The sequence below is a fragment of the Polypterus senegalus genome, chromosome 8, assembly GCF_016835505.1.
Source record: "Polypterus senegalus isolate Bchr_013 chromosome 8, ASM1683550v1, whole genome shotgun sequence".
NCBI lineage: Eukaryota > Metazoa > Chordata > Cladistia > Polypteriformes > Polypteridae > Polypterus > Polypterus senegalus.
In genome coordinates, this window is record NC_053161.1 from 96015659 (window position 1) to 96548416 (window position 532758).

At 37.3% G+C, this 532758-nt stretch overlaps 2 protein-coding genes across 6 annotated transcripts; both read right to left on the reverse strand.

Annotated features, from left to right (window-relative positions):
• Positions 1-1863: 1863 nt before the first annotated feature.
• On the reverse strand, positions 1864-217677 carry LOC120534140 (protein piccolo-like). 5 transcript variants are annotated; one of them, XM_039761465.1, is made up of 23 exons: positions 215872-217677; positions 213542-215505; positions 187787-189995; positions 183981-184007; positions 180100-180221; positions 175645-175720; positions 153834-153959; positions 128034-128142; positions 125194-125261; positions 123734-123945; positions 106209-106259; positions 99344-99474; positions 95325-95351; positions 91423-91516; positions 87872-87943; positions 85250-85430; positions 82946-83140; positions 81051-81230; positions 78368-78503; positions 55394-55479; positions 11868-12002; positions 9120-9265; positions 1864-4385 (listed from the first exon to the last, which is right to left on the reverse strand). In XM_039761465.1, exons 1-23 carry the CDS (start codon positions 217628-217630, stop codon positions 4242-4244), a joined length of 8250 nt encoding a protein of 2749 aa, XP_039617399.1. In that variant the 5' UTR covers positions 217631-217677; the 3' UTR covers positions 1864-4241. The 5 variants fall into 5 exon arrangements, with proteins under 5 accessions (XP_039617399.1, XP_039617398.1, XP_039617400.1 ...); XM_039761464.1 differs by having other exon boundaries at positions 81051-81233; XM_039761466.1 differs by lacking the exon at positions 183981-184007 and having other exon boundaries at positions 81051-81233.
• Positions 217678-217736: 59 nt separating this feature from the next.
• Positions 217737-417670, reverse strand: LOC120534575 (protein piccolo-like). Its single transcript, XM_039762169.1, has 7 exons — positions 417196-417670; positions 412728-413790; positions 403541-404845; positions 401721-401723; positions 223738-224346; positions 217892-221047; positions 217737-217760 (listed from the first exon to the last, which is right to left on the reverse strand). The coding sequence occupies exons 1-7, from the start codon at positions 417414-417416 to the stop codon at positions 217737-217739; spliced, it is 6381 nt and encodes a 2126-aa protein (XP_039618103.1). The 5' UTR covers positions 417417-417670.
• Positions 417671-532758: the final 115088 nt, after the last annotated feature.

Consider the following 532758-nt stretch of genomic DNA (forward strand, 5'->3'; position numbering starts at 1 on the left):
TTTTTTTCCATTTTATTTAAATAACCCATAAAACAGTTACATTTCTATAAAGAAATAAGTGAAATGCTCTTTAGAAGTGCAATAATTTTAAATATTTATTCTTTAGACTCAAGGAAACAGCCTTTTGTACAGCACACATTTCATAATAGTTCAAGATACATCTTGTGTACAACCACAAAACCAAGACATTAGGTTTTTTAATTATTTTTACACGGAGTGAAAACTCAGACAAGATTTACAGGCATATCTTTTTACAATTGTTATACGTCTTTTAATTAAATTTATACAATATTATCTTTCTTATAGATTTTCAGAAGCACAAATTATATTAACAAACCACTAACAAAACATGCAACAGCCAGTGAGAAACATTTAAATTCTCCTGAAACTACTCAAGCATTTATTTTTTTGTCTTTGTGGATTTTGTTTGTGTGTCTTCTGTAAGGACAAAAAATCATGTTAGCTGTACAGATTTAACAGCACACACTCTACTCAGTCAATGAATTCATCACCTGAGCACATCACTGGACAAAATATACAGATACAGTCATAGAGATTTTTTTCACATTCACATGCTCAATACCTGACCAAAAGTTTTTAATTTTTTAAATCATTTGTAGAAAAAAATGATATGTATTTACAAGGTTACAAATAAACAAAGCACATTCTCACAAGTCACATGGATGAAATTGTTAGACTCCCTTGGTTTCTGATTTACTGGCAAATGAGAGTTTAACAAAACAAAATAACACTAATATAAAAACAGAAAATTTAAAGAGACAGTATACTACCATCATTCTGTTTTTGGACTAATGTAATAATTACCTTTTTTATCTATGAAGGTTCATGCCGATAAGTTATATCCATTGATTGACAGCGTATTTATTTGAAACACTGCGTTATATGATGATTTCCTTTGCATGGCTTTAACAGTACAAACCTAACTCAACAACATAAAGTATAAACGAAAAGAAGCTGAAAATGAGACAAAGAAATTGTTAAAAAAAAAAGTGCTGTTAATAAAAATGATGGACACTGTCTCCCTAAATTTCACAATTTTAAAGCAGTGAAGATGCTAAACAAACAAAACAATAGAAGGAAAAACAACAAAAGAATTTGCCATAAAACAAAATCATACATGCTTATTAGAATGTGAAAAGAGTTTGTAAACAAATATTTTGTGCTTTCTGCCTAATCACATGCTTTTTTATTGTGTTGGTTAAAAGCCATCCTATTTGTCCTTCATTTGATACAAACTAAATTTCTATTACAATAGAAAAAAAGTTTTTTTTTGTTTTTTTTTTGTACAATTAAAAACAGAATGTATGAACTGAGAAAAAAAGATAAGGTAATTCAAATTTTAAAGTGCACAAACTGCATTGTTATACCATAAAACATCAGCCTTGCAGAAGTAAAAAAAACACACGGTATTTATTTTCTACGAATAATATACAAACTGAATATAAAGATCATTCTCGATATCGATACCCAGACGAAAAGTTTGCTTACATCTCATATGCTAATTAAAAGCATTCAAAACACAAAGTCTATGTTGCATAGAATTACTCCAACAGAACCTATGAATTTGGTAACTGAAATTAGGTTGGCACTTGATGTACACTTCTTTTTGAAAAGGAACCAACCCTATATTTTTAACACTGTACTACTGGTATTGATTTGTGTTGCATTATTTTTAGGCTTTAAAGTATTCCAAATAGTAAGTCCTGCAGAATTGTAGCCTGGCAGGCTGTTAATAAATTTTACATAAAAGGGTCTCTCAGTCATTAATATATACATATATACTATCTCTGCTTATTTATATACTGTGTGCATATATACAACACACATATAGATAAATATATTTTTCTCTAATTGTCCACCCACAACAAAAAACAAAAAAAGTTAAACATTAGGCACTCACTTGAAAAGAAATGAAATGTCTGTCTTTGAATACATCATGTAATAATTGATTGCATGGGTGTAACTGAATATTATCAAATACAGAAACTTGTAGTCATTTGTTTTCAGAATTGGAGAAATATAATTGACATACAGCATTAGATTATGAAATACTTTTGTACTATACAGGACTAGTGGCACTTGAAACAGGATAGCTCCACAGCAATTCAATTCACTTTTGGATTTTAATGTTATATTTTAGACTTGACTGAAGCAATCAGGAATGTTTCAGCACATACTCACACATACACACACGCACACACACACACAGACAGACAAGACATGCTGTACACCAAGAAAGGAGCATTTTTAATATTAACAGCATTACAGGAAGTCCTGCAAACTGCTGCTAAGGTGTCACGTACTATTTGAGGGTGACTAGTGCCCTGATTGTAAGCACTATTTCTGTCTCCTCTGATAATCATAACAAAGTTTGAACCTCCTTTGAAAAATGCCAGGCTCAGCTGTACTTTTACGTACATTGCATCAATTGAGATCTAATTAATTTGGAAGGATTTTGAAATGACTGTATACATTTATACTTCACTTAAAAACAAACTGTTCTGCTTAAATTAAGCATACAGGATTTTCCATTTATTTCTGTGACATTGAACATCATGCTTCTCTGAAGATGGAAAGGAACAGATATGAATATATATATTTATTTTTGCCTATAAAGGCAAAGCATGTTACACTAGCACATTCTGTTCTGTTCCTTCTTTATTACTTACTTATTTTATCATAACCCATTTTAATGGTGCAATTACCTTGCTTATAAAGTTCCTCATTGTGGATTGGTTTTGGTTATTGGTTTTAGAATGGTAAACTTTGTATAAACACTATGTGTTAACACAGTGACAATTCATAAGGCAGTGCTTACAAAAAACTTTATTATAAGCAACACTAAAAGCACCATGTGTACTTTACGAAGTTCAAAAAGAAATAAATGTCTTCATTCACCATATCTGTTATATGATGGCTCATTTTTACTGCATATTCTATAAAATACATATAGATTATAGCCCTGTTTTAAGCTCCAATTTCATTTTAAGGGATTATTCTTAGATTTATCCTCAGTTTATCAAAGGATCTCATAAATATAATTGGTTTATGTCAATTCATGTCAGTCACTTTCAGTCATTTTGTGTAAAGCTGAAACAATTAAAAATTGTACCTGTAAAAAGAATAATCCATTTGAATTTTAGGAACAGAATCTTTTTTTTTTTTTTTTTTGGAAATAGTGAATTCTGATATAAGAAAGCAATAAGGAACTTGGACCCAAATCATCAATAGATGAGTAAATGTTAGCTTTATACAATGAAGGCTGTTAACCAGTTAATTTTTAACAGTATTAGAAGGGATATAGTTGACATGTATTGTCCTTTTTGCAGAATGGCTGTGCCTGCAACCCTGAAGAATGTGAGGTGTACATTTTTTTTCTTCATGTAAATGAATGTTTTTCCTTTGAGTTTTTGGCATTTACGCTCAACTCACAATAAATTGGTCAAGCTTCAGTAGAAAGACTTCCTAAGAGAAATGCAGCTCACTTATGGTATGAACATAGTGTTTTCTAATTTTCTGCATAAAAAAATCAAATATTGGCTGCAAAAAGTAAGAATAAATGTGCTGCTTGAATTCATTTGCATACTGGCTTGCTGTATTCTTGTCATCTTGTGTCAAATAAATGAAAACAAGAGCGTAAACAAAAAAATATAGACATTTTTCCTCTACTTACCAATTTTTCAGTATACTGTGTTTAAAATATTAAAATGTCAGCAATGAAACAACACAAAATCCTACAGTATTTTTTTTTTTTTTTGCTTGTGTGCTGTCACAACTGTGGGTGTCAAGCTACATACAAAGTTCACACTTTTGATTAAGTGTTATTTATGAAGTTTCTCTATTTTTACCCTGCTCAGTTTGCACTGCACAAATGGCACCAGCTTTCCACAATGGGGTTTTAATCAATCCCTTTGGAGACAATACTGAAGGAAAAGCATTCTCAATTTTTAAACTGACTCCACCGCAGCCAAGGATAACAGTTCCACATACGGTCTGCTTAGAACACACCTATCCATCTGATAACCCTCAATCGTCAGCACAGCTCTTCCTGGAAGTGTATGCTTTGAAGTGTGGTAGCTTTAGGGATTCTGGGGCCTCCTCTCTCTCCACCCTTCAGTGGACTATGTCTATCTAAACAGTGCAAAAGCAAAGGCCCCATGTCTGTTGTACATCTCTATCAGTTATTTTTTTATAAGTGGTGTAAACACACTGGATGTCCATTATGAATGACTTTGGCTGGAGCTGACCAGTAGTTTGTGCCAGTTCACAACTCTCTTTCTTAGGTCGACTTTGTCCAACCAGATGTAGGCCTCACCAATCAGAGTTTTCTTCATGAATTTTCCACCATTTGAGACCAGGAAAATCTACAGAAATTTAAAATAGGGAATAAAAATAATTCAGTAACAGCATCGACTGCTAGACTACAAAAAATAAAACAGTAAATGCAATATTTCTTGCTCTCCTTTTCTGAGTTAATTAATGTTTTTTTCAGTGTTCAATTACACCTGTCAGTAAAGTAATATGCCACTAGAAAATCTAACAACACATCAGTGCTCCAACATTAAAATTGGATTTGAGCATATTCCTAAATTGATTTTTTAATTATATTTGAATTTCTTTGTAAACGTTGGTTTTCAAACAATGACATCTGTTAACAATTATTAAATCAAGTAACCTAATACTTCATATTTACAACAGTAAGAATGAACACAACAATATATCCTGTAAATATATATCAACATAAAACACCACATGACACAAACATTGCAATGAGCAATACCTTGGCAATCTTTGTCTCTCTCTTTCTTTCTGTGGTTCATTGACTTCTCTAGTTTCTCCATCTTCTCTCTTTCCTTTGCTTACATTATAACAGTTTAAGAACAAGCTAGTAGTAATGGTCCTATTGAGCTTTCTGGCTACTTTAACTGGTTAAGCTGATGTAACTTTAGGTGACTTCTAATTGTGTGATATGTCAGAGTTGCTGCCCGCATGTCACTAGATCATGTCAGTTTTCATGACTAAAAATCACTGGGCATGTTAAATGTAGCACCTGCATACTGATATTCCAGCACACTTTTTGCTTGTCCCTTTTTCTGACAGCCTATAGTGTGCTGCCTGACGGAGGGTTAACAGGTATGGTGAGTTCAGCCACATTCTTGGCATTTTTGTCTTTTTTCCATTCTATCGTGGTATCTAAAACAAAAGACTTCAGAAAATCTCTTCTGTTTGTGAGGTCCTAAAGCCTGTGTTCTTTATTGCTCATTTTTACATTATATGCATTGTACTTCCAGATGAACATTCATTGATTGTCAGCTCTCATGTACACAAGCACACGTACACCATGATTAAAAACATACAGGTGTGATTTTGTTGTGGCAAGTCACAGACTATAATTAGAGTATGTTACAGGTAATGTCATGCTGCGCAACTTGCTTCATGGGACTATGTGCCCATCTTGGTATTAGCAGGCACAACACTGGAAAGAGCCCTGCAAGGAACATCCATCCACAGCTCACATACACATTACAGGCAATATGGAGTAGCCAATACACCTAATCTTGGGGATGCAGGAGAATTATCTACAACAGACAATTTAGAAAATCTGCAAATTCCACACAACCAACATGAAGGCACAAGATTTCAACGTAGGATTCTGGGAAGCCAGAATTAATAAGCATTAGAATGAATGTGTAAAAATAACATTTAGTGGAAACTCCCCCGTGACCCTGTATTCGGATTCTGCGGGTTAGAAAATGGATGGATGGATGGATGGAAACTGAAATACAAAAGGAGACTGACATTTCTGATCAAGTGTGGTTGTGTAATTAAGAATGGACTGGAAAACTCTGTTTGTGTCACATATAGTGCTGACAGGAAAGCCTGGCTCTCCACATGTGTTGAACAATAGTTCCTTACTGCTTTCCACTGCACATTTTGTGTGTTTTTATATCCTTCTGTGACTTGCTGTTAACTGTGTGTTTGTTCTCTTTTTTTATTTATTTGGTCATGAATCATGTCAAGTCAAGTTGGGGAGCATGCACTGGTATAGTGCGTTGCTGCACCCACTACACGGCGAAACAACCGTGTAACCATTTGCATAACAGGCAGACACGCGGTCCAGTCCCACCCTCCGGAAATGACCTTCCATCTGCCGCAGCTAGGTGTTACTTGGGCGACCCCTTGGGTCCCCAAAAATGAGGATCTTATGAGCCGGATCTCCCTTGGAAAAATCTGCCACATGGCCGTAGTGCCGTAACTGACACTTCCTCACAATGCAGGTAATGTGCCTCATTCAGGACTCCATGAGCAAATGCTCATTCAACACAAAGTCAAACCAATGGTACCCAAGGATTTTCTGGAGATACACAGTACCAAAGGAGCCCAGTCTTCGTCTCAGGTCACTGGATAGCGTCCATGTCTTGCAACCATATAGCAAGACAGGAAGCACCAGGCTTAGACTTGGACCTCTGTCCTTTTGCATAGATATCGGGAGTGCCACACACCCTTTTCCAATGACCCCATGCTCTCCCAATCCGTCTACTGACTTCATTGATAGAGTCACCAGAGACATAAATGTCACTGCCAAGGTAAGAAAACCTCTCAACAAGCTCAACACTCTCTCTGCAAACAGACACACTGCTGATGCCCAAGAGATCATTCAAGGCCTGGATCTTGCTTTTTATCCAGGACACTCGCAAGCCCAGATACTCAGATTCCTCAATCAGTCTCTCGAGCACCCCGATCAGAGCCTCCATTGACTCAGCGAAGATCACAGCATCGTCAGCGAAGTCAAGATCTGTGAATGTTTCTTCACCAAAAGATGCCCCACAGCCGCTGGGCCCCACGACCTTGCCCAACACCCAGTCCATACATGCATTGAACAGAGTAGGAGCAAGAACACACCCCTGATGAACCCCAGAATCAACTGGGAAAAACGCAGAGGTCCTGCCTCCACTCCGCACAGCACTCACAGTACCAGTGTACATGTCAGCCATGATATCCAGCAACCTTGAGGGGATCCCGCGAACCCTCAGGATGTCCCACAGGGCAGAGCTGATCATCAATGATTTGGTAGAAATCAGTGCTTGTCAAGTTCTATTCTGGTGACCCACTGTGGCTTTGGATTTTCATCCCAATTATATTCTGCTTTTATTTGAACTCCTGCCTTAACTAAGCATGATGTTATTTCCCAGTTTCTATGTTTTGGTGTTAGTCCAGAAATCACAATATTAACTTTGTTAAATATCTGATTCTTAGTTCTGACTTTTAAGATCATCATCACCACTTTTATTTTGTATTTCCAGGTTGGTATTTAATTTGTATTTTGTAATGAGGACATTACTGACACTGAAGTAGCTGTACCCTTTGAGCATTCTCTGTCATTTCACCTCATGTCTAATCCACTGGTTAATTGTCACCATTAGGGTACAATTAAGGGTCCAATCCGCACAAGAAAATGTGAACTAATTGGAAAATAATAAAAAAATACTTCAATATTTAAAGGTATGGCAAAAATAAATATATTACTAAATATGTTTTAAATGTAAATCTCATACTACTATGCTTTACTGAATGCAGAATGCTGCAAGAACAAAAGACCATAAAATTAAACAATGATACCAGTGACAGATAAAATGATTCAATGATTGTGAAAACAGTTGGACCATAAATCTGTAGCCATAGGAATGAACATGATGACAGGAATATGTCTTTTTTGTGTGTCTCTACAGAATATAATTAGTTATATTTTATATACACGTTGATGCATACAATATACAGACACATTTCCTGTATATTACTGTCAGGACAGGCTCCAACACTCTGCAACTCAGAACTGGACTAAGCAGGATTTATTACCAAATTGCTGTAACTAGCACATACAGTAGTCACGTCACAGTGGAATATAGTTAGTTGCATATTAAATGTGCAGTGGATGTGTCTTTATAAATCCTATTCACTTTAGTCTTCATAGCAAGCTTCCCACCTTCTGAAGCTCCGAGGCAACAGGACTAAGTAGTGTTAGGTAATGGGAGTATAGAAGCAGGTGTAAGGAATGCTTCAGGTAAGATTATTTGTGTTTTCTAGTAAATAAAATTAAGTTATGTATTTTAATGAATTTTATTTATCGTGGTACAATAGAATGGCATAAAAATTTCACATACTCTGTACGCAGGACAGTGCTATTACTATTAATGCTACTATTGATTCTACTAAATTTACAGCATGCTGTTGACAATCTGCATATTCTTGGCATTGGAATTTTACTGAAGTTTTCTCAGGCAGACAATGTATAAGCTGCTTCTGTTTATGTGACTGTGCATTTAAATAAAGTACTATTTTGGAATTTGCTGAATCAATGCAATATTATTACATTGTTATGACACTTCACTACACAAAGCCATAATACAGAAATGAAGATTTGTTTAGGACTCTACCATGTCCTAAGTGATTTATTCTACATCTTACAATTGGTAGAATTTTTTTATATTCTATTTCTTCATGTTAGTAGTTATGTTTGCATTGCAGTGCCATAGTGATCACTGAGAAAGGCAATATGAAATATTGATTTATTGACCGATTGAACAGAACCACAAATTCAATGTCTGAATTGTATTCAGACAATTGTTTACACAATTTTATAATTACAGGACCTATGTGATGTGCTTTTCCAGAAGCATGCTATTTTGTTCGATACTGACAACTTTTTCTTTTATAACAGATACATACTACTGTATGCTTTCAACATGTACATCTCATATCAAAAAGTACAGTATTATATAAAAATGTATATTTACTCTATTTTACATGGGGATTCCTTTTGATTTAAGATTAGTGCAGTATAACATAATTTATGTGTTTTGAAATTATATTTTTAAATACTGAACTCCTGATAGATCTCCCTAGCTTCAAATATATTACAATTTAGTATTTATATTTTTAGATATATGTTTATTAGTGTTTGACATTTAACATATATTTACTAAGTTTGCTGTTTACCAAGACAAATATCAACAAGCACATCTTTTAATAATAGGATGTAAAAAGTAAGAAGATTACATCAGGAATACTAAATTTAAATGAAAAAAAACTTTTCTTACCTGGATAGAGTGTCCTACTGGGCACATATTGAATCGGAAAGTCTCATTGAATGAAGGCTCCCTGTCATGCCTGCACACTCTCGTTTTCTTTTTAATTACTCTTTTTTGTGTTGCTACGTTGATAATATAAAGTTTCACATACAAATCTGAAACACATAAAAGTTAGATGGTAAATTAAATCTCAATTAATCTCTTTAATTGTTCTTGCTGTTTTTTGAAAGTCTTACTAAGAGTCCTTATCCTTAAATATCTCTTGAATTACAAAAAGCAGCATTATAAAACAAGTTTTAGACATTATAAAAAGTTTTAGACATTAAAGATTTGCTGAAATACTTTCCTATTTCTTTAATCCTTTCTTATAATTGAACAACAATGAGACCAAAGAAGTGAAGTACATATATGTTACACCGATGATCCCAAACTTAAGGCATAACAAGCCATTACATCAAGTCCCATTACCCTAGTAACTGCCATTGTTGTGCACTACAGTGTGATTCAAGTTGCCACTGTTGTACATGGCCACCTGCCATCAACATTTGAGCAATAAGAAAGTAACTGTTGCTGTCATTGTGGAAAAGTTTATCTCGTATATCATATGATAAAAATAACCTGGCATAAATACGTGGGATAACTTAATCAGATTTACAATCGTGGCCAATACTTTTGAGAATGACACAAATATTAATTTTCACAAAGTTTGCCTCAGTTTTTATGATGGCAATTTGTATATACTCCAGAATGTTATGAATAGTGATCAGATGAATTGCAATTAATTGCAAAGTCCCTCTTTGCCATGAATATGAACTTAATCCCAAAAAAACCATTTCCACTGGATTTCAACCCTGCCACTAAAGGACAAGCTGACATCATTTCAGTGAACCTCTCTTTAACACAGGTGAGAGTGTTGATGAGGACAAGGCTGGAGATTACTTTGTCATGCTGATTGAGTTATAACAGAGAGGTTCAATTGTTGCGAAGAAGGCCTCAGGGCGCCTAAGACAGTCAAGCAAGCAATAGGATCATCTCCTATAGCTTATTCATGGCTCAGGATCAGGGCACCACCAGTGCAGAGCTTGCTCAGGAATGGCAGCAGGCAGGTGTGAGTGTATCTGTACACACAGTGAAGCACTGACATTTGGAGGACGGCCTGGTGTCAAGAAGGGCAGCAAAGATGCCACTTGTCTCCAAGAAAAACATCAGGGACAGAATGATATTCTGCAAAAGGTACAGGGATTGAACTGCTGAGGGCTGGGGCAAAGTCATTTTCTCTGACGAATCCCATTTCTGATTGTTTGGGTCATCCGGAAAAAAGATTGTCCGGAGAAAAAAAGGTGAATGCTACTTTCAGTCCTGTGTCATGCCAACAGTAAAGCATCCTGAGACCATTCATGTGTGGGGTTGCTTCACAGTCTATGAACACAGCCATCCTCCAAGAGCAATTTCTCCCAACCATCCAAGAACAGTTTGGTGATGAAGCATGCCTTTTCCAGCATGATGGAGCACCATGCCATAAGGCAAAAGTGATAACTAAGTGGCTCGGGGAACAAAGCATTGAAATTTTGGGTCCATGGACAGGAAACTGCCTACACCTTAATCCCATTGAGAACTTGTGGTCAATCCTCAAGAGGCAGGTGGACAAACACAAACACAAACAATTGATTATGCAAGAATGAGCTGCCATGAGTCAGGCAAAAGAAGGGCCAAGTTTATGCAAATATTGACTCTTTGCATAAACTTAATGCAATTGTCAATAAAAGCCTTTGAAACAAATGTTTGTAGTTATACTTCATTATACCATAGAAACATCTGAGAAAAATATTTAAAAACACTGAAGCAGCAAACTTTATGATAAGCAATACTTGTGTCATTCTCAAAACTTTTGGCAATGGCTGCACAATTCAATAGGTAGAAGAATAGGTATTAAAATGCAATACAAATTTTTACTTTCTTAAAAGAGCACTGTATTCCTGCCTTGAATTTTATAAGTAAAGAACAAAAATCTATTGAGTGTATGCATGAAAACATTTTAGACACCACCAGTATATTTCTCATGATTTCGTTACCTAATCAAAAGAACAAATGCATACCAGACCAAGATGTTCTAATCATTATCAAATTTTCAAATTACTAGCAGTGAAATATTTAAATGTGGCCAGGACATGGTGAGCATCTAACTTGCTTGCAGCAAATAATTTGAAATACATTAAAGTTGTCATTATCATCAAACTGTAGCATCACCATTTCCTCTGCCATTTATGTAAATTTTCACTACTTGGAAATCTGGCTATACAGACTAAACATTAAAACAATGAGGATTTAAAATAGCAAGAGAAGTGTACCTGCAGGTAACAAATATTCTCTACCTCTTAGTGTGCTATATACTGTAGGGTAAACAGCATCGTCATGTTACTACTACTGCATATTAATACATTATGTAAAGTTTCACAAAATCAAATAAAATCATTTTTATATTGCTGATTTTTATGTTCACAAACAAATTTACTAAAAGTGTTTTTAATAGCACATTCAATTGGCCCAAACACATTTAGTACTTTTATATTTGAATATTATGGGAAATTCCAATTATGTCTCTACAATATGACATTAAATCTGCAGTTCTGGTGACAATGATGACCTTGGTGGAAGAGCAGCTGAAAATAACTTCAAGGATTTGCTTTGATGACATGGATTGTTACATAAAAAATAAACGATTATCTATACATCTAGGGTAAACTCTGTGCTACAAACCTGGAAGATGATCCGGTGATTTAAATTTATAGGTGATGTTTCTGCATTGTAAAATTTCTACTATGAGTTGTTCCCCATCTGTCTTCATTTCTTTTTTCAGCCCAATTTTGATCTCACCCATCACTTGTGTTTTGCCTGTTGAAAAAAAAAATAATGCACAATGACTTTCCTTTGCAGATCATTATTAAACTTTATCCTTGATTATTACACACAATTGACCTTTGGTAATATTGAAGAAAATGAGGCTCGATTAATTGACATGACAAATTAAACAAAGGCAAATCAGCCATCTATTCATCCTTTTGTTTAGTTAATTTCTAGGAACTGAGGTTTATCCTGATATCATTGGGTGGAAAACAGAAACCAGCCCTGGACTGGTTAACAGTCTGTCACATGGCATATACTCTGATACTGGCCATTTTTTGAGCTGCAAGTCAACAAAACTTACATGTCTTTAAATGTGGAAGGAAAAAATGAGTACTTGGATAAATCCCTGTGCAGACATGGTTGGAATGCACATACTGCATACATACCGATTTAAACTCAGTCTTCTCTCAATCACAGTACATAAACTGCACTCGTTAAAGTAGTAAATGACTTGCGGATAAATGCAGACAAAGGCCATTTATCTGTTCTCATCCTCTTAGATCTGAGTGCCGCATTCAATACCATTGATCACAATATTCTTAGAAATTGCCTTAGTCAATGGGTGGGCCTCTCTGACAGTGTCTTAAATTGGTTTGAATCCTACCTGGCAGGTAGAAAATTCTTTGTAAGTTGTGGTAATTATACTTCAAAGACACATGATATTCTATATGGTGTTCCACAAGGCTCTGTCCTGGGTCCTCTGCTCTTTTCGATCTACATGCTTCCGTTAGGTCATATTATCTTGGGGCATAATGTTAGCTACCATAGCTATGCTGATGACACACAACTGTACTTATCAATAGCTCCTGACAACCCCAACTCTCTTGATTCACTGACACAATGTCTTACTTGTGTTTCTGAATGGATGAGTAGTATTTTCTCAAACTAAAGAGAAAACAGAAAGTTTAGTGATTGGCAATAATTGATATAATGAAGTTATTAGGAATAAACTTGATGCATTAGGATTAAAAGTCAAAACAGAGGTATGGAATTTAGGGGTAACTATTGACTCTGACATGAATTTTAAATCACATATTAATCAGATTACTAGGACAGCATTGTTCCACTTAAGAAATAAAGCAAAAGTTAGACCCCTTATAACATTGCAAGATGCTGAGAAATTAATCCACGCTTTTGTTTTCAGTCAACTAGATTACTGTAACGTTCTCCTTTCAGGGCTACCCAAAAAAAGACATAACTCGATTGCAACTAGTGCAGAATGCAGCTGCTAGAATCTTAACTAGGAAAAGAAAATAAAAGCACATCTCTCCAGTTTTGATGTCACTACATTGGTTACCTGTGTCATTTAGAATTGACTTTAAAATCCTGCTTATAGTTTACAAAGCCTTAAATAATCTCGCTCCATCTTATATTTCAGAATGTCTTACACCTTACACTCTACATCGTAACCTTAGATCTTCAAATGAGTGTCTTCTTAGAATTCCAAAAGCTAAACTTAAAGGAAGTGATGAGGCGGCCTTCTGCTGTTATGCACCTAAAATCTGGAATAGCCTGCCAATAGGAATTTGCCAGGCTAATACAGTGGAGCACTTTAAAACACTGCTGAAAACTCATTACTTTAACATGGCCTTCTCATAACTTAATCTTAATTTAATCCTGATGCTCTGTATATTCAATTAATTATCATGATTATTCATGGTGGCTCCAAAATCCGCACTAACCTCTACTTTCTCTGCTGTTCTTTTTCCGGTTTTCTGGGGTGGCGACCTGCACCACCACCACCTGATCAAAGCACTATGATGTCCCTACATTGATGGATTAAAGGCCAGAATCCACATGACCGTCATCATCAAGTTCTTCCATTAGAACCCTGAATACCATGAGGACTGATTGAGGTCATTTATGTTAGGTAGAATACCTAGAGGGGGCTGAGCGGTCTTGTGGCCTGGAACCCCTGCAGATTTTATTTTTTTCTCCAGCCGTCTGGAGTTTTTTTTTCTGTCCTCCCTGGCCATCGGACCTTACTCTTATTCTTTGTAATTAGTGTTCCCTTATCCATTCATCCATCCATTATCCAACCGGCTATATCCTAACTACAGGGTCACGGGGGTCTGCTGGAGCCAATCCAAGCCAACACAGGGCGCAAGGCAGGAAACAAACCCCGGGCAGGGTGCCATTTTTTATTTATTTTGTCTTTTTTCTCTTTCTTCATCATGTAAAGCACTTTGAGCTGCATAATTTGTATGAAAATGTGCTATATAAATAAATGTTGTTGTTGTTCTAAAGCTGTGAAGTAAATGGTTTACCACTGCACCACTTTGAAGTCCATTTTTAATCGGTCAGTCTTTATCCAACCTGCTATTTCTTAACTACAGGGTCACGGGGGTCTGCTGGAGCCAATACCAGCCAACAAAGGGCACAAGGCACACACACACACACACCAAGCACACACTAGGTACAATTTGGGATCGCCACTGCACCTAACCTGCATGTCTTTGGACTGTGGGAGGAAACCGGTGCACCCGGAGAAAACCCACGCAGACACAGGGAGAACATGCAAACTCCATGCTGGGAAGCAAACCCAGGTCTCCTTACTGCGAGGCAGCAGCACTACCACTGCACCACCGTGCCGCCACATATTGATAAAATAAGTTTATTTCAATTGTCACTTGTTCATTAGATGAAATGATTCTTAAATGTCTATGACTTACACAGTTTCCACACAGTAATACATTTTACAGTGAATTAAATGTAGAGCAATAAAATCTTATATGGTTCTGCTTGACTTAACACAGCAAAATACATTAAGTAACTGATTTCAAGAATCTAAAACACAGTACAACTAATATACACCACTACAAGAAATAATAAAGAGCAGGTCAATATGTTTTATCCAAATATGTTCCCAGGAGGCATTTTTTACAGAATGACTTACAACACCAGTCTGTTTTAAACAAAGTTGAAATAACAAATGTGCCTCATTTGTATGTCTACTTTGGAGTCACCTTAGGGGCCCCATAAAGTGAATTAGGTGTAAAGAAAACAGTAATCTCATGCATCTCCTCCTGAGCAATTCATCTTGTAAGAAAAAAGCTAAATCTTTAAAATCAATTCGTAATTATGTCGAAAAACTACTTTCTTTTGATTACATCTCTTTACTCTTCCTAAGATTTCTGTCTTGGCTATAAATATTCATAAAATTTATAAAATTCCACATTATATATTATAAAAAAAATGTGTTTCCTGAATATACAGTTAGATTGATGTGACAGATGCAAATAATAGAATGAAAAATACAGAGGAGATATGCTGTCATAGAATACACGCTAGCAGAAAAAGGAAAATTACAGCTGGAAACCTGATGCAGTACTGCTGGTTAAAGATTTTTTAATGATGTTAATGACTTTTGGAGAATGTTTCTTAACCATTGAACTATTAGCAATAAAAAGGTATTAAAATTATGTTTGGCCAAAGTGGTTCACTTTTCCTAGCAAAATATACAGATCAGGGGATGGCTATGCAAATTTCCCATAGTTTCCAATTGATGAGACTTCCATTCGTCTACAAGTGAATGCACAGAAGTTACTGCTGCAAAAGAAAATTAGATAAATGGAAGGTGATTACAATCTATAAAATAACATCACTACAGTTATTCTTGTTTTTAATCATGTACAAAGAAAAGCTGTTTAAAAGCTGTCCACCAGTACAGTAGAAATGATTATGAATTGACAGTATAATATTTAAATATTTTACTGGAGAATGTGCATACTTATGCAAATCATAAATTAATTATCAATGAAATTATATTATTATGGTAATAATACTACTTAGCCACTAAATAAAAGTAAAACCAGTAAATCATCTGGTTTGAGAGTCAGCAGTTAAGAATGATTGCAATATTAATGGTACAATCACAATATTACTGCTTGCTAAGTCACACTACTTGCGACTTTCTCATATATGAAAACCCTAGTGATGTCAGCAATCATTCATCAGGGTCTTTGCATGTACAAACACTGTTTGAACTACCGCCTGATAAAGGTGGACATATTGGCAAAAGTCTTGGATAACTTTGTATTTACTTAAACAGGCACATACATACACAGGGTCAGTGTTGATTCAAAAAGCAATCTAATGAACACATATTCTGAGGTGGGGGAAGAAATCACCCTGAACAGACTGCCATTCTTTCACTGACCCATTTATGCACACATCCAAACTCATCATTACATGATTTGCAATCAACAGTTAACCTAATGGGCATGTCTTTGGGAGACTGGAAGGAAAACCAGAGCCCCAGTGAGGAATTCTCTCACTGACACAGGAAGAATGCCAAAACTCCACACTTATAACCCATGGGACTGTGAATTGAATTGAACTATAAGCTAACAAAGTATGTGACATTTCTGAACAATTTTGAAATACGGTAAGTTTACTATACTCTTATTTTAAGATTCAAATTTACAGATTTGAGTAACTTTAAAAATCATAAATGCTCTTAATTAAATGAGATAAGTTGCTTTTTATTAATTTTTTTTATTATACTTAGTATACAAGTATTTCTATAAAGACATTTAATACAAAAAAAAAATTAAATAATGAAACTGGTAAATGATTTGTTTAGCCATGTAAGTTACCACTTAAACAAACATTTAATAGCAAATCTAGAGTATATCACACACTCTCTCTGTACACACATCTGCAAAAATAATGTTTGTTTCCAGGATTCATCTTTGTAGCCATTAAGTATTCCATAATGTGTTATAAAAAATCGTTTGAATATTGTAGCCATTATTATTATTTTTGTTTCCTCCATGTTACAGTGTTTCATATTAAAATCACCAGATTGTGGTACACAATGAAAGTAGAAAGGAACATAATGTATAAAATACACTTAATTAGGTGTGGTTCACTAATGAGCTGTCTTGTGCTATTTGTACATCTAATCAGCAACAAGCCTCCCCTCAGGTGCCTCACTGCTTCTTCTGGATTAAGTCCCTTAATCAGCTTCAGAATCACGGCCACATATTGAACTGGCTCCAGTCCCACTGGGAGCCATCTGCACTGACTGCTATCATTTATTCATAGGCTTGAGTACTTTTCTACTAATGCTCAGCTCTCACGCTCTCACTCTGTCAAAGCACTGACCTTACAAAACTGAAGACAAGGTAGATGATGTACAGATAGCAGGTGCGGCTTTAATGCTCACAAGACATTTATTATGATGGGTATTTTCTAGCAGGGTTTGGGACATTTCCTCTTAGTTTCTACCCAATTAACAACTAAACAACTGTCATTGGCTCACTGTTTTTTTTTTTGTTTTTGCACTGTGGCCCATGCTCAATTTATAGCTAACCTTGTAGAGTCAATAGTCCTGACAAACTGCATTGAAAACCACTTAAATATTAATTCCATTTGATTTATTTTTTAGAAATGGACATCTTCAGTATATTTTTGATAATCTAAGCAATGATCATCCTACTTATTGCCTAGACTGAAGATGAGCACATTCATGAGACAGGGGGTTTTCATTGTTTTTATGAGAGTGTGATTATAAGAGCTGCTTCATGAAATTTTGAATTGAAATGTTGTCTTGGAAGCATCTGTGTACTTCTGTCATTGCTTCTTCATCTCTGGGGTTTGCTATGTATTAGTCATTTCATAGTAAATAAGAGAGGGCTCAGTGAGAAACTGAGATGTAATATATGAGAATGAGCAAAATCTCAAATTTGCAAGTAGTTAAAAGACTGTTGTGGCAAATTTAATATTTAGAAGAACCACTTGAATGATGCAAATGCATCATAAATATGTCATTATTGATCTAGATTCCATGCATATGTGAAATAATAAATACGGACAATCACTATGCAGTACCAAGCATATTTTGGTAAAACTTTAGTTTCAGTTCTGTAAAAATGCATCTATTACTCATTTACCATTATGTAACAAGACCTTAACAAACACTTCTTTGGGTTTTCATGACACTTACAAAGCATAAGCAAAGTGTTTATTAATCTCTGCAATGTGACCTACTAACAAAATTTCATTTTGGAGTGGTCTGAGGTGGCTTAGCACAGACATATTTCTCTTGACATTACATTTTTAGTATAAGACCGGTAAATCCTTCATTTTAATGAGTAATTTTTCCATCATGTTAATATGACACACTGCACAGAGAGGAATAATCTATCTACTGATGTTTGACAAGTGTTAAGAAGATCAAAAGAAGCATTTAGGTGAGTAATAGATGCATTTTTGCAGTACATACATTTTGATTTTAAGCATGTAGTTGGCAATAATAAAAAACTGCTTATGAATTATTTCCATCCATCCATGCATTTTCAAACCCACATAACTCAGCTGAGGGTTGCATGGGACAAAGCCTACCTTACACAATTAGGAGCAAGGCAGAAACCAGTCTTGAACAAGGTAGTCACCCATCTCATGGCAACTCATGTACATGCAGATTCCTAAACATTGTGCCAGTATGCCAGGATTGGTGTAGGTACAGATATTCCATCTAATCAATTATTAAATTTTAATACAACACTTTTTATTGTGAATACCACCACAAAATATTGTTCATATGTCATTGTTAATTTACTGCATAGTAAAGATTTATTGCATTGAGAAGTGAAAAATAACTGTCGCTGATAAGCAATTGTGAAAATAATGTTAGAAATTCACCCCAAGCCAACAAATCATTTAACAGACAATACACAATCTATTGTGTTATCTATCAGCACTGGCTACTGTTTTACTATTTAAGCTAATCTTTAACTTCAAACTATAGTGTTTTGGGATTGTAGTGGTTCAATATGGTCCAAGGCACATTTCCTTACATGAAAATATGCATAGTGTGACTATTACTATAACTGTAGATGAAGCATATCTGTGCGAAAGGAGCTGCTAATTAGCCCAAACAATAATTTTCTCAAATAAAAAATCAATAATTGCAATTAAAGGAGACTCTGGAAAACAGAAAAATAAAACCAATAGTGTGGGTTGTTTACTAATAAGATTTGAGTTTACTACCTGGTGCGTTGTTCCCTTTTCCTTCACAATGGGAGACAGCCAGAAATTCATAGGTGTTTTTATTATTTGACCACAGTGCCCTTTTTCATCAATAACAAAAGAGAAGCTTTAACATTTCTAAAGAAAATGGGCCAGAAAATAACAAAAAAAAATGTTCTTTCCCCTGTTATCTAAACATACTATTTTTCATCAGGGTTATGGAGGACTGGGACCTATTCTTGCAGCAATGTGCAAAGTAATAGATGAGTCCTGTGCAGAGTTTGAATTCATAAAATAGCTCTGTTGCACAAACAAACTCACCTAAAAAATTGTACTGTGCATGGACGGTACTAAGAAAAAGTATTATATTTCAGTTCATAATCATTATATACCAGTAATATTGACAGATATATGAGTGTTATTTAAAACAGATTCATTGGATACAATAGTTTATAGTAAGTTTCTTGTAGGCATTATTTTCTCACAGATTAAATTGCACAATGTAGACAACTGTGGGATACAAAGTAATAGCAAGAAAACAAAACAGCATTATTAAATATGGGAGAAAAATGGTGTCCAGAACCCAACGAACTGAATGAACGGAAAAGCGCTGCTATATATAGAAACCCTTGAAAGGATGTGACTAATTGATAAAACAGTATTGATAGGCTGGTCTTAAGGGCAGTGTTAGCAGTAGGCAGCAAGTAAAAGAGCAGAACGTAGTGTCCAGAATGATACATTATTTAAGTGTAGTTAGTTATACCATAATTATACTTTGGCTTAAGTTTGGATAAGTTAAGTATTTTTCAAGTTGATGTTAATATTTCTCAATCATGGCACAGTATATATTAATTTGTCAAGTGAAATTATATGAAGCATATTGTAAAAACTTAAAAATATAGCTAGCCTCCACATTTTATAATGAAACTAATGGGTACCAGGGTACCAATGTTGAAAAAAAAACACATCTTACCAAATATGTCCACGTTGAAGTAGCAAAGGTTTTGATTTTGACAACAAAAGTACACTGGAAATAATCTAAATTTGATCATTATCAAAATCTTGGTACTATTATCTTGAGGTAAGGATATGTTTCTTGTCTCATTTGTCATTGGGTGTTGATAGCCACTCTCCCACTTTCACCAAGCTGTATTTTGCCTGTCCTACTTTTGCTTCTGTAATTCTGTTTCTTCACCGGTTTTGTTTTGCCATGGCTTGTAACGACAGACTATGCGCTCCAATCATATGATAATTTTTTGCTATATGTTGCCCTCCCCATGGGCTCACCACCTATGGGAGGGGCCAAGGAGGTTGGGTGCAGTGTGAGTTGGGTGGTGGCCGAAGGCGGGACCTTGGCGGTCTGATCCTCGGCTACAGAAACTGGCTCTTGGGACGTGGAATGTCACCTCTCTGAAGGGGAAGGAGCCTGAGCTAGTGCGCAAGGTCGAGAGGTTAGATATAGTGGGACTCACCTCGACGCACAGCTTGGACTCTGGAACCAATCTCCTTGAGAGGGGCTGGACTCTCTACCACTTTGGAGTTGCCCCCGGTGAGAGGCGCCAAGCAGGTGTGGGCATACTTATTACCCCGACTCGGAGCCTGTGCATTGGGGTTTACCCCGGTGAAAGAGAGGGTGGCCTCCCTCCGCCTTCGGGTGGGGGGAAGGGTCCTGACTGTTGTTTGTGCGTATGCACCGAACAGCAGTTTGGAGTATCCACCCTTTTTGGAGTCTCTGGAGGGGGTGCTAGAGGGCATACCTTCTGGGGATTCCCTCATTTTGCTGGGAGACTTCAATGCTCACGTGGGCAATGATAGTGAGACCTGGAAGGGCGTGATTGGGAGGAATGGCCCCCCCGATCTGAACCCGAGCGGTGTTTTGTTATTGGACTTCTGTGCTCGTCACGGATTGTCCATAACGAACACCATGTTCAAGCATAAGACGACTTTGTGGTCGTGTCATCGGACTTGCGGCCATATGTCTTGGACACTCGGGTGAAGAGAGGGGCGGAGCTGTCAACTGATCACCACCTGGTGGTAAATTGGCTTCGATGGTGGGGGAAGATGCCGGTCAGCCCTGGTAGGCCCAAACGTGTTGTGAGGGTCTGCTGGGAACGGCTGTCAGAAGTAGCTTCAACTCCCACCTCCGGCAGAATTTCAACCACGTCCCGAGGGAGGTGGGGGACATTGAGTCTGAATGGGCCATGTTCCGTGCCTCTATTGTTGAGGCGGCTGACCGGAGCTGTGGCCGCAAGGTGGTTGGTGCCTGTCGTGGCGGCAATCCCCAAACCCGTTGGTGGACACCGGCGGTGAGGGATGCTGTCAAGCTGAAGATGGAGTCCTATAGGACTTTTTTGTCCTGTGGGTCTCCGGAGGCAGCTGATAGGTACCGGCAGGCCAAGCGGAATGCGGCTTTGGTTGTTGCTGAGGCAAAAACTCGGGCGTGGGAGGAGTTTGGAGAGACCATGGAGAACGACTTTCGGACGGCTTCGAGGAGATTCTGGTCCACCGTCCAGCGTCTCAGGAGGGGGAAGCAGTGCAGTGTTAACACCGTATATGGTGGGGATGGTGCGCTGCTGACCTCGACTCGGGACGTTGTGGGTCGGTGGGAGGAGTCCTCCTCAATCCCACTAACATGCCTTCCAATGAGGAAGCAGAGCCTGGGGACTCTGAGGTGGGCTCTCCCATCTCTGGGACTGAAGTCACCGAGGTGGTCAAAAAACTCCTTGGTGGCAGGGCCCGGGGGTGGATGAGATCGCCGGAGTTCCTTAAGGCTCTGGATGTTGTAGGACTGTCTTGGTTGACACGTCTCTGCAACATCGCATGGTCATCGGGGACAGTGCCTCTGGATTGGCAGAACGGGGTGGTGGTCCCCCTCTTTAAAAAGGGGGACCAGAGGGTGTGTTCCAACTATAGAGGGATCACACTCCTCAGCCTCCCTGGAAAAGTCTATTCAGGAGTTTTGGAGAGGAGGGTCCGTCGGATAGTCGAACCTCGGATTCAGAGTCCTGGAGCAGAGCAGAGTCCTGGAGGGTGCATGGGAGTTTGCCCGACCAGTCTACATGTGTTTTGTGGATTTGGAAAAGGCGTTCGACCGTGTCCCTCTGGGAATCCTGTGGGGGGTGCTCCCGGAGTATGGGGTACCGGACCCCCTGATAAGAGCTGTTCGGTCTCTGTACAACCGGTGTCAGAGCCTGGTCCGCATTGCCGCAGTAAGTCGAGCCCGTTTCCAGTGAGAGTTGGACTCCGCCAGGGCTGCCCTTTGTCACCGATTCTGTTCATAACTTTTATGGATAAAATTTCTAGGCGCAGCCAGGGTGTTGAAGGGGTCCGGTTTGGTGGACTCAGGATTGGGTCACTGCTTTTTGCAGATGATGTTGTCCTGTTTGCTTCATCAGGCCGTGATCTTCAGCTCTCTCTGGATCGGTTCGCAGCTGAGTGTGAAGCGGCTGGGATGAGAATCAGCACCTCCAAATCCGAGAGTATGGTCCTCAGCCGGAAAAGGGTGGAGTGCCCTCTCAGGGTTGGGGGAGAGATCCTGCCCCAAGTGGAGGAGATCAAGTATCTCGGGGTCTTGTTCACGAGTGAGGGAAGAATGGAGCGTGAGATCGACAGGCGGATCGGTGCGGCATCCGCAGTGATGCGGGCTCTGCATCGGTCTGTCATGGTGAAAAAGGAGCTGAGCCATAAGGCAAAGCTCTCAATTTAACAGTCGATCTACGCTCCTATCCTCACCTATGGTCATGAGCTATGGGTAGTGACCGAAAGAACGAGATCGCGAATACAAGCGGCTGAAATGAGTTTCCTCCGCAGGGTGTCTGGGCTTTCCCTTAAAGATAGGGTGAGAAGCTCAGTCATCCGGGAGGGGCTCAGAGTAGAGCCGCTGCTCCTCCGCATCGAGAGGAGTCAGATGAGGTGGCTCGGGCATCTGATCAGGATGCCTCCTGGACGCCTCCCTGGTGAGGTGTTCCGGGCACGTCCAACCGGGAGGAGGCCCCGGGAAGACCCAGGACACGCTGGAGGGACTATGTCTCCCGGCTGGCCTGGGAACGCCTCGGGATTCCCCCGGAAGAGCTGGAAGAAGTGGCCGGGGAGAGGGAAGTCTTGGCATCTCTGCTTAAGATGCTGCCCCCGCGACCCGACCTTGGATAAGCGGAAGAGGATGGATGGATGGATGTTGCCCACTTTTTGTCTTTTACGTTCTGTGTTGTTATTTTACATTGCCTACAGTGCAAGAATCATGTTGTGTTGGCAGCATTGTGGTGAAGAGAGCATGCAATGGTTTCTTTGTACCTTATGCACATAACAATAAATCTGAACTGACTACCTCACAGTATATTTTAAATAAAAGCCTTACATTTTTGAAAGAGCCAAGCTGTGTACATGTTACACTTTCAGCACAGAGTTTTTGTATGATAAAACAAATTCTCAGATAATGAAAAAGGTAGAATGTGCAATGGAGCAAAACCTGAACGAAACAGGTTGAATTGCCTAAAAATAATTATAAAACGCAAGATGAGTCACTTTCGATGAGGATATGGTAAAAAATTAACTGAGGACAATGTTTTTGAGTGAGTATACTCACTGATATCAATTAATCTGTAAATACATGGGAAGAATATGCAAACATCATGTAGAAACTGGCCCTGTAAGGTAGGAATGATAGCTCTACTCTACCACTCTGTCTATGCTAAAACACCTGCACTAAAAACTTCAGCCTGTTTGGTTAAAACTAAATGAATGTCTATAATGTCTGCTCAGTTCTTCTAACGTGATTGCATGCTATGCACATGCTCAGTCTTTCACTTGCTAGATAGACCACCAAAGTACACACATGCATTATCATACCAGCAGTCATTAGGCAATATCTTTGTGAAATAACAAAGTATTAGTCTCTAGTTGTCTACATAATTTACATCTGGGCATTAATATTCAATAATTTCAGTAATTGCACTTCACTATGACTTTCCAAAGTAAATATTTACTCCTGACCCTGAAAGGCTGCCACGGAGGAATGTGAGCAGTGAAGTGACGTGGAGAGCCTGTGACCCTGGTTGTCTTTAGCTCCATTATAAAATGCAACAGAAGACTCATTTTTTAAAATTTGCTGTATAAAATATAGTTCCTGTGGTGGGCTGGTGCCCTGCCCAGGGTTTGTTTCCTGCCTTGCGCCCTGTGTTGGCTGGGATTGGCTCCAGCAGACCCCTGTGACCCTTTAGTTAGGATATAGTGGGTTGGATAATGGATGGTGGAATATGCTTCACTTTAGAATGCACTTTCATGAGGCAAATCAATATATACAATGATTGTGAAGAAATAAGTTCAATTTGAAACAGACCAAACCTTAAGACTTTCAGTTCATATTGAGAATTTAGATTAAGTATCAATATGCCTTATTATTAGATTTAGTGCTATTAGCTATTAAAAGTTTGTGAATGAAGCAGCTAAAGGTCACCATTTATTTTAGCATAAGGGCTTCTGGGCAGCTTACCTGTCCTTTTACTTACTTTGTTTTGAACTTCTGTGAGTCAAGGACATTGTGTTCTCTGAAGGAACTAAGCAAGCAAGCAAACAAGCAGATTTTTGTTTTGGGAACATGGCTGCTGAGGCTTTTGACTGACAGAAGACTAAATAGAAGATTAAACAAGCTTCTCTGAGCATTCACCTGCCTTCAGTTTTCAAGAAAACTAGGCAAGCTCTCATGTTAGCGCACAAACATATAAACATTTTAGATGGCATTTAAATGTATATATTAAGGCTTATCAATACCTTAGGTGATCAAGCTTGAGCTATATAAGAGTTTAAGAGTAGATTATTAAGGGCTAGGGTTTTTCTCTCTTATAAATGGATAGATGTGGGGAGTCACCAGTAGAAAGGCACCGGGATTTGTTTTAAAAAAGACTGCTTCCAGCAATTGTGTTAACCTCATTTTTTTAAGAATTTAATTATTCTTTTTAACCTCCACAATTCACTGCTTTTTACGGATTATTTATGTAAAGAACTGTGATGCACTGCACTTTATTTGGACACTTTGTTTTCATTTTTGTTGATTTTAAAATAAAAGCATTTTGCACCTTTTGCACCATCCCTTTGCTTCATTGTTGTGCCTCACTGTCCAGCTCATCGGTGTCGGGTTCAGAGCTCCCAGAAGCAAGACAGGAGACAGTCCCAAGTTTTTTGAGACGTGTTGCTACCATCAAATTCAAAATCAGCTAATATTTTTCATGAAATAGTAAAATGTCTCACTTTCACTGTTGGGTATATGTTCTGTTCTATTGTGAATAAATTATGGGTTGCATTCTGTTTTTATTTACATTTTAAAGAGCATCCCAGCTTTTTTGTAAATGGGGTTTGTATGTCAATGCTTCTTTTTGAATCATTATAATAATAAATCAACTCACAGCAAAATGTATTAAACTAGCTAGCTTTAAGAATTATAAGAGTAACTTTTAAAAGCTTGTATTTTTCCCTTCTTCAGGCTTGTCTGCTCAAGGCAGTCTGCAGCTTAGGCCCTTATCAGTGAAGCTGCATATTGGTGCTTACTGACACAATTGCCTATGATTTTATCATTAAGGGATGTTCGTGCAACAAGTGATTATTAAATGAGCAGTCCAGTTTTCACCTGTGGGTTATCCTGATTTCAACTTAATGATGAGAATTGATTAACAAAATGGCAATCAATCCTTAACAGCCCAGGATTAGTAACGGGAGAATGGTTGATGCTCACCTCAAGGTGGCAAATATGCCCTTCAAGCCAAAGTGGTTGTTATGAGAAAGTGTAGATTAGGAAGAAAATTGTTATGAGAAGATCTACTGGGATGGAGATTGCTATGGTGATGTCTACGAGGCAAGATTGTTGTTATGGTAGTTATGGGGAAGTCTACGAAGCAAGGTTACTGATATGATAAATTCTATAAGACCAGATGATTGTTATGAGAATAGGTATGGAGCAAGGTTATTTTTATAAGAAATCATGAGAAGTACATGATAAGAAACAGAGTTAAGTGGGGAAATTTTGAGATAAGAATTATAATAAATATGAGGCTTGCCCTGAGCACGGGGCTCACTTCATTGAACTGAGACAGGCTTTATATGGTTTTCTATACTGTGCAATAAAGTCTATTCTGATTGCCTATCTGGAGAGTATGCGTGTTTTTTCTGAAGACGTTTTCTCCACATTTACTGCTTCATTTTTGAGTATGTACAGTATGTGCTTCCTTTATTCAGGCAGCTAAAACTCTTGGAGTGATTCTTCTATATTATATAGAATAACACATCTTATATATAAACATCTACACGTGGAAGTGTTTGAGTCTGTCTGGCCTGGAAGTGAGAGGTGAAGTCAAGGTAAGGGCTCCACCTCCAAGGAAGCAGAAAACTCGCTTAGCTGCTAATAGCACAAGCAGGGCTAGCACTTCAGCAAAACGGAACCTCAGAAGAAAGACAAAGTCGCTTAGCCGTTAACACTGGCAAAACGGTGTGCCTTTTACTTTTCCTCCCACCGCTAATGCACAAGCGATGCGAGCACGTTGGCAAAATGAATCCTCCTAGGAGAGAGATGCCCAGAGTAGTTTCTATTCAATTACCTGACATCTCTACATTTCAGTTTTTTTTTCTGATGATTTCAATAGTTTCGAGGACCCCGGGCTTACACAGCTAGTTTCATAATATAAATAAAACAATCCCTAAGTTTAATTTTTCATTTTGTCAATTAAGCCAGTTTAGTTTGTTTTGTTTGCACTCACCATCTTACTGCTAGTGAACATGCATAACATCATTAAAAGAGGCAGCCACATAGCTGCACTGGAGAGATGGCACTTTAAAGGTGATGGAAGACTCAAAGCAACTGAGAAACCATATTCTTCATAGTCCTAGCCTGGTGTCCCTGGAGCAATGGTAGGTGAACCCTGGCCTGGCAGTGATTCCAGAGCTGGACTATAAGGTGGATTAAAGCCACCTCAATGCTGGAGATTAGCCGAGTATGGCTGCAGGAATAAGGATTTACCGAGAGCTCAACTGAGAGGAAGAAGAGATGTCAGATAAATGAGATATTTCCCTTTGCCTGTTGTTTCTATTGAAAATAATTCTTCAGGCTGATGTAGTCTATAAAATGTAATTTCTAGTTTATGTTCAAAGGGTAAAGTGCTAAATTGTATTGTGCTCAGATAATCATCATGATTTATAATAATGTCTATGATGGCTATTCCAATGAAGTGACAAATATAAGCTCACACAGCCTTTAAATTGTGACATGGAAAATTCAATCATGGTTGCTTAAAAGGGCTCTCTTCTTCAAGTCCCAAGGTGGAGCAGAAAAGGTCAAACTGCACATGTGAACATGAGCAAACGTATGCAGAAACTCTTTGTGGTCAACCCGTCAAAGGGACAAACGTGAAAACAGGCTAGCTGTGCCAGTCACATAGAAAAATTCTCAAAATCCAAAAAGAAATACTAGTCTAGACACGAAATTTCATTGAGTCTGTCAAGTATATTAGAAAAAAATATGCCAGCTAAGTTGAGTTTGCTAATTAACACTTCAACATGTTTACTACTTATTTAATTATTTGCAAAGCAGTACCATCTTTTAGGAGTGGGAGGGCAGTGCCCCACTTACCAATAATATAGAAACACCACTCAGATTTAAAAGTGCCCCCTATCATTCACTTCATATAAAATCATTGTCAGTTTTTATACATCCTACAGTAAAAATATATTATTATATACCTCTAATTTATTAATATGTTAAGTGCAGAAATCCATCAATGTTTTACCAAACCTAATAGACCAATTTGGGCTCAAAGGAGCTGAAACCTATGCCAGAAGCATTGGCAGTAAGACAATAAACAACCCTCACTGGGGTGCCCAAACATCTTTTTTATTGACCCAATACTGACATAAGCTTGTTTGTATAAGAACTGTGACCTTTCAATCATTATTTTAAATGTAAGTTGAATCGAGTACTGTAACATGGGAAAGCAAGATTTAAAATAGCCGTGTCACATTTGGTCATAGGAATATATGTCACTCCATGTCAAAAATCCTTGTAGGGTTAGACAGTTCAAAAAATGTACAAGTAAGCAATGGTGATGAAAGCACTGAATACTAAAATGACAGCCTTGTACTCAATGCAGTATTTTATTAGGTGCCATAGAATTGGGTGCTACAGGACTGAAGACATACAATATGTCTGTTCTGTTGTGAATGAACAGCATTTTTTCAGCCCACACTAGTTTGAACACTAAATATGTCAAAACAATATATGAGAGAGCATTGCAGTTGTCAGGGTGTGCAGTAATAAATGTTTATTTATTACATATTTTTGCATTTCAGAACCATTAAGGGTTGTACTGAGATTAGAAAAATTACATAGATAACAAAACAAAACAATTTTTATTTTTTCCTCTGGTTTACATAGGACTCAAAAAATCACTCAAAGGCTGCAAGAAAATTAGAAAGTTACTTTTTCAACTATAGTAGATGGCTTATTCCAGTACCAATTATATAGTGAAATGAACTCTGAATCCTCAATTCTGTTTATCAAATATGGTATTATACAACTGTTCAGATAATATTCAGACTGGAGCTGGACAGACATGGCATTTTATCTTTTGCTTCTTAAGTGATTTGTTTTCCATATACAATCTTGTTTTCATTATTTGTAAACCAGCCACAGGGGATGCACAAACCCAAACTGTATGTTTCTTCATGCCGGTCCCAAGCCTGGATAAATAGGGAGGGTTACTTCAGGAAAAATTTTTCCAGATCAATATGCAGACAACAACATAAATTTCCATACCGGATTGTTCGAGGCCCGGGTTAACAACGACAACCACTAGTATTGTTAGCCAACTGGGTGCTGGTGGAAATTGGGCTACTGTTGGCCGAAGAAGTAGAAGAAGAGGGGGGAAACGTGTCCAGAGGCAGAAGGAAGGGAGGAAGGTAAAGAGAGTGAAACTGAGGGTAGGAACTTTGAATGTTGGCAGTAGGACTGGTAAAGGAGAGAGAGTTAGCCGATATAATGGAGAGAAGGAATATTGTGTGTGTAAGAAGCTAAATGTAAGGAGAGTAAGACCAGGTGGATTGGGGGTGGATTCAAATTGTTCTATCATAGAGTGGATAGGAAGAAAAATGGGGTAGGGATTATTCTGAAGGAACAGTATGTCTAGAGTGTTTTGGAGGTGAAAAGAGTGTCAGAGTAATGATTATGAAGCTAGAAATTGGAGGCGTGATGATGAATGGTGTCAGTGCATATCCCCCACAAGTTGGGTGTGCAATGAATGAAAAACAAGATTTCTGGAGTGAGATGGATGAAGTGATGGACATTGCACCCAAGGGACAGAAAGTGGTGATTGGAGCGGATTTCAATGGACATTTTGGTGAAGGGAACAGAGGAGATGAGGATGTGATGGGTAGGTATAGTGTCAAGGAGAGGAATGAAAACGGTCAGATGATAGTGGATTTTGAGAAAAGGATGGGCATGGCTGTAGTGAATACGTATTTTAAGAAGAGGGAGGAACATAGGGTAACATTCAAAAGTAAAGGACGATGCAGACAGATTATATCCTATGCAGAAGAGTCAATCTGAAGGAGATTGAAGACTGCAATGTGGTGGCAGGGGAAAGTGTAGTTAGGCAACATAGGATGGTGGTCTTTAGGATGATGTTGGAGGAGAGTGAGGGCGGAGCCAAGGATCAAAAGATGGAAGATGAAAAAGGAAGACTGCAAGGTTAGGTTTAGAGAGAAGGTAAGACAGTCACTAGGTGGCAGTGAAGAGTTGCCAGACAGCTGGGCACCTACAGCAGAAGTAGTAAGGGTGACAGTAAGAAGGGTGCTTGGCGTGACATCTGGACACAGGAAAGAGGAACAGTCGGGTGGGACAGTCAGAGAGATGAGGAAAGTAGACAAAAGCACAAGGAGATAAGGTACAAGGTGAAGAGAGAGTTGGCGAAGGCTAAAGGAAAGACTATGGTGATAAAGGATAAAGATGGAGACGTACTCACAAGTGAGGAGGGTGTGTTGATTAGATGGAAAGAGTACTTTGAGAAGCTGATGAATGAAGAGAATGAGAGAAAGAGAAGGCTAGATGATGTGGAGATAGTGAATCAGGAAGTGCAAAAGATTAGCAAGATGGAAGTAAGGACAGCTATGAAGAGGATGACATACCTGTTGAAGCATGGAGGTGTTTAGGAGAGATGGCAGTGGAGTTTTTAACCAGATTGTTTAATGGAATCTTAGAAAGTGAGAGGATGCCTGAGGAGTGGAGAAGAAATGTACTGGTACCTATTTTTAAGATTAAGGGGGATGTGCAGAGCTGTAGTAACTACAGGGGGATAAAATTGGGCCACAGCATGAAACTATGGAAAAGAGTAGTGCAAGCTAGGAAAACAAGCAAGGTGATGATTAGTGAGCAGCAGAATGGCTTCATGCCAAGAAAGGGCACCACAGATACAATGTTTGCTCTGAGGGTGTTGATAGAAAAGTATAGAGAAGGCCAGAAGAGTTTCATTGCGTCTTTGTGGACCTGGAGAAAGCATATCACAGAGTGCCTCAAGAGGAGTTGTGGCATTGTATGAGGAAGTTGGGAGTGGCAGGGAAGTATGTAAGATGTTGTACAGGATTTGAACGTGGAGGTGGGATTACATGAGGGATTGGCTCTGAACCCTTTCTTATTTGAAATGTTGATGGACAGGTTGACAGACAAGATTAGACAGGAGTCCCCATGGACTGTGATGTTTCCTGATGACATTGTGATCTGTAGCGATAGTAGGGAGCAGGTTGAGGATACCCTGAGAGGTGGAGTTATGCTCTAGAGAGGAGAGGAATGAAGGTCATTAGGAACAAGAAAGAATACATGTGTATAAATGAGAGGGAGGTCAGTGGAATGTTGAGGATGCAGGGAGTAGAACTGGTGGAGGAGGATGAGTTTAAATACTTGGGATCAACAGTACAGAGTAACAGAGATTATGGAAGAGAGGTGAAAAAGAGAAGGCAGGGTAGATTTTTTTACAATTTTAATTTGTGACAGACGGGTATCAGCAAGAGTGAAAGGGAATGTCTACAGGACGTTAGTGAGGCCAGCTATGTTATATGGGTGCAGAGGAGAGATGCTGTGTATATTGGGAGCATAATGTTAAGGATAAAGCTGCCAAGCAAGAGGAAAAGTGAAGGCCTAAGAGGAGGTTAATGGATGTGTTGAGAGAAGACATGCAGATGATGGGTGTAACAGAGCTGGATGTAGAGGACAGGAAGATATGAAAAAAAGATGATCCGCTGTGGCAACCCTTAACGGGAGCAGCCGAAAGAAGAAGAAAAAGTTTTCATTATTTGTATGGTCCATATCAATGGTTATCAGTTAATACTCACTGAATTTTTTTTTTAGAATAATTTTAAAATATTTTTTATCTCTTGCCCTATGTGTGCTTTCAGTGTCTTTACTCTGTATTTTTACGTGTATAAATGTTTTTTCACTGGCATTCCCTCTCTTCGGCACATTCACATAAAGCCTGCTTCTTAAAGTCTCATTATTTTCGAGGCACCTTTAATGCCTCCTGTGCAGTTTTATAGTTTTTGTCTTTGAAAGTAACTTTACTCACTCTTTTTTTGAGTCACCAAAGCCGAACTGACCAATCACACAAAAGCCAAATTGACCAATCAGATTGCTCTGAGGGACTGGACACACAGACCTCCGTGTTTTATTATGTATTAGATTATATTAGATAAGATAATCTCCAAACTCTTTTAGACATCAGAATGAGTATTTTTGAGTTGCCTTTCAGCCTATCATTTATTATCTTCAGCTAGGGCAATCAGCTTGACTCGGCCTGGGACAACCAGATGAAGAAAACTTGGAAACAGGAAATGAAAGAGAGATGACCAGATGAGGAGAAAATGCAGCAACTGACCTCCTCTATCTAGTATCTTTCTGGCCACCGTTAGGCTGCCAAACAACAAACTTGTCAAACTTCAATTTCAGGTACAAATTTATTGTACAAATTTAGTTTACATTTAAAATCAACATCATTTTCTGTTCTGTGTTTTGTATAGTCACTACCATTTTGTGAGTGTTTTTACATCGTTGTACCAATATTGTTTACAGTTACTGTGCCTGTTGCCAGTTACGTGACTGAGAGGCCACATGGCATATTGTGTTACTGCAGTGCAGTAAGGCCAGTATTATTGTGCTTTAAACATATTTATGGCAAGGCTAAACTACTTTCTAGCATAGCTTTTTGACTTTTTGCAGTGCTTTTGGTATTTTTGTCAGTGTTTTTGGTATTGTTTTGGCTCCACCAAAGCATTCTGACATTTTCCTATTTTTCCTATTACGTTTTAGTCGACCTACTCCTTGTAGTTTTTTCAACTGGTTTTTTTAACTTCTTTATGACATTGTGGTAGCAAGAATAGCTTCAAAACGAGACATGAAAACCTTGCTTGTTTTGTGTTTTTTTAAAACATGACTACTCGCATTGACACCAAGTGCTCCAATACGGTTAGAAGGTTTTTGTGCCTTTATGGACTGGAGTGAATTGTCACATAAAAGCTGGTGGCATGAATTTTATGGTAAACAGATCATTCCTGTCCTTCAGTGTTTTTCATATGTTATCTGCATCCCTCAACCAGCCATCTCCAGCACTGCAAAAAGCTGGACTAAAATGGATTTCTTCCTATTTCCAATCGCGTAGTGCATCCCTGAGCAATTACAAATTAGAGGAGGCACAGAATTCTTCAAATTTAGCAAGTTCAGGTATCCAGCTTGGAACATGACTGGGGCTAGTATATTAGAATTAGCGACATGCACAGACCATTTGATGAGCAGCGGTTCAAAAGGGAAGAAGGGGCAATTTACAGGACAAGAAGTGTTATCTAAAGTTTAAACCTAAACACAGACATGTGCTCATGAAATACTAAATGCATTTTTTTCTTAAAAATCAAAATTTCACATCAAAGAAAATGTAAATTAGATTTATTTTCTCCTCCATCTGGTACTACAGACCTCCTAGATTTCAGCATAGTAAAGTAAAATGTTTATGAACCAGAAACCTAAATTACAATGTAAAATGCTTTTACAGACACTTTATTTATTAAGATCCTCTTAATAATAAAATTCATTGTAGTACAGTGGGAAATACTTACTGTCTACACATTTAAGATTTGACTCCATGTTTGTTGTCTGTTGGAGTCTTGACATTCTTGGTATATGTGGGATTTTTTTCATGTACCGTGGTTTCCGCTGAAGGAAGTGACATAAGCATCTCTTGGGATTGGTGAGTGCGGGTGGCTGCATGACTGTGTCTTTTGATGAAATGATCCAAGGCTGATTCTTGGCATTCCTGACACTTACAATGAGTCACCAGTCAGTCTAACAGCATGCCTTGGATCTGTTAGTGGGAGTTCATCAGAGGAAATTCATCAAACGTGGAAAACAGACTAGTTTAAAAAAAAAAACTGTACATAAAAATAAATGCCTTATACTTTTAGGCAAAGTTAGTGCTGTTTTAATAGTATTCTAATGTTTAACAGACATTTCACAGACTTTCTGTTAACCTTCATTCATTTTTCTAACTTTTCTCTCAAAGAAATTTTAAGCAGACAATTAAAAAATATATACAGTACATATATATATACACTCACCTAAAGGATTAGTAGGAACACCTGTTCAATTTCTCATTAATGCAATTATCTAATCAACCAATCACATGGCAGTTGCTTCAATGCATTTAGGGGTGTGGTCCTGGTCAAGACAATCTCCTGAACTCCAAACTGAATGTCAGAATGGGAAAGAAAGGTGATTTAATCAATTTTGAGTGTGGCATGGTTGTTGGTGCCAGACGGGCTGGTGGTGGTGGTGTAATGGTGTAGGGGATGTTTTCTTGGCACACTTTAGGCCCCTTAGTGCCAATTGGGCATCGTTTAAATGCCACGGGCTACCTGAGCATTGTTTCTGACCATGTCCATCCCTTAATGACCACCATGTACCCATACTCTGATGGCTACTTCCAGCAGGATAATGCACCATGTCACAAAGCTTGAATCATTTCAAATTGGTTTCTTGAACATGACAATGAGTTCACTGTACTAAAATGGCCCCCACAGTCACCAGATCTCAACCCAATAGAGCATCTTTGGGATGTGGTGGAACGGGAGCTTCGTGCCCTGGATGTGCATCCCACAAATCTCCATCAACTGCAAGATGCTATCCTATCAATATGGGCCAACATTTCTAAAGAATGCTTTCAGCACCTTGTTGAATCAATGCCACGTAGAATTAAGGCAGTTCTGAAGGCGAAAGGGGGTCAAACACCATATTAGTATGGTGTTCCTAATAATCCTTTAGGTGAGTGTATATACACTCATATATATATACTAGCCATCCCCCCAGGTCCTCCCACATAGTGAAACAGAACAGTGGCCCTGTCTGCCTCCCTACTCCTGATGTCACACTTCACCCACCCCTCGGCTCGCAGCCTCTGTCTCGGATTAACACAAATATATCGTTCCTGCAAGTGAACTTTGATTCTTAACACGATGAGAGAAGTCGCAAAATCAACCGGAATGTTCAAGCAAATGATAGAGAAAGACCCAATCTAAATCTCTTAAACAGTTCTCCTGTTTGCTACCTAAGCAGAGGTAAGGAACGCCCTGAGGCTGGCTTGTGAGTAAGGAGGGCCCCACCCCGACCCCTTGGCCCACTGTGTATCTTTCGGATTTGCGCAAATAAATCGGTCCCGCAAGCAAACTATGATACAAAAGAACCCGATCTAAATCAGTTAAGTAGTTCTCTCATGAAAAGTGAACAGACAGACGTTGGATTTTATATATACACACATATATATATATATATATATATATATACTAATACAAGGCAAAGCCCTCACTGACTGACTCACTCACTCACTCACTCACTCACTCACTCACTGACTCATCACTAATTCTCAAACTTCCCGTGTAGGTAGAAGGCTGAAATTTGGCAGGCTTATTCCTTACAGCTTACTTACAAAAGTTAAGCATGTTTCATTTCGAAATTCTACACGTAACGGTCATAACAGTCGACAACGTCCGCCATGTTGAACTTTCTTATTTATGGCCCCATCTTCACGAAATTTGGTAGGCAGCTTCCCTGCACTAACCGAAACCAATGTACATACTTATTTCGGTGGTATGACGTCACTGTCAGCTGCCATATTGAACTTTCCAACATCACTAATTCTCCAACTTCCCGTGTAGGTAGAAGGCTGAAATTTGGAAGGCTCATTCCTTACAGCTTACTTACAAAATATATAAGTTTATATATAGATATAATGTGTGTGTGTATAGATAGATAGATAGATAGACAGAGACATAGATATATAATGTGTGTGTGTGTATGTGTGTATATATATATATATATAGATATACAGATAGATATAGATATATATATATAATGTGTTTGTGTGTGTGTGTGTATGTATGTACAGTATGTATGTGTATATATATAGAGAGAGATATAGATATATATATATATATAGATATTAGATATACATGTATATATATATATAGATATATATACTGTATATATAATGTGTGTGTATGTATGTATGTGTATATATATATCATGTTACGTTATTTTTAAAATGTTTCCTTTAATTTTTCATTACTTCTTTAACACACTACTTCTCTGCTGCGAAGCACGGGTATTTTGCTAAATATATATATCTTGTAAGATTGGATGCTGTATAGCACTCGACCCAACACAGACTGGACATGGGAGGCACGTGTAAAACAAATAAAATTATTTATTTTTCCTTCCCCTGTGGGCGCACGTCTTCCCCATGACCCACAGGCAATACAAAGTCCTAAACCACAGCACACAAGTAATGCAAAAGCACTTTCTGTTCCTTGGCACCACCACTCCTTCCAAGCAACTTTGTCCTCCTCCACCTGACTCTGGCCACTTAGTGGTGGTTGTTGGCTCCTTTTACAGTTCACTCAGAAGTGCTCCAGGTGCTTGATTACTGAGTTCCATCTGTACTTCCGGGTGTGAGGAATATGCTGCCCACATGGGCTCAGGAGTCCCAAACACAGCACCACCCGGCGGTGCCTGCGGGACCCAACAGGGCTGCACCCAACTCCAATTCCCAGGTAACCTTGTGGAAAACCGAGGCACTGCTCCCCACCTCCCACTATATATATATATATATATATATATATATATACAGTATATATATATATATATATACAGTATATATATGTAAATACAGTATATATATATATATACTGTATATATATATATATATATATATACAGTAATGAACACTTTCCCCTGACATTTTAAACTATATTCAGTTTGCTCTTTTATCAGCTTCAAAACCATTTTCTGTCTTAATTCATAGTTTGGGCAGCATCTTACTGCCCAAACACACTGCCAATTCAGAAAATATTGCTTTTAAAGACTTTATTGACTAAGCTGACCTTGTGCATGCCCAGACAATTTTCACAAATAAGATTTCTTACTGGTTTATTGATGTTGTTATGGAAAAGAAGGATAACAGCAAAGCTAGGTTTTCAGGGGTCCTGCAGAGAGGAACCTTGGAGACAGACCCTCATCTACTTCTTTTTGCTATTTCTTTTATTTTTGTTTCACAGGGTGAGGTATTATGATCTGCAATAGCTTTCTCAGAAGAGTCTATCATATTCAATGTTGACTTTGAGAAACTGGAAATTGAAGGGACAGTAAAAATAATTCTATATTAAAAGAGGTTTAGCTGTATTATTTGTTCTGCTTCTCTAGGCCTGCCCCACAGTAAAGTTATTGCAATAAATAAATGGTTGAAACATTTGTGATTCTTCTTCACTTGCAAATAAATCCTGCTTACACTCATGTTTAATATACAAGTAATAAAATGATAGTGTTACAAATCAACATAAAACCTTCAGTCTATTGTATTCATAACAATTATTTAAGAATGCTTTGAAATCACTTTAGTTTTTTGTTCGCTGCCTCTTGACTCACCAGTACAAGAAAAACCATACATAAAATTTACATTTCAACTAGTATTGATGTCTAATTATGCAAACAATTTAGGGTTTCCTCCAAATTGTAGCCCTTTAGACCCAAAACCCCTTATTTTTAGGCAATTCTGGACCATATTTTGTGTAGAAAGTTACACTGTTATGGTAAAGAGTAAACCAATAGGTGTCTTCATCAAAAATGATAAGAAATCCTTGAAATTGTGCAGGCCACATCAGCCGATCCAAGGAGTTCATCCCCTAATGGGATACAAGGGGTCAAAGTTACTTCTTTTGACAAAACTCAGAAAAAATGGAAATGGGTAATACAGGCAGTCCCCGGGTTATGTATGAGATAGAGACTGTAGGTTTGTACTTAAGTTGAATTTGTATGTAAGTCGGAACAGGTACATTATTTTAATAAATGCTGTTGTTGACCGACTATAACCAAGTGCTCTGCCAATGAATGATGGAGTTTCACCTCTTTCTGACCTTTTTATCATTTCTACTTTATTTTCAATGGTGATGGTTTTTCTCTCCTTTACTGTATCACCAGCACTTGCATCAGATTTGTGTTTCAGAGAGATTCTTGAAGGGTGAAGACAAAAGGTTAAGATGAGCTCTTCTGCACAGCACTGTACACGCTATCACAGCAGGAAGGCACCTGTCAACATGTCTGATGTACTGACAAGAGACATCTTCCTGCTCTGTGCGTAACAGTACAAGCAGGCTTGCTATTGAGAATGACTTGAGGTGAGGGGGGGGTTCATCACTCGCCTACCACACAGTCACCTCCACTACAGTATGCTGCCTGCAGCGTCCACCCACCAAGAACAAACACGGTGCAGCCAAAGGCGGGTAGTGAATCGCCCAACCCCAATTCAACAGTAAGCCATCTGAGGCACACTACAATGCTACCCTCGCCACACTGTTTACCCTCAATGGCCTCCGTTCAGCCATAACCGGGTCAGCGCTTGCAGCATTACCAGTTGTGTGTGCTGGGCGGGCAGTGAAACGCCCCCCTCTGCTCCATCCAGCCTGCGTCTAGTCAGGAGCAGTAGCTGTGGTGGCGTAGTGGGCGGGCAGTGAACAATTGTCTTTGCACATGAGCAATAGCTGTGGCCCCAGTGACTATGGATCACGGGTCACCGCTTGCCTTCCGGGAGCCGCCCGAGGGACACTATACAGCGCGAGCAGTGAAATCGCTCCCCTTCAGCCGCCGCTTGCAGCATCCCAGGCTGAAGATGATGAAGCGGCAGTTACTGATGTGCATGCGTCGCAGCTGTGGCCTCGTTTGATGTCCGTAACCTGGGGACTGCCTGTATAGACATGTGGACTGTCATTTTTTTATTTTTGCTATTTTGTGGTTGCTGATCGCAAATATAACATTTTTGACATCTTCTTTACTGGTGGCCCTGGTCCTCTAAGAGCCACACCCATAAAATTAAAAGTGACAAATATCAAACATAAGCATTGTGGCGAGTGGCTGGGGCTGCTACCCAACCGGGACGCCCAGAAGGACCGGAGGAGGGCTTCCGCCTCCTCCAGACCACGAAGGGGCGACCGCCCTGGTGGCTTTTGGCGCCACAGGTACGCAGCTTTGAAGCTTAGCCCTGTAGGGGCCCCGATGCTTATGGAGCCCTGGACCTCAGCACTTCCACCACGCCCAGAAGTGCTGGGGGGAAGAGGATCAGGGACACCTGGACTGCTTCTGGATGCAGAGCCGGTAATTCCGCCACACTGGGGAGTGCCGGTGGAAGATTGCCGGGAGGCAACTGGAGCACATCCAAGTGTATAAAAGGGGCCACCTCCCTCCATTCAGGGCTGGAGTCGGGTGGAAGAGGACAGAGCTCGGGAGGAGAGAAAAGAGGTGGCCTGAAAAGTAAAGGCATTGTGAAGAGAGGCCTGGACTTTGGCGTGATTGGTGCTGCGGCACTGGGTTTGTGCATGTGGACACTTGTATATATATTGTAAATAAACATGTTGTGGGTGATTTAAACATGTCTACCTGTCTGTGTCCGGGCTTTTTCCCATAACATGTAGGGTACTGATTTAGACCATTTCATGGTCAGTGATTATAAATATGAAACATGATTTTAGTTTTGATCCTTCATTGGGAGCCCCGCTGTGGACCTCACTAAAAGGGTGAAAAATGACAAATGTTTATTACAATCGAGAAAATGTAGATCTTAAACAATTAAATTGAAGCACACATTTAAAATTACAAATGTTACAACTATTCTTGTTTTTTCTGTACTTCTACCTCATTAAGTAAATCATAACATCCTAAATAAGGCGGCTTTTCTTTTTTCTGAAACTTATTTTTACATCTTTGCATTTGCAGAATTACAGAAGACAATGGTTAGGATTTTGTTGCAGACAACAATTATAAGTTTAAAGCAATAATAATTTGTATCAAATCTATACTTGGGATAACATTGAACAGATGCAAGTGACTGCTTCAATAAAGGTAGGTAATAAAAAATTAACATTTTAGGGTAAATTATTTTGTTTTTTATAAAAAAATATTTTCACATAAATGCAACTTAAAATTTATGTTTTTAGTGGCAGATATTATTCATATGTATTTGGTGTAAAAGACAACATTTTTATAAAAGCAATAGGGAATAGACTATTAAAGATGATAATTTGCATTAGTGTGGTAAAAATTCAAGGCCAAATCCAGGGCTGGCTCCTGCCTTAACCTTTAATACTGCTGGGATCATCTCCATTCTGTGTAACCCTAAACTGGATTAGTCCATTTCAGGGAAGGATAGGATGTATGATATAAACTAAAGAAGCATAGAAAACAGAAAGTTGGATTTGCACAAGCATCACAGGCTGTAACAGTTTATCCTCTACAAATGATTATCCAATAATATTATAAAACATATCCAATTTTTTTTTGCAACTCATTACACCATTTTCATAATCGGATTAGTCTAGAATGAACCTATTAGTGCTTAGACTGTGATGACAGTAGTTTGATGTGCTTACATTAACTGTTTTGATTCAGGATATTAGATTACTCGTGATAATCCGTCAGGTGTAATTTGGTAGACAAACCTGAGTTAAAAGCATAAGGTACTGTATGCTGGACACTTTAACCTTTTCTACTGACAGGTGAACGAATAGCCGAAGCCTGATAGACTGGTCAGGTTGAACAGGAGGGAAGTATATTCTGGAAAGACTAAAAATGTAAACAGGACTTTTGAATGTTTTGTCTAGCCAGTTAGCAGAGTAGTACAACTTGATTCCCATGGAAATTGACCTTGAGCTTGTGTTTTGAGAAATTGTAAAATTATTAACTGTTTACCTAGCGTAGAGTAAGACATGGGTGTGTGCTTAATTTGGGCAAGAATGGGAGAGACATTGCTGACTTTTTTTTTAGATTTTTTAAAATAAAATTCTCACTTTATTTAAGAGTTCAGTTTTAAATTTAATTTAGTCATAGTTTAGTTGGGGCTTTGCCGCAAAATGGAGTGTTTGGTTGCTACCCTTCTGACACTTTGGCAAAATCCATTGGCATTTAAATAAAGTTTGCTCTCTGCTGTCTCTGATAAGGAACTTTTTATTTCAAATTTCAGTTAAGAAATATATAATGTATAATCTGAGGAGCTAGGCCATCTGGGACCTTTCATCTGGGAATGCATGAAGACTGATTCTTTCTATTGATTACATTTGCTGTTCTTGGTTAGTATGCAAATAAATATAATCTTTGATATATAAATATAATCTTTGATATGCAGGTGGTGGATGTAACAGAGCAAGATATGGAAAAAGATCTACTGTGGCAGCCCCTAACAGGAACAGCCAAAAGAAGAACAGGATTGAACTCAATGTCTCTATTCAATTATTGTTTAATAGCATAGCTGATTGCAGATCAATCATTTCTTTTCTAGCTGCGGCCCCTTAAGGGTACAAAAGACAGCCCCATTCTGGGAGCAGTCTGCCATTAGAGGTCCCTAGCTTTGAATATACGGTGTACAATAAGGACGGGTAAAAGGTTAAAGCTAAGAAATACATTGCTGGATTTAATATTTTTTTCTATCATTCACTAAGAAATTAAACTAAGAGGTTATGTTGGCTGTATTGGTTCCTTTCATGTTTGGTGCACAACCGAAGTTATCTGATAACACAATAAAAAAGGAACTATAATTGATAAGAAGAAATTCCTTTGAAAAGTTAAAAAAGAGAGTGAGTTTAAGCTTTAAATTGAAACTGATAGTAAAAATATTTGCAATAGCTGCACTTCCAGAGATGCTGCCTATGATGGAGCACAGTTTTCCTCTTACTTTTTATTCCTATATGGTAAAACATTAGGGTGAATTTAAAAGAACCAAATAATATTTTAGCTGCATAGACCTGTGAGGTTTCTTGTATCCTTGAGGGAAAACATCCTATTAATAGCACATACAATGCATACACTATAAATCTTTATGATACAGTATTGCACAGCAAAACATGTAGAAAAATAAGGGCACTTGTAAATAAATAAATTGAATTGAACAACATATTGCTATAATAATGTGTTTGTAAACTGCTCTCATTTCTCTAACCTGTATGGCAAGACGCACTTGGCTTGTAATAAAGATTAGTTTTGTCAGAACTTGTTTTGAAGATGCCTTTTGTGAATTCTCCAGCTAAGAAGCAGGCTACTGGCAGCTGATAAAACCAGCGATAACAGCTAACAAAATGTCTTTAGGTCTGCCAGTTGAAGATTTCTTATAATACTTGTAGCTCTGAATTTGTTATTGTAAAGATGCGGCCTGCTTGTTTTGATTAAATGTTGTTTATGTGAGGGAAAATCCTTTCAACTCTTAAATACTAGACACCATGGAACCAAATCAATGAAGAAGCCAAACTATACTTCTAAGGCTGCAGGACATGGTCCTGATTTTTTCGTTTCTATCTTTTTTTTCCATCATTGATAAAGAGTAAAGAGTAAAAAAATCTTTATAATTTCCTAACTCGTGAGCTAGTAGAATTAAGACAGTTTTTAGGTTAAGGCTTTTTAGGTAAAGAGCTGCAAAGATCTGGCAGGATTCATAGTTTAGTATTATATTTGTATTATTATTGCAGTAGTAAAAAGGTTAAAGTCCCAATTCAGTACAGGAAACCTTCTAGTAAAATCAACTCTTCTAAAGGTTGTCATTTTACATTAACAGTACTAAAACCTTTAGCCGTGATACTGGCAATAAGTCAAGAAAAATCCTTATTCTCTATTTCTGTTACTCTGTGTAAGCATTTCTTTTGAAGGCAGTATTTCAAACTGTGTTGAGTCTGAAAGGCCCATAATGTTCAATTTCAGTTATTTAGTGTTCAATCATTTGAGATGCAGCTCAAGACTTTGTATTTCATTGCCACTAGTGTCTTTCTTTGTTAAATAATGTTGGAAATAATGTTGGAGTTTTAAGGTATTCTACCAATGATTATTTTGCCAACAAAATTCAATATAGGAAAAACAAAATACATAATTCTATATCACATATTAAAATCTTACCGGATCAGCTTTCGGGTTTATAAATTTTATATTTTGCTTTTTAGCTCAGGTTTTTCACCCCCTAAATAAATTAATAATACACAGTATCCAGCATATACTGCACATATATTGTATATTGTACGAGAAATGGCCAGCCAGTCACTTACAGCAGCTACAGATATAAATTTAGGGTAGTAGGGAGGCTGAAACAGAAACTATGAAGATTTAACTTGTTTGCAAGATCACTTTTTGCTGTGTAGGTAGTATTTTAATGCTTATTCTGGGTGATTTTTACACTCCAGTTCTTGTGCCGGATGACTTGTTTTACTGAGTGATCAGGACTGTAACATTTTTATAGGTATGCACTCAGAAGCTACTGTATACTTTCATGCAATTTCATGCTTTTAACTCCTGAGTAGCTCACAAATGTTTCTTTTAATAACACTGTACTGTTTCATGCTGATGTGTTGTTCAGTTCTATAGTTTGAGTGCCAATAAAAATAACAGAACAAAATATAAAACTGGTTTAACTTTGTACCTAGTCTGACAGAATTCTCTGACACCCCTGTGCAATCTTGCTGCTTTACTTTGTATGTTGGGTTTCACAGTGGTAGTGCAGCTGCCTTGCAGTGAGGAGACCCAGGTTCATGTCCCAGGTCCTCCCTGCATGGAGCTTGCATATTCTCCCTGTGTTTAAATGGGTTTCTTCCCGCTATCCATGACATGCAGGTTAGGTGAAATAGTGACACAAAATGGCCCTAATGTGTGTTTGGTGTGTGTGTTTGTGTTCGCCTTGTGATGCACTAGCACACTTTCCGAGGTTGGTTCCTGCTTTGCACCCTATGTTAGCTGGGAAAGGCTCTAGCCAGAGCCCTGGTTTGGATTAAGTGGGTTAGTAAATGATGTAAATTAGTAAATTGACTATTATACAAAACTGAAATGAAATAATTTCAATCAATCTGAAGAGATATAGAACTATACTATGAATGAAATTATTTTTTTCTAAAATTTAGGAGAAAAAGGTAATGCTCCACTTTCAGAACACTCTTTAATATCAATAGTAATTAAAATAACATATTTTTGAATTATTTTGGCTTACCCCCTCCTCGAATTACCACCTTATCGTGGTGGAGGGGTTTGCATGTCCCAATGATCCTAGGAGCTCTGTTGTCCGGCGTTTTATGCCCCTGGTAGGGCCACCCAAGGCAAACTGGTCCTAGGTGAGGGATGAGACAAAGAGCGGTTCAACTAAACCTCCTATGAAGAATAAAAATTTTGGACGGCGTTTTCCCCCTCTGGAGCCAGGCCTGGAGCACAGCCCGAAGAGGCAACATGGGCCACCTATGGGAGGGACCAAGGAGGTCAGGTGCAGTGTGAGTTGGGTGGTGGCCGAAGGTGGGGACCTTGGCGGTCCGATCCTTGGCTACAGAAGCTGGCTCTTGGGACATGGAATGTCACCTCTCTGAAGGGGAAGGAGCTTGAGCTAGTGCGCGAGGTAGAGAGGTTCCGGCTAGATATAGTCAGGCTCAACTCGACGCACAGCTTGGACTCTGGAACCAATCTCCCCTAATCTCTCCAGATGCCCCCGGTGAGAGGTGCCAAGCGGGTGTGGGCATACTTATTACCCCCCGACTTGGAGCCTGTTCATTGGGGTTTACGCCAGTGAACAAGAGGGTAGCCTCCCTCCACCTTTGGGTGGGGGGATGGGTCCTAACTGTTGTTTGTGCGTATGCGCTGAACAGCAGTTTGTAGTACACACTCTTTTTGGAGTCCCTGGAGGGGGTGCTAGAGGGCATACCTTCTGGGGACTCCCTGTTACTGCTGGGAGACTTCAATGCTCATGTGGGCAATGACAGTGAGACATGGAAGGGTGTGATTGGGTGGAATGCCCCTGATCTGAACCCGAGCGGTGTTTTGTTATTGGACTTCAGTGCTCATCACGGATTGTCCATAACGAACACGATGTTCAAGCATAGGGGTGTTCATATGTGCACTTGGCACCATGACACTCTAGGCCTCAGTTCGATGATCGACTTTGTGGTTGTGTCGTCGGACTTGCGGCCACATGTCTTGGACACTCGGGTGAAAAAAGGGGCGGAGCTGTAAACTGATTACCACCTGGTGGTGAGTAGGCTTCGATGGTGGGGGAGGATGCCACTTAGGCCTGGTAGGCCCAAACGTGTTGTGTTGGTCATGAGCTATGGGTAGTAACCGAAAGAACGAGATTGCGAATACAAGCAGCTGAAATGAGTTTCAGGGGTGCGGAAATCCAATGCCCGACTCGTCCGACACGGGTAAATTGACCATCGGACACGTGTGTTTTCTGGTTTCAGTTGTCCGCAGACAAGTGCAATTTTTCTGGAGAAAAAAAGAATTAAATGTGCAGTGCAGGGCACATTTTTACCACTACTTTCAAATTTTAAACATTTGGGTACGTACTTTGTGCGGAAACAGTTTACTTAGGCATGTTCTTCATGTCTCAAATTGGTATTCAATATTTTTTGAATTAAATTAAAGTAGCACGTTAAATGCTTTGTTTTGTATTTGATCTTCTATGTGCTCTATGTGTGTGAATCACTACTTGCGTCTTAAATCGCCTCTCTTCCTCCGACTGGACACAGAATCCATTACATTCGTAATATTACAGCTGTCTGAATAACTAAAATACTGAGATGTATACGTTATATAATTTTCATGATGACAGGAGTTAAAGCACGTGATTGTGTGAGACCTTCGATGAAATTATTTATTGCAGTAGTACTCATGGGCGGCTCTAGGCTTGTGGCGGCCCTTGGCAGAGAAAGAGTCGGTGGCTCTTTCGCCCACTAATGTCAATATGGTATCTTATGCATGGTGGATGACCACGTCCGTTGCGGACACTGCATAGCCGCCTCGTGCTCATGACACGAGCGTTTAACTTTTATCATAATTTGCCGCTGCGTTTTTAGCTGTGTCGTTATTTTCTCTTTCTGTTTTATATTCAACTAGCAAAATACCCGCGATTTGCAGCGCCGAAGTATTGCCTTAAAATTTTAAACTGAGGGAAAATATACCAATAATTATTTGTTAAGGATCCATTTGTATACCACATTGTGAGTTTGGCCCTCCGGTTGTAATATGACCAAGCTGTGCGCTGAGCTTACTCTTGAGCATGCAACGTACAGTTGGCCATGTGAACAGTAATCTTGTTTCAAATCTCACAGCTTGGATTGCTGCTGTCATAATCAGTTTGAGTTTCATGGTTTGTTTCAATTATGACAGTATTTGTACGACTTGTGTTGAACAGACATTCGGCATCTGTCAAGCGTTGTAAGTATACAACCGGTTTCATCGATAACTTCACATCTAGCTTTTGAGAGTTTAAACATTCATAAACATCAAAGTGTCCACTACTGAAATCGTCACCTGTCAATCTAAAATGTTTAAGAGGCATTGGCAGTTGTCAAAAGGTGTAAAATATTTGGTCATTTCAGTATACTTGAAAGCGACAACTGAACAATTCACCAGCAGCCATCAACTCACATGTAGATGCATAGGTGAAGGGCTTAAGCATTTCACTCTTCTAGTGCTCCTGTGTAGAATAATTATCTCCTGTACCGTCATCAGTCCACACCTTGAACCTGTCCCAGTCATTCAATACATAAGACACAATGTTCCTCCGGATATCAAGAGTGAGCCTGATATGGCCGTGCAATATGTAACAAAGAGAATGGAACAGGTAGGTGCTATCTCCAGGCATAGAAACCACTTGGTAAGTGACAGTTCTTTGATCGATGGTGATCACCTCGATAGACATGTTAATGGGGGTACGGTTGGAATGATAAAGGAAATGGGTACCTGAACAGTGTAAAGTAAGTCTAAAATACCTACACAATAACTATAATCGTAATAAATGAACAATAAAACAGCGGAGAAGCCGTGGATTAAATGAAAAGGCTGTAGTTATCATCAGGGAGACGTGAATCCCGTGGTGAAGCAAGGAATGGAATGTAGAGACTGGAGCAACAGATGGCCTTATATAGGCAGGCAGCCAACAACGTGGGAGGCGTTGGGATGGGGGACACAACGCCGCCTCACACGGTGACCGAGCTGCAGGCTATGGATGTATATATGTACGTAAGTAGGATTCAGTTAGCGTTGGGAACCGGCATACCAAATTTCTTGAAGATGGGCCCAAAAGTAACAAAGACCGTGGCAGCCGACAGTGGCATCATACCACCGAAATAAGTACCAAATTTCAGCCTTCTACCTGCACGGGAAGTTGGAGAATTAGTGACGTTGGAAAGTTTAATATGGCGGCTGACAGTGGCATCATACCACCGAAATAAGTACGTACATTGGTTTCGGTTAGCGCAGGGAAGCCGCCTACCAAATTTCATGAAGATGGGGCCATGAATAAGAAAGTTCAACATGGCGGACGTTGTTGACCATTATGACCGCTACACGTAGAATTTCAAAATGAAACCTGTTTAACTTTTGTAAGTAAGCTGTAAGGAATGAGCCTGCCAAATTTCAGCCTTCTACCTACACGGGAAGTTGGAGAATTAGTGACATTGGAAACTTCAATATGCCGGCCGACAGTGGCATCATACCACTGAAATAAGTACGCACATCGGTTTTGGTTAGCGCAGGGAAGCCACCTACCAAATTTCGTGAAGATGGGGCCATAAATAAGAAAGTTCAACATGGCGGACGTTGTTGACCATTATGACCGCTACACGTAGAATTTCAAAATGAAACCTGCTTAACTTTTGTAAGTAAGCTGTAAGGAATGAGCCTGCCACATTTCAGCCTTCTACCTACACGGGAAGTTGGAGAATTAGTGACACTGGAAACTTCAATATGGCGGCCGACAGTGGCATCATACCACTGAAATAAGTATGTACATCGGTTTTGGTTAGCGCAGCGAAGCTACCTACCAAATTTCGTGAAGATGGGGCCATAAATAAGAAAGTTCAACATGGCGGACGTTGTCGACCATTACGCGTAGAATTTCGAAATGAAAACTGCTTAACTTTTGTAAGTAAGCTGTAAGGAATGAGCCTGCCAAATTTCAGCCTTCTACCTACACGGGAAGTTGGAGAATTAGTGACGTTGGAAAGTTCAATATGGTGAGCGACAGTGGCGTCACACCATCGAAATAAGTACGTACATCGGTTTCGGTTAGCGCAGGGAAGCCACCTACCAAATTTCGTGAAGATGGGGCTATAAATAAGAAAGTTCAACATGGCGGAAGTTGTCAACCGTTATCGGCCATTACGTGTAGAATTTTGAAATGAAACCTGCTTAACTTTTGTAAGTAAGCTGTAAGGAATAAGCCTGCCAAATTTCAGGCATCTACCTTCACGGGAAGTTGGAGAATTAGTGATTAGTGAGTCAGTCAGTCAGGGAGTCAGTGAGTGAGTGAGTGAGTGAGGGCTTTGCCTTTTACTAGTATAGATATATATTGGCATGGCCGCCCATGCAGTCCTTGCTTTTCTTTCTCCAAGTAACCGATCGCCACACAATCAGCTCTGTAATAGACGTTAAGCCATCTGTAAGCTTAGAGCGCCGATTCTTCAAAACGTTTATGGAACATTGAAATATCTTCGTAGTAAATGTTTAATTATTCTATCCTTCACGCCAGTCCCAGTGAAGAATATAGATTATTTAAATGAAGTTAAAGTTTTATCTGTATAATATAATAAACATATTTTGCTGCATTTCATCTTAAAAATATCGTCATCATATTTAAATACGCGCTTTATAAAGTGGCGCAGGTTGTGTAATATTATAACTGAAGTGCAAGATTACAGTGGGGTGATTGTACTTGTAAGTACAAACAGTTCTACAAGGAGCACTTGATTGACTGCGTTTAAAGTCCTTGGGATGAAACTGTTTCTGAACCGCGAGGTCCGTACAGGAAAGGCTTTGAAACGTTTTGCCGTGGCTGAGGTAGTGTGTGCTTGAAGCTGTATAACGATAATTCTCTTTCCGATCAACTGCTGCTGTGATTCACATTCAGAATCAAATACTTTGAGTGGTGCAGTGAGAGCAATATGGAAAAATATTATCCGCTGTGGCAACTCCTAACAGTAACAACGCTAAAGCAGTTATGGTATTTGGAATACTATGGCTATGTATTACACCAATAAACAATATGTGGTTAGTTTCAGTGTATTTATAAAGCCGCGTCAGGAAAATAAAGAGTAACCACACAGGAACAGTAGCATTGCTTTGACGCTGGGTGCCGCCAGTCTGCAAAACCGAGTGGAGAACTTGCATACGACAAGGTATGAGGTACCGTGGAAAAGTGTGTGGCTTTACACCAAGTGTAGGTTTTTTACATCGCGATTCGAACGTGGAAAAGTTCTTACGCAACGTTTCTGTGCGTACGCACCGTTTATACATGAGGCCCCTGGTGTTTATATCTTGAAACAAATCTGAACAACTGCCACAGAAAAGGCTGAGTTATGCTACTTGATACAGGAAGCAGTAGGATTGATGGACTGATGGATGTTCAGACAACAATGTTATTGGAACTTAATCAAGGCAATTTACTCATTTTCATTATTAGGTAACAACAATGAGAGACAAAACAGAGGAGCAGTTGTGAGACAATATTTGTTAATTCCAATGTTTTAAAGAAATTTAAAACACAAAAGTCACAAATAATTTTATCAGTCTGTCATATTATGCAAATGAATAAACATGATAAAAATATCATTTCATTCTAAATGAAAGAAAACACTAGCAGTAATAAAATCTAATCACGAAACAAAAGGTAAACATAACCCAAAGTATACTTTTCTCAAATCGAATTAAAGTTGAAAACTGTTTGATATTGTTAATCCATGTAATTAACAGCTGCATATACTGTATCTGGGTTTAGTAGCAATAATATTGCAATAATCGAAAACGTATGTAGAGGTGTTTTTTCACGTTTTATTTTCAACAATGCTGTGTACTCAACTGAACTTATTTGAGAATTTAAGATGTTTCCTGTTTGCCAAAGTTTGGCAACATTTGGCTTTTTATATTTGTTATAACATTTTCTTCATCCATAAGATGGAGCAGACAGCTATGAGAATAATAATGCATGACTTTATGTTATTCCTCTCTAACAAGGATTACCTTTAGGTGGCGGTTTCTATGTAACACAAGTCAGTTTTATCTTCTATATGATGTAGTTCTGATTAATTTTAAAATATATCTGGCATTCTAGTGGTACTCCTGAGCATTTTTGAAGAAACATCAAGCATTATCCTGGAGATCCCATTTTTGAAATTCACACATGATTGACTTGTGAAATTCTCAAATGAAACTAAAATCATAGGAATAGCAGCTACTGAGGAGGCAACAGAAACAATTCAAAATGACTTGGATAATTTCAGAACAAAGTAAATGCTTCAAAAATACACTTTACTGTAGAAAAGTGCAAAGTGCTATAGTGCATCTGGAAAGTATTCACAGTGCATCACTTATTCCACATTTTGTTATGTTACAGCCTTATTCCAAAATGGATTAAATTCATTTTTTTCCTCAGAATTCTACACACAACATCCCATAATGACAATGTGAAAAAAGTTTACTTGAGGTTTTTGCAAATTTATTAAAAATAAAAAAATTCAGAAAGCACGTGTACATAAGTATTCACAGCCTTTGCCATGAAGCTCAAAATTGAGCTCAGGTGCATCCTGTTTCCCCTGATCATCCTTGAGACGTTTCTGCAGCTTAATTGGAGTCCACCTGTGGTAAATTCAGTTGATTGGACATGATTTGGAAAGGCACACACCTGTCTATATAAGGTCCCATAGTTGACAGTTCATGTCAGAGCACAAACCAAGCATGCAGCCAAAGGAATTGTCTGTAGACCTCCGAGACAGGATTGTCTTGAGGCACAAATCTGGGGAAGGTTACAGAAAAACTTACTGTATGCTGCTTTGAAGGTCCCAATGAGCACAGTGGCCTCCATCATCCGTAAGGGGAAGAAGTTCAAAACCACCAGGACTCTTCCTAGAGCTGGCTGGCCATCTAAACTGAGCGATCGGGGAAGAAGGGTCTTAGTCAGGGACGTGACCAAGAACCCGATGGTCACTCTGTCAGAGCTCCAGAGGTCCTCTGTGGAGAGAGAACCCTACAGAAGGACAACCATCTCTGCAGCAATCCAGCAATCAGGCCTGTATGGTAGAGTGACCAGATGGAAGCTACTCCTTAGTAAAAGGCACATGACCTGCCTGGAGTTTGCCAAAAGGCACCTGAGGGACTCTCAGACCATGAGAAACAAACTTCTCTGGTCTGATGAGACAAAGATTGAACTATTTGGTGTGAATGCCAGGCACTGCTCATCACCAGGCCAATACCATCCCTACAGTGAAGCATGGTGGTGGCAGCATCATGCTGTAGGGATGTTTTTCAGTGGCAGGAACTGGGAGACTAGTCAGGATAAAGGAAAAGATGACTGCAGCAATGTACAGAGACATCCTGAATGAAAACCTGCTCTAGAGCACTCTTGACCTCAGACTGGGGCGACGGTTCATCTTTCAGCAGGACAACGACCCTAAGCACACAACCAAGATATCAAAGGAGTAGCTTCAGGACAACTCTGTGAATGTCCTTGAGTGGCCCAGCCAAAGCCCAGACTTGAATCTGATTGAACATCTCTGGAGAGATCTTAAAATGGCTGTGCACAGATGCTTCCCATCCAACCTGATGGAGCTTGAGAGGTGCTGCAAAGAGGAATGGACGAAAAGCCTCAAGTAAACATTTTCACGTTGTCATTATGGGGTGATGTGTGTAGAATTCTGAGGGAAAAAAATAATTTAATCCATTTTGGAATCAGGCTGTAACAAATGTGGAAAAAGTGATGCACTGTGAATACTTTCCGAATGCAATGTACATGTGGGCAAAAGGGACATCAATTATAAATACAAGATGTGAGACACTGTTCTAAAGGAAGCAACCGCTAAAAAGGATTTAAGGGTATATGTTGACACACAACAGTTCCGTTATCTAAGCAATACACAGAAGCTATTAAAAAGGCAAATTAAATCTTGAATATAAATAGGTGGATGTTATTCTTGGACTACATAATATACTAGTGAAACTACATCTGGAATATTGTGTGCAGTTCTGGTCACCATGCTACCAGAAAGACATAGCAGCACTAGAAGCTGAGCTGAGGAGAACAACCAAGTGTATCTCATCCCAGGATTTAAGGACATGTCATACTGTGAAACACACAGAGAATTAAAGTGCTTAATCTCAAGCAAAGGAGACTGTTTGGGGAGCCAATTCAGGCATTTAAAATTCTCAAATGCACTGATAACGTAAAATTAACAGAATTTTTTCAACTTAAATATGAATCACGAATTTTAGGACACTGGAAATTAAGGACAAGTGCATTTAGGAATGAAGCTACAAAGCATTTCTTCATGCTGTCGACACAAACTATTGAGACATGTACTGTAGTGAAAGTAGAAACTTTGAAAACCTTTAAGAAGTGGCTGGATGAGATCTTGTAATAGCTTAACTATTAGTTAAACAAACAGACTGTATGGTCTCATCTTGTTTGTCAAATTTACTGTATGTTCTTTATGCCACTTTAAAGAATTCCACAAATTATTGTCTATTCTAAACAAATTGATTATGGTCATACTGAACACTTAATTTTATGGTCATTTATTTGCACATTGAATTTTATGAATGTATTTATGCAGCACACTGACACAACCATATATGCAAGAATTTTTGTACAATTCCTTGATAAAGTGTATGGTGTAAAAGAGTAAAATCCACATTGTCATTACATTTCTTCATTAAATGTATTTGCCTAATCATAATCTAATGAAAATGTAGTAGACAGACTGCACCAGTAAATTCGATTTAATATTCATAATGAAGCAACAATCTATGTTTGGTTACTCAACCAGCAAGAAAACAAAAAACAAAACTCTGGCTACTAGTACAATAAAGCACATAAATAAAACCATTACCATATATGCTTTGCCCTGTGGTCCATATGTTACTCATCTTCATTAAAATTAGCATTCAGAGAAGCAAGTTGCCTCAGGAAAGTTGTTGGGGAAAAACATGAAGGCAATCAGAGAGTTCAGAGCTGTGTTAATAATATTCATACAGCTCTTGAAAACTTGTGCTGGAGGCTGAAAGAACTGTTTTATTAATGTGCATGAGATCATGCAGATATATACATGGCCCACCCATTCCCGTATCATTACTGTAAAGTTACATGATTATTTCAAAGCTGTGAATTACATTGTTTTTGTTCTGTATACAAGGACACTACAGGGGAATAAAATTGATGAGCCACAGCATGAAGTTATGAGTGTAAGCTAGGTTAAGAAGTGAGGTTAGTGAGCAGCAGTATGGTTTCATGCAAAGAAAGAGCACCGCAGATGCAATGTTTGCTCTGAGGATGTTGATGGTGTAGTTTAGTGAAGGCCAGAAGGAGTTACATTGCGTCCTTGTGGACCTGGAGAAAGCATATGACAGGGTGCCTAGAAAGGAGCTGTGGTATTGTATGAGGAAGTCGGGAGTGGCAGAGAAGTATGTAAGAGTTGTATGGGATATGTACGAGGGAAGTGTGACAGTGGTGAGGTCTGTGATAGGAGCGATGGATGCATTCAAGTTGGGGGTGGGATTACATCAGGGATCGGCTCTGAGCCCTTTTTTTTTTGCAATGCTGATGGACAGGTTTGACTTTTTCCAGTGCACTGTGAACAGTGAATGTCATAGGACTTTCCATAACTTTATAAATCAGATTAATATTGACATTATTTAGAATGCAAATGATGTAGGCTAGTTTCAATATTTCTGAAATTTCTCCTTGAAAGCAATACTGTTTAAAATGGCCAAATCTATACAACGCTCTAGTTTGTAACCTATGTGAAACTGAAATAGATAGATAGATGATAGATAGATAGATACTTTATTAATCCCGAAGGGAAATTCACATAATCCAGCAGCAGTATATTGATACAAAGAAACAATATTAAATTAAATAGTAATAAAAATGAAAAAAATTAAAATAAAATTAATGTTAGCATTTACTCCCCCGGGTGGAATTGAAGAGTCGCATAGTGTGGGGGAGGAATGATCTCTTTAGTCTGTCAGTGGAGCAGGACAGTAACAAAAGTCTGTCACTGAAGCTACTTCTCTGCCTGGAGATGACACTGTTACGTGGATGCAGTGGATTCTTCATGATTGACAGGAGTTTGCTTAGTGCCCGTCGCTCTGCCACAGATGTTAAACTGTCCAACTTTAATCCTACAATAGAGCCTGCCTTCTTAACAAGTTTGTCCAGGCGTGAGGAATGCTAAAGGTTTTAAAATTATACGTAGAATACCACAAATTGAGTTCAAAGTGGTACAAAATAGCTTACTATAATTAAAATGCCTGCCATAAATACGACATAATTTAGTAATCAACAAGTTTAACTTCATTCAATACTGTGTTGCCAACATATTATTTTGATCAGCTCATATGCATCTATCTATGATTTTATGTGTAATCTTCAGAGAATGATATACCCTATACTCACTGTTGTTTGTACATTCAGACACCTGGCTCATGCCTTAGTGTCTGAGAATATTTCTCATATTAAAATGACCTTTGCTTTTAACTATATATTGATCTAACCAGTGTTATATTATATAAATACTTTTTTATATAAAACTCTCCTTTTCAGAATTAGTTAAGATATAAAGTAAAATAGAACTAAAAGCAATTCCTGTAAAATTGTATTTGCAGTAAAACTTTAAAGTTTCACATCACAAAAGATTTTGCTAAACAAATTATGTTTTGAAATCAGTGAAATTTGTGTCATTACTATATATATTTCCATCTCATCTGCAACCTTTTTCTTCCTGTACAAAAGCATGGGTAGTGTATTCTGTTGTAGAACTAGGAAAGGCAGGCACAGATAAAGAGGCCTTACCTGAAAACACTACTCTGCTGCTCTGGAAGTACCCTGGCTTGGATCAGCTTACAGAGTTGGGGAAAGTGAGTGTAGTTAGAGCTATCTCTCACCTGCTACAAAGCAGAAGACAGGCAGTGTGCAAGGCAGATGAAAGTGAATAAAGGTGCATGGAGCTACATGGAAAGCAGCAGCAGCATTGGAGGGTGACCAAGGAAGTAAACTGTGATTTCGGCTACAGAATAACCCATAGGGAGTAATGTTCCTTGCAAACAGCACCAAATAACTTTAAAAATCCCAAAGATGAATTTGAGCCAGTTTTACATTTTGTAAAAAAGATTTTGGTGCAATCTCACAAAACTATAAAACTATAAAATGAAGTCCCACTGTTTCATTCATCTCTAAGTATAATACATTTGATAGTATCAAAGATTTGAATACCTTCAATTCTGATAGCACAATAAACATTACCACATTTTGTAATTACAACTAGTGGTTCCATACATGCAATTTTAACCATATAAACACTGAGCAATTCCTCCCATGACAGCAAATATTAGTTTAATTGTTGTTTTAAAACCCCCAAACACATACATCACATTGAATTTGAACCTTTTCAAATGGATAAGGATGCAGAAGCAAATTAAATTTGTGCCCCAAAGGATAGGCAGTTGCCTTTGTAATTGTAATGCCAAAAATTAAATGATATTATTAGGCATATTAATTCTTCCTTTTGCCACTCATTCACAACAAACTGAATGTTGAATTTTAATGTTGACAAAGGAGGTAAAATCAAATTGACTCCTGTTTAATGCTAATTAGTTGGTTTTAACATTTATGTTTGAAAGTATAGAGGTCTTAACAGAAACGTCTGATTGATCAAGTTTAGAATTGAGATTTCTCAGTAAGCATCTGTAGAATTCTGTGACTCGTATAGTTTCCTATTTAATTAATCAGTACTTAACTCATAATATTCAGAGCACACCCTTTTTAATTATTTGTGAACTTTTCTAGAACTTGTCCTACCTTCTCCTTCTGTTAGGCCCAGTCCTTGTTGTTTGAGCTGGTCTTGTCCTCTTGGTTTGTCAGTACCATTTTGAATAGCCTTTCCCCTTTAGGACAATAACAAATAAAACAAAATAATAGTATTACAGTATAGATTTAGTGGAAATGCCTTCTGAAAAAGTAAAAAACACTGTATAAAACAATGACCAATTGGTTGATATATCACCAAAACATAATTTATATATACATATAGAATGTTTAACAAAGGCAATTTATTTAATCCCATTTTTTTAAATAACACAAAGTCTATGATTTTTAAATTAGTGGACAGATATTGAAGATACTGTATAAGTATGTACGAAAAGTCAGAGAAATCAGTCCACCACTAAGGCCTCTATATTTTAGTTATCACAAGGAAACATATTCTTAATTATAAATAATGCACAGAAAACAAACTTTTTTAAACTTAACTTGCTATTCAACAAATCAAATCAGGGTCCATATAAAAAGACAGCAACTCAATCTGTAATGCCTTGTTACAATAAGGCATAACATTAGTATTATTGTTATTGGCAGAGATCTAGAACAACAGCAATAGTTATAAAAAAAATCACAAAGCAGGAAATAAACAGTACATTAGCAAGATAATTTTGAATTATTTTAAAGGTAGAACTAATGTTGGTTGAAACATTTTGATTAACTAAAATATCTATATATAATTCACTAAGGCAAGACAACCATGGAAAGCACGCCGGAAGGGGCGTGGATTCACTAAGCTGCCGACAAGTGAGACACCTATCGCGCACGCAGGAAGGAGCCACACCCACCAACTCCAAGACCATTGGATACAACGACAACTCACAGAGCCACGCCCACCAACTTGGACGCGACGACACAGAAAAACCGGCGTCATTTATATTCGTCTGTTGTAGAGGTCACATGCAGCTCCGACCCACGTTGACTGTTAATAGAGGCATGTTTCTCGCGGAGGTGAATCGCCATATGCAGCGTGTAAAACTGTTTGCGAGGGGTATCCCATGGGATCCTTAAAACATTCCTTTACAACTGAGGTTAAAACACAATGAAATGAGCAGTCTTTAAAAAACGAGTTTTCGGTTACGACGCACAACCGCGTGCACTATCTGTATATATAATTCACTAAGGCAAGACAACCATGGAAAGCATGCTGGAAGGGGCGTGGATTCACTAAGCCGCCGACAAGTGAGACACCTATGGCGCACGCAGGAAGGAGCCACGCCCACCAACTCCAAAACCATTGGATACGATGACAACTCACAGAGCCACGCCCACCAACTCGGACGCGACGACACAGAAAAACCGGCGTCATTTATATTCGTCTGTCGTAGAGGTCACATGCAGCTCTGACCCACGTTGACTGTTAATAGAGGCATGTTTCTCGCAGAGGTGAATCGCTATATGCGGTGTGTAAAACTGTTTGCAGGGTATCCCATGGGATCCTTAAAACGTTCCTTTACAACTGAGGTTAAAACACAATGAAATGAGCAGTCTTTAAAAAATGAGTTTTTGGTTACGACGCACAACCGTGTGCACTATAGCAAACTGTTTTACACGCTACATACAGCAATTCGCATCCATGAGTGGGTGGTGGTGCATGGCAGTTCTTAGTTGGTGGAGCAATTTGGCTGGTTATTTCCGAAAACGAACGAGACTCCCGCCTGCTAAATAGTTACACGACCCAACAGCGGTCGGCGTCCAAATTCTTAGAGGGACAAGTGGCTTTCAGCCACGTGAGATTGAGCATTAACAGGTCTGTGATGCACTTGTATGTCCGGTACTGCACGCGTGCTACACTGAATGGATCAACGTGTGTCTACCCGGCGAGGGGAGGCGTGGGTAAGCCGTTGAACCCCATTCGTGATGGAGACCGTGGCTTCCAATTGTTCCCCACGAACAAGAAATTCCCAGTACATGCGGGTCATACGCCGCACTGATTACGCCCCTGCCCTTTGTAAAGCCCCCCATGGTCGGGTGACTTGGTGGATTATATATAAAAAAAAAGCAGCGGGAACCGCAAAGAACAATGAAAAATCAACGTGGAAACCGACTGAAGCGGTGTTTGGAAAATTAACAGTCAACGTGACTCACAGGTGCGTGTGGACTGTACACAGACGAAGCGACTCAGGTAGGGAGTGGGGGGCAGTGCGTACTGAACGAGCTCCATTCAACTCCGTCCTTCGCTTTGGAAGGAATAAGCGCGACGGCGCTCCTCCAGATTTCAGTCACGGACAATTGTATATTGGTTCGTAGCGTGCATTGTTGCAATGTTACTTTTCTTGGTGGTTTATTAAATTACGGATTTTTCAAATGTTCATTTTTTCCTCTATGCTTAAAAATCATTTAAAAAGTGGCCTGATTATGCGGCATATGCTACGCCGCGGGTTGGCTAGTGTATGATAAAGAATAATAACAAACATCAAATTTCCATGTTTCTTTTTGCCTTTGCATGAATTTTCTCCATTAAAGTCATTGTTTACGAAGATCAATTACTGAATATAAAAGAATACAATGGTCCACTGACTAAACTGAAGAATACACATAATGAAAATTAAAAATATTTTATTGTTATTATTCTTAGTGTTCTGTTATCTATTATATCTCAGTTGGATTTAATAAGCAAGTTAATCAAGCTATTCCCGTCTGTGTAGAAATTGCATAACATAAAAGCAAGTAATAACCAAGCAAAAAGAAGATGATTCTATACCTTTAAATATTTTCTGATTAATAACTTTAAATATCAGCATCACGTTTTACATCTTGATCAGACTCCTAACTTTATACTATTAATCTTCTCCCGTTTTGGTTGTATCTAATTTCTATCTCTTTTCCTTTACTTACTTCCTTTTATTTAATTCACTTTATCTACGCATCTCTTTCTTGAAAAATCTTTACTTTTACTGTCTTTGAAAAGCATTACAGTTATTTTAAATAAATGAAGGATTCAACACAAACACACTTTTCAGTACATTCTTAGTCTTCATTAAATGTTCGTCTTGTGCATATCCCAAAAATGAACACAAATCAGAAAAAAGTGAGCAAAATATTTAATGAATTCTTCATGACAGTTTCTAAGTATGAAAAATGTTAATATGGCAAAAATGCTATTATATGTTAAACTGCTTTGTTGTCTTCCTTTCTTTCATCCTTATAATTTTAAATCTGACATATCCTAAGAAGTTAAAGGGTAAATACAAGGTACCTTTCAAGTAATTGTCTGAGAATATTATGGTCATATATCTTACGAAATCTGTGAAGGAGTTTCTAGCAGTTGCTTAAATTATATTGACTGTGTTTCTTTTTACTGGATGAAACAGTAAAAAAAATGTTTTTGAGTAATGGTGTATTTACAGTAGCATTACCTTATATTTATCCGTTGTTTAAATGATGTAAAGGCATTATCAATGTATACATCTCAAATGATTCTGTGAATGCTCCAAAGATAAAATATGGCAAGCGTCATTAAAGGGAAAAAATACTTAACATGAAATTAAAGGTGTGATTGATACATCCAGTGAAAGGGTTGCCTACCCTAAAAAAGTAGTCCTCTGAAATTACTGGTCATCCGTCTGCAGAGAGAAGTGCACATAATAGAATATATTGCGAGGATAAGATACTAGACTCCCTTTCTATAATAAGCCATGACATGACACATTGACAGATTCTAAAATTACCAGCCATGAGCATTAACTCTCCAGCAACTTAAATGAAAATTATGTCTTACCTTTTTGCAGAACTTTTATACACTTTTTGCCTATTCCAAATTAATGATGCAACCATAAAAATGATTTGGATAAATAAACAGGAATTCTTTGAAAATAATTCAAGCAATTATAAAAGTTTTTTTTGACTCCAGTATTTATCCTTACTGGCAGAAATGCAGGAAACGGATAAAATAATGGAAACACCTAAGTATCTTATAATACCAGGGCATTAGACTGGCAAGAACATATTCAGTGATTCTTGCTACAGTTCTGCAAGAAATTCAACTAGTCGTGTTTTTAGCACCTCCATCAAAACAACACACAGTTGAATTTCACCTATTCTCCTGTACATGGATGGAGTTGTTGCCATTCTACAAGATTCCACTACTATCAAGTGTGGAAAATGTGACAAATCCTAGACTATACTAAAAGGAACACAGCAAGGAGTGAACAAACAAAGGGGTAAAAACCAGGATCTGTTATTGTCACGGCCCAGAAGCTGCCAGTATGGAAGAAGAACTGTCAATCTGACCTGAATCCATACAGTGGTGCAACATTTATAAAGACAATGGCAACAATCTGCTAATTTGTCTCTAGACCCAAATGGAAACCAGTGCATGCAATGACCTCAGCTGGGGAAAACTTTCTGGGAGATTTTGTGAAGTATTCTGAGTGTGCCTTTCCTGTACTTTCTATACCATCGATTTCAAGCAAATTTACTGTGCAGATGATGAGATCATATAGCATTTAACCTTTCAACTGTAATATTATATATATAAGAAGTTCCTATTTAATGATAGGATTTTTGCTAAAGACTTAATCTACTGTAAGTAACTATTTGGACCTTTAACTCTACAAAGATATAGGTTGTGTTATGAAGTATACTGTTTATCTGTGTGTTCATTGGTGTAAACTAATTTATTTTTTAATCGGGTTATGAAAATTATGCTGGCTTTTCCAACCTTACTCTAGTATAGAGAACTGATATCTTTTTTTCTGGTACTCCCTCAATCTTGTTGTAATATGTGCCTATCTTCTAAATATTTGAACAGTGATCTCATATATTATTTACGGGAGAATTTCCGTGACTCTTCTCAAAAAGTGTTATAGTAACTACTTCATTGCAGAATGTGATAAATAAATTGGATTGTACCATCAGGGTCCTTTACCATTTCTTCATGTAATGTATTACACAAGATGAAAATGCTCACAATAGGATGAAGAGCAAAACTGTGAAGTGCCATCTAAGGGAATTGGTATACTTAAACATTGTCTGTGGAACTCATACCTGAAGACATTAGAGTTGACAACTAATTGAGAACAATGTGACAGAGAAGCAGAATAAAAATGATCATGTTATGTGTGCTTTGGAGAACTCAACCTGTGTGGACGCCACTGTCGCCCGCTAACTTCACTAAAAATGTAACCCTTTTTTATTTCTCTAGTGCTTTACTTACAGTAATTTCTCTTCCATTAGCCTAGGATCCTGATATTGTATGATATTGTAAATTGTTACTAACAGTCCTCCATACTACTTAAGTGGTGAAGCTGGGTTTCTTGTCTTTTGTTTGGAGAGTCCATATGGTGTGATTTCCACTTCTGTTGCCTTTAAATTCCATGTGCTGTATTGTTACATACCTAAATAGACTAGGCTATAATTCTACTGATTAACAATACAATGTCATATTCAGTGTAACACATACAATTAATACACTCACCCGCAGAAGTGAAATTATGAAGTTTTGGTTATTTCAGTTTAATTTGCCATAATACATTGTCCCAGATGACTGGGGACCCTGCCCAGCCAGGACGCCTGGACAGTCCCTGAGATGGACGATACCTCCCCTGGGCCACAAGAGGGCAGCCACCCGGGTCTGTTTGGGGGCCTCGGGAACGGAACTGGGATGCTCACCCCTATGGGAGGTTGGCCCCCGCCAGGGGGTGCCCGGACAGTTAGGGAATACTGGATGGCAGCACTTCCACCACACCAGGAAGTGCTGCCAGAAGCAATCCCAGGGGCACCTGAAGTGCTTCCAGGCGCTCTCCTAACACTTCCGCCATACCAGGAAGTGACATCAGGTGGAGCACCTGGGGCTCATCTGGGTCATGATAAAAGGGGCTGCCTCCCACCAGTAGACGAGCCAGAGTTGGGAGGAAGGAGACGAAGCTTGTGAGGAGGGGAGAGGAGGTCAAGAGAGAAAGAACAAGAGAAAGAAGAGGAGAAAGAGAAACAGAGAAAGGAAGACAGTTGGTGGATGAAGGCATTGTGATGCTGTAAAGTAATCTCTATTTTTTGTTTTAAAAGTAAATTAAAATTACAGGTGTGCGAAAATAGGAAGAAAGCTCCAAGCTGACAATGATGAAGTGGAGAAAACCATGATAGATGTCAAAATGGAGCTGGAGCTTTTTCCAGAACTGAATCATGTCAATATATACCCCTTATACTAATGTCCATCCATTTTTTAAATTTAAGGCCCGTGGAAGCTGCATTATATTCTAGCTGCATTGACATCCAGGCAAGAATCAACCCTGACCTTCACAGAACACAAACACATACAGTATTTGGCAGCTTAGATTTATTTGTAAACCTAACAAGCATTTTTTGGGGTGTGTGAGAATACCTGGAGTATCAGAAGAAAAGCAATCAAAAACCTTGTGAAAAAATGTGACTGTAAAAGGACAAGTCTATGATTTAAACACAGTCTCTTGAAACTTTACTGCTGAAACGCTGACCACTGCATCACAGTACATATTTATTTTTGTAGATTCTTCAAAGAGCATTTCAATGTATATTTTACCCTTTTGAATCCTTATCTGATTTGTAAAGCTCCCTGCAATAGATTGTGATGTAGCAAGTATTATATAAAATGAAAATCTACTGCTTGATAAATTGATTTATATGTGCATAGGTATGCATTGAAAGTCCTTTCACTCCATATAACCCTTTTATGGATCACCGAAAATACCACTGTCACTGAGCCACAGTTTATGGCATGATGTATTATATGTGCTATTTTGAAGTCCTGGATCTTGAAGAGTTATTCTTTGTAGGAAATAAAAAGGCTAGATTAGCACGTATTTAACACATACTGTATTCACAAAAGTGCATAAAAGCATAATTTTTTTAAAAAAGATCTCATTTGAAGACCTTGTTGAATAAAGCAATGATTGCAGTCAACATTCAACATAAGTGTACGTGATGCATTAGCAATGCAGAATCTCAAAGACTAAAAGAAGTATACAAAATACTTGTCTCACCAAATTTCATTCTATTCAGTTGCATCAAAGAAGATTCTGGCACCCTCATGTTTTTCTGAGGCCTTGATAATATTTTTTAGTGTATACACTGTATATCAAAGTCTTTCAACAAAGGCCCGGCTGCAGGCAAACTGCTCCCATTAATAATCATTTATCCAGTTAAACAAGGATTTATAGATATAGAAAAAATAACTATTAAATGCTTCATTTTGTGAGATTGCAGATGTAACATTTTTATTTCTTCCAAAATTATCATTCTCCTTGGAAAACAGAGAGTGACACAGCCAGTTGCACAAAATGTTAAAAGGAACTGCAGCTCATGTATTAATATAAACTGAAGATGCTGTATGTTCTTTTTCCAGATAAATTTGTTTAAAAGGTCCTTTGTACAATGTTCTCTAGGATCATTGAAGGGAAGATTCTTTGAAATGTTTTTATAAATTGTTGAGATGCTGTCTGTGTCTTCAAGATTAATCAGAATTGACTCTGGAACAGATATGTTTGGAAGGTGTGGAAAATTAGGATTCTTTTAACAAATTTTTCCAATTTTGAAATAGTGGACAAATTGTGTTTTTGGAAATTTGAAGTGTAATTGATTATAGGCTGCAAATACGTACTCTAGATACAATTCTCTAAGTGTCCTAATCCTGAGTGTTTTGCAAAGATTAAATACTAAGTAGGTTTGACACGGTTGAAAAATGTGATTATCGTGTAAAACAGCAACAGATAAAAGCTCCTCTGCCTTGAAGTGTGTCCTGCATTGGGTCTGTGTTCTGAGTGATTGGTGAACAAGCAGATTATTAAAGTATTGACAAAAGTTGGTATTTACTGGGATACAAATCAGGGCATATAAAGAAGTAATAGACCATGATTGGATTTACATTGGTTACCAGGGAGGTGTAAATTCATTAATTTGAATCAATTTCCAGTCTTTACAGTGTGTGTATTTGCCACCCAATAATAAAACTGAAAGTTAGATAGAGCCAAGCCACCACTTGTTTAGGTCTTTGTAGAGTCACCTTTTGAAATCATGGATGTCTCAAATTCCAGATAAAATTGAGTGTAGTTTCTGAAAAAATATTTTGTTGATGCATACAGAGATGCTCTGCACTATATTGCATAGTTTTACTGTCAAATAATGCAAAGAGTATGTGACATGTGTTTCACCCTAATTCTGGGCTCATCAGGCATACACAATCACTGCACCTCTTCTTGTGGATCAAACCTCAGAGGTCAGTGTCGAAGCCTCTTTATGTTGCGCCACGGCGTGTGGTTTATTTGACAGCAAGTAGATCGGGGTAATTACATTCATGGTATTTGTAGTCTGAATCACAATTTGATTGTATGGGTGGTTACCTACCAGGTAACGCTTGTGGTTGGTCCGCAAGTCGGCAAACATCTGCCACGGTGCCCTCTTCAGTTGCGAGAAGCAGATCATAGAATGTTGCATAGTTTTACTGTCAAATAATGCAAAGAGTATGTGACACGTGTTTCGCCCTAATTCTGGGCTCATCAGGCATACACACTCACTGCACCCCGTCTCGGGGATCAAACCTCGGATGTCAGCATCAGAAGCGAAGTCAAGGCATGTGGTTTGTTTATTTGACAGCATGTAGATTGGGGTAATTATATTCATGGCATTCGTAGTCTGAATCACAATCTGATTGTATGGGTGCATGTGGGATGGCCAGTGTGTGACCAGTGTTTTTTTAATTCAGTTTTATTCTCTCAGCCGTGTTCACGAGTGATAATAAAAAAAAACAAAACAAAGCTATCCTTTACAAGTATCATAATTTACACCGGTTGTTACAGACTGGAATCAAATGTATGTTTTTATTCTAAAATAGTAAGAATACGTGCAACTCACTTCTCAAAATGGACTCATCTGGGTTCAAACCCATGAAGTTTAGATTACCAGTCAACAGCTAACAAAATTGCACCACCAAAGTGTTCATAGCAAATGCGTGTCAATGTCACACCCTAAAGTGGGTTGTTTTTCTGCAGTTATATTTTTGAATAAAAGCACACTTGTTCTGTTATATTTGTACCTTTTGTGAAAATGTTTCTTTGATATTTGGAGTTCAGGCTGTCATAAATGTAAGAAGGACGGTCCTTGGGTGTGTGTGGGAACTGTTAACATTTTAATCTGATGATTGTATATAGCCTGGAACTGACCTGTCTGTACTATTCTGTCCTCTGCTTCTCCTGGAGTTGAAAAGAGATGCAGCAACATGTGGACACTGGCCAAGATAAGAAAAAAAAAAAAAAACAAATGCAGTCACGTCATGACTACAACTGCATGAAGGTATGCAAATGAATATAATGTTGCATTAGTGCAACAGCGTTTTCCGAAATGTACAATACAGGTCATAAAATGTATTATTCCACATGTCATATATATATAAGTATCTCTTTTTTTGTCAGAGCGGCTTTGACATTACGGATCAGAAGGCGCATACTAATTCAGCGTGAGCAGGAACACTCAAGAATAAAACTGAATAAAATCAATTCACATCCACAGTCATTCTCAATCATGCACAACACACACGTCCACAGTTTTCCCAGTCTCGTTTGTGCACAAGATCTGACATGGTTTTCAAATAAAGAGGGGGTGTAACAAAACAAGTTTGTACCTACCACGTCTTTATCTGAAAAAGGCATCACATTTGGGTGTGTGGAAGCTTGAACGTGAGAGAATAAAACTGAAAAAAAAATCAACAAGTACTATAAATTTACAGATGCAAATCAAATGTGTGTTTTTATTGTATGATATAAACAATAAGAGCAGCTCACTAATCAAAATGGTAAATTTGGGAAGCAGCTGATATCGAAACTGCGACCTTTTGATTGAAAGGCAGCAGTTCTTAGCATTGCACCACACAAGCTGTCATATCAACCGTCTACCGTAACCTGCTTTCTTTTCTCTTCGGTTAAATTCTTGAATAAAAGTGCACTTGTTTTGTTATATGTGTACCTTTTGTGAAAGTGTTTATTTCATATTTGTATTTCTGGTTTCACACATTATACGTTTCATGTTTACATTTTGTCAATTATTAGTAATACATGAAAAATGATTCTGTATTAACAATGTTTTTACAGAGATTGTTGATGACACTGAACACACATGAAATGTATGTATTCTAAATGACTATGTACTTTTTTACCCAATAAAGATCCAGCACTTCACTCGAACATAAACACTGAGCACCGAGAAACTTCTTTGCAAATTGAACTGCGGTGGTGGGTGGAGGGATGGAATAGCTAGCTGCTTGTCTTAATTGGCATATTTACAGGACAAAAGACGCTGACGGAGAGTTGCGAATGGATTTAAGGTGGGCCGGATTTTTGAGTTTTCTCGTAGGCTCTGGTAATTCTAGTGTTAAGGGAATCTTGGAAAGTGAGGGGATAACTGAGGAGTGGAGAAGAAGTGTACTGGTGCCAATATTTAAGAATAAGGGGATTTTTTACATTAGAACACTAGACGAGAACAGGCCATTCAGCCCAACAAAGCTCGCCAGTCCTATCCACTTATTTCCTCCAAGAAAACATCAAGTTGAGTTTTGAAAGTCACTAACGTCTTACTGTCTACCACACTACTTGGTAGCTTATTCCAAGTGTCTATTGTTCTTTGTGTAAAGAAAAACTTCCTAATGTTTGTATGAAATTTACCCTTAACAAGTTTCCAACTGTGTCCCCGTGTTCTTGATGAACTCATTTTAAAATACAAGTCTCGATCCACTGTACTAATTCCCTTCATAATTTTAAACACTTTAATCATGTCACCTCTTAATCTTCTTTTGCTTAAACTGTAAAGGCTCAGCTCTTTTAATCTTTCCTCATAATTCAACTCCTGTAGCCCTGGAATCATCCTAGTCGCTCTTCCCTGGACCTTTTCTAGCGCTGCTATGTCCTTTTTGTAGCCTGGAGGCCAAAACTGCACACAGTACTCAAGATGAGGCCTCACCAGTGCATTATAAAGGTTGAGCATAACCTCCTTGGACTTGTACTCCACATATCGTGCTATATAACCTAACATTCTGTTAGCCTTCTTAATGGCTTCTGAACACTGCCAGGAAGTTGATAGCTTAGAGTCCACTATGACTCCTAAATCCTTCTCATAAGGTGTACTCTTGATTTTCTGACCGGCCAATGTGTATTCAAACCTAACATTTTTACTTCCCATGTGTAATACTTTACATTTACTGATATTAAATTTCATCTGCCACAAATCTGCCCAAGCCTGTATGCTATCCAAGTCCTTCTGCAATGATATAATAGATTCCAAATTATCTACTAATCCACCTATCTTGGTATCATCTGCAAACTTAACCAGCTTGTTACTTATATTCCTATCTAAATCATTTATATATATTAAAAATAGCAGCGGCCCTAGCACTGACCCCTGTGGAACAACACTCTTAACATCGGCCAGTTCTGGTGAGATTCCTCACACCGTCATCCTCTGCTTCCTGTGTCTGAGCCAATTCTGCACCCATCTAAAAACATCACCCTGAACTCCCACTTCTTTTAACTTGATGCCTAACCTCTCATGTGGCACCTTATCAAATGCTTTCTAAAAGTCCAGATAAATAAGATCATAAACTCCACTTTGATCGTATACTTTTGTTGCTTCCTCATAGAATTCCAGCAAGTTAGTAAAACACGACCTCCCTATTCTGAACCCATCTTATTTAATCTGAGCAGCACTTCTCCCTCAATAATTTCCAAATCCCTCAGTACCTCCTTAGTAGTCGTGTTTACCTCTGGCAGGTTATCCACTTGCTCACTTGTAAACACCTCAGAAAAATGTAAGTTTAGGGCATCTGCTATTTCACTGTCTGTATCTTTTAATTCCCCTTTACTATTACCTGAAGAACTTGATCTCCTCCTTAACTGTTCTTTTACTACTAAAATACTGAAAGAATGTCTTGGGGTCTTCTTTCACCTTATCTGCTATATTCCTCTCCAACTGTCTTTTAGCCTCTCTGATATTGTTCTTAATGGTTGCCCTCATGTTCTCATATGCTCTACGATTCGCTTTGCAGTCATTAGTCTTATATGCCTTATACAGCAGTTTTTTTCTTTGCAACTTCTTTTTTATCTTTATTAATCCACCGTGGAGTTTTTTTTAGTTTCCTATTAATTCCAAATTTAGGTATGTATCTGTCCTGCATTACATGTAACACATTTTTAAACCTGTTCCACTGCTCCTCGACTGTCTCCACACTTAAAAGCTTATCCCAGTGTATCCTACTTAGACTTTGTCGCATCTGCTCAAAATTAGCCCTACCAAAGTTCAACTTAACAATTTTAGTCTTTGCATCTGTACTCTTACAAAATACTGAGAATTGTATTACATTATGGTCACTTGACCCTAGTGGTTCAATCACCTCTACACCCTCAATTCTATCCTGATTATTACAGAATAAAAAAATCCAGACAGGCTTCACCCCGTGTTGGTGCTTTAACATGCTGTGTTAAAAAACAGTCACTGATTACATCTGAAAACTCCTGCTCTTGTGCTCCTCCATCTGGAAGGTTATTCCAGTTAATATTTGGATAAAGTCCCCCATGACTATAATATCTCCCTGTAAACTTGCCTTTTTGATTTTACTAAAAAGATGTGTGTTGAAATTACTATCTGAATTGGGTGGTCTATAACACACTCCTAAAATAAGACCTCTTTCCCTAATATTTTCCAGGCCAAGCCACATGTCCTCACTAAGATGGGGCTCATCATCCAACTGAAGAGGTCTTACATTTAAACCCTGTTTGGCATAAACAGCAACCCCACCAGTTCTGCTCCTCAGCTTGGCACCTAACTCTTTGAATTTGGATTGCAGAACTGACAGACTACCCTTATGTATGTCATTTGTTCCAACATGGACAATGACAACTGGATCCACCCCCGCTCTGGCCAAGAGCCTATCCACCCTTCTAGGGAGGTCTCCCACCTGTGCTCCCGGAAGGCAACACACCGTGCGAGACTCTCTCTCTGGAGCACACCTGCGCTTCAATCCCCCTAATGATTGAGTCCCCAACTATCACTACCTCTCTCTTTTGGGAACTGGTTTTGAGGTGGAACGTTGGGGCTCCTCAACCCTGCATACCACCTCAGAATTATCAAAGTCACCGACCAGCTCCGCAAGGACTTGATAACGGTTTGACACTTCTAATTCTGGGGTTGATGCCCCCGACAGTGTGCACCCTTTACCTTACGCCTTGTGACCGTGACCCACCTATTCCTACCTGTCTGGTCTGGAATCTCCTCCCGCGCCACCTTAGGGGTGCACACTATCTCTAAAGGACACCTGGGCCAAGTCCGCCAATTCTCTATTACAACGCAGGTCAGCCAACTCCTCCTCCAGTTCAGCGACCCTGAGCTTGAGGTGCTGGATCAGCTGGCATCTCTTGCAGATGTAGCCCTCATAGACAACTGGCTCTTCCAAACCATCATCTAAAAAGTCCAACATCCAACAGGACTTGCATTGCACTGGCCTCATTATTAAAATTTGATTTGGGATTACTAAACTGCCTTAACTTTTTTTTTTCTTAAAATTAAATTTCTTCTTCTTTCAGCTGCTCCTTAACTTAAATGGTAACACTAAGATCTGCTACAGATATTTTACACCTTTTCCCCTTAAGCTCCTGTACTGTTGTCCCTCTCAGCTGCCTGCTATTTGTCTTTCTATGAGGTTAACTTTACTTTTCTCTGTCTCTTCTCCTAACTTTGCTCTCCTCTTACTTATAAGCACTTCACTCGCACTGTTTGTATTTCCCCGTATTAATGAACCAATACGCTGTCACCCACTTAACTGTTCTACCTCTGGACCGCTAAGGACAGTTTAATCTAAAATAAACAAATAAATAAAACTTTACTACCTTATTTGCTCCTACAGCTCCTTGTGCCTGATCGGCGTCTTAACGCTGGTTGCTTACCTGTGCACTGCTGAGCCTTCCACTTTAAGTGCTTTGAAGTCAGCTGCAGCCTTTTTTTCTTTTCCTTTAAACTAAGGAATTGGTGTTACGACAACGTGGTTATTTGCTTACAAATGCCGATATCAGTTACTGCTGCTTTCTACCCTGCTTCCTCAATGCTAATTCAAATACAGATAACAAGAACAAGAACAGGTACAAGTACAAATAACTTTTCCAAGCACACTTTCAAACACCCAGCTACATTTGCTCTTGTGCGGGCGAAAAAAAAAGCAAAAAAATAACTCTTCTAAAGGGAAAAAAAGCTTTAAAAATTCCCACACGGTTCCTTAGCGGCAACCAAAACCCAAGTTTTTAAGAGCAAAATGTATATATTTTTTAATTTAAATCTCACACCACAGAACAAACCAACAACTCTCAACAGACTCTAGTGTTTGAAAAGCACACATCAGCCACGTGATCCCAATGAATGAGATATCAGCAGAGTGAAAGGGAAGGTCTACAAGAGTGAAAGGGAAGGTGTACAGAACTGTAGTAACTACAGGGAGATAAAATTGATGAGCCACAACATGAGGGTATGGGGTAGAATAGTGGAAGCTAGATTAAGAAGGGAGATAATGATTTGTGAACAGCAGTATGGTTTTATGCCAAAAAAGAGCACCACAAATGCAATGTTTGCTCTGAGAATGTTGATGGAGAAGTATAGAGGAGGCCAGAAGGAGTTGCATTGCATCTTTGTGGACCTGGAGAAAGCATATTACAGGGTGCCTCGAGAGGAGCTGTGGTATTGTATATGGAAGTCGGGAGGGTTAGAGAAGTACATAAGAGTTGCACAGGACATGTACAAGGGAAGTGTAACAGTGGTGAGGTCTGCGGTAGTAGTGGATGGATGCATTCAAGGTGGAGGTGGGATTACATCAGGGATCAGCTCTGAGCCCTTTCTTATTTGCAGTGGTGATGGACAGGTTGACAGACGAGATGAGACAGGACTGTGATGTTTGCTGATGACATTGTGATCTGTAGCGATAGTAGGGAGCAGGTTGAGGAGACCCTGGAGAAGTGTAGATATACTCTAGAGAGGAGAGGAATAAAGGTCAGTAGGAACAAGACAGAATACATGTGTGTAAATGAGAGGGAGGTCAGTGGAATGTTGAGGATGCAAAGAGTAGAGTTGGCGAAGGTGGATGGGTTTAAATACTTGGGATCTACAGTACAGAGTAATGAGGATTGTGAAAGAGAGGTAAAAAGAGAGTGCAGGTAGGGTGGAATGGGTGGAGAAGAGTGTCAGGAATAATTTGTGACAGTCGGGTATCAGCAAGAGTGAAATTGAAGGTGTACAGGACGGCAGTGAGACCAGCTATGTTATGTGGGTTGGAGATGGTGGCACTGACCAGAAAGCAGGAGACAGAGTTAAAGATTCTAAGATTTGCACTGGGTGTGACGAGGATGGATTGGATCAGAAATGAGTACATTAGAGGGTCAGCTTAAGTTGGATAATTCGGAGACAAAGTCAGAGAGGTGAGATTGTGTTGGTTTGGACATGTGCAGAGGAGAGAATCTGAATATATTGGGAGAAGGATGTTAAGGATTAAGCTGCCAGAAAAAAGGAAAAGAGGAATGCCTAAGAGGAGGTTTATGGGTGTGGTGAGAGAGGACATGCAGGTGGTGGGTGTAACAGAACAAGATGCAAAAGACAAAAAAATATGGAAGAAGATGATCCACTGTGGCAACCCCTAACAGGAGCAGCCAAAAGAAGAAGAAGAAGAAGACAGAAATTTAGAATTGAATAAATTACCCATTACCATGACAGAACACTCTGCAGGGTTAGATACCATGTCTAAAGCTAAAAATTAGATTGCTTCATGTACTAACATTCCAACACTTCTGGTTTTCTTTTTATAGTGAGAATGAAAAATTTGACCGATCCCACCCCTTTGCAATCAAGACTGGTCCTTACTTATTAAGCAAGTCTCCTGTAAAATAGTTCTTTATTAGAGTACTGGAGTAGTGTGTTAAATCTAAATTTGGTGCCAGTTTGATTGCATTAAGGATATTTTCATTGCTGCCCATATCACGTTATGCACATGAATTTCTGTTTGTCCCTTATTTTCAAGGAAGACATCCTCGCCTGTTACTTGTGAATAATTTTTTCACAGATTACAAGGCAAGTCAAGAACATCAAGGCAGAGAACCGGCGGCTCCTACATAATCCAACCAATATCCTGAAGCATTGGAACGCATTCTTCTTGAGGATCACCAACAAAGAGTTTCTGCACCTACCGATAGTAGAGGTTGGGCTGGTTGAAGGCCTAGTCTCCTGGATAACAGTTAAATAAGTCGAATATACGGTCAAGAAGCTGAAGAGCATGAATGCCACAGGATCCGACGACTTGGTGACAGCGGTGCCAACCTACTGGCAATGCTCTTCAATCCAATTGTCGATGAAGGCAAGGCCCCCAAACACTGGTCTACCAACACCATGATCCCAATATAGAAAGCTAAAGGAGATGCAAGTGACTGTACAACCAAATGCCTGATTCGCCTTCTCTGCCACACCATGAAGATCTTTCAATGAGTGCTAAATAGACAAACACAAAACATCACAACCATCACAGCCAACTAGTATGGATTCGTCCAAAACTGTGGTACAATAGAAGCAATAAAGGCCTTACATCTCCCGATGGAGAAACATTGAGAAAAGAACAGACTGCTCCACATGGTCTTCTTGGATCTGGAGAAAGCATTCAATCATATCCCTCACAATCTTATATGGCAAGCCGTCTGATCTCATGGCGTGCTGAAAGCTTACATCAAATGGACCAGAATACTCTGTGACAAGTCCACCAGTGTCATATCATGTTCGCCCAGCATTTCACTGCCTTTCATCATCAATGTGGGCATCCACCAAGGATCGGTGCTCTCTTCCACACTCTTCAATTTATGTATGAACGCGGCTACAATTGATCTCCAGACACCACACCCATGGATGAAACCTGACAGGTCCTAGAAAACCTAGCATAGAGGTAGAAAATAAGAATACACAGAATGCTGCACACAGACCAACAGCACTATCCATATCGATGGCCAGAAACTCACGAAGGTCACCAGATTTAAATACCTTGAATCACTCATCTGCAATGACTGTGATGTGCTGCCAGTCATCCAAGACTGAACCAACAAGGCCTGGCTGAAGTGGCGACAGGTTACCAAGGTCACCTGCAATTGGAAGATTCCAAAATATCTCAAAGCACAAATCAACAAAGCAGTCGTCTTCCCAGTGCTCATGTATGGGGCCAAATGTTGGCCAGCTTCCACCAAGCATTAGCGAGTGCTACACGTAAAGGAGATGCGAGTGCTACAGTGGGTTCTCAGCCTAACCATACTTGAAGATATCACAAATGAAAACATTCATGCATCCAATAGTATGGCTATGTCATCCACAGTGATAACAACATAGTGTCCATTGTCAGGTTTACTATTGAGCCTGCCTGGCAAGCAGCCATGGCAAAGACCGAAAAAGCACAGGCTCAATCGAATCAAGGAACATATGTGACAAGTCGACGTTGCCCCCAAAGATACCCTTGATTGAAACAAGTTGCAAATGCCCTGCTCATAAGCTGACGCTACACAAGTATGGGATAAAAGCTAGGAAAAAGAAGATTATAAAGATATTTAACTTAATTCAAACTTAGATGACCTAATATGGTATGTATTGCATAATACTACATTTTGTTTAAAGGAAGGCATTCTTTTAAACACAGTAGATTTCATTTAACCAAAACCAAATTTTAAAAAGACTTTTAGAAAGTTGAAGCATTTAATTTTTTAATTTACTTCATCAGAGACTTTTTTGTTTATTAAATTGTTTGCCACAGTGATGTGTGTGAAGTGTGAATGAGGTTTGCTGTTTGTACAGTTGATAAATTCAGCCACACAGACAAGTGTGCAAGACTTTGGGATCTTTAAAATAGGAGCGACAGGAGAGGATATCTGACATGTAAAAGAGAAAATACCTGTGAACGGCACTGCCTGGAAACCTTACCTGGCTGGGATGTCCATAGCATGGAAGTACAGGTGGGAATAACTTTCACATGGCTTTGTCTCCACAGGTTACTAGAAGGTAAACCCCCTGGGTTGCGGCATCGCCACAGATTCCCACAGAGCATCATGGGACTTAGAGTTTGTCAGCTCAGCCCTGTTGAGTTCCAGTGTGCCCCCAGGGGGTGCTGCAGGGACTGTGGAGCCCTACTTTGTGGGGTTCCAGCCTTACCCAGAAATGCTTCCAGGTCAAGCCTTGAGAACACCAGAAGTACTGTACCTCCGGGAATAATGTAAAAGGAACTGCCTCCCATAGCTCCAGAAGCCAGAACTGGGAGGAAGGAGACAAAGCTTACATGAGGAGCAGAGGAGGCAGTGAGTGACTGAGGGAGACAAAAAGAGAAAGAGAAAGAACTGCTGTGTGCTGTTTGTGTCTTGTGTTATGGCTGCAGGGTGAGAAATGCTTTCTACAAGAGTTTCCCACAATAAAACTCTTTCATTCATTTTATACATGTGTCCGAGCCTTTGTGTCGGGTGTTTGGGGAGCTGGAGCACTCCCTAGTATCCACATTCTGTACACAAAATACACAAGTTAAAGTGGCCTGTTTTGGCTAAATTGGTAAACTAACAGTAAACTAATCCACAGTTTATATAGTACAGAATGTTTCTCTGCTTGTTCTAAGAGTTGGTAATATGCAAGAGAAAGTTGATTAGGTAGAATGGATCTAATGATCATATTCATTGATGTTATATTAATATTATATTAATTAGTTATACTAGCTGTAGCCTTTAAATACAAAAAAACTTTGGAGGAAAAAAAATTACTCTTTACTTAAGTAACATGGTGCATCCTCTAGGGAGAATAGGTTGCCCCTTACAGTTTGCCTATGTTTCTAATCCTCAAATGGCATTCTTCATCACAATATCGGATTGTGCTAAATAAATTACAGATAAACTCACGGTGATTGCCTTTACTACATAGTCACTAAACCAACTGATTTTGTATAACGTTTAAAAAAATCAAACAAACCCTTAATAACTACATGGGAAAGTGAAATGTTATTATATATAATGTGAAACTAGAAAAAAAAATCTAAATTTTCTTTGTGTTAAATAGGTGAAGGTTTTTTTTTAACAGAATTTGGCAAACACTTTACTAAATCTATTCTAAGTGGTGACATTTGGCATGTTGATTAACACAAGCAAATAATTTTACTATACTCTGTAAGTGACATGTGCTGGGCTACTGCCTTTATTTTTATTTGAAGAATTGCTTTAATATGGGCATTAATTGGATAAGGGTTGAGTTTTATGATTAAATTAATTTTAGCTTTTTCGTTGAAGTGCCACATTGATTGTATTTTTGATTGGACCATGTTTTACTTATATTGTAATGTGACTTTTATAGCATTATGCTTTGTATATAGCTTTTTTACTGTAATGCATAAACAGTATTTGAAAACCTAAAAAAAGGAACATTAAGAATCTTATTATTTTGAATAATCTTATTTTTGACATGTTTGTGGCATTTAACTTTTATTTGAATAACCTTGATATGCAACCATGTCAATTAATACAATTTTAAAATTCTCTTTAAAGGAAGAATTGAGTATGAGTTGAGGCTGATGAATGAAGAGAATGAGAGAGAGAAGAGGTTGGATGATGTGGAAATAGTGAATCAGAAAGTGCAACGGATTAACAAGGTGGAAGTAAGGACATCTATGAAGAGGTTGAAAAATGGAAAGGCCGTTGGTCCAGACGACATACCTGTGGAAGCATGGAGGTGTTTAAGAGAGATGGTAGTGGAGTTTTTAACCAGATTATTTAATGGAATCTTGGAAAGTAAGATGATGCCTCAGAAGTGGAGAAGAAGTGTACTGGTGCCAATATTTAAGAATAAGGAGGGTGTGCAGGACTGTAGTAACTACAGGGGGATAACACTGATGAGCCACAGCATGAAGTTATGGGAAAGAGTAATGGAAGCTTGATTAAGAAGTGAGGTGATGACATTGTAATCTGTAACGATAGTAGGGAGCAGGTTGAGGAGACCCTGGGGAGGTGGAGATATGCTCAAGAGAGGAGAGGAATGAAGGTCAGTAGGAACAAGACAGAATACATGTGTGTGAATGAGAGGAAGGTCAGTGGAATGGTGAGGATGCAAGGAGTAGAGTTGCCAAAGGTGGATGAGTTTAAGTACTTGGGATCAACAGTACAGAGTAATGGGGATTGTGGAAGAGAGGTGAAAAAGAGAGTGCAGGTAGGGTGGAATGGGTGGAGAAGAGTGTCAGGAATAATTTGTGACAGACGGGTATCAGCAAGAGTGAAAGGGAAGGTCTACAGGATGGTAGTGAGACCAGCTATGTTATATGGGTTGGAGACGGTGGCACTGACCAGAAAGCAGGAGACAGAGCTGTAGGTAGCATAGTTAAAGATGCTAAGATTTGCATTGGGCGTGATGAGGATGGATAGGATTAGAAATGAGTACATTAGATGGTCAGCTCAAGTTGGACAGTTGGGAGACAAAGTCAGAGAGGTGAGATTGCATTGGTTTGGACATGTGCAGAGGAGAAATGCTGAGTATATTGGAAGAAGGATCGTAAGGATAGAGCTGCCAGGAAAAAGAAAAGAGGAAGGCCTAAGAGGAGGTTTATGGGTGTGGTGAAAGAGGACATGCAGGTTGTGAGTGTAACAGAACAAGATGCAAAGGACAAAAAATATGGAAGATGATCCACTGTTGCAACCCCTAACGGGAGCAGCCAAAAGAAGAAGAAGAAGAAGAATACAGTACTTTGAATTTAATAAATTACCCATTACCATGACATAACACTGTGGAAACCGCTGTGGCAACCCCTAACAGGAACAGCCAAAAGAGAAGGAAGAAAAAGAAACAAAATGTCTCTCTAACCCCTTGTACATACCTACGATATGACATTTAAAATTTTATCTCTGCTACATGTTGCATGTTACCCTTCAAGCCCAAATTGTACAGTTCCAATGTTCAGTCCCATAATGTGACCAAATGGCCAAATCCATCTATTTCCTGATTCATGGTAATACAGCTCCTGTGGGATGCCATAGGCTTCTCCTGGCAGAATCAGTCATAATGTAGGAATTCTCCCTGGACATCTCAGGCATCAGTCAATTACAGGACACTTTGAGATATGCACACACCTATAAAGTACAATTACACATACTATATATATATAAACCAATTCAGAATTACTAATCTAACAGACAGGCATGTTTTTGGGAAATGGGGGGAAAACAACAGGACCCAAACAAAAACCCAGGAAGGTTTCAGAGGAATGTGCAAACTTAACGTAGACAACTACTAGTCCCCTAGCCCCAGAAGCACTTAAAACCGTGTTAAATGGCCACTTACTAGACTTTGTTTTATAGAAAACCCAAGCAGTTCCAAATAAACCATCAGGTTGTCAAGAGACACCTGGAAGTTCATAGACTGGGAGAATTTCGGTTAGTCAAAGGATGATAATTCTACAGCTTGTTAACAAGAACTAAGAAAATTACTCAATTTTTAGCAAATTTAGCAGGAGGAGGGAGAGTCAGCAGATGCAACAAAGCAGAAGAGAGACTTTGAGAATGTAAAAGGACACCAAAGGCTGATTTCCATCAAAATAGTGGAAAAGTGTTGTATATGTACATGAAATGCAAAACTTAAAAATAGTCAAATTCATTTCATCTTCTTTATGCAGAATGTATAATGCCTATAATATATATTTGAAATATTAAGACTTTGATTTTGCATCTAATTTAACTGCCCCACTAATGTTCAAACTTACTCAAAGACAATTTTGAAAGAATTTTATTGCACCACCTGATTTCAACACTGGTAAATATCTCCAGAGCCTTATTGCACTGCCAGCAAGTAACCTTGTCTAGTCCATGAGATCCTATCCTACTCATGTCCATCTTACCCAAATCTCCCCCTTTGCACATGAAGATAGGTAGCCTACAAATCCACTCCAGGAGTTCAATTGGGTTATGGAGGTTCAACATCCCTTCCCTTTAAACCCAATTTCAGAGCTGGATTCTTGAATTTCTGTTCATACTGGATAAATAATAGAATGAGTTGCTATTCGTTATAGTACTGATTGGGGTATCAAATCAATGGTAACTAGCTCCTAGTTTCATAACATGCACCATCAATAAATTATGCTCAAAAGACTACTTTAGAGGAAAGGACATGACTGTCAAATATTAGCATGTGAAATAAAATGGCAAAGTCTATTCAGACAGAGTCAGAGTCTCTTTTCTGAAATTAAAATTCTAATCAAGTGAGACTTATTAGAACTAATCTAGTTTTAATCACTTTATTCACTGCTGAAAACATCTACAGAGTTCATTAGTATTCATCATACACTTTGCCCAGGAAATTGTTGAACTTTTTTTTGTGTTTCATCTCAGGGTCTTTCTCTCCCTGATGGAATTCTTGTTTCAAATGGATTTTAACAAAATAATTGCTCCCTGATTAACGTAGAATGCAAAATATATTATTATTTTTAACATCACCTGTTGATAAGACTATGGTTTTATTGATGGAAAAAAGAAATAGTCCTTCTGCTAAAAGCCCTGAGTGGTGAAACCACACATCTTATCCATCCTTGTTACACTGTAGCACAAAGACCATCTTTGTCTTTCTTGTTGAATCACAACTTGTTTTTACAGCCTTAAAACAGAAGGTATGCATGGTCTCTATGAAATCAAAAATACATTTTATTAATTTATCCATTATCCATTTATTAATTGAATTTTAATTGATCATAAATATTATTGGAAAATATTTCTCCATTCTAATTGAAAAGACAAGCCTGTCCACAATATGAGGACCATTTAAAAAAAAAATAAACTAAGGCAAGATCATCTTTGATGGCTACAATATCTTCTTAGACTAATATAAAAATCCACTGTAGAAAGTGATTATGCATGCAGTGGTAAACTGTTTAATCAGTCAGGGACAGCTCACTTAAACAGAATCTGGCATAAAACATGATGAGGTACTTACATTCGTGGAACAGGGAAGATGTTGTTGTCTCCAGCAACAGTGCTACCTTCGCTGTCCACGCTGTAACCACTGCCAAAACTGCTGACAGATGAGGCAGTTGACACAGAGGAGTCTGTCACTCTGTGGTTGGACTTTGCTGTTCAAAAAAGCCATAATATATTAGAGGAATTGTGAGAGAAGCATACTTGAGCATTTTAATTCTTTGCATGTAAAAAAACATTCACAATAAGGACAACATGAGCAAAACAAATAAAGCACAATACATCAAATTAAAAAGTCTGCATGGACAGATGTCACAGATTCACCATACAACACAATCGATTTTATCTATTGGTAAATTTTGAAACTTACGGAAATCAGTTGATTATACAAGACTAAATGGGCAAAAATAAATAAAGCACAACTTGCCTTTTACATTCCTCATTGAAAATGCTCGAAAAAGGAAGTGTTAGCTTTAAGCTTAGATTTGTCAATCAACTTATTTTCTCTACCTTGGAGTCACATTACCTGAGTATGATAACAAATTCATTCATAGCACTCCCTGACCCCCACACATAATTTTGACAGCTGCAGTTTTTGCTTTTAATAACAAGAGAAGGTTCTTTCAAATTCAGGTACTGAAAATAGTAATGCAAGAAATGATTTTTATAAGAATGAATGTAACATAACAAATGTCCTCCTCACTCACACTGCATAATTATCACTACTTTTAAGAAAACACCCAAACAAAATATTAAGTGACCGCAGATCTCTGGTGGTGGTTCTGTACATTCCAGCTTTATCAGCAATGTTATCAGTATTATATGAGATCTATTAAGACATGAATACTGTATGGAACGGTGCAACAATAAAAATAGATAGATAGATACTAAATTAATCTGTCACTAATTATTAATATAATAACATTCACTGAACTTTGTGTTATAAATGATTATTTTAAATAGAACATTTACTTTTGAATAAACATTCCCAATATACTTCATACTTAAAAAAATATTTAAATCACTATATAGTATTATCATATAAATGGTTCACTAGTGTTAAGTTAAATGTTCAGAATTATTAAAGGAGCCACAGGGGTGTTTCCCATATACTGTACAGCATCTTTGTGGCTTTAAGTCCAGTTATTAGGTCCAGAAAAATCACATGGACTTAAAGATAAGGCACAGTCACTGTCGGTGGAATGGACACAGTTTTATAATTAATCAGTGGATACTTTTGTTAATGCATTCAGAATCCGTTGTGTACTATTATAAAGACTGCAATCCATTGTGTATGCTTGCCTTATACTGGTCAGGTTCATGGGGAGCCATACCCTCTCCCAGTAGTTGGGGTATCAACAGCAAAAACAATGTTCATGTAAAGATTAGTTTCTTATATGTGGCAGATAGTGATGATTCTATTTACCAGAATTAGAATTCAATAAAAATGTTTATATATGTCATAGTTGAATTGGAAAATCCATGTTATTGCAGTTAACCTAGAGGTTATTTTTCGAACAGTGTAGGGTCATTGTAGTGATCCTAGTCTAGTTGAAAAATACAAATTTTCTGTCTTGTTAACAAGGACTAATTGAAATGAGATACATTTTTGCAATATGACTTTAACAATTGAACAACTAGTCAGATGGCTCAATCATGTTCAAACAATGAGGCAAGGGTAAGAATGGAATGAGCAGCTTTATTTCTTACAATTCAGTGCCTCTGCAATTATACGTCATTGCCTTGACCCACACTTACTAGTACGAGGAAACTTGGAGTCATCGATCAACTTTTGAGCTTCTTTTTAGGATTTGATTGCTTGTACTTCAGAATCCAACAAAGTAAATAATAAGTATTGATCATTGATGACTGGGAAGACTTAGTGTTCTTCCTATAAGTTGCTGCATAAAATGTTTTTTTATATTACAATTATTTTTCTTTTTCAAATTTGCTGTGGCAGACATATATGTCTACACAACAATGAAATATCTTCTTTGTATTATCACACTGTACAATGTATTTTATATGAAATATGTGAATTTTTACTTTTTTTGGCATTTATGATTCAGCTTGTGTAAACACCAAAGTTTACTTTTGGTCAATTGTTAAGTTCTCTTAGTATTAGAATTATGAAAAGTGTAGAATGGGTATTGTTCAAGTCATAATTTAAATTAGTTAACCCTTCTTCAGCATTGAATTACTAAATTAAAGACTGTTTGCAATGATTGAAATTTCCACTGCCACTTATTTTTTGAATAGTGTTTTCTTGTAAAAATCTTTACTGTAACTTACTTGCAGAGATCTACTTTTTAACACAAAAGCTAATGTATTTGAAGGCGTTCAGTTGTATGTTAATGTTAATGGACGTCACAAACAGACATGACCTTTTGGCATCACATTGCGATGACTTTGCAATACTCTCTCTCCTACACACACACACACACACACACACACACACACAAACAATTTAACAACAGTGAACTGATAAAAAGCATTTTAAACCCACACAACTTAAAAGATATACAGTATAGTCATTTTACGTGGGCATTGTCTTTAGAATACTAATTAGAAACAAGCATTACTGGTCCATAATAGGCATTCCTATTCCCGCAGTAAACACTTAAAAAGTCATGACTCATTTCTAAGCAGAGTACATGCTCACTACTTTATCCCTCTGTGAGATTAGAAGTGAATATTCTCACCTCCTTCAGACTTAGGTGGTCCTTCAGACATCACTTTCCTGATGGCAAGCTGACTTGCATCTTTGCTCTCATTGGCTGGTGAAGGCAGATTGTCAGACTGAGTTCTGTGAATTGGGAGGACTCCAGCTATGCTGTGTCTGTGCTGCTTCTTGACATGACTTGTCAGACCGCTTTTATGAACTGCTGCGGCAAGTGTGGGTGAAATGGAAACCCAGAATATGTATCCTCACATGGAATCAGCTTAAGTGTTATTCATGCAAACAAAAGTGTTTTCTGCATCTTTTGTATACTGTCTTCTTTTAAAAGGTTATGTTTAAGGACACCAAAAGACATTGCATGCACATCATTTAAAAGGGTTGAGTTTTGAAAAACTGGCTGTTTCATAGATAAAAAAATACATACTGTACAAACATACATACATACTGTACATACATACATAAATTTCCAATTTGTGGAGCGCATGTCCAAATGCATTTCTCATGAAAAGTGGATACTTAGGAAGCTCACATTTTGAGGTGGATACACTGGGCTATGACTGCATATGTTTTGAATGGAATGCAGAAACTCCACATTGTATCCACTGTCTGCACAATCCCAGACTTGTTTCTAAACTAGGGAATGGAAGACACAGACAAGGATTAATAGTTTAGAAACAAAAGGAGGTGCACTGCATTTGCATGAGATGAGCTGGGGGCAGATGGAAAAAAATAAAAATCAGATCTTGCTAGAGCCGACTGTGTATATATACAAATTACAGCAGTTCTTCCAGTGGATGAAAATGACTTTTTTCTCTACATAGGCTAAGGTGACTTAGAAAATGTGTTCACCTACAAGCCTAAATATTGTTGCATAAAGCTTCAAGAACCAATCATTATTTGCACTGACGGGTCATACACTCAGTTGGCTACACTTCCTAGAATACTGAAGATGGAAGTCAGTAGCTTAGTGATGCCTTAATGCTGCTCTCTCCGATGGCAGACATTCTTAAAAAGATGCTTGTTGCTTATATTGCACAGTGAAGATCATTTATGGACAAGAACCACAACATATGACACCGCCAAGCAAACGAGACACTGCAGTATTGCAGATATGGTTTTGAGCCTCTTATTTGAAATAGTTAAATGATGTTGGTGAAGCCATTACATTTCCCTTTTAATAAGAGGGCACTTGACTTTCAACATGCGTTGCTATAGTCTGCAGAGATTTTTTTGAGCGACATTTTAGCAATTACAAGTTTCATCAACGCAAATACTTTAACAGATATATACAACAATATTTAAGTCTGTAGTTTAAAAGCAATTCTCAGATTTGATTTATATGAGTTCAAATAACATAGTCACTTACAAAGTCTTTTTTTTGTTTGGAATAACCAAACACAATATGTCTTCTATAATGTAAAGTATGACAAAATTCTAAAATGCAGCTAAATGTTGAGCCTTGATATTAGCTCTTAAACGTAAATGCTAAGCCATCTGATTTGTAATTTCATTTATGTCTGCCCAAGTGATCAGGTGATCTGAAATTTTTACGTGCACCTTGGCAATTCATCTGTATTCTAACGGACAAATGGTTAAAAGTCATTTATATATTCAATTTCTGCAAAACTTTGACATTCCACTTGAACTGAGAGAACAATAGGGTTTGTTCAAACAGCCAGTTTAACCCCCCTTTTCTGAATTCAAACAAAGAAACAAACAAAAAGAAGGTTTTATAGGAAGGTGAGGTCAGTGAAAAATCTTAACTACACAAATAGAGGAAAAACATAAAACAAAAACTGTGAGCAGACTGTGTTTACATTAATTATAAGGCAGAACAAGAAAGGAAAGGAACAGAACAAAGATTGCAACAGATGAGAGTTAAGCTGCCATGCTGAGGAAGTTATTTGCGTCGTTTACTTGGTTGAAGGCGAAGCTGTTGGACGGCTGCTTCGGCTGCTGCAATGGCAACCCCGGCGTCTTCAAGGTGGGTCTGAGTGACACTAGTTTTGCTTTGACTGCGGGATGGTCCATGAGAACGTAAATGTCCTTCAGAGGATGACTTGGAGCTTCCAGGGCTGCTGTGAGATTTCTCAATGGTGGGAACCTGCATATCTAAAAGAGTAATTTCAATGAATGCACATTTGCATCTACCTTTAAAACCTACCTTCACCAACATACTGTTCTACATATTTTTACAGTACTAATCAAAAATTAGGGTTCTTCATAATGCCATGTGGGAAAGATAGATTGCATAACTAAAAATACCATTTCTAAAATGTTTTAAGAAAACAGAGAAATAGATCTGATCCTTCAGAAAGCGGAAATTTGACTTTGCAAATGTGGATAAATTCATGTAGATACTTAAATGAAGACTCTAAGCTTATGCAAAATATAGACTCATAGAGGTAAATTAAATACTTTCTTGGTTGATTTGTCCTTTCACTTTAATCCTTATGAAAATCGAAGGGAAACAATCAAGTTCAAATATAGTTCTGTTTAAGAATTGTGAACACTTTTGGATAGCACTATTTTCTTTATTAATGACCCCTGGAAAACTCTGGGGAAGCAAAAATAAACAACAGGATGGTATAACAATGGAATAAAAAGCTAAATTTCCCTCCTTGGGAAAGTTAAGTCTTATCTATATTTACATTACAACTTTCAAAAAAAGCAAATATACAGACATTGTTTATGAAAAGCAAAGCCTTATCTTGAACATTTACACATTTTCTTATTACAACAGCTAGTCTTTCTGTATTTGATTAGGACATTGCTTTGTGAAAATCTATGGTGGAATAATGTAGAAGGTAGCATGTCTGACTGCAGGTTGATGGCACACCTGTATCATTTTTTATTATCATCTTCATACCATTCATTTGTGACTTCTGTCTGTTTCTTATGTTATTAGATGTGCATTTGTTTTACACTATTTTATTTTCTGGAAGCATAATAATCTGTTTTTTTTTCCTTTAAACTTGTCTCTCTGACTTTGTCTCCCAACCGTCCAACTTGAGCTGACCCTCTATTGTACTCATTTCTAATCCTATCCATCCTTGTCACACTCAATGCAAATCTTAGCATCTTTAACTCTGCTACCTTCAGCTCTGTCACCTGCTTTCTGGTCAGTGCCACCGTCTCCAATCCATATACCCACATAGCTGGTCTCACTACCGTCCTGTAGACCTTCCCTTTCACTCTTGCCTATAACCGTCTGTCACAATTACTCCTGACACTCTTCTCCACCCATCCCACCCTGACTGCACTCTCTGTTTCACATCTCTTCCACTATCCCCATTACTCTGTACTGTTGATCCCAAGTATTTAAACTCATTCACCTTCGCCAACTCTACTCCTTGCATCCTCACTGTTCCACTAACCTCCCTCTCTTTTACACACATGTACTCTGTCTTGTTCCTACTGACTTTCATTCCTCTTCTCTCTAGAGCATATCTCCACCTCTCCAGGGTCAAGTCAACCTGCTCCCTACTCTCACTAAGATTCAAATACACTTCCTAATGTTCTTTTTTCTCGAAATTGACAAGAAGTCTCCTACCCTCATAACTACATAATATTATTTCTTTATTTCTTACTGGGCTAACCAGTTGCCCCCAGAAGAATGCTGACTCCAGACAGTGCTTCAAGGTGTCTTTCTTAGGTGTGTACCCTTTTGTTTCAATTAAAGTTTAATAGGGATCTTCTTCAGCATCTGTGGTGGAATTTCTGCTACACACTTCTCTAACTGGCACCTTAGCTTCTCCCAATCCAGTAGTGCCTCTTCTTGCATTAATAGCCTATTGCTAGCCACTTACAATATACTGAAAGTTATTTTAAAATGTGTTAATTAAGAACACGGGGACACAGTTGGAAACTTGTTAAGGGTAAATTTGGCACAAACATTAGGAGGCTTTTCTGTACACAGAGAACCATAGACACTTGAAATAAGCTACCAAGTAGTGTGGTAAACCGTAAGACCTTAGGGACTTGCAAAACTTGATGTTTTTTAGAAGAATTAAGTGGATAGGACTGGCAAGTTTTGTTGGGCTGAATGGCCTGTTCTCTTCTAGACTGCTGTGTTTTAATGTTCTAATTTGCTCTGCATACACATTGCTTTCAAAAACAACACAGCTTGGTATTTAATAACAGAGTTGGAAAAAACAACATCAAAAACTTTACTATTTTTAGTTTAAAACATATAATCCAAATGTTAATTTCATATTATACCCTTTGAGGGATCTGGAAAAATTCCATGGCTTCTACTTTTGATTACAGATGGCTTTGGTGACTGTTGACTGCTCTGTCCAGAATGAGGTCTCCCATGGTCAATGCTTTCACTTTGCTCCTTTAAAGTGTACCATCTTGGAGTATTGTCAAGGTGAGAGGTGTTGCTCAGATCAATTAACACCTAAAATGAAAAAGCCAAAGGATAGCTAAAGTGGCTGCATATTAAAGCTCAGTCCAATTATCATATCTAGCAGTTCATTTAAGAAAAGTGGATATTTTTGGATGTAATTGTATAATTACTTTCTTAAAAAAAAAGCTATCAATATCCAGGTAAATTATGCTCGTAGCTTTAAAATAAGTGCTGAAAATTAGCTCTGTGTTTAAGACCCAAATGCTAGATAGAAATGTCTTAACCCTTACTGGCTAGGTGTGCCTATCCGATTTAAAAAAAAAAAACTGTTGGCTCAAAAATTCTGTACTAAAAATAAGGTCTCTAATTAGCTAGTAGCTAGTTCATTCTGAAATTTCACTCACAGTTATGTTCTGACTGGTAACTGGTATAGTGAATGATTGGGGCTGAAACAATCTCAATCTATTCTTAAACTTTAAATGGTTCAGAATCCCAGTTGGCTGACGTGGAATGCCAAGTACCTAGCAGGCCACAATCGGTAAGCTGAACAGGAGTTGCAGGAGTGAAATAAACGATGAGGTAAGGTGCCTGATGACAATGCACATCAGACATCAGATTCTATTATGCTGGGGTAAGAAAAATCAAGAATGAAATGCTAAAATTAAACTTAATTTAGAAGAGTTTGAAGTCCTGCTCATACTGCTTTTACTTGCATTAAATATCTCCAGTAAAGTAAATACACATGCAGTAAATATGGTGTGATTACAAGCTTGGGAGGGATTTCATAGGGGGGCTTTGTAAACACTAATCATCATGGATTACCTAATTGATCTTTCTGGGTGCACATACCAAAGTTACTCATGGATATTTTATATTTGGTAAATAAAAACTGCTTTAAAAGCTGCTTTTGTAAATATAGTTAATGAAGAACTCACTTTTTAAAAGATGTTTGTTCTTCTGAGGTTCATTTTTTTCAGTAAATGCAGAAAATTTCTGATTAGCACTTATAGCAAAGTTACACTTAACTCTTTCAGGGTTAGTTATTTTCTGTTTTGGTCCCAAGGTTGAATATTTTTTTCAAAAAACTCAGTTTTCTGGAAATCATAAATCAATGGTTTTACACATAAATCAACATAAAATATTTATTTATGACAAATGTCCCTGTGTTTTATGCTCCTATAGTCCTGCAAGGTATAGTAACATTAGAAGCCAACAGAGTGTAATTGCAGACAGCAGTACCCATGAGATCAGTCAAGTAACAGCCCAAAATCATGAAATGCCCTCAATGTCAGTCACAAAACACCTGTCACATTACATTATGGTTAAGTTTCAGGTTGTGGGAATGTTCAGTGGGGACTGGGTGGTCTTTTGGCCTTGGAACTGCTGGCAGATTTATTTATTTACTTATTTTTTTCTCTAGCTTAACTGGAGTTTTTTTTCTGTCCTCCTGGACATCTGATCTTATCTCCAGACTCATCTTTAGAGATTTAGAATTATATATAAGGATGCTGCTAGTCTACTAATTATATATCTGTGTTTAATATGATAGTATGGATATATTTTTTCTTTATAACATATTTGTTTCTATTCTTACCTAATCCTATTTATTTTTCCTTTTCTTGTAACTTTCTCCTTGACATCTTGTAAAGCAGTTTGACATACATTCTTTGTATAAAAATGTGCTATATAAATAATTATTATTGTTGTTTTTGCTAGTGTGATGGGGATATCTCTCTGTGCCCTTGGATACAAAGAAGTTCAAAAACAAAGCTATTTATAAAAATATTTTAATATATAAAGCTAATAGAAAGCAGGGGTAGACAATGGGAAGACACAAAATAACAAAATAATAGAAAAGAAAGGCTATGCTGCCCCTGTGACCCTCACTATACAGATGTTTACTCTCTGTTTATCCAATGAGGGTAAACACTGAAAGATTGTGCAGGAAACATCAATACCTTTCCTGCTTGCTTCGCAATATCTCTTTCTCCTACACCGTAAGCTCTGGGCGCTGTACCCTTCTGAAACTCACCTTTGGGTTCTAAGCTCATTGTACTACAGGCAGAATTTTAAATTCTACTCTGCGATTACTATTTGAAAATACCTGGAACTATTTCCAAGGTCAGGAAACTCTTGTAAAACTCCAAAGGCTATCCCAGCAGAGCTCCATCAGAGTTCAACAATTGTTTAAAGGGCTGGACAATTTTGTTTATTCTCTGCCACAGAGTACAAGACTTCACCCTTCCTATGAATTATCCCATGCCTCTATTTGGCAGTTTGGGGGACTGTTTCCAGCCCTCTATTTGAAACGCATAATGAGCTTCTAGCCAGTGAGGTAGGTAGCTCTGATGTCTGCTGGGATACAGTCCCTGTTAACTGGAATCATGGTTGAGCATTCCACGTTGATACCCATATAATAAAGTAACAATACATAATATAAGATATAATATATAGATATATAATTATATAGAAATTGGAAAAAAAAAACTTACTTCTCCCAGGAAGTCATTCGAAGAGAATCTATCATAATCCCAAACTGTGACTTCAAGAGTCTTCTTCTTCAACTACAATTTACGCAAAAAAATTAATATGCATCTTCACAAAAGGTGCCATTTGTTAGCTTTATCACTTTCTTTTTCTCATACTTAATAAACCAGTTTTATGTGACACTAAACATCCAACAACTTTGATCTTAAAAACAGATTGTTTAATTAAAAAATATAGTATTTCTTAATTAAGATAATAAAGCTGTATAATAAAGTTTTCCTTTTGGTATAGGCATCTTGTCACAGGTCTGTGACTGCTCTTTCATTGAAACAGTAGTGCTCAACAAAAACAATTGAAAGATAAATATGGGGCTTTGCACATCACCTAGCAGTCAGACTCAGTATGGATTCAGCGATTATTAATTCCTTTCTCATTATGAATTATTTTATTATTGTTATTTAAGGTAACTAAAGTACCTGGGAAAGTCACTACTGTTTTGCTATGACCAACGTTATTCAGGATTGCTGAACAATTCTGACTATAGTTCTTAAAACGTGTAATTTGAAAAGGCATTTCTTTCACAGCTAAGCAAGTGATTTTAAAACAACTTTCTAAATTGTGTAGCAGAACTGTGAAAACTCACAAGGAATTACCTTATTTAAACTGACACCAATGGAGTCCAAACTGAGTGAGATTATACGACATTCAGGTAAACAAAAAATAAACATAACTCTGCAGAATTTCTAGGCGCCATTTAAACTCCTGACTATTCTGCCCAAAGACTAGAAGAGAACCAGGAGATGAAACATAGTCAAAACTAGAACCAAGTCGAAATCCAGATGATAAAACTGAATGCCGAAGGCTAATCGCTAATCAGTAATCAAAGTCGGGTGGAAAATAGTATGTTCAGAAAGCAGAAAGTTGAGAATGAAATGCAAACTATGTTCAATTGTGTGTGTTTTCCAAAATCCAAAAATAGGCAACAGAAATCCTAAAATTGAGGCACCCATATGCCAAAACAAAATAATGTTGTGGCACCATGAGTAATCACTAAAATCAGGAAAAATTATAAAGCAAAAGTAACTGCACAGAAATGTTCCACAAGTAAATAAACTCCTGTTCTCATACTTTTTGTTTGAAAAATGTATTCTAAGAGAAATAAATTCTTAATAAATAAACTTTCTTAATCAAGTGTGATTTGCTTGAAATTGATAATTTAAAGCTTTGCTTAACTGTTTCCAAACTCAGCCTGCAAAGTCAAATTAAACTTTTGTGTAGTTACCAACAAGGGTAGAGTCATTTTTCAAAAATCTTTCTTTCATTGTACAGATTTAAATTTGCTTCAACGGTTCATGAGCTTCTCTGCTCCTGACCTGTTAGCTCTGCAATTCATCATGCATCAGTGGCACAGTGACCTTACTTTACCAACCTCCTTCTGTATACTGTTATTAAAGATATGCATCTGTGTTTCACCAAAGAAGGAAGCATCACTGGGTGGGGGTACGAGATGTTCTGGATGAAATCAGGTATTATTTTGTGAAATCCAGGATTGCAGGTACAGTAAGTGCTTGCTTCAAAACCCCAGGCATGTTATTGCACTTTGGCATAGTTTAATAAGAATATTTTCTATGAGGGCTCAGTTTGACTCCGGTGGCCAAATTAGTTGTAGGTTTTCATGAGGAAAAAATGCTTAGTCACATGTGGTGTTGAGGTATTCAGTTTATGGAAGGTTGTTTTACATCAGCATGTCATCAGCAGACTTAAAAGAGTTGTCTCAGAACTATCCTGATAATTAAAACTCAGGTTTATGTTTCACAGTGGAAGATCTCCTTGTGCTTAGAGGAGATTGCAGCAGTAGAAACAGGTTTTGGAAGATGCTGAATTTGAGGTAAACACAAAACGTTATGGAGATATGATGTTCTAGCTCAAAGAAAACTAAATGGGAGTAGAAGTTTAGTATGTAGTGAAAACTGTGGAAAGAATCAGAAAATCGAAATTAATTTGCAGCTAATGCTAGAGATATAAATAGACATCCTACACTTAGTATCTTGAGTAAGTCTAAAACACCTACAGAGTGTTAACGGTTAAGGTCAGGGACAGAGTAGGGTCCCCAGTGTTACATAGAGGCATCAAATGAGGCAACAACTGCTGCAGTTTGCTAAGTGCCAGTAGCAGAGGCAGAGACAGACATGAAATCCTTGTGGCTAGTGAAATGCCAATTGCAGAAATGGAAACTAGCAGCTAGATGCAGTTTTTGACAGCATACAGTATCAGTAAATGAGGCAAACAAGTAAGGGAGTGGCCATAAATGGGTATTTATGGGATTTTGGACATCTCAGCATGCAGAAGATTCTGTAGTAGTGAATTAAAAAAATATGGAGCAAAAATCAAAAGGGAGTCATTCATCATTGATAATGTAAATGAATATAGAAAGGCAACAACAGGTTGGCTTCAGGAAAACCAATGTTGGTCTCATGATTTGTTCTAGAAAAAAAAGTTGTCATTCATGTATTGTGTAGTATTTAATCTGTTGTGTAGATTTGATGTGTTCTCCTCTAGTCTGTTTAAGCAAAAGCAGAAAAACATTCTGGCACTGCTAAACAGTAGTAGCCTTCTTAAAGCAGGTGCTGATTTGATTCACAATCTTTACAAATACATCAATATCTCATGAAATAGTCCCAGCTGTTCACATTCTTTTGGTATGTGTTTCTTGACTGATAACTGTGCTAATTTAATTAACAGAAAGAAAGCTCAGTGACAAAAAATGAAGCAATAATGTTGGAGTAAAAACTGTATTTGAATTATATGATACCATAAACTGCTTCCAGCACAGAATTTAAAAGTGTTGGAAAGCAGGGCTAATATTTTTTTTAATTCCCACTAAAAGCCACAGAGTTTATGCTAATTAGATCTTATTAAGGTTATTTTAAGAAGAAGTACAACCACAAGTCAGTCTATTAAGCCTGGCAAAAGTCTCTCAATCCTTTCACCTTTCTGTAAGTCAACCTTTAAGTTCTTTACAACAAAGTACATAAACTTTACTTTCAAACATAGAGCAGGCCTTTGTTAGAGTATAAGACTTGAAAAACAAACAAGCAAAAAACAATTCTCTTTTGTTTTGTGGTGTTGAGCCTAGTTTTGTCCTCATTATGTAATGGAAGATCGGTGATGATTTTATGTTTGTCCTACCAAGCATTTTTCTTCTCATTAAATCATACTATGCAACCATTCAAACTTTCATATTTAAATTCAGGGTTGCAATACAAAGCCTATCCTGACAATGTCACATAAGCTAGAATACCACAGAAAGTGCCAGAAATCACACACACATTCACACTGACTACTAGGAGAAAAAATCCACATAGGTACAGAAAAGAACATGCAACTTTCACACAATCAGTGACAATGCCAGGATCTTCTTGAGCTGTCAGGCAACAGCATTATACCCTGCACCACTCAATGATTAACCCTAATTCTAAAAAGATACCTCTGACCAAACACACTAAATTAAAGTGAAGTAAAAATAATAATAATATGAAGTAAGAGAAATGGGTACCTGCTCCAAGTGGATATTTTTATAGATAACAGTTTGATTCCATTCTGGGTTCAGGCTTTTCTGCACATGTTTTGTCCTTCGCTTGTTCTCCACACTAAACAATAAAATACATCATGTCATGAACAGCAGCTTTTGCAAAAGTCACAGTGAGTTCGTTTAACTATATTTACAAGTCTAGTGAAATGAGAATAAGAAAATCAATAACAGAATATACATTGCCTGACACTTGAAAGAAAAATGTCAATATAAACTGGGATTCTGACACTGTAGATAAATGAGACTGCTGTGCAAGGCAGTGGATTAATTGACCACAGTTTTTATTTATAAAAAGTACTTACTAATATTGTTTGCATTCCTGTTTTAAATGCTCAAATTTATAATTTCTGAATCCAACCTGACATTAGCTCAAGTAGAACTTACTGAGATTCTTGTTAGTTCATCTTGTAAAGCACTTTGAGCTACATCATTTGTATGAAAATGTGCTATATAAATAAATGTTGTTCTTAGTTCATTACCTAAATGTATGATCATACTGATACATGAAGCAAAGTTAGTAAAGAGCAACTTGCCTAGGTTTACCCATCGAGACTACAAACACAGGTAGACCTCTAGTTTTGGTTATTGATAATCTTAACTGTTCTGTCTGTTTCAATCGAGCCTTTCATAAAAGCATAAATGTTCATAGGGTTCAAAGTGTTTCTAATGGTGGAATCGTTTGTGAAATGAACAAACACAGAAAAATAACTATCATACATTGGAAATGTTTTGGTAGCTATAGGAAACATAAAGTTGGGGCTTCATTTCAAAACATTCCCGGAAGACACTGGCTGCTTTAATAATATTACATGTTACAAACGGAAGGAAACAGGTTGTTTAGTACACCATTACTTCTTGATTCTTGAAGTTTAATTCATCTAAAAGCTTACTGAACTGAAACTTAAAGATCCTAATAGTACTACATGTATACTCAAATAGAAAGCTACAAAACTACTTAACTACTTTATTAAATTGTGCAAAGAAATGTTTCTCTAATAGTTACAGTATGTGAACATCACTCTTCATGTCCCTGCACACCATTTTACTGAACTTACTTTAAAAAAAGAAGTTGTCTAAGGCAAAACATCTTTGATATTTAGTTTGGAAGAGGAAAAGAGGTCTCATTTTTGAGGAGAAAAAGTTTTACAAAAATCTTCCCAGAGAGACAATTTGAATCATAAGTGGGCAGATGATGAATCTAAAGATAGAACAAGGCAGCTTATGGAATGTGCTGTACGGTAAAAACTTGATTATTCAGATTTCAAAAGTAGGTTACATGGTGCAAATTAATTGAAATCAGTCATTAGTTAAGAAATTGTGTAATTCATCCTTTAATAGGCGTTTTAGATTCTGAACACAGGTCCCCACTATGTACGGTGGTTTGCATCTTATTTGCACAAAGTTTATTTTCTGTAGTGTTTACAGTTTATTATAAGCTTTTCAGCATTTCCCTATATTCAGTGGAATCATAGAACTGTTTTTAATGATGTCTTACAGAAAAAAAATGTAATGAAAACATTTATCTTTTCAATGGTATTAGATAGGACTGAATAGCTTTTATAGACTATAATTGACAAGAATAGCTTTATTTTTTCTGTGGAGTCAAATAGTTAATATGGGATTGGTGGAACCTGCTTCGAATAACATATTTCAATATGACAAAGTGTCAGTCATGAGTAGATCTTGAGCAATGGCAAGTAAAGGAACAAACTAAAGGCTAAAATAATCAGAGATATGATTGAACTGGCTACATTGTGCCATGCACTGCAGTCCAATTATCTAGCCTGTAGACAGAACTGCCTATCACTTACAATACTGTATATGTACAATACATAACACAGACAAATGAATGCAATGAAAAAGAAAAAAGATTTAAAAGAAAATTGTAATTTTTTAAAACACTAATACACACATTTCAATTATAATTGTTCATATTTTATACATTCCAGTTTATTTCTGCTTTCTTTTGTAGTTATTTTTTCAAATGCCATGATGTAAAGTTATGCCACTAAACAAGATTTTACACTTAAGTTGCTACAAGCAGTTGCACCTTCCTTTTCTCTGTATTTCTTAATAATTCTAAATAAACTTTTTTTAAGGACTGCATGTTTGCACTGCTGCATTATGGTTCCAGGAGACTGAGTTCATATCCCAACCTGGGCACTATCACTCATGTTATTGGGTTTACACAATCTCAATACATCACCATCATTTATTCTCTGGGTACTCTAGTTTTCCTCCAATATCTCCAATATCAGTGAGTTAAGGTGAATGGTGACATTAAATATGGGCCAGTGTGAGTGGGAGTATGAGTGTAGGTGTATGCCTAAATGTGCCCCCCAATGGATTACCATCCCAATCAGTTTTCTGCCTAGAGCCAGATGCTAATACGTTTTTATCCTGCTACTATTATCAGGATGAAGAAGGTTTGACAATGAATCAATATAATTAAAAAACACAATAAAGAGAAGCTGTCTCTTTCCTAGCAGCACAGAGAAGTAAACCAATTTTGGCTGGACTGTTCCTTCCACTGGCATACTCACTGACATAAACTATAAATACTAGTACCAAAACAATTTAGAGATGCCAGTTTACCTAACCTGTCTCTCAAGGACATGGGAGACAACCAGAGAATTTGGATAAAATGTACACAGACCCAGGGAGAGTGTGCAAACTCTAAATAGAAAGTGACTGGGTTGAGGCCTGAACCTAACCCTGGAGCTGTGATGCAGCAGAGCTCAATGCAGCACTAATGTCCTGTGTTAAAAAAAATATCATTTTGTTGGAAAAACAGCAGTAATATTATTTGCGTTTGATCTGAGCAAAATGTTGTTAATTTTAATTTTGCCTACATGTTGGCTTTCACTTAACAGTTAATTTAATTTTTTGATTTTAATAAAAAATAGTATCTGAAACCCATTTGGCAGTGATTTCAATACTATTTCTTTCACAGTCTATTTTTGCAATAAGGTGATATGGCCAGTTCACCAGTGATGAACAAAATTCTACTGTATTTAGTAAAATTGAACCATGTGACTTTAAGATTTAATGCAAATGTACAGTACATCATTGATATTTTGTATTTGGTTACTTGTCTTATCTCCAGGTCTTATATGAACCGCACAACTTTACTACTGTATCCTACAGACTCTAAATTTACAGTAAACAAAAAAACATAAATAAATAAAAAGAGACATCTAAGGAAAACTTTTTAACAATTGATTAACAACTGCTACTTACATGAGACCTACAGTTTTCCTCATGCCAGATTAAACAATAAATTGCAACCTACGAGGATCTTATCAGCCACGGTATTTACTACTTCCATCCATTTTCTAATTTTCAGAAGCCTATTTGAACAGCTTTGGGTGCAAGGCTTTCCAAAACATTGGTCAGATTCCAGTCCTTCTTATGACACACTTATACATATGCAGCAAAAGCACCCACTTTAGTGACACCAGTCCTGAGTAAGTCTCTCGAGGACATTAACACAAAGACGGGAGGAACACCTGAAATTTGCACAAATTACACCCTCTCTGGAAATCACAATGGGGTTGAGTGCTAGAAAGTAGCTGTAGACACTTAAGACACCCACACTTGTAACATATCTAGAGTATATAAAGTTTTCAAATATTGACTTAATAAGATATTAATATATAGCTACTGATCAATCTTCACATATACAGTATTAAATGAGTCAGAATTCCTTCCACACAAATCAAATGGTACGATAGAACTGCCCAGTAAAAAGATGATTCCTGTTTCATATTAAAGCACATGCACAAAGAGAAAGGAATAAAGACTCAACAACAGGATATTGAGTAATACAGCCAAAAGGGGAAAATAATAAAATAAAAAGGATCTACCTGGCATTCTGGACAACCATGACTTGGCTGTGTAAGTCCAATGTTTGCAGCAGATATGAGAAAAGGTGAGAAGATGGCAGAGAAGCAAAGAGAGGAAAAAAGCCAAAATAACAAATCAGAGCATAAAACAAGGCAAGAGCCAGATGTGGTTGAAGAAGAATAAACCTTGGGTGTTACATGTCTAAGCATTAGCTATACTGTCTGCTGTAAACCAGATCATTTTCAAAGGGATCCGGACATAGAATTCTCTCAAAAAGTAATTAACAGATAAGAAAGGTTTTTTATTTTTATTTTCACTTGCTCATTTTTCAGGTACTGGAAGGCTAGGTTATGCCCTTCTTTTCTTAAGATTTGATAACTGTGATTCAGAATTAGACACTGAATTTTCCCCAATGCACAAATTGTTTTCAACATAACTGAGCCTAATAATATTCCATACTGCAAACAATAAAATAAAATTAGACCAACTGCTACTGAAACAATTAATTTAAATTAAAATCAGTCTTCTTATTGACTCTCAAGGCTTTGAAATCTCTTGCTCCAATGAACTTGACAAAGCTAATTGACTTTTGTTTACCTACTCAGTTTGATAATGTACAGATTCCAGCTGACATTCTGTCCTAGAATGAAGACTCCAAGGAGGCTGAGCATTCAACTGCAATGTATCTAAACTAAAGTGTTACTTCCCTACAGCTACAAGCCATTTTGTATTTGGAACAGACTTTAACATCCCTTTGTTTTGATTTGCTTTTCTTAAAGTTTTAACAATCTCCATTGTATAAGCATAGCATACCCAAACTGCAGTTTGTTGCATCAATCAATCAGATGCCATTAAAAAAGTAACATGTAATGTATGACTTTTTAAAAAATCTATAATTTTATATTTTTAGCTAAAGAAGAGATTAAGAAATGTTTTGAAGACAACAGATCATTCAGCCCAACATAGCTCATCAATTCCTGTTCACCCAAGTTTTGCATTTTAAAATCCCCAAGTACTGCTATCTACGGGGCCACATAGGGGGGTTTTGTTTCTATGTAAGTATGTCTTGTTGAGTCACTGTTAAATGTGAATGACAACACTGGGTTCACCGATTTCTGTTTGTAAAATTGTAAATTTTAAACAGGTTTGCAGTGATGTGTAGGGGCTTGTGGGATTTGTAGTTTGTATGGATTGTCCAATAAAACCGGGAGAGAAGGCTGTGGCGGGACTTTTGGATTGGACCATTTTCTAATCAACATCATCAGCTGCAGCTCCTAAACTTTTCAGTTACTGGACATTTGTAGCGGAGAAGGATCGTGCTCAGCCACCGGAGGTAAGAACATACATAGAAACAAAAACCCCCTATGTGACCAACTTTCTACCTTATTTAATCCCCTTGGGATTGTGAATTTCCCCTTGGGATTAATAAAGTATCTATCTATCTATCTATCTATCTATCTATCTATCTATCTATCTATCTATCTATCTATCTATCTATCTATCTATCTATCTATCTATCTATCTATCTATCTATCTATCTATCTATCTATCATATTGTGGTGCTGTGCATGAAACCTTTCTAATATTTACATGGAATCTAACGTTCCTGCGGCATTAATCTGTGGCCCTTGAGCTTGTGCTTTGGTTCCCTTCATACTCTTCAACACTTCAGTCATTTCAACTCTTAATCTCTTCTTTAGTCTTTACTGACAACTCAGGAACCATGACTATTAAATATGTCTAGTAGTTTATTTATGAATTTTCTTTAGAACTGTTATAATTTTCATAATATGTAAAGCTGAACAGTAATTTTCCACATATTTTCATACTGGGAAAACCAATTCATATATCTAGTTTTATTTTTTTAAAGATGTTTTGGAAAAAGTGAAAGTGTACAGCACATTTTACAGTGACCCACATGGTTACTTAAAGAAAATGAGATCTCGTTTTGCTCAAATAAGAGGGTTGTATTTCATTCTATGCACCAAATGTACACCTTGAGTTTGTGCGGAAGAATTCCTAAAGATTTTTTTTCTGTATCAAATAAACCTTCCTACACTAACAATATGAACTTATAAACATAAGGTTGGGACTGCAGCCTGTTCTACAAAACAGAAACCAACCTTAAATGGATTGCCTGTCTGTTAGACAACACATCTTTAGGATTTGAGAGGAAATCTCAGTTTCTGGAAGAAATCCCATGTGAACAAAGGGGGTTTCAAGAATGGGCTGAGGCTCAACTCATTGACCTGCCTCCCCCCTCAGGCTCCTTCTATCTTTATTCATTGCCTGATAAATTTTATAGGGTAGCAGTTATATGATGTTAAGGCTAACAACATAAAAAGGGGAGTCTAGGACAGGTGGTTTACTATAGCATTTTGTCATTCTTCACTCTTTTCTGTTTCTGGATTTTTTTCTTTTTTGTAATAATTTTAAGTGTCCTTTATTTTGGAGATTTTGGAAACATTTGCCTAATTTTTTTGCTGCGTTTGACCTCCCTGCCTGCTTGGATTACCAAGATCTGCATTCCACTATGGGTCACACAACTTATTGCAGAGTGACCATAGTATGGCAACACAGTCTGCCTTTTCCTCTGAGACATCTGGCACTGGGAGGTTATGCTACAGGTGACAAGTTTTGAAGTCTGAATATGGACAACTGGAGAATGTTCTGGCTCCACACAGAGTGTAGTCGGACCAAGAATCAAATCCAGTCTTGTGCTATAGGCCAGCAGTTCTAAGCACAGCATTACCATGCCTTCTAAAATCTAATATAAACTTTTTTCTTATCTTCTTAGAGAGTCAAGTCTGAAAGGCTGCCAAACAATGGGGCCTGTAGCACACTGAGGCACTCATTGTGTGATTTTGGGCAATATAAGAAATAAATTGCTGTTGTTTTTGTAAAGTCAATAATGTACAGTAGAAAACGTTTGAATATAAATAATCTACTCAACTCAATAACATTAGTCATTTACTACAGGTGTAATGCTTCTAGTATAATAACACTACTGTATGTTAAATCATTTTTTCAGGCTCCTGTGGGTAAGTTTTGGTGTCTATGAATCTGCCCCTTTCAGGCGTGAGACAGTTATTAGTCAAATACTTGCAGGATCTCAGTGCAGCACATACTGAGTTTATTGAAATAGTTTCTCAAGCATAATGAATATATGAACTTCATTTTATACAAAAAACTTGCACTGACAAACTCAGAACACTGTAAATAATTACACATCCATTAACACAAAAAGACAGAATAATACTCAAAGAAATACGAACACCATCTAGCAAAACTCAGAACACACCATGGAATGTGCATACACACACACATATATATATATATATATATATACACACATACTGCATCTGAACTTTCATAGATTTTTTTAAGGTCTATACTATTGATCAGTAAACATTAATGAATTGTCCTGTGCATGAACCCACAGTGCAGAAGATGAAAATAAAGTTCTGAAAGCAATCAGTGGTTTATTAAACCCGACTCATAGTTTCTCTGACCTTGACTACGGTATCTGTCCAAACAAAAGAAAACAAATGAATAAACAATCTGTATTTTAAATAGCACATTACTCTAATGATCACTTGTGAACGCACTTTACAAGTACAGTATATAGCTGTAGTAAAGCTGTTGACCATGCGTACATTACTTTGTGCAATTTGGGCACAGCTAGGAGAAATGACTTCCTCGCGTTCACATATTCATTTCATTTTATCTGACAATTTCTGTATTTATACAATACTTTTAAGTATGCTATAATACATATGTCTCACCCTCCAGGTAAAGCAAATCAAAACAAAGAATCATACGTACATAAGAGATTTAGCCCTGACAAACCTGAGGCATACATGCTGTATATACATAATAGACAATGCACAGCCAAGTCCATAATGAGTTACTAAAATGCTACTCTAGTGGTGTTTGCTTTATAGAAGTAACAAGCAGGATTAGATGAAATTGCATTTATGCAATAGTGATGCAAATTTAGATCTGTAAGAATAGGTACACAAAAAAAAACAGTGCTTACCCTCTACCTGGCAGGAGATAGACCTTAACAAATGGGTCTGAATATCCATTGTTGTCCCTGGGTACAAGGTTTCTGGCTTGAAGAACATGAACAATAAGATTCCCAAGATGTTTGTCATAGTTCACTTGTAGCTAATATGAAAAATAAATCAAAAACAGGTGCTTTAACCTAATTACATATATATCAAATGCACTATAATTAAAGGGGATAATAAACATTTCAGAATGTTATGGACAAAATTGACTATTTGTTACAGGTTATAAAAATGAATACGAATGACACCATACTCAATTTTTTTAAAGCAAGCCTAAATTTCCATGTGTATCTTATTTACAAATAAATGACTATTTAAATGAAATGATGTATTATAATTTTGTCCACTAAAGATTCTCCTTAGAGTTTTACATTTTCATCATTATATATAGTAGTTGTGGCACACCTATTTATTAAACAAGGTAGGCCTTAAGTTATATTTATTACAAATATATAAATGGAACACCTTCTGAGCTCAGACCAGTTTAACATTTTTAGAAGATGCTTCATTAAGAAGACCTGTAAGACATTTTGTTAAGATTACAGCCAGAAAATTCAGAATGTATACATGACATGTAACCTCACAATACAGAAATAATTGTTTTTGTAAATAAAATGGGCAGAAGATGGTGTTTTAGAGTTTATCATAAATTTTAGTTGTGATTTATGTTTCTGTCATAGGAATTGTACCTTGGTACAGAGTCTTGTTGAATATACTGTATACTCATTTCCCATTTAGATTGCAAACTGGATTGTGAAGGCAATATTTTCATTGTTCCCTTTGTACTATTTGTCTGTTATGAATAAATCAGCCAAACAAATTCCTATACTATAATGTCATTTATGAATTCTGATAATTGCACTGTCCAAAATGTAACTCATTTAGGGTTTAATTTGTAAAACCATCCAGGACTTCTGCCTCTGAACACATCCTGGGCTTTCATCAGGTCTCTTCCCAAGAACACTCTGCTCACATTCAGGACTCTGATGTTTTCAATTGATGCTCTGTTATGTTATTTAACATAATGCTAAATCTTACACAGTTTAATGTCACGAAATCAGCTAATAACAAGGTCTATAAGCACTCTCAATCTTTTCTGTAAAATTATTTTCAGTTAAACCTGTGACAGCCAGTCATTTTGTAAAGTTAGCTTTTGTTACGTATATTAAAAGCAGTACACAGTCATTCATTCAATGTTTTTTCATATATGAAACTTCATTATTGTACTTTTATATATGTAATTTATTTATTTATATACTGTATTTATATATCTAGCCCATTTTCATTTATCTTGAATTTGCATGTATAGAAATGAACAATACAGTATACACGGCATTTTAAGTTAGACTTTATACACAGCATGTAGAAGATGACTCCATATTTTCATTCAGTGTTGATTTTGTATAGTAACATTTATAGCATGCAATAGCACAAGCTTAATTTATTGAGCAAATGAAATTATATGAATGTAAATTGACTGTTTATATATTAAAATGGACAAAATACAAAAATGTATAGCACCCAAACAGCACAGGATTTAACTCCATATCAGAAGTTCTATGGTTTAACTCTTCAAATTATTAATTGTTGCCAAAATTGTATTGAAATTCTTGAAACTCCACAGTAATGTCTTTATCTGTGTGTTGTTTTTTGTGATTGACAATGGCCACAACAATGATTAAATAATGCTTTATGCACAATAGGTTTGTAGTGTTTTTGATCACTGACTCAACTGATAAATTCACAAACTACTTTAAACATTGTACCTTTGTAGATGGGAATATCATATATATATATCTTTGCAGTTTGAAGGTTAAAATGGGAATAGACTGAATAAGGAATGTTGATACCACATGAAAAAGCCTCTAAGAATGAGATGACATGTTTAGAAATAGCCAACCATACTGTATGCCACTGGCATAACCATACTAGGTCCTACAAGGAACCTTAAAGAATGCAACTGGATTATCATTAACTGCAATATGGTAAAGCAAGTGTGGATCAATCTTACACCAACAGAGCCTTGGGTTTAAATCTCAAATCTCGGTCACTTTTCTTTGTAGAGTTTATATGCTCTCCCAGAGTGAATCAAGAAAAATTTGAAATAGCATGTGGCAAACCTGTACAAGTAAATGATTGTTGATTGTCTCTGTTCTTATAATGTTCACCAAACTCAAGCAAAATGACACCTTTCATATAAATTCTATCACATACAAAAATAGTGTGTAACCATTTAAGCATAAAATGTGTATAGCAACGGTCAAAAAAAAAAAAAAAATATTAGCAAATAACAAGAAACACAAGATAGAAATGCTTTTTTTCATTCATTTCTGGTTTTTAATTTCCGTTCTATGATAATACATTCAGAGTATACATTGCTTACAATCATATTTTACCAAGTACTTAAAATGGAATTAAGTTGACAAGCTTAACAGTCTCACAAGAATATTTTTTGTAAGACAAGCCTGAATCAATTTAACTTAATATCTCTGAATGCATGTGTATAAAGTAATGCTTTAAACTTTTACATTCACTTAAATCTGTATAATTAACACTGCAGCAACTGCTAGTACTCCATATCTCCTGTTGCAGCTGACTTGACTGTAGTGTATAAAAACTTGAAAATGAATGAAGCTGTAATCAAAATCTCTTGGTATGAATTGAGCTGAGTCTAATAACTGCCAATAGTATGCTTTACAGGAAAAGAAATGGAACAAAATCACAGAGCATTTGGAGATGTATAGATCAGACTCTTTCAGATGTCAAGTACTTCAAAGGATCTGTGTCTTAAATCAGTGAAGTGTGCATACAGAGAATGATAATAATTTTCAGAATTTAATTTATTTATTTATTTTACAGAGAAACAAGGGATTAAAATACGCTGTGAAACTGAAAGCAATATCTGCAACCTATAGAACTGAACAGAAAGTTAAATGAAATATGCTTTATAAAAGAAGAATGCTGCAAATTATAAATGATAAAATGGTTAAAAAACATACTAAACATAGGTGAAATACCTAAGTAATTTGCAATTAAATAAGTATTTTGACACCTATTAAAAAAGTGGACATGATATAAGGGTCTGATATATTTTGTGAGTGCACTGCAGAGGTTGTGAACAAAAAATCTCAGTCAGATTTCCACTAAGGGTATAAACTAACCAGACTTTTGACAACATTAGTGCTCTTACTCGTTGGCAGGTTATAGTCTTTATAGGGGGAATTAGCATTAAATACCCTCCTCCATCCATTTGCTGGACCTGTCTTATTTTTTTTTAATAATAAGGTGACAGAGATAAGGAACAAACTAGGCACAAGACAGGGACTAACAACAATTGCAAGGCTCATACATGCCCAAAATATAATCACGCAGATGAGGCTAGTGTACCGAGCAAACTAATAGGCACATCTTTAAGATGTGGGAGAAAATTGATTTACTCAGAGAAAACATACTAGAAGAATATAGCAACTCCACATACACATTGACTGGGGCAGTGTACTGTTGCAAATGGAAAGACAGTATTTTATAAAAAGAAGACTAGAAAATAATATACACAATAAGATCAAAGGCTGAACCACACTACCAATAATCCAAAAAGACAAAACCCAAATATTGTAGTCAAAAAGTTTAGGCAAAAACGTATATGCCTGAGAGAAAGAAAAGAAAGAACTGATAGAAAATGGCCACTAGTGTTAACCACTTAACCTATCAGTTATTGATGACAGGTCGCAACCTCTGAGACCACACCTCCAGTAACCAGGACGCTTTGCTTTGACAAGCTCACAAAATGTCTGCATAATACGTTTTTAATGCAAAAAACAAATACATTTTTGCAATTGTCATAGTTCAAACCCTAACAAGGCATGATTAAAAAGCAATCTAAAACAGAAGGCTATATCAGCTAGGATCACAGTTTCCATTTTGACTCATCTGCTGTGTCTTTTGTGGGGAAATAAGTGCATTTCATTTAATAAATAGAGTTCATAAAACCTTTGTACACCACACCCAAGGCAATAGGGACTCTATCACTGACGGAAGAAGATGAGTAGACAATTTTCCTTGGGTTTCTTTGGCGCACATAAGTATAACCTTTGGGTTGATAAGTGAAGAACAGGACTGTCCATCAATGTAGGCAAAGGCCAATGATGGTCACTCTTATTTGATTTATAAAATTATTTAAATCATTTGTTGAGAAAAATATATTTTATGTTTTTTTCTGGTCTTTGACTTTTCTAACATTATGCTCTTGTTCAAAGTCCTGAGGAGAGCGTGTACTTAACTTTGTATTTATTGGCTGCTTGACATAAGAGCCACTCCTACTTCATTGTATTTGGAGGTAAATGGTTATAAAATTAAATTTTGCTTTATTCCAAAAGTATCAGGGTTTCACTGGGTCACATTCAATTGGTTTAGTTGTTCTTCCATTATAGTGTTTGGTATGTTCTTGCAAGAGTGTCATTTAATTGTAGTTCATATTGCCTCATGAAATGGAGAGAAGCAACACTGCATACCAGAAATCTCCACTCAGTTTCACACACAAAAAAAACTTTTAGTTTCATTAGACATTTCACTTTGTGGGCGGTTGGGGTGAGATATTAAACGTGCAGGTAAAGGTTCTAGCTCAGGGCTGGGAGCTGCAGTACAGGTGTTACATGTCATTCTACAGAAAAAAGAGAGGAAACCCGCTTTATCCTATATTATACATGAATATTTTTCAGCAATATCTAAGCAGGCAGAGCTGTTAGTCAGTTTTACTAACCGCTGTGCTATTCTCTTGTTCATCTTTAAAACCCAGGATTACATTTTTTTTTATCTAAGTACAAGCTTGTGAGGAGATTTTCTTTTAGGAACACTGTAGTCAGTGAACCACATCATCTTATAAGGCCTGTAAAATTGCTAAAATATATTATTGGATGTCAGAATAAAGTAAGCAGCACAAATTCAGCTTTAATGACAGGAATGCACTCTTATTTTGCACTGGTAAAGATTTCCTCTCTTTTGACATTATATAAACATTTTTAACATACTGCATGATTCAATTCTTATGCCTAAGTCAATAATGTCAAATTTTCTAAACTCTTGAGTTCATATTTAGGTTTTTAAAATATCCTTTATGACATTTTAGGTGCACATTTGTTCAAAGGGGAAAATGGGATAAGCTTGGAGGAGCAGCTTTTGCAATCATGGTCCTGAAGGGCCAACATGGTCACAGGATTTCATTCCAACCTATTCCCTTCTTTAATTGAACTTCTGTTATTTCACAGGCTGAACTTTAATTGTGTTAATACAGGAATTTACATAATAATTCGTTCATATTTATATAACTACTAAACAGTTAAAATTTTTAACTTTGCTTGTTAATTTATGCTTATTTAGAAAAGAACATCTAGAACCTGGTGAGGAAGCAAAATATCCATGAAAGCATAATGACTACACCTGATTTGTATGGTCAGTTGAACTTGCAACTCTGCAGTCATGTAATAATAAATGGATTGTAAGTGTTACTCAACTGGTGTAAGCGGCCAATATGAAATTCATAATGGAATAAAGTGCAGTGTTGATTTATGTCATTGAATTAGCAGATGGGCTGCATAAACATTGGCCGTTCAAAAATGTAGCTACCAAAAATTGCTGTGCAAGACAACCTTCATAGTAGTAAATGTGTGTTGGGGAGCATCCTTTAGCATAACAACTCTTAGTGAGTCAATCGTGTATTTTAATGTGACAGTGATGTTACAAACACTTGAATCAGATCATGCCTTAATTTGTCTAAATGGTGAGTATTGACTAGTCACCGTATTTATATATTGTACTGAAGGTTAAGACAATACTTTGACTAAAACATACAGTATTTATGAGTTATTTAGGTAATGGTGGAACCTAAAATGAAAGAATACATAATATATCTTTAAGAGAAGTAACATGTTTAAAATATATGTCTGTGTACTCAACATCACCTTAGTACTTTAAGGTAAAAATAAAATAGCCTATGTGTGGGTGGGTCATCACGGAGCTACTACTCTCTATGGATTTGTTTCATTTTATTATAACCAAACGTGATTGTAAAACTGTTTATAATGGTCCTTGTTGTGCATCAGATGTGTGATGAAAGTACGTAGATACCTAACTCGTGTGGTATCTCTTGCCTTGATGCTTAGATTAATAGCCTAATGTCCAGTGCAGTTTATCAACTACTAGCAGTCTTTTAACTTTCCTCCGTTATTATTTTAAGATTTATCAAAGAGATCTATTGCAAGTCATAGTCTGTTCCTCACAGTTTTATGTCATTGCATTTTCCACAAAAATCCATTTATTTAAATACATTTTTAAGCACAATTCATTATCTGTTCAGTACAACTCAATCAAAACACAACTTTGTAGTTGATTTAGAAGGTGTTTTGAGAGGAGCAGCTAATTAGTAAAGATTTTTATTTGCTCTTCCTTATTTTTCAAACTTCACTTTATTTGGGAATTGCATCTATTTGCTAATTTTATATGTCAAATAAACTTAATTATATGTTATCATTTTTGGTAAACATTTTACAATTTACTTTCAAAATAGTTTGGTACTCAGGACTTTCTTAATCCAAGTGTTGGGTGGATAGGTGTTATCCCCCCTTCAACCTGACTAGGTAAGTTTGTTAGAAATGGATGAGCTGATTCTTCAACATGATTTTAGGGGAACTGATAAGAGCTGTTGAGAATGCAGAGAAAGTCATGTGTGACAGAAGTTTGCAAGAAAATAAGCTGAGAATTTCCTTTTTAGAGTTTATAAGTTAACCATTTTATTTGCATTGTTTTTAATAAGACACAATTTTTAGTTTTACATACCTGTATTTCACCTGTGATTGGATGTGAATGAGACTTTGTGCCATCTGTAGGCTGCAACAACAAAACAAATATATGCTATTAAGTACAATGTCTGAAAGCAATTTAAAATAAAACAAGAGTAAAATTGGTATGTATACACTGTATACTGTACAATGATATTAAAAAGAAGGCATATATTTTTTTCATTTTTATGGGTTTAGACATCAGCTTATGACTAACAATCAAAAGGACAAGAAACATGTATAAAAGGTAAGTGTAAATCACTATGTATATCATTCACAGTAGGGAAATGAAAGTGTGCTTTGTTCTTTTCCTTTACTTGTGATTCAGCCTTTACTTACCACTATCAGAGTACACTTGACTGTTTTACTTGGTTACCATATTAGCACACAATACAAATAACAATATCATTTAAAAAAAATGCTAAGATTCTGGAAAAAATGAAAATCGGAATGATTTTAAGAATTCTGTTACTTGTATTTGTTTAATCATTTTTGGAATTGGACAGGAAAGCTTATTTTTTGTCTAACATTACAGGCAAATAATTAGAAATGCATTTTAAGAAATTATACAATGTTGATACAATATTTATTATGCAATATTATCTTTTTTAAAGAACAAAAAAGGGAACTGGGCATTCATTTCCAAACATAAAAATAAATGACTTGTGGCTGTTCTGTGCATCAACCCTGCAATATTGTCTAATAGCTAAAGTGTTCAGACATCCAACTCAGAATCCCTGTAATAAACTTATCAAGGTTTTCACATCATCTACATTGCAGTTGTATGTCATTTAGTTACAAAATACACTTGGCTGCTCATCTCTGATCTGTTAACATCCTATGCCTGTGTGCTGTACTCCCAATGTCTTCTCACTGGTAAACCTTAGGTTCTAAGCGTAATATTCCTTGATTTATATTGAGCGTTTTTTACAATAAAAAGGGAGAGTCAAATCTTCAATTCATGCCCTAGTCGTTCACAAGAGGTTTTGTGAAAGTTTTCCATTTAGCAATAGTTTATCAAAAATCTATGTTTTTGGGCCATGGTGAACATACAACTGGATATCTGAAATATGCATTATGTGAAACAAGTAAATTGAGAATTTTTTCATTGACATTTTGATGCTGTTTGCTGTTTGTATAGTATTGGTCCCTGTAGAAGCCTGTTGTGTCATGAACAACAAACAACACCTGGTAAGTAACAGATATAAACAGTATCATATTTAGGTGCTTTAATTGCTCGCACCAAAATTCCTGAATCATTTTTTTAAAGATTTGAAAGGATAATGTTTTCATTGTTAAAACGTGAGTCCTAAAAATTCCAAAACATGCTTCATACTCCATGGAGGCCTGCAGATACAAACTAGTCTGGCCTCAGTGTGCAGCCTGCACACATAAACAAGAATCTATACTAATAAAAGGCAAAGCCCTCATTCACTCACTCACTCACTCACTCACTCACTCACTCACTGATTCATCACTAATTCTCCAACTTCCCGTGTGGGTGGAAGGCTGAAATTTGGCAGGTTCATTCCTTACAGCTTCCTTACAAAAGTTGGGCAGGTTTTATATCGAAATTCTACGCGTAATGGTCATAACTGGAAGCAGTTTTTCTCCATTTACTGTAATGGAGATGAGCTTCAACGCCGGGGGGGAGTTTCATGTGACATCATCACGCCTCCCACGTAATCACGCAGTACATAGAAAACCAGGAAGACCTCAAAAAGCGCTGAAGAAAACATGCATTATATAATTGAGATGGCAGCGAAACAATAAGAAGCGAGCGAGTGACACATACAACCATATTCATCAGTTCTGCTACTTCGGAAACAAAGCACGATGTAAACCTACACTTTAAATTAAGTTCATAGACAGGCTGCCGCTGGCGTTTGTAATTTAGTGCCTGCCCATATAAGGCCGTCCGTCAGCGGCAATCCAATAGCAAACTGCCACGGGTAAATATTCACAGGTGAAGGACTGTGCTTATGGAGAGGAAGATGAGATGGTCAGGGTGGTGTTTGACACAAACTCAGCGAAACTGCGAGAGAAAGTTTTAAGTGCCAGGACTAAGGTAACATTAAATACAGCCATGGACATAGCACGAGATGGCACCAGCACAGCTGGGAACCTTCGATGCATGTACACCGAGTGGCTCACGTGAACTGACGCAGTGCACAGATAAAAGGCAACAGTTCCAAAGAGTGCTGAACAAAAACCGAATTACACAATTGAAAAGGCAGCAAAAAATATGAAGCGTCTGATAAGCATATTCATAAATCCAGCTACTGTGGAAACAAAGCACACGGTGGAAAAAGTCAATGTCCCGCTAAAGGAAGACAGTGTAAAAAAAACCCGTGCATGCAGTGTGTCAGGTCTCAGATAAAGAAGAAGACGAGCTGTTTATTGATGCAGTAAGAAACGAATCGATGAATGAAACCTGTCATCTTTACAGCGATTGACAAACACGGAATGTAACTTGAACACAACACATCCTACAAATACGAACCTGATTGAAAGAAATAATGATAATCAAATCCTTGATGACAGCAACACTCAGTAACACTCACAAAACAAATACTGTATATTGACAGTCATGTTACGTTATTTTTAAAATGTTCCCTTTTCTTTTCTAGCTTTTTTAACACACTACTTCTCCGCTGCGATACACGGGTATATATGTATATATATATAACCCGATCTACATACTCGAATAATGGATACTTTATTCGCCATCAGTGATTGTTTTGGTAAAGCCATACTCAGTGTATTCATTAGATGAACGGTAAAAAATAAGAGAGGGAGGATGACTTATTGAGGCATGCAGGCTGTAGTGTGCGTCAACTCTATCTGAATTGTGCGATCACATTTGAAAAAATATATCTTTTCAAGTTCTATTTAGTCCATATGTGTAAAACTCAAGGGCAGCTGGCCACATCCGGCCCGGCGTGTAATTATATCCGCCCGAGATCATTTTATATACTGTATTATTGTTATTAAAGCCGGGTATATGAAGCGCTGGTAACACAATAAACTACAGATCCCATAATGCAGCGCTTCAGCTGCCTTGCCGAACAGTTACGCGTTAATCAAGTCTACCTTAAGATGCTGCAAGTTATTGCGAAGCTAGCTCACACGATGCTGAAGAGAAAAGTTGATTCTGAAAATAGAGCCTTTAAAAGCGATGGGAGGCTGAGTATATGTTTACTGAACCCGTGTGTCTCATTTGTGGAGCTAATGTGGCTGTAATTACAGAATTTAATCTAAGACGGCACTATGAGACAAAACATCAGGGTAACCTGAATGCAATGCAGAAGATACAGAAAGCAGAAGAATTAAATAAGAATCTGACACTTCAGCGGACGTTTTACCGTGCACAATCACAAAGTGATTTCAATTGAGGCTGCTTTTATGGGAGACACAACCACTTGCCCCACTTTCCCTATTACCAAGTAATGTTAAACCAAGTCGTCACTACGGTGTTCCCAAATCGCACTTTGCTGATAAACTGAGCGCACTGAGTTTGCACGGCGCTTTGGTGACTTTGAAGAACAAAAAAAGTCCGTCTACATGCGGCTCGAACCTTGTGCATGTTTGGTAGCACATATCTGTGTGAGAAGCTCTTCTCAGTGATAAAGACTAACAAAACAGCACACAGGAGTCACCTCACTGATGAGCACCTGCAATCCATCCTGAGAATCTCCACAACACAGAACCTCACACCAAACAGAAACGAACCTGTGGCCAAAAAAAGATGCCAGGCGTCCAGCTCTAAAATGACATATGAGCAAAGACAACTGAATGATTTGATTTGTTATTGCTGAAAGGAACACATTTTATTTATATTTCTAGGTTTTGTTATGCAGCATGTTCATATTTGAATTTGTATAATTTTGACAGGATATATTTTTATGGAGAGCAAAATCTTTTGGGATATTTAAAATCTAAGTTTATTTTTTATAAAATATAAAATTACATAAGAGTAAAGAAATTTGAATGTTTGTTCTTTTAATGTTTACTTTATTTCTAACTTGTATAATTTAGACAGGATATATTTTTATGGAGAGCAAAATATTATAAGTTGTTTAAGGTTTGAGTTGATTTATTCAGGAATAATATTCCTGTCTGTTTTACCATTCCTACCAAAGATATTTCTGTCGACTAAATAAAAATTCCTTCTATTTAAAATTTAAATAGAACTTGAACAAATACGATAGTTCATAATATCCACGCAGACTTGCACGTAAGAGCGGGAGTTATCCGTTTTAACAAGCAGCGTATTGCACTGATCCGAAATAGCTGTGTGTGTATATATGTAGATATGTATGTATATGTATATATATGTTTATATATGTGTGTGTGTATGTATGTATATATATATATGTATTTGTGTGTATATATGTGTGTGTATGAATGTGTGTATGTATATGTATGTGTATATGTATAGATATGTATATATATATGTTTGTGTGTGTGTGTAAATATATATATATATATATTTATATTTATATTTATATATATATATATATATGACAACAACACTCATCACTCACAACAGTGACAAAACAATAACATTGACAATCATGTTACGTTATTTTCAAAATGTTTCCTTTTCTTTTCATTGCTTCTTTAACACACTACTTCTCCGCTGAAGGCTTGGTATTTTGCTAGTAAGAATATATTTCTCAAAAAATGAGAAAGAACCGAGTACATAATAATAATAATATTTTATTATTATTATTAGTAGTAGTAGTAGTAGTAGTAGTAGTAGAAAGTTTATTGAAAAGGAAGTTCAGATACAAAAGAAGACGTAAACAAAATGTTGCCTCCAAAAAGCAAATGAAAATCAACAAATTCCAAATAGAAACACAAAATTCAAAACCAAATGACAAATGCAAAAAGAGCAAACTACAAAGAATCAAAAAACAAGATTACAAATATTGTCACATAAGCTGAGGGTGGTCCCCACAGATGCAGAAACAAAGGGTCCCATCCCCTTCAGCTAAACATAGAAAAGATAAGTACCAAAATTAATAGAAGAAACCAATATAAAATGATGAAAATCTAAAACAAAACTAGTCACAATGTAATACAATATACAAAAAGAAACATATTTAATGATATGAAAACATAATAAGTCATAAAAACAATAAAATATACTTAAGAGAAACACATACCAGGGATATGGACCTGGTAAAACCCTTAACCTTTTGGAATAAAGCAAAATTTAAATTTATATCCTTTTTCCTCCAAATAAGGTAGGAGTGGCTCTAATGCCTGGCAGCCAATGAATGCAAATTTGAGTACACTTTGAACACAGAACATTGGACAGGAGCATGATGTTATGATAGTCCAAGAACAGGAAAACCATAAAAAATATTTTGCCCAACAAATCTTCAATGATTTAGTTAATTTTATAAATCAAATAAAGATTTTTTAAAAACCTTTTAAATGTAAAAGTTACAAAATCAGAAATAATAATTGCTCAAATAATAGTCATTTGTCGAAACAATTAACTATATAAAAAAAGAAATACAAAAGTCACTAATGTCCTAAACTTCAACTCTTCATAAACAAAGGTACAATTAACAAAAATGAAATAGTGAAAACTAAAAGAACCCAAAAAGGAAAAGTGGTCCCAGACTGCTAACTTTTCAAAAAGGGGAACCACAAAAGGGAGGCCAAGAATAAGAACAAATGATACAGCACAAAAACCTGGGGAAAAAAGTCCCCAGAAAATCCTTCACGTGACTGCAGTAATAACCACCACGGCACGTGAGGGAAAAAATACATTAGGAAACATTCTCTCATTAAAAAATTAAAAACAACAACGAGTAAGGATAAATTAAAATGCAAAAAAAAAAAAAAAAAAAAATATGAAAACAACAACCAGCAAAGGAATAATGGGGAAAAACAACAAAACATGGAAAGAGGAGTAAGGCATTGAAACAATCTTAACACATGAAAGATCTTTACAAATCATCTCAGAAGTAAAAGTCTAGCTATGTGAATGCAATATAAAGTATTTATGTTTCATTTGTTTATGTCTTCATTTTTAGAAACATCTTGCTCTATATGTTGAGATGATATTGTGCCTAGACTTTTGCCAGTTTCAATACACTGTACAAAGATTATCTTGTGAGTCTGGTCCATATAACAATATCATATCTAGACACTGATTTAATGGCTGGAATTGTTATACAAGGAAGAAACTTTGTGTAGTGAAGCCATAACATCTGAAATACATCTAACTCAAGTAACCTGTCTAGCATGTATTTGGTTATGTCATACTGTTTTCAAGAGAAAATGGAACCTAAATTTCAGTGATAGTAAATGGTAGCCTACTGATGACAAGAAGGTGGGAGTGTGGATCAGGTGCCTTACTGTTAAGCAAGCAAACGAGAATTGTACCATAGATCCCAAAGCACATGTCTTTAATATATTTCATTTTATTTTAGGTACATTTTTCTCATCTATCTGACAGATTTGATTCTTACTGATGTAAAATAATAATAGTTCAATTCAGTATAAAATATGAAGTTGCACTTTAATCAGAAACAGTAATAAATACTATTAATGCTGTTGTGCATCAGGATACAGCACAATTGCCTACATACAGTATATTAACTTTTTGGAATTAAATCACAATTTCACACATTAAACCATGTGTGAGAACTGAACTGGCAGCCTTATAGTTTAATGTCTACTATAACACACCGCCTACTTCTAAACCTACTACTTGTTATACTGAAAAATATAGCTGCTATGAAATACTAACATTTTCAGACATTTAATAATCCAGGAAATTAAAAAAGATTATTTCATGAATTTATTTTTTAAGGAGTACGCATAATTTAAAGAGGCACAAACAAGCAAACATTAAAAAAAACTGCAGTAAGTAAAATATTACATAAAGAAGCATATAAATGAATTAACCTTTAATTTATTTTGATGCACTAAAAATGGAATGTGCCCATAAATATACCATTAGAAAGTATAAAGTTAAAAGGCTGGAATTTGCATAACTAATTTTATTATCAATTCAGAAATAACCATTATGGTCAAGTTTATACGGTATGTCCTACTTGTCAGGCTTTGCAGGCAAGACTCTTGTCCTGGTGAACTGGAATATTTTATTTATTTTCCAAATAATGCAAATACAGTATGAACAGCTTAAAAAAGCGGAACACAATTTTGTGATTTTGTTTACTCTGCACACCGCTCCAATAGGTGTATCATAATGTAATTTGGTTTCCCAAAGAAGTGATATGCTTTAAATACAGTGATCCCTCGCTATATCGCGCTTCGACTTTCGCGGCTTCACTCCATCGGATTTTAAATGTAAGCATATCTAAATATATATCACAGATTTTTCGCTGGTTCGCGGATTTCTACGGACAATGGGTCTTTTAATTTAAAGTATTGTACATGCTTCCTCAGTTTGTTTGCCCAGTTGATTTCCTACAAGGGACGCTATTGGCGGATGGCTTAGAAGCTACCCAATCAGAGCATGTATTACGTATTAAATAAAACTCCTTAATGATATACGATGTGCTTCCCGAGCGGTGCTTGATTATTTGCTTTTCTCGTTCTGTCTCACTCTCTCTGACTTTCTCTGTGCCTGACGGAGGGGGTGTGAGCAGAGGGGCTGTTTGCACAGAAGCTGTTTGCCTAGTGGATACGGACGCTACTATAAAAAATGCTGAAAGACTACCTTCACATTGCCCCCATCTTTGCAGCTGCTTTATCGCGGTGCGAATACTTAAAAACTCAGCAGCACGTATTGATTTTTTGATTGTTTGCTTTTCTCTCGTGCGCTCTCTCTCTCTCTCTCTGACATTCTCTGCTCCTGACACCCATTCTTTGAAAGGGAAAATATATTTGCATTCTTTTAATTGTGAGACAGAACTGTCATCTTTGTCTTGTCATGGAGCACAGTTTAAGCTTTTGACTAATGGTTTATTTCATGTCTAGAGGGCTCTAATAATGTTAACAGTGTGGGAGAGTTTATAAGGGCTTAAAATATATTAAAATAACCATACAAACATATAGTTTCTACTTCGTGGATTTTCACCTATCACGGGGGTTCTGGAAGGCAACCCCCGCGATCGAGGAGGGATTACTGTAGTGCTATTAATTTAGGGCTGAGGTCTTGAATGCAGTTATTTATCTAGTTTTGTACGTTTCTGCTGTGTAACCATCCACTTTTACTAGGAAAGCTATAAATCTACCCATCCCGCTATACCCTAGCACAGGGTCACGGGGGTCTGCTGGACCCAATCCCAGCCAACACAGGAACAAATCCTGTGCAGGGCACCAGCCCACTGCAGGACACACACACACCTCACAATAGGGACAATTTAGAATCGCCAATGCACCAAACCTGAATGTCTTTGGACTGTGGGAGAAAACCGGAGCACACCCATGCAGACACGGGGAGAACATGCAAACTCCATGCAGGGAGGACCCGGGAAGTGAACCTGGGTCTCCAAACTGCAAGGCAGCTGCACTACCACTGCACCACCATGCCACCCAAGCTACATTATAAATCCCAGTGTTAAAAATCCCAGTGTTAAAACTAGAAATCAGAAATATCATACCCAGAAAGTGAGGAGATAATTAGGGAATGCAAAACTCAGGGTGAATGATGCAAGGCCGGAGGAGAAGTATACAGAAAGAAGAATCAAACCACACACATTATAGGGTTTAAATGTATTGCCAGAAAACCCCAAATGAAAATGTAAATCAGTAGAAGGAAAGAAAATGAGAAGACCTGAAAAAAGAAAGAGAAGAATAAAACGCTGAACAACATAATGGCTGAGCTAAACTATATTGCATTTTGTTATCAGTCTATGCTGTAATCTACATAAATATAATTGTGTCTGTTTATCTTAAAGCAAGCAGACCTGTTGATTTAAGACCCACAAACTGTCTTGAGCCAACATTCATTTATTATTTAGAATAGGTACAAATGAAAGAGTATGTGAATAACCATTTGTGAATGTCTACTTAATTTAAAGCACAAATATCTAACAGCAACATATTTGTGACAACTCCATATTAGCCACTAGGTAGGAGGATGAGTGCCCCTCTGCAATTGTAGAAGGATACAAATGGTGTTCCTTAAATATTTTACTTCAAAGTACATGCATTATGCTGCCTAATATTTTGCTTCAAATATACTAAAAATACAATTGTGTATAAAACTTTTTTACTCATATATGCATATACAAACCCATAAACACTGAATATAAATGTAAGATAATAAACTGCACATTGTAGTACAGTGTAATAATCTTAGTTCATCAATATGAGTCCCAGTGTAGTATTTACACTTTAAACATGTAGTTAAATAAACCTATTTGCACATGCAAATTATCAATATCTAAATAAATGCGAAGACCCCTCCAGATTTTATTAAATTAACAGTCTAGTGCTACTGTTTCACCCATTGATTCTCCAGTACTGTCTACTTGGCATCTTGAACTTATTTGACATCCACTCTGCGTCCACGATAACTAACTGCCATTTGTGTGTAGCTTGCTATGTAGCCTTAGGCAAAAGTGTTGGAAAAATATATTATTAGCAATAAATAAAGATAAATAAATACATAACTTTTAACTCCTATGTACTCACATGTTCAATACCATTCCTACTGCTTTCTTACCCTCTTATTTGTAATTTGGCCTATCCCAGCTGTAACAGGCTCAAGTAATGTCACATAAGGTAATTGAAAAAATGCCCATCTTTCCTTAATCTGTAAATGTTTCTTTTTTGGGTGTTTCCAGTTTATAGACAAGTATGGATTTAGGCATTGGGGTTTGTCAGCCATTTAGTATTTTCTGCATGTTTAATGCAGTTTTTCAATACAGTCATTTCTGAGAACATGCAAGTACTACAACAACAGCATAGTTCTTTTGCCTCAAACCCAGGAACAGATTTTCGCCTGCCTATGACAAAAGGAATTGACTCTTACTCCTTTAAATAAGCTTGTACATAATGTATAGCAGTGCCCAGTGGACATTTTCCTTTTTCACTTTCAAGACTCTATTCTTTCACCCAGGCCCACTCTATTCATTCTAAAATTGTCTTATGAGATTCAAATATATTTTATCATTTCCATTTAATGTATACATATCACAAAAAAGGCAATTTCTAAATGAAAGTGAATTTCTATTTAGAAACATGGAACAAAGTGTGACATACATGCAACAGAATACTATAGTGGTCACCTTATAAACTGAGCCATATATGCATGAAAATTGTTACTATTGATTGAGCAGCTCCAGAGGGACACTACAAAAGATATGTCCACTTCCTGCCTCATAGTGACAGCATGTCATTAAGTGCCCATCCAAACACATTTAAAGCAATTAAATTCCCATACATTTGGCCATTTCTAATAGTATTGATTGTATATTGTATCTTCTTCTTCTTTTGGCTACCCCGTTAGGGGTTGCCACAGTGGATCATCTTGTTCCATTACTTCCTGTCCTCTACATCAATTATATATTGTATAATGAGCTTAATTATTGTACAAATTTGATAATTACTATAAAGCTGGCATTACTGCTTTTTAATCAATAATAATGCCAAGGTGTCTTCACACAATTAACGTAACTCAAACCAGATAACTATTTTTTTGATATTACCAAACGCCTAATTTTGCCTTCACAACACCAGCTAGTATGTGTCTTAAAAAATATTGGAAGTGCCTGGCCAAATATGTAAATATCTTTCATATTTTAAAACAGAGCAAATGGTGTTACTTTCTTTCTTGGCCCCACAGGCACTCCTTGAAGACACAGCATGGCTTTTAGAGAAAAAAATAAAATAATAATAATAGAAAAAACAGAAACCAACAATATGGCAACAGCGCTGTGCCTGCAGGATGGCTGAATGGCATTGGAAAAATGACAGGCTGACTGTATCTAAACAGATTTTTAGGAAATCTCCGTTCAACTTCCTGGAGGCATTTAAGACATGTGAACAGATTTTCCCACGGTCTTATTTAATGCAATTAATGCATTTGGGGACAAAATTAAATAGTACTGTTCATTCCTTTTTAGCAATTCTTTCATTCTTTGTCAGCAAAATCAATACTATCCACTCGGGTATTGTTAGGTACTTCCAGTTGTTATGACATGATATTGTTTTGGAATCCTTTGATGTGGTTTCACTTTCACAGCAAAAAAGTACCATTGACACACTTAGACCTACTTTTTGTGCTCTTGATGTTGTTCCATCACGCCTCTTACTGGAAGCTTTTGATATTTTGGGTCCAGCATTATTGGCTATTAAAAATGGTTCTGTTAGTGAGGGGGCTGTGCCTTCTTTTTTTAAACATGCAACCATGCCTTGATTTTCACCCCAATTTCCCAACTGTCATTTTTGGCTAAAATATTAGGAGGAATTATTTATAATCAATCGGTTGATCATCTTAATACCAATAGTTTATTTGAGATCTACCAATCTGGCTTTAGGCATTTTCATGGTGTTGAGACAGCCCTCCTGAAAGTATTTAATGACATCTCTCTTATTAGTGACTCAGGTGGGGCAGCAGTCCTTATCCTCCCAGAACTATCAGCAGCTTTTGATAATCTGACCATGAGAACTTGCTGTTGCGGTTTCAGCATCTGGCGGGGCTTAAAGGGGCTGCTGTTAACTGGTTTAGGTGATTACTTACTGATATTTATGTTTCAGTGACTTTCAGTTCCTTTTTTTCATCTACTACTCCTGTTAAATGTAGCATTCTTCAGGGATCCATTCTGGGCTATATTTTATTTTCTATTTATCATCATCCTAAAGGAGCTATTTTTTAGGAAGTTTAATATTTCTTTTCATTTTTATGCTGATGACACACAAGTCTATATTCCTGTATGTAACTGCAATGAATCAGCTACACAATTGTCTTGTAGAACTAAGATCCTGGATGGCTGACAATTTTCTTGGTCTTTAATCAAAATGAAACAGAAGTACGGATAGCTGGTCTTCCTGCCAAAGCTGAATTTGGGACGTTTGAAAACCTCATGTTAAGAATCTTGGGGTTATTTTTAATAGTAACCTCTCTTTTGAGAAAGAGATAAATTCTGTGGTCAGGAGTTGTGTTTTCCAGCTTCAACTTTTAGGCAAGGTTAAGACTTATTTATCTGTTGGGAATCTTTAAAAGGTTATGCATGCTTTCATCTTTCCTTGCCTTGATTACTGTAACTCATTGTATTCTGGGATCAGCAAATCCCTGATATGCAGTTGTAGTTAGTCCAGAATGCTGCTGCCCATTTTTGACTTAGGCCAAGAAAGTTTGATTCTGTTTCTCCAATTTTAGCCTCTTTACACTGGCTACCTGTTAGTTTCAGAATTGATTTTAAAATTTTGCTGCTGGTTTTTGAATAAATACATAGGTATGCTCTCACTTATTTATCTGAATTGTTTGGTACACACTAGCCATCCAGAGCTTAGATTTAACGGTCAGTTTTCTCTTGTTGTTCCTTGTACTAAGTACAAAACTAAGGGGGACCGGGCTTTTGCAGCTGCTCCAACTCATCTGTAGAATTCATTACCTTATTAGATTAAGGAGTCACCTTCATTGAACTGTTTAAAATGACGTTGAAGGCACATTCTATTTACTAGCTTTACGTGACCTTCAGTGATACTGATGGTTCCTTCCTTATAGTCATTTGTTTGTTTCAATTTACTTCTGGTTTGTATCATGATTTTATTGTATTTTATTATATTTATTTTATTTATGTTTATTGTATATTTTATTGTAAAGCGGTTTGGCTACAGCCCTTCTGATGTTGTTTTAAATGTGTTCTATAAATAAATTGACATTGACAACTATGTTGAAAAAAGCTGCTACATTTTGTCTATTTATAATTTTAAAACAGTGCCTCAAAGCTAGGGAGGCACAGTGGCTATTACTGCTACTTCATGAATCTGAAATTTTGGATTCAAACCATGCATATGGATATTATCTGTATGGAATCTGCATGTTCTCCTTGTTCTTCAAAGTTTTTGTACAGGTACTTTAGCCTCCCTCCCTATCATAAGAGAAAAAACTGAATGCTTTGTCTAAGTCAGAAAGTATATATATTTTAAATGATTATCAATGAGTGTCCATTACAGATGAAATTGAGGCTCATTGTGCTGCCATTAGGAAGGACAGAGAAGCTCCAGGGAAAGAGAGACCTACTGTTAAAGATGATGTCACTTTGATCTCATACAGAGAGAAAACTGAAGAACCCCAAATGAAAAAGGAGAACCTAAGCTAGCAACAAATACAGTATACTCTTCGAGGTTACTTGACCCAAAGGAATATCTATCAAGTCTGAAGAGCAACTTAACATTTTAGCTTTCTTAATATAATATAATTCATATAGGATTCTCTTGACTGCTGTATATGTAATTCTGTAAAGCCGAATATTACAGACATTAAAGGAATATCATATTGAATTCTGACTCAAAATCAAAATTAGTTTAAACATACACACATTAAAAGACTTGAGTGACTGGGAAGACAACAAGCTCTTACCTAGCTAAAGATGCATTAGTGCAAAACAAAGACTAGAACGTGTTAAATGGACAAAAGACTTAATGACAGAGTCAAAAGCAGGTATTATGTTCAACTTGCACACTTAATGTAGAATATAAGCAGTTAATGATTAATTGAAAGGTTCATTACATGAGTTGCCTTGAAAGCTTGCATATATCCTTTTTAGTTGGCCAATAAAAGGTGTCATTTTGCTTAACTTCTCACTATAACCTTTATAGGGAAATGATCCATTATATATTTTCAGAGTTACAGTATATGTTTTTAATGCAGATGCATGTTACTTCATAAATGCAATAAAACATATTAAAATGATTTTAGTTACTGTATTTAAGTGTTAAGGTACAATTTTTCAAATTTTTTGACTGCCAGTCTTAGCTTCCAAATGTAAAATATTTAACATACAGTAAATCTAAATATATATTTTTGACATAAAGCAGATAGATAGATAGATAGATAGATAGATAGATAGATAGATAGATAGATACTCCAGCAGCAGCATACTGATGATAAAAAAAGTATATAGCAGTCACACATTCTGTATTATGTGGGTGATAAATATGAAGGAAATGTCAGCTGAAAATATGATGAAAGATTAGCATATCCATGTGTTAAATATAAAAATGAACTATAATTAAAATATTTCAGACTTTTTAAGAGCTCCTTTACTCAGAAATAAATTGATAGATAGAAAAGGTGGTTGCTAAAAGGTGAAACAGATACAATGATATCTTCTTGAAGAACACAAACTACTAGTGTAGTACAACCTCAGGCACTTAAAATACAACTAAACAGCTCATCAAGCATATAGGGATCCCTATATTTAATTATTTCAAATAATTACATAAGTAAAGAAACAGTTTTCCTGTATCGTCACTTGGCACTTCTTAAAAGCACATCCATTATACACGTGAAAGAATGTGGGTCTGGTATGGTGCTGCACCTTAAAGACAAGCATTAATTGAAGGCTATAAAATGACCAGATGTGAGTAAATGCGGGTGACTGAAGTGTTCATTCCATGTTAGATTTTTGATAACTTCCTCCGATTGTATTGAGTCCATTTTCCATACTACTGCTACTCCAATAGCCATGCAATATTGAAAGCAGGATAGACTGATTTTTACAGAGTAATCCTAGGAAATGTATAAATTCATGAAGTGTAATTGTTTAATAATTAAATCACACTGATCACAACAGACAGGCGAGGTGAGGCAGGTTGGCTGGCACTGACTAGCAAATGTATTCCTGTGTCGTTCAGAACCCAATTGCAGAGAACTAGAGAGAGAAGAATGCTTGCAGTCAAAAAGAATTATGAGAATATTTGAAGGAAAAATTGAGCTTGTAATTTTCAAAGACTGTAAGAAAGCACCACATGAACCACTCTACAGAAATATAAGCAAGGAATTCTTGTTAAAGCTGAGTGTCTTTTTTTCTTTTTATTAAACTTATTTTTCTCAATAGAACTGTGAATGTAACTTTTGTTGTGGCTATTTATTTTTATAAAGTGGGGACTTTACTTGAGCACATTTTAGTTTTAATTACTGTAGATTATATGCACAGTAATGTTGCTTTTCTAAAATTATTCATTGGTCTTTGTTATTATTGTAGCTTTATAATTCGAATGAATCCGAATTTTGAACATGAAAACACAAATAGCAAGACCTAAAATATGCTATAATTTACTGTATTTTAAAAGAAGATGTTTCATTTATGGCACTGCAAAAAGGAACTGAGTGAGTCCATCAAAAAGTGCTATCCTGAAAACAAGCATAAAATAATAAATTGTTGAATACATTATTAAACACAGAGTGCTATGCCTGGTGTGATTTTGAATGACTTACACAGGTAATAATGGAATTTTGGATCTTAAGTCAAAAATAACAGGCCAAATTCATAAACCAAGAAATGAAAAGTCGCTAATACCAAAGGCAAAACAAGATTCAAAAATTAGACTGAAAATCAAGAATGCATTAAGAATGTTTTTAGTTAAGTATCCACAATCTTGGACATGGAGCCTATTGAGACACAGGATTCTAACTTAAAATGATGCAGCTTCTATCATGTGTCAGGGATGCCAGGGGCCATGACCCGGCCGGGACGCCAGGAGGGACCGGAAAAGGGTCAGAGCCCAGCCTGGATCACGTGGGGTTTGCCTTCCGGGTTGCTTTGGGGGCCACGGGTCAAGGGCATGGAAGCCTTTCCCTGTATGGGCCCGTGGTCACCACCAGGAGGCACCCCAGTGCCTTGGGGACCTGTTACCTGGTGTGGCGGAAGTGCTGGGGGGAAGATTTATGACGGCGCCCGGAGAGCAGCCGGGAGGACAGCCGGCACTTCCGCCACACTGGGGCGTGGCCAGAAGAAGATTGCCGGGAACACCTGGGGCTCATCCGGGTCCTCTATAAAAGGGGCCGTCTCCATTCATTCGAGGCTAGAGTCGGGTGGAAGAAGGACGAGGCAAGAGGAGCTGTGGAGGCGGCCCGAAGACAAGGCATTGTGGCCAGGATTGTGACTGTTTGGGGTTTGTTTGTGCACGTGACTGAGGTCTGAGTGACTATTGGCTGGTGTCTTAGTGACCTATTATTGTAAATATTGTGTATAATAAACGTGTGGTGGTGTTATAACAAGATGTCCGCCTGTCTGTGTCCGGGTCAAGTTCACACATGTAATAAATGAAATCCACTTCTTAGTAGCAGAACCCACATGTAAAAAAAATACAAAAAAATTAAAATTAACTTTGGTGACCCCCATGACCCTGTGGTCGGATTCAGCGGGTTGGAAAATGGATGGATGGATGATCATTAAGTATGGAAAGAAAATAATGATAATTTTGAAATCTTTTCAATTTCAATAGCCCTAAATCATTCAAAGATTTCCTTAAGGATGGCTATAAGACAAAGACCCTGCCTCCATTTGGCAAATCTAACCATGCTGCCATCTTGCTTATGCCCAGATACAAACAAAAATTAAAGTGGGAATCTCCAGTCACGCATGAGGTTGCACGTTAGACAGGCCAATCAGAGACTATTCTCCAGGATGCAGCTAGTTTTACTGACTGGGCATTATTCAAGTGCAGCTCTGATGATGGTATCAGGGTGTCTATGAGAGGTTTCTCAGAAATGAAACTTTTGCCTAATTCCAAAGGGATTTTTTTTTTCTTCTTCAATAAAACAGTATTAAAACTTGCTCTTCCTCTAATCATGCCATGACCTAATGGCCTTCAAAACTAGGTAAATACTTGGAAAACAAACTTTACTCTGGACAACTACACAGTAACAGATGCAGACAAAAGAAAGATTTTCATTTTAATTACAAATACAAGATGGGTGACACTGACCTAAAATGGATTAGCTCATCCTCCAGGCAATTTGTAAAATTATTTAAAAAGCAAAGAAAACAAGTTTAGTGAATTTTTTAGACTTCTGGATATACATTTTGGGATATTATTATTAGGTTATGCACCATTAAATAAATCTGGTTTACTATGTGCTGTTATCATCATCACACTATAAAAAAGACGTGATAATTGGACATGTGCAGGAATGAAGAATCTAATGTTGCATAAGATTAAATCATTTGTCCTAATCTGACAAGCTAAGGGAATTAGGCTTTAGTCTTGAGCAAAGTCCAGACCTTCAAAATTCTGAAAGATTACAAAAACGCTGATCCAAGAGAATTCTTTCAGTTAATTGATGAATAATGTACTGTACCTGTGTGCATTCAAGACAGAAGTTAGAAATCACTTCATAAAGCAAAGGATTTTAAGAATCTAGGACACACATCTAAGTCATGTAGCTGAGAAGAAAACATGGACAATTTTTATAAAGTATCTGGATGAGATAATCACAATAATACATTTTATTTAAATGCTGCCTTTATCATGCTTATTGAGGGAATCTTCACTATCAGCTAACTGTACAAGCACAATGAAGGGAATGTTACAGTCTGTTTGGTAAAATGACTTCTTTCTAAATGTTTTTACCTTGCTACTGTGCCGTTTCTTGCTGACTGAAGGAGAACCAGGCTGACCAGGACTGGGAACAGCACTTGAGGCTGCAGAAGTGGTACCAGAGTGAATATGCCCCCCTTTTTCTGTTCCTGATATGACAGAAGAAGGTGTCTGCTGCTGAGAAACCTTTTGTAATTCAGCTGCCAGCTGCTTGGGATCAACCCCTGGAGACCTCTGAATTTCTCCTAGAAATAGATAAAGTACACAGTATAAAAAGCCATTTTCTTATGCCATGTTAATTTTTATGGTTAATACTTAATATAAGTTTGGGTCTTAGCCATACCAATACTGAGGAAGGTTGTCAAACCCTCATTAGTTTAACCTTTTATGGTCTTATGTATTTCTACTATACTAGTCATGAGTATTCTTACTCCATTTTGTCTTCATAAATTAAACTATTTAGCCAGTTACCAAGGAGTAGAAAGCCAGAGCACAAGTCAGAAAATAGCTCTGGATGAGGCAACTGTTCAGCACAGAGTACTCTAATGCAAAACACAACACTAACACATAGGGGCAATTTAGTGTGGCTAGTGAACATAAAATGCCTACCTTTTAGTAGAAAGGAAAGGACCCAGAACATCTGATAAAAACCTGTGTGAAAGACTTGTAAAATCCAAAATGACAGCTATCTGATAAAGATTCAAACATGGCCTCTTTAGATTTGAGGCTACAGTGCTAATCACTGGACAATAAAGCAAACACCCATCACTTTTTTATTGTACATATATGAGTCACTTTATTATCAGAGCACAATGCTTTATATATATTTCATGAAACTGGAGCACAGACTCATTAACTGAATTATGCAGTTTCACAATGAGCAACTGGACTAGCAAACTAGCAGTATAAAGTCAATGCCACTGTATTCAATATCCATGAAAAGGTTTTGCATTAGTATTTGGAATCACATAGACTGCTTTGGTTAAAAAAAAAACAACTAAAATTTAAATCTATGTTTAGGTATGTTCTTTTAGGATTTTACAACAAGCCAGGAAGTATGGATTTAATGGATAAGGCATCATCTGGTTCAATACTGTCACCTTCTGTGTAAGACAGTAAGTATAAGTTGACTGCACTCTAACTGCAATAGATTATCTATCTATCTATCTATCTATCTATCTATCTATCTATCTATCTATCTATCTATCTATGGCAGACTTTACAGAAAAGCATCATATAATAAGAATGTATCTTTGAAATAAAAATAGATCTTTAATAATGACCCATGAGATACAGTGCTAGATTGTTATTAAAGGCAGCATGTTCTAAAATCTGGTTAGACTTAATTAACAAATTAACAATAATTACCAAATGTGTAATCAACTAACCATACGTCTATGTAATAGTGACGACAAAACTTTAACAAATACTCATTAGGCACAGTATGACAGTTTGAGAACATTGAAATTAAACAGTTACTAACTGTGACGCACCAGATTTTATTTGTTCTTGGATATCCAGATGTTGTGGATTTTCTGAGTCAGACAGCATATTCACGTCCCTTAAAAAGACAGAAAACAACTTAACAAAAAACTACCTCATTTCTTTATGGTTCATGTAAGTATGAAAATATGACGTGTGATTAATGAAATCATTAATTTTACAATTGAAGGCTCAAAAGCAAAGGTACAGATGTGGGAATCATTAATATACAGGATGTCCAGTAAGTTTTGAAGAAGAAATAACTAATTCATACACACAAATATACTGTATATTAATATATATATGGACACACACACAAACGTATTAGCCTAAAGTGGAAATGCTTTCAAAAATAATGTCACACATACAAAGTAGTTTTTTTATTATTTGACATATTTCCTAGGAAGTTTAATAAATATAATAAATATAAATTATGTCAATATTTAGTGTGAGCATCCCAGCAGTTCTCTTAGGTCCACTTGCACACAGTTTCTGAGAGCATTCCCTAGGTAGGTTGTTGCAAGCCTCTAGGAAAACAACTGCAGACTCTGGCTATCTTACTTGCTTCAGTATCTGCCAGTTATGCAGGGATGCCAGTAATGTTTCATTATTGCTTAAAGACATACATCCTTGAACCATTCTACAGCCCTTTGATGGACAAACTGCCTTCTACTGGAGTCAAAAACTTGAAATTTTGACTCATTAGTGCAGAACACCTGCTTCTATTTTTTTGCACTCCAGTCTTTGTTATTAGGTGATGTAAGCTGTTTGGTATTTATTCCACTTCAGAATAATGCCCTTTGGTCACAACACTTCCATGAAGACCACTTCTGATAAGATTTCTCCTGAATGTAAATGGGTATGCCATGGTCTCACTGGTTTCTGCCACTTCTGAGCTGGTAATGGTGCTAGAAATGTCCAATTTCAATGGGAAGTAAACTTGATGTACTTCTTGTTCTTGTTGCACTCAGTTACTCTGACCAACCATTGCTCTTCCAAGTCCTCAGGATTGTTTGTTTGTACTTCAGTAGAGCTTGGTCAACACATCTAGAAACACCTGATCTGCTACTAACTTTCTGCTTGCAAGATACCTTCACCTATCTTATATCTTGTTGCTATGTTCACTTCTGCCCTAGTTCAAGATTTGCAGGTCAAAATGCCACATCTGCAACCTCACCTTTTTAGAATGACTGGCACATGCCCAGTTTTATTCACTTAATCCTATTAGCTTAGCATACACATGATGTCATTGATCATTAGTACCTGTTTGTTGAATTTGCTTAGTCAAGCACTGGTCTATATGCCTATAAAGATCTCAGTTTTTTCTCAAACATCATCATTTCATATGTTAGTTTTGCAAAAGAAATCTTGTGATCTCTGAAACGTGCAAGTTTCTTTAGAGATACATATGAAATACATGTATAAAACAAATATTTTTGTGAACTGGCTTAACTGCCTAATATTTTTGCACAGTTCTGTACATATCTTTCCACCTCAAGATGTCTTGGATTAAGGAAGATCGAGTCCTTGTAACTGCAGACTTAACAGACTGTATCCAGACCAAAAGTCAACAACACAGAGGTGCCATTTTTTTTTGTTTTACTTATGAGTCCACATTTTTTCATTATTAACTAGATATATGCCTTTCGATTAGAAAATAAAGTAAAAAAAAATGCTAAAAGTTAATGCTTGAAAAAATAAAAGGAGACCAATGACAAAACATCATTGGTTTGAATGTATCCCAGAATTTCTAAAGTAAAGATTATTGTTTCAAAATAAAATTCATTCAATATAAAAAAAGGTGCATTGCAGAATTCTTGAAACTCATGCAGCAATATACTGTACATATTTATGCAATTTGGCATTACTTTACATCTGTGGAACTGCTGTTCAGCAAAGATTCTGGCAAGTAAGAACGTCTTCACATTTATTAATATACCCACAGCAGATTGTAATTTTATGCTATTTTTCTTTTTAAATACTGGTTGCTATGTAAAGAAATTCAAATTAGTTCTAAGTTTATACATATAGAGTTGGCAAAGTTGGATGAGTTTAAATACGTAGTATTAAGGGGACTGTGGAAGAGAGGTGAAGAAGAGAGTGCAGGAAGGGTGGAGAAGAGTGTCAGGAGTGATTTGTGACAGACGGGTATCAGCAAGAGTGAAAGGGAAGGTTTACAAGATGGTAGTGAGACCAGCTATGACATATGAGTTGGACACGGTAACGCTAGCTAAAAAAACAGGAGACAGAGCTGGAGGTGGCAGAGTTAAAGATGTTAATTTTTGCAGTGGGTGTGACAAGGATGGATAGGATTAGAAATGAGTACATTAGAGGGTCGGCTCAGGATCGACGGTTTGGAGACAAAGTCAGAGAGGTGAGATTGTGTAGGTTTGAACATGTGCAGATTAGAGATGCTGGGTATATTGGGAGAAGAATGTTAAGGATGGAGCTGCCAGGTAAGAAGAAAAGAGGAAGGCCAAAGAGAATGTTTATGGATGTGGTGAGAGAGGACATGCAGGTGATGGATGTAACAGAACAAGATGCAGAGGACAGAAAAATATGGAAGAAGATGATCCGCTGTGGCCACTCCTAACGGGAACAGCCAAGAGAAGAAGAAGTTATAAGTATATTAATACTGTATATTGCATACATACTTATCTTCAAGCTCATGCAATATATTTATAAATTTAGATGATTGTTTTTTGTCATTTAAATACTAATAAATGCATTGGGATTATGTAATAAACCTAAATAACTATATGTTTTATCTCTTGTAAGTTTTCAATATTTGGTGATCATTAAAGAGCAATGAAAAAACTAAATGGTCAAAGGAAGATGGAGAAAAACTCACAGTCTTACACATATTTCAACTTCCCCACATTGTTGACTGACAATACTTTGAACTTCTTCATAGGTTTTACCGGTGAGAGTGAACCCATTCCATTCCAAGACCTGCATACCTGGAACAAATCATTTGCCAAAAATTAATATTTTGGAATTCATCTTGGCCATCAAATTATGATTTAAAATTCATACCACTCAAGGTCATTTTCAACATTTTCAAACAGAACAATGTAATTTAATTTATTGTGACTGATGTTACATTTTAGAGTCTCTTTTCCTGCCAGTAGAAGTTCTCCTAAGACACGTACAGTAACTGGAGTACAGCAGTAGCTAAACATAAATGTTGAGTAACATGATGGATTGCGTGATACTAAACAAACATAGCAAAAATTGTACGAAAATATTCATTTCAGGATACAAAATTCAGATTAATGAATTAAATTAATGCAAAACACTGATCAAGCTGATAGAGGATTTAGAATTTGCAGATTATGTTAATTAAATATTGAATGTTCCAAAGTTAAATTCATCAGAGCCACAGCAACAAAATATATAAATATGGATACTTTAATTTTGTTTTATATAAAAATAATATGCATTAATGTTACCAAAAAAATAAGCGAAAAAAAAAATAAATCAATATATGATGATCTTTACTACAAGAAAGTTTGGCAACAGACCCACAGCAGGTTGAAATAAACTTGCATGCACAAAAGAATATCATAATGTTGTAAGTCATTTATAAAATATAAATATTAAACATCGTAAATCATAATAAATGGATGCACTGTATAATAATCCTTACTGCATGCCAGTTTGGCAACAAATCTACAGCAGGTAGGAATAAACTTGCATTCTCATGAGAATATAGTTGCATAACATTGTAAAATGTTTAAAAATGTTGAAAGAGCAAGCTTTTACTTTGTATGAGAAAAGCACACATTTTTAACTATTTTCAAAAAAGGAATCACAGCAATCACCACCCTGTAAAACCACTTACACACCATTTACACCAGTGGAACTGAGTCTTCAGATATGGCTTTTATTTAAGATGATAATCATGAGCTGTGATACATAATAAAACAAGAACGATAATTTTATAATAGAAAACATAACTAAAGTAAACATATTCATTTAAAACATTAACAGATTTTGTAAATCTATAAAATACAAAGTATGATGATGAACATTTGGTATAGATTCACTTGAAAGTTACTATATGATGCTATTACTCATAGCAAACTACATTTCCCTGTATATTTACTTGAAAATTATTTTGTCTTCTACTCATTGCTCACTGAAACTCACCTTCACCATATTTTGGTTATAATACTACTGAGCAGCAACAAATACTGTGATATCAAAGAAACCACTTTCTTAAGTAATACTCAAAGGACTAACTTATTCATTTTACCACTGCTATGAACAAGTCAAATTACCTTTTGAACAACAACATTAACATTATTATTATGAATCCACTGAGTACACATTTACAAACATGAAGGAGAAAATGTTTAAACTTTGTCAATGCTGAAACTATAATTTGATATCAGATTTAATTTTAATTTGATATACAGAAATACAATTATACATAACATGATCTAAAAAAGCAGCTTCTGAAAAATAGTAGTCTGGGATAAAAAAACAGAGTTCAGTAATACCGTAACACAATAGGTGAACAGCAGGGGTTACTTGCTGTTATATATATAACCAGTAAAAGCACACTGTATGATAACGTGCAGTGAATACACTTGACTTGAGCATTCCTACTTTTCAGACTCTTTCTCTGTTATGTTTAGCATTCATTTGCTCAGAGGTTGATGCGCTTGCTGCTTCCTCAGCAGCTCTTTTTTTCTCCACTCTAGAGGCCCGCTTCTCTTCTTTTGTCAGCATCTTTTCGCGTTAAAATTGATTAAGTCAGTGTTTGTGCTTAGTACATTTTCTTTAATTTTTTACTTAAGCTAGCACTTAAGTCTTCAATCTACCTCAAGAATGATTTAAGATATGAAGAGGTAGAGGAAGTGACGGCGAAGGTGGTAGGGATGAGAATGGTGCCCGTACGCATGTGCCACATGGCTGCTGCCGAGAGTTGATTCTACAATAAAATAAAAATAAAAAGAGTAACAACCTTGGAGGTCAATCATCACCCCGAAAGTGGACAGTGGATGTCACATAGTACATGTGTACCAAATTTCAGGTCAATAGGTCAAACAGTTTGCGAGCTACAGGTGATTTAAAATCCTAGACAGACAAACAAACAGCCATAGTAGTGTATTATATATAAAGATAATTTACTGTAATTAAAATTATTAGAACATGCACCTAGCTTACTCTGGGCATCTAAAACTACATGAATGTAACGCGCCATACACATTAAAGACTATCACAGTCTCTGACATAGAATTCTCTCCTTGACATAGCTGTAGCTAGGTTCAAGTTTTTTTAACTAGACCCTACTTGTTTCTCATCTCACACGTGTGCACATGTACCTTCAAATATCCATTATTTAGAATCGAATAAATTGAATTAGATTTCAACTGAATCCAAGGATCAGGAACCTGCTCATTGTGGGATGAGCTACCACTTAAACCCCCACTCACTCACATTTTGCCAATTTAGAGTTGCCAGTTAACTTCACATGCAAATTTCCAGTAACAAGAGAAAAAGTCCATAATAAATAGCTTGCAAAACTAATTTAAGAAGTTTACTGCTAACTCCAGTGATATAATAACCTATTGCTCATCAAGGCAATTAATCAAGCTCACTGGGGAGCCAGAGCCTAATCCAATAGCACCTGGTGCTAAGCAGGAACCAACCCAGGACAGGGTACAAACTTATCACTGGGTGCACTCTCGTATACAACCATGGGGCTAAATGTTAAGCTACGATTATTCTTTAAAGTCCTTAGGATGTGGAGGACAACAGGAGTACCTGGAAAAAAAACACACAGGTATGAAGAGAATTTTCATACTCCACATAGATAACAACTGGGCACTTAATTCAAACTCAAGGTGCTGAATCTGTGAGGCTGCAGTGATAACCATTTCATTACCCTTGACTTGAGGAATATGAAAATACAAAAAACTTTTCTAAGAGTAAGCATTTTTCTTATCTGTAGCAGCAGAAGTGAAGCTTATAAAATAACTTTTAGAAAATGTACTTTCACCCAAATATAACTGGATATATATAGGGGTTGGTAAAAGAAGGTTTACAGTTGTTTGTATGGAAAAAAAACATGCAGGTTATGATTGCTTCACTCAAACACACTTTAATAATAAGAAGAAGACAAATAATACAATAATTAATAAATAAATAATAATACAAGAATAAACTCTGTGTTTTGCGTACTCACAACTGTATACCCAAACATGTGACATGTGTATGTATGTGTATATATATATATATATATATATATATATATATACACACGCAGCATGGGAGGCAGCTAAAGGGCTCGAGTGAAGGCAGTTCTGAGCCATGCCGGGATGTGGCAGAGCGCACTAACTCTCTTTCTCACTTCCCTGTAGACCTAACCGGGAGGTTCCACCTGTCTCTCTGGACGTCACTTCTGGGACCGAGCCAATGGAGACAGACCTTGCCAGCTCCGGCCCCTGATGTCACATCCGGGACTAAACCAATGAAAGATGAACACGTGCCCAATCCCTTATGACCTCACTTCCTGTCTCCCCTTTAAAAGCCTTCCCTTTTCCCTTCTGTCAGTCTTGTTTTGGACTCTGTTGTAAGCACTTCAGTGCTGGTATTTGAAAAGAAAACAACGTTGCAGCCAGGATACCAAATTACATGGGTGGCTGCCCCAAACCTTTTCTGTCTTTGTCTCGTTTTGTGACAGTGGCGTAGCGGCAGGATGGAGAAGTCCCAGAAGAGAAGGGGACAGGACCTGCAAAACACCCAGGTGGGAGCGTGCGGGCCGAGTATTCAGGCGGGAGGGTGCCCGTGGTTGGCGAGACCGGTGCGGGCTCTCCCAGCACGCAGAACTAGGCCATCTAGAGAGGCCAGGGAGTGTGCGGGTGGGGCTCACCGAATTGGGCTGCCCTGGAGGGAGACAAGAGGGACTCAGTATGCTCTCTTGGGGGAGAGTGCCTGCCCCCCAGTGAAACCACAGCCCCATTTACCACCTAGGGGTGCCCCAGACTGGCAGGTGAGTAAAATAACAAGTGGAGGTTGGACCCTGAGAGGCCGACCAGTAAACAAGCCTGGTCCTTATGGGCAAAAGTATGGCAGTGGCTACGGCCCTTGGAAAACAAGCCCTACCAGGTCATTGAGCAGGTAGCTTGCTATCTGCTCCTGAAAGCACTTCCCCAGGGCTTCACCCAGCCGGTCTGGGGCGTGCAGTTTAGAACATGTCAGGGCTCATAGAGCTTCTGGAAACACAGAGGCGGCCTCACACTCTGGGAGAGCAGAACCGTCCTTCTGTCAAACTCAGCCGGGGTATGTCCCAAGACCTAGCCCCTCCCTGTACAACCCGGAGCTTGTATCGGCGTCGCGGCTGGCACGCAAAACCGCTTGGAGGCGAGGAGGAATGCAGGTGGAGGGGAGGAGGGCTTGGTGTGCTCTGACAAACCCGTTGGCGGTCCCGCATACAGGCGTGGTGATCGTTAACGGGTTTAAAACTTCCGCTCTGCTCGATTCCGGCAGCAACATTTCCATTGTTGCCCGCCGCTTTGTGCTACCGCGACAATGGCTAAAATTCAAGACCAGTATAACCTGTGTCCACGGGAAACCCGCTGGTACAGGACCGCCGCTGTGTCATTAGCTACGGAGGGTCAGTCCAGAAAGTAACCGTGGCAATCCTTCCTGATCCTCCACACCCGGTGATACTGGGGCGGGACTGGTCTGAAATTAAAAGCGGTGAGACACATACCACTCCCGGGTTAAGTTGGGCCTCGTTATGGGCGGAGATGAACCGTCTCAAGCTGCCTCCACGCCGTGTAATCAGCCGGCAGAGAGAGATGAAGCAGCCGTCCTGGCTGGCGTGGCAACTCCCGGCCGTCGCAGGCTGACCGTCATCCACCAACGCCGGCGGGCGGGAGGAAACCACGCCCATTGAGGTCGGCGCTGACCCTCTCTCCGTGTTGCGGTTTCAATTTAAAAGACGCCGGCTTCTTTCAAAGGGAGCAATGGAATGACGACTCCCTGAAGTTTGTAAAAAATGCAGTGGTCCTTGTCAATGGCCAGCGCACTAGTCAGTCGATGCCACAGGGCCCCTACTTTGTGCTAGATAATGACCTCCTTTACCGTGTAGCAATGCATGGCGGGCAGGAGACGAGGCTGCTGCTAGTGCCGCGTACCTTCCGGCGGCAGGTCTGCGAGCTAGCACACGCCCACCTCCTAGGTGGCCACCTGGGCACCGAAAAAACTCTGGAGCGGATCAAGCTCCGGTTTTACTGGCCAGGAATTAATGAGGAGGTTCGCCGCTTTTGCGCTTCCTGCCGGAGTGTCAACTGCGACAGATTCCTAGGAGGGACCGTGCTCCTCTTGTTCCTATTCCCTTGATTGGCGTTCCCTTCCACAGAATCGGGTCGACCTGGTGGGACCTCTAGAGCCCTCAGCCCGAGGACACAAGTACATTTTAGTCCTCGTGGATTATGCTACACGATACCCCGAAGCTGTTCCGTTGCGCTCAGCTACCTCTAAAGCCATCGCACGGGAATTACTAGGGGTATTCGCGCGCGTGGGGATCCCCAAAGAAGTCTTGACAGACCAGGGGACCCCCTTCACCTCGGAGACGTTCAAGGAGACTGCCAGATTACTGAAAATAAAGCATTTAAAAACCTCGGTGTATCATCCTCAAACCGACGGATTAGTAGAGAGGTTTAATCAAACTCTCAAGCAAATGCTGCGTAAGGTGGTCAGCGAGGATGGAAGGAACTGGGATCAGCTCCTCCCCCTCGTCCTTTTTGCCTATCGGGAAGTCCCACAAGCCTCCACGGGGTTCTCCCCCTTTGAACTACTGTATGGGCGACAACCTCGGGGCATATTGGATATTTTGAAAGAAGGCTGGGAAGAAGAGGCTCTTCCCACCACTAACATACTGGAGTATATCGCGCAGTTCTGCGATAGATTTGGAAAGATTCGCCTGTCCTTAAAAGTCACATGGAGGAGGCTCAAGCAGCACAGGTTCGCTACTACAACCGCGCACGTCTCTTGGGAGTTCCACCCGGAGATCGGGTCATGGTCCTAGTGCCTACCTCCCACTCTAAGTTGCTTGCCCACTGGCAGGGCCCCTCTGAAGTTAAGGAGAGGAAGGGACTGGTCGACTATTTGGTGAGTCAACCCAATCGTCGGCCAAAGGAGCGGGTTATCATGTGAACCTGCTGAAACCGTGGAAGGACAGGGACCCGATCCCTCCTCCGGCCAGCCCGCTCACTCTTCGCTCACACACACGACCTTAACTTTGGCACAGACTTGAGACCCAGGCAACGGCAGGAGCTGGAAACAGTTATCCGGACCGTTCGAGAGGTAGTCAGTGAACACCCCGGAAGGACCTCTCTGATTGAGCACAACATTGTGACAGAGCCCGGGGTTGTTGTCCGAGAACGCCCGTACCGTCTTCCCGAGGCAAAAAAGGCTGAAGTGGAGCTTGAGATCAAGCGCATGCTGGAACTAGGTGTAATTGAGGAAGTTATAGTCCCTGGTCCAGCCCCATTGTGCTCGTCGGTAAGCCTGGCGGAGTTGGAGGTTCTGCAATGACTTCCGTCGGCAACCAAGTCTCCCAATTTGATGCCTATCCAATGCCACGCGCGTGGGCGACCTCCTCGAGAGGCTTGGACAGGCTCAATACCTGACCACACTTGACATGACAAAAGGGTACTGGCAGGGTCCCTTTAACGGACTCCGCGAAGGAAAAAACCGCGTTTAGTACCCCTAGCGGACACTGGCAGTATCGTGTCCTTCCATTTGGGTTACACGGGGCTCCAGCAACCTTTCAGCGTCTGGTGGACAAAGTGCTTCGGCCTCATAACTCATACAGTGCTGCCTACCTAGATGACGTGGTCATCTATTCCAGCACATGGAAGGAACACCTACAGCATGTCCAAGCGGTATTACGGACACTTGGTGAGGCGGGCTCGGATTAATCCCAAGAAATGTTTCTTTGGATTAAGCGAGGCCAAATATTTAGGCTACCTGGTGGGTCGGGTACCGTAAGGCCACAGTGCTCCAAAATTGATGCCATTCTGAAATGGCCCGTCCATGAACCAAGCGGCAGGTCCAAGCCTTTCGGTTAGCGGGTACTACCGCCGGTTTGTACCCCGGTTTTCGGAGAAAGCGGCGCCCTTGACTGATTTAACAAAGAAGAGGGCCCCGAACATTGTGGTATGGACTGCAAAAACAGACACTGCATTTGGTGACTTGAAGAAGGCCCTTACGTCCGCACCTATTTTGATGGCACCTAACTTTTCTTTGCCTTTCATCCTCCAGGCGGACGCCGGACACAGGCCTGGGAGCCGTGCTGAGCCAAAGTGTCGATGGTGTGAACACCCGTCATGTTCCTGAGCGGAAACTGTTGGACGGGAGACCAGGTATGCGGCGGTGGAGAGGGAGGCTCTGGCGATTAAATGGGCGATCACTCAGCTGAGGTACTACCTGTTGGGCCGTGAGTTCACCCTTGTCACGGACCATGCACCTCTACAGTGGATGGCCCTGCACAAGGAGTCGAATCCGCGGGTCACCCGGTGGTTTCTTGACCTGCAGCCGTACAAGTTTTCGCTCGTTCATCGCCGGGTGCTCTCCATGCCAACGCTGATGCTCTCTCTCGGGTTCACGACCTCTCGGTTAGGGTCGCCCGACCCGACGGGTCTGGGCTGAGGGGGCCTTGTCACACACGCGCATGGGAGGCAGCTAAAGGGCTCAGTGAAGGCAGTTCTGAGCCATGCGGGATGTGGCAGAGCGCACTAACTCTCTTTCTCCCTTCCCTGTAGACCTACCCCGGGAGGTTCCCCCTGTCTCTCTGGACGTCACTTCTGGGACCGAGCCAATGGAGACAGACCTTGCCAGCTCCGGCCCCTGATGTCACATCCGGGACTAAACCAATGAAAATGAACACGTGCCCATCCTTATGACCTCACTTCCTGCCTCCCCTTTAAAAGCCTTCCCTTTTCCCTTCTGACAGTCTTGTTTTGGACTCTGTTGTAAGCACTTCAGTGCTGGTATTTGAAAAGAAAACAACGTTGCAGCCAGGATACCAAATTACATGGGTGGCTGCCCCAAACCTTTTCTGTCTTTGTCTCGGTTTGTGACAATATATATATATATATATATATATATATATATATATATATATATATAGTATATGGTAAAACCAGGGAGGAATTTGTGGGTTGGACTGCTTTGTTTCTTCTGCTGTCTACTATACAAAGTAACTCTCTGGGAAACCACCCAAGACCCTGCATTTTCCTTTCTGGTCTTTAGGTCTTTGAGACACAAACTGCTGGTGGTACACTGATGTGTCCGATACAGGAGCAGACATTGATTTTTCTGTATTTTTTCATTGTGTTGCCAGGTTTGCAGATATTTGTTGATCATCATCATAATGACATGGCCATTTTACAGGTAGCTCACTGTCCCTCAGTATTTTGTTAATTCTTTGTGGACCTCAGTATCCTTTAGAGTTAGACGCATTTTTTTATATCATCTGACACCATCTTTGACCACATCTTTTCGTCGTCCCTCTCGAACTCTTCTCTTTCACTTCCATTTTGGTGCACCTCTTCAACTAGCCATCATTTGACCTGCACTCCATATGCCCTAACTACCTTAATGTTTTTCTTCGCCTCTTCACCTCCACACTAGGCCTTTCTTTGAATTTGTCATGTTCTCAATCTGTGACACTCTCATTACATCCATCTGATCCAGCATTGCTTCACAACCTGTCTTCATCAGCCATCTCTCATCCCCATTGGGCATTTTACTTCCCACACAGGCACATTTAAAAGTCAGAATGGGGAACACTGCCCAGAATTTTTTCTTGCACCTTAAAACCTTGCTGTCACTGATATAATATATATATTTAATACGACACAGGCAAAACATATTTATTGCTGCTATCTAAATTGCTACACTTACTACATCAGCTTTCTCAAACTCTTTCTACAAACAAAGGGTGCATTCACTGCCTGCAGGTTACTCTTCATATTACTGTCCTTAATGCACCCAGTTTTGACAACCCATTGATAGGATTGAGTTTTTCTCAACACATCTATTGTGCACACCACATAGCCAAGACCACACTTCTTTATGACTGCTGCCCTTTTGCCTCCAATCCTCACCTTTCATGCATTTATCTTGCAGCATTTTGCTTCCAAACTAGTATTCCTATTGAGTATCTCTGCTTAAATTCCACTGCACTTTTTCCCATCACAATGAAATCATTGGCATACAAGAGGTGCCATGAAAATCCTTCACACACTTTTCTAATCACCCCCTAAATCACAGTCACAAAAATCAACGGGCAGATCCCTGGCACAACTCCTCCTCACATCAAACATATCAATATCCCCTTCAGCAGTCCTGACCACTGTTTATACTTCCTCATATTGTACATTGAATGTATTTGTGAGAATGGGTTGTGCAATAATATGAGATCTTGTCCAAGGTTATTTCCTACTTTGTATCAACTGCTGCTGATGCAGGCTTTTGCTACTGGTGACCCTGAACTAGATTATGCAGGTTTGAGTATGTTATATTATGTATGTTACTTTATACAGTGTATTGTTTTTACTTTGGAAGGATATAGATAATATATCAGAATAAATTAGTTAATATCATTACTTTTTTAGACTTTATTGAGTGTGTTGCATAAGTAATGTACTACATAAAAGCATGATTTTTTAAATTTTAATATTCATCAAGTTAATTTATTGTCTTGTTTACATAGAACATAGTGTACATGATACAATGAAAGTCTTATTTAAACATTATCAGCAATACATAAAGTGCAACAGGTACATATATAAAGTATATAATATACAGTATATGCATAATGATATACTACACATAATATTGTAGCATCCTGGCCAGGGTAAAGCCTGGAGTGAAAGTGACTGTTGGGACAAATGGGGAGGGAGGAGAATGTCACTGAGGACTGAGGTCGGGATATGATTGACAGTAAAGGGAAAAAAGGGGAGGCACCCTGAACGGAGGAGCAGGGAATAGAGGCAAAGATTTCTGGATGGTTTGAGGAATAGCTGGCTTTGGTGTGTGGAGTTTAGCTGGGTACATGAAGCGGGTTATGGAAGTGGAAGCACAGGTTTTTTTTTTTTTTTCTGGTCCATTGGTAGTTTGTCTCAGGGCCATAACAATGAGAAATTCATAGATAATTGTAAATAGTTGAAGTTCAAAGTCGTTTAATTTTGCTTTTACATTTGTGTATTTTTTTTTTTATTATTTTTTTACAGTCCGAATAAACTGTTCTGCAATCCCTTCTTTGAACCGCGGTGTTTTTCTCCTTTTCAAACCTGTCACAGTGAGGTTGCTACAATATTCTGCAAGTACTGTATTTATGCATATATAATACACATAGTGCTTTTTATGTTACAGTATTTGTTGTAATAATTGGTTATTCTGAAACCATATGACTATAAATTGTCTCTGAATCTGCTGGATCAAGTGCTAATGGCCTTATACCATTTGTCAGGAATGAAGGTGTGAGAAAAATAGTTGGGCAGGAAAGCTGAAGTCTTGTTAAGTTTCTAAAAAAGACAACTGAGGGAATTGTGTGCTAGGTTAAAGGCCTCTAAAGTACAAAATGCAGATCCACTCTTTCTTGTCAAGATTTAAAGACCTAGATAGATACAGGCTCAGAAAGTAAGTTGGTAAACTGTGCTGACCTTATGAAAGCAGGAGGACTAACTTACGTGATATTTAACAGGATTTATATGAGATGTAAAATTTGGCACAAATTTGAAAAATAAAGCTTAATGTAGCTATATTCAGGTCATGTAGAACATATACAGAGTAACAGGAAACTGTCAAAAGGGTAAAAGAAATCATGCAGTTATGAAAAATAATAGCAATAAGTATTTAAATCAAGTCTAACAAAATTGTGTTTGAAAGTATCTTCTTATATAATATGCTACCATGGCCGTTTTGTTTGTCCGTCCAGGATTTGAAATCACCTGTAGCTCGCAAACTGTTTGAACTAATGACCTGATATTTGGTACACATATACTGTACTACATGATGTCTACTATCCGCTTTCGGGGTGATGATTGACCTCCAAGGTTATGCTTCTTTTTCTTTTTCTTTTATTTTATTGTAGAATCAACTCAGCAGAGCGGCCGTGTGGCAAATGTGTGCGGGCACTGTTCTCATTACCTACCACCTTCGCCGTCACTTCCCCTACCTCTTCATATCTTAAATTATTCTTGAAGCAGATTAAAGACTTAAGTGCCAGCTTAACTGAAAAATTAATGAAAATGTACTAAGTAATTGCAACACAAAAACTCACTTAATTAGTTTTAATTAATGCGAAAATATGCCGACGAAAGAAGAGAAGAAGCGGGCCGCTAGGGTGGAGAAAAGAAGAGCTGCTCATGAAGCAGCAAGCGCATCAACCTCTGAGCAAATGAATGCTAAACATACAGAGAAAGAGGAGGAAAACTAGGCACTAAGTCAAGTGTATTCACTGCACTTTACTGTACTGGTATTTTAATATTTCTGTTTTGAATGCACATCCCTCCCACCTTCATTCTCTAGGCAAGTGTTCAATTAGTCAACTGGAAAAAGTTTGATGGATTAAAATTATCATGTGAGTGAAGAATATGAACCATGGCCCATAATAATAAATAATATTCGTAAAATTGTAATATTCTTGTACATTACGTGATTGATTCATCTATGGTGAGAAGGTCTAGGCTGTTAGCCGAAATTAAAATGATGATAATGTTAGGCTTTTTGGCCACTGAGAAAAGGTAGTTTTGTAATAGCAATAATTTGGGTTTGTCACAGCCAAGTATTTCTCGAAACTTTGAATGCCCTTATAACAAATGAAATAATATACAGATTATATATTTACAGACATCTCCACACAAGGTGGTGTTAAACCAAGCTGCATTCATGCAAATTGGCATGCACATAAAGATCATTGCCTCAAGTGTGGGTGAACATGAATATGTGAATAGCAAGCAATATCACAGTATCAAAACACAGATTTTCATGGGTGCAAATTGCATTGTAGTAGCCAGCATATCACGCTGAAGATAAGCAGGCTGGATGGGTAACTGACAATGAAATGTCACACAGATACTCTGAGCTCTGCATTCCATAAACCCCAGGCACATTCACTTTACACATTACAAGTCCGGGAAGGTTTAAAAGGGCAGGCAGAGACTCTTAGGGCACTGGATAAATAGAGTCATGCTGAAGATATGGGGAAAATTATGGAGAGGAACACAGCATGCGACTCTGGAAGACAATTGGGAACACTGGAAGAGTGAACGCAACTTCAGTAATATTGCAGGAATAGTTTCAGTAACTGTTACTTTGCTAAGGTGTTTCCCGTGTGTCATAACATCGGGTGGTGATTATTTTGGAAAATAAACATGCCTGTTGTTGGTCTCATATCTCATTTGGTGTGTTTGTCTCAGTCTTTCCATCTCCGTTCTTGCTACAATATTACTCATGACGTTGCAAAGTGGCAACACTTATGTTCAGCTTAGCACAATATCCTACCTTATTATGTTTTCCTTCTTTTTCTACTTTGATTATTTTTATAATTGTGGTAAAGTCTCAGTATTAGTATCAGAAAACTATAAAATGTTATCATGTTAATTTCTGACAATAGGTGCTGTAAAATCATGATGTCATTCGTTCTCAGATGTGGCTTTCTATCCCTAACTTAGACTGGGACTGTTACTAGGCCGCTTTGTGAATACTTCTCATGTTCTACTCTGGGGTAGGACAAATTCTTATTCTATTGTGACTTTTAGTGCAATTTCTAAGAGTAATTTTGCGACCTTTGATAATGATAAATATGGCCTAGGCCAGAAGCGTTGTCAAAAGGCAGGCCAAGGTCAAAACCAAAGACACAAATAGATCAACATACCAAAGATAAACAGCAATGCAAAAATGGCAAAATCTTACAATAGGTCCTAATTGAATTGAAAGTGAAAGAGCATTCACCAAGAGACTTTGAGTGTTATGAACACTGTGACGTTAATTGAATGATTTAGTTAGTAATGTGACACTACTCAGAGTGTCACATGAACAATAAAAACAAGAATAAAAATAGAATATTTAATGGTTAAAATAAAATATTTAATGTTAAAAATCATGAACAGGATAAAATTCTATGTACAAAATGTCCTAATAACTTTAAAATGAATACAGGTAGTCCCCAGGTTACGGACACCCGACCTACGACATACGAACGGGGCCGCAGCTGTGACGCATGCGCCTTAGCAACTGCCGCTCCGTCATCTTCGGTCTGAGGACGCTGCAAGCGGTGGCTGGACGGAGGCTGGAGGGGGGCGATTTTGCTGCTCACGCAATGTAGTGTCCCTCGCCCGGCTCCTGGTGGCAAGCTGTTTCACTGCCTGCCCACCACACACGGCTGCCCCATCCGTTCTAGGTGGGCAGCTGGTAATGCTGAAAGCAGTGACACAGTTGTGGCTGAATGGAGGCCATTGAGGGTGAACGGGGCAGCGGGGGGAAGCATTGTAGTGTGCCCCGGATGGCTGCATGTTGAATGGGGGCGGTGGTGTTGCAGACGCTGCAGGCAGCTTGCTGTAGTGGAGGTGACTGTGAGGTGGGCTGGTGATGAACCGCCCGTCACTGCCCCCATTCATTCTCAATAGCAAGCCTGCTTGTACTGTTACACACATAGCAGGAAGTTGTCTTTTGTCAGTACAGGGTAGCCCAGATCCAATTATGCAGATCCAGATCGTCTGGATGACTTTGATTTATGCGGGGACAATTCCAGTTCAGCGCGAAGACGATTCTTCATGTCGTCAGTTCGCACACTTCTCGACGGTCCGGGATTTTTCGGGTGATTTTCTATGTAATAAACTGAATAAGTTATAGCATAATGAAAATTGCATAATTATATCTGGCCAACCCTATACATCAGACGTGCTGAGGACGGGTGCCTTCCTGCTGTGATAGCTGTATAGTGCTGTGCAGAAGAGCTCATGTTAACCTTTTGTCTTCTCCCTTCAAGAATGTATCTGAAACACAAATCTGATGCAAGTGCTGGTAATACAGTAAAGAAGAGAAAAAACATCACCATTGAAAATAAAGTAGAAATAATAAAAAAGTCGGAAAGAGGTGACACTAAATCATTCATTGGCAGGGCACTTGGTTACAGTCTGTCAACAATAGCATTTATTAAAATAATGTACCTGTTCTGACTTACATACAAATACAACTTAAGTACAAACCTACAGTCCCTATCTTGTACGTAACCTGGAGACTGCCTGTATTTTCTGTGCTGTGGTTGAGGCCGTAAATGTGAAGTGCTGGACCTGTGTTTATATACTTGCAGCTGATATATATTCTAATAGTATAGAAAAGAGGGCCTAAAATAATGAGTGCGTAAGAGAACATAATACACGAGAGTGCGTTTATTATCCATTAAAGCTTACTGATGCATAATGCAATTAAATCATTAATGCTTAATATGAAATCTGTATGTATTATTTTAACAGCACACTATTTAACTGTCTACTACGAATGATAATCCATTTTCCCTTGATTACTCAGTTGATCAATATCACTTTTCTACATTGGGTTGAATGTTCAGTTCTCATGAAACATTTTTTAATCTTCATTGCCCTATTTATTCCTTTAGTACTGACTCAACTTTCAGTTTTTACACTTTAGCACATTGTGAAAATTGCAGCTGATATACTGTATATTCTAAGAGTATAGAATAGAGGGCCTAAAATAAAGAGTGCATAAGAGAACATAATACACGAGAGTGCGTTTATTATCCATTAAAGCTTACTGATGCATAATGCAATTAAATCATTAATGCTTAATATGAAATCTGTATGTATTATTTTAACAGCACACTATTTAACTGTCTACTACGAATGATAATCCATTTTCCCTTGATTACTCAGTTGATCAATATCACTTTTTTACATTGGGTTGAATGTTCAGTTCTCATGAAACATTTTTTCAATCTTCATTGCCCTATTTATTCCTTTAGTACTGACTCAACTTTCAGTTTTTACACTTTAGCACATTGTGAAAACCTAGTGATCTGTGGCAAGCACATCATGCTGCTGATTCTTTGGGTCAAGTGCAAACTCTAATTTTTCATAGATGCAAAAGCATGTCACCCACTGAAATATAATGTTCATTTTTTTTTTTTTTAATTATTGAAATCATACAACATTCCATACAAATAGATCAATTTTACAAGAATAGACCTGAAAACAAATCATAATGTTCATATTGTAACTATGATCCCCAGCAACCTTTTCTAAATGTCCAGATACCCCAAACTATTCCTAATGTACATCACTTTTTATGGATATCTCTACAGCTACCTAAGGAAGATAAAACATTGCCCCTGCTTCTGGAAGACCCTAAGAATCATATGGATCTCAGCACCACTTTCCCATATGATCACAGAATTCCATCTGCCTGTAGAGAAAGTTAAAACGGCATTGCTTTAAGGTTCATTCCTACAAATTCCTTCCTAATTCCAGCTTCCAGGACATAAATCCTGACTATACAACTTTTCTTCTTAAGTATTAGTGTTCTATATTCTGGTTTCTCACTCTTTTTCATTTTTGACCACCAACTGAAATTTTCCAGTTTCTGGTAATGCCCTTGATTAAGGGTTGATGGTGCCAGGTGATAAATAGTCATTCTGTCTATCCACTATTCATAGCTTGAGCCTCAAGTTCAAGTCTGCAACCCTTTGACAGTTCAAATGTATCTGGGGAAAAATGGCGACTATAAGTTAAACAGACTGTGTGTGTTTATATGTTCATGTCAGGGTGACCTTTGAAGTGTTATGCATATGCAATGGCTTCATATCACGTCCCATATGAATTCCTGCCTCGCACATGCTGCAGCCAAAGATAGCTTTGGCACCTTGTTACTTCTGCAATAGATAATAAGCTAACAGAAAATGGTTAGATGGATGCATGAATAGATATTAAATGAATATATTGTATAGTATATGCAATAATGATAAATTCAATTCTTGTTTCCTAATATTGTTTATGCATTTTATATTTCAGTTTCATTCATGTATTATTTTATTCTATTGAGTCTGGTTTATCTTATAGAAAAATGTATTTTAATCAAAAGTTCCATAAAAATGCATACGTATACATAAAGAATTCATACTAATTGTTTGCAATCATTGATTATAAAGTGCACTGCGTTATGACTTTTCCTGGAAGATTTAAATAAAAAATATGAAAAATGTATGTAAAAAAGGAATAACTATTAGTAAAGTGAAATAATCTGTTTGGAGCAACAATGACAGAGTATTACTAGAGCCCAAAAGCACAGTTCAAAGCTTTCCATATATCATGAAAATTCCAAATCAATACTAAGTGAAATTAATTTTGAAATCTTCTGGGTAAAAACTTAAAATGTGTCACCAAAGTACTGATCTATCGCCTTCAAGTATCTATATATTTCATTGAACATTGTATAAATCATACGATCTTTGGAAGTGTAACATACATTATTAATAATATCCTAACTTTGCTGTCTTATACATAATTAATGTAGGTCTGAAGTCAAGCAACAATAAAGAACACATGGGAAAAATATTGTATCTAAATTCAAGGCAAACTGGTGAACTCCATACACATAAATTGTAAAGTGCTTCAAATCAGTCTTCACTGGCCTTGTGAACATGGCCATATTTGCAGTACCAGCTTAATTTAATGTCTTCCTTTCTCTATTGTTATATTTTGACTTAATCTTTATAGACCTTTTTAAAAATGTATAGGTTTGACTCACCACTGATTCACAGCAAGAATCTAAAAAAGTTAGTTAAAAAGATAGGTTTCATTAGTAGAAACAGTAGCAATTGTTTGTAGCAGCCCGTGTCCTTAAATGAATTGTATTAAACTGTATCTGTTTACTTACTTGATTCTTTTAATATCAGGGATAGAGCACACATTAAAAATATATGTTATACAAATGTACACAAATATATGTTAACAAGTCTGTAATATCAAAAGGAAAGTGTACACAAAGATAAAGAACATTTACTTGGTCGATAGCTGACAACCTTTTATGATATCAGGATGTAGTGGTATTTGAGTATATTTCCTTCTTTTTTTATTGTTTTTGCTTTTGTCTCATATGGTTTTGTGTTGACAGTTTTATGCACTGTTGCAAACGTTAGACACACCATAAGGGCGTTACTGTTTGCTAGGTGTCGTTAAAACGTAAGCACACATGGTATTCTTTCCAAAGCTCACGGCAGCTGGAACGCAAATACTGGAAATGTATATTTTTGAGGAAAAAAAGAACATATAAAAAAATGTCCAGTGTATTATGAGTAAAAATCAAAGACAATTGTTGGTGTTCTAATGATTTGTTCTAAGTCCATTGCTGTTTATGATACTAAATAAGTTGCTGACCACAGAAGTACATGTAGGATTTCCATGGGCACTCTTTTGTGTTCATAATCTCATATGAAATGGAAAAGCAAAATGCTTCAAGGTAAATGCAGCAACGACTAAGTTGATGGTTATGGGCAAAGGGGCAGAGTTGGATACCTGGTTGTGCAATGGTGTGGTAAATGTAAAGTAAATTATGTACATATTGCACTCTGCTTACCATTGCCAACAGAATCCTACAGGTGCCCTGTGTACTAGAGTTTAATCACCAGTCACCTTCTGTGATTGCAAATTCAAAGTTAGGTCAACACATCTGCAAGTGTGTGGTTTTCTTCAGCCATATATGCAAACTTTAAAAGATGTCTTTAAGTGAAAAACAGATCCTTAATTTACTTGAGATCTAGCCTAGTGGGTTTACATTTCAGATACATTCCATTTAAACATAGCACAGAACTCATATAACTGGGGAACATTGCAGTTTCCCAATATAAAATGAAAAAACACTACACTTATGTACATTTACGGTCAGGGTTTTGGAAGATCGCTGTGTTATGCTGTAGCCAGGGTTGTTGCCTTGGCTTAAGTTTATTTTTTGTTAATTCAGTCTTTTTGTTTGTAGAGCTGTTAGTTGTTTGCCCTGTCTCGTTTATGTAAAGCCAAAGGGGGTGGTGCCACCTAATCAAACAACTTGTGTAAGTGGATCTTTAAAATTGTATTGTTGTTTCTATGTTCTGCTTTTGGTGTTTTCTGTGTTTCATTGGATTCTCTGGTTTTGACCCCTGAATCTTGGACTAAGGTAATGTTTATTGGATTTTGTTTTTGGATTTGTTTGCATTAGTTTTTTTTCCTCCTTTTTTGCTTTGCCTTTTTGTGATTCCTTTAATTAAAACAAACTCTTTAAATATTAAACCATTTAGTAGCCTTCTACCTGTATTTTAAAGCCTGCAATTTGAATTTGGGACTAGGGTACATGGGTATGACCTATTCTGGAAGTCTTCTACTTATTTATTTATTTTAAAAGATGTGCTCTCCTATTTGTGCTTCATTGTGACAGGAATCAGAGCACTATAATGTGTACTATTTTGTCTGACATTTTTTTTAATTATACTATTGAAAGATAGCACATGTCCCACTTTTGTGGAGCATCCACTTGAAATTTCCAATCTGTCTCTTAGCACCTAAATGCAATCATTATGCTGAAACAGAAATCTACTGAACTCTTAATAGTGCAGTTTTCTGAACTGGATTTTAAAATTTCAGAGATATTTGCCACAACTCTTTTTCATCTTGTAACTAAGCACTGTCAACAACAACAACAACAATATTTATTTATATAGCACATTTTCATACAAAAAGTAGCTCAAAGTGCTTTACATAATGAAGAATAGAAAAATAAAAGACACAGTAAGAAAATAAAATAAGTCAACATTAATTAACATAGAATAAGAGTAAGGTCTAATGGCCAGGGTGGACAGAAAAAACAAAAAAACTCATTTTAAAGGATGCACAGATGAGCCCAGAAAGTGGAAAGGTAATATTCATGGCCCAATCAACTAGCTGGGTCAAACCCAGAAAATGGCTATTAGAGACTAATGTGTATTGCCTCCTTGGAAATGAATTACTTGGAATTTTATTATAAATAAACACAAGTGACAAAGTGTCATTCTAAAGATTCAGCCATCCTAATTTCTTTGCATATTCTTTCCTTATAACCATTCTTTCTTCATGCCTGGGAACATAAATTATTTGCCAGCCGTGTGTTGGATAGGAATAGAGAAACTTAAGCAGGATCATCAGTGGTCTTGCTATGTCATCACCAGAGTGCTTCAAGTTACTGAATCTCTCAGGTTTCCTTCTGTCTACATATCAGTTTTAAGTTTTATTTGCTTTCTTTTTTCAACCTTTACTTTCTTCAGATTCATGGGTACTAACCTTGAATGAAGTTTCTTTAGATATGGCTCTTAATTACGTTACTATTATATTTATTAACCTTTCCTGTCAACTTCACAAGCCCCAGTAAACACTACTGAGCTCTCACTCATGTTCGAAAATTTTGCTAACAAAGAGGATAGGAACTTGACGTCATTAAAGGGGGTAAAACATTACAGCATACAGGGCAGGAATGGCAAAGATTAGACATCAGGCAATCTGTGTGAAGGCATGTTGAGGTTTGCATATTGAATGTCGTTGAGTCAATGATAACAGCCAAGCCAAACTGCAATATACAGTATCTTACGTTACTGAAGCGGGACTCAACAGGCTTGAATTTCTCCAAACAGAGTGAATTACAAAGCACAGTGGAGCTATACTGTAGGTGAGCGTTTGTGTGTTATACTGTACATATGTAAAGAATTGTAACTAGAGTCCACAATGAGTGCTTACTCGCTAAATATTTGCCTTAGCCACTTTTATGTAATGAATGTTTTAGGCCAACCTTTCTTCACTTTGTACAGTTTACATATTCTCTTTGCGTCTGCTTGGGTTTTGTGCAGGTCTCCTGTTCTCGCCCATGTACCACACATGTTAGCATGCCAAATACGTTATTTAGACCTGTAAATATTCTATCATTGCTACAAATGGTATCTCACATTCACATTTGTATTAGTTTCTTCTATATAATTTGTAAAACTTTAGATTTATTTCTATGTTTTTGTATTACTTGCATGCCTCTATAAATACAGTAAGCCCTTATGTAATTACTGTACACTAATGAACCTTTTGGAGGAAAGGCAATTAGTAGAGGGTTTAGAATGCCTTTGCCATTCTTTTAATTAGTTTTATCAAAAAGATATCCAAATTAAAAATCTTGCAAGTACCAAATGGTATATTCTCAATTATAAAAGAACTTCAGCCAATGCTAAACAACGGCCAAACACTGAAGAATGTATTTCCTGAACCTCCCCTCCTCGCATACAGACAAACACCAAACCTTCAGCAACTTATTGTCCGAAGCTCCCTAAATGAACTGACAGCAAATGGCACATCTCCCTGCCTACAGAAAAGATGTAAAACGTGTGCCCACATCTACAATACAGACTGTATAGTTATACCACACCGACGACTTGAACATCACATAAAGGGATCATTTTCCTGCAGATCATCTAATGTTGTCTACCTAATTCCCTGCATGAAATGACCTGACACTGCACTCTATGTGGGAGAAACTGGAGAAACACTCCGGCAGAGAATGAATTTACACAGATTCCACATTAAACATGGCAACAAAGATGTTGCTGTAGCGGCCCACTTCAACAGCCATGGACACTGTGAGAGGGACTTTAAAGTCACAGTGCTTATGGGCAACTTCAAAACACAGCAAGAGAGAAAAGAATGGGAAGTTAAACTCATGTTAAAATGTAATACATTACAACATGGCTTGAACAGAGACAAGAGTTTTATAGTCAGGTATGAGGACTGTTTGCATCTCTACAGACCCATATTGTTTTGAAAAACTCATCACCGACTTCAAAGGACTTTGTTGGACAGTTATCTTATCCAAAAATCTCTTGACCATACATTGTTCTTCTCTCTCTTGTTAAATTAATCTTAGCCTGAGTGAACCTATTAATTTTCTACATTTAAGATTTTTTCTTTAAAGATTTACCAATGTTGTTTCTTGTCCTAGTGTGTGGATATAAACACAGGAAACTTCAGTTTCTGTATTACATCTTGCCTGAAGAAGGGGCCTGAGTTGCCTCGAAAGCTTGCATATTGTAATCTTTTTAGTTAGCCAATAAAAGGTGTCATTTTGCTTTGCTTTTCTCTACATTCATAATGGCTAACACGGTACAACACCCTAGTACTACAAGCATGTATATTATATCCCTGAGAAACAAAAACATATTTTTTTATCCTGAGGAAACAATGACACATTCATTTATATCAGGAAGTAATTTCCAAAATTCCTAAAGAAATGTGATTACTTGAGAAAGTCACTGAAAGATACTGTATATACAGTATTTGGGTTACCACAGAAACAGGAAACAGCCCGTACCACTCACAAAACTGTACTATTTTGGAATATTTTCTAAATTGAGGAAGGATAATTAGTTATTTAATTAGCTTTTTATCAGTCATACTTTACTGAGTTATATACTTTCAAGTTATTCAGCTGCTATCAAAATATTTCAGTTTTGTAGCTAGCTATTCATTTTAACAAAATGTACATAGAATAAGCTATAATTTATTTAAAAATATTGCTTATTTTAAAAACTCTGTTAATGCTCTATAGTGTAGTACTTACAGCACAATTACATGCTTGCATACACGATAACCACAGATGTGAAAAGAAAAATAATTTGTACGACTTTTAGTTACATTATCATGGGCTGATCTGCTCTGTAGTTTATGCAGGAGGTTACAAGTCTAAAAGTGTCACAGGGAGCTGAGCTGAGAAGCTGCAGAAAAGAAGGGCAGGGGGCATATCCCTTTAAAGAGAGCTTTAGATTAAAGAAATTATTGTAAAATATGTTAACTGTCTTTGAAAGGCACTAACCCCACTGTCCATCCATCCATTATCCAACCCGCTATATCCTAACTACAGGGTCGCAGGTGTCTGCTAGAGCCAATCCCAGCCAACACAGGACGCAAGGCAGGAAACAAACCCCGGGCAGGTCACCAGTCCACTGCAGGGCACACACACACACACACACACACACCCACACACCAATCACACACTAGGGACAATTTAGAATCGCCTAACCTGCATGTCTTTGGACTGTGGGAGGAAACCGGAGAACCCGGAGGAAACCCACGCAGACGCGGGGAGGACATGCAAACTCCACGCAGGGAGGACCAAGTATGACACAAATGAAAGATTTAGAGCTAGTAAAATGAACATGAGGAAACATTCTCCAGTAATGGTACATAGGTGTTTAAACCTTACATCTGGGAAAGGGTGAACTGCACTATGTGGGTATAACACCAGAAGGAGCTGATATCTGCTGGGACTATGCACGTTTTCAAGTGTTTGCATTCAAACTTTTCCTTGTCTTCTTGTTCTAGCTTCTCACACATAGCTGTGATCAATGCATTTTCATTTATGGAATGTAGCCACATTTCACAATTTCATCGTCTTTTACAAGCTTCATCATTCAGAGATAATCTTTGATGTTAGTTCTATCCTTATATAGAGGAATCCTGTCTTATGCAATTTGGACAGTTCTGTTTGTTTATTTCTCTTTAAGACTGGGTTTTTGCCCAATGTAAAAGGTAAGACCCCTATAATCATACAGAACACACAACATCTAGTACTTCTCTGTTATATACAGTATGCTAACCCTCTATGTGTTTCTGTAATAGTTTACATTTACCAAATTGATTTCAGTCTCTACAAAAATGTCATTATATTCAGATATTCAAATATTCAACTACTTGATCCTGCAGAGCTCAGTACTTAAACCTTAACTATTTTCACTTTAAGTGCTGCAGCTGAGAGATATTGTCAGAAAACTAACATTCATTTTCACTCATATGCAGATAATATCCACCTATATCTTTCTTTTATATCAAATGACATTTCATTGATAGTGTCCTTAATGGACTGTGTTAGTGAATTAAAAGAGTGGATACCGTAGATGGATGAAAACTACTTGTCTCTGAATACAGAAGGAAACAAAGATGCTACTTTGGGGGAATAATGTAGAACAAAATAATGTTCTGCCATTTTTTTTTAATTCATTTGGTCTTAACATTAGTTTTACTGATAGCAGTAGTTTAGGTGTTTTCTTTGACAGCAGTATATCTTTAAAAGCTCACATTGCCACTCAATTTGAAACTTGTTTTTCCCAGCCTAAAAATGTTGGAAAATGAAAATGGTTTCTTAGTAAGAAATTAGCTCATGCATTCATTTCTAGTAGGACTGACTACTGCAATGAGTTATTCACTGGCAGTTTAACCCATTTTACATATGGCTTCCAGTTAATTCAAAGTGCTGCTGTAAAAATCATTACAAGAATAAGAAAGTATATGCACATTGACTTCCAGTTAAGCTTAGGGCTGATTTTAAAGTTCTCCTTCTTACATATAAAGCTTTAAATTGCCAAGGCTCCCCTTACTTATCTAAATTTGTCATTATTTACAAACCAGAGAATGCATAAGGATATCAAGATGCCGGCCTACTAAAGATTCAAAGGATTAATAAAATAACAGTGGTGGGTTTCACATTGAGCTACAGGGCCATAAAGCTGTGGAATAATCTGCCTGCTTATATAAGAGATGCTAATTCAGTTTCAGCTTTTAAATCCAGGCTGATGACTTTCTACTTTAGTCTAGCATACCCTGATTACAGCTGTTGATTTACTATGCATATTGCATCTCTGTTTGTTAGTCATTTGCATAAAAAAATAAGCATTAAAATAATTATGAACCATTTCTATCTTGCTGTGGCTCTTGGTGCCACACTGTTTACTTCAAAGTTGTCCTCCTGCCCATGGAAAGAAACCTGAGATATTGGGAGTTGTGGAACTAATGAGTGGACAGATTCTGTCATCATATAGACAGCTAAGCACACACTTACTGTATATTGCAGAATGCCCTGGAAATGGTGGACATGTGGTGGCTTAGGTCTTTAAGAATTAAGACTGTGACTGACATTGTCTGTTATAACTGATTGTGCACACCCCAGGGATTTATTGTGTCATTGCATGCTGCTGAATGGAGTTTTTGTTTTCCTCTCTCTTGTTATCAACTAGCCATAGTTCATTGATGATGTTAACGGACAGATGCTGCTTTGTTTTACTGTGTGTTTAAACAAATCCATATCTTTTATGTATGTGCATTATGTAATCAGTAGTTTTTACATGGTAACAGCATTTTAGCTGTGAACGTGGTACACCACTCTGAGCCTACATTCAGTGAAAAGCACTATAAAAAATAATTAAGATGAATCTGATATGAGTAACTCTGTAAAATATTATTTTTTCTAAATAACACAGAAGCCCCCAGAATGCCATAGTGATATGCAATATTACATATATATTGTTAGTCAACTAAATCCTAATGGTTGTAGAGGATGTTCAAAACACAGAAGCTTCTAATGTAAGCTTATTAAGTTCTAACAAAAATAACCAAATTTACTTACAATTATGGCCACGATGCAAAAGGTTATGGAAAGTCTCAGAGGCTTTTACTTCAAGTAGAATAAGTCAGAGAAATTAAGTATTGCTTTAAGTGCAATAAAAAAGGCAGAGACCAGAAAGGAATCAGTACAAAAAGGCACAAGAAAACCTTTCATCTTAACTGAAAAATGTAGGCAAAAATCAAACTCATAAAACAAAGCAAAATTTCTAATTCCTAGTCTAACAGCCCATTCCCTAAATAGCACACAATAACACTGTTTCTTTTTTTTTTTTAAGTATCCCAAGACTAGGATAGCATCTGTTGCATGCCATCACCTTAAATAGCCATGATTTCATGACATTACATGTTATGTCTATGTGACATCATACTGTATATCACAACAACATATCGGGCAACAGTTGTTACGTCATCGCACTAAACAGTTTTGATGCACCTGTAAGAAACTTCAGAAAATGGCATCGCTCATATAATAAAAAATGCAAAATACTATGCATATAACATTTAATATAAACATAATCATATGCATGATTGAGAATAAATGCTATTTTAATACCACCTACAACTGGAATGTTTACAATGTTCTCCTTTTTTGCAGTAAACATTTAAGTTCATTTATGCTTTAAAAAAAAAACTGGATGCACAATAAATTTAGATGTTTGTTAACATTTTCTACAACTCACATTTGCATATTCACATTGCTTCAGTACTTTGCTGAATCTTTATAATGTTTTACATATTCAAATAATCCCTTTAAAAATACAATATGATTATTATTCCTATGACTTGGTGATATGGAAATGTCATATTTTAACTTTTTTTTTTTTTTTTTTTGGAAATGTGACTATTTTGAGATACTAATTTTAAATAAATGCTGTAGTTTTATTTAAAATGATAATAATGATCTTGTCTCACTACTCCAAGGATTTGGGTCTGATCCATTTATTGCGTGGAGTTTATTAGGTTTGAAGAGTTGAATTCTCTGTGCGTGTTATGTTAACTGGCAACATTTATCTGGCCTGTTGTGAAAGTGTGTAGCTTGTGATGGACTAGTGATCTGTGCTCAGTTGGTCCCTGTCTTATAACCAGCTCAGCCTAGACAAGCTGTGACTCCCTTCGACCACTACAACAGCAAATTCAGAAAATAGATAAATGGAAATTTAAACTCTTACCTTCAATAATTCTTCCTGTCTGTTCTGCTGTTCCACCAGGTAGAACTTTGGCAATATAGGCTCCTATTTCTGCACCATTTCCTGGAATATCTTTTCCACCCACAATTCTTATGCCCAAACCATTACCTAAAACGAAATACATTTTTATAAGATGCAATACTTACAAGTTAATCTAAATCTTAAAATTAAATTGCATACCACCATAGTTCCCAAACTTGAATTTTAAATATTATGGTGAATGTTGTTTTTAGGTTCTTCTTCAGAAGTTGCTGTCATACATTACCTCTCATCAAGTCAGGCACAGCCTTTAGTGTGGAATTGATTACATGTGGAGTGTTGATCTCCCGTTACTTTGTCTAAAATATGCAGGTTGTGGAAATATATGGATTAAAGGTTTGAAATTTACAGGTATTTATTTATTACCATAAGAGATTAATTTGATTTATTAGTGCTAATACAAACATCGCATTAATAGAAATATTCAAAATAAGGACAACAGTAGCCTGAAAAACAACTTAACAAAACACTTACATATTATTCCTAAATTAATGTAATAGACTATAATTATTAACACCCAAGTCTATACTGTATATTTTTTTTTATTTGTTTTCTTTTAACTAAAAACAATCACTTTCACAGTTTTGACATAACTAACAATCAAAGGAAGATATAAATGGAAATGATAACATAGTATGTCCTGAACTGAAGGTATTATTTCACACCTGTGTTCTAGTCTTTAAGCAGCTGCCTTAACTGTTGATATATGGAAAGAAGGGAGCCAGTTAAGTCTTAGCAAGTACAAATGTGAAAACAAATTTCTTCTGGTGAATAAACACTCAGAAACACATGTGATATATTTAATTGAAAAGTTAAAAAAATGTGTTGAATATTTCTGCATCAGACCCTTTTGCATTCCAAATGTTGTTTGTTTTAATTCATTTCTTGTGCATACTTTTAATTACCAAAATGTATGCACTGTGCAGCTGTCTCTGGGGCAATGTCTGTGGTCACTTAGACTTGCCTCACAGTTATTGTGAAACTGGTCTTCCATGCACTTTAATCTAACTGGAAGTCTCTACACCTCACCCAGCCTAAACTTGAGCATCATCAAAAAATGGGCTCCATGCTGATGTTTGAAATGAGGAATATGGTCTTTTCTGAAGCTCTGGACCAGAAATGATTTGCACTAAGGGCTCAGTTGTTGCCGCTGCCTGATGTTGTTGACCTAGGACTCCAAATGTACTCTGGTCCTTCTGTAAATTGCTGCACCTATAGCTCGAGTCTCTGCTAGCCTCTGTCACCTTACCAGACATTTTATTTTGGTAGATGGCTTAACACATTCAAGTCTGAACATTTATCAGTTACTGTACTTAGTCATTTACATTGTATTTTTAAATGCTCACCGTGTGAGCTATTATATTTTGATAGCATGCTTTACTTGGGGTGTGTGAAACAGAATTTTACTATCTTTGTGACAAATGGCAATAAAGCAATTAAAGTAAACTAAACTGAAGCAACTCAATCAAATTAAAATACACATGTTCAATTAAACAAGCATCCGATTATGAGGAGAAAGTGAGGATCAAGTCACATCAGTAGTCACTGTATCACTCCACTGAGTCTGACAAGTACAGACACAGTGGATTGTGGCAGACAAACTGTCATTTATCTGTTGTAACTCTGGTAATGGTATCTCTTCTCTCTCCTCAGGAACAAAAAGATACATTATGTTCATAATACTTTTATTCTGATAAAAAAGTTTTTAGAATCTAATTTGTAATCATGTCATCTTATTTGACACCATTTGTTCTGGACACTCTGGTAAGCTATCAGCTTATCATTACTTGCTAGTGAGTACAGTCAAACAAGCAAGCTCAAGTCTTAAGAATAGTTTTTTAGGACTCTGATAGGGCAATGCCCAGGATTCAACTCTAGGTAAGCATTTATAACATCTCTTTGGAGATAAGGGTAATGGAATGTAAATGAACATTTTTTATGTTTCCTTAATACAACATATTAAGACAAATGACTGCAAAATATGGCCATATTGTTTTGCTGCTAGAATCCACTATTAATCATGATCTAACGATAAATGACAATTCAGTAAAATGTTTACCAAATCTGACTAACAGGTACTCTCAAGGCCACAAAGAGGTAAGGTGGGAAGTCAGGCGATAGAAAGGTCTTTATGAAAAGAGACAAACAATTTCTGGAAACTGGACACATCCTTTTCATGAAGCATTGCCAGTACCAATTGTTATAAAAAAATCCTTTTTAGTCTCTTAAGTCTCTGTAGTAGTTACTATGTAGTTTCCATGTACACATTCCAATCAGTCATATACTGCCATATTTGTTACAATTGAGCAGTTTAAGCCCTATTTGTGGATCCACAGGCCAACATTTTTCCTTGTTACACCTGACTACTTGTGCTTGAGCAATGAAAAGGCTCATAAATGCATATCTTGGAATACTTTGGTTTCTAGATTCAGTTTTATGTGCTATTTGACTTCCATTATTGAACAGTAAGAATTGTCCCTAAATGTTTTCCATGAAATCCATACTGTTTCTGATTTTAATGGACAGAATATAAAGAGTAAATTCAAGATGGAAAAACATGCTTTTAATTTTGATCACAAGAGAGGGAAAAAGGAATCATGACGCTGATGAACAGAGTGGTTCAATGGTGGCAAATGGACAGATGTTTTACTGGATAGTGATGGCAAAGCAGGTAGTAATCAGGTTTTGATTACTCAGTTTATTAATACCCCATCCTTGTGTACAGACACAAACTTTAGTTAGCACTCAGAAGAATGAGAGTATAGGCTTCAGTGGACAAATTGATGGTACTGCAATACGATTGTGGAATACTCTCTATGGGTATTTTACCAAGCCAAGATCTAAGTGAATCAATAACAAAATCCTAAAGGTAAAAACCTGAATGTGAAAATAATTTCTGTTGCTTTCCTTGTAAAGTGTATCAGTGCAAAGCCTAACAGAGGACACTTTTGAGAAAGTCTAGGGCATTCAGTAAGGATAACATCTAGTAATGAGTGAAATGATTCACACAAAATTGAATCGGAGGCGCTTTGCAAAAAAGTTAGAGAAACAATTGGTGTTTCATTAGAATTGAAAATTGTGCCATTAGTACATACATTGTCGTCAAAAACATTTTTCTGCATGTGCAAAAGCATGGCAAAATTTATTCTGGTGCACAGCATAGAAAGGGGAACCCAGCTAGAAAGAATTCAAAGGTATTCATTTTGGAGATGCTTTGCCACTATAATCCATTGGTCTGGGTTTATGGCCACTAATGAGCACCTGGAAGGATCCTGGTTTGGATCAGCTATGGAATTGGGGGAAGTGAACACAGATGTGTTACCTTTGATCCCAAGTGAGTAGTGTGAGGAGGAATCAGGTGTGAATGTGCAGGGACATGGTGCGAGATGAGAGTGTGTGGAGCAATATTCTTTGCTTTATATAACCCCCCTCAAAAAATTAAATCTCCTCAAAAACCCAATTTTAGGAAGTGATGTGTTTCATAATTGTGAAATTGCTAAATGCTTTCTTTGATTTCAGCTTTTTAAATCAAATCAGCACTTCTCTCTTTGAAATTTCCAAATGAATAAGTACCTCCTTTATAGTCTCTGTAACACTCTGGGAGCTTTTCGACTTCTTCACATGTGAAAGTTTAAGAAATATGTGAATTTAGAGCATTTAGTATTTCAATGTCCTTATATTTTACCTCACCCTTTCCATTCCTAATACACTTCACCTTCTCATTGACTGTTCTTTTATTACTAAAATTTTAAGTATTTCTTTGAGTTGTTTATACATTTTCTACAATATTTTTCTCCAGTGCCTTTAAGCATTTCTAATATTCTTTTTGCTTCCAGACTTTCTTCCACCGTGTGGTTAATGCTAATTGTCTTGTCTTGTTGTAATTGATTATCATTTATCAGAAACAAACCTAAACCTGGCCTGATCTTAAAGTTGCACATGAAAACCTTCCTGAATTGGACCCAAAACCAAATACTTTGTTAGATCCCATTTGGTTTGGGTTACAGATCTCTAAATCTAGATAGCCAATAAGCCATGTAGACAATGATGTGGTGAGTTCATACACTGTATATTTTCAGAACTGAATGAAAATAGTCTGTCTTAAATGTTAAATATGACAGTCTTGCTATGCTATATTTGTACAGCCTTTCTGAAAAGACTGTTCAATATGTTTAACACAGCCTCCTGAGGTGTAGAAGCTTCTATTGTTTATTCTGCCTTTTTTCTGTTTTTTACATCAAATAGGAGGTGGACACTTGTGCTCAAAAGAGATCAATTGGATTCTAAAAGGAGATCCAAACTAAACACTGAGGCACAATTATAAGGGGTGAAAAAACATTAAATTGGCCGAATGGCTGGACTTTTTTAACAAGCACATGAGGGCATTTGGGCCAGTGTGGACAAAGGGGCAGGGGTATCTTCCACTAAAGCCACCCAGCTCTGCAAGTCTCTGCTTTGTATTATTTTAAGAGAAAATGGCAATTGTTTTTGGGAATATCAAATATTTTATATTTTTTGTACATAAATGCATTGAGGGTTACTGAAAATGCAAGTTAAATATGTAAAGTGGCAGAATACTGGGGAAAAAATCTGAATGAATGAATGAATCCCATTGTTCAAAAACTGAAAAATGACTATGATAAAGAATTTTAAATATTGTTTTTTTATCTACTATAAACCATGTTACTAATAAGTTTGGGAAATTACTCAACTGCACCCACATCTGTATACCATATTTTAGTATATCAATTATGACTTTAAACACTGAAACTGATAGTGATAACTTTATTTTACATATAGTATATATTTTACATTATGCTGATGTTAAATGTGGAAAATTATAAATATAAATAGCAAGAGATACTTATAAACAAAATATTACTATGATAAGAGGTCCGTGGAGTAGGGCAGATTTTAATTAAATAACCAACTTTCGAGAGCATGTAGGCTTGAAATGGACACAGGTAGGCACAGGTTGGCACAACTCTGGGGCTGATTGTGGTGCCTGGCTGTCAGTCAGGTGCTGCATTTACACCTCGGAGTGGGCAAAGGGTCACAACTGTGCTCATTCAACCCAATATAAGGAGCCTGCATGGCAGAGATATGAAGAGAAAAGAGAGATCAGAAAGAAATAAAGACAGGAATGAAGGTTAAAGAAAAGCAGAATGAGCGAGAGGAAGTATTGAGAAAAAGCCCATGTTAAAGCTGAATGAAGGCAGATGATTGGGGACGAACCTCAGGGCCATGAGCCTGGGGCTGAACAAAGGAGCTCCTATTGAATACTTCTAGGGAGTAAGAGTGGCCCATTATCTGGTGTGTCACAAGGATGCCAAGGGACTGGTGGTGGGATACAAGTGTGTGGCTCAGTGTGGCACCCAATGGATGGAGCAGGTATGGCAATGGGGACTCAAACTGGGATTTGATGGTTGACTACACCTGTCTGTTCTGCATCTCCTCTGAGGCAAGATCTTGTGTGGGATAAGCAGAGGAGATGTCAGTTTTAAAACAAAGCATGGAGGCTGATTTTTTTAGGAAGAAAAAACTGTCTCTCATTTTTAACCTTGTTTTATTAGATCATTTTTATGGATTATTTATTTATAGAAGAACGTTTGAATCACTGTTTGTTTTTTGATTTTAATAAAAGCATTTATCACTTTTTTGCACCTACCCCTTGCTGTAAGTGTGTGTCCTCATTTGCCAAGCTCAACTCAGTATGACTATCAATGGTTCACATTTCAGAAGCTCCTGAACGAAACAGATCTGGAGCTGACCTGGACTGTTACAGATACTGTATTTAAGTTTCTATTCCGCTAGAGCGTGTCTCTGCCTTCTTGCATAATTTGTAATTTTTTATATTAGCAGTCTGCAAATTGAACCATTCAATGCATAAAATATCTATTTTGTTACAATACTTTTATTTGACAACCCTGGCTTTCAGAGTTTAAACAATAAGAGTATCAAGTTCTTTGGGTTGAAATCCCTTAGCTATTACTCACACTGTCTGCAGTACCAGATTTTTGAAGCAAGTATTTTCACATTTTCTTGCTTGGTCATTGGCAAACATCTAGAATTTGGTTTGTACATTCACATAGAGCAGTAATATCATAGTAATCTGCATGTTTTTGCTGCTCAGCGCCTTTGAGACTACTTAATTAGAATGCTTCCTAACCTTGAAAAACAAGCACAAACAGCTGCAATAACAATGACTTCCATTTTGCGAATACCACATTAACATTTAATTTGCAAGTGGGTACCACAGCTTTCCACCTGCATGAGTTGCAAGTTTAGTGTTTATTTGGCAATTGATGTAAGAGTATTTATTTACGCCTTTGTTATATAATTATAGGCTTGCAAAGTGCGGCGACAGTACTCTCTACTTGTAACAGTTTTAACATTCCATATTTTATTTTAAAACTAAATCCATTGATCGTTATCTGTTTTAACCTCTTATAATAAATTAGTGTGAAGCTTGTAATATTACCTAAACGTTTTGTAGTGTCTGTAAACACAACATCATTCTCAGTCTTCTTGATTCCTGTGTCTTCATGATTCCTTGGTGTTAAGTGTCCCTACGGTTGGGTCTGCTTTTTATTAGACATTAGTGAGATCTGTACTGCCTAAAGAATGAAAACAACTTAATTTGCCCTTTTAATGCTAAAAGGTAATGGACAATGTGCTAGGCAATGGTCACAAATAATTAGAAAGAAAAAAGGTAGATATGGCAATGAAGTGTTTGTTGTTCTGGTGTATTTACATTGTAATTGCTCTATAATTACAGTAATTACTCTAACTACCTACATAACTATAGTGTAAATAGGGATTATCTCCATGTAGTTACTGTTTAACTTGAGCAACAGTACAGATACACAATAAGATATGAAATAAGAATAAGAAATGTGTACATACTGTACCCGTAATATTATTACACGGTAACCATTACTGAGGTAATTACTGTGTTATTAAAGTTTTAGGGCACTTTTATGAAGGAAATGTAAAATGTTGCCAATGTTTTTAAACTACATCAATAAAGATATGATTTACAAAAAGAAAACTCTTTGTAAACTAAATGCACAGGAATAATAAAATAAATATTAATTTTTAACAATAATGGTGGATGGCCAGGGTCCTTACTTGGCTGGCCAGAATGCCTCACTAGTGGAAGGACTGGGAGAGAGAGCTTATTCAGAGCATTACCTCCCCCAGAGCTCTAAAGTTGCAGCCCCCTGGGTTGCAGCGGTGCCTCAGACTTCCACAGGGCTCCATGGGAGTTGGAGTAAGGCTCGCAGCTCTGTTGGGTTCTGTGGGTGCTGCCTGAACTGCTGAGCCCCTTGTTACAGCACTTCCTCCACACTCGGAAGTGCTGCTAGAAGAAGGTCATCGAGAACCTGGAGCGTTTCCAGGTGCCCTATAAAAGGAGCCAGCCACCACTACTCAGAGAGCCAGAGTCAGGAGGAAGGGAGATGAAACTTGCCAGGGGGAGTGGAGGTGAACAGGGAAGAAGAGAAAGAGGGAGGATATAAAAGAAAGTGCTGTGTACGGTCTGTTGGTGCTTTCGGGACATGGGAGCATAAAAAGAGGAGTACAGAGTACATCAGGTAAGCTGATTTGAGTTTCTATTAAATAAAAATGAGCTCTGTATGTTGTTTATCAATGGATATTACTCAGACATGCAAGCAATTTTACTGTGTTTTATTAACATGACAACACGACTACTATTACTACTCAATGATAGTTTGCAGACTGATGAATAAGATCAGTCAAAAATTAGAAAGGAATCCACAAAAATTAACTCTATGAAATTTGAAAACTTCTAAATGAGTATAAATAAAGACTGAAATAGCCACAGAAAATGAATGAACAATTAGCAAAAACTGCCAAAGCATGACAATTTAATCAACATTTAAATGATCGATCTGTTGTTCTCTTTTGTTTATAAATGTAACTTAAGGAATAACTCTCCAAATAATGAATGTAATTCAGAAATGAAACACTTAATTCTTACAATTCAATCTTATCATACAGTTCTAGAGGAATGATCATCAAAATAATTTTGAGGTATACCGAAACCCAGAATGATGCTCAAGAACCCAACGTATTCAAGGATGTTCTAATTTATGCATAATAAACATAATGCAAAAATGAACATATGGAGATTACTAAGCATGAAAAAAGCAGAGATGAAACAAAAAAAATCCACTGTCCATCCAGGCCTTCCAAAACAGGGTGTTTATTCCTGTCTGTCAGGTGGGGTGCCCACTTATCCACCACCCAGTACTGCAATGAAACACTCCACTTTCATCTCTTGTAATTTTTTCCTTTATAATGCCTGTCTTCAAAGTGAAACATTTCTCTTAAATCTTCTGATGTCAAGTTCAATGGACCTCTGACCTTAAGTTTCATTCTGGGATCATTTTTGAATATGATTATTTTAATGGGACAGGAAACGCTAATGTCCAGATGAATCCATCTCCTCCCCCACCCACCATTACTTTCTAGTGGTCTGTAGAAATTCTTTTAATTTACGTTTTATTCCCTAAAACCAGGGTGGCACAGTGGAAGCGCTGCTGCCTTGCAGTTAGGAGACCTGGGTTCACTTCCCGGGTCATCCCTGCGTGGAGTTTGCCTGTTCTCCCTGTGTCTGCGTGGGTTTCCTCTGGGCGCTCCGGTTTCCTCCCACAGTCCAAAGACATGCAGATTAGGTGGATTGGTGATTCTAAATTGGCCCTAGTGTGTGTTTGTGTGTGTCCTGAGGTGGGTTGGCACCCTGCCCAGGATTGGTTCCTGTGTTGGCTGGGATTGGCTCCAGCAGACCGGAGTGTTCGGATTCAGCGGGTTGGAAAATGGATGGATTCCCTATAACCATTCTCCCATTTTTGTGTTGTTGGAGCAATTATGTCCAGGGTACTTACTTTAGACATTAGATATGCCATCCCCTTGCAGTAATTATTTTTCAGCTCAGTTCTTGTCAGTGCCTACTACCTTTCTATAATCTCATACCATCAGTTCTTGCATGCCATGCATGTCCATGTTGGATCACAAACCACACTAGTTATAAGATTTGATGAAATAGATTAGTTGGAATTAACATTAATATATAAAAAGGAACATTTAGTAATAGAAGATTGGGTTTTACGTGAGTGTGTTGAATTTCATATGTTATGCTTTCTTTCATTGTGTCACCCCAAATTAAATTATAAAGTTTAAAAAATCTCTTCAGGGGTTTTGGTGTTTTTTACTGGTGGTGGTGTATGTGTGTGTGTGTGTGTGTGTGTGTGTGAGGTGGGGGGGGGTATATCTTTTATTATTTAAAGATAATTCAGGGATGAGAAGAGCTGCTGTATCCCAACTCCTGGCTTGGGTTCATTCTACTAAAGGACTAAGGACTGTACTAAGGACTGTCTATGGAGTTTGAAAGTTCTCCTTACATCTATGTTAATTCTTTTTTCATAAACTGCAATTTACTCCCAAAAACATTTAAGTTAATTGGAAGGCCAAAATTGTCCCAGTATAAGTGATAGTGTGGGGGTTAGGGATTTGCTCCACAATAACCTAATATTCCTCTCCAGGGAGCTTTTTGCCTGTTGCCAAGAAAGTTTCCAGTTTAAAGCAACTTGTAATGTAATAAGTATTTTCAGGAAATGGATGGATACCAAAAAAAATCAGAACTACTTCCTTAGATAATTAAATGAAAAATGATGAGTTTTGTAATGATGTGATTATATCTGAATCAAGAAGTCAAATGATATTTAAAATATGCTTTCATCAAATAAGGGAGAGGATGGGAAATGATTATTATGTTTGAAAGTTACAGTACATGAGTCAGTATTTGTAAATTGGTAAAGTGTTAACTTAAAAATTATTTTTGGTGTCAACTAGTATTAAAGTTTGTGAATTTACAACTTGAGAAGTTCTGGAAAAACAGCATAGCTTTTATTATAAAGTAATAGATACAGTAAATTCCAGGAAGCTGTTTTTAATGGACAATACTTCATATGTCTGAGGTCAATTATTTAGTCATAAAAGGTTTTTAATGTACTCTAAACTCTTGGGAGCTCTAAAGTATCAATAAAGCTGTTTAAAGGCTAAACAGATGTTTAGCTTATAGATCACTTCCTTTCTTCTGTCTTAGAATATGAAAAAGACATTGTATGTTGTTATAATAATTATTTACAACACGAGTAATGGTTATGAATGAAAAATGCTACAAGGTGTGTATAAAAATGACCCTTAGAACACAATCTTACATTTGTCTTCTATCATTAAATTGCTCCACAAATGTTCAATTCATGTGTCCCAGTTTAATTATAACTGTATTTATGTTAGCAAAAGACTGGTAGGCATTAATATAGTGTTACCAAAGAGTGTGAGCTGCTCTTCAGGTTTTATGCTGTATAGCACAGTAAATTTTCCTAGTAAAAAGAATATTTCACAAAGAACTGGTTTTGATTTAGGATGGCTGAATGTATCATAGTATTTTAAAATGAAGGTCTTTCCCACATGTATCTTGAATAATAACTTCTTAGCCTGTCATGTTATATCATTTAATTCAGTGGGTTTTATAATGTCAGATGAAAGTATGCATGATTTATTCCATAGGTTATATTCAACAGTTATGTGACACATCTGAAATATATAGTACAGTATACATTTATATATTGGTGTATAAATCTTAAGTATCTCCCCTAAGCAGATGAATCTTTAGACACAAAGTCTATATATTTATGATACTGGAGCGTAGTTTAAAAATGTTAACAGAAAGCTGCTAAGTGATACAACAGAAATGAGTACATTGGTCAAATCCACTGTGCCTTTTATGCTCTAAATATGTCTTCTCCCAATCATTTGAGGTTACTTTTCATTCATCTATTCAATTTCTTTTTTTTTCTTTTGGAAACCAGAACATTGTAATGGCATGCTAGTCAAACAAATAATAATAACATAACAGATAAAGCATTTACTACAAATCAATACTGAGAAAACAAAGGAAAAATAGTAATACAAAGGAAAAAAAAACAAGATTCAACTCCTATTATCCAGGAGAAGAAGACAAATAAAAGAGACACAACAAGAGACACAAGCAAATAAATAAATAAATAATAATAATAATAATAATAATAATAATAATAATAATAAAAAAATCATCTAACATTTTCACTACAATAAAACATTCAAGTAGCACAGGAGCATCAATCACAGGTTGAATATGCTTATTCTAAAAAAGTATTAATGAATTCATGCTTTTTTAAAAAAAGTTTTAGATAAAAACTCCAGTGTGAATTTGATTGTTTCTAAGTTGAGATAATATACAATATAGAATGTCGCATACCCACTGACTTATAGAGTTGTGAGTTGGGAACCTTCCAGTTAAGCAAGACAAGTCTGTGTTTTAGGAGTGTAGTACAGGATACTGCAATCGATTTCTCTCCATGCACTTTAATGCTACCTATGAGTACACTAAATATTGCTGTTAACGGATTAGGAGTGATTATAACACCAAGGCTGTTTGAGAATTATGTACTGTAAAGATTTTTGTCCTAAATTTATATTCATTTAGTGTCCAAAACATGGCCTTCTGAAGCTAGCGCTGGGTGGGTTCTTGTCCTGGGTATATTTTAGACAATTTTAGACAAGATAAATGTGATCAATGGAAGACCTTGAAGTGAATTATGGAATGAATGCTTAACATATTTTATGTATGGCTGAGTTTGACTTCTTTTCTCAGATGTCGTCTGAAAGGTCCCTTTCCCTAGGATCCCTAGGACCCTTCCCTGGGATCTTTGATGGGTAGATTCTTCATCAATACTAATCTTCATCAAGACTAACCAGCATAGATTTTAGAATACATGTGGGGTGAGATGTGACATATTGGATAGCTTTCTTTTAACAGAATTTCTAATTTGCATATAGAAAAAAGTGGTTAGCTAAATTAGGAGTTTAATTGTTCATAAGACTCAAAAACGCTGTCTATGTAAAGATCTCTGAATGTCTTAATCACTAGAGAATAGGAGCAACAGATTAGAGCTCCTCTACCTTGAAATGTGTCCTATATTGGTTTCATATTTTAAATAACTAGTAGATGACTGGATTGCTGATAAACTGATAAAAGTATTGATTGGAGCGTAAAGCAAGGCATAAAAGGATGATTTAGAACAGAATTTGTTTTTCATTGCAACCTAGTGTGTATTAATGAATTTCTGCAAATTTCCTTTATTTTATCATGCGTATATTTGCTGCTAAGTAGTATAACTGAAAGTTAGGTGGTTCCAGGCCACCTTTAACTTTATCTTTGTAGAGCTGCTTTAATGCTTGGCAGAATAAGTGGGGTAGAATTTTACTTTCTTCGGCTTTAATGAACATTGTTATTAATAACTGAGCCAACTTAGCTTTTTTATTAAATTCCACTAGGTAGCCATATGGACCTGCCTCTTTCCCACTTTGGAGTGAGCTTATGTCACCCTATATTTCTAAAAGAGTCAAAGGTTTATCAAGTATAGGGTGGTCCAGATCTAATTATGTAATTTTCATTATGCTATAACTTATTAAGTTTATTACATAGAGAATTCATTCCAAAATGGCGGGGAGACGGTTGTCAGTCAAACAGCGGGTGCGATGTGTTCGCCTTTTCATAATTGCATAATTAGATCTGGACCACACTGTACTTCTGAATTAAGAATATTGAGCTGCAGTACTTGTATTTTATTGAATATAAGGACTTATGATACTCTTTAAATTTGTCTCTTCATGCTCCCTGTTTTAATTTAGAGGTGCATTCTTCATTTCTATTATATCATTGTTAACTTCATGCTTATGGATTTGTTGAGCTAGAATCTTATTAGCCTTCCATCACTATTCATAAAAATTATGTTACAATTTAAAAATGTGTTGCTTATTTTCACTTGTCAACAGATTAAATACTGATTGTAAAGCCAGTCTTTTATAGAGAACCTCATTAGAAGGTCTCGTATTTTAATGATCTGGAAATCTCTGTAATGAGTTCTGACATATTCCTAGTCTCTAGTTTGTTTTTATGAGAGAGACATAAAAAGCCTTAATCATTTCCTACAGTGTTCTAGTGGAAATCACTAAGGTGGCATTGACCTTAAAAAATAATCAATTAGATTAGAAATGAATTGTATAAAGTTTTCGTCTTCTAATGGGACTGGGGTAAAGATGACAATAATGAGTTGAGTATGAAGGGCGTAGTAATGTAAGCTCCAAAATAAGAGGAGCTTAATCAGAGATGAAAGTAGCAACAATATTTGATAGTGGGCAAGAAAATGTTATCAATAAAGAAATAATCAGTTACTGAGTTAATATGATGTATGGTGAGAAGAAGAAAATTTCAATATAAAAATCATCATGGTTCTGACTGTAATCTGTAAAGGACTTTATAATTATCTTTGCAGTATTAGATGTTATAGTTGCTGTAGTGTAAGACCTATCCGTCTGGATTTAAAACACAATTAAAATCTCCAACCATTATAATGTCATGTTTGTGTATTTCAAGAACCGGTGCAATAATATTTTTAATTAATTATCTGTCCTTCACATTAGGTGCATTTATATTTACCACAATACCTTTAGAATGAAATACGTTCACTGCCACCATAATGTAGTACCCTTCAGGTCTTGAAACTACATCTGCTGCTAAAAATAGGATTGTTTTATGGATTAGAAATCCCATACCTCTGTTTTTTTTATTATAGCTGGAATTAAATATTAGGACATTCTAGTCTCTTTTCAGTTGAAATTAAATAATCTAAATAATAATATTTTAAATAATTATTTTATAATTTAAAAAGTCTCTCACCTTACACTCCAAACTGTATCCTTAGATCTTCAAAAAAGTGTGAAATCCAAGAGCTAAACTTAAATGAAGTAGTGAGGCAGTCCTCTGCTGTTATGCACCTAAAATCTGGAATAGCTTACCAATAGAAATTCGCCAGGCTAATACGGTGGAGCATTTTAAAAAAGTGCTAAAAACCCATTATTTTAACATGGCTTTTGCAGTGCTTAATTTTACTATAACCCTGATATACTGATTATGCATTTAATTATTGTTTATATCATGGCACCGTAATCAGTACTAACCCCTACTTTCTCTGCTGTTCTTTTTCAGATTTTCTGTGGTGGCGATCTGCTCCACCAGCACCTGATCAAGGCACCATGCTGTCCCTACATTGATGGATTGAAGGTCAGAGGTCTGCATGGCCATCATCATCTTAATTCTTCCACGTGAAGCCTGAAAAGCATTAGGACAGATTCAGATCATTTATGTTAGGTAGAATCCCCAGTGAGGGCTGGGCTGTCTCACGGCCTCAGAACCCCTGCAGATTTTGGTTTTTTCTCCAGCTCTCTGAAGTTTTCTTGTTTTGTTTTGTTTTTTCTGTCCTCCTGGTCATTGACCTTACTTTATTCTTTGTTATTTTGTACTGCTTAATCTAGTTTTTATATTTTTCTTTCTTTGTCTTGTAAAGCATTTTGATCTACATCATTTGTATGAAAACATGCTATATAAATAAATGTTGTTGTTGTTGAAACTGGTCTCTACTTGTCAGTTGTGTTTCCTATATAAGCACAGTCTTAGCCTTTAAACCTGTGAGATGGGAGAATATTTTTTTCTCTTTAGGTTGTGATTGAGACCTTTGCCATTCCAGCTTACAAAGTTCATTGATCATTAGGGAATATTTTTTAAAAGCAATGAGTTATTTCACATTTCAGCTTTAACGGCAATTTCAAAAGTTTATTGCTGGCTGTTGTGGTTAATAAGCTAGCACATAAAATTCCCAGTTACAACTGAAAGAAATATGGAAATAATAACTGTCTTTCCCTTCTTTCCCCCTCCCCATCTTGTCATTTTTCAACCTAGTTTTCTAATTGGGGATTGCAAGAAGTTGATACCTATCCTAAAAGATGAAAAAACCTAGAAGAAGTAACAGTCCATACCAACAATGCATTTATTTATAAAAAAAGTACTAAAACCTTTGAGAATTTTCAGGCTCTACACTAAGATCACTAACAAGTATTAGATCATCTGTGTCAAACTCAGTTCCTGGAGGACAACAGTGGCTACAGCTTTTCATTTCAGTTGCTTTCTTAATTGTGAGATAATTGCTGCAGCTAAAACACAAAAAATACTTTGCTTTGCCAAGCCATATAATTTAATAAAGTAACACTTAACATTAACAGTAAAATTGGCTTCTAATTGTAAAATTGGTTTTACAGAGAAAACCTGAAGCCAATGCAACTTTTGGTGGGAGATGCTGAAGCAGCACATTACTTATTGTGAAATGATTATAGAAAATAAGCAAAACAGATTTGAGAATCTTGACAAGTCAGTCAATTAAAATCAGTTCAATAAAGTACGGTATGTTCCTTTAGAATTAGCACAATTGGCTACTAATTAAGAAAATGGCTAGAACAAACATCTACAGCTACTGCAGCCCTCCAGAGTCTGAGTTTGAGACCCCCATATTGCAGTCTCTCTTCCAGCAGTTGAAATTGAAGAAAGATACAGTCAATCAAGTTGCTTGTGAACTTAAGTCAAACTAACAGATGGTACTGTTTAATTGTGTCAAAAATATAAGTTAATGACATTCTAGTTGCACACTGACCAGTCAGATCAGGAATTACTGCTTGTGCCTATAATTGTTATGGGAATACATGTCATTAAAGGCAACTAGAGGATGTTGGATTGGTCAACTGGCTAACCTTGGCCTTCCATACTGCTGCTGTTATGATTTTTACATTTTATTAATGTTTTGTGCCTTTCCTTTGATTTTTTTTGTGGTCTATGGGCAGCTAAACTGGATGTTCTATACACTGAGAATCTGATGTTAGTATTAGTTTATCTCAATATAACTTCTTTTTATTGACATCCTGTGACACCAATTTGGATTACTGTATTATCGGGCACCACTATTTTGTGGTAGGAGTGCAGTTAGAGTGTCAGCCATTGCCAAGGCAATGCACCCAGAGTTCTATGGGAGTGTTCAACGCATGTCATCATCAGTTTAACCTATATGTTCTGGTTGTGCCAGTCTCACTTATCCGTGTTCGAATAAAAATGCTTAAAGTACAGTTCTGTGTAACTTTCTTATCTCAGTATTTTGACTTCCTTTTTATTTCTGATTCTCGTCCTATGTTTCTGGCTTGGAGAAAGTTTGGTTTGTGTTTTTGGTATTGCCCATTGCTTATATTTTTTCGACTTTGCTTCATCTCCTGATCCTTTAGTTAAAATCTTTTTCACTGCTTCAGCTCAGAACAGCTGGAACAGACCTCAGCAAGTATAAATTTTCTCTGTCTAAAGCAATCTCCCTGACGTCTGATCAATGATTGACTGACAGTGTATTTATTTTATGATTCTGTGTTTTAATGTTGTTGCAATTAATTGTTATTAATTACATGATGCAATTAATTAGCTAATAATCAATTCCCAGCCCCTACATATATATATATATATACATATATATATATATATATATATATATATATATATATATATATATATATACACCCTATATATATATATACACAAGACATATACTTGTACCTACTTTAGGCCATATGAAATAAAAAAGAAAAAATCTGAAAAGGCCTGTGGCCAATCAGCAACACTTTATATTGAGCAATAACAGGTCTGTAAAGTCCTTAGATGAGTGTCTGTCTGGTGCCGTGAGGTGTAGGTAAGCTATTTTACTCTTTTTATGACTCGAGGCTGGGGATGGCATTTGTTTTCAATAAATGAAAAATTCCTAGTAAATGTGGGTCATAAGCTTGTACTGCTTAATCACATGCTCTTTGTACACACTGTTCATCGCTACCACTGATTCCATAGTTATGTCCTCCTACCGGCAATTCTGAGATCGCTTGTGGTCTCTGCTAGAGCTTCAATAAGATGAGTGAACTTGACTAAATAGAGGAAGTAAAAGTCATAACAAAGTTGCTGTAGGTGTACCTCCAGAGAGATCATTACCGAGCCTTGAAGGTATGACAGCAGAGGGCTGGCCTTTCTGCCTGACCCTGTCACCCCCTGCTGGTCCTGACCTAGCTCAGCACCCCAGAGTCAGTGAGGTGCATAAGACGGGACTCCAGAGTGGATGCATTGTGATGAGCATAGCTGATTTTCGACAGTTTATGGTAACTGGTAAAAGAGTATTGTGAATTGAGTCCTCTAGAACCTTGCCCAATTATTTCAACAGGATCAGAGCTCCTGTAGCATTTGTTTTTTTCAGAAAAGTAAACCACAGAAATAATAAAAAATTGGTTGTGTGTACGTGTGAGTGTATGTGTGTGTGTGTGTGTATAGAAGTGAAGGTCTGTGATTTGGCTTGCAAATGTACTGTATAGTTAGAAATCCAGAAGGGTAGAAAATGAATCACATATCTTAAAATAGCCTTTTATTTCTGAGATTTCGCCACCTATCAGGTGTCATCACGATAGGAAAATGATTAAATATACAGGAATCAAAGGCGATATACTGTATATCAAATGAGGAAGATGGGGTGTAGGTGATTGTAAAAGAGAAAAAGAGATGGATCAGTAAGTAATACATACATATATTATATACTGTATATATATATATAGTGTATATATATATATATATATATATAGTGTATATACTGGTATATACTGTGTTTATGCATTTATTTTAATTGTGCATTCTCACTTATTAAAAAATTTAATAAAGCATTATAAATGAGTAAAACAGGACAGTATATGCATTTAAAATTTGAGCCTGCAGCATGCCAGCTCCTCAGCAGGAGTGGAAATTCAAAAAGCACCAGTAAGCTTGTCAATTCACAGCTAACAATGTTATTGCTATGCACAGACAGACAATCATGTTGACAGAGTACTAAACAAAATCATCTTTAAACTGTAAAAAAAAATTACATTTTCTGTATATATTTTTATAAACAAATTGTCCAAGAAATGCAAACACTGAAGGATAATTAAACCTTTTTGTTTAATAGGTTCATTTTAATAAAATGATTACAATAAATATCTAATCACAAATGCAGCTAATCCATGTGCAAGTATGTTTTGTGAAACAAATTTTGGCTGCTATGTTGGCTTTTAGCTTTAGCCTGAAAATGTTCAATAAAAATGATTTCTGACATCATGGACATACTGTTCATTATATAATCTGCTAGCTTTTGCAAGTTATGTTTGCTTTCCCATTTTCTGTACTGATTTCAGTTTTGCTTCAGTATAGTACTTTCTAAGTTTCTGAGAAGTGCATACTTAAATCTGTTACAGAAATTACTTTATACATGTTTAAAAATAAACGTTTCTATTTTCCAAATTATGCAAATTATGTCTTACATTTAGCACTTTCTACACTGAGAATATATTATTACTGTCTATCTGTGACATTGATATAGGTAGTACACTGCACCCATCAAAAAAGATTCAGATAATGAATGGAGGTCAGTCCTTGAAAAGATAAACTGTTCATAAATGAGTGTGAGATGCGATGCAGCTCCACTCAGACACTGTCTCATCTTGCTCAGCTGAAAGAACACCACCCTACCATAACACAACAGGAAAGAAATGAGAAATATATAAAAATTCAATTCACTTCATGAAGTGCAGTTCACAGGTTTTTAGAACCTGATAGACACTTATTTATGTTGTCTTCAATTAATCAAGAATGCTAACTTATTGCTATTATTAACATTTTGCAGTTACTTCATATTAAATGTCTCTTTCTTTACTTTTTTAAACTGATGAAGGAGGTGGGCATCAGGCTTAATTTGAAAGTATGTAAAGCTGTATGTTTTACTGATTTGTAATTGGCACATTGTAAACCAATCCTTAAAATCAATAAATTATAAAAATATAAAATCATTAAGCAGGTTTAGTAGATAAATGGATATAGACTAAAGACATAATTCATGCTTAACCGGCTTGGAACAGTAGATTTGGATAAAAAGACCTTGATGCATGCTATAAAGTGAGTCACACTTCAGATAAAAGCATGGACATTATATTATTGGCCTAAATTTGTTTATTGGCGGTAAGTAAGTAATATCATACCTTAAAGAATAATCTGCACTGGTGACGGGAGATGTAAAGTGTGACCTTAAAATCTTATTCAAGTCAAATGTTTAGACAGAGGAATACTTAATTATGTCACTCATTCAGTCATTTCCCAACCCGCGACAACACAGGGTCACGGGGGTCTGCTGCAGCCAATCCCAGCCAACACAGGAACAAATCCTGGGCAGGGTGCCAGCCCACCGCAGGGCACACACACACACACCAAGCACACACTAGGGACAATTTAGGATCACCAATGCACATAACCTGCATGTCTTTGGACTGTGAGATGGAAACCCAGCCACCTAGGGGAAACTCATGCAGACACAGGGAGAACATGCAAACTCCAAGCAGAGATGACCCAGGAAGCGAACCCAGGTCTCCTAACTGCGAGGCAGCAGCACTAACACTGCTCCATCATGCTGCCCACTTAATTATGTGCATATGTAATTATTTAAGTAAATATTTACTTATGTAAGATATATTGCTCAATGAATCCCATTGGGCACTGTGGATTATTGTTTGGACTGAAGACAGTCTTCAGTAAGACTCTGAGCAGTAGTCCCAGTAATATTCAGAAACTGAAAAAAAGCTTTAAAATGTGCAATATTTTTAGTTAAAGATCCACTTCTGAGACAAATATAATCAATTAAATATTCATTAGAAAGTAAGCATGACATTGCTGTGCCCTTTAGATAGAATCCTTTCACTTTTATACCATTCAGATTGCCAGAAAGACCACTAAGGTGCCGAAGATGCAAAGACAGAGCACTGATGAGAACCACCTGCTTTTTTGTGAGTTATGTTAATATTAATGAAAACTCAGCTGGATAAAATACTAACCTATCGTGCTTTATTCAATTCGTAACAGTGAATAATAATTACAAATAATGTATTTCTATTCTACAACTGCAGCACCTTTAGCTTGCAACATTAAAGCTATTACTTCAAATACTTAAGTGAGTGTGAATAAAATGAGCAAATGGTTGAAAAACTCGTATCCAGTAAGTTCAGAAATAGACACATGGCAAGCAACAAGCTTGGCCTCTTGCAGAACACTGTGGACTAATCATAATTCATCCCAGCTCAGTTGACTGTGTTCTTCCTGAAGCATTAAAACAAAATGGAGGATCTCAAAGCATGACTTTACCCACGACTTTCCCCATTTCCTGGTTTCTGCACTTTTTTTGGTTATGACCATGGACTCCATGGAAATGGGCAGAACATATATGTCCAATACTGATTTTCTGAACTGACACTGCTCACCACCTGCCATTTCGCACCCTTCCATCAGGCAGTGTTCAACTTGTGGGATTCTGGGAGCAGTGAAGTGGTATTTTGTTTGCTGTCAACTAAGCAGATGAAACTAAGAGACTGGGAAATAGGGTTTTAAACACTGTGACACAGAAATATAGATGCCTTTTGTACTTTCCACCCACCTGTTGGGGTATAGGTATGTGACAGCAATTCTTCTGTGTGCGGATCCACTGATTTAGGCTATCTGATAACAGAATGCATTTGCACTTGAACAATATGATATACGTAGGATTATAGGATTTGGTATGGTTCATATGTTTTGCCACAACACCAATTATTATAATACTAGGCTGACCCACCTTTTAAGGCGACCGACTTTTAAGTTGACCACTTCTTAAGGCAATTCAATATGTCGATCAATTTGATATTTTATACAAACTCATTAATTTGATTATATTGCATTTGAGCGGTATTACTTTAATACTCGTAGTTTCTGTTATTTTTGTGATGAAATTAACATTTTTTTCTATATTGAGGTCGCCCTTTTGAACCCCCCTGATATTTACTACGCGGTGAGGCATTTGTACTCCATCAACATTAATTATTTCCAGAGACATAATTTTGTCTATTTTTCCAGCACATCGCGCACAAAAGCAAGGGAATGATGGGAGCACCAGAACTCTGCTCACATCATGTCGCTTCGTACCGCAAGCTGCAAGTAGTAAGTCTGTGATAAGCAGAATGCCGCTACGCTTCCCACTCACGGGACAGAAAGACAATCCCGACTGCTTTTATATAGTAAGAAAGAAGAAGAAGATATCGCACAGTCTGGAGTAGAAAATCATCTTTTACCTGGAAAAACGAAACTGCAAATCCCATTGTGCATTGCAAAATGGACGGGGCGTGTGTGAAACTCCACGCCTGCGTAGCACTCACGGGACGGAAGGACAATCCTTAACCGCTTTTATATAGAAGGATTATTATTGTTTATCAAAATTGCCGTTATAAGATGTACTGATAAAATATTTTTTTCCAAATCCTTCATGTGCCATTTTAAGTTGTACGTGTCCTCTAGAGGTGGCCATCTGATCAGGAGCACTACCACAAACAGACTGAACTTCAGGTAATACTGCACATTATCAAACTAGTAGTTTAAATGATTACTATACTGTGTTTATAGTATCACTTTGACATATTGGCTGTTGTATGTTTAACTGTAGTTTGAATGAAGGTTTTAAATAGCATTTACTTTCATTCTCAGATTTTATGAGCTCAGTGTTATTAGATATGTAAATGAAATGCACAATTTCAGAGGTATTTTAAAAAATGTATTTCTTCAGATAAAATAAAATAATTATTGCCATTGAACAAATGCTAATTAAAATATTCTTAACAAAGAGATAAAGCTGTATAACAAAACAAAGAAATAATATTCTGAAAATTATTTTGACTGTACCTGACACACTGTGGTCTTTTGGATCCTTTAGCAACCTGACTCTGGTATGAGGAAAGTTGTAATGAACTGGCTTGATCTGAAAGTAGGAAAAGTGAAATTAGTATTAAAATACCTTTCTTAACTTTGATGATACTTAACAATAATTAAGTACCTTTGATTTATTATGTTACATTTTTTAGAAATGTTCCATTAAAACGTTACAAAATATTTGAATTTGTATCTAATCAAGCATAAGGGTGTAGTACTGTTATGCCCATGAATACCATTGAAAGACAACATATATGGCAACAAAAGAATGATAATGAGATATTTTGCAGCATTCATTTTAACCTCTACCCCCCACAAGCCTTCCAGAGCCTGCTGCAGAGAAGCATCTCCATAGCGTGATACTTCACGGTGGTGATGGTGTGTTTTTGATAATATGCTGTGTTTGGCTTACCAGTATGTCAAACTTGGTGTCTTGTTTGATGGTCAAAAAGTTCAAATAACATTTTCAACAGACTTTATTAAAGTCACTATCTGATCCACACATTACAGAGGCTTTTATAAATGGTGGGGTTTCATTTTATCTATCTAACTACGAAGCTGCTTCTAATCTTGTAGAACATTTTTGTTTTCCAGAAAAATATTTCTTTGGTACAATTGTCTAATTGTTGTAACTTTGGAAAATATGTTATGTTTGACAAGTACATTGCAATCATTACCGCTGCTTTTTTGTGGCATGGTGGCACATTGGTTACTTTACTGCATCATACTTCAAGCAGCCTAGATTTTTGTGGTGTTTGGACATGTTCCTTGATAATAGAGGCTTTCTTTGACTATTCTATTTTTGTCTTGTTGTTTTTAAGGATTCAGTCCTCTGAATTGATTCGTTTCTTCATTAAATGGCAGCCAAACAGTAATAAGATGTGAAACAAGCCAACAGATGACCAGCTAAATTGGAACGTCAAACTCCAGCCAGTTTCACTCCAACCAGTTTCTTAACGAGAAGCCAAATCTCGCTGTTAATTAAAGCTGTTATTAAATATCAGGACTTGTTGCTGCTCTCATTCTATCACAGCAAACTGTTGATTTTATGTTTTTTCTAAGACCACCGTCAAGATGTTTTGGTGACCTGAGAAGACCAACATGATGGAGACCTTCATCTTTGTTTATTTTCTGGTTAGCTGATCATGTGGTGGCTTGTTATGCATCTCATTATTGTTTGGCTGCTCATTAAGGAAAACAAAATAACTAAGGGGTCTGAGTCACGTCAATTAAAACTAAGGCAAAACATGTTAATCAGCAGCAAAGATGGCGCATTAATTAAGAAGATGGTTTGAATGAAAACCTGCAGCCACTGTGGTCCACTAGGACCGGGTTGGACACCGCTGCTGTACAGTGATTTTCTCTCCAAGGTTCTTCCCTTTCATTATCTTTCTTTTAAGAAAGCAGGTTCTTAGTGACCAAGTGAGCTTTAGCTGGGAGTAGAGTAGCCCCCACTGTCACAGACCATGTCCAGCTCATGGATTCAGAATAATATTGACCTGAGAGTAGAGAGTCAAACAGCTTAGAGGTTAAAGAAGTACATCAGAAAAGTTCTTTAGCATGTATAAAATAATTTCTTTAGTTAAAAAACCTTCAAAGAATACACTTAAAACAGTTCTAATGTAACTAGATAAAAACATAAGTAAGTAATATACTCATGATATGAGTAGATCACTATACTAAAAGGGTACATAATAATTTTTAAAAGTCTTATTGAACTCATCAAGTAGTGTGGTAGACAGTAGGACTTTAAGGACCATCAAAAACTACACATTATATTATTTTGGAAGAATTAAGTGAATAGGATGGTAAGCGTTGTTGGGCTGAATGGTCTGTTCTTTTCTACATTTTTCTAATGTTCTAATGTTATTGCTTAGTACTTTCAGTTGCATGGTGTAGAAATATGTAAACAAAAAGTACAAATGTTTATAGAGTTGGGTATGCAGCAAAAGTCAAAATAGACTTAGTAGATTTAAAGACAAATAAAGGTGTATATATAAAAGTGTTTTGATTATAAATTAATGGCAAACTAAGATCGCTCAAGAATGAGCCTTACTACACTTTCTGAACAAATAGGCCCTAGCCTAATGTTACTCGATTATGTTTACTTAAGTCGCTTTGGATAAAAGCATCTGCTACGCAAATAAATGTAAATGTAAATGTGTCAATTTATGTATATTCTAAACAGTTTTGCATTTCTTTATCCGCATCTCCTTATGTGTTTTCTTTGTGGGACCTGCTGCAAGTACTGAAACTTCTTGACCCATTTGGCTCAGTTAATAACTGTCTCCTTAATAAATGTCATTCCTTAAACTTCATCAATAAATACTTCACTTGTGTGATTGGGTCATAATACTTTTGCTGGGTCCCTGACCCAATTGTTGTTTTAATTATTAGTTCCAAATGGTTTCTTCTTCTTCTTCTTCTTCTTCAGTTTATCCCCAATAAAAATATAATAAAAAAGAATACTGACTGGGATGGCGAGTTATAATGTGAAATGGTGGAAAAGGAAAAAAAAAACAAAAAAGGAGTTGTTGAGGACCTAAATCCTCATCCATTAAATGTGTTAAGTGGCTACATCCATATTAGTATTCCTGAAATCTAGCATCATTAATATGAATTCCTACAGTCTGTTGTTAGATAGAAAACTCGGCAGACAGGCCTGCTAATGAAGATTAGAGAGCAGCCAATTAAAAGACAAAGTCTCAGATCTTGGAGGCATGTTCTGGTTTGTCAAAGCTCATTGTGCTTGTGTTTCATTGACAAAGGATTCCAGTACAATTGCTATTTCAGGGTTAATACATAAATTAAAATATTTCCTAATATATCAACTTAACAAATCTCGCTCTTCAAAAGTTACCCTAACAATTTAATTATGCAAACAGGCAGAACAGCCTGTTTGACCAATTTTCTAGATTTCCTCATGCCTTCAGAGTGTTAGCCATCCTATTGTCTCTAAGTGTACATGAACTGACACTAATAGAGAACACTCCAAACAAGAACAAGATTGTTTTAAGTTCACAGAGTAAAAACATTTCTTTCCAAACTGAATATAATATTTTCAAATCCATTGTTCCATCCATTAATTTTTCAACCAATTTTTTTCTAGCACAGGTTTGAAGTGAACAGTGGCTTATCCCAGTTTCTGTAAATTTAGAGCAGCTCAACTAGCATAACCATAAATGACAATGGTTTTAAATAAATACTTAATGTAATCATGTTTTTTTGAGTGTCAGTGCATCCAACGTGTAAGCCATAGCTTATCAATCAATTTGGTGTTTTTGCAAAGGATGTGCTTTACGAAAGAACAGCATTCTGGCTAACATTAATACTCATGTTCAGAATTACAGAAAGTAAAACACATGCTTATGAAGGAAAAAATCCTTTGTTTAAAAATATAAAATACAGAATACTGCAGTTTGTGTGCTCTAAAACAGCACATAAAATGATATGAATCATCAGCACATGAATTTTTGACAGAAGAATCTGCTAGAATTTTGAATTAGCTTTAATATGATGAATACATTATATCCCATTTTTGCCTGTTGTGATACACTTCAAACAGGATCGATGATCCCTTAAAAATGGATTTCTTTGACTCCATACTGTCAGGAAAGGTGCAAACTATGCTGTATATATCCATCCATCCGTTATCCAACCCGCTATTTCCCAACTACAGGGTCACGGGGGTCTGCTGGATCCAATCCCAGCCAACACAGGGCGCAAGGCAGGGAACAAATCCCGGGCAGGGTGCCAGCCCACTGCAGATGTTGCAATATATGCCTGGTTATTGTCTGGGTGGAGTCTGAATGTTCTTCCTATCTGTGTGTATTTTGCTTGGGGTTTCCATTTCTTTATAAGTATGCATGTTAGGTTGATTGGAAGATTGACTCCATGCGAGTTTCAGTGTTAATGTGTGCAGGAGTGGGCACTGTAATGGATTGGCATCCATTGCACAGGCAGGTAAAGAACTGACTTGCTTAAATTCCCACAGTAATGTAGACTGATGATTAAACATTGTGCTCGAAATTCTAGTGTATTAGATATTGTGCCTGACTTGCTTATTATCTCAAAGACCTTTGGATTTGTAGCACTTTAAAACAGTTCTAGAAGTCCTTTCAATATTAATAGTAGGAGACTAAACGGTCTGCTTTCAAGAAACAAAATAGAGCAAACTAAATACATTTTAAGAAGAAAGGAAAACAATTATTAGAAGAAAAATTAGTTTTACTCTACTATAGTGTGTGACATCCTATAAATGAAAGGATATTACCATAAAAACAAAACAGCTCCTCAACACCAAATAATAATATATAAAATGAAATGCCATTAACAATTTAATGTGATTTTAATGTTAAACATTCCATGCAATTCTCCTTTATGTTTTCATTTGCCCTTTATACTTACAGTAAAATGAGGCTTGCTTACCTCACTCTGTTTAATGTGTGACATTCTGTCTGGAAACCTCCGGTCCAAGCCATGGCCATTCTCCAAGCGGGGCTCCCGTGGTTTGTCGAACCAATCAGTCTCCTCTCTACGCAGGTGATATGCTTTGGAAAGCAAGTTAAAGTCAGTGGTTCTAACTAGTCAAGAAAATATCATTTAGAGCAGCACATGCGCAGAGCCACTGTATACAGTGTACAGGATGACAGACTTGCTAGGCTAGTTGTGCATGCAGGAGAAAAATGAAACAGACTGCCAAATTATAAGTAGCAGACGAAAATAAAGGAACAGAAAAAGTGGAGCAAAAACTGAAAAAAAAAAAAAGAAAATGTAAAGACATTTGAGAATATCTGGTTGTACACTAATACTACTTTCTATTATACTTTTTTACCTTTTCCCATGCATATTATATTTTACATTTAAAATCTATATATACAAGTGATATTTTTTAACATTTTTTCTACACAATGTTCTCTGCATCAACTACACTTCTAAAATCAGTGCATTCTAAGAAACAAAATATTTCTTAAATGAAATCAGAACCTGACTTTAATTACAAATATGCAGAAATTCACATCTGCAATCCAGTAATATATAAAGTGGTCTGGGAAAATGGTTGGATGGATGTTTAGTTTGAGTTCCACTAGTCTGACCACTGATTATCAAAACAAACAAAAAAAATCAATGGGATAATCTAATAAAGTCATTGCAGAAAAAATTTGGATTTATGCTGAATTACTACTTATTAGTTTATTTCCCATGTGGCACATAGTAAGCATAATTTGGTTAAAAATAAATCTAAATAATTTTTGAGCCAGCTGAAACATACACATTTGACCTTGTAAAAATATTATTTTAAAATACTTTTATTCATTGTTTTCAATATTTGCACAAACAGCTTTAAATGTACAGGCATTTTAGACTTTTAATAAAATTAGCATGTAGTAAATAGACTTATATGATAAAAAAATCCAATAAATACTATTTATAGTAATGTATTATACAGAAAAAAATATTTTATTATTTACAAATATCCTCTTTTAAAGGCTTCAGTTCAATCCTACTGTAATAAACAACCTTCAATTACAATTTTATTTACTACTTGACTTGAAAATAAGTTTGTGATATTTAAAAAAAAACCTCTAAAACAAAAGGCAGCTAACTTTTTATTTAAAATTATTTTTTAAATTATACCTTTTACTATAATTTAAAAATTACTGAATGTTGAATTATGTGGTAATTACTGCATTTTGTAATAAAATATTACAAACTTATTGTGCAATAAAATTAATGTAGGTGAGCAGGTACAGCATACCTAATATATTATGAAAAGGAAGTCTGCAACGATTTTCTTTACATTAATTCTTCAATAACAATGACATAAAATTGTAATTAATTTATCTAAAATTAACACTCATCTTCATTATTTAATTCTTAACATGTTTCTTTAGCAACATCCATCCCAACCATCCTAATTTCACAGAAAATGTTTTGTAAAATAACAGCATTGACAGCTATTTATATATACCGTATTTATGCATATAACACGTGCACATTTTTTCCCGAAAATTAGCATTAGAAAATCAGGTGCGCATCATACACGAGGAAATGTAATTCTGTAATGTTTACTTCTTCTGCTTGGGTTCGCTCTCTTGCTCGTGCTCTCACATTCTCTCTCTCTGTCATGCTTGCTTGCTTGCGCACTTGCGCTCTTTCTCTCTCTAAACACTTCCTATACAATCACAACGCGCGTCATACATGGGGAAAATAAAGATTTTCTTTATAAATATTAGGGTGCGCGTCTTACACGAGGGCGCTTGGTACACAATACGGTATATATATATATATATATATATATATATATATATATATATATATATAGTGGCGAGAGGCTAGGGATGGTACCCAGCCGGGACACCCAGGAGGACCGGAGGAGGGCTTATGCCTTCTCCACACCATGAGGGGGCGACCGCCGTGGTGGCTTTGGGGACTATGGGAACTGAACTTGGAAGCTCAACTCTATAGGGGCCTGTGGTCACCGCCAGTGGGTGCCCCAATGCCTGAGGAGCCCTGGCCCTCAGCACTTCGACCACACCCGGTAGTGCTGGGGGGAAGAAGACGGGGTGCATGGCCAGTACTTCTGCCACACTGGGGAGTGTCGGCAGAAGCTAATTGGGAGGCACCTGGAGCACGTCATGGTGTGCATAAAAGGGGCTTCCTCCCACCATTCGAGGGCTGGAGTCAGGAGTGCAGAGGACAAAGTCTTTTTGGAGAGGAGTGGAGGCGGCCTGAAGAAGGAAGTGGCATTTGGTAGTGGCCTGGACTTTGGGGGAGTTTTGGGGTTGTGTGTGGCACTTGTAAATATTACAATAATGTGTAAAAATGTGTATGGGTTGAACCATCGCTCTCCGCATGTCTGTGTCCAGGCCATCATATATATATATATATATATAGTATATAGGAAGAAGAACTATAATGAAATGCTTCTATTTATTAAGCACCTAGATTAAAAGGATGGATAATTGGAGGAAAGCATATTTCTTGCTTCCCTTCTTTCTTTTACACTCTCTTATTTTACTTTCCAGAACTTGACCACTTTTCCTTCAAGACTGTTTACCCCACTATACTTACTCCTAATTCTGCTCTCAGCATGGCTTTAACCATAATAAGGACTTCCAGTCAAGTCCTGAAATCACTTGAAGGTACCTCAACTGTTGCAGTATATAGACACCAAGCTACATGATCTAACACTAGCATTTGGACTCCTGACCATTTTGCTGCCCTTCAATGGCCAGTTCTCGGGCATAGTCCCTTTTGAGACTATATGTCCTGCAGTGCTCAACAGGCATTTCCAATTTTGCCATTTCCTCTTTGGTTTCATTCTGTCTGTCTTTATCTAGGGGACCAGGTACACCTGTTGCTAGAAGGAGTGATCTAAGCTCGGCCCAAATTCTCTCATGCAGACACTGGAGAACCTGGCTGTTATCCTTGTGACTCCTACACTTCCACACTGGCACTGCATGTGGGAGTCCAATTCTGCAACAAGTGTCTGTCTTTCTCACTTTCCTTTTTCACTCTCTCTCTCTCCCCAATGTCTCTTCTTCAAGCTTTCAGTGGGACCAATCTTCCCTATGTCATCCACACAATGTTTTTTGTGACACTTGCAAGGATCCAAACCCTTCATAGAGTGTGGAAGGATACTATTTAATCTAGCTGAGAAAAAAAACTCCCTACCAATGCTCACTGACTATTATAATTAATCCAACCTGAAAAAGTGTATTTAAATGTACTCATTTTTGTAAATAAACAGTATATAATAAACGTTTTAACAGTTTTTCTAAAAGACAACTCGTAAATTGCAATACAAATTAATGTATTTAAAATGTAATTTAGTAATTGTAATGATGTATTAAATAATTTCTTTAATATGTTTCTGTGGCATTTTCCTTAAAGTTTGCGCAGTGCATTAGAATGTGTAGTCATATTTTGACGGTTTACTTGTTCATGATAGGCAGTACAAACGCATCACGGCAAACAGTACAGGTTCAAAGGCTATAACATTATTCACTAAATTAAATGTATTTTAAGTGTTATTTTAGAAAGTGAATCTTTATTTAAATGGTTTAGGTAATAAAATATATTTCAATGAAAACTTTTTACATTCTACAGTATATACAATTATAGAGACATATCATGCTTCACAAAAAACCTTAATCTTGAAAAGGACGATAGTTATGGTGCATATGGAAAATGAAAAAACTAATGGGGTCAAAAGTGAATCACTCATATGATTTGTTCAAACCATGAGGAATATGGTGAATATATATTTATGTTTTATGAGTTTTATAAATTTAGTTAGCTCTCACCTTCTAAATCCCAGCTAGTGCCTCCTGCTGTGGTGCAAAATTAAAATTTAGAATCTAAATCCAATACATGATTAAAAAAGTTACAGAAAAAGAAGAAAGATGTTCCTTTATGCCCATGAAATAAGTTGTTTATTATATTACATAAAAAAGATGTGCTGATCATGTCCTACATGTGAAGATGTATTAATATTTATTCCACACATTAAAACATTCAAAGCAAATTATTTTAAACCCATTTTTAATTACCTAAATTAAACAGAGAACAATGTATGGAGACTAATGAGTATCTTTTAAATGACTGCAGAAAAATCATTGTGAATGAAGTCAGGTTAGCTTTAAGTGCATCTTTTATTAGTACACATTATATTTGGGTTAAAAAATTAATTAGCAAAAGTTTACATGTTTCCAAAGAGTTTGTTTGAGTTTGTTTTTGTGTTTAGTGTACATTTCAATTGTTCAACTGCAAAGTGCTGCTTTATTCATTTTTATATTTAGCATCATTGGACAATACACTGTACTCTAAGAACTATAATTACTGTATTTAAACTCTGAAGAAGTGAAGTGCATTTCAATAATTCTCCCCTAACATGTATTTTTTTTATTAGAACTGAAACTTTGCATTTAACATTGTTACTGCAAACAGTCTACATGTCATTGTGCTGTTAAATTAACATAATCAATATTCAAATTTTGGACCATAGGAATGGACCAATAGGTACCAAATGAGGTAACCACATGGGATTAGTGGATTTGTGTTCAACAGTTTATTGAGAGATCATAACACGCTCAGTATTGTGATTGTGACATGTGTACATATGTAAATACTAAAGTTTTACTTTTTTTTGTTTTTATCGATACAAAATCCAGTATTGTATTTTCCGAGAAACATTTTTTTTTCTTAGGTATGCTGCAGTTTAAGACTGATTAAGGTTAGGACTGTTTTAGGATTAATATATACAGTTTTAATGTTTTACTCTCCATAACAGTGAAATTGTGTTCCTATTTACTTATTTAAACTCTTATGGGCTCTTAATGTTATCAATTATTATTTTATTGCTGATCATTAAAATTAACCTACTAAAAGACTCAATAGGTATCTACTGGCTTATTTCTATCAAATTATTAAAGACTTAAAGAAAATAGCATTTTCAAACCCACTTAGTCCAATTCAGGATCAAGGAGAACAAGAGATTGTCTACATAAGGCAGGACACAGCACTGGACACAGTACCAGCCCATTGGCCCATGGCTTTTTTGAATCTCCAAGCAATTTAACTTTCATGCTGTTTGGTGATGTGAGAGGGAAGCCAGAGTACTTAGAGGGTAAAACCTAGTAGACATGTTAAGAATGTCCGAACTCCACTAGGACAAAGTCTGCACAGGGTTCATACTAGGGATACTGAGTCAGCGCCACCTATGGCACCACCATGTCACTCTCATAAAATGACAGTGCCTTTTCAATGATTAGGCATAATAACATTAAAAATACACATTTTTCAGTTTTGTATTTCATCTGTATGACATCTTATTAGTGTACCTTTTGAGCAGCTTGTTTTTGAAACCCTAATTTTATAGCTGGGCATAACTGTGGTATTGTGATAATCTCCATGAAATGGGATTTGAGTCGGCTGCCTGTGGCTGTCCAGGTATTTTGTTTTTCATTTCATATCCCTTTGAACTCTGTGTTACATTATATATTGTAGCTTATCTAAATTAGTCTGATTTCAGCTTGAAGTGGGATGTGAGGCCTTCTATCAGCTACATACTATCATTGGCCCATTGCAACAGAGATAGTGCAGTTGCGGGTTATAAGAGGAAATGGAACATAAGTGGGTTTAGAAATGGATAGATGGAATTGTTTCATTATTTGACTTTAGTATGATCATTTAATCATTTATCCAATCTAAGTTTAAAAATGTTTATTACTATAGTTTCTTTGCAAAAAAAGCCCACCACAAAACCCATCTCCCTGTTATTATGCAGCTATATCAGATGTTAATTGTGTACTTAATTTTGTTAAAGGGGGGCAGCAGTAGTTCTATTAAATTAAAAAACAGCAATATGTTTGCTTGGGTTGTAAGATTGAGTACAATTTATATTTTTTGTCAATAAAACTATTGTAAAAAAAAAAGCCTATTCCTGTAAATCTTTCTCTATTTATCATCCCACAATGTTATAATGTATATTTAGTAAATATTATTTACTTAATATATTTCATGTGACCTTACAGTTTTCCTTGATGATTTATATATTAAAACACAGAAATGTTACAATGTTTTAAATTAGTAGATGTTTAAGATAAATAATAGCTTTAATGAATGACTGATAATCTACACTTTGTCTGACAGACATTGTTTCAAAATGCTATAGCAAATACTGGAGAGTATAGTTAATGTGTAAGTCTAAAGTGTAAAAGTGATCAAATTTGATTGTTGAAAAGTATTAGAACAAAATATCAAACAGGCCATGCATATGTATGCCAAATGCCATGCTGTTTTAAAGTCATTATACAAAGTCAAACACATGCAAATTATTGCTGATTTATTTAAATGAACATACATTTAATCACAATATACAAGCATGCGGTCAGAAGACAATATGTTATAAATTATAAAAAACAGTAGAAAAGGTTCTTATATCTAAAACATTTTCTAGGTGAGGGATTACAGAAGTGTGGTTATTAAGGAACATGGATACATTATTATCTAAGTTTCTAAAAATATAAATTTAAATAATCTGGAAACTCACTCTAGAATGTACTACGTAATGAATATACAAGAATACCTACTTTAATTTGCATATAGCAGTTATTTATGATTAATTTGATCTGTATGAAAAAATATAAAATTTTCCATCTGCATAAATAGATAAATTGTTTCTTGCATACATTTGTTATATTTCAAGTGCATATTTTTTATTAGCACCACTGCACCATTTTTTAGTGTAAAAATATGTCATGTTTCTGGAGGACCTAAAAAATGAAATTTTGAACTCTTTAGCCTATTTCTCTCACACTTTTAACTTTCTACATATAATATAGATGTAATGCACTGTATGCTGTGATGATAAAATAGGATAATAAATATTTTTATACATATATATGTATAAATTAAATTTAAAAATCCTTTTGCTTTCTTAATTTCCAAAACACTAAATAAAATAACAACAAAGTTAAGACCATATATATAGCTCTGTATACTGTAACTTTAAAATGTATGCGTATGTTACCTTTCAAAAAAAATGGGCTTACTTAAAATATAGAAATGAATTTTGATATTTCTCTAACATGTATATCTCTGCATTCACTAAATAAGTTATTTAAAACAAAAAGGTGTACTACCATGTTAACAGCATAATAAAATTGTTTACAAATTATATTTTTACATTTTCAGATACTCCAACACACTTAATTTAAGAAGCAATTTATGTTAACATTAGTATATTCAATACACATTCTACATGTAGTGTTACCATTTTTTAAAACTTTCATGCAATTTAAAATTAAAACGACATATAATCAATAAAAAATCAGTAAGAAAATATTTTAAGGGATGGATACATAAAAACGTACAGTTCATACACAATCAGAAATGAGAAAAATTAAAAGTTTTTTCAAAGGGACTTAAGCATGCTTTATGCAGAACAGTACATTTAGCAGTACAGTAAGAAACAATGAATACACTGAATATACATGAAAAAACAGCAGAAACAGAAGCAGAACAAAAGTTTCATACTGAAATTAGATGCATGCATAGAAAAGTGCATCTGGATTATGGTGATGATATAACAGTCGTAGGCCTATTTTACCTTCACTATCTGACATTGCATGCTGGAAGTCATCCATAATGAATGCTATATCTCTGTCATAGCCTCGTGTTCTTGATTCCTCTCTCATATGCTGTTGGACTTCGGGAAGAGAGTGACTTGAGCCAAACTGGTCTCTTGTATCAGCAGATATAGGTGGCAGTGGTCCAGCCGCAGCACGAGCCATACCCATTGGCTGCCCAACTGGACTTAAAGGACTTTCTTCCTCTGAATTTTGAGCCACAATTGGTATTCTCCCTCTGCTTTGGCTAATTGGTAGACTAGTTGGTTTTGTTCTTACAGATGGTGTGGCATGAGAGTAAGACACATCTAATGGCTCATTCTCTTGTGTTTTAAGCCTTAAGGATGTGCTGGATGAATCCCGTTTTATTGAAAGATCCAGTCCATAAACTGAGGAGGGTCTTGATGATGGCCGTGACCTGCTACCACTTGGGTAAGGTTTATCAAGATCATCTTGCATAGAAGATCTCAAGGTTGGGCACAAATTAAGCGTCTGTCCTAGAGACTGTGCAAGATTTGCCCCTAATGTTGACCCAAGATATTTTTGTTGATCTGAGATATTTTTTCGCAGTCCAAAAGTAATATCATCCTGCAGTAGTCGAGCTCTTGAGGAAAGTTCACTAACTGAAGGAGTACTAGAGGTTAGGTAACTGCCATATTCTGGCTCTAAATCTCTACTTTCTTGAATAGGTGAAAATTTAGACATTTTGGGATCAATCAGAGATTTTTTGTGCTTGTTCTGTTTTTGATACAATACTGAAGGGGGGAGCTGCTTTGCAGCTTGCTTTTCAAGAGTAAGTCTACTGATACTGTACTTTTCAGATTTAGGGAAGTGCCTGTAACTGGTATCACCATGATAATAGTGAGACAGACCTGAAAGGTGATCAAGACCTTCTGTTCCTCTACGAAATTCCTGCTTAATCTGCTGCTTAAGTAATTTTAACTCATAAGGATCCTCCATTGATTCTTCATCAGCTTTTCCATAAGAATGCAACCTTGAAGAAGACTGCAATGGTCCAAGAAAATCTGTAACTTCTGGAGTCCTGCGTACATCAGCATTTCGAAGTAAGCGATCAGCTTTCGAAAGATCCTTATCGGGAATGTTAAATGTTGAGGATAATGATGTAGAACTTTTGGTAAGCTCACCAATATCATCAATTAGAACATAATTCCTCGGAGTGTGGTGTTCAATATCTGCATAGAAAGAATCAGCAGATATGCTTGACATAGGGCTACTTGCTATACTACTTCTTTCATCTATACCTATTCTTAGATCAAGATTGCTATATTTGCTTCCTAGGTGAGGAACTGCATACGTAGTATCACTAGAAGAAGGAACAATCATGATGGGCTGGTTGCGTATTACTTCATAATTGGTTGTTATCTTTGGCTCTAGATCAGCAAGTGTTGTCTGCCTAGATTTCTGTTGCATTAACAACATCTGTGATGGGTGCTGATAATTGGTCTGTTGGGACTGTGAAGGGGGAGTTTGTGGATATGATATTGTTGGTACAGAAGAGTAACTGGGCTGTGTTTGGTAAGGTGAAACCTGGTGATGATACAGTGATTGCTGCTGGTAATGTGTTTGCTGGGAATATTGTGTAGAAGCTTGTGTTGGTAGTGAAGGCGCAGCATATTGGTACTGAGAGTAAGGACTTGTAGGCTGAGCATATTGGGATTCAGGTTTAGTTTGTGGGGGAATAAACTGGTTAAATTCTGACTGTGGTGCTGTTCTTGGTCTTTCCAGACCATGCTGGCCATCTGCTCTAGTCCCTCTGATATTGCTTACTTCACTGTCTGACATATAATCTCTTTCTTCAGCAACACCTTGCAAATATGCTCTTTCTCTCTTTTCTCTCTCCTTGAGTAATGCTTCTTTTCTTCGATTTATACCCATTTCAAGATATCTCAGTTTGGCATCAATTTCCTTCTCTTCTTCATCAAGCTCTGCTTGCTTTTTTCTAAGCTTAGATGATTCTCGCTCCACAAGATCTAGCTCTCTGTCAATATCTTGGAGGATCTTGGCTCTAGCCATAGTATTAGTCCTGCATATTCGCCTCCGGGAAATTGAACCAACAGCTGTATAACTTGATTGACTTCCACCTGCATCGTCTTCTGGTGGAGGATTTGGAAGAGTTCTTTTAACTTTCTTTTGGGTTCCAGTTGATGTCCCACTTGGAGAAACTTTGGTCTAAAGAAAAAGAGCAGGCATAAATTTAAAAATTATTTTATATTATGATTTACACTGTGATTAATTACTTAAAATTTTCTGGTCTTTTTCAATACTTATTTGCTATGGACAGAATACACAAATAACCTGTAAAATATTACCAAAATTTAAATTTAAATTATTTAATAATGCCACTGTAGGCACTGGATTGGAACTACCTAAACACAGTAGCATTTTATAAGGCACCACATACAGAAGCATCATATGGTAGATGTCTTACTTGGTGTTTATGTTTTGTAGTCTTCCACATTTTTTTAATTTAAGGAATAATTTTGGTATTAGTGTGAGAGCTGATGAGGCATTTTTAATTTAGCAAGTATAAGAACATAGGAGACCATTCAGTCTTTCATGCTTGTTTGTGTAGCTAATTACTAAGCTGTCTCAATACCTCATTCAGTTGACAAGGTTTCTGTGGTCAACTATGGTACTAGTACTTTTGTTCCAAATTCCCACAATTCTTTGTGCAAACAACTCTGAGTGTTTCTCTGCCCTGAACAACTTCTTTAGCTGTCTTTTTTATAATGGGATAACCAGAACTGCACACTGCACCACAGGCTGAGTCCATGTATGACATATTGTGAGCATAATGTCTATTTATTTATATTCAGAAGCTTTTACAATCTAACCTGACCTAGTTAAGCAATTCTGCACATTGCTTAGATAGTGAAAATGTTTAGTCAACATAAAATTCTTAAATCATTTTTAGAGGTTGCTTACTGCAAGGCAGTGTCCCTCATCCTATATTTGTAATCAAAGTTCCTTTTGTCAATGTGTACTTTTTGCAGTTTTCTCCTCTAATATGAAGTGTTTGCAAAGTTATGAAGATTTTTCAGGTCTTTTTGTTTTGTTTTTGCTGCCTCCTCAGTATCTGCAATCCCTCCAGATTTAGTGTCATCTAAACTTGTACATTTTACAAGTTTACTAAGTAATGTTAAATAAATTAAAACAGAAAAAAAAAACACATGTAATTTCATACCTAAAAAGAAAGTTTAGGACTGGAAATATAATTTATTGGGTTTTGAGTCAACAGACAAATCAGTGTGTGTCTTGCATTTGTTTTTTAGTTTGAAATCACTTTTAACTTGCTTTCTGGTTACGTCCAAAGCATTATATTTTACTATAACTTGATCTTTTGATATTACATAATAACTAATAATTTCTCTTATGTCCTTAAAGAAATCATCGCTATGGAATGAAGGAATAATCGGTATGGAATGATCCATATAGTAACTTCATGCAAATTTCACTTTAGTGATATCATGGAAAATCACTCAACAGAAGATTTTATAGTACAATACATCCAGTTCTGCTGGACAGTAATATAAAATCAAGTACATTAACCTATATAACATTTATTATGAATACCAATAAATACAAAGTAAAATGAACAGGAAATTGAACCAAGTGAACAAATTCATTAATATTTCATTTGAAACTAAACACAGCGGGTCAAATGAAGTAAACAAGCTACATATATTGACAGACTGGCACAGGGGTGGCTTAATGCCTCCATTCATGTTTACCTTTACAGATCTATTGTGGCCATAGGTGCCAACTTTTCCAATTTATCAGGGGGTCATTTCACACATGCACATCAAATAATAGCTTACATAAGCATGACATCCAAATACTATAACTGAGCCTATACCTCATTCTTTCTCCTCTGTTTTCAAATCTTGTTGCATTAATGAACACATTGTGTAATTTTTGTGTGAATATGTACTTTGTGCAGTATTTCAGCGGAGTTATGGTAATGAAAATGTAATTTCATCTTGAGACAAATGTATTCACATTTTATTTCTCATGTTCATTGCAATTAGCTCTCATTAGGGTTGGGGTTAGGGTTAGAGTTAGGGTGAACTGAATGTCTAATTATGCCTATTATGAGTGAAACACAGTTTGTAATGTTTACTGCACCATTCTCACAGATTTTGAACAATTTGGCAGACATTGTTAATCCAAAATAAAAGTGTGTTTAAACAGGTACAAATAAGAGCCTGATCTTCAGACTTCAATCCTCATTTTCACACCTGTTATTATCATACATTATATTATAAGTAGATATATCCTATCTACTTAATATCTTGTGTCACACATGTGCGCGTGGAAGGCAGATAAAGGGCTTGAGTAAGGGCAGTTCTGAGGCATACTGGGATGTGGCAGAGTGCACTGACTCTTTTTCTCCCTTTCCTGTAGACCATTCACAGGAAATTCCACCTGGCTCTCTTGACGTCACTTCTGGGACCGAGCCTATGGAAGGAGACCTTGCTGGCTCCGGCCCCTGTGATGTCACGTCCGGTCTCGAACCAATGGCTGAAGACCTTCATTAACCTGACCCCTATGATCTCACTTCCTGTCTCCCCCTTTAAAAGCCTGCACCTTTTCCCTATTCCCTCAGTTCTGTTCTGGACTCAGTTTTGTGTACATCATTGCTGTATTCATTCTTACGACTTTGCAGCCAGGAAATCAATTATATGGGTGGCTGCCCCAAACCTTTCCATGGCTCTGTGTTGAGTTTCTGACACCTGGTAAAATTTTATCTTAATAATTAGTTCTAAACGTTCCAATATGCGTTGGGATAAAGACCGGAACAAGATTATTGACAGCCTGACCTGCACACTGTAAAATGAAAAGCTTTGATCGTCTTTTGCATTAATCAACTCAGTACAGAGTGCTGATATTTTTAAAAAAAAATTACATCAACACAACTTTCATTCTGCTTTTCCTGAAGGTCATTGTAGTAACAAATTGATCTGAGCTAAACAGGTCTCTTTATTCCTTGCAAGGTCTTACGGTCCATCTTGGCAAATATGTAGAGTCTTCTAGAAAGAGATACTAGCCAAAGCCTGCCGTAGCATACGGCGGTGTAAGAATAGGAACGGAAAACGGTGAGAAAGGAATTCAGAAATCAAGAAGAAATAAATACTTCTTGAAAGACACAGTTGTAAATAGGTGTTTTGGTGGTGACGACAGATAATGAGTTGAAAGATCTGACCCTAGAAAAAGCCACGTACAACTGACCGTGGCTGAAGACTGGTTGTTAGAATTATTGTGAAGAGCAAACAGCATGTGGGTATGAGGAAGGCCTCGTTTCTGAAATTCGATTACATAAATATAATCAGTAACAACCTCAAAAAGATGTTGTAGAATGTCTCCAAGTAATTCCTGCATCTTTATCCAAAAGACTCGTACTACAATATCAGGTCTGTGCTCTGGTCTTTGGGTATCTGACAATGCAGGTAGAATTTCTGGCCAAGCAGGATTACATGTGAAAGTGATAAATAAATGAGGCTGTTCGAATTTATGTACTATGACCATGGCATCCTGTTAGTTTTGTCGCATGTATCTTGGACTTACTGGAAATGTGGATGGTAATATGATCATTTTGCCTACACGTAAGTTATTTTCAGCGTTTGCTTGCAGTGCGTCTGACAGTACATAGTATTGTTCCACGTGCAAATCTTGTTGATCTAATCTGAGATAGTTGAGACGCACGTCCTCTGTTTTAACATACGCATCTACGATGTACTGTTGGAATAGTTTGCCGCTGGAGTGCAAAATACTAAATGTATTCCTCATTGCTAATCTGTACATGTAAAACAGACATTGAGTAAGCCTTGTTCGCTTGGCGGTTCTTTTATCGGGAACATGTTGTAAATCTTTGTGCCAGCCAATGTCTCTGTAAGGGAATAAAAGTGGGTAAACCATAGGATTGCAATTCATATTGAGCGTGGAAATCTGTTTACAGGAGTTGCCAATGGAACAGATGCAAACGTACTTCAGAAGCTTGGCAAGAAATGCCGTGTCGGCTGCATGTGGGCGGGACCAGTTTTGAGGTGGAACCAGGACGAACCAGAAAATAAATATACTGTATATATGAGATAATATTCCAGCATGTCCTGGAGGCTCCGCCCCTCATTCCTCTCCCAGTGAGTCATATCTAGATATTCTGACAGAGATATCCTGGAGCTTCCTCAGTAAATGGACAAAACACATTAACTGGCTTGTCTGAAATGGGAGAAGCAGCAGTACTTTGAGGCCTTCCTGTATTACCGATGCTCTTCTTCCTGGGATTAAGCCTTCCAACTGTGATGTGGATCCTCACTTAGGCTGCTTGCTTCTAACTTCACCTGTCAATAAGACCCAAAGGTCCACGGACTTGGACACTTGGCCAGGTGCCCACCCTGAATAGGGTGGGATCAAACCATTCTTATCTGGAATGTGGATGTGGTAATTCTCATATCAACTATCACAATCAATTGTGAAACAAACAGTTCCTGGGTACAGAAGGGATCACAGTCTCATAAGACCAAGAGGATAGACAGCATTATATGTGATCAGCAGATATGCAACCCTTGGATTTTCAAACTAGGCACTATGCTTTTTCTGCAACAACAAAGAGGTACATTAGCCATAACACTTTCGCAATAAATATGTTCTTCTTTATTTCCAACCAGATGTTATCCACTCACACAGGCATTCCACAGTGTAGATTTTTAATTACCATGTTTTCAGCAACAGAAGTGCTTCGAACTGCAACCAATTCTTTGGGTATTATCTGCTAAGGAGGGTATATTCACTGTGTTTAGGAATTTCTCAAAATGTTCTTTTTACCTCTCAACAGTATCTCCATTTTAAGTCAAATTTCCCTACCTTTGCTGAGAATAGCCTGGGTGCTTTCCAGTCTACCATTACCGAGTTGCCAAAAGCTCTTTGAGGCTGTCCAAAATTCATTCCCTAATGCTTCACTAAACTCCACCAACACATGGTCCTTTGCTTTGATTACTACCACATTTTTGTCCTGCTGATGCTACCCAGTCAAATCTTGAGAGTGCTCCTGTTAAAACCACGCAGAAAGCCTCCTTCTTCAACTTCACACCTCACCTTCCTCATGGTGTTTACCAAGGGATTCTATGGTTGACACCATGACAGACACCACCAGCCTTTTGGCTATGGCCTTTGGCTGCTGACTTCATTAATGAAAGTTTGAACACAATCTACATTCCTGACCTCTGATGAGAAGCAAGGAGAAGCTGTTATGGAACTGAACTCAACCCCACTGTGAGAGAGAGAGTAAGAGAGAAAACCCTTGACTGATAAGTTTGGTTCTAAAACCAAAGCAGTGTGTAGAGATTACCCTGACTAATTCAAGCCAACATTGTTTAGCCTATCATAGAAATTGCAGCTCCTTCCTCAACATAGAAGTCCACATACCAAGGACAACTTTTAATTACCAAAGTATGCTTAGGTCCTTCCCACTCTTGCCTCTCAACAAATGCATTAAACCTGGCTCTCACACTTCATCTTGGGGTTGGTGAGCCCACATGGCTGGTCCAGAGAACTTCTGCAGGATGAGCCAACACCTGGCCATCAGGCACTTACAGGTAAACACCATTCCCAGGTCTGAAAATCATATCATAGAATGCAAAAGGTGTCTAATCTCTGAAAACATGTGGAAATAAATATTCTGATTCAAAAAATAGAATTTGGCCTTTGATAAAAAAAAATGCATAAAATTAAATTCATAAACCTTAAGTAGTCCCCAGAGATTAAATTAAGAAGACCTGCACTGCATTGATATAGGGAACACATATACATTAATAAGCAAAGGACAAACATAACTGACTGATCTTCATAAATCAGGCCTCGGAAATTAAATTCATGCTTTGACTTAAAAAGTGTTATTTAAATGAATGCTTTTTATTCACTCAGCCAGCAAGGTGTCACAGAGTGCATACCGGAAGACTAAAAGACTACAAATATACACACTAAAAGAGAAAGAAAGAGGTTTTAGAATTGGTTTGCTTTTTGATATGTAAAAGAATATTTATAGTTTGCTTCTACTCAATGGCCCATGCTCCACTAATTATAGACATTTCTGCTTAGAAAATAAATAAAGTCCTGTTAATTCTAAATATATACTATATGTTATGTAAATGTATTTAAAAACAATTATTACAATACACCACATTTTAACAACATTGATCTGCATTTATGTTTATGTATTACACATAGCAATCTATTAATATATTGCCCTAAACTAATAAAAACTAATTCTTCTTCTAATGCAGTTGGACGAATTACGTATAGTGATATACTGTAGGTGGATAAATAATAAAATATCATGTGACTGTTGCTTGGACTTCTGTTGTTTAAAATTGCTGTATATCCTGCTTCATTTGCAACTCTTTTATTTATATTACCAAGAATATCTTTATAACTTAAAGGTGGAAAAATACTACAATAAAAAGATGTCACTTAAAAAGATCTGATTCCATATGGCCAAATATCTTTATCAGAATATGTGTTTACACATTAGCAGTGTCAATCAGGTGACCCTGCAAATGCTACACTAACACTTCCAGGATAGAAATGCTGAAAACTGTACATAACAGCTGTAGATCATGTAATTTTTTTCACATTAGTCTTCAATAGATTTCTGAAAAGTCAATATTTCAGTGCAATTTCTGTTTTGCTTTTTAATGCATCTCGTGTATTGGGAACACTCTCTCCAGGCATGAAGCAGTCAGGCAGAAAACTGGTTTCTGCAACAGTGGAAGATATTTGCATTCAAGATGCCATTCAATTCAAAAGCATTTAGTGGTTTCCATTTTATAGGTTGCATACAATATCAGGAAATACAGAACATTTCTGTAAAAGCTCAAACAAAAACTAAAGATTATGTAGCATACTAATTTAAATACAGATTTCCTGCCCAACAGCAAGCCATGATGGTACCATTCAGTTGTTTCAAATTGATACAATAATTAGTTTAATTCTCTGGAACTTTTCTGGTCTGATTATATGTAAATAAACTGATCATCATGTAGTATGTACATTTCTACATTGTATTATATTAATACATTTTCAGAAACAATTGAAAATGTTTGTTCTTTCATAAGGTTAGATATTTGAAGTGCACCTTGCACAAACTGTGAATTATACTGTAGAAACTACTCTTTATTTGAGTTCTGAAGCCATTTGAATGTTCTTGAGCCAGGTTACTAGTGAACATAAACATACACTGTCTGTTTCACTTCCATATTATTAAAATGTATGTAATTTACACCAGCTGAAGGGGTGGTGTACTCGTGTATAACTGAAGCAGGAGTGAAATGGATGATGTACTATGTTAATATAGAGGAACTAAGCCTTGTGCTACTTTAAGAATGGTAAAAATATAGCAGAATGCATCTTTGGCTCCTCAGTAGAGAAAACTATGAAGAAGCATTTTTCCACTTTACCATGAATAGTTTGATTCATGACTTGACTGTTGTTCCATCATTCAGGAATATTGTGCAAACTAGATTTGAATAATGCAGATAAAAGAACAATTATCACTTCACTTCATCTGCTCACTGGCATATTTTATTTAGACAAAAACAAGAAATAAGTGTGACAAAAGTGGTCTTGGGCCTTTTTATGCACTGTTCAGGATCCCCATTCCCTCACCTGAGAATGTTATGCGTTGAAGCTATCAACTTGTAAAATTGCAGATTGACTTGAATATGCATGATTCTGCAAAAACTATTTGATTCCAAAGATTATTCGTCCTGAATTTTCTTGCATTATATGTGTGAAAGGCTCTAAATTAGTGAAGGTTTCATTTGGACTTGTAAAAAACTACTGGGTCAGTAATACTACTTTATGAGAGGCCCACCAAGTCAACAAATTAATTAAAAAGGTAAACACAATTATGGAATGCACTTTGGATCAACATCAACCTTGTGCTACTCACAAACATCTGATCAGAACAAATTAGGGAGGTGTGCTTTAAACTTGCCATGATTATTACAATTGTAACAAATCCTCATCATGCCTGAAAATGGTTGTGATTTTTTTTTCTTTTTTATGCGAAAGATAACTTTCCTTCTTTTTTTTTTGGTGTTACAGAAATTTACGGTGGCATGTAAGGTGAGGAAGCTGGGAATGTGTATATTCTGCATTTGTTCCTTGTGTTGGAGAAACGTAATGAGGAGATACTATGTGAAGGCAAGGTTGTGGCATCCTTTCAAAGATCACCCGTCACATTGCAGAAAAGATACTATATGAGTTGTTGCTGTGATGAGAATATAAACAAGAGAACTTTCTAAATGTGCGCTACAAAGATTGAGGAGGAACTGGGTTAATTTCGTTTTTTAATGTTGTTTTGCCTCGTTGTATTATTCTGTATTTTTCTCTTTTTATTTGGAACATTACAACAATTTTGAAAAGGACAGACCATTCAGCCCAACAGACTTACCAGTTCTATTGTTTTTGATTCTGTCAGTAGTAATAATCTATACTAATAAAAGGCAAAGCCCTCACTCACTCACTCACTCACTCACTGACTCATCACTAATTCTCCAACTTCCCGTGTGGGTGGAAGGCTGAAATTTGGCAGGTTCATTCCTTACAGCTTCCTTACAAAAGTTGGGCAGGTTTTATATCGAAATTCTACGCGTAATGGTCATAACTGGAAGCAGTTTTTCTCCATTTACTGTAATGGAGATGAGCTTCAACGCCGGGGCGGAGTTTCGTGTGACATCATCACGCCTCCCACGTAATCACGCAGTACATAGAAAACCAGGAAGACCTCAAAAAAGTGCTGAAGAAAACATGCATTATATAATTGAGAAGGCAGCAAAACAATAAGAAGCGAGCGAGTGACATATACAACCATATTCAAGCGTTCTGCTACTTCGGAAACAAAGCACGATGTAAACCTACACTTTAAATTAAAATCATAGACAGGCTGCCGCTGGCGTTTGTAATTTAGTGCCTGCCCATATAAGGCCGTCCGTCAGCGGCAATCCAATAGCAAACTCCCACTAAATATTCACGGGTGAAGGACTGTGCTTATGGAGAGGAAGATGAGATGGTCAGGGTGGTGTTTGACACAAACTCAGCGAAACTGCGAGAGAAAGTTTTAAGTGCCAGGACTAAGGTAACATTAAATACAGCCATGGACATAGCACGAGATGGCACCAGCACAGCTGGGAACCTTCGATGCATGTACACCGAGGCTCACGTGAACTGACGAGTGCACAGATAAAAGCAACAGTTCCAAAGAGCGCTGAACAAAAACCGAATTACACAATTGAAAAGGCAGCAAAAAATATGAAGCGTCTGATACATATAAGCATATTCATAAATCCAACTACTGCGGAAACAAAGCACACGTTGGAAAAAGTCAATGTCCCGCTAAAGGAAGACAGTGTAAAAAAAACCCGTGCATGCAGTGTGTCAGGTCTCAGATAAAGAAGAAGACGAGCTGTTTATTGATGCAGTAAGAAAAGAATCGATGAAAGAAACCTGTCATCTTTACAACGATTGACAAACACGGAATGTAACTTGAACACAACACATCCTACAAATACAATCCTGATTGAAAGAAATAATGATAATCAAATCCTTGATGACAGCAACACTCAGTAACACTCACAAAACAAATACTGTATATTGACAGTCATGTTACGTTATTTTTAAAATGTTCCCTTTTCTTTTTCTAGCTTTTTTAACACACTACTTCTCCGCTGCGATACGCGGGTATATATATATATGTATATATATATATCCCGATCTACATACTCGAATAATGGATACTTTATTCGCCATCAATGATTGTTTTGGTAAAGCCATACTCAGTGTATTCATTAGATGAACGGTAAAAAAGTAAGAGAGAGGGGAGGATGACTTATTGAGGCATGCAGGCTGTAGTGCGTCAACTCTATCTGAATTGCGCGATCACATTTGAAAAATATATCTTTTCAAGTTCTATTTAGTCCATATGTGTCAAACTCAAGGGCAGCGGGCCACATCCGCCCGGCGTAATTATATCCGCCCGAGATCATTTTATATACTGTATTATTGTTATTAAAGCCCGGTATATGAAGCGCTGGTAACACAATAAACTACAGATCCCATAATGCAGCGCTTCAGCTGCCTTGCCGAACACTTACCGCGTTAATCAAGTCTACCTTATGATGCTGCAAGTTTTTGCGAAGCTAGCTGACACGATGCTGAAGAGAAAAGTTAAAAGTTAAAAACCGATGGGAGGCTGAGTATATGTTTACTGAACCCGTGTGTCTCATTTGTGGAGCTAATGTGGCTGTAATTACAGAATTTAATCTAAGACGGCACTATGAGACAAAACATCAGGGTAACCTGAATGCAATTCAGAAGATACAGAAAACAGCATAATTAAATAAGAACCTGACACTTCAGCGGACGTTTTAACCGTGCACAATCACAAAGTGATTTCAAGTGAAGCTGCTTTTATGGGAGACACAAATGCACCAGTTCACCTTGCCCCACTTTCCCTGTTGCCAAGTAATGTTAAACCAAGTCGTCACTACGGTGTTCCCAAATACGCACTTTGCTGATAAACTGAGCGACTGCGCACTGAGTTTGCACGGCGCTTTGGTGACTTTGATGAACAAAAAGTCCGTCTACATGCGGCTCGAACCTTGTGCATGTTTGGTAGCACATATCTGTGTGAGAAGCTCTTCTCAGTGATAAAGACTAACAAAACAGCACACAGGAGTCGCCTCACTGATGAGCACCTGCAATCCATCCTGAGAATCTCCACAACACAGAACCTCACAGCAAACAGAAACGAACCTGTGGCCAAAAAAAGATGCCAGGCGTCCAGCTCTAAAATGACATATGAGCAAAGACAACTGAATGATTTGATTTGTTATTGCTGAAAGGAACACATTTTATTTATATTTCCAGGTTATGTTATGCAGCATGTTCATATTTGAATTTGTATAATTTTGACAGGATATATTTTTATGGAGAGCAAAATCTTTTGGGATATTTAAAATCTAAGTTTATTTTTATATAAAATTACATAAGAGTAAAGAAATTTGAATGTTTGTTCTTTTAACGTTTACTTTATTTCTAACTTGTATAATTTAGACAGGATATATTTTTATGGAGAGCAAAATATTATAAGTTGTTTAAGGTTTGAGTTGATTTATTCACGAATAATATTCCTGTCTGTTTTTACCATTCCTACCAAAGATATTTCTGTCGACTAAATAAAAATTCCTTCTATTTAAAATTTAAATAGAACTTGAACAAATACAATAGTTCATAATATCCACGCAGACTTGCACGTAAGAGCGGGAGTCATCCGTTTTAACAAGCAGCGTATTGCACTGATATGAAATAGCTGTGTGTGTATATATGTAGATATGTATGTATATGTATATATATGTTTATATATGTGTGTGTGTATGTATGTATATATATATGTATTTGTGTGTATATATATGTGTGTATGTATATATGTATGTGTGTATGTATTTATGTGTGTGTGTATATGTATGTGTATATATGTAGATATATATATATGTATGTATATATGTGTATATATATATGTTTATGTGTGTGTGTATACATATATATATATATATATATATATATATATGACAACAACACTCATCACTCACAACAGTGACAAAACAATTACATTGACAATCATGTTACGTTATTTTCAAAGTGTTTCCTTTTCTTTTTCATTGCTTCTTTAACACACTACTACTCCGCTGCGAAGCGCAGGTATTTTGCTAGTCTCTTATAAAAGATTATAATGTGCAGGCTTCCAAGGCAACTCAAGCCCCTTCTTCTGGCAAGATGTAATACAGAAACTGGAATTCCCTGTGTTTATATAGACACTAGGAATGACACAGCATTGGAAAACCTTCAAGTGAGACATCTTAGATGTAAAAAGTTAATAGACCTCTCCAGGCTAAGATTCATTTAGCAAGAGAGGAGAACAATGCATAATCAAGATCTTTTGATAACTGTCCAACAAAGTCTTTTTGATGGGTTTTTCCATACAATGTAGATCTGTAGTCAGGTTGCCTGGGTCAGTCAGAGAGATGTAAACAATTCTCATATCTGATTATAAAACTTTTGTCTCTATTTAAACCATCTTTTCTCCCTTGGTGTGTTCCGAAGTTGTCCATAAGCACTGTAACTTTAAAGTCTGTCTCACAGTGTCCATGGCTGTTGAAGTAATCTCCTACAGAAGCATCCCTATCTCCAAGCTTAACGTGGAACCTGTGTAAATTCATTCTTTGGTGGAGTGTTTGTCCAGTTTCTCCCACCTAGAAGGCAGTGTCAGGACATTTCATACAGAGAATTAGGTAGATCACATTAGATGATATGCAGGAAAATGATCCCTTTATGTGATGTTCTAATTGGCAGTGTGGTATAACTACACAATCTGAATCATAAATGTAAGTATACATTTTACATCTTTCCTGTAGGCAGGGAGATGTACCATTATCTGTTGGTTTACTCAGGGACCTTCGGCCAATTAGTTGCTGCAGGTTCGGTGGTTGTGTGTATGCCAGGAGAGGAGGTTCTGGAAATACATTCTGTCAGTAGAAATGGAGACAAAGCATGAGCTGTGCATGATAAAGTATTGTGATATAGCCATTCTGTGGATGGTCTTATAGAGTGGATTTTGCATGCCACCCCTACCAAAGCTGTGGCCCTTTCTAGTGTTCATTAGTGGACTTATTCTACTGAATGCAGGGGCAAGTAAATCTTTGGGTTCCCCAGTAGCCCACCTTTATATGTTTTCAATGGTCAGGTGCTGATTTGCCTGCCTAGGCTGTGGCCTATAGACTAGTATAGTATTCCAACCGATATTTATTTTCATTTATGCATGACCACTGACTTTCCTCTCAAAGAATATTTTAGCAAACATAATTTTTCAATTCATTTTCAATGAATGTTTCTTTACAATGATAATTAATTATTTTGGTGAAGGATGTGACATTTAAATGTGGTTGTGTGAAAAATGTAATTGTTCATTTAAAAAAAAAAATGAAGCAGTTTTATTAAACTGATGAATTAATTTGTAGACAGGAATGTTTTATCTATTTATAACACTATTTGTAAACTACCGTAAACATCTCTTCTTCACAGTAATTACTCTTTCTTGCATTATGTTGTGCCTATGTTGGTTTCATCCATTTACTCCAGATTCCACCCTAACCCAAATTCTTGTGTGTTAGATGTGAGTGTAGATGTGAATGTGACTGAGCTGGTCAATGATCTGGCATCCTGTCCAGTGCTGGTTTCTGTTTTTGGGTCAAGTGTTCTGATATCCTTAATAAATGTAAAATAGAAGAGAGTTTAGGTGTGAATGTGAGTGAGGTTTGCAATCCATTGTTGTTTCCTATTTTGAATGAAATGATGTCAGTATCATTAAACATGGACTCTCAGTTTTCAGAATCAGCACCTAATCAGTTGTTGGTGTTCTGCTTTGAAGCACTGCTGCCTGTATAGCTGTTAACACCTTTGTGTTGTTATTTTTGGAGACAGGGTATAAACATGCTTGGCAAATACACAGATTAAATAAATCTTGTAAAAATTAAGATAATAAGAAAATGAAAGCAGTGATGCTTGCACAATATACAATGAAACAAATATGTTGTATGTTCAATACTGTGTTTGGGACTTTGCATGAGGTTTCCTTACTGTATGAATATTTAATTGGCCCTTTACCATATACTACAAATTACTTGCATCATATTTCTTAATAGAAAAACAGACATTGGGAGATGGTAACAGAAAGAAGCAGAAAGTTAAGTGAAAATTTTCAAATTAGTATGTGGTGCACAATTTCAGGCTAATCAACAGTTTTAACACAGAGTGTTAAAACACTTGTTATGCGAGAAATGCACTTACAACAGTGCTTGCAAAGGCAGAAATAGTTATGTTCAAGATGCAGAGAGCAAAAAATGTTTGTATGAAGAACCTCTGAGATAGTGAAAAATGTGTATTAAAGAGGCAAAATTCTGCTTAAGTAAATAAAATGTATCAAGCAGCTCTGTAATTTAAATTATAATAAAATGTGAAGTAATTAAATACATCTATATGTATGAAGAAAGCAAAATTCCAATAAAATATCATATCATGATTAAAATAATCTACATACATATAAAAGAATTTGTATTAGTATTTCACAGCATGACAAGGTTATTATTATTTCTATGGAAGGTATTTCCCACATCTGGCATTTTCTCCCTTTTTTCATTATGCGTTAATATTGCTTCAAAATGAATCAACTGAAAACATTTTCACATTTAACAGAGCATAATTAACCTTTTAAGTAAATTAAAATTAAATGTTTTTGGTGGTTGAGTGATGACCTCATAAACAAAAATGCTTTTCCAGAGATTGAGAAAGTATTTTCTTAACTTGAAGCGTTATATTTTTAAACCACAAATATACAGTTTGAATTTTTAGATTTTTTGTTTTAAGCTATAAATATTATGCCGGTTGGTAGGTTTATATGTGGAAGTAAAAATACTCCTAACAACACCTTAGTTCCTTAAATGTAATATTTATATTTAACATTGTCAAGTCATATTTATGCATTTATTCTGAGCTGTGAATTTGCACTCCAAAAATAAGCTAAGTGCTGACTTACATGCCTTTACAACTCATTAATCATTTGCATGGTGTCTTGTGAATAATGTAAACTAACAACCAACAATAAAGTATGATGACGTAAAGTAAGATAAGCAAAATGTAATAGCAAGAAATGTGATTATATAATAAAAATAACATACCTAGAAACTCACTGCTCTTACCCATGTTATGCTATACCACTAGGAAAACTGGCCATGCCGATTCACCACACAACCACACCTAACTGAGGGAACCACTATACTTCAAATTTCTCCTAATAAAATATTTTGCCAGGTAACTAGCAAAATCCAAGTTTCAGTGGGCTGACTGGATGCTATGTTAATCTGAGGTACAGTTAAATGAATCAGATTGTGGGATGAGGGCCACAGATTCTTCAAAGTCAGTATCTATCTATCTATCTATCTATCTATCTATCTATCTATCTATCTATCTATCTATCTATCTATCTATCTATCTATCTATCTATCTACCCAAAAACCCACCACCTACCCACCTACCCACCTACCCACCTACCCACCTAGCCTGCCCACCTAGCCTGCCCACCTAGCCTGCCCGCCTAGCCTGCCTGCCTGCCTGCCTGCCTGCCTGCCTGCCTGCCTGCCTGCCTGCCTGCCTGCCTGCCTGCCTGCCTGCCTGCCTGTCAAAACCAAAACATCTCCATAAACATGCCAGGAACTGTAAGGCAGGAAATACGACAGAGATGACTTGAGCAAAAACTCAGTTTGTCAGGAGTGAGAAAATACTTATTCAAATATTCAACTTTAGTAGACTGATCAAGTTCTTCTAATATTTCTAATATCTAATATTTCTGAAGTTATTTCAAAGGCATGGTGATATCCTGAAACCACAGATAAGAGAAAAAAGTTTAATACTTCTGTGTAAAGAAAAAAAGAAAAGAACAAAAACTTACTTTCTGAGAAGAGAGAAGAGGCTTGCAATGGACCTTAGTGCTGAGCACAACTGAAGACAGAGGATGATGAGGGAATGCCAATGATAACTGAAGATTTTATAATGATTCATTTACCAAACAGATCACACAACTTTCTGATGTATATGCAGATGGCATACAGTTTTGTGTATTTTATTACTCTACAGTTCATTATTTCATTGTTTTTAATTATATTCTAGTGTGTTTTTAAAGCATATTCTAAAGGCGTGTTCTTTGAAAAAAAAGATTAAGGAGTATTTCAAAGATTAGCATAGAAGTGCAATGATTAGAGAATTTTCACTGTCCATATAGGGTTTATATGTTCTCACTGTGCCTTGTCCATTTATTCCTGATTCCTCTCTACCCAAATGCATGTGTGATGAAGTGAGCATGGATGTGAATGTGAATGAGCCGGTCAGTGATCTGGCATCCTCTTCAGCCTTGGTTCCTATTTTTGTGGCAGGTGCTGTGATACACCAAATTTATTCAAAACAGAAGTGAGTAAAAGTGTGAGTATGAGTGAGGTTTGCAATTCAGTGACCAACTAGAAGTAATGCATAGTTATTAAATATTCAGCGCATGCATGTGCCATTTGGGTGTACAGTCTTTCTGGTGCTTGGTTGGCTTTGCAACACATTTGGATAGAATGTGCTATAAAGACCCTAGGCAAAGCTTACAGGTCTTCCGATTTAAATTGCCACTAAAAAATTTCATTTCATTTAAAGGGACAAAATTCATACTTCATAGATAATAGAATGATCATAGATCACATGAAGGTTAGTGCTGACAAGATTGGACACAAAGGCACAATAGAGGTTTGAAGTGGAAACATCACATATGGAGAAGGATATGACAGTTCCCAAATATTTCAACTAGTCAGTAACAGTAGCAGAAGTTATAAAAATAAAACTGAAGACTGAGTTTGAAAAACTGCAAAAACCCCTCAGCCAATCATTGTAACTTTATAGCCTGACATGGTTTCAAAGGTTTGAAAAAGGTCTAAACATGAGGGAGACCTTTAGCAACATTACCTACTGTAGATACAGAAATATATCTAGAATAGGTAATGCAAAATAGAGAGAGAGTCTCTGATTTGTATTAAGTATAACAATAGGTGAAAGCAGCTTAGATTTATAGAGCACACCACCCAAAGCTAAATTAAACAGAAGAAGGAAGAAAGAGAAGACAGTGTTGTCTGGATCCCTTCTTAATGAGTAAAAGTTGTCTGAATTTGCAAGTCCTGTGGAAGGAATGGAGTATATAATGTTTTAGTCATACTCATAAATGTTGCACCAAAAGGCCATCATGTCCAAAATGTGCCACTTTAACCAATCATTTGCTAGTTCACCATCTAGTGAGAGAAATGTTGCAGACAACTTAAAGGAGAAGGCTGAATCAATGACACGAAAGAGTCTCTGCAGATTATCTTGGGCTAAATGGGAGTTAATAAAACCAGTCTGACCTCGGTGGACTGGTTTGCCATCAGGAAAATGTTTAGTAGCTAGTTTCATTAAGAACATTGGTCTTAAACTCTGGCCCTGGATGTTGTGTTTATCTTGTTTTAAAACGAAAACGATAATTTCTGTGTTAATTCTGGAATTTAAATAGTGACAGAAAATGACTGCATTCAACATTTGATAAAGTAGAAGGGAAAGCTAGTTCAAGATGGTAGATAGGAGCTCTGCGGAGTTTTGTTTATTCATGGAGCTCAGAAGTTCCTTCAACTCTTCCACAGTAATAAGGGCACTCAAACACAAAGCTACCACTTCTGAGAGGCGGGGACAAATTCAAGAAGATTCCAAGAACGTTCTAGAGAAAATCATTTGGCATGGTAATTTAAATACCAATTATTAATTTGCTTTGTGTTATTGGTGTTCATATGTGATTAAGCCTTGATGAAAAAATGGTACCAAATAACACCAAATGACTCGTCACGGGTGCCAAGAGCTTGCTGGGCTTAACCCCAAAGAAATAGAACCCTAGAGAAATAGAAATGTGTAATGTTGTGATAGACAGATCTGAAATTATGTTTATTACAACAAGAGTGCATTTAACTGAGCGCTAACATATGAAACTGTAACTTCATATTTTTATACACTGCAGGGGTGTGACTTTGCAAACACACAGAGTTCAAATTTAGCAATGTTTAAAATTTTACAGAATTAAAATATGATGCAAATGACAGTGAAAATTCTCATATATTTCCCACAGCCAGTGTTTATGTCTAACAATTAATTTAGTCATATAGATACCATTACAGACTTCTTCTTCTTCTTCTTTCAGCTGCTCACATTAGGGGTAACCACAGCGGATCAACTTCTTCCATATCTTTCTGTTCTCTGCATCTTCTTCTGTTACACCCATCACCTACATGCCCCCTCTCGCCACATCCATAAATCTTCTCTTAGGCCTTCCTCTTTTTCTCTTGCCTGGCAGCTCTATCCTTAGCATCCTTCTCCCAATATACTCAGCATCTCTCCTCTGTACATGTCCAAACCAGCGCAATCTCGCCTCTCTGACTTTGTCTCCCAAACGTCCAACTTAAGCTGACCCTCTAATGTACTCATTTCTAATCCTATCCATCCTCGTCACACCCAATGCAAGTCTTAACATCTTTAACTCTTCTACCTCCAGCTCTGTCACCTGCTTTCTGGTCAGTGCCACCGTCTCCAAACCATATAACATAGCTGGTCTCACTACCGTGCTGTAGACCTTCCCTTTCACTGTTGCTGATATCCGTCTGTCACAAATTACTTCTGACACTCTTCTCCACCCATTCCACCCTGCCTGCACTCTCTTTTTCACCTTTCTTCCACAATCCCCATTACTCTGTACTGTTGATCCTAAGTATTTAAACTCATCCACCTTCACTAACTGTACTCCTTGCATCCTCACCATTTCACTGACCTCCCTCTCATTTACACACCATTACATTACCATTACAGACTGACTAAATTTGACCCATTTTGAATTTTAACAGTAGTAAATGCACTATAAATATAATCTTTTCATCCTAAAACCTTTCCTAAAATCACCCAGAAATATACAGAAATGTAAATGTTATCAAATTTCTTATTTTTGTATAGCTGGTACATGTTTTGTGCAAATTTTCTGTTCAATGCAAATTATAGTCTGGTCTTGATTAGATTAACCATAAAATTATAGTTATGTAGAAAACTTGAAGCAGGAAAGGTGTGCCATACATGTCTAAATGCAAAAACAGTGAAAAAGCAGTTTCTATTTAAGGAAGTGTCTGTTTCAAGAAAATATCTAATACAAGACCACACTACCATGTATTATAATGATTTAAGAGAAATCACTACAGAATAAATAGTTTTGAATTTGTTTTGTGAACAATTCAATAATTCAATATCAACCAAAACAAACAAGTCAAGGGAGAAGAAAAAGGGCTTCAAACTGTCGCGAGTGCTAACTTTACTAACAGACTTCTTGCATGCTAAGCAGTGTGCATAATTGGTCAGACTCACACTAAGAATATCACATGTGAACCACACCCAGACAAAACAATACCAATCTCATCAGCTTCCAGTTCACAAAATTCACAGCAGATGAACCATGCTTGCCTGTACTCCCAATACTCTTGCCCACCAATTTGCTGCAGCAATGGTGATGAGGTTTCTGCACAACATGTCACTGACATATTACCTTATGACGATATCAAGTAAAAGCCAGAAAACAATAAGGATGAAGAAACAGCAGAACTGGAAGACAACCTATAGGAAAATGGCTAATCACTGATCCTTTGCTGAGGGTAAAAACAGTGTCAAAAAAAAGGATCAGGTAAGCAAAAGAACCATTTATGTAAAAAAATAGCACTGTTATTTGGTCCAGAACACCACAGGAGAGAGCAGGCAGGATGGCAGCAGAAAGTGTCACACAGATAGTTTCTGGGGCCTACAATATTGGCTATGTCCCTTGCATCCGACATTGTTCCAACTTTCGAAGCCATTCTTTCCACCAACCATTGAAAATATTATCATTGATATGACAAACATTTAACAGACTACAATACCAGGAAAAGAGGTGTAGACAATTCTTGACAAAGTCACAGATGCATGCAGCCTCACATCATATTCTATAATATTATTGATGTGTCCACCTAAAACTGCTTTGTGATGGCAAGGGAGCTAAACTCTGACTGGAAGACAAGAAAGAGAAATCGGAGGAGCTTGAAAAAGCATTAATATCTCCTCTCATACAAAGACAACAGCACATTTCTCTCACACCTTAAGCTGCAGTACTTGTAAGTGCCATGCAAACATCTACCCATGACAAGCCTGAAGTGACACAGAAAGTCATATCAAAAGGACAGAAAAGGTCTAACAAACCAACACATTTTGCAATATCTGTAGAAAATACATTTGCTAATGCCCTACATTAAAAGTTTCCAGCTTCAGTCATTCTTGCAATGAGTAGAATTTGCTAGTGTGAGATTGCATAATATTTAGTATATAACACTCTAGTTGTTAGAATATACAATTTGATAGTATAAGAATATTGCTGGAAGCAATTTTTGTATTGTCAATGGATTGACTCATATCTTTATATATAATACACTACTGTGGCTTGTCTGTCCAGAGTTTTAAATCACCTGTAGTTTTCAAACCGTTTGACCTATTGTCCTTAAATTTGGTACACATATACTAAATAATGTCTACTATCCATTTTCAGGGTTATGATTGACCTCCAAGGTTATTCCTCTTTTTATTTTTATTTTATTTTATTGTAGAATCAACTCTCGATAGTGGGCAGCAGGGCGGCTATGTGGCGCATGCATACGGGTGCCATTCTCTTCCCTACCACCTTCATCACTTCCCCTACCTCTTCATATCTTAAATCATTCTTGAAGCAGATTGAAGACTTAAGTGCCAGCTTAAGTGAAAAATTAAGGAAAACGTACTAAGTAATTGCAACACAAACACTAACTTAATCAGTTTTAACACGAAAACATGCCGACGAGAGAAGAGAAGAAGCGAGCCACTAGGGTGGAGAAAAGAAGAGCTGCTCAGGAAGCAGCAAGCACATCAACCTCTGAGCAAACGAATGCTAAACATACAGAGAAAGAGGAGGAAAACTAGGGATGTTCAAGTCAAGTGTATTCACTGCACATTATCATGCAGTGCGCCGTTACTGGTGGTTTAATATTATATTACTGAAATGTTTTTACTGTTTTCTTCTGTCAGTAAAACACACTAAAATATTTGTTTTTATATGGTCTTATCTTAGGAATTTTCTTGGTTACCTACTGCATTAATTTGTCTTTCTGAAATAGAAGCTTTTATTACACACCAATAGATACCACCAAACAAATAAACAAAAATATCACTTAGTATAAAAGCTAAAAAAATACACTTTCTGAATTTTGGCCCAATACTAAAGATTATTTATCTGTTTTTTGAGAAGTAACAGATTTTTTTATATCCAAAATAGATCTGGGTTTAAAAATGTAATGTAGAAAGTCTAATTATGATTCGATGGTAGAACGGGATCAAAAATTACGTGTCCTGTTTAGGTTCAGAGAATAAAATAATGTGTTTATTCTCCATCTGCTGGAATGGGATTGCAAGTAAGGATGATAGATTGTTAAGAAAGCTTTTTTGATCAGACAACATCTAGATATGTGGGAACTTTGCTTGAGAAATAAATATAAAACCAATCTGAAGCTAAGATTGATGGCATAGACAAAACAAAAGAGTTATTTCCTGAGCTATAAATTACTACAGAAGATAAAAAAATGAAAGAATTAGTCAGGAAAGTGCTCATGGAATTTGGAGATGGAGAGTTATCAATAAGCAGCTTATTAACAATGTTCACACCCATACCTATATATTAACTGAACATTTAAAATTAAAGAAAGTTACCTTTCCATTTTTTAAGCTGGTGCAATTTAACGTAGGCAACCATCTCAGCCATACTTTCGACAAGAAAAACTAAATGTTTAATTCTTTTTTGAGCCTTTAGGAAAACCCTCAGTTAATATATTTTTCCAAAGTTGCCTTTCTTTATGGTAATAGAGTTTCATTTTATTGCACTGTATGTGTTGCAATTCTGTTGTGCATGTATCCAATTTCATCATAATTTCTGAAAACAATGCCATGCAGAGAGTGTACCTTTTATTAATTTCAGATTGTTCTGACCTCAAATCAGGAAAGTGAGTCAGCATAATTACTCTCAAAGTATTTGTTTGCTACAATAGAAGATTCTTTTCATCTACCAATGCAAGGAGTCAGATTCCCAGGCATTTGCTGCTCGCCTCAAGGACTTCTTTGATGAGTTATATGCTTCTGAACGGGTGCTGCAAGCTGACTGACAAGCGTACTGTGGCAACGTAAGTGGCGTTTAAGAATATTTCAATAGGATACTAAGCAGTGATGAGTATAAAACTGGATGGGTCTAAAAAGTATAGGCATTCAATAGACCACAAATTCAGAAACAGAGAGTGATCTAGCTAAGATGGGCACTAGCTTCCTTCTGCAGTGCAGCTGGCAAAAGAGGCTCAAAAAATAGTTGGCAGAATTCAGCAAATGATACATTATTGCAATAGCAAATTAAATCATGCTTAAATGTAAATGACCAAGAGTTTATAACATGCCAAACATAAATAAATAGAAATGTCTAGAAACAGGAATGTCAATTCTAAATGAATAGCAAAGGTAAACCCCATGCTACATTTCAAACCGCCTAATACAGACCAGGGTTGTGGGAGCAGCTAGCACAAGTTGCGAGGCAGGAACAAACCCTGGACAGGGCACCGGTACACACACGCACATATCCACACACCAAACACACGCTAGGGTCAATTTGGCATTGACAATTCACGTAACATGGAAGGAAATTGGAGCATCTGGGGAAACCCATGCAGACATGGGAAGAACATGCAAATTCCATGCAGTGAGGACCCAGGACACAAACCAGGGTTTCCTTAGTGCGATGCAGCCACAGTACCAATATGCCACCTCCCCCTCCCCCCCATGGTAAATGTATTTTCAAAAATAAATAATAATAGGAGCATTTTATCCATTGATTTATTATAACATCTAAAGTCTTAATCTCCAAAACTATACATGAATATAACAACAAAAGAGTTTGAAGAATCTAGTAATCATGAAGAATCTTGTAGCTCTCCTCTGTAAATGTGAACTTTTAAGTTAATGGTGTGGAGACCTGCACATTACTGAAAGTTTAGTGCTGTGGATGGGAGTGAACAGTCAAGGAATATGATGCTAGAAAAACAGTGATTTTTTAAAATCTTTTTTCTCTTTTCTAGTTGCTACATAAATCATAATCATTGTTTTTAAGATATAGCATGCTATATTAAGTAACATATGCCAACAAACAAACCAAGTAGTGGGATTACGCTACAGTCAAGCAACAATTTATGCCTAAATTAGTATGAAAATGCCTTTTGGCAGAAGCAGCTACCATGAGTCTGGCCTCAGTGAAGAGTCTCTTAAGAATTATGATTTTAAAGATGTTAAATGAACAAGAGGAAAATCGAATTTATGGATGTTATTTTCTATTTTTTTTTTAAGAAAGGAAATCAGCTGGCCTTTGTTTTCTGTGATATTAACTAAGCTACTATCTAGACCAAATAAAAAAGTACTAAAAATAAGATCAAGAAAATGTAGATTTTACTTTCAGAATATGCAATAAGATGACATGGTCTCTGACAAAAACATAACTGAATTTGTTTAGTAGTTGGTAGATCATTACAGCCATGGAATAAGTACTTTATGGAAAAGCTTAAAGCCTTAAAATTTTAGAACTGCATGCTCACAATATGAGCTGTTTGATACTTTGATTCAGAGTAAGTGTTATTCTATAAATAACTAGGAAAACGTTAAATCCCCTTGTTATTTTATATTTTAGCATAAAAACCCTAGTTAAAAATAATGAACCTAGTTATTTAGATTCAGATTATTGATTCTATACCATAATGCTCTTAGACACTTTACTATTAACATACATGATATTTTGAGAAGATCACTTGCTCAATCAACTGCTAAAATGATAAGCTAAACTTCATGTTGTGAATATAATTTTTTCAGGTACCAGTTTTGCTGCAATGCCTCATTCATAAAATACAAAAACAAAGACAATAAACATAATGCAGTCTTACCGAATAGCCATCAGAATACTGAAAATGAGCTCTGTTGGTTTCTTCAGCAGTGGGACTCAGTGGTTTCGGATCAGACATTGAACGCTGCATCATCTTCATTGTTCTTGGGCTTGGGGGAGGTGCTTTAGATGATTCAGTGGTAAGAATTTTCTGTGGACTAACCTCATCACTGATGGATTTTTCATACGGAACAAATTCTAAAGATTTGCTTGGGGAAACAGGAGATATGGGTGAGTACAAGACTTTAGGGGATTTAGGTGGGGATGGTGCAACATGCAGCGAGGAATCTGCTTTCAAATGGGTTGTATAACCTATTTCTAAAGGAGTTGGGCGTTTCTTGTCCTTTTGTGGAGAATACTGTCCTTTTTGTTTATCTGTGCTTGTTTCTGTTTGACAGCTCAAACTCCCACCTTTGTAAGTCTTCTCTGGTGCAGAAATATGTTTTATTATTTCCACCTTGGAGTCTACTCTTGCTCGAGCTGAGGGTGTCCTTATAGTTCCAACAGGCTCAGTTTGAACTGACATTTCTGAAACAGTTTGGACAGCAATGCTAGAAACTTTAGACAGCTGCTTACTTTTATCTATTTCACTTATACCTTCGCCATATTTGTTTACTCGTGACTTTCTTCGTGACCTTGGAGGTAGCGCCCACTCATCTTGGTCCTCATCATCTGTTTGCACACTGCTGTCTACACTTTTCTTAGTTCTTCTTCGTCTTCCTGTATAAGTCCTATCTACTACATCTTCTTCATCAGTTTGGACACCACTATCTACAATTTTTTTAAATGTTCTTCCATCATCCACTTGCTCTGTATCATGTTCAGCATAGTGACTTTGGACATCATTTTCCTTCTGAGTCATATCTGACATGGAGCTGGGTAGACTAGTGATAAACTGAGCAATTCCTTCTGAAGGAACAGTATACCATGTTGCACTTTGTGAAAGGTCAATCCCAGAAACTGCAGCTGTAGTAGATGTTTCATCATGGACGGGCCAATACTGACCATTTTCTGTCACTGTGTATTGTGCATCTAGCAATAACGGTTCTGAACTTGCTTGTGGTGACACACTTCCAGAAGGGTCATACCCATACTGATAAATCTGGCGTATCTTTTGTTCTTCCAGTTGCTGCTGCAACTGGTGCTGCAGTTGCTGGATCTGCTCAAGTTGTAATTGTTGTTGGGCAAATGTTTCTTGCTGCATCATTAATTGTGCTTGCCGCTCCTCTTCCTGTTGATAGAGCAGTTGATGCTTCATTGTTTGAAGCTCTTCCAATTCTTTTTGTACAATGAGTTTCTCTTGTTCCCTGAATCTTTGAATCTCTTGTCTCTCCCACTCTAATTCTTCAGCTAAGCGTAGCTGTTTCAATTTTTCAAGCTCAAGGAGTTCCCGCTCCATTTGGAATTGTTGTTGCTTGCTGTCATCCGAACTAGATGCAAGAGGTGAGGTCAAAGCTTCTAGGGAAGATGCAATAGCCTCTAGAGAGGCATCAGCATATGATTCAGAAATTGAGGCTGTTGTTGGAATCAGGTCAGACTGCCCTACTTTCAACTGTTCTGTGGTTGCACCGTTTTGCAAACTTGTTTCAGTGGAAGCAACTCTTTCTTGCTCAGCAGTTGTACTTGTTAAGAAACCATACGACCTGGCAGCTGTTTGGCTTTGTTGTGTTGACAAAGACGGCAGGGTATCAATTGTGTGTTGTCCTGATATATCTTTGTATGTCGTGCTAAAGATTGACCCAGGCTGAGTTGTGATGGCAAATGTAGTTGGAACTGGAGCTGCCACAGAGGAGTATACAACACCATTGGATGACCTTAGTACACTGCTTACACCAAATTGTGTTCCTATTGCTGGAGTGATTCTTGCTTGGGAATACTGAGGAACACTTGCTCCAGTTCTTGAAATCACCTGCCTCGTTTCTGGATATGAGCCTGAGCTCTTGCTTGAATAATCCATTACTTCACCTGAAAATAACAGCATCATAATTATAGCTCAGTTCTGTCCATGAGTTTTTTTCAAAGCCATGCCATCCAGATGATTTTAAAGCAAAAACAAAAAAAGACAAGAAGCATGCAAAATCTTCATTGTGGATAAATTAGCAGGACGTGAAGCGAAACAATGTGAAGCAGCATGCAGGCATAAACATGCACTGTCTGCATTAGGAAAAAAATGTATAAAAAAATGCATACCAACAAATGATGGAAAATGGGAAAACAGAACATAAACTGATTCAAAACGGAGAAAAGAAAAATTAAATCAGCCATGTATAAGCTGAGGTAACTCATGGTAATTGTATTTCAGTGAAAGATTTGTTGCTGTCTCATACTGACCTGTTGATACTCTTGCCGATGTAAGGTCTACTGCACCATCAGTCACATCACTGCGATAGTCAAAGCTATGTTTGCTTTTATAAAAAAATAAACCAGCCTCTGCTAGATTAGTATCTGACATTGAAGGTTTCATGCTACCAATACCTCGTGTACTATAAGGTCCAGCACGATCATATTGATAGTGATCATCTCTATAGCCAAAACGATCTTCTGGCAATGTTGTCACAGGTTGTTGGGTACAGGTACGTCCAAAAGGAAATTTATAAACAACATCACAGCAAACTGTTCTTCTCCCAGCAGTCAAATCAACTGGTTTTTCATCATCTTCTATCACTGTGGTAACGACAGATGAAGAAGATTCATCAACAGCTACCATGGTGCGAAGTGGTTTTGTAGTGCTAAGATCCACTGCTCCATTTTGAAGTGGGTCCAGATTTGTGGAGGCATCAATAATATCATTTATTACACTTACTGGAGCAACTGTAATAGGCTTTACAGATGCCTGTGAAGTTGCACCAAATGACAGATTTATGGGGGATTCTACATTATTGGCAGCTGTTATCTGACTAGATACGGTTTTGTAAGTTATCTGATGGACAGGCTCAAATGGTTTAGATGTTGTAAGCTGTAGTGGTACTGACATTGCGTTACCTAAATCCAGAGGTTTATCACCTGCAGTACTATATGTTATAGTAGCGGTACATGTTACAATAGTTATGCTTTCTGTCACAACAGCTAAAGTTGACACTGGTGTTGATGCTGTGCTCAGATTAACAACAGATGGCTGAACAGCACTTATCTGTCGACTGCTACCATCACTTGAGGACAGGCGTTGCATATCTGTAAGACTGGTAGATAAATCCATTCCTTTATCAGGCATTTCCACATCTAATTTTGTCAAAGTCCTAAGATCCATTATATCACCAACACTGCAGATTTTTCCATTTTCTGTGCTTTTTGGTTGTTGTTTAGCTGCATCCAAAGAGATTGTAACTGGCACATCAGGAGCAATGGTAGATGATATCCTTTCATGAACAAGAGACACCATCATTCTTTGGACCTCTGTAGTCACTACTTGTGCAATTAGATTAGGCTGAGTTGATGAAACAGAAGAATAAATATGACTCAATCCTGAAACATATTTCTCTGGACCCTTTCCATGAAGGTCTTCAAGTGATTTTGTATAAGGAGTAATGAGCTCAGATATTGTGGCTGGTTGGTGTTGTTGTTTTGATGGAGAGCCTAAAGGAAGAATGGATGGGGCTTGTGTTGTTACCAAATCAGTTGGAGTTCCAGGTTCAGAAGGTAAAGTAATAACTACATAGGTTTCATGAAGAGAGTTTGTGTATCTGGGAGAAGACTTGTTTGAGTAGGGAGACATGGGAGATGTGGGAGATGTCATCTTGCATTCTGTTCGTGTTGTTAAATTCAAAGTCATTGATGTTGTGCTAGGAGTAGTATACAATTTTGGCAGTGTATCATCTATCTTCTGGTAAGAAGAAGTAGGCTGGCTCATTACAGGTTTAGGAGCAATAGGAGGTTTAACAACTTCTGTTGTTCTATGACTAAACATCAAGCCTGCTGGGATAGAAGTTGGTTTGGGTGGAACAGGTGGAGGTACTGGTGTTTTTATTGCAGAGGGTACTGTGCACTTTGCTGATGCTGTTGGTACGCTTCTAATCACAGAAGTTACAGGATGTACGTCTGTTGTAGAATGAGTTACTGATACTGATGTGGAAGCTGCTGTTGTAACACTCATAGCAACTTTTTTCTTAGGGTAAACTGTTGGCTTTGGTAAAAGAGGTGGGGGCAGTGGTGGTGGTGGGGGAGGAGGAGGTGGTGGAGGAGGTGGAGGGGGTGGTAATTCAGCAGAGTCCTGAGAGGAGCTCCTAAAGAATGAAAACACTTTAGAAGTAATTGATGGTGCTGGGGATGAAGTTGATGTGGTCACAGCTTTACAGACAGAAGTGCTTATTGAGGAAGTATACTGAGGAACTGTGGAGAAAGGCAGTGTACTTGCAACTGCTGTAGGTGGGATCACAGAAGATGATGAGGTGACTGAAGCTTTACTAGAACTTTCATAAATATACTGTGATGAGGCAACATTTGTTGAGTAAGGTTCTGTTGAGGTTTTTTTGTTGTCATGCAAATCTTTCAATTTTTCATCTTTTTGAGATTTGTATATATCTTGCTTCTTTACTGGTACAGGAGTAATTGGTGCAGCATAATCTGACCCAGGAACAAAGATGGCAATGTGACCATTGCTGGATGAAACTGTTGAAGGTGTGGTGCAGCTCAAAATTTTTATATTAGAAACAACAGCTGACTCACACGGTACAGTGGAGACTGGGGTTACTGTAGCTATTGAATCTGAAGTAGTGACTATTGTCTTCGCTGCAACTAATTCTAATATGTTGTTAACTTCAGATTTCATTGGTATATCAACTATAACTGAATCTGTGTGTGAAGAGGTGGTAACTACAACTGTTGGCACCGTGATAGGGATGACATCTGTTGCATTCTGGAAAGAAGATGTTGGAGCTGGTGGCTGTTTAATTTCCCTAATGGGTACAGGTGTATGCTCAACCTCAGACTGTATAGTATCAAACACAACAGAGGAGGATTCCATTGTTGTCCATGACGTGGTAGAACTCTCCATGGTGGTAGAGGGCTGTTTGACAAAATCTTCTGTTATATCATCTGTCTTGTCTGAAAATTCAGCATCAGAAATTTCCTGAGACTCACTTAAATATTCACTAATATACTGGTCTTCTATATCTTCCTCTGCTGTAAAGTGCTGTGTAATTGTTACATCTGGAATGGGATACATTGGGCTACTCAATTGAACTGATGGTTGAGTCTCTATATCTTCTTCTTTTGCTGAAAAAAGGGTTACAGAGGTATTCTCTGCTTCTTTTATATGTATTACAGTTGACACTGCTTTCTGCTGGGGTTCACATGAAGAAGGTACAGACTGAGTTGGACTGGTCCCTGGAGTTAAAACTGTTCTTTGACGTTTCATAAGCTCTTCATAGGCAGCATCAGCATCTAACAAGGTTTTTTCATCTTTAATAAGAATTTCTACATCTGCAGAAGATATAGGTGTATGCTTCAGGTCAGTAGCATAAGGAATTAAATCCACATTCTCTTCTAATAATACAGTTTTGGGAGTGTCTGGATAATAATAATCATCTTTTGCTATGTAATTTGCTTTTCTCATCAAGTCTTCATAAACCTCATCTGGTGATCTTAATTTCCTTTCTGGTTGTTGAACAAACTCTTTATTTACATCTTGATGTGATAACAAAAATCCATTATCTGTAGTCATAGTTGTTTCTTGGTAGGTGTCTTCAACTAAAGACTCATAGATATAGTCCTCAATTAACATTCCTCCATATAAAGGCTCTTTTTCATTTGACTCATCTGTTTCTGGCTGATTTTGAAGTAATTTGGCTTTCTGCATGATTTCTTCATAAACTTCATCTGCACTTTTTAGTGATTTTGGAGATGCAGGCTCTTGATTGTCTTCAGTAGGAGAGTACAGGGAAACTAATTTTGGCAACTCATAAACTTTCTGAACTGCAAGTATTTTCTCTGGATTTATTTCAAATCCTTCTGGTTCTGATTCAATACTTGGAGAATACTCAGAACATGAGGACCTGTGAAGCTCCTCCATCTCAGCTGCCTGACGCAGCTCCTCTGTAGGTGAAGCATCCTCAATTGGTGACAGATTACTTGGAGGAGTCTTTGGATGTTCTCGTCTTCTTTGTGCTCTTAGTTCATCCTTATCTTTCTTTGATTTTTTGCTGGAGCTTTTCCTCTGTTGCTGTTCTATTTCCCGTTGTTTTTCTTGTTCTTTAAGAAGTTCTTCCTCTTCTCTGAGTTCTTCTTCCTCAGAAGAATCTTCAATAGTTGGAAGTACTTGTCCATGTGCTCGGTGCCTGGCCTTTCGTTGCTGCTTACTTTCTTCGCTTATTTTTTTGTGACTTGGGCTACTGTCACTGTCCTCATCAAGGGAAGACACAGATGTGGGAGATGTGCCAGGTGTAAAGCTAGAAGCATGCAGGCTGGAAGAACCTTCCCCTCTTGATCTGTCTTCAGGAGAGTCAGTTAAACTTTCCATTTCAATTTCTGGCTCTTCGTAGTATAACTTAGTCCCTGGTTGCTCTGAAGTTTCTTTATATGTAGCCGACGTAGTGCTGTTTAATTCAATAGTCTTAAATCTTCGAAGACCTCCAACACTTGAGACAGACAATTCTTCACCTTCCTGGCTTTTGGTTTCCCTGAATTTGGATTCAGGACTTTCATCGTATTCTTCCTCATCATGATCATGCCAAGAATGTCTTCGGCCAGCTTCATCATCTTGGCTTGTGCTGCTTTTCTTGCTTAGTCGTTTGCTTTTCCCAGATGCAGATTTTACTTTGCTTTTTCTTTCCTCCTGAGATTTCTTCTGTTCTCCACTGACCACTTTGATCTGAGTTTGAAAGTATTCTTCCTCATCAGATGCATCCTCATCTGCACTCATTTCTATGATCTGTTTTCGAATAAAATCCTCCTCATCACCAGATCCCTGACTGTCCTCTTGTTTAAATTCATCACTACTGGATGAACCAACACTAACCTTTCGTTTTCTTTGTGGAAGTGGTGAGTGTTCACTCTCACTGCTGTCTTCAATAGAATCATACTGATGTTGCCTTGAGGAATCTTTAGATTCAGTTAATTTTCGTCTTTCTTTTTTAGGAAGCATGGTAGTTTCCACAGCCCCTTTATCTTTCTCTTGTATATATTCAAGATCTTCTTCATCAGAGCTGTATGATTCAGGTGTAACAGGTAATATTCTAGTTCTAGTCCGTTTTCCATCTTCTTCTCTGTAACCATCATATGAGTCTCTAAATTCTCCTTTTTTTTCAACAGTAGTTGTCTGAGCTTCTAATATTGAAAGTACAGTGCTTTCTAGTTTTGCCAAATCTGATGGACTCGAAGGACTACTCTCTTGTGATTGTGTTTCCTCTTTTGAAGGCTCCTTTAGCAACTCCTTCTCATCACTTGCTGCAATATTTGGAATTTCACCAAGTGAGCTTGAAATACCATCTGATGAATAGCCTGTGTCACTCAGTCCTTGAGGGCTTTTCTGCTGTGAGGAACCAAGAATCTCAGATTTGTCATCTTCCTTTTCCTGTAAGTAAGGTAAACAATGCTGTAAACTGATTCTATCATCCAAAACACAATTTTCATTTGTCAGAACAGTAGGACTACATTTGTGCTTAACACTGTTAAGAGCCTGGTAAAATGGTATCAAATGTAATTGCTGCATTATAAAGCACATTTCATGTTTCCTTAGTAATATACTGATCTAGTGGGAATAATAAACTTTACAAAAATACAAAGGTAAATAGGAATTATTTTCCTAAACAGTCTGTTTATTGTACCTTGCATATAAAGGTAAAGTCAATAAATTATTAACCAATAGGGCTAATGTCATTAAACAGCATTCTCTAACTGCTTCTGATTTCAGAAACATGTTCCATTGACCAATGGAATTGAATATCAATATCTCAAGTGCTTTTATTATGAAACATGTCAATCAAATGATAAATAACAAAGGAATATTAATATTATGTCAAGACTAGTAGGTCATATTTCCATCTTTCAGTAAGCATATTAAATCCTGATCTACAGTATATTTAAAAGACTAAGCATTCATAATTAATATAAGGCTATCTACTCTTCACCATGGTACACAGACTGTCTGTTTACCTGGGAAATTTTATCATTATGGTTATGTCATTCAGTTAGTCATTATCCAATCTGCCATATCCTAACACGGGGGTCACAGGGGGTCTGCTGGAGCCAATCCCAGCCAACACAGGGCGCAAGACAGGAACAAATCCCCAGGCAGGGTGCCAGCCCACCACAGGGCACACGCACACACACACACCCACACAATTTAGGACATGCACCTAACCTGCATGTCTTTGGACTGTGGGAGGAAACTGGAGCACCTGGAGGAAACCCACGCAGACACGGGGAGAACATGCAAAATCCATGCAGGGAGGACCCAGGAAATGAACCCAGGTCGCCTTTCTGTGAGACAGCAGAGCTACCACTGTGCCACCGTGCCGCCCTATTATAGTTATGTTGTTTTCAAATAGGACAAATTGTATTTTCCACGGCTAAAGCAAAATTAAACCAAATGCCATAATCGTTTCCTAAAAAGTTTGTTTTACTTCAAATTTCAAATGCTCTTTAACGTGTTCATCTTGAATATCATGGACACCATGATTTCATAGTTCAAATGGTATGTGCATCATGTGTTTGACAAGCAACAGAAAACAGTAGTGCCTGTAAAAAAACATATACACAAAATGACATCAAAATAATCATAATACAGTAAACAAAAGCAATAACAAGTTATAATACTAGAAAAATAATAAAGTGTTCCTGAAAGATTTTTCTTAAAAACATTCCACATGCTTCTCTTCTTAAACAATGGCCTATGGAAACTTTATCTGATTTCCAAAATGAATGCCTTTCTCTTTGCATGTGCCTATTCTTCCCTTGGCAACCATATGTCAGCCAACACATTAATGACAATATAGTTATTTAACTAGGCTGTCCTTCAGTTCCTCTCCCACCTCAATCAAGCTGTTACTTTTGGCCATAGAGCAAGACCTCAGTATGGTTAAAACCCTAAAAAATACTATTCTACAGTTATGAAGTTGATCGAAGTCAGCCAGACTTTAACTTGGCTTATGTCAATGTGCTGTGGCTCCCCTTCTACAAGAAAGCTGTTAAATGAGCCTTTGGGCTTTCCTGGCATGTGTTACAAAATTGACCAATTTACTTTGTGCCAAAACATTTATTAACATGACTTCTGTTACACTTTATATTAAGTTTATCTATAAGTGTATTACTTACATGTGTTAATGTTGTATGGAAATGTTAAGTGTCCATTTCTGTTTATTTATTTGTAAATCATGAAAGCATTTTGAGTTTGTCTTCAATCTCCAGTCAAGAGCACTATATAAGAATAAACTTAGTTTATTTAAACACATTAAATGCAATGAATCCATGCATCCCTTAAACTGCTTATCCAGGGCAGGGTTGCAGGACAGTTGGAGCCTATCCTAGCAATCATTTGGGCATAAGGCAGGAAGAAAACCTGGACAGAGCGCCAGTTAATCAGAGTGAACACACGCACACATACATACATATACACTTGGTTCATATTGAAGCCTGGCACATTCTTTAGGTTCCTTTGTGGATTTCTTCTGCTACCCATTTTGCTAACTCTATATTAGCTCACCATGATGGAGTTTAGGTGTGTGCTTTTAATGTATTGAGACGACGTCCAAGGCTGGTAATTGCTTTGTTCGTAATGGTGCCATTATAGGCTGAAGCTCTCTAGGACCCTCCATTGGAATAAGCACGTTTTGAAAATGAGATATTTTTAATTTAACCCATGGTATAAAATATAAGTGAAAAGATCAATTTCAAAGATCACAAAAGCTCAATATGTGTAGAGATATTTGTGTATCAGAAAGTAATTTCACTATTTATAATTTTAACATAAAATTTGAAACTTCAAAAATATCTTCAGCTTTATTTTGGTAAATTGAAAATAAGCACATTAAATGCTGTCTATATTAAGCTGTGAGCACACTAAAAGGAATACATGTTCATTTGGCTAATTCTTAATTAAATAAGTAAAGTGATTTTAATAAGACTAAAAATTCCTCAAACTGGAAACATGCTGTATCTTGCACAGTTTTATTGATTCTGTGGCACCTGTTGTAAACATTGGAGCAGCTAGATGATTTGTCAGTAACATTTTCCAAGAAGCTCAGCTTCTAATTTAATACTTACACTCTTTTCTTTGACAGTTTCCATTTGGATCGGCTTTTGCGGGGGCTTTTCTAATGGAGTCTCCACCGTATCTTTCTTCACAGGAGTGAATGTAGTGCTTTTTGAGTCAATGACATAAGAATCAACCTCTGCCTTTTTTATGACTTGAGAAGGTGAGGCAATCTTTTCAATTTCCTTGTGTACTCGAGGTAATACTTTGTCATCTACCTGATGAAAAGGACCTCCTTTCAGGGGTTGGGATACTAAGGATTCAATACGGGATAATTTTCCTTTTTCCTCTAACTTGATTTCTGCTTGCAGGGGTTTGCTTGGTGTCTCAGTTTGCATCTTTTGAAGGGAAGCTTCCCTTATTAACTCCTTTGGCTTTTCTCTGGTGTTTTCTCTTGATTTCTCATCTTTTTGGCTCACGTGCCCTTGTTTTTGCTGCTCTTGATCAGGTTTAATAACAGCTGCTTCTGGAATGATTTTCATACTTTTTGGAGAGCTAGGTAATGTCTTAGGTGCAGGATCAGTTTTGTGTGTCAAAGCTGGTGGCATTTTCTCAATGTCTCCTCCAAGCTGCCCAGATAGAGCTCGTTGTGTCTGACAATTTAAGCAGAGCCATTCTTTCTGCAGATGAAAAAAAAATAAACATTATCACTTTATTGCATATCTTCCAAGCATTATACTCTTCACAGTTTTAATCTATTTCTTATAATTATTTATTTTAAAGCATTCAAATTATTACTTTTAACTTCAGTGTATATAGATTGAATTTGAACTATTTTTTCTTAAAGTCTGCACATTTGTTTAATTCTTTAGCTGTTATATTAATTCTGCAAAATATTTTGCATCCGATATATGCTGATGTCATATTTTCACATTGGAAATGAGTAACTACTACATATAAAATACATTACAAGATTTTCACAAAACTGCTATATATCCATTTTTGCCTAAGGGAAAAAAAAGCTTTTTTGTTGTGACTAAACATAATAAATAACTGACAAAATAAATCTTTACAAGTTTAATAATTCTATATTCTTAAGTAAATCTATCCATCCATTTTCCAACCTACTGAATCCAAACACAGGGTCAATCCCAGCCAACACAGGAACCAATCCCAGGCAGGGTGCCAATCCACTGCAGGACACACACAAACACACCAGGGCCAATTTAGAATCACCAATTCACCTAACCTGCATGTCTTTGGACTGTGGGAGGAAACCAGAGTACCCGGAGGAAACCTACACAGACACGGGGAGAGCATGCAAACTCCACGCAGGGAGGACCCGGGAAGTGAACCCAGGTCTCCTAACTGTGAGGCAGCAGTGCTACCACTGCGCCACCATGCCACTCTAATTAAGTCTATAAAAATCTATGTCATGAAAATGGGGGAAATTTGTGACTTTTCTAACAGAATGTCAAGTCTATTATTTTTTAACAAAATGCTACATACCCACATAATATAATAAGTGTAATAATGAAAAACCTAAGACGCAAAAACACAAGGTAATTGAAAAAGAAAAGACAAGCTGGAGGTACAAGCATAAACAAAACTGCCTTCTGAAACTGAAACAAAGAACGCCATGAAGATACAATACAATTTATTTTTGTATAGCCCAAAATCACACAAGAACTGCCGCAAAGGGCTTTAACAGGCCCTGCCTCTTGACAGCTCTCTAAGAAGACAAGGAAAAACTCCCAAAGAAAAAAACATAGTAGGGGAAAATAATGGAAGAAAGCTTGGGAAAGGCAGTTCAAAGAGAGACCCCATTCCAGGTAGGTTTGGTGTACAGTGGGTGTCAAAGAGAAGGGGGTCAATACAATACAATACACGGTACATAGATAGTTTCAAGTTCCACAAAGAAATCAGAGGAAAGCTTATAAGGCACTGCTTGCATGCTTAAAAGTACATATTGCTACTGTGAAACCGCTTTAAAAATATACATACAGTATAACACAAATTCACAATCCCCTGGATTTAATAACTGCTTCTTAATTGCCAATACCGGGAAAACCAAGTAAATTTAAACACGCATATCTGTTATTGTCTATTCAATAAATGCTCAGCATTAAATATATGGTATGCATATACACAGCAAAAAAAACAATTTCAGTATAAAGGGTATTTCCTTATGTACTGTTGTGTATACTTTTCAATGCACAGTGTGTAAACGTTTTGCATTGTCAGGAATAAATGAAGGCTCTGAAAAGCTGACAACCCACCCATAACCATCTGCCTCTTTTAAACTTCAATGGCTGACAGAGCAAACACACAAGCCCTCGTAGCAGGTGCTACCCCATATGATTGCCATAAGACAAATGAACACAGCCCCTTACGAAACTGCCTACAGAGCATGATAATCAGCCATAACTACATAACTTAATAACTTAACACTGGCAACAGTAAAATCTCACTTGGTCATGCTTGATGTTCAGAAGGTGGTGATCTCAAGTTGATGTTATTTTGAACAATCTAGGTGAATAGGATGGATGATGCTTGTTGAGCTGAATGGCCTGTTCTCATCACAATAGTACTGATGTTCCAGTTACACATATTATATTCTCCAAAATGGGTGCTTCAAGAAGGTTTAAATATTTTACTTTGACATTAAATAAAAAATATCAATTTTTTTCAATGTGGAATGGTACTTATTTTTAGAATCTAACAAGATTTTTTTTTTCAAAAATAAACCAACAGCTAATCATCTGGTAACCTTTTTGATGTTTCAACATCTTTGAGGATTTTTTAATTAGGTTTTTACGATCACATGGCACTCCAAAATATAAATGTAACAGATGCAGTAATTATTTTATACTTGATTGATTTGAGTCTTAATGTCTATAATGTAATTTTACAAAGTCAATATTAACTAAATAAGAAAATACAAGAAAAAAATTACATGGTGTTTGAGTTCATGTCAGATTTAAGCAGTGGATGGTAAAAACCTATCACAATAATAAAAGCATCAAGTGGATGTCCACAAGTTTTCTTCCACTTCATTGAATATTTAAAAGACGCAGGAGTCACTCTCCTCATCTCTATCTGCTTCCCAACTCAAGTCACGTTTATTGTTATTATTTTTTTTTTTAACCCAACAGTCCAATAAGATGTTAAAGTATCACTTTCATTAAATTTAATGACATATAATTGTACTGTGAGAGAAATAAAACAAAAGGGACTTATAAAAAAATAAAACAGCACTGGAGGCAAAACAGTAGCCACTATTGAATAATGTCTGGAATGCATTTCATTTGTTATATTATGCTTGCAGCCAAAATTGTGGGAAGGAATGAAACTGAAAAATATTAAACCAAATGAAAGTTCATATTAGTTTTAATAAGGCATAAGCCAGAAAGAAAAATAGGGTTGCATACTTTATGTAAATTTTCAATCTGCATTTTTAAAATAGTATAAAAACTGCACCTCAGGAAGTCTACAAGATATTAAGTTTTTTTGGGATCCATAAAATGTATTTAAAATGACAGTAAAAGAAAACACACACAAGAACTCAAATGTGGATGGCACTCTAGTGCAATGGCTATTGTTACTGTTGTCTCAAAGCTTACAACTTCATAGACAGTCTGCATGGAGTTTGCATGTTCTCTCTCTGTGGGCTTTTTTATGGGCACTCTGTTTTTTGCTGTTACATCCCAGAAAAATGTAAATTATGTATATTGTCAACATTAAATTGACCTTGTGTGAGTAAGTATGGAGGTATACAGGAGTATTTGTTCTTTCTTTGCACCTAGAAAAGATGACTGAATTGAATCAAATAAATTTTAGAATGGATGTAGTGATGACACACAAAACCCCCTGAATACAATCCCCATGAAAATGGTGAGACATACTGGAAAGATGTAGCTTCGATGCCTGGATTGTGACACCTTGTCACCAAAAGTATTCAGTGGAGAGCACGTAGTAATCTCTCTGGTTCGTAATTATTTTAATAAATCAAAAGCATATACAGTATTGAAATTAAACCAGAATTCACTAGAGGATATTCTGTGTCAATGATGTCACATTAATAGCAGTTTATCTCTTCATCAACAAAAATATCTTTCTTGGCAAGAGAGTAATTTGAAGTTAATTTAAATGTAATAAAAATAAATAAGATCAGTAGAATTTACACTTTATGAACGAATAGTTAAAACAGGCCAATCTAAAATATACTTACAGTGGTATGAATAAACTGTGTAGTGTATGATTTAATTTCCAGTAGAGGAAATTTACACTCAGTTTAAAGTCCAGCCCTTTCCATTTATGCTTTCTAATTCAGTTTTCACTGAACCATTTAAACAATGCATTAAGTTCTTAGCCATAGGTTTGTTTTACCTTAATTAGACTGGTTCAAACCCTTACTTTAATATCAGAGATTATATGGCCAGTGAATAAAGCTTTTGAGGACATACACTATTTCGAGTATAAATTAACAATTTTAAACAATTTAGATCTTAAACTTTTGAAATAATGCCAATAACTTTCATCATTTAATTTAATCATGGAATTTTATTTTTAAATTATATTGCAACATACTGTGACACACGTGTGAGTAGGATGCAACTAAAGGGCTTAAGTAACAGTAATACCATACCCGACTCGGGGAGGCGGAGTGCACTGACTGTCTTTCTCAGTTCATTGCAGACCTTTCCTGAGAAATCCTGCCAGGTTCTGGCTCCTTCGATGACGTCACTTCCAGTACAGAAGATGTGACATCCAGTTCCGGGGCCTTCGATGATGTCACTTCCGGTTCTAATCCCTGCGATGGTGTCCCTTCCCATACGTGCCTTTAAAGCCGCCATCTTAATATCAATGAGTCAGTTCTATCTTAGAGTTAGTTGAATGAACAACTCTGTTCTACTCTACAGCCTTTTTTGCAGCCAGGGAGATTATATGCGTGGCTGCCCCAAACCTTTTTCATGATGTCTGGTCTCAGTTATTATCACAATACATAATAAGAAAAATAATTTTCCATGTAAAAGTATGAAAGCCTTGTTTTTTTTTGCTTTCATTTTCTTCAAATAAGCTTTGTTTTGTATTTTCTTTATTTTATATTTTACCTAAATAATACATTTAAAAATAATACACCACAATCAGTGATTTAAAACTGTTACTTTGGTTATACTTAGTGCTGCATGTTTTCAAAAATAAAGTACACTCATGGGGATAATTTTAGTCTCAAAAGCAGCTCTTTTTCCTATGCTACACCTTCTGCAAGTCAAGGCAGTTTATATTTTTTATTGCACACTTTTCTAAAAAAAGGTGTTTCTACTACTGAGATATGATCATAAGCCATAAAGAAAAAATGTTAAGTTCATTTGTTCATTTTAAGTCTTCTGTGTTTAAATATTTCCTAGAATATTCTTTTTCTTCTTCTTCCTCTTCATCTCTTCCCACGTTTATGTCAGGTCAATCTGCCTGATCAAACTCCTCCATACACTTTGGTCCTGCACCTCCTCTCCAATCAGACCTTTTTGCTTTACATTTTCTTTTATTTTATCCATCTACCACTACTTTAGCATCCCTCACTTTCTCTTCCTGTGTACTTCTATTTCGATCACTATTTTGCCCACATATTCATTGTCACTTACATGTCCATACCACCTTAACCTACTGTCCTGTACTTGCTTAGATATCTCTCCCACATTTGTGTACCTCTGATTGTCTTGTTTCTTATTCTGTCTTTTTTTGTAACTCCACACATCCACCTTAACATTGTCATTTCTGCCACATCTAACTTCTTCTCCTTTGCTTTGTGGACATTAGGGGTCACTGTTGCCCCTTAAACCCAACAGACAGATACTCTGGACACAAGTTAAAAGCACCAAGAAATATTCTTTTAATTATTTCTTCTTTCCCGTGTTCCAAAGCACCTCTACCACAACAAACACAATTAATAAACACAATAATTCAATACTCTTCTTCTCCTCCACACCTCCCAGCAAGCTCCATCACACTCCACCCAACTCCGACTTGCTTGCTTGGTTTGCACCAGTCCTTTATATAGTCCTTGACCCAGAAATGCTTATATTCTTCCTGCCACATGGCGTGCCAGCACTTACAGGTCAGCTGGAGAATTCAGGTTTTAATCAGGAGTTTCTGTTGTCATAGTCCATTAGTACTTCCTGGCTGGGTGAGAATTTGTTCTCCTACCAAGTTCCCACAGCCTCCCCTGGTGGCACCCATAGTACCCAGCACGGCTGTGCTGTCGAACTCCAAGTCTCATAGTGCCGTGTGGGCATCTGGGGCACTGCTGCAGTCCAGGGAAGCTGCCATCTATCGTCTTGGGGGAGGCAGTTTTCTTGATAAGCTGCCTTTCCCCATTCTTCCATTACTGGGTCATCCTGGCCGGAATAAACTACCGACTGTCTCTTACAGCTTTCTTTACTGCTCAAGTCTCAGATCCATACATCATTGCTGATCTTACCACTGTCTTAAAAATGTTAACCTTTAACCTTGGCCTTAATTCTTCTGTGTGAAACACAACACAATGTCATCAGAAAAAAGGCATGCACCAGGGGAATTGGTTTCTTATTCTTATGACTGAACACATCCATAACTAAATCAAATAGGTAAGGACTTTTAGAAGATCCCTAATGAAGACCTACTCTAACTAGGATATTGTCTGTTACCCCAACACTGCTTTTAACCTGAATCCTCACTCCTTCATACATATCCTGGACAATCCTCCCATACTTCTCTAGTACTCCTTTCTCTCACATGCGCCTCTAAACCTCTTGACATGGCACACTATCATAAGACGTCTCCAAAAAAGTAAACATCATATTCAACCCTTCTGTATTAACTGTCTTAGTCCAAAGACTTAATCAGTTGTTCCTCTTCCTGGTATAAAGCCAAACTGCTCCTCCCCTATTATTCTTTCTTCTCGTCCAAAAAGGTATATAATGAAAAAATGCTCTCTATTCCTGTTGTAGACATGCCTATAATATGGCAGGCATTGCATCTAATTTCCATTCTTCACGTTATTGAGGGTGGGCCCACTCATAGACAGATAAAGCCCAGTCAGGTCACCCTCTCTGCAGACATTGTACTCAAGTTTTGAAATAGTTTTTATAGTCTCTATTTAGTTTTGTGTAAGATTCTCTTTGGTTGTATGCAAATCATTATGGAAGTCCATTTTTGTCTTTCCCCCTCAATGTGATGGTATCAAACTCCTGCCGAGGACATTACAAAGGGGTTATATGTTCCAACTTTGCCTGCAAGTGCATGGGAGTAAAATTAATTGAAGTCCAGTGAGCCTAGCTGTTACAACTGTGAAAAGCACCGGAAAATTTAACAAATGTGCTTAATACCAAAGTAAGGATGAGACTAGGATTACAAGATAAGAAGTGTGTCCATCACCATAGGCATACATTAGCAGAATCTGCAGTTGGGTGACTGGATTGGAAAGTGTGGATAGATGCAGTCATTGGGTTTAATCAGAGTGGTATGGTGAGTATTTCATTAGGGGTTTGGTGAAATCATTTAATGTTTGTATATTGTTTGATTATTGGAATAAAGTTCACATAAGGGCCCATATTGTCTTGTTTTAAATTACATCAAACATATGTTTCAACTTAATGGGATGCTCATACTCTCCAATGCCATTGCCATTTTTGGGAACACTCTTTAAATACTGAATGTTTATCCTAGATTATTTTCAGAAATACAGTCAAAGAGAGGAGTTGCTACCTTTTCATATTTCTTCTGTTAAATTTCCAGTCTATCATATTGTTTAAGAAGACAAGGACAGAAGTGTTGAAAACTTGGCAGGATGCCACAGAGAGAGGACCTCACACATTCTGAAGTAAGAGGAGCTCTTTATCTCATCCAGCCTGTCATCAATAAGAGGCTATCTGCTTTACTGCATGTTAAATTGTTCTTCATATGTCAGAATACATAGTGAAAGAATGAGAAACACAAAGTCTTTACGATAAAGCAGGCATACTGTATCACTCATTTTAGTAACTATTGTCTGATTACCTGCTTTTTCATGAGAGGAATTGAATTTTCTATCTTTTCAGGCTCTGCAGCTAATGTGTTTTTTGTGTTTGTTCCAAAGGATTTGCTCTTAGCAAGTTTTTAGAATTACCCTCAAAAAGTGGTGTCACTCACCTATTATATTTATACTTATTTCATTATCAGTCCCAAAAGAGTCTAGCAGCACCATCATGAAGGCCCCATTGGTCTCAGTTTTCAGGTAAGAAAGGAAACTTAATGTGTATATGTAGCTGCAGCCTCTGATCATCTCCTACCGTTATAATGCTTCTAATGCAGTAGGCTACAAAATTACATGGAGAGAAGATTTGCATTTAAAAGAAAGCATTCAGTCTGATGTTCACATTTTTTCTGATTCCTTTTCCTGCAGTGAATAGTCTGCCTGCATGCCTAAACATGTTACTTCCAGCCACAAATGCAGATCTTGGTGTTTCAGGAAGACTTCAAATTCTTAGAATGTCTGACTAGTGGATCAATGAAGCTCATATTTATGGTTTCCCTGGTAATCTTTGCCTCTGTCTCACAACCATCATGTCACATTCTTGATGCTTGCAAGAGGGAAAGTCGATAAGCCTTGGGTCTCCAGAGATTCATTTTTCCCCATTTGTAGCCTTATTCACTTATTTATTTATCCATCAATTTTGTGAATTCACCTTGTCCATTACAGATTATTGTTGATCTGAAAGGCCATCCCAGCAAACTGAGCATGGGACAGAAATCAACCCTGGCAGATGCGCTAATCCATCACAAGGTGTTCAAGCACTCATATCCTCATTCAGTAAACCTGGTTCATTCTATATTTGCTAATAACCTACTTTCACTTTTTTGGGATGCGTGACGAAACCCGAGAGCAGAGAGAAAACCCACACATAAGGCATTCAGAAAATGTAGAAACTACATACAGACAATGACTCAGTCAGGAACTGTATTCTGGTCCCTAAAGCTGTGAAGCAGACGTTCTAAAAACTGAAACACTTTCTTTGCTTCATCATTTTTAAAATATTTTGTTCTGCCAAGGGTTTTTTTCAGGTCTAATTTAGGATTCAGGAACTGAGGGGTTTGTACAGATTTAGAAATGGATGATTACGTGTATATCCATGTGTTTCTAATGCTATTGAGTACAAACAAGATCAAAAATAACAGGTATAAATTGGGACCACACATACATAAACACACATTATATACATATATATATATATATATATATATATATATATATATATACATATATATACAGTATATACATTGTGGCCCGGCCGGGACGCCCAGGAGGACCAGAGGAGGGCTTGCACCTCCTCCAGACCGCGAGGGGGCGTCCGTCCTGGTTACGCTGGTGGCCTCGGGTAGGGGGCATGGAAGCCCAGCCCTGTAGGGGCCCATGGCCACCGCCAGGCGGCGCCCCACTTCCAGACCATCATCTGCCACATCCGGCCGAGGCAGGAGCCCGGCCGGGACGCCAGGAGGACCGGAGGAGGGCCTGTACCTCCACCAGACCACGAGGTTACCGCCAGGCGGCTCCCCGCTGTCTGAACAGCCCTGGAGCCCAGCACTTCCGCCACACCAGGAAATGCTGGGGGGAAGACGACAGGGGACACCCGGACGGCTTTCCGGTGCGCAGCCGGCACTTCCGCCACACAAGGGCGTGTCCGCGGAGGACTGCCGGGGAGCAGCTGGGGCCCATCCGGGTTCCCATAAAGGCAGGAAGGAAGATGAAGCTGGCGAGAGGACAGGAGGCGGCCAGAAAAGGACCGTGTGGCCTGGACTTTGGGGGATCGGTGCTGGAGGCACTGGGGGTGAGTGCACGGAAGAGACTTGTAAATATTAGTGTAAATAAACGGTGTGTGGTGAAATTATGATGTCCATCTGTCTGTGTCCGGGCCAGCGTTCACAACATATATAATATATATAATATAATATAATATAATATAATATAATATAATATAATATAATATAATATAATATAATATAATATAATTAAACAGAGGGGGCCAAAAATATATTTATACATAAACAAAAGAAAAACAGACATTAAAAGAATGTATTTAAGTCACTTTTGATGTAAACTTTTATTTTGCTGTTTTAATAATGTGTCGTATACTTAATCTGCTAACTCTTGTCTCACGTGCACATTGTTTGGCAGATAACAACTGTTAATTTGTGTATACATTTTTTTGGACACCTCTGTATATATAAAATAAAAGTCAATGCAACATCTGGCAATGTTTGCTAAGTTTTTGAAATACATGTTTTATCCACCTACTTATATTACTGAAAAAGGCATGGTATGTGGATTTATAAAAAAAATGAATAATTATATGAATGAATAATAAAACCTGTTATCTTATAAATAACCTTTCACATGTTCAAAATGTTTAATGAGATTAAGATGCATTTTTGTTTACAAACATTTTATCACAATAGAAATGCAGACAGCTTGAGTGACTCAATCAGGGTCACCTGTTAAGAGCCAATACTTGAACTAACTGAAGCCTAAGCCACTACACCACATTGCCTGTCTAATAGCACCCATCTCATACACTGGTACTTAATAATTCTTTGAACAGACTTCTAAGTCAATAGCTAGTTTATTAACTAATCTTACAGAAGAATGGTCTTTGCTCCAAAACAGTGTGAGTATTTTATTTGAAGAAAACATTTCACACAAGATGAGCAACAGTCATAACGCTAAGCTGCAGGAAGGCTAAGTTTGTTTATTTGAAATTAGTAGCCGCAGCCTGCAGATAATGCAATTATCTCTGAAACAGATGGCACCTTTTTGCAAGACTGAATGTCCCTCTCTTCCTGTATCCCGCAAGCAAAGGCTAACCTTATTATGCATTATATACATTGTGTCTTTTTATATACAGTAAACATTAAAATTAGTACTAGTTAAAATATTATGTTCTACAGATGATTGACTGCATCAGAAATTTGAATTATTTATTCTTTAGTCTGTTCTTTTATATAGTTGATAACTTATTGATATATGTTTGTCATTTTTTCATCTCTATCATTGTGTGCATTACAGGATTTTTTTTTTAAAACCTTTAACGTAGTTCTAAGGTGCCAAAGCTAATTTGGTAAAATGAGATCTCATATTACTGGACTAATTTGTCACAGTAAATTTCTACATTAATTAAACTGGAAGGGAGGACAAGATCTGCTTAGACAGTCAAGAAGTGAGAGAGAGAGAGAGAGAGAGTCTGGGTGTTTGTCTCAGTGTTATTCAATGTTTTTATATTTAGTTTACTATTACTCTGTGCATTCTATGGTATAATTAACTATTTTTGTGCTTAAAAATCTTTAAAGAAAATATATTTACATGCAGTTCGTACAGTCTGGAACGGATTAATTGTATTTACATACAATCCTATGGGGGAAAATACTTCGGGTCACGACCAAATTGGGTTACGACCAGAGTTTTGAAATGAATTATGGTCGTGACCTGAGGTTCCACTGTACTTTGAGGAGTGTTAGGGGAAAATACACACTTTACCAGATTGGGACTAGAACAAATGGAGACAGACCCAAATAAGGTATAATGTTGCTATTTGCTCATATCGATTTTTTACTTTGTACAACAACTGTGTTTAGTTATGTATGCAGGAAATCCCTTATTTTTCTATGTTTAGGTTCACTTAAGATCATTCTGAGTAGAGAAGTCTTTCTCAGAGTCCCCTCTAATTTGTAAAGTATATTTAAAGTAAATGCACTAAAGATACTAAGTTAATTCCAGATTCAATGTAACGTGACTGTAAATATAAATTATTGCAAAAATGACAGTTATTTGTTTGATTATTATCAAACAATTAAACCTATTGTCAAACAAAAATTGATTAGGGAGCTGCTACATGGCTACAAAAAGGGTAATACCATCTCTGAACAACATCTCTGGCACTGTCAGTAACAACCTCGTCTCTTTTACCTCCAGGACTGATCCTTACCAAGGAAATTGACATAACTTCTGTCCAAGGGAAACAGGAAGTCCCACCTCTTCTTCCCAGGATGGTATGTAAAGGCTATGATCACGGAAGTCAGCATTCAGTAGTAGAATATGCTCCTGAAACCAGGAGCAAACCTTTTCAAACTCTGTTGGCCTTTACTGTCTATTTTGCGTGTATACAGTTGACATTTTGTTTTTTTAATTTTCACTGCATGGCGTAAACATTTGGGTACCCTACCTCTTTTTTTTACACTATATATACACAGTAGATACTTTAGATTACTATGTTTTCCAATAAAAATAACAATATAGAGATTTTTTGTCCTTATTTTAAAAATCAAATAGACAATATATGATACAAACTAAAATTTCCCAAAAATGGATTGTTTATTGCTATTAAGAACAGGCTAAAGCATTGGTTAATCATGATGTCAAAAATGGTCTGACATGTTTAAGTGTTTTGTGGTCATGCCTTACTACGTACTTGATGCAGCAGGGACTGGGTTCTTGCTCTCCTTGAAATTGTTACAAAAAGGGTTAAGAAATAAATGGATTTATTGAATAGCAGTGTGACAAGCACAGAAAGTGCAGGCACAACACAGCAGTGAGGCTGTAGGCAAGTTCCTCTGCCCGGAGAGAAAACAGACTGCATGCAACCAGAGAGATACTAACTCAGTTGACTCATGCGTCAGAAAAAAAGCTCCAAGCCAGAATTAGACAAGTATTCAAACTATAAGAGGCAACTTAGCTGTTGATGTCTGCAGTGTTATCAAAAATCATATGTATCTAGCCAGAACTGTCCATATTTATTGACAGGTGCCACTCACTGTATAGCACTTTGTCAAATATATACTTCTTATAATGCATGAATATCCTCTACTGAGGGGAAAGTATTTTCAGAATTTAAATATGACAAAATATAAATACTGCATGGTAATAGGCAGTTTCAGCATTTTAAAATGTAGTAACTAAGCACCATGGTTCTCAATGTGCATTGAGCTATTTATTCATTGTTTTTATTTTGGAGTAAGGCCATTATTTGTCTTATGGCCTCATTCTCACTATATTTGGTGAAAAGTATCAGTATGGTGTCTTGATGCTTTGGAATAAAGTACTGTAGTTTGGGAGAACTTCCAGGAAACTGACAGAATTCATTGAATATCATTCAAGAAAGCAAGGCCATGCATTTTACACAGAGTCATCTGATATAAAAGTAGCAGTAGTTAGCAGTAGTGATAGCAGTAGTAGGTGCATCAATAGTACAAATAAGTCTTAAATGGGCCTTTGGACATGTGATTGCTAAGAAACCATTCCTGCAGAAGGGGAGCAAGCAGGACTGATTGCAGTGCACCAAAGATGAGAAAGCAAGGAGTAACAACTAGTAGGAGAAAATCATACTGTATGTAGCAATGTGTCCAAATCTGAAGTTTTCAGTTTAGAATGTTGCCAGTATGTTAGAAGAGGAGTTGGCGAGGAGCACACTCGTGCTTTGCACACTAGAAGACATGATTTAGAAGTCCTGGGACTGGGAGTCTTTAGATGGAACACTAAATGTATAAAATAGCAATCTGAGAGCCCCTACCTCAACATAATAAAAGCTCACTGAAATCACTTAAAACAGGAAAAATGGAAAAGGGAAAAACAAGCCAAAGTTAAAAGGAGAGACAGCTATGACAAATTCTTTAGATGAATTTATCACAGTGCTAGTAGCTTCAGTAGATCGCTTTAGTTTTGCATTCTAAGGGATGCCACAAAAAATACCAACCTGTTTTAAAAACAAGACACCCAACACTGTCTCAGCTGTGGAACAGCTAGTTGGGGACAGCTTGTTGGCCAAGGTCTCCAGGACTCTGAACACATCTGTATCCTCATATGTGATAGCTCTGTATTTAGTGAGTGTTATAATCAATTCTTGAATTTTGCCTTGTAGTTTGTACTATTACTATTGTACTATTGTATTGCATTTCTGAGGTGGCAATTATGGATTGGCCATGTGGCTCTGTGAAGAGGATTACTTGAGTTCTGTTTTGTGTATTGCATTTACCCCAATTTTGACACCCATTGCACGCCCCACCTACCTTGAAAGGGGTTTCTCTCTGAATTGTCTTTTCCAAGATTTCTTCCTTTTTTTTCCCTCCCAGGGTATTGTTGGGAGTTTTTTCTTGTCTTCTTAGGGAATCAAGGCTAGGGGGCTTATAAAAACAGGGCCTGTTAATGCCCACTGCAGCATCCATTGTGTGATTTGGGGCTATACAAAAATACATGGTTGTTGTTGTTTTCTATACCATCCATCCATCCATTATCCAACCCACTATTCCATTAAAGTTTATCTGTATTTAATATGTTTTATAACATTTTACTAATCAAATAAACACTGAGCGGCAACTAACTATTGTAGCTTTAAATTTACATTTCTTGCATGGCCTAAGACTTTTACACAGTACCACATTTTGTGTACGAATGATATTACACACACCCATATTTTTGCTAGGTGTAATTACTGCATGTTTTCCTTCATTTTGCATGTACTAAGTATTACTTGAAATGAAAAATGCAGTATTTAGATACAAAATCTAGGACAACTATCTTCAGGTTTAAAACATGGTCCTCAGAAAGACAATGATCAGCACAGTATCTCCAGTTAAGAAAAAATATTTTTACCTTATGGTTTAGCCATATCGGCACTCAGTATCATTTCTGACAACTTCTGAGTTTGCCATTATGATCCAGTAGATTGCTTATATAGCACATTGTCTATAGCACAGGTGGGAGAAAAAAACCCATACCTTACACACAAAAAATAATATAAGTTGAGTATGCACCTGCCATCAAACCAATATGTGAGTATGTGATAAAATATGTGTACCAGATTTCTATACAGTTGTCATTAAATCATAAGATTTTTCTTCCTAGCTATGGCCTCATTCATGGCTAAGACCTACTGTATTTTCCTTCAGTCACTCCTACTTCAGGAAGCTACACTCTTGGATGTGTATCAGAATCTTTATGTAGCACAAAGAAAGAAAGTCAACTTTTTAAACTTGCATCAGCATACATTGTCAAGTCTACCGTGTCTGTGAGTGAACTACATTTCAGTATTGTATTCTTCACAGCTTGATACATTAACAATTTCCCATGCCCCATGTGCTCCTTTGCACATGTCAAATTGATGCTGGCTGTGTATTTTGTGTTCAAAGGCTAGGTGAAAAACATTGGCATGCCATTTCTAGGGAGCATAATTGCAATCCATATCCATAGCAATATGGAATTTAAATTAAGGTATATAAAGTATGGTATATAAGGTATACATAATATATAGACTGTGGTGGGCTGGTGCCCCGCCTGCGGTTTGTTTCCTGCCTTATGCCCTGTGTTGGCTGAGATTGGCTCCAGCAGACCCCCGTGACCCTGTAGATAGGATATAGTGGGATGGATAATGAATTGATGGATGGATAATATATAGATTTAGAGTAGAAAACTATAAAATCAAAGTACAAAGCAACACAAAAGTGAAAGATCCAGAGCTATATAAAACATGGCCAATATACTTTTAATGTATCATGCCCTTGCATAAATATTGTCCCTATGGGATACAGGTAGAAATCAACCCTAGCAACACCTTAGTAGACAGTGATGGAATGAGCTATTATCTAAAACTGTTCCAGTACCCCACATCAAGGAGAGGATGAAAAACATAAGTAATAATGATTCAGAATTTTACCTATTGTTTAGCAATGCATCCGGTGAATCCATGATCAATCCCAAAAATATAATTAGGCTTTAGCTTCTTCTGGGTGCAATTGCCCTAGCACACTACATCTTACAACAAAGCACTACATACTACACACTTGTAAAATATCCTTATCAACAAATCACAGACATTTAAAGAGCTGCTTTCCATCAAGAAGATGATCCTTATCTTGTTATTTCTGTACATCAGATCTAATCTGCTTTTCAAATGAATTATCATGCGATCATTCAAGATTGCAAATCCTGTGAAACTACTTTTGGTCACTTCCAATAAAATCACTAGTCAAACTATGAAAGTGCTATAGAGAACTGATTTGGGAGAAAATGTGCATTGGTACATATGAGTATAGATGCACATATAAACATGTACCCGTTCATGTACTGTTGTGTCAAGTCAGTAACTGACATTACATAATTTGTGAAATATTGACAGTTTCAGATCTTGTCAACTACAGTTTACTTATAAAGATAATACACGTAATCAAGTACACAATTATTATCAAAGTGTTCAGTCCAAAGAGATGTTAAATTATGTGTTTCTCATTTAACTTTGTATTCATTAAAATAAAAGAGAAAAAGAGGAAGCCTAAGAGAAGGTTTATGGATGTGGTGAGAGAGGACATGCAGGTGATGAGTGTAACAGAACAAGATGCAGAGGACAGAAAGATATGGAAGAAGATGATCCACTGTGGCAACCCCTAATGGGAGCAGCTGAAAGAAGAAGAAGATGCTATTGAAAAGAGTAACTTTCAGGGCTAAATAAACATGATAAACTTTTAAGTTTATACTGTGCTTCAGACAGCATTTTGCCACATCAATAAATCAAGCCAGCAGTGCACCTCAAACACTGCCTAATCAATCTTAAGAACAGTGATTAGAAGATGTTCTAATTAATTCATCCTACTTTCACACAGTGTATTACTGTTTACTTTGTAGTGAATACTTTGAGAGAAACTATACATTACAACTTCAAACATGCCCTATATATATACTGAGTATTCCACTGACTGCTAATACACACTTAATCTGCACATAATATTCATTGAATATAAATAGATATTTGGTAAACAGTACATATAGAATGCTTTTTAGAAAAAAATAGTCAAAATAGGTCAGTATGTTGTGTTCAATACAGACATTTTGAAATACAATAAATACCATTTTTCTGAGGGCAGCATGGTGGCGCAGTGGTAGCGCTGCTGCCTCACAGTAAGGAGACCTGGGTTTGCTTTCTTGGTTCTCCTTTTGTCTGCGTGGGTTTCCTCCCACCGTCCAAAGACATGCAGGTTAGGTGCATTGGCAGTCCTAAATTGTCCTTAGTGTATGCTTGGTGTGTGGTTGTGATCATGTGTTTGCCCTGCGGTGGGCTAACGCCCTGCCCAGGATTTGTTCCTGCCTTGCGCCCTGTGTTGGCCGGGATTGGCTCCAGCAGACCCCCGTGACCCTGTGTTAGGATATAGCGGTTTGGAAAATGACTGACTCACTGACCATTTTTCTGCCCATCGCATACATTAAAAAAGCTCTCACTATGATATTCGGATGAGGGGTATATGTTCACATAATCTACTGAGTATTTGGACAGGTTACATGCATAATACTCCTGGCCAAATGTCTCTTCACTATAGAATTATTTTATTTAGTTGAAAAAATGAATGTATCCCCAGGAAATTATTCTTTAAAAATAAAACCATAAATATGGAATACCATTAAGACCATTATTGTATAAAATATGTATGTATATTTCATGAAGAATATTAAAGGCTTCATTACAGAATGGAAACTACTGTATGTTTTCCTTTCTGAGTCTTCTCTTTTCAATATAAATCTCTTTTGTGTTTGTCCCTCCTTAAAAATGAACGTACAGTAATTGTTGTTCCTAATTTTATTAGTTTCATGATTTTGTTACTTCACCCATGCCTCTTATTCTCTTCCAACATAAAATCTAAACATTACTTTCTCAAATCTACTAAACCAGAAGAGGGTCACTGGGGTGCAGCCTTAACACAGCACTGGGCAAAAGGCAGTATATACCTTTAAACATAAATTCAAATGAAATGTCAGGACGCTAGCTGTGCCTCATACAACACAAAGATTTCTTTCTCAGTTATATTACAGACATAGATTGACTTCACCTTATTTTCCAGTCTGGTTTTTATTGAGGGTTCTTCAATTAATTAAATTTAACGCTTTTGTCCAATAATAATCTGAGAACCAAAAATAAATTATTCCTTTGGGTAATCATTTCATATGCTCTTCAGTTTTAGTGCCTGCTCTAGAAATGATTAGGCTGAGAGATAAAACGGCAAAAGCAATCACTCATCTGTAGTAACTGTTCTTTAATTACCAGTGGTCAGCCATATAAATATGGGTCCACAGTAATATTTGCCCATTTAAGGACATTATTTTAGTTGATTTCAGATTATTCACATTTTAGAACCTGTTTTTATGTTGCTGAGGTTTTCAGTCTTTTTATTTTTATATCTGTGCTCCACTCAACTTTAATAATTTATGAGGTGTCCTGCTGATTCATTAGTGCTTTGTTTCATCTCTTCCATTCACATTTTACTTGCACAGAATTTATTTTACACTTTATTAAGAAAAACCTTCCTTTAATTTAGATATAGGTAGGGAATATGTATACTGGCTAAGGCATTGAGTAATTTAAACCAGGAGGTTGCCTATTTAATCCTTACCTATATGTGACCATGTGCAAGTCACTTAATCCTCCAATGCTGCTTTTGTAGAAAATGTAAATGTAAAAATTCAGTATTCTATCTTTTCTATAAGATGCCTTCAGTAAAGACATCAGCCAGATGTAAAGTTATTAAAAATGGTTGTATGGCCTATGCGCTGTCACTTGTCTTTTATTACTATTAACAATCCACTACTTCTCAAAACCTATTAAGGCTAAAGATGTGGCAGGAGATGGTGTCAGACATTATGAAAAGATTGGATCCTATGATTAAGGATATCCAGGATTATGGAGACCAGAGGAATAACATTCTGGTCACTGAACTGAAAACAATGGTTAATTATAATGTTATAAGAATAGCTATGGTTTTCTTGCACAGGAAAAAAATGGTGGCATTTGTATAGGGGATTCTTTAACCTCTTCAGTTAAGAGGCTGTTTGCTTCTAGTCTGAAGCCTTATCAAGCTAAACAGAAGTGCAATGCATGGTGGGGAAGTAGGAACACATTAAATATTTTATACTTTTGTGTAGGTGGCAACATCATAAAACTAACCTTGAGCTTTATGAAAACAATGTCTGAAGCATTTACTGTGTCATGAATAACTGCAAAAGATAATGTCAACATGCCCTAGTAGGTGTGTGTTTCCTACAGTTTGGGCAAGACCTGATGCTAAGGAGAAGCCACTACAACCCCTTTTTCAGATGCCTTTTTAAAACTACTAAAGAGTCATCTATTACTTGACGTTCATTTTGTTTAAGAACACATAATCTGCAAGAAAAGCAGACAATCAGAGTGGAATGGCTACCAGTATCTTCTTAGCTTTACTTGGAAAATAGAGACTTAAAGCTTCCAAATTGTATGGTTCTATGTACAATCATATAACTACTGTAAATTGCTTTAATGTAAATAAATATAATTTACAAGTAAAAGTTTAAAAGTCAGTATCATTTTAAAATTATTAATAGTACAGTTGGGAGGTTAGATTGTCCATTCCTTGTCTAGCTGCAGTCCCTAACACTAGAATTACCAGAGCCAACGAAAAAACTCATAAATCCGGCCCACCTTAAATCTCTCCACCCACACCTCTCCATCGACCTTTTTTGTCTTCTAAATGTGTTCATAAGCCCAAGCTGCAAGCAGCCTGCTATTTCACCGTCCACCCCCCATCGCCTCAGAACAGGCAAGAAGTTCTCCCAGTTCCTGCCTTGATTGATTATCTGGATTATCCGGTTGCTTGTGCTACAACAAGCTTGACTTGGCGGCAATCAACGCACATGTACTGTGAAAGGCATGCATGGGAGCCACTGAGAAAAGTAGAGTGTTCATGGCTCACCTTGCAGACGAGCTTCGTCGTCACTTCTTACAAGAAAAGGCAATGGATACAGCAAAAGAGGATGCAACATCGACAAGCTTCTGTTCCCAGACCGGCGCTTTCCCAACCCCTTCAGTGTAATAGTAACCACAGCACAGAGAGAAGTGTGTGCATTGCAATATGTACACATGTCATAAATGTATAAAGGACGGTCCTTGGGTGTGTGGGAACTGTTAACATTTGAATCTGATGATTGTATATAAAGCGGAACTGACCTCTCTGTACTATTCTTTAGTCTGCATGTCCTGGAGTACAAAAGAAACAGTACTGTGCACCAAAAAGTGGACACTAGCAAGATCGAAAAAACAATGCGGTCACTGATTACAAGAGCAAGAAGGAGTGAGAATGAATATAAATAATTTGAATAATGTTGCATCAGTGCCACAATGTTTTCCGAAATGTACTATACAGATCATAAAATGAGTTATTGCAAATATCATATATACCTATGTCTCTGTTTTTTTGTCAGTGCAGCTTTGACATGGACCATAGGGTGCATACTAATTCAGCGTGAGCAGGAACACTCAATAAAAGTGAATAAAAAAAATTCAAGTGACGGTGAGATATGAAGGCAGATTCACCAGCATTTGTGTGTCAGCTTTTATCCCTCCAGATCAGAGAATTTCCAATTCCATTGTCACAAAACACCACTCACATCTACAGTTATTCAAAGTTTTAGATAAAAAGTAACTGTGTCAGATATTAGGGTTTTGTATTTTCATCGTGACTGAAAGAATAAAAGTAAATAAAAAAAAAACGCTAACTTTTACAAGTACTGTACTATAAATTTACACCGCCTGTTACAGACACAATATAGCAGTTCACTACTGAAAACAAGCAATTTGCCAGGGAACTGATTTCGAACTCTGGATTATAAATCAGCGGATCTTACTGCTACTCCATGGAAGCTGAGATATTGTACTTGCACAAATTGTGAAAGTGTTTATTTGACATTTGGCCATCAGCCTTCACACATTATACAGTTCATGTCTACATTTTGTTATTTATTACTAAAACATGAAAAAGTTTGTTTTAACGATGTGTTTACATAGATTGCTGTAGACACAAAAGAAACATCAAATTATTTCCCCTTACAATTCTGGGTAGCTCACTCCCAGATAATCAATCAAGGCAGGAACTGGGAGAACTTCTTGCCCGTTCTGAGGCGGTGGGGGGGATGGTACAACAGGCTGCTTGGGCTTATTGACACACTAGCAAAATAGCCACACTTCGCAGCGGAGAAGTAGTGTGTTAAAGAAGTTATGAAAAAGAAAAGGAAACATAAAAATAAAATAATAAAATAACGTAATATCCCTGACCATCTCATCTTTGTTGTCAACCGTTGTAAAGATAACAAGTTTCATTCATCGAAGTGATCACTACCCAAATCGGTACTCGTGAATCTAAGATGTTTAACAGGCATTCCCGGCATTAAGTTGTGGATTTGCCTGCGAATATTAGGCGGCAGCGTGTCTATGAACGTAATTTAAACTTAAGCTTTACACCTTGCTCTCCTATAGATATATCTTCAAAGGCTTTTTCAGCTTCAGAGGACTTTTCCTTTCTTACTGCATCAATAAACAGGTCGTCTTCCTCTTTATCTGAGACATCATACACTGCATGCACGGGTTTACCTTTCCCAGTCCTGCAAATTTTAACGAAGTGGTGCAATTTACCACATTTTTTACATTATCTTCCTTTAACTGGACAATGACTTTTTCCACCGTGTGGTTTGTTTCCATAGTAGGTGAACTTACAAATATGCATGTATGCGTCAGTCGCTTCATATTCTATTGCTGCCGTCTCAATTGTGTAATGCGTTTTTTGTTCAGCGCTCTTTGGAGCTGTTGCTTGTTGTCTGCGTACTGCGTTCACAGTCAGTTCACGTGAGCTGCCCAGAATACATGCATCGAAGGTTCTCAGCTTTGTTTGTGATATCTCGTGCGATCTTGCGATGTCCACGGCTTTATTTAATGTTAGCTCAGACCCGGCACTTAAAAGTTTCTCTCGCACTTTTACTGAGTTTGTGCCAAACACTATTCTATCCCTGACCATCTCATCTTCGTTTGCATAAGCACAGTCCTTCACCAGCAATTTTAAATCCATTACAAAGTGATGAAAAGTCTTGTTTATACCCTGCGTCCTCTTATTAAACTTGTATCTCGCGAATATCGTATTCATCTTAGGCATGACAAACGCTAGTGGCAGCGTGTCTATGGACTTAATTTAAACTTAAGCTTTATACCTTGCTTTCCTATTCGTTTGCTTAAGCACAGTCTTTCACTAGCAATTTTAACTCCGTTACAAAGTGATCAAAAGTCTCATTTATATCCTGCGTCTTCTCATTAAACTTGTATCTTGCGAATATTGTATTCGTCATAGGCATGACAAACGCCAGCGGCAGCGTGTCTATGAACTTAATTTAAACTTAAACTTTACACCGGGCTTTCCTATTGATATGTCTACAAAGGCTTGTTCAGATTCAGAGGGTTGTTCCTCTCTTACTGCATCAATAAACAGCTCGTCTTCCTCTTTATCTGAGACATCACACACTGCATGCATGGGTTTACCTTTCCCAGTCCTGCAAACTATAGCAAAGTGGTTCAATTTACCACATTTTGTACACTGTCTTCCTTTAGCTGGACATTGACTTTTTCCACCGTGTGCTTTGTTTCCGCAGTAGCGTATTCTTTTGCTGCCTTCTCAATTGTGTAATGTGTTTTTTGTTTAGCGCTCTTTGGAGCTCTTGCTTGTTCTCTGCCTACTGCATTCACAGTCAGTTCACGTGAGCCACTCCGAGTACATGCATCGAAGGTTCTCAGCTGTGCTTGTGCTATCTCGTGCGATCTTGCGATGTCCGCGGCTTTATTTAATGTTAGCTAAGAACCGGCACTTAAATGTTTCTCTTGCACTTTCTCTGAGTTTGTGCCAAACAATAGTCTATCCCTGACCATCTCATCTTCATTTGCATAAGCACAGTCCTTCATCTGCGAATATTTAGCGGCAGCGTGTCTATTGGATTTCTCCTGACGGACGGCCTTATATGGGCAGGCACTCAATAACGTGTGAGGCGTGATGATGCAGGACGCAACTCCGCCTCACACGGCGACTGAGCTGCAGGCTAAGGCCATATATATGTACGTAAGTAGGTTCCAGTTATGACCGTTACACATAGAATTTCAAAATGAAACCTGCTTAACTTTTGTAAGTAAGCTGTAAGGAATGAGCCTGCCAAATTTCAGCCTTCTACCTACCCGGGAAGTTGGAAAATTAGTGAGTGAGTGAGGGAGTGAGTCAGTCAGTCAGTCAGTGAGGGCTTTGCCTTTTATTATTATAGATTTAGAAGACAAAAGATGCTGATAGAGAGGTGCAAAGGCATTTAAGGTGGGCCGGATTTATGAGTTTTTTTGTAGGCTCTAGTAATTCTAGTGTTAAGGGCTCAAAAAGTCTCTTTTGTAAAGCCAACTAATGCTGGTAAAACTGGGTTGATGTAAAGGTTTGTCCCAGTCAGCAAGCAGACTGCTATCAGATGTCCCTAGGGTTAAATACTCTGGGTACTACATGGACAGTAAAACAAGTAAGAAGTTACAGGTACCAGTCTTGTAGCTGGTTTTGACATTATTTGCAGGAAGCTGTGCCTTTAAATTCCCGATCCCTGCTGCATCCCTTTAAAACTGATGTCTCTCCGGTTAATCCTATTCGGATCTTACAGCACAGAGAGATGTCAACCAACAGGCACAGATAACCTTCAGATCTGCTTGTGTCCCTGCTGCCCATCCCATGGCATTCCATGGGGCTCCACCAAGCCTCTACTCTTTTGACTCCTGCTGCAATTCCACAGCCCTGCACAGGAGTCCCTCCAGAGTAATGTTGTTGCTCCTGCTCCCATGCTGTTTCATCCTCCTTCTGTCATGCAGGCTCCCCCATATATGCCTCCATGGGCTCGGTGCTTCAATTGCGAACCACAGAAAGCCAAAGGACCAATCAAGACAGACCACACCCTAACATGCAGATGTGCTCTGTCTCAATCACCCCATCAACCTTCCAGAGCACTCACATCTATTCCCCCACACTCAGGTAGATTGATCTGGCTACTTAATTATTGATTTATTTAAAAACGGACCTCATGCTGCTTAGCCACAGACCCACTATTCCACAGACCCCATTAAGAAAAAAACTTATGAGTTTGTGTGAATTTTGCCCTTAACCAGCTTTTATTTTTCACCCCTTGTTCTTGATGATGAACTTATTTTAAAATAACAGATGACATCCACTGTATTAATACTTTTTATTATTATGAGCACTTCTGGTAAGCCTTCTTTTAACTTTCGCTTGCTGTAACTGAAAATAATTCCTCATGATGTTGCATGTATACAGTCTTTGTTTTAAAAGAGTCCTCGTACAATAAGTGCATTAGAAGGCATAAGTATAACTGCTTGACTTTCACTTTACTAATTGTGCTATGTAATCTAATATCCATCTTGATTCTATACAGTTCATCCCAAGATTCTTCTCAAAAGGTGTACTTTCAAGTTTATGACCTCTCATTTTATTATACGTTTTTATTTTGTATGTGTAATATTTTACATTCATTTTCTGCTATCACATCTATATTTTCCCCAGGTTCATACTCTACTGTATACATCCACCAAGTTTAGTGTCACCAGGAAATCTAATGAACTTTCTATCTAGATCATTAATATATATTGGGAAGATGAGTGGACCCAGGATTGCTGTCAAATTTAAAAGATGAATGAAACTTAAAGATTTTGCATTCGTTTTTTAAGACATAAATATTTGTCTGACTCCTGCAGCCTTGAAATGGATTATGCAGGTTTGAGAATGTAGGTACTATATGCATTCATACAAATACAGCTTCCTTTTTCTCCTAGCTGCAGCCATATGATGTGGTGGTGGTGGACTTCCAGCTAGACATACTTTTCTAAAGTTAAGGTTTTATCATACTTGCCAGATGCTGTGTCTTGCAAGTTTAGGGGATTTGTCAGCTTTACTGGATCTGCAGAGCTAAGCTGTTGTTAAAAAGTGTTATAAAGGAGAGGCTATTGCTTTCACTTAGGGGGAAATGTGAGACACAATTGATCTCACTGAGTGAAAAAAGGAAGATGCGATTGATTTCACTGTATAGATAAATGAACTCTAATGACTCTTCTGTAGCACCATTCCTTTTTTCAAAATTTAGTATAGTGATCAGTTTTCTGTAATATGAACTAAATTTGTGTACATTAAAAACCCACAAATTTTACAATATTTTATTTTAACACTTGGCTTGTTTGATATACGTAAGTCATTTTCTTTCAGTTTTTGTTTACCACTGTTGCTTTTTTAGTTTTCTTCAGTTTTACAGTGCTTTGTTTGTTTACTGCTAATTGAAAAATTGTAGCTGCACTGGGTGTGCCTGTGAGTGTGTGAGGTTGCCAATTGTAATTTCTTCCTCATTTGCTGAGCCTGAATGTGTGAGTGATAACAGTTATTTAAAACCAACCTAGTTCTTGAGAAACAGACTTTATCTGATTTGTAAGAATATGAATGCATTTGTGATGAGGTGGCAGAAGTGGGAAATAAGTAACAAAAGAAAAATATGAAAGGAAAAGGTTAGAGGAAAACAAGAAGGAGAGAGATAAAAAAGAAGTTCAATTAAATCTCCTCCATATAACACAGTGGTTTACAAATTAAAGTATTACATTCCCTGGTTAGTTCATCTTTAGCCGACACCATCTTTAATGATGCTACAATATTATATGAATAATGCCTCTCTGTACATTCTGTTCCCAAAGCAGTAGAAAATTAAAGCAGCCACAGTCACGCCATAGTATCCCCAACAGAATAGTATATTCCTCACATTCATGAAACATTCTTAATTTTTCTACCATCTAAGTTTGCTTACAACTGTGATGAACTGTAAATTTACAGCATTCGACAGACAGAGCTGGTTTTTCTGTTGAAACACACTGATTTATTTTCTTCTTTTTTGTTCATAACAAAAACAAGTGTACAAACAAATAGTGTACCTGCTAAAGGTCTTATTTGTTATGTCAGCATGGAAAACTCAGTTCTACAAATGTCTGACTTGTACTATTTGAGATGATAGAGTCTGTTATTTTATGTTTACATACAGTACAGTATATAGTCATGCATATCTGGTCATACATTTATTCACAGTTTTTCATTTATAATAAGATAATTCAGGCATTCATACAAATGAGAAAAGTATTTGATTCTAAACCTGTAGTCTAATATGTCTGTCTGTTCTACTATTAGTGATGAAAAAACCTCAAGGGTAAAATGTATTATTGAGCCCCATTTTGGTTCCACTCATAGGTGCAAATAGATATGGGGTTTCTGAGTATTCTCTTTTAGACTGATGACCTTGGAAGACCACATATATCTAACAATGAAGAGGGACTGTCCACAGGTACCACAACTCTTCTTTTTTGTCACCCTTGTGTATTTTACTATATATCTATAAAGACATTGTTTTGTCCTTTCTTAACATGTTTATACTTTGCTTTTCTTTTAGTTATATAAGGTTTGCCTGTGGGTATCCCAAATCTTTATGCTTGTCTGTGTATTTCGTTACTATAAAACACATGACCACTTCCTAGGGTGTTTACTTGGGAGCCGAGATGACGCTAAAGCGGATTTAGCTCCCATTTTTTGGCTGAGGATTAACGAGGAGGTCCATTGCTTTTGTGCTTCATGTCCAGAATGTCAGTTGTGGGAGATTCCTTTGAAAGGATTGTGCTTCTCACATCCCTGTCCTGCTCATTGACATCCCAATTGAGGTTTGAAATTGTGGGACCCCTTGAACCCTCAGCCTATGTACAAAAACATGCATTTTAGTGATATTTGATTATGCTACATGATACCTTGAAGCTACTCTCCTGAGAGTTTCCAATTCCAAAAACATTGCACTTGAACTGGTAGTGGTCTTTGGGTGTGTCGGCATCCCTACAGAAATTCTAATGGATTAAGGAATGCCTTTCACCTTGGAGATGTTCAGAAAAGTTGCCAAATTACTCAAAATTAAGCACTTAAAGACCTCAGTATACCATGCTCAAACTAATGGTCTAGTTATGCGAAATTGGTAGGCAGTGGTACGGTATGACAACTATGTGCCAAATTTTAAGCCATTGTAAATTGCCCTGTCTGAAAACCAAGCAGCAGTTCCAAGCCTTCTTAGGTTTAGAGGTATTACCAGTTTGTTCCTTGTTTCTCCAAGAGGGCAGATCCTTGACAGATCTTACAAAGAAGTGAGCCCCTAATAAGGTGGTATGGAATTCAAAAACGGACACCGTATTCTGTAACTTAAAAATGTTCCTTACTTCAGCATCTTTATTGATGTCTACTAACTTTTCTCTATTTTCTCTATCTCCATACCAACGTTTCAGACACAGTTCTCGTTGACGTGTTGAGTCAAAGCATCAATGTTGTTGAATACCTTGTCATGTTCCTGAACCGGAAGCTACTAGACCAGTAGACTAGGTATACGCTGGTGGAAAGGGAAGCGATAAAGTGGGCTAGTAACCAACTGAGATACTACCTGCACCCCTACAGTGGATGGCTTTTCATAAAGAGTTGAATCTGTGGGTCAGCAGATGGTTTTTGGATCTTCAGCCTTATTGGTTAAAAGTCCTCTACTGTTATGGTTCTCTCCATGCCAAAGCCAATGCTCTTTCTCGGACTCATGACCTCACAGTTAAGACTGTCCAACCCGACAGGTCTGGGCTAAGTTTAGGGAGGTTTTTGTCATACCGGTGCGCACTGGGGACAGCTGAAGAGCTCAAGTGACTGTAATTGTGACACCACACCAGGGGCTGGATCTGTGTTTTAATGCCTTTCTATCTTTTATCCATCTGCAGACTGGACGATTGACAGCTATGACATTGCAGATGTCACTTCCAGGATCTGTCCACCTAGACCCAACTCTTCCTGTCCAGAAAGCTGAAAAGCAGAAGCTTGATTTTCTTTGTTTTGATTTTCACTTGCAAACCATGTATGTGGGATTTGGGGTTGGACCCATATCCTATAGATTGTCTTGTCATTCTCTTAAATGTACTGTATATATATACAGGGTGGCCCAGATCTAATTATGCAATTATGAAAAGGTGAACACATTGCACCCGCTGTTGGACTGACAACCGTCTCCCCGCCATTTTGGAATGCACGGCTGGTGTTGCCATCTACTGGCAAAAAAAAGATTTTTTTGTGAATTCTCTATGTAATAAACTTAATAAGTTATAGCGTAATGAAAATTGCATAATTAGATCTGGACCACCCTATATGGACACAGACAGGCGGACATGTTGTTAAATACCACCACACATTTATTTACACAATTATTTACAATTAAATGGTCACTCAGACTCAGTTCAGTTAGTGCACAAACCCTAAACACAGTCCTGGCCACGCAATGCCTTCTTCTCGGGCCGCCTCCACTCTCCTCTCTTGCCTCGTCCTCTTCCACCCGACTCTAGCCTTGAATGAAGGGAGACGGCCCCTTTTATATGCTCCCGGATGAGCTCCAGGTGGTTTCCGGCACTCCCCCGTTGGCCACGCCCCAGCTGTTCTCCCGGCAGCTCACTGGGTGTCCTCCTTAATCTTCCCCCCAGCACTTCCTGGTGTGGCGGAATGGCTGAGGTAACAGATCCCCAAGGCATTGGGGCGCCTCCTGGCGGTGACCACGGGCCCCTTCAGGGTGGGGCTTCCATGCCCTCAACCCGTGGCCCCCAAAGCAACCAGGATGGCGGGCCCCACGTGATCCAGGGTGGGCGCAGACCCACATCCGGTCCCTTGCGGCATCCCGACTGGGTCGTTGCCCCTGGCATCCCTGACAATATACAATATATAAATATGACAGTATACAGCACAGTGGTACACAGGTTAGCCTCATGTTGTTTACTGAACCTTGCTTACAGATCCTTCACTGCCTGTGTGAAGTCTGCTTGTTTTCCTTGTGTCTTTGTGTTATTTTTCTTTGCTGGTAGTCTAGTTTTCATCCTAAATATGTTTGTGACTTACATATATATGAAATGTAGTTTAATGAAAAAGTAATAACAGAAGTAATACTAAAAATAATATAATTATTTACAACTTTATGTAGATTTTCTAAAATAGCACAGGGTGTGAAAAACCAAGCTCTTTGATGTCACATTTGAGAGAAGAGATAAAGTACAAAGAGGTGACAAGATGCTTTTCTGCAGGGTGTAAATCACCCTTAAAAGTTCTGCATTTCAATGACTTGGATACAGATTAGCTCAGAGACTGCTTTATATAACTTTATCTTTCTCTGTTTTCCTGTTATATATTTTCTCTATTTTTGTTCCCCAGTGATACATGTTAAAAAAAACAGAATGTGGAGGAAGGAGGGTGGTGGGGGGAGCGATATAGAAAAAAGTAGTTTGGGGATCTAAAAATAATTTAATTTCACATAATTCTGACTACCTGTAAATAACATTATTTTGAAATAAAACTGAGTTTCTCTCTATGTAATCTGTATGTTAGGTATATGCTGTATGAATCCTTGATACCCTGAGGAAACTAGCCAAACTCAGGCTTGAAAGGGCAGGCGAAAGCAATTAACAAATGCAAATGCAGTTCTGTGAAAAAGGTATTTGCCCCTTTCCTGATTTCCACACTTATTGTAAATTTTTGATACTAAATGTTTACAAGATTTCAAGCAAAATATTATATAAAATAAGCTGTGAAAAAATGATGGTTTTTATTTTACTTATTTCATTTATCTAATGAACGAAGTTACCAAATATAAGCAAAAAAGTAATTGCTCTGAAATCAACTTAAGAAAAGGGATAATCAGACAGTTAATTGAACACAGCAGGCTTGATTGCAGTCTATCCTGCAGAATATACAGTACACTACATCTCACTTATTTTGACCCAAACCATCAGGGTCAGAGTGCGAGCACAAAGAGTCAACAGACATTTGATGGCATGATCAAAGGAGATTTCGGAAGAGATCAGAGAAATACTGTTGATATCTATCACTCTGGAGTGGGCTACAAAGCCTTTTTAATTGCTCAGGCATTTTAGTAAACTACCGTGAGTACCATAATCTCCATTTAAAATAGAAGTAAATCTACCTTGGAGTGACTGGCCTTCCAAAATTAGTTCAAGAGGGGAAGTATAAAACTCTTCAGGAAATCAAAACTTATTGTAAAAAGCCATGGAACTATAGGCTACCCTTTGCTTGGCATAGGTCAGTGTGCATGGCTCCTTAGTCAAAAAGTCATTGGGCAAAAATATCTTCACTGCAGTTTAACATGGCAGCAAACCACTGCTAACCTCAAAATCATAAATATTGACTTCTCATTTGCAAGAAATCACCTGGCTATTGACCAAGCATTTTGGGAGAATGTTTAATGAACAAATAAGACTAAAGTGGAACTTTTTGGACAAGATTGGCCCTTATTATGTCTACTGTAACTTAAACACAGCATTACAAATTTAAAACATCATACCAATAGTCAAACTTGTTGGTTACCATGATGTAGGGATGCTTGGCTGCCTCAGGACTAGAACAATTTGCCACAACTGAAGAAACCATGAATTCAGCTATACAGTATATGAAATATATCTGAATGAAAATGTTTGTTTGTCCATTCATAATTTGAAGCCAAAAACAGTTTGGTTATGCAGAAAGAGAATAAACCACAGTACAAACATAGGGCCAAATCAGAATGGCTAAAAAGAATAAAAATGAAGCTTCAGACTTGACAGAGTCAGGAAATGGAACAAGCAATTCAATTTTGAAATCCTAAAAATGCTTTTGAATTAAACAAATTTTATAAGAAGTGGACTAAAATTCCTCCATTGTGATAAGAAACACTGATACTGAATGATATTGCAAAAATCTTTTGGTTACAGTGATTTTGGTTAAAAATGACACAATTAGTTTTCATGGGTAAGGAGGCAGCTACTTTTTTTACTTCTTTCAATTAACAACATAAGTAAAAGTAAATTATTTATAAAAAGTAGTATTTGTTTACTTAGGTACCCTATATCTAAAATTATATTGGGTTGAAAACCTGAAATCTTTCACTGTCAAAAATTTCCAATAATAGAAGCAATTAGGAAGGAAGCAAATACTTTTTCATGGCGCTGTGAAATAATAGATTACATGCAACCTGTCAAAAATACATCTGTGGAGGTTATACTCAGAATGTATAATGCATTATCTGCAACACTGTATAAAACTTATGCCATTACACACCAAAAAATAAACACAAAGCAACTGTTGAAACTGTTCAGAGAAGGCTATTTAGGTATTTAGGTATTTGTCTTGACTAGCCCCTCCTTGACAGGCTAAGGAAATTAAGCTTCTTTTATTCTTAAAAGAGATGTAAACAAGGTCTCCAAAATTTTCAATGGTACCAATAAAAATAATTCAGCACAATTCTTTAGGCTTTATAGTGAATTGTGTTCTCAGGAACATGGGTGGAAACGAAGCAGAAGTGCATTCAAGACAGAATCCAGCAATTTAGCAAAGGGTCAAAACGCACTACTGAGTCATTTAGTTGAAGCAAAAAAAATGACACCTTTTAAAAAGGATCTGGATAAGCTTTTGAAACAAAATAGTTTTTAGCTAACCTAACAAGCCTGACAGACTGAATTGTTTCAGTGCTTGGCACTACAAAAAAAGCCAACGTTTTTCTGTCTTTTGAGCAGTCATAATTATATTTTGGTAATGATTTTTCCTTGTGAGTGCCAACCAGCATGAAATTAACTGTCTTCAGTATCACTGACAAAGTTCAAGCTTTCGGGTTCAGTGTTGTTCAGTTTAATTATTTAAACTTGCAGTGGTAAAAATGCACAGTGCAAGGCCTCATATATCTTGGTAACTGGGTTCGATTTCCAGCCTAGGCACTCCATAAGAGGAGGCTCACATTGTTCTAGTATTCAAGTAGGTTTTATCTGGGTACTACAGTTTTTCCTGCATTATGAAGAAATGTACATGTTAATTAGCACATGTGTGTAAGAATTTCATTGTCTCCATATACATGACAATAATGACCTAGAATTAATGACTATAAATTTACATCGAATGAATGAGTGTGGGTATATGCCAACATGTGTCCTCCAGGTTTGGTTTCTTTCTTGTACATTCTTGTAAAGAAATGGGCTCATATTAAAGGCCCTGAAATAGCTATAAAAACATAATGTGTTATACAGTATAATTTTTAGAAAAAAACAACTGTGCAGTTGAGTGTGCAGTCATATCCATGTAAATGACTGTAAATGCTGCAAAGCTTCTTGTCAGTTATGCTTTTCTAATTATAAAATTATGCAAATACTTTAAGATTATCTTCAGTGAAGAGCACTATGCAAGAATTAACTGAATCTAAATTGAATGAGAAACTTCATAAAGTACCACTAAAGCTCCTCAAAAAAACTTACAAAATATCTTTAATAACTAATGATGAAAAATCTAAATGTATGACCCCCATTGAATTATCTACCCAGATTCACTCTACAAGTGCTAAATCAGTCTAGATATTGTCAGATTAACCAAAGAAAAATCCAACACTCACAAAAATTGGTACCAAGTATATTTTTATTTTTCACATGCTCTTTAAAAAAGTATTTCTACCACTTCTCAAGGAAAGCTCCTTTCTGAAAGTTATTAAACTGTAGGACATTATGTACCACGTGCCCCATTTTTGATGTAAACTTTATTTTTTCATATAAGTGATTGCTCAGTCCATGACAGAAGAATATGTGTAGGCAATTATTTTTAAAGCAGATAATTACGTACCAAAGGACCAGGCGTGTGTTCATTGACTATACTTCAAAGGGGCTTTGAATGAGGCCTGGTAGTAGGTACTAGACATATAAACAGGACTGTATGAAGAAAAGCAGCCCTTTTTTTTCAGAGTTTTCACACATGACTGTGTCACTGGTGATAGAGGAATGGACCTCTTCCTAAACAATATCAAGGTGACAGTGAGTTCTGAGTTTGGAACATGACTGTTGAAGAATACAACCAACAGAAGCTTTAAAGACTTATGCAAAGCAACAGATGGGCTTCACTCAGTCATCTAAGAGATGCAACAATGCTAAAACTGGCATAACAAATTTTATAACTTGATGTACCTTGACACATCTGACTTTCATTTCTGTCAATTAAAAACTTGATGGTGTAGTTGCAGTGCGCTAAAGACAAAAACAACAACATTGCCTGATCGGCTGAATTTTTATTCCTGCTGATTCATGCTTTAATGGAGTGGACGGGATATGGTGAAAATGCCATAGAGTAACGGATCCCTTCCTGCTGTGTGCCAGAAAACATGGGGAATCATTTAATCATGATAAATGTGTTTTCGTGATACAAGTTGGTTTTGTGATAAGAGTAGAGTAATGTTTAAATGCTTTGGGATATCTGACTACCATGCATCCATTTGCAGATTAGCTTTTTTTGCATGGACAACTCCTGAAATGGTTCCAGGAACATGACAGTGAATTAATCTTAATGCAGCAGCCTCCCCAGGCATCAGGTCTCATTATAATTGAGCATCAGTTGGATGAGATGAATGAAATGAATTATTTGGTGTACTGATCCACAGCCTGCTAATGTAGAGGTAACACAGGCCAACATTCTGGTGCTACACCTTACTTGGTTCATATCTAAATACATTTAAGCTCTTATGTTCATATCTAAATACATTTCAGCTCTTTTGGCAAACAGCAGGCTAACTTGTCATAGGTATACTAAATACTTAATAAAGTGAACACACAGCCTAAATTTTTAAACAACAAAAATTCAATAGCCTTTTTATTTATGGTGTAACTTTAATAAATGTCCATCCTAACTGTAAAATGACATTATGTGGTATTTAATGCTAAATTGGTCTGATAAATGTCCTCTACTTATATGCATGAAGCCCAAGTTACTTCCTAAATTTATGAATACACTGCTAGTGAGGCAAGGCAGTTTAGGAGGTCATTGATCTATTATCAAACCTATTACATTTGTGGAGGATGAGCAGTGTTAGCAGCTCTGAACAAAGAATTTAAATATCTTATGTAGGTCAAAGCTGTTATTCTTTCATCAGATTAACTCCATTAAAAAAGCCACTTCTTTCTCCCATTCCTTTAAGTCTATCTGTATTGTGCACCTATCTAACTAAGTAACATTGTCCTTAACAAAAAAAAACAACTTTGTATAACACAAAACAGACACCTCAAATGTACACATTGGTATTAAATTCTGTTTCCAAGGGACAGCATGATTTAATTTTTGTTTTCAGGGTCTCTAGACAACAGTCAAAGTGTACTTTCTTCACATGCTGAAGTACAAAATACAGGGTAATTCAAAAGACATATGATCATGCAGACCAATCTGATTTGTAAAATAGCACTGACATTTTTTCTTAATCTTACAAATGCTCATTATACACGTCTTGTATCACATTGCAGACATATATCCTATTGTCTGATTCAACCAAGATCCTTTGGTAGCATATAGTATATCTGCCAATTTTTAACACAACAGCCACAATTCACTCCCTCATTACCTCAAGTGCTAAAGTCTGAAAAACAATTAAGGGCAATGCTACAAATTGGTGCATACGCATGTGCAAATGATGTTTAATTATAAAGTAATACATTTCTGAAAGTGTTAAATTAATTTTGAATCAGGGATTTGAATATACATGAACTTTCAGGCGCACTGTATTTCTTAATGGGATTTTACAATGATTTGTTAGAAATAGTATAGCATCACAATTTATGAACAGCACACATAAATCTTAATACCCTGTATAGTGTCGTGCAGAAGCGCATGGGGAGCAGCTTAAGGACCTGTCATGCACCACAACAAATCGTGCCAGGGGAAAACAGTGGGTACTAACCTCTCTCATTTTGTTTCCTCAGAAAGAACAAAGCACCGCCGCCATAATCTCACCCGGACAACTAAAGAACCGGCACACTTCCGGGTCCCTTTCTACCCTCTGGTCGCCGTTTGATGACGTCAGTTACCCATCCATCACTATGATTTTCCCAGCGTCCCACTGTCTTCATTTCCGGTCCAACCCTATAAGTTGTCCGTCTGCCCACCCTCATGTGTCTGATGATTTTGATTTAAAAATTGCTGACCTTACTTTACAGTATATGGGGCTAAAAAACCCCAAATCTTTATGCTTGTGTTTGTTTACTATTACAATAGTTACTCCACAGTAACAACTTTAATTATTGTGCTGGTATTCAGATTTGATGATCCTAGGAGCTATGTTGTCCGGGGCTTTATGCCCCTGGTAGGGCCACCCAAGGCAAACTGGTCCTAGGTGAGGGATGAGACCTCCTCCTTGAACAATCACCTTATCGTGGTGGAGGGGTTTGCGTGTCCCAATGATCCTAGGAGCTATGTTGTCCGGGGCTTTATGCCTGGTAGGAACCACCCAAGGCAAACTGGTCCTAGGTGAGGGATGAGACAAAGAGCGGTTCAACAAACCTCCGATGAAGAGCAAAAACTTTGGACAATGTTTTCCCTTGCCTGGACGCGGGTCACCGGGGCCCCCCTCTGGAGCCAGGCCTGGAGGTGGGGCTCGATGGCGGCGCCTGGTGGCGGGCCTGCACCCATGGGGCTCGGCGGGCACAGCCCAAGAGGTAACGTGGGTCCTCCTCCCCATGGGCTCACCACCTATGGGAGGTGCCAAGGAGGTTGGGTGCAGTGTGAGTTGGGTGGTGGCGAGGCGGGACCTTGGCGGTCTGATCCTCGGCTACAGAAACTGGCTCTTGGGACGTGGAATGTCACCTCTCTGAAGGGGAAGGAGCCTGAGCTAGTGCGCGAGGTCGAGAGGTTCCGGCTAGATATAGTCGGACTCACCTCGACGCACAGCTTGGACTCTGGAACCAATCTCCTTGAGAGGGGCTGGACACTCTACCACTCTGGAGTTGCCCCCGGTGAGAGGAGCCGAGCAGGTGTGGGCATACTTATTGCCCCCGTCTTGGAGCCTGTGCATTGGGGTTTACCCCGGTGGACGAGAGGGTGGCCTGGGGGGGAAGGGTCCTGACTGTTGTTTGTGCATATCGCGAACAGCAGTTTGGAGTATCCACCCTTTTGGAGTCTCTGGAGGGTTGCTAGAGGGCATACCTTCTGGGATTCCCTCGTTTTGCTGGGAGACTTCAATGCTCACGTGGGCAATGACAGTGAGACCTGGAAGGGCGTGATTGGGAGGAATGGCCCCCCGATCTGAACCCGAGCGGTGTTTTGTTATTGGACTTCTGTGCTCGTCATGGATTGTCCATAACGAACACCATGTTCAAGCATAAGGGTGTTCATATGTGCACTTGGCACCAGGACACCCTAGGCCTCAGGTCGATGATCGACTTTGTGGTCGTGTCGCCGGACTTGCGCCATATGTCTTGGACACTCGGGTGAAGAGAGGGGGAGCTGTCAACTGATCACCACCTGGTGGTGAGTTGGCTTCGATGGTGGGGAAGATGCGGTCAGACCTGGTAGGCCCAAAGCGTGTTGTGAGGGTCTGCTGGGAACGGCTGGCAGAGTCCCCTGTCAGAAGTAGCTTCAACTCCCACCTCCGGCAGAACTTCAACCCGCCCCGAGGGAGGTGGGGACATTGAGTCGAATGGGCCATGTTCCGTGCCTCTATTGTTGAGGCGGCTGACCGGAGCTGTGGCCACAAGGTGGTCGGTGCCTGTCGTGGCGGCAATCCCAAACCCGTTGGTGGACACTGGCGGTGAGGGATGCCGTCAAGCTGAAGAAGGAGTCCTATAGGACTTTTTGTCCTGTGGGTCTCTGGAGGCAGCTGATAGGTACCGCAGGCCAAGCGAAGCGGCTTCGGTTGTTGCTGAGGCAAAACTTCGGGCATGGGAGGAGTTTGAGAGGCCATGGAGAACGACTTTCGGACGGCTTCGAGGAGATTCTGGTCCACCGTCCGGCGTCTCAGGAGGGGGAAGCAGTGCAGTGTCAACACCGTATATGGTGGGGATGGTGCGCTGCTGACCTCGACTCGGGACGTTGTGGGTCGGTGCCTTCCAATGAGGAAGCAGAGCGTGGGGACTCTGAGGTGGGCTCTCCCATCTCTGGGACTGAAGTCACAGAGGTGGTCAAAAACTCCTTGGTGGCAGGGCCCGGGGTGGATGAGATCGCCGGAGTTCCTTAAGGCTCTGGATGTTGTAGGACTGTCTTGGTTGACACGTCTCTGCAACATCGCATGGACATCGGGACAGTGCCTCTGGATTGGCAGACCGGGGTGGTGGTCCCCTCTTTAAAAGGGGACGGAGGGTGTGTTCCAACTATAGAGGGATCACACTCCTCAGCCTCCCTGGAAAAGTCTATTCGGGGTTCTGGAGAGGAGGGTCCGTCGGATAGTCGAACCTCGGATTCAGGAGGAACAGTGTGGTTTCGTCCTGGTCGCGGAACAGTGGACCAGCTCTTCACCCTTAGCAGAGTCCTGGAGGGTGCATGGGAGTTTGCCCGACCGGTCTACATGTGTTTTGTGGACTTGGAAAAGGCATTCGACCGTGTCCCTCGGGAATCCTGTGGGGGTGCTCGGGAGTATGGGGTACGGACCCCTGATAAGAGCTGTTCGGTCTCTGTACAACCGGTGTCAGAGCTTGGTCCGCATTGCGGCAGTAAGTCGAGCCCGTTTCCAGTGAGAGTTGGACTCGCCAGGGCTGCCCTTTGTCACCGATTCTGTTCATAACTTTTATGGACAGAATTTCTAGGCGCAGCCAGGGTGTTGAAGGGGTCGGTTTGGTGGACTCAGGATTGGGTCACTGCTTTTGCAGATGATGTTGTCCTGTTTGCTTCATCAGGCCGTGATCTTCAGCTCTCTCTGGATCGGTTCGCAGCTGAGTGTGAAGCGGCTGGGATGAGAATCAGCACCTCCAAATCCGAGCATGGTCCTCAGCCGGAAAAGGGTGGAGTGCCCTCTCAGGGTTGGGTGAGAGATCCTGCCCCAAGTGGAGGAGTTCAAGTATCTCGGGGTCTTGTTCACGAGTGAGGGAAGAATGGAGCGTGAGGATGACAGGCGGATCGGTGCGGCATCCGCAGTGATGCGGCTCTGCATCGGTCTGTCGTGGTTAAAAAGGAGCTGAGCCGTAAGGCAAAGCTCTCAATTTACCAGTCGATCTACGCTCCTACCCTCACCTATGGTCATGAGCTATGGGTAGTGACCGAAAGAACGAGATCGCGAATACAAGCGGCTGAAATGAGTTTCCTCCGCAGGGTGTCTGGGCTTTCCCTTAAAGATAGGGTGAGAAGCTCAGTCATCCGGGAGGGGCTCAGAGTAGAGCCGCTGCTCCTCCGCATCGAGAGGAGTCAGATGAGGTGGCTCGGGCATCTGATCAGGATGCCTCCTGGGCCTCCCTGGTGAGGTGTTCCGGGCACGTCCAACCGGGAGGAGGCCCCGGGGAAGACCCAGGACACGCTGGAGGGACTATGTCTCCCGGCTGGCCTGGGAACGCCTTGGGATTCTCCCGGAAGAGCTGGAAGAAGTGGCCGGGGAGAGGGAAGTCTGGGCCTCTCTGCTTAAGCTGCTGCCCCCGCGACCCGACCTCGGATAAGCAGAAGAGGATGGATGGATGGATGGATGGTATTCAGATTTGATAATTTGCCCAAGATAAGTCATACAAGTGGAGGACCCCACTGTTCTGGTGATGACTGGTAAGACAAGCATTAAGAATTATTATTTTTCTTCTGCTTGTCATATAAAATGCTATTATGACTAAGCAGTGACTAATACTTTTCAGACATACAGTATATATATACTAGCTGTGTAAGCCTGTGCTGTAAAAAGCCTGGAGTCCTAGAAACTATTCAAATCTTCAGAAAAAAATTTAAATTTAGAGATGTCAGGTAATTCAAAGGAACTACTCTGGGCATCTTTCTCCTAGGAGAATTTGTTTTGCCGACATTCTTGCATTCCTTGTGCATTACCAGCGGGAGGAAAAGTAAAAGGGATACCGTTTTGCTGATGTTAGTGGCTAAGTGACTTTGTCTTTCTTTGGAGGTTTCATTTTGCAGACATGTTTGCCTCACTTGTGTATTAGCGGCAGGAGGAAAATTTAAAGGGGTACTGTTTTGCCAATGTAAGCAGCTTAGCGACTTTGTCTTTCTTGTGAGGTTTCGTTTTGCTGACGTGCTGGCCCCGCTTGTGCTATTAGCGGCTAAGAGAGTTTTCTGTGTTATCGGAGGTGGAGCCCTTACACTGACTCCACCTCTCACTTCTGGGCCGGACAGACAGACAGACAGACAGACAGACAGAGTTTCACTCGTAGATGTTTTTATATATATATACTGTACTGTATATATATATATACACTGTGTGTGCTAGTCATGTATTTAGCAATTAATATAATCTTTTCTTGCATTTTGCACTGTGAGTTGGCATGGCACTCTGTCTGCACTTGGTGAGGAGAGCTGTGCAAGAACAACATAGCTGCACTGTTGTATTGTATTTCAGAGGTGGCAATGACAGATTGGCCATCTAACTCTGTGAAGAGGAGTACACATGTTCTGTTTTTTGTATCGTATTTACCCCATTTTTTGACACCCCATGTATGCCCAACCTACCTTGAAAGGGGTCTCACTATGAATTGCTTGTTTCAAGATTTCTTCCATTATTTCCCTACAGTGTTATTTTTGGAGGGAGATTTTCTTGTTTTCTTAAGAAGCCAAAGCTGGGGGGCTGTCAAAAAACAGAGTCTGTTAAAGCTCATTGGGGCATTCCTTGTGAAATTTTTGGCTATATAAGAAATCAATTGTAATTGTTGTTGTTAATGCTGGCCATTAGAGAAAGGTGTCAAAAGTTTGCTGGATATGAGGCTGCATTGTCGCTGACTGGTCCATATTCCCAAACTGACCCTTGTCCAATGCTGAAAGTGCCTAAAGAGCACACATAATTGTCAGAACTACACTATGGAGCAATGAAAGTTGGTGGCCTGGTCTAATGAATCACATTTTCTTTTAGACATTATGGACGGCCAGGTGCATGTGCATAGGTTACCAGGGGAAAGATGGCAACAGGATTCACTATGAAAAGGAGGAAAGTTAATGGAGGCAGTGTGATGCGCTAGGCAATACTCTGCTGGGACATCTTGGATGCTGGCATTCATGTGGATGCTACTTTGACATTTACCATCTAATAAACATTGCTGTAGACCAAGTACATATCTTCATGGCAACAGTATTTCCTGATGTCAGTGGACTCTTTCAGCCGAATAATGTGCCCTGCCACAATGCAAAAATTGTTCAGGAATAATTTTGAGGAGCACAACAAAGATTTCAATGTGTTGATTTGGCTTCCAAATTCCCCAAATCTTATATTCCTATTGAGCTTCTGTTGGCTGTGCTGGAAAAACAAGTCCAATCCATGGATGCTCCACCTCCCAGATTAGAGGATTTAAAAAATCTGCTGTTAACATTTTGGTACCAGATACCACAGGACACCCCTAGCAGTCTTGTCAAGTCCATGCCTCAATGGGTTAGAGCTGTTTTGGCAACACAAGGGGACATACACAATATTAGGTATATTACTCCCATTACTGGGAATAAAAACATTTGAACACGTGTTGAGCTATAAACAAGTTACAGATGTCAATTTCCACCTTAGTAACCAGCTATCACAGCTGGAAGAAAAGTCAGGATGCATACCCTAACTCTGTCTTGTTGTCACCTTTTAAAAAGCTTCCCTTTCCAGAACATGGCATTCTGAAGACCCAAATGGTATTTAGACTAGGCTCTTAGAAAGAAAGAGAAAGATAGACAGAGACACAGAGTGATCACACTAGGAATACTGATGGTATCTTTGTAACTGCTAGCTGTTTTGCACCATGCCTATATATTTTCAAATCAATATATTCAGGTAATATCTGGAAAACCTCAGATGGAAACTTCAAATCATTGTTTATTTCTAACTAGCTGAAATACCCAGCGTTGCCAGGGAGGAAAATAAAGTTGGTTTTTTCAATTGTTTGAGAAAAATATAATTTAAAAAAAAAACACAACTTTAAAAATAAAAATAAATTAACAAACAATGAAGACTCACTAATGTGCTTGTCTTGCGGTCTTGTATGTATGTTATCATCAAGTTGACGCTCAGAACTGGCCAACTCTATTTAATTTCAAAAGCAACAGGGGTTTGGTGGTGCTCAAACATAAAGAATGCTGGCAGTCACCTCCAGTTTACCCTCTGGTGGTTGTTCTGAGTGTCAACTGGATTATAACATGCTTACAAGACCGCAAGATCACCACCCACCCTACCCAGAATGGGGTGAGTTAGGGCTGATTCCAGCCTACAGTATTTTTAGTTGACCAATAAGAAACATGTGTACCAAGTTTCATGAAAATTGCTCCAGCTGTTTGGAAGTGATGCTGGAACATACATACATACACACACATACATTGACTTTTATATATATAGATTACTTAGAAACTATATGCATGATAGTATGGTGTTGCAGTGGTTAATACTACTCTACCCCAGCCACAGGTTTATGTAATATACTAGGTTGTTGACCACGTACAATTTATTTGTTCTCCCAGTGTGCATGCATACTGTATGTGTGTGTGTCTGTGTGTACTGTATTATTGTTTGCCAGGTGTTCTCTATTCCTTCCACATTTTAAAATGCACAAGTTAATGATGCCAACAGTAGTGTCTGAACCATTCATAATATTCAATGAATAAAAAAAGAAAATAATAAATATTAATGAGAATTTGCACAAAACACAGAATGCCTAATCTGTATTCAAATAGTTATTCTTTTGCAGTCAGACCAAGACTTATCGTGCTGTGACTGTTTTGTCAACTTTAAAACAAAGATAGATTTGAAAAAAGTTGTGGGAGTTGAGTGCATGTCTTGCTGCTGCAACACGGCAGATGAGTAGGAAGCTATAAAGCAATGAATTTTAAGAGGCATTGAAAATCATCCCACAAACTCGGTCTGATTAAAGCAAATTGAGTGACTAATAGTTTGCATAGCTCATGGCACACAGTTTCTGTTCCATTGGATTAACTAGCAGCTTGTTTCTTTGTCTGATTATATTAATATCATTTTTGGCTTTTTATCTATTATCATATTTTCCATTCTTGATATTATTAACATATCAGCGTTTTGAGCTTTGTGTAAATTAGGGGAATCACCATTACATTAGAGCATAGGTGACAGCATGTACAGTATTGGGCATGAGTATGTATTTTTTCTAGTATGGGAGGGGAAGGGGAGGGGGAGTTACTGCTATTTTTTTTGTAGTAATGGCCAATAAAAATAAATATCATGTTTTCATGGAGAACAGAGTTAAAGTTCCTGACGCAATAACTTTTTAAGGGGACCAATTCTGAACATCCATGACAATATCTCAATTTACTTATGTTGCATAATCCATGTCAGGTATCCAATAGTACACTCACAATATCCCAAACACATGCATTTTGGCTAAAATATCGTTGGATAAACTACTTCCGGAAAATCCTCTCATGAACAGCTGGGAAGTGCATTCAAGCAAGAACAAGTGATTGAATTGAAGACCTGTCTCTCACCCCATTTGATGGTTGTTAGAACACAGTAGTCTGTGAAACCGCACAGTTGAATTGGGTTTGCTGAAACATCTTGGATATGCACAAATAAGAGGCATACTTTCCATCTGATAATGCTTTCACTAACTTTTCTTTTCTAATTGTTCCTCTTTTCTAGACTATACCAATGAAAAATCGATATGAGGTGATGCGAAAATGCTATCCAATGAGCTACCAATAGGCTTGACTTCTGACCACTGAATGAGGAAGATGAATCTTCAACTCAAAAGATCATTCTCATTTGAGCGTGTGTCTGGGATGTTGTGAGCATTTGTATGGATATCCAACATATCGATAATGCCACACAAGTAAACTGAGATTTGTTTCATGGATGACTTGATATTGTTTGCAGTTTTTTCTTCAGCTATTACAATAAACAACACTCTTCCAGATAAAGTTTGGCGCTCCTTTACCATGATGGTATGTGAAGTTGCCGGTTAGTGTGAATTGAAGTATTTAAAATACACTGACTAATATATTTACGTTGCTGGTCACTGGCGTTTCATATCTTGAATAAAGGATTAAGCTATATTAACGCCTAAAAATGACAAAGCTACAAAAATCAATAACTGTCTTTCAGCAAAGCTAAAAACACACATATGATTCAATTGACTGAGTAGCAGACATTGAAGAAGCTGTACACTATCCAATGGAGTTCTTGCATATGCTCAGTCCTCCAGGCATTCTTCCACTCAAACTTATTTTGAAAATACTTAAATTCTCCTAAAGTGAGCAATGGCACAAGATTGCAAATAAAAGCTTTACACAAAAATTTAACTGGAGCATGTATCTTTACTGGCTGTGGTTAGGGAGAAACATTCTTTATACCATGTATTCCTCTTATACTTATCTGACTTTCCTTTTCAATTCAGACACCTGCAATTTCCAATTAAAGTGTGATTTGCAATGATTATCAATAAAGCACAAGATCAGTCCCTAAAAGAGGCGGGAGTGGATTTGGGGGATGATTGTTTTCTCATGGTTAGCTTTATGTGGCATGCTCCAGAGTTCACCTCGCTCCCTATTCATTCTGAAACCTGGGGGTGCTACATCTAATGTTGTATACAGAGAAGTATTGTAGTTCCTTGCTAAATATATTTGATCCTTTAGTGTCATTTTTGTATACAGTGCAGACATGGTACATAATGAAAAACTGAAATAAAATTGTGCCTTTATTTGTATATCAGCAAATTTATTAAAAGAGATCTTCATGAGCGAAGCGGTGGGTATTAGCTAGTTTAGTAATAAAGAAAAAGATTCAGACAATATAAATTAGAACACTTGTAAGTAGTCAAAATTCCCATTGCTTTGCTCTTTTCTTTTTCTTTTATAAGATGGCATGGAAATGAACAGAATCAAGGTGGAGTAGCACTATTCATGAGTTCAGATCTTCAGGCTGCCACAGCCTTTTTGTATTTGGCACTTTTTTGCCCGATCTGCATGGATTTTTTCCACATCCTCTGATTTCCTTTACACATCCCATAACTGTAGGGTGCCGTGTTAATTGAAGCCTCTAAAGTGACCTGATGTGAGTGACTTTGTGTGGATGTAAGAGTGTACCCTATGATGGAACGTTGCCTCCTGTAGAGCTGATCATTCTTTTACACAATGCTGCTAGATCCCAACAACTACTTCATTGAATTAAACAGGTTTTGATGGATGGATGAGTCAAAGTAGGCTTTTAATCCAGTTACAGGCTTATAGCATTTACAGTAGTAGTCTGTTAACCTCTACAACAGTGTTATTTTAAATGAAAAGTATAAAAAATATATGAAGAACAAAAAAAGCATTTTTTGTGTTCTTCCTGTAGGCAAGTGTTGATCATTCTAACGCTTTCTCCGTATGTACACAAATGTACAAATGTGTACAAATAAAATAAAATATTATGGAGCTTTCTATGAGAGCTTTTTTAAAGAGCTTGGTGGTTGTCCTGTTAGTATAGTCTTTTAACTTTGTAAAGTGGTACATTTTACATATGTACAATGTGGCACTTTCCCATGTCAAAAGACTATACTAACAGGACAATCACTAAGCTCTTAAAAAAAGCTCTCATGGAAAGTTTAATAATATTTTTTATTTGTACACATATTTTACCTGCAACGTTTGTGTTAAAAATATATATGTAATTATCATGTAGCTTCTCATAAACAAAATGTCTGAACAAAACATATACATATATGTTCAGACTTCTAAAGGCAAACAGAAAATACCAAGTGTGGTCATGCAGTGCATACTAGTAATAAAACATAAAAAATATAACCAGAAGCAAATACACTTGATTTGGTCACCCAATGACAGGATTCAAGTTCAAAGAGAGACGTGTAAATAGTTGAACTTGTAAATAGTTTTAACTGTACAGATGCATGAATTTCTTCATTACTGAAATGATGATCCTAGTCTAACTTCTGTATGGATGAAAATCAGTGGCAAGTGGCCAGTTGGTCCTTTGCCACAAAAAACACCTGTTAGAAACAGCACCCTGATCTGAAGTCATCATTCCATAAAAAAAAAATGGCAAAGCAAGTGACTGTCTTGCCCAGTGTTATCATATGGCATATTTAGCCACAGCTCCCTGTATAATACATCATTCCTGTCTAAAGTTAAATGTCAGATTTTTGGAGATGATGCATTGCAACACTTAGAATAAAGACATACAGGAAAAGTCAAACTCTTGTGTGAGAATTGAGCACATATACCTTGTATTGTATTGATCCATTGTACCATACAGTATAACTTCTGTAAGATAGATCCAATAACAATAGTTTTCTTGAGCTAAATAAGAAGAAGCTGCATTCACATGGCACAAAAAACAAAAGATCTGGTACAAGAATCACAAGCAACAATATGGTCTTTCTTTTTAAAATGACAATCTAACTTGTAACAAGATCCTGTTTCTCTGATCGCCACCTGCTACCAAACACACAGTCACCTACAAACACAGGGAGCACGTGAGGTATACAGGGCAACAGGTGCTGAGGAAATGGCTGCCAGCTGTGATCCTACAAGCCCTAAAATAGCTGCACAGACAACTAAATGACATGACTAATAGAAAAGATAACACAAAATATACAACTAAAAGAATCAGTTAACAGAAAGAAAAAAAAAAGCCAGCTGCTGGACCTGACATTACAAAGATGTGCAGCACTTTATTGGTGACAAAGAAATCCACCAATGGATAGTTCTGGACTCAGCAGGACCTCGGATTGCCTATTGGAGAATCTTACACTTTAGCTTTAATGGAAACTCATTTAAACACTGGTTTTTAGTTTGCCACTCTACCATAAAGATTTGTCAGAGAACCAGCCAGTTGCTTTCAAATGTAACATTTTTCTGATTTTGTGATTGAAAATTGTAAAGGGCATTTTCTGTGTTTTATCTTTATGTATTATTTTTTTGCGCTTCTCTATGTAAGATGTGCTTGCCCAGTGATGGTGATGGTGAGATCTAATGATGTATTGCTCTTTAAGTATTTAACTCTGGTATTGGTTATGTTACTCACATAAAGTAGTTCTTATCTAATGACAAGATATTTACTGAAGACTCCTAAGCCACCGTAGTTGTTTAAGTAACTTTCCACAAATGTAATGTGTGTTATACAATTGTATTATGCAAATTATTTTAGTCGTTATAAGCTCAAATGTGCAATTTGTCATAATGAACTAAGGTGTTCACATGCCAGTGTTCCCCCAGATCTATTGAACCAAAGATATCCACTGAAACCATTGCAGGAATGATCTCAAATATTAAAAAAATTAGGAAAATACGCAACAAAACTATAATTCTTTCAGAGTTGCAATAGCTTCTTTCGTAGATTATTGAGGTCACGATTTTCTATATACTGAAGATTCACAGGAGTGAAATAGTTTCACTTTTTTGCATATATATAATCAACCTTACTATGTCAGAGATCAATTTAATATTACTTTGAATATGCTTAGAATATTCCTTTGTCCATTGCACCCAGGAAAGGTTCTTGTCTTTGCCCTGATACTGCTAGGTCTACATGGCCAAGAACCTGATTAAAGGTGTTTATTTATGGGCTGAAGGATGTTGCTTTTGTATTATTATTAATGTTATATATTAATTTATTAATGCCTTTTTTGTATCTTGTAGGGATTTCTGCCTTATAAAATCCATTTCTGACTTTAATTTTGTGTTTAAACCCACCTGAAAATAGTTATAATTATATATAAGTTGCAGTTTCCATGGGGGATTTTACCCAGAAAGCACTAAGAGATGCTCTGCATTCACGTCACTGAAGCAACCATTTACAGGGTCTACACTCACATCCCATATTTATCTGAGATCTTGAGAGTTTGAAAGTTTTCAGTATGTTATTCTTTTGGTTTAATTCTGGTACTTAAACAAACTTTTGGCTTAGCCTTTGTTATGTTTGAAAGATTGTTTTGTATTTTTAATTCAAACAGGTATTTCAGTATAAATACAATTTTACCCTGTAGCACATCTTGTAATAATAGCGGTGGTTTCACTCAGCTTGGGAGACAACACTTTGTACTGTAATCTTGTACCATTGCAAAATTTTGGAAGGTTTAAACTAAAAGCAATATGCAGTACCCTGAATTGTGGCTTTTTTTAATTTATTATATACTCATACAACAATGACATTTACAGGCTGAACATTTTAGGCATTGTACAGATAACAGGTGAAAATAATACTGTGTACTATATAGTACAACATCACCCTCCTTTATGTTCTGTCCATTGGGGACTGAGCTGTGCAAGCGTTTAAACTGACCACGGCATGCCGTCGCTCCCAGCTTGTGTTGAACACAGAGAGAGTAGCTACACATTGCAGTCTGACCTTGAAGGGGACACCCCAATTTTATGCAATATTGTATCGATTTTACAACCAACCTGCCCCATAAATTCCCGTTCCTTGAAGTTTATGCATATAAGTGCTCTCTAAGATCCAATCCAGCTTGAATTTGAATGTATTTTAGAATGTATCTTGAGGAATAAGAAGAAGCCGACAGAATAGGGAATACTTTGTGTACCTAAGGATGCCACTTTATAATCACGTTTCTTTGAGTTTAAACTAAATTTTCAATATTCATTTCACATATCCTTTTACATGAAGTTTACCACCTCATCTTCTTTTCCTGTATAGGGCAACTGCCCTTTTTTGACTCACTGTGTGATTAAAGCTCTAGCTTGTATGGTGGTGCTTTTCAGCTTCTGCCATTCATTTACATGAACTGCACACTCCATTTCTCCATACACTTACAGCTAAAGCAAAAAGAATGCTCTTCCTTAAGAATACCCTTCTTATTAAATCTTTATTACTGACAAATAATCAAGTCAAATTTCAGCTATTTAACTAAATTTTTTTTTTTGATGTTTGAGTGAATGAGTGAGTAAATAAGTCAGTCAACTTTCCATAATAAAGTGTGTGTGTAGAAAGATAGATATATTAAACCTTGATTAGAGAACAAATCCAAATATAATTCACAGATAAGATCAGAATCAGCTGCCAGTATATAACAGAACAAGTCAAGCAAGCTACAGATTTCTGCTTGAGGAGCTTGAAGCACTGACCCAAGGGATTTTGCTGGTGCACATGTTTTCAAAGTAAATCAGTGTGCCAGGAGATGACTAAATCTCACTTATTGAAACAGTTATTTAAAGTCTAAAAGATTAACAGTTTAACTCTTTGCTAACAGATAAAGAAAACACTCAACATGGATTAACATCTGTTTGTTAAAGATTATTGGTGTGGAAGAGAATTAATATAAATTTAAAAAGCAAAGTAAGTTCAACTCAATGTGTATTTTGCAGTGATACCTTCGACTGTATATAGCTCTGCAGTTTTCAAGGAGAATAGCTATGCCTCGGGCGGCATGGTGGCGCAGTGGTAGCGCTGCTGCCTCGCAGTTAGGAGACCCAGGTTTGCTTCCCGGGCCCTCCCTGTGTGGAGTTTGCATGTTCTCCCCATGTCTGTGTGGGTTTCCTCCCACAGTCCAAAGACATGCAGGTTAGGTGGGCTTGGTGTTTGTGTGTGTCCTGTGGTGGGTTGGCACCCTGCCCAGGATTGGTTCCTGCCCTGTGTTGGCTGGGATTGGTTCCAGCAGACTCCTGTGTTTGGATTCAGTGGGTTGGAAAATGGATGGATGTTGTCTTATTTTGTCTTTTATTTTCTTTTCTTCATTATGTAAAGCACTAGACTGTACAACACAAATTGTGATTTCACAAAGAAGGTCATTACACAACCAGGAACATGGGCTAAAACAAGAATTCGTTAGGGCTGGCATGATGGTGCATATTTTTCAATGGTGGCATTAATCTCCAGGAGCCTGAATTCAACTTCCCTGCCTGTTTGTGTGGAATCTGCATGTGCCCCTTGTATCTGCATGACTTTTCTCAGAGTATTTGGGTTCACTCATACTGTACATCCTTCAATCTTGCTAGTCAAGTAAGTTGCTAACTTTCAAGTTCTCCTGGTTGTATGTACATGTGTACTGCAATGGATTGACATCTAATCTGAGATGGTGTGATAAGAGATCCATGGCGTTGTACAGGTTATTCAATAAATAATTAAGTCCCGGGAGCATGCAGCCTCAGAATGGGTACAGGTGTGCGCATGCCGGTGCTGCTCTGGGGTTGATTGTGGTGCTTAGCTGATTCCGTGCAAATAAATGCAAGTGGGTCAGTCAGGTGCCTCATTCACCCCTTGGAGTGGGCAGAGGTCACATCTGAAAATGAAAAGAATGAAAAAGAAGGAACGGAGGTTAAAGCAAAAGGAAGAAAGAGAGAAGAAGACTCAGGATATGGGAGAGTCCATACTAAAGAGGAATGGAGGCAGGTGGTCAGGAGCAAGCCCCTGTGAGATGAGCTTGCTGCTAAGAGAAGGGGAGCTCCTATTGAGTGATACTGAGGAGTAGGAGTGGCCTGTGATGTTGTGTCTCCGACAGATGCCGAAGGACAGGCAATGGGCTGCCAGCCAGGTATTTAGGGTAGACTGCACCTGTTGGGAGGACATCTCCTCTGGCTGCAAGGTCCGGACAGGATAAAGGGGAAGTGATGTCATGTTTTGGAAGGAAGAAATTTGGCTTATGTGCTTTTAAAGAATAGCTTCCTGGCTGTGACTTTAACCTCACTTTTATGGATTATTAATTGCTTATTTATTGGACTTTTTAAGCTCTACTTTAGCACTTGTTTCCTGGATTATTAATTGGTTTGAATCACTGCACTATTTTTACTTTGTTCTGGATTAATTTTAAGTAAAAGCACTGATACCATTTTGCACCAACCCCTTGCTGCATATGTGTGTCCTCATTTGCCCTCATCTCGGTTTACGACTTCCGGGTTAAAGATGCTCCCAGACATGACAAGGGAGAGTGGAGTCAACCCGGGCTGAAACAAACGGTTTCTGCCTTGGAGCTCTTTATACATTTTTGTGAGTTTCACGTTTATTTTGTAAGGGCACCTTTACATGGGTTTTATTTGATGGATCAATGTCTTCTCTGTTATTAATTTATTTTTACATGGATGTCAGCTAACTAGTGATTTAGTTTTTTTGCATTTTGAACAAAATCCAACAGAGATACACAACAATTCCAAGACAGACATAGCTTTTATTTTACAATATTAATGAGCTACTGGAAGCATGAATTAACTAGTGAGTTTCAAGGTCATAGTTCAAAGGGCCTCACTGAAGTTTTCATGCAAGTTTTTTTGAATAAATAATTAAAAACTGAAAACTGTCATGTGTTGTATTTCATCTAAAGACAGGTTTATCTAATTTAAACACTTAGTGAGTGTCATTGGTAGACATGCCCTGATATGCAAAGCAAGAGAATTGAATGAAAGTCTACTTTTATACATGACTAAACATATCTGAGCATCTATATGTCCTTTAAAGATCAAGCTTTTACAATACATTTCTTAAAGTAAATGATACAACATATGCAAACTAGTTTTTCAACAAGAATGCATGGACACAGCTGGAAACTTGTTAAGGGAAGTTTTACTTTACACAATGAACTATGTGCACCTGGAATAAATAACCAAGTAGTGAGGTGGAGTAGGGACTTTAGGGACTTTCAAAACTCAATGTGATGTTATTTCAGACAAACTAGGTGGATAGGATAGACAAGCTTGCTGGGTTGAATGGTCAGTTCTCACTATGTCTCATCATGTTTTAACAAATTTATAATGTTTATGTGAACTACTTCTGTATTTAGCAATTACCACAATCTGTACTTGTATTTTAAATGAAAATTGTCCACAGCACTATGTGCAATGAAAAGTACTACAAAAATAAGTTTAAATGTACTCTAATGTAATGTCACAATTGCTCTAATATTAATGAAACTACTAATCATTTACTAGAAGTGTTATTTTTATGAGAGCAATACCATGATGGTAAGCATGGCGGCTCTTGTTCAGAAAATGAACGTCATTTGGTTGTTTCACAATAATTAATATTAGGTATATAAGTAGGTTTCACATTTCTGTTATCATTTTAGTTCTAAAATAGGGAATTAACATCAGGGACCTATTTTATTGACCTTAAGGTTATTGTTTGGGTGAGGGGAAGGCCATCTCGAGTGGTGTCTGCTTTCTGAACAAGACCCAGCATGGCTATACAGATGTAGAATATTGAAAGAGGTATTTTTAAATAAGTATTGCACATTAATAATGTAAAAAGTTTGACTTTGTTTCCAGTACTTTGGGTTTTTCCATCATTTTCAAAGACATATGCATGAGGGCAGTGGTTTTCAAATTAAGTCCTGGAGGACCCCCATGGCTACAAGTTTTTATGCAAAAAGGCAACAACCAATGTTTCCTTCTTACTTTTCATTAACCTCTTTGTCTAGTTTTCTGACCTATAAATATTCTAAGAAATATTTGTATCTTTTGCCAAAGCTTAAATGCTTACATTTCTTTTGCTGTCTTCTTTTAAATGCACCCTTTTCTTTGGAGTTTGCTTTCTTAATTGTAATTATGTGCTGATGAGTAGCAGTTACCAGCACAGACACAGGTGCAAATAACATTGAATGCTAAAGGACAGCAATTACTTTATTGCCATTTTAATGTACTGCTTATTAAGAAATGTTTCCTCTAAATGAGCAGACAAATGAATATGGCACTGAAGTAATTGTTCCTCTTCAGGCTTCAGTACTATCAGCACCTAAATACAATTAAGGGAGCAAATGTAATACAAAAGGGTGAATTAATAATAACAATGGAAAATCAAGCTTTTAAAGTTTTGGCACAAATAAAACTATTTGAAAATTTTTTAGGCTAACAGAACAAAAAGGTCAGCTCAGTGAACAATGAGATAGGGTAAGAAAGACTCTTTGATTGTGAAACTGATTGGAATAAAGCCCTGCAGCCATGGGAGTCCAACATGATTGAATTTGGGAATCACTACATTAGGGTAAATTATTGACTGGAATTTAAGGCTGTAAGGAAATTCAGGAGAAAGTTCAAACCTTGTACCTCATGTTTCTAGAACAGGCTGATTGACTGAATTTAGATGTGTGCATTTAAAGCAGGGGCACACTATTTTTTACTGTGTATTTTTATAAGCATCTTTACATTTCAAGCTAAAACCAACTGTACCTACTTTTATTATGACAGTGTTTACTGAGACTACTGTCCAGTGCCAGTTCTTACAGTTCCTCCTCCCATTTTCTTTCCTATCCTCTGCTTCTGGTAGAAATAGAATTTGTGATGATTCCAGATGACCAGCATGCCCACTCTCTATTTCCTCCATATGCCAAGGAAGCTCTTCACCCAGAGAGAAAGCCAGATGCTTAAGTGATAAATTTATATTACATAACTTTAAAAGACCTACAGTATGGTGGTCTCTGGCTTCAATAAGGCAGAATATTCAGTGTTAATATTTTTAAAGTATCAAAAGTCATCATATAAAATAACCTTTAACACAGCTGAATTTTGCCCATGTGTTCACAGATTGAGCACCAAGCACTATAACTGAGTGACTTAGTTATCATCCCCTTGCCCCCTTATAATCACCTTTACCTTTTCCTTAGTTCCTATTATTCTAATATCTGTAAATTGGTAGATTTGCTCTAGCAATCTCTGTTAAGTGGTCACTTGATTAAAAATGTACAGAAAATAGGTAGGATATGTTTCTCTTTCGCGGCATCCCTATATATATTTTACGACAATACATTTCCATAACAGAATTAATAAAAAACACTGTTTTGAAAATTTTTTTGATTTTTTTTAAAGATAAGTATGTTTCATGCTCAGAATATTACTTGAAGTATATTTTGAGCTGGGAATTGGCAGCCTTCCTCATTCTTAACATTAGCTGTGATGAAAACAAACCTAAATCAAGCATTTGCTACATATTTTTTCTCTCAACCAGTTTTTTCTGTTTTCTTATTCCTTTAAAAATAGTCATGAAATTACATTTAGAAGATTAGAAAGGTGTCTTTTTATTGATCAGAAGAATGGAAGTTGTATATTTTTACAGAAATATACAAAGGTTGTGTTGATCCAACCAGTGTCTTCACCAGGTAACAGATAAGCAAATAGTAGAAGAATAGTCATTTTCTTCATTGAAAAAAAATTCTTAGGAATACAAAGGCAGAAAACTTTAAAAAATAAGTTGAGAGGCTTTACTCTTCTTACCTATTACTTGTGTGCAACAAGTCACCCATTTCCTAAACTCTCACTTGTATTTTTTCTGATAGAAATGGGGAGATTTTCTAACCAGAGTGCCGCTCAAATACAGAGACGCTATAATGGAAAGTGGAGTCAGGCTGTCTTAGCAGACATCTGTTGGTCATTACACCGTAAAACAACTTCAGAAGATTATAAGAGGAAAAAAAACTACCTAGTGAGTCATTCTTGAAATTAATAATTATATTGAAACAATTAAATTTGTAATTTTGTTCAAATGTAAATAAGTTTAATAAATACATTACTTTTTCTTTAAAATGGTGTTTTTCATGATAAACCTTTATCTCTCAAAAGCTGGATATAATATGCCATATTTGGATTCAGCACCCTCAAATATATAACGGAAACCTAAAATTTCTGAAGGAAGCAAAAAAAAATATTCACACCAGTGTAATTATCTTCACTTTACAAGTAATTTAGTGGTTCACCATTTGCTAAAGATGCAGAACAAATGTAGGACATATTTTAAGGCAGAAAAGCTCTTATCTCTTGTTTTATCCATGATAATCACTTTTTTAACCATTGCAGTATTCAAACTAAGGAAGGTGATAGGGAATGTGGTATTATACAAGAAGGACTGTTACTGCCTTTATTTCCTGAAGATTTTGAGGTTATTTGGTGTATGCAGGCCACACTTACTGTACATTTTTTCTACCAGTCTGTAGTGGCCAGTGCTATTTTGTATGTGGTAGTGTGCTGAGGAAATGCAATTAGCAACTACTAGCAAAATACCCGCGCTTCGCAGCGGCGAAGTACTGCCTTAAAATTTTTATTAAGAAGAAAATTAAACCTTTTTAAACTGAGGGAAAATATACCAATAATTATTTGTTAAGGATCTCTTTGTATACCACATTGAGAGTTCGGCCCTCCGGTAGTAATATGACCAAGCTGTGCGCTGAGCTTACTCTTGAGCATGCAATGTACAGTTGGCCATGTGAACAGTAATCTTGTTTCAAATCTCACAGATTGGATAGCTGCTGTCATAATCGGTTTGAGTTTCATGGTTTGTTTCCATTACGACAGTATTTGCAGAACTTGTGTTGAAGTGACATTCGGCATCTGTTAAGCATTGTAAGCATACAACCGGTTTCATCGATAACTTCACATCCAGCTTTTGAGAGTTTAAACATTCATAAACATCAAAGTGTCCACTACTGAAATCATCACCTTTGAATCTAAGATGTTTAAGTGGCATTGGCGGTTGTCAAAAGGTGTAAAATATTTGGCTATTTCGGTACACTTGAAAGCAACAACCGAACAATTCATCAGCAGCCATCAACTCACATGCAGAACCATAGGTGAAGGGCTTAAGCATTTCACTCTTCTAGTGCTCCTGTGTAGTATAATTATCTCCTGTACCGTCCTCAGTCCACACCTTGAACCTGTCCCAGTCATTCAATACATAAGACACAATGTTCCTCCGGATATCAAGAGTGAGCCTGATATGGCCGTGCAATATGTAACAAAGAGAATGGAAAAGGTAGGTGCCATCTCCGGGCATGGAAACCACTCGGTAAGTGACAGTTCTTTGATCGATGGTGATCACCTCGATAGACATGTTAATGGGGGTACGGTGGGAATGATAAAGTAAATGGGTACCTGAACAATGTAAAGTAAGTCTAAAATACCTACACAATAACTATAATCGTAATAAACGAACAATAAAACAGCGGAGAAGCCGTGGATTAAATAAAAAGGCTGTAGTTATCAGCAGGGAGACGTGAATCCAGTGGCGAAGCAAGGAAGGGAATGTAGAGACCGGAGTGACGGACGGCCTTATATAGGCAGGCAGCCAACAACATGGGTGGCGTTGGGATGAGGGACCCAACGCCTCACACGGCGACTGAGCTGCAGGCTATGGATGTATATATGTATGTAAGTAGGATTCAGTTAGCGTTGGAACCCGCGTACCAAATTTCTTGAAGATGGGCCCATAAGTAACAAAGACCGTTGAAAAGTTCAATATGGCGGCCGACAGTGGCCTCATACCACCGAAATAAGTACGTACATTGGTTTTGGTTAGTGCAGGGACGCTGCCTACCAAATTTCGTGAAGATGGGGCCATAAATAAGAAAGTTCAACATGGCGGATGTTGTTGACCGTTATGACCATAACGCATAGAATTTCAAAATGAAACCTGCTTAACTTTTGTAAGTAAGCTGTATGGAATGAGCCTGCCAAATTTCAGCCTTCTACCTACACGGGAAGTTGGAGAATTAGTCGCGTTGAAAAGTTCAATATGGCGGCCGACAGTGGCGTCATACAACCGAACTAAATACGTACATCGGTTTCGGTTAGCGCAGGGAAGCCGCCTACCAAATTTCGTGAAGATGGGGTCAGCCTTCTACCTACATGGGAAGTTGGAGAATTAGTGACGTTGGAAAGTTCAATATGGCGGCCGACAGTGGCATCATACCACTGAAATAATTACGTACATCAGTTTCAGTTAGCGCAGGGAAGCCGCCTACCAAATTTCGTGAAGATGGGGCCATAAATAAGAAAGTTCAACATGGCGGATGTTGTCGACCGTTATCGACCGTTACGTGTAGAATTTCCTGAATGAAATGAAACCTGCTTAACTGTTGTAAGTAAGCTGTAAGGAATAAGCCTGCCAAATTTCAGCCTTCTACCTACACGGGAAGTTGAAGAATTAGTGATGAGTGAGTGAGTGAGTGAGTGAGTGAGTGAGTGAGTCAGTCAGTCAGTCAGTCAGTCAGTGAGGGCTTTGCCTTTTATTAGTATAGATATAGCCTGATTAAAAAGACTGGCTCAATCTTGGGCATCAGGGTGGACTTACTGGAGGAAGTGGTAGGACATATGTCACTCAGGAAACTGCTTACTATCCTGGACAGTGAGTTTCACCCCATACCTGAGATTTTGGCTATACAGAGGAGCACATTTAATAACAAGTAACAAGCTCCAAGAAAAGCTATGTGAGATTGCTCTAACCTTAGCCATCAGACTCTATAATCAGTCACCTCTTGGCTGAGGTGGCCTCATTCCATGCTGATTGAATGGTATTGCGCTGATACAGAGCAGACAGCTTAATAGACATTGATGCCATGTGTAATATTTTGTATCAAAATACTGTGGCTAATGACTGACATCCTTTGTTGTGAAACTGCAACTTCTATGTGCAATTATAATCACCTTACACATAATAAATACCTACATGTTATGGATAATGTGCATAATGTGCATTTATACCTTGTTTTATATATATATATATATATATATATATATATATATATATATATATATATATATATATATATATATATATATAACAAGAATTATAATAATCTTAAGTATGTTATCAAGGTATATATACAACACATATGAGCTTTTTATGCTGCTGCTATAACCCTGTAATTTTCTTTGGGATCAAGTTTCTATCTATCTATCTATCTATCTATCTATCTATCTATCTATCTATCTATCTATCTATCTATCTATCTATCTATCTATCTATCTTTTCAGAAACTATTTACATCTTTTGAAAAATTAACCTCCAAATTTTATCTTCTGGTGATGTAATTTTACTTCAATATAAAAATCAGAAATTTTATTCCTCACCTTTCAGATACATCTATTTTTGAAGAGATACTGGATGAAGATAAAGAGAGCATTTTGAGTAGTGAGAAAAGTGCTATATAAATGCAAAGAATTATTATTTATTATTATATGTGAATAAAGATTCAGGCAACATCTCCTGAGCATATCAAAGAAATTCAGGGAACGTATTATTTAAAGATCTTAGGGAATGATGGTAAAGGAATGTCCCAATTAAAATTTAAGAAAAGGAATGTATTTCAGTCATTCATAAAGTATACTGTTTTAACATGCACACAGCATGCCATTAATCTAACTAAAAATTGTTTATTATTCACAAATATCTCACCTAACATTGTTTAAAATAACCTCAGGACAGGATGCAACTTGTGAGCATTGTCTTTAATAGCCTTTATCGTTAGGTCTTACAAAATGTCCATCACTTAAAAGCGTTTTGAGCAACAATATTTATATATCTTTCTCAAATATCCTTGGATTTTTCAGTTGCATTTAATGCCTTATTATCAATATTTAAAGTGATACCAAGTTGGATAAAAGTGTGCCATCAAAATTGGTTGTAATAGCCTACACACACATATTGCTAGACCTATATTGCTTAACAAGAAGAACCCTAAACCATTCCTTACAATTTGGTGTGAAAGCAATGTTCTCTATTACCTAGAATTGGAAAAAAATCAAATTCTCTTTGTAAAGATTTGTTTAGAATTTTTCAGAACTTGGCAATAACTTATTAAAGTAACTCTGAACTAACGCATAAGCTGTTTTATTTAGAATGTGAAATATGGACCTCTTTTCCTCTTCAAGAGAATTTTTCAGGAATCTTCCATTTTCACTGAGACATGTTAAATGAGTGCATTGTAGTAATTCCAGAAACACCCATTTAAAATACGTTGGTGATTTTTTGAAATTGTATATAATAAAACAGAGAAACATTTAGTAAGACCTCAATTACTAATTCATTTACTCTTACAGATTTACCTTGAGAAAGCTTATTTTAACTTATATATTTTACTCTTTAACGCGTTCAATAGGCACTCCAAAATAAATAAATAAACAAATAAATAAATAAACAAATAAATAAATAAATAAATAAAATGAACAAAAAATCCAGGTACAAGTTACTGAAATGCCAGTAGAGTCATGTATGCAGCCAGGAACTCGCTGGCAAGTCAGCTTCAACATACTTCATTGGGTTCCTCTTTCAAAAATGGTATGTTTAAGAAGTATTAAAGACATTTAGTAGTAGTCCTTCCAGAACCAAGAAATAGCAATAGTACAGTATATCAATCGATGCTACTTTTACATCAGTTAAGTTGAAATCTAATGTCAATGAAAACTATTACCGTATATACTCAAGTATAAGCCGACCCGAATATAAGCTGAAGTACCTAATTTTGCAAAAACTGGAAAAACTTTTTGACTCAAGTATAAGCCTAGGGTGGGATGTAGCAGCTACTGGTAAGTTTCAATAATCAAAAAAAATACCAATAAAATTACCATACATTAATTGAGGCATCAGCTCATTAATTGAGCACACAGCCAGGAATGAGTCTCACAGAGGCTGCACAGCACTACACAGAGCCCGCAGCAGTTCTTCTACTGGCTGCAGACCAAACCAGGTACAGTGGAACCTCGGGTCACAACTGTAATTCGTTCCAAAACTCTGGTCGTAACCCAATTTGGTCGTGACCCGAAGTCATTTCCCCCATAGGATTGTATGTAAGTAGAATGAATCTGTTCCAGACCGTACAAACTGTATATAAGTATATATTTTTTAAAGATTTGTAAGCACAAATATACTTAATTATACCATAGAATGCACATTGTAATTGTAAACAAAATGTAAAAACCATGAATAACAGAGAAAACTAACACTGCAAGAGTTTGCGCTATAGCACTACCAACCGCTCACTAAAAACACTTTTTTAAGCACATGGAAAAAAATTAACATTCGAAAAATCCGTAATTTAATAAACCACCAAGAAAAGTAACATTGCAACAATGTATGCTACGAACCGATCGCTGTAAACAGAAGTGAAGTGGAGGTTAAAATCCAATAGAAAAAAAATCTTCATTAAATACGAGGTTAAAATAATGCTCGAATCTGTCTCTTTAAAAACAAGCCTGGTGCATTCTTTAACTTCCTTCTCGGCCTTATGCAGCCCGCCCTCTCTCTCTGTTGTGTGTGTTTCTCTCTCTCTCGCCTGTTTCTGTGTGTGTCTGTCGCTGTCTCTCTCTCGCTCGTTCGCTGCACAGGGAATGCACAGGGAGAGACTGAACACGTACGGAAATCATCGGCACACACAAACCGAAAGGGAAACTGGCTTGTACATATACCGAGTGTGTGGTTGTGAACAGATGCAAAAGTTTGGCAAACTTTTTGGTCGTAACCTGATTTGTACGTGTTCAGAGACGTTCGTGGACCGAAGTTCCACTGTACTGTACACTCCAGCTTTCTGTCGGGTTGGCGGGGACAGTGGGACCTGACTCGAATATAAGCCGAAGGTGACTTTTTCAGAACATTTTGGGTACATCTTTTAATTACACAATATTGTAAAATGCTGTTTTTGTAATTTACTCATGCATGTAATTACATTCGATCATAAAATTTATTTTTAATACATTTAAACAATAATGTGATATCTCTGTCTTTGATAAAGTAAATAAAATGCTCCAACTTTCAAAACAGTTAACTGAACACACCTAAATGGAATGTCACACATACAGTTTTAAACTTGTCTTGATAATATTGACTTGTGGCAGTAAGGTTACAGTGTCAACAAGGTGGCATTTGTCTATGGAATGGTAAATACGACTTACACTTCAACATCAGCTCCCATCAGACAAGATGGAATTTTTTATGCACATAACAGGCTTAATTGTGAGATTGGTGGAATGGGCTTTTCCAAATATGCACAGTAGCCTAAACATCTGCTCTCTTTCCATCAAAAAAGACAGATTTCTATTACCATAAACCTGAGTTTGTAAGCCTTTACAGACAAATTCTTGCCTCAAATATCATTCAAAAAGGTATATTTGGTGGAGAAATTGTTACATCTCTCAGGACAGACTCCTACATAGTAACAGGTACAATTCAAAAAAAAGGATACTTTTAGAAGTAACTTTTACAGCTCCCAAATGGCCACATAGCTCCCATACAAAAGCTTTCTTTACCTGATAAGTATCTGCTGCATGGGCCAATACAGAAATTGAAAGGCTTGCATACTGATATCCAGTGTGACACTTATTTTGTAAATAATATTTAATGCATCAGGTAAGGAAGTCAAAAGTTTCAAGGTAAAGTTATAATATTCATTAATCATGGCAAAGAGGCAAAATGGTGCCTGTAGATTAGCACATGCAAGTAAGAATTTCACAATACTTTGTACATGTGACAATATTGAACATATAAACCTACAAAGAAACATAACATATAAATACTAAGATTATTATTAATTACACCGTTGATTAGAACATGTGGTAAAAGCATATTGTGATCAGAAGCTTTGCCGCTAAATTTATTATTGATGCAATATGTCCATTGGGCCAAATCTTCTGAACTTCAGGGTCAATAACATGAATTGAATTATTAACTAATTCAGAGGAATTATTTGTTTCTTTTCCATGCTAGAGAGCAGATAAATATATGCTGCCTGTCTGTCTCCTCACGTATTTTAGTGCTGAGGAAAAAAAAGCACAACACCATGAACAAAAGCTAATTTAAATCAAAAACCTTCAAAACTCTTCAGATTTAATCAACTCTTATGGCAAATGATATTTTTCACATGGCTACGCTTTTATTTGACTTGAGTTCATGCTAACCATACCTACGCAAGGCTTAGATTAATTGAGCAAATGTGACAAAACTGCAATTTTTCGGTGCTTAACACTCTTATCCATTTATTTTTTTTCACATAATCCACTTAAGAACTTGCAACATTTACAAGTCTGACTTGGTTACAGGACAAAGATGTTTCAATCTGAAAGGTACTACCAATAACAACATCCAGCCATCTTCTAACCCGCTGAATCCGAATACAGGGTCACGGGGGTCTGCTGGAGCCAATCCCAGCCAACACAGGGCACAAGGCAGGAACCAATCCTGGGCAGGGTGCCAACCCACCGCAGGACACACACAAACACACCCACACACCAAGCACACACTAGGGCCAATTTAGAATCGCCAATCCACCTAACCTGCATGTCTTTGGATTGTGGGAGGAAACCGGAGTGCCCGGAGGAAACCCACGCAGACACGGGGAGAACATGCAAACTCCACGCAGGGAGGACCCGGGAAGCGAACCCGGGTCTCCTAACTGCGAGGCAGCAGCGCTACCATTGCGCCACCATGCCGCCCCCAATAACAACAGTAAAAAGAAAATAATAATAACAGTAGTTATATATTTTTATAAAAATCACAATGTTAATCACACACCCACATACAGGTAAAAAAAGCTTATAAATCAGCAATACTCCTTTAACTTCTTAATACATGGACTGCAGGGAGGCTGACAGCAGAAAGAAAAAGTACAGAAAACAAACCAAGCTGAACTATCCCAGATGATTTCCTAGTTAGGTCAATTTTGATGACTTGAGACATTTCATCATGTACCTTTCCTATTATTTGTATTTCTGTTCAGGTCCCAATGTCACATTTTTATCATCCATACGTACATTTAACAGCTGTTGCTTGCTAATCTTTTCAGCATTGACTGTTTCTCATTCTGGGGCTTTTCAGTGTCAGCTTGATCTATGTGGTCTCCCAATTTTAGTGAGTAAAGCAGTCCAATGTCTATGAAATTATGAGCTGCTTTTCCAAGACTGCCTGTCAGTGTGATGTGCCTACCTAAACTGTCTGTCCTCTTCAAGTTTTTACCTAAAGTGTCTTTTTCCCTGACATCTCTCAGACCACTTATAGAAACTGTCATCTTCCTGTTAGCCCTTAATAGTGTGCTGAACAGACTGACTGCATCTGTGTCTATTGACAACCTGAGTCGTGAGCCAGCTATAAGCTTTCAAAGCATGTGGTACAATTCTATTAACAGTTATTGGTGACACAAATTTTATATAGTCTTGAACAATGTAGAAGTGTCTTACTATGAATGACCTAGACCTTACTGTATCTGCTTTACTTGTGCTTTTTTGTGGTCATAACAGACAGTAGAAGAAAAGTGGCAATAAGTCATAAAATCCACAAAGATAATGACTGGTGTAAGGTCTGAACCTGTGATGCTGGATTTTCCAGTCACTGGCATTATGTGCACTTGTGTAACCCTAAAGACCATTACTCTTGCCTATCTAGCATTTACACAGTATCTCTCTATTATAAAAAAAAAATCCTGGGAGAGAAAGACTAGGGAGACAAGATGTGATCTTCAAGTGAAGATCACGGAAGACACTTAAAAGACCTGTGAGATGAAAGAGATTGGCCACGGAGTGTCTCGTGGGGACATTAAACATGAGACTTTGTGCCAAGAGATTGACCCAGGACCGTCTCGCGGGGACGTAGAACATGAGATCCTTGCAAGACATGCCCTACTTACAACCAATATCAAATAAAACCACAGGCAGCTAAACACTCAGTCGTGTAAGGGCTTTGAGCAGACGTGTAAAGGCTTTGAACAGACACAGATCCAGGGCTCTCAGCATATGTAAAGTGTATAAGGACAATACGCTATAGATGAAACATCGACGACTAAGTGAAGAAGAAAGAATAGTGTGAAGAAAATACACTCAAAAGCGTTGGAGAGAAAAAATGCAAAAAAGAAAAAGAATAATCTAGGTGCAAGTTCAGAAAATAAGGAAAGTAAAAATCAGCCCGGAACAAGTGGAATTGAACAAAAGCACGTCCAATTGGGCTCAGAATTAAAAGACAAAGCAGAACTTTATAAAGACATTCAAAAACGTTGGCATTATACACCTGCAGAGCAGGTTAGAGATTATGAAAGTAGTGGAATTCAAAAGGCTCAAAAAAAAGTTGGCACGATACACATGTGGAGAAAGTTAAAGAATATGAAAGCAAGAAAATAAGAAAGTATCAAGAAAAAAGAAAGTAAAGATCGCATTAGCACAAAAAAAGAGAAATTATTACTCTGAGAAATAACGAAAAGGCGAATAGAGATCAAATATATGGACATAGGTGATATGTCAGAAGTATGTAAATATTGTAAGACTTTGAAGATTAAGTCAGAGAATTTCAAAAATGGGGTTTACCTTACATGCATTTATTGGTCACTTTGCAAAAAAAAATTGTTAACTGCTGATGACGTACAGGTAGATCGTTTTGTCTGTGCTGAAATTCTAAACAGAGAAACCTATTCTGAATTATGGTACAAAGTCATTAAACACATGTCTCACTGACCTCATTTAAAAGATTCAGCATATTGGGACTCCAAAGTTCTGAAATAAAAGTGAAACTAATGAAACAGCAACAATTCAAAGAAAAAAAATCTTAAGAGTGTGTATACAGAAAACCAAACATGGGGGATGGCGAGCAAAGCAAGCAGGGGGTGAAGCCCCCTTGTTTTCTATATATTTTGTGCATGAGTTCTACTTTATCTAGAGTGCAGTGTGGATGTGATGTTTATTTCACTCAAAAAGCTTCACATGAGTAGTCATCTGGAGGCAAAAATGGAAAAAAGTGTTGGCAACAGAAAGAATAGAAAGATTTCATGAAGGGGACAGGAGATAAAAAATAATCTGTTCAGCCCTGTCTATAAAAATAGCTATCTTTCATATAATGTTAAATAATATTGAAGTTCTGCGGTGGGTTGGTTGCCCTGCCCGGGGTTTGTTTCCTGCCTTGGGCCCTGTGTTGGCTTTGACTGGCTCCAGCAGACCCCCGTGACCCTGTAGTTAGGATATGGTGGGTTGGATAATGGATGGATGGATAATATTGAAGTTAGGATAGGTAATTTAAATTCAAGCTTCTTTATAAACATATTCTAACATAAACCTTTGCTCATATTAAGGTTAACATTTTTCCACGCTGGATCTTCCAGAATTAAACTGATGCAGAGAAAGAAATCCAAAGATTCTGAAATACTGCATTGTTTAGATTAATAAACACAACTACATACAAATCAATGTAAGAAATAGCTTTAGCTGCACAGCTTTTAGCAGACAGACTCTCTTCACTTTGTGTAGAAAGATCATATCATGTGTTCACCAACATCAAATTTGTTAAGGGCCAAAGACAAGAATAGAATTTGCTTCATTAATCACAAAAAAATTGCAGTTAGAAAAAACTGGTGGTGCAATATGAGAAAATTCCATAGGGACTGAAATATGCAGAAAACTGCAATAACCAGTGATGAAAAGGTTTCAGCTACTTCCATCTGGTAGATGTATATATTTTTATAAGGGAGTACATTTTTATTGAGCACCAAAATGAGTCATACTTGGGGGCTGCTGTGAAGCTAATTTCCAGATGTCTGTGAATTAATTACTTTGTATTTTTATGCTGTACTTCAAAAGAACAGAGAGAATTATTTATTCTCTGCATTATATTTCTAATAAAGTAAAAAACTATTCACTAAAAAATAATATATCCAAATGGCCACAGAAGCTATGGATGGGCAGTTTAGATGCATGTAGAATAAATTGGTTAGTGATAGAATATGGTGTAGCAATTAAATACAGTATGAATCAAGGATGATAAACCAAAGATGGCATACTGTCTGATGCTCAAAGATGAACTGTGGAGTTGTTTCCTGTCATTAATAAGTTAAATGACTCCATCAAGGTACATACCCATTTGGTGATCCTTACCCTCACATGTGCCACAACATTTCAGCCCCCAAATGATACACATCTTGGGGCTCAAAATAAATAGAAATAGCTCTGGCAAACTGCCATGTGAGAAATCTCTACAGCCAGAATTACTGAACGGTAGAGAGGATCAAATGACTGCATGCCCCACAGACATTGTGTGCAAAGAATCTTAATTTAAGACTAGGGTACTCTGCCCCCTGCTCGCTTCGCTCGCCCACCCCCCATATTTGGTTTACCAGATATACAATATAATAAAATTTATTTTTTGTATAGCCCAAAGTCACACATGAAGTGCCGCAATGGGTTTTAACAGACCCTACCTCCTGACAGCCCCCCAGCTTTGACGCTCTAAGAAGACCAGAAAAAACTCCCAAAAAAAAAACCCTTGTAGGGAAAAATTCGAAGAAATCTTGGGAAAGGCAGTTCAAAGAGAGACCCCTTTCCAGGTAGGTTGGGCGTGCAGTGGGTGTCAAGAAGGGGGTCAATACAACACATTACAATACATAGAACAGAATAAACCCTCTATACAGTATAAAAATAAAAATTCTAGAAGTACGGAGTAGAATTTCACATGAGATGATATCATTTAATATGATTTGGATTTGTTTTAAGTCCTGGAGACCTTATTCATCAAGCTGCCTCCCCATTTTGCCATTCCACATCTGAAATAGCATTAATCCGATGAAAGTACCCCTCTTTCCCACGATTCCTGTGATCCTCCATCAGGGATGACTTTACCTTAGGCAGGCAATATACAATTTAAAGAGATTGTAATTTTCTTGTGAATTATTACACATGTATTATTTTAACTTTTACTTTAAAAACTTTTGTAAAAACCATATTTGTCCTTTATTTCTGGCCCCATGTGTGGTTACAACTCTTTGTTGCCAGACGTATACTGCTGCTCGTGTTGTGAAGGGGGAGTTTGGCTAAATGCACGCTAAGAATGTGTCTTTGGATCATTTGCTGTCTTTTTGCTGCTTGCGAGCTGCCTCTTCTGCCTGTTACATGTCGCTGTTTTAAGAGCTGGGAGCACATGATGCTTGTCTGCAAAATGCAATCCAACAACTGTTAGGTTTGGTGTCTGTGAACTTCTTTTAAATGATGGCTCATTGCGTGGTCTCGCGTCATGGTGTAAAAACAATAGTTATACTTTATTTCTTCTTTGTGCAGGACATATAACGCTGCTCCCATTGTCTGAGTTGTGGGTTTACAAGAATTGCGAGAAGGGCATCGTGATGATGTTTTTAAAGCCTGTACAGCCACTGATCTTTTTGCTACTTTGTGTCTCTGCTGCTCACGTTGTGATCGCTTCTCCGTGATCATAAATATACACCTCAACGAACTGTGTTTTCTTTTACATTAAACTTGTAGTTGCTTTAACTGTTGCGGGTCCACACATTCTCATACTGTATGTTCCATTATTGTGTAAATCTACGCTTTGTGCATTGAATGATGCGAATGCGAGAATACTTTTCTTCTGCTTCTTTCCTTTTATTTCTGACCTCGCTTTGACCTGCTATTTTTTCAATGACACCTGGTCCTGATTAATTTCCTTTGTTTTTGCGCTAATGCGATCTTTTATTTGTCAACGTTTCACTTATATTGTCCTTTATACGCTTTATATGCACTGAGACACCTGTATCGGTGGAGTGTGCTGCTTCCCGTTATTTTTTTTTTTGCTCATTCTCTTTCGTGTCACGGGTCTTTAAAATGTCTTTCGAGAAGTTCCGAGAAGATCACGTCTCGTCTCCTGGCTTTTACATTCCAGGATTTTCTTTTATATATAGAGAGATAATCCACATTTTCAAAGGGTCTAAACAGTTGGAGGCCCTTGTCAGAAACTATTTTCCAAACTGCTTAGTCCTGAAGGTTGTAAGGGGTCTGCTGGAGCCTATCCCAACTAGCATTGGGTGCATGGCAAGAACAAACCCTGGACACACACATCCATCCCCATTTAGGATTAAAAATTTGATTAATTCACATTTCTTTACACTGTGGGAGTAAACCTAGGCAGAAAACATGCAAAGTCCATGCAGGGAGGAACTGAGACACGAACCCTGGTCTCAATACGGGAAGACAGCAGGTCTACCACTGCAGTCAAATTCTGTCAGAACGCAGTGCTTTGGACTAAAAAAAAAAAGTTATGAGGATTTCCTTATAATGGAATTAATACGCGGTCTTCCGGCACGTACAGTTGACAGCGCTGACTGTGGGATGCCAAACTTGATGACAACGTCTATTTTCTTGTTGCTAGCATTAATAGCAGAGAGAAGTTCCGAACTTTTCTTATTTTCAAATGGTGCCCCTCTGTTCAGTTAGATTTCGAGGTCCACGCGTAGGTGAGTTACATAAAGCCGCCCCTCGGTCCCCATAACGCACGCACGTTAACTTTCATAAACAGCACCCCTCAGGTTGACATTTCCTAATGGACTGACCGGCTCTCTCTGGCGGCCGTCTGTTCATTTTTTTTTTAACCTGGAAACAACTTACATAAAAAGATCATAATAAAAAGTTCGAGGATATAATGGTTACAATCGCAAATAAGAATCATTAGGTATATACATTTGAGAGCACAAGATTCAAAATCGCATTCAAATGCAAGATTTTATTAAAGATTATGGTGTGCAGGTGTTCACTGGGTAAAATCTCAGCGAATGTATTAAACATGTTGAAAACTGGGTGAAAAGCAAAAGATCGACTGAAGATCAGAAGCCAGCACTTTTGATGATGGGTGAACAAACAATGAATCCTCACTCTGATCAATATGCCTAGCGAAATCAAATGACGCCTTGAGATACCCGGAAATAAGCGACAGAATCTACCTGCGGTGAACTTCCAGGGTTCCACCAGTACGGCTGAAGTCAAATTTGGTTGACAATTAGCTCACACGTAGGCATGCCCACAATGCCTCCGGTCTGCATTAACCCTTCTCAAACTTTGTTTGTGTGACAATTGTCGAGTAAACCAAGTGACACATGCGCAGTGTAACTGGCTGTTCATCAGAGCTCCTGAATCTTGATTTTTGAGGCAAGTATAGCAAATATTTTTTATTTTACTTGGTAAGAAAAAAAAAAAACGAGGATTTTGTTAAAAGACTTCGTTCTATCACAATTTGACTTGTAATATTATCACAATAATGTAATAAAATTCCCGTCTTATCTTGAGCCTCTTCTTGGCTCCGCATTCGGAAAAGTGTAGTAAATTTTACATGTATAAAAAATTTAGAAGATCTAACTATGACAATGCACCTTAATAAATGGATAAATGTCTCTATTTCAGTCTGTGCGGCCATCCAGTTGCTTTTAGTCTGTGTCATTGTATAAGATGGCACATCAGAAATATTTTTAGAAATAGAATGCATTGCATTTGACATTTCAAAAGATGGTTATCACAAACATTGCTTTTAGAAATCCCATACCAAATGGTATATAAAAGAGACCTATGCACAGCATGGTGCACTGCAAATGTTAACACTGAGGTCTACATTGATTACTTAGATTTTAGCCCATCTTAGATGGGTAGCACAAAGTCACACCTGTACATCTGTTGCTCATTTGTGGCTCGTCTGAAGCAGGTATTACTACACCGGGCCAAGTGGGGGCACTTGTGATGATACTGTCCTCTTCTTTTTCCTCAGCAGCACTGAGAAGATATCCACTGAGGGCAAATGACTCTGCCCCTTCCGGTCTCCCACCTCCCCTCCACTGCTGGAAGGAAGTGGTCAGTATTGAAACGAGTGGACTAGAGAATAGAGCTCCAAAACCTAAACAATTAATTGGGAAAATACCAGCATATATGCCGTTCCTTTTTTTGATTCTGTAGAGGTGTGAATAACATTCATTTTTTTCCTTACATTCTGATTTTATTAAACAGGCATTACCAGGTTGACACCCCAACATTTTCCTGTGGGAACCTGCAGTAACCTACTTGACCACAACAACTAGTTAACAATAACTGGAAAGACATGGGGGCAAACATCAAATAGTGAAAAGCTTCAGCTACTTCAAGTCACATCCACTAGCATGCACATCTCTTATATATATTTCTCTTCTGGTTCGTCCTGCTTCTACTTCAAAAGTGGTCCTGCCCACATGCAGCCGACACGGCGTTTCTCGATTCCTATTCGTCCTCTTCCAAACCCTTCCCCACACTGCCTGTGGCTCCTCTTCAAAACCAGTCCTGTCCTCACACAGCCAACACGCAGTCCCAGCAGACATACACACAATCCTCTTCCCGTTACCACAGGTACTTCTTCACCTCATTCCATTTACCACCTTTGCGGGAGCCATCTGTGTCTTTACAACAGCTTCTTACTCAGAAAACATCAGAAGGTAAAAATTATCAAGAACACATTCGAGACTACAGATAACTCAACCTCCTGGCCACGGACATTACTGTTTTAAAATACATGGGCAAATTTATCACCAAATCTCTCCACTATATGCTAACACTTCTACCTCTCCAGGATATGGACAGTTGTATATTTTTGACACAGCGCAAGCTACTGAAGTACGCTTACAAAATAAAGCAAACTCTGCATGCAGCGAAAATGTACTTCTCCAGCTAGATTCCATGCTCAGAACAATCAACCCCTTCGCTAAATCATACAAACACATGCATGAAATCGCTCAGTCCAACCCAACAGCATCTGTACAAATGGTTTTCAAGGAAAACCCTGGGCAGGATTTATGACGATATAATGCCCCTACATGTCACACTGATGTTGCAGCGATTTTCGTCGGAAAAGATGGCGAACCCCCTGCCAAAAGGGACATTTGCATCTGTCCCGGAGACAACTCCTGTAAACAGATTTCCACGCAATATGAATTGTGATCCTATGGTTTACCCACTTTTATTCCCTTACGGAGACATTGGCTAGCACAAAGATTTACAACATGTTCCCGATAAATGAATCGCCAACCGAATAAGGCTTTCTCAATGCCAATTTTATGTGTACAGATTATCAATGAGGAATACATTTAGTATTTTGCACTCCAGCGGCAACCTATTCCAACAGTATGTCGTAGATGCGTATGTTAAAAACAGAGGGCGTGCGTCTCAACTATTTCAGATTACAGTACATCAATGAGATCTGCACATGGAACAATACAAAGGACTATCAGACGCACTGCAAGCAAGGCTGAAAATAACAACGTAAGTGAAGGCAAATGATCATATTACCGTCCACATTTCCAGGAAGTCCAAGATACATGCAACAAAACTATTGTTGTACGTGGCTTTTTCTAGGGTTAGATCTTTTGACTCATTATCTGACGTCTCCAGTAAAACACCTATTCACAACTGCGTCTTTCAAGAAGTATTTCTTTCTTCTTGATTTCTGAATTCCTTTCTCACCATTTTCCATTCCTGTTCTTACACCGCCGTATGTTACAGCGGGCGTTGGCTAGTTACTAAATAATGACTTAAATATCAAGAAAACCTGGAAAAGTGTAATGAAAATGATGATGATGATGATGTAAACCTTTAAAACAAAATTAAAAAATGCTAAATTATCTCCATGCAACATACAGAAATGATTACTGTACTACATTCCGAAAAAAAAATTAGCAAACCATCATTGTAATTGCTAGGTTAACACCAAAACATCCAGTAGAATCTACAATACAGCAGCTTGCTTAATGAGAGAAAGGAGTCAAAATGATAGGAGAAGCCAGCTGGACTGTCAACATGCTGTCAAAGCAGGCCCCACAACTTAACATGAGAACCAGTGAGATATACGAGGGCTGGTGAAATCACTTGAGGGTTGTCCACATTCTTCTCCATGTTAAGAGTTATTTGTATATCCATTGTAGTCCTGATAAACAAAATAGGTTTTCTGGCAATCAGTCAGACTCAACTTTGGTATTTCTGGACTGAAATTCCGAAGTGTCACAGAGTGCTCACTTAAAGTCTTAGTTGTAAAAATGACGGCCCTATATTATTAAATAACAGTATAGCATGTCCCACTGTGCACGTTTTCACTAGAGATTACTGCTAGACACTGGCTGTTATGTTCACTACGTAAACATAAGATTGCTTATTGTCAGCATGACAAACATGAGATCTTTCATTATATGAAACATTTGAAAATGTTTGCAATAATCTGTTATTGATTTTTTGAATAATACATTAAATATCAAATTGGATAGTTTCTATATGTTACAAATTTTATCACCTTAAAAAATTTTACCACTGCAAAATCATGACTGGTTTCACAAACAATAAATATGATAAGAGTTTTGAAAAGGGTGTCTGAAATAATTTTGTTTATGCTGTGACAAATAGGGGGCGCTATCGCTCCCTTGAACCCTTGTCCAAGACGCCAGACACCATATAAAAGTCCAAAAGTTGACTTTATTAATTAACAGCAGTGCACAAAGCACCCTTCTCTCCACAATACTCATTAAATTCACCAATACAGTAACAATAATCCAATCCACCACTCCCAGACGCATTGCCACCCTTCCACACAGCTCAGCTCGACGCTCTGGTGTCTTTCTCAGTGTTTTATATTCCCTGACCCGGAAGTGTTCCCACAGTCCTTCAGTCCATGATTCCTTATTACTTCCGGGTCAGATAAAAAGTCCTTCTTCACCCCAAATCTTACATATGTATATCAGGGGTATCCAACTCTGATCCGAGTGGGCTGCAGTGGCTGCAGGTTTTCATTCTACCCCTTTTCCTAATCAGCGAGTAGCTTTCACTGCTAATTAACTCCTTTTCCCTTCACTTTAATAGTCCTGTTTTTAAGGATTCAGTTCTCTGAATTGATTCATTTCTTCAGTAAATGGCAGCAAAACAGAAATGAGACGTTAAACAAGCCAATAGTCCAGCAAAATTGGAATGTCAAACTCCAGCCAATCCCACTCCAACCAGTTTCTTAATGAGAAGCAATTTCTTGATGTTAATTAAAGCCATTATTGAATATCATGACTTGTTGCTGCTCTCATTCTGTCACAGCAGACTGTTGATTTTCTATTTTTTCCAAGACCACCATCAAGATGTTTTGATGACCTGAGCAGACCCAACATGACCGAGACCTTCACCTTTATTTACTTTCAGGTTAGCTGGTCATATGGCGACTTGTTTTGTGTCTCATTATTGTTTGGCTGCTCATTAAGGAAAAAGAACAACTAAGGGGTCTGAGTGACATCAATTAAAACTAAGGCAAAACAAGGTAATCAGCAGCAAAAACAGCTCACTAATTAAGAAAATGGTTAGACTGAAAACCTGCAGCCACTGCGGCCCACTAGTACCAGAGTTGGACACCCCTGATGTAGATAATGTTTCATTTATTATAAACTAGAAATGAGAAGATACACATCAGTGAGTGAAATGTTTAATATTAATTTGCAAGTAACACCAAATTATTTACAATAATTAAAAAGGAACATTTGTGCTAATCATGGCAGCCTAACATTTGTTTTTTCAGAGTGGTGTAGGCCTGAAACACAATGTTCTACAGTTAATGGCATTATTCACTGATTAGAATATACAGACCTTTTTATTTATTCATTGTAGTCAATACATGCTCTTTAACACTATAAACTTTTCCACAATGCAGAAGTGTATGGCAGCCCCTTATCAATACGTTCCATAACCAGTACTTTTTCCATATAATGCTCTCATTCAATTGATAAAAATAATTCAGCTGCCTAATTAAGTTTTGGTGGTTTGTATATTACTATTTTTTCACTCTTTTTTATTTTTGTAAGTGGGAAAGAAGTATAATTAACATTAGAACTGATGCTGCGTAACAAATGTATTTAAATATTATGACCCTCAGAACTTAATTGGTTAACTAGCAATGTAAAATACCTCATTGTACTCCTTACTGAATTATAGTAAATAGTGAATAGGAAAACATGACTAATTAATGAAATTCAAAATACTATGAAAGCCTTTGAAATTGCCATTTTGGGAAGGGATTGAAACATTTTGTGAATTTATAACAAAAATGGCAAAAATAATGATTCTCATGGTGTAAATACCTCTACATTTAATTTACAGTATGTAAATATCAAACCTTTGAATACTGGAATGCAGCTCTGGTACTATAATTAATTCTATAAGTAATTAATTCTAAGTAATTCTACTTTGTAGCTGTGGGGGACTTGAGTCTATCCTGTATTATAAATCACGTCTAGTTGGGTGCCAAAAAATGTTATCATTTTTGGAATATGGGAAGAAACTGGAGAACCCAGAGAAAGCCCTTACAGGTATGGTGGCTGTGCACAGTTCACAGAGAGAGTAATGATCCTACCAAATTAAAAGACTACTGGTATTAAACTAAGATATTTGTCTATTTAAATAGTACAACATACAGTACTGTATTTCTTAGTTTCTTTGCTACCATAAGAATATTTCAATCAAAATATAAATTGAAAATGGCTCCATCAGAAAATCAGAATATAATAGTGTAGCAGACCTCTCATTAATAGTAACTCTTATTTTCAGCAAAATCCATGCTAACTGCCTTAAGAGATCTTTACTACTAAAGAATGGATACCCTAAAACAACATAATGTATGGAATAATGTAAGCAAATCTCTGAAATTAGAGTAAAATATATATTATCAGTAGATCATCTTGTTATAGTCCATCCATCTGTTATCTAACCCGCTATATCCTAACTGCAGGGTCACGGGGTCTGCTGGAGCCAATCCCAGCCAACACAGGGCACAAGGTAGGAAATAAACCCTGGGCAGGGCACCAGCCCACTGCAGGGTGCGCACCCACACACACACACACACACCAAGCACACGCTAGGGACAATTTAGAATCTCCAATGCACCAAACCAGTATGTCTTTGGACTGTGGGAGGAAACCAGAATACCCGGAGGAAACCCATGCAGACACGGGGAGGACATGCAAACTCCACGCAGGGAGGACCCGGGAAGTGAACCTGGGCCTCCTAATTGCGAGGCAGCAGCGCTTCTTGTTACAGTCTTTCTGTTAATTACATTCAGACATACGTTGCCAAAGAAATTATACAGACATCATAATGAGAAGTATGTAAGTATGATGATTACTCTTTATACAGCATTGTATAAGCCCCCTTTAAATGAAGAATCACTATTAATCTCTTTGACAGCCCTAATTTTAAATTTGTCAGTAAACAACAGCCAACATCACTTGGGATCACTAAGATTTGACATTTTGACAGTTTTACTCAATTTAACCTTCTGTTAAAGCAATCTTGTATTATACATGCCAAGTTTACAGTTAAGCAAAACATCAGCAATTGTCTCCAAACAATAAAATAGACTTGTGGCAATTCCTAAACATTCTTGGTTAAGTGACTGCATGACTAGGCAGGAGCTTAATGTTCTCCTAAGATGTTCATGGATTTCCCCAAGGTAACAGCTTCTGGAGTCCCTCTTCTTCAAATGCAGTATCATTTTATTAATCCGGCTACAATAACATTGTCTATATAGAGTCTGTAACAGATGCAGTAAAATCTGGTAAGTGCTGCCTCAGTGATTACAGACTTGTCACCATGACATCAAACATAATGAAGGTGTATGACCAATTTACATCCAAGTTGTTGTCTTACTTCTATGCCAGTTTTCTTATACATCAAATAGGGAAGTCAAGGCTGGGGTTTTATGGGATACTGCAACATGGAGAATCACCTGGTACATACGTATATATGTTTGGATAATTTTTATCAATCAATTATCCCTCTCAGAACTTTTCATAAAATGATACGAGCCAGCTCTTTGTGTTACTGGCTAGTGGATTTACCTTCTAACAAAAACCGAGTGTTAATACTGTAGGAAATTATCTATAAGCCTCTCAACATGTGTACAGGTGCACCTCTTGGTTACCTCTTATAACAAATCCTTTATTAACTGTACATTATAATTTAAAAGGCAAACCCTGTGAGGCTGATTATATTTGCTTATGTAATTACTCTTTTGGGGTTTATCACATATTATAATGGCTCTGAGTACACAAGGTAACCAATGGTTCAATGTCAAAGAGTGAATAAAGTGGAACTAAATAACAGTGAAATAAAAAAAGCTGAAAATGGACATGCAGTGAGGGATAATAAGATTCCCACTTTTGTACTTCAATGACCAGGATCTTGAAGTAGTAGAGAACTTCAAGCACCTGGACACCATGATTTATTTCATTCTATCACAGGAAGTCAAAACATTTACTAGGCTCAAACAACCTCAATTTTTCCTGAGACAGGTAAAGTTCAAAATGTCATAAAAAAGTGATGACTCTTCTCTACAGGGCTGTTATTGAAAATTACTTCATCCTCTTTGCCACTCTGTGGCTCATTAACATTTGGAGTGCACTATGCAATGCATATGTCTATGTTATATGCCATTTGGTACGGAATTCGTAAAAGTAATGTTGTGCATGTCATTTGTGAATTATAGGATGCCATCTATCTTCAGTGGGAGCGTTATACTCCTCCAGACTAAAATGAAAAGTCTTACAAAGTAATTAGAGCTATTGCACATATTCCGTTCAACCTTTCATCTCATAAACGGTTAATGTCTAACACCTACCTAATCTATCAAGTTTTATAAAGTTTTATTGTGCTCCCATGTTTTATAAGAGTAACCCACAAACTACATTAGTATGGTGATCTGGTTTAACAAATAATGAATGTCTGACATAAATGTGTGTGCTAAGAACATTCTAGAGGCAAATGTACAGTAGCTGTACATCAGCAATTTGTCTTTAAGGGTTCATAATCTTTCTTACTGTACCTTACTGTATCTGGATACAAATATATGCATTTGTGCTTGTTGTTTTATAATTTTTTTACTTCCGATTAAAATGCTTTAATTTATATTACACATAGTGTGCATATCTACTATATCTAATATACTGTACTGTATACCATATTCAGTGGAACTTTCCTTCAAATATTGAAAAAAAGAACTTAATTTAGTGGGTGCATATACTGCAGAAAGTAAGGCAATATTAACAATTTCTGTGGTGCTTGGAGTTAAGATAGAAAGAATGTGCACAATGTTTAGGTGTTATTTTTAATATTGATCTAGCCTTTAGTTACATTAACACACAAACATCTAGAAACAGATTGAAATTTAGAGTATTCTGTATAGTCAGAGTATAAAAAATATGTAATATGTATAATATATCCAATAAGAACAGAATATAGCAATGCTTTACTATTAGGCAGCTTAGATTATTCTTTCAGTGTAACTGTTTATTCAAAACGTTTTATCTGTAATCACTGGTAGTACTAAAAATACAACTACTGTATATTACTGCAGCTCTTAATTATCTATATTAGCATTCACTTATCGTTAGAATTCTCTTTTTGACATATAAAATTGTACAAGGCTTTGATCCCTTTACTTGCTATGTCCCCTTTACCTCAATGAACTCAATGTCTGTATATTTCCCAGCTAATATACTCTTATTACAAGATACAGGGAGTCTTTATGAGCCAGAATCATTAGTTATGTTACCCCACTCTGTATTAATCTATCTTCTAAAATATAAGTTGCTCAGTTGCTCCAACAGTCTTGGCATTCAAATGAAAGCTGTGTACATGTTTAATAACTCTGGAAAACACTGTAATTGGTGTTTACTAAGTATTTTATATTCTTTCTCTCTTCTCGTGGTGCTTCTCTCTTCTCGTGTTGCAGTAGCACTGCTAATTTGATCCAGTTTGCTTGTCTGACCGTGAAATATTATGAAACAATATCAAACCCTGCATAGAAAAAAGCAGGTGATCAAAAGCAAAAGCCTTTCCCATAATCATTTATTCACGTTTAGAGTTACCAATTAACTTAATGCATGTATCTTTGGGATGCTAAAGGAAATCTCAGTAACCAAAGAAATCTCATCTGGACACAGGGAAAACATGTAAACTCGAGCAATGACCTCAATGAAGGTGACTTATATTAAAGCAAATTGAACTGAATTGAATTGTGAATCATTTATCAAAAGCAAGCTTTGTAGAGAATTTCTGAAAACTTAAAATACACATAAGACTGGATAAATGAATTCTTTATTTTCTTCAGATGTCAAATGAAAGAATTCCCCACCCACTCACATGTTATTTTTTACTATTTGACAGTATCATTAGATGAAGAATACAGCCAATTTTCTAGTCAAATGGAAATCATTCAAAAATGGAATAAGAATAAATTGCAACAATTTAAATATATTTTTCCATTACTTGTTATTTTGCTTTAAGTAGTAGTTTCTCTTTTACAACAATTATTTTGGCTTTTCTATTCAATTACACTGTTAAGATTGAAGTTGACAGATCATTATTTTATTACAATTGAAGGGTACATGTTGTGCTCTTCATTATATAGAATATTTCTACATAAAATATATGGTTTCTCACAATATTTCTGGAGTATAAGTACTTTCTTATGTTTTATAATCATTGCTCTTTTTCTGTGTATCCTTGGCATCTTTTCACAATTAAGTATGGGTTAACATTGTATAATATAGCATGTTCCACTAGTGCTTATTTGAATATACTATATGGTTTCATTGGAATATTTGTGTAACTCATGTTTGAAAACTCATTTGCCCTAACCTATACAAATACACAACGGAACTGCACAGCACAGCACCTGAACAGTGACTCAACACAAGACATTGCATTGGGTGGTTAGAAAGGTCAATGTTTAGCACTGAAACCTTGCTCACAGCTGTATACAATGTTTATGACAAAAGAAGAAAGCCTGAAGAAAGACCCTGCCATTCTGACAGACTCCACAAACCCCTTGTATTTTGCCCAACAGCTATCCAGCATTCAAATTCACAGCACTGAATAATGGCATAACACCAGACACCATGCCATTAAATTGTTAATTCCCATATATTGTGGTCATCGGCTGGACCTGAGAGCATAACTATAAGTTTTTAAAGCGCTTAAACTATGGGTCACTGCAAGGAGGAAACTGGATAAATGGAAGCAACTTCTCCAAAAGGGGCCACACCCACCATTCTCCTCACCTCCTCCACCCCCCCGGTTTAATTTAATAAGATTAGGTTGTGAGGAAAATAAAGTTAAAGAAACATTGGTTTACACTGATTCTTATTTTTTCAGTCTAGTATCTTCATTTGTAACATTTACATATTTACTGTATTTATCCATTTTCTGTATTATGTGATTTGTGTCTGCTGTATCATTCTTTCAATGTTCTGTTTTGTCACTCTTTCTTCATTAGTAGGGAAACACTTTTCTTTATTACATTAGGTATAACAATAATATACTGAATCGATCTGATTAGGTTAGCAAATGCAATGTGACAATAATATAGTAACACTGTCTGTATTATATTTTGAGTTATGGCCTTGCAGTGTTAGTTATTTAAATTTTATGTAGGATGTTTATTTAGTACCTCTGTGGCCCTCAAGTCTGAAGTGCTAAATGCTTAAATGATACCTGTTGCCAATTCATGAATTAAAAAGTATAAAAAATTTGTTGAGGGCGTAACTATCCACAAGAAAAAGAATTGTGACTCAGAAAAATAATGATGTTGAAGAAATCACAATCACAAACTTAGTCTGAAATACAATAGTGTTAGTATGTTCTGGTGAATCAGAATATATTTAAATATTTCTGGATGTGTCTGTTGTCTATCGTCTGACTGACACTGCACACTTTGCCTTGTGGGTGATGTCAATGTTAATAAATTCAAAGCACAGTCAAATTTGTTTCATGTGTGTAGTTCCAACAGGCATGGAGCAAATTAAAAGATATAATATTTTGCACAAGAAAAATATTGATGCTTAAACCTTACAATAGGTCATAATGAGCAATTGAAGAAAGAAAATAATCAAGATCAGAGTGTTCACTGAGATATGCAAATATGGATTTTTTAAGAAACTGAATGCTTATGATTGTGACATTGATCTCAAGACCCATTTCTCTGACAATGTATGACTAAAATATCTTTAGCTGATTACATAGTGCAAACAAGGAAGGAAATATCCATGTAATACATTTACCAATTAAAGTATTACATTCCTTTCTATCATCAAAAAATGTACATATTTTAAATAGTATTCTTCTTGGGTGTGGGTCATTAAAATATTCCTTACTCTTTAGATAGATTTTAACATACTGTTGTTAATTTTTCACATATGCCACTGATAGACTAAGTGCATTTCTAAGGTTCATTAAGTGAGTAAGAACTACTGAACCAGCAGCTATTGGTCTAATGCTACAACCAGTCCACCACATTGCCTATCTAAATCATTTTAGGCTTTAACTTAGTAACTTAAATCTACACATTTACAGTATGAAGCCTCAAGTAATTATAGTTTAAACTCCCTTTTTCTATATTCAATCAAATAAAGCCTCTTGAGGGTAAGAACAATGCTTGATTTAATACTTTGAATTAAAGTACTAAAACAATGACCTATTCGTTGCCTTATTTAATTATCAAAAATCCCTTTTCTTTCTAGTAGTTTATTTAAAAAAAAAAAAAAACATGCTTGCACTCACTGCAAAGTCTCATTACATATGTTACAACATAACTAATAAGGATCTAACCGTCCCTCCATTACTCTATTAGTGTGGTGGGGAGCTACACACTTTCACAATAGCATTACTTGCAAGGCAGGGACCAACCCTGAGCAAGATATTATTAGTCTATTGCAGGGTAAAGTTAAACACATTTGTTAATACAGTACATTCTCATGCATACGTGTAGCTCATACTACTTAAAAAGTAGTAAAATGAAAAATAAAAGTTATAAAACAGGTAAAAAGACAGAATCCCTACTTTGTAAGTCTGTAATGGTTAAAATGGTAAGTCAGTTTTCAATTAGATAACATGCTATGGCTACACTATAGAGAAACAAATAAGCATCACCAGTCAAAATAATGCATAGAGTATGAGTTTGTTTTTTTAGAAAATAGCTACAGAAAAACCTTGCAGATTTAAGGGGAATGTTCTGATTACACAGAGTCAATAACTGGGCAGGGATCTGGAGTTGAGATATAGCAGTACTAACCACTGCAACGCAGATCCTTTCTCAATTAAAATAATTTCACAAAATGTACATCATAGATAAATAGTGATAAAAATAAAAGATACAAAGTTCCTTCAAAAGTTATGTTTCAAAATGGTTAATACAGACATGCTTGCTAAACCCATAATGAGTCATGAATGTTTATTTAATTATTTGCAATGAGTAGAAAGCTATTATTATGGGTAATATGATAATTGTGTGGCTGTTAAGGTCTGCTTTGATTTATTTTAAAAAGTAAACAGAGCAGCAAAGACTATCATTATTACTAAAAATAAAATGCCACTAATCAATATAAAGTAGCAATACCATACAAAACTAAAATGTGAAGATAAATTACTAAGGCTGTGTGGTGCAGGATGCCTATAAAGCTAGGAATAAAACTAGAAAATGCCATTATATTATGTTATTTACAATCCTTAACAACATTATTTGCAACAGAATTGCACTAACATGTTTATAAACATTTATAACTTTAAAAAACTTTTTGATTTAGGATTCAGTTGTTGGTTATGTTTGCCTGTTACAAACTAGCCTTGTTATAAAGAAAATGTTGTTGGTTAAAATTCCATTTGTTTGGTACATTTTTATACAAGCGATTTTGTTAATGAGTAAGTTGTTTAGGAGGGAAGAGAATAACAACTGTTATAATCTTTTTCAGTACTCTGCAATATTCCAGTTTAATTTAACAGCAGGAAAGTGTACATTTTTATAGGCTTAATTTATAGCTATAATTGAGTGGATAAGTAGAACAACATGTTTAAGTCTAACAAGTGTGTTTCAGGATGATCGCATTAACAACAGAAAACCCACATTAATATTTAACAGTGACGACAAGAAAGAGTGGATTAGAATTGGCAAAATCCTTCAGTGCTGTCAGTGAGCATGACATTTGCCATTCCGCACTTTTGTAAAGTATAAAGAGCATTAGTCTGCTAAAGATACTGAAGAATCTGTTAAGTAGAGAATTTGCAATGACAGAATTTTTAGGTATTTCCAAGATTTAATTAGACTTGCAATTTATAACTAATTCATGTAGAAAGGGGGCCTGCATTTTATCATTTTTTCAAAAATTACACTACAGTAGGGTAGTGCAGTCATCTGTCCTGTGGGCAGACATTCTCCATGTGGAATTTTTCTTTCTTCCTATGTCTTTGTGGGTTTTAATCAGAGTAGCCCAGTTTTCCTCTGACATTCCAATGCATGTATTCGTTAATTAATTAATAGCATTTGTCAATCACTTTTCTAAACTACTTAAAGCAACTTTACATATAGAGTGTCAAGTCACTTCAATCAACACCAATGTGTAGCGTCCAGCTGGATGTTGCAACAGCAGCCATTCTTCTACCAGTACACTCACCACACATTAGCACTATGGTCTGAACACACGCCAGAATGACTGAAAAGCAAGAAAAGTAAAAAGAAAGAAAACGTCTGCCTTGGATGTCACAGTGAGGCATATTGCTGTTGGTATAAAGAAGTCTCAGTTGTGTTTCTGTTGAATGATTTGTTGTCTGAAAGTACTCAGTGTAAGTGTGTCAGAGAGAAGATGTGCAGTATTGTTCATAATGGCACTCAGTTTCATTTTAACTCTCTCCTTGCTACTACCTCTAGTGCAGGGGTCCCCAACTCCGGTCCTGGAGGGCCCCAGTGGCTGCAAGTTTTCTTTCTAGCCCTTTTTTTAAATTAGTGATCGTTTTTGTGGCTAATTAACGTGTTTTGCATTAATTTTAATTGATATGTATTTGAAGATTTGTTCCCCTGAATTTCTTCATTGTTCCTCTGCATTGCTTCATTTCTTTCCTTAAATGGCACCCAAACCGAAATAAAATGTGAAGTGAGTGAGCCAACAGAAGACCAACTAAGTCAGGCCCTCAAACTCCAACCAATTGCTTAATTAGGCTCTAATTGTTGTTGTTAATTAAACCCCTTCTTTAACCAACCATGGCTTGTTGCTGCTCTCATTGTGCAATAGCACACATTTCCAACATTGTTGATTTTATCTTTTCTAAGAGCACTAGTGAAATGTTTTGGGGACCTGAGCAGATCAACATTCCTGTGACCTTCAACTTTCTTTATTTTCAGATATCATATGATCAACACAGTTTGCTGGTCATGTTTTGGTTCATTTTGTATCTCATTATTGTTTGGGTGGTAATTAAAGAAAAAGAAACAATTAAGGGGTCTGAGTCCTCAAGAGCAAGTCAATTAAAATTAATTCAAAATAAGTTAATTTGCAGCAAAAACAGGTCACTAATTAAGATAAGGATCAGAATGAAAACCTGCAGCCACTGGGGCCCTCCAGGACTGGAGTTGGGGACCCCTGCTCTAGTGTGTCCAGAATGTGTCCTAAAACTGAGCTTCTATTTTTAATTAGCTTGTTGATTTGGTGGGTATTGTTTGAAGTGATGTTTTCAGCCCACCACACCATTGAAAATTGCACTGTCAATGTATGGGATGGTCTCCCATCCAAGTTCTTTCTGGGACTAAACATGCTTAATTAAGATAGATTACCTATACTGAAATTCAGGTGGGGGACTGGGCGGTCTCTTGGTCTGGAACCCCTACAGATTTTATTTTTTTCTCCAGCCTTTGGAGTTTTTTGTTTTTCTGTCCACCCTGGCCATCGGACCTTACTCTTATTCTATGTTAATTAATGTTGACTTATGTTTATCTTTTATTGTGTCTTCTATTTCTCTATTCATTTTGTAAAGCACTTTGAGCTACATTTTTTTGTATGAATATGTGCTATATAAATAAATGTTGATTGATTGATTGGTATGGCTGCTGGTTAAGTTGAATGGTGATAGCAGATTGGTTTCATTTGTTTGTGTTTGCGTGATTGGCCCCTTCAATGGACTGGTAACATGTCCAGGGTTAGTTTCCAACACACTGCAGGTTTGAGGTTAAATTACACCATAGAAGCCTCTGTACAAGGAAAACTGAATAATCATCTGAAAACTGTTTTTACTAAAATGTTTATTGATTCCTCAAGAAGAATCAAAGAAAAAGTAAACATAGTAAATCTTGTGAAGTCGGTTAGTTTAAATTAAGAACAATGATGATGCAACGAGGCAATGCTGAAACACTATCATTTTTTAATACGCACCCATTTATTTTATGAACCCATTTTATCCAAAAATGGGTAACAGAAACAACAAGCCTACCTCAATGTCAGGAAGAATAAGGCCAGAAACCAGCCCTGGATTGTATAAAAGCACATTAAGGGATGCAGTTATGTACAATTAGTTTAATGATGCCAATCTATGGATATCTGTTAAATGAATAAACTACAACAGACAATGCTGGGGACACTATTTGGAGATATGTGACTTGAATATTTTAACACAGCAACAAACCCACTTAATCTAATTCAAGGTTACTGAGGTCTACGTGATATCCTAGCAGCACTGGGCATGAATCAAGAAATAGTTCTGAACAAGCTGCCAGTCCATTACAAGGCCAAACTGGAATCTACAAGTAACCTAGCCTCTGCACATCTTTGGGGAGGCCAAATGAAAACCACACTTGTAGTGGATTCAGAAACTATTCAGACCTCTTCACGTTTTGCACAGTTTAGTGTGTTGCAGAGTGAATTTTAAATGGATACTTTTGCAATTTTTTCAGATTTAAGGTAATTTACAAATGTTTCTGTCAGTATGGGTTACTGAATGTAAACAGATGGGGAAAAAACTGGCAAATGTATTCATATGAAATTTTAATCTATAACACAATAAGGTGTGCATAAAGTGAAGCGTCTAAATATTTTCTGAATCTGCTGTACATTTACATGCAAACTCCGCAGGAATGATGTCTAGGCATGGGATTTGATCTCAGGATGCTAGACAACTGAGGCAGTAATGCTAATCAGGATGTCAGTGTGACTGCACAAAATAGTCAAAGAGAGTGAACTGATGATCAAATGAATATATTAAAATGAGAATGGGATATTCCATTGTGTGCTGAAGATAATGCAGCAAAAAAGTAACCATACACTGTATAAACTATTTGTTGGTTTCACTCATTATTTTGACATCCTGATAAGTAGGAAATATCAGTTATTAAGGTGTCCTTGACATATTAAGAAACTGTATTATAAGCTGGAAAGATCATTGATGCCTGCATGGCTCCAGTTTCCCATTGCTGTTATTTTATCCAAACAAAAAACATCTGCATCTCCAAAGAACACTGTTAAATAACCTGTGGTAACAGTTAAAAACACATATTTAGGTCCTTGATTCAAAGTACATATTTGTAGGCAATAACTGAACAACGCCAATTTTTACTCTGTAATAAGCAATCTTATGTGCTATGACCCCTATATGTGCATTTATTTGTTGGACTGAATAATTACGTTTTGTAATTTCTGTCTTCTGTTTTTATGCAGCTGTGTTGTAATGAATATATCATCATCCTGTGTTGTCACAGGGAGGAATGAATACATGGAGAACACAATGTACAAAATAAAATGAAGGAAATGAACAAACATACAAAACTTCTGAGCTAACCAAAGTAGCTACCATGCCACTGTTCATCATGTAGTGCAGGTTGCTCACTTGCCCACTATTGTACCATAACAAATTATTCCCCTTCTCACAACTCACACTGTCTTTTTCATTTAAAGAAATTTCTTGCTAATGTTAACATATATAAAGGCTCTCAGAAACATCATAGTGGACTACTCTATTTCAGACTGTTGATGCACCCAGAACCACTTAATATATTTACATTTGCTAAGAAAGAACACAGTGAAACATTTCATATCCCCTTTTTAGTCTTTCCCTTAAAAGTTTCAAAACAAATTGAGAGAGAATACCAAAAAGACAGAAACAATGCTTAACAATACCTAAAACGGCAAACGGAGAATTTATTTGGAAATAAATAATATAATGGCATTATTTGAGATATAAATATATTTTTTTCTTTGTCTGAAACCACTTTGTCCAATTTAGTTTACCATAACCAGAGCCCAACAATGCAGGAATGGGCACATGGCAGGAAATGAGTTTGGATAAAACATGACTCTATCTCAGGGCAAATACTGGAGCGATTTGAAAATAATAAAAATAAAAACTCACAATTAAAGCATATTCCTGAAAGAAGCAAAAATAGACACATGAATTAATACAAAAGCTGTCTTAGTTTATGACAGCATCCTTCTGCCTGTCTGCATACATGGCAGCAAAAAATGGAGCACTCTATTCAAATTAGACTTATGGAAATTAGAGCCCACCCAAATTTTCCATTTTGAATTTTGAAGCATCCTTCTGTAGGAAGGAAATGCAGTAATCAGTGTCTGCAGAGCCCTGGCTGCTTGCTTCTCCTTCCTTCACTACATAAAAAGAGAGCAGTGAATTAATGTGCCCATCAATGGCAGGCAAAATCTATTTCATTACATTTGATAAAGAAAAAGCCTTTATAAAGTAATGCAGAGCAACACACTGTCACCTTACCAGGTTCCTTAAGAAGACTACGTTCTCAAACTCCACTTGTTGAAACAAATAACTATAATAGAGCACCCCAATCACCACAATTAAAAAATGCTCACACCAAATATTAAAACAAAGTAAACAATCAAAACTCAGGAAATGAATTACAAAGTTTTAGCTGAATAACTGAAATGTAAAAAGTAAAATAAATCAGAAAACTCTAAAACCATGTCAATTGACAAAGAACCAGAACTAAAATAAGACAAGCTCAGTAGCCATTGCCCAGCCATCAAAATCAGATGGCACCAAAAACATGGGCACGCAGGAAACTGAAGCCATATTGCCCATGTAAAAAGGAAGAGTCGAAACAATGAGGAGAGAGAAAGAAACAGTTCAGGACAGGATTAATTAATAACAAAGCATAGAGTCTTTGAAGCATTATTTGGAACATTCTTTATTTTTTCTGACCTGAAAAATTTTAAAGTCCCAAATAAGCATCTCTGCATTTGAATTCTTTTGCTTCATTTAGAAAAGCTGTACTAGTATTTACATATAATTTATACTGTATAATGGCAGCAGTAATGCAATTCCTCCAAAACACTTTGATCAACAATTCTCTGTTTCCTACAGCTAGCAAAAAAAAGTTGACGAACATGAGGGAAGGACTTTTATCCTTCATCAAATAAAAGAATGAAACATTGCTGGACTCAATCACAATCACTCATCACAATTCCAGGACACAGGCAGTGTGGAATTGTTTGACTGTTAACTGGGATGTCTTTGCTCACTAGGATAGACTTTTAGCTCTACTAGACTGAATTCTAGAGTTAAAACCCAGAACAGTCCAGGACAACTGTTAAAGTGGAAGACAGTAGAACAAATAGACAATCTTAATTAAGAGAAAAAAAAATGTTCAAAGTCAATAATACATATAAGTCTGTCTGAGCCATGCTCACCTGTGAAGAAGCTCATTGTTGTTCAACTACTGCAACCTAATTCTGCAGCATTCAAGAATCACATTCTCAAAACCTTTGGTCCACAATTCCTGGTCCATACTGTCTGATGCTCCACAACTGCATCAATCTAACCGTATAGCTGCACAACCCAGCAAGCGACCTTACTCCACAGATTTCCTGAAATTCTAATTCTTTTACATTATTATTATGCATGGTGTTTCTGTGGAACAAAGTGTGAGTGCAGTCACATTGATGCTTTCATATTTTAAATTCACATACTAGAAAATACACTTTCTTCTCTCCACGTCAACAATTGGTAACATTTGTTTTTATTGCCTCATTTGGAGCACAGGCAGGTGAAATGACTTGTTTATGGTCTCACAGTGTCTGTAGTAGGAGTAGTGAACCAACAACCCCAGGATTTGAAGTCAACCTAACCTAGATTCCTATCAGTTGGCCTCCCCAATCTTAGACCATAACAGTGTTTTTCTTAAATGCCATCATCCTAACTGGGAACCCCATGCCAACTGATGGAGATTCAATACCTCACACTTAAATAATAAACAATTTTGAGATCAATTAGCTGCTAAATTAAAGGAATTCTTAGAAATAAATACTGGCTCAGTGTTAGATCCAGGAATCCTCTGAGAGGAGTCCAAATACTGTATTCATGACTTTTCAATCTCTTTTTCATCATACCTTAACTGCTGAAAAAATAAAAACACTGTTGAACTTGATTCTTGCACTTGCGTATTAAATTAAAACTATGAGTTTAAAATATCAGCAGCTAGGGTTGAGCTAAATGCGCTCCTCTTGCAGAGAGCATAATTTCAGATCCATTGTACCAGGGTTTATTATTACATCTTTGGGGCCAAGCTTAGTAAACTCTTTGCCCTTTGTCTCTGTTGCAATAAGTCATTTGCTATAATCTCTGCTATCAGGATGGACTCTGGTGCAATCAATATGACCCTATGCAAATAAATAAAGTTTTTGAACTACTATTTCACTCTGTTTTATGAGGTGCTTCTTTCACCCTCCTCATTTTGCTCATCTTTCTTAGATTTGTTGAATTTACCTCACCTTTCAGAGGAGGAAGGATTGCATTTGGGCACCCCTATTACTCTGGAAGAGCCGAAGAAACCTGTAAACTCAACAAATAAAGGCAATGCACAAGGGATTGATGGAATTCTGCCTGTATTAATTTCTCTGCTCTGGCAACAGCTTTCTTTACCTTTCTTCTAAATGCTGAATGCAGCCATTTCCTCCCTGAATTTAAATCCTAGACTCAATGATGCAGTTATCACTCTTCTACTAAAACAGGACAAAAATCCTACCCAATGCCATAATTTCAGGATGTTGTCCAAAATGAATTCAGATGGGAAACTCTTTGCTAAAATTTTGGTATACATACTGTACTTTAGTCTGTGATTCATAAATTGATCCATCCTGATAAAACTGTTTTTTTTTTTTATCTGTTCCAATTTTGCCTCAGATTATCTCAGAAGACTGCTTTATATAATCAATGCAGCACTACTTGTTTGTTCCCTTGCAGCTTTACTCTCCCTCAGTGCTGATAAGGCATTGGATCAGTTAAAGTGAGCATTTCTTTGACTAGTTCTAGACAAGATAGGATTTACTGCTAAATTTGTAGGCATGACTAAAATATTATACTTCACTCCTTCAGCTGGGCTGCTTACAAATCTCAGACAAATCTTGTCCTTTTCTTAATAACAGGGGCTCCAGTCAGGACTCTCCACTCTGCCTTCTTCTCTTCAATTTATCATGAGGACATTTGTACATTTAAATGACTTAAACCAATAACCGTACATAAAATGGACCATGGTATTTCTTTTTATGCTGATGACATACTCATATATCTAGGGAACTCTCCCAAGTATCTTCCACATGTTTTAGAATTTCTTTTAAATTATGACAGAGTGTAAAATAAATTGGTTAAAATCCTCTTTATTACCACTTAATGCCTTGTCCATTCTGATACTTTGCCTGCATCTATTCCCACTAATGACCAGTTAAAATATTTGGGCATTGACATATCCTCCTCTGTGAATTAATTTTCTAACTTAAACGTTTTTCATGCGTTTGCTGACTTCAAATCCTCAATTCAGTCATGGACATTTAAATATCCCAAAGTTTTTTCAGTTCAACTTATCTTTGTAAACAGTTATGTTTTTTTCAGCCTTCTTACCCACCACTTCTTAATTTCCAGTGTTTTGTTGTCTGCTCTCCAGTTTTATTTGGAATGGCATACTGTTTTAATACTGGATAGGTGTGATGCAGGTGTCTTGCTTCCAGATTTTGAATTGTAATACTGGGTTTACTGTATTTGTTACTAGCAAAATACCCGTGCTTCGCATCGACGAAGTACTGCTTTTACATTTTTATTAAGAAGAAAAGTAAACCTTTTTAAACTGAGAAAAAATATACCAATAATTATTTGTTAAGGATCTCTTTGTATACAACGTTGTCAGTTCAGCACTCCGGTTGTAATATGACCCAGCTGTGCGAGCTTACTCTTGAGCATTCAACATATACAGTTGTTGGCCATGTGAAAAGCAATCTTGCCTCAAATCAATGGCAACCTTTTGTAGGGTCTGTCCCTGAGACTTATTAATTGTCATTGCGAAGCAGAGCCCTACTGGAAATTGGAGGCATTTGAATTGAAATGGGGATGTGAGGAATAAAAACTCTCTCCCCTGAGCAACTGCCAGTAAAAATAGTTGCCTCAATTAGGTTCTTTTGCAGACACATGACCTGAAGTCTTGTGCCATCACAAAGTTTCGGTGGCTGTAAGTTTTTCAGTAACATTATTGGTGTCCCAACCTTCAAAATTAGATTATGCTCAGGAGTGCCTGGAGGATTCAGAGTATGGAGAAACTCTAGTGACAACGTGTCTATTAACTTGTGGATTTTTCTGTGAGTATTTGGCGGCAGCGTCACAAAGTTGTTTCCGCAAGACCGCGTTAGCTGCGGAGCTCAGCTCGGAGCGAAATGAAGTGAATGAAATGAGGTGAATGGGAGGGGAGATGATGACGTGACTCCCCCACCCGCCGTAACTCTCAATCCCTCCACAAACACAGTCTCTCAGATCTCAACTCTCCTTTATATAAATCAGTAAAGGAGAGAGGACTAAACGCTAAGGAAAAAGAATGGCAAGACCGAGTCAGCTGCAGAGCTCAGCGGAGCACAGCTCGGAGTGAAATGAAGTGAATGAAATGACGTGAATGGGAGGGGAGATGATGACGTGACTCCCCCACTCGCCTTAACTGTCCATCCCTCCAAAAACACAGTCTCTCGGCATGACAAACACCAGTGGCAGCGTGTCTGTGAACTTAATTTAAAGTTAAGCTTTACACCCTGCTTTACTATTCGTTTGTATAAGCACAGTCCTTTACCAGCAATTTTAACCCCATTACAAAGTGACGAAAAGTCTCGTTTATATCCTGCGTCTTCTCATTAAACTTGTATGTCTCGAATATCATATTCGTCATAGGCATGACAAATGCTAGAGGCAGTGTGTCTATGAACTTAATTTAAGCTTAAGCTTTACACCGTACGTTCCTATTGATATGTCCTCAAAGGCTTGTTCAGCTTCAGAGGGTTGCTGCTCTTTTACTGCATCAATAAACAGCTCGTCTTCCTCTTTATCTGAGACATCATACACTGCATGCACGGGTTTACCTTTCCCAGTCCTGCAAACTATAGCGAATTGGCTCAATTTACCATATTTTTTACACTGTCTTCCTTTAGCTGGACATTGACTTTTTTCACCGTGTGCATTGTTTCCGCAGTAGCTGCACTTATGAATATGCTTGTATACGTCACTCGCTTCATATTCTTTTGCTGCCTTCTCAATTGTGTAATGCGTTTTTTGTTCAGCGCGCTTTGGAGCTCTTGCTTGTTCTCTGCGTATTGCATTCACAGTAAGTTCAAGTGAGCCGCTCGGAGTACATTCATCGAAGGTTCTCAGCTGTGCTTGTGCTATCTTGTGCGATCTTGCAATGTTCACGGCTTTATTTAATGTTAGCTAAGACCCGGCACTTAAAAGTTTCTCTCGCACTTTCGCAAATTGATCCAAAGTCTCATTTATACCCTGCGTCTTCTTATTAAACTTGTATCTTGCGAATATCGTATTCGTCGTAGGCATGACAAACGCCAGTGTGTATATAAACTTAATTTAAACTTACAATTTACACCGTGCTTTGTTTCCGCAGTAGCTGCACTTATGAATATGCTTGTATGCGTCACTCGCTTCATATTCTTTTGCTGCCTTCTCAATTGTGTAATGCGTTTTTTGTTCAGTGCTCTTTGGAACTCTTCCTTGTTCTCTGCATACTGCATTCACAGTCAGTTCACATGAGCCGCTCAGAGGACATGCATTGAAGGTTCTCAGCTGTGCTTGTGCTATCTCGTGCGATGTCCACGGCTTTATGTAATGTTAGCTAAGACCCGGCACTTAAAAGTTTCTCTCGCAGTTTCGCTGAGTTTGTGCCAAACACCACCCTGACCATCTCATCTTCGTTTGCATAAGCACAGTCCTTCACCTGCGAATATTTAGCGGCAGAGTGTTTCTATTGGATTGCCGCTGACGGACGGCCTTATATGGGCAGGCACTCAATTACGTGGGAGGCGTGAAGATGAAGGACGTAACTCCGCCTCACACGGTGACCGAACTGCAGGCTATGGCCGTATATATGTACATAAGTAGGTTCCAGTTATGACCGTTATGCGTAGAATTTCGAAATGAAACCTGCCTAATTTTTTTAAATAAGCTGTAAGGAATGAGCCTGCCAAATTTCAGCCTTCTACCTACACGGGAAATTGGAGAATTAGTGATGAGTCAGTCAGTCAGTCAGTGAGGGCTTTGCCTTTTATTAGTATAGAAGACTGGTTTAGAGCTTGTTAAGCCATTCAATCTCCCAGCATGGTTCCCACTGAGACTGTGATTACGCTACCATATAAATTTAATTTGATTTGCCAAACCTCACCTGGGGTCCATTATTACATATGCTACTCAAATTTGACATATAACTGAAAGGAAATTAGACAACATACCCAAATAAGATATATTCTTGCCCATGTTTAACAAGGTGTTTTAGGTGATCTGTTTCACTTTGGCCATCCTTCTTCCAACTTTTTCAGCCTTTCTTAGTATCTAAGGCTTGTGGTATCACCCTTACATATGTTCATCCTCTATTCTATCTTCCTAGTTCCTTTGCTCCTCTCAACACGCCTCCTCCAGCACTCTTTTCATTCTTTTGTAATGTTCCTATAAACCTCTACCAATTATTTCTCAGTTAACATTATTCTCTCCTCTTTTCTGGGATACCATTTTCCAAAATATAAAATTTTCATCTGGAAACCTCATACATCAGTCTGCTCAGTTTATATTTGTTCATAGGCTATACTTTACTCCTCATAAGGCACAATTAATTGGCTTTAGCTCAAATCCCTTTTGTCACTTTTTTCCACCAAATGTTCCAGGGAGATTTATGCACATGTAGTGGTTTTACCCTCCTGTTTTGGCTTTCTGGTGTCCAATCTCCTGCTCTACTTCTTCAGTGCTATCAGTTCCTATTCCTCCCTTGTCATATACAGTATTCTTATGTTCTTGGACCTGTCAGGCTACTTTGTCTCTGTGCTCCAGTGTAAATCTTGGAAGACCCTGAACAAGATTAGAATACAGAACTGGATGTCTGCCTTTTATAATCTGATTCACTTAAAAATGGAGCATCCAGCATCTCCAGCATGACTGGCAGTTTGCTGTTTCCAAAGTGAAATCTTTTATGAGTGCATAAACCTATGCTGTCTCTCCCTTGGTTGGGTGATTAGCACTGCTGCGGTACATGGTGGCATGGCATTGGACATCGGAACGGGATGGGGAAAGTGGCAAAGGGGCACCATTTACATTTTATTCATATATTGATTGCTTCTTCTTCTGTCATGTGGATTTCTTTTTGATTTTATTAATAAAAAAATGTAAAAAAAAAAAAAAAAGCCTTTTTGATATGATTCCATGCTACCTTTGTAGCACTGCTGTCTTAGCAAAGTTTTATTAGGATCTCTGATCTTAACAACTTGATTTCTATGAAATGTACTAAGAAATGATTTGCTGAGCCATCTCATAAACTCACTTTACCTAATGTTCTTAATCTGTGTTATAAATCTGTTTTAATTGGTAGAATTATTGATGATTTTGAACTGGACTTTTTCTTTCTTACTGAGACATGGCTTGACAGTAATGATGGAACTGTATGTAATCAGATGCAGCTTGTAACAGAGCCAACACATAAACATGTGCATAGTTCTGACTTAGTTATAACACAGTGTATCGACATCAGGGCAGCATAGGCTGTTGATGTTGCCATCTCAAATTGTTATTCTGCCTGTTTTGATGTGTTATCCCAGCCTAGAACTAACGCTAGGTAGAGGCTGGTAACCAAGTGTTACATTGCCCCATATGGTGGGGAACATTGTTCTTAATTCTCTCCCTTGACTTCTCCCCAAGCTCTCATAGCATATTAGCTGGCAGCTTTAATTCTAGATAGACTTCTTATATTGACTCTATTGCCTCTGGCAGGACAAAATTGGCATATAGATTTAAGACTCCTTAGAAGTACATCCCTTATGCCTTAAAGTTAGAAAAGCCTGAAGACAAGTTGAGAGGTGATGGCAAAAAACTAAATCATTCATGTTCTTTGCTGCTTACAAAAAAATAAGTTTAAGTTCTTCAATAATGAAATAAAAGACGTTTGGCAACCTTATTTTTTAAACTTAACTATAATTGCAGAAATACCCAAAGATATGTTTTTCCCACTCACAATAGGCTTACTAGATTTACCATCTAGTATCCTATCTGAAATCTGTACAGTATATGAAGCTTACTTTGATAATAAAATCTGTCATTAGAGAAAACAGTATGAACCCTGACGCTGTGCCAGTTCATTTATTTGTTAACAGTTTATTTATTTATTGTCCAACATCCAGGCTATTGATCTTGGTAGACTCATGACAATAATCTTATTACTGTTATGAAATCACATTCCAAACATTGCAAAATGTGTGTGAGGCCTCCAAAATACAAAGCAGGCCAAGAACATCCCTGGCCAGAGAAGGTTTGCCCCATCCACCTTACCCAGAACTACTACCCTTTGGTTTCTAGCTTAGCAGGCTCAAAACATGTGGAACTGACAAAATAACAAAAAATACCTCAGAATATCCAGAAAGCCTCAAAAGAATGTGGAAAACAAGAAAATCTCTTATTGTACACAGAGGTGTAAACAAACAACCTTTAAAATAAAAGGATTTTATTAGAAAAAAACAGAAAAGCAAAAATGCTCAACAGAGCCAAAAGGGCAAACCACAGCAAATAAGACCCAATACATGATTAAGTAACAGTAAGCCCAGTCCAGAAGTAGAAAGAGATCAAAAAAGCCAGTAAGAACATCCAACAGTACTTAGAAAATGAAAAGACTCCCAACAAATGTAACGATCTTCTGATGAGCGTTCTCTTCTCTGGCCTAAGTAACCAAATGGAAGGCTCAGGAATAGTATTGTTAGGGTGGTCTTGATCCCTGTGGTTCCACCCACAAAGTGCACGGAAAAGAGGCATATATAAAACCACAGAACATGCCTGTAGTTATCTATTGTAAACAACACTAAGAGAAATAACATAAAAAAACAATAGTAGAAAGACAACAATAAAATTTAAAATACACAAAAAAAACAGACCCATACATAACAATTATGGAATTCTTCTAGCTGTCACCATTATTTAGAAACAGGTTTTTACTATATTATCTGTCAATATTTTACTTACACCTAACCAATCACTTGCACTAGGCATCTACAGTATCTATAGTGTCTTAAAACAACAATTATCCATAACTAAAGAAATGTCACCCGTGACTCTCACCCTCTGGCATTTTGTAATTACAGAACTTTATGTAATCTTACTTAATTGGTAAAATCACTCAAAGACTATTTCATTGTATTTAATGACTATTTCAAGTAAATAATTTATATAAATGTTCCAGTCTGATTTTTGGGTGCATCAAAGTGCTGAACCAGTGCCACCAAATCATCTGAGAATGTATAAATACTTTTGTTACAACCTTCTGTTTTGGTTCTTCTTGACCTCAGCACACCTTTTGATACTTTAGACCACGAAACATTGATACGCCACCTTCATGACTATGTTAGCCTTTCTGGAAAGTTTTTTTTTTAACTGGTTTAGATCCTAGTTAAGCAATCATGAATAGTATGTTGCACTGGATGTTTTCTTGCAGCGACATGGTCTTACCAGTGGAGTTCCTCAAATCTTAATCCTTCGGCCATAGTTATTCTACTTTTATATGCCCTCACTTGGTAGCCTAATTAATAAATACAATATTAATTTCCATCACACAGCTTTATTTATTTTTATCCAATAACTTGGGTGATTAAGAAATCAATTCAAAGTACCCCCAAACTTTCTTCAAATAAACAATGAATAAATGATATCTGGTAATTTATAGTGAAGAGGGATTCAATAACTGCTTATCTCTTTTCTGGGCTCTAAAAATGGAAAATACTCAGTTAACTGAGATGATCTGACTTTTGATGACTATCACAATTTTAATTTTCATATTAGTACCATTTCAAAAGACTGCATTTTACTGTCTTAGAAATACAGCCAAAGTTCACAATATTCTTTCCCTGAGAGCCAGTGAAAGGTTTATTCACGTATATGTCACCAGCTGGCTTGATTATTCTCTGATATTCCAAAACGCAATACTGCTGTCCTGAAACATGTGTAAAATATTGAAGCTAGAGTACAAATAACACCTACTCTCAAGTCACTACTAGAAGCTGTCAGAAATTTTGTTAAAATATTGATCCTTATTGATTTTTAAGTGCCTCAGTGGCAGCTCCTCCCTACCTTAGTGGTAGAATTACTAGTCATGTCTTTTTACCATTAAATAGTCTACTCCTACTATTATTATTCCTCCTACTAGTATTATTCCTAATGTTAGACTGAAGTTTTGGGAATTAGTTTTCTGATGTTATGGTTCTAGGCCAGGCCTATTCAAATGGCAGCTCACAGGCCACATGTGGCACAGAAGCAATGTCCAAGTTGGCCCAGCCCATGGTCCCACGAGGGCTCCAGACTACAACTAAACTGGTCTCAAATGCAACCAAAAATAGGCTTTGGCGATTTATTTGTACTTAGTTGTACTAGTTGTGAATGAAATCATTGAAACTTTAAACTAATTGAATTGTAACATTTGCAAATGGCAATTTTTTTTTTGTTAAGCGGATGTGCCATTAACATTTGTGTTGATACAGGCTCCCCATTGCATTTCCCTAAGCTGTATAAAAGCTAGTTTATATCCTATGCTGGGTACGAGGGAGTTGCATCAAAAATGATGTCAGACTTGGAGAAGCGAGTGGGAAAATATTTCTAAGTATACAACACTGCTGGGGGGAGAGCCTTGAATTTCAATAACAGGCCGGTTACGCTTGTGCCGGAATAATAAACAAAGGGCTAAATATGACGCAACCGGCCATCAAAACAAAGGTAGGCATGCAAAACATTTGAAATTCATCTGCCCATCATATAGGTCTCTTATTATGAATATGTCTGTGCCCTGTGGAATCCAGTTGTCCATTCTGAGATGGCGCGGCACACTTTGCATGCCGTTTCTCTTTTGATTTAATGCATATTCCATGCAAAATGCTGGCCTTTATGTCAGTTAACATGTATGATTAGTCGCCTGCCTGCTGTTTTGTCACGCACAGTGATATGATGAAATCTACGTTTTTAAGGTTAAAGGTGTATTACAGTTATTTTACTGGGGTGCTCTGTGATTGATGGCGGACAGTAAGCTGTGTTAACATGGTATCAAAAATGCCACTTTGTTGGTTGTTACTTCAGTCATTTTGGTGTATGCAATATATATTCTGTTACCAAAAAATTCTTCAATGGCAGCTCACCAACAAAGAAAAATGGAAATAAGATTTAGTAAAGAAATAATAATAGTAATAATTATAATTAATAATCTATTACTTGACACCCAAGAACTCTGTATAGAGTTAAAATAATTAAAATAAATATACCGATCCAATTTCATGCCATACATGGTGCCTTGCTCTTAAACATTTAGTCAGGAAGTTTTTTCTGGGGGGCAGGGAAACAATTTGAACAGGAAAGGCTTTGTTGTGGAACTCAAATTGAACATCTGTCATATGAGTGGTTAAAACTGTGTGAATGAATTAGTTTAAGTTCTATGAAAAAAAAAATCCCTTGCCTGTCTTGACTAAGGATCTCATATTTCAAAAAAGAAACTAATATTATTGGTGATACTGTGCACTTTTTTTGATTTTTATGCACTTTGAGATGTGCCTGGGACAGGTGAGAGCAAAATGTTCATTTTTTATTTCAAAAGTGGAAAAGAGTATTGCTACTACCTCAGATTTTGTTCAGTTATAGTTTTTTGTTGCTTATTTTCTTTCTCGTGTACAAAGTATAGGGAAAGTATTGTAATCGCCCAAAGATTTGATGTCAAGATTTTGATGAATCTCGATGTTTTAGACCTCCTTGGCTTTCTCTTATAGGGACAGTACTGGAATCCTACAAAAATTTAATTTCAAGATTTTGATGAACCTCGACGTTTTAGACCTCACCGAGTCTGAAAATACCATTTTCGGAATTATGTCTGTGTGTGTGTGTGTGTAAGTAAACACGATAACCTAAGTACACTTTCACTTAGGTCAACCAAATTTTGCATACAAGTATTAGGTACAAAACGTAGATTTCTGTCAACTTTTGGGCTATTTCCGTTAACCGTAAATGGTACTTTACCTTTTATTCATGCAGATGCAGAGTACGAATTATTCAAATTTACTTTTATAATAATTGTTCAATATATTATTTTGATTTGATTTGTTGTTGATGTTTTTTTAATGTACATAATATAAAAATACAATCATTGCCTTGCAGTTTACTCCCTAAATATCCATCCCCATATCTGAGTATATGAGAAAGTCTATGGGAGACCACTCCTGTTTTTTTATACAATGAACATTACTTGTTTTTAAAAACAGTTATTTGTGTTGATTTAAAATTTGCCATTACCTCCTGCTTACTGGCTGCTGAAAATGTCTGGCCCAGCTACATTTCTTGATTTGAAAATCTGGCCCAAATTAAATTGTAATTTAATAGTCCTACTCTAGGCTGTGGAACTCTCTGCCAGAAAATCTCAGAGATACTACCTCAACTGATACTTTAAAAGAGTCAATTATATCTTTCTAAACTGGAATTGAATTAGTATCCCTTCTGAGAAATGTTTCTCTCTTTTATTTTTTCATCTTAGCCATAATTATAATTTATTTGCTCTCTTCTCTACAAATATTTGGATAATGTTATACATTTGTAATTTTTAAATCTGTAAGTGTTTTGTGTTGTTTTAGTGTGTAAAAGTACTATATACTGTAAACACATTATTATTATTATTATTATTACTAGGGGGCTTCGCCACCTGCTAACTTTGCTTGCCAAATCCTGCCAGCCTGCACTATGCGCCATCCATTTCACGTCTCTGCTGCTCATGTTGTGAAGTGGGGTGCTGAATGCACCCCAAGGAGGCGCAGTCGCTCCTCCGAAACCCACTAAACGGTGATACAATGGGAAACAAATTGTTTTATTTTTTACCTCCTCTTTGCTCAATCAGCTGCCGGCTTGCTGCTACTGCCGTGCCTGGTGATCTGCATCTCACATGCCGCACTTCTGTCATATCACCTGGAGCTTGAAATTTTCTCTCGCGGGATTTCACTTTCAACAAACAACAAATCTTTTAACACTAGAATTACCAGAGCCTACAAGAAAACTCGTAAATCTGGCCCACCTTAAATCTGTTCACACCTCTCCGTCAGCGTCTTTTGTCCTGTAAATGTTAAGACAAGCAGCAAGCAGCATGCTATTCCGTCCCCCACCGTAGCAGAACGTTCAATAAGTTCTCCCAGCTCATGCCTTGTTTGATTATCTGGGAGTGAACTGCTGGAGTTTTAGAGTGGAAATAATAGATCATTATTTGGAACAGATGCATTTCATGTGTGTTTCATTTCTACAGTAATCTGTGTAAACACATTGTTAAAACAGAAACTCTTACATATTTTAGTAATAAATTTTACAAAATGTAGGCATAAACTATAGAATGTGAGAAGCCTGAAATCCATAGATCAAATAAACTCTTTCACAAAAGGTTGAAGTATACGGAAGCTCTGAACCGCACAGTGAAAAAAATTATGGGATAAGCCTTATCTCGTACGTACGAGATACTTTCACGTACGTACGAGATATTTTCACGTACGTACGAGATACTTTCACGTACGTACGAGATGTTTTCACGTACGTACGTGATAAACTTAGAGATAAACTTAGATTAAAATATTACAAAAGTGTGCTTCGGGGCTTCCTAATTGCAATCTTACCAAGGCCATGGCGCTTCAATTTGACGTCACTTCCAGCACTTGTAGCGCGGTAAAATAAAAAAGCAGAATGATGGGCTTTTATTTATTAAAGGAGTGTGGGATGGTTAGAGTTGGGTTTAACAGCAGCATGCAATACCTACGTCAGGTAATGCCCAGAATGTCAGTCATGAAATGCCCAAATGCCGTTGCGTGCTACTGTACATCATTTTCTGGATACAGGACATATCACTGAACAGTCTGATATTTTCCTCACACAGTTACAGTCCACAAAAATGAATATTGGCAAGTTTATAAAGATAGGTTATGCATTCAAGCCCAGATCGTTAAATCCGCGAAGCAGCACCACTAACCAATGCACTAATTTATAGTAAAAGAAAATTACATTAGTTAGCCATTTACTTTCTAGACCGCAGCTTGTTATTCGTACAAGTTACGAAAGGAATTCATATTTCACGTATTTAGTGCGTGCGAAGTTTATCCAGTTCAATGCAGGTTCACTAATTTAATTCTCTGGTAAACCTGGCACACTCAATCGCATATCTGAACTAATGAACTGTGTGATTTAACGTGCATCTAAAGAGTTAAATCCAAATCGGGCCACTTTAACTCCTGCCGTTTTCAGACAAGAAATGTACCCTTGCTCAAAAGCCAAACTTGAATATCCTAGTGAAATCCACTAGCAAACCTGGCACACTGAGTCACCCGTTGCATTGTGCAAAACGAACTGCGATCTTAAAAGTACAGCAGAGATCTAAATCGTATTGCGGCGGATTTTTATTGTCACGTATTTGACAAGATGGATCCCTAAGTTAAATGGCAGGTAATACTTCCTTAGCCCAAACGTAAGGAAATTCATTGACTAACTTGCCCTGTTATCGGTGATGCGAAGAAGACACTTTCTTTCAGTTGACTGTGATATATAATATGAGCTCTAAAGAGTGAAATCGATTTTGATCTCTTTAATTTATATTATATATATATATATATATATTCATTCATTTCATTTTCTAACCCACTGAATCCGAATACAGGGTCATGGGGGTCTGCTGGAGCCAATCCCAGCCAACACAGGGCACAAGGCAGGAACCAATCCTGGGCAGGGTGCCAACCCACCGCAGGATATATATATATATATATATATATATATATATATATATATATATATACAGTACAGGCCAAAAGTTTGGACACACCTCCTCATTACATTTACATCATTTACATTGGTAGATTCTCACTGAAGGCATCAAAACTATGAATGAACACATGTGGAGTTATGTACTGAAAACATGTTTTATATTCTAGTTTCTTCAAAATAGCCACTCTTTGCTCTGATTACTTTTTTACTCTCTCTTGGCATTCTCTCGATGAGCTTCAACAGGTAGTCACCTGAAATGGTTTTCACTTCACAGGTGTGCCTTATCAGGGTTATTTAGTGGAATTTCTTGCTTTATCATTGGGGTTGGGACCAGCAGTTGTGTTGTGCAGAAGTCAGGTTAGTTGGACGATCATTTATTTTTCAACAGGACAATTACCCCAAACACACCTCCAGGCTGTGTAAGGGCTATTTAACCAAGAAGGAGAATGATGGGGAGCTGTAAATGGTCAACTTTTGGCCTGTACTATATATATATATATATATATATATATATATATATATATATATATATATATATATATATATACAACACGCGCGCGTACTATACGCATAATCAGGCCGGTTTTTTAATAATTTTTAAGAACAGGGAGAAAATTTAACATTTGCAAAATCGGTAATGTAATAAATCAGCAAGAAAAGCAACATTGTAACAATGCACGGAACGAACCAACACACAATCGTCCGTGTGGCGTAGCGAGGTGGGAGGGGTGTGTGTACAAAGTGCAGGAGCATCTAAGAAGACGCATGTTTGTCGCAGATGCGAATTGCTGTATGTAGCGTGTACAACAATTTGCTATGCTGCATGCGGTCGTGCGTCGTAACCGAAAACTCGGTTTTTAAAGACTGCTCACTTCATTGTGTTTTAACCTCAGTTGTAAAGGAATGTTTTAATGATCCCATGGGATACCCCTCGCAAACAGTTTTACACACTGCATATGGCGATTCACCTCCGCGAGAAACATGCCTCTATTAACAGTCAACGTGTAGGAGGGGGGTGTGTACAAAGGGTAGGGACGAAAACAGTGGGAGCGTATGAGTTGCACTTGGCAATTCCATGGTTTGCAGCCCGAATTTCTGTGGACTGTAACTTTATGAGGAAAACATCAGACTGTTCAGTGATATGTCCTGTTTCCAGAAAATGATGTACAGTAGCACGCAATGGCATTTGGTGCTCATCTGAAAAAATGCGGTGCACACGCAGTATTGGCAGGTGCGACCTTAAAAGTGCCTGGTGTGCAGGCTATGGTAAGTGGTGGGCATGAGATAGTAAGTTCTATGCACGAAATTGTTTCCCAGGAAGAAAAAAAACACCAGGGGCCTCATGTATAAACGGTGCGTACACACAGAAATGTTGCATAAGAACTTTTCCACGTTCAAATCGCGATGTATAAAACCTACACTTGGCGTAAAGCCACACACTTTTCCATGGAACCTCATACCTTGTCGTACGCAAGTTCTCCACTCGATTTTGCAGACTGGCGGCACCCAGCGTCAAAGCAATGCTACTGTTCCTGTGTGGTTACTCTTTATTTTCCGGACACGGCTACACCGAAACTAACCACATATTGTTTATTAGTGTAATGCATCTGATTGTAATTAACTTGTAACAATATAATGGTCCAGGGAATAGCCATAGTATTCCAAATACCATATCTGCTTTAGCGTTGTTACTCTCACTGCACCTTCTTCTTCTTTCAGCTGCTCCCATTAGGAGTTGCCACAGCGGATCATCTTTTTCCATATTACTGTCACTGCAGCACTCTGAGTATTTATATCACTGTATCTTCAAACTATACGTTTTGAAGAATCGGCGCTCTAATCTTACAGATGGCTTAACATCTATTACAGAGCTGATTGTGTGGGGATCGGTTACTTAGAGAAAGAAAAGCAAGGACTGCAGGGACGGCCATGCCAATATATATTGAATATAAAACAGAAAGAGAAAATAACGACACAGCTAAAAACACAGCGGCAAATTTCGAAAAAAGTTAAACGCTTTTGTCATGAGCGCGAGGCGGCTATGTATTGTCTGCAACGGACGTGGCCATCCACCGTGCATAAGATACCATATTGACAGTGAACTTTCTCTATTGGATTAGAGCCGCCCCTGAGTACTGCTGCAATAAATAATTTTATCGAAGGTCGCACACAATCACAGGACAAAAGACAGAGGTGTGCGACCGAGAGAGGTGTGAACAGATTTAAGGTGGGCCGGATTTACGAGTTTTCTCGTAGGTTCTTGTAATTCTAGTGTTAATTCTCGCGGATACGCTTCTTCACTGGGGAGAAACAGTACTTTTTTTCCATGATGACAACATGAATTACTCGATATACAGTGGAACCTCGGTTCACGAATGTCTCAGGACACGTACAAATCGGTTTACGACCAAAAAGTTCACCAAACTTTTGTATCTGTTCACGACCACACACTCGGTATATGTTTTTAGTGAGCGGTTCGTAGCGCTATAGCACAAACTCTTGCAGTGTTAGTTTTCTCTGTTGTTCAAGGTTTTCTCAGTGTTATTCAGTGTTTTCACATTAAGTTTTTTTAACTATATTCACTATATTTGTGCTTAAAAATCTTTAAAAAAATATACTGTATTTACATACAGTTCGTATGGTCTGGAACGGATTAATTGTATTTACATACAATCCTAGGGGGAAATTACTTCGGTTCACGACCAAATCGGTTTACGACCAGAGTTTTGGAATGAATTATGGTCGTGAACTGAGGTTTAAGTCTCTGATTTAAAGTTTAAATCTGAACAATATATTCAATCTCTTTTCGCTGTTCCATTATTTCACTGAGAAATAATTTCCATTTGTTTGTGTTAATGCAATCTTTACTATCCTTTTTTTGAGACTTTTGAATTTTTGTACGTCTGTTATCACTAATCTGCTCTGCATGTGTACCATGCCAATGTTTTTGGAATTTTTTAATTCTCGCAGATATGCCTCTTCATTGGGAAGAAACACTACTTATTTTTTCCCCTGATGGCAACACGAATTAGATGATCTACAAGTCTCCGACTTAAAGCTTAAATCTGAACAATATATTCAATCTCTTTTCGCTGTTCCGTTATTTCACCGAGTAATAATTTCTATTTGTTTGCACTAATGTGATCTTTACTATCCTTTTTTTGAGACTTTCGAATTTTTGTACTTCTGTTATCTCTAACCTGCTCTGCATGTGTACTGCTCCAATGTTTTTGAATTCTTTATAACATTCTACTTTGTCATCTACAGTTTGTCTTTTATTTCCGGCCCCGGGTGTGGTTAAATCTCCTGACACAAAGACTCGTCTTGCGGGACGTGAAAGTGTTTTTCTAAAAAAAATATCACATTTTGTCTCCTTCCAAGATTTTTTTTTTATACTAGAGAGATAAATATTAGTATTATTATAAAACTCAAATGCTTTACCTCATCTTGAATCAAATACCAGAATGTTAGTAAATAATACCTCCCAACTTCACAAAATCTGGTCAAGAGACCTCCACATTAAATAATGTGGGCAAACAAACTGCATTAGGTGACATAACCTGGCTACTGGGCTATAAGTGAGAAATGGTAGAAATAGGTTGAAAAAATTGCAACACTGTGACCTCATGGTTTTTGCCAACTGTTATTGACTAGGTGTATTTTTAATTTATTAAATAAAATTATTGAAATTGTATTGTTTTATAATGTATCATTCTGTTAGTGTGTTCAAAATCTAGATTATCACTGAACCAAGTTAAGAATGTTTGGATTTAAATTTGGATTTAAATTTGAATACCATCTTCCTAAAATTTGACTTTCAGACTTTTTAATAAATTTATCGTGCTGCACAACACACTGCTATAGTACCATTTGCCCATCAAGACAGCTCCAGCAGGTGACCCCATAGACACTGTACAGTGGTTAGCCACTCAGACCTCCAATGCATTCCAAAAAACAAAGTAGCATCTGTCTACATTACTTAATCTTGTAAAATCAGACACTTAAAGTTGCACAATTCCACTGCATTCAACTGTTTCCTCAGGCCATGCAGCTGCTTAGCAAGAAATAAGAATGACATCCATTTTCCTTACACTCAAGATGCATTCAGCCAAGTAAGACCAAAATAACAGTAAATAAAGAGAGAAATTCACAGCACTGAAAGCATTAATTGTTAGTGAGATTTGTAAAACTCAGTAAGACCCTCACTGTCTGGGAGCAAAACCTCAAAAGTCAAATCAACTGAGCTAAAGTCAAATTAAATCTTAAAATACAGACTACAGTGTAATACTCCTGCATATTTCCCATTAAAAAGGGTTTATTTAACTCATGACCCTGTACTTAAAAAAAATTAATAGGTCCACATAAGGTTGGAAGAAAAAATGAAAATAGCTGACAATATGACAACGTTTAGATATGGAGTATAATGATGTTCTCTAAATGCTCCTCAGGTTTGGCTTTAAGTACTATGACAAAATGGCAGGAATTAAAAGCATATTCATGTGTGCATTTCACGACTGCTTCACAAAGATTCATTATGCTATCTATTTTGGAACCTGACTAATCCAGCTGTGGGCGATGGTTGATGGAACTTTTCCTGGAAGATGGAGGCATCAGCTGCTATCTTTGACAGGACTGCAGTTCATCACAATGCACACTCACACATGCATTCACAAATGTCTACAGAAAGCTATAAGTCAATATCCATAAATCAAAATTCGTGTATATTCTGAGACACTCAAATTTAATTATTAAGAACAATCAAGACTAGCTGACATATGATTGTAATGAGACGTTGAAAGAGGCTTTACATACACTAGCTTAACTTTAAATCGGAAGTGAAGGAAGTATATAGAAACTCACAATGGATTAAGTGTAGTACCCACATTCTTAAACTAAAATGCCAAAAACTAGAGTGTAGATGGAGTGAAACAAGGTTAAAGGTCTAGAAAGTACAACCACTTAACCCCTGCTATTAAGTCATTACATTACCTTTCACTTAGCTTAGGAGATGAGCTGTTCCATCATGTGGTGGGTGCAGCAACGCGCTGTACCAGTACATGCCCTCCCACCTGACCTGACCTGAACCGTCTTACAAATAAATGGATAGAAATGGCCTAGGTCCCATTTACCTATCAGAACTTATCATTACATACAAACTGGTTTTCCGTTATAATTTCAAGATCCTGTTCCAATAAAGATTCTCAGAATTTATAAAAACAATAGTGGGAAGATGAGCTTTTATTTACAGGACCACAAAGCTGTGGTATCATCTGCCTGCTTGTATAAGAGATGCTCCTTCAGTCTCAGATTGCATTCTGAGATTAAAGCTTCAGATTAGCTGAGAAGTATTTTGTTAATTAAGAACTATTACTGACTCTCCTCTATTCTGTTTTTTTGTCTTGGTATCCTGCAGTGGAACTTTGCCACCATTTTTTTTTATCTGTTTTCCTGCTCATGGGAAAGATACCAGAGATATTGGGTGCATTAGGATGATATAATTCAGTCTTCTTATTAGACTGTCCAGCACAGAATTCTATAATAATAGAATGGCCAGAAGTGGTGGGCGACTATTTGGCCTAGTTGGTACCAGGAAGAAGACATATGTAGACAGTGGAAAAACATGCACTCTACACAGACAGTGCCAAGAATTTTGAACATTTTGGAATTTTGGTCAATAACTCTTTAGTTGTGCTATCCAACATACCAGGATGAAAATTAAGAACAACTGCCTAATGGCATATCAAATATCAACTGCCCTCTGGCTTCACAGAAACACAGAGGGACCAAGATTCTGTACCACCCCAAACAAACTGACATCTTTGTTTTAACATCACCAATTTCGGTGGTGAAAACCATTGCAGTGCTCTTTACAATATGGAACTGTACTGCAATTGTTTTATTACTTTAGAGGTTTATAGGTTAGTTCCTTAGATAATAAGTCATATTGCCTGCTCAGCTGCTCAGTAAGTATCAGTTTTATATCACTTCTTTAGCTTTGCATTTTGCATTTCATAACACAAAGAACTTCAGTCTATACTGCAAATGATAAACCTATGTAGATTTGACATAGGTTAATATAAAAATGTGCACGTTTTGTGTTTTGAACATTGATCACAATCAAGGCCTTTTTCCTTTGAGAAACACGTTTACAAGCTTGAGTTGCTTCCTTAGAATGTAACAGTTTCCTCCCTTGATATTATTTTGTCACCCTTAGCCCCACATATAGGCAAGCTGATGCAGCCGTTTTTGCTTGCATTAGTTAATGGATAAGAAGGTGACAGAAAGCAATCAGAACTTCATTACCATAATGTTCCCATAATGATTCAATGATCACTATGTATGTGTCAATCTAAACTCCACTGCTGAATGCAGCCTGAATTTTAATTGATATGGAAGAGACTTTGGCTAGGAAGTTATTCTAACCAAACAAATCTTTGTACAACACACTTGAACAAGTCTCCAGGATGCAGACCCACCTTAATAGAAGTCTTTTAGTGGAATTACTATAAAATAAGGGTTTAAAGTGCCTGCATCTATTGGCCATGTATTGCTATTTAACACAAACATAAGTTTGTTAAGTTCTTGTTACATGGCTGGGATATATTATAGCTGTGTTAGCTGTATTGAGACCAAAGAAAGCATTTGCAAAAACCTTGTTACACAGGAGTAACTGACTAATACATACACCTAGGTAACCCCTATTCTGAATTGTTACCATTTTCTATTGATGATGATCTTACATTTATTTATACAGCACCTTTTCCATGCTCTTTAATCCTAGCAAAATGCTATCCAATCAAATTGTCTACCAAAATGCAAGAAGGGTCTAAAACAATAACAATTAATGAAAATGTATTCAAAACAGCAAAGTGTAAACTATACGTTCTGGTTACAAGTAATGTACTCTTTATAATCTTACTGTTTTTATTTTCTATACAATGCTTTGGATTTTACTTTTGGAAATATTCTGGTGTAATGATTCATTACAACACAATTCTAACATATAGTAAAAATAAAATATTGCAGAAATAAATGATAGATTCCATCACTTTCTAACCTGCTTATCCAGTTGAGGATTTCAGTGAGCTGGTTCCCAAATCCCATCTCGACAAAACAGGGCAACCCAGAACAGGGTAATAGTTTATTGCAGGACACACTCACATATACTCACCAACACTGGGCAAACTGAGAATTGCCGAAAATTCTAATGCACAAGTCCTTTAGGATATGGATGAGAAATCTAAGTGTATTAAGGAAAAATGCTCACAGATGTGGGGAAATGTGCACACTACTCAATAACAGCGCCTGGGCTAAAAATCAGATCGAAGACACTGGGATTATGAGGCAAACACCTTGATGTTCCAGTACAGTATGCTGTGTTTGTAAAATGCAACAGAAAGAGAAATGCCTGCATTTATATTAAGTTTCCTAGGCAGTATACAGTACAGTACATTACAGAAGCTCTGTATGTGATTTAATCAGTTAGAATCCTGATAAAAACAGACAATTTCTTCACTCTTATTTAAAGATTTATGTTTTTTTGGCATCAGTGAATATGCAACCCCCTAAATGTTTTATCTTACTTGTCAGGTCTGAACTACCAATATATATGCACATATATTTAGACTTTTTTCCTTCCCCTCATCCCTTAACACATATATGGCCTCTGTGGCCGCTATCCAAACACAGTCTCTAAAAATATGAACTCCTACTCATATCAGTAATAATAACTCATCATCTCATGTGCACCTGTAACATTTACTGTATGTCCACTGCTTCCTTTATCCCTTTTATAGCTAAATCGAAAACTTAACCTCACTGTGATCTGTAACATAAAATTTTTCTTTTCTTTTTTTTTTTTAAGAATGTAACAGGTCTGAGTTCTAAAAATGATGCAATTACATCCTTTTCTGATGATTTTTATCCAATTAAAAACAACAGTTAGTGAGAGTAAATCAGACTTCATAATCATATCACATCATTCTTACACTCATTTAATCCAATTGAGTGTGGGCTCTATTCCAGAAGAACTGGGTGCAAGGCAGGAAACAGCCTTGGGCAGGGCATGAATCACTTCTAGTGTTAAATAATTTCAATTATCTTAACTAACAGGTCTTTGAGGATGAGGAAGGAAATCTCCCAAAGTCATTTGACAAATGTACAAACATTAAGATAAAGGATTCGAGTCTAGGGCACTCAATCCACGAAGTGGTATCACTAACGTCTGAGCTACCAAGCCTTCAATATCTCAAAATGCTAAGTGATAATTAGACATGGCCTACAGACACCATCCTATTGTTGAAACTTGTCATTTTTTTTATTTCCTTCATAATTCTTGCAATTCATGTAAGGGATGCAGTGGGTGGATTGCTGCAATATATCACTCTAGTCTGCACACGCTATCAACACACCCTGGTGATTTCTCTTCCTTCAGATCTAAAATCTGACATTGTGCTTTTCACACTTCAGATTTTAAAAGCTATTATCTGCATTACCTTTGGGATATATACAATGCTTAAGAAAAGTATTTACCCCGTTGGAGGTTTTCACATTTTACTGTTATATGACATTGAATTACAAAGGATTTAATTGAGCATTTTTGACACTGATCACCAGAAAAAGTCTCCTTAAAGTCAAAGTGAAAAGACATGCTTTTGCAAAAAGCAGTGTACAATAATTACTAATGTAAAACACAAAATAATTGATTATGTAAGTATTCATAAGTATTATACCAAACAAATAATGTCAATAGCTAGGCTACTAAATGTATAGCTTAATAGGATAAGGGACTTTGAATGCTGTGTGGTGGATTCAGGATCAGAGTGCTATATAAGTAGGAGTCTCCCTTCTTTACACATCCATACACACATATATACAGTATATATATATATATATATATATATATATATATATATATATATAGTATATATATATATATATATATTTATATATAAAATATATATTTTTATATATATATAGGGTGGTGCAATTTTCATTACGCTATAACTTATTAAGTTTATTACATAGAAAATCACCTGAAAAATCCTGTACTGTGCAAACTGACAATATGAAGAATCGTCTTTGTGCCAAACTGGAATTTTCCCCTCATAAATCCAGACAATCTGGATCTGCATAATTAGATCTGGACCACCCTGTATATATATATATATATATATATATATATATACACCTTGTACCTTGCTAACAACTTTAACTTACTTGTGAAAGTGTTTTTTAAAGCGACAAAGGCTCAACTTCCAAATCATTTCTGAATTTTGATTTTTTTTTTTGGCAAAAGCTAGCTTGCCATTTGGGTTACAGTTTCTTTCTGAGTGGTAAAAGCTCACCTACAAGTGTCAGGATTTTAGTTTTGATTTTTGTGAATGGGGATGGCATAAACATCAAAGAGTTTATTGAAGTTTTGCTTTTATGGCGATATCTCCTACTTGAAGTGTGTTTTTGTTTTGTGGCAGTTTGCTTTCAGTTTCTTGTGTGGATTAGTCTAATGAACAAGTTCAGTTTGATACATGGTTCTGATATTTTGCTTTTCACTACAAACCACATTTTTCAGATGTTACACCCATGTTCAGCTGTTGTCATATGAAGAGAAGTCCCAATAGCTTCATTCTCATCTCAACAGGTATCACCATAGCTGAGGCTTTATCCCATATGGGGCTGATGTTAATGTCGTAAACGTTAGAATTTGACAGTAACGTTTTATTTCTATGCCTTTTTTATAGTTTTGTTTTTTTGTTTGTTTGATTGTTTGTTTTTTTATCTTTGCATTGGTGCTGCCATTTTGTTGCTGAAACAATGCATGTTACTAGGTGCATGAGCCATGAGCTGCATGATGCAATATAATGGTTATCAGATGTTAAAAGCAAAACAGAATGTTAAAATAAGACAGTGTGCTTATCTCTTTCCTCTCTAAACTTGCCCTTTGAAGGTACTCTCTGCTTTACACTAAAAAATTCTCCATGCCACTCTTATCAAATAGATTATATCACACTCAAAAATACGTAGAGTATATTAAGGTGGTCTGGCTTCTCCACACCATTGGAAGGACACCAGCTCACTAAGAATTACTGTTAGTTAGTATTTCACATCCATTATTTTGAAACTGATTGTAGCATAACATTAAGCAAATCTAACCCACAAGCAACCGTTATCAAATATGAACAATAATCTACATGACACATCTTAACAGAGGTTATCTCCCTGACTCAGCCTCATCCTCAAATTGAGTCAATGTTCTCATAAGGCACAATCGAAGGACATGTGAGAGAGACAGAGAGAGAGAGAGGCAAATAAAATAATAAAGAATTATATCCATAAGTGAATTGTTTAATTTTTACTAAACTCACCATTAGTTTTATGTTTATTTAGCAGACATTTTGTCCCAAAGTGACCAAAGAACCATGCATATGAATACATGCTTGTAGGAATTATACAACTAAGTTGCAGGCACACATAAAACAATCCATTAAATTCACAATTGATACAACTTATATAGAATATGCAAAAGTTTACATCAGTCAGTACTGGTGGCAATAACATGCCAGATTTCAATAAATTAAATACATTTAGAACTGGAGACAGAATAAAAAGTAATAATTTTCTAGTAAATCTGCTGCACCATTATAATTTTCTGGACTAAAAAGAGCAATTAATTGTTTTAAATCTCTGAAAAAATGTTATCAGCACACAACAAGTGGAGGCTGATTAAAGAGCCCTGACTATTGCATATTGTTGAAGTTATTTTAAATACCTGTCTGAATGACAATAAACATTAAACATGTTCATTGCAACCTGGTATTTCTCAGAGTAGAGCAAAGTAAAAAAAAAGATGTATCCATGTATTTAAAATGATCGAAACTAAGATTCATTCCAAAAATGGTAAGCCAAAATTACTTAAAGCCTTGCCCAACACAATACTAGGTTGACAAAAAAAAAATAAAACATCTTCTTATATAATAGCTCACAAACCTTTTGACCTATTGACCTGAAATTTGGAACTACATGACGAATACTTTCTGCTTTCAGGATGATGATTGAACTCCAAGGTTTTTCCTCTTTTTATTTTTATTTTATTTTATTGTAGAATCAACTCTCGGCAGCAGCCAGCAGGGCTCATCCCTACCACCTTCGCCGTCACTTCCCTTACCTCTTCATATCTTAAATCATTCTTGAGGCAGATTGAAGACTTAAGTGCCAGCTTAAGTGAAAAATTAAAGAGAACATACTAAGTAATTGCAACACAAACACTGACTTAATCAGTTTAAATGCGAAAAGATGCCAACAGAAGAAGAGAAGAAGCGGGCCGTTAGGGTGGAGAAATGAAGAGCTGCTGAGGAAGCAGCAAGTGCATCAACCTCTGAGCAAATGAATGCTAAACATACAGAGAAAGAGTATGAAATCTAGGAATGATCAAGTCAAGTGTATTCACTGAATGTTATCATGCTGTGCACTGTTATTGGCACTATACAAAACAGTACAGGTTTAAAAATCAGCATTGCAACATTTAAAATGTTTTTTACAGTAATTAAAGTAACTTTTTTATAATTTCAATCAGAAATTAAACAGAAAACACTAATAGCAATAAAACAAAGAAAGAACCTGTAAAGGTAAAATACAAAAGCAAAAACAATGTACCAAAAGTAAGCAAAAGAGAAATTACTTAAGCCATAAACTTGTCTTAAAAAACAAAACTATAATTGAAAAATCTAAAAATTTCCAAAACTAAAGGTCAAAAGCCAGCTAAAATTTTACTAGAGAAAGTGTGCATAATTGTCTAATGACAAAACTGTAAAAGCAAATAAACTTTATAGCAATTTTCTGAGGATGCAGGAGTCCTGCATGGGACTGTCACTGATTTATGTGGCCCCTAAGAGTTCTAATTGATATTACAGTACCTTTATGCAATGATAATGGAGCAGGGATAAATTGGGGACATAAAACAAAGTGAAGACACACTAAAGTCAAAGGATTAAGGTAAATGAAAAAACAAACAAAAACAGACAGGAAAACTTCAAAGTTACTCTAAGCAAACAAATCTTTGTACTTTGTATAACACACTTCCACAGTGAGCAGGGGGAATGATTATTCATAGGCTCCAGGATATGAACCCACATTAATAGGAGTATTTTATGGGTGCTTTGTTAGAAGTTACTACCAGGATTTTGACATTATTGTGAGGAGTTAAAAGGTACATTTTTAAAGTGCAACAACAAAATAAATCTACATTTTATCTTATCTACATTTACATCCATCTTAAGGATGTGTCTGTTTGTGCATTTGTGTGTAAATCCAGTTGCTATGTGTCTGTCATTCAAACAGATGGTGTATAAAAACATTTGTAGTAATAAATCCATTACATTTGTCATTCCAACAGATGGTGCATCACAAACATTAACACTGCTTTTATGAATGTCACACCAAATGGCATTCATGTACAACTGAGACATCTACATTGCATTTGTCATTTCAACAGATGGTGCACCACAAATAACTGTAGTAATGCATTGCGAAATACATCAGCGTTGATTACATATATTTCAACTAGTCTTACATGTACATAGCATATATGTATTATGTATATTATAAGGATAGCACAGTTAGTGTATAAATATATATAGATATTACTGTTTACACTGAATGTACAATATATATATACAGTATATATATACTCAGCAAAAAAAGAAACGTCCCTTTTTCAGGACTGTGTATTTCAACAATAATGTTTTAAAAATCCAAATAACTTTACAGATCTTCATTGTAAAGGGTTTAAACAATGTTTTCCATACATGTTCAATTAACCATAATCAATTAACATGCACCTGTGAAATGGTCGTTAAGACCTTAACAGCTTACAGAAAGTAGGCATTTAAGGTCACAGTTCTAAAAACGCAGGACACTAAAGAGACTTGTCTACCGACTGTGAAAAACACCCAAAGAAAGATGCCCAGGGTCCCTGCTCATCTGCGTGAACGTGAATTAGGCATGCTGCAGGGAGGCATGAGGACTGCTGATGTGGCTAGGGCAATAAATTGCCATGTCCGCACTGTGAGACGCCTAAGACAGCGCTACAGGGAGACAGGAAGGACAGCTGATCATCCTCGCAGTAGAAGACCACGTGTAACAACACCTGCACAGGATCGGTACATCCGAATATCACATCTGCGTGACAGGTACAGGATGGCCACAACAACTGCCTGAGTCACACCAGGAACACACAATCCCTCCATCAGTGCTCAGACTGTCCGCAATAAGCTGAGAGAGGCTGGACTGAGGGCTTGTAGGCCTGTTGTAAGGCAGGTCCTTACCAGACATCACCAGCAACAACGCCGCCTATGGGCACAAACCCACCTTCGCTGGACTAGACAGGAGTGGCAAAAAGTGCTCTTCACTGATGAGTCACGGTTTTGTCTCACCAGGGGTGACGGACGGATTTGTGTTTATCGAAGGAATTGAGCACGTCTGGGACCTGTTGGATCGCAGGGTGAGGACTAGGGCCATTCCCCCCAGAAATGTCCAGGAACTTGCAGGTGCCTTGGTGGAAGAGTGGGGTAACATCTCACAGCAAGAACTGACAAATCTGGTCCAGTCCATGAAGAGGAGATGCACTGCAGTACTTCAAGCAGCTGGTGGCCACACCAGATACTGACTGGTACTTTTGATTTTGAGCCTCCCTTCATTCAGGGACACATTGTGAAACATTTTTAGTTTTTGTCTTATGGTGTTGACTCTTTTAGTGTTCATACAAATATTTACACATTAAGTTTACTAAAAGTAAAAACAGTTGAAAGTCAGAGGACGTTTCTTTTTTGGCTGAGTATATATGAACAAATGCCTGTTTCCATTTCAACATGACTCAACATTTTATTTAAACAATATCAAGGGATACATTTGCATTTAAAGGCCCTGAGCATTTAACTGCAAAAGAATATAATTTTTCTTTCCTTTTTGGCAAGCAGATGGGCAGAGCAATGGGTAACATCCTGCAAGTTGGTAAGATGCCAAGCAATATTTTCCTTATTTTGCAGCCTCTGTGAAAGACATCTAGTGCCAAATACGAACTTGGCATTTGTTGTATCTTAGAGATTAGCTTCAGTTAAAGATAAACAGCTCATCAGCAAAACGATACTAAAGATTGAGAGTAGGTCTTACACAATATTGTATCAACCCTTAGGCATTAGTACCTCATGTAAGTTCCATTACAATTTTTAAACTTAATTCACTGCATGACAAAACATGGGCAGACACTGTTAAGATTATTTTATTTTGTGGAATGCATACAGCACAGTGAAACAGAGGATAAAAGAATAAATACAGTACTTGGTCGCTTTTTTAGCCATTATGAAATGATGAGTCAACAGAAAAAAGCTGGTAACAATAAACTAATGTTTAGCATCAATAGAGTATATTTGAGTATGTAATACACTCTAAAAACCCGGCAAGAGGAAAACAATAAAGGTAATTTAGAGTTTTTTGAAAATAATTATTTTAACCTTCCACAGTAGGGTCAGTCTCTGGAGAATGTTTTTAAATTTACACAGTCTAAAATTAGTATAAAATTTCCCTTGACCAGCAGTAAGACATTTCACTATTCACTAGTTCACCTGTGACTCTTTACACCTTTGATTCAGTGTAATCCATGCAATGATCTGAAACCCCTGCCACTTTAACTGCGGTATCAGGGATGCTTCACTTCAGCCATGTTTCTGTGAAGATGACAACTCAGCAGTCTTTCAAATCCAACTCTAAACTGATCGATTGCCATCCTTGTTCCCCATCATTTTCAAGACACTATGATACAGCTAGAGTGTCTGTATGTGTTCTGAGTCTCACTAGCACATCTCCTATTCTTTTTCGACTCCCTGTTGCTCTGGAAAAGATACTCCTTTAATCTCTACTTCACAATAAAGTGTAAGTCTCTGGATTCTAAGTCCATCTTTCTTTAGTGATGTTAGCTGCTGCACAACATTTTCCATCATTCACTGAAAAAATGTAAAAAACATTGGTAAAGACCTACAAGGAAGAGATGAATTTGTAATGCCACCTTTATGTACCAGTGAATGAGAGTGACTGATTACTTTCTGCCAAGACAAGTCCTCTATTTGTGCTTAATAAAAAATAAAAGAACCCACAAAGGCCACAGAATGTAGTACAATGACAATCTAAAAATCTATCATAGATATTCTGTCAGAAAAAATATTAATAGTAATGATTATTTAGAAGCCCTGACCATGCAAACTGCAAGTGACTTTGAAAATGGCAGAAAATGGAAGATAAGGCAAAAAAAAAATAAGATTAAGAGACAAGAACCAGAGTAGTAGAAAAAATGAATTTGGTAGAACCACCTGTCCAAAAGGTCCCAAGATCTTCAGCCATCTAAGGACACGTCAGTAGCTTGCTACAGGTGTCATCTTTGTTTCAAGTGATCATGAATATCTACTTCTTATTCGGTCAAAAATTGTATACTGTATGTTAATATTAAAATAATTTATAATTTGAATGCAAGGAATACTTGCACACAAAAAATTATCTGTATGCATATATCTAAAGTCTTCCCTAAATATGCAAAGATTTTACTTGCTCTTAGTATTTGTGGGAGTAAATTTATGTTTTTTTGAGCCTATCTAAAAACTACTGGCTTAAAAAGCACATAAAACAGTACTGTAGATTTACCTGTCACTTCAAATCTGCTAAAGCAATTTCACTGCAACAAGCTGTTCAAAGGAAAGTAAATGAGATTTTGATGTAGTTAGATACATCACTGGTGCAGCACTGTGAGTGAATTCTGGTTTTCCTTTTTTGTTTTTATGAGCTAGTCCTTTAAAAACCAAAAACAAAACAAAATAAATTGCATCCAGCCACTTTCTTAATTTTTCTAAAATGTCTATAGAATACATCTTACAACTATGAATAAACAATTCCATCTTGTAGCAATATGGTTCATAGAGAATGACTCCAGAGCAGGACTTTATTTCCTTTAATAGGAATGTCATCTGATAATTCAAGATAAAAACATACTCATCAAAAAGGGTAAAATACATTTAATATAATATCTGTCATAATTTATATTAGCCTTCCATTGTAGAATAGATTATTTTGTATACAATTTAAAACCTGAACTCCTTAACACAGTTTTATACTGACTGTTAAATAAATAAATAGTAACATCTTTGAAATTTTGTTTTAGGATTTAACAAAAAAGTTTACTTTTCAAATAGGCATTAGATGCATCTCATCTTTTAGCCATTTGATATAATACTGTATATAGTGTCACACACTGGGTGAATACCACGAAGAACACATTAGAGTAAATCAGACAATTACAGGTAGTCCCCAGGTTATGGACATTTGACTTACGACATACGAACGGGGCCGCAGCTGCGACACAAGCGCCTCAGTAACTGCCGCTCCGACATCTTCGGCCTCGGGATGCTGAAAATGGTGGCTGGATGGAGGCTGGAGGGGGGGCTATTTTACTGCTTGCGCAATGTAGTGTCCTTTGGACAGCTCCCGGCAGCAATCGATTTCACTGCCCACCCACCACACACGGTGGCTGGCTGGTGATGCTGCAAGCGGTGAACCGGTTGTGGCTGAACGGAGGCCATTGAGGGTGAATGGGGCGGCGAGGGTAGCATTGTTCTGTGCCTTGGATGGCTGTCTGTTGAATGGGGGCAGTGGTGAGCGATTTCGCCACACTGTGTTCGTTCTCGGTAGGTGCACGTTTCAGACAACATACTGTAGTGGAGGTGACTGTGAGGTGAGCTGGTGATGAACCGCCCTTATTCATTCTCAATAGCAAGCCTGCTTGTACTGTTATGCACATAGCAGGAAGTTGTCTCTTGTCAGTACATCAGACGTGTTGATGACGGGTGCCTTCCTGCTGTGATAGTGTGTACAGTGCTGTGCAGAAGAGCTCATCTTAACCTTTTTGTCTTCACCCTTCAAGAATGTGTCTGAAACACAAATGTGATGCAAGTGTTGGTGATACAGTAAAGAAGAGAAAAACCATCACCATTGAAAATAAAGTAGAAATAATAAAAAAGGTCAGAAAGAGGTGAAACTCCATCATTCATTGGCAGAGCACTTGGTTACAGTCGGTCAACAATAGCATTTATTAAAATAATGTACCAGTTCTGTTACATACAAATTCAACTTAAGTACAAACCTACAGTCCCTATCTCGTACGTAACCCTGGGACTGCCTTTACTTAAAAGTACCCAACCCCTGTGTTTGTTTAATCAGATACAGTATACAATTTTAAAAGCGTTTTTTTTTCTTTGGAATCGTTGCTTTAAGTTGTGCGGGACCACAGATTCTCATAGCATATGGTCCATTATTCTGTAAATCCACGTTTTATGCATTGAATGCTGCGAAGGCAAAAAGACTTTGTTTTCCACTCTTTGCCTTTTATTTCTGACTCGATTTGTCCTGCTATTTTTTCAATTACACCTGGTTCTGATGATGAACCACCTTTTGTTTGTGCTAATGCGATCTTTACTATCTTTGTTTTTGATACTGTAGCAACTGACATAATAAAGTAATAACACAAAAGTTCTACTTGAACAATTGCCGACTTTGTAACCTCAAACACAACTTTCTAGCACCCTGTCCAAACCCTCTTCCCCCTGGTCTCGAACCCCCTTACGGCATCAATCAGTACCCCGCTACAGTCACTTAAAACCAAAAAGGCTTCAACTTGGCTGGGATGCTACAATATAGTAGTTTCGAATTTTACTGCTTTCATATTCTGTACCTTTCTCTGCATGTGTATTGCGCCATTGTTTGTTTGAGCCTTTTGAATTCCACTGCTTTCATAATCTCTTATCTGCCTTTTTCTCTCTCCAACGGTTTTGGGTCTGTTTTCTCAGCGCTGCTCTTTCTTCTTTGCTGAGAGCACATGGCTGTGCTCTTATTTGATAAGAAGGGCGTGTCTTGCAAGAATCTCATGTTCCACGTCCCCGCGAGATGGCCCTGGGACAATCTCTTGACACCAAGTCTCATGTTTACAGTCCCCGCAAGACACTCCGTGGCCAGTCTTTTTTGTCTCGCGGATCTTTTAAATGTCTTCCGAGAAATTCCGAGAAGATCACGTATCGTTGCCCTGGAAATCTCCTTTCCAGGATTTTTTTTATATATTGAGAGATCCTTTTTTGTGCTCTTGAGGCATATGTACTTCTCAGAGTTTCCACACTTTGGTTGGTGATATTTACTGATATCCGCAGTAAGTGAAGGAAATTGCAGACTAAAGTTATGCTATGTATAATAATTGATATTATTCCATAAATTTGATTTTGCTAACACATAAATTTAGAGTATGAGAGCAAAGTAATTAAAGATTTATTTTTTAATGTAGTGCACAAAAACAAAGCCAGTTGCAGTGGACTCCAAGAGTAGAATCAATTCAAATTTGTACCTAAGGAATCCCAGTCCTAGCTACATTCATTTCCCATGCCAACATGTTGCTCTTCTCTAGAGTTCATCGTATTATCTCCATGTAAGCCCCATCCAGTATTAGTCCAGTGTAGGCTACGTCTGAAGCAGTATTATTCTTATGACACAAAACAAGATGCATCAATTTGAGCAAGAATAAAATAATAGAAACTTTATTGTATAAAGAAGTACTACACATTTGCTTTTAAATACTGGCTTCAAAGTTTTTCACAGTGTATTAATAAATTATGCTTCACAATTTAGATTAAGCACTACGAAGCTAGCTGTGGTGTACTAGGTGTACATTGAGGAAGTCAAGGATAGTTGTGTTTCACGAACAGTTTCCAGTCATGTAGTGTTATGCAGTATAGTGCAAATTAGTCAAAGCGTTCTGTGACTACACACTACAAAATCTAACAGGTTAGGAAGTTATAGGGGCTTCTTCTTGCATGTGTGTTAGGTTTGACAGCCAATGAGCACTCACCTGGAAGTTCAATGTAGATGAACCTGTTGTCTGCAACCAAAAAACTATGGTCTTCCCTAGGTTTTATGATGTATTCGCTTCTTTATTTTAGAAAACTACAAGCTACTATTTCCTTCTTCTACAAGTTAGTTACATTTCCCGTGGCATGCCAGTTTTTTATTTAGTGTGCTACACATTGATTGGTTGCCAAACTGTGCTGATCAAAAGGAAATTTGAAGCTAGGCTGAAAGGCTGTGAGGAAGCCATGTACACCACAATCCTCTACAATTCTTAGTTGTATAATATGATATCCTCAAAGCAAAGAGATCCAGCAACTGCAGTCGGTAAGTGTGACAAACACTCTGCCTCGAAGTTTTATAATGTGATGTTGCCCTGCCTATGAAGTCTTAAGAGAGATGTTATAATTAAAGGAATTATCAAAATGCTCTCTACTCAGAGTTAATGAGCATTCTCTCTAAGCAATAACAAATGATGGATGAGTCAATTTTGAAACTGGCAAGAGTAACCAAAAACCTTTTTTGCAATTGACACAAGGTGTAAAAAACACCTCACAAGTTAGAAACCTTTGAACAAAAGATGATTTGATGACTAATGGCAAAAAGAAGGAAAAGCTGTTTCTTTCTACCAGATTCCCCAGTGTGAGAATGTTCTAATTTTAATAGTATAAACACTAAGAGGCTTCAATGAAAAATATACTTTAGGCTATATTAAAAATGTAACTAATAACAGGTAGTAAAAACAATAATAACTAGTGATATCAACCAAATAACAGCTAAACCAATTTGGCTGAACTTCAAAATATATTTATATATGATGGTACTGCTAGCCTGTAAGTTTTTATAATGAAAAACATTTGTTCAGAAAGTGTGTACTGAAGACGTTGGGCATCCTCCAACATTTTGGTTCAGATTCTGGCTTGATCACTGTCCAAGTTAAGTGCTTGCATTCTCTTTGTGGCTGTGTGGATATTAACAAGAGTACTCCTGTTTACTCCTGTACACCAATACTGTGAGTGTTACATTAACTGGCAACCTTAAATTGGTCCAGTATGAGTAAGTGTGGGTGCAGCCACTATTGGACTGTTACCTCTGATTCTAGCTAGATAATCTGTAGCTCCTTACAAATCTGTACTGAAATAAGAAGGTTTAGGAAATTAATGAATGAACAAATACATTAAAAATATTATATTTTCAAACTTGATAAATCTACATCAGTATCATTAGGAGTGACAAATCCAAGTGATAAAGCAAATCCTGAAGGGAAACAAGTCGACCATTGAACCCATTCATGCACAATTCTGCATAGGGACAATTTGGAATCACTAATTAACCTATCATGTAGGTGTTTGGGATATAGGACACAAACTGGAGTACCTGGAGGAAAAGCCAAGCAGGCATAGTGAGAACATTCAAATTCCATATATACAGTAATTGGGCATGTCATTCAAACTCACACATTGGCACTACTTACAACTTCTTAATTCTATAAGATTACTACGACAAATATAATTAAAAAATAGACTATTCATTGATTGAAAATGCAGCAATGTTTAACCTATATGTAATTCTTTGTAAGGAGCACATTACTGAAATATAAATGCTGTTGATAATAAGAGTCCCACATTTAATTACTGACCTCGTTTTTCAAATAACACTTCATTTTGTGAGTAAAATCAACATCTCTGAACTGACGAACTCTAATAAATAATAATAATAATAATAATAATGATACTTTAATGCAATGACTTACATTTTGAAAAATGGCACAATTTCTTATACTCAAAGAACAAACTTTACCTTTGTTGAACTTCATTGTAATTCTTTCATTTTGGTAGTACACAGCTACATGACCAATGGTCCACATGAACCATGCAGTGACTTCTACTGTTTGTATTATTACATACACTGTGGTGGACGGCAGGGGCTCCTGCCCAGCCGGGACGCTTGGAAGATGGAAGGACTGGGAGTGGGACAATACCTCCCCAGGAACACTAGAGGGCAGCTGCCCTGGTTTACATTGAGGCCACAGGATCAGAGGTTAGAAGCTCAGCCCTGTTGGGTTCTGTGGCCACAACCAAGGGGCACCCAAATGGTTACAGAGCCATGGACTGCAGCACTTCCACCACCCGGAGTGCTTCTGGGTGCCCATGCAGCACTTCCACCACACCAGTCGCAATCTGTGTCACCACCACCTAATCAAAGAACCATGCCGAACCTACTTCGATGGATTGAAGGCCAGAGGTCCACATGACCATCATCGTCTAATTCTTCCACATGAAGATTGAAAACCATAAGGACTGATTGAGATCATTTATGTTAGGTAGAATGCCTAGTGGCGGCTGGGCGGTCTCGTGGCCCTGTAAATTATTTTTTTTTTTTTCTCCAGGCAACTGGAGTTTTTTTTTTCTGTCCTTCCAGGCTGCTAGACCTTACTTTATTCTCTGTTAATTAGTATTGCCTAATTTTTATATTTTTTCTTTTTTCATCTTGTAAAGCACTTTGAGCTACATCATTTGTATAAAAATGTGCTATATAAATAAATGTTGTTATTGTTGTTGTTATAGTCATATGCCTTTCAAGTGATAAAGGACAAAAAATAATAACATGGACCGAATATGTTCATGTGTGCAGTCTGCATGACTTGAACACAAGACTCTGGGTCTGTCCAGTAGTTACAGAGCAGGCTGGTGTTTACTGGACAACTCAAAACTATATATGAATCTATTTTTTTATACAGTACCAGGACTCTGCACTTCTTTGAAACAGGAGCATTATACTACTGGCTACTTTTCCACAAAGAGGAAGGAGCACACATAAGGTTTCAAATTCGGAACTATCAGGTGACCCTTTACAGAGAAGGTGATGATCAAGATACTGATCAGTCTCGTCAGCCTAACGTCTTGTGTTCAATCAGTACACTCCTCAATTTAATGCTGAGAATGAGTGCCTTTAAGCGCCATCGCTTAACTGGGCAGCTCAGGTTACACAGGTGCACACATACTTAAGGGTAAACTGAAAACACTGCACAGCACAGCTTTGGTGAAATGGTGCCCCTGTGGCCCTAATTGCAGAAATACAACTGACCTCTCTAAGCCAGTATAAACAAACTCAACTACCAGGGGACAGTAGAGAGTAGCAATGTTTTGTTTTTTTTTTTTTTGTCGCATAACCTATACTTGTGGGGAGCTCCCAGTAAGCAAATGCAGTATCTTCAGCCTGCTATATTGCACTGCTCCGTTTAAGCTCTAGCAAAACTTACAAATGAGCAGTAGCATCAATGGCCATCAGAAGACACTTTGATGGCCATGTCTTCAGAGGCCCAGTTGTAACCTTGATGATGATTCCAAGAAAGGAACTGAAAGTCATTTCCCATGTGGAATTTAAATACTGTCCTGTAGAAGTTGCAATGAATTAAGGCAAGGTAGGTAACAGTGAAGAAGCAAGAGAGAGTGAGAGAGAGAGAGAGAGAGAGAGATAGAGAAGGTTGAAATGGACTCTGCTTTATGGTAATTTGGATGTGGGAATGTGGGGAAGCCGTTGCATCTGACAAAAACAACAGAAACTTGTACAGACAGGCTCAGAAGAACAACAGGACCTGTGTTGTTTTTTTGGTAAATTAGCATAAAATATTGATATAGTTGTATTATTCTACTTCCTCTCTACAAATTACAGATGAATATTATGAATGATTTATCTAGGTAATAACACAATTTCACATTTCTTTCTCATAATGTGCTAAAATGGCAGTCAATAGAGAGCTGTTCCAAATATGAGTTTTTTCCTGTGCATTAAAATCTTTCCCTAACCTATCTGTCTATTGAGTGAACCTGCTTAATTCAATTTTAGGGATAGCTGGAGGCTATCTTGGCAGTATCATGTGATAAGCTGGAATCAACCTTGATGCCAGGCCATCACAGGGCACACTCTCTCATCACTGAGCCAATTTAGTGTCATAAATTAACCTAACAAGTGCATATTTAATCTTTCTGTAATTAAATACAGAAATATGTCAAAAAATTAGGCTACAGTTCTATTAGTTGCATCATTTAATATTGACTTTACTGCGAGGATAAATTTTATGCTAGTTTTGGGAAGATGTGAGTTACATATTGTTTCAGTAGTCTTTCTGACAGTGTTGCATTACCATTTTACAAACACCTATCGCAACTAATAAACAGGTTCTGACTAATAGTTTATCTGTTCACGTTCAAGTACATGTTTAGCCTTTCTTTCCTATGTACGGAGCTCAAACATTATACTGTGTCTCAAAATGCAACTCAATGTGTTTCCCTTGACATGATGTATTCTAGTGTTTTTTTTCCCATCAAATTGGTAATTGTACTGAACACTTGAAGATAACGTAGAGTATCTACTAGAGTACAATAACAATTCTCAAATAATGAGCAAAATGGCTAAATCTAGAAAAACTAAGTAACACAAGTTTAATAATTTGGTTAAAACACGTGTATAGAAGGAATGTGTGTACACAAGTATAACAAAACAACACCCTCTGTTAGCCTATGTCCAAAGTTTATAGATTTGCCCGTATATTTTTATTCAGTTAATCAATAAAAATTTTTAGATGCACTTATTGCACCAGCCCATGTCTGTTTGTCTGTTTTTCTCCTATGCCCCCATCCCCACCATGGATGAATTTTGTTGGAATGTGGTACACTTATTCTTCAAGGAAAATTGTTGAGATGGTTCAGTTTTCACTGAGATACCTTTTAACGATTGCTATACAGTTTAAAAATTTCCAATTGAAAAGCATTTTTGAATTTGTGAGCTTATTTATCTTAAAACAAAAAATGTTCTGTGAGACTTCAACTACTTAAATTAGTTTCCTGTTTCAATTCTACCTTGCCAACAGTTACACCAAATTGTATATTTTGTATATTTTCTTCTTTCACACCTCCAATAGCTGCAGACTGCATGCATGCGAGAGAAGTCGCTGTTAATAGCTGCCTACATGCATGAGGGCCGACAATTCTCCTTCGGCAAATCAAGATGGGCAAGCACTGGGAAACCCCATACATCAGCAAGTTGTTTCTGTTTTATGAAGTGTTCCCAACAGCTTGAGTACAAACAGAAAAGAAGCAGTACACCAGTATCTCACTCCTCTGGATGCTTTAAGTTGGAACATGGACGTTAAATGATTTTTTTCCAAAAGTATAAAATGCATGCACAGAAAGCAAAAGTTTGTCTAGATATGAATGTAACACCCTGTGGCATGTAAGCCTGTTGCATTTTATGAAACTTACTCCAGCCAGACATGCTCAAGTACAGAAGGAAGTACAAAAAGGGTTTTATGTATTTATTTATTTTATGTTAATTGGCACTTCCAAATTGATGTTGTGTGTGAATATGGTGTGTGTCTATGTTTATATGTGAGTGAGAGTGGTCCTTGTAACTGACTAGAGTCCTGCCCAGGCCTCTTTTCAGCCTTTTGCCCATTCCCAGTTGGATAGTCTCTGGCTCTCACAACCCTAAAATGGATTATGAAAATTCTAGAACAAACTTACTAAACTTAGTTCATTAAGGTTTATAGTGCCTGCACAGTCTTCAAATACCCTTAAATGTTACACCATGTGTAAAATTTCTAACTTGTTAAATTTGAAAGGAACAGATTTATGCTGTATTTATTCTGTTTTACTTCCTGACTATTCAGAGAAATTTATATGGACATTAGAAAGACAAAGGCAGGTTACTATTTAAAGCTGTTAAAGAAAATGACATGAAATAAGTTATGCATGCAGTATTTCAGACCCACCTCATATTTACTTTGATTATAAAAGAAATTAGTTTAGCAGTTTGCCCTTCATATCTGAAGACAGAACGTACACTTCTAAGTTACCCTTAATATGTTAATACAGATTAGTATGTACCTTGTATTAGTAGTACCTTGTAAGGGAAAAACTTACTGTATAAAATTATAAGGTACTACAAATTGTGTGCCTGCCAGTTAAACTAGGTCATTCTGAAACTTTTAAGCTACATCATTATAAAGATAAGATCATATAATGTTTTAACTTTTTATTTTGTTCTCTGATGATAATTTATACATAAGAAGTTATATTTAATGATGCAGATATTTACTCAAGAGTTTCTGTTTAATCTGTTTAACTATTTTGGGACCTTTGGATAGGAAGGTTTATGCATCATAGAATTTATCAGGCCTGTGACTGGTGTAATTAAAATGCTTTTTAGTCATGTTATGTAAATGAAACTGAATTGCTGTTCTTTTATAATAAATCAGTCTGCCATGCTGCAATAAACAAGAGCACATTGCAGTTCCACCACTCTGGTGTAAATAAAGGATATCCATCTTAGACTCATTTGCAATGAAGACTCATAAGTATATATATATATAATATATATCTATATTATTTGTATATATAAATACATATTATTTACTGAGTATTTTCGCTAAAAATGTAATATATTAGTTGGGAGAATGGAATATCAGCTAAAATGTTTCAGTCTCACAAGGTTTCACAAGGACAAAAACCTGCTTATCGTATCCTTTTGCTTGCACTTACAACACTTCAACTATGCTCTTATAATTTGTACATAACTTTTTACACCCAAAAACTTTGCGAAGTGATTACGGGTGTCACTGTACTTGATGCACTTTATAAAAAAGTAAGAGATATCTAAATAAACCTATACAAAATACATTTAAAATGTATACATACTTTGATTTTCCACTGCAGTGAATAAAGTGGATTAAGTCTCATACTCAGGGGCATCTAACCATCACTATATGTATGCTTAAATACAATGCAATTTTCAAAAATTTCATGTTAACATTTTAGATCTTACAACTAAATAGAAGAGCAACTACTTAATAAACCCTGCCTTTGCTTGAAGATTCAAGCTCAGACTACAGTAAAGTCTGTTAAATTACAGGAAAGACCTACTTGGTTACAGTGGATATCCAACATTATTTCTCAAATGAAGCATTGTTTTACTAGAAATTAAAGAAGCATTTTTCAGTTTAAAATTATTGAGTTATGTTAAACTACTTTGTATTAAAATAAAAATAGGTTTCCCTTTGTATCAACAAAAAACTGAAAGAAGAGAGATTTTTGATATCCACGATGTAAAGTTCACACGTAGAATTCTGTGAAAGAGTCACGTAATATATTTGTTGATTCCTTTCATACAGAGAACACTGTCTTTTTTTACTTTGCTTGACTACATGACAAATGAGAAAGCTAAACTGTGCAAGGAATAATTATTAGTGTTCTGAAATATAAATTAAAGGAATGAATAGTTAATTATTTTAAAGGTATCTCGGATCATTATCATTCATGCATACCCATTGTTAATTAGATAATTCCTCAAAGTGACAGTACCATTTGAGCGCTTCTTAAGTGCAAAAATCAATGAATGTTATACTTTGTATACTGCACCTTTGAATGTTCTCTGCTGACCTTTTGCAAACATCTTTATAAATCTTCAGTTGGATGCACATTAAGCATGGAAAAGGTGTTATGCAAATCAGATGTATGTTTTTCTATAAACAATGATTAGATAACTAATTTAATTAATTATTAGTAGCTTATTAAGAGCGATCTAAATAAAGAAATCCACCCTACTAATCTACAGAGGTTGTTGAAAAGGCAGGTGCTCTGAAAGTTAAGGAGGGGGTCTAGATTTTACTAGGCCTTTACATCAACAAAACTAGACAGGAAAGCAATAAGTAACCACTGTGATAGACGGCCAGCTGTTCACTCCTGCTATGACATCCCAGAATAAGAAGAATGGAGGAAGGCAGGTTTTTCTGGATACTGCCTCCCTCAAGATGCTAGGTGGCAGCTACCCTGGATGGCAACGGTTCCCCGGATTCCCTCAGGTCATCCTGGGACATGGTGTCTGTTTCCTCAGCCCGTTTGGGGGCTGTGGTTGCTGCCATGGGGAGCTCACAAAGAACCTGGGGACTTGTATTGTTACTACAACCCGGAAGTACTTCAGAGTCACGTGGACGGAAGCCCGCAGTACTTCCAGGCTTTTTGAGAACTGAGGATGTGGCATTTACCCGGAAGAAGAAAAGGAGTACAGTAATCCCTCCTCGATCGCTGGGGTTGCGTTCCAGAACCCCCTGCGATAGATGAAAATCCGTGAAGTAGAAACCATATGTTTGTATGGTTATTTTTATATATTTTAAGCCCTTATAAACTCTCCCACACTGTTAACATTATTAGAGCCCTCTAGACATGAAATAACACCTATTAGTCAAAAGTTTAAACTGTGCCCCATGACAAGACAGAGATGACAGTTCTTTCTCACAATTAAAAGAAAGCAAACATATCTTCTCTTCAAAGTAGCACCGTCAGAGAGAGAGAGCGATGTAAAAGCAAACAATCAAAAAATCAATACGTGCTTTTAAGTATGCCGAAGCACCGCGATAAAGCGGCATTTTGTAGAGGAGCGTCCGTATTCTCTAGGCAAACAGCCTCTGTGCAAACAGCTCCTCTGCTCACACCCACTCCGTCAGGCAGAGAGAGTGAAAGAGACAGAAAAAAGCAAACAATCAAGCACCGCGTGGGAAGCACATCGTATATCATTGAGGAGTTTTATTTAATATGAAATACATGCTCTGATTGGGTAGCTTCTAAGCCATCCACCAATAGCGTCCCTTGTATGAAATCAACTGGGCAAACAAACTGAGGAAGCATGTACCATAAATTAAAAGACCCATTGTCTGCAGAAAGCCGATATTTAGATATGCTTACATTTAAAATCCGCGATAGAGTGAAGCTGCGAAAGTCGAAGTGCAATATAGCGAGGGATTACTGTACTTCTGGGTCACAGACTATTTAAAGGACTATGGGAAGCCCAGCAGGCAGAGCCAGAGTTGGGAGGTTGGGTGACTAAGCTGCTGGGAGTGGAGGATTGATTATCTATATATATAATTCACTAAGGCAAGACAACCATGGAAAGCACGCTGGAAGGGGCGTGGATTCACTAAGCCGCCGACAAGTGAGACACCTATGGCGTACGCAGGAAGGAGCCACACCCACCAACTCCAAGACCATTGAATACGACGACAACTCACAGAGCCACGCCCACCAACTCGGACGCAACAACACAGAAAAACCGGCGTCATTTATATTCGTCTGTCGTAGAGGTCACATGCAGCTCCGACCCACGTTGACTGTTAATAGAGGCATGTTTCTCGCGGAGGTGAATCACCATATGCGGCGTGTAAAACTGTTTGCGAGGGGTATCACACGGGATCCTTAAAACGTTCCTTTACAACTGAGGTTAAAACACAATGAAGTGAGCAGTCTTTAAAAAACGAGTTTTCGGTTACGACGCACGACCGCATGCACTATAGCAAACTGTTTTACACGCTACATACAGCAATTCGCATCCGCGACAAACATGCGTCTTCTTAGATACTCCTGCACTTTGTACACACTTTAAAAACCAATAAGCCCTGTGCCTCTGTTTCATTACCGTCTCACCTGCTTCACCAATGCAGGACCCGCAACAGGCAATCCGGCAGCCAACTGGGTAACCAAAGTCTTTGGGTTCAGGGGGGAGTATGGTTACAAAGCTGAAACTTAAAGGAATTGACGGAAGGGCACCACCAGGTGTGGAGCCTTTCGCTTCATTTGACTCAACACAGGAAACCTCACCTGGCCAAGACACGGACAGGATTGACAGATTGATAGCTCTTTCTCGATTCTGTGGGTGGTGGTGCATGGCAGTTCTTAGTTGGTGGAGCGATTTGGCTGGTTATTTCCAAAAACGAACGAGACTCCCGCCTGCTAAATAGTTACACGACCCAATAGTGGTCGGCGTCCAAATTCTTAGAAGGACAAGTGGCTTTCAGCCACGTGAGATTGAGCATTAACAGGTCTGTGATGCACTTGTATGTCCGGTACTGCATGCGTGCTACACTGAATGAATCAACGTGTGTCTACCCGGCGCGGGGAGGCGTGGGTAAGCCATTGAACCCCATTCGTGATGGAGACCGCGGCTTCCAATTGTTCCCCATGAACAAGAAATTCCCAGTACATGAGGGTCATACGCTCGCACTGATTACGTCCCTGCCCTTTGTAAAGCCCCCCATGGTCGGGTGACTTGGTGGATTATATATAAAAAAAAGCAGCCGGAACCGCAAAGAACAATGAAAAATCAACGTGGAAACCGACTGAGGTGGTGTTTGGAAAATTAACAGTCAATGTGACTCACAGGTGCGTGTGGACTGTACACAGACGAAAGCGACTCAGGTAGGGAGTTGGGGGCGAACACATAAGTGGCCAGTGCGTACCGAACGAGCGCTGTTCAACCCAGTCCTTCGCTTTGGAAGGAGAAAGCGCGACAGCGCTCCTCCGGTTTTCAGTCACGGACAATTGTATGTTGTGGAGTGTGCAGTGCTTTGTGCACTTTATTTAAGAAAAATATTAATGAAACTATCCTTGGTGATTTTAAACATGTGTCTTGGACGTCTGTCTGGTGGGTTTAACGGGGCAACAGCGCCTCTAGCATCCACACCACTTACTTCAGCAATTTATTGCTATATTTGTTTCTTTATTTATATCATTTACTGCAACTACACTGTACACACAGCATTAGAAATGACAAATAATGTAGACCTTTAAGTTATAACAAACTGTCAAGATGGTCCTACAAGATCATCTAGTTGTAGTGAAATGTGTCAGTTTATAATTGTAATTATATATAATGCAATGTAATTTAACAGAATGACTAGTCTAATGTGTCTGTGCTCTACTTAAATAGGTCAGCAAAATAAAACTCATAATCATAATAACAAATGTCGCAAACTGTCAATATAAAATCCTAAAATCTGAAATGAAAAAGCTTGAGAAATATAATTACTGGGCTTAAACAAAATGGATTCCAAAGCCATGTAATCACCTGCCTGTGACATCAGATAAATGTGCTTAAGGCACATCCCTTACAACACAGGGCAGACATCTCATTCTTGAAAAAAGCTTTTTGTGAGGGGTTTCCATGAACAAAAACACAACTACTAAATTAAAAACCTTGGTGCATTCATTTTTCTTGGGAGGGATGATTATCCCTCTTATATAGGCTTATGAACAATGAGAACGTCTTAATAAAATGACATAAATATATTTACATAATTCTCTCTGATTATTATTCTGACCATGAATGTTCCCAGCACAAATTTTGGTAGTCAGGAATGATGTCCGGGAGATTATGGATCACTTGCAGGGGTTAAATAGGAAACATTATGTTACATTATATACAATAACAGCAATTGTTTGATGGTTTAAGAAACCCTTACCCCCTTTTAGAAATGAGTCTTTGTAATTTTACGACAGGGTTTGGGTAAGTTCCTAGAACAAGTTTGGCAAATGTTTCTCTGCTGGAGTCTCTCAGTCAACCCCTGCAGGAAAGCCAGGCTGCCTAGCTGGCAAACTTTAACTCAACAAATGGTTTTGGGGGTGGCAGGTGTGAAGGTGTTCTCTGCCCCATTGGTCTGTTACTCTACCTTAGACAAAACAGCACCCAGTTCTAAACTGGTGACACTAATATTGTCATCAACATGCAAATACACACTGGCGAAAAAGAATCAAAAGTAAACTGGAAACTTAAAAGATTTCTGATGTGATTGTAACACATAGAAAATGGCCTGAAATCACATTTCAATGCACTAGCAGTCATTTGCATTTCTACTGCCTTTCTTTACTGCAGATGTCAAGCTTTCTAGAGATGACAGTTATTGCTGTAAAGGTCTTTGCTTTTAAAAGTTCATCCAATCAGGTAAAAAGACAGTTTTGTAGAAATTACAAGAAAATGTCAAGTAGACATGTGTTTCATTTTTCTCTTGGTTTCATTGAGGCCCACTGTGAGTCTTCTTTCCTTTTTGACTGCTTCATCCATCATAAAGCTCTGCAAGTGGGCTTTCCCAGTGCACACTCATACATGTGTACCCACTCTTACTCTGTAGGTCCAAATTTAAAGTCACCAATTAACCTAACCAGAAGATTATGAATAGATTTGAAATTCCACTGAAAATAAATATTTATTTCAATGGTGCCAACATGCCTATTAGCAACTTGCAAGAAAAAACTCTGCTTGGCACTAAATCGCTGTGACAGCACCAAGTTGAAAAAACAAACCTATTTCTTCATGCCTAGTTATTTTTAGCAATAAATGTCAGGTCTGTAACTCTATAAAGAATGTATACTCTGAAGTTAGAAGAACTGCAAAAATATAGACAGCACACTTCTAGATGAAAATCTTTACCTGAAAAATGTACTGTTTTTACACTTTTTGTTTTTATTCACTACTTGAAATTGGAAAATCAGATTGTAATTTAAAAAGATGTAGATAATTAATGATTACCTCTCAAAATGTGGCAGGGTATTGCATGAAATAACATTTGAGTAATATTTGATGATTAAGAGCAATGCAGTGCTTTAAACACCTTGTTTGTTATCTCTTTAGGTTCTTCCCAAATTCTCACGGGAGGTTTCCTGACTCTATTACAATTTCACCACCTGCTTTGGAGATCTCCGACAAATAGCAGTCTTTATTCATACAACTGGCAAGTGCTCCAAAGGGACTGGAGTCATATTTCATTCTCTCAATTTCACATTTTTCCTCTATTTAGATCCTCTGGTTAACAAGGAGTATTCCATATTTTCAGTGGGTTAAGTTCTTCTCAGGCAGTGAAAAATTTTCAAAATCACCTCATCCAATATACAGCATATAGTTTAATGAAGAAAATGAACACCACTATTACTTTGACGAAATTGTTTTTATAAAAGTTCAGGAAGACTAATCTCCAATTGTGTAAAAAATATAATATTCTTAATCATATTACGAAGGAGGCAGGTTCTTTTACCACTTTAACTATGATTTTTTTCTTTATATTTTGAATAATTTTCATTTGTAATTACTGCACTTTAATTCACAAGCTATGTTTACTGTATATGGAATATGCACACTGTATACCATACACATACAAAGCATGTTTTGCTATTTGTTTGAGTCTGCCATTAAAATATCTTCTGATCAATTCTTTTCTCATTTAGGTCAAGACAAATGGGTCAGAAATAAATAATATTTCACGTGACTTTAACTTCTTTCAGAAATTTGTAGTGGTTTATGGGAGCACTCCTTCCAAAGGAGGTACAATGCATTAAAGCAAAAGCTTACCCATTTCTGAAGGGAAAAAGAATGCAGCAGGTTAATGACCAGGTAATTTTAACAAATAAATGTATTTATTAAAGTGAGCTAGATTAACTGATCCATTTCCTCTAGTTTAAAAGGTTATTTTGTAATAATTGGACGAGTACAAGGTGGGAAATAGGGTGTCAATCACTGAACAGCTTACTAATTTTCTCATCCACACTGACCATCACACAGGGCCAGTTTAGAATTGCCAGTTAACCTAATATTCATATCTATGAGGATGTGCGAGGAAAGCCAGAGTACCTTGAGGAAGGCCCATGCTGGCTTGGAGAGAATATGCAAACACCACATGAACAATGATAAGGTATGGGATTCAAAGTCATCATGCTGGATCCATAGTGTGGTATTGTTGCCCACTATACCACTGTGCTGCCCTCCACACCAGCCACCATGACCCTGAATTGGATTAAGCAAGTTTGAAATAACTGTCAATCTATGTTATGTGTTCCTGTACTACAAGGTAGAAGAGGAAGTATTTGGTGACACTCCATTAAATGTTCCTTCATTAATCTAAAGTGATTAGTTTCTTATCTTTAATATTTAATATTTTTATTTTATTTTGTTATTTAAATATAACTTAAAGAATTAATTCACCAGATTACCATACAAAATGGTATGAAACAAGAGCAAAGACATCATCATTCCTATGCTAAAATCCATATTGACCAGGTTGTCTTTGTTTGGTCTGTAAGGTTAATGTGGCAGCTTCAATATCAGGGGCAATTTTCCATATTCCAGCAACCCTGTGTTTAATTACAAGTGCTTTCAGCCTTTAGTTTTAAGATTCCACTGGAGGTCCCTGGTTCAGATTTAACCACTTAAGTTGAAGAAGGATGCAAGGTTAATTTCATCAGTTCTTTCAGAATGTCTATAATATGATCCCTGATATCTTTCTATAGGTTCTCTTCTCATGAGAGGTTGCAACATCATAGCTTCAAGTAGCTACATTTCTACAATAAGTGTTAACAGAAATATAAACATTACAAAAAAGAAAATAAAAGTTAAGCAGAACCGAATTCTGTCCTTGAGCCTACTATTTTTTCCAATGTCAAATTGTATTAAAACATATTTAACATGGTATAAATTAACATTTACATGAGAGATTGTATAACAAAGAAGTTCAATCAAAAAAGATGTGAATATGAGGCAGGAAACAGGCCACAATTAAAAAAAAAGGATGCAATAAATATCTTCAGGTATTATTACTGTCCATGGTCAATTATGAATGCAAATAAAGCAGAAAACAAATACATTCCACTTGCCAAAAAGTTCTATCTTGGAGTTTGCTAAAAGACATCTGAAGGACTCTGAGATGGTGAGAAATAAGATTCTCTGGTCTGATGAGACCAAGATAGAACTTTTTGGCCTTAATTCTAAGCGGTATGTGTGGAGACAACCAGGCACTGCTCATCACTTGTCCAATACAGTCCCCACAGTGAAGCATGGCGGTGGCAGCATCATGCTGTGGGGGTGTTTTTCAGCTGCAGGGAAAGGACGACTGCAATCGAGGGAAAGATGAATGCGGCAAAGTACAGGGATATCCTGGACAAAAACCTTCTCCAGAGTGCTAAGGACCTCAGACTGGGCCGAAGGTTTACCTTCCAACAAGACAATGACCCTAAGCACACAGCTAAAATAACGAAGGAGTGGCTTCACAACAACTCTGTGACTGTTCTTGAATGGCCCAGCCAGAGCCCTGACTTAAACCCAATTAAGCATCTCTGGAGAGACCTAAAAATGGCTGTCCACCAACGTTTACCATCCAGCCTGACAGAACTGGAGAGGATCTGCAAGGAGGAATGGCAGAGGATCCCCAAATCCAGGTGTGAAAAACTTGTTGCATCTTTCCCAGGAAGACTCATGGCTGCATTAGCTCAAAAGGGTGCTTCTACTAAATACTGAGCAAAGGGTCTGAACACTTAGGACCATGTGATATTTCAGTTTTTCTTTTTTAATAAATCTGCAACAATTTCAAAAATTATTTTTTTTGTCTGTCAATATGGGGTGCTGTGTGTACATTAATGAGGAAAAAAATTAATTTAAATGATTTTAGCAAATGGCTGCAATATAAGAAGAGTGAAAAATTGAAGGGGGTCTGAATACTTTCCGTACCCACTGTATATGGCATCCACTATGTGTGGAGACAACCAGGCACTGCTCATCACTTGTCCAATACAGTCCCCACAGTGAAGCATGGCGGTGGCAGCATCATGCTGTGGGGGTGTTTTTCAGCTGCAGGGAAAGGACGACTGCAATCGAGGGAAAGATGAATGCGGCAAAGTACAGGGATATCCTGGACAAAAACCTTCTCCAGAGTGCTAAGGACCTCAGACTGGGCCGAAGGTTTACCTTCCAACAAGACAATGACCCTAAGCACACAGCTAAAATAACGAAGGAGTGGCTTCACAACAACTCTGTGACTGTTCTTGAATGGCCCAGCCAGAGCCCTGACTTAAACCCAATTAAGCATCTCTGGAGAGACCTAAAAATGGCTGTCCACCAACGTTTACCATCCAGCCTGACAGAACTGGAGAGGATCTGCAAGGAGGAATGGCAGAGGATCCCCAAATCCAGGTGTGAAAAACTTGTTGCATCTTTCCCAGGAAGACTCATGGCTGCATTAGCTCAAAAGGGTGCTTCTACTAAATACTGAGCAAAGGGTCTGAACACTTAGGACCATGTGATATTTCAGTTTTTCTTTTTTAATAAATCTGCAACAATTTCAAAAATTATTTTTTTTGTCTGTCAATATGGGGTGCTGTGTGTACATTAATGAGGAAAAAAATTAATTTAAATGATTTTAGCAAATGGCTGCAATATAAGAAGAGTGAAAAATTGAAGGGGGTCTGAATACTTTCCGTACCCACTGTATATGGCATCCACTTTGAAGCACTAGGCTAAAAGGCCCCTTTTGTGCCCGGTTCATATAATATGATGCCCACCAGTTCCATTATCAGAGCTGCAAATAAAACAGTACTTGTTGATATTAATCAATTAATATTGGTATTAAAGACGCGAGGGACATCAATTTCTTATATTATGTTCTTTTCTAGAATTAGGATAAAAAATTAATTGCTGGCATATGCTTAGATGTGAAGAGTAACCATTTTAATAATGTCCATTCTCATTCTTACCCTCAAGTCAACTTAATGAAATACAAGTGTCAAGAGCCTCAGCATCAGAAGCATAACTGGAAGAAAATGTAAGTTTCTAAGAATGTTCAAACTCCACACACACTGTACCACCATACCACCCGCTGAACAATATTCTTAAAATAATTAATAACAGTCTAAAAGAATATTGATGCAATCCTGTAAAAATAAAGTTAAGATTTCAGTTAGTGGTGGGAAATTTCCTGATGACTGGACAAATTTATAACAGATTTTGTGTAAATTTTGACTTAACTCGTAAGTTGTAAGGTTGCTGAATATTCAACCTTAAGAACAAATACTGTAACACAAAAAACTGTATTGTGTGTATATGTGTATATATTCATATAAATACACTATACGTATATAATTCTTGCAAGTACATATTGCATATAATTGTATGTTGCTTGTTATACATTCTATTATTATGTACTCAATTATTTTTCTTATTGTAAGGTTGTCAAAAGTTCTGAAGGGACATGCAGATAAGTTCATTGCACTTGACCTTTTAACTGTTAACTTGAAATCAAATCGTATCTTTCTTCAACCAACTAGATAACAAGATATTTTCTAACCCTAATTATCCTGGTTGGGGTCATATGGTAATAAAATTAAGTATTTTAAATATTACATTATTAATTGTGTTGGCTCTTCACTTCTTCACTCCTGTATTGCTACAAAGATGTGTACCCTTGCAATGGTTTTAGTGTTCTGTAAACAAATGAAAAATGGTAAAAGATCACTATTTGGTATATTAGGAAATTGCTTGGGGCTACACTATTTCAAAGGTTAGCCTTGTTGCTTCACAGATCAAAGGTTATAATCTGTAAATTTTCCAAATGTTCACAGGTATTTTGTTTTTAATTGCATTTAGATGTGCATGGAATGTTACCTGGTGTCTCTAACGTGGCCGAGGGTGCATGTGACTGGCAACCCAGGTTGCAGCCTTGCACCTATGTCTACAAGGGCAATCATGATTTTTTAATGAGTAAATCGTCTAAAGAAAAAAAAAAAACAGATGAATAAGTAAATATTGCTTTGATTGTGGTCTATAAGAAAAATAGCAAAAAAAAGCAAATATAAATTCTGTCTTTTTAATCAAAACACCAAAATACTTTCCTTCTTTATTTTCATAAAATACAGCTAACTTACAGTAATCGAGTCTTTCGCATTATTTCTTCTTCTGGTATGAAAGTGTTCATTTCCCTCACTGCACAGAGAAAAGTCAGTTGATGGAGAACAATGCCTCACCTCAGATGTGTTATTTACAGGACTTCTGTCTTTTAAAGAGCGGAAATGTATGCGTCAGACTTCACTGCCATGACTGCAGCAAATTCAAGGCCAACTGGCAAGCTGGACAAATGCACTCATTGTTTTAGGTAACCATGTACTGATGTATGAAATTCTGCACAAAGGTAAAATAACATAAGCCAATTATTCAATTTACATTTATTGTTTTTTTTTTTTGTATATCAATAATTTGCTATAAAAAGATATTTTAGAACCATTCAGTTTCTGAACATGATTTTTAAATTACTTGTTTGGAATCCAACCAGTGTAGGAACCAACCTTAGCCACAACATGCTTTATAAATATTTCTCAAAAAAGTTAGAGTATTTAATTAAATTTGCATGTCTGTACTACAACAAAGTTTCTACCATTGTGTTCTGTTCCAGCTTCTCAGTTAGAATGTAATGGTGTCAAGCATATTCCAGCCCTTATAAAGTCACCTATGAACATTATGTAAGCGTGAACTAAAAAGGGGTGACTATGATGTGTTAAATATACATATATATAAAGCTTTGCACTGTCAGCTACTTATGATTTCTGATGTCAGCATGGTTCATATTTTGTTGATTTGCCCCTATTAAAATCCATGTATGAAGCTGTTAATTATTCAGATTTAGTGAATCACTTTCACTGCTTCTTAATCAGATTAAAGGCTTTAAAGAAAAATCTATTTGGCAAAAGAACAGATTGAGTAAAATGTTTTAAAAAATAGTGAAGATGAATGTTAAATTCTAAAAATTAACAGCTGCTGTTCTTTTGTTGAATGCCAACATATTATGTAATGCATTAAGTTCTCTGGGATTATTAAATGTTATATTTCTTTGAAAATAAAGTATCTTGTTTTTAGAAAAACATGTAATCTCACTTATTTAATATCTCAGGATTTTTACATTTTCTAGATATGTAAATTAACAGTTCTCTATTATTGAAGCATTATTCGAATAGCAACATACAATTGGAAGACTTTCAATTTGAAAGATCCACCCATCATCCAACCCGCTATATCCTAACTACAGGGTCACGGGGGTCTGCTGGAGCCAATCCCAGCCAACACAGGGTGCAAGGCAGGAAACAAACCCTGGGCAGGGCACCAGCCCACACACATATACCAACACAACAAGCACACAGTAGGGACAATTTAGGATTACCAATGCACCTAACCTGCATGTATTTGGACTGTGGGAGGAAACCGGCGCACCCAGAGGAAACCCACACAGACAGGGGGAGAGCATGCAAACTCCACGCAGGGAGGACCTGGGAAGCGAACCCAGGTCTCCTTACTGCGAGGCAGCAGCACTACCACTACACCACCCTGGGAAAATCTATATGTATTTAGTTTGGTTTACAAATATATCCTTGAATGCAACTTTCCCCAGGAAAAATGCAAAAGATCAACAGCCTATTGGGGCTTCACTTCATTCATGCACTGTGGGCCATGGCTCAGGAAGAATGTCAGATAGGCTTGCTTATCTTATAAAAAAAAGTTAGCCAAATCTAGTTTTGTGTTTAAGGAGTAATAATATTTTAAAATCTTGGAGATCTTTTTCATTGATACTATATTCAAAACTTTAATAGGTCATCAAATGATTGAGTAATATTAAATATGTTAATGTCATAAGGCCATTAATACATAATACAGGCTTAAATATTAATATCACTATTTAAAGAAACATGAAAAACTGCCTTTCCCAGAGTAATCATGAATAATGTGACCAAATCTAAAAATTCCAAAGTTCATTAATAATTGTCAAAACTAAATCCAGATGCTGCAAATTAAAAATGGTAACTTTTTAAAATTTAAGGCACATTAAAGTATACCTGATAAATGTTCCTAAGATATCTAGTATTTGTGACCAGTGCTTGAAGCAGAAACAAATAATTACCAGTATTTGTTGGTTTCCTGCTTTTCCTAATGATTCATTGTGCATTTTGCACTATTCTGTAATTGAGTCCCATCCAGACTTTTGAGTGCATTGGTATATTTAAACATCGAAAGGTGTGGAGAGAGGCCCCCATCAGGTTTCGAAACAAGCTGGGTATGTACCCACTTACTGCAGGTACTCAACCACTGAAATGGGATACTGCCGTGTATAATGTGTTTCGGCCCACTTCAGGCACTATTTGTGACCTGATATAACCCACTGTTAGATATTTCAGCAAGATACAAATAAAATTGATAATTTTTATATTTAAATATGAGTTTGTTTATATTATTTCCCTGCCTTACATCCATTACATCTAATGAGATTGGGTAGGAAAATGAATGGATGGAAGCACATAACTGTTAATTTTTTATTTTGTCAGGTTCACACATTACTAAATTTCTGACTTGTATCCATCAATGATCAGAAAAAGGTCTTGCAAACAGAATAAAAATGTGCTGAAATGTTAATTTTAAGCCGGCATGTACAATATATTTGTGTTTTGATTATAATTCATAGTATGGTTATACCTGAACAGTATATGGTCTATACACTTACATGAAAAAGAGACACTAATGTATGCTCTTTTGTGTCTTTCTATTAGCAATTTGTTCCATCCAGAACTCAGTGGTAACCCTTTACCAGCTACCCAAAGTTAATCTGAAGCAGGCTGTAATAGGCTCATATGCATTAAATATTGTTGAACTGTTTATTTTCTTGAAGCAGAATGTGCTTACTGACATGATATTTATATAAAATAACAATCAAAGCAGTACCTGAGTAGTCCAACAGCAGTTTTTGTAATAGACAAAACTGTAACACATTTATATGTACATCACAACACTTGGATAGAAGAAATGATAAATTTATTAGAATGCTATGTGTAACCCTATTCAGCTCTGTGTGAACTGAACCTTTAAAAATACTGTCATGAAAAGCTTGTCCTTGTGACCTTAATGTTTGTCAAACACAGCCACCCCTTTGAGAATACTCTGAAAAAGCTGTCATGTGCAGTAATCATTTGCTAGCATGTCAGCCCTTGTGGGAAAATGATTCATAATCCACCGGCTGTATTAAAGCATACAGTAAACCGATTTGATAAAGCTGAAAACTGTTCTCCATGTATTTTTCTATGTATTGTCCTGTGCATAGTATTCTTTTTTTGTGGATATTTCGAGTAGCTTTGAAATGAGAATTAATTATCAGCCGGGGAATAAGCACACTTTCTACAAAGAGAGCTTTTCTAAACCAGCTCTGATTAAGTTTTCAAAATGAAGAAATATTCTGTCCCTTGTCACATATACATCCTATAGGTCCCAAGGTTCAATAATGTTCATCGTCTAAATTGTCTTATACAATATACAGTAAAATACATTTTAAAATAAAATATACTGCCGATTTGTGCATGATATTGTTGACCCCACCCCCTCATTCCAGAAATTATTTTGAGCTTAACTGAGTATTAGACAGCTGAGCTAGCAAATAGCATGGCTAGTTGGATCTGCTTCTGTGGGGTAATCTGCTCAAATGTGTTGCCTGAAGGAGATGTTATATTTTTTTCCAAGCTAAATTTAATAACTTTAAATTGCAGATTTCATATTTAAGCTTTGGGAATATCTATTCAGCTCAAGCAGTTTTATAAAGCATATTAATCTATCTGCATTCTTGTTTACCATTAATTTTATTCATCTGATGTTAAAACTGGTTTCTGTCATTTTAGATGTCAATAGATATGATACATTGAACACCGTTTATGAAAAGGCTACACCCATGCTTCACGGCAATTTCAAAATAAAGACAGTTTTTCCTGTCTACTGTTTCTCTTCTGTGTTATTGCAGTTATTTAATCAAAGCTAGCAAATTAGAACTTAACACTACTGCACAGGTATGTACTGTGCCTGATCAACAGAAAAAAGACTCTTAATTTCAAACTAAAACCTTCCTTGCAAAGAAGAACCAGGAAAAATGCAATGTCCACATTTGCAAAGCTGATAAGAGACCTGTGCACACCGACTCAAGGCTGTCATTGCTGCTAACGTGCATCTAGTAAAGAGTCACTTTAATGGGGTGAATACTCATGCAATCACTTATTTTATGCTTTAAGTTTGTAATTAAATTATATCATTTTGTAGAGATGTTTTCCCTTTGAGATTAAATATGCTTTTTCTTTCAATCAATGTAAAAAAAGCCCAATTAAATCCACTGTGATTTATTGTTATAAAATATTAAAATGTGAAAATAATTTTTATAGGCACTGTATGTTGTGAATGGCCTTCTTTTCTCATACATTGTTATTCTTTATCATATTTCTCGCTTCATTTTTCAAAAATGCTTATACTTAGCAATAACAGAGAAATAAGATTCTTTTGCCTTTTGTTTTTTCATTTATTCAGGCTTTCTTTGAGTGGTGAAGTTTTCATTCTATATGTTCCTTTCTTAAACATCAGAGGAAACACTAACAAGTTACCTGTTAAGATTGCTTAATTAAAATGCTCTTCATCTTATAAATTGCTCACTTGTAACCTTAAAATGTATCGATTTAACTAGAACTATTTAACATATCTAATCTTATGAATAAACCAATTACAGATAACAGCATTCTAGAGCAGCACCAGCAAATTAGGAAGAACACAGTCTATGCGAGGAGAGTAAATCACATCAAATTAATGCATTGGTAAATGACACACATGTCAAAAAATGATCAACAAATTTCCCTAAAATGTACATTAATCAAAAGTTTAGGTAACAATGTAAATTTCAGTGTCAACAGTCAGCAGCATTCACCAACATCCAGATGAAACAATTTTTTATTAATCTTTTGATATACTTATTCATAGTCAAAAAAGTAACTGGTTTTGGAATATCACTGCTATTATCAATCACGGTGCAATCAATCATGGTTCAGATCTGGAAAGATTAATGAAAATAGTTGTAATAATAATGAATGATAAAACAGTGATCAAATATAATATGTAATAGCAATGACAAAGAATGCTAGTGTTTGTACCATCTATACATCTGTCTATTTTCATGTCATATATCATGTCACACTCTTACTTCCATGGACATAACTTGTCTTCAGAAAATGAAAGAAAACCAAAAGTACTAAGGGAAAAGCATCTCATGTGGTGAGAGTATGCAGGCAGTTTGTGCAGGATGAAGGAATTGATACCATTGACTGGCCCCATGCTCACCTGACCTAAATCCAATATAACCCTCTGGGACATTATGTTTTAGTCCATCCGATGCCGCCAGGTTGCACCTCAGACTGTTCAGGAGCTCAGTGATGCCCTGGTCCAGATCTGGGAGTAGATCCCCCAGGACTCCATCCGTCATCTCATTAGGAGCTTGCCCCAACATTGTTACTGTAAATAGGTACTAAAATCAAATCAGCACAAAATCATCCCAAACTCACAGCAGAGTAAATCTGATCCACTGTGGTTAAGTAATATTAATCTAAAGATATTTATTAAACCTTTTTAAAACAATTAGTTTTAAAAACAAGTCATATTTTCATTGTTATTTATCAACATTTATTCTCTTCATCACTGGGTCAAGAATATCCGGCCATATTTTATTGACCTACTGTCATGGTAACTACAGCTGTTACTACAGTTTAATTTATCAAAGCACCAACTAGAATCCAAGCATGTACAATACACTACATATGTACACTATATATACTTCTAAGCACTGTAGGCAGATCACGTCCCCTGTTCCTTTTTGGAATTTATAGGCCTAGGCTATATAGGGTGCAGGCCCAGCCCTACTCTGAGTTTCAGAGACAGGCCTACATTTGAGTTTTGAGACCTACTTTTAGTTTAACGACCTGGGGCCTCATGTATAACGCTATGTGTAGAATTCACACTAAAATATGGTGTAAGGACAACACTATAAATGTACATACGCACAAAATAATCCAGATGCAAAAAACTGTGTGTATGACAAGTTCCACACACTTCCCCTTTATAAATCTCAATGAATGTGAAATTTAAAGCATGTGTACGTGCCTACAGCCCCACTCCAACTCCTCCCAAAATTTTGCATATTTGAATATGCAAATCAATATAAATAGCCCCTTCTCTTCAGTGTGTTTTCAAAAGACAATGGCCCAAGCACGTGGAAAGAAGGCAAATATTAGCAAATGCAAAGTGGAGGCAAGGAAAAACGTACTATTTGTTGGCTTAAACAGTAGTACAAGCAACAAATGAAAGTTATGGAGTGAAACTGTGTGGCGGAGACACCGAAAGTTCAAGTTTAGCTCACCATCTGTTTTATTCTGTTTCAGACAATATTACAAAAGCTGACCCTCATGCCAAGGACACAACGATGGTGCTACTGTGCCTAGCACATCTTCAGGCTGCACACACACCTCTGCTTTAGAAACCACTGGGCGACCGTCTGGCTGTGTGCTGACGGACACTGTTCTGGAGTCACAAAATGAAATAGTGGATACTGTAAAAGGTGTGGCCAATGAACATATTTAATGTAATATTGACCACAAATTAAATAAATTGATTAAAAAATAAATGCTGCATCTGATTACCATTTTTACATTCTTCCAATACATTTAAACAAAGTTGTAATGATTTCTCTGATTGTTTGGTGGGTTAGGGTCAAGTTCATCTTACTGCATCTCTTCATGTATGGTCAAGCCACAATTGTGTGATACTATGCAGCATGCTACATGCTTGAACAATGCCTACACACTTTCTGTGGACTATAGAGCAACATGTTAAAAGAGTGGAAATGGTTTCTGTTTACATAAGCAACTTAATTATCTGAAGGCATCTTTAGAGTGTAGCGTTGGCACCAAGTGACACAATGCACCAATTCTCTTCTCTTTACATTGCTCTTTGAGGTGACTCGTTATCTTTAAAAGGACTGTTGCCTTTTTATTGCACTAATTGGAAAAAGCACCTGCGACTATATGGAGTTGCCATTTTTATAGGCTCTCCTGCTTTAGATGATGTAATGCCAGCTGATTCTTTTGGTGGTTCATCCCCGGCTCGATTATATTGTTACAGAAGGATCAAGAGAATTCAATTTGTAAATGATATGCAATTAATTTTGGTGTACAGTAATCCCTCCTCGATCGCGGGGGTTGCGTTCCAGAACCCCCCGCGATAGATGAAAATCCGCGAAGTAGAAACCATATGTTTGTGTAGTTATTTTTATATATTTTAAGCCCTTATAAACTCTCCCACACTGTTAACATTCTTAGAGCCCTCTAGAAATGAAATAACACCCTTTAGTCAAAAGTTTAAACTGTGCTCCATGACAAGACAGAGATGACAGTTCTTTCTCACAATTAAAAGAATGGAAATAGATCTTCTCTTCAGGAGCAGAGAATTTCAGAGAGAGAGAGAGCGCTCGCAAAAAAAAGCAAACAATCAAAAAATCAATACTTGTGCTTTTAAGTTTGCCGCGGCATTTTTTAGAGGAGCGTCAGTATCTTCTAAGCAAACAGCCTCTGTGCAAACAGTCCCTCTGCTCACATCTCCTCCGTCAGGCACAGAGAACGTCAGAGAGAGAGAGAGCGAGATTAAAGCAAACCATCAAAAAATCAATAAGTGTGCTTCTGTAAGCACCGCGATAAAGCGGCATTTCTTAGAGGTGCATCTGTATCCACTAGGCAAACAGCTTCTGTGCAAACAGCACCTCTGCTCACAGCCCCTCCGTCAGGTGCAGAGAATGTCAGAGAGGGTGAGATAGAGGCAGAGACAAGCAAACAATCAAGCTACGCGCGGGATGCATATCTTATAGCATTGAGGAGTTTTAGTTAATATGTAATACATGCTCTGATTGGGTAGCTTCTAAGCCATCCGCCAATAGCGTCCCTTGTATGAAATCAACAGGGCAAACAAACTGAGGAAGCGTGTAGCATAAATTAAAAGACCCTTTGTCCGCAGAAATCAGCGAACCAGCGAAAAATCTGTGATATATATTTAGATGTGCTTACATTTAAAATCCGAGATAGAGTGAATCCGCGAAAGTCGAAGCACGATATAGCGAGGGATTACTGTATTTGATTAATCCCATGTTATTGATGCAAATTGAAAAAAAGGGAGACCACACAGAAACAGTAGCACTGCATTCAGTTGCACCGTTGGCAAAACTGAGCAGAAACTTGCGTATGCACAGTCTGAGGGCACCGTGAAAATATGTGTGGCTTTACGCCAAGTTTAGTTTTTATACATCTTAAAGTGTGCGTTAAAACAAGCTTACGCAACATTTTTCTGCGTATGCACAATTTATACATAAGGCCTCTGGAGTTTTGTGGGCCCATACATATGAAAAAACACATGCACACTTTTATATAAATCTTTAGATTACAGTACATAGTAGAGAATATTCTAATTACTAAACGCTAAATTGACTTTTGGGTAATTATCTCACATATATTTGATATCACACAGCGTAAAAGTATTCTCAACAATCTTAAACTATTTCATGGATTACAACTTTAAATACAGTATATTTTGAATCATACAGTATTTTATTAAGAGCAAATACAGATTTGGAACGTAAAGTTTTTTTTTAGCACCACACATGTAAGTTGCTTATCTTCTTCTGAGAAAAGATATATTGTGCCACTCTTTTCAGCATCATTTACAGTATATCCAATAAGTGTACCGTATATCATTCCATGTGCTTTTACCACAAACATTGTATCATTTCATTGAAAGAGACATGACCTTAAAAAAACTTACTTGTCTGTTCCCTTAAGTGTTTTTTTTATGAACAACAATTTGTGTGCAGTCAGACTTTGTGGTTATAAAACGGTTTTGTAACTTGTCATGATTTCATGCAGAATGGTGAGAAAAATATATGTAAAAGATGCCAACAGTGAGCAATACTGTACAATGGCAAATGATGTGAAAAATGTCAATTGGAAAATATTAATTAATTACTTTTGGAATAAACAGTATAAATCATAAACAGGAGCCTACAACCTCATGGGAAAGAATTGAAGACAGGAATCTTAACCAATGAATGAGGGAGAGAAGCAGGCCTTCCATTCAAAAAGCCTTTCCCTTGAGGCTTTAGCTTACAGTTTATGATTTGCTCTGGTTATTCTGTATGCAACTATTTACCAATATTTTAGCCAAAAAAGCATGGATTTTGCATGTTTTGTGCATACGACTGTATAACTGACAGTGGCTTTTGCAACACAAGTAATGTGAGGTTTTTATTTCTTTTTTTAAGATATTTTTTCAAATTATACAATATTGGTCACTAGTGGCTTTTTTAATATCATAAACTTTATTCACTCAATTATGCATAAAACAAAAGATTAAAAAATTTTCATGACATCCACTATAAACTACACTTGGTAAGTAAAATAAAAAAAAAACGTTTTTGGTTGATGTCTCTTTTAAGGAATATAATCAACAAACGTCATTTAAATATATATTTATTCAAAATAGCCATTGATAACTATAACTTAACTTTGTAAATTGCATCCATTAGTGGAAGGTTAAAAATCAAACACTTTTGTATTTTGTTACAGGCCTCCTGCTCGAATACATGAAAAGATAAATGAAGAATATGCCAGGCTGTCACTCTAAAAATAACCTTAAAATGCTTAATTTCTTTTCTGCCTAGTTAGAGGACTCATCCAGCTGCAAACTCAAAAAGTATTTAGGTTTTCACTTTATTATTATATTAAATGGTATTCCAAAGGGGCCTGTCTCCAGGTTACTGGGATGTTTTTCTTCTATTCTTGTCTGTGGAAACATGGCCCATGCTTTCTTTCTTGATCTGTTAGGTAGATTTTTCAGAACCCGTGATTTTTTGCTGAGAACATATGCTTAGTACTGGAAGATTTTCCACCTAGACAACCAAGTCACACTCTTATTAAGAAGAAAAACCCAAGGAGATTAAACAAAAGGAAATCATTCAGTCCATTATGCTTGTTTGGTTAGCTAATAGCTATCATGCCAATATCTCATCCCGACACTTTTTAAAAAGTCATGAAAGCTTCTAGTCCTTCAAGATATTACCCAAGCCAATACTGAAAGCAAGCATTCCAAAAACTATATAATCCTGTCATTTAATTCCAGCAGGGTTCCCGCACTAAGGATTTGAACTTTCCACCCCATTAGTGTTCCATTTAGATTACTTCACAAAGGTTGTAAGTCTCAAAGCCACAAATTTATATGAAGATCTGGAAAGTTTCCTGGCAGGCAAGACTCCCTGATTGGATAAAAGGGAGATATCATTGTATAGTGGATTTTTAACCCCTTCAGCCCTACAATGCTTCCTATTATTATAATCTTTTCACTACTAATACCAATGTTTAAAATGTTATGTGTTTAATACTATACTTACATTGGTAGTTTACTCCAAACAATCATTGATTCCCACCTGGAATCATTTCATGATTATTTTTAAGTTGTTTTTGTTATTTTTTATAAAGGATATTGCAAGAAAAGTAAATAGAGTGAAATAAGTTTAATCTTGTTTATACCAGTAACTGTTCACCAATGAGGCATTCATAATGTTAACTTCCCCAAATCTCTATGGGATAATTGGTTATCTCTTAAAATTAATTGATTATTTTTATTACTTGATATCATCCATCCATTATCCAACCCGCTATATCCTAACTATAGGGTCATGGGGGTCTGCTGGAGCCAATCCCAGCCAACACAGGACGCAAGGTAGGAAACAAACCCTGGGCAGGGCGGCAGCCCATTGCAGGGCGCACACACACACCCACACACCAAGCACACACTAAGGACAATTTACAATCGCCAATGCACCTAACCTGCATGTCTTTGGACCGTGGGAGAAAACTGGAGCACCCAGAGGAAATCCACACAGACACAGGGAGAACATGCAAACTCCACGCAGGGAGGACCTGGAAAGCGAACCCAGGTCTCCTAACTGTGAGGCAGCAGCTACCACTACGCCACCGTGCCGCCCACTACTTGATATCATGAATTAGGAAATCAAAATAGAAAGAGATTAAAACCACAAGCTATATTACTGCTAAGATTCTTTCTTGTTTCTCAGAATATAATGCGATAAGGAAAATTTAACTAGTTAACATTTCTACCCAGAACAATGGCAGGGCTAAATTTAATGACCAATAAAATATTCCAAAACAACATTATACATTTTTGGCAGATAGATTGTGACACTAATTATCTAGATACTTTAGCCAGATGTTTACCTATTCTCTGCTGTGAGAAACTATCAATCATTTTGTACAAACCATATCTGATAAAAATGTTTTTCCTCTTGAATTTCAGATATTTTACCTTGGCACACCCATCCAGTTTGCAAACTGGCTTGTCCAGAGCTAGGTCACAGGGAAGCTACAGCATATCAAATCAAACATCAGGCACGTGACACAAACAATCCCTGCCCGGGGAGCCAGGCCATCTCTGGGTGAACACAACACATTACCAATCAACCTAATCTATATATTTTTAGATTATGGGAGGAAACCAACACAAACACAGGTAGAAAATGTGAAACTCCACACAGGTAGCACCCAAACTTGAAACCCTGTCTCCTTATTGCAAGGCAGCAGGGCTACCACCAAACTACCCACCTTTTGTACAGTATAAACTTATCTTAATACTTTGTTACTAATAATTGAAGCTAATTTTTAAGAACATTTTCTCAAGGACAGGTCAGTCAGCCCAACACAGCTCATAAATTCCTATTCAACTAATGTATCCAAGAAAATGTGAGGTTGAGATTATCCATTTCCGGGATGTTACTTTTATTTATACTACTTGCATTTAACTACATTGCAGATACATTCACTTGTTGAAAGAGATGACCAATGCACAGGAGCAACATCCTACATCATGATTCTTTCTTATAATCAAGATGTAGTAAATGATTGAAAAAACTGATACAAGCAAAAAAAAAAATCCTCAGTGAGCCCACTGTGTCAATGAGATCTGGTGGTTTAGGAGGACATCAGAATAGAGTAGAGTTGCAGATTCATCAGAATAAGAGAACACAGTTGAGGAGATTTTAATTTCCAGTATACCAAGGAACGCCCACTAAGAAGGGACCCACAAGCAGACTTAACCTGGTGGCAACTATAAAGCCTGTAATGGGATCTGGAAAGTATTACTCTGTAAAGGGCAGTCTAAAGTACCATATTTATTACCATTGCAACCATCAAAAGAACAAGTGGCAATAGATAATGAATAAATGAATGAATACCTTAAAATGAGCAATAAAGCAATAAAGTACTCTAAGAATATGAAAATAAAAATAAATGATATTAATGAAAGATTTCTCTTAAAACAATCCCAATAAATTGTTTTCTTTTAAGTACTCCTTATTAGCCAAGGCTGACATCTCTTTTAATAACCTACTTTGAATCCATAGTAATTAAAAGAAATACTCCAAAATAAAAAAAGTGAGGAAGACACACAAACATACAGATAGGGCAAGAATTTGTAAAAGTAAACCAGAAAGGTTTTTGTTAAACTAGGTTGTATTTTCTCTTTGTTCATGTTGAGAGACTAAACAACTGATGCACATATTGCAAATTTTTATCTGTATGCCCCTCACACCCTTGCATAATAAACACAATAATTAACAGATAATGAGTCTTATTTTTTGAAGCAGCAAAGGATTATAATTTTATCATAGCATAATCTTGCAGGAATAACTGATGTGTCTGCTGCTTCTAAATTACCAGGTGTCGTTCTTGTCTGGGCTATAACTATAGCAAAAATTAAGAGCTGTTCAAAGCCACTAAAAGTTTTAATTTCCTTTTCACTGTTTTGCTGGGGAATTTGGTATCTATGATAAACTACCTGAGATATCCTTCGTGGCCTAGTGAACAGCTGAATAGAACATATACAGTACATATCACACTGGAATTCCAGGTATCAAACCATCATCATGGATGCACATCCATTCTCCTTCTTGGGGTGTGGAATTAACCAAGGTAAACGAAATTATGACTATCTTCTCCCAAGGTCCATTTTCCCATAGAGATTTATTTGTTCTGGACCTGTATGAAATGGAGTTTTGCTTTTCGCACTGTTTGCATTAGTCTCTAGTTTAGCTCATCTTTAATTTCATTATTTCAGTTGTCACTTTTCCATTAGGAGCTTTAGGAAGAATGGATAAACTGCAGAAATTAATACATAAATAAATAGAAAGAATATCTGAATTCATTCATGCATAAACTTGAGGGCATTTTCTATTTATTGCAATTGCATTTGAAAATAAGTATAGTCCTCTGAACCAGCTTAATGAAATGGGTGAATAAAACCAAAAAGTAATGTTTCAGGTTAATTTGGATGATATTTGTGAATCTGAATATGTTTGTTTCACATAATTATATCAGATTAGTCACTGAGAGTATAATGCAAAGTATCACTAAGGGAAGATCTAACAGCATGTGCATTCATGTGATAACATGGTGACTATTTAGCTATGGGTGTATTATATTATTAACTGAACAATGTAAATAAAACTGAACTAGATTCTCAATCAATTTTATTTCTGGTTTTAGGTTTCAGTTTTGACTTGTTATCTACATAGTGAAGACAACTTTATTTTGCCTTTTGCATTAGGCACCAAGTGATTGCCTATTTAGTGTTTACGACCCTGCCACTTTTGACTGCTTTGCCTTTTTTAAGTCATCCATAAATTATTTCTGTGGACTGTTACTCCTTGCTCAGATCCCAAATGGATCATATTCCTTGCTATACAGGATTGTTTAATAGCGACATTGTTTAGCTGAGTACATCATTTTATTGGAGAAAAAGCAAGATATTTGTTTAAAGTACCCTAAAATTATAAAAAATTCTCCATCACATATTATTGCTATTACAATGTTTGAAGCAAGAGGTCTGTGATGGCAGATATTTAAAATTAATTTACATTATAAATCAACAGAGTCTATGTTCAACTTAATTTGTTAAAACAGAAAAGTGAAGGGTGAATACAAGTGGGGATCCCACATATGACACAAAACTATTTGAATATTATTCAACATCAAATTAAGCAGAGAGAGAATCTTTCATTGCAAATAAAGTAAGGCTACACTAAGAAATAGAAAACAGTAATGAAAGGAAAATACCACAAGCAACACAAGGAACATAGAACAAGAGCAAAACAATGTGTATGTAAAAATCCCCCACACACAAGCCAATAATGAATTAAAAATTTGCAAAAGCAAGTAAAATTGTAAATGAAAAACAGTCTTGAATGCAGAATCTGGTCTACCAAGAAAAAAAGTAATTTAATAATAAATTATTAAAATCTTTTGTCTCAAGTATTGAAGATTCAGCAGGCAACATTATATGTACACCTCAAAATATTTGCAACACCTTGTAAACATTTTCTCATAAGTTATACATCTTAGTCCATGACCCATACTCCACTGGAAGTTTGGATACATTCTTCAATTTAATGAATATAGCAAAGCAAAATAATTACAAATGATGTATCAATAGATGAAGAAAAAGGCATCTAAAAAGTTACAGGTACATGTTTGCTTGAAACAGAACTTGGTCAGACTACGGCACTGCAAAGAAAAATGTACTTTTTTCAAAAAAGAAATATTAAATAGTTCAAATTCAACCTTTCCTCCTCCGTTTTGAGCAAAATTCCTAGTGCTGCTCAAAGATAATATGTGCCACTGGGTGACTTTACAACCATCAAAAACAGACAACACATGTTAAATTGCTGACGTGGACTAAATTCTGCCCAAATCAACCCAATGTGATCTCACTCACTAGATCCTATTGTAATTAAATTCTAAGAGAAAACAAAACAAGACTAAGCACCCCAAAATATATTGGAGTTTGAATGACGCTTGATTTCCACTATTGCTGTTTAGTAAGCTAACAACAATAAATCACCAAACTCATTCACATATCACGTGTAGCAGCAAATACAAATAGAACATGTAGCATGTTATGACATTTTAATATTAGATTTATTTTTAGTACTTTATAATGCAATTAATTATTTAAAAATCCTAATATTTAATCAATGTGAAATGCATGTTGGAAAGTCAAATATACACATTGTATTGTAAATATATCCCAAAGTGGAAACATCATGATTTTCAAAAATAAAAAAAAAAATATATATATATATATATAATTTCTATATATCTATCTTACATATCAATGTAAACATGTGGAAATATGTGTGTCTGTCTGGCCCGGAAGTGAGAGGTGGAGTCGGGGTAAGGGCTGCACCTCCGAGGGTAAACAAGCGAAGCGAGCACGCCGGCAACAGGAAACCACTGAAGAAAGACAGTCGCTTAGCCGTTAATGCACAAACAATGCAAGTACGTCGGCAACATAAAACCATCTAGGAGAGAGATACCCAGAGTAGTTCCTTTCAATTACCTGACATCTCTACATTTCATTTTTGTTTTGGTGATTGCAGTAAGGAGACCTGGGTTCGCTTCCTGGGTCCTCCCTGCGTGGAGTTTGCATGTTCTCCCTGTGTCTGTGTGGGTTTCCTCCCACAGTCCAAAGACAAGCAGGTTAGGTGCATTGGCCATCCTAAATTCTGCTTGGTGTGTGTGTCCTGCGGTGGGCTGGCACCCTGCCCACGATTTGTTCCTGCCTTGCACCCTGTGCTGGCTGGGATTGGCTGTAGCAGACTCACGTGACCCATTGTTAGGATATAGCGGGTTGGACAATGACTGACTGACTGACTGATTTCAACAGTTTCAGCTACTATATATATATATATATATATATATATATATATATATATATATATATATATATATATATATATATATATATACACTGTATATATACCGTCTAAAATTAATACAGCACATAATAATGTACATCCATCCTTACTGATTAAACAAATGAACAAAGCAACAGCTAATAAGAAAATCATCATCAAACTACTATCTTGGAAATACCAGCCATGCTAATTTAAAAGTTACTGAATAAAAATAAAATCAAAGGTTATTAATCACACATGTCATGATTTATAAACTAGGATAAAACTAAATTCCGACATTGAAACCATATTAAATTACAGTATTTAATTATGCATAGTCGGTATTATCATACATTTGCAAAGTTTTCGAGACACTCAAAAAGATTATATGAAGTTTCCATTTATATACTGCAAAAGGCACTATATAGGTGCCTGACCTGATACAGACTTACACCGGAGGCACTTATAAAAATCAAGAAGTTTTATTTTTCTTAACGTGCGGGGCACGTCTTCCCCGTGATCCCCACAGGCACACCACAGTCCCCAGTACGGCAAACAAATACAAAAACACACTCTTCTTTGGCACTAGCACTCCTCCTCCAAGCTTCGTCCTCCTCCTCCTAATTCTGGCCCTTGAGTGGTGGCTGCTGGCCCCTTTTATAGTCTACCCAGAAGTGCTCCAGGTGGTTCACTGCCGAGTTCCAGTTGCACTTCCCGGTGTTGCGAATATACTTCCCATATGGGCAAGGAGTCCCAGCTGTAGCACCCCCTGGCGGTGCCTGTGGGACTCAACAGGGCTGCACCCAACTCCAATTCCCATGGAGCCCTGCGGGAAACCAAGGCACCACTCCAATCCAGGGGGCGGCCATCTAGAAGTATTGCACAGTCCATGGCTGCTCCCCCTGAATATATAGCGAAGGGGCGTCCACCACAATACATTCAAACTAAATTACCTTACGTTTACCAATGATGTAAATCATTCAAATGGAAAAATTAATGCGTTGACCCTGCCACTATTGGCAAGATGAACTTTCCCTAAGCTTAAATAAAGTACATGAACAAGAAATGTCACAGTATGCTCTATCTTTTATTGTAGTAGTGCACAGTACCAAAGATGATGCTTTTGCTTTTTGATAAAAAAGACTGCTTTTAAGCAAGATATTCTGTGAAGCCAGTGCAAGCCGACAGTCACACTATGGTAAAAATAGTGTTACAACAAGACACATCTCATGTCTCATTTATAAACTATTATCTCATAGTTCCCTTAAGCTGTCTTGCCTGAAAAGAATAATTAATTTGAAAACAAAGTGTTTTTAACATTTATAATTTAATGCAATAATGGTCCTGCATTGATTTAGAAAAAGACTGTTATAAAGTCATTTCCACACTAACTAATAATTTCAATAATCGATACTTTGGTTAGAAAGCAACACATTAACTTAGCAGTTTAGTATTGACAGTAAGCTAGTATTGACATGTTTAAAATTAAGAAACTCATCAATTAGAAGGAAACATTGAAGTGCAAATCCAAGTGGAAATCTCACATAGGACACAAAACAATTTGGATGTCACCGATTTTTCACCTTCCAAAACAACCCTTGTTAATTTCAGTACGCTCAGACCACCCTCAAGTCCTATTTCTCTACTTGGAATTCTCTCGAATTGTAGTTTCAGACTTATTTGGATCAACATGATATGACAGTTTTATGGAAAAGTACGTAGTACCATTGTTTTAAAACATTATGGTAAAATCAAGTTAAGGAAAACAGCCTGAGGAAAAAAGTACTAAACGTTGCACAAAATGAGATGCCAAAGAATGATATTCCAAAATTGGCCATAAAGTCTAAGCATGAAATTTTTCTAACAAGCTTTAAATTAACTGTAAGAGTGAACTACAGTAGAGAATAGTATTTTGTATGGCAGCTATCTATTCTTGTTGTTAGTAAAAGCCAACTAGCCTAAGCAGGATAGCAAGCTACACTGCAAGACAGTCCAAAATGTTCTTTACATATACAAGAGGCTTGGGGAATGGGCCTGAACTTCCACAAACTAGGTACACAATAAAGGATTAGCCAGACCATTTTCTTGGAAGCACATGGAGAGATAAATGTTTAGAAGATATCTAAAGTTTTAACCCTAATGATAAGGAAAGTCCTCTGTTTCCTGGTTAGCAAGCTATTCACAAAACTCTTTGCACGTTGAATGCAGGAGATTCAGAACTGAATACATACTGACAGATTACTCCATGTAATATATGCTGCCCCTTCATTGTCTCACCCCTCATCACTTCTTTCTTTGGATGCAGAGTAGGTATTCAATGGGTGTTAGAAGTAATGGGCTTTGGCCCTTGTTTTATAAATATGATAAAAACTCTGTACTCTTTCTTTTCTTTACTGCTAATTACTAATTTGAATATTTCCTCATCTTTTTATGTCAGTGAAGGAGACAAACAGTTCTGCCCCTATCCCGAATTCTCTTGAACTTCACTAATGAACCCCTGACTTCTGCTATCTGCTCCTTTAACATTTCCACAACTCATATTAATAGTTCCCTTCACAAAGTCTCCTTGTACGCTGATGATATATTATTGTTTTTAAGTAATGCTTCCATTGATTTAAAGAATGTTCTGAATATTTTAAGAGTTTTGATACTCTCAGCCTCCTCACAACTCAAACCTTCCACAGTGTCTTTAAAGATGTTGAAGACACTTTTTCCTCCTGGTCACACATTTCTTTATCCTTTCAAGCCAGGCTGTCAATTATAAAGATGAATGTCCTTCCCTGTTTCAGTTTTGTTAGTAACATGATTTCCTCCTGCCTTCACCGTCCAAATACTCGTCTGAGGTCAAAATTGCAGTTTTTGTTATTTTTGTAGAATGGCAAACATCCCTCAGACACACTACATTAATAACTAATAATCAAGGTTGCATGGAGAGGTCTCTCTTCCAGCCATAGAATAGTATCACTTGGAACTTCCCTCAAACCAATCTAGAACTGGATCAGTTCACCCATGTCACTTGGCATTCCCCTCAGACTAATATGGAAATGGATAAATTCAGCCACATATCCTCCACTGTGGCTTCCAATAGAGTTTGGTTGTTCAATACTCCCCGTCCACTGTCCCATTTATTTCCAATAAGATAAAAGCATTGGCCACCCTGTTTGGTTCCATCTTGTCTTACACCATTTATTTGTGCCACCACATTAAAAAACATTTGGACATTCATTAAAGTGGCACAGTCTTACTCCACAACACTGCTTTTAATATTGGAGGCCTTCCCATCTCTTTTTACCCATGGGTTGCATAGGGTATTAACAAATTCTGTGTCTTTTGTGATGGAGGAATCGAGAGATTACAGTCAATTAGGAATATTCGATTGCTTCCAGTTCCTTCATCTTTTTCCTTTAGCTGTGGTCAGTTTTTAGGAAATGTGGAGTCCCATTAACCTCCCCCATTTTCAACCATTCCTTTTTCTCTTTTGCCTCATCCCTTTCATATAAATTTAAACTGGTATCCCTTCTATATGTGCTACTTATTAAAAACATCTGCCAGATTTCCCTGCTGATTTTCATGGGCTTTGTGATCTCCCCAATAATTTTCCAAAACATTAAAAATTTTCCAAAATCATGACCACCAGCACACACACAATTTAAAGTTATACATTGATTACAACCTGTTCCATGAACTTGCCATGTAAAGGGCTTAGCCTATAATCTTTTATGACACCTTTGCTCCCTCAGTGCTCTTGGAACCTTATTCCACATGTTCTGAGATTGTGCCTCAGTATCTTCTCTTTGGTCCTATCTTGCTGACTCCCTAACTCTATGTTTCTGTCTTTAATGGCAAAAACACCCCTAACGGCTTGCACCTTATGTAAACCTTGGCCTAAGAAACAAGCTCTCTGTTTGTCGCTTTTCAGGGCATGTTTGAAGTGGAAAGGTTTTGTCAGTAGTATTATTGTTTCTGATTATTATATTGTTATATTCCATTGGTTTCTTTCTTGGCCACATGCTTTATGTATATTTGAATGTGTATTATATTACATTGTCTTATTTTGGCCAGTACAAGTTTGATAACATTAAACAAAAACAAATAAATGAAACATGTATTTAAGTGACTGGAGTGTTGAGTATTATTATTACTACTGCTGTATATCTAGCAGATGACTTTTAAGATCAGGATATCCTGTATGACTTCCACACAAAAGCTGAAGCACAGGTTAACTGACTTGCTCAGGTTCATGCAGTTACATAGAAGTGCTATTCCCATATTTTCTGTTAAATATTTAAAAATTCTGTGTGTTGCGCATACTGCATACAAATTCATCAAAAATTTTTTAATCCTTATACAAGTTTTTGGGCCTGTGCTCCAGAAACTTTGAAAGCTAATTTAGGCAAAACATAATGACTGCAAAAACATTTGTGAGTTCTAAAAAATGCCCTAAAATTTGTAGCTATTTATGCATATATATTATACAGTATATTAAAAGGCATTGACTCCTCTAGAAGTTTTTTTTTTTCGTAAAAGACAAAAAAATGAAGCCCAGTTTTGCAATTCTAAGCAATTAAGTCTATCTAGATATAAATCTGTATTGAGCATTAAGAAGTGGTTTATGCACCATGTAGCAAGTATTTTAATGTGCACACTCATTTAGAGTTGAAATGAAGAATGTTTTTACAACTTTGAAAACTTTAGTCCATTGGAACTTTACTAGATCTGTTTGATACAACATTAGCAGACAAACCTTCCAGTTTATGACAATTCCTCCAATATTTTTTTAGTGCACACTGCACTCGTTGACAGGTAATGAAAGCCATGCTTTGCACATCTACTACAATGAGCTATTAATCATCACATTATTGCTTTCAGTATGAATTTTGGTTGCTGGAATGGCTCCCTGTCTCATATCTAATTTCTACCACAGAACAGTGCTTTAAATTAAAGCTACAAAAATAACTTCCACCAGATAATGCTTTTAGAATTTGCAAGTTGAATATGATAGAAACATGAGTCAGCATGTTCAGGGAATAATACAGAATTCATGACAGCTTCACAAAACCAGAAGAAATCTGTATAACAAATTGAATATGGCCACATAATTATAAAAGAATTTGTTCTATGGTTATGCTTTATGTTAGTACTGAACTGAACAGCAAATTAGATGCTTTATTATCCAGGGCAAGCTTATAAAAAAAAAAAACAACAACAGCAGTGTTTTAAGATATTATTTTTGAACCTGGAAAAAGAAGATATATTCCATAAGATTAGCTGCCTGGCCTTTTTGAGGTTGAGTCTGACAGACTGAAGGAGAGAGACTTGACAATTTAGTTGGGTATCTGTCAGTGCCAGGCAGCTATAATATCAACAAAGGATTTTACTCGCTGCTAAATTTAGAACTGCTCTAGTGAAAAAAGAGACTTACCTATGGATTGCTATAAAAAAGAAAATCATCTGTGTAAGTTGAAACAAAGGCATTCTGCATGATCAGCAGCCATTTGCACCGTGGAAAGCTCATAAAAATGGTAGAAAACAGGATGGTTAGCAAAAATCCGATTTTCAGTATCTTCTGCACTACAAACATCTGCCCAAGTCAATCTGGGGGGATGGTGGTGGTTGGAGAGAGATTGTAAATCTCATGAGTAAAATGAATTCACTATCAACTTTATTAAGAATTTATCTTTTAACTTAGATTATATGGATAAAGACAGCACTGAATGTAGAATTTTTGCAGATCCAAAATGGGGGTTAAATCTGGATATGATTTTTTTTTTATTATTATTATTATGTTTGTGCAATGATTGCAGGGATGTTCTGAAATGATCAAAATGATTAAATGGTTCACTATAGATTTGATGAGGCTTATGTGTTATTAATCTTCCTTAATTACATTTTTATGACATTTATTTATTTGTACTCTTCTAGCATCATTATCAGCAGCAAGCATTTGAAAAAACAGGATGGGCTTGAGAGATCTAAAAATAGTTACCACGTTGGTTGTTTTTTTTTTTTTTCATCAGCTTCACGGCCTCCAAACTGTTAAGCTGACTCCCATCACGGAAAAAACACACTGATGCAAGTGGAGTTAATCAAATATTCAAATGCATCTTGCTAATTTTTATCCTTAATTAAAAAGATGTTTTGTTTTGTCACTGTTCCTCATTGCCCTGGAATCTGAACCTTTAGCGTTTCACATAAATGAGACCTGACTGGCAGTTTAAATAGAAAGCTTTCACTGAACATCATGCATTGCAGGAAATTGCTGTTGATAGACCTTTATTATTAAAGATATTGTGGAGGGATTTAATGCACTTTTAGAAAATGTTTTTTAATTACTACATGTATAATAGCTATTTATACTTTCCAAATGTATCTAATGAAGGCAATAATGAAAAGATGTATACTGTCTAGATGTGTCTAATAAAGAAAAGACATATTTCTATTAAAATGATTAGTTCCAGAAAATTTGCATCCATATGTTATCCTTATTCTTAACAAAACACAGGTACCAGTCTTGAATAGTTGTCTTTCAGTTGTGCATAATAAATAAATTAGAGTCGACAATTATTCAAATACATGACTTTGGAATATGTGAGGAAACCTGGAGAATCCGGAGAAAAACCCCACACAGAGACATAGAGAGAACAGCACCAACCACTGCACCACCACACTGTTCAATAAAATGTATGGTTTTTTGTTTTTTTTTTTTTGCAGATTTTGAGATAAGTCAAGCAAAACGACACCTTTTAATGGCTGACTAAAAAGATTACAAAATGCAAGCTTTCGAGGCAATTCAGGCCCCTTCTTCAGGAAAGATGTAATAGATTTATATTGTTATTATTATTATTATTATTATTATTATTATTATAGAAACATAGTATTTTAATACAATGAAAACCCATAGAGACATAGGAACAACATTCAAACTCAGCACAAATACTGAGTAGGCCTGGAATCAGAGCCAGAATTTAAATGACCTAAGGCTGTAATGCTAACCACCTTGTTGCTCCACATATATTTACAAGCATATGTTAAAAGTGCTTTACACAAGTAAAATCAGAATCCTAGTTTAGCATGTTAAATTTACCAGAAAATATGCAGCAAAATAATAGTATATGATGCTGTAGGATTATAATTCTTTACATTTATAGAGTGCTTATCTTACTACTCAAAGCGATTTACATGCAGAGAGGGGAGCCACTTCAACCACCACTAATGTGCAGCATCCACCTAGATGATGTAATGGCAGCCATTTTGTGCCTGTATACTCACCACACATTAGCTGTTAGGCGGTGAAGGAGAGATACATAGTTATCTAATTAGAGACAGTGGATGACTAGAGGGCCATAAAGATTAGACCATGGTGGGCAATTATAGCCAGAACACCAGGATACACCCTTTCTTTAGGCATTGGGATACACATACAGACCACTGGGTAGGTAACCCCCCACTAGCCTCACCAATACCTCTTCCAGCAGCAACCCAAGCATTTTCTGGTTGGTCACCCATCCAAGTGTGGACCAGGCCTGAACATTCTTAGCTTCAAATGGATTACTGTGTGCACGATATGACTGCAGGCAAAAGTTAGCAAGAGTTAGTAAGAATGAGCATAAAGCTCAAATACTTTGTCTTTGTACTTTGTCTGATACAAAGGTATAGTGGTAACCCTTGGGAAGACTCTAATGCTATTAAAAATCAAACACTAAAGACAAAGAGAGTAATAATGGATTACTGTGTGCACGATATGACTGCAGGCAAAAGTTAGTAAGAATTAGTAAGAATGAGCATAAAGCTCAAATACTTTGTCTTTGTACTTTGCCTGATACAAAGGTATAGTGGTAACCCTTGGGAAGACTCTAATGCTATTGAAAATCAAACACTAAAGACAAAGAGAGTAATAAAAGGCTAAGGTAGAACATTACTGATTTGATAAACTTAGAGAGGTAGCTGCTGACAGATGGGTCTGTTGTGTTCTGTAGTCCATTATGTTATAAAGACTGAGCCTACACTAAAGAACTAAAGAGAGAAATATCTCTCTATTATATAAAAAAAACTAGGGACGAGACAACAGCTGTTCAGAGAGATGAGATGTGACCTTCTCAGAGAGTCACTTTCACGTCCTGCGAGACTAGGCTTTGGGCCAAGCGATTTAACCACGCCTGGGACCGGAAAAAGACAAAGAGTAGATGACAAAGTAGAACGTTGTGAAGAATTCAAAAACGTTGGTGCGATACACATACTGAGCATGTCAGAGATAATGTAAGTAGGAAAATTCGAAAGTCTCAAAAAAATGATAGTAAAGATTGCATTAGCGCAAACAAACGGAAAATATTACTCGGTGAAATAATGGAACAGCGAAAAGAGATTGAATAGTGTTTGAGAATTTCTGGGGGAGAAGAGAGAAACATTCGAAGTACTGCATGAGATACAGATCATGTGGCACAGCAGCAACAGCAACCCAGCAGCTGATCGAGCAAAGAGGAGGTTAAAAAAAACTATTTGTTTCCCAATGTATCACCGTTTAAGAGGGTTTCCAGAGGAGTGACCACATCTCCTTGGGGTGTGTTCAGCCCTCCTGTACACAATGGCGTGTAGCGTAGGTAGGGGTTTGGCAAGTGAAGGGAGCAGGGGACGAAGCCCCCTAGTTGATTTATATTTTCAAGTTACATTTCTGTATTATAATATTTGAGAAAACCATTAAAACATTTCTTAATGCCACTGTTTCAAAGGTCTGCTTCGCAGCCATACAATGTTTACACACAGTTTGCATCTTTTACTTGTGTGGTTGTGGCTCTTCTCTAGGTGCCCTGCTTATCTCTCTTAAATTAAAGATGTATGTGTTAGATCAATTGAGAGCTGTTAATTGTCTTGATATAAATGACCATTGGTGTGTGCATTCTCTGATGAACTGACCATCTAGAAATGGTACTTCAGTGATACACAGGGCTTTGCCAGTCACCCTTTGACTATGTAGTGGATTAAATGATTTCAGAAAAATGGATGGTCAGATGGAAATAACACAACTATAACAATGCATACCTACAGTAAAATAATTTTGATCTTTCACCATTCAGCCAGTCAGTTCTAATTAAATGTTCCAATTCTCCTACATTTTATTATGATTGTTTTCCTTTTTAAAAAATCTTTTACAGCTACAGTGTGCTTACATTTGGAAAAAATAACTGGCTGCAAGAAGCATGAAAAAACTGCATTAAAAATCAAGTTACAGAAGCAATAAAGGAAGTTACAGTCACAGGACAAATCTGATCTCTCCTGCCAAAAAAAAGGATATTCATATATTATTTTTCTATCCAAATCATGTTTTGATTATTTTAATACAAATGTTGGAAGTTATTAATTTGCCCTTGAGGACTGAAGCAACACTAGAAAACCAATATAACCTTATTAAATTTTTGCTAAATTAAAGTGTGTCACAATGCGGTCATGGTCTGCTTCTATTTTTATAACAGTATAACACACTAGTAATAACCATAAAAATCCATTCAGTTCACTGCAATGACAGTTTTTATTTCCTTAAACAATTTCCCTTTCAATCCACAGAATATAAATTAAACTGGACAGCATATTACACCCTGTTATGTCAAAGCTGTCACACACCTATGATGGTTCCAGTTTTAAGCATCTGTCAGTGTGTATTTTCTCCGGCTACTTCATTTTCTTCTCTCTATGCAGAGTGATGCAGAATGGACTTACTGACTGGTATGTCCACCTAGCACTGTTTAAATCATTGTAATGGAGTAGCACCCTTCTACTAAAACAGAGGCACAATAATGATTAATCTAGACATTGCTTCTGTACTACCTTCACATAATATCTTTTCAACATTTCCAGTGTCCTTTACATAATCAAAATAAATACAGTACTTGGTCTCATTTAGTTTGCTTCTGTCACATTTGATAATACCCAGGCTCTATTTCACATTTCCTATTAAAACTACATTACTAATTCAATCTCAGGTAACAAAAAACACATTTATTCTACATATCTGACATTTGGTAGGTCTCCAATGTGTGCAGTGTCAAGATCTCTATTATGACATAATAGCAGTGGACCATTCGAGGACAAGCATTGATCATTTCAGTGCAAACCATTGCATTTCCAAAAACTGCAGTACTGCCTATTGAAGACTATTTACCTTTCAGTAATGGCCACTCCACTGTTTCATTTAGATCTTTTTTTTTTTTTTTTCATGACATGGTCCCAGAAGCATCTTGATCTTGGTGTAAATGGACACATTACATCCTTTATAGAACATATCTACACTCACTCGGATTCACATAATGGAACAGAAATGCTAAAAAGACTACCACTAACTTTGAGATGTGCAAAGTTATCAGTGCCCACAGAGAAACACTAGACAATATTAAGAAAATAATTCAACATGATTTAAAACAACATTCTCAAATATGTGTAATCCAATTCAGCATCATGGAGGGACAAAGCCTATTTAGAACTAGGGATAGACCAACCCTGAACAATGTGCCAGCCCATCAAGGAACCCTGTCTTGTACTCACCCATACAGGACAATTGAGTATCATTTATTAATTCAATTTAAGGATGTATACCTGAAAAATAATCTATTCAAATATGGGAAGGATGTATAAAGTATAGACAGAGAATCCAGAAAACTGGACCTGTAAGGCAGTAAATCTATACATTGCACCATTTAATGGTATTTAAAATTTAGTTGAAGAAATAAAGTATATTCTGTGGTTAATTTGAATAGTTTTTACTGACACAGGAATCACGTCAGTTTGTAGAAGATTTTTTATGGTGTCCTACAAACAATTTTGAGTCTACAGAGTTTTGACTGGCTGTGCAAACGTTTGTCTTATGGACAATAAAACTTTTAAAATTACAATTAGAATAACTAAAAAAGATTTAAACTGGTCAAGAAATTATAGCATTTGGTCATTATTAATCTAGTGAATGTTAAAATTTTAAAACTGGTCACTGTACTCACTACTTGTTTTTATAAATGGATAAGTACTTCCAAAGGAGTCATTTACATGAACAACAGATTTAGGTTGATAAGGGAAAACCAAGTACAAATTTATAATTAATGTATAATACTGTACACTTGATATTAAAATAATTAAGCACCTCCTCGAATAATATTTGAAAGTATAAGGGTCCTTCTAGCTTGCTTAAGTTGCTGATTTTTATAGTAATTAGTGCTTGTATTTTAACCAGACCTCTATGGAAAGTCATAAAAGATTTTTTTTTCTACCAAATAACTAGTCATTTTTCAAACTTCCTCTATCTCCTATGTCTGCCTGACATTCCCTTACTTTTGAAAATTATTTTGTACCTTACACTTTGGTGATGAAGAAGAAATAGGTGTTATTCTACAGCATCACATATTATAGAGTAATACACAACAGAACAAAATGTGTATGATAAAGAAGACCAATGGCTGGCTAAAGGATTCCGATGAATAGATATTGAAAACCATCCTAAATATCACCTTGGTAAATTAAAATATATAGACAAACTTTGTATCAATAGTTCAATTATGTTAAACAATTGTATACATTTTTATCTACATTGGGGGAAATAAGTATTTGATTTCCTGCTAAATTTGTAAGTTTGTTCGCTTACAAAGAAATGAACCATCTCTAATTTTTATGGTAGTTTCATTTTAATGGAGAGAGACAGAATATCAACCAAAATCCAGAAAAAAACACACTACATAATCATACATTGATTTGCATGTGAAATAAGCATTTGATCCCCTACAACGACAATGTGGCTCCTACAGATTGGCTGTGTGCCCATGTGGCACACAGATTATAATTAATCAATTAGTCATTTAATTACAGATGCTCCTGATCTCAACTTGCATATGCATATAAAGCACACCTGTCCACAGAATCATTTTCTTCCATTCCAATCTGTCCACCACGATGGGCAAAACCAAAGAGCTGTCAAAGGACATCAGGGACAAGATTGTAGACCTGCACAAGGCCGGAATGGGCTACAAGACCATCAGCAAGAAGTTTGGTGAAAAGGTGACAACTGTTGATGTGATTATTCAGAAATGAAAGAAATATAAAATAAACATCAATCGCCCTCGGTCTGGAGCTCCAGTGAGTAAACTTACAAATTCAGCAGGGGATCAGATACTTATTTCCCCCAAAGTATGTATGAGTGTAAGAAATGGCCACTAATTCAATGTCTCCTACATGAAGTAACAAAAACATCACCGGGCAATGCCACCTTTCAAAATACTGCAAGTAAACTGCTAGTCAGTTTTAGACATTACAGTTTTTTTGATTACTTTGTCATTATACTACATATTGGCAAGCATTCGTGCCTTCAGTCTTAATATTTACTTTGCTTGCTTATGTTCATTTTCAGTCACAGCATGTTACAATGCTACATCAACTCTAAAATGATGTACATGTTGCATTCATTCTAAAATGAATTTGCATTTCAGGTCATAAAATCAGTTTTATATCCAAAATGAACAGTGCATAGCTGCTATAGGAATCTGCTTTACACAAACGTCTGCTATAGGTGTTATTCCCCTGAGCACTCTGTTTATTGAAATTTGACTTTAATCCTTAGATTAAAAAAGAAAAAAACACTATAATTAATGTTTTGTCACTTCCTGAAATTTCTCATATAAATAATAAACAAGTTAATTCTCAGAAAGTAGCAAATGCTTTGTGATTAAAAAGTTTTTAAAAACTTCAGACAAAACTTTGTTTATTTTTTTGCTTGCATAATTTTTGTTTTAACTGTAAAAGGAGCTCAGAGAGTTATTTCATAAATAATGAATGCTTGATATTACAGCACACTTAAAGGTAAGTACTATGGCCACCGTATTAAATGTGTTGAACAATTAATACATATAAAAAATCACATAGTTACATTATATCACATATGTGCTGAAATCTAATTTAATGCATTTTAAGATCTGTATTTGTAAGGTAATGAGCCGATGAAAGTGCAGCTTGTCTGTCTAGCACAAAGTCACAGCAAATCCCTTGTGGTTTATTTACTTGACATTGCTCTCTCAATTGAAATTTTTGTGTAAACAACCTTTCTCATATCTTTTTGATACCAGCTTGTAACAAGTCTAACACTGTGCCTTTGGCTTCATTTTTGGAGAATCTGTTTTAATCCTATAAGTTCCACCTTGTTTGTTGTTTCAGTTGCTTTAAAATGGCTTTTTTCTATAGAACATAAGAGCCAAGAGACAAATGTTAAAATAAATATTGTGGATTTACTGATCAGTTCAGAATCTGGTATGAATACATAACTGAACACTTAAGTGCAACAGGTAAACATCCACAGTAGCACAACCATTGACAATATCAACAAAGTAACAAAAAAGAATATTAACAATAAATAACAGTCAAACTGATTCCAATCAATTCCATTCACAGCCAGCAACACACATGAGATTAGGGGTGTGTCGGCTGGCTTCAGGAGCTGTTCTATAAATTCCATTTCTTTGTTATTTCTTAATTTGTAATGTACAGTTCTAGATTGCCATTTACTAAATTGATATCAATTTGCTTTTACTTAAGGTTAAAATATAAAACACCACATCTCTGGTAACTTAATGTAGAACATAATTAGGTATTTGTCAAAGGGTACTCACAAGCGAAGAGAGTGTGTTGAGCAGATGGAAAGAGTACTTTGAAAGGCTGAGAGAGAGAAGAGGTTGGATGATGTGGAGATACTGAATCAGGAAGTACAATGGATTAGCAAGGAGGAAGTAAGGACAGCTATGAAGAGGATGAAAAATGGAAAGGCCGTTGGTCCAGATAACATACCTATGGAAGCATGGAGGTGTTTAGGAGAGATGGCAGTGGAGTTTTTAACCAGATTGTTTAATGGAATCTTGGAAAGTGAGAGGATGCCTGAGGAGTGGAGATGAAGTGTACTGGTGCCGGTATTTAAGAATAAGTGGGACGGGCAGGACTGCAGTAACTACAGGGGAATAAAATTGATGAGCCACAGCATGAAGTTATGGGAAAGAGTAGTGGAAGCTAGGTTAAGAAGTGAGGTGATGATTAGTGAGCAGCAGTATGGTTTCATGCCAAGAAAGAGCACCACAGATGCAATGTTTGCTCTGAGGATGATGATGGAAAAGTTTAGAGAAGGCCAGAAGGAGTTGCATTGTGTCTTTGTGGACCTGAAGAAAGCATATGACAGGGTGACTCAAGAGGAGCTGTGGTATTGTATGAAGACGCCGGGAGTGGCAGAGAAGAACGTAAAAGTTGTACAGGATATGTACGAGGGAAGTGTGACAGTGGTGAGGTCTGCGCGTGGTAGGAGCGACAGATGCATTCAACATGGAGGTGGGATTACATCAGGGATCGGCTCTGAGCCCTTTCTTATTTGCAATGGTGATGGACAGGTTGACAGACGAGATCAGACAGGAATCCCCATGGACTATGATGTTTGCTGATGACATTGTGATCTGTAGCGATAGTAGGGAGAAGGTTGAGGAGACCCTGGTGAGGTGGAGATATGCTTTACAGAGGAGAGGAATGAAGGTCAGTAGGAACAAGACAGAATACATGTGTGTAAATGAGAAGGAGGTCAGTGGAATGGTGAGGATGCAGGGAGTAGAGTTGGCGAAGGTGGATGAGTTTAAATACTTGAGATCAACAGTACAGAGGAATGGGGATTGTGGAAGAGAGGTGAAGAAGAGAGTGTAGGCAGGGTGGAATGGGTGGAGAAGAGTGTTAGGAGTAATTTGTGACAGACGGGTATCGGCAAGAGTGAAAGGGAAGGTCTATAGGATGGCAGTGAGACCAGCTATGTTATATGGGTTGAAGACGGTGGAACTGACCAGAAAGCAGGAGACAGAGCTGGAGGTGGCAGAGTTGAAGATGCTAAAATTTGCATTGGGTGTGACGAGGATGAACAGGATTAAAAATGAGTAGGCCTACATTAGAGGGTCAGCTCAAGTTGGACAGTTGGGAGACAAAGTCAGAGAGGTGAGATTGCGTTGGTTTGGACATGTGCAGAGGAGAGATGCTGGGTATATTGGGAGAAGGATGCTAAGATTAGAGCTGCCAGGGAAGAGGAAAAGAGGAAGGCCTAAGCGAAGGTTTATGGATGTGGTGAGAGAGGACATGCAGGTGATGGGTGTAACAGAATAAGATGCAGAGAACAGAAAGATATGGAAGAAGATGATCTGTGACAACCCCTAACGGGAGCAGCCGAAAGAAGAAGAAGTCAGAGGGGAACATTATGGTGTTGGAAAGGAACATTTTTATACACTGGGTGGTTTTATTTTTTCTGTTAGGCAAAGAAACTTTTAAAAATCCAGCAGATGAAGGGGCAATAGGCACTCATTTTTGGGACTGGGATGATAATCAGAAAGGCACATTTACTGAGTAATTGTGTTACAGGTTGTAGACTGTGTATTTATTTTTTGCAAAGGTTTTCGCTCCTGGTCTTTTTAAATTCTCGTCTATCTTTTTTTGATGTAAGCTATCCTAGCTTGGAGCTATCCTATTGGAGCTGTGTGCTGAACTAGCACCGGCTTTACAAAGGCAGACTTTGAGGAATTGTGCTCTACCTGCTCCTTTGCAAGTTCTCTCCACTGTCAAATTTTAGCTACAGGAGCTTTTCAACATGAACTTGCTGATGATCAAGGGTCTCATGCATAACGCCATGCGTAGAATTCATACACTAACATAACATAAGCACAAAAGCCGAAATGTGCTTATGCACAGAAAAATCCAGATGCATAAATCTATGCGTTTGCCAACTTCCACGTTCTTCTGCTACATACTGTAAATCCCGGTCAGCGTAAAAAGTAACGCTCATGCACGTGCCTGCTGCCCCACCCCAACTCCTCCCAGAATTATGACTCTTTGAATATGCAAATCAATATAAATAGTCCTTAAGCTCAGCGTTCTGTGAAAAGACAATGGGAAAAGCACGGGGGAAAATATAATTTCAGCTAATACCAAGTTGAGGCAAAGAAGAATGTACTATTTGTTGGTTTAAACAGTGGCATAAACAACAAAAGGAAGTCGATCGAGTGACATAGCGTGTCAGAGAAACTCGAAAGCTCAAGTTCACACATTAGCCAGGATTGAATCACCAAAAGGATGAGCTGACATTACATCGTATATAGCTGGAAAACCTATAAAAATGGCAGCCCTGCACAGTCGCAGGTTCTTTTTCCAACTAGTGTGGCAAAAGGCAAGCACTCCTTTTTAATGATAGCGAATTACCTCAAAGTAAAGAGCACAGAATCAGTCTGTTGTGGCACTTGGTGCTGTTGCTACGGATATAGAGGAACCTTCAAAGAATAAATTTGTTTACATAAACAGAAAGCATTTCCACTCTGTTAATGTGCTGCTCTGTAGTGCACAGAAAGTGTGTTGCAGTGTGCAAGCATGTATCTGAACAGATGCGCTATAATGAACCAGACCCTGACCCACCAAATTATCAGCTCGATCGGACATTGTTACAACTTCATTTGAATGTAATTATCTGAATGTAAAAACAGGTAATCAGATGCAGCATTTAGGGTGTCTGCCTGTGAATATTTATGTTCCAATATGTAACTTTGAAAAAGAGGCAACCAGTCAAACTGGGTGAACCCAGAAAAAGGCTGTTAAGTCAGCAGACACACACTAAATTTAGAATCTGTGAAATAAGTTAATTTACTCGTTTTCTGAACAAACTTTGTGCAAAACTGAAAAAATAATAATCATTATGATCTCAGAGACAATTACAATAATAATAAGAGGAATGGCTGGTGACATTGTTGATTAGGAATACTGTCTTACACCTCCAGGGGAATTGTCTGAAACTCTAATCTGTTCATAAATTGCCAATCCATTGTTGTACTCTACCATTTCTTAGGTAAGCAAAACAAGCACAATCTTGCAAGGAGATCCTTTCTGGTGTTCATTTATCATCCAAATGCAAAGAGACCCTTTCCAGTGCTCACTATCATCCAAATGCTAAGTTTAAAGCAGTAGATGTTTCTTTGAAAGAGACATTTGCACACATGCTTGCACCTCAGGAATACCTGATTCTGTTTAGAAGCAGTACAGCATCTCCACACCACCAAAGCCAACCCAGCTCATTTGCCAGACCACAATTTCTTTGATGTGCTGGGTAACAACTATACAAAAGCCCAAACACAAAAGAACCTAAGCACGGGACAAAGAAAGACCCATAAGAGTCCTTAAATAAGGGTTTCCAAATGAAAAAAAAACACATTGATATGTACAGTTCCAACCCCATCCTCTTAGTTAACATAATAACTGTTTTTGGAAGTTTTTCTTATCAGAGAAAGGTATCTTTATTAATAATCACTTTCAATTTCAAATGCCTGCAAGTTCCAGAATTTCCTGCTTTGGCAAAGTCCTTCAATAACCCCAAAGTCCATTTATTATAGCAGGTACAGTATGTATCATAGTACATAAAATTTAAGAAAGAAAATTCCACAAAATTACAATAAAACATCTGACAGAATATATATTTAAAAAGGTATTTTTTTCAATATTTAACTTAATAACCATTAGACATTTGGTTTTCCAATTAATGTCGTAGGGATACAGCCAGTATTAAATACATATCTAATTAATCTAACAAAAATATAAGTAATTGGTTATTATTGAAATTAATTTTGAAGAAAGTAACAGTACAGAACATAACTTGAAATGAAAAGTAAATGCATCACAATGTAATCCTAAAATCCAAGTTTAATTAGAACGAAAACCATATACTATATCTAACTGTACTTTTGTAATGTTAAAAAACACCTCTGATGCACATGGAAATATTACAAACGAAACATGGCTGTCAGAAACATGGCCTTAGTGAGAGTTTCACAGAAATGGGGAAGAAAGAGACAGGGTTGCACAGATACTAACATGCCTTCTTTTTAAATCACTACTGTGGACGAGAACCTGTGTGAAACTATTACTTCCAGTCACACTCCTTTTAGAATTACTAAATACAAGGTAGTGCAGTTCTAGAAGTAGGGGTTCAATATCAGTACTGGCAATTTATGGAGAAGGCCTTCCTCTGACACCATAAAAATGCAAGATGTTTTACCTCCAATTACCACCTTTGCTGCAAGGTGAATTGAACATGATTTATCTGAGCAGGGACCACACATTTTGGACGTCATTATTATTTTTTTGTTTCAGGGCTCTTTGGTAAATTAAAAAATATGACTTGTCAAGAATAAAAATTTGAGGAATTTAAATTTCATTGTAGGACATGACTGCAATGGAGCTGGGAAATAAGCAACTGACTGTCATGGGTAAAGACATCCTGGCAAAACAGGGAAAGTTAAGGTACTCTTGGAGGCAAACCAAAGGTGGCTTTACCTCTGCATTTAAGCATCTCAGAGTTCAGTAGGCTAACCGTGTGCTGATTGGGGGTCCCCACTGCAAGTTTCAAAGGCAAAGGGAACAAAGTATTTCCTTGGGAAATACATACAATATATGCATCTTTTCATCTATTCATGTACAGACTTTACCATCACCTGAGATCCATTAGACTTGTGTTTTATCTAGTATCCAGGGAAGCTTCTTACATTGACTTTTACTCAGTTATTTTTGTCAGACACCTTGTTTGTTATACTTACTCTTCATTCTATATGCTTTTATTGCACCTTTTTTCACAAATCTATAGAGGACAATATTTCCTTTGCCCTCTTGCCATTATTTTTCCACCTTGTTTTAGGAATAGGACATAAATGGGTTTATCCAATATACCTAATTAAATTCTTTTTGCAATATGTATTGTGAAAGACCATTTTGCCATTATGCTAAAAATTAGTGTTAAAAAAAAAACTTGTGAACACATTTGAATTCAAATCATGTCTGGTCACAAAATATGTGAACTTGTGCAACCAAAGGAAAACAGAAAATGTAATTTAATGTAATTGTATTAGTGTCCAAAATGTGAGTTTATTTCAAAAGAACAGTTCAAACTGATTAGTGAGTCAATGATGGCTCTGCCAGTCCATATCATTGTATTGGGTTAGGCTGGTGTGACAATATTTGTATGTTTAAAGCCAGTGATTTGAAACACAGGGAGGACAGGAAAAATTCATGTCTTATCCTGTGTGTGCTCAATGTGGAAAGAAAACCAAGAGGAGTGAGATCTTATAAGTGTAAAGCAAATTGTAAAAGCTGATTACTTAAAAGAAAGAAGAAGAATGACAGCAACCTGCTGCTACTCATAAACTACTAGAGCTGGAACCTTTATCTTGACAGGACTGGAGGTCCACATTTTTCTAGTAATTGTCTAAAGTGTTACCAAAGATTTGTTGTGTCAGTAACGTAGGATGAGACAAACCCAGCTAAAAAAGCCATCTGAAGACACATACATACCCTTTTATTGTAGAATTACATCTCTGCACCATAACAATCCACTTTTCCCACTTTTAAATGAAAAAAACAAGATGGTACTATTGACTACTATGGAAATCCAAAAGGCTTAGAAAAAAAAATTGCCATGATAATTACTGCATACATCACATTGCTATTGTTTGTGAACTATAATCTTTTGCCAGTTTCCTTGTTTAACTGCCTCTCATTTAGTGCTTAGTACTGCACAAATGGATTGCAGTTTTTAAAAAAATGAGATGACATGTTCATGAAAGAAAATAGTGCTTCTGTACAGTTAAAACTCATGAGATAGTCCGGCGGAGGACACAGAACCAAGGTAGCAATGGGTGGTATGTCCAAAAATCCATATCACAGTTGAATTAAACACTGTACAGATTTTGTTAGATATCAGCATAATGTAATTAATATATGCCTTCTTGACTCAAATGTATATTATTATCAAAGAAGTGTATTAATGATTGATAGTGCACACAGGTGCACCTCTTTACTGTTGAAATGCTTGTTACCGCTCTTCTACTCAAATGGATTTGACAGCAGGTATTCACCTTTCTGGCTTCAACCAATGAAAGTGTAGCTTGTCTGCCTGCTCTCTCAGTCTCTCTAGCCACATGTTTTCCTTCAACTGTATGTATCACGTTATGAGCTTTCAAGTAAGAGCAAGATCAAGGTTGTAGCCCCAGTGGTTCATGAGTAATCCCATGACAAACACATACTTTTTATCTATACAGTATATAAATTACTATGTAACACTAATTGTTATATTATCTATATAGTTCTGTGTCTTGCACTTATGCAATAGTTTCAAATTGTATGATTTTATATAAAATCATGTTAGATGTGGCCGCTGAAGCAAGCAAATTTGTATTGATCTATCAGGTGCACTATAGATAGCACCTGTCTTAAAGTCTTACATACCATAGCAGTAACTAACGAATAGGTAAGCCTTGTTCTAAACTATTACTTAAACATTTTGCATTATTTCAGATGAATTATTAGGGCACTATGAAAAATTTTGAGTTCCCCCAGGCCCTTTATTTATTGAATCAAGCATGTATGATCTCAAGATATGTAAAATGGTAAGGATGCCATTTATCCTTATCCCAATGGTGCACTTTTTAAAGGTGAACTGAACTGAAACTGTGATGTTGCTCACATGGAATGATCATCCAAAAAATTTTAAAAACTCCAGCAACATCTACACTTTATCCAGACTGATGTAGCTGCTCTAATGTTCTTCATTGTTTGCTGGGTGGTAATCTGTCAGGTATGATTATTTGTTTATACATTACCTAATGCCTAAAGTTCATATTCATATTAAGCTTTAGATCTGATGAGCATTGTCATGCTCTGCGTAAAAATATTTTCTAAATCTGCTTTTGTTTTTTTTTGTTCAGGACAAATTACTTGTGTCCAGTCCCTTATTGCATTCATTTGGGGGATTCAGATGCTTTTAAGGCATCTACTAGGCCTGTTTCTTCTTCCTTTGTACCTATGTTTTATCAGCTTCATGAAATGTTAAACAGTATGTCACAAGTTCCTGTTCTTGCTTAAGTGTGTGGAGTTGTTTATTTCTTGGCCTTGGAGATGTGTGGAGGTAGTAAGATCTCTTGGAGATGTTAACCATGCAGGTGGGCAGTGGTAGTGCTGATTCATTGCAGTAAGGAGATAATGTGTTCATGTCCCAGTCCTACCTGTGTAGAGAGCACTTTGAGTAATGAGAAAAGTATAATGTAAATGTAAAGAATTATTTTTAAAAATGAGTCCAGCTGCACATAAACCCAAGTTCATGTCTTGGAAAAAGAAAGTAGCTCTCATGCTATAGGGAAGCCTTTCTCAATGGAAGCGAAAAGCTAAATTTTGCAAGCAGTGTAACCCCATTTTCATTTTATTGAATTTATTAAAATCAAACCCACCGCAAGACAAACACACCAAGCACAATTTAGGATCGCCAATGCACCTAACCTGCATGTCTTTGGACTGTGGGAGGAAAACCAGAGCACCTGGAAGAAACCCCCACAGACACGGGGAGAAAATGCAAACTCCACACAGGGAGGACCCAGAAAGCGAACCCGTGTCTCCTTACTGTAAGGCAGCAGCACTACCACTGCACCACCATCCACCAGCGTGGACTGTAAAAAAGTGATATAACATTTAAAATTAAAAATAGTTGGCCTATTTAGGAACTCTTTTAAATATGTGTTACTTATTAATTCAATATTTGCTGATCAACCACTAAAGATAAGTAGGAATAATAAATATAAATCTGCAAAAGTATAAAAGTGACATAAAGGACATCCAGCCTATTATGCTGTATCTTTTGAGGACTACATAACTAATGTCATATTTAAACCTTTCTATTAGATAATCTTACAGTTACAGCAAAACAAAGACCCTGTCATATATTTTGTTAATCAATAAATATTTACAGTCTCCAGGTGGTAAACACAGTTGACTCAAGTGAAACAAATTAATGAGATGATTAATTCATAAGTATTATAAAAATCACGGTTATTGCTTATGCAACATGAAAAATCAGAAAAAGGGATTAATATTTGAATTTTGACAGAAAATGAAGACTTGCATTTTTACAATCTCGAAAGCTGTGTAATCTGCATAAAAGTAGAATCACCTTGTCCCTATAATAATTTTTCCACAATTCTTGGCTAAACCTAAACTTGATCACAAGTCTGTTTGCCAGAACAGACTGAATACATAAATACTGTCATTTTTGCCCCTAAACAAAAAAACGCATATAACTACTTGATCATTTTCAGTTTTCTGCATTATACATGAGAAACAATTTTGAATATTATAAATTCAGACCATCATGTGCATTTGGTGATTTATTATTTAGATGATTATCGATTATGATTAATGATTATTGCATATCTTTTTCAGGATAATGCTGTGCTTTATTAGAATTGGTCTCTGAACAGTAGGCCAGTTATTTGTTATGTACAGTACAGGTCCACTTGTAAGACAGACAGCTCAGCTAGTAACCTGGGATTTACACCCTTTAAATAGATGAAGGATGAGCCTGCCAGGGCAGGAAGCTGAAACATATGGCAGTCTCAGGTGCATTGGAGTGGTTCCTGATAGAGAGCACTTGACTTACAGGTGTCCAAATGTGACTCAAAGGTAGAGATGGAAGAATTCAGATAGCATTATGAAAGAAAAAATCTTGGAAAATTTGACATCTTTTTAGATTTAAGGTGCAATGGTAATATGTATAGAGATTTTTTCTCAGGTCCTTTCCATATTATATCACCATTCTCTGCAGAATGTACAAAATGAACTTACTATACCAAAAAAGGATACTGCTCTGTTTTTGGTGGGTAATAATTCAGTTTACACTAAACAACATTTAAAATTCACCTTTCATTTGTTATGTTCATTTTATTATCCGAAAACCATTTTGTAACAGCCATAATACAGATACTAACTCTACTGTGCTGGCATTTTTTACCTCTTATACTCATTTGCTCTTACAATCAGTACAATTCTATTTTGTAGGCCCTTAAAAGTATTTTTCTGTGATTTGATTAAAAAACAATAAAGTATGTGAAAGCTCTGAAATTTTGAAGTTAAGAAAATACATTGAGCTATTCCGAAAGGGGAAAGATAGCTTTGGAGTCTTTGGGATTATGGCTTAAGTTTTAAGAGATGAATACTTGTTTTATCTGTATTGGTTTCATCCTGTTTCAAATAATGAAGAGTTGAGAGTGCCTGTCAGGAGCCAGATGCTTCTGCTTTACTAGAAAGTAACACAAATGGCTTCTCATAACCAGTTTGTATTTAGATTTGCCATGCATGTAGCCAACTACCCACTCTACATGTCCTCAACAACATGTACCGTTTAGGTTTTTTTCTTTTCTTTTCTTCAAATCCAATTAATAATCAGCCCACAAGGATTTGAAAAATGGGGCAATTAACTAATACTCCCTTACCCATACATATTTAGAATATTAAAATATAAACACTTTGCAATGTATTTGTTATTGTTTTCAAGAAATACAGTTACTGCGTTCAACCTGTCATCTATTAATGCGAGATGATGGGCAGGTGATTATAGAAACTGGATTTGCTAATTAATGTAGGGTTAAAATATAACTGTTGGCTTTAAACACTAATTAACAAGATACATTTGAGATGAAAAAATTTAAATAGCACTGCATAGGTCAGTACACATTTGCTGGAACATTCTTTGGCTCATTTACCTCTACTAGGCCATTATTTCCCATTAAGTAATAATGTATACTAAAGGTGCAGAAAAGAGGGAAATATTTGTACAAATACAATGCACATATTTAGAACATGCTGTACCAAATGCACCACACTATATTTTTTGTTTTAATGTAAATTTCAAAATCCGACAGGTTTCTTTTTTTCAAGTTGTTCACTGTTACCAAAGATAACTATAACTACACCACATTTGATAATTATTTGTTATTATTTGCCATACCACTCACAATAAGCACACAGCACACATTAAAGAAATGTTCTGCATTTGAAACCTCTTACAAAACTATTGCACCATTTCTATGCAACAAATGTGAAACTGTTGAAAAGGGTATCTTTTTAAAGATATGATTATTAAATTGCGATATGTTGCCTCATTATATATTGAAACATGATAAAAAAAATGCAAGCAAACGTAAACAGCCTCATTTACCTCTTACAAATGCATAATATTTTATAACAGTTTTCTCATGACTAAAACCTCCAATTCAAGGCCTGTCCTAGCAACATCAAACACAAGACACAAACCAATCCTGGGCAGAGCAACAGCTTATCACACTACATCATTTTAGGTACAGTAAAGTCATTTAAAACACAGGATGAAAAAAATCCTTGAAAACTGAAATGTTGAAATTGGGACTCAGTAATTCATATTTTAGATATTCAAAAGGTTAGCCAACATTACCCCAATTGTATTGAGGCCAGAGGACATTACATCTATAACTGTAGATTTATTTACTGCACAGTGTACATTTACTGTATACATATACAATACAGTATATAGTTATTGCTGGAACAGTATTAGCAAAAATCCCATATAAAATAGCAGTGGGTTAGAAAATTTAAAAAATAAAGACTTTATTTAAATAGTGTTGGATAAAAGCCAGTATACACTGATCAGTCACAACATAAAAAACACCTGGCTAATATTGTTTAGGTTCCCTTTGGTACCATCAAAACAGCATTGATCTGTTGAGGCATGGACTACACAAGACCTCTGAAGGGTACTTGTAGTTTCTGGCACCGAAATGTAGCAGCAGATCCTTTAAATCCTGTAAGTTGAAAGTTGGGGCCTCTATGGATCAGACTGTTTTTTCCAGCACATGCCATAGTTGTTCAATCAAATTGAGATCTGGGGAATTTGGAGGCCAAGTTGACACATTGAACTTGTTGACATTTTCCTCAAAACCATTCCTGAATAATGTTTGCAATGTGGCAGGGAGTATTAATCATGAAGGGGTGCACATGGTCTACAACAATCTTTAGGTAGGTGGTACCTGTCAAAGTAACATCCATATAAATGCCAGATTTAACAGCACAACATGGCCCAGAGCATCATACTAGCCGTCTTTCCATAATGCATCCTATTGCCATCTCTTCCCAAGGTAAAGCACAGGTATGCATTTGACCATCTACATGATCTAAAAGATCAATTATTCATCAAGCCAGGCCATATTCTTCCATTATTCCATGGTCCATTGCCCATTATAGGCATTTTTAGTGGTACACAGCTATGCAGCCTCGTACACAGCAAGCTGCAATTCACCGTTTGTTCTAAACCTTTTTTCTCATCGCTAGCTTTAAGTTTTTTAGCAGGTTTTCCTATGGTAGCTCTTCTGAGCTCCCCAAGCACATCACTGGGCTTTGGGCACCCATTATCCTGTTGACGGTTCACTAGTTATCATTTCTTGGAGCACTTTTGGTAGGTGCTAACCCCTGCGTACTAAGAACACCCCACATGACCTGTGATTTTGGAGATGCTCTGACCCAGTCGTCTAGCCATCATGATTTTGCCCTTGCCCAAGTTACTCAGATACTTACCCATCACCTTCAAGAACTAACTCTTCACTAGCTGCCTAATATAACCCACCCTTTTAAAGGTGCCATTGTAACAAGGTAATGAATGTTATTCACTTTACCTGTCAGTTGTTTTAATGTTGTAGCTGATCAGAGTATACCTCACAAACAGTCAATATGTTTTACCTTAAAAACATAGCAGGATCCCTAATAATTAGTAGCAGCAGCTAGCCTACCCCCATAATTTCAATCTTCCTTTCATTTGAGGATTAGCCAGTCACACATTTTCTATACCAGTTATTCATGATACTTTCTAGTAGGCTATAGCAAACCTTTGTGTTGGTGACACAGCAAACTTTATTGTTGCTAGTGCTACCACCACCTACTGTAGAAGCACGACACAAAATGCCTATTTACTGCCTTAATTCACACTTCTAACAAGTTGTCTCTCTAGTGGCACCTTTTGTCTTATGACAAGTACTAGGAAATTCCATACCTGCTCTGGGACACCACTCATTTCCACCATTAAAATAAAACTCAACGATCCTACTTCAGACAGTCCCCAATTTTGCATTTCTATCTATTCACTTCAATAAATGAAGCCTAATGCAGCTTCAGTGTTTATACTGATTTCTGACCATTTATTTTAAAGGTAACAACAAATTTGATTAAACGTATTTGTAACTATGATGTTTGTACATATGTATGTACATTTTCTAAATGTACAGAAAATTATTTGTAAAAATGAACATTCCACACAATCAAACCTTACTTTAACAACAAAGAAAGTAACATTACATACAATCAAGTCAAGCTTAACAAATCTGAATTCAGAATTTAGTGTTAGCAACTTAGACTGAGGGAGAAAGGTGTATGCAAGCCATCCAGGTAAGGAATCAAATTGAGGGCAGAAAATATTAGGAAAAAGTGCAACCTACTATGCCACCATGCTGTTTGTAAAACTAGTCTGTCAAACAATTTAAAGCCATTGTAGAATCAGTACTATAAAGAACAGGCATTTTTAAATATGATTGCTGACAAAAAATACACTTTCTCAGGCCCTATGTTACTGACTTATATTAGATTAGCTGGCTAGTCATTATTCATTCTTAAAATTATACTATTTGAATATGTTGTCTCTGTCTTATTAGATAGGCAACCTGTTACTAGCTACAGGGGACAGTCCTAATTTATCTGATAAAAATGTAATTAGCTAAATCTAAGATTTATCTTTAAAACATACACAGAAATATTAAATGAAAACAACATACATCAAATAGATGCTTTGTCATGCTACAAGTAAATTAATCATTTGAAAGATAAAACATCACATACAGTATAAATAGACCCAACAGTGTGTATGCCCAATAGTGTGCAGTTTTAGCTAGTAGTTCAGTGTTCACATTTATCTTACTAACATACTTAATTTTCAGTCTAAATCAAAAGCAAGGTATGGTACTGTAATAATTACAAAAAGAATGAAATGCACATGGGGTGTAGTGAATAGCTCTGCTGTTTAACAGCTCCAAAGCCCTGAACTTGAATTCCACCTACAATTGCTGTACGGAGTTTCCAGTGGTTTAATACCGAAACACAGGAACCTTCAAGAATTAATCATTAAAAAATTAAAACAAGAAAATTAGAAGATATATCCTGGATATTATAAACCATTAACAGTAGACGTGTGATATGGGAAGTGAGAAGAAATTGACCAGGCCACCCTACTTATACACAAAGATTTAGAAGCCCACTAATTACACATATGGTTGGCTTGTTGGTACATTTTCCATGGCTTAATTGTGGTTTGGAGTACATGTGTACTATACTGTTGCTAAACACCTGCAAAATGCATCCTGTTTCTATTCAAAAAAATAAAAAATAAATAAATATATACAGTATATATATAAATATATACTGTATATTTAAATATATATCTATTTATTATAAACATCTACATTGTAGAAACATTATGCTTTTATCCAAATTCTACAAAATGTAAAAGTACAGAAAGTAAAAACATTATACATTCTGTTGTGTCAAACTTTAAAAATCACAACATGTAAAAAGCTATGTAACACAGTATAACTTAAAAGAAAATCTTATGTCTGTAGAGATTGATTTTGATTAATATTTAATCGTTTAGAGTTGCAAAAGCTTATAATATTAATAAACCTTTCATTGTTTTCTATTTCAAACCAAAGTTACAACTAAAACACAGCAATAATACTTTTCACATAGCACAAATTCATGTTTGTCAAGCATTATCTTTAATCTTTGCATGATCGTGAAACCCTTCCAACATTTTAATATTTAATTCACGAAAAAAAAAAAACATTCTGGCACTTCTAGGACAATCCTCCTTCGTACTAGAATTAGCTGTGTCAACTGAATAGTGCTATGTAGCAGAATAGTCTCAAACGTTTGAGTCTAATAGATTGCTTTTAAGATAATGTGAATCAAGAATGGCAGCTGAATGACCACTACAGCAACTGTAAATTCAACCAACGAAGAAGAAAAGTTTTAAATTACTGTTTCAGCATGTAACTATGAGCACATTTACTATCACCATTACACATTTCTTATTTTAGTAAGCCATAGGGATATATTTTTTATAAAATTATTTATAGGAGGGCAGCCTATAAACAAATGACTTCTAATTACATTTTGGTTTAAATATCACTCTGGTATTATAATCAGAATTATTTAGGATCTTCAGCAGTGTACTCCATTTTAGAAATGCACTTCACACAATACACTATGCCAAGAATATAAAGCACAGAATTTTTCTTTAAAAGCGATTATTACCTCATGAAGAAAAACCTTATGTCTATATGAAACCAACATAACTTGTAAATGATCAGTTTTCTTACCTCAGAAAGGTGAGGCATTGGATTAAATCCACATAAATTGCATACGATGTTGTTGCATTCTGTGCAGGTATTATAGTTTGGTGGATCCTTACAACCAACATTAAGCTCAGTTTTGCAGAGAGGACAGTTAGATTTTTGTGATGAAGCCTTTATTACTTCAGTGCCCTTCACAGCAACCTTCGGTATTTCCACTGGAGGTTTCACATCATGCTCTGTTGGTATTTTTTTCTCAGGAGTGGATGTTGGCTTTTGTGCCACAGGTGGTTTTGTCTCCCTTTTTGCTGGGGATGGTTTTGGGGATGGTTTTGGTGAAGACTGGGCTGAACTAATTTCCTTGGGTGCAGGCTGAGTACCTGGTGGAATTACAGGTGGTTTAGATGCAGGAGCAGGGTGATCTGCTGGTTGGACAGCAGTTGATATCAAATTAGAGGCTTGACTAAAGAATGAAGAGCCAAATCCAAATAGTTTCCCAGTTACTGACTCTTGTGGAGTTGTTGGTTGTGACTTAGGTGTTTCTGTTATGCCACCAATATTTAAACTAAATCTTCTAGTTTGCTCTTGTTTTGGAGGTTGTTGAGTTGATTGTACTTTGTCTGGTTGAACTTGTTTTGAGGCAGGTGGTGCAGTGGAAACTTTCTGCACTGGCTGCTCAGATTTTGCAGATTGTGGTGCAGGCTGATTGACATTTGAATCCAGTTTTGATAAAGCATCTTTGACTTGTGATGGAGGTTGCTTTATTGTACTGACAGGCTTCTGACCGTTAGTTTCCATAGACCTTTCTGTGGTTTGCTGTGTTGTCTTTTGCGGTGAGGCTATCTGTGTATCTGTTTTTCTTACTACCGGTGAGGCCTGCATGATTTGTTTGGCAGTTTCTTGACTTTCCTTCTGTTGGGCAGATATGGAATCATGGGAGCCTGCTAAAGTCTGCTTAATCTCAGGGCCAGTAAAATCTGAAGGCATTTTTACTTCTGCATCTTGCTTTGCTGACTTATGCTGATCAGTCTTTGGAACCTGAGCCTTCTGCTCTGACACTTGTTGAACAGAAGAATTAGGCAAAGTGTCTTTTGGCTTTGAAGGTGGTGGTTCTGTGACGGGCTGTTTACTTACATTCAAGGGTTTTATTGGGTCAGGTGATTTTGTAGGTTCAGTTTTCTGAAGCTGTGATATTGGCAAAGCTTGTTTACCTCTCTGAGGAGAATCTGATATTTTCTGAGGATGAGGCTGCTGCTTTGCCATACTAGGGGCAGATTCATCCATGCCTAGGGCCCTTTGCATCTGACAGTTCAGGCAAAGCCATTCCTTGACCTGTCAATTCACAAGAAAAGGGTTTAAAGCATTGGATTAGGAATAGAAAAATAATAGCACTGATATTGTATGCTACATACATATCTTTACAGACATACAGTTATAAACAAGAAAGGTTTATAAACTAAAAGAAACTCTTGGTAATTTACAGGCAAGCAGTTTTTTATGAAGAATTCAGGAAAAAAAAAATGATTGTGACTCAAAAATTTACCATCTGCAAGCAAGATTAATCAGATTACTCCTGTACAATGGACCTCAATTAAATGGATTTCCTTAGTTTTCTAATCTGTTGTAAATAATAGTTTTTTGAGACCAGTGTTATATGTGATTAAAACATCAATTTCTGACAGGTACAAACTGTGTAGAAACACTGTATAACAACACTTCATAACTAAGAAATAAAAATAGAATGTGTACACTCTGTTTGCTAAGAAAGTTTAATTAAAACCAAGAGGTTGTAGGTTTAATGTCTCTACTACATATGCCTTTTTAGGATACCTGTCTTCATTGTATAATGATAGATAGATAGATAGATAGATAGATAGATAGATAGATAGATAGATAGATAGATAGATAGATAGATAGATAGATACTTTATTAATCATTTATCTCATAGAAGATTTCTAGTTTTTTCCACATTTCAGATACTTCTCTTTGGTAAATGAAAAAAAAAAAAAAATAAACAAGTGCACTTTTGAAATTGTGTTAAAAATAGGACTTTATCTTTAAATATATTAATAAATTCATGTAAAATGAAGGATGTGCTTTTTTGTTAACTTATACATTTCACTGTGTACATTTTGCATTATCTGCTATAATATGCAGGTGTTTAGATTTTTTGTTTGAATATTTTTCACATGTATGCACTCTCATTAAACAGCCCTTCTTTAATTTCCATGCATTTTAAATATTATGTTGAAAGTACAACTTTCATATAGGATAAAATATATAATTTACTCATGACTGTTTGCATTTAAACATAATACATAACATCTTTTCATTATGTGTCCTTGCATAGTTAACGAGTATATTTTCATATTGAAAAATAAATATGCAAAACAATTTTAACGACTTAACAAAAACAAGCTGCAGTTCTATTTTGGTCAATGTTTTGCCTAGTAGTTAAATTAAAAAAAAAATTATATAAGAAAAGACATAGAAGGGTTACTTCTACAGAGTATACCAAAAGAGTAAAATAAAACAAGGATTTCAAATGCATGTGCTGGTTCTTGGGCATTTATTTCAAAATACCTATAATGATATTCTAAAAAGAAACCTTTACTCATAACATTAACTATGCATTTAAATTTAAAAAATTAGCTGAGTTCAATTAAAAAGGAAACAGCACACACAATTTGAATTATTTTGCATGATTAGCATTCTGTTAAAGCTATCAAATCTTACAGTAGCTTCAGATTTATTGCTGAACACTGTAAGGCAATATTAAAAGACTGATAGTAGCAGTGAGACAGTTGTCTAACAGCTGTTAAATCAATTTTCTTCCACAAAGATAAAAAAGAGAATTTCATAACTTTGAAATCAACTCAACTTTAATGAATGCTTACTATATACAAGCAAATGAGACATACAATACTTTTCCTACATTTTTTCTTTTTTAGATATGTGTGGGTGAAGCAAGAATCAGTGACCCATATTCTGAAGCAAAACTGCTCATCCCTTGAAGCTGATATTTTAAGAGTTTCATAATTATTATGAAGATTATTCAGGTGTATTGTTTTATTGGTTACTGGCATGGTTACTTAAACATATGATAAAAATTACAAATCTAAAAGTAGGCAAATGTAGTTAAAGTGCATAACATTCAAAAGGACTTTACAATTGATGCTGAACTTTAAGTATGATTAGGATACAGATTGTAAACATAATATCAAAATTCTAATTAGATTTAGGGCCAGTGGCACTTGGTGTTTACTTAGGCAAATATAGCATAAGTCCTTAATGCACAATTAGCCTAACTTGCATATCTTTGGAGTTAGGATGCAAAACAGGAGTACCCAAAGAAAAAATCATATTGACAAGAAGGAAGTGTAAACTTCATAAACATAGTGACATGGTTTAGGATTCAAACCCAGCAGCTATAACCCATTCTTCCGCAAATGACAAATAGATGTTTAAGGATCAGTTCAGTTAAAACTACTAATGTTTTCATCGCACATGCATTTATAAACAACTGGCAATACAAATGAGTTATAAAAAAAGAAATCCTTGTATCTCATGAAGTGTACGTAGAATGAGAAGTGCCACACTTGCAAGTCCTACCGAAAGAGCTGAATTATGTGAACAGTAGTTACTGTCTTGCTGAAGAATATGTGACTAGGATATCCCAGGAGAGTTGAAGAATACATTATCTTGCTTCAATTCTTGGCTCTAAGCAGCCTATATATTTTAAACCTTTGGTGATTTTAAGTGTTCACACCCTGATATACTTTCCTTCATTCAACAACAAAAAGGCATATGGAAAGAACTAGCCTTGATCAGGACTCTACTAGGCAATAATTCCATACATTCATCCTTTTTCCACAGTAATTCTGGTTAATTAACTATTATAAACAAAAAGGCCAAGAGCCTTTGGTGCAAGTCAGGGGCCAACATTGTTCTAATGCCACTCCAATGAAGAAAACTCTCATGTGCAATCTCACACTTAATCAAACTAAGCAACTTGAGTTTCAGCAACTAACCTAACATACACATCTTTCGAATGTTGAAAGGGTAGTAATTTCTGCTGTGCCATTAGGAGAGGCTTTGTGTACAGTTAGTGTTGTCATTTACTAGGTTGTCATTTTACTGTGTACTGAGTGATATTTTAATGTTAAAATAGAGAAGCAGATATCCAGTCTTGGGTGTGTCAATGACTGTCACCATTTTCATAAAAAGGATTCCTGAACTTTATATACAGTCATGTCCCCAGGGCAGAATTAGGCTGTAGTATGTTCAAATAATTCCTGCTTTTTGCCAATAAAGAAATAAATGTTGTTCTGAAAGTGCTCTAACTGGGAAAAGTGATCAACTGTAGAGTTTAATTGTTCTTCAAGGCATGAGAAAGGTTAGCTAAAAATTTTAGCTTAGTTTAAATTTATTTCCTCAAGCAGAAATGTCTACACAGTATATCTTTAGTTTTTGACTGTTTAATCTCCCTTGCATTTATACTGTATATCTGCATCTAATATTTCTAACATTGTGCTAGGACGGTGATTCATTCATCTGCTTTTCTTGTGAGAATTACAGGGAAGGATAGCAACAGAGAACAGTTCCTCCAGCTTAAATTCTTGCGTTTCCAGGATAAATATTGAATGGTAATTCGCATTTGACTTTGAGCCACGGAACTACAGTAACTGACTTCACCTCATACACAAGAATGCCAGTTCTGCTTTGGGTACTGTAAGTAATCCTAGCCATGCAGACACCTTCTTATACTGTATTTAAAACATCAATGATTTCAGCACAAATATGTAGAGGGTGAAGAATACAGAGGCACTAAGTGATTATCTCATCCAAATTCATCATCATCACGAATGCTATTCATAAAAAATATTCTAATCACACACACTTGCCCACACTGATTTTGATCTGCAACAAATAGCAAATAATACAGTTACTTATATTTTCTCAGAGTGGAACAGTTTATACACTTTACTTTTAACAGATAAACAGCCAACTGCTTCCTTTTCCCTGTTTACTTTTAACTATGAGTGCTAGTCAGTGTTTAAGGTTATTGGCCAACATGGACTGTCTGCATCAAAAATAAAATTATAACTGAAAAAAATGCATATAGGAAATAAAAATTTCAGGAAATGATCGGTTTGAAGAAGCTAATGACTGTTGCCATTTTTGCTTTTCTTTATCCTGCTTATTCCTCATCTTCATCTTTTACTTACTAACAACTCTTGCTTATACTTGTTGAAGCAGATTAATGCAAAAATTTTTTTTTTTGTTTTTTTTTAATCAACACACTTATTTTCTAGGCAATTCACTGTATTCCTTGTTTTCTGTGGAAGAAGGGTACCTGAAGCTCTGATGTAATTTCAGACACTTCACTGCATCTTCTGTATTTATCCAAATAAAGGAGTTGAGTTACCAATCCTCATTTAGCAGTAAGCATCTTTATAATGCTTTTTGTTTTCAAATGCATCACCTAACTATTTAAATGATTTATTATTTTGAAACTTTTATTAGGAATTATCAATTCCTAATGATCTGCTGTGGCAACCCCTAACGGAGTAGCGGAAAGAAGACGAAGAAGATCAATCTTGACACATATTTAAATTTTTATAGATAGATAGATATGCATACATGCATATATATATATAGTAAAAATATAATGCATACTATAAAAGCTCAAATACATATAGGGATGCAATAAATCTGCCATTGTAATAAAATGAGATTTGCATATCAAATGCTTTGAAGGAACCGCAGAATGAAGCATGCTATTTGCTGGTATCAAATTTAGAATGAGTGGTATTAGCTGACAGACCATTGCCTTGTGACTAAGGAAGAAGGCCAGAGAAAGACTTTCACTGGAAGTAATCTCTTAATCTGAGATTAATGGCATGTTATATTGGAGCTCCATTATTAAATAACATTTTTGCTTCATGTTTCTTCACTCATTCTTTAAATTAAGCTACAGCTTGACATTTAGTAAGTTTGTATATTAATATTGTGATATGTACTCCCTTAAAACAGCATTTACTGGCTTCTTAGCTATGCATAACTATTTTTTTGCAAATGGCTTTGAAAAAGGCCTGGTGTGAATTAACAATGGATGGGTTGTTCCACCACAGGACACTGCTTATGCCCTGGTGGATTTTCACTGAAATGAATGCAATTTTAACAGTTTTTTTGAAGAAAAAAAAAGAGTTTTTTAAAATTCACATCACGTAGAAGGAATATACAGTAGTTCTGTAAACTAAAATTCACAAATTCAGTGCCAACCAGCCTAGATCAGAAAGACACAGAAAGATCAAATGTATGCAAAAATAAAAACAAAATCCTCCAACATATATTTATTAAAGCACTAGCTGCCCACTGCTCCTAGCCTGACAACGTGAACATTATTTTATTCGCTGAGTAATCTATGAGATCCATTTGCCAGAATAAATACAGCAACCAGCTATTGCTTTAATCTCCTAGATTCTCTATCTCTCTCTTTTGACCACTCTTTCAGTGATCACTAAAATTAACCTTCTTGAACCACACAACATGGCAAGTGTTTGGGCTATCTCAGTACATCTTAGCTCACTTGTGGTCCCTGCTCCCCTATTACTAGGAATGTTAGTTTTGGGGACTTTCTCTAAGGTCATGCTTGTTCCTCTTAGTACCTCCTTAAATTAAAATTTTTACAAATACAGGTTTTATTCCCAGTTGACAACACAATGTTATAGATGGGACAGATTCTCTTTTAACCTCTACAAATTAATATTTTTTATTTAGGCCCCTAAACTGTCAGAAAGCAACATGAATTAGTGTCTAATTCACAGATTGCCCAGAGTGCAAGCTTGCCTATCTTACACCTTCCTAAGGCTGATGGGAAAATCTTTCCCCTAAAATGTTGGATATGAATATGTACTGCGTGTACTTCCAATTCAGTCTTGCCAACAGATTCTTCATTTTGAAGGTGTTTACAAAAATATGAAGAGAGCAATATAATTTTGGTTGTGTAACCTGCAAGGTGGATGACTTACCTTTACTTACAATTATAGCATGCACCATGTGGGCAGAGGTTTTGATGATTTAACTCAACAACAAGATAATTAGTACTTAATATAAAGCATTTGTGAAAGAAAGAATGCACAAAATTTGGGTGTGTGCCTTCACCCCATTTACTGAACCAGCACAAGTACTGAGATTTCTCTCCTCAACTATTACTTACTCTCAGAAGCACAGTACTGGTACTGCAGAGAATAGTCATTCTCTGATTATTTTTGCAGGAAAATTAACAAAGAAAAACAAGCAAACAGATTGGGCTCTTTTTCAGCAGACTTTTTTAAGGGCATCATTTCAAATATAAAGTTTACTTTCACAGAATCACTACAATCAATAAATTGAAAACAGTCAATGAAAGAAAATGCGCCCAAATATCAAATGAAAAGATTTGTGATATTAAATCCATTGGTCCCCATTATCAGCAATGCCTGGACAAGACTAGCCAGAAGTTTGAACACTTCTGATAACTGATTCTACATATATCTATATAGATTTCTACATTTATATATATATATATATATATATATATAGAGAGAGAGAGAGAGAGAGAGAGAGAGAGAGAGAGAGAGAGTTGTGCTCACAAGTTTACATACCTTGGAGGAATTTGTGAAATATTACCCATTGTTTGGAAAATATAAGTAATCATGCAGAAAGCTTTCCTTTTAATTAGGGAGTGTGCTCAAGAGAAGGAATTTATTGTCACATAATTGTGTGTGCCCTTTTTAAATCATAATGATAACTAAAATCAACCAAATGGACCTGATCAAACGTTTACATACCCTTGAATGTTGGGGTTCATAATATACACACAAGTTGACACAAACAGGTTCAGTTTAAGGATAATTAAGGGAGAGTATCCACATCTGTAACCTCTTTGATTGTAATCAGTGTCACAGTCAACTAAAATTCAGGGAGAGCTGCACTGACTTTGCTGGGTACCAAGCCATTGGGAAAGCAAAAGAACTGTCAAAGGATCCATCCATCCATCCATCCATCCATTATCCAACCCGCTATATCCTAACTACAGGGTCACAGATAAATCAGCAAAAAGGATATAAAAAGATATCTGGAGATCTGTAAATCCCTGTCAGTAATGTTCAAACTCTGATTAAGAAAGTTGAAAGTTAGGGGTTCTGTTGTTACCAAACCACGGTCAGGTTTCGGCCACAACTGCCAGGAGCACTTCTCAAGCTGCCAAAAAAAACACACAAGCAACTTCAGCTGAGATACAGGCTTCTCTGCAAACAACTGTTGTTGCTGCTTCAAGATGCACAATCAAAAGTTACTTGAACAAAAATATGCTGCATGGTCGAGTTGCAAGAAAAAGGCCTTTACTGTCAATGCCACAAAACAGCCCAAACACAATATGTGAAACAGTATCTACACAAGCCTCAGAAGTTCTGGAACAAAGTCCTTTGGAGTGATGACACCAAAATTGAACTTTATGATCACTACCATAAACACTATTTTTGGAGAGGATACAACAAGGCCAATGACAAAAAGTATATCATCTCTATCTCTCTATCTCTTCTGATATTGTAAGGGTGTGTAAGCTACAATGGCACAGGATTCTTAATGAAAACTGATTTACCAGAAAATATTGGAAGACAACTTGCATTCATCAATCCAGAAGCTGCACGTGGGACACACTTGGAACTTCCAGCATGGCGATGATCCACAACACAAGGCCAAATTGGCCCTTTGGTGGCCATAGCAGAAAAAAGTGAAGGTGCTGGAGTGGCCATTACAGTCTCTTGACCTCAGTTTCATTGAGGCACTTTAGGGAGCTCTCAAACATGCAACACAATCCAAGAACTGATGGAACCTGGAGGCCTTTTGCCAATACAAATGGGCAACTCTACCACCTGAGATAATCAAGGGCTTCATCCACAACTATCACAAAATACTGCATGCCATCATTGATGCTAAAAGGAGCAATAAACAGAATTAAGAACTAAGGGTATGCAAACTTTTGAACAGGAACCATCTCATTATTTCCTTCATTACTCTGTTTTGTTTAATGGTTGTGCTATTCTGTGAAGCCTTATAGTTTAATTTGGAGTCCGTTAAAAGTATATATATATAAGCATTTAGGTACACTGATGTGCCAGATTCTTTTCAAACAATACAAGACATTAATTTGAAACCAATATCTTACCTCAGTAATGTGAGGGTTAGGGTTGAAGCCACACAGGCTGCACACAACTTTTTTACATTGTGTGCAGGTGTTATAGTTTGCCTTTTCTGGACTGTGAAACAGTAGTTCAGTAGTTGTACAAATGGGACATAATGTTTTCTTAGGGGGAGGATTTGAATCGAGATGTTTTTGGTTAAGACTCTTAGAGCCTTGTTTAGGTCCAGACTTCACAAATTCCTGTTGCTGAGGTCCAAAAGGAATGGAGGTTTGTGACTGTTGTCCTTCTTTACTTCTGCCTGCTGTAGAGGGCCCCAAGTTTGGCAAATTGTGTTGTTTAGTTCCATCCTTAGCAGCTCCTTTTTGTGGATGTTCACTGAGTGGTGGGTCTTGCCTCCCACTAAGCTCATGTTGCTGAAGGCCACTTGGTGCGGAACCTTGCTGCTGAGAGCCAGGCTTAACAGGCCCATGTTTCTGGGATTCTGTCACTGGAGTCTCTTGCTGTACACCTGGTTTACCAGGCCCTAATTGTAGAGCAGTTCCTTGCTGTTGTGGCCCTGGTTTAGAACGTCCTTGTTGCTCGGCACCTGACTTAGTAGATCCCTGATGCTGAGCACCAGTTTTAGGAGATCCATGTTGCTTATTCTGTGTAGTATCTGTTTTTTGCTGAGTGCTAGCTTTGCTGGGTGCTTGTTGCTGCTGCCCAATTTTTGGGGAGCCTAACCCAGTTTTGGCCAATCCTGAAGGCTGTGCAGATGCTTTTGCAGGTTGCTGTTGCTGTCCCTTTTGTTTATCAGATGACTCATCTGAATCCCCAAACAAACTGAATTTATTTACAACAGATGACATTGCACTGAGGGGGTTGCCCTCACTAAGGAAGCTGGGCATCATGGCTGCTTTTGTTTCTGTTTTGACCTCTGGTTTTGACTGAGACTCCAAAAGACTGATGGAAGATGGACTTCTTCCAGGCTTTATCTTTTCCTGGTTAAATACATCTACAGTTTGGCTTTTGCTGATACCAGCAGGTGCATGATCTGGACGTTTTCCTTGTTGTCTAGGTAGATGACTTGCATCTTCCCCTAATCTCCTGAAAAACAAAATTCCCATATAAAGTTATTAATATTTCAATTAGTGAAAAATGTATAGCTGCGTTTACCTTTTATTAGAGATAGCAATTCTGTGAAAAACTCTTGCACACACTTCTTAAAAGTTAAGTAGATTATGACACAAGGATTAAAGGATGGCCCAAAATCACAAAATGCTTCCATTTGCAATATCAAGTTAAACATTTTATGCAAAGATAATTTTATATAAAATGATAAACATCATATATTTTTTTCAGCATTCTATTTATAGAAGAGGTCAAGTATGTTGAAGAATATGCATATTGGATTTCCTATTGTAATTCATGCATAACTGTTATCAGTTTAAAACACTCATCCATTTTTGTTTTCCATTCAGATTTTGTCTTATATTTCATTGATTGGTGTAACTTAATGCAAAGATATATATCTAAATGCAAAACTTGATTTGCCAAACATGATAAAGCAATAATCAGTTACACTGTGATTTTTTTCACTTATGCAATGCATTTATAGCTGTTCAGAATGTGATTTGGAATCTAATTATATCAAATGCCATTTCTAACTTTTATTTAAACAGTATCTAATATATGCAAGTAGGATAAATCTCTTACACCAGTAAAAGATACTTTTCAAATGAACATGTATCAAATTCCTGATCAGTGGAATATATTACAATATGTGTGTATTAACAAACAAAATGAGGTCAAAAACTCTATCTCATTATATTTTTTTCACCTTCTTCATCCTAAAGTTTAATATTAGTTGAGTTTAGTATATAATGCCATAAAACTGATTAGCCAAATATCTGACTGACTGACTAAAAGTAATTTTAAAAAAAGACTTCATAATTCACTATCATAATAAAAAAAAGTGTTATTATTCCTGACAATCTCGTAGAAAGTACTTATAATAAATCTTTTAGATGAAAAACAGTAACATTCATTTTATACAAAACATTTATATTATCACAGAAGTATTGTGCTACCAGTTTTTTGATCTGTCTTGCAGATATTTTACAACCAAAAATATTAAATCCATTATGAAAATGTTTTGGAATACAATCAGTCAAATATACTTTATATAGGAATACTTATCTATGAATCAGGTTAAGTTCTTCATTAGAAATTAATTAGCTTGTATAAAATGCTTGTACCTTCTGAAATAATTGAAGACTAGATCAATCTTCATAAATAAACTCACAGAAAAGAAAACTATAATCTACAAATCCACTTGATTTGTAGATTACTCTGTTTACTCTAAATGCAAACTTGATGGAAATGGGACTCATTAGCAATGGGTGCAACACAGAAGCCAGCCCTGAACAGGCAGCCACTCTACCAGATACACTCCTGCACACATGAATACTTATTCCCATACTCACTCTGGGACAACAGCTCATCGCCAGTCTACTAAAAATATGTCTTTGTGATGTGTGAGGAAAATAAGAGAACAGGGAGAAACTCCACATGGACGTGAGAGGAATGTGCAGTCATTATATAACCAAAGAAAGGGGTGAGATACAAACACAGGCACGTGGAGCTGGAAGTAGTAAGAGTAATAACTGTGCTACTGAAAAGATAATCAGTATATTGATATTACTAAAGTGTACCTCTGATGATTGTGCAAAAAGAAAAATTTGAACTTGTACTGTTGTGGTTTTCTCATTATAAACTGTAAAATATTAGGATATCTGATCAGTTAAGCTGTTTTATCATCAAAACATTTTTTTAAAAAATGAAAGAATATCATTGCATTTAGCGCATACTAATGAACTACATGGAAAATAATTATAAATAAGGAGGAGAAAAAATTTAAGCACAAAATAATAGCATAACACGAGAGCAATATCAAACCTAGCCAGGAATAATGTGGCATACAAATATCAAAAATAATAATCAGACTTCTTGTAAGCATACATGTATTATTTTAGATATTGTATTGTATTGTATTAAATTGTACACAGTTTTGAAACACCTAACAGTTATCTATTAATTAGTAACTGTATAATGTGTTGTTTTTTAATAATGCATGTTATGCTTTAATTTGAAAAACAATAGTAATTAGCATTCCCTGTACCTTTTGTTCAATCTACAGTTTACAACAAAAAGCAAATATCCAGTATATCATTATTCATATAAAGAAAAATAATATGCGAAAAAAAACAGCGTGTTGTCAATATACAATATTAAAGCTCTCACACTAAAAGCATTGTAACACCGGTAAGAAATTAATTCTCCTCTCAACCATGAAGCGTTTTCTAATTGTAGTCCTTTTCAGCACCATGGACAGAAACTCTTTATTACAGGCTTGGCTTGATTACAACTCGCTGTATTGATCTATGAATGGTTCGCCACTACTCAGAAAGAAGTAATAGACTTCAAGATGCATATCGTACATATTTATATACATACACGGGCGCACAAACAATATAATTATTAATACATTAAGCAGTTAATGAAAGCAAAATACTTCGTATAACTTTGTATTTTAATACAACGATTATCTGTTTATTTAAACACTTTAAAGGTGTATGTACATGCATGTGCGTTAAAGGGCAATGCACTATTTATCAGACTTGAAGGCAAAAATATTTAAATAATGTTATACGTGCACATTTTACACATTTTTCTCATTTATACATGAAGTGCACAACATAAAACATTTATTTTATTTGGGTTAATCATTTCAAAATATAATGCATACAAGACCAGTTTAACTAGTAAAAGCAAACAAATAATCAGGGACGTGCAGGTTCAAATATTCTAAAATGAAAGGCAACTTACTTCAGACTTTGCTCGCAATGTATTTGACCGATAGATAGATAGATAGATAGATAGATAGATAGATAGATAGATAGATAGATAGATAGATAGATAGATAGAGTATTTTTAACACTAAGGTATTTAGGAATTAGCAGGTTTGATAATTAACTATTCTGTAACAAATTAAAAATTTTCTTTTAAGTCACCACTCGTTTACATTTCTCATATTAATTACTAAGTTGACAAAGCGAGTCTCTAATACTATACATGAGATCTGCATATTTCAGACTACAGTACGCTGAGGCACGTGCCCACCATTTATTTATTTATTATAACAGCTTTGTAGGCCAATAATAACGATGCAAGGCATCACACAAGACGAACTGATGTCAAGCTGCTCCCTCAAAACTCGTATTTCTAACAGTCGCGCGATTAGTATGGCGCTCTGCTACATCAACATAACTAACAGTTATAACGGCGTAGTTATCGCAATGCTCACCCAGTGTCTGCCAGTTTCACAGGTAATTGCCACAAACTGCTAAACACTATATACTAACTCAACAACATGAAAGCATATTAAAATACACGAGAGGCGAATTGTTATCATAAAAATAGTATTATAAAAGAATAATCATAACGCCGTGCCTTTGTATGGGAGGATCCTTGACAGTTCCTGGCTGCAGCCCTTGCGCCCTTGACATTACAGCTGCGATCTGTTTCCTCTCTTCTTCGCTCAGCTGCTTCAGATCCGCCTCCATTCTTGCAGGAATCTGGATGAATCCCCCTTTCCCATCCCCTGCAACCCCTTCTGGTAACCCGGCAAGCCCCCCTCCTTCTCCACCCTCCAGACTGGCTTCATTCCCCATGATCGCTCACCCTGGTTTACTTTCCCTCCCCTCCGCTCGTGCTCTTTCCTCCTCGGTGGTGTGTCTTTTTCTCTCGTTCTCTCACTTTTTTTCCTCTCTTTTCTACAATCTACAGCCTAGTTAAGAGTGCGCAAAGCTGCTCGCTTATTTCACGGGTCGCTCCTCCATCTTTGATCAGCACTTCTCTGTGTATGTGCCTGCTGATCCCTCTCATCCCTTCTGCTTAGGATGGTGGTTACCCGAGATCTGAGGAGTCCAATCCGCGTCCCTCTCACCATCCAACGCGCATGTTCCACTTCTGACAGGTGATCAGCACACATCACTGCATTAAAATTGAATTTAAAGGGACCTGACAGAAGAATTTTCATTATGGAAAACCAGGTCTGGGAAAATTCTACTACAGACTGTGGATTTCAAATACAATCTTACGTATCGGGTATTAAATTTAAATGTGTTTAAACCTTTGCTCATCGCATGCAAGTACTTTTGAATACGATACGTTATGGTTTAAAAAAGAAAGCATCAGCAGTTAAAAAAATTATAAATTAAGACAGCGTATTTTAAAAAGTATTTTTGCAAGTAGTAATTTAAGTAGGACAAGTGGAGTGAAAATGTAAACATGTTTACATAGACCTAAAACATTTTCACTCATTATTGACAGTCATTCCGAATCTGAAGTATGCCATGAGCTGGTTAATTCCAACCCCTCTAATTTGTATATTCCTTAGATGGTTTTATATACATGTAGTGCATAGAAACGCGTGTTATGGATTGTTGATGCATCTTTTTATACGGGGTTATTGAAATACATCTACACATTAATCGTATACAAACAGAATGTGCTATAGGTTTCAACATTACTTTGGTGAGGCTTTCAGTACGACGCTATAAGATACACTACATGTAAATTATTTCATCTTCTATTCATTTTGTAAACCGCCTATGTTTATCCTTACACACACGCAAGCACACATATACACATCTTTCAAAAAGATATATTTTTCACTATGCAGAATGAAGATATGAAAAACTAATCAAATCATATTGCCTCCAATAGAAGTATTTATTGTTATTCCCCAGGAACAAGGCCAGTCAAGCATGTATTATTGCTACCATTATTCAATTCATAAACTTGTAACTGAACGAGGTGCAGAATTTCCACAAAGTATGAAAAGCTTATGACCGCGTTTCCTTTTATAGCCGTAAAACCCACGTAGCGTGTGTCCTTTCTTGTCACGAAAACAACAAAAATCGAGCGAAAAGTAGGCGGGGAGACGAAGGTAGCGTTCAAGCTTCCTGTCACACGCAAACAGTCATTTGAGCGCGGGCGGGTTGGCGCGTGCACACACGCTGAACCGCTAACGACTCACAAATGCGCGTACACCTCACTGGCTTTCAGGTAGGAGTCGCGTAAATGCTCGGGCTCTAGAAGGAGGATTGACTTGAACTCCCAGACTTACGTCTAACATAGTCATTTTTGTGGTGGTTAATTAAACATATTCGTAGGCTACACAGATTCTTTTCGTGGTCACTTTGACAGGGTAGCAATTTTTGTATAATGTTTACTAACTTCTCGATAAATAGTTAATGAAGATATCTGAAAAGGTTTACTTGTGGGTACCATGTCCGCCTTTAGCTGGCAGTTTTAGGACTGGCTTGGATTATTAAAACACGATAAACGCCAGCAACACAGTCCTTTAGAGAAAAACCTTATCAGATTCAGAGTGGCTTAACTCGTGCGTGTGATTATTTTCATAAGCAGATTAACAAATATATTTAAAAGAAAGTAAATATGATTTAACATGTAGTGATACTGTAAATATGCAAGCACTAACTTTGCAAAACTTACTAAAGGGATCTAGAGTGCTGAGTTCTTGTTTTACTTCTCGATATTGTTAGCAAAGTTTGGACGAACTACCTATTGCCCCACCCCAATCCTACTTCGCAAACTCTTACAGGAAGCTGTAAACTGGATACCAAGGCTGCTGTGCTAAATTAGACCCTCTGTAACCCAGTAAGCATCACAATCATCTACAGGAAAAGTGCAGACACTGCTTCATGCGAGCCTCAGAATTCATCTACTTCTATGGGACTTCTTTACAATGTATCCCGGGGAAGTGTTCACAAAAGACAGATATTTAACCAAGGTGCCATTGTGCATATCCGTAGAACTACTGTGTATAGCTGTAGCCAGAACTGGATATTTAGTAAGTTTGTTGTGGTGTGCTAAACACCTGATGCTGCTATGTGCTAGTGCCGCCTGGGTCTGTGTTTTTTTCAGGGGCCTAGCCCTGTACAATTGTAACTTGTATATTGTATAGGCAGAACTAGAGACTTATAATGGTGTAAAAAGGCAGACATAATTGTTTAGTTTCTTTGCCTACCTATTTAACAGGCTACAGTAACTCATTAAAGGTGTTTTGTTTGTTCAGTCTCAAAATGGTGTTTTTTTCCACAGCTGTTTTCTTCAATAGACTGCCACAGGTTTTCAGCAATATTTCTATCAGGATAATAAAAATGTAAATAAAATGTATATGACAAGGGTATGTCCAGTGCACTAGCCTAACTTTTAGTTATGGGTGTCTAGTGATTCAAATCCACTGTGTAGTTTACTGCCAAGTCACTACAGATAATTTGTTACAGTAAAGTACTCCATTACTTGATTCGGCCACTCACTTTTAAGAGATTTTATCAATTTAAGTATAAAGATATTCAAAAGTGAAAGTGTTACAATTGGAATGACCATCTGCCTCCAGGTTTCATACACAAGATACACTCTTTACAAGCAGCTTTACTAATTCATTGGGTTGATTTGAATATATACTACCCAGGCTACATTTATAGTCAGAGGTTTCTTATTTCTTAATAACAGGATTTCTGTTTGCTGTAATATTCAAGCACTGATTGGACAGCACTTAAAGAGCCCTGTTTATTTTATGTTTATTTTTTACTAGGGGGCTTTGCTCGTCAGGCCCCTTTGCCTGCACTACATGCCAGCCACTTCGAGTCTCTGCCGCTCGTGTTGTGAAGAGGGGTCTCTGAATGCACTCCAAGGAGATGCGGTCGCTACTTTGAAACCCCCTCTTAAATGGTGATACAATGGGAATCAAATACAGTTTTTTTTTTTTTACCTCCCCTCGATCAGCTGCTAACTTGCTGCTTCTGCTGCTGCCGTGCCTTGTGATCTGCATCTCTTGCTGCGCTTCGAACATTTAAAAGCCTGTACAGCAGCTGTCTTTTTCATCTACTCTTTGTCTTTTATTTTTGGCCCTGGGCATGGTTAAATCTCTTGGCACAAGTCTCGTTTTGCGAGATGTGAGTTCCTGATATTTTTAGTTTATAATTTAAAAATGGAATAAGAATCTGAAAATGTAACAACATCACATTAAAGTTAGATAAATTCTGAAACGAATAATACCAAACATATACTGTATATAATAGGTTTGAAAATAAGCCTGATTTAAAGCGTGACAACAAACGTGACATAAAAACGTCACATAAAATCGTTGGACAAAATTGTTGCACTTTTAGGCTTAGGATTTTATATATATAGAGCAGATTGTAAAGATGAAAAAGTAGAACATAAATAGTGAAACGTAAGCAGTTTTTCATTGATGCAAATGTTTGTTTGTGGCACTCGCTTATTTGATTACTTTAACTTTGATTACAGTACTTTGATTACTTTAACTTTTACTTTAAGAAATGTAAGTGGGCATAATTTAACTGAGGTGACTGTAATTTAGTAAACAAGTAAACAATCATTTAATATAGTGTTTAGTGAAAAACAGAAATTAAAGTAACTAGTCCATAAAAGATGGAAGTATGGTTACTAAAGTTACAGTGTCATTAGCGTGGCTATAGGTCTCTGATTTTTAATAAGTAACAGTAGACAGTGTGACAATTATCAGAAGTGAGCCATTGTAAAAACTACACCTTTAATTAATGTGAATGCTTTACAATTGTTTTACCGAAACTCCCTGACATATTAGTACATTGGAGAAACAGTGCAAGACAACATGTTGCATCAATACTTTGTTTCCTGAGTTTTTTGTTGGGACCTACTGCAACATATGCTTCATGAAAATCTTAAAGTAAGCTGGCATCATCATTCTCTTTTTCCTGTTGAGAACCAACTCTCGCAATAATTGTTAGTCCACACATACTCGGATATTTTTTAAAATGTAGCTTTTTTTATGCATTTTGGCCTTTCGTCCACATGCAAACTGTGTTTTAGGTCCCTGAAAACTGAACTTTTGAAAAAACTTTCCAGGATGAAGATGCTTAGAAACTCCATCTTCCCTGTTTACCTGTAGACAGGGAATAAGTCACCTGCCTGTTTCCAAGATATTTTAAGTCAAAACAGTTTGGAATATCCATCCATTTTCCAACCCACTGAATCCAAATACAGGGGTCTGCTGGAGCCAATCCCAGCCAACACAGGGCACAAGGTAGGAACCAATCCTGGGCAGGGTGCCAACCCACCGCAGGACCACACAAACACACACACACACTAGGGCCAATTTAGAATCACCAGTCCACCTAACCTGCATGTCTTTGGACTGTGGGAGGAAACCCACGCAGACACGGGGAGAACATGCAAGCTTCACGCAGGGAGGACCTGGGAAACGAACCCGGGTCTCCTAACTGCGAAGCATCAGCACTACCAGTGCACCACCGTGCCACCCATTTGGAATATTAATCCTAATACATTTATTCCTGGTCAGTAATTCACACATTTACCACGTGTAGTAGAATGCCGTCTTGAAGAATAGCTTTAATATAGAAGCTACTTGCTTAGATAAAGAAGTGAATTGCTTTTTAGAGTCCAGCATTAGTGGGTAGGTATCTTCCCTCCTTTGTCAATATAAGCGCCTTTATGTAGCATTATTATAAATTAATTTGATTTTGACATACATTAAATTTGGGTGGTACAATGGATAACACTACTGGCTCACATATCCAGCACCCTGCACTTGAATTCATTAGATTTATTAGCCATTACAAACTGAGCATGCATGAGTGTGAGTGTTTGTTTAGGGGGCCCTGTGATAAACTTGAACCCTGTTTAGGGTTGTTTTCTGACTTGCATCCAGAGCTTCTGTGGACAGGGAATAGGTTTAAAAATGTTATAGTATTCCAGTGTTCCTCTCTCATTCCAGAGATATGCATAATAGGCTAATTGATGATTCTATGGGGTTTGTGTGAATGGGTCCTAAGATGGACTGACATCTTGTCCTGTCTTAGACTTCTTCCTACCTTTTACCCCATGCTACCAGGATAGGTTCCAGCTTCCCATAACCCCATAACTAGATTGCCAGTAATCAGGTTTGGGAGATTTATGTTAGATAATCTGTAAAGTGAATTACAACTTTAGTCATCTAATGCATTTTTATACTGATATTACATAAAAATGTTGTTTGGTTTAGTGGGATTTTTTTTAAATCCTGTTCCTATCTAGTTACAGACTTTATCACTCTTTTTTAATAAAAAATGCCATTATACACAAGAATCTAGTGTATGTTGCAGTGCTACAGGATTGGGATAAAATGGCACTAGTGATATCTCAGATTATTCCAAAAATAAATCAAATTGAGAGCTGCATGTTTGTTAGATTATTAAAAGGTCCATATTCTTGACTGGTTTTGCATTCAGATTAATCACATACCCAGCAATTTAACTGAACCACAAAACTTTGGGAAAGGGTGATGGCTGAAGATAAGCTGCACAATGATGGCTTGAAGGCAATTGCAAAACATTGTTTGTGTAATATTAAGGCCAGGACTGCTGTGCAGCAGAGTGGAACACTGAGTTGATGTTTATTGAAGGATGTTTTAATGCTGCCCTTAGGAACCATCTTGAGCTATTCTCCAGCTAAGTTCTTTTCCACAACATACAAATTCTGCGATGGAATGGGAATTTCTACCTCTGGAAATAGAGTCAAGAGGAAATTTTTACAAAGTGCCTGGAAACAAGTTTGTATATAGTTAGTCTGAATGACTCCTAGATCTGAGAGGGTGAAGAAGAGGCAGCCATATGTCACTATGGAGAAGTTATAAATACAATTTCAACCTTTCCACTCCTGGATACCTTCAGTATACACTAAATAAAGAAAATAAAACTTATCATTTTTGATCTAGCTCTCTGTTTAGTTCCTGTTATGATAAAGTTTGTTTTGAAACTTGTGAATAAAGTGAATAAGTGAATAAAGGTTTCACTAAAAACAGTTCTAAAAGAGTGGCATGGTAGTGCAATGGTAGCTCTGCTGCTTCACCATAAGGAGACCAGGGTTCAGGTCCCGGTCCTCTTTGCGTAGAGTTTGCTATTTTCTAATTGATCAACCTTAGAATTATGAAAAATAGACAGGAACCAAGAATCCAGTCTTGTTTTAAAAGGTATGTATAACCATATTTTAAAATATTCAGTAGACTGAACAAAACATAGTTCTCGGTGTGGAGTTTTCACATTCTTCCTGTTTGCATGGATTTTCTTTTAGGTACTTGTTGTTCAAATACATGCAGGTTAGGTGAATTGGAGTAGTTAAGTTGGCCCTAGTGTGTGGGTCTGTGTGAGTGTTTGCTATGGGCTGGTGCCCCAGCTAGGGATTTTTCCTGCCATGATCCTGTTGTTTGCTGGGAATGGAAGCATCTGCCCCATGACCCTGCTCTGGATAAGCAGGTCCTGAGGTTGGGTGATTGAATGGATAAACAAATACGCAGTGACAACTGATCATTTTACTGTTTATGTGTGCCACTTATTCATTACTACCAGGGCCGGATTAAGGTGGGTGCTATTGATGCTGCAGCATTAGGCCTATTCCAGAAATAGGTCCAGATGAAAACAGACAAGAATTTTCCGGAAGCTGAACAGTTTTCCTTTGCTATATTAATCTCAAAATAATTCTTAGAATGAAATTTGGAGTCTGACTTTTTGGATGTCTAGACACAGCATTACTTATTATACAGTTACTATTTTTCTTTGCGCTGTGACTAAACTATAACGTCGTTGTATTTATTGTTGACCGAAGATTTCAAGTTAATGCTATTAATTTTACGTTAAACAGTTTACTTAGTAATTTAGCTGCATTTTTTGCAATATCTTGGGGATTCTTGCCACTTTATTATTGTTTGGTAAGTGCCACATAATATATTTTTTACCTTGAAAGTTAGTTGTACAGTAAAAATTGATGGCTATTTAAATGGTTATCTGTAAAGGTAAAACTAAAAGCTGGCCCGTGGGCCCGACATTGATGTTGAGAATTTTTAAAATCCTCAACAGGAATCTGGTCTATTATGAAATTTAAATTGTGGACAAATTTTTACCCTCAAGAGCCTGAACTGAGTCACTTTGACCCAATGTCTCTGTAAATTCATTTTTTCTTACTCTGTTTTGTAAGAGAATTGCGAAATTTTGTGTATTTCATTGTTAGGTTTTCTGCATTTAAGTACTTTACTGTTATCCACTGTGTAATATAGACATAGTCATTTACCCTGCCTGTGTCCCAAGTGTAAACTTACATCAGGCTAAAACTCCTCAAAGAGGCACCTTATTGTCCCTGAACCTCAAGCCATATGAACTACATAAATGACCATATTCCTCGGGCAGCTGCTGGATGATTTGCCTTAAAAAGTAAAATCAAGTACCACTGTTCCTAATTGGGACAATCTGCTACCAGAAAACAACCCTGAAGGGTTATGATTAGCCTCATATTACTCTTCATTCTTAAAAGACAATTCTCGCTAGCTAAAGAACATGTTCTGCTTACTTTTTGTCTGGAAATGTTTTGGCCTTCTGCTATGATTCTGTGGCCTCACTCTCACTCAGTCACTCTAAACAAAGGGCCTGTGAAACTGTGGCACCTGCTGGGTTGAGTGCTTTGTAGCACCTTGGTGGAATCCCCTCAGACTTCATCACATCTCTCATACTCTTTCATCCCTATGCCTCTGTCTCTGTCTTTGTCCCTCCCTTTGTCTCTCCCCCTCTCTCTCTCTCTCTCTCTCTCTCAATAAAGGACCAGGCATACTTGGGATTCACTGCATTAGCGACCTTTAAATACCCTGGAGAATACAGTATACAGTATTTAATACTGTTATTAAAGTCACTGTTTCTTTCTTGCATCATTTTTGTCTGACATTTGCTTTTTCTAGGCAGCATTCCTGCCAGAGTTTATCAGCCCTGAATGTTCCTTGCGTTCCAGCATAGGCATGCCACAGAGTTCTCACTCAACAACAGTGGGTCTCTAGCTTGTGTGTTGTGAGCTTGTTCTTTGTCTTCAGTACTGAATGGATTTTATATGCAGAGGTAATATGAGTGTGTCATTATTAACATGTTTGTACAGTGTAATAGTCCAATTGGATGTGGAAAGTGGGAGAGGTGTGTATTCAAAAATTACTAGAAACTGTCAATCTAAACTAATCAAAATGGTTACGGAGATTTTTAAGGCATATTTCATCAAATAGTCAGAGGAAGCACTGTTTAGAAACCTTTAAATTAATTTACACTGCACTCAAAGCTCACAGTCATAAATGATTTTCCTTTACTAATTTTTCACAAGAATGTTATTTAAGAGGACCTGAGGTGTCATTTAAGACCATAAAAAAGCCATCATAAAAATGTGTAACATATCAGGGATGTTCTGGCTGAAAATTGGGTGATTTTCACAAAAAAAGACTCAAATGGTGATTGGTAAATTGGCTGATCACAAAAACTGATCTTTTCAGCCTGTTTTTCTAATCTTTATAATAATTTAGTTGTGGTGCTCCTTTATGCAAGGTATTACAGTAGTTAATTCTATTTTTTCTTTTGCAGCAAATGTACTGCAGTGTCAACAAAGAGTAGGTAATCAAAGAAAGTGGAGTAATAAACTGAGAAAAAGAAATCGGTGGAGTTGTTCTGTGCAAGTAGACGACAAGAAAAGCTACTTTAATGAATTCAGACCTTGTTATTTATTTTCAGATGGAAAAAGAACTATGTTAGCTTAACAGTAAAATGTGTCTTTTACTTATAAACCTGTTAAGCATGTTAGTCTTGTCTTTTACATAAACAGCTTATTAACTTTTCACACATTTGCGGCTTTTACAATATTTGTACTATGTTTATTATTTGTTGCTATATGTCATACAGCATACATTTTGGTAAGAAACAAGTCCTACATAAGTAAAATGGTAGTCCATATTTATAATTACACCTTAACAATTAGGAATGTCTAGCCGATACACTGAAGAATAAAACACATCTGTATAAACAGAGTAAATATATATCTTAATAGCATAAAAACTGTAGTGCAATTTCATCCATCCATTATCCAACCCACTATATCCTAACTACAGGTACACAGGGGTCTGCTGGATCCATTCCCAGCCAACACAGGGTGCAAGGCAGGAAACGGACCCCGGGCAGGGTGCCAGCCCACCGCAGACTGTAGTGGAATTAAAGATTAAAAATGATTAAAAACTGTAACTGCAAATAGATTTACATTTAAGCAGTGTTTAATTGCATGTATACATTTATTAATTGTCTGAGAGTATATATATATATATATATATATATATATATATATATATACTGCTCAAGGAACACTTTTTAATCAGAGTATAGCATAAAGTCAATGAAACTTATGGGATATTAATCTGGTCAGTTAAGTAGCAGAGGGGGTTGTTAATCAGTTTCAGCTGCTGTGGTGTTAATGAAATTAACAACAGATGCACTAGAGGGGCAACAATGAGATGACCCCCAAAACAGGAAATGGTTTAACAGGTGGAGGCCACTGACATTTTCTCTCCTCATCTTTTTCTGACTGTTTCTTCACTAGTTTTGCATTTGGCTACAGTCAGTGTCACTACTGGTAGCATGAGGCGATACCTGGACCCTACAGAGGTTGCACAGGTAGTCCAACTTCTCCAGGATGGCACATCAATAGGTGTCATTGCCAGAAGGTTTGCTGTGTCTCCCTGCACAGTCTCAAGGGCATGGAGGAGAGCCTAGGAGACAAGCAGTTACTCTAGGAGAGCTGGAGAGGGCCATAGAAGGTCCATAACCCATCAGCAGGACCAGTATCTGCTCCTTTGGGCAAGGAGGAACAGGATGAGCACTGCCAGAGCCCTACAAAATGACCTCCAGCAGGCCACTGGTGTGAATGTCTCTGACCAAACAACCAGAAAGACTTCATGAGGGTGACCCAAGGGCCCCATGTCCTCTAATGGGCCCTGAGCTCACTGCCCAGCAGCATGCAGCTCGATTGGCATTCGCCATAGAATACCAGAATTGGCAGATGCACCACTGGTGCCCTGTGCTTTTTACAGATGAGAGCAGGTTCACCCTGAGCACGTGACAGAAGTGAAAGGGTCTGGAGAAGCCATGGAGAACATTATGCTGCCTGTAACATCATTCAGCATGAGCAGTTTGGTGGTGGGTTAATGATTGTCTGGGGAGGCATATCCATGGAGGGTCACACAGACCGCTACAGGCTTGACAAAGGCACCTTGGCTGCCATTAGGTATCAGGATGAAATCCTTGAACCCATTGTCAGACCCTATGCTGGTACAGTGGATCCTGGTGCGCGATAATTCCTGGCCTCATCTGGTGAGAGTATGTAGGCAGTTCCTGGAGGATGAAGGAATTGATACCATTGACTGGCCACCACACTTTCCTGACCTAAATCCAATAGAACACCTCTGGGACATTATGTTTTGGTCCATCCAATGCCAGGTTGCACCTCAGACTGTCCAGGAGCTCAGTGATGCCCTGGTCCAGATCTGGGAGGAGATCCCCCACAACACCATCTGTCATCTCATTAGAAGCATGCACCGATGTTGTCAGGCATGTATACAAGAACACAGGGGCCATACAAAGTGCTGTGTACAATTTTGAGTTGCTGCAATTACATTTTGGCAAAATGGACTAGCCTGCCACATAATTTTTTCACTCTGATTTTTGGGGCGTCTTTGAATTCAGGGCTCTGTAGGTTGATCATTTTCATTTCCATCAAACGATGTGGCATCCTTTCGTTCCTAACACATTACCCAGTCTATATCAGTATAGATATCCAGGAGGATTTCTTTTTCCCATTGAGATCTGATGTGTTTTCAAAGTGTTCCTTTAATTTTTTTGAGCAGTTTATATACCAACCCTGCCCCCATGGCTCCGCCCACATAGTAATGAAAAGGACAGTGAGGAGGGCCCTGCCCTGCTCCCCACTGCTGATGTCATGCTTCCCCCTCCCCTCAGCCCACAGCCTCTGTCTTGGATTAGCGTGAATATATCACTTCCACAAACAAACTATGATTCTTACCGCGATGAGAGAAGTCGCAAAATCAACTGGAATGTTAAATTATAGAATAAAACTCGATCTAAATCCGTGAAGTAGTTCTCTCATTCACTAACTAAGATGAGGTAAGGTACACGCTTTGAGGCTGGAGAGTGAATGAGGTGGGCACCACCCCCTCCCCTCGGCCCGCTGCATATCTCTCGGATTAACACAAATAAATTGGTACCACAAATGAACTACGATACTTAGCTTGATGAGAGAAGTCGCAAAATTTAACTGGAATGTTCAAGCAAATTCTAGAAAAAAAAACATTCTAAATCCGTTAAGTAAGTCTCGTGAAAAGTGGACAGACAGACAGACAGATGTTGGAATTTATATATATATATATATATATAAATATATATATATATTAAAACAAAGAAATTTTGTATTCGCCCCATTTATTCACCTCCAGATGAACGTAATGATTTGGAAAAACTGAAAAGAAAATGCGTGACTTTGCACTGCTCCCTAGACTGGGATTTCTCATAAATGGAAACAGAAATAATTCTGATTAAGCGTTGCTAAGATAAGTGCTCTGTCCTACGGTAGGCTCTGGTCTTCATCAGACACCTTCCCCTGGGACTTCCTGGTTTAATTGTGGCCAGACCAGATGGGGTGGGAACTAGGTGCTGTTATTGTATGGTTTCTCAGCACTATGAATGAAGAAGAGCTTGGTGGGGTAAGCCCGTGAAGGAGTCCTAAAACCTACTTGTGTGACAATATATATATGTATATATACAGTGTATAAAGCAAATAATAATAAACACAGTACAAATCTTCAAAAGCCGCAAATGTATAAAAGGTTCATAAGCTGTTTATCAAGAAGACACAATAAATAAACACAATTAATAAAGGTTAACAGGTTTATACATGTATGTATTGTGGCCTCCAGGGGGTACATCAGCTGCCCAACCCAGGCAGTCTCTAGACACAAGTCTTTGCAACACACACTTTTTATTTTCAAGGAAAAATACTTGTCTTTCATCCCCCCTACAGCACAGTACTGTAAACAGCACACAGCACTTTCTTTTCTTTTCTCTATCTTCTTCCTTTCCTTTTTACCGCCATTTATCTACTGTCAAGCCTAGTTGCTCTTCCCCCTGACTTTAGCTCTCTGAGTAAAGTGAAGCTGCTCCGTTTATGCTGCACCAGGGAGCACTTCATGTGGCTCATCAGTGTTATCAGTTAGTACTCCCAGGTGTGGTGGAAACCTAAAGTAGGTCTCTGCAACTCCACCTGGTGGCCCCCACTGAACCCAACAGGGCTGCAGCGCACTCCAATTCCCAGCGAGTCTGCCCTGCGAGAATCCATGGAGCCACAGCAACCCAGCGGGGCTGCCCTCTAGCGCTCTTGGGGAGACAGTGTCCTGTGCACATCTGCACCCGCAGAATTTCCCATATATCAGCCTCCTGGCCGGGAAAAGGCTTCAGCTGTCCATCACAAATATATAAAAGTGAAGGTCTGTGATATGGTTTGCATATTTAAGGATGGAAATCCACAAAGGAGACAATGAATCACATATGTTAAAATAGTCTTTCTTGTGCTTCAACATATATCAGGTGTCATCATCAGAGGAAAATGATTAGACATACAGGTATCAAAGGCAATATAAAACAAACAAGGAAGCAGGGATAGGTGGGTGTAAGGGGGTTGGATTAGTAAGGTGGGGTTCAGAGGGTGTTCATCTTAAAGTCTTTTTAATTATTTTGATGTTCTACATTTTAAGGCTGCATATGCTGGGTTCATGTCCAAGTGTCTGTTAATGGTGTTTTCATTTGATAGCCACGATTTAGCCAGCTCTCTCTCTATTTTATACATACATTACTCATTTTCTCTCTTTGTTGATTTCTAGCTATAAATATATCTATATATCTATATGTACAGGGTGGTCCAGATCTAATTATGCATATCCAGATCTGCAAAGTCAGGATGACTTTGATTTATGCGGGGACAATTCCAGTAAACATATTAAGTTTATTACAAAGAAAATCACCTGAAAAATCCTGGACCATCGAGAAGTGTGCGTATTGATGACATGACGAATCACCTTTACACTGAACTGGAATCATCCCTACATAAATCAAAGTCATCCAGACGATCTGGGTCTGCATAATTAGATCAATCAGTTCAATCAGTTCAATAATTAAATCTACCTGAGTATGAAAGAAAGTAGGAAGCATGTTGAAACAAATCTGAGAATGTTGTGAAGTGTCTCAAGGTTACTCATGCACATTTCTGCCTCAGTGTGAGTCTCACAGTCCAAGAGGCAGGATGTCAGGAGAGTCCTCATGCGAATCAAGTAAGAAAATACTAGATTTGGAGTAACATTCAGTGATAAAATTTCTCACAAAAGAAGGGACAAAGCAAAAGGAGATCCATGAACATGTGACTTCATTTTATAGTGAGTCTGCCCCATCATCCTACAACATAAAATTTTGAAGCAAGCAGTTTAAGTGGGGTAGAGAGTCCACTGAAGATCACCCTCACACTGGACAGCCTGTGGAAGCAACTACCACAGAAATGTACAAGAAAGTCAAGGATTTAATTTTGTCAGATAGATTAATTGTTTGGTGACTGGAAATGAGACTTGGAGTCAATGCAGTGGAAGCACAAGTCATCCCCCACCCCAAAAAAGTTCAAGACAGAAAAATCTGCAGGCAGACTCATGGCAACTGTCTTGTTGTATATTGAATGACTTTTGCTCATGGATTTCATGCCACACAAGACAACTGTATTTGGGGAGAAGTTTGCCAACACAATGATCGCTTTGCGGGAGTCAATCAAGGAGAAAACACAAACAAATTCACAGCAGGGGTGGTGCTTCTTCACGACAATGCGCCAGTTCACATGCCACGTTAATCGCAGGCTGCCATCTGAGAATGTGGGTTCCAGCAGCTAAACCATCCACCCTACAGTCCTGACCTGGCTCCCTCAGATTATTTTCTGTTCCTTGTTTTGAAGAAATCTTTCTCAAGTGATAAAGACGTCAAAGCAACTGTGACATCCTGGTTTGAAGGTAAAAGAGACGGTCATTGCAGGAAAAGTGGATGAAGTGTATGGAGCTATCAGCTATATTGGACATGAGGCTTCTTTATGTCTGGTTATGCAGAAGCTTAATGTAAAAGGTTTTTTTAAAGGGAAAAACAAAAATACGTAGCATTCTAGCTTCTTTTGGCAAACAGTGATGGCAACTTTATCGTCGCCAATAAAAATGGAAAACTTGAGGAAAAATAAAAGTAACACAAAATATAACATTATTTCTTAAATCACATCAGGCTACAACTGGTCTCTCTGGCATCAATTAACATTTTAACAGACACAGCCACTGATGATTGTGCAATCACCTTCTGTCTTGCAGGGTGTGTTCTTAAAGATCAACTTGGAGTTCATTTTTGAGTCAGGCACTAGAAATGCCACCAGGGTCAGAAGCTACTCCACAAAGTTATTGGGCCATTATCTATCTATCTAGTCACTATGCCCTCTGATGGACACTTTCTCTGCCCTGTGCCACAGAAATGCCACTTGCATGCTTGTCAGTCCTTACCCTCCATAGTTTTTTTGAGTTCCAAGTAGTGTCATATATTGAAATAGCGACAGGTTTAAGGATTTAATTTTAAAAAATGTATTGCCTATTACTACCAAATATTCTATATCTTCCCACTATTACCAGATATTCTACTATCACTATCAAGAGCATATTTATCTATTTCTATGAAATTCCCTCTGAATTTCTGTAAGGCGTACAATCTGTTGGTCTGATGCCAGAGAGCATGTGCGAGTTCAAAAGTAATGAGAAAGCAGAAATCAGAGGTGCCTGGAGCACGACATTTCTCAACTCACTTCTTCAAGACACATCATTACAGAAAGGTTCTCAGCATGCGTTATTTTGAGATAACTTCAGGGTAACATGGGAATGGGTGTTTGCCATATATTGCTCAACCACCTCCACACGCACACGACTCAGTTTAAAGAACAAAGAACAGTACTCATTGCAGCTGAACACCACCCACTCCACCAAGAGACATTGATGCCAGCGGGCTTTATATTGCTGATTAAGTGGGAGACGGCAGTATCACACAGCCTTCACGACTCCACTTGAAGCGCTAAGCTGCAGAGAGCGTGAGGGTATGTGTAAAGTCAAGTGTTAAATCAAGTCACAGAGGCTGCATAACCCTCTTCTTAAAGTTACATAATATAGAAGGGCTTCACAGTGCATTTAAGTTGATAATCACTGGAGAATGACTTCAGGATGAGTGCCTGCTGCAATGGAAAGGAAACCAAAGGACATAGAAGAAACATGGAGAACATGCAAACTCCACAAAAACTAATGTAGGCATCAAATTAATATCTCAGAAGCCATAAGCTCGGATGTCAATATTCTATATCATCAAGCTGTTGACAGTATAACATCATATGCAAAGATGATTTACAATTTTTTTGCTTGCCATTTTTTGCCCATAACAGAAAAACTGAAACTGTATGCATTATTCTTAAGGCTTTAAGTTGTCTGACAAACATTATTAATTTTTAAAGTTGAATTATTTATTCTGAAATGTCCAAGTTGTTATTTTTTTTAATTTTTATTAATGTATCTTATTCAATGTAATTTTCAACCTAGAGAGAGATGCCAAGAACAGGAAGAGCGGACTGAGTAGGTGCTGGTAGCAGGCCCAGAGCTTTGTGTGTGAAAAAACGCTTATCTACATCACACTTAGGGGACAAAGGGAGCTTCTGTTTTCCAGCACAACTAAACCTGCACCATTAATCATTATACTACATTTATTTACACTGCCTGAATTTTTACAAGAAACAGATAAAAAGGATTGGCAATACAACTTATACAAATAAGTGGTTCTGGCAGATACCATTACTTTTTATACATTGTCATTGTCATTCTTTCAGTTATATTTTATTTATTAAAATGAAACAAACAGTCTGAAAAATGTCTGAAAGCAGCTTCTTGTGTTATGGTCTCTTTGGCAAGCATAATTACTACCTTCAGTGCAATGTATTTGAAAAGATAGAATGGTATAGGGCATTACTTAAAAAAGGTAGAAAGAAAAATCTAGGTGACTTCATTTCACTGACAATCAAATAAATGTTCATCCTTATTAGACCTATAAAAGCCGAAGCTTAATAAGCTTTAGAGATGCCCGCAGATGTTGTGACAGTAAGGCATAAAATATCAGAATGGAGCTTTTTGTTAAATGTAGAACAAGTTTTTTAAAGCATAGATGCAGATCTGTTTATAAAAGACTGTGATCCCCCCACAAAGAGGTCTATATTCTTGAGGAATACTGACAGGTAGATTATTTTTCCCTCATTCCTCTATGAAGAAACTCGGCTTATTTCATATTGGATAATTTTCATATGTTTAACCACTATGACATGTATTTATGTATGTTTTAAGGTCACTTACTTTACTGTTATTTTGTTATACTGTATTTGTAAATTTTCCTGAGGGATCTGAATCTGTTAAATTGAATTAAACTGCTGGTGAAATTCTAGATCTCCAAATCCACCAAATCTTTAGTATTATTCTTAACATTTCCCCTTTAGTTTCAGAACTTGCACTGAGCTATAATCAGTTCTTTTGGCCATCTCATGTCATGCTCACCTCATACTAATTTAAAATGCTTCTTAAAAAAAACCTGCAGCTCTTCATAAGTTTAGGAGGAACGTGGAATGCTATGTGAAAATCTACATTGACCACATACAAACTCCATACAGACTGAGCCTTCATTGAGTTTTGAACCCAGGACTCTGTAGCCGTGAGATAGGCATGCTAAGCAGAATAGCACCATACGCCTCCTTTAGCATTTGGGACAATACTCATTAAAATAACGCCTAAGAAAAATCACATAATTTACTAGCTTGCCTCGATGATTCCACTACCTCTGCATTTCACAAAATTGACCTTCAATGCTAACAAAAGCTATCAAAGTCCAATGTTTTGAAAAAGCCATCATCATCAGCTAGTGTGTTGGTATATTCAGGTTAGGTTGTGCTCAGTGAACTTTTGGTATCTGCGCTCTGTCAGTTTCTCTGTATTTTCTGCTTTTGCAGTTTTCAAACATATATTTAGGTTTACTTCTAGTCTGCTGATTTCAAAACTGACTCTCTCCAATGACTGAATATACCTACTGTCATTCATTTTTCTCCTTTTTGCATCTCCTGCTCACTTTCATAGCATTCTACTTTGGCAATATGGCAATATGAGAAAAGAGTGTTCAAATAGTTTCTGCTATTTGGTACAAAAGGCAAGTGACATATCAGAAGCACCAATTTATTAAAGAACAAAGTCCAAGATGTTTCATGTGAGCAGACTAGTGCAATCTTTTATTGTGTATTTCAGCAGGAGATTTGTAAAGCAGCACTTCATATGTAAAAGGGCATTTAATGTTTTAGTCTTTATTTAAAAATTCTGTAGGAGGAAGAACCAGAACTTTTTAGGAGGAGCAGCACATTTGCTTTTAGTGTTTAAAAGTGTGACTTACACTGTAATCCAAGGTGTTGACTCTCTCTGATTCTGTTGTGGCTCTGCCAGACCTGTTCCTGTCAGAGTTTCCTCCACTTTCCAACTTTCTTTTGATGAGGTAGAAATGAACTCACTGACACCTTGGCTTTCTTTGCAATTTCTGTAAAGCATATTTCTTAAGGGTTGCCACTTTTTGGACTGTACAGGGTCGTAATTCATTGTTGTTTTCAATGGGAAATTGATGTGTACAGACTGCAAAGTTTCTCGTGAGCAGTTTATGCAATTGCTCTGCTGGCGATCGGTGGCGATTCTACAAGGGGAAAAGGAACTGACAATCATCATGGGTTAGGTTTCGAAGACACTAAGAAGGAAAAGTTGACACTTTTATAATAGTTATAATGGTCAGTCTTTCTTTCTTGGTTAATGCCTTTTTCTTGCCATTATGATAGAAATATAGTATTTCCTGCAATGCATTATTGTCTTCAGAGTGTGTAGCAACATAGTTTTTTTACAACACTGCTTTTCTACAAACAAAAGTTTTGGAAGTAACCAATAAACATTGGAACAACTGTAGGAGTTGTTTAAATTCACTTTCAAACCTTAACTCACTTAAATTGCTACAGCAAACCTGTAAGTTGTTAACACATTAATTGTTTCCTGAAAAGGCCTTTGTGTATAACTCAGTTTATGGAAACCTAAGTTTTTTTAACATCTGGCAGTTTACCACTTAACGTATTGGATTTTAACTGCTTAAATTTCAACAAAAACTAGAACTGGCGTGTTTTCTAAAACTTTTGACCAGTAAGTATACATTCTCTTGATAGAGATGCCCAACAGGAAATTGGGTACAAGGAGGGGACAATCCAAACAAACTGATTCTTTTCATCGTTCTATATAAATCAAACTCTTCTCAGAACTGGGCTGCCGAAACACACACTTAAAGCCATGCCTGGGGGAGTGGTTTTTGCAAGCAAGTGTGCCATGGTCAGGTGACTCTTGTACTGTATTCCAGTCAGACCCATGCCAAAAGGCTGTGTGAAATTACTGTGTGGGTTCAACACCTACTAGAAGAGTGAGGGCTGGTTGCAATGCCAGCTGGGCTACAGGTAAGACTGATCTAAGCATAAAGACTTTTTGATCTGCACGATGTAACAAGTAATCCACCAAGTAATTCACTTTGACTGGATGGTCGTTTGATTATTGACTGGTTCACGTACTGTATGGTATCTTTCACAGTCAAAGGAGAATTCAGAGTGAATCCTTCCAGTTTAAACGTAAAGTGACAATCACCAGCTTTGGGAAACATATAAAGTAAAGGTTGTAAAGCATTGATACCAAACTACAACCAGTCCATTGCAAAAAAGGGAGAAAATGTAACATAACTTTGAACAACAGATGACATCTTTCATTTTGTTATATTATTTAGCAACTCTATAGTATACTGAATCTATAAGGGGCGCATCCTTGGATAGTCTGGCATCCTGTTCCTGCCCTTTCGCTGTTGCTAATAGGAAAGGCAGAACAGGACTACCTTTTGAAAATTGCACATTCAGAAAATGGATCAATGCATGATTTGACCATACTTGTCAGCATAACTCCATAGTAGTCTGTATACATGCGAATATTGACTTTCTTCTCCTAATATTAGTGGTTAAATACTATACAGAAGCTGATAGTTAAAACAGTAGCAGCACTCAGATTTATATATATATATATATATATATATACAGTATATATATATATCTATACTAATAAGAGGCAAAGCCCTCACTGACTGACTCACTCACTCACTCACTCACTGACTCACTCATCACTAATTCTCCAACTTCCCGTGTAGGTAGAAGGCTGAGATTTGTCAGGCTCATTCTTTATAGCTTACTTGCAAAAGTTAAACAGGTTTCATTTCGAAATTCTACGCATAACGGTCATAACGGTTGACAACGTCCGCCATGTTGAACTTTCTTATTTATGGCCCCATCTTCACAAAATTTGGTAGGCGGCTTACCTGCACTATCCAAAACCGATGTACATACTTATTTCGGTGCTATGACGCCACTGTCGGCCGCCATATTAAACTTTCCAAAGGTCTTTGTTACTTATGGGCCCATCTTCAAGAAATTTGGTACACGGGTTCCCAACACTAACTGAATCCTGCTTACGTACATATATACATCCATAGCCTGCATCTCAGTCGCTGTGTGAGACGCCGTTGGGTCCCCCATCCCCACACCTCCCACGTTGTTGGCTGCATACCTATATAAGGCCATCTGTCGCCCTGGTGTCTTCATTCCCTTCCTTGCTTCGCCACAGGATTCACATCTCCCTGCTGATAACTGCAGCCTTTTTATTTAATCCACGGCTTCTCCGCTGTTTTATTTTTTCGTTTATTACGATTGTAGATATTGTGTAGGAATTTTAGACTTACTTTACATTGTTCAAGTACCCATTTCCTTTATCGTTCCAACCATTAACATGTCTATTGAGGTGATCACCATCGATCAAAGAACTGTCACTTACCGAATGATTTCCATGCCCGGAGATGGTGCCTGCCTTTTCCATTCTCTGTGTTACATATTGCACGGCCATATCAGGCTCACTCTTGATATCTGGAGGAACATTGTGTCTTATGTATTGAATGACTGGGACAGGTTCAAGGTGTGGACTGATGACAGTACAGGAGATAATTATACTACACAGGAGCACAATAATGCTTAAGCCCTTCACCTATGGCTCTGCATGTGAGTTGATGGCTGCCGCTGAATTGTTCGGTTGCTGCTTTCAAGTGTACCGAAATGGCCAAATATTTTACACCTTTCGACAACCGCCATTGCCTCTTAAACATCTTAGATTGACAGGTGACAATTTGAGTAGTGGACACTTTGATGTTAACGAATGTTTAAACTCTCAAAAGCTGGATGCAAAGTTATCGATGAAACCGGTTGTATGCTTACAACGTTTGACAGATGATGAATGTCACTTCAACACAACAAGTCCTGCAAAAACTAATGTAATTGAAACAAACCATGAAACTCAAACCAATTATGACAGCAGCAATCCAAGCTGTGAGAAAACAGTAAAAATGAGGCATGTCAGACGTTGTGGTACATTTTCTGATGCAGCTTGACGGAAACAACTTTGTGACGCTGCCACCAAATACTCGCAGAAAAATCCACAAGTTAATAGACACGCTGTCACTAAATACTCGCAGCCAAATCCACAAGTTCATAGAGGCACTGCCACTAAATACTCACAGGCAATTCCACAAGTTCCTAGACACGCTGCTGCTAAATATTCGCAGGCAAATCCACAACTTAATGCCTGTTAAACATCTTAGATTCACGATTACTGATTTGGGTAGTGAACACTTTGATGAATGAAACCTGTTATCTTTACAAAAGTTGACAAACACAGAATGTAACTTGAACACAACACGTCCTCCATATACGAACCTGATTGAAAGAAATAATGATAATCAAATCCTTGATAACAGCAACACTCATAACAGTGACAAAACAATTACATTGACAATCATGTTACATTATTTTTAAAATGTTTCCTTTTCTTTTTCATAAATTCTTTAACACACTACTTCTCCGCTGCGAAGCGTGGGTATTTTGCTAGTATACATATATAACCTAGTGGGGTAGAATATTGAAAATCACGAAATTCTGTAAATATGTAAAAGAAAAATTAAGTATTATTTAATGGACTAAAAATCATGAAATGAGAATAAAATATTTACTCTCTTACCGATTAGAGTATTCCCGTTAACCTGAGGTCCTCTTTGCTCAATGCATGACTTTCTTGATATTTTAGTTTATAATTTAAAAATGGAATAACAATCTGAAAATTTACCAACATCACATTAAAGATTGATAAATTCTGAAAAGAATGTTACCAACCATATATATGTAGGTTGTAAAATAAGCTCGATTTAAAGCATGACAAAATCGTGACATAAAAACATTACATAAAATCGTTGCACTTTTAGGCTTAGAATTGTATATAAAGAGAGTATATATATATATATATATATATATATATATATATATATATATATATATATATATATATATATATATATATATATATATACAGTAAAGGCCAAAAGTTTGGACACACCTCCTGAAGGCATCAAAACTATAAATTGTTTTATTTCAGGTGACTACCTGTTGAAGCTCATCGAGAGAATGCCAAGAGTGTGCAAAGCAGTAATCAGAGCAAAGGGTGGCTATTTTGAAGAAACTAGAATATAAAACATGTTTTCAGTTATTTCACCTTTTTTGGTTAAGTACATAACTCCAAATGTGTTCATTCATAGTTTTGATGCCTTCAGTGAGAATCTACCAATGTAAATGGTCATGAAAATAAAGAAAACACATTGAATGAGGAGGTGTGTCCAAACTTTTGGCCTGTACTGTATATATATATATATAGAAGTAGCAGTGCTGCAACGGGCAGACACCTGAACTATTGCAAAAGCACTCTCGGATATGTTCACACATATTGGTATCCCTCACAAGATTCTCACTGATCAGGACACACCCTTTATGTCTCGTATCATGAAGCAGCTATGCGAAAGTTTTGGAATTAAGCAGTTACACTCCACGGGAAGAGTGTATGTCCCCAGTGAATTATAAAGTCAGAATTCCAGAGCGGCAGAAACCCGTACAAATTGTGCATATTAATCTTTTAAAGGAGTGGCATGACCATCATGAAGTCTTGATTGCGGCCGCAGCTGTCCCCCAGACTGAGGTCTCTATTGGGGATGATTTAACTGACACCCAGAAAGCAGAACTGCTATTGCTGATCAAAGGGAACTTGGACGTCTTTTCAACAACACCTGGCTGGACGACGATTGCAGAACACAAGGTTGTCACTCCACCTGGTGTTACTATACGGGTGGCCCTGTATCGCCTACCAGACACAACAAGGAAAGTGATACACAAAGAAGTCCAATAGATGTTCCAATTAGCCATTATTCAGCCGAGCAAAAGTGAATGGCGAAGTACAATTATACTCTGTCTCGAAGTCCGACAGTTTGGTAAGGTTCTGTATTGATTTTAGGCAAGTTTTTCAAGTTTGATACATACCCGATGCTGCGTGTGGACAAGCTGTTAAGAAAGCTTGGGCAGGTTTGATACTGTATATCTCCACCCTTGATCTCATGAAGGGTTAGTGGCAGGTCCCCTTGGAGGAGTCAAGTTATGAGAAAACCATGTTCTGGACAGGTTTTTTGAATTTAAGGCACTCCCTTTTGGTCTCCATGGCACACCGCTGACCTTTCAGAGATTGATGGACCAGATCATTTGTCTCCATTTCACGTACGCAGGTACCTATCTTGACAATGTGGTTATTTTCACTAATGACTAGGAATCTCATCTTTTCCACCTTCTGGCTGTAGTTGACAGTTTACGGCTGGCAGTGTGGACGGCCAACCCTAAGAAGTGCAAGCTGGGTAAGTCAGAAACCCACTATCATAATTATTCAACCATTGGAAAAGAATGCTTGGCAATTAAGTGGGTGCTGGAGGCCTTCCGTTACTATCTATGGGGACGACGGTTTACCCTGGTGATTGACCTTGCCCCGCTGCAATGGCTGTGCAAACAGAAGTATATGAACATCCGGCTCACTTAGTCTATTAACTTGCAAGCCTTTGCTTTTGATGTTCACCACGAATGCTAACGTTCTCTCATGGTTTGGACGGTCGCTTAGCCTACACCAGTATGGACAAAGCTGAGGGGGGAGATGTAAGGTTTGTAAACTTTTGTGGGACTCCCCCCAATGGGTCGACACACTGAAGAGCGTCCCAAAGCTGTCTGTGGAAGACAGCCTATCAGTTGCCGAGGGCAACCACAGACTCCTATGACCATGATGCAAGGAACATTATAAATGTAGGGCAGAGAACAGTATTACTTGGCCACGACCCTGCCTGATTGCTGTGTCTGTGTATAGGAGAGAGGTAGGTCCTGCTACAATAAATAAACGTGCTGTTCCTGTTTCCTGACAAAGTAGGGATTAAGAATTTCATCAGATAAAAACCGCTCTCATGGAAGCCAACAGGGCCACCTCATTGGACTATAGGTCCCAGCATGCCCTATGGGCATCCACCTTTGAAAACTTTACACATGAGAGCTGCGACCTAGCGTATTGGAGGAGAAAATAATCATCCATGCTCATCTCCCATGGTTCTTCCATTGCACTGGACTCTCTGCTGGGTAAGCATCCTTGTTCAATCTTAGCCAGGATGTTAGTTCATGTTTGCTATCCATTACAATATATAAATATGCAATATATATAAATAATGTGTGACTGGTGCCTTGTCCATGGATTATTCCTGCCTTGTACTCTGTGCTTGTCTATATAAGCTACAGCCCCCAGTGACCCTGCTCAGGATTAAGTGGGTTTGGAAAATGGTTTGGAATGGTATGGTGTTATCTCTTCAATTTATGATTATGAGAGGTATTGAAAGTATGAAGAACTTAGATATTTATAGGTTAAATTGTAAAAAAGTAACAATGAACTATTACACAACTTTGTTCCAAAAACTCTTGAGGCATTTAAAGTCTAGGGATTTAGGAATACTGCTTTTCTGCTTGGCTGTGATTATTTTTATTGATAAGATCTGCACATACACAGTTTATAGTTTCGCAAGCACACTTTGCTTCTCAACAGCATCCCACTTTTAATATACTTTCATAAGTGAGTTTTGATACAACTTTCTGCTTCTGAGTGCAGAGTTGTATAATTACATGTTAGAATTTTAGGTTAGTTTTATGAATTCTGGATATTTGAAACAGGATCATAGATGCATGAGCTCCAGCTAAAGCCACTTTGGGGACAGGATTTAGTTATATGAGCCCCACTCTTCCCCAAGAAAAGGCAAATTGTCATGATTTATGAGCACTGAACAAAAGGCAAAATCGTCTTTGGGGACAAGACCTAAATTGCCTAAATGTAGCTATATAAGGTCATACAAAACAGTTAATCAGTGGGAGTTAAAACAAAAAAGGCTTGATTCACTGACTGTTATATTCTGGTTTACAACTGTTCCTAGGCCACAAAATGTATATTTTTTGGGTTTTTGAGGCCAAGGAATCTATTGGTTGTATTTATCTTTTTCTTTCTTCTGTTTAAACAATGCACATCCTTCCACAGTGATGTCTTGTTTTTCCTATAGATGTCGCCATGTTGGAGACTGGTTGCTAGGATGCATGGCCACATTGCTGGGAGACGGTTCCTGGAGCTTGGGGATCATGACATTTAGTGTGTGTGACATTTTTAAAAGCCAGTGCCACACGTTCTTAATTAATCCAAGACTGAATTACTGAAAGAAAAAACTTTGTGTCATTTTGTATCTCTAGATTTTGATTTTACTGGTTACATTTTTTTTTCTGTTGTCTGATTATTGTTTACATCTCATACTTCTTGGCTAGGTGTACTTTTTGGCTTGTGATTTATTACTTTGCTTTATTACCACAATTGTTGTACTGAGCTTTGTTATTTAATTGTTAAATTCCCAGTTATGATTCCTTTGCGTATTTTTACTCCATGTCAACTCTTTATTCTGTTTCCCCTCAAAACTGCTATCGCCATGCACAAGCAGTTCACTGACAAGATTTGAAGCAATTATAAGTTAAGTACTGCCTGGATGCTAGCACATGAGTGGATGATTTGCTGGTCTTCATCTGCTGCATAGGTGTTATATGCTGTGAATTGCCACTCTATTTGCTTTTGTTTGTGGCACTATCAATTGGAATTATGCTTAAAGATTAAAACTGATTAAGTCTGTTTTCCTGCCTGCACATTTCCCCAATTCTATCGCTGGGGTCTGGGTACTGAGTTTCTTTCTCAGCTCCTTTAGGTCAACTAGAAGTTAGGGAGGATGCTCCTAACATATAAGCTACACTGGTGGTCATACCTGAAAGAAGTTTGAAGTACAGGAGCTATTAATAGAAGGGAGTGAATCAATGTACTTAGTGTAAGTGCATTGCAACTGTTTATCCCCATATCTGGTAAGCGTAAGAATAGGCAAACAAAAGTAGTGACATATGTGTGACATCTAACTGTGGGTGCACAGAGAAAGAATTTGTGTATTGGACAAGGGGTTTATGTTTATGCCTTTCTGAGATAAAACAATGTCCAACCATGCATCAGTTTATTTTCACATGGTGATGATTAGCATTGCGAGCTTATGTGTCATTTTGTTATTTTGTGCCCTGTGACAACATTATGCTTGAAGTGAATTGTTGCATTATGCCTTTGTGGCTGCGATATATTTAGGCTTTCCTGCAACCTCAAAGAACATCTAGTGAATATAAAAACTGGATGTATCAAAGAAGATATTTTAATAGATTAAATCTTATTCTACACAATTTGGAAGATTAATGGAGTATAAATGAAGAAAACTGGCATTAGGATAGTCCTGTGAAGCAAAATGTTAGATTGTTAACATGTTACATTCATTGCCAAAATATCCATTTTCTTAAGCCACTTTTTTCCCATTTAGGTTTTCAGAGAACCAGTCCTGGAAGGAATGGGGCTCCAGTCTATCACATTCACAAACACATTCACCCTCAGTCTTGCCAAGCTAACCTAAACTGAACAACCTAGGGTACAATTTTAAAACAATTCTCCTGAAACTGTAAGATAAATGTACCTAGAAGCAACTGATAAGAAATGCAAGTAAGAATCTCAATGTACTCCGTACAAATGAAAGTAAACCTGAGGTTGAACTAGAACAGCTTCATGTCGAAGTTGTTGTTTAAGGACAGTCATTGACAATCAGCCAATCAGCTTTTAAGCTGCCATCTGACATCATAAAGCTGGGATTCTATGAACAAAGGAACACTATTTTATATATTTTACTAATGGTCAAATTTAACTGCTTGCCTTGGAAATTTAAGATACATATTTTTTATTTCTTCAAGTTTAGAAGATTTTGCACATTTTCATGAGTGACAAAGGAAGTTTGTTTGTATCCTGTAAAGCAGGGATTTTATATGCCTTTTAATCCAGTCCGTCCTTTATGAAGTCAAAGGCTCTAATGTTAAAGCTGAATTGTTGAATGTAAGAAACTGTTCCGGAATAATAAGTTTGAAGTAGTTCCAAAAAATAAGAACCATACTAATCATTATACCACATTGCCATCCAAGGCTAAATATGCATAAATATTAAAAGAAATTTCTGTTTTAGTTTATAGTATATAACAACTGCTTTACATTTCCATTTGGGAATAATTTATATATTATTTGAATTCAAGGATATAGTTTTTATAGGATAAACATAGTAATTGTTACAGGAAATATGATAGCTATTAAAAGTGTGTATATAATTCACATAGCAATGAAGATGATGTAATATGTTGTCACTGTTGCAATGGCTACTTGGGTAATGCAAAATCATTAGGAACTCTTGAAAAGCTAAGGATATTGGATGCCCATCATTAAGGTCATTCTAAAGATCTTATAACACTTTTTACGAAAATAATGGTAAAAGCAGGAATGTTAATAAAAACCAATTAAGCATTTAGCTGATTTTGAAGATAAAATCCATTTAGAGTGCTGACTTTTAGAGGTGAGCATGAGATTCACTTAATTTCAGAGCACCCTCTGCAGTAGAGTGGCTGAGTTGGACCTACAAAGAAGTGTCATTATTTCCAGCCTCAAACCTAAAGCTACAATGATAAGCTCCTGCTAGTTTTATCCCTGAGTCAGATTAAGCAGGTATACTATAGTTATGTATACTATTCTGCTCAAATTAGCTTTGAAAATTTAGCCAAAATGGATTAATGGAGCTAACTTTTAAATCTCATATAAACTATATTACTGCATTTTTAATTTAAGAAATGTAAAAGAAGTTTGGGCACCATGGTGGTGCAGTGGTAGCGCTGCTGCCTTGCAGTAGGAAGACCTGGGTTTACTTCCTGGGTCCTCCCTGCGTGGAGTTTACATGTTCTCCCAGTGTCTTCATGGGTTTCCTCTGGGTACTCCAGTTTCCTCCCACAGTCCAAAGACATACAGGTTAGGTGTATTGGCGATCCTAAATTGCCCCTAGTGTGTGCTTGATGTGTAGGTGTGTGTGTGTGCGTGCCCTGTGGTGGGCTGGCGCCCTGCTTGGGGTTTGTTCCTGCCTTGCACCCTGTGCTGGCTGGGATTGGCTCCAGCAGACCTCATGACCCTGTGTTGGGATGTAGCGGGTTGGACAATGACTGATTGACTGACTAAAAGAAGTTTGATTTGTTTGTTCCACAACAAGATCCTGAAAATTTAACATATGGTTTTATTTTTAGCCAGTTAAGTAATATTATTGTAATATACTCCTATCACGATAACCAAAACAAAAAACTCGTCTTTATTAGCCTTATAACATTGTCTGCCTTTACCCTTTAGGAATTATTTTAAAATGCACGTAATTGTAAAGCAACTAAATTGTACAACTAGATTACAAATATCAGGTAGTTCTAATTATTCAGGTTTAATTTTAACAGTTACTAATCATTATTTCCATCTTTTTGTATTTCAAATATCCTGTTGTGGTGTTCTACCATGCTGCTACCTGGCCAAAGTGCTCTGCAGCCACTTTTAGTGTTTAAAAGGACGAAGGGGGTTACAACTAATATGATACCTAAAGTACTACATCAAATTTACAAGTGTTTCATCATATCTAGATATTAATGAATAACTTTGAATATATTTATATACTGTATATATACTGTATATACTATATGTTCAATACAATATCCACAGGTTCTGTGTGGTCTGTTGGTTCCTGGGAATTTTATTTTCTGTTGTATCGTTGCTGTCTGGAGTTTTTGGCTTTCATCTAATCCCTGAAACATTTGATAATGGTCTATAAACTGCTCAAAAAATGAAAGAAACACTTTGAAAACATGTCAGATCTTAATGGGAAAAAAAAAATCATGCTGGATATATATACTGATATGGACTGGGTAATGTGTTTGGAATGAAAGGATGCCACTTCGTTTGATGGAAATGAAAATTATCAACATATAGAAGACTGAATTCAAAGATACCTCAAAAATCAAAGGGAAAAAATGATGCGACAGGCTAATCCATTTTGCCGAAATTTAATTGCAGCAACTGAAAATCGTACTCAGTAGTTTGTATGGCCACCACGTGCTTGTATGCATGCCTGTCAACATCAGGGCATGCTCCTAATGAGACGATGGATGGTGTCCTAGGGTATCTCCTCCCTGATCTGGACCAGGGCATAACAGAGCTCATGGACAGTTTGAGATGAAACCTGGCAGTGTCGGATGGACCGAAACATAATGTCCCAGAGGTGTTCAATTGGATTTAAGTCAGGCAAGCGTCGGGGCCAGTCAATGGTATGAATTCCTTTATCCGCATTTCATCCCGATACCTAATGGCAGTCATGGTGCCATTGTCTAGCCTGTAGAGGGTTGTGTGCCCCTCCATTGTTATACCACCCTAGACCATCACTGACCCACCACCAATCCGGTCATGCTGAACGATGTTACAGTCAACATAACATTCCCAACAGCTTCTCCAGTCCCATTCACGTCTGTCACATGTGCTCAGGGTGAACCTGTTCTCATCTGTGAAAAGCACAGGGCACCAGTGGTGGACCTGCCAATTCTGGTTTCACTAGAGGATGTCGGGCTCTCATACTACCCTCATGAAATCTGTTTCTGATTGTTTGGTCAGATTCATTCACACAGGTGCCTGCTGGAGGTCATTTTATAGGGCTCTGGCAGAGCTCATCCTGTTCCTCCTTGCCCAAAGGAGCAGATACCGGTCCTGCTGATGGGTTAAGGACCTTCTATGGCCCTGTCCAGCTCTTTTAGAGTAACTGCCTGTCTCCTGGAATCTCTTCCAAGGCCTTGAGAATGTGCGGGAAGACACAGCAAACCTTCTGGCAATGGCACATATTGATGAGTCATCCTGGAGAAGTTGGACTACCTAGGTAACCTCTGTAGCGTCCAAGAGGAGGGAAAATGTCAGTGGCCTCCAGCTGTTAAACCATTCCTGTTGTGGGGGTCATTTCATTGTTGCACCTCTAGTGCACCTGTTGTAAAGTTCATTAACACCAAAGCAGCTGAAACTGATTAACAACTCACTCTGCTACTTAACTGACCAGATTAATATCCCAGAAGTTTGATTGACTTGATGCTATACTCTGATTAAAAAGTGTTCCTTAAATTTTTTGAGCAGTATATTTTCAGTTTTGTCACTTTATCCATTATAACAATTGGTGACTTTTTTCTTTCCTTTGACATTTGTCTGTTTTCATCTGTAAGGCACTTTGTGCTACTCTTCTCTATGAAAATGTGTTCTGTATATTGTCACTGTTATGAGATAGCACATCATAATTATTTTTAGAGCTTAAGATCTAAAGCACTCTTAAAGATCTACTCATCCACTCTTTCACAGATCAGTTTTCTTCACCTGCTTTTTCCAAAATATGTATGTTCACAGGGGGTAAGCAAAAAATACCACTTTCTCACATTGCAGCAGATGAATGACATTTTAGTCCATCGGTAAATGGAGGGACACTAAATTTTAACAGTGATAGATGCATGAAGACAAATATTTTCAATTTTCATGCAGATATAAAATTATGAAAAAGATAAAAAACACAAGTAAAGATGAAGAAATATACAGAAATACTACACAGCCTAAATCACACAGGCAAAGCTGCCCATTTCTGTCATATTATATTATTTGTCCAATTACCTGTCAAAGAAATCCACAAGTACTACTTCTCCCATTCAATACAAAGCACATTCTGTATTATGGTGTAATTTACTTCATGCCATTGATCATATTTATCTGTGTTTAGAATATGGTGTGGTGACTTGGTGACTTTATTTTTCAATGTAAATTTTTATGTTTTATTTTACTTAATTTATAATAGTTGTGAAAGGTTGCCTGGCTGCCAAAAAATTGCAGGACCAGTACAGGCTAGAAGGGTCCATAATTTAAAACAGGAACCAGCACATTTTTAATTGAAGAGCCAATACAAGTGCCAGCATTGTAAAACAGCTAAGAGGAGGCAGTGTGTCATAGGTGTTTAAATAGTGCCTCCATAAAAATGTACAGTTTGTTAAAGAGATAAAATAATTTATACACAAAAGGCCAGATTTGTTCCCCCAAATCTTCAGATAGCAACAGATGGGTAACTGCTTAGGGCATACATTGTTTGTTGGGTGACAGGGATTATTTTTTATTCTATTTTTTGTGTCCTTCCCAATATCACTTCCTTCATTCATTGTGTTTTGTCATCATACTTTTCAACACGTTGTTGTAAATTTAAACTATATTGTACTTCATATTGTGTTCCATATCCATAAGTGTGCTATATAAAAAGAATTGACTTAAGTGGTTATAGGCCACATATTTTACCACAAAGGGTTACAAGGTACTGTTAATGGCTTTATACATTGTTCACTAATAGTAACCCTTTTTGCTGATCAAAGCTCAAATGAAAAAGGTAAGAAGCATAAATATCCTGCTTCACTCTGCATATCTTTGCCCCATTTTAATTTACCTCTTAACTCTCCGCCATGCATAATAGGGTAGCTCCCAACTAGTGATGAGCTAATCCTATTTATAACATATAGGAAGTAATGTAGTTGCAGTAGTATTTACTTTATTGGCACCCTAATTGTTGTGCTTCTGTTACGTAATATAGTGTTAAGTGTATTTTAATTTTTTATGAAAGCAGTTTCATTTAACTTTGCCAAAATAGGTTGCCTGTGACAGGGTGGCACAGTTCAAACTGCTACAAAATTCCAGCAGTAGACAGGGTATAAATCTCATTGCATGTATGTCTCCCCTTTTTGCCTTGGTTTTCTCTTGGAATTCTGGATGTATATGTTTAAATCCTTTAGAAACTCTGGATTGACCATTTAAATGTATTTTGGGCTGAAGTTAAAGACCTGAAAGGGGGCCCTGGCCCTTGTCCAGCAACCATTTGACTCCTAACTCTTTCACTTGATTGTGTGCACAGGTCCCAATTTGAGGCAGCCCATCTGGGTAGGTGTTAGGACACTGGACATCTCTGGGTCCACAGTTCTTGAGGCTGATCCTCCAATTAGCTGTGAACCGCCCAATTTCACTGAGATTGCACAGCTGGTGAATCAGCTGACGTAAGGAAGTCTTTAGGGATCTGTGGTATCCGGGATGAACTTCTCCAGGCTGGTGGTAAGGCTTGCCTCCTGGCTTTGCAAGCAATCATTGCTTCCATTTTTGAGACAGGCCTCATCCCAGCTGATTGGAAAATGGGACTTGTCGTCCCTATCTGGAAAGGGAAGGATGATTGTCTGGATTGCAGCAGATACAGGGGGATAGCACTGCTTTCGGTGCTGGGTAAGGTCCTTGCTAGGGTCATCCTCAATACGATCTGTGATCAGTTGCTCACCTACCAATGACTGGAGCAGTTTGGTTTAACACCTAAGAAGTCTACCATCGACCACATCCTGGCATGAAGGGTTCACATCGAGCGCCGAGGCAAGTATCAGCAGACTTTTTTTGCAGCCTAGATTTTTGTGAAACAATTGACTCAGTTGAGTGAGCTCCCCAGTGGGGCATCCTGAGACTTCTTGGGATCCACCCGAAGTTACTGGATATCATATGTTGTCTGTACACTGTACTGAGAGTGCTGTGCAGAGTGGAGGCAGAACATCTGTGTTTTTCACACTTAATTCTGGAGTTCGTCAAGTGTTTGTTCTTGTTCCTGCTCTATTCAGTGCTAACATGGACTGATTGTTAGGCAGGGTCGTGGAGTTCAGCAATTGTGGGGCATCTGTTAGTGAAGAAAGATTGACTGATCTTGACTTTGCTGATGATACTGTGCTCTTCGCCGTGTCAATGGAGGCTTTGATTGGGGCTCTTGAGAGAGTAAGCGAGGTGTCTGAATGTCTGGACTTGCAAGTGTCCTGGATTAAAAACAAGATCCAGGCCTTTAATGACCTCTAGGGCACAACCATTAGCAGTGTATCTGTCTGCAAAGGGAATGTCAACCTCGTTGAGAGGTTTACTTACAACAGCAGCGACATTCATGTCTCTGGTGACTCTTCCTATGAAGTCAGTAGATAGATTGGAAGAGCATTGGGGTGTCATGAGGTCGCTGGACAGGGGTGTGTGGCACTCCCAATATCTTTGCAAAAGGATGAAGGTCCATGTCTTTAGAGTTCTGGTGCTTCCTGTTTTGCTATATAGTTGCAAGACATGGACGCTATCCAGTGACCTGAGACGAAGACTGGATTTCTTCTGTACTGTATCTTTTCGGACAATGCTTGACTTTGTGTTAAACGAGTGGTTGCTCACGGAGTCCTGAATGAGACACATTACCTGCATTGTGAGGGAGCAACAGTTACAGCACTATTATAATGCGGTGCGATTTCCCAAGGGTGATCTGGCCCTCAGGATCTTCATTATTGAGGACCTGAGAGGCTGAACTAGGCCGAGGTGACACCCACGTAACACCTGCCTGCAGCAAATAGATTGTCATTTCCGGAGGGTGGGACTAGACTATGTATCTGACAGGGGGGTTGCCAGCCGGGAACCCAAGCTGTTTTGTCGTGTGCTGTGTGCAGAAACGCACTGTACCAGTGCATGCTCCCCAACCTGACCTGTCCTGAATGTAAGATCATTTGTATAATTAAAATTTATACAGTTAAGCTTGGCTATTTTACATTATATTGTTATGGTAGCATGGTGGTTAACAATGCCTGCTGTCTAATGGTCCAGTGTAATGGAGTGAATACAATGCCCAGCCTTTGTATTGAGTTTGTATGTTCCCCCACTGTAGGTCAGGATTTTCCATGAATACTCCAGTTTTCTGTCACACAACCCTTAAGACATACAGGTTAGGTAATTGGTTACTCTAAATTTCTTCCAATGTGAGTGTGTGTGTGTATGTGCATGGGTTTGCGATGGCCAGGGTTAATTAGGTCTATTATGAATATGTAACAATTCCCATGAAAATAACAATCTATTTAAATTGTACATCTGCTTCCACATATGCAGAGCTGTGAAGTGGTTATCGTGTACGCCCACCCAGGCAGAGCCCCCTAGTCTACAAAATAATCAACAGTGCTTTAGAATGATACCTGTCTTTCAGCAGTGCAAAAATCTCTTAAATTAAAAGTCCACAGTGTACCACATCTCGTACAATGATTTCACATAACTTGGAATACAAAGTACGCAGCCATCATCATAATATGCCATGTGTCAGAGATCAGGAAAGCTGTCGATATACACAGTCAGCACCAGTGTGGCACAGGGGGAAAGAGAACACACAAGGGATATTGTGGACGGAACAAATTGCATGTAAAGAGGATAGTGCTGAAAGCACAACACATATAAAATTGATGCTGTCTGTGTACTTTGTATTCCAAGTTGTGTGAAAACATTTCAATGTATAGACAGCATACTGTACCTGACAACTTATGCAAAATGCAAGAGTAAACAGTTGGCTTTCTTTCCTTGTGTACATATTTGCAGTAAAACTGTGTATGTGTATGCATGTGTGTGAGAGTGTGTGTGTTCACGCGCGTGATTCAATACGTGCGAGATTGTGCATGTGATTCAACACATGCAAATGCATCAATGGGCAAGTACCACATTCCTTCAGTCTTTCCGTGTTGACAAGAAATTCCCAGTGTTCATTTTTGCATTTGCATACATTGTCAGGTCTACAGAAGCATTGCAAATGAGTTTCCACTGTGTTTATTGCATACAGCTCATTCCACAATGTGCCACCTCACATGTTCTCCTTTTCCCACATGAAATTGATGCTGGCAGTGTACTTTGTGTTCCCAATCTTTGAAAACACTGCAATTCCATGAGAGTTTATACTTTTTGTTTAGCTAACTAAAATAACTGAAGCACTGATTTGTTTCAGATTAGCATATTTTTTATTACATGTACTGAAAAAAATAGTGATTGAGGCAGCAATTCTAATTTGTGTAGCAACATACAGTACTTGTGAGTGTCTGTATTTGATTTAGTACATGCACCTGCAATTTAGCATAGCTGTACTCAAAGCATAGTTTTAACAGCCCCCCATTCTGGCCATCCTATCAGTCCTTCTTTTTCCTCAAAGCAAATCCACTGTTCATTCTTTGCCCCCACTTTCGCCTTTTCCATCTTCATAATTGTACCGCCAAAGGCTTGTTATGTCAGAAAGTAACGGAATGACACCTCCCACCACACCACTACAATATGTGTCAGTTTTGCAATGAGTACTAAACTTGTCCTGATGTGCTAAACCACAGTAAAAATTATATATGAAAAAATTTCTGTTTATATAAGTACTTCATTTCTACTTTGGTACAGTGCACCACTAATGTACTGTATAAAGCAAGTAAAACTTTGTACAGTTTATTTATTGAAGATTTCTATTAATATTGTTTGAAAAACAAAGGCGTGTTATACTCTTCTGTCTTTTCTGATATTACATCAAAATAAAAAGATTCATAACAAAATATAACAGATTAGACAACAATACCTCTCAGATGGCTCATTTATATGGATTGCCAGTTAGTTATCAAATCTTCTTTAAAACACTTCTGACTTGTAAAGCTGTTTTCCTATACAGTGCATTCTCATATCATGACTTATCCTGTTTACCTCACAGAATTCTAATAAACAACTGAGATCAACTGATACAGGCCTTCTTAATATTACACAATTCTGGGCAAAAACAAGTTTTGTGGCTCCTACCCACTAGAACTGTTTTCCTGGTGTACACTAATTTGTGAATCTCAATCTGTCCTGATGTTCTGAACCACATCAAAGACAACGTATTCTCTGTGGATTGTTAATCTTTATCCTTCATTGACAGCTTTCAAGTGTCCCCTTCTTTTCAGTCTAATAGTGTTGCATAATATGCCACACTAATTTGCTATGCTAGCTTTAAAATATTTTCTCAACTTGTATCCTGTATGGTAACTTTGTCTATATCACTTTTGCCTTTGGCACTTCTTCGTAGTTTTATGTTGCAAAGGTGTTTAACAGTAGTAATGTTTGCTTTATATATCATATTTCCTATGCGTGAAGCATTTTCACAAAAATTCAAAATGAGCAAAAGGAAAAAAGAACCATGAAAAGATCAAATACACAACATTGGGTACAAAATAATATCAGCATAAATCACGTAATAAAAGATAAATACCGGACAAACAAAGCTGTGAATTAGAATAAGTGAAAATAACCCAAAATAAAATACAAAATTTTGAACAAATAGCATACGGTAATGCTGATACAAATGTATATCATCCTGAGCACCTGAACAGAGAGGGTGTGCTGAAAGAAAGTGTCAGAATATCAGGGGTAAGTTACATGTCTTTTTGAACAAATGTTTTAGATTTTTTAAAACTCTTTTAAATGCTATAAGCATCTTAAAAGCTGTCTTGTATATAATCCTTTTGGTAACTCTCAGTACTGCAGGTCTCGTTTTAAATTATACTGTATTTGCAAGTCTTGACTTTGATTGTACTGATCAGTGTATATTGGAATCCTGGCCAGGTTTGGTTCATGCCTTGTTCTCAGTGGGGCTGGGATAGCTTCTACCCACCATACCTGAAATAGATTTAAACTGGATCAACACTTAATAAATAGATGAAGGACTGCTTTGCATAGTCAATATTAAATAGAATTTTATTTATACTGTAAATCACTTTGTGATGGTGCATGTTGTTAATGGCACTATATACTTGTACAATAAAGACTGACTGGTTAGCTGATAAAGCTATGATTTTAGTAAAGAATCATTCATATTGTAGAATCAGAAGCTCAAATATTTTAGTAGGAATAAAATAGTGAAATTAAATGATGTCCTGTCTAGGGTTTTTGATTGTGGTCAATACTGTCTGAAGTGGATCAATTAGGAATAATAATGAATGAAAGCATGAATAAAATAATAAAGTAACAAACAATAAAGCCTGTTATCCTCCAGAAAAATGACTACAGCTACACATTACTTGAATATAAAATGAATACTAGAAAATGTATTTTTATATTGATGTACCCATTTATTATTGACCCCTGTTTATATTCTATAGTTGCTTATAGTTGTATTTTTTTCTCTGCAAAAACCCAAATGTGGTTTATAGGTGACTGCCATTTTGTTAAAATTGTGAGCAGGTCAAAAGTGGAGGCACGTCCGAGTGAAAAATGACCACATTGGTTTGATGGACTCTCGGCACACTCTGTTCTGCCAACTCAAGCATACACTAATAAACTTAGCTTTTAACTCAATATGAAAAGTCTAAGCCATTTAGTTCTGTGGTGTAGTGGTCCAACCTATTAATGTGAAACACTCTTTATTCTTGCAAGCACACATTATTGCCCATCCTAACTATATAACTATTTATCCAGACAAAAACACATGTACACATTACATCCCTAAAGGTATTTTATTTAGTCTGGCTATTGTATCACAAATTTGAGATCAGAAATCATCTATGGTATCTTTAACAGCTGCTCAAGCTTACAGCAAAACACTTTCATAATGAAATTAATCCAGCAACCTGATCAGGTTGACAGTGCCAGTTTCATTAAATTTAAATATGCTTGTCAAAGAAGAAAGGTGCATTTGCAGAAATTAAAAAAAAAAAAATACCCAAACAATAATAAAGTTTCAGCTTTTAACGATAAAAAGCACTATGGTATGTGTTCTTTAGAAGAAATACATTTCTATCTAGACGGTCTTAATGAAGTCTCCTGTCAGTTTGCTAAAAAAATGCCCCAGTGGAAATGAAAAAGCATACATTTCATAGAGCTGCAGGGTATGAAGTCTGAAAAGCAAAAAAGAAGATGTTTCTAAACCAGTACACTGTACACACTAAAAATATCTCTTAAATGTAAAAGACAAACAGAACACATACCTCAAATGTGTCACCTGTATGAGCGTCCAGCAGTTTCATATCTTCTTTGGTTTATAAGCCTGCATTCTCATACATTGTTATCCTGTTCTTGTGTTTAATTTGTGATTCATTAGTAACGCTAATCTTTTCACATCCCTGTTATAAAGACTGAGCTTCTTAAAGCCGCCCTTAACACGTATTTTCCTGACCAGTGACCAGTGATAAAGGCTGAACTAAAAATATTCTTAAAGGGACAGTGCAACTTTTTTTTTCATTTTGCTCTATAGGGATGTGTGCACCCTTACTGTCATAAAGCAAAACATCAGATACTGTATGTAATTTTTACTGAAAAAAGAAACATTAAAGGAGGGTACAGGTCATTCATAATAAGAGAAAGTTGAATTTAATGTGATTACATTAGAACTTGTGAAGACAATTTGCAGTTGAGATATGTCATGTCATTCTGTTTTCTAACCTGCTTAATCCAGACTAGGGTCATGTGGGGAGGGGGATTTGGAGCCTATCCCAGCTAGAATAGGACTCGTGGCAGGAGCAATCCCTGGACAGGACTCCAGTTTATTACATGGTGAACACACACAAACATACACATACTGTAAGGGCCAATTTAATGTCACCAATTCACCTAACCTGCATGTTTTTGGACAGTGAGAGGAAACCTGAGCACACAAAAGAAACTCACACAGACAAAGGGAGGACATGCAAGGAGGACCTAGGAAATGAACGCTGGCCTCCATACTGTTAGGCAGCATTACTACCACTGTGCAGCAGTTCCACCCACAGTTGAGATATAATAATCTAAATATAGTAATAAAAATGACTTAAGCATTTGTACTGTAGCTGTTCTCATTAAAGAGAAACACTAATCTCCAAATATTTTTATGACTAAATTATCAAAGCATCTGCAATAACAACTTTTATATAGCAATCCTTTCAAACAACAAACATCCATCCATTCATACTCTCACAGCCTTTTAATTATGTTTGGGGTCACAGGCTAGAGAACCTAGTGTCAGGATCTAGTCCAAAACAGATCAGCAGTCAGATTGTATATGTCTAAAAAAAATAAAAATAAAAGATCAATGATGGAGCATCTCTGCCCATCTTACTAATAAATGTACAAAATTGAAGTATTAGGTACCTTCAGAAGTACATTGCAATCTATGATAAGCAATGACCTTAAGCTTTCTTGAAGCTATTGTCAGTACTATTCTAAATTTTCTACATACCATTTTTTATTCCTAGTGAGATTTTCTATAGCATAAGTCACTCATCAGTGTGGGAGAACTTAAGAACAACAGGGCCACATGAGCTCTTCAGGGTTTCTGATAAAGATGCCCCTGAATGGCATGTAAAAAAAGATACATTTCCATAGGGGGAGAAGACTAAGGTTTAGGACCAGAACTCTATTCCCTAGATGATAATTCAAGATAGGGTGATGGTCTGAGCTAGATAACTCAGTATAATGTTGCTGTGGTGCTGAACAGGACAAGTAGATGGAGAGTAAGTGGATCTTAGTTTTTATTAGGGAAGGGGATGGCAGTGCAATAAACCTTTAGCAGGGACAATGGTCTAAGCACTCCAAAGTCTAGAGTTTAGTTTTTGACTCAGTTGTAGGCTATATGAAGTTCATTCCTTCTTCCTATATTTTTGTCCATTTTCTCTGGGTACTCAAGTTTTGTTCTCTATTAGAGAGATCTGCATGTATTATTACATTAACACTAAATTAAATCACGTTTGTGTGCCTTTCATGAGCTGGCCTGCCATCAAGTGATGGATCCTGCCTCACTCTTAAATTGCCAGTCACCATTTTATAAGCAAAAGTGTATTTAGACATTAAATGGAATAATTGTACTGTACAATGTTTGTGTGTATACATTATATGCAACTAGAAAAGCCAGACACACACATGTATGCATATATAATGGTTGCTTAGAAGGATGCACATCTGTGTATTTATTTTTATTCTGTGAATTTCCAGAAAATTGTTAGGTAGAGTCTGTTAGAAATCTTTGTTTTTATTCTAATAATTTCCTTAAATTCACATGTAACATAATGAAAATGCATTTGTCAGCCCTAATATTGTAGATATAGTATATGTGTATTGCAAGATATATATACAGTATATACTGTATGTGTATACATTATGTTATTTGTGTATGTGTATTCACTTTGGTTTCATTCACTTTAGTATTATATTTAATTATACCATATAATGAAATATTTTTGCTAATCAGTCTGGTGTAAAAACATTAAACATACAGTGACTATAGAGTACATGGTGCCGCAACAGCGTACTGTAAATGTAATGTATGTGTTTATGTATATTGTATTCTGCAGCTGAAATATTTACAGTATTTATAATCTTTCCTGTATGTGCAGCCTTCACATTCATGTGCGTTTGAACTAATACCCTGTTTGTGCTGCTTATGAATGAGGTTAATGCAAGTTTACAATAACCAAGCACAATCTTGGAAACCTTCCCAAGGGCAGCACGCCTCAACCCCTATTACAAGCAAAACAGATAAGTTCCCTTTTTCCCCAGTATGAAACACTTAATTGGGTGTGAGAAGCTAATTAGGAGATAAGAGAGGGAAAAAAAACCATACCAAGCAGGTGGCTTGTGGTGACTTCAGGGATTAAAATATCTTCTGCACAACTGGCTGTTTTCCAAACACTGTAAAGCAAAAAATCCTTAGCAACACTCGTTGCTAAGGTAGAATCTTTTTGATGATGTCAACCTCTGATGAAATTCAACATCCCTAAAGGATGATAATTTGGCTCATTTTTTTCATAATTTGATTATCATTGACAACTCATTTTTACACCTCTCTTACTGTGTGTATGTGTGAGTGTAAGGGCCCTTGAACTGTAAGTCAAAATTTAGGCACCTCTCTATACAACGAAATTTTGTAATTTCTAAATGTATTAAATATTTATAACATAATATAAATAAAACATGTACTATATATATATAAGGCTGCAGTGGTGTTTTCAGCTGTTCTTTTCCCAGGAAACATTATAAAGCAATATAGTTATGAATTCAACATAAAGTCTCAAACAGTAGGTTTTGGTAAAAGTCTGTGGTGTCATGTAATGTCCAGGACCCAGATCCCTATTTTATTCCTAGGTCCATCTTTCTTTACACCTCCTAAATTTTTAAGACGTTGTCTAGACCAAATCATTAAATTACTGGTGTTGTAGCTTTGGATCTTTTTATGTTCTCGCTGCTTGATAGAACCATTTAATATTTAACAGCGACATCTTTTTTTATACAGTGCACACATATATTTATTTGAATGGTTCTGTTTCTTTTTTCCAGCAGTGCAAAGATTCTGTGGTAGCTAATTTATTTTATTATAGTTACTTTGATTTTTTTCAAAGCAATCAATGCCCCAGTTGAATAATCCCAAACACAAATAGGAAAAGCAAACCATAGTCTTTGTTCTATTTGTACTTCTCAGATTCTCTGTTTACAATGTTCAGGTAAAATCTCTTCTCATAAGAATACTAAGACTCAAAGCAAAGCTCAAAGTGTGATTCTAATTTGAATCAGAAATATTTTAAACTAAGATCAGCTCTATGTTCCTATTGTTTTCCATCCTTTCATTTTGTTCTATTGAGGCAGTCAGACTAGAGAATTTGTTGTAAAAGTAATTCAGAATATGCTGTAGTTGCTGTATATCATCCACATGCACAAGACATAATCTGTGCACTTATTTTTAAAATGCTGTGCTTTAGGCCATTATTTGTCTACAGAGAAGAGTCCAACCATCCCCCATTACATAATCAAGTAACCCAAGAAATCACCACAGTAGGCAGAGGCTAATTTATCCAATCAGAATTGAATGCACCCAGGGGCAGCACTTAGCAGCTGAATGCATGTTCTTCAGGTCTCAGTCATTCACTGGCTTCCTCATGCACTGCACAGTTCACACACACCAGTCCCCAGTCAGAAACAGAGTATGGTTGCCATGGCTGTACTACAGGAAACACTGATCCCTTAGAGGACCTCCTACTCTCCCCACCCCCAGCTCTCACCTAGACATGCTACATTAAACACGCATTATCCTCGCTGCAACTGTGAACGTGAACAGCAGGTAACTAAAAAAAAAACGCTGCCTCATGAGTGAAGATTTTCACCTAATGAGAATTATTGAAATTGAAAGCTTGGTTCATCAAAAGTTATTGGAGAATAGGGAAGGATAATTTTTCCTGCTGATTCTAAATCTGAAATAGCACTAAAACTACCAAGACCCCTATTTTAGACTTCTAAAATTCAGATGCATGACAATCAGGCTCTCTGTATCTGGGTAAGACTTTCATCTTTTCATTTATGTATTATCAAACTTGTTTAATCTAGTAAAGGGTCATGGGGATCTGGAGCCTATTCAGGCAACATCGGGCACAGGGCAGAAACCAACACTGAAAGGGACACTAGTCCATCATAGCCTAATGTACTTAGTATTTAGGAGGAAACACAAAATATCCAGAGAATATGCAAACTCCACCAAGACTTGTCTTTTGCAAGGATTCAAACATCGAAATCTGCTAGCCACTGCACTACCCTGGATCAAAGCATGTTCCATAACAATGAAAGTTGCCAGAAAAACAAAATGAGTATTTATATATCCTATGATTAGTAAAGGTCTGCTTCAGTGTGTACCTGCAAAAGAAAAAAGGGTTGAAGTTTATTTCCAAGCTGAAAAAAGATGCATTTCGACTGTATAGACTTCATCAAATGTGCTGCTGAAAAGGAAGGGGTAGGTAACATAAATAGAGGGGAATAAGGAAACAAAGCCAGGTCAAATGAAAGGAGAAAAGTTCAGAAATGCTGCCATTAGAGAAGAGGAAGGGAAAAAGGTTTGTCAGTCATTAAGATCTGAACAACTGTGTGATCCCAGGCTGAGAATGAAATTAGCTTCTTCCGATTTTCTTTGAAAAATGTCTTTGGAGCCCTGTGAAAGAACTCAGACAGTGTAACTATGATAAAGAGATATAAAGTGTTCTACAGTAAGCTTTGTCTTAACATCAAAAAAATGTTCTCCCTGAAGTGGTGTGCTAACTACTAGCCCTTTCACAGTTTTTTTTACAGAATGTAGATGGTTGTACACTTTTTATAAGACATTAAGTAAATAAGATTTGGCAAGAGGCTTGTTGTTTAATATTAAGTTTACCAGTGGGACCAGATATAATGGGATTGTTAGTGACATATTTGCAAGTGGCTGAGTGGTTACTGCTTCAGCACAGATTGCCTGGTGGGGAATGTGGTTCTGTTCTTTTGGATGAGAAGTTTGCGTAGGTTAGGTGGTTGACAAAAGGAGATCAAGTGAAGGTAAGGAAGAACGAATTCTGAATCCTGTGATAGGATCAGTCTGCAAAATGGCCATTTTTTTTTGATGGCCTGTAGGAGAGATAGAGTGTTAGAATGGTATGGGAGGACCAGCAGTATGTGAGTTTCATTATTGGAGTTCCTCTTAGAGTGGATGTTGCAAGGTCTGCCCACAATAAGACAAAGATATCCTTTTTCAATGGAGAAACTCTTCCAATGAGTGTTTCCGAGGCAGTGACGTATAAGGAATACTGAAAGATCTTATGATTATGTTTCCTATCTGAAACAACTCATTGCGAGTGAACCTTAAAAGAGCAAAAAGAATTGCATTTAAACTTAGCACTGTACGTGCTCAAGAAAAGGAACTGGTGTTCTAGTCAGGAGACCAGAATGGAAGAACAGAATGAATATGTCAGCTAGAAGAGGAAATGGCTCTTGTCCGTGTGGACTCATATAAATGATGGGCCAGACAAAGTCGGAAGTAGTTACATCCCCTATATAACAGGCGGCACTGGTCCTCCCGTAGCATTCTAGTTTGGACACCCTGAGGGATACATGGGAATTGGAGTCAGGAAGTGCAAACTTCTCAGGGTCCCTTGGCGCCTTTAGAGGGCACTGTCAGGGGAGAACATCCCTGGTTTCCATACAACCCGGAAGTGCTTCCAAGGACCAAGAGGACACACTACGGCACCAGAAGCTTTCCCGGGTCTGGCTTAAAAAGAGTCCATCGCCTCACATCGGGGAGTCAGAGACAGGAGACAATGGGTGACACTCAAAGAGGAAGGAAGGAGGAAGAAGTTGATTGATTTGTGTGTTGTTCTTTGATCTTTGCACGGGTGATTATTGTAAGTGTGCTTTGGTTTAATCTATTTAAACCTATAATCATGTTGGGCATTACTGTGTCTGAGGTTTGGGGCTCAGTTGGGTCTTGTGGTGGTATTAGCATGTATTTGTGGTCAACACAGTGGTACACTGAGTAATTTTACTACCTCACAGCAATTAGACACTGATTCACTTCTTGACTTCTTCATGTGGCTTGAAATACCTATATAATGCTATAAATTATAAAATACAACCCAATGCACAAAGTTTACTGAGTTTCTTATAGTTGCTAAATGTTGTAATTCTTAATGCTTTGTCTTTAAATTAGAGGTCTGAGTCCATATTAGTGCAACAAGATTCTCAAAAAGCACAATAGGGTGGGTGGTATAGCATGGATTACTTTTAGCCATTGGGGTTGGTGGGGGAGATGATGCTCAGCTGGGTGGCTTGTGGGATTTGTCTGAGGTTTTGTGGTAGTGTTGCTTGGTTGGATTGCTTATAATGATTTTTATGTATAAATATGTTTTGCCCCAAAATTACAGCTATAGTTTATGTGTTTAATTTCACACTATTATCATTCATTTCACATAACATTAGCTGGAAACCGTACACAGCCAACAAAATTATATACGTGACTTTTTTAGTTACTGTAGCTGCGTATCAAACCAACAATGATGTTAAGAAAGCAAAGCAGACTACCTCATTAGATGCAAACCACTAACCACAGTCAACCTTTGCATCAAAACCACCCAACAATGCTATTGACTAGGTTACAAGAACATAATTTTAAAATGCTGTTTCTTAGATGGGCTAGATAGGTCACTTTGTCTGAGGGTTTTATTTTTTTAATTAAACTAACATTTCATTGAGTATTTTTGGAGGTAAAACAAGCTAGCTACCAAACAATGATATATGTGTGAGTTTCACAACTACAGAACATCTGATTGGTCAGAAGGTTTCTGTTTTAAAAAGAATGGATATGTCTGATGATTAAACAAAGAGCACCAGTGTACAATGAGTAAGGAGCCTTGTGTAACAATGCTGCAATGAATTAGAAAATATATTTTTAAGAAGCTAAAATGTGGCTTATATACAGGAATACCCTAGGGATAATAGGAAGTTTAATCACCATCTCTTATTTTTTTTTCAGCCACACAAGGATGGTTCTTTTCTTGCAGGGGTCAACTGTAATTCACTCCATGGAAGGGAACCTGAATTAAGACAGATACTAATGCCATTTCACTTATGAGACTTGAAGAGAAATCTGTAGAGGACAATTGACATCACTTTCAGAGAGACCAACCCTGTGCAAAAAGATAGCACCATATGAAGTGGTGGTCATTCTGACCATCTGTATAAAAAATTTAATTTCCTTATCTTACCTTAAAAATACAAGTGGGCAAAAGAATGTTTTTTTTTTTTTTTTTGTCTAGTTCATTTTTGATTGATGCCCATCACAGAACTCTATACATATTTTTCATTATGTCTATCTATTGCTGTTCCCACACAGATCTCTCCACCTCTGTAGCCTTGTCTTTTCAAAAGGACAGAAAATAATGAAGTGTGAGAAAAAGATGAAAGTGGCAAATGACAGAGCTCAAAGTTCAATTGAATCCAACTGTGGAAGTGCAAAACACCAGTTAGAAACTGTCAATATGACCCTGGTTAGAAGGTACAAGTAAAGCCACAGGACACAACCATAGGGTAATATGTGTATTAAAAATGATATTTAGAGAAAATTTAGAAAATAAATAACCAAGAGAGCACCAAAATGGAATAAAAAGAATATGAAATTAACAACAGGGATTCAACAATGGAGCACTGAGTCTGCTTTCATACAAATAGAGCATGTGGTTAACAATGTAGAAATTGTCATAGACAAGGAAGTAGGATGACACAAAAACAAAGGTAATCAGTCCCTGGAAACTGGGCAAAGAGCATCGCTTGAATACCTTTACTGCTCATTAGTAAGATATTACTGTACTTTTCCACTTCTGCACTTGTGTCACTGGTAGGGAATATTCCACATACAGTTGCCATTAACAGATTTATTTGTACACTTTTAAGAAAGTGTTGCATGTATAAACAATTTAATCACTGCTATATTTTTTCCTTTTTTTATTACTGTTCAGATGTGTGTCCAGGGATAGGGTTTTATTTTTCTGTACATTTCATGCATGCTTCATTTATTACAGTTTTTCCATTATTGATGTTGCAAATTATCTCATTATTTCATAATTTAAACATTCTCACTTTCAACCCATTTTCAACTGTTGTTTTTATCACATATTTAGATCACTATGCCTCTTTAACTAAACGTCTTTATGGGTCATGTTTTTTTTTTTTCACTGATGTGAGGTTCTTCTCACTAATCTTCTATCCCAGTTTCTGACACTTCTGTGGCAACTACTGGAGAGTGTGTTGGAAACAGAGTTTAGTCTTTCTGTGAAGTTTTCCAGTTTAACCACTGTCTTCATAGTTTGTTTTACTATATATAATGGCTTTCTTTTTACATTCTAAAAACCTGTTAAGTTAACTGGTGGGCTGTGAGTGAATATTGGTTATGTATGTGAATGTGTTCTGAGATCTATGAGATAGATTGGCACCCTTTCCAAGGTTGGTTCATCCATATCCTCAACCTTTTTCACTTGTTTATTCCTAATCTGTTTAAATTATGTAACAAGTCATTTCAAATTATACCACATTTTTTAATTGTTTTCTTGATGCTCTGATTAGGGAAGCAAAGTCCAATCCAAATAAAAACTTCATAATAATGGTCTGAAGTAAAACTATTTTAAAGCAATTATTTTCTATAGTTTCTGGGCTAAGTTTAATTTTGTGTATACTGTAGCACATTTCAAATTATTACACGTCAGTATGCCATGCACACTTACGTGTATAGTATAAAAATCATTACATAATGTGTAAAAACATCATGAAAGTTTATATTTCCTTCTGTACATCCATCTGTCTATTTTTGGCCTACTTACTGCAGTTTCAGATCACAGGGAGGCAAACACTATCCTGGAATTATAAAGCACAAGGCAGCAGCCAACCTTGGATAGCCAACCCTTGCTCACTCATTCACATACATTACATACGGTATTTCTATCAACGTACAAGAAATACTCACATACATATGCACAAATACGCAGTATATCAAGTTTCAATTTTGACCTTTCAGGCCTAAAAAACTTGCAAATCCTAGTCAAACAATTTTCTATAATAACACTGAGTTGAGTTTTGAAAGTCTAACGCCTGTCAGACTACTTTGTAATATATTTATTTAAACAAGAAAACCCAAAACATTTGTGTGAAATCTAACTTTAATAAGTTTTCCACAGTGCCCTTGGGTTGTTGTTGAAGAACTTAATTTAAATTAATAACTGCCAGCCACCATACTAATTTATTTGGTACTAAAATAATTCATCATGTCACCTCTTAATCTCTGTTTACATAAACTGAAAATGTTTAGTTTTTTGGTCTTTCTTTTTAGCTCAACTCCAGTTGCTCTTCTCTGGACTTCATGTAGCACTGCTATGTCTGTTTTGTAATATGGAGACCAAAACTTTACTACAGGTGAGGCCTCACTAGTGTGTGATATAACTTTCCTATCATGATCTGTACTTCATACATAATGTAACATCCTATTAGCCTTTATAATGACTTGTATACACTGTCTGAATGTAGACAGTGACAAATCCACTACAGTTCCTAGGTTCATCTGGTGTATTTTAAAGGTTCAAACCTTCCATGGTGTATTCAGATACCTTACATTTATTTATATTAAATTTCATCTGCCACAACTATGCCTGATGCTTTCATTTTACAAATCTTTCCTTGCATTTTAGGTTTGTTCTTACTTCAAAATTACCTTTGTGAAGATGTATTAATTACACTTGCTAATTTAAGATTAGTATTATTTCAGAATTCATTTAAACCAATCTTTGTACTGTTGTTTTAAAGCTGCCTCAAGTAATAGACATTCCAAAGACTTATGCCTCTATATTAGTCCAGAATTTACCACTGAATTGGACAGCAGTAATTACTCATAACTGGAGGCTATGACCCATACTGTCCAAAACTATGCCTTTTATGCTTTCACCCCAGTTACCACATTTTAATTTTTATAGTATTGGACATTGTTTGATTTCAATAACACAATGAATGACGTAAAGGCCTAGTGTTTTCAAGTATCCATCGATGTACATCCTATCTAGTAATGTTCTGTTATATTTATGTCCAAGGCCCATAACTGGTATCTATTTTATATCTGCTCTAACATATGATAAAACATATATCTGACAGCCGTAGTGGGCTTATTTATCTTCTTCCACCAAGTGCATTCTAAGCAAAACCAATTGCGCTGCCAGATTTATAAGGCTACAGTACATATCTAACTTATAATACATTTATGTGCTTAAACAGCTATAACAAAAAATATATTTCATATATAAGTATGTACTCCATATCATTATATGTTAATATGTATTTTCTGTATTCACTAAGAATAAAGGAACACTGCATACTGTACAACATTTTGCTACCAGTCTCAGAGCTCTTTGCGCTCAGTCTTATACACTTGCATCTCTTGTGTATGTGCACTGGATGAGACCTATGAGGACTACAGTCCCCTATGAAGGCAAAGAGAATGATTGGCATCACAACAGGAGAAAATCAACAAGATTGAAACATTCCTTTCAGCCATTAAACAGCTTCTTAAGTAAATGTGTCAGTCCAGCATTCATCCTGTTCATCTTCAAGGGGGATCACTGTCCTCACAAATCTGATCTGCCACGTTGTTCACCATTCTTTTTCAGTATTTTCAGCATGCACAGTTCATCCCTGAAGAGTTTGACCTGCCCCTGTGGAGACTTACTTGCCTGTTCTCTCACAGGTTGAGTTACTACACAAAGTTTTCAAACAATATGAAAATCGCAAAACAGTGAATGTTATTGCACGCAACTTTAGCTGGTCTCACTCTACAATAATGACAATTTTGAATATAGTATAAGTGATATTATTTTACCTTATATTGTGCAGTGTAGACATCTCCCCTATAATTATCGAGCTACACCCATACTGTCTTTGGTTCACATTGCTGGAATGTAACCTGTTCATAAGTCTATACATAGCTGTATTTTATTTTAGCAGTCCTGCTAATTGTGCATCTTTAATTTTATGCACTTTATGCCAGGATAAGGTTAGTTATGAAATGGGTAGGAGGCTGGATGCACAGCTGTAACCAGGTGCATTACAATCAGAGGATGAATGTGATGTCTCCAATCATTTATCAGGGCTTTGTATGGTATTGTAAGACAAGCTTATTAATCTTACCATCATTTCAGCTTCCTCTTGCAGATGCATGACACAAGGAATTAAAATCACTGCAACTGAAAACTGATTGGTCACATCATCACACTCTGAAAGAATGCACAACTTAGTTTTTGTTTTTTGTTCTTTTTTTCTTAATAAGTTCCATAAATGGATAAAAGTGTAAAAAATGAAAGCTTTTTTTACTTACCTTGCTTCTTAAGGGTATAATGGAAACAGTAACATCTTCTCTGTCTGTCTCTCTGCCTTGTCCTGTGCACATCCTTTCTCTCACTCTCTGCCTTTCACACACTTACCAATCCCAACATTTATTATTTTGTATAATCCTTACGGACCGCCGGTAGGTAAATGCACAATAAGCTGATAACTACTATCCATCCATCTATTATCCAGCCTGCTATATCCTAACTACAGGGTCACGGGGGTCTGCTGGAGCCAATCCCAGCCAACACAGGGCACCAGCCCACTGCAGGACACACACCAAGGACAATTTAGGTTCGCCAATGCACCTAACCTGCATGTCTTTGAAACCCAAGCAGACACGGGGAGAACATGCAAACTCCACACAGGGAGGACCCGGGAAGCGAACCCAGGTCACTTAACTGTGAGGCAGCAGCACAACCACTGCACCACCATGCCGCCCTGATAACTACTAGTTTATATAAATTAAAAAAGAGCAGCAGCCCCGGTCCTGAAACCTTGAGGGACACCCCTTTAATATTGCCTAATTCTGAAAAAGTTCCTCTCACCATAAGTCATACTTCTCTGTGTTTAAGTGAAGGTTCCACCCATCTACACAATGCACCTTGAATTCCTTCTTCTTGTTATTTAAACATCAACCTCATTCAGTATGTTATCAAAGCATTTTGTATGTGCAGATAAATGATAACATATGCACATCTTTTATTGTATGCTTTTGTTGCTTCCTCTTAGAATTCCAGCATATTAGTAAAACACAATCTCTCCCATCTATACCCATGCTGACTATCACTCCTGCTCTTGTCATATGCTTCTCGATCTTTTCCATAACGACTGCTTCCATCAATTTACCTGTGATGCATGTGAAACTAGCTGTTCTGTAGTTACCTTTTTTAAATTACTGTATAACGAACTGGTAATGTTGTGATGGCTGGCCTGAAAATATGAGAGAAGAAGGGGGTGGGGGGGATGGTGAGTTGGTGGTTGCAGGGTTCAGCAAGGCCTTAGAACAGAATTCAAAGCACATGCTAGCAGTAACAATACTTGTACATACTGTCATGTCACTGCAGGAGGAAGGATATTGCCAGGGTGCAGTAAACCCTGTAACCATGTTAGATGTCATAAAGTTTTGTGGCCTGGGCAGAAGCATGTAAAATTAAGCTAGAGCACTAGAGGGTGGCAGAAGTTTCCAGGAATGCTTGACTCTCCTGACAGAAAGAAAAATCAAGGCCTCCGAAAAATAAGAATGAGGATGGAGAACATCCAGTCGGACATAAGTGAGCACATAGTCTCAAGGTAGCTGTGGAGGGACCACAATTTCTCTTTAGGAAGACAGGCAAAAGATGGTTTTCCTAGAAATGTGATCTACTGAAATTGAACTAACTCAGGAGAGAAGCTAGAAGTAGCTCTAGCTTGATGTCCCTGTGGCAAAAGTAGTGAAGATCTTCTCAGAGGTAATTCCTGTTTGGAACTAAACCTACTTAGAGTCCATAGGTTGAATGAGTCTAAACAGAGAAGTTGAATTTGCACAAGTGTTCATCTTGAATAGGGATGAAAGGCTAGATGGATGATAGAAAAACAAACGTGAAAAGAAAAATGGACAGATGTGGTTTTGGACATTGTTTTTGTGCCACGTTCAGGTAGGCACAGAGAGGATGCAGCTTTTATTTTCCTTACTCTGTGAAATTGCCACTTGGTGTGCCGTCTTTTAGTAAACTCCTCCACTTATGTTTATGTAATTCAACATATCATTTTATATATTTTTTAATCCTTAGCATTATTTTGGGCAAGAGGGTTGAGACAAAAACACTTCTTCTTGCAGACATATATTAAGCTTTGGCAAGCAGTCAACTCAATTCTACACAAATCCTGAAAAAATGAATTTCTTTGTACCATTGACCATTATCAGAATCAAAATCATTTTCATTTGCCAGTACTTAATGTACAGAATTTAACTTGATAACTTTAGAGTTTCTTATAACATAACATGCCATCACAAACAACATAACTTAAACAATATACATTATAAACAGTTGCTGAATCATGCAGTTATAAAGGAGATGTGCAAATGATGTGCACATGAAAGCATGAGAGTGTAAAGTGTGTATGCACACATACACACATCTATGTGCATATACCTTACATACACTCATTCACACCTTCATATAAGAAAGAACATACAAATAAGCAAAGACTGGTTGTGACGGCTATGACACTAGAAAAGAAACTGTTTAGATGTCTATTACTTTTAGTTTTAATTGACCTGAAGCATTTACCAGAGGGAAGTTTTTGGAACAAGACATTGTCTATATGCAGTTTGCTCCTTTACACTTTGAGAATGGGAAAGGTGCTTTATAAGTAATACATATTATTTATTATTGCTGTAGTTTTCCTCCACCATCTCAATAAACGTGTTTGTTAGCAAACTGGAAACTCCATATCTAACGTTTGTGGATGTGTCAGGTTCAAAAGTGAACCTGAATTGAACGGCACCTGCCCCAGGGTTTGTTCCTGCCTTGCTGTTAGTACTGACAGGATGAGCTCCAGGCTTCTGAATTTGAAACACTTGTGTTATGTTATGGTTTATTGTTGTTATTTTATGTTAGTCAAGTTTAATGTACACTAGGCCATCCAGTCCCTTCCTGGTCATTTCTGGAGTGTGCTCTGGTACAGAAGGCCTCTGAACTGAATATTCTAGCAGAAACAACTCAGTTTGCATTACATGTCACAAAACTGTTTTATAGAGGCTTTCGTTTGGTTGTGAATATTAAAACTTTTATTGACAATGCATTAAAATCAGTTGGAATTGAAAAATGTGCTTGTTCAAATGAGTAAAACAATCTATTCTACAGGAGGGCCAGCTGTACTTTACAGAAATGTCAGCATATAGAGTTCAACTGAGGCACTGTGCAATATCAAGCAGATAAGATGTCTTATTAAATATTCACAAACTGTTACCATTATACAGTTGCTTCTTTTTATATAACAGGGCTGTCATGTCACAGTGCAAAGATGATATTCCCAGTTAGATTCTTTTAAAGAAATGTTACATTGTAATCGTAGTGCTATGCAAACATTACTAACAGTATTATTAAACTGTGTCTGTCCAAAGTAAAAGTGTTAAAATCACTTTGTGAACATTAGTAGAATATCTACACAGCAGTACCTCAGTAGCTCATACTAGATTCGTAGGCAAAATGTATTAAATGATTCAAGGTCAGCTGTTCTGTAGTCATCACACAATTTTAATATAATGGCTCAGAGATAAAACAATACAAATAAGGTATGCAATTAATCCAGTATTGCTAGTGCCCAAGAATATTCTTTCTCTATTATCACTTACTGTCAACATATTCTAAGGGTCCTTAAAGAACCTGTTATTTATCTATCCATTTTTTAATACAACTATCCACTACAGAATAACATGGAGCTGGTACCTATTCTGGCAGCACTAGGTGCAAACTGGCAACCGACTCTAGATGGGATGCCAGTCCCTGAGAAGTAACATTCACTCCGGACCAATTAGTCTAACATATTTTGGTATATTAGAAAAAAAAAAAAACAACAATAATACAGAAACCAAAAAGAAAGTGCCAACTGCACACATGAAGTGTATAAGCCAGGATTTGAACCCGGGTTGCTGTAGCTGTAGGGATGCAGTGCTAACTATGTAGTCTTCATACCACATAGAAACTATTGTCCTATTAAAATTAATTATTTTGCTTGGCTTTGTACACTAATATGATTCTGAAAGCAAAAGTCTTTTAATACAATGAGCATACAGTATTTGCACTAGAGAAATATTTATATAGCACTTTCTGCCTTTATGTCAACACTGCATGAGGTTTCATGGGGAAGAGATACAAAAACATGTTTGATTTTCCTGTGAACTGTGTAAAACAAAATTGATTAAGGTACAGTTTTCTTTAATTGCTAATTCAGATTTACTGAACAAGAAATATCCCCTAGTCGATTAATTACATTTTAAAAAGGTGAATAACCCTTTTAAACAATAATGAATCTACCAACAGGAATTATACTTACCACTCACACCTGAACACCAGCAAAACCAAGGAGCTGGTGGTGGATTTTAGGAGACCCAGGCCCCTCCTGGACCTCGTGATCATCAGAGGTGACTGTGTGCAGAGGGTACAGACCTATAAATACTTAGGAGTGCAGCTGGATGATAAATTGGACTGGACTGCCAATACTGATGCTCTGTGCAAGGGAGGACAGAGCCAACTATACTTCCTTAGAAGGCTGGCATCCTTCAACATCTGCAATAAGATGCTGCAGATGTTCTATCAGACGGTTGTGGCGAGTGCCCTCTTCTATGCGGTGGTGTGCTGGGGAGGCAGCATAAAGAAGAAGGACGCCTCACGCCTGGACAAACTGGTGAGGAAGGCAGGCTCTATTTTAGGCATGGAGCTGGACAGTTTGACATCCGTGGCAGAGCGACGGGCGCTGAACAGGCTCCTGTCAATCATGGAGAATCTACTGCATCCACTGAACAGTATCATCTCCAGACAGAGGAGCAGCTTCAGCAAAAGACTGCTGTCACCGTCCTGCTCCATTGACAGACTGAGGAGATCGTTCCTCCCCCACACTATGCAACTCTTCAATTCCACCCGGTGGGGTTAAATGTTAACATTATACAAAGTTAATGTCTCTTATACCTGCATTTTTATCACTCTTTAATTTAATATTGTTTTTTATCAGTATGCTGCTGCTGGAGTATGTGAATTTTCCCTTGGGATTAATAAAGTATCTATCTATCTATCTATCTATCTATCTATCTATCTATCTATCTATCTATCTATCTATCTATCTATCTATCTATCTATCTATCTTATATAATTGAATTTAAAATTAAATCTGAAAAAGCCTAGCACTTTCCCGATTAGGTGTATCAGAAATACTCTTTAAGTAACTGAGTACTTTTCTGTGTACAATATTTATAGTTAATTTTTTTTTTTGCCAAGGGGCTAATATGATTCGCTCACTGGAGCGCTTTACTCTTGAACATACTACATGCAGTTACACATGAGTAAAACATTCCTGCCATAAAGCAGTCTTTGCTTATCCTAGTTACTTGCTTTTTGTTGATGGTCATCGCAAAACTCGATTTTAGAGGATACTGCATTCTTTTGAATATGGGCATGTAAATGGAATAATGGGAATTTTGGATATAAATATAATTTCATCAAGTAGCACAGCCTGTAAAAATGGTGTCTTTGAATGTAACACTTTGATTTACAGTATAATCTTGTGTTGGTATAAACGTTTAGAATGTATTTAAATCAAAAGCACACTGAATAGTGGCTTGCTTTAATTTATTACATTGTACAAAAATGAACAGGGGGAAAGAAGTAATATAGTGAAGTTTGTACAATGTCCATCTTCCCAGTGTTCTGTCCATGGGATACCCCTTTACCGAGCCTTGCAATCATTTTAACTGATGAAGGCATGTCATCTCTCCAGGCCTCTGTTGTTCATAGGGCTTGAAGTGGGTTGGTATGCTGTACCAGCATTTTCCTATTTCTGCCTTGTGAACTGGAGCATAGTGGCATATTGTGGTCTGACCACGACGGGGACACCCCAGCACGCCGCAGTATTGCATGTAATTTTTCACCAACATTGTTCTTTCAAGTATACATAACTGTGGTTGACAATCTAATCTGGCTTGAATTTGAATGTGTTTTATACTGCATTATGAGAAGTAAGAAGAATAAAGAAGATTAGGAGATACTGTGTGTATCCAAGGAGGCTATTTACAAACCACATCATCTTTGAGCTTCACCTAACTTTCCTTCTTCCACTTTACATTTCATTTTGCACGAATTTCTGTTTTCTTTGCAGGGCAGCTGCTCTTCTTCACTTACTGGCAGTCTCATTTCTCAGCGCAACTACAGCTGCAGCTTTTTTAGCGGCATTCTTCTGTATGTAGTGTTTATTGGCATGAAGTGCACACCCCGTTTCTCCAAATGATCAACGCTGAGACAAAAAAAAAGTTGCTCTGCCTAAGAATACCCCACTCGATACAGCATTATTACGAAAAATATAAAGGATTAAAAAAAACAGGCTGGCTAATATTATTTTTTCTTCACCAAGTTTCAGTTCTATATAGTTTTTCTACTGTTGCCTTCAGGGCCATCTTAACAGCATTATAGGCTTTCGGGCAAAGCAGTGCACTGGGGCCCCTACCTACACAACCACTCAGCAAGTCACAACATACATAGATTAGCATGGGGCTCCTATGCTCTTTGGGCCCCTGGGCAACTGCCCAGCGTGCCCATGTATTAAGACGTCCCTGGTGGGCGTTTATAACTAAATACTGATATATCGAAATATCCTTTCTTAGCAGTTACTTACAACCTTAGGTGCACCATTCTGACAAATGTCAGCTTTTTAACTAAACAGAAAAATAGTTTTTTTTAAATGAATGTTTGAGTCAGTCAGTCATCTTTGTATTATGTATGTATTGTACATGCACATACTTTAAATACATGGAGAGGCAACAGCCCTAATTTTCAAATAATCGGCCATACACTACAAAGTGAGCAAAACATGGCCATTTGAAAGTTAGTGTGCAAAACTAAATGTGAGCCCTAGCCAGCTGCATAAATATAATTTCCTCTTGCATACTATGATATGGTGATACTTCTTTTTGATATCTGTCCACCTTTGGTCTTTGTGGCTGAACAGAGTCCTCATACCACAGATTAACTGACCTACTGAAGTCAAATGTCTTGGCTGTTTCATTAGACAGTCTCCTCTTCAGTCAGTTTTGAATAACCTCATAAAAGATAAGCCCCTTCTACATTCAGTTGAGTTAGCATACATGGTTAAAATTAGATCAATTAATGGCAAAATATTTCTATGACAGTTTTGTTTCATCTAATTATAATGCCGTCCAAGAAGTAATTTCCTTTACAAGTTTCAAAGAACTTGTATACAGTTGTTTTTGAACAAATCCATTCAACAGCCAAAGAATCCCATCTTATTCTCTGCCTTCACCAAACCATCTTCCTAATGATGTTAGGTAGAAACATGGTCTTTTCAGAACAGTGAACTGTCTGGCTTTGGAGTCCACAGGTCCAACCAAGCAATCCTTCTGGACATTCTAATAGTGTTAAAACTGGTTTCTTTGCAACTACAAGAATCTACTGTGAGTATGAGGCATGTATATCACCAACTAAATGTGTTGCTAGCATGTCTTAACAACTTCAATCAACACCCTCTGGAACACCTTGTAAAGACATCTCACAATCTCCGGAGACTTTACTAGGTTAACTATTACTTTGCCAGAGTCAATCTTGTTAGAAGCAAGCCTGGCTTAGATCTTTGAAATACATAATATTCTGCTTGAAATAATATTTATTGCTAAATACGTATGAAAAATCTTCCTGGTGCCACCCCCTCCTTGGGATATCTGGGCCTTCTGTCTCACATTTTAGGTCAGTTGTGATAAAAGGAAAATACTACTGTCAGAGGTATGTCAGCCCTATTTTCAACCTGTTTTCAACCTGTTCTATATGCAGGCTGTAAAAAATATGATTATGAGTGTATTGTTTGAAAAGCAGGTTGTTAAGATATCATTCTGCTAGGAACTCCCAATCTTTTGCCCATCATGATGGCGATCCCATCTGAACAAAGAGAAACATATTTGTTACTAAATCCTCAATGCAAAGTTGTAATATTTCTGTTACAGTGGGCTCAGTGGTGCGTATTATATCTTAAGCGTTTAGTTTTGTATTTATCACAGTAAGAAAATATAAGTGCTGTCACACACGTGCACTTGGGAAGAAGGCTTAGGGCTTAACTGAGGACGGAACACAAGAGCAGGTTTTTTCGAAATGCACTAACCTTTCCTCTCCCTCTCCTGCAGATCTCCCAAAGATAAACCAGCATAAAGCTTCCCTTTCCTAACCATGCCTCCTACCGAGGTTACTTTCAGCCTCAATTATTGGACCCCACCTCTTCTTTCCTGGCTACTATAAAAGCCCAGCACCTTTCCTTTTTAGTTGTCCCTTTTTAGATGCAGAACCAGACATTATTCTGGAGCCATTTCTTGAAATTGTGATGTTTGTTGCATTGTATGCTGTTCGATATATATGGGGCAGTTCCCCAAACCTTTTTCTGCTCTCTTTTGTCTTTACAGTGCACTGTAAATGAAACAGAGAACTAAGATAAAGGTTTAGGGTATCCTCACTCAAACTTTGGATATTATAGAACAAAATAATAAATATGATGTAATGTGCAGTGTGAGAAGCGTCTTCACAGATGCAAGTCTATCATTAGACTGGAGAAAGATGATGGGGATGCCGGTTATGAAGTTGGTGAGGTGGAAAGGACAGGTGCAGGATCCATGTAATTGGAAGTGGATCATGTGCCTGCAAGATGTTGGTTTCTGGAACTGCAAAGGGAAGGAATGGGAAAACATTAAAAAACAGCACCATCCCTTGGCTCAAGTAGGAACTGCAAGTTCACAAGCCCTGAAGTTGTCTCAGAGGCACACGTATGAGGCAAATGTAGTATATTTTGGTACATTTTGAAAAGTTTCTAGTTGTTTAATTTCTAAACTTGTTCTTGTGCAGCATTCCCGGCAAAATTATCTGAGCATGGATGAAGAAAACCAAGGGCAAGATTTTGTTCTTATGGCCAATAGCTACAGTAAATTGACTCCAAGAGAGTGAGCATGGGTGTATGAAGATGCTCTGTGATGAACTGGGCTCATGTCCAAGATTGCTTGCCAGCTTGTCCCAAGTACTGCTGGGTGAATCACCAGCTTTCAGTGTCCAGAGCTAATACCCTGGTGAAGAAACATCATAATTTAAGGAAGTTCAGAGTCTTAAGCTATGGAGGAAATAGTACAGAGCACATGTAACGCAAATGATAATGACTTTGCATTGATTTTGGGATGAGAAATTAGTATGCCGTTTTAGTGTAGGTATGAGATTTTAAAAACAAAATTAATATTATTTTAGTTTCACTTTGACTTTAGAATGAGAAATTTTGAATAGTGTTTAGGTTTTATTAAAAGATTCACTTGGTTAATTTGCATCAGACTTCCACATGCTTAACAAATTACACTATTGGGATTTCTAAAAATGCAGGTGCTTTCTCTCTGCTGCTCAGTCTTCACCCAAGATTTGTTTAATAACATAACTTTAGGGATATGGAAGTCTGGTCTACTCTGATAAGTCTGTTAGCAAATTGTGTGACCATCACAGCTAAGAGTGTTACAGAAAATGTGGTAAAGATATGTTAAATAAATTACATTCCAGCATGTAATTTGTCTTCTGTTGAATTTAGATCATCGTAGGTTAATGCATGGGTATATTCAGATATATTTTGACAGATGTATAATTAGAGTGTTGTTGTTTTAAATTGAATAATTCAGAAAGATGATGGTGTGACCTAGCAAACCACACTACAAATGCTGCTACAAGTACATAAATGTTAAAAAAAAACAAACAAAAAGAAAAACCTTTTCTCTAAATGAACCAGTGGGCATACTATGACTGATCAAAATTAAGCCTAAACCTGATATGGGAATTCTGTAGTGTAGACAAAGATTACCTTGCCTTTCTAAATTATGTGAACTATATAAGTTTTAAGCATTTGTGCTTGATCATTATGAAAACAGCAGAAATCAAGAATCATGTGCAAAGGAAGGCCTGGCAGGAACTATTGCAGTGATAGGAGCTGGGTAGTATGAGGCCCAGATAAACGGACAGTACTTTGATTGACCACTATCCATAGGGGCACTATACCCCAATATTATGCATTATGTACTTATTAGTCTCCAATGCAAGTCCAGGGGCCTCATGTATAAATAAATTATTGAAACATACTGTATGGAACATTGTTTCAATTTTTTGTCTACAAAGCCAAAAGTTTACAGTTACACTGTACCCTGAAGGACATTTTGATTATTTTGAAATTACTCTGCATTAAAAGCCTGATTCCCATTATGGCCCAATGCAGGTTGGATATTTGAGTTTGGGGTTAGACTGATTGGGATGAGGCCTGCTTGTGAGCTAGTGGTGTCCTGGAGCCTCATGTATAAACGGTGCGTACTCACAGAAATGTTGCGTAAGAAGTTTTCCACGTTCAAATCGCGATGTATAAAACCTACACTTGGCGTAAAGCTACGCACTTTTCCACGGTACCTCATACCTTGTCGTGCTCAAGTTCTCCGCTCGGTTTTGCAAACTGCCGGAACCCAGCGTCAAACCAATGCTACTGTTCCTGTGTGGTTACTCCTTATTTTCCTGACGCGGCTTTATAAATACACCGAAACTAACCGCATATTGTTTATTAGTGTATTGCATCTGATTATAATTAACTTGTAATAATATAATGGTCCAGGGAATAGGCATAGTATACCAAATACCATAACTGCTTTAGCGTTGTTACTCTAACTGCATCTTCTTCTTCTTTCTGCTGCTCCCGTTAGGAGTTGCCACAGCGGATCATCTTTTTCCATATTACTCTCACTGCACCACTCGGAGTATTTATATCACTGTATCTGAGTGTGAATCACAGCAGCAGCTGATCGGAAAGAGAATTATCGGTATACAGTATCAAGCACACACTGTCTCAACCAAGACAAAACATTTCAAAGCCTTTCCTGTACGTACGTAGCGGTTCAGAAACAGTTTCATCCCAAGAACTATAAACTCACTCAATCAAGCGCTCCTTGTAGAACTGTCTGTACTTATAAGTACAATTACCTCACTGTAAACTTGCACTACAGTTATAATATTACACAACCTGCGCCACTTTATAAAGCATGTATTTACATATGATGACAATATCATTTTTAAGATGAAATGCAGCAAAATATGTTTATTATATTTTACAGATAAAACTTTAACTTCATTTAAATAATCTAAATTCTTCACTGGTACTGGCGTGAAGGATAGAATAATTAAACATGTACTACGAAGATATTTCAATGTTCCTTTAACGTTTTGAAGAATCAGTGCTCTAAGCTGACAGATGGCTTAACGTCTATTACAGAGCTGATTGTGTGGCGATCCACCATGCATAAGATAACATATTGACATTGGACTTTTTCTATTGGACATAGAGCCGCCCCTGAGTACTGCTGCAATAAATAATTTCATCGAAGGTCGCACACAATCACTGCGCCGTGAAACTTATGTTTAATAACGTGCTTTAACTCCTATCATCATAAAAATGATATCACGTATACATCTCAGTATTTTAGTTATTTAGAGAGCTGTAATATCCAATATACGAATGTAATGAATTCTGTGTCCAGTTGGAAGAAGAGAGCCGGTTTAAGAAGCAAGTAGTGATTCACACACATAGAGCACATAGAAGATCAAATACAAAACAAAGCATTTAACGTGCTACTTTAATTACGATGTGATTTGAGAAACTGGTTAATTAAACGATTTTAAGATGAAGTTTATGATGTTCTACTTTAATGACAAAATAAACTACGTGATTAAAGTGGAAATTTCGAGATTGAAGTTGACATTTCGTGCTTTTTCCCCACTGTGTGCCTTTTTTTCTCTGTACCCTAATAAGCTTTCATATGACAGTCAGACAGTTGGCTACAACTCGCCTTTTAACGGCGACTTTGATATGTGACTTCTTTTTTATTTCTGGCACTGTGCGATATTGTGAACGTGAGCCTTCAAGTTTCTCCAGCACGCTAAGTCACTCTATCAACTTCCTTTTGTTGATTATACCACGATTTATTTGAATAAATAGTATGTTTTTCCTTTGCCTCCACTTGGTATTCACTGAAATTCTTATATTTTCCCCCGTGCTTTTCCCATTTTCTTTTCACAGAAGGCTGAGCTTAAGGGTGATTTATATTCATTTGTATATTCAAAGAGGCGTAATTCTGGGAGGAGTTGGGGCGTTACATATAGCGTGTGCACGAGTGTTACTTTTCACGCTGATCGGGATATTATGTAGCTGAAGAACGTGGAAGTTGGAGTATGCACAGATTCCTGCATCTGGATTTTTCTGTGTGTAAGCACATTTCGGCTTTTGTGCTTACGCCATGTTATAGTGCGAGTTCTCCGCACGGCGTTATACATGAGGCCCCAGGGCACTGTGGGCCAAAAGGGCATCTGTGAAGTCTACCCTGCAGTTAGGTGGAATCAGGGAAAATGTTTATCTAATACACATATTTTTGCACCCTCATATAATTCTTAATTGTTCAAGGAGTTGCCTTAAACCTATATAAGAAGGCTGAAATTAAGGAGTACATAAGACACATCTGGCTTCTAGTGGGTGGGCTCTGTCAGAATAGATCCTCCTAGATCCTCTTTTGCTCTTTTCTGGCTGTGGAAGGGATGGTTGGCCAACCCCTTGAAGCAATTCTATGAAGGTATTATAAGGCCTTATGAGCATGTTCCAGTTGAAATTTGAGTTGGGAAGACAGTAAGCAAGAGTTTTGCTAGCATGAGGAAGACAGCTCCTAGAAAGACAAAGGGTATAAAGAGGGAGAAGGGGACTGTGAAAGGGTTCATTCTACCTGTTCCTTTATTTTTGAACTGTTTGCTTCCAAAGTCCCATACCGTTTTGCATTGTTACTTTTTTTTAATGAGAAATCATTTCTTGTCTTTTTATTTAGTTTTTTTTGGTGTTCTTTGGGTTCAGTGAATCAAAAGAGTCACCTTCTATCATGCTCTTATCAAATTTCTAATGCTAGAGAACAATATGCCTTTAGTGGTTAAGTACATGTGGCTAAAATCTTTTCTTAAAGATAATCCAAGTCTTACCAGCCTCCTGCATCAAATAAAAATACAATAAAATAAAGTAAATGGAGTAAAATTATATCATTTAATATTGTACAATATAATATAACAAAATTAGGTACTGTTTCAAAATTAATAAGGAATGTATAAAGTGGGAGCTTAAAGTGAATTTAACCTTTTTTCAAATAAAGCCTTATTCTAGTATTAAATTATGTAATTTTAATAGCCTGTGTAGTACTGGCAATAGATTACTCAGAAAGTATATTTTAGTGTTAACAGTTTAAAATAAAACAAAGACCCTCTAAGATTGTCAGTGCAAGTGTTTCATATATATCAGAGGGGAACATTTTGGTGTCAGAAGGGGAACATTTTTGTATAATGGTTGGTTTCCATTTCGTATAAGGCAAATTTCCTGAGTAATTGTGGTACAGGGTATTATTGCTAGTTGTCTACAGGACATAGATATTTACCTACTTTGATTCTGTTGTTTAAACAATGAAAATATGTTTACACTACTGCTGATCAAAGCAAATTGGTATGTACTATTGTTTAATAAATCGTCATGTTAATCTAGGCTGGGACTGAGGCATATATATACTGTGGGTGGTGCAGAAGGGGCGGTCCACTGACAACACTGTCAACACTGTCAAGATCATTTGCACAGAGCACAGGGGCTCCCATATGTCAAAAATGTTGATCTTCTCTTTAAAGGTTCTTTTTATCAAAATAGCATTAATTCCGACTGTCATTTTTGCATGTACACCTTTTTAGCTGTATAAGTGTTCTTCTAAGAGTTATTTTCTAAATAAGTTCAATTATAGCTTTTAATTTAAAACACTGCAATTGCAATATAAAAAATACACATATGGAGGACCTTGAATTTTCTTATTTTTACAACTGGAGAACTTCTATATGGAACTTAACCTTAGCATTTTTCACTAAATTACCATTCATATAAAATTGTTATGCAGACTTTATATCTCTGTGATGTAAATGTCAAGTACTGGCCAGTACTTGGATGTGAGACCACCTAGGTTAAGCTTGGGTTGCAACAGGAAGAGGTTTTGGTGAGGCCATCAGGGAGTACTTACCCGGTTGTCTGAATGTGGATCCAAATGCCCCAATGAGGTGATGGGAACCCTATGCTGTAAAAATGGAGCCATCTTTCGGATGAGACATAAAAATGAGGTCCTGGCACTCTGTAGTCATAAAAAAACCCTTGGGCATCTTTCATAAAGAGTATATATCCCGATGTCCAGGCTAAGTTGCCAACCACTGCAACTATCCCCTCTCTCTAAGTGGCTATCTCTCTCTCTCTCTCACCAGTTCACCACCTAACAGCTAATGTGTGGTGAACATACTAGCGCAAAAATAGCTGCAGTTGCATCAACCAGGTGAAGGCTACACATTAATGGTGGTTGAAGTTACTCCCCACTCACTGAAGTGCTTTGAGTAGGGATTATTATTATTATATGTAGATTACAACATAAAGAAGTATAGAAGGCAATGCGGTGGCAATGACAGTCACGTTTTCATTCGATTCCTCTTACAATGCAATTTAAAACATGTTTAATCATCTAACATTGTTTTAAATGAAAGTGATGGGCATTAGCCTGTTGAAATTATTCAAGACATAAAAAGTTTTTAAATAAATTGTATACCTAATTTTGAGGAGTATGCCAACAGAGGAGACTCTGGAATATGAACAATAACAAGGTGTATAGCTGTTTATATTATTATTATTATTATTCTTGAGGTGTATTCTTGTGGGGATCAATTTCAGTTTGGGTCTATATTTTGTGGCTAGTAGTTTAAGTTTTAGCTCTGTTAATGTTAAAACTATTTAGGGAAGTCACTATATACCTATTGTGAGTGTGCTGTCTTACAGGTTTGGTTTAGGCGATCTTGTGCCTAATTCTGTCATGAAAGGTGTCTGCTGCTTGTGACTCTGAAACATGATTGAGCTGATGTAATAAATGGATAGGTGAATTGTATTAGTATTAGTTATTTGCTAATATCGGTTGTCACACACGTGCGCATATGAGGCAGCTAAAAGGACCAAATGAAGGTAATTACAAACCATTTAAGGTGGGTGAAGTGGCTAAAGGAGTGACTGTGTTAACGAAACAAAGTTCTAAAGTGCAAAAAGAAGTGGAAAAACTGCTGTTAATTTGGATAAATGAAAAGCAGCTGGCTGGAGATAGTGTTAGCGAAGCAATAATTTGTGAAAAGGCTAAGCAGTTACACAGTGATTTGTTGACCAAAACACCCAGTGCAAGTGCCGACAAGCGAGACTTTAAAGCGAGTAGAGGGTGGTGTGATAATTTACGCCGACGAAGTGGAATTCATAGTGTTATAAGGCACAGGGAGGCTACAAGTTCAAATGAAACAGCAGCAAAAGCTTTTGTAGATGGATTTGCGGAGTTTGTTGAAAGCTTAATTGCGATGAGACAGGGTTATTCTGGAAAAAAATGCCCAGAAGGACCTACATCACTCAAGAGGAGAAGGCACTACCTGGACACAAGCCTATGAAAGACAGGCTTACACTTTTATTTTGCGCTAATGCATGGAAGAGGAGGTTAGGGAGGAAATCACTAGTGCTCAGATAAAGGAAATTTGCAATAAGTGGAATAATGTGCAGGAATTTATTGAGAAACACCACCCTAACAAAGTTGTTGCTAATAGGGAAATTAACATAATGAATGACAACGCAATATCGCATTTTAGAAAAATTCTGCAACAAAGAAAAAGATAAATCTTATTAGATCACTTTCTTGTGCCCAAAGAAAAGGAATCTCGACATGAAAAAACCCCCGAATCATTGTTACCCGATGTTTTTATGGAGGGGGATTCCCCTTCAAAACATTAGCTTCCTTCTCGTCTTCCTCCGCCATCCACCTATGCCACCAACTACAACAAAATAGGGAAATACAGTGCTGTTTTCTGTAATTTAGTTTATTTGTTTGTACTAATAATATATACATTTTTTTCTATATTTTTCATCACAGTAAAACCCTTAAAAAATAAAATTACAAAATTTCTGAGGGTGGAACAGATTAATTGTATTTACATTAATTTCAATGGGAAAAATTGCTTTGGTTAGCAAACAGTCGCGGAACAGATTAAGTTCGTTAACCGAGGTTCCACTGTATTTATTTCATACAGTATACACTCCTTTCCTTTCATGCATTAATCTACATACGAAATTAATAATGCGAGTTAAACAGCAACACTTTTTTTTTCATCACAAATGCTCAGGAATTTATAATGTTTGGTTTGAAAATGATATTGCAGCAAATTTCATTCTAGATTTTCATATTTATATAGATATATAGACAACTTCTTCCAGATAATTATCTTAAAATGTAGAGACTTTACTCAAAAACAGAACACTGTAAATCCTATATTAATGGGGTGTTGTTTGCATGCATACTTGTACAATTTACTTTTGAAAGTGGAAGTTCATTTCTTCATGAGTTTTATGCTGACAGGAAAAATTGCCACAGTATTGGTTGCAGTAGGCATTAGTTTTCACTCAGTTCACTAGATCTCTTGCAATTTCCTTTTGCCTCTCAGGCTTTTTCATTCCTTCCTATGAAGATTTATTACAAAGACTTTTGTTCAAAATTGCATAATAGACCTAGGCTGATATCAGTTTGGTCCTGTAATAAATTTCTCCTTTTGTAAAATCGGTTTACCAAATTTTACATCATCTGTCTTCCTCCCTAGAATTAACAAGTTATATTCTACAATGAAAAAGAACAATCCAGAATACTTCTTTAATAAGCTGGCCTTGCTTTTTCCTAAGGCACGAATAGTTTGGTTTCTTTCAGTAAAATCTCAGACTAAGTACTGGGAAAGAAACAATCTTCACAATCAATAACTCAGCCCTTCATTCAGCATTAAATAAAACAGCTCCTTTAAAACATAAAGAGGTTTTCTTTAAACGTTCAGCTCCTTGGTATAACTCAGAATTGCGATCTATGAAAGCAGCTGGCCGACGCCTTGAGAGAATGTCACGTAAGACTGGCCTCACTGTGCACATCCAGGCTTTCTCTGACCACCAAAGAGCTTACAGAGAAGCACTAACTGCTGCTAAGAACACCCACTATGGCAGAATAATAGAAAGTGGCCACGATAACCCAAGGGTTTTGTTTTCTGTAGTTAATAAACTACTCGAACCTGCATCTGGCCCAACTACCTCTTCTACTGAAGTCTGTGAGGATTTCCTCCACTTTTTCCGTAACAAAATTAAAGATCTAAATAATTCAACTAACATAAATACATCATCTGTTTATATCTCTCCCTGTTTTCCCACTCCATCCAGCTCCTTCTCTAAGTTCTCACCAGTCACATCTGCATTTGTTAATGACCTGCTTTGTAAAATGAGGCTGACTACTTGTGTACTGGACCCCATCCCCAGCACACTACTTAAATCCTGCCTTCATGCCATAATCCGACTGCTACAACAATAATAAACTCATCCCTTGACACTGGCTCTGTGCCGCTCACTTTTAAAATCGCTTCTGTAACCCCAATGTTAAAAAAGTCTGGTCTTGATGCTGACAATCTTAACAATTTCCGCCTATTTCCCACTTACCTTTCCTGTCAAAAGCTCTTGAGCGTGTTGTAGCTTCCCAGCTCACCAATTACTTATCGTCTAATAATTTGATGGAACCCTTTCAGTCTGGTTTCAGGGTGCAGCACAGCTGTGAAACTGCTCTGCTACGGGTAACCAATGATCTGCTTATGGCAGCAGACTCTGGACAAACCAGCATATTAATTCTGTTAGACCTCAGTGCAGCATTTGACACTGTCAGACATGACATTCTACTGTCTAGAATGGAGAACATGCTGGGTATCTCTGGCACTGCCCTCCAGTGGTTCAAGTCCTATCTGACTGATAGGCAAGAGTTTGTTAGTCTTGGCAACAGCAGATCCAGCTCGGCGCCAGTCACACAAGGAGTTCCTCAGGGCTCTGTCCTGGCCCTCTTCTCTTCTGTATTTATATGCTTCCCTTGGCCATATTATTCGTAGCTATGGACTGGGCTATCATTTTATGCAGATGATACTCAACTCTACTTCAATGTTAAAAGTGGAACTTCATCAGAGCTTTCTCAGCTCACAACCTGCCTTAGTGAAATTAAAACCTGGATGGAGCAGAACTCTTTAAAATTAAACTGCAACAAAACTGAACTCCTGCAAATTGGGACTAAAATGCAGCTTAATAAAATGAGCTCCTTCCCAGTCCATCTTGGTGGTGATCTCATCAGCCCTGCCTCTACTGCAAAGAATCTTGGTGTCATTTTTGATTCCTCCCTTTCTTACTCCACTCACATAAATCACATTAAGAAACTTTCTACTTTCACCTCCGTAACATATCCGTGTTCGCTCCTTCCTTTCCTTTTCTAATGCTGAGAAACTTGTCCATGCTTTTATCACATCCCGCATAGATTATTGTAACTCGCTGCTGGCAGGTGCCCTTCTAATCTTATATCACAGCTCCAGCTTATTCAAAACTCAGCTGCAAGAGTCCTTACTCGAACCAGCAGCAGCGAGCACATCACACCCATCCTGCTCCGTCTTCACTGGCTCCCTGTGTCTTACAGAATCGAATATAAAATCCTACTAATAACCTACAAAGCCTTAAATAACCTTGCGCCAAACTACATCAGTGACCTTCTCCATCACTATGTGCCTGCCCGTCCACTAAGGTCCTCTGATTCTGGCAATCTTGTTGTGCCCCACACTAACCTACACTCCATGGGTGACAGGGCCTTCAGCTGTATAGCCCAGACTCTGGAATGACCTACCGAAATTAATCAGGTCAGCTGACTCCATGAATTCTTTTAAAAAACAACTTAAAACTCATCTGTTCAGGAAGGCTTTTAGCTCTATTTGACTTCATTCCCCTTCTCTCAGTTTACCTCTCTGTCAAGATGCTCATGTAACCTGTGTGTGTGCTAGACCATCAATTCTGTTGTCTGTTAGGCTTTCTCTGAATTTACTGTCTTAATCTTCTTTATTTATTTGTTTGGTTTGTACAATGCTATATACTGTATACCCTGCCGTTCTTTCTTATATTCTGTAAGTGCCTTGAGCATGGGAAAGGCGCTATATAAATAAAATGTATTATTATTATTATTCAGTTAATTTCATTGAGAAGAAGTAGAATGATGTATTGTGGATTAAAGAAAGTTGCATGTGACGTGACATTTTAAGTGCTAGGCTATGCATAAAAAAACACATTTAAATGACAAAATTAATTTTGAACCTAAAAAAATAACATGCTTTTAACATAACCACTATGAATAATTATATTCTTTTGGTTAGAGACTTTAAGTAGACTATAACATCACCTCTAATGATATAATTTGGCAGTTCTTTATTTAGTCAAAAGAAGGACTTAATGTTAGTGTCAATTTTTAAATCATATTCAAGCACAAATATTTACATATCATTGCATGATTTTCCAGTTTTTTAAAATACTCTATGAAGAAAACAAGACACACCAAGATACATGTTTAGGGTTCTCCCAAGATCCCCATGTATTAATAAATAAGCTAAAACAACAAAAAATAACAGGAAACAAAGTTCACAACTTAATCATCATTTCTGTTTCTTTCAAATAGACAAATGTGTGGATCCAGGAGTTCAGCCCAATAATGAACACTGACTTCTTGCTGTAACAGTTCCAATCTATATAAAGAGGGGACTTATGGGATGCCTGGGAACTGAGGTCATTATTCTTCTGTGAGCTCTTCCTCCATTCTTGCGCTGGAAGAGGTAGAGAAGTTAGTACATGTGGTTCAATGTAACCTGTCCACAGTGTGTTCTCATGAGCGGAGCCTCCATCGCCACTCCTGCAGTGTCATGCATAACCAACCCTATATCTATTCATGAATTTAATGAATCTGCATATTTCAAATATAGAACTTAAACAAGCAACACAGGTCTCGGGGCATTGTAGGAAAGAGAATGATTTAAGTTGTCCACCCTAGGGGTGGCAAATTCAAATAGTGTGGGGTGTATTATCGCAGTGTTAATTAATTCTCAGTATTGCGTTCGGCAATGACACTAATAAGTTAAAACAGTCAAATAGACAACCCTCAAGGGACATCAGGTTATATGTACGTTGAGTGAGGGGTCTCTGTTTCGCTTTACAGCTGGGATGCCAGAAATATGAAGAGATCCATACAGTTTATGAAATGGTGAAAGCCTACATTAACACTTTTGCTTTATCTGTTAGGATTCAGACATAGCCATAAATTTGCTTTCACAAATACCCATCTATGCTTGTTGAAATTAACACAATAAAACAATTTATTTATAATACAAGGATAAGAGATGATGGATATTTACAAATATATTGTGATGTGTGAGTCACTGACTTGCACAAGAGAGAAGGAAGTGAGTATAGATTTCCAAGAAAATCAGCTTTATTACAGTGAAAACAGGAACAGATTTTTATTCATACGGGAGCTGTCACTTCAACACACACAAACACAGCAATGAAGCAGGAGTGTTTTTGGTCGTCCTCCATTAGCTCTCCTCTTTGTTTTAAAAGAACAAATAGTGTCCGTCATCAGGTAGGTTCAGTGGCTGCTGATTAGTGGCTGGAGCCAACTTGTTCTGGAGGAGAGAATAGAGAAAAAAGAGCAAGGCCAGGTAAGTGGCCGGTTTTAAATGTTTCCTCCATTAACCATTGGGTGACAGAACTGTTACATGGTTAATGTGCAAACTTGCAGTCGTACCAGCGGAAGATAAGCAATTCCTTATCAGTGTTTCAGTGCACAGCATACTTGGGAGCTGTTGGAGTCAAGTCAAGACAGTAGCAGCACAAAACATAAAATTACAAAGGCTTAGTTTAACTTTTTCTCTCATATAGAAAAAGGCATAAAGCAAAACTTAGGAATTCTATCTCTTGGCTTAGATAGATCTCTTTCTCTCTCACAGATAAAGGCACATAGCTTAACAATTGCAATCTTTCAGTTCATGTTTTCTAGAAGTATATATTCTTTAAGCTGGGTAGTAAACTTCTTGTGTTTTATACTGTGGCATTCATATGCTTACAGCAGTTAGCCTGTGTGCTGGCTTACCACCATATGGTGACCAGAAGGACCAAAGTAACAAGAGAAAAAAGGTTTTATTAACCCTAAGCTGGACAATCAAATCAACCACCAAAAAAACACACACATGAGGATTAAAAATAGCAAACCCTATGTCTCCTGTTTACCCCTTGCTTTACATCACCATTCGAGCCATTTCGCTTCTCCTCTTAGATTTTTCATTATCAAGCCATTTGTAGTGGCAGTCCCGGAACCCTTTCACAAACATGTCCATGCTATTCAAATGTCTCCTGGTACTCTTGAGGATCTCCCCAGGCTGCACTATATTTCAGAAAGTCTGACTGTGGAGATCCAGGCTCTTTCCTGTCTGTCTAGTGACCTGTGCCCTCAAGTAGCCTAGCAGAATCTTAACAACATCTTAACTTCAAAAACAGCCATAATCCCACAATCATACACACACATCTTTAAGACAGGGAAGTAATCCTGAGTGTCCAGGGTTTAGCAAAAACATAAATGAGGAGAATGTGTAGGTCTTACAGACAGGCCTTGAGCTGAAAGGCATCAGAAAGAAAACCCGCTCCACCATACTATAATAAATAACCTTACAATTAAATACATTTACTTTATCAACTTGCTTTTTTAAGGCTTCAAATTACACAGTTACTAGGAACAAGGGAAGTATCAGTTTTGCAAACAAAGCTACAATGACAATAACAGAAAAGATTCTGCAATAACAATAATCATTGTGGAAAAGCAAGGATACTGTTGAATGGAATGCTTCATATGTATGCTGTGTCCCCATGAAGGGCATGGTGCAACTGCAACTGTATTGGTACAAGCAAGCTATATCCATCCAGAACTCTAAAAGGAGACAATGAAGACAGCTAGATGGCACACAGTCCAAGAAAAGAACCTATGGACCATATTTACCAATATAGCAGACGATGGAGCTGGCTGTTTAAATGAAACAGAAGACTCAAGGGTCTAGTGAAACAAGGGAACAGCTAGAGAACATTATAACCCTTGTGTAAATATTCTGTCTATAATGGGGTATAAAGCTGCCTCACAACCAAAGGTCCATAGAATGCAAAGTTGCCAGAAAGGTGAGCAGAACACTAAACAACTGGGAGGAAGAGAAGCAAGGAAGAGAAACAAAGACAGTGATGGCAGTTAAAGGGAGTGCTTGGTGTTTACTGTGGTGGGCAGAAACTATTTTACATTGTCCCAAATTTATATTTTTATGTTATTTTTTATTTTGTCCCAATATTTAGTTATTTTGTCCCAATTTTTATTTTGTGCCAATATTTATCTGTCCCTATGGTTTATGTGTTGAATACTTCCCACCTTTTTCTACCTTTTGCCTCCTGTGTGTTGATCAGTGTGCTGGAGACTGCCACAAAGGCTCCTTCCTTTCACAAATTATAAATAAAAATCTGTCTGTGCACTGTAATGATGTAGTTTTGTTATATTCTATTTTAATGTACAAATAAATGACACATATTTCTCGAGGTACCAACAAATAAGATGCAAGATTGTCTTCAAGATTCAGGCCTATTCAATATATTGTCCTCTCACAGTGATGCAAACTTTTATTTGCAGCAAATTTAATCTTATAAATTACTTTTAACAACTGTCATACAATAACTGTTTCACAGCAGAAAGAGTATCTTTCTATGCTTTTATTATTTTGAACTTCATTTAAACTATCACGGTTTTCTATGAAATGTCATCTGTACCACCCCTATTTGCTAACTCAAATGGTCATAGAAAAGAATCTTATTGACTGTCATGCAGAGTCAATTGTGATGTTGATGATGCTCCCTGCTTCTGCGGACCGGTACTCCATTTGCTAAAGTTATTTTTGGCCTCAGCATTATTTTATAATACTTTTCTCATACCATCACAGCCTGAGATAGGCCACAAGCAATTTCTTTAGAAAGCCTTGTTAAATGAGCTTATGGATACTGTGATTTTTCACTTCTCTATTATTAACATTATTCCTATTTCTTTGTTGCGGTTTACTTTTTCTTTGTATTTGTGCCAGTTCTTCAGTGCATCTCAAAATATAAAGTACGTATGTACCAAAAAGTGAGCTGTAAAAAACTACATGGCCTCAGGAAAAAAAGTTTAAATAGTTTAGACACGAGCTGAACAGTGGTGATGCCATTGGTGTGGCAGTCTAACAGACTCTAAAACCTGGATTCAAATCCCAGTAAACAAAGGATCAGTTGGGATTTCAAGGTTGTAGAGTCCTTTAAAAATGGGAGACCCGCCAAAAAAAAGAAGAACCACTTGTTTGATAAAAGTAGATAATTTTGTTAACATATGACTATAGAGGAACAATTTGGAAGATTATTTTTTATGATTCTGTTGCTGTTGAATTTGGAAGCTGTTACAGTGGGCTGTTCTGTTACTGGTGCAGCTGCTTGAGTTTAGATTTTCAAGTTAATGCTGTTAAAGTATTACATTTAAAACTGATATTTAACCCCTTATAAATGCATATAATATAAAACTTTAAAAGTACAATATATAGTGTAACATTGTAATGTGATCACATGACCGTCATCAAGTTTTCCATGTGAACCCTGAATACAATGAGGACTGATTGAGGTCATTTATGTTAGGTAGAATGCCTAGAGGGGGCTGGGTGGTCTCCGAACCCCTGCAGATTTAGTTTTTTTCCTCCAGCCGTCTGGAGTTTTTTTGTTTTTTCTGTCCTGCCTGGCCATCGGACCTTAAGTTTATTCTATATTAATTAGTGTTCCCTAATTCTATTTTCATATTTATTTTGTCTTTTTTCTCTTCCTTCATCATGTAAGGCACTTTGAGCTACATCATTTGTATGAAAATGTGCTATATAAATAAATGCTGTTGTTGTGATATGTTATTTTCATGTGAGTGAATTGCTTGTTTTTATTTTTTTAACCTTAAAAGTGTATTGTGTTGTATCCAACTCTCTTTTAACATGTTTTAGAATTACAGGTCATACTTGAAACTATATGTAGCCCTTCAACCTATACATACAATGTGTGTGCACGTGTGCATGCTTGTGTTTGTGTGTGTGGAGGGTTTTTGTACCACGAGTCAAAAGTTGTATAGCACCTTAATGTTTCCATATTTGTTTAAATGTAATCAGTTTAAGTCCACTGAATAACCAGAAGAGGTGCAAAAATAAATGGTATGCTGCCAAAGGTTAAAAAAGCAGTTTAGGTTACCAAATATTGACAAAAATGTAATTTTCGAATTTATTCTCTCTATCTCTTTATGTTGTAAACAGGGGAGCTGAATGCACCCCTAGAAGACATAGACGCTCCTCCAAAACCCCCTCTTAAACGCTGATACAATGGGAATAAATACAGTTTACCTCCTCTTTGCTGCCTTACTTGCTGGACTGGTGCTGCCGCTCTGTTGCGTGATATGCTTCCCTCCCGGTGCTACGCATACTTAAAAGCCTGAACAGCACCTGTCCTTTTAGGCTCTTTGCTTTGTCTCTCTCTCTCCTCCTTCAGTCATCCTCTGCTCCTGTTGGGAGTCCCGCTCCTGACGTGTACCTCTATGATGAGGAAGATGTTTTTGCATTCTTTTAACTGAGAGACGGAACTGACACCTCTGTCTTCACATTTTACTTTTGAAAGAGACATGTGTTTGTTTGAAGTGTTTGAATAAAGTTCCTGTCTCTACAATCAACTGTGTTTCTGTGCAAATCTCTGAACCAAGCCTGACAATATATATAAATATATATATATATATATATATATATATATATATATATATATATTGTGAACAGCAGCAAGGAGGCAGTAGGGAGAAGAGAGAAAATTTAGGGTACCACCCTGGTAATCTTGTTTAATTGAAATGTAAAGTCCAAAACCAGGTCTTGTTTGAGACATCACTGCTGACTGAGTATGCCTACACTAGGTGTCTTATCGCTGCTGTTGAAAAAGAAAAGGACACTGTTAGCAATAGTGCCCCCTCTCATCCTGGTGTGGTAGTGCTTATCTCAGTCGAGCTTGCCAGGGGATGCCTGGGCACACATGTGTGCCTTCATATATACACTGCTCAAGAAAATTAACAGAACACAATCATTACAGTCTAACACCAAGTCAGCTAAGTTTCAGGGATATCAATCTGTGCAGTTTGGAAGCATAAGCGATTATGAATCAACTTCACCTGCTTTGGTTTAAATGAAAGTGACAAGTGCACTGGAGAGGCAATAGCAAGAAAACCCCAAAAAGGGAATGATTTTGCAGGTGTTAAACACAAACATTTGCTCTCTTCTTATCCTTCCCAACTGATTCTTTTGTAGTTTGCATTTTGCTAGTGTCCTTGTCACTACTGGGAGCATGGGGTGGTAACTGCAGTCGATTCATGCTGCCCGGATAGTCCAGTGCCTTTAGAATGGGACATCTGTACGTACTGTCACAAGAAAGAAACAGGCTGGTGCATGACAAGAGCTGAACAGGGTCAAAGAAGAGCATCAACCAAGCAGCAGGACTAGTATCTGCTTCTTTGAGGGAAGAGGAACAGGAGGAGCACTGCTAGAGCCCTACAAAATGACCTTCAGCTGGCTACTGGTGTGCAGGTTTTTGACCAAACTGTCAGAAACAGACTCTTTCAGGGTGTCTTAAGAGTCTGACATCGTAGTGGGACCTGTGCGTACAGTCCATCCCTGTGCAACTCGACTGGCAATCACCAGAGGATACCATAATTGGCAGCTCTGCCATTTCCAATGCATTCTCTTTACAGATGAGAGCAGGTTCACACTGAGCATATGTGACAGATGTGAAAGAGTATGGAGATGATGTGGTGAACGTTATGCAACCTGCATCATCATCATCCACCATAACTGGTTTGGCAGTGAGTTAGTGATGGTTTGGGGGGGCATATACTTGGAGGGTCACACAAACCTCCATGTGCTAGGCAACAGTACCTTGACTACTGTTAGTTACTGGGATGAAATCCTTAGAGCCATTGGTGTACTGGGCCTTGGGTTCCTCCTGGTGCAGAACAATTCCTGGCCTCATGTGGCCAGAGTGTGTAGACAGGTCCTGGATAACGAAGGCATTGACTGGCACGTTCCCCAGACCTGGATCCAATTGAGAACCTCCGGGACATTATGTATCGGTGCATCTGATGCTGCCAAGTATTGTCACAGACTTTCCAAGAGCACAGTGATGCCCTGATCCAGGTCTGAGAAGAGATCCCCCAGAACACCATCCACCTTCTCATCAGGAGCATGCCCAGACATTGTCAGGAGTGCATACAAGCATGTGAGGGCCATAAACACTACTGAGTCACATTATGAGTTGCCATAAGTTGGATCAGCCTGTGACTTCAGTTTTTGATTTTGATTTTCGGTGTAATGTTGAATCCAGCCCTCAATGAGCTGGTGATTTTGGTTTCCATTGAGTGTCGTTACATCATTTTCTCAGTAAAGATTTTCCACTGGAATATTTACTTCATCAAGATCCGTGTGATTTAAGGGTTCCATTAATTTTTTGAGCAGTGCATACTTTATATATATAGTGTTCACTCCTTTATCGCGGGGGTTGCGTTATAGAACCGCGAAAGGTGAAAATCCACAATATAAAAGCCATATGTTCATATGGTTATTTTTATATATTTTAAGCACTTAGAAACACTCCCACACTCGTATAAAAATTTCCCGCACAGTTATACTGCATAAACCTTTTGTATTCTCTTAGATATTAGGTAAGATTCATTGAAATTATGTATGTAAACGCACTGTTTATATAAAGTAAAACCTAAATATTATTTTAAAGATATTGAGCGTCTCCGATATCACATATGTTACAGCCATTACGATAGAAAGATCGTTTTGGAGCCATAATGAAGGGTTTGACTACGCACAAAGATAAACATAAAAGAGCACAAAAGTTAACTCTTTACACAGCGAAACATGTTGATGCTGAATGAGCGAGACGAGACTTCCTGGTTAACGCAGCGCAATCTAATTCAGTGCTCCGTCGCTGAGCCAATCAACACACAGGAACTTAACTGCGTGCTGTGATTGGGTAGCTTCTCAGCCATCCACCAATAGCGTCTGTATGAAATCAACTGGGCAAACCAACCGAGAAAGCATGTACTAGAAGTAAAAAGACCTATTGTCCACAGAAACCCGCGAAGCAGTGAAAAATCTGCGTTATATATTTAGATATGCTTACATATAAAATCCGCGATAGAGTGAAGCCGCGAAAGTCCACAATATAATGAGGGATTACTGTATATATTGTGGAAGCCAGCCCCGGACACAGACAGACAGACACCTCCATGTCTCAAAAAAGCACACGTTTATTCACAACCAATGTTAACAGCACACAGTTCCCTTGCACCAATCACCCTTCTCAGTCCTTTATAAAGTCCTTTACAAAGTCCTTCACCGCCTCCACTCCTCTCCACGGAGCTCTGTCTTCTTCCTCCCGACTGTAGCCATTGAATGGAGGGAGGCGGCCCCTTTTATACAGTCCCGGAGGTGCTCCAGGTACCTGATGACCAACTTCCGGCAGCACTCCCCAGTGTGGCAGAAGTGCTGCCCTTGAACCCAGAAGCACTACGGGCATAAACCATCCCTGGTTTGTCAGCACTTCCTGGTGTCCCAGAAGTGCTGTCCCCCAGGGATCAAGCACAGGCCGAGTGCCCAGGAAGAAGACGCGCCACTCTCCTGGTTCCTCCTTCCTCCAGGCATCTCGGCGGGGCAGGGTTCCTGACCATCTCTTACACTGCCCGTCCCCCAGCTGAAGCTCGTCCCGCGAGGGCAGTCCTTTGACAGGTTGGGGCGCCGGGGAGGCGCGTCCACGACACCACTCCCTGGCGTCATCTGTGAGCGTATACGGATAGCACCTCCACCTGTGACCATTGTTACTGCACATAAAGCACCAGCGCTTCCCTCCATGTCCCCGTGCCCTCCGGACATGGCAACAGGACGGGTCTCTGTGCTCCGCCTGGTCCCCAGCCAGGCTCAGGGTTTCCCTCTGCATCCGCAGAGGACAGCTCTCGACAGCGGGTGGGCACACGGGCCCAGCCTGCCCCTTATCAGGAGGTCCAGACCTCTGCCTCTGGTTCATCCTCCTTCTACTCTGGGACGCAAGGATGGTCTGAATCTCCTGATGGGATAAAAAGAGATTCTGTGCTGTCTGCGTCCCTGTGGACCTCAGCGAGGATGCTGCCGGTTTTTGGAGCAGGGTGCTTTGGCCACTGGCACTCACAAGCCGGCTCCTTGCTCCCCCCTGCACCAGACTCGCCCCCACGGCACGATCAGCCATCTCCGCTGCGTCCACTGTCAGAGGTAAGGCTACATGGTACCTGGAACCAGACAATACTGAGCCCCCTTCGCACGTCCTCCCTTTTCCCTTTTTCACTTACCTGCGTTGTTGCGTCACTCCAGCTGGAGTATCCAGCACCGTGCCATTTAGCCCACTGTCGCAGCATCTTCACAGGCGCAATCCCCTTCCCCTCCAGCTTCTCCACCAGTTTACAGAGGACGCGTATAACCTGGAGAAGCGACTCAGCGGGCTGAAGGGACTCCTCCAGCTCACGCCGAGCCACAAACAGAGATGAAACATCAGTCGGCGGAGGGCTTACCCGTTGTTCCGTCCTACCTGCCGGCTGTGCATCACCACACCTCCTGCGCTGCTTCGTCGGGTCCTCCCTCGGCCTAGGATGGATGTTCGTTGGTCACGCGTCCAACTAATCAGCGGTGGGTATGCCACATATCCCGTCCAATCCTTTGCCCGTTTCGGGGAGGGACTTCCAGTTCGTCATCATCTCCTTCTTCCCGATGTGGTGGCGAGCCTCCATGCAGCTTATCTGCTGCCATTGCTTCTTGAGCAGCAGTGGCTCCCCTTCTCCCTTTGTTTCTTCTGCTGCTGTGCCAGTACAGTCCCGTGATTTGGCAGGTATCAGCCATTGACGCGGACCCAGGCAGCCCCTGCCCAAAACACACATACAGTCTGGGCAGCCTGTACCCCCGGGGCCGACTGCCGTTGGGCCAGGGACTTACCTCCTGGATCCCATCAGCCGGAGGCACTCTCCTCCCTGCGGTCTTCCACGCTGTGTTGCCGATCCGGGACTCCACAGCGACACCGTGCTCCAGGGTATCTGCCGCTCTCAGGCCCTGCTAGGTCCTCCATTCCCGCATCGGGCAGAGATGACGTACCCCTCAACCACAGGCGGTCTTCGGGTCAGTTGCACTTTCATCGTGGTGTGCGTGTGCTGCTACCAGCGGTGCATGTGCGCGGTGTGCTGCTGTTCCAGGCTGGCCACAGTAATTATTTTTCATTGGGTTTCCGCCTTGCACCCGGCAGTAAGTCCTATCTGGGATGCCAATTGTGGAAGCCAGCCCTGGACACAGACAGACAGACACCTGCATGTCTCAATAAAGCACACAGTATATACAGTCCCGGAATTGCTCCAGGTGCCTGATGACCAACTTCTGGCAGCACTCCCCAGTGTGGCGGAAGTGCTGCCCTTGCACCCGGAAGCACTCCGGATATAAACCATCCCTGGTTTGTCAGCACTTTCTGGTGTCCTGGGTGTGCTGTACCCCAGGGATCAAGGATCGGTCGAGTGCCCTTGGAGAAGCGCCACTCTCCTGGTTCCTCCTTCCTCCAGGCATCCCGGCGGGGCAGGGTTCCTGACCATCTCTTACAGTATATATATATATATATATATATATATATATATATATATATATATATATATATATAGTGGAGGATGGCTGGCCGTTTATCCCGGCCAATACCCCCAAGCTGCCAGGTGGAGCCCTTCTTGCAGTATGGAGGTCCCCAGAAGACCAGCAGGACATCTTGGACAATGTAGTTTTCATGCGCAGCCCTGCTGGATGCCGTGGGGGCCACTAGGGGATGCTGCAGGGAGGAACAATAGCTATTTTCCCTACGCCCCGGAAGCACACGTGTACAAGAGGAATGACGTGCTTCCGGGGTGAAGAAAAGAATTTGTACCTGACCCGGAAGTGACTGAGAGTCACATGGACTGGAGATTGGAACACTTCCGGGTCAGGATATATAAAAGGACTGTGGGCGCTCCCAGACGGGGAGCTGAGCTGGGTGGAAGGGTGGCAATGCGTCTGGGAGCTGGAGGATTGATTTATTGAGTATTGTGATTTATATGAGTATTGTGGAGTAGAGGGTGTTTTGTACACTGTGGAAGAGTAATAAAGTCGAATTGTGGAATTTTACCTGGTGTCTGGAGTCGTGGACAGGGGTTCAAGGGAGCGAGAGCGCCCCCTATCTACCACTATATATATATATAGGACTTCTGATAGAGATTTTTGACAATGTTTGTTATTCCAGCTAAAAGAAGATGAAGGGAAGACCATCTATTAACATCTTTAAATATTTATGTGTTTTCTTAATCTGCTTGACCTGACATTATTTTATTTGGAAAAAGCTGGCTCTTATTTAAATTTATTTTAATTGCAAAGATCTTTTAAAATTTTCGTACCAAATTTCAAATCAATAATAAAGATGAATCTGGCTCTAAAACAGCACCATAAAAATATATTTTCTATTCATGTCCTTTCCTTTTGATCCCTTCTTTCTCTTATTGGTTTTAGACATGAATAGCAAAAGATTTAACAGTATTTTCTGTTCCCCTGTACTTCTATTCCCATCAATTTTACCCTCATATTCTTTGTTTCTTCTCATCACATATGCATACTACTTCAGCCTACTTCCCTGTAGTTCCTTAGATGTCTGTCCCACTTTTGTTGTACCTCTGATTGTCTCATTTCTTATTCGGTCCTTTTTTTTACTCCACACATCCTCAACATTCTCAAGAATAAGTTACATAAAATATAAAGTACCAGTTTTTAATAACTTTTATTTTTATTAATATTAATATTATCGAGTGAATAACATTCTCTATTCTGTTAGCTAAAACCTTTGCCAGGATCCTAAGATCATTATTCAGAAGTGAAACTGGACATTTTATGTGTTTATTTTTCTTTAAAAAGAGAATGATTTATGTTTGGCATAATGTTTTTGGAAGTATTTTATTTTTCTCCCTTAAAAAAATGCTCAGAAAAGTAATGGCACTAACCTTCTATAAAATATCACTGGCTGACTGTCTGAGCCTTGAGCTTTTAACCTTTGCAGCAAGTTTATAACATCTTGAATTTCAGAGAACCTTGAATGTCTATCAAGCCCCTCTGTGCAGAACAAGGGTGATCAGCATTGGTCCTGGAGGGTTACATATGGCTGTAGGTTTTTGTTCAAACCCATTTGCTTATTTAGAAAATAATCCCTGACAATAACAGGTCTGATTTAATATCGTAATTTGTTAGTGTTTTAATTCTGCAATGTCAGGTCATTCTTAAGTCATGGATTTCTTTCCTTTCTAATATCATCTAAACAATTTGAAACTTAAAATGGATGAGTTATTTTCAATTATTCACATTCTATTCAGTTTCCTTCTAAATACTCAATTAAACCAAATAGTGCATAATGACTACACGCCAGTGTACAGTGATCCCTCGCTATATCGCGCTTCGACTTTTGCGGCTTCACTCCATTGTGGATTTTAAATGTAAGCATATCTAAATATATATCACGGATTTTTCGCTGGATCATGGATTTCTGCAGACGATGGGTCTTTTAATTTATGGTACATGCTTCCTCAGTTAGTTTGCCCAGTTGATTTCATACAAGGGACGCTATTGGCGGATGGCTGAGAAGCTACCCAATCAGAGCACGTATTACGTATTAAATAAAACTCAATGATATATGATATGCTTCCTGCGCGGTGCTTTGCAAACTTAAAAGCTCTAACAGCATCTATTGATTTTTGATTGTTTGCTTTTCTCTGTCTCTCTCACTCTCTCTGACATTCTCTGTTCCTGACGGAGGGGGTGTGAGCAGAGGGGCTGTTTGCATAGTGGCTGTTTGCCTAGAGGATACAGACGCTCCTCTAAAAAATGCTGAAAGACTACCTTCACATTGCTCCCTTCTTTGCGGCCGCTTTATCGTGGTGCTTCGCATACTTAAAAGCCCAACAGCACGTATTGATTTTTGATTGTTTGCTTTTCTCTCTCTGTCTCTCTCTCTCTGACATTCTCTGCTCCTGACGCACACTCCTTTGAAGAGGAAGATATGTTTGCATTCTTTTAATTGTGAGAAAGAACTGTCATCTCTATCTTGTCATGGAGCACAGTTTAAACTTTTGACTAAAGGGTGTTATTTCATGTCTAGAGGGCTCTAATAATGTTAAAAAACGTTTTTAGAAGGTCGTAAACAGGTTTTCTATGCTCTAACTGCGAAAATATTAGATTTATAAATAAAGAATCCTACTTTGCGGAAATTCATTTATTGCGGTAGAGTCTGGAACGGATTAACTGCGATAAACGAGGGTTTACTGTAAATGGAAACAAGCTAGATGGAGAACTGCTGGTTCCTTTGTCATTTGCATCTTATTGCTAATAAGGAGCAATTAAAACTAGTCAAAGCAGCTGTTTAAGACTAAAAGAAGACATTAAGTGTTCAAAATCTTAACAAGCGAGACAACTAAAATGAAGCAGAAGAATGTCACTTGAGCAATAAGTGCTTCATCAGCAATAAATTGCTTCTCATGAAATAATTAGGTTGGAGCAAAAATGTGCAGTCACTGCAGCCCTCCAACGTTGCTTACCCCTGATTTAAAGGGTTTGAGTCTTAAATAGCAAATCAATTAAATGATTGATTTCTAATGGTTTCTAATTAAGAAAATTGTTAGAATAAAAACCTCTAGCTAATGTGGCCCTCCAGGATCGGAGTTGGAGCACCTGTAAGATAGAGAATATCAACTATGGTATTTGTATTTGATCAAAAAAGTCCTTATTTTTATCTCCCTTCTTTACACCTCAAGGAATAAAATGATTTATATTGTTCCTTAAATGTGTTAGTTATTTTTTTGTGCTCTCTGATCTTATTTCTATGATGTTAATCTATATAATTGTGTTCTGAAAATCAACTTGTATTGGTTGTACTAAATGTTACTTGACTTTTCTCTGTGTTCATAATAGTGATAATACAACTTAAAAATAAGCTTCTCTGTTTGTTATGTAGGTTAAAAAGACTGTTCTACATAGGAATAAATTATCTCCACAGAAAACTCTGATGAAGAGTTGGTTTCTAAGAAAATATACATTTACATTGAAATTCAATTTAAAAAGTCCTCATCAAATGGCATTAATGTATTAAGTCACCATTTGTGAGTTTTAAATTTGTGATTCATGATGATTTAAGTCCCAAAATAAATTAAGCATGCTCAGGGAAAATAAAACCTTTATATCTGCAAGAATTATTTGTTGGTAGCAAGTTATTGTTTATAAAAAAAGATCAATTCTTGAATAACTATGATATACAGGCATAAAGAAAAAGCATTCTATGGAGTTTAGATATAGAAATCTCCATGGGTCAGAGAATTTATGACCGTTAATAAACTGTGAAATTACTATAGGAGTTTTAGATGTTATAGTTACAGTTGCTGAACACTTGTCTAAACCTGGATTTAGTGCACAATTGAAATCTCTAGGCATTATAACATTATGAGTGCTCATACTGGGAACTGTTGAAAAGCCGTAAGCATAAATTCTCTGTTATCCATACTGGGTGCATATATATTAGTCAGAACTAATTTAAGTTCATATAGATTCTCCAGCACCATAATATATTACCCTTCAGAGTCAGCAACATCACTGCCTACAAATGCAATTGTTTTGTGAAGATTTCCATGCCTCTGGTTTTCTTATCATAGTTAAAATGAAAAATTTGATGGACCCAATTAATGTTTCAGCCAGAATTGATACTTATGTTTTATATGGGACTCAAAATAAAAAAAATAATAAAATCACTGCCCTTAAGAAGGTGAGATTTAAGAGCACTTTTTCCTCTTAAGATTGTTACTGAAACCTTTAACATTCCAGCTTATACATTTTACTGATTGATCAGTATTATACTATTTCCTGCTTTCTAGATAACATTTTATTCAATTAAATGAGAAAACATTTGCTTTGAATTTTAGCTTTATAACCGATTTCGCAATTGTTGGCATTGAAATCAGTAAAGCATTATATAAATTACAGAATAATAAAATGGAGTAAAAGCCATAAAAATAATGACTTGATCTTCTCTCCTAGGATTACTACCTCACACTCCCAAAATTTAATCCACCCCTTTAACAAGTTAGACTCAATTTTAGACTCAGTAATCTGGAACTCAAAATGGCCTGTATCAAAAAGGCAACTATACAAAGATCTAAAGCTGAAGGTAATGGTAATGCCTAATTTTCAGTTTTATTGTTGGGCTGCAAATATTTTTACACTAAATGAACAGAAAATGACAAAAGTTCACAAAACTGAGAAGCAATGTTTTGCTCATTAATGTGTATCTGCTCAATTGTATACATTAATAACACTTCTGCTTTGTCGCATCTTAGCCTCACTATCACTACATGCTTAAAGTTAAAAAAATAATTACTTATGTTTTCTGGCATGAATTTCAAGTTATGAAAGCATGTTTCAATTATTTTGCAATCTGAACTCTTTAATAAAGTAATCTGCAGATACATTTTATATTACAACTCAGTCATTAATTTATTTAAACTGCTGGCTGTTCTGTAAGTAAATATTAGTAACTAGCCATGTGCGCCCAACTACGTTGTGCGTGTTAAAGTTGTCTGTGAAGGGCTTCCTGTTTAAACGCGGCTGTCAGTCGTGAACTGGGCCTTTGGTCGCACAGCATTATGATTTTTTATAAGGGAAATTAAATTACAAAACAAAACCCTTGGACATTGAAACATATCTGGAAATGCACTTAATATAGGATTGGAAAATGTTCATCTCGCCTAGAAGTTCATGCATTAATTAATTAGATGTTTTGATATTCTTGCTTTCGCCTTTTTATACATTCAATCATTGCCTTTGGGTAATAGATTTTGTGTAATAATTTTGTTGCGTTTCCCTTTATTCGATGCGTCCAATTGAGGTTGCCCTTTTGAAGCTCGCTTTTTTGTGCGCGTCCTTATTGAAGGATACCGTGTCGGTTGAACATGAATTCGCGGACAAACAAAGATCAAGATCCAAATGAAGATTATATATAGAGATTAGTTAATTTAAAGCACAACAATTTGTTTAGTTTGAATGACTGTGTTTTGAGGTGTGACTAGAGTACTACAATCTTCAGTAGTATAAGCCTGGAGGAGATTCTTAATGCAATGCCTATGTTTTAGCTGTGTCTCTACTGCCATCTAGTGCTTCTTCTTCTAATTAATTCGCGGACAAACAAAGATCAAGATCCAAATGAAGATTATATTTAGAGATGCTAGATATTATTTCCACTATGATTGCAAACAATTTGTATTAAACTTGCTGCCATATTTCAGACAATACCACAATATATTTTAGTAAAGACAATATGAAGTGAAATAAATACTGTAGCTGCAAGATAAAATTATTAACTCATCAACCTGCAGACACAGAAAGCTGTGCCTGTATGGTGGATGCCTGTTTTAAGGTGGATGTAATGTCCTAAAAAATAATTTTACTGATAATGTGAATACCTTTCTAACCATACTCGTGAACTCCCTCTTATCTCTCTAGCCACATGAATTCTGGGTATTATTACTTGCACCATTTTTGTCTAAAGAAGCACTCTGCGCCTGCCATTTTTTAGATAAGAATATGTTGGCTAATTATATCCAGTGTCTCATTCTTGTGAAAGACAGAATTGTCTAAGCTTCTGACCCCAAGAAACCGATAAGGTTAAAGTTGTTTGAACTGTTGCTCAAACCAGGTTTAATCTCTGTTAAAAGTGTGAACAAAATTATTTGAATAGATAGATTTGCCCAGTGCCATCCAGGTGCTCTCCTCAGGTCACTACAGATTCCCAGATATGTTAAAACTGAAGAGTTGCTAAAGCTAGTGGATGAACTACCTGCACTGGGGAGTCCCAGTTTTAAATTAAATCAGGAGATATTACAAAGACAAACTAATAAACCAAAGGTTGAAACCATACAGATGTGAAATAAATAAGCAAAGATCATGTTGAATTTGAGATTTACTGCAGGATTTCATAGACAAAAGGGAACAAGTAATCCAACAAAAATGCTAACATCCAATTGAGGAGTAATTTAAGTATCTACATGATTGAAAGGGACAGGGTTTGTGGCAATTTTCCAGATGTGAGGACATTTATCTTCCCAGTTGTTATGTTAATGATGGTTCATCATTCTTTTTCATCTCCCCGAGACAACCCAAACCATTAGCTGTGAGACACTCCCCAGACTTGCTTGTATGACAATATATTAGCAAATCCCTTTAAAAAAATTTAATTCATTTTTAATTTCATTCATCTGGAATGCAGAATAGTCAATCTATTCTAGTAAAAAAATACAACTTTGCAAAGATTTAAAAGAGAGAGTGGCCTCCTTTGTTTTAGTATTGGGTCACACGAGTTTGTACATTGAGGCTATAAAAGTATTGAGGACGTAATGAAGTAGCACCATGGTTAACCACAGAAAAGAAATCTTGTTTATATTCCTGTTTATAAGATTTGTGTTGCATTCCATTCATTAAAAACTGTTTCTAGATTTTTTTCTGACATTTAAGTGACAGATAATTGTATATTCCAGTTTTGTTTAACTTACGTAATCATTAGGTGTCCATACCACACAGACTGCTATACTGATGATGTGCATGTATCTTTAATCTTCCAGTAACACTCTACATTTTCTATAAACAAGTTTAGAAGCTTTTCAAAATTAACATTTACAGCTACCCTTATATTGCATTAGTTTTCACGCTTGAAAATATACTAGCAAGTAATGAGGAAGTATTCCAGTAGTATTTTAACAACTCTATCAACTACTTTCAAGATGCATACACTTAGTAACTTACCTATCATAAACTAAAATTGTATATCTCATTATATATACTTGCCTTCATACTGTGCAAAGCATACAAAGGAAATTAATGTTAGAACTGTAAACTTCCCTTGTGTATTTTGACTAAAATGATCAAAAATCTATTCTGTCTGTGTATAATATAATCAAAATCTATTGTTATCTCCTATATCAGATTACTCATGCACTGATATATTTTACTTTACTGGAAGAAGACACCATAACTCCATAGGCAAGCAACATCTTATATTATCTTTAACTAGAATTAATCTGATTTTATTCTTAAAAAATGGTGGAAAGCTTGATTAGAATCTGGTAAATGCTATTCTTAAATTTTATGTTGTAATATGCATGAAGTACTATGTCATAATGGACTTGTTTATATTGCTTTCTGAGCTGGATAGTGGATGTATACTAAATGCAATTTAATGTATTTTAAAATATTAATGAGTAGAATATTGTAATGAGTAAATTGTTGAATAAACACTGATTATGGAACATTGCCATAATTAAAGACAGCTTATCGAACTTTATCCTAACAGTCATATAGACAAAGTCCTCCTCTAGAAAACTCAACTAATGGCACAGTTCCTAGCTATAGCAATAGTGAACCTAGACACTTTATTTTCTACTGTCCTAAAGCTTAAGAGCTAACAGACTGCCTGGGTACTTGGTAGTTTGTTCTCTCATGCATCCATCTCTAGGTATGAATCTGTTCAATTAAATGAGCACACCTTAAAAGTGCTCAGTCAAGTGCTCTACTTTCATTTCACTTTTTCAGAAGTGCTCCGTTTTCACTTACATTTTCCTACCTCTGCAAAAACATAAATCAATTACAGTATAAAACATAATTTTGTGTGAGTGTGTGTGTATGTGAACATGAATCTATATGGATCTTTATCACTGACACTTATGTCTAAAGGAGTTTTGAGATTGTTGGGAGTTATGGTCTTAGCAGAGCCTGTAAAATTAGTTAATTTCCATAGTTAAAATTCTTCAAGCTCCCTTAACTGCTGACATCATTTCCTTAGAATAATCTCAGACTGGACAAGCAGAAATCATAGCTGAACTAGATCATGCATGAACCATGAGGAAATGCAAGTCTAATGTGATGGCTGTGGTAATGGAATATCAATTAGCACCATGGGTTTTCTCCTTTATTTTAAAAGAGACCAGTGGTATAACAATTTATGGAAGCATGAAAAAAAATAATTTCAGTTATCATCATTTTCTTTAGTGCAATGTTGTAATTATGTTCTTTTTAATATTTTTACTCCTTTTTGGTATTATGACTTTTTGAGGTACTGAATCATATTCTGTTTTTATTTCTATTAATATACTTTAATATGTAATGATATTTATATGTTTATATTCTATTTGTTTTTATTTTGACAATTTATTTCTAATTCTTTTATTTTTCTGACGCAATTTTGTTTTTTACAGGTGCAACCTTTTTGCGATATATATAATTTTGTTGTTAGATCATCACCATGATAATCGGGTTGGAGTTTGCAACACATGAGGTCATCCATGTGATGGTATAAAGGTTGCGCTTATCATGTTGTCTTTATGTGATTTTAAGTGACTCTTAGCACTTACCTCTTGGTATTTCATTCTTTCACATTTTTCTAGGTATGATTTGGGTTTTTGTTTTAGTTTGATGAAAAATCATTGTGAATTCTTGATTTTAGAATTTAGCACATTTTCTGCTCCTCAAGTGGAATTGGCTCCACTATTTTTAGCAGAACACATGGTATGTTGGTGTTGTGTTTCAGTGACTCCAAAACAGCAAATAGGGTAAGAAGGTCTCAAAATAAACAAAAGCCAGACCAGGGGCCTCATGCATAACGCCGTGCGTAGAATTTGCACTATAACATGACGCACAGAAAAATCCAGATGCAGGAATCTGTGCATTCTCCAACTTTCACGTTGTTCCGCTACATAAATCCCGGTCAGCGTGAAAAGTAACACTCGTGCACTCCTCTCAGAATTACGCCTCTTTGAATATGCAAATCAATATAAATCGCCCTTAAGCTCAGCCTTCTGAGAAAAGACAATGGGAAAAGCACAGGGGAAAATATAAGAATTTCAGCGAATACCAAGTGGAGGCAAAGGAAAAACATACTATTTGTTTAATTAAACCGTGGTATAATCAACAAAAGGAAGTTGATCGAGTGGCATAGCGTGTTGGAGAAACTTGAAAGCTCAGATATCAAAGTCGCCGTGAAAAGGAGGGTCTTAGCCCACCGTCTGAGTGTCATATGAAAACTTATTAGGGTACAGAGAATAAAAAGGCACACAGTTGGAAAAAAGCACGAAATGTCAACTTCAATCTCGAAATTTCCACTTTAATCATGTAGTTTATTTTGTCATTAAAGTAGAACATCCTAAGTATCATCTTAAAATCGTTTAATTAACCAGTTTCTCAAATAATAATAATAATAATACATTTTATTTATAGGCGCCTTTCAAACACTCAAGGACACCGTACACTTTACACAACACCCAACACACAATACAGTACAGTGTTTACATAGAGAAGGCAAGTTTAAAAAGATGAGTTTTAACTGAAGACTTAAACAGAGAGAATGAATTAATGTTTCTAATCTCAGGAGGCAGTGCATTCCAAAGTCGGGGGGCAAAACGACTGAAAGCTCTGTTCTCCATTGTGGAAAGACGAGCGGAAGGAACACTCAATTTAATTGAGGAGGATGATCTAAGAGTACGGGAAGGGGTGACGATGTGGAGAAGGTTAGACAGGTATGGGGGGGCTAAATCATGAATAGCTTTAAAGGTTAGCAGAAGGATTTTAAACTCGATGCGGAACTTGACAGGGAGCCAGTGAAGTTGATGCAGAACAGGAGTGATGTGGTGAGTAGAAGGAGATCTCGTGATAATACGGGCGGCTGAGTTCTGGACTAATTTAGGTTTGTGAGGAGTTTTTTGAGTGAGACCAAAAGAAGAGAGTTACAATAGTCAAGGCGAGAGGTGACAAGGCTATGAACAAGAACTGCAGCAGAGTGAGGGGTGAGAGAGGGGCGGAGACGGTTGATATTACGTAGGTGGAAGTAGGCAGATCGTGTAATAGTATTGATGTGTGAAAGAAAGGAGAGGTTATTATCCAAGATGACACCAAGACTTTTGGCCTGAGAGGAGTGGGATAGAGTACAGTTATCAATTATAATAGGGAAGTTATGGGATTTGGATAATGTGGATTTTGTACCAATAAGAAGGATCTCTGTTTTATCACTGTTGAGTTTAAGAAAATTAAATGTAAACCAGTTTTTGATTTCGGCCAGACAGTCAGTAAGGGTGGTAGGTGGGAGGGTGATTGTGGGTGAAGTTGAAAAATAAAGCTGGGTGTCATCTGCATAACAGTGGAAATGGATATTATATTTCCTGAAAATATTGCCCAGAGGAAGGAGATAGATGGTGAACAGAAGGGGGCCCAGGACAGAGCCTTGAGGCACTCCTGAGGTAATGGATACAGAGTGAGATGAAAATGATTTGAGCTGTATGAATTGGGAGCGGCCAGAAAGGTAGGATGTGAACCAGTTATAGACATTGTGGGTGACACCAATGGAAGATAGTCTATTGAGAAGAATGGAATGAGAAATGGAGTCAAAAGCCGCACTCAAATCAAGTAGTATGAGGATAGAGAGTAAGCCGGAGTCTGCTGCCATGAGAAGATCATTAGTTATTTTGATTAATGCAGTTTCTGTACTATGGAGTGGGCGGAAACCAGACTGGAATTGTTCATACAGGTTATTCAGGGATAAGTGAGAGTGGAGCTGTTTGGCTACCACTTTTTCTAGGATTTTGGATAAGAAAGGTAGGTTAGAGATCGGACGAGGTTGTTAAAATTAGATGGATCGGCCGATTTTTTAAAATTGGGGTTACTACAGCAGTTTTGAATGAAGCAGGAACAATTCCAGTTGAAAGAGAAGAATGGATAATAGCAGATATAATATGGAGCAGAGATGGAAGGCAGGCTTTGACAAGTGATGTAGGTAAGGGGTCAAGCAGACAGGTGGATGACTTAGAATGAAGGATTATATCTGATATTTCTAAGGTGGAGGGAAGTTGAAAGAAAGAAAAAGGGTGAGTAGATGGGAAGAATTCAGAAGGAGTAGTGTGAGCGGATTGCAAAGCAAGGTAGTGGTGGATACTCTCGATTTTGTTCATAAAAAATGACATCAGAGAATTACAAAAGGCATAAGAGTAGAGATGTGATGGCCACAAATCAGGGGGTTGGGTGACACGTTTGAGGAGTGAGAACAATGATTTAGTGTTGCCTTCATTCATGCTGATTATATTAGAATAGTAGGCAGATTTAGTTTGATTAATACAATCCTTATAATGTGAAAGATGGTGGAAATACATATCTTTGTGAACCTGAGCCCAGTTTTTTATAAAGTCGCTCTAATTGCCGGCCTTTCGCTTTCATGAGACGAAGTTCCGGCGTAAACCAGGGGGCAGAGAGGGAAAATGAAACAGACTTTGTTTTAAAAGGGGCAAGAGAATCCAGAATATGATGAAGGCTGGTGTTATAATGCAAAATCAACTCATCAGCGGTAGTTAAATTAGGAGTGGCAATATGTGATTCAATACTGGATCGAACAGAGTCCAAATTAATGTTCTTGATATTGCGAAAAGTTATTGTGCGGGGTAGCTTCGGGATAGATATAGAGAGTTGAAGATTAAAAGAGAGGAGAGAGTGGTCAGAGAAAGGCAGTTCATCAGTTGTATGATCGAGAAAAGAGACACCAGAGCAACAAATTAAGTCCAAAATGTGTCCTTTTGAATGAGTGGGGACCTTGGTGAACTGTTGGAGCCCAAAGTTCTCCAGGCAGGACATAAAGTCTCTAGTAAGAGGGTTATTTACATTGTCCATATGAATATTGAAGTCACCCAGCAAAATAATATTAGACAATGACAAGCTGAGCAAGGAAAGCAGCAAAGTCATTTAAAAAGTCACTATTCGGTTTAGGTGGACGATAAACAGCAGCGATGACGGTAGGCGAAGATCCAGGTAACTTGCATACAGTACATTCAAACGAGTTGAAAGCAGGGACAGACATCGGCAAAGCGTTCCACTTCTCGCGGTATAACATCGCGAGACCTCCTCCGCGGCCAGTGCCGCGAGGTTGACAGATGTAAACAAATCCCGGTGGAGTGGATTCATTGAGTTCAGAAAAGTCATTAGGTTTTTGCCAAGTCTCAACTAAACAGAGGAAATCAAACTTACGATCAACGAGGAGATCCTGAACAAGAGACCCCTTGTTCGTAAGTGAGCGAATGTTCAGTAGTCCGAAGTTGAAGGTGGTAGTCCCATGGGTAGTAGAGGTGTTAGCCGACCTAGTTAGGCTGGCAAGCACACTATGGTCGACAGCCCGATCAGCGTGGCGAGGAGGACGGCGAGAGTTGGACCAGAAAGACTTTATTGCAGACGAGGGATCCTGGTGGACCGTTCGTCGGGATCCACGATGAATGTATCTCCGGCGTGGTTGGAAGATGATGTCCGGATGGAGATGCAGAGAAGCAGAAGGAGGCGTTGACATGGAGGGACGCAGCCGGAGAAGTTCAACAGCAGAATACTGGAGCAATCCCAACGCAAACCGATGTACAGGCAGTAGGAGAGCCCAGATGATCACAAACCAGGCAGTAGTCCACATATTTGTCGGCGTCAGGGTAAGCAGACCCAAGACGATCAAACAGAGTTGCAAACAAACAAAGTTTTACCGGTGAGCAGCGGCAGCCAAACGCCAGCCAGCGCCACTCAACCGGAACCGGATCCCGTCCACTCCAAATCACATCGTAATTAAAGTAGCACATTAAATGCTTTGTTTTGTATGTGATCTTCTATGTGCTCTATGTGTGTGAATCACTACTTGCTTCTTAAACTGGCTCTCTTCCTCCAACTGGACACAGAATCCATTACATTCCTGATATTACAGCTCTCTGAATAACTAAAATACTGAGATGTATGCGTGATATCATTTTCATGATGATAGGAGTTAAAGCACGTTATTTAACATTGGTTTCACAGCGCAGTGATTGTGCGCGACCTTCGATGAAATTATTTATTGCAGCAGTACTCATAGGCTTGTGGCGGCCCTGGGCAGACAAAGAATTGGTGGCCCATTCGCCCGCCAATGTCAATATGGTATCTTATGCACGGTGGATGGCCACGTCCGTTGCGGACACTGCATAGCCGCCTCGTGCTCGTGACACAAGCGTTTAACTTTTGTCAAAATTTGCCGCTGCATTTTTAGCCGTGTCTTTATGTTCTCTTTCTGTTTTATATTCAATATATATTGGCGTGGCCACCCCTGCAGTCTTTGCTTTTCTTTCTCCAAGTAACCGATCGCCAAACAATCAGCTCTGTAATAGACGTTAAGCCATCCGTATGCTTAGAGCGTCGATTCTTCAAAACTTTTGGACACAGAATTCATTACATTTGTATATTGGATATTACAGCTCTCTGAATAACTAAAATACTGAGATGTATACATGATATCATTTTTATGATGATAGGAGTTAAAGCACGTTATTAAACATAAGTTTCACGGCGCAGTGATTGTGTGCGACCTTCGATGAAATTATTTATTGCAGCAGTACTCAGGGGCGGCTCTATGTCCAATAGAAAAAGTCCAATGTCAATATGTTATCTTATGCATGGTGGATCGCCACACAATCAGCTCTGTAATAGACGTTAAGCCATCTGTCAGCTTAGAGCACTGATTCTTCAAAACGTTAAAGGATCATTGAACGATCTTCGTAGTACATGTTTAATTATTCTATCCTTCACGCCAGTCCCAGTGAAGAATATAGATTATTTAAATGAAGTTAAAGTTTTAACTGTATAACATAATAAACATATTTTGCTGGATTTCATCTTAAAAATGATATAATCATCATATGTAAATGTGTGCTTTATAAAGTGGCTCAGGTTGTGCAATATTATAACTGTAGTGCAAGTTTACAGTGAGGTGATTGTACTTATAAGTACAAACAGTTTTATAAGCAGCAATTAATTGAGTGCGTTTATAGTTCTTGGGATGAAACTGTTTCTGAACCCCGAGGTCCGTACAGGAAAGGCTTTGAAACATTTTGCCATGGCTGAGACAGCGTGTGCTTAATGTCGTATACCGATAATTCTCTTTCTGATCAGCTGCTGCTGTGATTCACACTCAGATACAATGATATAAATACTCCGAATGGTGCAGTCAGAGTAATATGGAAAAGATGATCCGCTGTGGCAACTCCTAATGGGAGCAACTGAAAGAAGAAGAAGGTGCAGTGAGGGTAACAACGCTAAAGCAGTTATGGTATTTGGAATACTATGGCTATTCCTGGACCATTATATTGTTACAAGTTAATTACTATCAGATGCATTACACTAATAAACAATATGCGGTTAGTTTCAGTGTATTTATAAAGCCGGAAAATAAAGAGTAACCACACAGGAACAGTAGCACTGCTTTGACGCTGGGTGCCGCCGGTCTGCAAAACCGAGTGGAGAACTTCCGTATGACAAGGTATGAGGTACCGTGGAAAAGTGCGTGGCTTTACGCCAAGTGTAGGTTTTATACATCGCAATTTGAACGTGGAAAAGTTCTTACACAACATTTTTGTGCGTACGCACCATTTATACATGAGGCTCCAGGACACCACTAGCTCACAAGCAGGCCTCATCCCAATCAGTCTAACCCCAAACTCAAATATCCAACCTGCATTGGGCCATAATGGGAATCAGGCTTTTAATGCAGAGTAATTTCAAAATAATCAAAATGTCCTTCAGGGTACAGTGTAACTGTAAACTTTTGGCCTTGTAGACAAAATTGAAACAATGTTCCATACAGTATGTTTCAATAATTTATTAAAAAAAAAGGAAGAACAAAACAGGCAAAAGAGACAAAAAAGGTATCGCAAGGTATTAAAAATGGCTTGCTTAAATAGACAGCTCAAATCAAACAAGTCCATTGTGTAATCCAAAAGCATAGCAAAAATATCAAAAAACTACTTGCAAAATCCCAAAAAAAAACATCCTTTATACCACAAAGCTAAATACTTTTCTGCAGGTTGGTGTTGACAGTTCTACTTATTTTGGTTTGTTTATTAGGTTTCATATTCAAATACCTTCTTTATATTTCATTATTTGTGTTATTCCTTTTAATTTCAAGAAATAAAAACACGGTGCACTGTCTGAAGGACTGAAGAGGTTGCTTTTACATAGCTTGTTTATCATCTCTTGACCATTGCCAAGAGCTCCAGTCCTAACCGAAACTAAACCCGAACACAAACACTGCTGCCAGCTGTTAAACTCCCAAGGAGTGCCATCTGACACTCTGAAGCTGCTTTCTCCTGGGTTACATGCCATATATGTCCATTTTTATGCCATCTTCTAAGCTGTTAGTCATTTACAGGCAACCATCACAGAGCAAACTGCCGCTATCCAGATTGCTTCTCAATGGCACCTACTCTCCAGAATAGTAACTGGCATAATTACAATTGCACATGATTCAAATATTTGTATGCATCCATATGCTGTTGATGACCCGACTGACTACTCCCCTAGCAACACCACCTCTTCCCCAGTGAGACTGCAAGTGAAAACTGTGTTTAATGACAGAAACAAATTCTCAGAAAGTTAAAGAAAAGCATTTACAAGGCTATATGTGATGTGCCTTGTCACCAGCAGGGTTAACAAAGTAGTATTTTATACTCAGTCAAAAAGTTGTCACTTAAGAACAATTTTGGAAAAATTACCTTCTATTTTAAGTACATCCAACATACAGTTCACCTCTAAGTTTCATCATTTTTGTGTAATCATCCACTGATTCATTAAGGTGAACTCCATCACTCTGTCAGTTATAATTTACAAATACGATCATCAAACAAGGACACAGGAAGGGGGATTTGAGGGTGATATAGGACCCTTTGTGGCTGGGAAAATAATTGAGTATTAGGCATTATGTTTTCCTTAATGTACTAAATAAATAAAATACTTCCATATTAATTTTCAAATAACTTTGTGAATAAGATTTATTTTATGTTAACAGCTAAAAGAAAAGTGCATGGATTAGGTAGCCAGTCACTTACCTGTGCTACCTTCAAAATTTCACAAAAAAGAATTTCCAAGTTTAGTTTTTGCTGCAGAATCACTAAAGGTGACCAAAACTAGTATTTCTTCCATGACTGAAAAAGATACCACTGATTTGAGGGGCCCTTGCTTCCACATCAACAGTAGCAGCTTGTGTGGTTGTGGTTGAGCAGTCTCAAATGGCAACAAAATAATGATTCACTGAATATTACAGTATTTGTTTTTTCAAGGAATTGAACTGTTTGTGTAATTGTTATGGGACCACAATGAGGAACGTTTAGCTTTGTCAGATAATATTAATATATAATAATAGTTAATTGGGGTTAATGGTGGCTATTGCTGCAGTTGAACTAGACACAAAAACACATTTCTTGTGCATGTATGTATGTGTGTATTGTGGGGTACAGCCCGGACACAGACAGGCAGACATGTTGTTTCGCCACACACGTGTTTATTTACAAGTGGAAAAGTACAAGTAAAGTGCACAACCCAGTGCCGCAGCACCAATCACCCCTTAAAGTCCTGGCCGCACAACAATGCCTTGCTCAGTCGTTCTGACCGCCTCCACTCCACTCCTCTCCTCTCCTCTCCTCTCCTCTCCTCCGAGCTCCGTCCTCTTCCACCCGACTCTTGCCATCGACTGGAGGGAGGCGGCCCCTTTTATCCGCACCCGGATGAGCTCCAGGTGTTCCCCGGCAATCTTCCGCTGACACACCCCAGTGTGGCGGAAGTGCCAGCTGTTGTCCCATAAGCTCTCCGGGTGTCCCTGCTTCTCTTCCCCCCAGCACTTCTTGGTGTGGCGGAAGTACTGGGGTCCAAGGTTCTCAAGGCACTGGGGCACCCCCTGGCGGTGACCACGGGTTGAGGGCATGGAAGCCCAATCCTGTAGGTCACCAAAGCAACCAGGGTGGTGGCCCCTACGTGATCCATGGTGGGCGTAGACCCTCCTCCGGTCCCTCAAGGCGTCCCGGCCGGGTCGTTCCTCCTGGCATCCTTGACAATATGTAGGTCATGTAGACCTATGAGGATCATGTATACACACTGTATAGTCTTTTTAGTCCAGAGCACAACTTAACAAAAATTATTCCTGCAGCCCTGCCATCAAAATACATTCAAACAAGATCACAAGGCACAGGTTCTTGATAAATGATAAGTTTCATAAATAAGCTAGGTCTGTTTGCTGCTGTTGTTGTTTGATTCGCTGGATGGGAAACAGATCAATATTACTGTTTAAGAGTTTAAATATTTGTACTATTTGGGCTTTTAAAATTATGAGTCATTGGATCTTTAATTTTTAATTTACATATTTATGAAATTGTACAAGTGTGACTGTTGATGACTCCATTTCATCCAAAAGAAGTACTCCTACATTAGACAGAATTTTTTAAAAAAAGAGAAGAAACAATGTGATTTAAAACCCAACTGGGATTGCTAGAAATAAGAAATCCATACAGTGTTCTTCAGCTTACAGATCTGGATCTGGATATGTGATAAGTGGTCAGTGGTGTTATGTAAGTTTTAAAATAAATAGTCACGTTCTAGATTGTGCAGGCTCGGAATGGGTGCACGTGTGCTTGCAAGATGGTGCCATTCTAGGGTTGATTGTGGTAGCTTGGCCAGTCGGGCACTCCAGCCGAAAGCCATGCCAAAGAGAACGGAGGCAGTTGGTTGGGTGTGAAAACATGCTCTCCAGCTCTGCAATTTCCAGGGAGTAGGAGCAACCTGATGTGTGCTGTCTTCCACAGAGGCCAAGGGACAGGCGTCAGGGGACATGTGCAGTTTGGCACAGTGCCCCATGGTTGCCTAAGGCCCAGCAATGGGGACCTTAGCCAGAAATAGATAGTGTTGTGGCGAAAAATTCATCATCAGAAGGATTTTTACCTAAAAATAAAGGTCTATTAGGACTCAAGATAGACAGACAGAGTTTTAAGGATTTATTGCAATAAATCAACACAAAAAATAACAAGGACTCAACCCAATACGGCCAAATTAGATTGAGCGACGATCATTTCAGCCATTGAAGCTTTTATAACAATTTCTTATCATTTTGGCTCATACAATTAGCTGATTCTGCACCTGGTTCAACTGTCCATTGTTCCTCTTGGTGTCTGTTTGGCTTATTCTGATTGGTCTAAGACTGGGTGGATGGCTTCCTCTTTCCATCTTTGGGCTTTCCTGATGTAATTTCCTATCTTTTCTGACCTTACTCTAATGAGCTGGTTTGCATACCTCCGCTGGCTCTCTCTTACTCCCATCCGACCAAATCTTGAGTTTCCATGGGAACCCTTATTATCTCCTTAGACTGGTCTCCTAGTGGAATGTGTTATCTTTCTATTCTGTTCCCATTTTTTCTAACTGGCCAAGGCTACTAATCCATATATGGGTTTTCCTCTCTTAGGCTTTCCAAACTTTTTACTATAGTGACCTGAAGCTTAAGCTTTAATTAAAAAGAAGTATAGTATGTGCTTTTCATTTGATCATTGCTTGCCATGCTTGATTTGTCTTAATTTCTACACTAAAGTTAATTGCTAATATATTCTTATAATATTTTTGCTAATGCCTGCATTTGCTAAGATTTTCTCTTCATGCATTACAGTGTGACCTTGCTTGTAGCAAAGGCCTTTTGTTGCCTTACTGCTGATTCAGCAAATCAGCTGAATACAGAGGCCTTTTCTGTAAGTTATACTTCCTAGCCTTGAATCACAGGTGTCCTCCACTCTTATCCTGTCCAAAACTGGTTTCGCTGCATCTTTTAGCTATTCTTTTCATTTCTTTGGAAAATTTGCTGTAAGCCTATAAAATAATGCAATATAACTGATTTTTTAGTTAACCATTTGCTAGACCTATCGTATTTGCCTTTATATTCTAATTTATGCTTAATCTAATGTTTTAGAAGCTTTTAATTACTTTCTATGGCTGTATATGCTAATTTGCTATTCTCTTATGCTAATAAAAAAATTTCCTTCTACAATAGTTGACTGACTTCTGTTGGGAGGACATCTCCTATGGCTGCAAGAGCGCAGTTGGGGTAAGTGGAGGAGATGTTAATATTAGATTAGGGGCTTTTTAAAGAAGTTGTCTCCTTGTTTTTATAAAGGATTTTAACCTCATTTTGATAGATTTACTTATAAGAATTTTAACCTCCACGTTTGTCACCATTTTTATAGATTATTTGTTTGAAGACTTTTTGAATGAACTGCACTGTTTGGGCATTGTTTGATTTTGGTTTGATTTTTAATAAAAGCACAGAGCACGATTACACCTACCCCTTGCTGTAAGTGTGTGTCCTCATTTGCCTGGCTCATCTTGGTCTATGAGCATCAACGGTTATGGGTCGAAGAGGCTCCCTGAAGTGACAAGAGAGCATGGAATTGACATGATCCATCACAGGATTTCTTACTGACAAATTTTAATGAAAGGCAGGAGCCAACCCTGGAAAGGATGTTGATGTTTTTTCCATGCTGATGTTTCTGATGGAACTTGTTCAATGCTACAGGTGTCCTTGTTCTTAGAAGGTGGCACTCAGACATATGTGCGCACTACGACTACGTCTGATTTCTGACCAAACTCGCTAGTTGATTGCATTAGTTACATTGATATTTGGTAGTGACATAATTATTTAAATATTAATGAAGACAAGAAAGTGGTGTGAACAAGGAGAGAACATTATCATACAAAGTCCCAAAAATACCTTAAAATGCCAGGTAGAAGGGGAAGAACAGCCAAACCCCAGCTAAAGTAAAGAAAAGGGCAAATGTAGAAGCATTGTAAATAAAAGTTTTTTTATTTTTCAAAAGGTTCTGTTAAGCAAAGAGGCTCAGAGAGGCACAAAAAACAAAGAAGCTAATCCTGCAGCAAATAATGTCTCAACACATAAATAAAAAAAACTGAGCAAAAGTTCAAAACTCAGAACAATAAATCATAATTAAAGCATTTGACACTAGAACTTACCAACATCATGAGTGCATTCAATGAACCACAAGGGACTGAGTTTTCACCAGACCTTATAGGCTACAGGCAGTCTCTTAACAGTGATGGGCAGGTAGCCCCATGTCTTGGTGAGTAGCCCTCAAAATACATGGAACACAGTAAGAAATACATAACCACATAGAAATGATCAGCAAAACATAAAAAGAAGAATAAAAATGAATAAAAAAAACATAAATGAGGAATTTAAACCCCTGCTGCCAGGGTGATCAATGGGGACCCTGGTCAAAACATAACAGAAAAATGAGTTACTGATAGCTACTAAAACTCTTCTTAAATCCATTGGCAACTTTAGCATTGATAATAATGGTTGCACCATCTCTCCTTCAACAGAAGTCTGGAACTTGGGGGTTGTTTTAGATTCTAGTCCATCATTTGAGCCTCATGTTAAAAATGTTACCAGATCTGCTTTCTTTCATCTGAAGAACATCCCATGAATCAGAACCTTTTCTCACTGATCATGCCTCTCAAATACTTTTTTATGCTTTTATCAGCTCTCAGCTTGATTATTGCAATGCTCTGCTCTTTTATGCTTTAAGCAAAGTGCTAAATATATTACAACATATACAGAAGTCTGCAACCAGAATACAGTAACACATACTAAACCTTGGGAACATATAACCATTTCAGTGATTTTATTGTACTGGCTTCCTGTTAAGGATCATATCTCTTAAAAGAACAAATATGGTACAATACTTTAAACCCTGTCGCAATTTAAGGTCATGCAATGTTGAATTTGTTGTTGTCCCACACAATAAATGCAAATCTCTCGGTGATGACACTTTTAGTTCTGTAGTGGCCAAATTATGACACTCTTTGCCTCATTATCTTAGACAGTCTTTTTCAATGGTTTTTAAAAACAGACTTTTTTTTTAAACAAACATTTATGTGCTAAATGTGTTTTGACTATCTTATTTTTTAAATTTGATTGTCTTATTTGTTTCATGTTTCTATGTTCTTTTAAACATATTTTGTACAGTGTTCTTGATTGTCATGAAAGGCACTTATTATTATTAGCCTTTTGCAATCCAAGCACCCCCTAATAATATAAACTTTAAATGAACTAACTACAATAAATTGGTGAGACAGATGAGGAGATTACAGTGGTTACAGTGACAATTGGTTTTGCCATACGTTTATTCATGGCTTTTTATTTATACAATAATTATTTACATAGCATGTTTGTTAATCATTCTTACTCTTTACATATTATGTTAAGCATTAATACAATTTCTCTGTATAATCTTTGACCAAAAAACATTAGAAAGAGGAAGGCCTTCCTCTGTTAATACACTTAGTGTATATAATTAAGAGGTGTGTGCAGTTACAATAGTTACCACCAGCAAACTGATATTTTCGTGTTATCATAACTCAGCAATTACATGTTATTATGCTTTAGTTTGTTTTAGTATTGTAAAAACTTATTTTTGTTTCAGAATCACTCAGCAAGTTCAAGTAAGACAACATATACATATAGACATGAATGTACAGGTCCTTATTTTCTATAGTTTCAATTCTTAATCATAATGTCAGTTTTAGTTAGTTTGAATAGGATGTTTTTCTTCTTTGAATTATGTTGTGCTTTTTAGATAGCCTGTGTATGGATATTCACATTTATGTACATAATTCTGCAAATTTGAATGTATATGTAAGTGTTTGCATGTTCTGGAACGCACAAGTACACGTTAAATAGTGAATATTAATGAATCCATCAGTGCACATTATGTATCCTTTGTATGTTAATACATGCTAAATACTATTTTTGCTCATGGAAGTAACTCAAAAATGACGATAGACATTTCAGTTAAGAATAGCTAACTTATCAGCTCACACAGGTTGCTGGAGTTACTGTCCTTGGCACCTGCTCTTGATGAATGGCAGGATCCCAGTGCTGGCTAATGTGAATGATGCTTTATGCAGGCAGCCATGCAGTTTAAGCCAATTCATCCACTTAACACTTGCTATTTCAATTCCGTTTCATATTTCAGGTTTTATCCATTTAGCAAAAAAAGTGTGTCATGTGAACACTTGTCTCTAAAGGCAAATGTTTCAGTTAAAATAAAAATGCTCACTAAAATATGTCTGGCATGGAAAGTTAAGATAAAATACTATGAAGTGCAAGCCAGAATGCTTCAGGAATTGGAGGTCAAGAACACTAATGGCTTTTTAATTTATTTGAAAGGTCTCCAGTACTTCACAAATCAAATCTTACCAGTTGCAATTCACTGATATAATATACAGTATATATATATATATATATATATATATATATATATATATATATATATATATATATATATGTATATATATATAAATACAGATGTACAGTGCATCTGTCATACAGTGTCATCTTGAATGTGTTTTAAAAAACTAAAAAATCACTTCACGATGATGAATGCATATTAACTAAATCAAAAAGTTGACTTAGATTAAAAACACAAATAAACACTGTACATAAAATACCAGTTATCCTTGTTGGTTTGTATACTGCTTTTGTCACTGCAAAATTAAAGAAAGGATGTAATGATAAATACCTTTTACAGAGGAAAATCTTTTTGAGCCAGTGGTTACAAAGTCTTTTCCCCAGTAATCCACCGAGTGCAAGTACACAAGCATCTATTCAGAAAAAGCTCCTTGAATTCAGTTTATAACCTACCATAAACCTAACATAAAAACATTTTTAAAGAAGTGTAAAATTTGGCTGTGTTACAAAAGTAGCTGTAAGCTATTGTACCTGATAAGTTAGAGTACTCTGTAAAGTTTTGAAATCAGACAACCTAGTATTGTTGTTTTCAATAAGAGCAAGTATTTACCACCCCCATTCATTTTTCTGTCCCTCTCACATATGTGAAGTGTTTTTTTTTGGAAATAGTTCTGGTCTTAAGTGTAAAGCAGGTCCTTGTGGCTGCATTCATTCCTCTTTATACTCCTGGGAAGGGTTTAATCAGAAGGAGCAGTCCTACTCTCCCTGTGGGTGGTTTCCAGTGCTTCAACAGCCCTTTCCTTGGGATGCCTAGGCATCTGCACTTCAAGTGCCTGTCTGTGAAATGAGGAGGACATATCTAAATGGGCTTAGAAATTGTTACAACCCTTTATAGTGCTCTCTCCATGACACACTGAAGAAGCATTTGGCATGAGCAAAGGAATTGAACTGTGACATTTGATATTGATATTTGTTTGGTTGCGATTACTAGCAAATACATATGTTTATTTGTATATTCTACTTAGGCAAAATTACTTATTAATATTATAACGATCAAATGCAATTTTCTAAACTAATTGGTACATATTTGTTAAAATGACATTTATTGTAGACTGAATGTTTTTATAGTATATTCTTATGAAAAAGACATTATTTTACAGAAAACAATTTGGAATACAATGGACATGTTTTCATTTGTGCTTAATGCTAGATTCTTTGTATGCAGATGAGAAGCAGTAATGTTTAGTGCCCCCTCCTGGTGCAGAACTGTGATGAGGTTTTAAAGTGACTGTCAAGTGTGCCTCAGACATGGAGAAAACAATGTAGTGTTCATAATGGTGTGTATTTGTGTGTTTTCATATGGATAATATGCAGCATGTCTCATTTTTAATAATCTATTGCACTCCTCCATGGTGATGTGAACTAGTGGCGTAAAAAGAATTGATTTTACTGGTGTGGTATGGACTTACACTACAAACTACAGAAAAGAACACAGGGAAACATGAAAATGTGCATAGGGTTTAGGTACTAGTATTCATTGTTTTACAACTTAAAAAAGCTTAAAACCATCTAAAAATCTTTTTATTGAGTTTTGCATTTTGCAATTGCAAAATCACCTGCACTATTAATTTTAGTGTCAGTTTCACAAAACTGGGTGCAAATCAATATTCACTAAGCTTCCCTTATCACTATGAGCTGCTGTCCCTGCCATGAAAAGTAAGCAGTATAATTGCAGCTGCCTGTACAGTACTTGCCATTTTATTCCTTTAGTCACTCCCCAGTGATTATGGCAATAGTTAAGGATGGGGATTTAGACTGACCAATAAATTGACATCTCCTGAATCAAAACCACAGTCCAGTAAAATGTTCATCAGACTTCTGCTGCACCAATGCATTAGTCAGCCTATCAAGCAGTTCTGCACTCATCCATAAACAACACCCACAGGAACTTGAAAAGTTTATGCGTGAAAAATATTTTTTTTTAATAGATGAGCACTCGTAAAGTACTATAGAATGGTGCTCCCTGTGTAAAGGTTAGGTTAGAAAGACTTTATTATCCTAGGGAGAAGTTGCTTTTTGTCTTCATAAAGGAGCAGCATCAAGTTTTTTGTCATCCACTCTAAATTCCACATTCTAACCCCACTAACTCCAGCAGTTGGACATGATGGATCAAAGCCTTCCAGACAACATCACTGGGAAAAAAACCAGAAAAGTTGGGAAGGCAAAAACAGGATGAAACCCTGGACAGAGCACCATGGCACTCCTGGGTACACCCAGTCACTCCCCCACAGTTTCCCTTTATGGACCAATTTAACAGCAGAAACCAACCTATAAGACCAGTCCATGACATCAGGGCTCTCACATACACAGCAGGTCTGTCAACCTGACTGAATTTCTTTGGATTGTCAGGTGAAAGTGAAACCATAAAATATACATTTATTAGATTTGATTTCCACCCCCATTATTTAATGAATTCCAGAGTTACCATACTGCCTGTATTGACTCATAAATGTTTTGTTTGTCTTAAGACCAACAAATGAAAACATTCAAGGTCGCCTATTTAGCCAGTGCTATTATACAGTACAGCTTGATTTTCAAAATGGATGACACAATCCTTAGTGCTGCTCCCTCATATCTCCAGATATGTCCATGTGGATTTTACTCATTCTCTACATGGCATTGTGGCATGTACTTTACTCTTATTAAATATTCAAAATATATGCATGATTGTCTAATTGGTGACTTGAAACTGGCTACGGTAGAACAACAAGGTGTGGTGGGTGGCTGGAATCCTTACCTGGCCAAAGTGTGGAATGACCGGGGGAGAGAGTATGTGTGGGACAGTGTCTCCCCTGGGCCGACAGAGGGCAGCCCCTTTGGTTTCCAGTGGGGCCACGGGTTATGAGCATGGAAGCTCAACCTTGTTGGAACCCATGGCCACTGCCAGGGGGCGCATGGACCTTTCCAAGGCCTTATTTGGTCACGCTTCCGCCATAAGATGGCCAGAGTTGGGAGGAGAGGACAAAGCCTGAAGAGGAATGGAGGGAGAAGGACTGGCGGCAAGAAGGGACTGAATGGTATTGGTGTGTTGTGTGGACTGGTATTTTGGACACATCAAAGCTGTAAATAAACGTGTGTAGTGTGGCAAAACCTGTCTCCTGCCTGTCTGTGTCCGGGTTAGGGTGGTGGTACACCCCTAGTGGCTCACAATGGTGAAATAGTGAATAGCACTGTAGCCTCACAGCTGTAAAAAGCTGCATACAGCATTGGCATGGATTTTATATCCAGTCCTTTCATTGTTCTATCAAATCCCAAAGATGCACAGTACATGTTATAAAAATTGGTGAATTTAACCTGGTTTAGCATGACTTATTTTCATCATTGTTCATTGCAGAAGATTTCTGTGTAGCCCAATGGTTAATGCAGCCAGCACATCATCCATGTGCCCAGAACCCTGCAGTGCAGAGAGCAGTTTTGTAAAATACATGTACAGTACTTACAGATATGAATACAACTGGCTCCATATTTCTATGCAACTTGACTTACTGAGTCAGTGCACTGGATTGTAACAGCACTTGATCCTAAAGACTGATCAATCTGCATAGTTGTCAAAATCAAAAACAAGTTTATCATTTTTCCAAAATCATTGAAATACATGTCACATATCAACAATTAATTTTGGTTCAGTTATGCTTCTCATTTTATGGAAGTAGCAATTAATTATTGAGAAAATTCTGAGAAGAAAACAGGAAATAAAGAAAAATTTGAAAAAAACGCTGTGCAATCCTGAGTTGTATTAGGCCATGTTATGTTATGTTAAGTTATGTTATGTTATATTATGTTATGCTAAAAAGTAGACAGTATTTTATCTCAATGCGTGGTACATTATAGATACACAGTATAATGCCAAATATCAGTTGTTTTTAGGGTCCAAATTACAGGGAACTACCAGAATGAAAACCAATTTAATAGAACCCCAGTCAATCCCAAGGTAGAAACAAAATCAGTCAAGCAGGTATTCACAATAGAGTAAGTCAGTGCTATTCATTCTTTCTGAAAATGACCCTCCACATTCAGAATAAACCAGGTTTTAAAATGAATTAAAGCAGGGTGAAGCTGTATACTCCAAACAGGATTCATCCCAGCTCTAAATGTAATCTTCTATAAGAGTATGCTGCCTGTCATTTTCATGGATGTTTTGTTTTTGTGTCCTTTCATCTATTTCATTACTTGGGATCAATGGCTACCAAAATACCTCAAAAGTAGTCCCCATGAGGAGCATTTGATTTATTCTTGTATAGCCTTCTTCAGTGTGAACAGACTCACAATATGACTGTGAATAGTTCTTTTACACTGCAAAGGCTTAGTTACTAGTGCTCTTAATTTGGGAGTGTAGCTGGAGAATGGCAGAGATATCAAATAAAACTTAAAAAATTGATCCAACCTGTTCTCTGAATAGGATGATTTAAATAAACACTCGAGGGATTCCCTCAAGGAAAAAAAAAAAACTAGGTTCAAAGGCATCTTGAAATGGCAGTTAATTAGGAGCAGGATGGAGGAGGAGGAGAGGATTTCAAGGTGACAGAGAAGAGCAAAGAGGCGGAGGATGTACTGAGCTGTGAAGTTAGACAGGTGTGACTTGTATGCTTAAAATAAAAGATTAGATTTTAACTTACAATCAACCCTGCTGGTTTTTGAGATAAGTAGCTGTCAGCCTTTCTTCTATATAGCACCTATTACTATAATCCAATAAATTAACATAAACGTAATACTTGATGAATGTATTAAATATACATTACAAAGCCACCTCACAGTGCTGACATTTGGAGATAGTAGATACCATCTTTTACAGTGAAGAAAATCTGTACTGTGTAATCACTATGCAGGTATCCCAAACAATATTCTACAAGTTGATAAAATTTTATTTCTTCAGAAAAAAATCAGTTGTTTTATTAGATTTTTTTAACCAAAGTGATGAATCCTCTTATACTGTCAGGAATACTCTTCTTGTTGTAATCAAATACTATTGATTTCCCAGGATAGATTTTTTTAGCTTCATGTTCAGTTTTGTCCTTTTTTATTTTTAATCAAGAATCATTTCAGAATAAAATTACAATTTACAATGAAATCTTCTGCTGTCAAAGAGGCACAAATGTAATGTCGCTTACCTGTTGCTCATTTTACAGGAGTGTATTTTTGTCAATTGTGGAGTGTCTTGAACTCGGAAGCTGGTAACATGTTACTATGGATACTGCAGATAATGGCTCTAATCTCACTCTTAAAAGCACAAAACAAATCTTGACAACTGCCCTAACCTCAATTCAGCTGCTGATTATGAATAGCCTTCTGATAACATGCTCCACAATAAAACCATGAAAGACAAGCGCAGGAAAATAAAACCTGATGGTAAACATTTGGACTAATCAAGAATATGTTCAGCTCGATGGTGATAGGCTGTTTATGACAGCAACACCTCAATATTTAAATTTGAATAATTTGATTTTCTAAATAAATTAACTACCTGTATTTATAAATTTGTGAATGTCCAAATCTAAACTTTTTGCAAATTGCATGTATTTCTAGGAATCTGCTACAAATTAATCACTTTATGTGGTCTACACATGGGCACTGAGCAGGTCCAGTTTTTGTTTAAGAAACAACAATAAAAAACATTTCCTGTGCCTCAAGTACCCTAAGGTAGACGCTCAAAAATTCCAGTTGCAGTGAGGATCTCAGTTTTGCAGAGGAGAACCATATCCTTTAGTGACATGCTGCTTGTTATGATATGTACAGTAGTAATATGTTTCAGTTATTGATCCTTCCATTTATATTATTTTCTGATCTTGGTCTTTCCATTACAGGCTCGCCAGGAATTGGAGCTAATCCCAGCAGAATATAGTGTAAGTAAGGCAGGAATAAAAGCAATTACATACTCCCGCAAAGGCCCATCAAAGCGTGCTATTAGACACTCACACTGCCTACATTTAAATTTATTGAATCGATCAAAAGATAGTGAATGGCTTTGGTATATATAAAGAGAACGTAGTGCGCAGACAGAACTCCAGTGCACACAAAACACCAGGTGTAATATGGTTTTCTTCACATGGGCGACTGTGTGGTGTGAAAAAGGCGCTTTATAGCACCCGACCCGGCACAGACTATGAAGAGGCACGTTTTCACACTCAATACTTTTTATTTTTTTCTCTTCAGCCGTGGGCACACGTCTTCCCCGTGTCCCACCGACCCAACACAGTCCCAAGCACAAAAACCCACACAAACCAACACTCCTCCCAGGCAACCTCGTCCTCTTCCTCCCGATTCTGGCCTTGATTGCTGGGAAGCAGGCCCTTTTATACCCCACCTGGAAGTGTTCCAGGTGCCTGACCAGCTGGTCTTAATTGCACCTCCGGGTGGGGCTGATAAACCGTCCAGTGTGGTGGCTGGTTCTCTGCAGCACTCCCTAGCGGCCACCCCATCTCCCAACCGGGCTGCTGTGGTGGACTCCATGCCCCATGGAGCCACGGGGGAGATTGAGGAGAGATCTACGGCCAGAGAGACTGCCCCCAAGCGCCCCAGGGGAGGTACTGCCATGTCCATGATGGCTCCCCCGGGATGTATGCAGCAGAGGCGTCTCGGCCGGGCATGGGACCTGGCTGTCCGTCACATGGCCCCTCCCTCAGATGAGGCTTGTGGGGCTCATCGGCCTGCCCCGCGAGGGCCGGTCTTCTCCAGGACAGGGAGTCGGCATTCCTGGTCCAGCGGCTGCGCCCTGTAAAAACAGAATAAACAGGTCTGGGGGCGTTGCCCCGACATCCCTTGGGACAACACCGCCAGACATGGCCACCGCGGCCACAGTTATAACACAGCCGACCCCCTCCAGTACGGCCCCGGTACATGCGGAAGCAGGCAGGGTACGCCTGCCTCTTCGCCCCCTCCGAGGAGGGCTTGCAACAGTTCCGCCCCTCTGCAGTGCAGCCCTCCTTCGGTCCCAAGCCGTCAGGCATACACTGCTCTATGTACGGGGTTTCCGTTTTCCTCTTCCGGTTCCCCCTTTTCCTTTGGGACGCACTGGCGGTATGAGTCCCCCTATGAGAAGAGGAGGGACCCCGCACCGCCTGCGTCCCTTTGGACTGCCGCAAGACCGGTACTGGCAGTCGGGACGGGGTTGTTTGGCAGCCGGTTTCCACCAGCTGCCTCCCCGCACCCTCGTCCGCCTTGCTGTCAGTCATCACAGCAGCCTCTCGTGTGGTGGGCGGGTCCGCCTGACAGGCAGTATTGACCAACGCTGCTGCCGATGCGTCCCGCCCCCTTTTCTCTGCGGTGCCGGTTTCACTTACCTGCACCACTTTGTCCTGCTGGTGGGAGGCTGGCCACCCGCCGTCATGAAGCCATTCACTCAGGGCTCCGCACGGGATACCGAGGTTCTTCTCCAGCCCCTCCTTCGCTTCCCACAGGACCTGAAAAACTTGCAAAAGGGACTGTAGGGCGAGGACAACAGATTTCACCTCCCCTACAGCCCAGGAAATATTAATAGTGGCGGCCGGCGGTGGATTTGGGCTCTCCGTGTTGCCCTCCACCGACCGCGTGCCAACAAGACCCTGTAGATCCCCCACGGGCCCCTTCGGGTAGTCATGAGGAGAGGGGAGAGTGTCCGTCATCCCCGCCTGCCGATCCTCCTCGGCGAGTGATTGACACACGTCCCTTCCCCGTTTACCTGTCTCTGGAAGCTGCTCCGGCTCTCCTTGCCAGGACACCATGCTGGGAAGCTCGTCCGGGCTCTCCTCCCCCAGCCGCTGGATCAGGCTGAAAAGGAGACGCTGCTCTGCCTCGCTCTCTCCCGAGCTGGCGGCTCCAGCACGCCAAGGACACACGTCCCCCTGCCCGCATCGGATGCTTCGCCACTCGGCGTCCGGAAGGTAGGATGTCCCACATGCGGAATAACACACCCACGGCCCTTTACCTACCTCCGGCTGCAACCCGTACGGCGGACTAGTGTGGTGGCGCCGGCCACTTGGCCTCTGTGTCTGCCCGGTTTTCTTCTTCCTCATTGCTGCAGTGCCTACAACAGCTCTTTGGCGGCCTCAGTTGGTGTCTTGTGCTGTGCGGCGCGCGCCGGCTTGGGGCTCCTGCCGCGTGAGCGCGCTTCCCGCCGCCCTCGCGCTGTGCTGCGCGTGCCGGCTTACGGCCCCTGCCGCAAGTGCACGCTTCGGTGCGCTGTGCTGAGCTGTCTGTACTGCGTTCCTGTAGCTGCGTCGGGAGCGCGCTGTCCGCCGCTGCTGAGCCGAACACGTGCCCCGCGCTGTTGCGCTTCGCTATGCCGGGTCTTGCAACAATAATTAAAGCAGGTTCCGACCCAAATGGACGGGCCGGGATCCGCACGACTACGCCAGTGTGAAAAAGGCGCTTTATAGCGCCCAACCCGGCACAGACTACGCAGAGGCACATGTTCACACTCAATACTTTTTATTTTTTGCTCTTCAGCCGTGGGCACACGTCTTCCCCGTGTCCCACCGGCCCAACACAGTCCCAAGCACACAAACCAACACTTTCCTTCCTCCACCACTCCTCCCAGGCAATCTTGTCCTCTTTCTCCCGATTCTGGCCTTGATTGCTGGGAGGCAGGCCCTTTTATACCCCACCCGGAAGTGTTCCAGGTGCCTGACCAGCTGGTCTTAATTGCGCCTCCGGGTGGGGCTGATAAACCGTCCAGTGTGGTGGCTGGTTCTCTGCAGCACCCCTTAGCGGCCACCCCATCTCCCAACCGGGCTGCAGTGGTGGACTCCATGTCCCATGGAGCCACGGGGGAGATTGAGGAGGGATCCACGGCCAGGGAGACTGCCCCCAAGCGCCCGGGGGAGGTACTGCCATGTCCATGATGGCTCCCCCGGGACATATGCAGCAGAGGCGTCCCGGCCGGGCATGGGACCCGGCTGTCCGTCACAGTGGATATAAACACAGGGAACTTCAGTTTCTGTATTACATCTTGCCTGAAGAAGGGGCCTGAGTTGCCTCAAAAGCTTGCATATTGTAATCTTTTTAGTTAGCCAATAAAAGGTGTCATTTTGCTTGGCTTTTCTCTACATAAAACTACTAGTAAATGAAAGTAACATTTCCAGAACTTTTAAGCTTGTTCAGTATATGACAGCACAAGTTCATAGTGAATGCACAAATATCTTTATTCTCAGTCTAATGGTTTATCCCACAGAAAGCCTAAGGAGCTAGAATATCCCTGTCTTTCAAGATGCCACACTCCTCACGTAATTTCTTGTAAGCAGTCCTGATGCCATCCTTTTTTTGATAAATGTCTCAAATCATTTCTGAGTGGTATTCCAGTTTCACTGCTTGAGTCAGGCTTCTGCATCCAGTTAAAAAGCACCACAGCCTGCCAATCAAAAATTCATATAAATAGATGATAGTATCCACCCTGTTAAAATGATAAGTGTCGTGTTTTTGTTTGTCCATCTGGTTGTTGAATTTCTGTCATTCCGACATGGCAAATCACAATCATTTGGATTTGATTTGACAAGCATTTTAAAATTGTATTAATAGAAATGTTTGTGATGTACCTTCTGTTGAAATGAGAAATGCAATGCATTTTACTACTACATGCAGTACAAAACACATTTCAATAAATGGTGCACTGCAAATGTTAATAGTGTGGTCTGCATTCATTACTTGGATTTCAACCTGCATTAGACAGGTAAGATTGCTGGTACATAAATAGATACACATATGCAGGCACACATTAAATGATTAAAGCACTGAATCATTGCTATCATTACATACAGCATATATCATTATCCAGCATCATTAGCGTATGTGTTATATCAGCTATGGACACCAAACAAATGAAATAAGGCTGTAGGGTGGTGATGCCAAAAAAACATACTAAAGTAAAAGCAAGCAAAATATACTAAGACTTTATTTTAAATGTATGATATTAGAAAAACAGAAATAGCATTTCCAAAGTAAAGTACAGACATCACATAGACCCTGTAAAATTTAAATAATGGCACTCACCTTTAAATGACTGGATTATCATACAAACACTCTGAAAATTTAAAGTAATGGCACTCACCTTTAAATGATTGTGTTACTCAGCAGTTCAAGAGCTTATCATGAAATTATGTTTGCATTCAGCATGCTTTCAACAATCAATACTACATTCCCTTACTTTGCTCTGAAGAAAACATCTCCTTTCCTTAAATAGTGTGAATGAGTTATGTTTATACGCAAAGCCTTGCCGGAAACAGTCTAATTCAAGTACAGGTTTTTAGGTCTCTGTGTAAATTGTAAAATGAAATTTTTACTTGCATGTTACAGGCTAGTCACAGCACTGTAATATGAACAGCAAGCAATGCATACAACGCAATGAAATTTTCTGAATGAGGAGTCAGAGAGATGAATGTGCCAGATAGGTGATATCTTTAAAAATATTGTTAAGGGAGCATGTATTAAACTGTCTACCAGTAACATGCAGTGAATACACTTGACTTGAGCATTCCTAGTTTTCCTATTCTTTCTCTGCCCGTTTAGCATTCGTTTACTCAGAGGTTGATGCACTTGGTGCTTCCTGAGCAGCTCTTGTTTTCTCCACCCTAGTGGCCTGCTTCTTCTCTTCTTTCGTTGCCATCTTTTCGTGTTAAAACTGTTTGTGTTGCAATTACTTAGTACGTTTTCCTTAATTTTTCACCTAAGCTGGCACTTAAGTTTTCAATCTGCCTCAAGAATGATTTAAGATATGAAGAGGTTAGGGAAGTGACGGTGAAGGTGGTAGGGAATGAGAATGGCGCTCGTATGCATGCAACGCATGGCCACCCTGCTGGCCGCTGCCAAGAGTTGATTTTACAATAAAACCAAATTAAAATAAAAAGAGGAATAACCTTGGAGGTCAATCATCACCCCAAAAGTGGATTGTAGATGTCATATAGTATATGTGTACCAAATTTCAGGTCAATAGTTCAAACGGTTTGCGAGCTACAGGTGATTTGACATTATGAACAGACAAATGGACAGCCACGATAGAGTATTATATAATAAGATGGCATGCTCTAAACAAAAGGGAACTGTCTACTGGTGATATTTTGTGTCAGCTTTACCACCATCTGTTATGCTTTGCAGTCCTGAGCTGAAAAGGTGCCATATCAGGATATAATGCATTGGGGATGAACTCCACTGCACACCTATTGAGGTTGGTGAGCATAGTTCTAGATACATTACCTGTGCTTTCCTTTGACATCTGAGGAAATGGAGGCAATGGTGAGCCTTCTTGACGATAGCAGAAATATGTTGTGCCTATTTTAAATTGTAGTTCCAAGAAAAAAAAATTAAAGGTGCTGACCCTCTGCACAGTATCCCCTCCAGCATAGATCAAATATGGTCGCCTTCAGCATCTTAAAATCCAAATGACCAGCTCTTTAGTTTTACCTGACAGAATAAAACAGGGATGCAGAACATACGGCCCACCACACTATTTTCTCCAGCTGTGATCTGATGAGTGAAATACTGTTTATGTATGTGTACTCATTTGCATTGTCATATATGCTGCAGCAGAGGTGGTGGAAACTGACTGGCTCCTGTAAGCTGCAGTCTCTAATTTATCCAGTAGATGGCAGTTCTGGTTTGCACTTGTGCCTTTTATGTTATCTTGCCAGATTTTTGGTTTGTTTGTTTGTTTTGTTTGACAAAATAGGGTACAGTGGATTGGGGAGAGCTGGTAACAGTTCAGATTAAGAGTGTCTTAGAATATAATTCACTGTCATTTATACATTTGGCTGGTTTGACAAGTCTTTCTGTTGAAAACCATCATATAAATCTGGCGACCCTGCTTTTTTAGATGTGTGAACTAAATTTTTTTCATTATAGTTTAAACGAGAAGTCAAGGTGGATGCTGAATGCATGATGAGATATTTTTTCAATGACTTGAACCACAAACCAACTTTCTTGCTTTGCTACCTACAAGTGACATTACAAAACCAACTATGAAAAAAAGTAGAGCAATATACTAGAAACGTGTGAAAAGATAAGGTCAAATGTTTAACTGCTGCTCTTAAAAAGCAACAGTCTGTCTCCAGTCGTAGTCGTAAGGAGAACAATGCAGCCATAAAGGCCAGTTTTATTATTGCTAGTGAGATTGCATTGGCATAAAAGCCGTTTTCTGAAAGAGAGTTCGTTAAAACATGCATGGTTAAAGCATGCAGCTGAACTTGTTTGCCCTGACCTACGACAGGCTTTTTCGAATATAAATTTATCAAGACAAATGGTTGCAGACAGAGTTATGGATATGGCACAAGACTTGCACGGGCAATTTAGGAAAAAGTAAGGACATTTATTTGTTTTTCTGTCATAATAGATGAGAAACGATGTGACTGATATGGCCCGGCTTGATGTTTTATCAGAGGTGTTGATGAATGTTTGAACATTTACGTGGAGTTTGCTGAACTTATTCCCATGATAGACACAACAATTTACAGTGACATTTTCACATGTTTAGTCGAATGCATGCATAAGCTAGAAATGAACTGGTCTCAGGCTGTAAGTCTAGCTACCGATGGGTGCACCATTAATGAGTGGAAAGAAACCAGGGGTTGTCACCAAATTCGAAGAATAAGTGAAATCATCAATAAGCATTATACAGTAAATCACTTAAAGTGGATGATGTCATGAATCTAGTTATCAAAACTGTGAACTTTATCCACACAAACAAACTTAACCACCAAACATTTGATGCCCTGCTTAATGAACACAATGTCAGACATGGCCTACAGTACCACATAACAATAAAGAGATTAAGGCACAGAGCTGTTCTCAAGTGTTTTTACAAACTGTGCATGGAAATCCGAATCTGAAGGGGAAAAGGGTGAGGAAACTGGATGATCTGAGATGGATTTGTGACCTGGCATTTATGGTGGATATAATCGAATATTTAAATATTCTAAATACAGATCTGTAGGGTTGAAACAAACTTGTCACTGAGTACTTCGATAGCATCCATGCATTTCAACACAAACTGAATCTTTGGGAGACACAGCTTGCAATTAACAATCCTGCACATTTTCCCTGTTTGAAAGAATCGAGTACAGAAGGAGTGAATGACAACCTGCATCAATACAAGAACAAAATAACATCACTGTAAACTGAGTTTCTGCAGCATTTTCAGATCTTGAACAGACTTGATCCAATAACCAAGGTGTTTCGTTATCAACCAGTGTGATGAACACACTGGTTGAGGCAAATAGAACTGATTGACTTAAAGTGCAATTCTGTGTTGAGAAACTAATTTGTCACTTTATGTCTGGACACCTTTTACTAGTATCTTCTGTTTATCTTCTATTTGTGAGCAGGCATTTGCAGTTATGAATATAAATAAGTCAAAATTGCGTAGTCGCCTCACACACACACACACTTAAATGATATGAAAGCTGGCATTGCTCAGAGGCTCACCCTTGATATTGAATTGCTGCTTAAAGCCAAAAGACGCCAGGGGTCTTTTAAGTAGAAGCCTAATGTTATAACACTAATGGCAGTTATATGGATTATATTATATTCTTCATACAGAAGTGATATTCATCATACAATTTAACAAAGTGAGTTTGAGCTTTCATGTAGCATATTAGAATATCTTAGGCATGATTTTTATTGAATATATAATGATATATATAGTGTACCATTCAATCTGGGAAGATTCTGTATAAGCTGTCATGAAGCATGTTCAATACCCTGTTTTTTCAGTAAATATCCCAGTCATATGCAATGTAAAAGTATTTTAGAAATAAATGTTTATTTTATTAAAACAAATATTAAATTCTGTTTTTTTAATATATTCACATGGTACCATAAAGGTGAATAAAATGAATGATTACGATATTTTATCATATACAGGTAACAATTGGATTTTTGTGAGGAACTAATCTGGCCCCAGTCTCTAAATTTTTTTTTAATAATGTCATATAATAATGCCACCCCTGT

Coding starts and splice junctions, on each gene's coding strand:
- LOC120534575 (XM_039762169.1), bottom strand. CDS start 417,416: ATGGGGAATGAAGCCAGTCTGGAGGGTGGAGAAGGAGGGGGGCTTGCC. Junction 413,791..417,195: donor AAGGATCCTCCCATACAAAG/GCACGGCGTTAT, acceptor TTTGTTTTTCAG/GAGATTAGGGGAAGATGCAA. Junction 404,846..412,727: donor CTAACCCTCACATTACTGAG/GTAAGATATTGG, acceptor GTGAATTGACAG/GTCAAGGAATGGCTTTGCCT.
- LOC120534140 (XM_039761464.1), bottom strand. CDS start 217,630: ATGAGTGTTACAACAGCAGCTTCCACATCAGTATCAGTAACTCATTCT. Junction 189,996..213,541: donor AGTATTCTGATGGCTATTCG/GTAAGACTGCAT, acceptor CTTTTTCTTTAG/ACCAAAGTTTCTCCAAGTGG. Junction 95,352..99,343: donor TATCTCCTGCCAGGTAGAGG/GTAAGCACTGTT, acceptor GGACTTACACAG/CCAAGTCATGGTTGTCCAGA.